The 466,451-nt window shown below is 41.9% G+C and overlaps 5 protein-coding genes across 6 annotated transcripts; 1 reads left to right on the forward strand and 4 right to left on the reverse strand.

Moving 5' to 3' along the window:
- Positions 1-22,597: 22,597 nt before the first annotated feature.
- Positions 22,598-266,153, reverse strand: CLYBL (citramalyl-CoA lyase). The gene is given in 9 exon segments (XM_069970730.1): positions 22,598-22,779; positions 22,781-22,870; positions 38,410-38,534; positions 43,712-43,879; positions 48,936-49,029; positions 60,373-60,474; positions 69,944-70,132; positions 112,378-112,582; positions 266,002-266,153. Coding segments are annotated over 9 exon segments (1,137 nt in total). The 5' UTR covers positions 266,046-266,153; the 3' UTR covers positions 22,598-22,659.
- A 5,504-nt stretch (positions 266,154-271,657) lies between these two features.
- Positions 271,658-300,976, reverse strand: TM9SF2 (transmembrane 9 superfamily member 2). Its single transcript, XM_069970728.1, has 17 exons — positions 300,753-300,976; positions 293,119-293,186; positions 291,549-291,642; positions 290,284-290,411; positions 287,205-287,334; positions 286,817-286,941; positions 286,499-286,610; positions 285,498-285,577; positions 284,364-284,472; positions 283,877-284,009; positions 282,633-282,752; positions 281,540-281,597; positions 281,036-281,195; positions 278,922-279,073; positions 276,874-276,985; positions 275,987-276,158; positions 271,658-272,278 (listed from the first exon to the last, which is right to left on the reverse strand). The coding sequence occupies exons 1-17, from the start codon at positions 300,876-300,878 to the stop codon at positions 272,211-272,213; spliced, it is 1,947 nt and encodes a 648-aa protein (XP_069826829.1). The 5' UTR covers positions 300,879-300,976; the 3' UTR covers positions 271,658-272,210.
- Positions 300,977-331,053: 30,077 nt separating this feature from the next.
- On the forward strand, positions 331,054-375,617 carry TPP2 (tripeptidyl peptidase 2). Of its 2 annotated transcripts, XM_069970731.1 has the most exons (30): positions 331,054-331,234; positions 335,088-335,216; positions 336,693-336,788; positions 337,003-337,107; positions 337,191-337,315; positions 339,678-339,841; positions 340,067-340,221; positions 341,831-341,907; positions 342,022-342,149; positions 342,684-342,783; positions 344,167-344,315; positions 344,521-344,636; positions 344,788-344,956; positions 345,034-345,191; positions 346,399-346,475; positions 347,533-347,636; positions 347,773-347,927; positions 348,854-348,970; positions 349,590-349,690; positions 350,533-350,629; positions 352,412-352,549; positions 354,762-355,006; positions 356,813-356,891; positions 362,631-362,669; positions 365,823-365,974; positions 367,031-367,127; positions 370,267-370,397; positions 372,144-372,351; positions 373,758-373,877; positions 374,627-375,617. In XM_069970731.1, exons 1-30 carry the CDS (start codon positions 331,067-331,069, stop codon positions 374,714-374,716), a joined length of 3,789 nt encoding a protein of 1,262 aa, XP_069826832.1. In that variant the 5' UTR covers positions 331,054-331,066; the 3' UTR covers positions 374,717-375,617. The 2 variants fall into 2 exon arrangements, with proteins under 2 accessions (XP_069826832.1, XP_069826833.1); XM_069970732.1 differs by lacking the exon at positions 362,631-362,669.
- Positions 375,618-378,379: 2,762 nt separating this feature from the next.
- On the reverse strand, positions 378,380-395,704 carry METTL21C (methyltransferase 21C, AARS1 lysine). The gene is made up of 4 exons (XM_069972359.1): positions 395,427-395,704; positions 391,755-391,909; positions 378,928-379,045; positions 378,380-378,782 (listed from the first exon to the last, which is right to left on the reverse strand). Exons 1-4 carry the CDS (start codon positions 395,602-395,604, stop codon positions 378,391-378,393), a joined length of 843 nt encoding a protein of 280 aa, XP_069828460.1. The 5' UTR covers positions 395,605-395,704; the 3' UTR covers positions 378,380-378,390.
- A 34,580-nt stretch (positions 395,705-430,284) lies between these two features.
- On the reverse strand, positions 430,285-460,880 carry LOC138793680 (protein-lysine methyltransferase METTL21E-like). The gene is made up of 5 exons (XM_069972360.1): positions 460,725-460,880; positions 455,152-455,207; positions 449,618-449,775; positions 440,458-440,575; positions 430,285-430,858 (listed from the first exon to the last, which is right to left on the reverse strand). The coding sequence occupies exons 2-5, from the start codon at positions 455,165-455,167 to the stop codon at positions 430,449-430,451; spliced, it is 702 nt and encodes a 233-aa protein (XP_069828461.1). The 5' UTR covers positions 455,168-455,207; positions 460,725-460,880; the 3' UTR covers positions 430,285-430,448.
- Positions 460,881-466,451: the final 5,571 nt, after the last annotated feature.

Raw genomic sequence — 466,451 nt, forward strand, 5'->3', positions numbered from 1 at the left:
GCTGACCTTCATGTCACCTCTTCCTGCTCCCTCATCTCCCCCAGCCCCTCCCCCCTTCATAGGCTTACAATGGAGAGAGCAGAACCCGTCTTCACTGGCTTCTCTGTAATGAAGACGTGTTTGCCTGATAATGCACAGATAAGAAGTCAGGGGGGGAGGCTGGGAGATTGCTTCTTGAGTACAGAAGGAGGCTTTTTGGCTGATAAAACCTATTACAGAGTTTCTTAAAATCGCTTATACTACTGATTTCTGCAATAAAAAAAAAATATGACAGTTACGCTTTAAATATAAAAATCGGATGCCTTTTCTCTATCTTTGAGTTTGTGTGAACATAGCCTAAGGCTGCCTAGAAAACATGCATACAGCCATAGGCTACTGGTAATCAAATGCCAAGAGTTCAGGTTTGGACGATCCTGAGCGTTCTCGAGGTTCACTCACCTTTAGTTATCCATGTTAGAGAAGGACAGAAACGGATGTGTATACAGATGCAAACTGATGTAACGGATCTGTTTATTTGATTAATAAATACAAATGGATTGTGTAAAATAAATGACAATATTTATCAGTTTGTACATCTGTTTTTAAGAATGCATTTATTTATTCGAAACAGATCACAGAAGCAGATGTGAACCCAGCTGTAACAAACCATCTTTACCTAGGCATAAATATTCTTGATTGCTACTGTATACCACTACATAAGAGGCCATGTAGTGGATGGAAGAGAGTGTACCAAAGCACAAGAGCTTTATCTTGTGGTACCCCATTAGGAATGGGTTTCATTACAATCTATGCCAGATAGTGCTACTAAGCCTCCTCACAAAAAGCTATGCCTACACATCTTCAAAGGGGTTGTCCAGCGAAAATTCTTACAAATCAACTGGTGTCAGAAAGTTATATAGATTTGTGCATATGAAAAACAGCAGACCAGCATTAATCCATGGCACCGGTGGTAATCTCCCCATACTTATCAGCTGCTGTATGTCATGCAAAAAATGTTTTATTTTCAGTCTGAGACAGTGCTTGCTGCTGACATCTCTGGCCAAGACAGGAACTGTCCAGTGGATTCTCAATGAAAACCTTTCCTTCTCTGGACAGTTCCTGTCTCGGCCAGAGATGTCAGCAGAGAGCACTGTGTCATACTGAAAATAAAACATTTTCTGCATGACATACAGCAGCTGATAAGTATGGGAAGACTTGAGATCTTTAAATAGAAGTAAATTACAAATCTATATAACTTTCTGACACCAGTTGATTTGAAAGAAAAATATTTTCGCTGGACAACCCCTTTAAAAGCCCTATAGCATTTGAAATTGAAGTTACGACATACGATTTCCAGGCAGACTGAATATAATCGAATCAATTATCTTCCAGGCACATTCATTAGAATTAAACCAACTGGTGTGCATTTGTCTAGATGTACACCAAATGGGTGCCTGTCTGCAGACAGTACAGTCTTTCCTCATACCTCCCCCTCCTTCAATATTTGAACAGAAGCCTATTATTAGAATTATTGATTTGACTTATTGATTGCCAAACTTGCCAACTGAAATGTAAGTATACACAAGCATGTAAAATGACCCTGGGTTATTGCAGAAGCTGAACAATTACAGCCGATTATTGTTTTCTTAGTAATTACTGACCACACTTAGCAGTGTCTGACAGTCATATAAAAATGTAGTGGACCAATCCAAAATGTCTGTTATATAAATATTATGTTTGTGCCATTTTGATTACTCGTGACTGAAGAAGTTGGATGCAGCCTGACAGAGTCCTGGAAAACATTGATACAGCCTGCATACAGACAGGCAGCCTTAGCAGTAGGCAGGATTGTACCTACAGCCCTCTTAGGCTCAGCCAGAGCCATAATGTGAGGTGGCATTGTTGATACAACACAGACTTCTGACATGCAGCAGAAAAAGTAGGTGGCAAAATTATTACAAAATAGCCATACTATTATTAATCTAGCTTTATTATTATTTTTTTTTTTTATTTGCTTACAGAATTCTGTACCTTTTTAATTTTCATTAAGACAGTATAACCACTTCACGCAGCTGGCTGTCTCACGCTTCTGTAATAAATTTAATAGTGTTGTCTCTCTCCCTTCCTTCTCTCACTGTTAGAGATGTAATAGGGTCGTATACACACCTGATTGTGGAGAAGAAGGAAAGTCTTCATGAAGCACAGATGAGACTGGCTGTATTGTATCATAGTGCAGATAGAGGGGTAAGCACATTCAATATGAATGAAGAAGGAGGAAGTGAATCCCATAGGCTGCATATGAGTGTAAAAAGAAAAGAGCACCTACATGGCAGATTCTGGGTGCTGGAAGAAATCACACACTTCTCAACATCAGGATTGTGGGTGGGTCTGGTTGTTCATATCCCATTGATCAATTGATAGAGCTGGGAGAACCGCTTAGCTAAGTGCTTAACCCCAGGCTCGACTAACAATATTAATCTCCATCTCACTGCTGGAGATAGTCTTCATAGATTTCATATGGAGACTTCTGCAGCAAGACAGAAAGGGAGAAAACTGTGCAGTGAAGTGCTTAGCCCAGTGCTTCCCCCAACTCTATCCTACAATTGATGGCGATAGGAACACCAAGGCGTATGTCTCTAGTCAAAAGTTTTTTTTAAAGTGACAGTGTCCACTTAACAGCATGTTACAAAGTATCTATGTAGAGGTAAGAAAAAGATTACACCTGTAAACTAGGAACCATATCCCTTCCATTTTGTTGCTAATGGCACATGAGTCTGTTGCTTGGGTTTCAGAGTGAATATAAAGTTTTGTTCCTATAGATCGTTTTTTGAATGTATTTTTGTACATCAATATGTTCAGTGAGATGACGATTGCATTCACATATCACAGAATTAGGGGTTTGAATCTTTTTCCCTAAAATAAGAAATACAGTATTCTGTTCAATATTTCACATCAGTATTTAAAAGCCAAAGATAGGAGGGGAACAAAAAGGAAAACTTCAATGTAAAGTTTTATACCTAATAATAATAATAACAACAATAACAACAACAACAACAGGATTGTGTTTTGCCAAAAGTATATCGTTTTAGGTAAATTACTAATTTCTCCTTTCTTCCTTGTTAATATTTATTATAACATTTTTGAAGTTCTGAAGTGAATGGAGCTAAACTGTAATACCACACACAGATTGGAGACAGGGTTGGTGCTGTTCTTGCAAGAGAGCTTGACATCTGCTTGTCAGCTGGCTGTCTTTGAAGTCCATGTTGCTCTTTCCCGCTCCACCCCGAGTGCCTAGAAAAGCTGGATCCAGTTCTGGGAGAAGTTTCCCAGGACTGGATCCAGCTTTTCCAGGCACCTGAGGTGGAGCAGCATGGACTTTAAAAGCAGCCGGCTGATAAGCAGATTGCGAGATAACAAAGTGATTTGCTAAACTTATACTGTAAATGTATTCATTCTGTAGTCTCTTTTCTACAAGTATACCCAGATCCTTCTCTTCCAGCGACTCTCCCAGAGTAACTTCCCCTAGGGCATATGATGCATATGGGTTATTAGTACCCAGGTGCATAACTTTACATTTATCCACATTGAACCTCATTCGTCAGTGAGGGCATGTTATGCTACGTTTACATGGAACGATTATCGGGCGAATTTTCGCGATAACGATCGAATTCGAACGATAATCGTACATGTAAACGCGGCGAACGATCGATAAATCGTTCATTTTGATCTTTTAACATTTTCTTAAATCGTCGTTCGCAAAAAATTCGCCGATCGTTCCGTGTAAACAGTTGTCGCGCGATAGTCCGGCCGCCCATCCCCCCGCTTGCAGCCTGTTCCCCCGCTCATCCACAGCCCCCTGCGCCGGCTCGATCTCCACCTCCGCCGCTCTGATCGCCACCCCCGCCGCCCCGATCGCCACCCCCGCCGCCGATCCGATTGCCAGCCCCGATCCCCCCCCGACACCGCCGCTCCGATCGCCCCCGCCGCCCCAGCCACGAGCATACATTACCTGCTCTGCGTAGCAGGTCTTCGAAATTCCCGGCTCCCCTCATTAGCCAATCAATGCACGGCAGCACTGATTGGCTGAAGAGGAGCTGTTTGAAATTCCCGGCTCCCCTCTTTAGCCAATCAATACACGGCAGCACTGATTGGCTGAAGAGGAGCTGTTTGAAATTCCCGGCTCCCCTCTTCAGCCAATCAATGCACTGAAGAGGGGAGCCAGGGATTTCGAAAACCTGCTACGCGGAGCAGGTAAGGTATGCTCGTGGCCGGGGCGGCGGGGGGTGCGATGGGAGCGGCGGCGGCGTGGGGGCGATGGGAGCGGCAGCGGGGGGATGTGTGGCGATCGGGGCGGCGATCGAGCCGGCGCAGGGGGCTGCGGATGAGCGGGGGGCCGGGCTGCAGGCGGGGGGCCAGGCTGCGGACGGCCGGACTTTCGCAACGACTGTTTACACGGAACGATCGGCGAATTTTTTGTGAATGACGAAAGACGATTTAAGAAAAAGATAAAAGATCAAAATGAACGATTTCCCGTTTGTCATTCGATCGTTCGCTGCGTTTACACATACAATTATCGTTCAAATTCGATCGTTATCGAGCAAATTCGCACGATAATCGTTCCGTGTAAACCCAGCAGAGCTATTAGCAAAGAAAACATCATGTGTAGGTGTTTTTCCCCCCCAGTTTGACACTTGGCTACTGGTCTTTAAATAAAAATACAACGTATTCAAGTTACCAGACAGAAGTGTGGCGCACATCCATCAGATCCTTGGAAAGTTCTCTGCATATGGATACCATGTGTTCTTGAAGTTTCGAGGGCTCTTCTTTTTTATCTTTTATTATACCACTTTACAAATAAATACTTATTGGTTCTGTACAAAGCAATGTCATAAGAAATAGCAAAATATACAGTTAGCACTCTTTTAGGTGGTAGATTTTTGTCAGGTTCAACTTAAAGCTTTACCTGTGACTTGTGAAATCTTTCCCAAATGTTTATAAAAAATAATCATTTTACTATTTACAAGAAAGCTCACACTGCAGAAATATGGACTTCACTGAATCTCAGAGATGCAGCTTTTGGTATACTCACATTATATATGTGCTCTTGATAACAACTTGATTTTTGTTAATCATTACTTATACTTTTACAAGTCCAGTGTAAACCACAATGATGTCTTCACACAATGAAAAGAGAGGTATAATAATCTGCTGACACTTATAAAACCACTCTTTCCATATGGCCATTGGTGTAATTTCTCTTCTGCATCCACAGTAATAAAAGTAACAATCGAATGGAAGTGGCATCATAAAGTATTCTTTGCACAGTATGGGAAATGTGTACACTACAGTACATAGGAACAATGAGGATTGCCACTTACTAACATTAACTGCACAAACCAGTATCTGTCATGCATACATGTGTAGTTATCTGTCATGCATACATCTATAGTTATCTGTCATACATACATGTGTAGTTATCTGTCATTCATACATCTATAGTTATCTGTCATACATACATGTGTAGTTATCTGTCATGCATACATGTGTAGTTATCTGTCATGCATACATGTGTAGTTATCTGTCATGCATACATCTATAGTTATCTGTCATACATACATGTGTAGTTATCTGTCATTCATACATCTATAGTTATCTGTCATACATACATGTGTAGTTATCTGTCATGCATACATGTGTAGTTATCTGTCATGCATACATGTGTAGTTATCTGTCATACATGTGTAGTTATCTGTCATTCATACATCTATAGTTATCTGTCATGCATAGATGTGTAGTTATCTCTCATAAATACATCTGTAGTTATCTGTCATGCATACATGTGTAGTTATCTGTCATGCATACATGTGTAGTTTTCTGTCATACATACATGTGTAGTTATCTGTCATACATACATGTGTAGTTCTGTTATATGGCATTACCTTTCCATGACACAGAAGTCTTCGACACATTATACACAATACTTCCAAATGACAATATACCACAATGGCCACACACTTGATACAGCTGGTATACTCCTAAAACACGGCCAGTATATTGTACAGAATACGGCTCACAATGTCTTGTTACATCTGTACTTTCAACTACAAAGCCAATTGTCCCAGAAACAAACTTACACCGAGGAGGATAAAAAGGAAGGGAGAGAATAGGAGTAGTGGAGACAGAGCACAGACATCATTGTGCACTGTAACCATCTGATTAACATGCCCCGGACACTTGGCCTTAGTGTACTGGCATCCTAGCAACTGCACACAATGGGGCTGGGGGGTCCCGGGGGGCCAGGGGCTTCCTTTCATCTGTGCCCCATTACAGGGACAGGAAGGCTGCCTGGATCCAGTACACCTGCCCCATATACAGTGACTAGAGGGGTGCAGTCTACATATATAAGTATCTATAAATTAGTATTATCACAAGGCGGGAGAGGGAAACATATCTAGTAGAAACAAAAAAGTAATGTCGCAGGTATAAACTCAGGAAACAAGGCAGAGACATGTCCGGAGCCTCCACATCCCGGGACACAAACACCCTTTAACCCCTTCCTCCCTATGGTGACAGGGATGGCAGGATGCGCTATATTCGTTGTGTTCTCAGGTTATTACTCCCAGTAACCTCACATAATAGTAGTAACCCGGCAGAACTGGAACAAGCAGCCAACACACACTAATAAAAGGGATTTCGTTTGATCTTTATTAGAGGATTAAAGCAGATTGGAACATTTCCAGATAGTAGAATAAACTCCGCGCTCCTTTCATAGGCAAACTGTGTGCCCAGTGTATTGTGTGTGCGACATTTATATCAGAGTAATGGAGGTGCTGCTGCTGGTAATCATCGCCTCCAAGTAGTGATAGCCGAGTGAGCTAAAGAGGGGAAGAGAGAGAGAGAGAGAGAGATAAATGTAATGTAGATAGATAGATGAAATCGATAATAGATAGGAGATAGATCGATAATAGATAGATAAATAGATAGAAAGATAGATAGATAATAGATGGACAAACAGCAGATAGATAAATAGATAGAAAGATAGACAGTAGATAGATAGATAGATAGATAGATAGATAGATAGTAGATAGATAGATAAATAGATAGAAAGATAGACAGACAGTAGATAGACAGACAGTAGATAGATAGATAGATAGATAGATAGGAGATAGATAGATAGATAGGAGATAGATAGATAGATAGATAGGAGATAGATAAAAAGATAGACAGATAGATAGATAACAGATAGATAGATAGACAGACAGTAGATAGATAACAGATAAATAGATAGATAGATAGACAGACAGTAGATAGATAATAGATAGATAAACAGTCGATAAATAGATAGATAGATAGATAGATAGATAGATAGATAATAGATGGATAGATAGGAGATAGATAAAAAGATAGACAAACAGATATATAGATGGATAACAGATAGATAGACAGACAGTAGATAGATAGATAATAGAGAAAATACTCTGCAGCACTCCGATTCAATAAAAAAAAAGGAAAGTGAATTTTTTACATCAAGTGTCGGTTCACAGCAAGCAAAAAAATACACAACGTTTCGGCGTACCATACACCTTTTTCAAGGGCACTTGAAAATGGTGTATGGTACGCCGAAATGTCGTGCATTTTTTTGCTTGCTGTGAACCAACACTTGATGTAATAAATTCACATAACTTTTTTTAAATTGAATCGGAGTGCTGCAGAGTATTTTTTCTATTGGCCATTTTTGGTTCTGATGTCCAGAACCCGTCTGCAGGCACCCTACCTCATCTAACGGAGTGCTGCCTATATTGTTGGATCTAGATAGATAGATAGATAGACAGACATATAGATAGATAGATAGACAGACTGACAGATAGATGGATAGATGATAGACAGTAGATAGATAGACAGACAGTATATAGATAGAAAGATAGACAGACAGAAGATAGATAGATAGATAGATGCACATTAGCTAGTCCTGGGAGCACACACTCTAGCCGTGTCCCGGTGGATCCGCTCCGGTAATTCCCCTCACACCATCTTCCTGCCTCCATGTGAGAACCTCACAATGTGTGGAGGTATATGTTTTTATATACTCACAGAAGGACTGAACAAACACCGATATACATATAAACCCACCCGATTATATGTATATATCTGTGTGTGCAGCTGTCCAAACATGCCCGCTGTGTATTAGTGTATTATTTCGAGTATTTCACAAATACAGCTATCTAAGCATATCTAGAAAGATAAGCATATGTCTATATCTGTGTGTGGTTTATGTCCATGCACTACATGCTACAAATCTGGTGATAATATATAATATAATTTTATATATATATATATATATATATATATATATATATTTAGAATTAAATAAATTAGAATTATATATGATATTTAGGATTATTTCAGCAGCCCTGAGTGCAGGGAGCTGGGCACACTCTGCCTTCCTATGATTTATAGAAACCATTTACAAGGTGCTCGCACTGGGTCCCCTCCATCATGTCTCAGCTCATTTCCTAAGGAATTGTTTCTCATTATTCGGCATCATGTTTTAATAGTGCAGCCCCTTATGTATTCAGCCGCACAGAGGATGTGCAGCAGTACATGTTATAGTGCACAGTATAGTACATGTTATAGTGCACAGTATAGCACATGTTATAGTGCACAGTATATCACATGTTATAGTGCACAGTATAGCATATGTTATAATGCACAGTATAGCACATGTTATAATGCACAGTATAGCACATGTTATAATGCACAGTATAGCACATGTTATAGTGTACAGTATAGCACATGTTATAGTGCACAGTATAGTACATGGTATAATGCACGGTATAGCACATGTTATAGTGCACAGTATAGCACGTTATAGCGCACAGTATATCACATGTTATAGTGCACAGTATATCACATGTTATAGTGCACAGTATAGCACATGTTATAATGCACAGTATAGCACATGTTATAGTGCACAGTATAGCACATGTTATAATGCACAGTATAGCACATGTTATAGTGTACAGTATAGCACATGTTATAGTGCACAGTATAGTACATGGTATAATGCACGGTATAGCACATGTTATAGTGCACAGTATAGAACGTTATAGTGCACAGTATATCACATGTTATAGTGCACAGTATATCACATGTTATAGTACACAGTATAGCACATGTTATAATGCACAGTATAGCACATGTTATAGTGCACAGTATAGCACATGTTATAATGCACAGTATAGCACATGTTATAGTGTACAGTATAGCACATGTTATAGTGCACAGTATAGTACATGGTATAATGCACGGTATAGCACATGTTATAGTGCACAGTATAGCACATGTTATAATGCACAGTATAGCACATGTTATAGTATACAGTATAGCACATGTTATAGTGCACAGTATAGCACATGTTATAGTGCACAGTATAGTACATGGTATAATGCACGGTATAGCACATGTTATAGTGCACAGTATAGCACGTTATAGTGCACAGTATATCACATGTTATAGTGCACGGTATAGCACATGTTATAGTGCACAGTATAGCACATGTTATAGTGCACAGTATACCACATGTTATAGTGCACAGTATACCACATGTTTATAGTGCACAGTATAGCACATGTTATAGTGTACAGTATAGCACATGTTATAGTGCACAGTATAGTACATGGTATAATGCACAGTATAGCACGTTATAGTGCACAGTATAGCACGTTATAGTGCACAGTATATCACATGTTATAGTGCACAGTATAGCACATGTTATAGTGCACAGTATACCACATGTTTATAGTGCACAGTATACCACATGGTATGATGCACAGTATAACACATTGTACAGTGCACAGTATATCACATGTTATAGTGCACAGTATAGCACATGTTATAATGCACAGTATAGCACATGTTATAGTGCACAGTATAGCACATGTTATAATGCACAGTATAGCACATGTTATAGTGTACAGTATAGCATATGTTATAATGCACAGTATAGCACATGTTATAGTGCACAGTATACCACATGGTATGATGCACAGTATATCACATGTTATAGTGCACAGTATATCACATGTTATAGTGCACAGTATAGCACATGTTATAATGCACAGTATAGCACATGTTATAGTGCACAGTATAGCACATGTTATAATGCACAGTATAGCACATGTTATAGTGTACAGTATAGCACATGTTATAGTGCACAGTATAGTACATGGTATAATGCACGGTATAGCACATGTTATAGTGCACAGTATAGCACGTTATAGTGCACAGTATATCACATGTTATAGTGCACAGTATAGCACATGTTATAATGCACAGTATAGCACATGTTATAGTGCACAGTATAGTACATGGTATAATGCACGGTATAGCACATGTTATAGTGCACAGTATAGCACGTTATAGTGCACAGTATATCACATGTTATAGTGCACAGTATAGCACATGTTATAGTGCACAGTATACCACATGTTTATAGTGCACAGTATACCACATGGTATGATGCACAGTATAACACATTGTACAGTGCACAGTATAGCACATGTTATAGTGCCCGATACACCAAATGTTATGGATTATGATGCACAGTAGAGCACATTTTATAGTGCATCCCACCAAGGGAAACATCTGCATCATCTGTTTGTATGTTCTCTCCATGCTTGTGTGGGTTTCCTCCCACACCCAAAACATACCGATAGGTGAAATTGGATTGTGAACCCTAATGGGGACAGGGGCCAGAATTGACAAACTATGTAAAGTGCTGCGGAATCAGCTGGTGCTATATATATATATATATATATATAAAAAAAGCATTATAGTGCACAGTATAGCACATTATGATGCACAATATAGCACATTGCACAGAGCACATACACCACACTGGTATAGCTAGGCTCCTGTCTGATCACCAGGAGATGAGAATCCGAACATTTCATCACTGACATGCTTCATACATTGTTAATTGTCCTCTCAGCTCCTCCATTCACTGGCTCGGAGGATGAAGCGACAATCGCTTTCTGAGGAGCTGGAGCTCTATTCACACTCTGACAAGAGAGGATTATATCAGAAAAGTCAATTTCAGATTATTCCAAGTAGATTTTCTATGTATTTATCAGAAGCGTTCAGTGCTCAGGACTGTAATCTACTCAATCCGGTGTAATCGACAAGTGACAAAGACTAGGGTCTATAGCACAATAGGGCGAGTACATGGGGGACTCATGTATATATGAAGCGGGGAGAGGTGGAGAAGTATATAATACTAGACTATATTGCAGGTAGAATAACATTCCCATTCAAAACCTTAAAATCATCATGTGAACTATAGTCTCAGCACCTAAAATTTTCTCATATTAAGAAAATTGTTATGTGTATACAGGTCCTAGAAGATTGGTCACTTCCCTTGTGAAATATTGTCAACCTAAGGGTGGTATTACACTGGCCGAGCAGGGCCCGATAATACCTGTAAACGAGCAGCGATCTGCTAGATCGTTGCTCGTTTACTGGGCCTATTACACGGCCCGATAATCGTTTGACAAGAGCTGCAAGGACATCGTTACCGATGTCCTTGCAGCCCTCGCTAAACTGGCATACATTACCCATCCACGTTCCAGGGCTGCTGACATGCCTCTGTGAAGCTAGAGCGCGCACGGGACCCCGGGAGAAGCGGACGGCAGGAGCAGCCCTGGAATGTGGATGGGTAATGTATATCGTTAGTCGCCGGCCACACACCGCTATTACACGCAGCGGTGCGCGGTTGGCGCCCGACGAAAATAGGGTCTAACCTATATCAACGATCAGCCGATGATCGTTGTCATCGGGCCAATTCGGCTGATTATCGTTCAGTGTAATAGTACCCTTAGAGTAGTGCAATTCCACAGTGGCAATTCTGCAAAAAAATACACTATTAAACAAAGGCAAGAGAGATGCACTGCTAATAAATAAACTGGATGCTAAAATGATAACATACCAGAAATAGTACAAACAACATTGAGGCTATGTTCACACAACCTAAGTTCCCTGATTAGTGCGACGTGCCACGGCCGTGATTAGTGCGAAACGGACGTTGTGCTGAAGGCTGAGGGAATCCATGCCGGAGGGTATACATATAGTATACACTTCAGCCGGGATCCCTAGTGGCACAGCGAGAAACTGACATGTCAGTTTTCTGCGGCCGCTATTCATTAAGTAGCGGCCGCAGAAAACCCTGTCAGTGCACACTATGGAGCATGCAGCGAGGAATTCGGATGCGGGCGCGCACGGATGCACCAGCATCCGAATTCAGTGGCGCTAAAGATCATCTGGCCGCTACTGGGATGATCTTTTCTGAAACCTGTCATTTGTTCTCTTACAGCGTCTGAACATAGCCTAAAGCCCCTATTCCACTGGGCGATGCAGAGGAGCAAACGGGCGCTCTCGGCGCTCGTTTGCTCCTCGTTCCCTGCTCGCTCCGTAAAATCGTTCCGTGGAATAGGGCCTTAACACAAGAAGATGGAAGTTAAAGTAGCATGAGCACACCAACAGATAAATAAGCAATATACTTTATCCAAAAAATAACACTCTACAAAGAGTTAACAACCCCAGAATAGATAAAACCACTCAAAAACTGCATAAGGCTATGTTCACACAACTTTAAAAATAGCGAAAAGGCATCCGCTTTTGCAATTTGAAAAAAAGTCTGTTGTTGCTGCAATTAACCCTTACAGGACTGGGCCAATAAAAATTTTAGCGTTTTCACTTTTTCCTCCTTGTGCTTAAAAGGCCATAGCACTTGCATTTTTCCACTGAGAAACCCACACAAGCCCTTATTTTTGCGCCACTAATTGTACTTTGCAATGACAGACTGAATTTTTGCATAAAGTACACTGCGAAACCAGAAAAAAATTAAATGTTTGGTGAAATTTTGTTTTTACACCGCTCGCCCTGGGGTAAAACTGTTGTGGTAAATATGTTCCTCAAGTCGGTATGATTACAATGATATGTAACTTGTAAAGTAAACACAAATGCCAAATGTGCAAAATATACAGACCAGTACATATGTGGTAAAGAGCACAATGAACCCAAATCCAAATGAACCCAAAGAGGCCGGAGAGGCAAATGTAGTAAAGTGTGGCCCATAATTCCCCACACATTCCGTCCTGCAACCAGGACTTCCTCAGGGATAATTCTGCATCAAATGAAATCTCAGCTCAGCTTTCATTTTACCAGAGCTGTGATTGGTTGCTATGTTCAGTTTACACTGGCCGTTTTTTCTTGATGAGCGGCATTTAATGGTAAATAAAGGGCGTTATTTTATAATAAGGGCTGCTATTTGTATAATAATGACCATTGTTTTAAAATAACTGCCATTTTATGCCGTTAAGTAACGGCCTTCCAATAAAAATGGCCGTCGTTTTGATTATGTGGCATAGCCACAATGCTGAAACCGCCTCTAATCAGGGGAATGAGCAAAGAGCAGCGGGGAGTAGCACACTTCACTTCCCTGCTGTCAATCATCTCGGTCCAGCAGCCCCTTAGAATAGAGTTGACTGGAGGGGGATCGCTCAGAGTCAGGAAGTCAAATGCGCTACCACGCCCTTCTCCTATAGCAGTTTCTATTTAACTTTGATATACAGTGTTTGGGCCAATCTGTTAAAATTCACAGTTCTGGACTTTGCTGCATCTACAGCCTCAGTTGGTTTGACCCAAGCAGCATGTTTTGCATTTAAAATCCATACAGCGGATCAATTTCTACTGCAGATTTTTGCAACAGGCAGATGGGATTTAAAGAAAAAGAAAACAACAACTCATCCCCTCATCTGGTACTGCTGTAGATATTCCATATGAAAACTGTGTGTGGAAAAGCTGCAGCAAGTATACAATATGTGACATTACCGTTAGAAAGGAGGGGCAGATTCAAAACAGATTCTCTGGAGCAAAAAGTCCACAACATAAATCCACAGCAACTTTTGTGAATGTTTTTTGTGAGTTTGTTGTGTTTTTTCCCCCCGCTTGCACATGAGTGCATGTAGAATCCTTATAACATCCATATTTTGCAGACAATATTATGGAGCTAATGTTAATCTGGGACTATTCACCCAGGTGTTTTTAAAAGGCAGCATGTGCTACAGTTATCCATGTTGTAGTATAAAAGGCCTTTTGAAGTCTATGAAGTGGGATTAAAAACAGAAGCATCCATATTTGATCCATATTGCATCCTTCTTGTACTAGTTTGTGTCTGATTTTCAGAGTGTAATTCAGTTTCCTGCCTAAAAGAATTCAGTACATCAGTATTTACTGTACACAATATGGGTGCAATACTGATGGTATATGTCCATATTTCAGATTTGTATTACATACGTACACCTATAGTATAGACTTGCGTGAGACAGGTCTTTAAAGCATATGGCCATGTTCACACAACGTATATTTTCGTAAAAGTACGGCCGCTGTTGCCGATTAAACAACAGCTGTGATTAATATGAAAATATACGTTACCTAGCCTCTATGGAATCCCGCCCGGAGCATATACACATATATACGCTCTGGCCGGGATCTCTTGTGGCGCCGTAGAAAACTGACATGTCAGTTTTCTGCGGCGGCTAATCACTGAATAGCAGCCGCAGAAAACCCTGTCAGTGCACACTATGCACACAGTGCACGCTCCATAGTGTGCAGTGGGGAGTTCTGATGCGGGTGCGACACTAAAGATCATCTGCAGTACTGGCCAGGATGATTTTTAATGAGACTGGACGTTCCATGACCCGGACGGGACACGGAACGACCGGTCTCATACTAAGTGTGTTCAGATATTAGGAAGAGCCCGGCACTCACCAAGTAGATTATGCTTCTTTATTGTAGTGTAGCAAACATATGGTACAAGGACGCGTTTCGGCCAAGCATGGCCTTCATCAGCTTAGGGGGGTACCCCCCTAAGCTGATGAAGGCCATGCTTGGCCGAAACGCGTCCTTGTACCATATGTTTGCTACACTACAATAAAGAAGCATAATCTACTTGGTGAGTGCCGGGCTCTTCCTAATATCTGAACATTTTTCTCACCTCGAGCACCACCGCCACGGAAGTGCCGTCTTCTACATATTCATACTAAGTGTGAACATAGCCTAAAAGTGTAAAGACAATGCAAAAAAAAATTGCAGAAACAAATGTTGCTTGTGAAAATGGCTTTATGTAAGACACTGTCACTAATACTAAGCACAACTGAAATCATAGCCATACCTGGCAAAAGGATGACAAAAATGTAATTTACACTGCATGAATTTATGTGTGGGTTGTTTAGCAATATTACATAACAATAGTCTGCATCTTATGAAAAAATCTTTGAGCCCCGTTCGCACTGAGCAAAACTAGCGGAATTGTCCACCACGGAATGCCGTTAGCCTCCCGCTCATAATGGGAGTCTATGGGAGGCGCGCGCTCCTGCTCTGTCCGCGCTGAAGAATGAACATGTTCATTTTTCAGCCCGGACAGGGCAGGAGCGCGCGCCTCCCATAGACTCCCATTATGAGCGGGAGGCTAACGGCATTCCGCGGCGGAATTCCGCTAGTTTTGCTCAGTGGGAAGGGGGCCTAAGGGTGCCTTTACACAGAGAGATTTATCTGACAGATTTGAAGCCGAAGCCTGGAATAGTTTTAAAAAGAGGAAAAATCTTAGTTTTCCTTTATGATCTGTTCTCTGTTTATAGTCTGTTCCTGGCTTTGGCTTCAAAAATCTGTCAGATAAATCTCTCTGTGTAAAAGGACCCTAAAACTTGGCATTTGGGCAAGCAGTTCACCCTCTTCATTGTGTGCATCTTTTCACATTTGCACATGTATGTAGCAGCTTTGCTAGGCACTGCAGTTACAATTACTTCCTGGTAAGGCTGGGTTCACACTACATATTTGCAATCTGTTCTTTTCATCCATATTTGCAAAAAAAAGGATGAAAAAATGGTTGGGAAAAAGGATGCATTTGTGTGCATCCGTTTTGATTCATTTTTCCATTGACTTTCATTATTAAAAAAACAGATCAAAACGCATCCTTTTTTTTTAACAAACACAAAAACATAGTCAACCACATTTTTATGTATGTTTAAAAAAACGGATGAAACTGATTTTTTTTTTTATAATGAAAGTCAATGGAAAAACGAATAAAAATGGATGCACACAAATGCATTCGTTTTTTGCAAAAACGGATGTAAAAAAACAGGTTACAAAAACGTAGTGTAAACCCAGCCTACCCTCAGGGGTTATTCACACATTTCTGTGACTAAATACCAAGTAAATGGAGTTATTGTGGTGGCATGCAGATATATTTCTGCAAGGCTCCTTCAGATGAATGGAACAGTCACAGAAATTTCTGCAACAAATCTGCTGCATGGTAATCCATCCTTAGGGGCCTTTTACACAATGTTCTTTTCTGTCTGCTAAAATGCTTGAAAAAGTGGCAGAATTTATTATTTTCCAATGTAACATTTTTTATGGTATTTTTGGTGGCATTTTTGACCCCACTTTTCCAGCTCGCAATCTTAGGAAAATTTCAACTCTGAACTTATGATGTAACATACATTTTGCACATTGTTTCAATACACTTTTTGCTGAGTGGATGTGTAAAATTTAGCAACTTTTTAAAAGTTGCATTAAACCAATGTGTCTATATTGTCACAATATTTAAAACCACAGCCCCTTTTTAGGCTAAAACAAATATTAAGACCAGGTCACAAAGAATGGCAGAATTGATTGATAAAGTCAAACCATAAAAAAAATCCCTCTACCTTTGTACATTTTAAATTGCACCATAGACTATATAGTGTATCTATAATTAAGAAATACTTTTAACATGTCAACACGTAAAGAATTTTGATTGGTCTGGGCCACACTGCTGATACTGCCCCTAACCAGGGGAATGAGCGAAGAGCAGTGGGCCGTAGTGTACTTCCCTTCCCTGCTGTTTATCTTCTCCATCCAGCAGCCCATGAGATGTACAATGGAGTTGCCCGAAGGAAGATCCCTTTAGAGCTGGGAAGTCAAATGCGCTACCCCGCTCTACTCCTGGCTTTATACCCTGATCAGTGGGAGCATTTGCAGAGACCCTGACTGATCAAAACTTTTGTAGCTTGTAGTGGTCGGCACTCTGATAACGAGGTGGTGCCCGGGCCAAGGTACGGAACTTGTTGAGAAAGGCTTTACGCCGAAACGCGTCCTTTATCTGTCTGTCTGTATATGCACTTATGTGAATAAAACACCTTGCAGAAGTTTGGCGAGTGCCGGGATTTTCCTTTTGATCAAAACTTTTGACACCTCCCTGTAACATGTCCAAAGTTCTTGTTAACCCCTTCATGTCAGCAATAGGTAGATATGCGTTCCTGCTGCACATACCAAGTGCAACAGGAATGTATATGCACATTCCTGACTTCAGGGGCTTTTGATGTGTGCGGGCCCCTGCTGTGAAATATTTTAAAGAATAAACATATTACATATCGTAGCGTGCGGAATTGTCCGATCTATTAATATATAACATTATCATTCCCACACAGTGAACGGCATAAACGGCCACGGCGGCTAAGACCTGCGGTCCCTGGCTGCACATAGCAACCGGGAACCACGGGCTGCAGAGAGGGCTCACGCCGGAAGCCCTCTCTAATTCCCCTTAATGGCTGCATGACAGGTATACCCATCATGCATCGTTAAGGGGTTAAACTGCATACATTACCTGTCCATGCTCCAGGGCTCCTCTTGCGGTCTGCATCTCCCCGAGTCCCGCATGCTGCACCTTCAGAGCGGCCTGTGTTAGCTGACAGGCTGCTCAGCCAATCACTGGGCGTGCCACTCTCGGCCATTGATTGGCTGAGCGGCCTGTCAGCTTAGACAAGCCACTCTGAAGCTGCAGTGAGCGGGACCCGGGAAGAAGCAGACCGCAAGAGGAGCCCTGGAGCATGGATGGGTAATGTATACACTTTGCTAATCGTTAGCCGCCGGCCACACATCGCTATTACATAGCGATGCACAGTCAGTGCCCGACAATTATAGGTCCAAATTGTTGTCATCGGCTGATCGTTGTGTTTAATACACAGAACGATAATTGGCCGGACAGGGCCGATTCGGCTGATTATCATTCCGTGTACTAGGGCCCTAAGTCAAGAATAGGATGGTAGGAGCAGATCATCAGGAGAAGGAGGTAAGTCTGCTAAACGAATATATTTATCTTGGCGAGTCCTATCAGCTTAGCTATGTAAGTTGAGAAAATAAACAGATATAACCTGTGTGGGATGGCAAGTAGATATAACCAAATCATGCATTGCCACAAAGTATATAGTCTATATCAATCCACATGCTGCACAGGCAAAGATCAGGAAGCCAAACTACCACAAAGAGAGGCAGAAAACAAAAACAAAACATGCAGGCCATTAACTTAGTAAAATAGCACTACCACAATATGGATGGACAGAACGCTAGGGAAAAAGGGGGAACCCCAGCCATGCCTGACGTACGTTTCGCACATGTTGGCTTCTTCTGGGGCAAACTTTTAATATAAGCTCACGTGACAAAGAGCCAGGTACTGAGTGCGTTCCTCTCCCGGGTCATTCTCGCGGACACTCAGACCTAGACCGATCAATACTTTTAACCTGTCTCTTTGACATCTCTTTATTTTGTTTGTTGAAAAAAATGTGTAAATATATAAGTCGCCATGTGGAAAAAGAAAAGGAGAGGCACTCATAGACCCCCACAGTACTTCTAGCAATGAAGATCATAAAGGTACCTAGATACTCACCTATACTGGTCATGCATATATAGTTACAGTGCTACTGCAGTACATTAAACAAATCCAAGTATATGGCATGCTGCTGACATCCAGAGCCTGGCTTTGTCTGTCACACTAGAGACACTACAAAATATAAAAATATGTCATGGTGAATAAGCAGTAAGTCGACCATGCCAAAACATATGACAACTATCTGACTAGATTTATACACAGAGAGGCAGTGTTCACACATGCAGTAATACAATGAAAATTAAAGGTGAAGGCATCATGTACAGTAATTGACCATTTCATTACTGCATCATTTCATTGCAGTAATTAATCATTTCATTGTGGTCCAATCGTCCTTCATTACGTTAACACACTCCAACGTGTCTGAACATACCCTAAGGAACAATAGTCTGAAATGCATTAGCAGGATTACCAGCAATAGATATTTAGCATTTTTTGTGTGATTCTGGCCTTTTTGTGGTATTTTCTGGTATATTTATGCATTTTGTGTTTAGTAAAAATGTTGGGAAATTTTTTTCCTGGTCATTTCAAGAAAAATCATACTTTTATGGCACTTTAGTGAGAAAGTCCGACATGTTAAGGCTATGTTCACACTACGTATATTTCCGGTCGTAGTTTTTACGCGGCCGGAAATGTGCGGCTGAAACTACAGCCGTGGGAAAAAGTAGACATGCGGCTGAAAACATACAGTCATTTACTTGGAAATCTGGTTCAAATAAAAATAACAAATAAAATGTTTAGAAAGTGATGCAAACACCTCTGGATGCATCTGGGAAAGCAGGGAAACAGTTTACAGGAATCGCTATAACCGGGGTTAGCGATCCTCTGCACTATAGCCGATGCCTCTCATGGTTAATATATTTAATTAATAAAACACATTTTCGTTGCAATAAAGTCCCTTTCGTTGTTCAATAATTAAATTTAAACGAATCCATCATTGTACAATTAAATATACTGTTAAAATAAATATATATATATATATATATATAAAAATAAATGTATATTTATATATATATTTATTTTTTTTACAGTATATTTAATTGCACAATGATGGATTCGTTTAAATTAAATTATTGAACAACAAAACTGATTTTATTACAACGAAAAATAAAAAAAAAACGCATAGGGTCCCCCCTATTTTCATAACCAGCCGGGTTAAAAACCAAGCAACAGCAGCCTGGTAACACCAGGGTGGGAAGAGCCATTGGTTTAGGCCCTCCCCAGCCTAAATCTTACCAGCCTGCTGCCGCCCCAGTCCAGGAGCGCCAATTTTGAGGCTCCGGGACCACTGGCACCCGGCTCTTCCCAGTACCCCTGGTGGCATTGGGTACTGGGGTAATAATGGGGGGGGGCTTGTGTTAGCCATTTTATACCGGCTAACACTAGACCCCGACTTAGTAATGGATTCCGTCTATTAGACGGCTTCCACTACTAAGTCTATAAAGTAAAGAAATAAAGACAATACACAAGTGAAATTTTTTTTTATTCAAATAAAAACACCCCCACACTCCTCATTGACCATTTTATAAAAAAAAAGGGAGAAACACACAAAAAACACACAAACAGGAGCACAACACCCATCATTGTGAGCGGTGTTGTGCACCTTACAGTATGCAGCATCTTTACAGATCGCTGCTTACAGTCTGGCCCCCAAGGGGTTAAGGGAGGATGCATTGCATCCCCCTTAACCCCTTGGGAGCCATACTGATGTCAGACTTCACCCATACCAGCAAGGAAGGGGTTAAGTGACCCCCCTTCCTTACTGGGATGGGTGCAGTGCTGGGGAGGGGGTGGGGAGAGCTTTATACTCACCATCCGATATCCCGATGTGTCCTCTTTGCTGGTCCGCAGCACAATGAAGTCACTGTGCTGCGGACCGGCTCTTTGTATGTGCGCTCAGCCGATCAGCCAATCAGCTGAGCGCACATATAATTCTAAATGTTTCTTCTAATAATGCTATTGTGATAACATAATTAGAAGAAACATTTGATGTTTTAATTAAAGTAAAGTATTGATTATTACAGTTTGCTCTTTTACCAGGAATATAAATTAAGGGCTTAAAGAGCTTCATGTAATAATTAATATTTAATTAATAAAACACATTTTCGTTGTAATAAAATCAGTTCCGTTGTTCAATAATTTAATTTAAACAAATCCATCATTGTGCAATTAAATATACTGTAAAAAAAAAAAAAAAAAAAAAAAAAATATATATATATATATATATATATAAATATACATTTATTTATATATATATTTATTTTAACAGTATATTTAATTGCACAATGATGGATTCATTAGAATTAAATTATTGAACAACGAAAGGGACTTTATTACAACGAAAATGTGTTTTATTAATTTAATATATTAACTATTAGAGGCATCGGCATTCGGCATTATTGCCGGCTATTTTTTAAGTACTCCGTACGGGACCGCCTGTAAATCCACGGCTGTGAATTTGCACAGTTCCGGCCGCAAACAATGGTCTTGTTAATTTTTTACGGGTCCGTTTACGATCGGACCGTAGGCTCATACATAGTGTGCACTGTGCAGCCGTATATCGTATACTTTCTAGCATACGCATCAACCTCAAAACTACAGGCGAATATTCGCGGCTCGCACTACGGCCGTACATATACGTAGTGTGAACATAGCCTAAGGGTATGTTCACACAATCTTTTTTTTTTTTTAGCTGTATTTTTGAGGGCGTATTTTTAAGGTGAAAACATGGGCATATTTTGATCATTATAGCAGCAAATAATGATCATGCTCTTTATTTATGGCAGTAATAAAATACAGACATGTTTTCATGTCAAAATGACGGCTGTCCTGAAAAAACAACCGAAAAGAAAAACATTGTATAAACATACCCTAAATAACCAACAGTTTGGCTGAACAGTAGATACATTCTTATTATTGCCTTTCTTTTTGCTGAGGTTTTGAAAGCTTTAGATCCATCACCTCTGGCGTGAATTAATCCCCTATCCTTGTTGATGGGGTCACAAAGCTGACGGTTTAATCAGACCTGGAGAGCATTTATCTGAGCTCACCTTGTGAAATCGTGAGTACACACACCTTGCAGTGTCCTTCTCATGCCCCCCTCCTCCAGATCCTATGACGGTCATACAGACACTTTATATATGGAGCAAGGTTTTGTCGTGTCTCCTCATTTATTGCTATACTGAACATTTATTTATGAGGCACTGATGTTAAACAAGAATAAAGTGCACCATTCCTGCACAATGGACCCTTCCCAACACCACTTAGTAAGTGGGCTCAGAGCGGCGTATCAGCACCTATCTAGTGTGAAGAATGGTGTTTTCTATTTACCCATTTAAATAAACAGAGCAGAATTCCTGGGGTGAATGTGTAAGGGCGGCTCATAGAGAGGTTGGTGCGTGGAGTAGAACTTTCTATTCTACTCCTTTCTTTAAGAACAGTCCTGGGTGCCGGGGCCACAAAGCCCCATGATTTAATGAGGAACAGAAACAAAATGTCTGATTGTTGCCGTTTGAAGCTTCATTCGAGGCCTCTGGCAGCACAAGCTGATCCTGTGCAGCTTCAATACCCCTGTCCCTGAATATAAGAGTACACACTGAATAGGGGACAATGGCTGCTTGTTATGTTTATTTACCCTCACTACAAGCTGGGTTAACCTCTCCAAAACAGCTTGGCTAAGCCAGTTAACAAGACGCAGCATATGACCTGTGGTGGTATCTCCAGTGTCATGTAAATGTGGCTGCACAGGGCCATCCTGCACAAGTTTATGGCAGTTCAGCCCTTGTCACCCTTTCTTACATGTTTATAGCTAGAAGCAGGATAAATGGCGGTGCCCAGAAGAAAGTCAGGACAGAGAGCTACTGGAGGTGACATTTATTGTAATTAATAGCATATATGTACAGAAAAGAAATGCATCATGATCATTCTAGTATCAATGGCTTCCACTGTTCCTCAGAACATTTCTCAAGTCTCCCTCCGTCCTCCAAGACAAGTGCTGTATGGAGTGGACTCCTGGCGAGAGCTTCATTTAACAGATGATTCGTTCTTGATGGCTGTGGCAAGCGTAACAATGTTCTGTGCCTGCTTAAGCAAGGGCATGTCTATCATGCTCCCATGGAAAGTGAATGCCCCCTGCAACACATCAAAGGAACAAGACCACAAATCAGGCCTTAATATGTCTCTTTCTGTACAAACAACAGCAGCAGCCATCAGGTGATGAACACATCCAGCTACCGCTACATACATCTCACAGTTATAGCAAACACATAACATCAGGTACATGAAAGATAGGTCAGAGATACTGTACCCACAGATCAGCAGGAACAGACATGTCGTACAATAATAAGACCTAGAGCTGTTGTGTCACAACCAGTCCCAGCATACCCTGCTAACAACAAAGGGAAGAAACACAGAAAGATACCCATATAGAAAGTCCTCGCATGGTCACTATTTACACTTATATTATAAATAATATAAAAAACATTTTAATTTACAGATTCACTTCTGCTACCTTTGTTTATAAACATGGTGGATTTATGCTCAATGAGACTGTCCTGCAGAAAAAGAGATCTCTTCTCATCCAAAGGTTTTCACCAGTTCATCAACAAACAAACAAACAAACAAACAAACATATGTATAATCTATCTATCTATCTATCTATCTATCTATGTTCACATCCAAATTGCTAACAATTGTAAAAGAGGAAATTGTGAATATGTCTACCTTTTACTTCTGTGCTGTCTCAATACTTCCTGGATCCTTTGCCTTTAACTATTGTAATGTCAGACAACCAGTGCAAGCAGAACAGTCCCTGCTGTAGCCAGCTGCTTTCTCCCCTGGTCACGCAAAAAAAATTCTTCCTCTACAGTGGAACTTACTTGCAATATGTAACTTATCCTACATATACAAATCAAAGGTTTTCCCCACCATTGACATTTCTGTAATTTCTCATAGAACTCATAACACCATTTAGAATTACAGCATTAAGGGGTTATCCAGTATTTAAAAAAAAAAAGTCTACTTTTTAGAAAAACAGCAGGACCCCTGTCCTGAGATTGTGTGTATTACAACTCTGCTGCACTTACTTAAATGGAAGAGATCTGTCAATCCACACACACATTAGGGACTATTTGGCCTTATTGCTGTGAGATAGCAGCCATAATATTCTAATCCTGGATTAACCCTTTAAATCAGCGTATTTTAAATCTGCAGTTGTGGCTTTTAGTTTTGATTTTTCATGCAGTATTTATTTAACCTTCTCACATGATGTCCAGGAATGTCACAGGTTATAAGCAAATGAACCACACAACAGCGCTCCACTCCCTGTCCATCCACCTGATGCAATTTATTTGCTCCATAGTCTATGGAGCAAATGAGTTCGTTTTTGCTGCCAGGCAGGGAGTGGAGCACGCTTCAGCTGCTTATAACTAGGGATCGTAGTGGGACTGTGGGACTGACAGCTGATATGGCCTAAACTGAGAGCTGATATGGCCTAAACTTCTACCAAATCCCCCCCCCACCATATCTGCATGATTTGGTAGAGACTTGTCATTCCACATTTCAATGTGGAAAATCTGCAGGATTTCCATGCCTTGGGAACATACTCTTAATCTGTACTCTATAGACAGTTCATTGTGATTTCTGTATATATATTAGACAATGAAATCCAAGAGTTTATGTAAACGCTTATCAAACTGGATAGAAGACAACAGCATATAGATGTATGTATGCCATCACACCCTATTCGCCTCTTCAGTAAACTGGGTTACACTTGCTACATATGTATATATCATATAAATGATTTGCAATTACAATAACGATTAAAAAAGGCAATGACAGAAGTAGTTACAAATTCCCAATCATATTTTTGCTAATCACTTAATGCATGTGTATGACTTATTCACAGACAATCTATGGCAACTAATATTCATAGACTGGAAGTTGTCTGTAACAGGCTTACGCTAAGCCTAGTGACCAGGTTTTGGGATGAAGTTGCAGGGGAGCATATGTTTTCTTGTGATAACTGTCTTTGATCTGCCTTTCTGTATCTTTTGCTGTGCTATTACATAAAGCCAGTTAGCGAACAGGCTTAATGCATTCTAAAAGCTCCTTAATTGTCATTATAGAAGGTATATCCATGCCCTCAATACAATGGAGGCTGCGTCTTATTCATTTTCCTTGCGCCTTCTCACTCAAATATATCTGAAAGCAATTGGTGTCGGTTGGGGGCTAAATAAAAATTAAACAATGCATGGCCATGTGATCTATGATAATTCAATAACTATGAATAAGAAGCCACCATCAATTTTCAGGTCAGGAGTATATTACAGAGAAAAAAAATCTACATCTAGCAACTAGTTGTCAAGGACGACCACTAAAAGCGAGCTGGCAGAAGTCCAGAGCTGTCACTATACCGAATCTATGAGAAAAGGGGAACAAAAAATCATTCTGAACATTTTAACACCTTCACTGCCAGAGGCAGGAAACTCCCTGCAAGAAGCCAAAAATACACAATATGAACACCCACCCACTAAGAGAAGCGGCTCAATATCGGAGACAGATTATTGTCAAATCCATGTCTTACAGCTAGCGTCTTTCCAAATAAACAGCATACAATTTATATGATTTGGGTATGGATCCTAACAAATACATTTTAGGAGAAAAGGGATTAAAAAAATCCTCACACATTTAGTTACACCTAAAATCCAGAAGAGTATGTACACATTGATGTTTCATATCACTCAGTAAGCAAGTAATTGCTACCTAGGTTAACCACTCAGATTCCAGCATTTAGGTGGTTAACCTAGTGCAAATTATGTGCTGGATTTAGGTTGAAGCATGGTGAAACATAATGGTAATAGAAATGATTGCCATAGAGCAGCTGCCATTTATTTCTCAATAAAAATATAAGCATGTTAGAAACATCTCAAATGTACAAGGGCCCTGGGATTTTTTTTTATATCAATTCAAGCCACTGTGCATCACTCTGGCACAATGATGAATAAGTATATGAAATTAGATAAAAAGGATTGGTTTTAAACCCCAAACATCACATGGGCACTATAATGACAATTTTATGCTGTCTTCTATATTTAAACTGGTTCTCTGGTATCTGAAGCAAACCTGTGTTCAGTCCAAAAAAATATATATTTTTTTAATTTCTCTTTGTTCTGATTCCAGCAATTTTTACTTTCTAGAAATTCTAAGTACTTTGCTTTATGTGTATTGCAAAATAGGGTGTAATTGTTAGAGTAATAGGGTATGATCTGGAGCTTTATAATCACGTCCGCTCTGAAAATGATTCATGCCCCTGCTTTACACCCCATCAGCCTAGCATTAAAATGCCTTTTTGCAATAAAGTTCAGTGAAGTTCAAAACAATTTAGCGAAAAGTACAGATAGTCAACTGAATAGTAAATCCCCTATATGTTGGGAACTACAGAGCATAGCAAGATAATAAAAAGACCATTAAAAGCAAGGTACCCAAGGCTATAAGAAGACATAGTTGACAATAACTAAATTTTCAGACCACAGGTCCTCTATAAAGTCGTTGTCCTGACCACAGGTCCTCTATAAAGTCGTTGTCCAGGAAAAATTCATACTTAGCCATGCTGCCAGGGCTGTATACTTACCTGTCCTGTTACCCCATTGCTGTCAGTTTCTGGGCTCTGCACCACTGTCAGTGTTTTGAAAACTTAAATGACATTCCATTTCTATAGGAAATGGACGGTCATCATAGACTCTATGCTAAGCGTCCATTTCTGGTAGAAGTGGTACATTATCGGATGTTTTCAAAGTGCTCACAGTGGCGCAGAGTGGGCGGCGAGGGAACTGGCAGCAGCGGGGAAGCAGGAAAGGTAAGTATACATTACTGACACATCCCATGAAGCCCCAGTAGCATAACAAGTGTGAATATTTAACAAACAGCTCCTTTAAAGGGGTATGCCGGCAATTTTTTTTTTAATTAACTGGCATCAAAAAATTATAGAGTATTGTAAATTATGTCTATTTAAAAATCTCAAGTCTGTACTTATCCGCTGCTGTATGTCCTGCAGAAAATGGTGTATTCTTTTCAGTCTGGCATGGTGCTCTCTGTTGCCACCTCTGTCCGTGTCAGGAACTGTCAAGAGCAGTAGCAAATCTTCATAGAAAACTTTTACTACTTTGGACCATTGCTGTCATGGACAGAGGTAGCAGCAGAAAGCAGAGTGTCAGACTGGAAATAATGTACCACTTTCTGCAGGATATACAGCAGCTGATAAGTATTGGAAGACTTGAGATTTTGCAATTTATAAATCTGTATAGCTTTCTGACATAAGTTGATATAAAGAATTTTTTGTCACCAGAGTACCCCTTTTAATGTCTCATTGGTGGAAGAGAGTCCCAACAAACAGTCTGTTGTCCTCCTTACTGCTTTCAATACATACCCAGGTAAAGTGGTTTGTCTGTAAGTGGCTGCACCTGGTACTAAATTCATTTACTCAAATGGGATAAGCTGCACTATTGGGCACAAATGCCGTGTGGATGAACCATCATACAAACAATTAACAGGATTTGGTGCTCCTGGAGTTACCGACATTGTACCAACGCCTAGCTTCTATGCCTAAAGGGGTTTTCTAAAACGCATATAAATCTACAGCATATAATGTAAAATTCACAGCCAAATGTAGACATAATACTCAGACAAAATTCTGTCAAAATGTAAATTAAGCTAATTTGCATTAACCATTTGCAAAAATATATAGTTTTACAGCTGATAGATACAGGTTTTAATAAGGGAGCAATGTGAATGTTATAACTCAGGCTTTAAGTGTAATGCCAAAGGACAGGACATATAATAATAAACACAAAGGAAAAAAAGTATAGTATATCTAATATAGATGGTACTTATAGGAACATCAAAACTAAAGCTACCTAAATGCCTTGAAAGTTCTGTGTATATGTAAACCAGAAGGGGTTCTTGAATCTCTGTGTTACCAGTATGGGTCCCTGGATAATAATTAAATGTCCCTTGCGTACATTGATAATCCCATAAAGAGATCTTATTCTAACAAAGTATATAATAGTTTTTATTGAATATTCAAACCTTGTGCCATTTATAATACTGGTGATTTCTTATACAGCAGAGGTGCCTTACCCCCCCCCCAGAAGGCACATGGTGCACTTACTAGGCTCTGACTACCATCTCAACCACTGGGCACACTATGACAGGGAGGCTAACTGTTACTGACCACAGCCTCTACAAAACAGACTCAAAAAAATTGCACAAAAAGATTTTATTGTTAACATGCCTTTTTTTTTGCCTTGCATGTACATTTACAATGATGATGTATACAATAACCGTAAACAAAAATGATCTGCCCTTTACTTTTCTGGCTGTATTTAAAAATCATTCTTATCTTTTCTGTTTCCTACAATGATCCGAGCTGATGTTTCTCTTTTCAGTACTGCAGCCCATGAGCCACCAAGATGGGATCATCCGGCAGACATGATGATATCCTAACATCACGTTGGCTTATGTAGAGATCACATCCTTGTGGCTCAGATGTGTGACTGAATGGCGAAGCAGCTGACAACATTGTATTTACTTGCATCTGGAGAATGCAGATGCAATTGAAGGTGTTGGCCACCTCAAGATCTGGGGCACCAAGCTAAAAACCTGGCTTGGGGCTGTCAACACCTCAGAGAGTTAAGGCTTTATTAATTCGCTTGGTGTAATAGCTACTGTTAAAAGGCAACATGCAGCCGACATGCAAATGTTGAATTTTTTTTTTTATGATAACAGTCTCCTGGTCGTCGCTCTGTCGTCCGTTGCTGTCTCCAATGGGCTCCCTGCGGCCCCCCAGTTCCTACCTGCTCACTGTTGGCGCACGTCATAGTGCTGACAGTGAGCGGGGAACGAGAAGCAAGCGAACGTTGATTCTGACTGGTAGAAGGAGTGCGATGTACAAGTAGCATTATTACTGGGCATAGGGAAAAAGGTAGTAAAAGATACGCTATACTTTATTGCAATATTTATGCAGACATCCTCCCTCCATAGTAACAGGCTGTACTGAAGCCTGCAGAAATGAGCTTGATCAAAGATCAGAGATGAACAGCTGAATTTTGGTTTATTTGTCCATCCAGGGGAATGTCAAAATTGTCCATTTGTCCTTTCACTAACCTCTAAAATTGATGAGTTCACATCAGGGTTGAAGAGTTCAGATGTGTAACCGCAAATAACTAGATGAATGTATTAATCACTAATATAGTAGTTTATGCAACCTCAGTTTGTATGTGCAAAGAAACAGCTATTTTCCTCAAAAGATATTTAAGGAATACTAAAAATTAAACTTGAATCAAATGCAATTATCCAGGAAGAGAATGTGCACAGCATTCTATATTATAAAGCCCCATCTCCCAAATTCTCTTCCAGCGAGCCTCAAGCATCCTACTGGGAGAACGCAGGTGTGCATAGTAGCTAATACATATTTTGGCTAGAAAAACTATTCACTCTAAAATTTAACCAGAAAAGAATCAAACGGTGACCTAGATACATTCTGAGCAGTCTAGATTAGATGACTTGCTACTATAGGAAAGGAAAAAGTCGTATGCTAATACATTAAAAACCACTGTTGCAGACAAATTATGTATTTATGATGGTTCATTCTACATAGGCTACAATACAAAAAGAAGACAAAGGCAATATAATATAGCCACATCCTCGAGTGCTGGTGGTCCAGTAGTGTTAGGATATTGGAATTAATGTATGAAAAGCAAAGAATGTAAAGGTGTATTTATACTGGGAAATTCATGGTTATAATAATCAACAATAATAGCTTATCTTTAAATATAACTGAATGTGTCTGTATAAAGCCCAGATAACCCCTATAATCAGGAACATCTCTCAAAATGTTAAAATGCAAAGTAAAAAACGTTTAGGACAGAAACCACTCTTATAACAAAATATAGATTTAGATAATTTAGCAATTATGTGCCACAGTTAAAAAGCATTTATGATCATCATGGTTCAAGCAAATAAAAACACAGGGGGAGTTAGAACTGCACAGAGTACATACCGTACCTCACATTTTAAGGGGCAGGGGAGAAAATAACAATCATGTATTGGTTACCTCTCCCCGTGCCTGTGATCGGCTCAGGAACCCCCACCGGAAGGCATGTTCCCCGAGTTGTGATGACATCACGACTTGGGGGAAAATGCCCGTCCTGGCTGATGGACAGCCCGCTCAGCCAATCACTGACTAGCTGAGCGGCCAGCTGGGATGTGACATTGCCTGTGTTGGCTATACCAAACCCGGCGGGGTCTCGGAGAAGCGATCTAGAGCTGGAGATGCACAGGGAGAGGTGAGTTAGTATTGTTTGTTATGTTCCCGTCCTTTCCTAAGATTTGAAACAATATGCCCGTGATCGGACATGTCTTTTAAGACTATGATCGCACTGCATACAAACAACGGCCGTTCTGCTATGAACAGTCGCTGTTTAACACTACCTATGGCCAGCCAGAGAGCAGTGACTGGTCACAGTAAGCTCCCCGCCCAGATGTCTAGTTGCCGCCCCTATCCTGGCCTCGCCTGGCAGAATAAAACTTTTTTCTGATTACCAAAGCTATTTCTACAGCTGCACAGTAGAACTATACACTGCCACAGGGAACCATATCAGCACAATTGTGCTGATTGGTTCCCTTTAAATAAAGGAAACCTATGTAAAAACAAAAAGAAAAAAACGCACTTTGGGAGCGGTAACGTTCCTATGGTTGGAACAGGACTTTAGGAAATAAAACACTCACAATTGGTGAGTGGTGAAGCTTCACCACTCACTGTAGACCAACGCAGAAGAGATTAATAACACAATTCTGTCGGGATCTCTACACCCTCAGGAGGATCTAAGTAATCGGTCCAACATGGAAAGGCATAAAAAAAAGAAAAATTGGGGAGCGATCTATTCTCTAGCAACCAACATTTAACCTTGATATCCTTGAAGTAAGTGGGTTACTCACGTCTCGGAGGGGAGATTGGTCAAACTCCCCTCTGCCGCCAGGAAATCTTGTAGCCGCAATACATCGGCAGTGCAACATCGACTGGCTGTATTGCTGCTACGAGATTTCCTGGCGGCGGAGGGGAGTTTGACCAATCTCCCCTCCGAGACGTGAGTAACCCACTTACTTCAAGGATATCAAGGTTAAATGTTGGTTGCTAGAGAATAGATCGCTCCCCAATTTTTCTTTTTTTTTTTATGCCTTTAAATAAAGGAGGAAATTACCAGTATCTTTAACAGGTTAAAATCCAAACTGCAGGTCAATTTCCATACATATTCTAGGTGGAGTATTTCTGCACACTCTGGATTAGCTTTCTTAGATTCTCATACACATTGCTGGTACTATAACATACTGCAGATCAACATAGTGCTCAACGCTAACTGCAGATTCTCCATGTAAACCTAACCCTAACCCCTTAAAAACCCAGCCAATGTTGGACTTCCGAACACTGACCTATTTTTTAAATCTGACCTGTCTTACTTTATGTGGTAGTGCCTTTGCGATGCTTTAACATATCCAATTGTTTCAAAGAAGATTTTTTTTGTTACATATTTTACTTAAGTACTTGGTTGGCATCATTTAGTAAATATCACTTACCTTTTTCAGACTTTAGAAGGCTCAGAAGTTTAACAGGAAAATGTAAGATTTTCATGAAAAGTACATTGATTTTTTTTTAAATTGGACCAGATCATTTCTGAAGTGGATTTGTGCCCTCACATAACTCACAACAGACACAATGCACTTTCACATTTGTCTTTATAGCACCAAAATACCAAAATAATGTTCTGAATTTCTGAAAAATTATTTTAAAGGAAAACGGCATACAAACCTGCTGATAGTTCCCAGTAGCCCCTTCCCAGTGCTGCTTTTTTCATCCTTTCCCGCCATTTCCTGCCATTTTGTGAAATTTGATCCTATAAAAATATGCAAATTAGCTAATTTAGAGCACTGGAAGCATTCCTTGGCCCCCAAGATCACTGTTCGGCCCACCACCTCCAATGCTCATGCCTACTTATGCATATGCAAGCAGGCTGGAATTTGCATCCGTGGGTGTGAGCATCTGAGCCAGTGGCGGGCTGAATGGTGCTCTCAGGTGGTAAGGAATGCCTCCAGTGCTCCAAAGGAGTTCATTTGCATATTTTTATAGGACTGAATTTCACAAAAATGAAGAGGACTTGCAAGGATCAAAAGAGCTGCACCACTAAGAGGAGGTGAGGGGCTCCTAGAAACTATATGTTGATAGATTTTTTGTATATACTTATATATACTTGAGACAGCTTTCATCATTGCACATTTCATCTTTAAGAAATTAAAGCTGAGAAGCATACTACTGCTAAAAGAAAACCTGATTCAATAAAATAAATGCTGATATTCTGCCAGCACATGGGCCTACGAGGTCAGAAGGCACTTAACATACAATGAGGAAGAGCTAAGGATTCTTCAAAGTACAGATGGAGAAGCCTGAAGACCAAGCAGACACCAAGACATTCTAAAGAAAAAAATATTCATATGGCTGCCAAATCAACTTGGCACTTAGTACTAATAATAAAGACAATAATGATAAGAGGATGGCATACAATGCCAAAATGTGTGACATATGGATAGCTGTTAGCAGAGACCACCAATCATATACTGCTTTGACAAGGTCACATCCAATTAGATCCATCTTAGCACTGAAAGACTGCATTTCCAGGTTTTCAATATCATCGTTTTAAACCTGTCTAAATCGACTAGAAATGCTCTGTTGTTAAAATTAAAATCAAATACCTCTGTTTTCTAGGGAGGTAACAGAAAAAATATATTAACAATGCTATATTTCAGGTACTTTGATATTTAATGAAATACCATAACTCTCTAACAAGTAACATGATTGTTGAGAGACTTTACACAGTGCAAACCTAAAAAAAAAAAAATTTAAGCACCTTCGATACACCAAACAATCTGCAAGGATGTTCCTGAATGTCCTTGCAGAGTGTCCAGCAACATACAGATAGGTGAATTTAGATTGTGAGCCCTAATGGGGACAGGAAGCAATGATTGGCAAAACTATGTAAAGTGCTGCGGAATCTGTGTGCACTATACAAATAAAAGCATTATAATAAAAGTATTATTATTATTATTATTATTATTATGGCCAGTCTCTCCACAAAGGAGGCAGAGGTGGTTTCAAAGGCCCTGTATACACAAGACACCCATGTGCTAAAATAAAAAATAAATAAAGTTTTCCCTGTCGATCTGCACCCAGTACCCCATGAAAAAGTTAAAATAGAATGTTAGAAATCTTTTTAAGTTTACTGAAAAGGAAAAACAAAAATATTGCACTGACATAAGTATCCAGCCTTTACTCGTTACTTTTTACAGCCGCCAGTTTTCTTGGGTATGATGCAATAAGGTTTGGATTGGGACCATCCATGGTCTTTTTAGAGATGTTTGGTTGGGTTAAAGGATCCCTCAAAGAGTCTTTGCTGAGCCACTCCTGTTTTGTTTTGACTGTGTATGTAGGGTCATTGGAGGAATTTAGCTTTGTTTTATGTATGTCTTCTGGCATAAAAAAGTCACACGTTTTTGAGCAGTCGCTCCATTGCGCATTTTTCTAAAGTTTACACCCCTCACGTTGTTTCTTAGAATAGTATGTTTGGCACACGTTTGCAGTTCCATGTCTAATTTAACAAATGCGACTTTTTTTTTTAAAAGCATAAAATCCCTCTAGTCTGGACCACACTTATATACTCCTGTCAGATCATGCTGCCTACAAAAGCCAGAGCTGCACTCACAATTCTGATGATGAATTCAGAGCTGAATTCACCATTTTGAGAAGGACTTGGAATTGCTTTTCTTCCCCTTATTCTCACAATGTTTCCCCATCTTGACGTATTGTAGTGCGTAAAGTGGATCATAAAATGGCTCATCTACTCATCCGTGCCACTTCCCATTTGGAACAACTTTGATAAATTCCCCCCATTGTCCTGTTGGAAGGTAAGCCTTTAGCCAAGATCACTCCCAGTTTTTCCTTAGGAATATCTCTCTACTTGATCAATTTAGCTTTCACCCAACAATGACTTGGCCTAGTTGCTGAAAAACACTATCCCAACATAATACTCCCACCACCATTCTTCCCCGTAGTGACTGTATTAGGCATGTGCAAAGCAATACCTGGTATTCTCCAGACATGATGTGTACACTGTGTTTGTTACTGTTATTTTTTATGTTTAAAATTTAATAAAAATGTATTTGATAAAAAAAGTAAAAAAAGATGACTGAAACTTATTGTTTGTAGATTAATAAGGGAAAACATGAAAACTTTTTTTTTTTTTTAGCCCAAAGCTGCAAGATAAAAATTTTAAGGGGTATGAAGACTTTCTGAATGCATTGCATATAACACTTTGTGCTATTTAAAGTAAGCAAAACTAACTTTTCTCCCATGATAACTCAAAAAAGTAACTAGTGTAAGGCTACATTCATACAAGATTTTTTTTAAGTAAAAAAAAAAAACTGACTTTTTTTCATAACTGTTATTTGATGAGGACTGCCCAATAATGTCACAATGCAACATATCATCTAGGGTACTACCCTAGGCACCCAATTTCTTTCTGTTTTTTTTTTTTTTTTTTGTGTACCCTAAGACTGCCACTTTTTTTTTTAACTGCCTAGATATCACAGTCACTATTGACAAGATTGGAGATATCCTGGATCCTGGCCACCGCCAGCAGGGGTCAGCTGTAATACGTACAACAGAAAGGACAAATATATCAAATATGATATCCAATACCTATCATATTTTAGCTAATAAAGACAATACATTTTTTTGATCATATGATACTGCAGTATTTGCTGGATGAACATCATTTGACATTAAGTGGAATGTGGGCACATATGGGTGTGCCCACACTCCAATTTACCATTTACCACAGTGTAAAGGACAGCTGGAAGCAGAACTGTGAACACAACCTATTCTCTACAGCCGCAGTTCATCGAACTGAGACCGTAGAAAAAAGACCTGTCAATTATTTTCTGCAGCTGCAGTGAACAGTGCCCATAGTGCATACAGGGTGTATACACTATAGCCGTTGTCCTATTCATTTCAATAAAATTGAGCACTGTTAATAAACAACATCCGTGTCTGTACAACCAAATACAGTGTGTGAACTTGTCCTAAAAGAGTATTCTCACCTCCCTTGGATTCAGCTGAGCTAATCACTTACCGCTCACACTTCTAACTTGGTGGTCGTGTGGTGGTGGTCGTGTGTGTGTGTGGGGGTTCACAGGGTTTGTAAGGATGGGACGAGCTAAATCATCTTACTGTCTCCAATTGAGATTACACACCTCCAGGGACATTCTGAAAGCTCTGGAGATTTGTGATCTCAGAAGGAGACTCAGAAGCCTGAAAATCATACTTACCACATCCCAAGGTCTTAACCACCAGAGGATGCCAGCAGCCCGGCCATTGCTCACAGAGCAGAGAACAACTGTCAGAAACATAGACAATAAGCTGCCAACTACACAAAACGAAAAAAAGGGCCAAAATTTGCAATTTTATAAAAAAGCATTTTCATTGGATAAAACTATTTTCTTTTTTTTTGCATTTTCTAAGTCCCTTTATAATTGCTTGATTATGCAATAATTTCATACATAGCATTGATCTGTAAAATTGGCACTCTACTAGTCCTGAGTCTTCAGTAGGTGTCCAGCTGCCATGCTAACCAATTGGCACACTGAGATTGCTTTAAGGTCTGACAGGGTGGACACTAACATTTAGGTGGTTAAAAGGTCAGCATCAATGGGATAATTGATGTTGGTCATTATTGCGGGAGTCTGCTTCAGATGGCAGCAGACACCAGCTGTGTATGGAGTGGGATCAGCTCCTGAGTCTGCCTCATACTCCTTCTCCACTGCCTGTAATATTCATTTATGTTGGCCATTTGGGAAGTGGGTTAAACAACATGTGTAGTCTGCAGTCTGCACTCATGTGTTACTCTTCCTTCTGCCTATCTTCTTGCTAACCTATTATCTGCAGAAAGAAGTTGTAAAAGGAATCTAGTAATACATGACTATATATATTAAACAGTAAACATTTTCTGCTGCAAGCACACTTTGAAACAATATTTATATTTTTTGATGCACTGGAACAATAAAAAAGTTTGAGATGTCGGCCATAGCCTTGGAATAGATTAATATTTTAGGCCTGTGTGTGCACAGACATGGGTTCTGGAATCATATGTTCTTCTCTTCTAGATTTCAGATTTAGGCTATGTTCACACAACATTTTTTCAGCTCTGTTTAAAATGACGTCCATTATTTGGAGTCTAAAATAATGTTTTCTAGCAGCCTGGCCTCCCCTTAGTGCAATGACTGTTGTTTGCACATTATTTTAGTTTGGGATTAATGATTGCCCTTTGGGTGTGTCTTAATTTAAAAGTCCATTGAATTTAATAGTAAAAACGGAGAAAGTACGGTGACAAAAGAAGAACTGTGTGTGAAGAACTAATAAAAAAGGTCTGCTGTTTGCAAAAGACGTCTGAAAATAATGTTCATGTTCATCATTTTGACGTCCGCGGCAAAAAACGTCTGTTTTTCAATGCATTGTGTGCATTGGACATCCGTCTCCCCATTGACTACAATGCATTGCCATTGCAGACAGTTAAATTGCGGCAAAAACTGCTGTTTTTTTAAATAGTGAAATCGGATGTTTTTTCTCTATTTCTGACGTTGTGTGAACATAGCCTTACTCTGTAGACACACAGGGAAAACACAAAACAGTATTTTTTATATATATATTTTTTTTCACTTAGGAGAAATTGCATAATTGCCCAATTTTTCGTTTTTCAGATGCAAAAAACGTTGCACAATTAGACACAGTCATTAAATTACTCAATATTCTGGGTGAGCCTCCATGTGCCTGAACACAAATATTGCCTCTGTTTGCATTTTTTCCTTTTCTTGTCGTATTACTTACTAAAAAAAATCTATATTTGTCAATTTTGCACATTTCTTTTACTCTGGAGAACTGGTGGTAAATTGGAAAAAATGTAAAACAAGATTGTAATGTCTTACCTTGATCTAAAACACAACACAGTGATTGATATGAAAGGAAATTATTTTCAAGTCTACCTCATCCTTGTCATCACCAGGTTACTTATGCCATACACCACGGAGACATGATTTACCTGGATCACAGACATCTCAGGAGCAACAAAAACTCTCCAGGTTTGTATGTTCAAATCAATATGATATTTTCCAATGGGATTTTTGTAATATTACACTATTTTTCACCATATAAATAATAAGTATCTCTTAACAGTAGTTCCCTTTGCCCCCAAGAGTGTTCCATACATGACAGTTCCTAGTCAACCGATACGGCTAAATACATTGCCTTGATTGACGTATTTTGCCAGTCTCATGTAAGAGCTCGAGCAGCCTAGCTGGAGTGCATATAGCAATGTATTCCTATTTTTCAGGAAAGCCACTTTTGTGGATGCATATTGTTGTTGTATTGTGCAAAAGGAAATGACTGATGTGGTTTAAATTGTGATTCTCCTGAAATGATAGAAAATTGTAAAATAAAAGAGTACATTTAATCTTTTTGAAAACCTAAATTGTTATCTGGTACAAGTGGATAGTTTTTTGAGTACATTCTCCTTTGAAATCAGACCCCATATGCAACTAATTACTATACCCAGCATGATGATCCACATTTACTAGCAATTTCTGTTTAACGATTTAAGGTATGAAGTAAGATACACTATGATGTAGATAGTGCATTAAAACATGGCAAGCTCCGAGTTTTTCATAAAGGGAAGTAAACTGGATTATTTCAAATAAACTAAGAGATAATTAGCAGACGATGCTAAAACTGGCATAAAACCTTCCTTCAGGCGACTCCCCATTTAAGTATTACTGGCACAAAGTGGCGACAGATTGTGCTTCAACATTGCAATATTTACATAGCAGAAACCCACAGTGCAGAAAACGTGAGGCTCAATGATGCACTAAATTAGCAACAACCATTTTCCGGTGTTAATTTACTTTGTTGCATATATCTAAATCTCTGACTTGAAATCGCTATTCTGCTTAGAGTTACTTCTTAATCATTACAATTAAAAAGAATTACACGGCCATGAAATCCTGACCTGGCATAACACAGGATTTATGCATCTACCAGTCCCAAACGTTCTTTTCTTCAGTCGGAGTTGATTTCAATTTTACAAGTTGAGTGCACTAATAATTTTATTTCAGCAGAGTGCTTGCTTCCCCTTCTTGAGAAGAAAGTCCCTAACACAAATCTACATTTTGCATTTACTAAAGATGTGTGGAAAGTCTCCAAGATAGATAAAGGAATAGAGAAAATGAAGGACAAAAAAGTGGCAGATCATAAAAATATATATAAAAAAAAATAACATAAAAACAAACAAAATAAGTGCAGTCATACTGAAAGGAAAAAATTGTTATAAAGCACTGAGATATGATATATTTCATCAAAATTCTAATAACTAACATATTGAAATAAAGGTTAATGGTATTGCATCTGATTTGCTTATGATACTATTCTGTATATATGTGTGTGTGTGTGTATATATATATATATATATATATATATATATATATATATATATATATTTATATATATATTTTTTTTTTACCTTTCCTAATCTTTGGTGTTCTTGAAAAGCAGAAATCAATTCGTGGGCCCATTTTATTTTGTCAGCACTTGGAGTAAACTGTTCCTGGACAATAGGAATCTGGCTTGGGTGAATCACCTGCTTACCTACAAGAAGATTAATAACACCAGAAACATGAATCAACAACAGATGTTCACGCAAAATGTGTCAAACATTCAAAGATGGAGAATGCCTCCCGGACTAGACATTAAATAATAACAAATAATTACTGTAATAGCGTTCTTTTTTTATCCCTGGCACTCCAGAGCAGCATGAATCCTTTCCTTGTGCTCAGGCGGCATGGAAGGATAAATGCAGCCTTGACTCAATTCAGAGCGGTTTAAAAGAATACAAATAATCAGTTCTGTTTTAAAGCAAACAATAAAGGAGCCCCATTTTTTTTACTTTATTGTCTAGCTAGCAAAAAGGGGCTGATAGCTGGAATAATCCCGACAGAAGCAGGAGGACCCGGAGCTATTAAACAGGTTAAATGTGAAGTCTGTTAGTGAAAAAATACATCATTTGGTTTTATTTAGAAAAGAACACAAACTAATGAAAACCCATCATGCAGGCAAATGATCTAGGGCTCTCTATTGTGTGCTGGCCAGAAATGATCACTGTGCTACTCCTGCAATGATCATGATAATACTAAAGTAAATGTTACACTGCAGCCTAAAAAGCAGAAGCCCTATGGCTGCACCATGTTTTCTAGCATGTTTCATTTCAAGAACTACCTTAAAGGGATAAAGCTAGGTTCACATGGTGCTTGGGTTAACTTAAAATGTACAAAATAATAGATGCTATCCCTTTTACTTACATGTTAAAAAACAAACTGTTAATGCTTTGTATTTAGCAAAAATAAATGTACACAAAGCGCAGCGTGAACCCAGCGTAACAGACAGGCCCTTTCTGTCACCATTACATCTGAAAATACTGGGGTAAGAGACACAATATCTTAGAGTGGTTGTGCTGTTTTTTTTTTTTTTTTTTTATAAAAAAAATAAAAACCACACAACAATGTTTGGTAAGTGTTCTTATAGTTTATTAGCTGCTCTGTTACATAAAAAGGAGTCAATAAAAATTGTTTATGTATAATTATGTTTTTCCTGATACTGTGGGTAATACTAAACTCCATTAATCATGCATGACTTGCTATTAACATTGTTATTAGGAATTGTGTGAACTTTTCGCTATGCATTACTTATTTTTTTCCTTTCTTAAAATTTTTATAACGCCTAACATAACGTTTTTATTCTGGATAAAAAATATTTTTTCTTGCTGGATCCACTTAAAAACCTATTTTCATTGCTTTGCAAGTTTACGAAGTCCATTGTGTCTGTTAATTGTAAGGGATTTGACAATTTGTTTCATTATCCCAGATACTGTAAAAGGTCAATTACGTTGAGGAAACTAGTGCGATGAGTCACTAAATTTACCAGAATTTAGTAAGCAACCTTCACCCAAGTTTTCTCTACAGGAACCATTGCATGTAAAGGAGCTAAAAGAAATGTGACACTTGACAGAGGCAGCGTAATCTGTTTAAACTGAAACACTACTTTGTCTGCTCAGGTATCGAACACCACTTGACATATCATTCTAGGTCAATTTGTCAGCTATGAAGGGATTATGGAACATAAAGCAAACTCTTCATGTGAGGGTCTTTAACTATAACAAAGCAAGGTGTGCCTGTGTGAGGCTCAGCGTCTCCCTCCACATAATGGCCGGAAGCAGCTGGGGTATTTAGTGGCATTCTGTAAATAAAACTTTAATGATTTTTTAAGTCTTAAAAAACAGTAAGGTAGGGATTGTAACATGGATAATCATAACAAACTATTAATAAAGTTTTCCTGAAAGAGCATTGTCCTTTTGCTTAAGAGGATTAACCATCTTCACTTTTAAGTCCAACTTTGAACATTTTAATGTACCTTGACAAACTCCTATCACAGTTCTACTAACAGATACCAATGAACTAAGCTTCCTATTGTTGGATTAGGATATGCATCAACTGACCCATTAACTTTAACAGTAGTAGCAAACCAGCTGGGTTATAACTATGCAGCAAGGCACACTAGGAAGAATCTCTGCCCTCTACAGCATCTACTGCACTCTTGCATATTAGATATGGCTCAATATACCATTTACTATTAGGGCTAGTTCACATGGTAAAAACCACATGTTTTTGATGTGGAAACTTCCACATGTAAAACTACATCACATTTTTTCAATGTAGTAAAAGAAGTGACATGTAACATCTTTTGCATGGTTCCACTTTACACTCCTGTTAAAATTAATATAAAGGTTTAACAAAAGCCATGTTGGAAAACTACATCAAAATCAGCACCACAATCTGCATGGTAGATTCCGTGTTGATTTTGATATTTAGTAGGAGCTTAAAGTGGAAGCATACATAAGATGTCAAATGTCCCTTCTTTTACTACACTGAAAAAAATGTGATGTGGTTTTTCATGTGAAAATGTCAGTTTCCACATCAAAAACATGTGGGTTTTATATTTATTGTAAATGTTTCATGATTCATCCTCACCTGGTATATTGAGGTCTATCTAATATGTTAGAAAGCAGAGGATGGCATAAACGCCAGTGATAAGAGGGCAGAGATTCCTCCAAGTGTGCCGTGCTGCAAAGCTATAACCCAGCTGGCTTGCTACTACTGATCAAGTTAGGGTGCTGCAGCCAATCCCTACTTTATTTACATATGCAACGTTTCAGTAAATACCTTTTTCAAGAGGGTTACAGAAACACTGCATGAGTGAATAAGATAGGGATTCAGGGTGTGTGGGGATAACTGACAAGTCAATTCTTTGGGTGGATGGTGGAATCTGCCTGTGAATAGAATGCAGTCTATGGCCTGAGTGGAGATGTGTGTGGGCGTGAGCGGCGAAATCCGCAGTAGGTTATCCGGGCAGATTCCGTAGTGTGCACGCACCCTAAGGATATGTTCACACTACGTAAAAGTACGGCCGTTGTTGCAATCGGCAACAACGGCCATACTTTACAAGTATATGCACATAGCCTCTCCTTCTATGGGATCCTGGCCGGACCGTATACACATTGTATATGCTCCGGCCGTGATCCCTCGCGGCGCCGCAAAGAACTAAAATGTCAGTTTTCTGAGGCCGCTATTCAGTGCCGCTATTCAGCCGCTCGCTTCATAGTGTGCAGTGGCAAGTTCTGATGCGAGCGCGCACTGATGTGCCCGCATCAGAACTCTACGGCACAAAAGATCATCTGGGTTGATCTTTGCAGAGACCAGCCGTTCCTTGACCCGGCCGGATTGCGGGACGGCCGGTCCAATACGCTGCGTGAACATGGCCTTACTGTGGAAGTGCTATCTTGAATTTTTTTTCATGCCATGTCCATCAATAATGTTGGGCAGGGCTCAATGTTCTCCCATTACAAGGAATAACCCACTGCCTATCTGTGATAAATGAATATTCAGGAACTTTCTAACCTTCCAACTCTTGAAGGTTGGAAACATGTTGGCAGATATCTGTTATTAATACGTTGTATATTATGGATTTTTAAAAGCACAGTTAAAGACGGAATTTTAATGTTGCCTAGTGCTGGATTACAATACAGATAGAAAGTTAAAAAGATTATTGTATATTGAAAATATTGTATCCCGGGGCCTTTTGTAACTTAATAGTTTTTATTAAACATTTTTTAAGGCTACAACTACAATTGTGGTGTGTTAGACATTTTGACAATTACAAGTTTTAACCCTTGATACCTATGCATGACTGTTTGGGTTAGTAAGCAACATATAAATATATCAGTATGACTGACAAAATGTAAGTACTTTGGTAAAATGCATTTTCCATTGATTTGACTGACAATAGTGTAGAATAGGGTGCCTAGTATTTCTGTCCGTCCCAGTGTACACTCTTATCTATAAAAGAAATACAAGGTAGGGAAATCTGTAGTTATCTCAGCAAAAAAATCTGCCTAGATGCCTATACTTTCCCTCTGAATGATTCTATAATTTACTCTAAACAGTCATTATGTCTTACTGTTCCTAGCAAAGCCTTGCGGTGACCTGCCAGCAGTCCTTCTACTTACTATCTGTCTATAAAACTTGCCATGCAATTTAAGCTTATAATAATAAGACATACTAGAAGTTGCATTACAGATATAGTTTTAGGCTATTTTTACATGCAGGTATTTTGGTCAATATTCTGCAAGCCAAAACCAAGAGTAGACCATAGACAGGTAAAAAGTATAATGGACTTGTATGGCTACACAACGTTTTTTCAGCTCCGTTTAAAATTACGTCCATCATTTTAAGACTAAAATAACAGACGTTATTTAGCAGCCTGGCCTTCCCATAGTGCAATGACTGGTGTTTGTACATTATTCTAGTTTTCGATTACTAATTGGCCTTTGGGTGTGGCTTAATTGAAAAGTACATTGAATTTAATAGTAAAAACAGAGCAAGAATGGTGACAGGAGAAAAACTGTGTGTGAACAACTAATAAAAAAACGTCCGCTAAAACGTTAGCAAAAGATGTCCAAAAGTAATGATCATGTTCGTTATTTTGACGTCCTTGGTAAAAACATCCGTTATTCAATATATTGTGTGCATTGGACGTCCATCTTCCCATTGACTTCAATGCATTGCCAAAACAGACGTTTTTTTTTAATAGCGAAATCGGCTATTTTCTCTATTTTTGACATTGTGTGAACATAGCCTACCTCTGGATTTCCTCTGTATGTTGGTCAAACTCATGGTTTAGAATACTGACTAAAATGCTACTGTGTATAAGCGGCCCTTTTCTGTTTAGAAATATAATGGAAACCATTGGTATTGGCTATTAAAAGTTCCATATTCAACTGATTTTCTGCTCATCTTTGTAAACTAATGCATAGTAATTTGGTAAATAGTAACACTAACATAATAAACTGTCTGCTTTTCTCATTAGCAGTTTATTTGAACAATGGTAAAGATAGCAACCCACAGTCATACCCCAATTTGTTAGCAAACCATCCAAAAGACAGCAATAGAAAATCACAGTTCATTTAATTACTTCAATTACATAAATGTGAAAAATGTTAAAACATTGAAATAAGAACATTAAACAAGTATGATGTTTCAGAGTATGGCAACTTGGGTTATTTTCGTTGTACTTAATGTAATAACCCGGAACATGTTTGCAGGATTCACAGTGGGCTATGTTGTGTTGTGTTTTGCCATTTCCCTTCATTACTGTAAAACTGTCACTCATTAAACAGTAGAAATGGCTCTTTATATATAATTAGGAGTACATACCAGAGAATCCCATCAGGGCTCCTTCTTTTGCTTGTCTCTGCAGCCCATCTGTATCTTTGTAGTCTATGTAAACAAGATCAATTGCTTGCAGTCCAAATGCTTTGGCTACAACGATGATCTTCTGTCTGGCATATAGGACATCATGAGTTTCTTTGCTGCTTGTAGCACCTTTATTGTTTAGACATATGAAATAGCTATTAGTCATTGAATGTATTTATGCAAGAATATATATTCATATACTACTACAACCAGCCTGTAATAATTGGTATAGTGCCAGTAACTTACTGCCGTGCGATAAAGCCAATATATAAACAGTAGACACTGTATGAAGAGTAGCTAATGGCCATTTTATCTTCAGTTAAGGCAGTAGCAGAGAAAGGTCATACTTCAAATTCAAGTTTAACAAATTTAAGTTTTGGGTGGATGTGATTAAGAATAGCAAGAATTATTATTTACAAGATATATGTGGGTCATAGATGATGGAGCCCACTATTGAACATATATTGCAAGGCTATGCTCACACATAGTATTTCTGCCAGTCTTTTGGTCAGACTTTTTTTTAACAAAAACCAGGAGTGGGTCAAAAACACAGAAGCTGTGCAAATCATTATAATTTTGCCCTGTCAGTTACACTCCGAAATTTGGTTGAAAAAATAGTGACCAAAAGACTGACAGAAATACCATATAAGAACATAGCCAAAAAGTAATCATCATGCCCTAAAAATTAGAGATGAGCAAATTTACAGTAATAAAGAAGCAAAGCATTTCATTACCTCTGCTGCCTTTTAACTGACTGCCGCTTCGTGACACTCTTCCCCGGGTGCTGGGAAAAGCTGGATCCGGTCCTGGGAAACTGGGAGAAGTTTCCCAGGACTGGATCAAGCTTTTCCCAGCACCTGGGGAGGATCAGCAGAGAGCAGCAGTCAGTTAAATGGAAGCAGGCTAATAAGTGGATTTCAGAGATAATGAAGCACTTTGCTTCTTTATGGCCCCTTTCACACTGAGCACACACGCCGGAAGTCCGCGGAACTCTCCGCTGCGAAATCCAGCTGTGCTCAGTGTCCTGCTTTGAGTGCATGAGAGGGCGCATGCTCCTCCGCAGCCGCTGCTCTCTGTTCAAAGAAATGACATGTCACTGCTTTGAGCGGAGAGAGGAGGAAGCGGACGCACGCGCGCCCTCTCATGCACTTGAAGCAGGACACTGAGCATGGCGGGATTCTGTGATGGAGAGCTTTGCAGCAGACTTCTGCCATCTTTGCTCAGTGTAAACAGGGCCTATTACTGTAAATTCACTCATGTCTACTAAAAATAAGAAAATAATAAAATTTAATTAATGGGAAAAAAAGCTTTTTTTTATATTAATTTGACTTAATCTATCTCAATTTATAATTTTATCATAAAAACTGACAAAGCAAAAAGGGCAGGATTTTCAGCTTCTGCCTTTAAAGTTGCTGCAAAGGAAAAACATTTGACATACCAACAAGCAAGAATTCTGGCTCTCACAGACCTGTAAGGCTAGGACCACATTGCTTTTTTGCTGTCTGTTTAATGTATAAAAAAAAAACTGATGCAAAACTGGATGGTATAAACGGATGCAATTTTATGCCATCTTGCAGCATCAGTTTTCTATTGACTTACATTATGAAAGATAACTGATAGAAACAAATCAGTTTGTTTTAATATACACAAAGACATGGTTGCCCAATTTTTGTACATTAAAATTAAATGTTCTAAAAGGTATACAGTAAAAACAGATGCAAAAATGCAGTGTGAGTCTTAGTTTGTCTTTAAGAAGCCCTACTATTCTGCACTCATTACCTGTTTTAATTGCACCTGTTTAAATTCATTACATGTATATAAAAACACCTGTCCATACACTCAATCAATCACACTCCAACCTGTCCACCATTGGCAAGAACAAAGAGCCGTCCAAAGACACCAGGGACAAAATTGCAGACCTGCACAAGGCTGGAATAGGCTACAGGACAATAGGCAAGCAACTTGGTGAGAAGGCAACAACTGTTGGAATCATAAGAGGTCGGTCTGCAAGACCTCACCTCATGGGGTAAAGATGATTTTAAAAAAAGCATGGGATCAGCCCAGAACTACATGGGAGGACTTGGTCAATGACCTAAAGAGACTAGGACCACAGTCTTAAAGATTATTATTAGACCAAGTGGTCTATTTCTGCCAACAATCTTCTATGTTTCTATGTTACACACTATGCCCTCATGGATTAAAATCCTACAGGGCACACAAGGTCTCCCTGCTGACACCAGCAAATCTCCAGGCCTGTTTGAAGTTCACCAATGACCATCTGGATGATAAAGAGGAGGCATGGGAGAAGGCCATGTGGTCAGATGAGACCAAAATAGATTTTTTTTTGTATCAACCCCACTTGCTGTGTCTGAGAAAGAAGAAGAATGAGTGGAAACATACATACTTTGGGGATACTTTCTGCAAAGGGGACAGGACAACTGCACCATATTGAAGGAAGGATGGATGAGGCTATGTATTGCGTGATTTTGGCAAACAACCTCCTTTCCCTCAAAAATAGCTTTGAAGATGGGTTGTGGTTTGGTCTTCTAGCATGACAATGACACAAAACACACAGCCAGGGCTGCAGTGTGTGCACACTTGTGCAAGAACTACCGGAAACGTCTGACCTCTGAAATTGCAAACAAAGATTTCTGTACCCAATATTAAGTCCTGTTTTAATATTGTATCAAATACTTATTAGATGCAATAAAATGCAAAATAATTATTCAAAAATTAAATAATATGTTTTTCTGTATTTTTTTTTTTTTTAGAGATTTGGTCTCAGTCAGTTAAAGTGTACCTACAATAACAATTACTGACCATTCCATTCTTTGTAAGTGGGAAAACTTGCAAAACCAGTAGTGTATAATAGTTATTTTACCCAGTGTAGGGACCTTGAACTTTAAAGGAAGATAATGAACATTTAGTCTGGATTTTCACACTGTAAAAATGAAAACAAAAACAGACACAATCCCAACACTGGCATTAAAGCCCTTTTTATACAACATATGCAGTGACAACCTCTTTTTCATACATTTTAATTGAACACATTATTAGATTGAAAAAAACGGATGCTTTTTATACCTGTTTTATACCTGTTTTTTTACAGCCATAGGCTATGTTCACACAATGTCTTTATATCTCCGTTTAAAATGACGTCCATCATTTTGAGTCTAAAATAACGAACATTATTTAGCAGCCTGACCTCTGCTTAGTGCACTGACGGGTGTTTGTACATTATACTAGTTTGGGATTACTAATTGGACTTTGGGTGCGGCTTAATTGAAAAGTCCATTAAATTTAATAGTACAAACGGAGACAGAACGGTGACAAAAGGAAAACTGTGTGTGAACTACAAATAAACGTCCGCTGTTTGCAAAAGACGCCCGAAAATAATGATCATGTTCATTATTTTGACGCCCGCCGCAAAAACGTCTGTAATTCAATGCGCTGTGTGCATTGGACATCCGTCTTCCCATTGACTTCAATGCATTGCATTGCAGTGAGTTAAATTTTGGCAAAAATGGACGTTATTTTAAATATGAAAATCGGACGCCTTTTTAATATTTTTGACGTTGTGTGAACATAGCCATAGGCTATGTTCACACATCGTCCTTAAAAGGAAAAAGGCGTACGCTTTTTGCATTTAAAAAGACGTTCGTTAGTGCATCATTTTAATATGCTTGACTAAAATGCATTGAAGTCTATGGAATAACGGACGTCTTTTTCACACATTGTATTGAATAACAGATGTCTTTTGTGGCGGACACATTCAATACAATGTGAAAAAGACGTCCGTTATTCCAAGCATTCCAAGCATATTAAAATGATGCAATAACACACGTCTTTTTAAACGCAAAAAGCGGACGCCTTTTTCCTTTTTAGGACGTTGTGTGAACATAGCCTTAGTGGTAAAACAAACAGAAAAGACATGCATGACAAGTGAGGCATAACTTTTCAATTTTCAGGGGCCTGAGTTTACAAACCCACAATGATAGCATGTTCTCATGTGCCATAACATCATTTTATATTTGCCTTTTTCTTTTTCAAAGTGAGCACAGCTGTGGAGTGGTGCAACCTGTAAGTGTGACTAGGTTATGGAAAAGGGGAAATTAAGGAGGCCCATACACTGGAACTGCTGGAAGGAGCTCAGGTGAGTCACAATCTAGTTCTTATTTTATAAATACTGCAGCTTTCACAGTTTACAAGGTTGGAATACATAAGATTAGCACTAGGGATGGTCCGAACCCTCCGAGGTTCGGGTTCGTATGAACCCGAACGCTCGGTATCAGATTCCCGCTGTCTGCCCGCTCCGTGGAGCGGGTGGATACAGCGGGAGGACCACCTGGAAAACTGGGATACAGCCTATGGCTATGGCTGTATCCCAGTTTTCCAGATGTTCCTCCCACTGGATCTGCCTGCTGCATGGAGCGGGCAGACAGCGGGAATCATTACCGAGAGTTCGGATTCATACGAACCCAAACCGAACTTCGGACCATCCCTAATTAGCACCATGAAAATGTATGTGATTACAGATTTAACTTAAAGGGGTAGTGTGGCGCTAAAAAATTATTCACAGAATAACACACATTACAAAGTTATACAACTTTGTAATGTATGTTATGTCTGTGAATCGCCCCCTTCCCGTGTCCCACCACCCCCACCCGTGTACCCGGAAGTGTGTGGTGCATTATACATTACCTGATCTGTGTCGAGGGCCGTCCGCCATTTTGTGCCAAACGTCATCTTCGGACGGCAGGGATTCGGCCGTGTGTCCAAAGATGACGTTTGGCACAAAATGGCGGACGGCCCTCGACACGGATCAGGTAATGTATAATGCACCACACACTTCCGGGTACACGGGCGGGGGTGGTGGGACACAGGGAAGGGGGCGATTCACAGACATAACATACATTACAAAGTTGTATAACTTTGTAATGTGTGTTATTCTGTGAATAATTTTTTAGCGCCGCACTACCCCTTTAAGGAATTGCAGTACTTTTTTCAAGACTTTGAACAGAATCTACAGAATTCCCTTTATTGAGGTTTATCATAATTCTATTCTTCCTATAATGGAAATCAGCCTTGTATGTGCTGACTTCCTGATTAGTACACAATGGGCTTATATATCATTTTAAGAAAACAATGTATTCATATTTTTACAGTATTGCAAAACAATTCAAACCTATGCTTGCTCTAAAATCTTCCACTCCAAACACAACTCCATCCAAGTGAAGACCGACTGAGGGCCCTCTTTTTAAAGCTTCTTTGCAAACATCCTGTGGGCGAAACAATAAATAATTTCTGTATAATTTGTAATATATCACATATGTTTCACATAAGTACAAGGAGATATTTATTAAATCTCAAGGAAGGTGGTTATGCTTTTTGTAAGACCTTAATGTAACCTGTAACCTTAATGGATCGGCACCAACGCAGGGTTCCTGCACACAGAGTCTGTCTTTTTGGGAGCACTGGCCTGTGGTGCCGCATCACAGAGGAGATTGTCACTAGAGATGAGCGAACCGGCTGAGGTTCGGGTTCGTATGAACCTGAACTCTCGGCTTCTGATTCCCGCTGTCTGCCCGCTCTCTCTAAAGGTTAGAGATGAGCGAATTTATAGTAATAATGAAGCAAAGTGCTTCTTTATCTCTTCAATCCGCTCATCAGCCTACCGCTTTTTACCTCACTGCCACTATGTGCCACTCCTCCCCTGTTGCTGGGAAAAGCTGGATCCAGTCTTGAGAAATTTTTCCCAGTTTCCTAGGACTGTATCCAGTTTTTCCCATCTGCCATGTTGAATTCTTATAGAGACTGTTACATGGCTACCCTGAATCTCAGGGATGCATACTATAATGTCCCTCTCTGCCCCGATCATCAGAAGTTCCTTTGGGTCGCAGTTATGTTTAGGTGGTCCATTGTACATCTTCAGTACAGAGCTAAGCCTTTTGGAATATGAAAGGCACCTAGAATTTTACCAGGGTTATGGCTGAGGTTATGGCCCATGTAAGGGGATAGGACATAGTCATTATCCCTTACTTGAATGATTTCCTTCTTGTAGTTAACTCTACTTAGGCCCTTCAGGATTAGGTCAGAGACATAGGAGGAAATTTATGAAAGGGTGTAAGTATACACCTGGTGTAAACTGCCTAGAGCAACCAACTCCTTTCACAGCTCATTTTATATTTTACCAGAGCTGAAAGCTGATCTGTGATTGGTTGCTGTGGGCATTTTACACCAGGTGTATATTTACACCCATAGGGGGACATTTATTAAGTCCAGACGTTTTCTGCGCCGGACTTAAAAATGCCCCCGCATCTTCGGCGCTATGGAGATTTATGTAGAGGCATACTGCCTCTACATAAATTCCGTGCGAGCCGGTGCGCACGGCCGAAAACCTACGCCAGCTGAGGACTGGAGTAGGTGTTCGGCGTATCTTTCGGCGAAACGAATGGTGAATCCCTCCGTTTCGCCCCCTCCACACCCCCTTCCCGCCCCCCCGGCGTACCCGGCGGAAAGTGCTGAGTTGCGAATATTTTATTCGCAAAACGGCCATTTGCGAATAAAGTATTAGCAAATCGGCAATTTCCGCAAAAAAATACGCATTTTTTCCTTGATACACGTCCCCCATAGTGTGTATCTTTCAGAAGCTTGGTTGGGAGGTTAACGATGAGAAGTCGGTTAAGACCCCCTCCCAGACTTGCAACTTTTTGGGTATCCTCCTCAATTCACAGAAACAGAGGTGTTTCCTTGCAGGTACTCTCTAGGTTCTGGATGTCTGGGCTTTACAAGTTACTATACTCAGGGAAATTATGTCAGTCCTAGGTCTTATGACTTGGTGTATCCCAACAGCCCCCTGTGTCCAATGCCACGTAAAAAAAAAATTTAAGCTCAGATTGTTGCTCAGTGGGTTAGATCTCCTGAGTTTTTGATTCCCTGTTTTCTCTCTCTCTTTCTCCACAGACATTGGGTGACCCCTTCCTACAGGTTTTCTTTTTGAGTCTACCAGGATAGGGATATCCTGGTAGACTCAAAAAGAAAACCTGGAAGCAGGGGTCACCCCTGGGTTCGCACAGGCCCAGTAGAGAGTCTCAAAACATTAGGGAGTTAAAGGTAATATTTCTGTCCTTACCCTGCTGATGCACACAAAAGACAAAAATGTAAAGATTTGGCCAGACAATTCATCTGCAGTAGCCTACATAATCAGGGGGGCACCATATTAAGGGACCCGTCGATAGTGACACATTACATTTTCAGAATAGCTGAACCCCACCTGTCCTCCCTATCACCTCTATACCTAAAGGGGTAAGAGAATTCAAGAGCAGAGACTTTTTGGGCCTGTCCCAGTCAGTTTTCCTTCAGATCTGTGCTATGTGGGGTCATCCAGTAATAGATCTGTTTGCTTCGGGGAAAAAAAAAGTGACAAGAGTTTTCTCCCTCTGCCTGTCGGACAATCTGGCAGGAGTGTATGCAGTAGCCCACTCCTGGGATTAGGGTCTTCTGTATACATCCTCCCCACCAGGACAGAGCCCTAGTCATCTTTATCCCCCTTTCTGGCCACGAAGGGTATAAATCACCTGGTTGAGCAAAATGTCTATTGTAAGTCCTTTGATACTACCAGAGATCCAGTATCTTCTGAGCCACGGTCCAATTTTACACTCAGAGGTTAAAAAGCGCCCCCTGACAGCTTGGCTATTAAGAGGCTGTTATTCATAGAGAGGAGGCTTGCAGAAAAGGTAATCTCTACCCTGCTAGCAAATAGGAAAATGGTCACCTCTTATATATACTTTAGGACCTACAGGGCCTTCTTTAGATTTTTTATTTTTTTTAGTTTTTATTTTTGTGCTTTTGTTTTTTCCTCCTCGTGTTTAACCCTTAGAGAATCAGGCCAATTTCAATTTTTGCGTTTTCGTTTTTTTCTCCTTTTTTTTACCTAGAAACCCACATGAGCCATTATTTTTTGCGCCACTAATTGTACTTTGCAATGACAGGCTGAATTTTTTCATAAAGTACACTGCGAAACCAGAAAAAAATTCCATGTGTGGTGAAATTGAAAAAAAACCTTGCATTTCTTTTATTTGAAGGGTATTTTTTTTTACGCTGTTCGCCCTGGGGTAAAACTGACTTGTTATATATGTTCCCCAAGTTGTTATGATTACAATGATATGTAACATGTATAACTTTTATATTATGTGATGGCTTGTAAAAAATTCAAACCATTGTTAACAAATATATGTTCCTTACAATCGCTCTATTCCCAGGCTTATAGCGCTTTTATTCTTTGGTTTATGGGGCTGTGTAAGGTGTCACTTTTTGCGCCATGATGTGTTCTTTCTATCGGTACCTTGATTGCGCATATGCAACTTTTTTAACGCTTTTTATTACAATTTTCTGGATTTGATGCAACCAAAAATGCGCAATTTTGCACCTTGGGATTTTTTTTGCGCTTGCGCCGTTTACCGTGCGAGATCAGGAATGTGATTAATAAATATTTCAGGCGAAAGCAACCGAATGCCGAGTCGGGGTCTGCGCCATTACAGCGCAGACCCCGGCCGGGTGAAGACACGGGGATCGCTCCTCCGGGACAACGTCCCGGGGCGATCTCCGCCACTAGACACCAGGGAATGGCTGCATCAGGCAATCGGATGCAGCTGTCATCTTTGACAGCTGCATCCGATTATCTAATTAGCGGGCACGGTGATCAGACCATGCCCGCTAATAGCCGCAGCTCCGGGCTAAATGCAGCACCCGGAACCGCGGCGGTTCAGATCGCAGCCGCCGCGCAGCCCCGCTCTGAACACCTGTGGGTGGCCCTGGACGTACAGGTACATTCAGGGTCGCCTAGGGGTTAGAAGGCCACTGCGCTAGCATATTTTCCCCTACAGACCCACATGAGCACTTATTTTCTGCGACACCAATTATACTTTGCAAATACAGACTTCATTTTTCTATAAAATATGCTGCAAAACCAGAAAAAAATTATAGGTGCAGTAAAATTTAAAAAAAGGTGCAATTCCTTTTATTTTGAGGGGTTTGGTGTTTACGCTGTTCGCCGTATGGTAAAACTGACATGTTATTCATGTTCCTCAAGTCAGTCCGATTACAATGATATGTAACTTGCATGACTTTTATATTAGTTGATGGCTTTTAAAAAATTTAAACCTTTAAAAAAACAAAATGTGTTCAAAATTGCTCTATTCCCATGCTTATAACACTTTTATTGTTTGGTCTATGGGGCTGTGTGATGTGTAATTGTTTTGCGCCACGATCTGTTCTTTCTTTCAGTACCTTGTTTGCATATATGCGACTTTTTGATCACTTTTTATAACAAAATTTCTGGATTTGCTGTAAATAAAAACGCGCAATTTTGCACTTTGGTGGGTTTTTGCACTTACACCATTTACAATGCAAGATCAGGAATGGGATAATTTAATAGATCGGGCGATTACGCACGCAGCTATACCAAATATATATATTTTAATTATAATTATTATGTTTATTTATAATTTATAAAATGGGGAAAGGGGGGTGATTTAAAATTTTATTAGGGGAGGAGATTTTTTTTGTTAATAAAAACACTTAATTTTTTTTCACATACATTAATTAGAAGTCCCCTGGGGGACTTCTATATACACAGCACTGATCTCCCATTGAGATCAATACTGTGTATATAATAGAGCACTGATCCATCAGTTCAGTGCTCTATTACTCTGGTCTGCAGCAGACCAGATACACTGATTGCCAAGCCGGGATCAGTGTCATTCCGAGATCTGCAGGGAGGGGCTGCAGAGAGCTGACTCTCCAGTACCAGACTTCAAGGTCAGAAAACCCTTTCAGATTTGGGCCACATTCTACAAGATCAGTTGCCACATCTTAAGCAGAAAGGGGCTCAGTTTCTATAGAGCAGATTTGTAAGGCTGCTACCTGGAGCTCCCCACACACATTCTTCAGGCATAATAACTTCAGTTATCTTCTCAGGAAGACTTGAACATTATCAGGAGAGTTTTACAGGCAGTGGTCCCTCCCTAGGGGGGTGTATCTCTTATATTCTCCATGGGTGCATTCATACGGTGAGGGGGAAAACATAAATTACTAACCGGTAATGGCTTTTCTCCTTTGGCCATGACGGCACCCTGCCTAATACTCACCCATGTATTTATGTATATACTGTATATGTATATATCCCTAAGTCTAGTCACATAAGAGGTATTATTTTATTTCCTTACTAGTATATATGTGACCAATAACATGTATTAAATTGTTTTTTTAACAAAATTTTAAACACAAAAAAAAGGTTTTTGAGAAACTGTATATTAAAGTTCCCTCCCCTGTATGACGCGGCTCCAGGGGAGGGAATTCCCTCCCACTGGGAGCAGCCTGGCCCGCCTCCAGTGCTTCAGCACCGGCCGGTACCGCTGGATCGAATGGCGCCGTGCACGGGAACCGGGCGGTGGTCCGAAAAACAGACCACGGCACCGGCTTCCCGGTGCCGGCACCAATCGATCTGTGGGTTCAGGTTAAAGAGGATGTACCGGGTGGTCCTGACAAACTGGCGATAAACGGGAGGTCTCTTCTTTTATGAATCCAAGTGCTGTGTCCTGCCCAATAGAACGGGCGGTGGCTCTCTCCTCCATAGGTGCCGTAATGGCCTTCAAGGAAAGCAATTACCAGTGACCAGTATGAGAGAGTAATAACACCTCTCACACCTGACATTTTGTAACACTAATGAGTCACATGGTTTTAGAGACGGAAAATGGCTAATTGGACACAATTAGGCCACTTTCACTTGACTCACTTTTGTTGTCAGTGGGTTAGGGCCCAATTACACTGAGGGATAATCGTCTGAATCGGCCCAGTTTGACCGATTATAGCTCAGTGTAATAGAGACAATGATCAGCCGATGAGTCCCTGACGAAGTCGCACTGTGCGACGCAACGCGTTGGGCATTCCTCTCTCTTGTCCACTCGGCATCGGCTGCGGTACAGGTTGTATTCTTTAGTCCCCTCTTTGTAGGGCTTGGCATTTGTCTGTATTTCAGCCTGTCTGTTCATAGGGGAAGGTGGCAGCTCATTATGCATTTGTGAACCTTTATTTGCACTGTCTGCACTTTGCCTCTATATACAGCAATCGATTATTCCTTTCCTCTCCTTTATTGTGGGAGTTGGGCAGCTTATGGGCTGCTGTTTAGTGGACACAGAATTTTAGTGTAACTTATCATGGCATGCACTAAATGTATTTGTTTTTAAATGTTTTTATGTTGGTTCTGTACTCTAATAAAATTTGATTCTTTTGATATACCGTCCTGGGTGTGCTGATTCAGTACTTTCTCTTTTTCTTTTTGATATTCACAGCCGATGAAACGATCATTGGCTGATTGTTTCTTTAGGCCCAGACCTAAAATCACCGGCCGCCGACCACACATCGCTACGAGTTATAGCGATGTGTGGCCAACAGCTGACAGTTCAGTAAGCAGTTTACATCATTTCTCCACGCTCCTGGTCGTCTCCTGCGCGCTGCAGCTTCAGAGCAGCCAGTCTAAGCTGACAGGCAGCTGAGCCAATCACTGGCAGCAGTACCTTTCTCCTTATTATAGGTATTATTAGAAGGTACCCCATACAGCGCTGCCTTGTGGAACAATCTTGACAGAGTTCTCTCATCGCGGATCCTATGATGTTTATAGGATGGCACATTATAGCATGCTGCCGCATTACGGTGTGCTGGTCACACTTTTCTATCCTCATCCTCTGCCCCTAAGCTGTGTGCGGGAGATCTTCATTGGCCACTAGTGCCCTCCTGAGAATCTTTCTTTACTGTGAAAAGACACCTGTGGATTTTTTTCTATACTATTGTTTGAAAGTGGTCTGTGTATGGAATTCGAATTCACATCCAGCCCTTATGTCCTTACTCCCCTGCTTCTGATGAAATCTCCCATGCTATATCCACCAGATTAAGACCAGTTTACATGGAACAATTTTCATCCTAACGATCCTCACAGTCGGTGGGGAGAATTTTCGTCTTGGCAGGGTAAGGAGCATCATTGTTGCCTAGTGACAGCCCTCGCCTGAGTGATGCGCTAGATGCCGATGCCTATTGTAAGCACACATAGCATTTACCTCTACAGATTATCTCACTGGTAACAATGATTTTTAAAGTGATTCGATCAGTCAAGATCAGAAATAAACCATAGTTTTATCATTTGCCATTGACCTTTTTCTTACATTGACACCAGTCAGTTATCATTATAATATGTTAGAAATCCCTTAATGTTGATTTTTCTGCAATATCACCCTGTAATAGAACACATTTTGGAAAACAAATGCTAAGAACTTCACAAAGGTAGTGTAGTGGAGGGCACGTCAATGTATTCTGTGTAATAGTTATCAGGAATGAACAAATGCAATTGCACTTGGTCCCTTGTATTTGAGGTAACCCAAATTCTCATTTACCAAAAAAGAAGACTGTAGCTCTATAAGTGGTACTTGGTTGTATATAGAGATGAGCGAATCACTCATAAATTTGTTTTGCGAATCTCATTAAAACAGGAAACTATAGTAGCTACAATAGTGGAACTATTATAGAATAGAGAATTCTTAACAACTGTTTCAATAAATATGCTGTGTAACTGGGGAAAAAAATTATTTGTGTGGTGAAATTGAAAAAAAATATATATTTTTTTTAATTTGGTGAGGTTTTGTGTTTACGCCGTTTGCCCTACGGTAAAAAAGTTATTTATGTTCCTTAAGTCAGTACGATTACAATGATATGTAACTTGTATAACTTTTATTTTATTTGATAGCTTTTAAAAAATCAAAACCTTTTAAAAACGAAATGTTCTTTAAAAATTGCTTTAAGACCATGCTTATAATGCTTTTTTTTGGTCTATGGGCTATATGAGGTGTCATTTTTTGAGTTATTTATTGGTACCTTGCTTGTACATATGTGACTTTTTGATCACTTTTTATTACAATTTTTCTGGATTTGACGTGACCAAAAATGCGCAATTTTGCGCATTGGAATTTTTTAGCCCTCACACAGTTTACCATGCATGATCAGGAATGTTTTCATTTAATACTTTAGGCAAATATACACACAGTGATACCAAATATGTTTACTTTTTTATTTAGGGGGGTGATTCATATTTTTATTAGGGAGGGGATTTTTTTTATTCATAAAAACATTTTTTTTTACACGTACGTTAGTTAGAAGTCCCCCTGGGGGACCATTTTAGGCTCTGTCCTTCATGCGTTAAGATGGACGCTGTGTTCACTGTGACCTTCTATAATGCACAACCAGCGACTTGGTATAATGAACAACTGTCACCCAGTTACTTGGTATACAGTGGCTTCACTGCTCCCATAGAAAAGCACCAACAATCCACCCTCCTCTCCTCTCCGTCCCTATCTTTCTGTATTTCTCTTCCTGCTCTAACTGCCTGCTGCTACCTACTCTGCACTATACACAGCTGACTGCCTGCCTCGAGAAAGTGAATCACCTTAGGCTGGGTTTACACTAAGATTTTGCAAACCGTTTTTGTGCATCTGTTTTTCCATTAACTTCTATTATAAAAAAAAAAATAAAAAAACAGATCAAAACGCATCCTTTTTTTTTTTCAATGGACACAAAAACAAGGTCTACAACGTTTTTGTGTACGTTAAAAAAACTGATCCGTTTTGATCCGTTTTCTTATAATGGAAGTCAATAGAAAATGGATCAAAACGGATGCACACAAATGTATCTGTTTTTTTTGCAAAAAAAAAACGATGAAAAAGATGGATTGCAAAAACGTAGTGTGAGCCCAGCCTTATATAGAGGGTGAGGAGGGTTACAGACATCACAGAGGGGTTTACAGATGATTGGACGGGTGCAAGGGATTATGGATAATCCCTTGCTCCCGCCAAAAGACATTTCTGTTAGCTAACATGTGTGTCTGCCATTGCAGCCATTTCCTGATTGAAGCGAATTGACAGCGCGATTCGCAGCTAATCTTGCTTCACCAGATTTGCTTTGCTCATCTCTAGTTGTATAGTTGATATAAATCAGAAGAATACCGCAGCACTCATGGGATAGAATTCAACACAACGTGTTTATTTCCCCAAACCGCGACGTTTCGCTCTCCACACTGAGAGCTTTTTCAAGCAGTGGTCTCAGTGTGGAGAGCGAAACGTCGCGGTTTGGGGAACAAACACGTTGTGTTGAATTCTATCCCATGAGTGCTGCGGTATTCTTCTGATTTATATTACCTATACCGGGTGGTCGCTGGTATATACCGCCTGGCACCACATCTATCGTTACATGAGTGCTGCATTCATTCTGAATTTCTTAGTTGTATAGTTGTCTAGATTTTCACAGAGGACCCGAGGCGTAATGCTTCTCCCTTGACAGTATTTATAGTAAGTAAACAAATAGACACCTCATGGCTGGGGGGGGGGCATTATATAAAATCTACTGCGTGTAAAGGTCTGCAGGGTCCATGTACAGTGGTAATTTCATATTCTTCCAAGAAAATAAATCTAATAGTCCAATTTGCAATAACACAATGTTCCCCAATGAAAATAGTATGACATTTTTTTCTGTTGCTTCTGAACTCATTACAATGTACTTTTTCCCCCGATGCTTGTGTTGTTGCTTGGTAACCTATCAGCCTATGTCGCTAATCAGATCTTTTTACATTTACATTGTCCTGAGACAAGTAAGTTCACCAAGAGCAGCCAAGAATAGAAGATCATAAAACTACATTACTGTAACTAACTATATGAGTCACTATTTAAACTGTACAGTTCATATCACTATAGATAATAAAATTACGTTTTGTAACTTATATAGTCATTAACCCCTTCAAGACAGAGCCCTTTGATGCCCGGATGTCCGGGTCAAATAAATGCAATGTTCCTTCTCGCCTTCTAAGAGCCATAACACTTTTATTTTTCCACCTACAGGGCTGGTTGGGGTGTCATGATCTATTCTAATCTGTCTAATAATATCATATTGGTGTAGCAGAAAAATTTGAATCGCTTTTTATTAATTTTTTTTCTGATATATAGTTTAATAAAATCATTATTCCTGGTGTGTGTGTGTTTTTTTGTTTGTTTTCAACGTTCACCATGTGGGAACAATAATGTTATATTTTAATAGATCGGACGACCGCAATCTACGATATGTAATATGTTTATTTATTTATTTATTTATTTTTTATATTTTTATAATGGGCAAGGGAGTATTTTAAACTTTATTGGGTGGAGGGTTTATAAGGGGTTTTTAATACTTTTAAAAACTTTTTTTATTGCACTTTTTTTTTTAAACTTGGTTTCACTGTAAAAGATACAATCAATAGATTGCATATACTGATCTATGCTATGCCATAGCATAGCATAGATCAGTGTTATCAGCGATCTATGTATAGAGCCTGCCTGAAAGCAGACTTTATCTACAGATCACCGATCTGACAGGACGGAGATAAGAGGCTTACACCCGCATGGCTGTGGAGGTACCGATCACTCTGTGACAGATGCTTGATCTGTCACTAAATACCTTAAACGCAGTGATCGCAGCATTTAAGGGGTTAATAAGATGGAGCTGTGGGATAGCAGCTGCCTCACCTTACCTCTGGCCCTGGACACACTGATGTGTGCAGGACCACTCACACTGCAGCAGTCCTGCACACATCAGAAGCCCCTGTAGTCAGTAACATATATATACATTCCTATTGCACGGGGTATGTGCAGTAGGAACGTATATATATATACAGATTGCTGACGGGAAGGGGTTATTAAGGCACAGTTGATAATATTTTGTGAAGTTACAATTTCCATATTTTATTTTAATATTTAATTATAGTTATATTGTTCCCTTAGGAAGTGTATCTAAGCATCTCTACCCCCAAAATACTAATATTATGTTCTTGATGTTTTGGGGAAAGGAGGCTAGCTCATAATATAGATGGCCACTATTAATGATTATGGTCATTATTAGCGCCCATGTATATAATCGAAACAGCAACCTTCCTCCTATATGTTTCCGAAAGTGACAAAATAGCCTTACAGAGCATTTTTTCTAATCACCATCTTTTTGTAACCACCAAGTCAAACATGAGGAGTGAGGGCCCTACTTTGTAGAAATTATAATCAATAAAGGTTTTTCACACGCAAAATAGGGACCTAAATACTACAGTATGAAGTTGGCCTTACTCATACTTTTTAACTATTGAAATAATGGCAGTGTAAATATTAAAGGGGTAAAGAAATTAATATAATGCTGGGTGCTGGGGAAAAGGAAAAAAAGGTATACTTACCTACCAGCAATCCCCCACTGTAGCTCCTGTTCTTCTGCTTCTGGTCCCCCACCACTCTTTAGCCTGCTTCCAGGACAAGTGTTTAGAGCAGGACCTGCTTACATCAGTGTCCCATCTTGGCTAGTGTCATCCCTGAAAGAGGCTATAGATATCAAAAGAAAGAGAATGGGTGCTGCAGTGGGATCGCTGGTAGGTAAGAATACCCCTTTAGACCCTGTATGAAACTCTATACTATACCACTTTATATCCAATATACTGAAAAATCAGCAACTGTACCTGCACCAGGTGTCTTTGTGAAGTGTGAAGCCACACAAATGCAGATATATTTACTTACCTTGAAGTTAAGCAGGCCTAAAGCAGTTTCCACAAATGTTACCAGGTATATTGGCTGGGAGAGTTCCCTGTCTTTTAGGTAGTGTAGAAATTTTTCTGCAAACTAAAAAAAAAAGGAATCTATTAAAAAAAGATTTGGGAAACATGTAAAAGAAATATCTGCAAATGTAAAAATTCAATGAGTCTACTTATACAGCATCTATCTTTTGCATGTCATTGTAAGAACTTATATACTTCTGTCAGACGCATATTTTCTGAAGATATGCACAGGCTTCAATGCAAATTAGCAGGCTAATAGAAAACATGAATGAGGATGCAGAATGCATATTCCCTTGGTTCACTGTGTACTTCGCTTGTTCATCCGTGACACTGAGGCAAAGTGACCCAGTCTATCACATTTAATAAAGTAGTTGTACTTTAATCTTTTTACATACCTATAAAGGGCTTATGAAAAAAAAGTTGCAGACTTTGAAGAGGACAGATGTCAGAGGAAGCCTTAAGCTGCAGTTCAGATTCTAAGTTCTATCATCTAAGAACACAAAACAGCTAAGTGCCAATTTAGCCTTATGAATAACAAAGAAAAATAAGGAAAAAGTAAATAGGATGCAGCCACGCGCATTTCAACAACTTGCTGGAAGATAATAAAACGTCTTCCAGGTAAGATAATGCTATTAAATACAGTGAGGGAAAAAACACAAACCCAAATGACAGGTTTGTCCAATTCATTTTTTTAAGAAATATTCTGTCATTGATGGATATCAAAGGAACTGGGAATTTTAATCATCTCTCTATTCAATCTCAGTTGGGTAAATCATATCTAAGAGATTTGCATAAATATAAACCATCAAAGACTTTTCATCTTCAAAGGGGGTTTCAAGACCCTATAAGCTTTGTACTGTAATCATCACAGGTCACAACCCTGCAGGAACAGGGCTGCTATGGCAACATAAAAACTAATGCTTAAGGCTTAGCATAATATTCTGACTAATAGAAAGGAAACTCATTCTAAAAGCTGGCAGCCTATTTACTAGAAGCTGGATTAGAGGTGTTAGTTCTTCCCCTTTTAGCTTCTACCCACACATCCCCCCCCCCCCTCATCACTTGAACCCACCCCTCCTTCACCAAATCAAAATGTCACATCTTTAAGGTATGTCAGATATGTCCACCTTCTTACATAAAAAGCTAATTCAAGCACACACAATGTAAACTTAAACGTCATATACAAAACACTTCCTGATTTAAACAAGTACCAAAAAAATCACATAAAATTAGGACATATCACATACAACTAATATTAGTGCAAACAGTGAAAAAAAATGTTTGCTTCTAATCTGTGGATTTCCTTATCTTGTACATGAACATAAAAACACATAAATGCAGCACATGTTGTTTTGGCGCTTTACACTTTTATTTTGTGGTAGAAGGCCTTAGAAAGAACAAAATGGTCTCCTCCCTGCTGTTTTTTAAGCCTGTACAACATACATTATCATACCACCTGGAAATACAAGAGCAGCTTACAGGAGGGAACATCTAAAATGTTACATTAGCCTTTCCACCAAAAATTTTCTACCTTACCAGTAATTTAACTCCTGCTTCTCTGTCACATAATATTTACTTAGTGAGAAAACTTAAAAGGTGAGCCTACATGCAACTTTCAATTAATATTTTTTTCTCTGTAAAAGGGGACAATTAAATGTTTCCGGCCAAGCAAAGTGAGGAGGTGTTGGGGAGGGGGGTGAGGGGAGGGTAAAAAAAAACAAGAAAAAAAACAAAGAGATTGGGGAGGGGATAAAGTAGCAGCCTTCAGCACTTCTTTCAATTCCAGTGCACACCCAATAGTGTGTGAGGAAGAATGCCCACTGTTCGGGATTTGTGGGAGAATTGTCCCATGACAAAAGAGGCAGAGTTACGCTTGTTATTCTCCAATAAGCCATGCCAGTCAAACAAGTACCCATACTTAGGACAAAAGCAAAGCAAGGGATTGTAGCACAAAAGAAAACAAGTAAGCCCATCTTTCAGTTGTGCATCAGCTTCCAGGTTTTATGCTTCGCATAAATAAAAATGAGAAGAAATAAAAAAAAAAAAATAGGATGTCTGGTGTAGTACAAAAAAATCTCTTCACTTCAATAAAAAAAGAATTAGTTTGAAAAAAGGTGTTAAAATGTGTAACACATTCTTTAGATGAAAGGCTTTTCACTGAAATGAGTGGCGGAAAGAGAAAGGCGAGAGCGTGGAGAGGAGGAGGCAGGCGCCCAAAACCTGATTTTTTTTTCTCTTCACTAAAATTATCTTGGAAATAAAAGGCATCGCCGAGAAAGGAGGAGAACATGTTTGTCTGTCTAGAAAGGGTAGGTATAAAACTAAAAAGGGGTGGATGATTTTTAGATATGTTAAATTAAATTCTTAACCCCCTAACTACAAGAAAAGGAGAAGAAACATTGCAAGATCGAGAGAGGAGGTGGGAGAATACAGCTCTGGAACATGAGTAACCATGATAAAATTGTGTTTAGGTGAAAAATCTAAGTGAAGTAGTCTGGGAGTTCTGCAGAGTTAGTAAGTATCACCATAGGTTGACTTGTAACATTGACATAACAGTCCTTTCAAAAGTAGAAAACTTATAGCTTGAAGTCTCCATCAAGCAGGGGTCTGTTGTCCTATGTGATTTTTTTTTTCCATTGCATTATAACATACTTCTGTTATCACAAGAATTAGTACTAACTGTGGAATATGCTAAAATACAAACGTATGTTTTATTACAAAAGGCTTGCAAGTGACTTTTCTTCATGTATTAATTTAGAAAAATAACAAAAGGGTAACAGAGATACAGAGATAACAGATGGTCACGTGATGTACCAACATTTATATGATAATAAATTATTATAATACTGTACGTGGTTATATAATATCTAATATCTTTCTATGACCTAATGCTCCTCCTTCGCTCACTAATAGCTGTTAGATGTCCCTGATTTTCATAACTGAAAGGCCTTGAAATAAAACGGATATTTCCCTGGTGCTATAAGTGAAATGATACAACACCACATCCAATGTATTGTGTATTGGTGTATGAATGTAGTATTCAGAGTAGTACTGCTTGGGGGAGAATTAGCTTTTAATGTCTGCAAAGGGTGCACACACAAAACTTGTACAATAGATACACCTGACCAAGGGGGAAATAATCGTATAAGCTTCAGAAAACCAGCAAAGGACTGATTTCCACTATGGAACACCAGATTATTTTATGATTGGCAAATAGCTAACACCAGAACGGTGACAATGTAGTATATACTGGGGGATCAAGCAAATCTTGAATATGTCATCCAGGATATGAATAAAATATGATTAAGCAGTTTTCAATGGAAAATAATGCATTGTACTCATATTAATGTTCTGTAAAAAAACTTTTTCCAATAAACACAAAAACACAGCATTTTGCCCTCTGCTTCATAAAATGTCTAACATGCATTAGATATATTAACTGCTTACTAAATTATTATATCTAGGTTTATGGTTTTCCATTGTACTATATTGAGTATGTTTCATCAAGAAATCATGATCAGTAGAGCAGGAGTGTGGTAACCAATGAATCAACAGAAACTTAAGAAAGAATTTTTCATTAAGTCTATATTCCCACAATGTAATAAGGACAAATAACATCAAATGATTATGATAATTAATTATGGACATTGTTTTGCAACAACGTACCTTCTTTTTACATTGTGGGAACATAGCCTAAGGATTTTTTTTTTAAATTAGCATTTTCAGTTTTTTTTATAACTTTATTCATCTTGTACAAGAAGATGAAAACAACATAAACACTTGCTAAAATAGATTTAATGCAGATCGTACCTTGTATGTTGATATACAAAGACGTAGATAGTATCAGTTAAAATATTGCTGAAATGCATATCTCTTTATTATCGCCTGAGTTTTCGATGTAATAGTCATACAATGTGATAGATGGCATTCTATCATCTCGCCTAACAAATCAATCTATAGCTAACAAACAGTCTGCATATAAGGTAAGAGAGTTGTGTCCGCACTACTATTTTCTAATGTAGTCTGCACAGTAATGGTTCCAGATTAATATAAGACAAATGAACTCTTAATTTAAAGTGTTGAACTATACATTCTATAAAGTGTAAATCATGTGTATACAATAATATTTCATTTACAACATCTTCCTATTTCATAGTTTGCAAAACGTTTGAAAAACAGTTTCTAGGGAACAAAAAGAAAGGAGTGATTAAAGTAATGCTGAGAATAGAGCTCCATTTGGCATAATACTCCTTGTAGAAAATAACAAGAAAATGAAAATACTTAGCTAGCAATTTTTTCTCCATTGCAAGGATGGCCACCATTTTCCCCATTTCCACAGGGCCCGGAAGTGCAGGTAGTAAGTATTACCAGGCCTTGAGTAGTATAGCAAGGACTATCCGAAACTCCACAGGACTGTAAATGTGCCATCCACTCCCTGTGGAGCCTTCTAAAAAGCAGGGGGGTCATCATATTTGACAGCACTACTGCAAATAACACATACTACCCAAATATTATTTAGGAAGTCTGAAAGATGTCTTATCATTCTTATTTTTGAGTTGGAGTTTCACTGTAAAGCCATTGGAAATGTCTTGAGCATCGCTAATAGCTAAAGATGTGATGTAGATGTTAAACAGTGAAGCTCCTAATTTATAGTTACCATCATTGACATGTAATAAACCTAAATGCTGATGCTGGTTAAGATATGACTTGATAACTGAACTCATCTATGTCAGCCATCCTTAGCATGGCAATATCACAATACATAAATCCAGATGGTCCATTGTACACCCCATGCACCTTTTACATTTTCACAGCCCATATTAACCAAATCTTCATCCTCATCTTGACTTTATCAGTATTTTGTAACATGATGTGCTTCTTATTTCTGTAAACAGCCCTTTAGCTTAATTTTACTTTACAATGGTAAAACTGGATGGTGCCCTTGGCTATAGAGACCACTACTGTAATACCACTGTATAACCAGGTTATGCAAGAGAGCGTTACATTCCGTACATAGCATCATAAATGGTCACGCTGCTATTAATTTACTATTCTATCATGCATTTTATACAATTAGCTTATTTACAGGCTTGGTAAAGACATCTGACATGCCACTTAACATTTCCAGGATTTTATTGGCTGAAAACACAGTCATGAAACACAAACACACCTGTCAGCAATTAAAAAAAGAAGAAATAGAGAGCAGCTCAGGAAATAATATCTGCGCTAATTAAAACCACTAGTTAAACGCTTCCTGTTTGTTCTCTTAGGTGCCCTGAGAATTGACCTTATTACTTTATTTCTTTTTCTTTATAGTCATTGATGGTAATCTCGCTGCACTACATCGCACAGGTATCAATATTAGATGGTCATAAGTACTACAATTAAATAAATGTAACATTATCATTATTATAGTAGTTCTGCAACATTAATGTCTAATCCAAACTTGTGGCATTGTCTTGGCCGTAGTATTAGAGCTAGTCTAGCCTCATAACACATATGAAGTGGTAGTCCAAGTTCTGACTGAATTAAAGTGACAAACAAAGCTGCACCAGAACTACAATGGAAAATGCAGGGTAAGGTCATGTTCACACTATGTTCACACCGCTCTGTGACGCAAAAATTTATGCAGTGTGAACGTGGCCTAAAGCTGCACGGTTTTGCAGTGATCAGCATATGAAGTTTTTGTTATTTAAAGGTAGGCTTGCTTAATACTTAATTCAGCAGCTAGGGGAGCACACAAACCGGAGAGCCCTTAAGTCTCTGGCTGAGAAACACTCCTCTTCAACTTTATCTGTCATCAGAGTCTGACAAATAGACACACAAAACCATAAAGTGTAAGCTGCAATGAAAGATGCAATGGAGTCCATGGCTTTATAATTCTTAGAGAAAGTATTAGGTCAGTGTCCTCAAGAGTAACTACCACCATTACCAGTAAAATATTAAAACATTAGCCTCTGTCTTGTAGACTTCTACATTTCCTGAGCAGCAGCTAACGTGCACTACTGAATGTACATGGATTGTTGTTACATATGCTTTTTGTAAATGGCTCATCAGCTTAAGGCTATTTTCACACATTGTTGTAAATAAGGAACATGATTATTATTTGCGTCCATAATTGCGCCTAAAATACGGCTGCATTTTCACCTCAAAAAGGGTAAATCCACAGGGGTCATAATTGCTACCTAAGGCCTTATGCATATGGTCAGTATTTTTTTCTTGTCCGTAGATTCCTCCCGCTAGAATCCGCTAAAAATTATGGATTGGACATCTGTAGTGCATTTGAATTTCCGTAAATCCATTTTTTAGAAATACAACCTTTCAACATGTGACTAACGACTCATCCTTATTTCTTTTTATGGCAATAAAGATGCCAAAAGGTTAAAATCTGTATAAAATAGCAGATCCCATTTATTTCTATGAGAGAATCCGCTAAAAAATCTGGGTCAGCTCTAGGACATGTCCTTTTTTTCAGGATTGTCTTGCATCCTTGTAATGTACTGATCTCGTGAATGGCCGAATAAATGTGCACATAAATGTGCACTAACTTAAGTACGGATATCAAAAAATAGTACAGGGGCGAGGACAGTGTAGAAAAATCTTGCTTTATTTGTGCCAAATGCATATATAAAAAATGACGTTTCAGCTCTATAACAACCTGAGCCTTTCTAAAGTATACTTGAGAGACGCTCAGGTTGTTATAGAGCCGAAATTTTGTTGTTTTATATATGCATTTGGCACAAATAAATTAAGATTTTTTTTACACTGAAAGCGATGCAGTCCTCGCCCTATACTATTATTTGATATCCAATTGCCAGCAGACCTGGAGGAGAGCTGTGCATCCTGTCGGGATACCGCTGACTCCGCTGTGTGGATTGTATCTAACTTGAGTACGGAATTTGATGGCGCAGATTTGATGCTGTGTTCAGTTATTTAGTTACATTGATATCAAATCTGCTGCGGAACAGCTGTGTGAAATAAATGGCTACTCACATTACCAATATCTAGGTGCTCTCATGCCAAAGCTTCCCTGGTCCCCCATTGGTCTCTGTTCTTCTGGCTCAAGCCATTACATGTCAACACGACATGCCATTGCTGGAGGCCAGTAAATGGAGGCCTAGTAATGCACTATGGGATTAGTAAACTAAAGTGTTTTTTTTTATTATTAATTTTTTAACATCCATGCTTTTGCTTTTTTCTGCAAATGTGAAGTTAAATCTATGGCATAAGGCTCTATTTGAGATTTTGATCTTCCTATTAAAGTTAAAGTCTGCAACAAATAAGTGTCCTAGCTATAGCAAAATCTGACATGCGACAAATGTAAAAATCTGCACTGCAGGTCAATATTGATAGCTTCAGCAGTGTATGCATGTTCAAATCTTATCCACTTGGCTGATGCTCTATTCTTCTGCTGATTTTCCATGCACAAAACTGCTCAGAAAGTCCAGAGCAAATTTGCTCCTTGTGTATTTAATTTTGGAGATAGGATCAGAGAAAACAGTAGAGGATAACATATGAAAATTGTATATCTTAAACTTCAAAACTGCGACAATCCAGGCCCCAACATCCACTCTATAAATGGCCTGGATGGTGCTATACTGTGGAATTAAATAAGATTTTACTGTAGTGGACTAGGCCCATCAAACAAGAGTCTCTTAACCGCTTAGGGACTAGCTATTTTAGCCCCCTCAGGTGACATATCAACACATACCATAGGCCTTATGTTTTTACAATGACAAATGTAGGATCCTCTTTTGGCACAAATGGGGTCCAGAGGTCTAATTGACTTTTATTCATATTTATTTGCACTACAGAATTATGGAAATATAAAAAAAAAAATATATATATATATTATTATTATTTTTATTTTATTTTTTTTTACAGTAAACTATAGATTTTTTAATAGGCCCACTTACACTTCTCCTGTATTGCAGTGTATGCCTGATATGCTCACAAAAATGGCACGGTGCTTTGGGTGCTATTAACTGCAGGATCTAACCCCTTCAGGACCAGACAAATTCGTTTTTGCACTTTCGTTTTTGTCTTCTCTTGTTTAAAAGGCCATAGCACCTTCTTTTTTCACCTATGAAAACACATGAGCCCTTATTTTGGTGACACTAATTGTCCTTTGCAATGACAAACTTAATTTTTCCATAAAATATGCTGCAAAAACGTAAAAAAAATTATTTGGGCTGTACAATTGAAAATAAAAGGATTTTTTTTTGTATTGGTGGTGGTGTAGGGGGAGGGGTGTTCAAACTGACATGTTGTTTATGTTCCTCAAGCTAGTACAATTACGACGATACGAAACTTGTATAACTTATTTTATTTGATGGCTTTTAAAAAATTAAAACCTTTTTAAAAATCTAAATGCTCCTTAAAAGTGCACCATTCTTATAACGCTTTTTCCTTTGGTCTATGGGGCTGTGTGAGGTGTTATTTTTTACAACACCGCGTATATGCGACTTTTTGATCACTTTTTATTACAATTTTTCTATTGGTACCTTGTTTGCATATATGCGACTTTTTGATCACTTTTTATTACAATTTTCTTGGATTTGATGTGACAAAAAATCCACAATTTTGCACTTCGGTGAGTTTTTGCACTTACAATGTTTACCATGAAAGATCAGGAATGTGATAATTTAATAGTTACGCATGCGGCGATTATTGTTTATTTAATTTTATTTATAAAATGGAAAAAGGGGTGTGATTTAAATTTTTATTGGGGCGAGAATTTTTTATTAATGAAAAAAAAAGTTTTGTTTTTTTTTACATAGTCAATAGAAGTCCCCCTGGGGGACTTCTATTTACACAGCACTGATCTCTCATTGAGATCAATGCTGTGTATATAATAAAGCACTGATCCATTAGATCAGTGCTGTATTACTCTGGTCTGCTGCAGACCAGATCTGTCAATTACTGTGCCGGGATCAGCATCATTCCGATCGCATCACAGGGGGGAGGGGGAAATCCCCACACTAGACCACCACGGATGGCTGAAAACAGTTATTTAAATGCCGCATGCCCCCCCCTCTGAACCCCCTTAACCGACCCAGTATATACAGTTATGTTCTGGGTCGTGAAGGGGCTAAGGAGTTTTTTCTGTATTGCAGAAGGACTTTGGTTGGTACGGTCAACATCCACAGCTAATGACACAGGTACTGCTCCCTTTCCCACTCCAGACAGTAGATCTATGGAGGATGGGTGGATGTACCCTCCACCTGTGCTTACATGTGTACAGTAAATAGTTAAAGCTACTCTTTAATTTTTTTAGTACACCTAACTATATTATTTCACATTCATTACAAATTAATTGTAAAGGCCAAACAGGGGTAATAATAAGAATAAGCAATGTGGTTCACTCTCCACTACAATTTTTCTGCTACACAGCCACATAAACTGGCATGTCATTGAAGTTTTACCTATTGTTGGATCAGAGTTTGAAATTAAGCCTGGCTTCACATAGAAAAGGGAAACAAATTAAATTCCTGGCCTATTGTGTGCTTTGTACAAATGTTTAAAAGACTCACCCATTTCACTTCTTCAGAAGATTCAACCTTTGGCAGCATGATACAGGAAGGCAAGACTTTAGACTGCAGGATGACTACCAGATCTTCTTCTGCAAGGCCACTGGACACAGAATTAATCCGAACACACTTTTCAGTTTTGCCAAAGTCATACTTTTCAAGTGCTGTAACAATTGTCTCCCTGGCTTGAGCCTAACAATCACAAAACAGAGAGATTTATGTTTCCTAATGTATAATGCATAGCAAGTAGTGAATATAGATATACAATAAAGAAATCATCATGGAAACCATGCGGTTGTTAGACGTTTTAAGAAGTTAAACAAAACTTCAGTTTTTCATATAACTTATAATGTAAATGTCTTGGCTTTCATATGGTACTTTAATATGGTAACAAAATAGAACCAGTATATTTGAGTATTTTTTACATCTTGAGTGTAAAGTAACATTTTTATTTGTTAGAAAAACTAATTCATGAAATTAGACACAAGTACACTATTTGGACAAAAGTGTGTGTACACCTGATCACCACATTTTAGTAACATGGTAGTGCTCAACACAACAATGGGCCTTCCATAAACTATTGCTGCAAAGCTGAAATCATAAAATTGTTTAAAATGTATTTGTATACTGTAGTACTTAACAGTCATGGTCAAAAGTTTTTGAAATTATACAAATATTAATTTTTACAAAGTCTACTGCTTCAGTTTTTAAAATGGCAATTTGAATATACTCCAGAATTTTATAAAGAGTGATCAGCTTAACAGAAATTACTTGCAAAGTCAATATTTGCCTAGAAAATGAACTTTATCCCCCAAAACACATTTCAACATCCTTGCAGCCCTGCCTTAAAAGGTCCAGCTAACATCGTTTCAGTGATTGCTCCATTAACACAGGTGTGGGTGTTGATGAGGACAGGGCTGGAGATCAATCTGTCAGGATTAAGTAACAATAATACCACTGGACACTTTAAAAAGGAGGCTGGTGCTTGGCATCATTGTTTTTCTTCTGTTAAACATGGTTATCTCTAAAGAAACACATGCAGTCATCATTGCACTGCACAAAAATGGCCTAACAGGGAAGAGTATCGCAGCTAGAAAGATTGCACCTCAGTCAACAATCTATTGCATCATCAAGAACTTCAAGGAGAGAGGTTTCATTGTTGCCAAAAAGGCTCCAGGGCGCCCAAGAAAGACCAGCAAGCGCCAGGACCGTCTCTTAAAAGTGTTTCAGCTGCATGATCGGGCTACCAGCAGTGCAGAGCTTGCTCAGGAATGGCAGCAGGCAGGTGTGAGTGCATCTGCATGCACTGTGAGGCGGCGACTCTTGGAGAAAGGCCTGGTTTTAAGGAGAGCAGCAAAGAAGCCACTTTTCTCCAGTAAAAACATCAGGGACAGACTGATATTCTGCAAAAGGTACAGGGAGTGGACTGCTGAGGACTGGGGTAAAGTCATTTTCTCTGATGAATCCCCTTTCCGATTGTTTGGGACATCTGGAAAACAGCTTATTCGGAGAAGACGAGGTGAGCGCTACCACCAGTCTTGTCTCATGCCAACTGTAAAGCATCCTGAAACCCTTCATGTGTGGGGTTGCTTCTCAGCCAAGGGAATCGGCTCTCTCACAGTCTTGCCTAAAAACACAGCCATGAATAAAGAATGGTACCAGAATGTCCTCCAAGAGCAACTTCTCCCAACCATCCAAGAGCAGTTTGGCGATCAACAATGCCTTTTCCAGCATGATGGAGCGCCATGCCATAAAGCAGAGGTGATAACTAAATGGCTCAGGGAACAAAACATAGAGATTTTGGGTCCATGGCCTGGAAACTCCCCAGATCTTAATCCCATTGAGAACTTGTGGTCAATCATCAAGAGATGGGTGGACAAACAAAAACCAACAAATTCTAAATAAATGCAAGCATTGATTGTGCAAGAATGGACTGCTATCAGTCAGGATTTGGTCCAGAAGTTGATTAAGAGCATGCCAGGGAGAATTGCAGAGGTCCTGAAGAAGAAGGGTCAACACTGCAAATATTGACTTGCTGCATTAACTCATTCTGTCAATGTAAGCTTTTGTTACTCATAATATGATTGCAATTATATTTCTGTATGTGATAAAAACATCTGACAAACACACATAAAAACCAGAGGGCAGCAGATCATGTGAAAATATAATATTTGTGTCATGACTGTACACTTCACTGAAAGAAAGGTTCCTATCCCCAACCCTATAAGTCAGCCCCATAATATTATCCCTTCTCCACCAAATTTTGCAGTGGACACAAGACATTTACTATGATTGCGCCCCTGGCATAAGCCAGGAAAAAGGTGCAGATTTGTCCCTTCTCCCTGGCGTATCCCCCGCTTGCACTTGGGGTAGTGGCAAGGGGGGAGGAGGTGTGCGAGCAGGCATCAATCATGCTTAACCCCTAGACGACTAAGGACATACCGATACGCCCCAGAAGTCTGTGCTCAGACAACCCTGGGTGTACCGGTACGTCCTGACCTATGGAGTGCGTTTCGGAGCACAGCGCGCTTCATAGCAGGTGGGGGCCGGCTGCAGTTAGCAGCCGGCACCTCACTGTTAATGACAGGCTGCAGCGATCGCACTGCAGCGTGTCATTAACCTCCTAAATGCTGCGGCCCTTGCGTTTAAATGTAAGTGACAGGGGGAGTCCCCTGTCACTTAACAATCGGGACCCCCGAAGTGTGACTGCGGGGGTCCTGATCGTTGTATCTGATCGCCGGAGGTCTCTCACCTGCCTCCGTGTGGTCCGAATGCGATCTGCTCACTGAGCCTGTACAGGCAGGCTCAATGAGCAGATCGCCTAGCACACTGATCAATGCTATGCCTATGGCATAGCAGTGATCACTGTGTATAATGTAATAAATGAATTTAAAAGTCCCTCAAAGGGTCTTAAAAGGTGTAAATAAGAAAAATTAAAAATAATTATTACACTACCCCAAAGCCCCTCCCCCAATAAAAGTTTAAATCACCCCCCCCTTTCCCTTTATTTAAATAAAACATAGAAAAATGAACATATAATATACTGTAGCGTGTGTAATTGTCTGATCTATAAAAATATAACGAGCGTCATCTTTAATGGCGAACAGCCTAGACAAAAAGAGGGAAAAAAGGGCGCAGATTACAGATTTTTTGTTACACTATATATATAAAAAAAATAAAATAATAAAAAGTGATCAAAACGTCCAATCTTTACAAATATGGTATTAATAAAAACTAGAGATAATGGCGGAAAAAATGACACCAAATACAGCCCCGTAGGTGAAAAAATAAAACTGTTATAAGCGTCACAATAGGCCCATTTTATTAATAATTTTTTGTAAAAAAAAAGGATTTTATTAAAAAAAAAATATATAACATTAGAAAATATGTGTAAACCTGCATATTGTTGTGTTCGACTGACCAATACAATAATGGTATCATGTCACTTTTACCATATATTGCATTACGTAGACACAGGAACCCCAAAAAGTTACCATATTGCATTCTTTTTTACGATTTCACCAATTTATATCTTCATAAATAATAATTTTGGGGTTCCATCATACATGTTATGGTAGAATGAAAGATGCCATTACAAAGTACAACTATTCCTGTAAAAAACAAGCCCTTACATGGCCCTGTAGATAGAAAACTGAAAGTGCTAGACCTCTTAGAAGGAGAGGAGAAAAAAACTAAAACACAGAAATGAAAATTTGCGCGGTCCACTGGGTCATTTTGGGCCTGGTCCTCAAAGGGTTAAAAAACATTTAGTGGAGCAGAATCTGCACCAGTTGTCACTGCCCATTGGACTCCAAAAACTAAATAAAGCAATGATTTAAATAAAAATAATAGTTATACTAAATATTTTACCAAAAAACTATATATTAGTCAGGTCAGTTTATCTTGCTTTTTAGAGGTTCTATTAGGGCCCTTTTACACAGAAAGATTATCTGACAGATTATCTGCCAAAGATTTGAAGCCAAAACCAGGAACAGACTATAAACAGAGATCAGGTCATACATGAAAGCCTGAGATTCCTCCTCTTTTCAAATCCAGTCCTGGCTTTGGCTTCAAATCTTTGGCAGATAATCTGTAAAATAATCTTTCTGTGTAAAAGGGCCCTTACACGGCCTTATCATAAAGTGTAAACGAGCACTGATCTGCTAGATAAGCACGCGTTCACTGAGCAATTACACGGGTCGACTGTTGGGCAGCAAGGGCTGCATGGACATAGTAATGTCTATGCAGCCCTTGCCTTTAGTGTAAAATAATAAAGTATTTACTTACCTTACCATGTTCCCCTATGTAATCTAGCCTTCCCAAGTCTCTGTGGCTGCAGATCTGCCCTCTGTTCCTGTCTCTGCACTGACAGACTGCTCAGCCAATTACTTGCCGCAGTCCTGTCTTGGCTGGAGATTGGCTGTTGATTTTAGGTCCTGACCTAAAGAAACAATCAGCCGATGATCATTTAATTAACTAATCATTCTCTATATTACACAGAGCAATAATCGGCCTGATTCAGCCAATTATTGCTCTGTGTGATGGTGAGTTTACACAAACAGATTTATCTGACAGATTTTTTAAGCCAAAGCCGGAAATGGATCTGAAAAGAGGAGAAATCTCAGTCTTTACTTTATGACCTGTTCCCTATTTATAGTCTGTTCCTGGCTTTGGCTTCAAAAATCTGCCAGATAAATGTGTCTGTGTAAACACACCATAATAGGGCCCTAACACACTGAACAGCTCAACAACATGAGAATTTTCCTTTAACCCCTTAAGGACCGGGCCTAAAATGACCTTAACCCCTTAATGACCGTGGGCGTACATTTACGCCCCTACTGCCTGGGCCTTAACGCAAAAGGGCGTAAATGTATGCCCTGGCGTGGTCCTTGGCTATGGAGCGGACTCATGAGCTGAGCTCGCCCCATAGCGGGTGAGGACTGGCTGCTATCGGTGCAGCCGCCCGCCATTTTCCCCTTAAATTCTGCGATCATGCCACAACCACGGCGTTTAAGTGTAAGTTACCGGAGCATCTCCGGTCACTTACCGATCAGGACCCCCGCAGTGTGTCTGCGCGGGTTCCGATCGCCTGGCCTGACTGCCGGAGATATGCTCCTTACCTCCGTGCAGTCTGATCTTCCATCTTCTGATTCAGTCTGCCACAGGCAGGCTGTATCAGAAGATCACAGATAACACTGATCCCTGCTATGGTAAGTGGCAGGAGATGCTCCTGTCACTTACATTTAAATGCCGCATTTGCGGTGTTTAAAGAGGTTAATGGCGGGCGGCCGCATGATCCCGGTTGCCCGTCATTAACGGTCGGGGCCCGACTGCTGATTGCAGGCGGTCTCCACCTGCTAGAAAGCGAGCTCACCTCCTGAGCTCACTTCATAGCACAAACCCCTCCCCCCCCCCGTCTGGCGTACTTTTGCTTTAAGGCACTATCATCTTATGGCTTAATCAGTGTGAAGACACAGCTGACACTGGAAGATTGGGTTGCTGTGGATACACGCCATGCCAGCTGAGTTCCATGCACAAACCTTATTTTAATTAAAATCATAACACCAACCCATTTGTTCTGGTGGCAGATGCATCTACATGCTAATTGGGGCAAGTATTACTGTGAAAGGTTCCCTTTTAATGAGAACTTCTCCTCCCTTTCATGCTGCCTGAACCACAAGTCACTTGGGTAATTCACAGTGGCTTTTTCCTGCCCCACCAGCCTTGACTGATAGATATCTCTCTCTCTGAGTACTGAGAGTTCTATCTAGACCAGTTGGGCAGGGAGAAGCTGTCGGGGAAAGCTTTGATGACTTATTGTTCACATAGCATTTAAAGAACTTTTTAGGCTACTTGAGTAAAGAAAAACCAATGTCTGAGAATAGCTAGGAAATTACTGAAATTGCATAAAGACCAAAGAAATTAAATTCTGTCCTGCGCCCCTTCTGGGAGGGGGTCCACAATGTCATTTGCAATAAATTGCAATACCAAATCCCGAACACCCCTGCCTTCTTTTTATTAGACCTTTCAAAAATTCCCACTAAGTGATGTAAAAAATCCTTACTGAAACTTTTAGTCAATGCAACTAGAGCCTGTATCTCAGCACATTGGAAGTCACATTAGAAATCCCATGCATTGGATTTGCATGGTGGAGGACATATAGGGTATGGAGGATCTGGCGGCATCATTACAGGAAAGGACTGGGAAATTTGCCTCATGGACATGGACGTCCATGTAGTCTTTGAAGAGTCTTCAGAATACAAACAGCTAATTGCAAGTTAGGGGCTGATTTGGAGAGTTGTGTGTGTGGTCCAGGACGTCCTGCCCTAAACCCCTCCCTTGTTTTTCCCATTTTACTACTCTTTCTTCTTCTTTCCTCTGTCTTCTAACCCATTTTCCTGCCCTCTTCCTCTCTTCTTTTATTATGGTTTACAAGCAGCTTGAAGCGGTTTCTAATGTTCCCTGATGAAGGCATAAGTCACGCTGAAACGTTGGATGGTCCCTTTGAGACTCTGTAGTGAACTACTGTGACGTCACACTTCACATACACGGAATGCTGAAGCCGGTTGAGGTTGCGCTGCCGGCCGGAGCGCACTCCCGGCATACAATCTACAGACTGATTCGTTGGATCTCCAAAATCACCAGAACTGCTACGAGTGCTTAAACGGAACGGAAATCCACCAAACAAGAGGATATCTGCTACCCATACACATCTGGATTAAGTAAGTGCTATTATACTACAATATTACACGATCACCAGAGTTAGAGTAGCGGCACTGGATGTATACATATTAATCGGTTTCTAATGTTGATGTTATCCACACATTCCATTTTTGGCTACTCTACATGTAATGTACCTTGCTTTTGGTGACTACATACTAGATACTATATACTGCAATAATGTCAAGAACATTTATAAGCATTTAACAAGTGCAAAAGAGGGGTTACTGACATAAGAAGGATAAACAGGTAGAAATCCTGCCTAATTAAATGCAATCATATTCCTTAGGGGGGAAGGTTACACTGGTATTCATGACATGTAGGGCATATGAATACAGCAAGCCTTTCTGTATCTTCCATAGACTACAAAAAAACAAAAAGCTGAACACAATAGGCCAACTTTTACCTTCTCCTCATCTTTCAACTGTTGTTTATTGGCTTCTATAGCTAAATAGGACATAAAGTATGTGGCTTCAGCTCTCATAGGACACATATAGCATACACTATTGTGCAGATTCTTACAATTGGGAAAGCAAAGCTTTGCGTCTGCACTGCCCACAGGCTTAATCCTTCCAAGTAACAAATTCCCAGGATTATTTGCAGCTCCTCCAAAGAAGTTGCAATATATTTCTTGATGCTGTCTAGATAATATTGTTTTATGGCTATGTAAAATAATAGGAATGAAATGGAACTAAAAGTGATTTTTTGATAGATGCCAGTCTACCTTATTGAGGTAAGACTGCACATCAGACCAGCACTGTATAAACCACTATACTTGCCTTTAATTCTGATGGAATTACTAACAGAGGCTTCCAACAGCAGTGTGAAAACTTCCTAAAACAGAAAACTTTTAAATGTTAAGTTAAAAGAAATGTATAAATTAAATCAGAAACCCGTGGTTGGTGGTGCACTGGGAATATCCGAACTCTTGACTTCACAGTCATGTAGACTACCTGGTAGTTCTAAGGGCCAAAGAAGGGCAAGAGAAATAAAATTCAACTACCATACTAATCATCAAGACAACACATGACAGCAGATGTTAAACAGATGATCATAAAACTGGCCAGGAATAGTTTTCAAATGTGGCCCAAGTTATGAAGAGTGAGGAAACAGTAGCTTAGAGTTGTCAGGCTGAATCACAAAAACTATCCAAGATCAGGATCACAGAACATAACAGCCTGCGGAGCAGCGATTAACAAGGCTTGACCTGCAAGCACTTACAATTCATTCAGAAACATGCTTGAGATGATCCTTAAAGAGAACCAATCACGGAAGAAATTTAAAAATTTTTTAATTTCTAATTCAATGTAATTATTTATTTAATTAACATTTGTAAATACTTTTATTTATTTTTTCGGCCGCGTTTTTGTTTTATTCACTTTTTAATTCACTGTCTCGCGCCGGCTCTTTTCAAAAGAGCCGGCTCGAGACAGGAAGCTCCCGTCATCCACAGCGGCAGCAATGCCGGCCACCGCCATCTTGATTATGTCATTTGCGTTCCAGTGGTGGAACGCAAGTAGCGTAATCAAGATGGCGGCGGCCGGGCCGAACAAGAGGAACAGGTATAGTATAAGATACAGACTGCAACAGCAGTCTGTATCTTCATTTTGTCTATTTATGAAGATACAGACTGCCTTTGCAGTCTGTATCTTATACTTTACCTGATCCTCTTGTCCGTTGCAGTCTGATGGCGGGCGGCGCCATCTTGAATACGTCACTTGCGTTCCAGCGGTGGAACGCAAGCGACGTAATCAAGATGGCGGCGCCGGCCTTGCTGCAGCAAACAAGAGGAACAGGTAAAGTATAAGATACAGACTGCAAAGGCAGTCTGTATCTTCATAAATAGACTGCCTTTACAGTCTGTAGCTTATACTTTACCTGATCCTCTTGTTCGGTGCTGGAAGGCCGGGCGGCGCCATCTTGAATACGTCACTTGCGTTCCAGCGGTGGAACGCAAGCGACGTAATCAAGATGGCGGCGCCGGCCTTGCTGCAGCAAACAAGAGGAACAGGTAAAGTATAAGATACAGACTGCAAAGGCAGTCTGTATCTTCATAAATAGACTGCCTTTACAGTCTGTAGCTTATACTTTACCTGATCCTCTTGTTCGGTGCTGGAAGGCCGGGCGACGCTATCTTGAATACGTCACTTGCGTTCCAGCGGTGAAACGCAAAGTGACGTCATCAAGATGGCGGCGCCCGGCCTTCGTTCAGCAAGCAAGAGAATTGGATAAAGGGATAAGATCTTCTTAGATAGACTTAGGGAGAGATTTCCTTTGATAATAGGGATAGTGATTTTTAGGTGATTGGTCCTCTTTAAGTCAAATTGTTAGGTGCATAAAATAGAAATATAAAGGACTAATTCTAGATATTCAGATCACTAAAGTACTGAATCTTAATCTTATTTAAGTAATATTTCAAATTAGTTTTTACAGTAACAAAGTTAAGCTTTCCAAACATTTATAGATAGCGCATCACATATCCAGGTATTATGTGTTGTTGTCAGAAATCGACTCAAGGCTCCATATAGCACTCCTGGACAGTAATGTTTCAGAACAAAGATCAGATATCAAAACCTGGGACTATTAGTGCCTTTACACAGAAAGATTTATTGGACAGATTTTTGAAGTCAAAGGGTATGTGCACACTGAGGAGTTCAGACGGAACCTCCGTCGCGGAATTCTTAGCTCGCGCCCGCTTGCGGAGTGCAGCGGGCACGCGTCTTCGCCCGTGTAATAGCCTCCATTCTATGAACGGGCGGATTCCGCCCTCTGTCCAAAAAATTAACTTGACCATCCTTTGGACGGATGAAAGAATCCGCCCGTGCATAGAATGGAGTCTATAAAACGGGCGGAGACGCGCGCGCGCTGAGCTGAGAATTCCGCTACAGAGGTTCCATCTAAATTCCTCAGTGTGCACATACCCAAAGCCAGGAAAAGGCGATAAACAGAGAACAGCTCATAAAGAAAAGACTGAGATTTATCCTCTTTTCAAATCCATTCCTGGCTTTGGGTTCAAAAATCTGTCAGATAAACCTTTCTGTGTAAAGCACCAGAGCTACAAAGTATTCTATGCTGCACCATTCTTATTTTGAATATACAGGGTTAAACTTTCTTAGGCTATGGTCACACAAAGTATGAGACCAGCCGTTCCGTGACCCGGCCGAGTCACGGAATGGCCGGTCTCAGAAAAGATCATCCCGGCCGGTACGGCCGGATGATCTTCAGCGCCACTGAGTTCTGATGCGGGCGCATCAGTGCGTGCCCGCATTAGAACTTCCCACAGCACACAATGGAGCGTGCGGCCGGAGCTGCTCACTCCACTGTGTGAACATTGAATAGCAGCCGCAGAAAACTGACATGTCAGTTTTCTACGGCACCCCTAGGTATCCCTGCTGGAGTGTACACTATGGGGGACATTAATGAGTGTACACTATGGGGGACAAGAGGATATCTGCTACCCATACACATCTGGATTAAGTAAGTGCTATTATACTACAATATTACACGTTCACCAGAGTTAGAGTAGCGGCGCTGGATGTATACATATTAATCGGTTTCTAATGTTGATGTTATCACACATTCCATTTTTGGCTACTCTAGATGTAATGTACCTTGCTTTTGGTGACTACATACTAAATACTATATACTGCAATAATGTCAAGAACATTTATAAGCATTTAACAAGTACAAAAGAGGGGTTACTGACATAAGAAGGATAAACAGGTAGAAATCCTGTAATATTCTGCGTGCAGCCACAAAAATAACATTTGCAAATATTTTTACGCCGATCTGCCCCATCTGCGCCTAAAAAAGGCATTTACGCTTTTTCATACATTTCCCCTATGTGTATACACTCTGGCCGGGATTCCTTTAGTCTGCAGCACTACGTTCTAACAACGGCCCTGATTTCTGTGGAACTTATGCAGTGTGAACATAGCCTTATTATGGAAGGATTCTCCAGGACATAAATTTGTTGGGAAAAAAAGTCAGCAGAGGAAGAGGCATAAATTTTGCCAACAACAGCAACAATTTAATAAGCTAAGTAATAATTAAATTACAAAAAAACAAAACAAATGAATAACCCAATAACTGTTCAAGGGCACCTGGAAACCTATTTAGGCTATGTTCACACATAGTATTTCCGTCAGTCTTTTTTTCACTCAAAATCAGGAGTGGAACTGACAGGGAAAAATTATGATGGAAAGATGTGCACAGTTGCTGTTTTTTTTTAACCCACTCCTGGTTTTGGTTAAAAAAAAGACTGACCTAAAGACTGGTAGAAATACTATGTGTGAACATAGCCTTAAGGTTGTGGCTTCATAAAAGACTTTCTTATAAAATAAAACTGTAAAAATCTAACCTGCTGTTATGAGCTTATGGGGTAGGGAAAGCAAACTACTTTCCACCGTCAATATGTTTTTTGGCTGCACCTTACCTCTTTGGCTGTAATCTTACTTTTATTCATATGCTCATGAGTAGAGATGATCGAACCTCGGGCATGCTCGAGTTGATCCGAACCCGAACTTTCGGCATTTGATTAGCAGTGGCTGCTGAAGTTGGATAAAGCCCTAAGGCTATGTGGAAATCATGGATATATTCATTGGCTGTATCCATGTTTTCCAGACAACCTTAGAGCTTTATCCAAGGTCAGCAGCCACTGCTAATCAAATCGACTCGAACCCGAGCCCGGTTCGCTCATCTCTACTCATGAGGTTGTTCTGTGCACTGTGGGCGGTTTTTTACCCCTTGTGCACAGATCTGGCAACCTGTTCCCTCCTCATGGAGAAGGTAGTGAGTGGGCGGGAAAATCTGCACACCGAGGGGTAAAGTACTACAGCATGCTCTCATTAACATATAAATAAAAAAGTAAGATTACAGACAGGTGGCACAGTGAAGAGGCGTAATGAATGTACATTGGCACTCAGTGGCACAGTTTGACACCCCTGTTTCCTTTTGAAAGAAAGTGTGGAACTGCAGAATCATACTTAAAACTCTATGATTATATTTGCTTGTATGGAAATACTAACAAGTTGTATTGATTGATGGATTAATAACACTTTCTGAAACAAACTTGTGGTTGGTGGATCTAGAAACTGAGACTCGACTAAAAATCAAGGTGTCCTCATATTAGTTATAGATAGGTTGATGTATTATACTAATCATGCTTTATTAAGGAACATATTGGAAAGACACATATTTTGAAACTCAGGTTCGTCCTTTAGCGGCACAGCTCCCTATAGAAATATATGCAGAAATATATTCAGCAGATGATACGGAGATTGCTGAAAAAAATAAAAGCACAGTAAAATTGCTTTGTTGCCTTTTGTTTTGTCTTTTCACTACTAGTATTGTAGAAGCATGAGTATTAAGAGATAAAAATGCTTTAATTTGGTTTTAATAAAGAAATCATCTAAATCTGTCAGGATGTGGGTGTCATTATCTGAGGCATTAAATGTGGATCTAACTGCAATAACAAGAAACAGATAACAACTCACTCGGAACAAGTGTTTATGAGAACACCAAATTCTCTGCATGTAGTATATGTCACAGCTTTCACATAAAGTGCATTTGGTAATAACAATAGAGCCAAAGCATGCAGCAAAGTCAATATGTGGTAACATAAAAAGTTACCAAGGCTGAATTGTTCATTAAGATCAGAGGGGGAGCATATAAAGATACAAATTCACTACAGTTCACACCAGGCTAACCTTATGTCACTGTAACTACTGACGGATGCTCTTGTACAATGTCTACAGGGTAAGCATGCTCAATTAGGGGGTTGTGAAAATGTTGCACAACAGACAAACATTTGACTCTTTTGTATCATATTGTGTAGTTTAATGTTGCCATTGGTGAACTGCTGTAGCAACAAACACAAAATCAGTTTCTATTTTCTACATCTGCATTGAGCAGTCCAACTCATATGAATGGAACAAGGTTATACTTATAATATGTGATACAGCATGCCATGCTCACACTTTAAACTTTGTGAGTGAAAAAATGCAGTGCTCCAATGTTAGACTCTGGTCACATTAGCATCATGAGCTTTGTTCATAAAAGAGCTGCGACCGCTAAGGTTCAAATATTCTGGACAGCAAGAATAGTACTACAGGCTGCTCTATTCATGAATTTAAAAAAAACTGGAAAAAGTCAGAGGAGACCTTGATACGTATTATGTTTGTTCCCTGTAAATACATAATGCCATTCATCTTCTAGATTCTACCCAGAGCTCACAAGTGTGATGAAAGATTTATAAATCCATAAGTGCAGAGCTGTAAAAAATTACCCAGAGGTGCAGGGGACCTTAACCCCTTTAGGACCAGGTTGATTTTGGCCTGAAGGACCCAAGTCCATTTTCAAAGTCTGTCTCACTTTATGCGGTTGTAGTTCTGTGTTGCTACAACTTACCCAATGAGATCCTGAGACCAATATCCGTACATTTTATTTGTCAAAAATGCAAATGTTTTATGGAAAAAAAAACTTCTCCAAGATCTGTCCTGGGTAGGGATGGTCCCAGTTTTCCAGGTGTTCCTCCCGCTGTATCCGCCCGCTCCACGGAGCGGGCAGACAGCGGGAATCTGATGCCGAGAGTTCGGGTTCGTACGAACCCAAACCTCGGCAGGTTCGGACCATCCCTAGTCCTGGGGTCTGTTTGGCAGGTGATGCCATTATTGTCCTAAAAAACAACTTTTAAACTTGCAGCCCTGTGTCAAATTGGCGTGGCCTAGATTGTCTGTGCCCTAGGCTTGCACCGTCTTTCTGTCCCTTCATCATTAGAAACGCCCATGGGTAGGATTTCTCCTAATTATCACTTGTCTGAACACTGCACATGTATTGGATCTTTAAGACACATGTACAGTGTTCAGACAAGTGATAATTAGGAGAAATACTGGTCAGGGGCGTTCCTAATGATGAACTTTTGCAAGTTTAAAAGTTGTTTTTTTAGGACAATAACTGCATTACCTACCAAACAGACCCCAGGACAGATCTTGGATTAAAAGCAGCTATCCAAAGGTACAAGCGGTTTGGGGGGAGCGGGCAGATTGTGGGTACCGAGTCGCTTTAAGACAGGTTGTTCATGAAAATAAAGTCCAATAAGATAAGACCCTGTAATAGAACCTCACTGTTAATACCGAAAAAGTGAACCATACCAAACCAAAGTGATAAAAAATGAATTAGTTTTCCTTTGATTCTGTAAAATATAATTAACAAATAATAGTTTTCATGAAATGTCAAGTGCTGCGAATATTCTCTGCAATGAAATCCAAATATACACAGGAGAGAGACCAGGCATACAAGGTAGTAATCATTCTCTGTATTCAACCCAGATCATGCCTCAAGATGTAATTGCATTTGGTATAACGGATAAGCCTTAAAATGATGAGAAACAAAAGCATATTATTGTGACTGGCTACCATGAGCAACCACCACCTGGGGAACACAATAGCTACTGTGACGTTGAAGTTCACAAAGAGCATCCTTCCCCATATATAAACCAGGGAACTGTCCTGGCACTGAAATGAGAAAGAAAAATATGTGTGCATTTTGTTTAGTTGGCGCTCATTATAACTAATAGCTAATCATCCTCGAAGATCCGAGTTCTGAATGATCAGATCTGCTAGGAAAACAACATCCGTCCACTTTCACACTCCACTGGAAGAGGTGGTCCCTCACGGCAGGGCTGCATGGTCTCACCATCTGGAGATTAAATCGAGTGTGAAGTACAGTATAGTGTAGGACCAGGCTCCGTGGCGGCAGCTCAGCAGTTACTTCATTAGTTCTAAACTTCCAGGGATTACAGTGGCATTAGGTTGCCTGTTGGTTGGGAGAAAACAGAAGAGAAAACTCTGGAAGAGACGTGATAAATAAGGGACAGGGCTACAAGCTTAATTAAAGGCTGAATCATCTATACATCCCAAACCATACAGTGCTTACAAACACAGAAAATAGGCCTCCCATTGTGTTAGGCAAATAAACCATACTGTTTATTGAAAAGAGGTGTCTTTCTTACAAGATCCTGTTGAAAAATTAATTTAACTCCTCTCGTATGTATCACGTAGCATTATTGCTTCAGAGCTGAATTAGTACATTTGAAAATCCCATAATGTATTCCTTTTACACTGATTAGCCATAACATTAAAATCACATGCCTAATATTGTGTAGAATACATTAAGCATCGCAGCTGCAACATATGAGGCTGCAAAGATGTAGACTGCTCAGAAACCCCATGTTGACCCTCATCCTGTACTGAAGCACCTACAGTGTGCACAACTGGATCATGGAGCAGTGGAAGAAAGCGGCCTGGTCTACTGGATCACAAATTTTTTTTACATCATGTAGATGGCCAAGTGTATTTTCGTTACCCGGGAAAGAGATAATACCAGGAGGCACTATGGGATGAAGACAAACCAATGGCCAATGCTTGAGTCTTAACATTCAAGTTAATGCTACTTTGCCATGTATCATCTGCCTTAACATTTTTTAAATAAGAAGTACAACCCTTCATGGCTAAAGTATTCTCAAATGTCATTGACCCCTTTTAGCTAATTTTTATTTTATGGAGGCCACACCCATTAAGTTTTCTGCATTTTTGTAGCCATGGATACTAGAACTTCTGGCCACAGAGAGGAATTCACGGCCGACTGGGTCAGTGGATGCGCTGAAAGATACACTTTAACCTCCAACCTCAACTGATCTCAGTCAATTGGAAAAGCAATTGTAATATATAGGTATATGCCTGGATGGATAAAAGCTGTTCCTGTTATTTATTTATACGGCTGTTACAGTCTTAGGCTACATTCACACAATGTAAGTTTAGTATTAATCACGGCCGTTGTTGCCAATTTGCAACAACGGCCGTGATTAATACTAAACTTACATTGTGCTGCAGTTAGAGGGAATCCTAGCCGGAGTGTATACACATAGTATACGCTCTGGCCAGGATCCCTAGCGGCCGTGTCAGTTTTGCGCGGCCACTATTCATTGAATGTGCGGCCGCACAAGCCTGACAGGTCACACAATGGAGAGTGCGACTCCGGACGCACACTCCATTTTGTTCAATGGTGAATTGTGATGCAGGCGCACATGGAGGCACCCGCATTCCAATTCGATAGAAATTAAGATCATTCGGCCGATACGGCAGATGATCTTCACTGACACCGGCCGGGTCACAGAATGGCGAGGGTCATACAATGTGTGAACCTGGCCTTACAGAGGCTTGGCACTCTAGTTGTCAGATTGCTGGGGTAACCTGCAGACCTTCTCACGCACACACTCACAAAGTTGGCTTTTTTTCATTGTAAAAGGTCAAGCTGCTTCCACAACAGCTCAATAGGTAGGTAGGTACAGTAGGTAGATAGGAAGGTAGATGTCAAAGATTATGAAGAGAAATTGGAAGCTCTTAGGGCTAAATTTTACATGTCAAACCAAAGTATCTTAATACTTCTGTACATGTGAACTTCAATTTTTTTCTGCTGTATTGATAACAGTTTAATTTGGAAAAATGTATTTGGCCTCAATATAACAAAATGTGAAAAAGTGAAAGGGTCTGAAGATTTTACAAATGCATTGTACATATGCAAAGAGGGCAGAGATTCTGTCTTCTTCTGTTGTTTTCAGATACTTCTGTTACAGGGAATCCTCCTGATGTAGTATTTCTGGGCAATTAAACACCATGACCAGGGTTTATACAGGGAAGGGATTTTTAGTTTAAATAACCTGCTACATGACTGACTTGGGGCTGTGAATAGGACAGACAACTCCAGTTATTGTCACTGTGCGCAATTGTGCACACTGACAAGAACATATTGAGCTAGTATCATGAGGGCCATCTTATTAAACATGTATTCACACAGGGAAATAATAGATTAAGTTTGAGATTCAGTTTAGAGATGCTTTTTGATTAAGCTTTAAACCGCACTGTCCCCCCCCCCCCAAAAAAAAGTATTGTGCCACTTCTCCCCTCCTCAAATGTACTGTGCCACTGAGCCACTGTTCCCTCTAATGTACTGTGCCACTGTTCCCTCTAATGTACTGTGCCACTGTACTAAAGGGCTATAGGGAACTCAAATTACCCATGGTTAGTCTGAAGACTAGGCTGTTGGCTATGATTTTCTTTATTGATACACATTAGGGACAATTTTTGTTTGTACATTTAAAAACCTATTATGTATATTCATGACATAAAGCAATGCAAACAATGTTGTCTTTGTCAGACAGAAGGTCTGTGTTTTGAACAGTAGTTTTCTTTTGAAGGAATGAAAATTCCACATGATATTTACATAAAATCTAGGTTATGCCTATCAGTACAAGAAATACAATTATTTACTGTTTGGAGGTTTTGTGAAGGCTGTTAAAGGATAACAATAAAAGAAGGAAAGAATATACTTTCTTCAGAGTTCATCTTAGTAACACTGAAACCCCCATATTGTATGACTCCAGCTACTGCTGTTCTAGAGTCTGGTACAATAGTGTTGATTAGATCCACCTGTGGATAAAGGAAATTTGTGTTGTTGAAAATGAAGCATCACTTTTTTATTGTCATGGCAGAGTGCAAACATCAAACTTGCTATCCATGAATCACACTTGCTATCCATATAGCATGGTAGCAGAAAGAAAAACAGATGGATGAACGAAAGAATTACCTGTTTGACGTTAGGCAATATAGCAAATTAACGGACTTGATACATAGACGGCCACCACGTAATACATTAAAAACGTGAAGTGCTTGTACAGCAACTAATGTATGTTGCTGCCAATGCTGCAGGGGACAGAGCAGTGCTATATGCTTACCAGTCTCACTCTGCCACAACTATCAGTTCTTGGACTGCCCGCTGTCAGCCACTCTCTTCACCTTCTCAACTTCCAGGGCTATAGAGTCTATGCTGAGCAGTCGTTTCATGTCAGAAGCTGTTAATATTACGACAACGGCAGAGAGCAGCGACTAGTGCACGGCCCAGGAACCTGCATTTGCGGTGGAGCAGGACAGGTAAGTATATAGCACTGCTTTGTCCCCCACAGCCCCGGCACCAGCGTACATTTGTCATTTCTGCTGGAAAACCCCTTCAACCCATTTAAGACCAAGCCAACCAGGCCAAATTAGTGCAATGTTTCTCCTCGCCTTCGAAGAGCCATAGCGCTTTTATTTTTCCACATACAGGGCTGGTTGGGGTGTCATTTTTTGGGCCATGATCTCTAGTTTTTAATAATATCATAATGGTGTAACAAAGAAATTTTGATCCCTTTTTATTAGCTTTTTTTCTGGTATATCATTTAAAAAAATCAGCAATCCTGGTGTTTTTTTGTTTTGTTTACGCCTTTCACTGTGCGGGAACAATAATGTTATATTTTAATAGATCGGACAATTCTGCACGCTACGATATACAATATGTATATTTATTTATTTGTTTATTATGTATATTGTTTATTTTGTTTTTATATTTTTATTTTTATAATGGGCAAGGAGGTATATTAAACTTTAATTGGGGGTTATAAGGGTTTTTTAAAAAAAATACTTTTAAAAGCTTTTTTTATTACACTTTTTTTTTTTAAAACACTTATTTCACAGTAAAACATGCAATCATTAGGTTGCATGTACTGATCTATGCTATGCCATAACATAACACAGGTCAGTGATATCAGCTATCTATGCATAGAGCCTGCCTGAGAGCAGATTCTATACATAGATGGCCAATCAGATGGGACGGAGGTAAGTGGATTACCCCCGCCTGTCGGTACAAGCAATCAGGACCCAGCACTCAGTGGCAGGAGCTTATCAGGATCGCAGCTGCCTGTCATTACCCTCAGCTCCCCGGACACTGATGTGTGCTGGTCCGGTCTCACTGCAATGGTCCCGCACACCCCTTCAGTATCATCAAACCCCTTCAGTGTCAGGAACGTATATACACACATCCTACTGCACGGGGTATGTGCAGTAGGGACATATATGTACGTATTACTGACGTGAAGGAGTTAATGATCATGGCACTATAAGCTTTAAAAGGAATGTGTCATCAGAAAATGACCTTTTGTTCAGGTAAAATTTTTATGGAAACATATTTCCGGTTACAATTTTTCTAATTGTCTGCTTTATTTTCAAAATTTTTAAATAATCCTAACATCTTGCAGTCTCCATTATGGTCACTGGGCCTTTAACTAAGCTGAAACATCATGTTCTGTACAGATAATTTCCCAGCAATAGCCCCCTCTAAGCACAGGCTGGAGTACAGTGAAAGGGGACACCATTACATACATAACACACAAAAGCTGTTGCTTACAACTCAGAACGGTCCTCCCTATTGAATGACCTCTACAAAAGGTCACTAAGCATGCCCAGAAGACTTTCTCATTCATCTGAATGGTCCATGAGCCTTGCTGTAAAGCACAATTCTAAATGCTGTTAAAATAGCTAAGACAAGATGGCAAAGCTCTGACTTACCTTATTCAGACTTACTTGCCTTTAAAGTGACTCTGTACCCACAATCTGACCCCCCTCCCAAACCGCTTGTACCTTCGGATAGCTCCCTTTAATCCAAGATCTGTCCTGGGGTCCGTTCGGCAGGTGATGCAGTTATTGTCCTAAAAAACAACTTTTAAACTGGCAGCCTATGCCCAACGTCCGGGGCTTAGATTGTGTATGCATTAGGCTGGCACAACCTCTCTGTACCTCCTCCCCACCCTCCTCATCATTAGGAATGCTCCAGGCAGATTGTCTCCTATTCCTCAGCTGTGTAAATACTGAACATTGGCTGGATTGTTAAGGCACCTGTGCAATATTCAGACAGGAGAAAATGTTCTAGGGGCATTCGTAATGAAGAAGAGGGTGGGGAGAAGGGATGGAGGGGGGGTGCAAAGTTGGGGCACAGATACTCCCGTTGGGCACAGGACTGCAATTTTAAAAGTTGTTTTTTAGGACAATAACTGCATCACCTGCCGAACGGACCCCAGGACAGATCTTGGATTAAAAGCAGCTATCCGAAGGTACAAGTGGTTTGGGGGGGGGGGGGGGGGGCAGATTGTGGGTGCAGAGTTGCTTTAAAATAGCTTCTCCATAAGGGGTTTTCTAAATGCAGACCTCCTGGTGATAAACTAGCTACCATGGCTTTTGTAGGTAAAGGGCTTTTGTGGTACAGGGATTTTGGCGACAAATTAAATGGAGAAATTTTTAAATAATTTCTCTCTCTTTAGGATTGGGCAACCTCTTAAAGGGGTTGTACAGAGAGCAGAAGATGGCTGAAGCCTTCTGCTCCCTTACAATCAGAATGTACCTCTTAACCCTTTCTGGACTGGGCTAATTTTCATTTTTGCGTTTTGTTTTTTTTCCTCCTTGTGCTTAAAAGGCCATAGCACTTGCATTTTTACACTTAGAGACCCACATGAGCCCAAAAGCAATAGAATGCCGAGCCGGGATCAGCCCCATTATGGCGGAGAGCCCGGCTGGCACCAGACACCAGAGATCACTCCTCCGTGACGTCACGGGGGGGGGGGGGGTCTCCCCACTAGACACCAGGGATGAGGCTGCAGTAAGTCTTCAGATGCAGCTGTCAACTTTGACAGCTGCATCTGAAGACTTAATTAGCGAGCATGGCGATCGGACCGTGCCCGCTAATTGCCGCAGTCCCGGACTACATCCCGCACCCGGGACCGCGGCGTCTCAGAGCGGGCTCGCCGTGCGGCCCCCGCTCTGAACTCCCCCACCCGCGCGAGGACGTACAGTTACGTCCTTGTGCGGGAAGGGGTAAAACCCTTTTAAGATCTCTCCAAGAGGACAAAGTGTACGCCTCTTTGTAAATCCGGTCGGTGAAAAGAGGGCTGGGCTTTATTTAAGACTGGCGTACAAGTATGCCAGTCTTGATAAATTCCTCCCCTTGTGTGCACAATGCTGTAATCCTCGGCTCTACTTTACGAAGATTTCCAATTCTGGATTTACCTTTGCAATGTCTCACCAATTCTTTTTATTTCTGTCTGAAAATTTTTCCAAACCTTATCTGTCCTTATATGACCTTTCTAGTAGATATTTGCAGTTACATGGCTCCATACAATATGCAGCTATTACTGTGATTAAAACTCTTCCACTTTAAGGCTATGTTCACACTACTTATATATTTGAGTCAGTATTGTGGTCCTCATATTGCAACCAAAACCAGGAGTGGATTAATAACACAGAAAGGATCTGTTCACACAATGTTGAAATTGAGTGGATGGCCGCCATATAACAGTAAATAACTGCCATTATTTCAATATAACAGCCGTTGTTTTAAAATAACAGCAAATATTTGCCATTAAATGGCGGCCATCCACTCAATTTCAGCATTTCATAATTTAGTCCTAGCACTTCCTGCCCTACTGCCCCACTTGTCTCCATGTTTGGGTACAGAAATCTATCAATCAAGGCTGGTGGGGCTGGCAGAAGCCACTGGGGACCACACTGGTGGTTTGTGGTTTAGGTAGCATGAAATTAATGATAGGTTCCCTTTAGCAACTATCCGAGGTATTTTATATAAAGATGGATAACTGGCAAGGGAACCTATAAAAAACAAGATGCAAGTATTACAGAAGTCCAGATGGTGGGTAAAGAAATGCCCTTAGTTGGCTGTTTTAAGAAAAACTGACTCTTTCTGGACACTACTGCAATTTTATTTTTAGCTTCACAAAACATCTGTGATCCAAGGGCCACAACAGACAAAATCTACATATAATCTATGTATAATATTTAATAACAAATACTTTTTGGCAGATCTCTTAAACTCATTTTGTTCTCAATATTTTTCTTTTATCAAAACAATCTGATTACAGTAACTTATTACACTTTACAGAAAAGTGTTCAAGAATGATGGTAAACAATCAAAATAAACCCTTAGTGACCCCCAATATGCCTTTTTATGACGGGGACTAATGGACCTTATGCTGGTAGAAACCTATTACATACTGCAGTAAAAATGTGATGGGCTGGTTCTCTTACCCCATTAGCAGTCTTGCGACCCATTTACCGTTTGCCAAAGGGTTTTCCTAAAGGCCCCTAGGCCTGCCATGCATATGCTTCTAAACAGCTGTGCTGGAGGCATGAGGCTGACAGGCACAATGCACTCCACTACAGTAGGAGTGCAGTGTATTGTATCAGCGATCAGGAGATCACTGGTAAAGTGCACTAACTGAACTAGTGCAAAGTAAATAAATAAGTAAATAAAATACATTGTAAACCACCGCGGTCTCGGGTGCAGCATGTAGCCCGGGTCTGCGGCTATTAGCGGGCACGGTCTGATCGTCGTGCCCGCTAATTAAGTCTTCAGATGCAGCTGTCAAAGTTGACAGCTGCATCTGAAGACTTCAGAACAGCTCTTCCCTGGTGTCTAGTGGGAAGATCGCTCCCCCATGACGTTGTCACGGAGGAGCGATCTCCGTGACTGGTGCCGGCCGGGGTCTGCACCGTAATGGCGCTGATCCCGACTCGGCATTCAGAAACGAGTGCCGATCTCATCAATCTATGCTGCATATCTATGCAGCATAGATCTGAATGAGAGATCAGTGCACTTATACTAGAAGTCCCCCAAGGGGGCTTCTAGTATAAGTGTAAAAGTTAAAAATAAAGTGTCATTATTAATAAAAAGCCCCCTCCCCTAATAAAAGTCAGAATCACCTCCCTTTTCCCATTTTATAAATAAAAATAAATAAATAAATAAATAAACATGTTTGGTATCGCCGCATGCGTAATCGCCCAAAATATTAATTAATCACATTCTTGATCTCGTACGGTAAATGGCCTAAGCATGAAAAAATCCCAAAGTGCAAAATTGTGCATTTTTGGTTGCATCAAATCCAGAAAAAATTTAATAAAAAGCAATAAAAAAGTCGCATATGCGCAATCAAGGTACCGATAGAAAGAACACATCATGGAGCAAAAAATGACACCTCACACACCATAGACCAAAGGATAAAAGTGCTATAAGCCTGGGAATGGAGCGATTATTTGTTAATAATGGTTTGAATTTTTTACAGGCCATCAGATACAATAAAAGTTATACATGTTACATATCGTTGTAATCGTAACGACTTGAACATACATAACATGTACGTTTTTCCATAGGACACACGGCGTGAAAACAAAGCCCCCCCCCCCCCCCCCCCCAAAGAAAAAGAATTGTGTTCTTTTTTTTCAATTTCACCGCGCATGTAATTTTTTTCTGCTTTCGCAGCATATTTTATGCAAAAATTCAGCCGGTCATTGCAAAGTACAATTAGTGACGCAAAAAATAAGGGTCTGTAGGTGTAAAAATTTAACTGCTATGGCCTTTTAAGCACAAGGAGGAAAAAACGAAAACACAAAAAAAGAAAAAAAAATTTGCCTGGGCCTGAAGGGGTTAAATATAATTAAAACAATGACATACATTCCCAATACAAAATAAATTGTTACATAAAACAAAACAAAAAAATACCATATTTTCTGGCGTATAAAATAACTGTGCATATAAGACGACCCCCAACTTTCGGGGAAATCCCTGCTGTGTAAGACTACCCCTCTTTCAATGCACACCACAGCTGTGCAGGCTGTGGTTGCTGGAGAGGATGATGGCAGAGGGATGCTCAGTGTCCCTCCAGTGCCCTGTGTCCCTCAGTGTCCCCCTGCCATCATCCTCTCCAGCAGCCACAGCCCGCACAGCTCTGGGATTCGGGGCGTGACATCACCATGTTATCCAGGAAGTGAAGCCTTGATGCAGTAGTAAGAGCAGGGAAAAAAACACTTTATGTGCATTTCCCATAATAAGTGTATACTGGTGATTTGTATAACTTTTGGGGGCAATGCAATACTTTAATAAAAATTTTCGCTGGACTTCTTCTTTAACCCCTAGACGACCTAGGACGTACCGGTACGTCCTGGAAGTCTGTGCCCAGACGACCCTGGATGTACCGTTACGTCCTGAGCTATGAAGCGTGCTCCGGAGTGGAACGGTCTTCATAGCGCGCTTCATAGCAGGTAAAGCGCGCTTCACGTGCTAATGACACGCTGCAGCGAATGCGCTTCAGCTTGACATTAACTCCTTAAACGCCGTGTGGCCGCGGTGTTTAAGTGTAAGTGACAGAGGGAGTCCCCTGTCACTTACCGATCCTGACACCCGCAGTGTGACTGCGGGTGTCCCGATCGTTAAAACGGACTGCCGGAGGTCCCTCACCTGCCTCCATGCGGTCCGATCGGCGCTCTGGTTACTGAGCCTGCACAGGCAGGCTCAATGAGCAGATCGCCGATAACACTGATCAATGCTATGCCTATGGCATAGCAATGATCAGTGTAGAAAATGAAAGGGACTTAAAATGTATAAAGAAAAAAAGTTAAAATCACTAACACACTACCCCAAAGCCCCTCCCCCAATAAAAGTTTAAATCCCCCCCTTTCCCATTATATAAAATAAAACATATAAAAATAAATAAACAAATTATATACCGTAGCGTGTGTAATTGTCCGATCTATTAAAATATAACAAGCGTCATTGCGAACGGCGTAGACGAAAAGAGGGAAAAAAGTGCGCGGATTACCGATTTTATGTTACATTATATATATAAAAAAAAAATAATAAAAAGTGATCAAAACGTCCGATCTTCACAAATATGGTATTAATAAAAACTACAGGAGAGAGGGAGGGCGGGTGGACAGAGGAGGTGACACCAGGGGGGCCACGCAGAGCACATGGCAGGCACTCAGCTCACTGCCTGCCATGTCTTCTGCTGTATATTCTATGATAGGTCGCACTGCTGCGCGGCTTATCATAAAGTATCGAATACCAGGAAATCCTGGTATCGAACCGAAAATATGCCCCAAAAATCGATAGTAGAATCGATTTTTCGGTGCATCGTGCATCCCTAGTATATATGTATGTTTCTGATTCATAGGCAACAGTCTATACTTACCAGCCACGCTGCTTGTGATGCAGTATCTGGCTCTCTGGCCCTAGTGCTGACTGTATCTTCAGGTCCCGCCTCCTCCGATTGTCAGTCACTCAGAACCAGATGCCAGATAACAAGCAGCATGGCTGGTATGTATAGACTGCTTTTATTGTTCCTTTTATCTTTCTCAGCCACACAAACCCCTGTTTACACAGGAAGATGTACAGCTAATAAATATACATTTTTGTGAGCAGACATAAAAGACGCAATAATCAGCATTTGCCTGGTCTTCGCCTGACTGCTGCCCCATGTAAAAAGGAGCAGTCAACATTGTCAACAATTGTCCATGTGAAAAGCATGTGAGTGTAGATTTAAGCTAGTCAGCTGCAGTTATTGACTTTGAGCCTAAGGGCCCTTTTACGCAGAAAGATTATCTGACAGATTATCTGCCAAAGATTTGAAGCCAAAGCCAGGACTGGATTTGAAAAGAGGAGAAATCTCAGGCTTTCATGTATGACCTGATCTCTGTTTATAGTCTGTTCCTGGTTTTGGCTTCAAATCTTTGGCAGATAATCTTTTAGATAATCTTTCTGTGTAAAAGGGCCCTAAAGGTCCATTTACACAGAAAGATTATCTGACAGATTATCTGCCAAAGATTTGAAGCCAAAGCCAGAAATGGATTTGAAAAGAGGAGAAAACTCAGGCTTTCCTTTATTACCTGATCTCTGTTTATTGTCTGTTTCTGGCTTTGGTTTCAAATCTTTGGCAGATAATCTGTCAGATAATCTTTCTGTGTAAATGGACCCTTATTTATTATCATTGCAGGTGATTCTGACAAAACAAAAGCAGGAGAGGTTTTCTATAGAGATCTACTGCTCAGGACAGCTCTTGTCATGGACAGAGGTGGCAGCAGAGAGCACTGTGTCAGAATGGAAAGAATGCACCATTTCCTGTGGGACATACATAAGCTGATAAGTACAGGAAGGGTGGAGATTTTTAAATGTAAATTGCAGATTTCTGGCACTTTCTGACAGAAGTTGATTTGAAAGAAAGAAAAAAACTTTTTGGTGTACCTCTTTAAATAAACTAATATACATTTTTTAAATAAAATTTTCTTTTCTTTTATAATTACATTGAGTGGCCGCTCTGCTGCCACCAGTGGCTGTTTCAGAAATTGCAGGGCTACACAAGCTCTGGTCCCACCACAGTTACAACTCACTGGCACTGCTGCATGTAGGGTATAGTCCAACATTTTATCATGCCTTTCAAGCTTAAAGTATTCAGTGATAATGGCTGATAACTGAGTACAACAGTATATATACTTGGCTGCTTGGGCAGTCAGTGACAGGAGAAGAAGGCAGGAGATCGGGCAGGTAAAGCAAAATTCGCTGCAAGAATGCAGACCCATAGGCCTTAACAGTACAGAGTATTGCAGCGGATTTTGCTGTAAAACTTGCGGTGTGAAATCCGTTTCCTTATGGTCGGTAAGAACGCACCCTTACAACCTTCCTGGGCACCTAACATACCTATGTGCCAAAGTTAGGGTTAAACAGTCGAGGCCTTTGGATGTCAATTTTTTTTTTAACTTTAGAAAATATCCTATATTATCCTTTACTGACAACCATTTTATTTTAGTCACAAAGAGTCAAGGCAAATAGAAAATGTCCAACACTTCCTCAGGTTCCGCTCTAGCCATAATGAAGTATGCTGGTTTTAAACAAAGAGTCTAAAGTATATTGAGGCTTGTAGCTTCATTTTTTTTAGAAAGAGACAAGTGGCATCATTTTGTTCAGTCCTTTAATTGCAGCGATGAATCAAGAATTGAAAACATCCTGCTGACATGGGAATAAGTTACATTTTATTACTGCAATAATTCCCAGAAAGGAAGTCCCCAAATGTATTTGTTACATGTGCAGTACTCAATGTAATCATACACTAGAGAATATTTGCCTTTATCAAATAGTTAGCTTGGTACTTGATCAAGGATGAATCCTCTGCTGCACATTTTTTCTATACCTTTTCATTGTGTTTTTTTTATATTTAAAGATATAATGCCATTACAGGCATAACCGTCTGTTGTGTAATCTTTCAGGGTGGAACCCTCGTAAATTTGCGTCGCGCAACAAACGGAAAGAACGCCAACTCCGATGAACGCACACCATTTCAGCCCAATTAGTCATTCTGAAGTTCAGAGAGCAAGATTAATAAAAGGAGCATGATGACAACATAACCGCAAGTCTACCTCAGTTTTTTTGCAAAGGTATATGGAGCAATATTGAGTGCTCCAGATAAATGTCTCAATGCATGTAAGTGGCAAATGGAAGCCATTAAGTTGTAGACTACAATTTTCAGATTGATTCCCTAAGAGTATAAATTGTATGTTTAACTCCTATTGACTTTAACCCCTTAATCCCTAGACGACCTATGCGGTAAGGGCATGGCATGGGTGCTTGTGACCAAACGACCCATGCTGTAAACTTACACCAGTATTTGCTACAGCACTATGAAGCAATTTCAGGAGCTGAGATTCCTTCATAGTGGGTGAGGACTAGCTGCTATCCATTGCACTGCAGCCAGTCATTAACCCCTTAAATGCCGCAATCTTGGCATTTAAGTGTAAGAGACAGACTCCCGCAGTGTGATTGTGGGGGTCCCAATGGTTTTCCCTTAATCATTTATAACAGATAACACTGATCAATGCTATGCTATGGCATAGCATTGAAGAATATATGCAATCCAGTGATTGCATTTAATAGTCCTCTATGGGAACTTAAAGTGACTGTACCACCAGGCCCAGGCTGAAGCACTGGAGGCGGGCCGACCCACCCTTAGTGGGAAGAAACCCCAGCCCCTCCATGATGTGACTCCATTACAATCAATGGAACCCTATCATAGAGGGGCTAGGGTTACCTCCCATTTCGGGTGGGTCGGCCCGCCTCCAGTGCTTTAGCCTGGGCCTGGTGGTACAGTCACTTTAAAACAAGTGTAAAAAATAAAAATGTTTTATTTTAAAATTTGTTAAAGCTTCTCCCCTAATAAAAGTTAAAATGACACCCCCTTTCCTATTATACAAATAAAACATGTAAAAATAATTAAACAAACATATTATACATCAAAGTGTGTGAAATTGTTGGATCTATTAAAATATAACAATAGAGTGAACATCGCACAGTGAATCTCGTAAATGAAAACAAGGAAAAAATCCCTAGGATTGTTGATTTTTGTTGCATTATATATAAAAGAAAATAATAAAAAGTGATCAAAACAATCATGGAACATTAAATGACATCCCATTAAGCCCTGTAGGTGAAACAATAAAAACATTATAAAAGTCACAATAGGGCAACATTAATCATAATTATATGCAAAAAAAAGTTTTTCTGAAGAAAAAAAAAGTAAAAAGCTACGAAAACATGACCGTTGTATTCAGACTGAGGTATAGAATAAAGCTATTGTGTCAGTATGACTATTAAGTGCATTATGTAGACAGGGGAACACCCAAAGAGTTACAGAATTGCATTTTATTTTCCAGTTTCCAGGAAATGTAAGTCGTTTATGGGGTTAATAACGGGCTGCAGTGTGATCACTACGGCCCATCATTAACAGTGAGGTTCGCATCCTCTATGAAGTGAGCTCAGCTCTTTGCTTGCTTCATAGAGCCCCTGGACCCTCTGGTGTCACAAGCTCACATCACATACAAGTACGACATGGGTCCTTAAGAGTTAAAGACGGTGAGCTACACAATTTGTGTAGTCAAACAGAATTATGCAAATTTACTAACTAAACCAAGGGGGAGATTTATCAAACTGGTGTAATGTAGAATTGGTCAGATTCCACCTTTAAATTTCCAAAGAGTCTATGAGAAATGAAAGGGGCAATCTGATTGGTTGCTAGGGGCAACTAAGACAATTCTACTTTACACCAGTTTGATAAATCTCCCCCTAAGTGTGTTGTGCTTGGAAAAGCAGCTTGCAAATGAACATGTTTTTTTTTTTAAGTACATGCATTTTTGGATGCTGTTTTACAGGCTTTTTTCCCCACCTTTTTTCAAGCTCAAACTGCTTTCAATACGAGCTCTATTACACTGAGCAATTATCTGCCAAATCAGGCCGTTTTGGGCAGATATTGTTCTGAGTAAGGCTGGGTTCACACTGCGTTTTTAGCATACGTTTAACAGATCCTTTTTTTTAACGGACAAAAAAAAAAATAGTGTCAGCAACGTTTATGTGTCCGTCAAAAAAAAGGATCCATTTTGATCCGATCCATTTTTTTTAATAATGGAAGTCAATGGAAAAACGGATCAAAATGGATGCACACAAATGCATCCGTTTTTGCAATCCGTTTTTCAAAAAACGGATCAAAAAAACTGATTGCAAAAACGCAGTGTGAATCCAGCCTAATAAACAACCATCAGCCAAGGAGACTATTATTGGCTAATCATTGTTTTTCAACTTTTTAAAAACCATCATCCGCCGACAATGCATCATATTGTGTAATAGTGAAAATAATAAAATAAACATTATATTCCCCAGTGCCCTACTGCCTTTTCTCCACTTACCACAGCCCCCTTTGAAACTTATGAAACTTAAGTTTCCAGTCCACTCAGCCAATCACTGACAGACATGGGACACCGCGGGAGGCTGGACAAATATAACTTAATTATTTTCTATATAAAACAAGGGCTGCACAGACATTGCTAACGATGCCTGTGTATGCCTTGCCATGATGTAATATTATCAAGAGATTCTTGAAACATTAGGGACTTTTGGTATCACTTTTAATAATTTTTCTTTTATAACCCTTGCTTTTACCATGAGCAAATAAAATTTCTAGTTTGTAATCCATACTAGAGCTGGAGATTCAATTTTTTCTACATGTGCAACTAATACAGATTACCTACTGGGACCGGCCACTTTAGTAGCTTAGACCCCAGGATACAAGATGTGGTGATCTGATATATATTCACGTTCTATGTCAATTATATATCAGTGGCAGACCATATACGGCACAAGAACTAAAACAGGTATACACCTCTCAGGACTTGTTTTCCTGGGTATGTGCGGGGGGTTACACCCCTTTCCAGAGCCAGTTTTTACCAGGGGCCTTCAATTGTTTACAAAAGCAGAGCAGCAGGGGTACCCCCTCCCCCCCTTTCTTTTTCTTTTCCTATTCTTTCCTCATTACTGGCTTGTCGTGCCTGCTGTTTTAACAACATGATGGTTCATCCACCATTTTCTTATTGTTGGAAAGTAGTTTGTGTATTTTATTTACTGACAGTCACTGCCATAGGCTGCATTCTTAGTTTATATATTATTTGTAACTGTTCTCTATTATTTTGTTTGAATAGTTTTTTGCATTTAATAATTTTTACTATGAATGTTCTGGCATCAAAGTGTGAAAGATACAAATTTGCTCAAGTTTAAAGTGTTGGCCTGCCTTTTTTGCAGGGAGACACAGCTCACAGTGCACTTGCAGAGGCAGTGAGTTCCAGGCAGGAATCTTGTTCATCAGGAAAGGGCTTGTGCACTGAACTAGCTGGGCGTCGGACAGTTACCTCAGCAACTGTGCGGCCCGGCATGAGCTGCATCTCCCCGCACTGATCATGTACCCTGATACTACTACATTGCAAGGTGTGAGACAAAACAAAATCACATTAAGTTTTAGTTTTCCCCGATTAAAATAAAAAGCAACAAAAAAGTAAATAAAATTCAAACGTGTTTATGACGTGTTTCAGATTAAAAACTTGTTACCCTCTTCCCCATGCTCTCTCATTTCCTCTTTTTTTGCCCTATAGTGTGTTTGGCAATCTAATATTTTATTATTTGCTTGAAAAACATGCATTAAAAGCCGTCAAGAATTTACAAAGTAGAGTGTAGATGACTGGTATTTTCTTCTGAGATCAGATTTTATTGAAATTATGTTTTTTTTATCCTCATGGCTCAATTTATGTCAGCTTACCATGGAAGTAAATAAAGAGGGAGGAATTTCACTCTTTGCACATGAGATAAGTGAACATCAGTAGAAAACTCAACAACCATAAAGGAACAATAAAAATAAAACACATAGGAAACCATGACAAAAGCAAATCAAAGTGGGAATAATATGGTCTCTTTGGACTGAAAGAAGAACACAAGCAAAATGAACTACTCATAAGTGAATATGGCTTCAGTTGAAATAATTCTTTAAAGTCTGGTCACATGCCCTAGAGATAAGTACAAAAAGGCCACTACAGATAGTCTTCTTTGCCTTACTAGTTAAATAAATATAACATAGTCAGACAAATCAATATAAACATAAGAATACTGACAAAGGAATTAGGGGAAAAGAAGAAAAAAAGACGGTATTACCCTAAGAAAAAGTGACTTGTCTGTATTGACTATGTCTTACAGCAGTCACAGTGCTGGAGAGCGAGGCCTCCTGAAAGACCTATTTACAAAAGGTTGATCTCATCACATTTCTTTTTTAAAAGAGGCTCCTCAATAGGTAGTGTTCACATAGAAACATCTATTGTACTATTTCTAGCTTGTAACAATTCTAGTTAGACATGAGTTTGACTGTGTCCCACAGCTGTATCACAAAATGACAAACCAAACACATAATCCTTCTTAACACTTTTGTGTTGGGTAATCATTTGTTCTGACCATCAACATTGTCAATGGCTTTCCTGATTCAAACAGGATAATCCAAAGAGCTCACATGGAACATGAAAAGCGAAGAGCAGGCGTATTCGTTTGTATGTTTGACTTCTTTCATATGGATTAAGCGTTTCTCTAGACAGCCTTTTTTGTTTGTTCACCAAAAATATCTTTATTTACTGCACAATATATACACTTAATTTAAAGGATCAGTAATACTTCTTTACCAGCTAACCTAAAAATCCATCTAGCAGTCATGTGCACTTACACACTTCACCTTCAGGTATAGTCAAAAATTGTTTTGATATCCTTAACAAATAAGTAGTACCGTGCAGGATAAAGATGCTTTGTATAGATAATGGAACATCAGGATTTTTATGTAGTGCTGTGTAACTTACAGTATACAATGCATTTAGAATTCTAAAAATGTTTGCAAGTTTAACAGAAAAAATAATAAGCATAAGTATTCAGACCTTATGCTTTTTCACAAATGGCTCTATAGTTCTTAAATGGAAGAAAATTGGAACAACCAGGGCTGGCCACCCAACCAAAGTAAATGGGGGGGAAAGGGTCCTGGTAATAGAGGTTACCAAGAACCCCATGGTCACTCTGGCTGAGCTCCAAAGATCCTGTGTGCAGATTGGAGAAACTTTCAGAAGTCAACCATCACTGAAGAACTCTACCAATTTGGGGTTTATGGAACAGTGTCCAGAAAAAAAAGCATCTACTAGGTAAAAGAACTGTAAATGCCCACCTGGAGTTGGCAAAAAGCACCTAAAGGAGGTGAGAAACAAGACCTGGTCTGATTAAACCAAGATTTGACTTTTTGGCCTCAACTTTTAGCGTCATGTATGGAGCAAAGCACTGCTTATCACCTGCCCAGTACAGTGAAGCAGGGTGGTTGCCTCTTCTTCCATACTTTACAGTAATTGGTAATTCCCTTCAACTTGTCTATCTGGCCCCATAGCAGCTGCTACACATATTTCCATGATACCTTGAGTATTACTTGTTGAAGGTGGGCACCATAAACAGGAACTGAAACTTGTACACCTTTGTACTTTAATATACTGATTATTAACTCTTATATCAATAGAACATAACTGTCCACTGCCACCCAATGGCTCATGTAAAATAATAAGGACATTCCATAAGGCTGTAAATTTATATTCTACATGCCCTCTACATCACACCTACAGCACAGAGACTGAATATTGACTTCATGCTAAGTATTTGAGAATGTTATTACTTTGCTCAGAAAGTGTTACTTATTTCAATCTACAGAACACATTTAAATTGAATAAACCATCCTATTATACATGCAGATAGTTTTGATGAAATGTAATCTCAAAGAAGCAGATTATGAATGATTATATAAAAAAAAAAGCTAAATAAATAAGACTACTTTACTGAAAACCTTGTCTTACGTGTCTTCCCAAGGCGCCATGGCTTAAAACATGAAACAAAAAATAATAAACAACTTCAAAGTGCCACAAACAACTATCACCCTATGACCATTTCCTATTGGTTTTAATGTCATGAAGCACAAAGACTGCAAATAGCCTCTCAGTGGAGAAGCAGATTGGAAGTGATATCGGACAAATACAATCTGGAATTGGATTTTATGCAGTCCTGGAGGCTAAAATTAAGTTCTTCTCTTTAGAGGTTTAGAAGTGACCGGACAGCAGCATTAAGAGAAAAGCTCAAAACACAAGACACCAATACTTATTGCTTAACTATATATTTTTTTTCAGTGGATCCAAGTAGCTATAAATGATTTCATACTAACTCAGCAGTATATGTCAAGCAAGTATAAGAGCAAAAGTAGTCAAGCAGTAGTAATTCATAGGACTGTATTCTCTGATTTCTGCATTTAGATCACGTTTGTATCGAACTGGGTAAATCTTCTCATTTAGTTTTGCTATTTTTATGTAAACAGGCAAATCAGTTTGCGTAGTTTTTAATCCCTATTGTTCTGGGCCTTTTTTTAAATTTATTTTAAGTGCCCTTAATTCCTAAAGCGCTAGAGCGCTGTAAAAATAATAAGGGGTTAAAATACAGAATTTACGCATGCAGAACATAACATAAAATCAAGAAAAAACTACATGAATAAAATAAATGACAGACTGATACATACGGAGAGAGGACCCTGCCTGTGAGGGCTTGTGAACTACAAGAAACAAAACTAATTTCAATGAAAAAAATAAAAGCTGATAATGACAAACTGAGGCTATGTTCCGACATCTTTTTCAGGCAAAATAACTCTCGTTGTTTGATAATGATCATTATTGACGGCCATCATTTTAAAGGAGCGGCTTTTATTTTAAAAACAATGGCCATTATTTGGCATAAAAAGACATTGTGAGAACATAGCCTTATAATGAGATATATGTGAGAAAGAAGTACCCTACAATAAAAAAATAGCTATCAATCCATAAGGTGTATATTATTTATAAGGGACACATAATTTAACCCTCCCCACATGCATCTTCTTGCCTGGATAAGAGGCTGCAGTGAAGGGAGGTAAGTGCAGTCTCTTTCTTTCATCACACAGTTTGGGCATATTTGTTTTAACAAATATTTACTAGACAACCCTTTCAATCGCATATATGGCTACAATCTCTCTTATAATATATAATTTTTTTTTTTAATTGTAGTCTTTCATATAGTCATGCAGTACATTAGAAACATTAATAAAACACTAACCAACGCTTCACTATTTGCATTGACACATATTAAATTCAGGCATGAACTATTAGCTACTACACAGGCAATAAGAGTAATAAAGCTGGTCTATTGTTTATCAATACCTTTGCCTTTTAGAAAAATCCTCTACGCTTAATCTTGACGTTGCTTTTTGGCACAAGTGTATCATGACAGCATGACATCTAATAGAAAACTGTATTGTGTGCATGTTTGTTTGTCATTAAAACATTTTACTGCTCTTTGTTTTCTGTATATATCTGCCTTTAATATGATCTATTCGGCCTCTGCAATTTCACCCAGTTGTTTTCAGAAGAGGATTTTTACACTGAAAAGAAATAAACTTTTTTTTTTGCTATTACTAATGAACTGTTGATTCTTTTTAAAACTACATTTCCTTGGGCAGAATTTGTAAAAGACCAAATATATTTAGCAGCTAAAAGAAAAGCAGGAAAAAAAGTCCTGGTTACCTCAACAAGCAGTCACTGAATATCGGTCATTCAAGGGGTTGTCCAGTGAAAATCTTTTTCTTTCAAATCAACTGGTGTCAGAAAGTTATAAAGATTTGTAATTTACTTTTATTTAAAAATCTCAAGTCTTCACATACTTATCAGCTGCTGTATGTCCTGCGGGAAGTGGTGTTTTCTTTTCAGTCTGACACAGTGCTCTCTGCTGACATCTCTGTCTGAGACAGGAACTGTCAAGAGCAGGAAAGGTTTTCTATTTGAATTTGCTCCTGCTCTGGACAGTTCCCGTCTCGGACAAAAATGTCAGCAGAAAGCACTGTGTCAGACTGAAAAGAAAACACCACCTACTGCAGGACATAGAGAAGTAGATAAGTAAAAAGAATTAAATTACAAAATCTATTTAACTTTTAGAAACCAGTTGATTTGGATAACCCCTTTTACAATTAGAACAATTACGACTACAATTAATATATTTTTGAGCAATTGTATCTATAATTGGTGTAAATGAAAAGAAAAAGAATCATGATCTAGAACCAAAGAAAAAATATAATTTATCATTGGTCATCAAGGTTTTTATACATGAAAATTGTTATCAGGCTGGGTTTACTTGTAGTAAATATCTGGCTAAAGTAACCACTACCAAGGAGGATAATATAATATTACAGAGTAATTTGTAGAAGCTGGAAGTCTTGGGAAGAGAAATTACAAATTAAGTTTAATGTAAAGTTATGCACTTAGGATATATAAATAATAAGTACAATTATGTGCTTAATAAAACACTCTGTAAAATTGATTCTGAAAAGGCAGCGACTACCAAGGCATCAAAAGATAACGTAGTTTTGCCTCCTTATAAATCACTGGTCAGACCACACATGGAATACTGTATACAATTTTGGGCACCGGTATATAAGAAGGACACAGCTGAACTGGTGCGGGTGCAGAGGAAGTCGACCAAGGTCATTAAGGGAATGGGTAGTCTACAGTACAAGACAGATTATCAAACTTGGGGCTATTTAGTTTAGAAAAAATACACCTAAGGGCGATCTGATCACGGTGTACAAATATATGAAGTGACAGTACAAAGATATTTCTAGTGATCTTTTTACACCTGTAACTATGACAAGAGGGCATTCTCTACATCTAGAGCAAAGAAAGTTTCACCACCAGCACAGGTGCAGATTCTTTACTCTAAGAGCCACATGATTTTGTCATGGCTGATTCATGAAATAAGGCCTGGATGCTTTTCTTGAAAAATATAACATTAGAAGCTTTGTGGCACTTGATTGCATGAGATAAGATGCTGATGCAATATGGGGGAGACTTTCAGGGGAACAGTAACAGCAGTGAGATTACTAAAGCCATATTAATCTAAAAAAAATTAAGATGGTTTTTTAAAAATCATTTAAAATTACAGATACGTTTTCTATCATTTAATCCTAGGAAAAGAAGATGCCCAGAATTTGTGCAATTCGTCAATACTTGGACCTTTTACTATATAAAGCTCATTTACGCTACAAAAGCATGAACAAAAACGTTTTGAGGCCCTCACACCACCACACTTTGATCCTCAGTTTGGCAAATATGTTGGAAAACGTTCCAAAATATATATATAACAGAAGGCTGTGACATATTTCTTTGTAAACAATGCATCACATATAGGCTACAAATTGTATATATAACATAGTATCTTTCCACTGTATATTGTGTAGAATAGTGTATAATACTATGCAACTTTCTATGTTATACTTCAAAAAAATAACATCTCATAACCTACTTATGGTTTGGTGTGACAATCACCCTCTGTGATGTGGCTCCATTATTTCTAATGGAACTGCGTCACAGAGGGGAGGGGGGTTTGTCACACTGGCAGCTGGCGGACCAGCCCCCAATGCTTCATACCTAGCCGATTCTCAGGAATAGACCAGCACCGTGCGTGATAACCGGGTCGGTGTTCAAAAAAAGGACCGTGGCACCAGCATCCCCGCACCGGCGCTGGTCTATTCATGTTAAAAAAAAACCCATAAAGCGATGTACTAGTGGTACATTGACTTTAACATTCTTTATTGGCCCTTACAAAAACAGATGTTCATATATTATTCAAGATAGCCGCTCTTTAACACCCTTTTAAGTGTGACTATTTTAAACCCCTTAAGGTCAAAGCCAATTTTCGTTTTTGCACTTTTGCTTTTTCCACTTTATGTTTAAAAGTCCATAGGGCTTGCATTTTTTCACCTAAAGACGTATATGAGCGATTATTTTTTGTGAAACCAATTGTACTTTGCAATGACAGGCATTATTTTTCCATAACATATGCTGCGAAACCGGAAAAAAATCATTTGCGCTGTCAGATTGAAAAAAAAAAGGAATTTGTTTTGATTTCGGGGAGTTTTGCATTTACGCCGTTCGCCCTATGGTAAAACTGACTGGTCATGCATGTTCCTCAAGTCGTTACGATTACAACGATATGTAACATGTATAACTTTTATATTATCTGATGGCTTGTAAAAAATTCAAACTATTGTTAACAAATATATGTTCCTTAAAATCGCTTTATTCCTATGCTTACAGCGCTTTTATCCTTTGGTATATGGGTCTGTGTGAGGTGTAATTTTTTGCGCCATGATGCGTTCTTTCTATCGGTACCTTGATTGCGCATATACGACTTTTTGATCACTTTTTATTACATTTTTTCTGGATTTGATGCGACCAAAAATGCGCAATTTTGCACTTTGGGATATTTTTGGGCTTACGCCGTTTACCGTGCGAGATCAGGAATGTGATTAATTAATAGTTCGGGCGATTTCGCACACGGCGATAGCAAACATGTTTATTTATTTATTTATTTATTTACTTTTATTTATAACCTGGGAAAAGGGGGGTGATTCAGACTTTTATTAGGGGAGGGGGCTTTTTATTGACAACAACACTTTATTTATTTATTTTTTTACAGGGGACTTCTAGTTTATACACTTTGATCTCTCATTGAGATCTTTGCTTTATAGTTATACAGCAAAGATCAATGAGATCGGCACTCGTTTGCTTTCGGCTGCTGCAGCCGAAAACAAACGAGTGCCGAGCCGGGGACGGCGCCATCTTGGAGCGGTCCCCGGCCGGCTCCAGTAACGGAGATCGCTCCTCCGGGACAACGTCGGAGCGATCGGACCGTGCCCGCTAATAGCCGCAATCCCCGACTACATGAGGCACCCAGGATCGCGGCGGTTCAGAGCGGGGTCGCCGCGCGGCCCCGCTCTGAATGCCCGCACCCGCACGAGGACGTACAGTTACGTCTTCGTGCGGGAAAGGGTTAACATGTAAAAATTATCTAATGTAACTACAATCCAGGTTTTTTACGAAATAAAAATACTAATAAAATAATTGTATTTATGCTGTTTTATAAAGACCACTGCAGTAAAGATTTAAGATATATTGCAGGTCGGTCAATGTCATCAGCACATCTGTGGCATAGTAGATGGCTCTACGATTTCTAAGTTTATCATTCTGGTGAACCCATGACATCCTCTTAAAATATACTATGTTCTTGGCACTACATTTGTAAAACTATACTAATACAGCTAAAAAAAGGGATCTACAAATATTTCTAGGATAACAATGGAAACAGAATACTGTCACAAATGTTGAGTGCATCTAGTTTTTTTTTATTTTGTCTTATGTACCCTCCATTTCCATAATGATAAACCAACATGATGTCCCGTGAGTTTAGGACTGTCAGGGGAAAAAAAGTAAAATTTCTGCCTACTGTAGACTTCAGAGTATGGCTAGGTTCACACATCGTTTTTTTTTTTTTGTAAAGAACGGACGCTGATTGCAATGGCCTCAGCATCCGTTCTTTACTGCAGGGGCGGCATTGCATAGAATTCAATGCAGTACCGCCCGCTGTATTCACACGACGTTATTCTAACGCCGTTCTTTAGAGTGGGCATTAGTATAATGTTGCATTAAAGTGAATAATTGATTTGCGGGCACACCCAACAGTGCCCGCAAATCAGTTGAGAAACAGGAACGTTCCTGCAGCCGATACAGAGGTATCGGCTGCAGGAACAGGCTCAGTGAAGCCCGGCGGCTGGCTAACAGCGTCCGTTGTTGTGCAATGGACGCTGTTAAACGATGAGTGAACATAGCCTATCTATGTAGTTTAGAGTATGTCAATTACTGTCAGTTCTGAGGGGCTAATAGAAAACAGTCATTATTAATACATTTGCAGTTAATCCACAAAAGTATGTGCAATGTAATGTCATTTCCTCTATCAACATGGTAATAGGATTAAGTTTTCAATGATCTAAAAATCTTATTTGGCAGTAAAGGAAAACACACACATTTTTCACCAAAAGCTATAAACTCTAATGTAATCCCTGTTGGTTTTAACTAAATAGCCAAGAAACAAATTCTGTCTAGCTCTACTTAACACCCTCAATAAATACATAAATTTCCCTTTGAAGTTGTAAAATGAAAATGTTGAACAGGATAAGAAGTGTCTCAGGAGTCCAATCATTCTCCATCTCTAAGGCATCACAAATGTTTACATTTGAGGAAGATTAAGTAGAAAGTTTTAACAGATTAGGCCTTGTTTGCATGTATTAATCCCAATTTAAAGAGCTCATCATTACTGGTAAATGAAGGAGACCACTTGCTTTAACTTCAGCATGCTCCCTTCTTCCTCTCCCACTGTTATAATCCTGTTTTTTCCCCATTTGTAAATGTTGTTGACAGGAATGCAGAATTTAAATGAAGACGCACACCCAACACACATAAATAATAAAGACAAAACAGAATGTTTAAATGTTGACAGGAGATCAAGACTATCCAACATAAGCACTGAAATTAACATCTTTGGACAGATTAATATTTTCTGGATTAATCTCTAGACTGCATATATAGTGTTAATAGCTCCCGCTATTCAACTGGTCATTTCCAACCAAAGTTTTCAGGAACCAGTTTAAATGAGACCACCAGCTGACAACATAATTCTAGTCTACTTAAAAAGGTTGCCCAGGGATGTGCTTAGACAGGTGACAAACATAAAAAAAACAGCTATACTTACCTTTCTTGCTCTCAGTCTCTGCTCTCAGGCACTTCTGGTTTTTATTTCTAGGGTGTTTTTTTTTCATATACATACTTACCCTAGTGATTTAGTCAGGGCCGTATTACCAGCTGCTGCTGCCCTAGGCACTAAACCTGAAGACGCCATATCTTCACTCACCAATTAGCATCAGGATTTTCTAGTTTCTGAACATTATATTGATATGTGATCAGGCTTAGGCCGCGCTCCCACATTTACTGTTTGTCACCACATGCAGCTGAAACCATTTTCATGGTTTTTAACTTCTTAAAACATAAACAAATTCCGACATTGACTCAATGATTTGCATATTGTCTGAAGGAATTCTTCCCACAGGTTTGGTAGATTGTTAGGTAATAGCTCCAGGCGTCATATTTAACACCTCCACACCAGACCTGAACAATACTGCTATACTTTGACTGGATAACACCGCCAGCCACACCAGACCTGACCAATACTACCATACTGTGACTGGATAACACCGCCATACCACACCTGACCAATACCACCATACTGTGACTGAATAACACCGCCATACCAAACCTGACCAATACTGCCATACTGTGACTGGATAACACTGCCATACCACACCTGACCAATACCACCATACTGTGACTGGATAACACTGCCATACCAGACCTGACCAATACCACCATACTGTGACTGGATAAAACCGCCTTACCAAACCTGACCAATATCACCATACTGTGACTGGATAACTCCGCCATACCAGACCTGACCAATACCGCCATACTGTGACTGGATAACACCGCCATACCTCACCTGACCAATACCACCTTACCCCCAAGCCCTAAAAAAGACAACAGATTTACTGGCAAGTCTGAAAGAGAGGTGGGAGACTGAAAAAATTAAAAACAAAAATATTGTTTCCTGCCCCCTGCTTCCAGGTGCGGCACCCCTGAAAGGTACCCTAGGCACTGAAACACGGGTGCCTATTGGTAAATATGGCTCTGCATTTAGTGTGCTGGCCTTTTGTGTTTGACATGCCCCTTTTTTGCTCAAAATAACAATAACACTTCTTGGATCAGTACAAGAAATTCATAGAAAACTCCTTTAAGGGCGATCAATTTGACACCTATACGTTATTTGTTTAGGCACATGAAGCATAGCATTAATCAATATATATGGAATACTTTTCCTAACCACAAAATTACAGTCAGAACAAGTAAGTACTGTATCAGCAATAAGAAGACCAATGTGTACATAATTTAAGCATTACATGACTATTCACTGGGTGCATGATATGTTTTATGTGTTGATCATGTCTGTGTGGCTGATGTGAATATAATTTATAATGATGACTCTTTGTGTCATTGTGTCTCTTTTCTGTGTGTCATTTCAGCAGTAGGCTTATTGTTCCAAACTAGTCTGTGCATAGATTTCTCACCACCTATTAATTGTAAATACTCTGGGAAAACTCTGTTTTGATCAGTTTTCATGTTTTAGTATGTTGTACAACCTGGCTAAAAAGTCAAATTTAGAATGGCAATAGCACCTTGTGCACTGGGCATTTAACGAATAACTGATTTTCACTGATTTTGTCTCACATCTCCCTAATATGTATTCCATACTAGCTGATGATGTACCAGAGCTGACGCACACATGGTGTAGCTATGTGCTGCATAACGGCATCTGTTTACTGGGTGGTGTAGTGTAGGTTTAGATTTTAACTTGATGACTGTGAATGAAAACATTGTAATTTCATTCAGATTCTAAAAACATCTATTACACTCACAATATACAGAGCTGTGACACAAAGACAGATAGATATGCCTGCATTCACTGACAGCAATCAGAGATAGAACTATAACTTTTCATATTACAGAAACCTAGGCTCAGGGACACATGTAAGTTTATAGAAGCAGCACAGGTGCATGAAGATGTCTGCTGGGGATGGGTTAAAAAGTCAATAGACAGCTTACCCATCCCCCAGAGAGTAGATCACATTTCCTGAGACTACAAAGGGAGGGGGGAAGAGGGAGCTGAGCGTGGTCAGAGTGGACCCAGAGTAAAGGATTTTAGACATCCAGAGCGGTTATGAATGAGAAAAAAAAAACAGGGAAAGGGTGTAAGATAGGTCATACATGTATATTAGACATAGGGTGGTATTGGGAAGGGGGATTGTTTAGAATATCGTTTTTGTTACCCGGATAACCCTTTTAAGACTTGAATAAACTGGTAGCTTGGGCTTAGAAATAGCATATGGGGTTTAACACAGATAAATGTAGGTTTATGTATGTGTGAAAATCTGTGCTGGGATTACTTAGTAAATGGGAAAACAGTGGCTGAAACTTGTACAGAAAAGAACAGAACAATGCTATGGGTATAATCTTTTCTTTATAATTTTTCTGTCAGCTCCACTTCTGATTTTGGCTACACATAATAACCAAAATTTTGACAGAAACAAACACTGCCTAAAATACTATGTGTGAACATAGCCTGAAGCTATATTAAATCTTAAGGCTATGTTCACACAGTGTATTTTTAAAGACAAGAACGTCCATTCTTTTAATCAGCAACAATGGCCGTTCTTGCCTTTAAAAATATGAACTTCATTGAATTCAATTTAAACAACAGCCGTTGTTCAATGCCATGGAAATAATTGACCTGTCCATTATTTTCAGCCGTTGTTTTCAAGCAGCGCTCCAAAAATTATTGACAGTTTACACAGCATGTGGCTGTCTTGCGGTCATAGTGTGCCAGGAAACCAATGGTTAATTGATTTATATATGATTTTAAAATAATGTTCATCCAGCCAATAATGCAGTATTGGCCGGAAGAACATGTAAAACAACAGCCGTTGTTTGACAGTGCAAACGGACGTCAACGGCAGTTGTTTTTACACAGTGTGAACATAGCCTAAAATTGTACAACTACACAATTCACACTAAAATGCTTCTAAAGAGTCTGAAATAAAATAATATCAATAATTAATGGTTTACCTTTTTATTGATGGCTACTCCATCTTCACAGTCTAGCACAGCACAGTCCACATTGAGAGTGGAAATTTTCTGTATTTTTCTTTCATCGTTTCCAGGTATGTATAACACACCTCTGCGAGGGATGTACTTATGAGCATCTCGGATCTGACAATATAAACAGCTGTTTCTTGGTACCTTTGGAAAACCACCTGCACGTAGAGAAGATCTGAAAAACAAATTAAATTCAAAGTTAGGCTATGTTGACACAACGTCAAAAATATAGAAAAGGCGTCCGATTTTGATATTTTAAAAAAAACGTCAGTTTTTGCAGCAATTGAACTGACTGAAATGGCAATGCATTGACAGATGTCCAATGCACACAATGCATTGAATAACAGATGTTTTTATCGCGGACGTCAAAATAACAAACATGATCATTATTTTCAGACATCTTTTGCAAACAGCGGACGTTTTTTATTAGTTGTTCACACACAGTTTCTCTTTTGTCACCATTCTTTCTCTGTTTTTGCTATTAAATTCAATGGACTTTTCAATTAAGCCACACCCAAAGGCCAATTAGTAACTCAAACTAGAATAATGTACAAACACCAGTCATTGCACTAAGGGGAGGCCAGGCTGCTAAATGATGTCCGTTATTTTAGACTCAAAATGACGGACGTAATTTTAAACGGAGCTGATAAACTTCAATTATGAAATAAAAACGGATCAAAATGGATCCGTTTTTTTTTAACGGACACAAAAATTAAGTCGACTACATTTTTGTGTCCGTTAAAAAAACGGATCTGTTTTGATCCGTTTTTTTCTATAATGGAAGTCAATGGAAAAACGGATCAAAACGGATGCACAGAAATGCATCCTTTTTTTCCATCAGTTTTTCATCCGTTTTTTTGCAAAAAAACTGATAAAAATACGGATTGCCAAAACGTCGTGTGAACCCAGCCTAATAAAGTAAAATACAGATAATTGGAAAAATTTGAAAAGCTGGATGTCAGGGAAACATGATAACTAAAAAAAAAAAAGTAAATTTGAAACCTGCTTTATTTCACATCTACTGTTGATTTGGGTTTTGAGAGTTATAACAACAGTGAGACTTGAATTTTTTTCTTTATTAAATTGTTTGATAAAAATAAGGTTCATCGACGTTCATACATTTTCTGTTTTATCTAAAGAATCATCATATGACATAGCCAAGTTATGTTCTTTTCTCTTTATCCTCTGTGACAGCCCCCGCTCTATTAACAACAAGCTAAGTGCTAGTGCGAGAAGAATAAACCTGTTGTACAGTTCCAGAGCCATCGGCTGAAAAGGTTATGTGCAAATGGGCTTACTTGGTGCACTGGAGGTGGTCCCAGTGCATTGCTTTCTACAAGGCCTGTGCTAAGGACACAAAGTCCAGATACAGTAAGAGCTCAGCAATATTTAGAAATGAAATATACTTACTATGAATGGTCCATAACAATATAGCATTTTAGTTCAGTTGGGTATAGCTCTCTATTCATTATCCATCAGTGCACCCCTCTACTATACATCACCTTAAAGTTGAAATCCATTTTTAGCACTTGTTTGATCACTGTTAAAACTGGCATCTCATAATTATTATTATCACCAAATTTGCCCTCTATGAAGCTACTGCCCAGCAATGCCACTCACCCAATGCTGTATTTCGCAGGGTCCCTCATTGGTGAAACGCAGCGTTAGGTGAGTGGCATTGCTGGGCAGTAGCTTCATAGAGGGCATTTGTGGTGAGGAGATCCCACATTGGATTATGTCTTACAACTTAATTATTACCTGCAGTCTTGATCTTACTTTTCCTTACTTGGTTCTGGTGTGCCTCCCCCTCATTTTGTGGTATATGTGTATATATATATATATATATATATATATATATATATATATATATATTACATATGTGCGTATGCATGTTTGTACATTTATTCTATTTTTTCTCTGCCTTGCAATCCCTCCGTATGTACTTGCTTCCTGCATTTTTTTTTAAAAAAGAGCTTGTTTTTATTTGTTATGTAATAAATAAAGAGATATTTTTTTCAACATTTAAAGTTTATTGTCCAGCATTGTTATTCTTTATTGGGTATATATTCTGGTTTGTTATGCTTATGGACATATACTGTAGGTATTAAAAGGTCCTTTTGTAAGTATTATTATTATTATTATTATTATTATTATTATTAGGATATGTGCACACTGAGTAATTCTGATGGAAACTCCGCGGGCGCATGCTGAGAATTCCGCGACTGAATTTCCGTCAGAATTACTCAGTGTGCACATACCCTTATTGTGTTCGAAAGTGGCATATAAAGCTTCTTAACCACTGGTCGGAATTATTTTAATGGCAAAAATAAATACCTCTCTATTCTTTGGTTATCATGTTAAGACATTTTATTGAATTCTGTAATCCCAGGAAAGCCTAAATGCACCAGGACTCCACATAACAGTAAGAAATGGTTGTAGCAGAAGTTTCAAAATCATTGCAGATAAGCAGTAATTAGTCTGCCAATTTTCTGTCTACATTCAAACACAGACATCTATAAACTGGGGCCTAATTCATTACCAGGGTAGGCTTATCTTTCCCAGATGTTATAGCCTTTTCCCTGCAGGATATGAGCCTGACCTCTTTTCTAGCATTTCACTTTCTCTTACACATGCTAACTTTGTTAAACTACCTTAATGGATTGGAAAGTTTCTATCACACCCACCTTTTCAACATCAAGCTATACATATAAAGGTCTTTAAACTTTTTGTGATAAGTAATATCCTCAGGCACTTTAAAAGGTTAATCTGAACAAGTCTTCACACCATAACTAAAGGGATCAATACACTAAAGCAGGAAGGATGATGTTATTGTCCGCCATTGCCTCAGGTTGAAAGCAGGTGCCTCCTATGGTCACTCACAACACACACTGAATCTTAATGAAGACTCAGATTTGCTTTCATATAAGTTTATAATCACAAGTAACCATAGGTTCTCTATACACTAAAATAAAAAAATGAATGAGTAAACACAACCAAAGTAGTGTTGTCAACAATGAAGACAGAAATGAAAGCGAGAAGAGGGAAAGAAAGACATTCTATGGTCTATTTCATTATATTGTCATATTGCGCCCACCCCAAGGCAATTTTATCCAGAACTATGGTTCCTTTATACAGAGTGATAGAACTCAGCAGGATACCTAATGCCCCAAACTCCTTCTGCCATAGGGATTTCTGCAGTAAACATATATCAGCCATATGTGTCCAGGTAAAAAGAAAATATCTATACCTATTGTGAGCAATAACTAATCCAGTAATCTCCTCTAAATGGCATTTCTCCTAAATCTTGTCATGTTCTGTATTCTAATCAATTAATTTTATCCATGTATCTTCCATGGTGACAAAGATGCCCAAATCAGCAAACAAATGTGTTCACGGTTCAGTAAAGTCTATACCACTTATAAAATAACCCTTATGTGAAGTGATATCGCATAATATATCAGGATACTGGTAACAGGTCATTTTATTATTTGGCTACATCAGATTTTACTAGCAATATTCTTGAAAGTGTATGGGATCATGCATGGCCAGAAATGTGGGTCACAGAACTATATGGTTATAGTATGGAGCAATGTTCTTTTTTTTTCATCAATCCTCATTTTAACCTACATATAAATTTAAATAGCAGCACCTTTTTCTCTATTCATATAAACAATAGGGCTGATTAAAAGCCTAATACTTGGAAAATGTAAACATTAACTAGCCAATCTAAAAAGGCACCAAATTTATGACAGTGGTTCATGTGGTTTGATAAATTTGGTACATTTTCAGACTCTAACTTTACACCACCTATTGGGTGGCTTTCATGATGCCGATAGGTTGCATTGTTGAACCACATTCCCTTACAACTAGGTCACACCTCTTGTCAAATGAGGTACAAGAGGTGTCTAGAACCCATAATACATGTAGCGCAAAGCATATAGGCCAGGCTTTTTATGCCCAGACAAATAGTAAAACAATAGGGTCTTCAAAATGCCCCTAGTTTATTTTGGGCACAGACAGCATCTAGATTATCAGGCAGTGACTTGCCAACTAAGCTCCAACAGTTACAGAAGCATTTACCAGCTATCCACTGGATGAGTAATAAAAAGTAGGTCACTAGGGGTCCTAACAATCCTAACTAGGAGGCATTTAAATAGGGCAGTGGTCAATGGCCACCATTCCATTTAAACGTCTAGCTACAGTCTTTCATTTATGGCAAATAATGCTATCCCCAGCAGTTTAGTAACTATCACCTATTCAGTTATTAGGTAATAAATGCCTGAAGGATAGGATGCCTGATAACAATTGATGCTTTGAGTTGCATAATGAGTTGTCATCAGTTTCTGTTAAAAGAAGGATGCCGGACCACCTGAAGTATGTGAACCCAGCCTAACAGCCTTTCATATCGCACTGTGATTCCTCCTGTATTGTTGTGTGGTTTATTTTACGTAGCATTGTATGAATTTTTGTGTGTCAATAATCCACTACATTTTTTCAATGTTCTTTTATCTGTTTTAGCTGGCTTTGCATTTTCTTTGGAATAAAGGTACAATTTGCCATAACACTGTGGTCTTATATGTTTTTTCCCAGCTAGTGGGTTATGTATTATTATTCGACCCCTGTGGGCATACTATTGTGAGGTCTTGGCTCTGTTTGTAGGTTAATAATGTGATCTTGAAAATAAAACCCACAATACAAGTTAAAATTCCATGACAAATAAGTCATTTCTTGTGTTTTTCTTGTTTCTTTTCTAAACATGGAGACCTGGAGCTACTCTTTTTAAGTATTATTGATCAATTCTATTTCCTGTTAAGATGCAGTTCCCTGGTGCTGTGAAATGCAAAAGCTACCATCTGTCAGGTCTATAGACCTAGCAGAATTCCCTGAATCAAACTGGTTATAAAAATCTAACAAAAAGATTCTTCCTTATCTCTCAACAATTAGTCTTAAGAGCCTTCAACATGTCCTTTTTTATACATGTTTTATTCTCCATTAAAATGTTATTACCGGTATGCAGGAGGCCAAAACAATACTAAATAACTTTATTTTTTGTAAGAATAAAACCAAAAAGCAAACATAATACATTACTACGTGATGCATAATAAACTGCTAATCCTTAACTTTTTATTACAATTATTGGAGAGCTCAGCTAGTTAGTTCCTAGGAGCGCATAATTGGCTCCTAAATTCGACACCATTTTTTTGCCTACAAATTTAAGCTATAAAAACAGGTAATCATGTCAGTGGATAAATTCACTAAGAATTTATCTTGTAGCCTTATCCAAACATCCCAGTTGCTTCTCTTAGATATGAAATTCATACAACACAAATAAGGGAGTCAACAGGAGGCTGAATATTCAAGACTTTGCAAATTTGATAAATATAGCCTGAAATAAAGTTGACTAATAGCCAACTTCCCAACCTTGCAAAAACACGCTTCCCTGTAAACCCATTAAAATACCCAATAGTATGCTTATAGTAAGCCACTGAAACATGATAAATTTGGAGTCAAGCAGAGTACACGGTAAGGGACATATTACTTGTCAGCATTTGCACATGATATCTTGCTAAGCTGAGGTTGAGTCCAAATGCTACAGAATAAATCAATGTCCTGATGTACTGAAAGATGCTGTTCGATGGCACTCAGAAGCACAGCTAAGATATATATTGCAAAAACTACACTGCTCTTCAATTAGACATAGAAATTACAAAATATAAATCAGCAACTGAATATTTAATTAGTAATTCAGTAAAATTGTATTTTCTAACATCTAACACGGAGGACATCCAGATTTATGGCCGATTAATTATAAAGCTTTAGACCCACAACTGTGCTGCTTCTTCTCACAATGTTAGTGTGATGTGACAAATAAAAGCAAATGATATTCATCCAAATTAATGGGGATTTTCTTAAACCTATCCATTTTTTAAAATTTCCCCCTTTAATATAAAGTGCTTCAATATGGCCTTCCCTTACAGCCTAGACTGAAACATAAGGCTTGGGGAAGACATTGACAATCTGCATAGATTAACATTGATTTATCCTGAATTTCTTTGTCAATACCCAAATGCAGATTATAATTTTGCAATACTAAAATTATTTTCTATTCGTGTTACAGTCTTGTTAACAGATTCAGTGGTGATCATAGTACTTGTCACCAAACTTTGTTTTCATCATGCAAATTTAAAGGAAACCTGTCATCCTCTTCAAGCGGTCTCAATCAAGTCATCTGGGCATTTTTTGGCAGCTTCTCCCCATCTTACCAAACTTGATTGATACATCTATCCCTATCTGGGTATAGGTTGGGATATATCAATCAAGACAGGTGGACCAGAGCCCTTGTCAATGACTCGTAGTTTAGGCAGCATGAAAGTGATGATAGGTTTTTAAACAGATACTATTTGAATAAATAGAGCTGTAGCTTTTCATTTAAAGGAATATCCATGTCCATGTTTTAACTCCATTTTCCTTTTCCTGTGTACCCTATTAGTTATTAAGACCATATTTACACTAAATGTATTTGTTGGAATTTCATTGTGGATTCTGCAAAGCAAACTAAAGTGCAATAAAAATATGGGACTACATAAGTGCTCAAAATCAGTCTATCCTATTGAAGAGATTATTTTTCTGAAAGAAGTTACATCTCACATCTTAAGAACATATGGGCTACCTATGTACCATGCAGATCAAAACAGGTATTATCATACATACTAAACATTAAGGCTATATTCCCACTTTGGGAACATATTGGGGGAAGGCGGCCATCTCATTATATAGACGGGCGCTAATAATCATCACGATCATTATCAGCGTCTGTCTATATAACAAGACGGCTGCCTACCCCCAATATGTTCCTGAAGTGGGAACATATCCTAAAAGTGCAATTCAGATAAAGAAATGTAGTAATAGTAAAATGAGACACAGAACACAGACGCTTCAGTAACTTATTAAAAGATTTTATAGTCACAGTCATTTACCACCTACAAGCAGCAATGTCTTCACTAGAATAAAAACAAAAATAAAAACTATACCAGCACAAAACAGTACTTTTACTTTGATTTATATTAATCCCAAAGCACATCCCTATTAGATTTTGGAATGGACATTTGTAAGGCTGCCCCTTAACACATCATATACCAGTCACACCACCTATGGAAATAGAGGAAATGACATACATTTAAAACGGAGGGGAAAAAAGTACATACTTAACTACAAAACTAAATGTGCACAAAAAATTCTATACATATGTGGTGAGCAAATGTCTCAATTAAATTAAAGTGGTCATTAATAATTAGTATAATGTATAAATAGCACAAAGTTACCCATTTCCGGTTTACAGATAACCAATACATAAAGTCTTTGTCAAATTACTTTTGTGTTGAAATAAAAAAACAAACAAAAAAAAACGTAGGAAAAGAGAAAGGAGCATAGGGAGGAAAAGAAAGAAAAATACTCACGCGCACACACACTATTTAGTTACCCAAACAATTGGACAGGTACATTTGTATACATTTATAATTATCAACTAATACTTATGTTTAACACCAATAAAATTGTGCTAGGCTGCATTAACACTATCTATCTACCTCTGAGGCAATATGACTAGCATATGGTTTGAATTACATAAAAAATATATAAGGACATACAATTTCTACAATGCATATAAGACAATGCAGTGTCCCCCCAAAAAACAAGGAAAGCACAGCAAGGAAACAGCAACTGAAATTACAAAACTCCAGGATTTGCACAATAATGGCATTTAATTAAGAAAAAGATACAAGTTGTTTATAACAAACACCAGCAGGACTTGTGCAAACAGTGAGCGCTCACAACAGAGGATGTGTGTCTACTAAAAACCCACCGTCTGATGAGCTGCTCCAGCTGCAGAGCATGCATTTTATCACACTGGCTAATAACCACAGTTATGGTTTTAATTTTAATCGTTTCTTCTGTAGGCTTGTTTCTCAAACAATTAGCGCTAATGAATGGCCAAAATAGCTTGGATCATATATGTCTAATTGCAGTCAAGAGCAGTTCTCGTCTGAATGTACATTTCAATTTCCCTCTGCGGGTAATGTTTGTTAATTGTATTTCTTTATATAGCACGTGAAAAAAGGCAGCTTGTTCAAAAAGAGACCAAGTGTTCTCTTCTTTCCCTTTGTTCAGACAAGAAGCTAAAGTCACTTCAAGAGCACTTAATCCCATCATCCGCGGTTACAATTGCCTTACAGCATCAATCAAAAAGAATCTGAAGTAAGATGATGCAGCTATATTGTGTAATTAAAAGCAATTCAGGTAGTTATTGCTTGGGGCACTTTGCAGGTCCAAGTACTTAAAATGGCACGGCAGGGTTCCTAAATACTGTAGTGTTTTAAAGTTGGTCAGCAACAATATCTCACAGAGAAAAGGGGAGGAATATGCAAAAAACATCCTCTCCCAGTGTGTATTGTGTAGTGAAAGAAAAGAGGAGGATCAGCTGACAGATTCATGACAAAAATTACAACACCCTTATTGATGACCAAAAGAGAGAAAGAAAACAGAAGCAAAGTGTGGGGTGCATTACCCAAGAGACAAATGTTTAGAAGGCATGTGTATTTTCTTTTCTTTTGTTGCACAGTAATTGAGAATCACAAACATGCATTGTTATTACAGCAAAACAACTACTTTATTTACCTCTTCACCGAACTACATTGTTTCCTATAGCACAATGTAAAATATTTCCAACTTGTAATTGTAGAAATGTAAAGCTATGGCTCGGTTTGTGTAATAGAACATGGTACATATTTGTTTCACTGTTATTGGAAAAGAATAATTAGAAATATATAGTTTAATTGTTTTATATTCAATTTTACAGAGCTAGGATGTGTTAGGGTGCCTAACTGTATTATTATATATATTGACACCCATATGATAATAATGCAGCTTCAAGTCTTGCACTTAATTCCAAGTGAACACTTGCCAAGAGAAAGCTTGGGCCAGTTTAACTCCCTCACTGTATACTTTTTAGATAAGAATTCCATTTTTTTTTTAATTGCATTCCATCAGATCAAGGCCTGTAAAATGATGGATAATTACCAGAGCATTACAAGAGGGCATACTTCATCCTTATGCTATGTTCACACTATGTTTAACAGCAATGGACGCTGTTAAACTGCCGGACGCCGGGATGCATTTAGAACGTTCCTGCAGCCCGTTACCTCTGTATTGGCTGCAGAAATGTTCTTTTTTTTAACATTAACTCAATTAACCATTCACTTCAATGGCTTCAATGTAATGTTCCACCGCCGCACATTGCATTATGTGAACAGCGATTGTTTCCAGGCGCTGTTCCATTAACAGGGTCCTGAAATAATAGGCAGGTACATTATTTTAATGCCGTTCTAAAGAAAGGGCATTAATATAACGCTGTGTGACCAAGGGGACACAGAGACACAGGACACTGAGCATCCCTCTGCCATCATCCTCTTCTGCAGCCACAGCCCGCACAGCTCTGGGAGTTGGGTCGTGACATCACTATTTTATCCAGGAAGTGAAGCCTTGATGAAGTAGTAAGTGCAGGAAAAAAAGCACTTTATGTGCATTTCCCTTAATAAGTGTATATTGGTGATTTGTATTGGGGGGCAACACAACAATATAATAAAAAATTTAGCCGGACTTCTTACGTAGGCGTCTGTGTCAACGTCATCGTTCCCCAGAGGGTGAGAGCCTCGAAGGACAGAGACTTGCTAGCACCTAACCAGGGTGTGAAGATCATCTTGCGTCTGTCCAACACACTGTGGTGACGTTTTTCTTTTTTATGTCTATTTGTATGTTGGAGATTTTTCATCTTTATTGTGGAAATTGCAAAATTTTAATATAAAGAGGAACAAGTTTTTCGCAAACATGAAGTTGTAATGTCCCATTACTTATTGCATTTGATTTTATTTCCAGCATTGTAACACATTGAGCAGTACCAAATACGTGTATTTTCTTCTATTCCCAAATTGATTATTTGCATTGGGGGAATGGGAACTTTGGGGGACAAATATGAAACTTACATCAGGGGTGTATGCCAGGGAGAAGGAGCAGATTCACCCCTATGGCGTACACCTGCCATATCCCCCCGCTCGGCGATGGGGGGACTCGGCAAGGTGGGGAGGAGGCATGGCCTTCTACTGCTCCTCATTTATTATGATTTACGCATAATATCATCTCGCATAAATCATGATCCAAATCTACATCTGCTGGAAGCTGGCCGGAATTACTAAGAGGAATAAGGAAAAGGGAGGGGGCCTTATTTAAGACCCATGAATGAGTATGCCAGTCTAAATAAATCCCCCCCCCTTGTGGTTAATTTATTTATTTTTTTAACTGTCTGATTGATTACAGGTATAATACAATTCAGTACAGTATACCTGTCAGTGTTAGGCTATGTTCACACAATGTCAAAAAAGAGAAAAGGCATTTTTTTGTTATTGACACGATTTAATTTAGTTCAATGCAATGCATTGAAGTCAATGGGATGACGGACGTCTAATACACATGGTATATAAAATGAAGATGTTGTGTGCGTGAACGTCAAATAATGATCATGTCAATTATTTTTTAACGTCTATTGCAAACAGTGGAGATTATTTTTCAGTTGCTCACGCAGGGTTTTTCTTTTTTGCTATTAAATTCAAAGGCTTTTCAATTAAAGACACACAAAGGCCAATTGGTCCACCGAATAATGTACCAACAGCCGTCATTGCACCGACGGGGGGCCAAACAGTGAAATGAAAGACGTCATTGTAAACTAAAAATGGTGGGTGTAATTTTAAATGGAGAGGAAAAAACATGTGAATATAGCCCAACAATGACATGCATAGCAGATCAGAATTTGGGCATAACCTGATTGGCTTTTGTAGCAAGGACATGGCCAACCTCAGGTCTCTGCAGTTGCTTTGCAGAGTCCCAATAGTAAACATTGAGAGATTTCTCCCTCTGTAGCACTGATAGAAGCTGCTGTCAAACGGTCTGCAACATCTCTAGGGTTTATTGTCGGAATTTTAACACAATTATGATCCTGACAATTTCGGTGGGTGCCCAGCTTTAATTGACAGCTGGAACCTGCCTCGGTTGGCACCATCCATAGGCAAGTTAATAGTTTAACAGCTAATACTTGTTTTCCTCATTAAATAACAATTCTTTTACACTGTGCACTGTGCCTAACCCCTTGGCTATACCCATTGTACAATAATGCTGAATATGTGCTCCATACACCATGGGTACAGACTGCTAACAGCAACTAACCCTCATCAGTGAGCTGCATTTGAGATCTCTCTAATGCTGGTCATTTAAGATGCCCCAGTCAATATCTACTGTAGCACCTATATTACTTATTAGGGTTTTCAACAGGTGCTGGTCTTATTAGAGATCTGATCAGCTGCTCACAATGCAGATGAAGGGTGTTGATCCTTATCTATGGTAGCCAGGGACCTTCTAAAGATCTACTATACAAGCCTAAAACTACACTGTACGGATCTGATAATACTACCATACTAACCTGGGGCCCATTCCCGGCCTTCGTGCATCTCCTGGCCCGTCCCCAGCGCAGGCAGTGTGACGTACACTGGCTGCGCTGGGAACCCCCTGAAGCTTTCACGAGCAGCTGAACGTCTCATCGGAGACGCTCGGCTGTCGGGAGAGTTTCAGGAAAATGATAGAGGCTTCAGGTACTTCTGGAGCCTCCGTCATTCTCCCGAAGCTCGGCTGCTCGGGGGAGCTTCAGGGGGTCCCCGCCGCAGGCAGTGTACGTGACACTGCTTGCGCCGGGAACGGTCTGGGAGACGCACGGAGGCCGGGAACGGGCCCCAGGTGAGTTAAAGGTTTTTTTTTTTTATAATAGTCGCCCCATACGGTTTGCTGCCATTTTTGAGCCCCCCCCCCCACCGTATGGGGTGACCATACCCGGCATATTAGACGACCGCCACCTTCTAAGATTTTTCAGGGTTAAAAAGTTGTCATATACACTGTAAAATACAGAATATGGCCAATTAAGAGACTGCTTGCACAAATTCCCTAGGTGATGGAGGGGATTTATTTTTTTATGTATAAAAATGCCTAAATTACCCCCCAAAAATTGACGTTATTGGTATCAGCACATGTAGATTAAGGTCCAAATTATTTAAATATGATTGCAATCGTGAAGGGGTTAAGTAATGTAATAGAAATATCACAAACATGGTTCCCAGTAAATTTTTAAAGGAGATGTCTAATTTAAGAATAAATCCAATGTCTATGGGCCCTATTCCACGGGCCAATCAATAATGTAAACGAGCGCCGATCTGCTAGATCGGCGCTTGTTTACTGGGCCTATTCCACGGCCCGATGATCGTTAAGCGAGGGCTGCAGGGAAATCATTACCGATGTCCTTGCAGCCCTTGCAGCATACATTACCTAGTAGGGCTTCTCCTCCGCTCCGTCTTCATCCCGGTCCCGCTCACAGTATCAACTCCGGAGCAGCCTAACTGAGCTGTCAGACCACTCAGCCAATCTCTGGCCGCGGCGGACCCAGCCTGCGATTGGCTGAGCGGTCTGACAGCTCAGTCAGGCGGCACCGAAGCTGCTGCTGCGCATGGGACCGGGACGAAGACGGAGGAGGAAAAGCCCTGCTAGGTAATGTATGCTGCTTGAATCATCGGTCGCCCGCCGCGAATCGCTATTCCACGCAGCGATGCGCGGTGGGTGACCGATAATTTTAGGTTTGGGCATAAATAAACAATCAGCCGATGACACGATTATCGCTCCGTGGAATAGGCCCCTATATGTATGTTGCCATTTTTTTCTGCCGTTTGTTTCCCCCTAATTTTCTAGCCCAAACAGAACCAAACAAAATCTGGCTCTGTCTGAAGCCTAATATAACATTTCCTGATAAGATAGCAGACATTTAAAAGGGTTATCCAGTGCTACATGGCCACTTTTCCCCCCCTCTCTTGTCCAGTTTGGGTGGGGTTTCAAACCCAGTTCCACTGAAGTAAATGGAGCTTAATTGCAAACCACACCTGAACTGGATACAAGAGAGGGGGAAAAGTGGCCATGCTTTTGTAGTGCTGGATAACCCCATTAATTTCCCTTGATGTAGGAACAAAAAGAGAAGATGTATTCAGACTGATACTTATAAAATATATAATTTTTTTGTACAGCAAAGAATAAACAATCAAAAACAATTATAAACCAGTTCTCATACCAATAAGACAGAACCCTCCTATTGTCTCCCACAGAACATATGGGGGGATTATCTTATCCGGACCAATAAAATGCATACGGAATGTGTTGTAAAACATTGTTAAAACTGAAAACTCCTCTTCCACTTGTCATTCCTAGTCATTAATGAGGAACTCTGATCTACTTCTAAAACCAGTTTTATAATTATAACATATCACGTATGGCTGAAATTAGAAACCCAGACATTTGCTAGTAGACATCTAAGAGCAAAGCAAGAACTGAACATTTGCATTGCAAATTTCACATTTCCGCTCTTTTTCTACTGATTTGTAAAAAGTAAAATAATTTTCCCCCCTCCACTAAAAGGAAATTCGGCAACTACAAGAAAATATATCACTGACAGATGGATGACTACATGTACAGATAACATTACACTAGAAATTATGGAAGAGCTTCAACAAAAATCAAAGCAATATGATTTCTGTAAAAATAATAGCAGCATATGGATCAACAATAAAAAACATTTGCTGTCAGATAATATGGTGATCCTTCCAACAGAAACTAAGAGAGAGCTGGCCATTTGCCACGTCTTGGTGCCAGATATGAAAAGCTGACTGGTAATTCATTTTTACTTTATAATTCACAGTAGACAATAAAAACCTTTTTTTAAATTTATTTTTATACTTATTCGTGCTTTTGGTTTAAAAAAAGAAAAATCCTGCAGTTTTCATTTAGTTTATATAGAAAAATTATATTCTTAGAATTTCGTTATATGTAAAGCTTAACCTATTATATTTAACTTAATTTAACTATAAATATAGATACAATATTTTCTTTTAATTACACTGGTTTAGAAATACATTATCTGTCTTCCACTCTTAAAATCTACAAAGGGCCCTGTTACATGAATCAGGCCGATTCGGCCAATTATCTCTCTGTGTAATAGAGAGAACGATCAGCCAAAGAAACGATCATCTGCTGATCTTTTCTTTAGGTCCAGACCTAAAATTATCGGGCATCAGGCGCTCATCACTACGTGTAATAGTGATGCGAGGCCAACGGCTGATGTTTTTAGTATAAAATAATAAAGTATTAACTTACCTTACTACATTCCCTGGTCTCACCCCATTTTAGCAATAGACCACCAGGCATACTGGTATTAAAGGAGAAGTCCGGCAAAATTTTTATTAATGTATTGTATTGCCCCCCCAAAAGTTATACAAATCACCAATATACACTTATTATGGGAAATGCTTATAAAGTGCTTTTTTCCCTGCACTTACTACTGTATCAAGGCTTCACTTCCTGGATAAAATGGTGATGTCACGACCCGACTCCCAGAGCTGTGCGGGCTGTGGCTGCTGGAGTGGATGATGGCAGAGGGACACTGAGGGACACAGGGTACTGGAGGGACAACGATCATCCCTCTGCCATCATCCTCTCCAGCAGCCACAGCCTGCACAGCTCTAGGTGTCGGGTCATAACATCATTTTATCCAGGAAGTGAAGCCTTGATGCAGTAGTAAGTGCAGGGAAAAAAATCATTTCAAAAAGCATTTCAATAATTTCAAAAAGCATTTCCCGTAATAAGTGTATATTGGTGATTTGTATAACTTTTAGGGGGCAATACAATACTTTAATAAAAATTTTCACCAGACTTCTCCTTTAACCTCTTTTCTGCCCTGACGAAAGAGCTGGATATTAGCCCATTATCCCTTTCCCTGTCATACTATTTCATACTATTCCTTTTTCTGTTTACTATAATCAACCCTTCCAATTTTTAATTGTGGTTTTGAACTACCCAGTTTAGAGACAAGAGAGCAAAAGAGAATGATAAGGTTTTACCCAGAACTTGGAAACAAACTGTCCACCTCTGTATGAGACAATATTGTTTGGTATACCATGGAGACGAAGGATATGATGAGAGATGTTAACCATTAGGCATTCGACCATATAGTAGTCTTCCCTGAAAAACTGACAGTTTAGTGAGGAGGTCTATGGATACTGTATGTGGGACCATGGTTTCTGTGGAAAAGGTTAGGGGGATTTTTGGCCATCTGAATGCCTTCTACTACCATAGGCTGCAATAGCTCTTGACAAATAAAGCCATTAGAAAGAGGTTTAGAAGAAACATCATCCTCTGAAAACACTGGAGCTAAACCCTTACATCTAGAGGCAATGTTTAACCATATTGTGATTTTAAAAGCCTTTTTCAAAAAAAAATTAATAACAATATTAATAAAAAAGATTTTTAGGGTAGGACTTCAGGAGATGAACCAATGTGCCAATAATAAAAGCATAATCCTCTTCTATGGTAGTTTCCCTGGTTCAGAGAAGCAGGAGGAAGCTCAGAAGAAAAGTGAGATAGAAGGGTAAAGAGTGTTCACATATATGTTCTATGTAAAAAGTGTTCACATCTAAGTCTCCAGTGTAAACATACCCCAAATGTCATTGCTTGGTCAGGGGATTCAAAGGCAGGATAAGTAGTAAATGCTTCAGGATATGAAAGACCCCTCCTAAATCGACGTCTCAAGGCTGGATTGTTCCATTGAGATGTCAAACTGCACCTTCTAAAGTCAGGACAGTGGTCTTCAACAGGTCTTCGAACATCCATCTTGCTCATGGTAGAGAAGAACTTATACGAGAATGGTGGGCTGCAGCAATCACCCGGCCAGGTGTGTTGCCAACAGAGCTTTCCTCAGTTCCCACAGAGTCATGGGAGTGGGATGAGGAATATCCCCTGCACCAATGTGAAGCCCTGGTTGACACACCTGAGGACCAAAGGCTGACACTGAGCAAGGGAAGCCTCCTCACAGAGGCAGAAAACATCTCTTCAGCTGCTATTTGCACCTCACCAGCTCTTCCTACAAGCCATGGAGGCCCTCAAGTGTTCTAGACCATCTCACCTTCTCCCATAGTGGCAGTTCTTACCCCGGAAACCACTGCTACATCCACAAGTGCTGCAGTGTGTGTGTCATCAAGGGTGACATCAGATCTCTCAGTGGCCAGAGATCAAGCCTATATCTTGTCCCAACATCAGCTGCTTGTGAAGTAAGGACAGTTGAAAGCCCTTTATTAACCCTTTGGGCAGTTAATGTTTCTGTTATGTATGCCTACTTGGGTCACGTTGTGCCATGTTGGCAGCATGTTATGTTTAATAGAAGTGCCTGGTCATTACACCATGTATGTGGCAGGAAAACTGCATATTCTTATGGGGGTTTAGTTTTGTTGTGGTTTAGTGTGTTAAAATATGCCACTACTGTGATTACTACAGGAGTGTTTTATAAAGGATGGTGACTATTTTATGCAGAGACTCAAAAACTACTTGCTATGTGCTAGCAGACCACACCAGGGAGCAGAGTCTAAAGGTGAGAGATTTATCTTACAGATTTTTTTGAAGCCAAAGCCAGGAACAGACTATAGACTGGGAACAGGTCATAAAGGGAAGACTTGGAATTTTTTGGCTTTGGCTTCAAAAATCTGTCAGGTAAATCTTTTTGTGTAAACGCACCATAAGTGCCCTTTAAGTCTTCACACTTTATCTTACTCTAGAATGCACAAGCTGTATCTCTGCGGCTTAAGGGCACCATGTTGCTCCATAAGTGTAGTCACAGTGTAAGCAGCAGCTGGTGCTAGGCACCAGGGAACTGGCCAAGTATGCATGGTCAACAAGCCAGGTTATCAGCAAGAGGAGAGTCAACACAGTACCAGGGATAAGACAGGTAGCGTAGTCAGACAGGAACAGGGCGGTTTCAGAGGCAGAAAAGACAGATCTGCCAATAGGAGCGGTAGACGGTACAAATATGGGTCAGGCAATAACCATTAACCAAAGAACAGTCAGTAGAATAGCAAAAAACACCTTTGCTTGGAATCCAAGAGTTAAATAAGGCTCAGGCAGTTGGTTTAAATATGTGCAGGTGGCTCTGGACAAGCTCCCTCTATAAATACAGAACAGTTGGGGAATCGCCAGAAGTGGTACTGCAGCAGAAGGTGGCCGAGTATACCAGAAGAGACAAGTAGACCCAGGACGAGCATGGAGCAGAGCAGAGAAGCAAAAAGGATGGTGGTATCGTTGGTAAGTCTTTTCTGGTCACATTACAAAGGGACTTCTAATTCATTCTTCTTCTAATATTAAAGGAAACATCCAGGGTTAGAGTTTTTCTTCCCAAAAGAGCCGGGGAGGAGGTGGCAGAACATAACAACATGCACTTACCTCCCCGACTTAAGCGCTGGGGTCCGCTGTCCTCTGCTCAGGTTTCCGGTCTGAGAGGGGACCCGGGTCATGACATGTCAGGCCTTCTGAGCCAGCCAGGTGTTTATAGGAAAACTTTAATATAGATGATGTGTCAAGAGACTCTTGAAAGTTAAAGAGGTACCCTATACCTTAATGGACGCTGATTCCAAGTGCTTTTTACAAGTGCCTTGTAAATTATTTTAAGAGTGTTTTCCATCGGGCAGAAGACCATTTCACGTTATAATTTATGTTTCTATTTTTTGTGATATTTATGCCTATTGCTCTTTATTTGTGAATATTCACCTATACTGCAGTTATATTGCATAGAGCTATGCGCATTGTATTTGAGAGAGAAATCTGCACTTATTGACCCATCACTGTCTGGTGGACATTTTAAAGGTACTCCACAGATAAAAGACATTTACCTGTTGTACCTGATAATCGAGTAAAGTCACTGTAGAAAGTTAACATCTAGGGCGATACTTACCATAGGGTCTAAAATATACACTAGTGTAAACTGCCCAAAGCAACCAATAACAGCTCAGCTATCATTTTACCAGAGCTGAAGGCTGAGCTGTGATTGGTTCCTGTTGGCAGTTTACACCAGTGTATATTTTGATTTCCCCCCTAGTCTCCCTGTTGACAGATTTCTACTGTACCTCAACACCGAGGGCATCATTCTACACCAGGGATCCACCACTGTCCACAGCTCTCCTAGGTGAATTTAACCCAGAAGAGTCCCCTGTTTGATGGCCTGTTCTAAAATAGTGTCTGGCAGTAGCATACATGTAGTTGCCAATGACATTTATGCGGATGCTAGGCATGGTTTAAGAACAGGCGTAACCTGACTGACTCTGTTAACTTCACTCAGGAGAGCTGTGGGCAGTGTGTACAGGAGAAATTTAATAGCTAGACACCTAAAAACTTCTATCTTCACACTATCCCCTATCTGACCCTGATACCTAATGAAACTTATAATCCTCTCTAACCCTGCCTTTCTGTATCTCTCTAACTAAAGTAAATATATGTGTTCAGTTCATCGTAAAGAGGCTGACTTGAGGAGATATATATATATATATATATATATATATATATATATATATATATTTATACACACACACACACACACACACAAAATTTCCTTGCTATTTATTTCTTAAAATTTCCATGATATTCAGTATTAAGTTAATGGACCGATATTAATGTATAAAATTCAACATATTAGTGAGAATATTACTGGCAGAAATTGGTGTCCAATAAAGTCTAGTAATACATGCTTTATACCTGCATTTATCACACTGTTTATCAGTGTCTGTGCTTAAGAATATCTAAAGAATGACTGCCTTTTAGAATTACTCTTTGCTTCAAATCTGTGTATCTGTAGATACACAAAGTTCTAAAGTAAATGCAGACCATGTTCTTTTATAATCAATCTTTCAGCTGGCAACCATGGAAACTGGCACACACTGGTAACTACGCCACTCTGAACATGGCAGGGGCTGGATGGCAGAAAGCACAACCGCATTCTTTGCAGTGCTTTACTTGTGAATGAAGCTCATGACTGCAGAAATCTTTAAAACCTGTCTGGGAAAAGCTCCAAATTTCATTTGCATTATTAAAGGAACATGGTGTGGTAAAAGATGAAAAGCTAGTCTTACATTGTCTGTAATGTACGCTAGATACAAAGCCAAATTACTTGTAAACATAGCCTTCAAGTTTATTAGCCAGAAGAATTTTATTGGAAATTGTAGACTATAGAAAGAAAAACTTCCGTTCAAGTCTAAAAATTAAAATAAAAAAACAGCATGCCTTAAATAGTGCAACTAAGACTTATTGACCATCTAATATGTCTTTACCACCCATTTTTATTAATATTAAATACTGCCAAAATTCCCTTAAATTTTCCACAGGAAAAGTGTAGTTCCACCATGAATATTCATAGAAGTTGTTTTTTTTCACAGTTTAAAATAGGGAGTAAAAATGTATATGTATGTAGTAATAGCTAACATGTTTCTAAACATACATGTAGGTCCTTACTCAGAACCTCTTAAAAACCCTGTACACTTTTAACAGAGTTGGATAAACCTAATGGCTTTCACGTGACCAGTGTGTTGAACTTCAACTGCCCAACACATCTGTTCTGTTCGCAGAGAGATAGGCAGCTACACGAGCCGCCTGGCAGCAGCTTACTCTTCTCTTTTCATTGAGGAAACATTACTGCTCGGCTGTGCATAGGGATTAAAAGAGATAGCAATGGCAACGAATCCAAACATTTATCCATGTCTGTCCCCCCTCCTCAAATATTATAGTGAAACTTTTTTTTTTTTTTTTTTTTTTTTTACTTTATTTAACAAAAGAACTCCACATTGTGCAGTTCCTCTATTAATTATTAACTTAGGAATAAATGGACTACTTGGTGTTACCAGGGGCAGATTAACTTTACCATAGGCCCCGGGCTGTTCACCTGGGCCCCCAACCCACTTTAACTATGGTAGCACTAGCTTGGTGTTTATAATACAGGATAGATAACGTTATGGTGCATTGATTTATGCAAAATTGAGGTAAAAAAAACTGATTGATAAAATTATGGCAGTACTGTAGCCAGGGACAAAACACCACTGAAAGTATATATCTGTTTGGGCAGCCTTGGGCCCCCAGGAGCTCAAGGTCCTGCGCTACCGCACAGCATTAATCAGTATATGCAATGTAATGATTGCATATGTAACTGAAAAAAAGTTTAAAAACATGTAAAACAGTTTAATAAAAAAAAAACCTATAAAAGATACCCCCAATGAAAGTATAAATTACTTTCATTTCCAAAAAAGGACATTACATATTATAGCGTGCAGAATTGTCCGATCTTTTGAAAAATAACAAAATTATTACTGCATTGTGAACGGTGTAAATGAAAAGCTGAAAAAATCATATAAAAAAAAAAAGAAAAGTTAACAAAAAGGAGGATATGGAGGCTGATGAGGGAGACGAGGGGGGAGGAGGACATGGAGGCTTGAGGGGGAGGATAAGGGCATGGAGGCCAAGAACAGGATGAAGTGATAGGCACATTTTCCCCTAGTTAAGCTGTTATGCTCTAGTTTTTTTGCGCCAAACTCATTAATGTAGCGAACGCCCAATGTAAATCTGGACGATTTTTCACAAGACAAAAATTAAACCTGACCATCCAGCCACACTAAAAGTGGCTGTTTTTTAGCATAAAAAAATCTGTCAAAAAATGGTTTGCTTAGTAAATCGTGATGGGTTTTAAAGGACATACCCATGACACACCAGCAACACGCCCACTTGGCAGGTTTTTGGACAAAAATGATGGATTTGTTGGGTTTTTGGTCAAAGTGGGTTGCACACCTTTAGTAAATGTGTTCATCCACTAAAAATTGACAAACCTCCAACAATTTGCAGCCTGGAACACCTTAGTATATCAGGCCACAGCTTAGAGATCGTATGACTGACAGTCTGGTCAGCCAACCAGGAATCTGCTAACTTTGCAGATTGTCAGTCTGGGTTTGATTGCAGTTGAACTGAAGAAAATTATAATGATTTCCAACAATTTTATAACTCCCATATTAATTATATTTTTGTGAAAATAAAGCTATGTTTTATATTACAGCATAACTTTATTTTATAGTCAGACAAGATTACAAAGAATGGCCACATTGTTAGAGATACAAGTCCTTTTGTGATTGGAGCTTTCTCATATGGAAAGGAGACATGTGACTCCAAAAAACAACATAAAATTAAGTAATCAAGTTTTCTGAAGATCAGTTTCAGGCTATGTTCCCACATAGTAAAATAATACCAGAATACAATCATAATTATGAGTGAAAATAAAACATTGTGTGAAAAGGTGAAAAAATGTCAGCCGTATTTTGCAAAAGCAGGTCCTACATAATGTTTTGTGCATGTTTATTATTTGGGCATTTGTAATCAGTTACGGATGTTATTCTATGTGGTGTGCACTTCCGGGCAATTTCCTATTGACTTCAAAGGAACACATTATTAGATTTAGGATACGGCCGTATTTTAACCTCAAAACTACAGCCGTATTTTTCTTTTATTTTACTGTGTGTGAACTTAGCCTCAAGGCGAATCCACATTAGAATGAGAAAATCAAGTGACCTGTGCAACTCTAAATGAGGCATAGTCATTGGCGTCAGACTATAAAACATACAAAGTCCATGTAGCCGTAACCCAGGTTAGAATTGAATCCAGAGCCACAAAGCTGCAAGGTATCGGGGCAAAACAATGAGTCACAGTTTAAACCAAATTCTAACTCCCTGTTTACAATATTGAGGAAAAACACCACCAAACTCCAACAACGGGGATCCAGGCGCAGGTCCGACTAATGGTGACCAGATGAATAATGTAAAACTATAAAAGTTTATTAAAAAGACCCAATGCGTTTCAGAACCGTACCGGTTCCTTTTTCAAGAGTCATATAAAATTACAAAAAAAGGAACCGGTACGGTTCCGAAATGCATTGGGTCTTTTTAATAAATTTTTATAGTTTTACATTATTCATCTGGTCACCATTAGTCGGACCTGCTGGACCTGTTGTTGGAGTTTGGTGGTGTTTTTCCTCATTATTCCCTTAGTGAAGTGGCTGCCGTACGCAGGTTTATACTTTTTATGTTATTCCGAGAGTTGTGCCTCCTGTTCAGCACAACTTTATCAGGTGAGGGTTACCATATTCTATCCCTTCACCCCTTTTATTCCAGCTGATCCGTGCCATGGAGCGCCGTCCCTTGTTTTTCTTGTTTACAATATTAGCTAGGTAATATGTCACAAGTAATCTTTTAAAACAAAACTCCATCACTTTTTAACACGCTAAACTCTTCTGGACAATTACAGATAAAGTGGCTGAACGTAATAAAAATGTTAAAGATATTGTATAATGCTTCACTGCATTAACACAATGAAACACTGTGTGAACATACCCTCAGCAGCAAGCACATTTAGGCTGGGTTCACACTACGTATATTTCAGTCAGTATTGTGGTCCTCATATTGCAACCAAAACCAGGAGTGGATTAAAAACACAGAAAGGCTCTGTCCACACAATGTTGAAATTGAGTGGATGGCCGCCATATAACAGTAAATAACTGCCATTATTTCAATATAACAGCCGTTGTTTTGAACAGCAAATATTTGCCATTAAATGGCGGCCATCCACTCAATTTCAACATAGTGTGAACAGAGCCTTTCTGTGTTTTTAATCCACTCCTGGTTTTGGTTGCAATATGAGGACCACAATACTGACTGAAATATACGTAGTGTGAACCCAGCCTTAAAGCGAATGTACCATGAGGTACACTCGCATTAAATATTGCCCATGTATAGAATGGCATTAGCACAGGGAAGCTGGTGTTGCCGTCTTTTTTTGAACCGCGGCCCAGTTACCGTGTACAGCGCCGTTCTATTCACTGGCACCGGGACGGGGGTGATTAGAATTAATGGAGCCACGTCATAGAGGGGCGGGGGTTTCCTCCCACTATGGGGAGGCTGGCCCATCTTCAGTGCCCAGTGCCCATGAATAGAACGGCGCCATACACAGGAAATGTGCCGCTGTTCCAAAAAAGTACCGCAGCACCAGCTTCCCCGTGCCGGCGCTATTCTATACATGGGCAATACCTAAAGTAAATGTATCTCATGGTGCATTGGCTTTAACAATGCAATTTAAATGTGGTTTGTCTGTATACAGTCATGGCCAAAAGTTTTGAGGATGATACAAATATTTATTTTTACAAAGTCTACTGCTTCCGTTTTTTAAAATAGCAATTTGCATATACTCCAGAATGTCATAAAGAGTGATCAGCTTAACAGCAATTACTTGCAAAGTCAATATTTGCCTAGAAAAATAACTTTATCCCCCCAAACACATTTCAACATCATTGCAGCCCTGTCTTAAAAGGACCAGCTAACATCGTTTCAGTGATTGCTCCATTAACACAGGTGTGGGTGTTGATGAGGACAGGGCTGGAGATCAATCTGTCAGGATTAAGTAAGAATGACACCACTGGACACTTTAAAAGGAGGCTGGAGCTTGGCATCATTGTTTCTCTTCTGTTAACCATGGTTATCTCTAAAGAAACACGTGCAGTCATCATTGCACTGCACAAAAATGGCCTAACAGGGAAGAGTATTACAGCTAGAAAGATTGCACCTAAGTCAACAATCTATTGCATCATCAAGAACTTCAAGGAGAGAGGTTGCATTGTTGCCAAAAAGGCTCCAGGGCGCCCAAGAAAGACCAGCAAGCGCCAGGACCAGTGGCGCATTAAATGTACCCTGGGCTGTCCGCTTTACCTGGGCCCCCCCCCTTCCGCTTTGTACACAACCAACCCCAACTAGATAAAAAATACACTAATTTCTTTATAGTAAACTATTAACTATTCTCATTCAAGCAAGTAATAACATCCATGTATATGCCCTAGTGCATACAATGCGGCTTTAGAGAACATCTATTCCTCCAAGTTCGGTCTTTGACATCTCAATGGCATTTTTCACAGAGGGGAGATGAAAGGTTCCATGATACATGTGCAACGTTTCAAGCCTTGACAAAGACAGCGTTTTCCCTTTTACACATACTGTACATTCATACACATATACATCATATACATACATACTGTATATACATCATATACACAAACTGCACATGCATACACATACATACATACAGTACATGCATCATATAAACATACTGTACATGCATACACATACATCATATAAACACACTGTACATACATATACATCATATATACACATACTGTACATGCATACACATATACATACATCATATATACACATACTGTACATGCATACACATACATCATATACACACATACTGTACATGCATACATACACCATATACACACATAGTAAATTTAATGAGCACATTACAGACAGAAACACACTTTATACACATACACTTCCACACTGCATGTTTACATCCACAGTTCTCATACACAGAGATAGGCAGGCAGACACACATACACACACACACACACTTACTTATTATGAAGAAACCCCTGGTTGTCAGCAGCTCCATGTCTCCCTCCTCCATCTTCCTCCTGGTCCCGGCACCGAGTTCTTCCACCCTTCCCCCTCCTCCCATGCACCGACAGCAGAGGAGAACAGGAAGGGGAGAAAACAGGACCCCAGCAGGACCCCAACTGCCATTTCACTGCAGTTCTGCTTCCATCTTCCTCCAGATCTGGGCACGGGGTTCTTCCTCCCCTCCTCCCCCGACAGCAGAGGAGAGCAGATAGCCGGTCAGCTCAGCCTCAAGCGCTCACTTCCTGCAGCATCACCAGATTCCTCTGAACACTGCGCTGCGTCCCGACCACCTGGAGCAGTGTACAGCCGCAGCTCACGTAGGACAGGAGAGCTAAGTGCCGCGGCGGAGGGGGAGTTCCCATACTATCAGGGAGGGGGGGCGCGGACTCCATGGGCAGCGTGCCACAGCAGCACGTTACTCATGGGCCCACTGGGCCCTGAAAGTGATGTGCTGCTGTGTACATTATGCATAGTAATAATGTGGGCCGCAGGCAACAAGGGCCCCCCCAGAGCCTCGGGCCCCGGACGGCCGCCCAAACCGCCCGTATTATAATCCGCTACTAGCCAGGACCGTCTCTTAAAAGTGTTTCAGCTGCGGGATCAGGCTACCAGCAGTGCAGAGCTTGCTCAGGAATGGCAGCAGGCAAGTGTGAGTGCATCTGCAAGCACTGTGAGGCGGCGACTCTTGCAGCAAGGCCTGGTCTCAAGGAGGGCAGCAAAGAAGCCACTTCTCTCCAGAAAAAACATCACGGACAGACTGATATTCTGCAAAAGATACAGGAAGTGGACTGCTGAGGATTGGGTAATCTCATTTTTTCTGATAATTCCCCTTTCCGATTGTTTGGGACACCTGGAAAACAGCTTATTCGGAGAAAACGAGGTGAGCGCTACCACCAGTCTTGTCTCATGCCAACTGTAAAGCATCCTGAAACCATTCATGTGTGGGGTTGCTTCTTAGCCAAGGGAATCGGCTCTCTCACAGTCTTGCCTAAAAACACAGCCATGAATAAAGAATGGTACCAGAATGTCCTCCAAGAGCAACTTCTCCCAACTGTCCAAGAGCAGTTTGGCGGTCAACAATGCCTTTTCCAGCATGATGGAGCACCTTGCCATAAAGCAAAGGTGATAACTAAATGGCTCAGGGAACAAAACATAGAGATTTTGGGTCCATAGCCTGGAAACTCCCCAGATTTTAATCCCATTGAGAACTTGTGGTTAGTCATCAAGAGACGGGTAGACAAACAAAAACCAACAAATTCTGACAAAATGCAAGCATTGATTGTGCAAGAATGGACTGCTATCAGTCAGGATTTGGTCCAGAAGTTGATTGAGAGCATGCCAGGGAAAATTTGCAGAGGTCCTGAAGAAGAAGGGTCAACACTGCAAATATTGACTTGCTGCATTAACTCATTCTAACTGTCAATATAAGTTTTTGTTACTCATAATATGATTGCAATTATATTTCTGTATGTGATAAAAACATCTGACAAACACACATAAAAACCAGAGGGCAGCAGATCATGTGAAAATATAATATTTGTGTCATTCTCAAAACTTTTGACCATGACTGTATATTAGAAGGGAAGGATTCAAAACCAAAGTGTAGACCATTGGGATAAATTTCTCAAGCTGTTTTATTCCAAGGGGGTTGCTATGGACAACAATGATAATCGATGTTCAGCTTTCATTTTACCAGAGCTCGTTAACTAATGAAAGCTGAACTCTGATTGGTTGATACAAAGACATTCTTACTATAAGACAGCTTCATTAAATCAGTCTTAATATTTTTTAACTTTGTACAAGTATCTGAAGTCATCCCAGACAAAGGTGCCACATAACACAGGTCGGGGTTGGCACATGCCCAACTAGCAGTAGATTATGGGTGTGCATCAGTTATTTTCTCTGTATAAACACTTGATTATGTAGGTGCCATGTCTGAAGTCCAATACCATTGCATTGTTGTTGCCTTTTTAAGTACATTTTTTACTGTATGGTATTGGTTGTAGTTTATCTGTACTTATTTTAACACAAGGGTTTACAACCAGGTCCCTATAAATATTATAATAAGGTCCACAATTACAGGCTATTACATCTAACTATGTGTGACTCTCTTTAGCACTGAAGAGGTATTCCCAAACTAAAACATTATTTACAGGATAGGGGATAACAAGATGATCGATGGGGGTTTAACTTCTGGGTTTCCCACCTATCCCAAAAAAGGAGGAAAATTGTTCCCAAATCATCAGAGTGCAGATTACTACTACTGACGGTTAAAACAGTTCTTACTGTCATGCCATGCTGCACATGCTCATTAATCCCTTAAGGACCGAGACATTTTCCATTTTTGCGCTTTTGTTCTTCCCTCCTTGTGCTTAAAAGGCCTGAGCACTTACATTTTTTCACTTAGAGACCCAAATGAGCCCTTATTTTTTTGTGCCACTAACTGTACTTTGTAATGACAGTCTTAATTTTTGAACAAAGTATGCTGCGAAATCAGAAAGAAATTATATGTATGGTGAAACTGAAAATAAAAGCATTTTATTTATTTGGGGGTGTCGTGTTTATGCCGATCACGCTAGGGTAAAACTGACTTGTTATACATGTTCCTCAAGTTAGTACCATTACAATGATATGTAACTTGTGTAATTTTTATTTTTTTTTGAATTTTTTTAAAACAAATGCTCCTTAAAATCGCTCTATTACCATGCTTATAACGCTTTTATCCTTTGGTCTATGGAGCTGCATGAGGTTAATTTTTTGCGCCATGATGTTTACTTTCTATCGGTACCTTGATTGCGTATATGCAACTTTTTAATTACTTTTTATTACAATTTTTCTGGATTTGATGCGACCAAAAATGTCAAATTTTGCATCTTGGAATTTTTTGGCGCTTACGCCATTTACTGTGCGGGATCAGTAATGTGATAATTTAAAAGTTTGGGCAATTGTGCACACAGTAATACCAAATATTTTTATTTATTTATTTTTAAAATGGGAAAGGTGGGTGATTGAAACTTTTTTTTTTAGAGCAGTGGATTTTTTATTAATAAAAAGAATTATTTTTTCCCCCCACACATTCTAGAACTCCCTCTGGGGGACTTCTAGTATAACTACATTGATCTTTCATTGAGATCTATGCAGTATAGATATACTGCATAGATCCATGAGATCGGTGTTCTATTGCTCTCAGCTGCTGTAGCCGAGAACAATAGATTGCCGAGTCGGGATCAGTGCAATCACGGTGCAGACCCTTGGCCGCCTCACATGCAGGGACCACTCCTCCGCAATAATGTCGTGGGGGGCCCCCCCACAAGACCATCACGGGTGGGAGAAAGAAGGCATTTAAATGCAGCAGTCAACTTTGGCACAGTACCAGGCTGCAGATAGCACCCGGGATGACGGCGGTTCAGAGAGGGGTCGCTGCGATTGCCCCCCCTCCGAACTTCTATAGCAACGCCAGGGCGTACATTTACGCCCTTGGTCGTTAAGGGGTTAATAGCATATTCATGATTATGAGACACTTTATTTGAAACAACTGGTTCCACTCATTATTTATACATTTTATGGAGAGCTTGGTGACAGAAATTTATAGAAAACAATAAACATTTTAAAGGGTTTTTTTAATATGTATAATGTAGTTTTATGTTTAACAACAAGCAGGACTGCGGATTTTATTTTATTATAACAATGTTAATGTGAAAAAACTGTTGTTAGACAAACACCAGTAAAGTTTTGTGAGAATCGTGCACCACAGTGGCATAGCACACAGCAGTAGGATCTCCCAATAAACAATGTGACTGCTGAGATAAGGGGAAGCCAGCTTATTGTACATGAGCCAATAAAGTAAGACCTATAGCAAATAATGGTTATTTCATAAATGCATTTCAAATTGTTTATATAGCCAAGACTTAACTGAATTTGTCATCTCATATCTCAACCTTACAAACTTTGTTACTATTATCCTGCAATGATGATCCAGAGGAAGGTTAAAACACCCCATGAGATAGAAGCCACTTTTCTTCATCACAGCAAATAATAAAAATAAAAAAAAGTTTCTTCCTGACTCTAAATCTGGCAATCAGAATAAATACCTGTATTGATGATTCTCATCCACCTTGTCCAGAATCTACTAACTGTAACTTGTAATAATGGTAATATTTGACAATTGGCAAATTGTTATATAATCACTGCTCTAATGGTACAGACCCCCACCCCATGTTGCTTACTGTAGACGAAGAGGGTGTCCCCTTGTAATACATACATTTCTGGGTATAGACCATGGGAGAGATAATTATTCTGCCTCCCCCCCTGATATATCACACATAGTACATATACATGACTATTAGGTAACCCCTTAGCTATCTTTCTTCTAAACTAAACTGTAGCCCACCCATTACAATCTTTCCTTTAGTTACCCACCTTTGAACCACCTCAAGCTGTGTCCCCTTTCATGAACATCCAGAATGGGAGTACTTTTTCAGTTTTACATAAGTCTTAAAGAGGTATTTTCTGTTCGCAAGATATGAGATAACAAGCTCATTGGTGAGGGTTCAACTGCTGGGACCCCCCAATGAAGAAATTGGGTCATAATTTTCACTAGAATGAACAAATCAGACTTCCTAAGTGTGACCAGAGTTCTTAATATTTTCCAAGGGACTGCCAAACACATGGATATTAAAGCAACATATATATTTATACCCAATATCCTTCTGTCACTGATTTGAGTAAGATATATAGACACTAAAATAATTTATTTTACCCTCTTTTTATGTATCTGGTTGTACTGGACAATTATCTCCTAATAAATAGCAACATTGCTTTGTGGTGGGAGGGGGCTTTTTCTAAATGAGAAATATGCACAATATATTTTCTTAAGAAAGCTGAATGTGTAAAAGATGCAAATAAAATGGGGTAAAAAAAAAAAACTTAAAAAAAAAATAATGCACCAGCAGAAATACCTGGAAATCTCCTTACGCATCTGCCCTAAAGGATTTCTATCTCCTAGTATGACAAGCAGGTGAGTTTGGGGAAAGTTATTAAAGGTTTTATTGTCTGTAGAAAGATTTGTTTAGTTAAGTGTGTCTTGATTGCCTCTGCACCAATTCAACCCAGATTCACAGCTGGAATGTAATGAATTGACTTTTCATGAATCGTCAACAAAGTGAAAAATGCTTTCACAGGAGGGAACAAGCTAATGAGGATTGTTGTGGCTACCCCTTGCACCCAAACAGCTATCTCTGCACTTCTCATCAAGAAAGAAGTTTGCTTTCAAGTAACTCAGAGAGGCCGTGAATGTAAAGGAGATCTTTATATGCTACAAAAATATGAACCAAAAAGATGAACAACCAGCATATCTTCCAGGAAAGGCATAATGTACAGTAATCACTGGCTAATATTGTCTGTTCTTACATGGAGAAATATAATTAGCTGATGAAGGAACTCCATAGTTCAAGGTCTGAAGCTTCTTTGCATGTCATTAGCCGTTTGACCATTTAAATTAGTAACAGTGTCACATTGTGTAAGTACTTCATTAAGCTTTATTCCTAGCACTCATCATATTCATCAAAAAGCCTTCCGTTTATATTACAAAAGCAGAAAGAAGTAGACGATAAAGGGGAGAACTATAAATTAACTTACACCGTTTAAAATCAATGTAAACTGTTTGAAACAACATTCACACAAAGAGGGTCACATTTATGCTTAATATATTATGATTTTTTTCAGAACTGTTAGATTTTTATAAGTGGTATTGGATTTGAAAAGAGGGAAGAAGGGGTGGGGGTGGGGGGATGCCCCTTTTCCCATTCTTGTGATCAAAAAGGTGGAAAATAGAGGTGACTATAAAAATAAGCCCTAATGTTAATAATAATAAAAAAAATATAAATCTAATACAGATCTAATCCAAACTATTTACCAGTTACAAAAATATCAGAGCATAAAATAATGGCTTGATATATTACATGATATATTACTGTGATATGTACTTCTACATGCATTATTCTAGGAGGGAATATATGATAGAAAATATAAACCCCTGGGAACTGTGTATTTGTGCATGAAAATCCATACTGGAATTCTCATTGGTTTTTTTTTCATTTTTGCGTAAATTATTATAGGCTTTTTTTTCATCTGACGTGTTATCCTTCCTTCTTTTTTTTTTTGCTACAAGTTATGTGATTCTGTATCATGTGATTCCATGTTTTCTATTGAAGAATTGGGAAGAAAAAAAAAACATAAAAACATCCGGTTTCAATATTTTAGGCAAACAAAGAAGACACCATGTGCCAAACAAACAAACATCTAGTCTGAGTCCAGCCTTAGACGTCATTCACACATTCAATAGTTTTTAGGGACCATACAGTACATTATGTCCTCAATCATCAACTGTAAGCTGCAAAAAAATTGTCCGCACTGCATCCGTAATCTGTATTTTTCACAAAAAATGGGAAGGTGATAGTTAAATTAAGGTGTTCCTAACTCCATGCTGCAATTTTAGCCTGTCCTATTTTTTGTGGCACAGATTGCGGATTTTAAAACTCTGTATATTGTGAATAGCTTAATAGAAATCAATGTATCCTAAATTTGTCTGTAATTTCAGATCCGCAAATTTACACATACATTTACAGAACATGTGAATAAGGTCTTATGTTCATCTATCTTCAGCAGTTTTATAAACTGTGAATAGTGTGGCAGTTAGCACACAAAACTGTCACATCATTCTGACAAGAGACTTGGGATCCCTGTTTTGAGAATATTGGGGACCCTAGTGGTCGGATTTCCTTATTTTTCTACTCTACCCCAACAGTGTCCTATCACCCCAGGATTTTAAAATATCCTTTTATCACTCCTTGTCCGTACACCTTCAATAGCTAATCGCCATTAGTTATTTCACCCACCTATCCTCCCCATACACAAGAACGTTTGGCATGGCTGAGTGTCGTTCCTGTATTCTCTATGGGAAGGGGGTAAGACGCAGCCAAAAAGTTCATACTGCAACTTATCTCTTCCAGAACAAAGGGGTTGGGCGGATCATCTGACGATGGTTGTTCGGGAGAGTGCTATACACCTTATACTGTACGTGTATGGAGAACTTTAGTAATCAAGCTACTAGGTTCTTGTAAGTGCAAATGAGTTCTTCTGTCCAATCTAATCTATTCCTGTCGTGGCATGTTTTCTGACCTTATTTATATGCTGCCTATCTTAACCATCCGGCATAGTGAGAGAACTCAATCTGATTTCTTCAGCTTTGCTGAGTTAACTCTCTTTGACGCTAAAGGCAAAGCTGTTTGTTGCAACCCATAAGACTCACATCTACTAAACAGTCCTTGTGTCAAGTGTCCCTGCCAATACTTATAAAACTTTGCCCAACTTTGAGTCATCTAGTGACCATATAGTGCCAGTGTACCACTTGAACAAATCATGGTCTTTTCTGGCATTATGTGGTCACTGCAAGGTGGGCAAGGTTTTACATTCCCCAAAATATTATACTGTGCCCATACAGAAGAGAATAGTGCCAAACACTGCCCACTTAGTGCCTATGGTGTCTAGTGACATAGTCCCCTTTATCATTGTGAAGTACTGTACATAAAAGTACTACCCTGTTGTGACAAAAATATAAAGATTGTGTGAAGACTGTGAGAAGAAGACATTCACAGCAGGGAAGTGGACACTGGCACTTAGAGCAGTGAAAACCTGTTGCTCATTAACAGAAATCCTAAAGGAACACCATACAAATAGAGATGAGCGAACCTTGAGCATGCTCGAGTCCATCCGAACCCAAAACTTTCGGCATTTGATTAGCGGTGGCTGCTGATGGATATAGTCATTGGCTGTATCCATGTTTTCCAGACAACCTTAGAGCTTTATCCAAGTTCAGCAGCGCCCGCTAATCAAATGCCGATCGTTCGGGTTCGGATGGACTCGAACCCGAACCCGGTTCGCTCATCTCTACATACAAACAAATGAGCAGGCAGATGTGGTTCAGTGACGTCAAAAGCTGTACATGCCCACTCCTTTCATTTCAGCTATGCTGGTTTCTTAACACAGGTGTCAGCAAAGTCTTAGGGTTTTTTGTCAAGATACAAATTTCCATAAATTTCAAAAAAGCCAAACCGTCTAGACAAGTTAACTGCACAATGTTGCATTACCCCTGACCTTCTCTATTCATGAAAAGTGCCCTCTCAGAAAAAGCTTCTGCTGTGTGTACCCATGCAACCTCTTCTCATATCTGTTATTGTGTTGCTATGAATGTAAATGAGGAGCAGGATCCCATAGCTACACGCACAAAGCAGCTCAAACCATTCTCTCATAGATGATCGAAAGAGTAAGAGCTAAAGGTGTAAGTGAAAAGAACAGGGAAAACATGCTCTGCGACACGGAGGGAAAAGAAAAAAGGTATTATGAGGCTGACAGTACAGGGTGACGTGTTGTCATTCCACATTTGCTAGCATGTTCAAAGCTTACATATTATACAATGGTATATAGTTGGGTTATCATTTGGTGACTATGCATTGGAGAAAAATACAAACCTTGCAATAGACATTTAACAAATCCTAGAGACAGCAAAAGTTTTTGAAAAAGTTATGAAAACTAATGGTTATACCAAGAGAGGCTAATAAGCTTACATGTTGTAATAAAACTATCAATAGTAACTTTCTGATATCTGAATAACATAAAATACAATTGTACAGATAAAACAAAAACTAGATAAAACTGGTCAAGACCACACACTGCATCAATTTTATATGTATATTAAACTAGAACTTAAACATTTAATAGAGAATGCATAGTATAAGACTAAAATGACTATTCTCTCTGGGAAATAAGAGCATAAGACTACAGAAGATGAAGTATACGATTGTGACATGTGTAGCAAAAAATCATAAACAGGCTAATCAAATTAATAACTTAATGATTACAATTAATCACTATATGTAATTTTACTAAAATGATAGAAAATCAGATTGCATGCTATTTCACAGATAAGCACAGAATTAGTTAAACTTCTACTTAATGCATTTGACTAATGTCTTATTTAAAGATAGATGAAACAAGAGCGTAAAGCTCTATACAAGGGGCATACAAGTACCACTTGTTCCATTTTTCTTTTATTACCTTATTAAGAAAGGCGTTGGAGAAAGTTCTTACACATGACAAAAAAAGTAGATATTCTTGGTCTCCATCTTGTCTTTGGCTATTTTCTAACAATCATGAGCTTGGCACCTAAAAACACTTGAATGAAAAGTGTAAACTAAATACAGTCAGTGTCCCTGGGACAGTGCTAAAAAAAAAGTTTTGCCAAAACAAATTCAAGATCATAGATATTCCCCCCTCCTTCCTTCTACACACACACACTCCACATTAATTAGATCTGGCTGAGACTTCACACTCTTATCATGACTGGTAAAGAGTGCCAAGTCTTTTGGTGTGAAAATAGTCAACTGCCAGCTCAACTGTGCTAACTACAAGTTAACAGTGAGCCTGAATTTAATGCTTAGGATTATACCTCACAAACTGAAACAAACAGATTTATGGCTACACATAAAAAAGCAAGCCAAGTAGACCAAATGTAGAGATTTTATTGACTTCTTCAAGACAAAATAACCTGGCATATTAGTTTGTGCATTCTGCAACAGACATTCAGCCCCATTGTACTACTCAGAAGAGCGTAAAAAGAAACCCTACTGTTTGAAATCCAGCGGAACATCCCCACAACAGAGCACAACTGTTCCCTCATGCATGAATGGGAAGGAGATGAAAGGAAAGATGGACTTCTGAGGTATAGCAAAAACAAAGACAACAAAAGTGCTGATCATGAGGGAATGACACAACTCATTGCTGAAAAAGGAACGAGAGAAAGGCTGGCGGACAATGGGGTAGACAGCTAAATGACACATAGAAGAATTGAAAAATCTACAGAAGTGTCCTTTCTCCTCGCACTTCATGAGAAACAATTAGATGTTGGTACAGCTGTCATAAAAAGATCATTGAAACCTGTTACCATCATCCATGTACATGCAGTGGTCCACACACCACCTTTATATCAATCTTCATTTAATGATGCCTTCTGAAATATCCACTACTTCCCAAAAAAAATAAAAAACTTAGACCCCTATTATGCTCTGTGAGATATATTTACATCCAAATGGCTAAAATATTACTTGACCATGTTGTGGGCATTTTACAGTCACTTTGAGTAGATATGTTATCAGTCAAATGCCACAGAATAGAGAGTGATGCATAGATTAGAACCTGTGGTGCAGACTAAAAAAAAAAAGTTCAATCAACACCTTATAGTATGTTAGAGGAAAATATCATGTATTTACACTTTTAACGTTTTTTAATAGTGCATAACAATAGGCTAGATGGCATCCTACATACCCCTATACTTTCCTGATATGCTTGGAATAACTTACAAGCCACTTATTTTAGTGTGTTTGATGTTATATTCTGCAGTTCACAGTGTGAACTAAAGCAAGAATTTCCTCTAAAAGAACAATGACTATGTTCACACAACGTTTTTTCAGCTCCGTTTAAAATAACAGACGTCATTTAGCTGTCTGGCCTTCCCTTAGTGCAATGACTGGTGTTTGTACATTACTCTAGTTTGGGTACTAATTGCCCTTTGGGTGCAGCTTTATTGAAAAGTCCATTGAGTTTAATAATAAAAAAGGAGAAAGAACAGTGGAAAAAGAAAACAGTGTGTGAACAACTAATAAAAAACGTCCGCTGTTTGCAAAAGACGTCCGAAAATAATGATCATGTTCATTATTTTGACAGCCGCGGCAAAAACATCCATTATTGATGCACGTGCATTGGACGTCCTTCTTTCCATTGACCATTGCAGTCAGTTAAATCGTGGCAAAAACGGACGTTATTTTAAATAGCAAAAGCGGTCGCCTTTTCTCTATTTTTGATGTTGTGTAAACATAGCCAATGGGTGTACATTGCATGCCAAAACGATTTGGCCCTAAAAGACTATTTTTGATTTTTTTAGTTTTTGTTTCATCCAAGTCCCATAACTCTTTATGCAGGTCAGTACAATAACTGCAAATTTATAGTATTCTTTTCCCTAGCCTTGTACAGTAAAACACTTTTACTTAAAAAAAATGTTTTTGTGTTCCTACATTTCATGACCCTTTAAAGAGTACCAGTCATTAAAAATAATTTTTGATATATAATATCTCTGCTGATATAATATAGCTGGGAAGAGAGAGCATGTGTGATCCATTCCCCGATATGTTGCAGTTGTTGCAGTTGTACTGCAATCAATAACCTTTGACATGCCTGATGACATGTCAAAAGTTATTTTAATGGAAGTGACTCTTTAAGCAACATGATCATTTCATTAGGTCTCTGGCTGCCATTAGAATCTATTGACAACCTGCAATCACATCTGTCATTGTGAAGTGGGTCTGCAATGGCACTACTGCATATTTTTTTAATAGACTTTTTAATTGCTAAAATAAAAATATGGAATAAAAAATTATGAAGTTGTTTGCAATGCCCTGAAAAGCATGTTTCAAATCTGGCTTTAAAGGTAATTTTTCACATATACATCTTAATTATAAGAGCTGCATTAAGCTGGGGCTACATGGTGATTACTGGTCAATAGTGTCATGTTGCAAGTCACATGCAGCCATGGGCTATATTCACACGTTTTTTCCTCTCCGTTTAAAACGGCTTCCGTCATTTCGCTGTTCGGTCGTCTGTCAGTGCAATGACGGTTGTTGGTACATTATTCTAGTGTAGGTTTACTAATGGGCCTTTGGGTGTGTCTTTAATTGAAAATCCATTGAATTTAATGTTAAAAACGGTGAAAGAACGGTGAAAAAAGAAAAACTGGGAGAACAACTAAAAAATAACGTCTGCTGTTTTCAATAGACTTCCAAAAATAATTGACATGATTATTTTGATGTCCCCGCAGACAGCGGCCGTCATTTTATACACCGTGTGCATTGGATGTCCGTCCTTCTATTGACTTCAATGAATTGCTTTGAAGTCAATGACATTGTGGCAATAACGGACGTCTTTTTAAATATGCATTTTCTTTGACTGCGGGGTCATAGCCACCTGTGAGTAGCGCAACCCCATCCACTTGTATAGGTGAAAGGGTCGCGCAACTAGCAATTGAGATGTACCCTCAGTAAAGAAGGTCCATAAGTGTTTACAAATGGGAAAATACAAAAACTTAAATCTGCTTGGTTCCAACTGCTCCACTCCCCACTCATTCATACTGAACTACAACCTCACCACAGTTGGCAACCTATGAATATTAATGCAGTCCACAATTTATCACAGTGATCAGGTCATGTATGGCAAATATGGAAATAAGCAGAAAAACAATCCATAACAATCCATATGAATATTTTTCCATTTTGGGAGCTTACAAGTATCATTAAAACTTGGCAGAGCCCCCAATACGCAAAGCACACTCCTCTCCCACACAGATGCATACAAATAAAGCACTTGCACCACACAGGTGCATACAAATAAAGCACCTGCAATAAGGCCCCTCATTCCTTTTGTAATTTTATTTATTTCAAATTTTTAATTGTGTACTGTGTAAATCTGTTGGCACTATACAAATAAATATTATTATAAAACTGTGCACATCTATATGTGCTCAAAAAATTCCACCTTTGGGCTATGTTTCCACTTTAGGAACATAGCGGGCAAAGGCGGCTGTATATATTGTCTGTATATATTGACAGACGCAAATAATGATCATTATTAGCGGCTGTTTTTAATTCGAGAGAGACACTTTTGCCTGCTTTGTTCCCAAGGATTATGAATATATAATGTCACATAATTTTTTTCATGTAGATACTACAGGGTGCTTAAGAGTAGTACAAGTACTGTGACCAACTACAATGTATAGTACATAACTATTATTTGTTACCCATATAGCAGGAGAGAGAAGTTAGATGGATAAATAGATATACGAGATAGATATTTGGAGGAGACAGATAGAAGAGAGATAATCTTACTTAAGAACCAGTAGGGGCACAGGTAGGCTTAGAGGGATGCAGAGGATCCTGGATGCTGCATGCAGAGGATGAGGAGGAGGGAGGATGTGCACAGACCATGCAGAGGTCCCAGGTAACCACACTGATGGGGAAGCACGGCCTGGGTTACAGATAATGATGCAGCTGCCCCCACACACAGTTGACTGATTGATGTTATGATCTGTCCTGCATACTGTTCAGCAGGTTAGATGTCAGGGCAGCTGCAGCATTATCTTCGGCACCCCCCCTTCCGTGTTTTTTCTGTACTCAGGCTGTTAGTATTACACAACCACTCTGCACCCACTGTACTGTTGGTTCCTTTGTGGGAGGCGGAGTCTATTTTGGGGGATGGGACTAAAATTTGATTTGATGTTCATCCTGCTCACCCTGCACTACAGGGAGGTGGCTGAATATTACAGCAGTGGGCCCCTGTGTAACCGAATTGGCTCTCCTTAACAAACTTATATCATCCTAAGAGCAACACTAGTAAACACTGGGTAGTACCATCACCAAAACAACCATCCCCTTATAGTTTCAAATGCATGTCTATCAATTACAGTAGGACCCATGCAGCAAAATGGACACTGAATGGTTGCCTCACCAATCATTATACATGCTCAATGTAGTTATTTGCGGGTGGGCTAATTTTAGGCCAAGGGCCTCATGTACATGACTATATCAGTATCTACTGTCTGCAAATGCAGATATTGTGGTTATCAGATTCATATCCATAGCCAGCACCCACAGACTTTTTTGACTTGTATATGCTACAATTGTAGACAGGAAGCAGACATATCCTATATTTTAAAGATCACAGCTACAGCAGGGACACACATCTCTATTTATATAGGGAAAGGTGTCCTTGGTCATGTGCATGGGGACTTAAATATGATTGTGAATATGATTTTTACTGCTCACAGACATAACAATAACTTTTATTAATCAACTTTTACTGTGACCAGCTTTAAGCCCCTATTACACATAGCGATATTCAGGAGGAAGCAAGCGCCAACCTGTCAGATCAGCACCTGATTCCATGTTTCTTGCTGGCAAGCAAGAGGAGCAGGGGTAATTTTGAGTCAACATATTCAAAAGACAACGATCAGCCAACATTGTGTTTGTTGGCGGATCATTGTCTTTTACCATGACCTATTACACCAAACGGTTATTGTCCGGAATGGCCGGCAATCGGCCAAGTACGGCTGATAATCATTTGGTGTATAAGGGCCTTTATTCTTCTAGAACTCTGGACCAAAACATATAGGTCAGATAGAAGACCAGTGGTAGGCCAATTTAGGCCATATTAAAGGGATTGGCCACTTTATAGTAATATTTCTCAGTGTACAGTATTATTAACTGTGCTCACTGTATATACTGACAGCAGTGCCCTGTGTACCTCCTAGGGCTAAAATCAGACTCTCCTCCTCCAGGCTGTGCTGCCCTGCTCTGTGGCGTTTCTGTCCATAAGATGACTGAGATGGAGGAGCATATACAAGCATATACAGGCTCAGTGATGGACACTTGGGGAGGGGCATAGTCACATGCTTCTCCATGTCGGCCATCTTATGGACAGACCCATCACAGAGCAGTACAGCACAGCCTGGAGGAGGGGAGTCTTATTTTAGCTCTATGAGGTACACAGGGAGCTGCTGTCAGTATATACAGTGAGTACACTTACTAATACTGTATACTGAAATATTCTACTATAAAGTGGCCAACCCCTTTTTAGTTAAAATAGGGCTTGGTGTGGAACTTGCTGGGGCATGGGACATTTCTATGGCAACCTGAACTTCCAGCATCAACCTAAGCACTGCTACAGGTATACTTTAAACAGTCTGTTAGATACATATGCCAGCATATACCTATGACTAAAGTGCCATCTGTCATCCATATGGTAACTGGTAACATGACAAAAAAAAAATGTATATCACATGGTATATATTTCTTTTAACTGTCTCTGGCTCATGGAACAATGCAGACATCCAGCACACCCGTCAGGTAATGGTGGTCCTATCCTAACGCTTATGTTAAACAGATACTGCTTAACACAGTGTGAAAACAGTCTTACACACATATAGAAACAGGCTGTTATTAGTCTATATATTCCAAAGCCTGGGAAAAAGCTGCTCTTCCCATCAAGCCTATTGACTGTTATTATTTACTGGGTAACATGGAAGAAGATCACAAAAGTGAAAAGCAGTTATTGACCCTGTCAAAATACCTGATTAATGGATAAACGCTGTAATTGATTAGCAGAGAAGTGTGAATTAAAACAGGACTCAGCATCAATAATGAGACTCGTACAAAGGTAGCTGACATAAAATGTAAAACGATAGCCTGCAGCTATATCTCATCAAAGACATGCTTCCTAAAAGGCAAATGGGGAAAACTGTCTCAGTGCCTTGTCCTTAGCAATTCTTTTGGTCTTTTCTTTTGGTAATGATGCTATGTATTAAACCACCAGCAAAATGTTATGGGGATTACTCATCAATCCACCTTCATACATCAAGTGAGGATGCTAAATGGGTCTATTATCTTCCCACATCTTTATCAGTTGAAGAAAACCAAGTCTTTTTTTTCCTTTTTCATTTGACTTTAAATTAACTGACTGCAGTTCCCAAAAAACTCAGCAAGCTCTTCCTTAGACAATTACATTTCAACAGACTAAATAGGCAATGCAGAATGTCTGTGCGCATTTTTTTTTGTGTACATGTCTTCTAGAATAGAAAAAATGCATCAAAAGTAATGAAATCTAGGTTCTTTAACATTAATATTTTACCCTAATTTATTAGAAAAACAAATGACAACTTAGTACTTCCCTACATTTGTGAACATTAAAGTTACTGCTTTTGTGTTACTTAATACAAACTATGTTTTATTTTTTATTGTAAATAACTGTGTTCATAGAGTATAATGCTTTGCCTGCAAAATCAATGTTGTAAAAGGTTAAGAAACCAATCCACCCATATTACCTGAATTACAAGTACATGTCTCTAAAGACACCTCTCTTGCCATATTTACTCATGTTTTGGCCAAACTAAGCGTACATTTGGTGTCCCTGCTCAAGAGGCAGCTGTTGACGGACATAAGAGGCTGTGTTCTGTGGGAAGGATACACAGTATTCATTGTGGTGCCTCCACAGCATGCCTACCTGTCTAATTAGCCGCAGTGTTCATGTTGGACCTGCTGCACATGTTCAGCCTCTGGTGGGGATGTTGGCTCATTTTCTTATTAAAGCTGATGACACTGCTAAACTGATTAACACAAGAACGTCGGGGGGGGGGGGGGGCACACAAAGCAGGGACAAATAATGGAAAGACTGGCATTTGGGTACATTTTGGGTACATAATAATTTTACTAAAATAGTTAAGTGAGATAGAAACAAAAGATTTGGTCTTAACGGAACAGAAATATTTATTTATATGCTAGGTTAGGAGACCATAAAAATTAGATCTGCCCAATTTTAAAAAAATCTTGATTAGAAAACATTACCGAGGTGACTGATAACATCTTTTAATAGGAGCTATCCATAAACCAATCCATCAATGGCATTGCAGTACAGAACAAAATCAAGCCAAGCATTAAGCTGCTATAATAAACAGTGTGAACTATAAACCAATAGACTAATCCGTTTTTTCAATTATAAACTTTTCTTGTTTAAAATCTACTGTTGGTAATCATTCATATTCCTAAATACAGACATTGCGGTAGTGGAGTGGCAAGAAGTACTGGTTAAAACCATGGGGAGTTACAATTAAGGCTAATGATCTAAAACATGTAAGATTAGGTTGTCACTGTTTTATGCTGGATATACTTTTCATTTTGGATACCATAAAGAATTATGCTTCAGCAGCTAATTACAGTAGTGCTGTATCAAACTTTTTTGCATTAATAGGAGGGGTTGTTGTATTTTGATTGTTAAATAAATCATTGTGAGCATAGTTCCTAGAACTTTTTCTCAAATTGCAGAACAGAGGTCACAAACTCCCGTTCGGCAGACATATTTTGAGGAGCTAAGGGGTAAGTAAACTACCTCTCATGCACCTATAGGTTTATAATATCATTTGGATATACAATTAAGATCTAAATTGGAAAAATACTTTAAAATATCTGTGCAGCCAGTTTCCCATTGCCGATCACATAAGCACTGCATACTTACCTTTTGCGTGGCTCTGTGATCCTCTGTGCTCCTAAAAAACAATTTTTATCCAGGGCTACACAGAGGTGTGCCTGTTATCCCGCCCTGCACAGCCTTTGCCCATCCTGCTCTCCAGCTGATGCAGCATCTTTAGGCTGCCGCCTGCCTCCTCTGGCTGTTAATCATTGCGGAGGACTGCCTGAAGATGCAGTATTGGCTGTACACAGTGTCACGGGCACAGTGTAACACTGTCAGTCTGGGGATAATGATAGTCTTTAGGATCATAGAGCAGCGCAGAAGGTAAGTATGCACTGCTCGTGTGAACACATTGGGAAACTAGCAGCATGGATATAAGACTGTGCGCTCAGTTAAAAATAAACCAAACATCGAATGTTGGTCACAAACTTCAAGATGACCCACTGAAATTAACTGCCTAAACAATAATCCATTCCCAAAACCCCTTGCAGGTTGTGTTTAACCCCTTAAGGTCCGGGCCAATTTCTATTTTTGCGTTTTTGTTTTTTCCTCCTGGTCTTTAAAAGGTCATAGCACTTGCAATTTTTCACCTAGAAACCCACATGAGCCCTTATTTTTTGCGCCACTAATTGTACTTTGCAATGACAGGCTGAATTTTTTCATAAAGTAAGTGTGGTGAAATTGAAAAAAAAAACACATATCTTTTATTTGGGGTTTTCTCGTTTTTACGCCATTCGCCCTGGGGTAAAACTGACTTGTTATATATGTTCCTCAAGTTGTTACGATTACGACGATATGTAACATGTATAACTTTCATTGTATCTGATGACCGGTAAAAAATTCAAACCATTGTTAACATAAATATGTTCCTTAAAATCGCTCCATTCCCAGGCTTATAGCGCTTTTATCCTTTGGTCTATGGGGCTGTGTCAGGTGTAATTTTTTGCGCCATGATGTGTTCTTTCTATCGGTGCCTTGATTGCGCATATGCGACTTTTTGATCGCTTTTTATTACAATTTTTCTGGATTTGATGCAACCAAAAATGAGCAATTTTGCACTTTGGGATTTTTTTGCGCTTACGCCATTTACCGTGCGAGATCGGGAATGGTATAAATTAATAGTTCGGGCGATTACGCACACGGCGATACCAAACATGTTTGTTTATTTATTTATTTTATTTTTATTTATAACATGGGAAAAGGGGGGTGATACTGACTTTTATTAGGGGAGGAGGCTTTTTACTAATAACAATACTTTTATTTTAACTTTTACACTTATACTTAAAGCTCTCCTGGGGGACTTCTAGTATAAGTGCACTGATCTCTCATTGAGATCTGTGCTGCATAGATATGCAGCACAGATCCATGAGATAGGCACATCGATTGCTTTCGGCTGCTGCAGCCGGAAGCAATCAAGTGCCGAGTCGGGATCAGCGCCATTACGGCGCTGACCCCGGAAGGGATAAGATGTGTGGATTGCTCCTCCGGGACAACGTACTGGAGGAGCGATCCTCCCCACTAGACACCAGGGAACGGCTGCATTCGGCAATCGGATGCAGCTGTCAACTTTGACAGCTGCATCCGATTACTGCGGACCATGCCCGCTAATAGCCGCGGTCCCGGGCTACGAGCGGCACCTGGGACCACGGCGGTTCAGAGCGCGGACGCCGTGCGGCCCCGAGCTGAACGCGGGAAGGCGGCCCTGGACATACGGGTACGTCCAGGGTCGCCTAAGGGTTAAGGACCGATGATGTACCCGTATGTCATCGACCCATTAGGGGAGTTCAGAGAGGGGTCACAACATGACTCCACTCTGAACCATGTGGCTCTGAGCTGCTATCAGCAGCAGGGAACCGCGACTATTAGCGGGCGTGGGTCAATCACCGTGCCCAGCTAATTAGCAGTTTAAATGCAGCTAAAAAACTGACAGCTGCATTTAAATTGCTTATAGTACCCATCTGTGGTGGTCTAGTGGAGGGATCGCCCCACCCCCTCCCCGGCAATGCAATCTCTACTTCTGGCCGGGTGTCAGCACCGCAATGATGCTGATCCTGGCTCAGCACTCAATTGCTAAAAGGTAGTTGATGCATCTATGTCCAGGTCATACTGAAGCAGTGTTGTACATCTAAGTCCTCTAACAGCACTGAAACAATCAATAACTATGGGGCATAGAAAAGTACAACTTTCAGTACTGTAGTGATCGAACAGGTGGGTAGTTAACCCCTTAAAGCGATTCTGCATCCACCAATGCACCCTACCAAACTGCTAGTACCATTTGTTTGATTAGATTAACTCCTTACCAGTTGTGTCTTTTAAAATACGCCTGGTGCCTTGGTTAGAGCAAAAAATGAACTTTTATTCTGTAGCAGGCAAGTCAAACTGGTGTGGCCTATAGTGTCTTAGGCCCAGGTCTGCATCACCTCTCCTTTCTTCCTCCCCACCCTCCTCATCCTTAGGAATGCCGCCTGGCAGTGCTGTAGCGACACAGGTGCAGTTTAGACGAGAGATGAATAGAAATCCTTTCCTTTTTGCTGTTCACCATGCAGGAGCAATATTTTTAAATTTAAACCTTACAATGTCAATTGTGTTTACTTATTAATTTTTTTTTTACATATTTTACTTTTGGGAAAAGGAGAATAATAGCATTGATCAGTGAGATTGGCACTTTATTAGAGACTCTAGTAACAGGTTGGTGATTGAACAGCATGGAGATAAGCAAGAGATGTCCGGCTGTCTGGAAAACCGATTGGAACCCAGTTCCAATCAGTCAGTGATAGGAGCTACTCCTGTCACTGACAAATTAAATGCGGCGATTGCTATAGATTGCACCATTTAAGGGGTCAACAGCGGACATCAGTGTGATTGCTGATGTCTGTCACAGACTATGAGTACCCGCTTTTACCACTTGTGTAGAGAACCAGCAGATGGGAAATTGTGGAGCTGCTTGCATTGAAGCAGAACAGCACAAATTAACATCCCCTAGAGCGGGTGAAATAAATATTGCACACATCACTCAAGTAAATATTTTAAGTTGCTATTGACAGGACATTTTAACATTGGTAACAACCCATCCAATCCACACAGGAAAGAAATGAAACCATAGATGTCCATGAATTAAAGTTATGTCTAACAATGAGAAATGAAACAGGAAAAATTATTAAACATGCTTACTGAAATGTATTTAGTTCTTCATACTAAAACCTTTGTCGGTGATGACAGCTTCAGGAGACTAGAGGAACTAGCGGTGTGCATTGCTCAGGTATGGTTTTGAACCATTTTTCCACACAAACACTCTTTCAATCCTGAAGGTTCGGAGAGTTCCTTTTATGAACCCTAAGATTCATAGATTTACTATTGGATTCAGGTCAGGTAATTGGCTAGGCCATTCTAATAGCTTTATTTTCTCTCTATTAAACCAATTGATGGTTTCTTGGCTGTGCGTTTGGGATCATTGCCTTGCTGAAATGTCCACCCTTGTTTCATTTTCATCATCCTGGTAGATGGCAGCAGCAGATTTTTTTTTTTTTTTTTTTTAAATCAAGAATGTCTTAGTGGATTTGTCCATTAATTTATCCTTCCTTCAACTATATGATGTTTGCCAGTGCTGACAAATAGCCCAGACACAATGATGTTTCCACCTCCAAACCTAAATTCTGGTATGGTGTTTCTGGGGTGATCTGCAGTGCCTTTTGGCCTCCAAACATGATGAGCATTACTTATGGTTTTCTTTTAGGATACGTTCACACTTACCGGATCCGCAGCGTATTTTCCGCTGCGGATCCGCAGCAGATTTAATTTAAATAACTGAACACAGCAACAAATCAGCACGAACAAATCTGCTGCGGATCTGCTGCGGATCCTGTAGGTGTGAACGCACCCTTAAACAATTTTACCTGCTGAGGCCAGGTCTTTCTGTAGCTCCCCATCGGTGGTCCTTGGCTCTTTGACAACTCTTTTGTCTGAAATCTCGCAAAAGGAACCTGGGAGTGGCTGGCTGATGGTAAATTGACATGTTACTTCTTTCAGCGGAATGCGGAATCCACGTGTGCAGAGAATAGTGTCTATGGCATGGGCGGAGATGCGCGCCACTGCGTGTGGGTACGAGCGACGGAATATGCCGCGGGTCATACGGGGGAATTCCGTAATGTGCACGCACCCTCATTCAGTAACTAATGCCATTTGTCTGTTTTGCAAAAATAAGGTTGCGAAGGTCTTGAGACAGCTCACTGGTTTTATCCATCATGAGATATTTCTTGTATGGTACCCTGGTAATGAGACAGAAATGGCAGGAATGCATTCTAATTACTGATAGATTTCAGCTGTTGTCATGACTTTTTATGGCTTTTTGCACCTTTCTTTGAGTCCAATATTTTTTCTCTGTGTCATTTCTCATTATTACCCATAAAATTTATGGACATCTATGATTTCTTTGTCTGTGAATTGGATCAATTGTTAACCACATCTGGTGAGAATTTTATGTCAATAGCATCTTTAGGGGGCCTTCACACGTACCATATCGCTGCTTATTTCTCGCACAAAACTCGCATGAAAGTAGCATGTAAAACTGTCGCATCAAAACTGGCATGTAAAAATCGCACCAAACACGCAGTGAGAATACACATACATTGGCTTGATAGCCATCAGCATCACTGCGGATTTATGTGCGAGAAACTCGCACCGATAAATACACAGCGATACGGTACGTGTGAAGGCACCCTAAGAAACATATTTATTTGTGTTCATTACTTATTTCACCCACTGTATATATACATTCCAGCTGCACGGGGCGTCAGCAGTTACAACGTATAAAGCTGTGTGGCTTATGTAAAAATGTTGACGAGGACTTGTGGCCCCCCATGGCATGCCTGTTTTAGCAAATACTTTATTCCCTATATTCCCTATAACAATTCTAAAACTTTGTTTCTTATGTAATGTATAAAGCTAGCTATGTGTTACTAATTGGGGACAGGAAAGATAACGGCCAATTGTTCGGCTGACAGTTACTGAAGGTGTATGGCCACCATTTGTTGTAACATAATAACGTTTTGTTACAATGGGGGCCTTGATGTTCAGCAACCACATCTCAATCTGATTTTGCAAATGGCTTGCTTATTGGATTTTATTACCTTTTCCAGATACTGACAAATGACCCTACTGTGAATTATACATGTGTGTACAATAATGCCAAGGTATATGATGAAATAAAAGGTAGACATGACCCTCTTTTATACATACTGTAGATTTGGGTGGCAGAATTTTCAAATTCCCACACTTATTGTAATATACAGTAACACATGCACTGATAATTGTTTAGTATAAGGACACAGAAAAGGATAAATCCAAACACAGCAAATGTTCATTAAAACACGATTATCACAAGTCAAGAGTGCTACACCTGTATTCTGTAATTAGCAGCTTTGGGGATAGTGAATTAAGGCTTTTCCTATCAATCAATGCAGTCATATAAGCTTATAGTAAGGAGGTATCGGGGTTAGTTTCTGTGTGGCATACTTTATAAACATTTAACCAGGGATGTAAGTATATGCTAACACCTTCTGGTGTTGTGCTATAATACCGAGACTTGTCAACAGAAACATTTTTTTTTCCACTGGAAGATTTTAATTAGATATGGTAACATAAAAAACTAACCTTAACTTTTATATAAAAATGCACCTATATGTTTTGGCAGTTTTTCTTATACTAATATACTATTTATTCTTAAATATATAAAAAAAAGAAACAATGTACTATTATATGTTGGTGAGCTGACACAGCAATAGTGCATTCCACCTAGACAAAAAGTGAGGCTCATTGTTTTAGAAACATAGGGGAGATATTTTCAAAGGGTCTGGCAGGGCGCCAAGGAGAAGTCCATAGTCTTGTACTGTAGGTACTTTTAAACATTATTTATAGGTAAAATATTTTTACATAAAAAATGGTAAAACAAAAATGTTTTTTTTTTTTTAATTGTTATTTAAACCATTCTGAATAAAGTCCTAAAACTTTCTCTCAGACTACAGAATAGGGGGTCAGGAACTCCAATTTGACAGATATGTTTTGAAGGTCTAAGAGGTAGGAATTCTGGACCTTTCATAGTAACAGCAATCTGAGCAACATTCACATGTAACAGCACTACTAATCTGGAAAATATATGGAAAGCTACTAGAAGATGAGTGGGAACTGAGGACACAGTGTTTACTGCAACTGTAATAACAACAACAAAAAGAAATCTGTTCAGCAGTGGCTCTCCACATCAAGACAATGGTACACATTTTCTGAAAACGTCACAGGTTCTCTTTAAAAAGGATTCATTTTATCATGCCTATCCCATTGTAAAACAAAGCAGGAGACACTTTTCTTTCTGGTTTGGCTTGGGGGGGGGGGGGGGGCATGTGACATCTATATGTTCTACAGGCATGTATCTTATTCATGTGATGTGTTTTTGATCTTGTATTGTTCCTGTTTAGCCCCTACCGTTTGTATAGCGTTCTGGAATAATGGGTGCTTTATAAATAAATAACAATAATAATAATGATAAATCTGATTACCAATTTAGGGAACCAATCAGCCCAATTGGGCTGATATGGTTCCCTGAAGCACTGTATACAGTTCCTGAGCAGCTTGCGGCACACCGGACGCAGATGCAGCAAAAGCTTTATACTGAAGAAAATGACGTTTTATTACCTGGGCACGCTCCCCACCCGTGTCTAGTCACCACTCTCTGCCTGTCAGCGCACTCGGAGGGGATGACTGACAGGAAAAGAGGCCCATTACTGCCCTCTCTGCCTGTCACTCATCCCCTCTGAGCATGCTCCTGTCACTGTCCAATCGGGACCTCAACAGTGTAATGCAGTGGTTCTGATTATTCTGACTGCCGGAGGTCCCTGACCTCCCAGCTGTCAGCTCGGTGATCCATGCATAGAGTCTGCCACGTGGCATAACAATGATCACTGTCACTGATCTAATGTAAAAATTTAAAGTGTAAAATAAAATATTAAAAATAAACGTATTATATATCATAGCATTTGTAATTGTTTGATATATTAAAAAAAAAAACAATATTGTTCCAGCACAGTGAATGGTATAAACAAAAAGCAGTAAAAAACGCCAGGATTGATGATTTTTTATAACATTTTATAGTGGTACCTTGGTTTAAGAGTAACTTGGCTTAAGAGCGTTTTGCAAGAAGAGCTCACAGTTTTTCAAAATTGTAACTTGGTTAAAGAGCATTGCTTTGGTTTAAGAGCTCCCTGTACTGGGTCTGCACAGTGTGGTCTACAGCCCTGTACTCTGACCCAGGACATCTCTCTCACCTTCCAAATCATAGCAGATCCACCTCAGTCTGGGGCTTGCATCGGGGGACAGGACTGCGGAGGTAATCTCTCCATAGCTGTAACCCCTCTCTCCCTAGGACAGAGACTGCTGCTATACTGTGCCCACATATGCCCTGCTCATTCTTCCCTGCAGTCTGTCAGCCCTCGTGTTTCCCATCCTCTCCATTCCTGCTATAATCTGCCTGCACCTTACAATCAGCTATACACACTGCTGCTATATTGTGCCTGCACTCACACTCAGCTTTACACACTGCTATAATGTGCCTGCACCTACACTCACCTATACACACTGCTGTATAGAAAAGTTTCTGTCTCTGTCCTGTCCTCTGTGATTTTCACTTCCTGATTGGTCCATGCTGAACACCCCCCCCCCATACCCATTGCTGTCATGTGACTACACAGACTTCTGACAGCAGCCCTGCTTCTTCATTCTAACCTGTTGTACTACGCTATTGCATTATGGGGATCTGCATTTCCATCTTGTATCTACAAACTGCTGCTGTTTTTTCATTCTTATTCTCTTACTATACATTATACATTATACTCCACATGCTAATTGCTATACTGTACAGTAACTTATATGTTTCATTTGTTTTACCTATTTTTCAGAATTAAAAAAAATCATTTTTGAGGTGTGGAACCAATTGTTTGCATTTCAATGATTTATTTTGGGAAAATCTGATTTGGTTTAATAGTGGATTTGGATTACAAGCACAGTACCAGAACGAATTATGCTCGTAATCTACGGCACCACAGTATATAAAAAACCACAAATATGATACTAATAAAAACTATGGATTATGGTGCAAAAAATTATGCCCCATACAGCCCCATAGGTGAAAAAAATGGTTATCGAATCACAATAAAGCCATCATACATATTTGCAAAAAAAAAGTTTTACTGTTAAAAAAACAGTAAAACATTAGAAAAGCTACCGTGTTTCCCTCAAAATAAGACATCCTCTGAAAATAAGGCATGATGGAGGATTTGCAGCAGTTTGAAATAAGGTACCCCCCCAAAAAATAAGACAACCCCCTCTAAACCCCCAGAGATCCGTGGGGGCGAGCATCGGAGTATGCAGCGGGTTATCCCACTCTTAGAAGGCGAGGAGGAAACACTGAAAATGTAAAACTGAAAATTGGCACGGCCCTTAAAGGACATTTTCGGCTCTGTCCTTAACGGGTTAAAAAGGGGCTTTAAATAGATAACACATAAAAAAGCATACAAAAAACATGAACTAAGGATGGGTTCACTCGTAACTGATCTGCAGCAGATTTCACGCTGCAAGTTCGCAGTGAAATCCGCTGCAAATTCCTTAGCTGTCATTCTGAATAGGATTACATACTTGCAGCAAAATTTTGTGAATTTGCTGCAAACTTACAGCGTGAAATCGGCTGCCGATCAGAGTGAACCCACCCAAAATGAAGACCATATTGGAAAAGAGGGAGAGGACCCTGTCAGCAAGGACCTACAACCCACAAGGGAGGGTGGCAGTAGGTGTGGAAGGAAGCTGTTTAATTACTATACATGTGGAAGAGAGGTATAATTCAATGATTGTAAAAGAGGGAAATGGGTGAAACGTGAGTTGGGCTGAACTAACTTGATGTACTCCATTGTTGTGTTTATGTTTCTCATGTAAGTAAATAAGGGTTTAAAAGGTTTTTGTTTACCGGAAAAAAAAAAATCATTGTTTTGTAATTTATGGAGTATTTTATGTCTGCAGATTTACTAAATGGCGAAATGAAGTGAAAACTCAGGAAGAAACTACTGTACATCTACATGGATTGCAACATTAGCCGTTGTCCACAGCAATGAGGGAGAAGAATTATATCCTGTGGTGAATCTTATGTGAAAACCATATGAGCCGCTCAATGCTCCAGTAAAAGCAAGTTGAGTAAGTGGCTCCAAGTGAAAGTAGCTTAACCCCTTCATGACCGAAGGTCACTGATGCACAGATGTCCAGGTGACAATGAAGCAGTGTTCTCCCCCCCTCCCTTCTAAGAGCCATAACGCTTTTATTTTTTTACGTACAGGGCTGGTTGGGGTGTCATTTTTTGTGCCACAATCTCTAGTTTTTATTGGTATCAAATTTTACCTATTTTTATACATTGTTTTTCATCAATCCTGATTTATTTTTCCCTTTCTTTACTTATGCCACTCACTGTGTGGGAACAATATTATGTTTATGTACTTTACATATTTTTATTTTTTTATAATGGGAAAGGAGAGAATTTAAACTTTTATTGGGGTTTATTTTATAAGGATTTAATTTTTTAAAACTTTTTTAAACATTTTTTAAAAAGTTGTCAATGCTTTGCCATAGCATCACACTGATCAGTGATATCTGTAATCATCTCATAGAGTATGCCTGAGGGCAGACTATTAGAAGATGGCTAATCTGACAGGATGGAGGGTAAGGAGATCTCCTCCTCCTGTCAGTGTAAGTGATCAGGACCCACGCAGACATGCACACATTAAAAGACTCTTCGTAGGTTGTTTTTTAACATTAAAGCAGCAAGTTATCTTAGGCATAGGCTTCAATAGAAATAAGTATTGCAGCCGATTTCACTGCAATTTGCAGAGCGAAATCCACTGCGATACTGTACGTGTGAACGTACCCTAAGAACTTACTTAGCTACAGTTTGTCCTATGTATGCACTTCACCTCAATTGTTTTTAATACAATATGTAAATACAGTATTTTCCTGTGCATAAGACTACTTTTTAACCCAGGAAAATCTTCTGAAAAGTCAGGAGTTGTCTTATACACCGGGTGTCGTCTTATAGGGTGGCGCTGAAATACTTTGGACTGGAGAATCTGCGTTCGCCGCATTATGGTGGGGGGGGGGGGGGGGACCAGAAACGGCCACATCCCTGCTGTATGCAGCGACTGTATGAATGGCATAGCAAGCTGTAGGCTTCCAGGATATGGAAAAAGGATACAGTAAAGTGGCGCTCTATATAGTCTTATATGGCGAGTATATCCCAAACTCTATATTTTAACTGGAAAAGTTGGGGGTCGTCTTATACACCCAGTCGTCTTATACACCGGAAAATACTTTATTTTTTGCTTTTTAAATAAATCTTAATTTAAAATTTTGGAACTCTACATTCATGGTAAATAAAACACTACATGTGATGTTCTTCTCTAAAAGAAAAATATATAATTTGCTACAGGCTTCAAACTCCATTATCAGTAGGGTAGCTGAAGAGGAGAAAGAGGAAATCACAGCATTTGCACTGATTTTGTTTCATTGTTAATTTATTCAAGCAACTTTCTGAATAGTCTTTCTTTTTTTAATCCTACCACATGGGGGGGGGTGAGTACACACCAGCTCTATATGTGGACAGAGGGAGAGAAACTTTTGAGGACAGCTTGCACAGGCCTGATTAAGAGAGGACAGCAGACAAAGGGTTGATTTGCGGGGAGGAATCATATATAGTGAAAATAGAGCTTACTCAAGCTGCTGAAGGTGTAAAACAGGTGTATTAACAGAAACAGCAGCAGCAATTTTTAACCCAGGTCATTGCTGTAGTAGCATGAAAATTACTTTTCAGTTCTTAAGAATTAAAGTGTAACTGTCATGTCAAACCCTTTGCAATAATCGAGCGAATATAAGAAAGTCTTAATAGATTTTATTGTGCATATGAGCTTCTTCTGATAAGAGTCTATGAAGGTAGAGGGACAGCAGAGCCTGAATGAGCAGAAAAAGCTGAGAAACACCCTGTGTAGTTTGCAATTTTCTGCATGGAGTACATGCTAAAATTACTGCTCAGACTGCTCAGTGCTGGGAACTTGTGAAGGTTTGGTACAGTGAGTTAGGTTTGCAGGATTTCATTTTTAGATTATATAATGTATAGGTTGCAGCACTGATGTTAGTCTGCATACACACTGCAGGCTGAGCATAGGGAAAGCAGACACAGATGGAGTTTGCAGGATGATAATGGGGGGGGGGCAAACATTGCAGACAAATTTTTTTAGAGAATACTAGAAAACGTAAAGTGTCAGTATTTTAATTATACCTTCCAAACTTCTATTATTGTGTGTGTGTGTGTGTGTGTGTGTGTGTGTGTGTGTACGTATGGATGGAAGGGGGGAAGGGGTGTGTATTCAGACACTGACATTATTTTTGTGAGGTAAAATCTCATCTCCAGAACATTCTACCATTTATTTCTATGGGTCTGTTTTTTCCCAACCTTCTGCTTGTGAGCTCCCACCAGGCCTGGCTGTCATATTTGTGATTCTTTGGATCTGCACATCATGTCTCTATAGCCCTGGCTGAGGATAATTCCCTCACCTGTGCATTGCTGGGGAGACATACAGCTCTAATTATATCACCTGTGTGTGCAGTGTGGATGTTCTCCTATTCATTTCTATGAGGGGGTCTTCCCCATCCCCCTTCTCTCCTGTACATCTGGCAAGGATGGGACCTTCTAACCAACCTTCCCAGGCACTCAATGTATCTGCATGCCAAATTTCAGGTGTTTGGAAGGCTATAGAGGACAGACGGAAGGACAGACGAATGGACAAACAGACATTCATTTTTATTCTATAGATGATTTACTTTCCACATATTTATCAATTGCCCACCATCAAAAAAGTGAACACTGTGCATGGCAGTGGAATTGTGTGTATATATATTGAACAACATAGGAACATAGGAATTAAAACCAAACAACTACCAGATAAAATAATTTGTGTAAATGTACTTCCTGAGTAGAATACTGCCAGTTAATACTAGACCATATTGGTTGCATATCAACATATTTGCAGAGTGTCATAGTAAGTTAAGGAGCAATAGAGCAGGTCACAAACCAAACAAAAGGCTTTTTGTGCCAAATACATCCTATGTGCCACCAGCTGGACCATCCTGACCTGTGCCACAGTACCATGATAAGAAAGTTGGCAGCATGTTGTAGACCAAGTGGTGCAGAACAGCAGCTGTTAAGGCTTTGTGGCAGATTCAAAATTATTAGCAAGGTTTAATTAGTGAAAGAAATATAATGTTGGGATCGAGTTCTAGCAGTTAATTTCTTATTTTTTTGATTTTGGCATTTCTAGGGGAAAAAAATCATATCATGGGAATTACAAATTTTAAAATGACATTCATGCTCACCAATTGACTTACCTGAACAATATGGAATATTTTGCTATACTATTGCTTTACCAGCCCTCAACTTCAGTAGAAATGTTCCCTACTACCTTACTACCTATTTATATATTCAGTGTTCTTTTTTACTTTAAAAAAATAAAAATAAAAATAAATATATATATATATATATATATATATATATATATATATACATATGTACACAAATAGATATATAGATAAATAGATAGATATTACATTATTTGTTGTTTTTTTTTTTTGTATCAATGCATTCCCTGTATACATACCATGTTATTGTTGTACTGTGATTTTCAGAACGTGCCTCCCTCTTCAACAAAAATTCTATTCCTAATGAGGCAGCGGTCTGCTCTCACCGAAAAAGAAAACCTGAATAGTATATACTGCTGAGTTCTATTTACTACAGTACACATCAAAAAAGGTCATTTATTTTTGAGAATTAAAAGGAAAACTCAAGCTAAAATTACTTACTAAAGTTTATTAAAATAACAAACTTTACAAGTAGCCTGAACATGTAACACATGAAACCACAAATTTTAAATTACAATGCCTAACGATTAAATTATTTGTACATTTTAGTTACCAGCCCAAGCTCAAAAACATTTCTTTACAGCAGCTCAAAATGGAAACGGATATAATTAAGAAACATTGCCTCCAACAGATTGACTGTCTTTAACAAGTTTCTCTCTTTCTTGCTACTCAAATATGCTATATTTCCTAATTATCACCTTTTAAGGGCCATCTGGTCCCCATTCCTTACCATCAGGGGGCAATTCCATTTGCATTGTTCATGAGCTTAGTCATGATCAAATAGTCTGGAAGTAAAGTTCATTAGAATGGAGAAGTGAAACATTAAAATAAAGCGAAAACTACAACTTTAAATATATAGTCATTATCAATTTAAAACAAATGTTAGCAAAACAAAACAAAAAAACCTGCCAAGTAAAAGTAGAGAATTGATTGATTCTCAGCAATGGACTAAATGTTTCTTAATTAAATAACCATTACAATTATCCATGATGTCTAAGGTAAAACCCATCTATTAAAACACTATAATGATTCTATTAGTAAAGTGCTACAAGGGAAATTGCACTGCACAGGAAAAAAAAAAATTCTATACTAGTGGTAGAGCACCCTTTGAAACTCTAGATTTGCACTCCTCAACAAAAACCAAGAAGAAGGCGAGGTACACAATCATTTTCAATAGGTTAAAGACAATTTAACATTTACATTAGTTGTTCACTATAAACTATATGGTTTCAAGGACTGAAAGGGTACCTATTTTTTAAACCCTTTATGCACGAGAATGTAACTGTACATCCTGGAAAAAGGTACCTTTCTGCTTCAGGACGTACAGTTACTGACAGGTTCCCGATGCTTTCTGTCATAGCTGACAGTCCAGGAACCAAGAGATCAGTTGTCCCGGAAAGCTGACACTCCATTGTCACCAGCAATGGACCCTCAGCAGTGGTCCAGTGCCTGTGATCACTGTAATCGGTGGATCCTTATTAAACCACCGATTACAGTGATCACCAACACTTGGCCATTGCAGGTCACACTCAAGTGTCACCATCCGTTCCCGATACTTACATCCTTTTGGGAACTACAAGACAAAAAGAGAGATCGGGGCGCTTTCTAGTGTAGTATCCAAACACAAGTAAATATGGGCTACAGATGGTGAACAGCGATATGCTCCCCTGGGAGAGTTGTGCTAAGCATAGGCACAACACTATTGTAGGCTTAGTAAGGCTCACCGCTGCCAGCTCTGGGTGTCTCGAGGAAAAACCAGGAGATGCAGGATAAATGTAGAGGTTTCCCAGCAGTAGCCGTCTGGGACAGGAAGACCCTTTGATGAGTCCGGCACAGGTGGCATGCACAATGGTAGTGGATACCGCTTAGTATATAGCCATAAGCAGTATATTGTATAGAAAATTTATAACAAGCAACGCTTTTCGGCTCTATAATAAGGCAGAGCCTTCCTCAGGCATGTAGATATACACAACAAACACTCATATACAGATAGTAACTCTAATAGATCTCAACCACTTCCGGGTGAATGAGGTCAAATGTCCATAAGAAAGGGTCAATAACTGTTCTCCAATCAGTCTCATTGTCCCCTAAGCCAGAATAGTATAGAATAGAACATCGGTACCTTACAGAGGATGTTCATAAAGTTCATAAGTCTCTGTTTGGAGTCCATATCCTTGTGTGTTGCGGCATCTGTCCTCCAGTGCTGGTCACATGATCACATCACATGCTACATGGCGACCACATGACCGGATCGCGCGAGATCCACTACGTAAGAAACGTAACTGAAAAGCTACGTCTATTCACAGAGTCAGTTAGTTCAACCTTGCTAGAAAGACGTACATACCAATCTCTGGAGGCGGATCACTCCGCGGAGTGACTAGCTCTCAACAGACGTATGTCCATGCATAAAATATATGCCCAAAATATTACATTTGGGAATGTGAGCCTATCTCGGCTATTACTCTTATCAGATGGGGACACATGTACAAAAAGCATATATACATATATATATATATATATATATATATGTTTAGATAAACAATAAGAAATATATTAAAAACATTAAAAAATGTATATATATATATATATATATATATATATATATATATATAAAGTCAAGTAAAACGTATATATAGTTTAAGGCTGGGTTCACACTACGTATATTTCAGTCAGTATTGTGGTCCTCATATTGCAACGTATAACTTATAGTAAATTACCTGTTTCATCCAGCTTATAAACATGCTAGGAAGCAAAATTTAACAACGGCCGTAGTTTCACGACTAGCCCGTTCGCTCGTAATTCTACAGCCGTAGTTTTGGTCGCAAAAATCCGGCCGGTGAAAACAACGGCCGTTATTTTACGTAGTGTGAACATAGCCTTAAAGTGGATTTATATACATGAGAGTTATTTATGGTATAGCAAATTATGTATTTTTTTGGATGGTAAGGGTTAACCCTTGTCTAATCCTCAGCATGATGATGTAAGCATCATCACCCTTATATATTTTTTTCTCTATATATATGTGCCTTTGTATTATTATGGTATTAGACACTTGATAAAGAGACCGGACCGGTCTTGAAACGCGTTGTGTTGCTGGCATAATTCTTTTAATAAATTTTGATATTTTATATCACTATTACCCCTTGGACCTGTGCCTGTTTTACCCGCCTTGGAGTGGAGGAGGATACTGACTGTCTTTAATCCCTGTGGGGATTAGTCGGGAGTGGCTGCGGTTCATTCACATGCTATCAGTAACAGTTGTGCCTTACTTCTGCACAACCTACTCAGGTGAGAGTTCTATGTTCTTACTTTCACCACTTCAGCCCTGTCTGAATTACGCTATGGAGCGCTGTCTTATATTTTGTTTCTAGTGTCAGTCAATGTCAGTTTGTCGCGTCAGTTGTCAGTCAGTCAGTGTCAAATAGTCGCATCAGTTTTAGTCACTGTGAATCCGTGGCACCAGTTGTCTGTCAGCATCAAGCCAAAGGGTCATTCGCCAATCAGTGTCAACCAGTTGCATTAGGTTTCTATCTGTTAAGAAGTCGCAGTCAATCATTTCATCCCCTGTCAGCATCCCTTTATCTTGTTAAGAAGTCACAGTCAATCATTTCATCAGCAGTCAGTATCCTTTAGCTTGTCAGTCCATTAGCATTAATCGGTTCCATCAATTCTTAGTCCATCAGAGATAACCCATCATGGTCAATTGGTCCCATCAGTTCTAAGTCTCTGCTTGTAAGTTAGTGTAGCAAGTTTTTAGCGGTTTTTGTCTTTTTGTGAAAAAACAAACCAAAAAAACCCTTCCGTTCTTTAGCTTGTCAGTCCTCGGCATTAATCCATTGCATCAGTTGTCAAGTCTATCAGCGTCAGTCCATCACTATCAATTAGTGGCATCAACAGTCAGTCATTTAGTCATGTCAGTAAATATAGTGTTAGGCAGTCCAGGACATACAGGTACGCCCAGGGTCGTCTAGGGGTTAAACTTGCAGCCCCGTGCCCAACGGCCAGGGCTTAGATTGTGTATGCATTAGGCTGCCCCCCCTTTCTGTCCCTGCTCATCATTAAGAATGCTCCAGGCAGATTGTCTCCTATTCATCAGCTGTGTGAATACTGAACATGAGCTGGATCGTTAAGGCACCTGTGCAATGTTCAGACAGGAGAAAATGTTCCAGTGGCATTCCTAATGATGAAGAGGGTGGGGAGGAGGGACGGCCCTAATGAAGAGCCTGCCACAGGAAAAAAAATGCTGGGAACTAAAGAGGTGCAATGTCTGCACAAAAAGGGGTATCCGCAAGGATACAATTTTTCAATGCAACACCTGTATGTCCACACTTTTCTGTGCATGAATGAGTCCTTCCGCATCTATCACCCCTCCCTGGATTAGAAAAAAAAAACTTTTAAATACCCACCTACCTTGCACCTATGCTATGTAGTCAAGCACCAAGTTACATGTACAAGTGGGGTATTTCTGAGCTCGGTAGAAATTGTGTAAAAAATGATGGGGTGATTTTTTTTCCTTGAAAAATGTGCTTTATTAGAAAAAATGTAATTGTACATATTGACGGCCTAATGTTTACAAATCTTATGGCACACCTGTGGGGTCTAAATGCTTTCTATAAACCTTGATAAAGGTTAAGTGGTGTCATATCCAAAATGGGGTCAATTATTGGGGGTTTCCCCAGTACTGATACCTTAGGGGCTCTGCACAGACATCATGGCACCTATAAAAAATTCTACAAAGGTGGTCCTGCCCTTCTTAACCCTGCGATATACTCAAACAGCAGTTTCTGACCACATAGGGGGTACTGTTATACTCAGAAGAAAATACACAACAAATACAAGGTGCTTATTTTTCTGTGTTTCTTGTAAAAAAGAGAATTTTAAAACTACATATTATTGGAAAAATGTTAGTTTTTCATTTTTACATCTTAATTTTAATAAATTCTATAAAACATGTGTGGGGGTAAAAAGCTCAATAGCCCCCTAAATAAATTCCTTGAGGAGTATTGTTTTATACAATAAATGGGGTCTTTTGTGGGTGTTTCATATTTATATGGCACGTAAATTCCTTTACAAACCCAAAATTGTACCTAAAAAACCTTAAATATTTTTTAAATCAGCAGATTTGAAGTAATAATTATTGACTTTAAAGTGTCACTGTCGTTATAAGTTTTAATCAATAGAGATGAGCGAACCTCGAGCATGCTCGAGTCCATCCGAACCTGATCATTCGGCATTTGAATAGCGGTGGGTGCTGAAGTTGGATAAAGCCCTAAGGCTATGTGGAAAACATGGATATAGTCATTGGCTGTATCCATGTTTTCCAGACAACCTTGAAGCTTTATCCAATTTCAACAGCCACCGCTTATCAAATGCCGAACGATGCTGTGTTACAAATAATACAGATTACAATTGCAAGAAAAATTATACTTTTTAGGCTATGTTCACAGTATGTAAAAACAGCATCCGTTGTTTGGCATGGCCATTGTTTTCAGTGACCAACAATGGCCGCTATTTTACTGCATTATCGGCAGGATGAATACAAAATCATTGCAATGTGGACACCATATGGGTGGACTGAGAATCAATTAACAGTCGTTCCAATTGATTTCAATGCTGTTCATTTTATTTGAGCAACCAAAAAGGGTTGAAAAAGTTTTGAATTATGGCAATTGTGTGACTAACAATTCATTCTATACTTGGTATTATCTATTCAGTCTCCTTCTCCTAGTTTAGAGTTGCTGCTTTCTGCTAAAGACCAAAAAAACTGTGTGTGAGCTTTTCTCTCCATCTTCCCTTCCTCCCCCTCCCTTCCCGAGATGGCTGATGTAAACAAGTCCCTGGCAGGCTTTATCTGCAACATTGTAAAGCTTGGAGGGTTAATCTGAGATCAAATTGATATGAACTCCCTGTGATTACTCTTCTCGGCATTATAGAGTTAAAACCATGGCTTTTATCCGTATTCATTATGTCTCTGTGACTAAAATAATCACTTTTGACCTATTTATGTTACATCAATTTTAACTTTTGACTAGATATTTATGAAGGGGGCATTTATGCCCCACCCATGCCAACGCAAGCTTCTCAGTAAATAGTGTAGTATTTTTACTCTGACTTAGATGAGTAGGATGTATATCAACAAAAAGACATGTGACTTGTGCAAAAATCTGCGCCTTTAGAAGGCAGCTTTTTAGTCTTGCGCTGGTTTAAAAAAAAAAAAAAAGGGGGGGGGGGACCAAACGCAGAAAGTCCTGGCCAGTACAGAGTGTTACTGCTCAACGAGTCCATCAATCACATGACTGCCTTCTCTGTGAGCGTGCCGATGACGGGACTTCTTGTGTTTAGTCTGTTTTTTTTTTCAACCAGCACAAGACTAAAAAGCTGCCTTTAGGAAACTGGACCTGGATTTCTGGTAAGTATAGCTTTGTTTACAGCATGATAACTAAAAAAATGCAGACTTGCTTTATTTCACATCCCCCGCAGATTTACATTTGGAAAGTTATAATAACAAGTACTTTATTAGCATTATAATTAGTGTTGAGCTAACTTACTGAACCGTTTTGGTTCAGCAACGTTCTCCAAACACGAATGTTCAGTATTTGACTCCTGGCGGCTGGAGAAGTTGGATGCCACCCTAGGCCTGCAAGGAAAACATAGACAAATGCACATGCTTCTGTTATATTTGATCCTTACTTTGAATTTACCAAAATTTCTAAAAATGTTAATAAAAATCAGTAAAAAAAATGCTGGTATAGTTAAATAGGAAGGTATGTAGTAAAACTACAATAATAAATACAAAGTGATTTAGTTGGCAAGAAATGAAATAGCATAATAATCCATTTTTCTAAATAAGACAGTCAAGCTGCATAGATGTTAAGATAACTAATAAAAAGGTAAGCAAGATAAAATGGTGCTATTTGGTTTAATGTAAGCAAAGACAGAAATCAATCTATAATTAACTGCTTTTTCGGAACACTTTTTCCAGCTTTTAATAAGCCTTAATTAAATCGGAACAACAAATCTTTTATGTCGTCTTTCTTAATCCAAAGTAATTCCCCCAGCAGGATATCAAAGATTCCAGTTAATTAAACTTCCTAAATGAGTGGTTAAAATTGTGCTCAATATTTAAAATGTATAATCTAATATAGGTGCTTGGGCAATATAAAGTACAGCTTGTGTGATAAGTGTTTATTTATCGATTTTTCAAAAATAAAAAAAGAGGTTTGGCAAGAAGGACAAAGGAGGTGCATTGTCATGATCCAAAAACAATTTGTAAACTTAATGTGACACACTCTTACTTAAAGGGGTATTCCAGGTTACTTTGATATTAACTCTGCTGATTTGTTTTGTAATCTAATTAATATATCTCATTGGTTTCTATTACAAATTTTGTCTCATTCTCTCAATTTTTACATTAGTCACATGCTTCTGTGACGTCACCAGACCGGAAGTGTGGTGACTTCCCCGACTCAGCCGGCCTCTAGCTATTTATGTACACAGAAATGGCCTCTCTGAGCACGGGGCGTCACATGATGCCCCGTTTCAGAGCAGGCCTGTCAGTGGGAAGGAGGTCGCATCCTGTGTAATATCTAAAATCCTCCACCCCCTTCCAGTGTAATTATCCCAATCCCCCGGCTCCTGTGCCTGTATAATAACCCTGATCCCCCGGCCCCCCTTGCCTGTATAATCATCCCGACCCCCCTGCCCCCCCCCCCTTCAAGCAGAATCACTGCGACTCCCCCGGCCCCCCCTTCCAGCTGAATCACCGCGACCCCCCCGGCCCCCTTCCAGCAGAATCACCGCAACCCCCCCGGCCCCCCGTTCCAGCAGAATCACCGCAACTCCCCCGGCCCCCCCTTCCAGCAGAATCACCGCAACCCCCCGGCCCCCCCTTCCTATGTAATGAGTCCTATTCAATCACTCACCCCCACCCCTCGGTGTTCTCGCTCTGTGGCGCTGGCCCTGCTTTCCGCACTATTATCAAGCAACCGTACCCCAGCTGACAGGCGCTCTGAGTGGATCAGGATTATTATACAGGCACAGGAGCCGGGGGAATCGGAATAATTATACAGGCAAGGGGGCCGGGGGATCAGGGTTATTATACAGGGGAGGGGGAGGGATCGGGATAATTACACTGGCAGGGGGTGGAGGATTTTAGAGATTACACAGGATGCGACCTCCTTCCCACTGACAGGCCTGCTCTGGAATGGGGCATCATGTGACGCCCTGTGTTCAGGGAGGCCGTTTCTGTCTACATAAATAGCTAGAGGCCGGCTGAGTCGGGGAAGTCACCACACTTCCGGTCCGGTGACGTCACAGAAGCATGTGACTAATGTAAAAATTGAGAGAATGACACAAAATTTGTAATAGAAACCAATGAGATATATTAATTATATTACAAAACAAATCAGCAGAGTTAATATCAAAATAACCTGGAATACCCCTTTAAGTCATCTAGCCACCGATCTGAAAATACTATGTGCCTTTAAGGAACTGTTTTTACCAAGTCTTCTGTTGATCTATATGTAAACACAAAGTATGTAGATGGATGCGAAGGGAGATTGTTGCATATATTACACAAAAATCTTACACAAACTACCAGCTGCATAATAGCCCATAGGGGATACAGTAAACTTTTTCACCATGTGGACCTAATAATATTCTACATATCAGTCTACATATTCAACCACTGCTTTGCAATTAAAAGTATGCTGCTGCCTATGTGTAGACTACATATATGCGCAGAATCTCTTCTGTACATGTCCTGCATGTAGTCACTCATTGCTTAGTGCCTGTACACAGGTGGATACAGCAAGAGAAATCTGAGGAAGCATTCGCATGGATAAATCATCCAAACAATGTCATGGTTACGCGTCGTACAAGCAAAGACAGGGGAGGAATTTATCAAGGGCAGTGTTTTATATGACGTTCTTAAATAAAATTCCTGTCTGCTCTGTTGCATATATAGCAATAACTCCTGTACCTCTGAAGCTGCCATTTCTGCCAGCCCAAGCAGACATTTTAATTACAACTTATATCTGAATTGTAATAAATTTAGCACACTTGATGAGCAGGGTGTAGACCATCAAAAAGTTGTGCCCTGGGTGCACATAAGGAATGAGCGGACCGCTTGACTTTTGGTCCGACGGCATCGGAGCTCTATTATCATGCCTTTGATCCCGGCCGCATAGTTGTGATCCCGCGAATATGCGGCCAGGATATTCCAGGGAATTCAACAGCGATTCCCTGGAATATCCTGGCCGCATATTCCCATAAGCGCAAGTATGCGGCCGGGATCAAAGACATGATGAGAGAGCAAACTGCTTTCGGACCAAAAGTCCGAGCAGTTTGCTCATCTCTAGTGCACATCTTGCTAAATTTCCCACAAGCCTTCATTGTTTACATAACAAATACACAGGAAGCAGAAAACCTTCAATTGCGGCACTAAGGTAAGATATAGATAGATATACAAGTGGTCCTCGAATTACGACGTTGATCCGTTCTTGCGCGGCGGCGTAAACCGAATTTTGACGTAAGTCGGATCATACATTCATACAGTACTGTACCATAATAACAGTACTGTGCTGTAAACACTTAGCCTATCCTAACACCTACTGTATGCTAACACAGTACCCTACATAAGTATCAATAAACACATAGGTACACTAAAATGTTGTGCAGTATGTTTAATAATGATAAACAGTAATAAACAGTGTAGAGTACTGTAATGAAAAAAACAGTACATACGTACTGTACTGTAACAAAGAGAACAGTACTGTAAGTACTTTAACAGTAATAAACAGTGTACTGTACTGTAAGAAAAAAAATTCTAAAGAGAGAAGAGGCTTATTGGGAGAAAGCTGCAGAAGGTGCTGGAGATACTGGGGCAGGTAAGTAAAGAGAGGCAGCTGAGGTAGAGGGTACAGGTACAGGATCTGTTGCAGGCCTCTCAGTCGTCTTGAAGTACTGCTGCAGGTTAGTCTGGAAGGAGACCATCTTCTTCTCCTCTAAGATCTCCTTGTAACATCTAAGGGAATCCATGACTCCTCTGGCAACACTACTGTACCTCTCCATGTTGGGATCCTCAGCCTCAAACTTAGACAACCCTTCTTCAACCAGGGCAAACCCTCTTGCCAAGCCCTGCCTTGTGAATCTCTTGGGTTCTGGGTTTGGTATGTCTTCCTCTTCCTCTATGATTTGCTTCTCCAGCTGAATAAGGTCCTCAGCAGATAACTCCTCTCCATGAGATGCCAGTAGCTCTGTGACATCCTCCTTCTCCACCTCCAGATTCATTGTCTTACTCATAGCAACAATGTTCTGTATGACACTAGTCACTGACTCTTGAACCTCTGTGACATCAGTCACAAACTGGGGACACAGTTTTTTCCACACACCATTCATACTGGTCTGCTTCACCTCATCCCAGGAATCAGCAATGTTCTGCACAGCATCAAGGATGTTGTATTTTTTCCAAAAGTCCTTTAGAGTCAAGTCCTTATTCTTTTCAGTTGCTTGTAAAGCATTGCCAATGACCCTTCGGAGGTAGTAGGCCTTGAATGTAGCAATGACTCCTTGGTCCATAGGCTGTATTAGAGCAGTGGTATTAGGTGGAAGGTAAACCACCTTGACATTAGGGTGAAAGTCATCCACATCAGCAGGGTGTCCAGGGGCATTGTCCAGAATGAGCAACACCTTAAAAGGGATATCCTTGGAGGTACAGTACCGCTCCACGCTTGGCACAAAATAGTTGTTGAACCAGTCCTCAAACACTGCAAGTGTCACCCATGCCTTCCTGTTAGACTTCCAGATGACTGGTAGTTGAGCCTTAGAAATGCCCTTGAGTGCCCTGGGATTCTCAGCCTGATACACCAGCATGGGCTTCAGTTTGTAGTCACCAGCAGCATTGCCTCCAAGAAGCAAAGTCAGTCTCTCCTTGCTGACTTTATGACCTGGTGCTGACTTCTCCTCCTTGGAGATGTACGTGGGGTTAGGCAAGCGTTTCCAGAACAAGCCTGTCTCATCCACATTAAACACTTGTTGGGCACAGTAATCCCCCCTCCGCAATTATCTGAGCCAGTGCTTTAGGAAACTCTCTTGCTGCTTTCTCATCACCACTAGCAGCTTCACCTTGCACTTTAATGTTATGGAAATTGGCACGCTCCTTAAACCTCATAAACCAACCTCTACTCGCTACAAACTCCTCACTTTCACTTTCTTCTCCCTTTTCAGCGCCTCAAACAATCGCCGAGCCTTCTCCTGAATGACCATAAGGCTCACAGGGATACGGCGTTGGTTTTGGTCTTCCAACCACAGCACTAGCAATCTTTCCATCTCAATGATAAGCCCACTGCGCTGCTTTGTTATCACTGTGGCTTTCATAGGAGCAGATCCTTTCACATGTTCAAGGATACGGGGTTTATCCTTGATAATCGTAGCGACAGTCGAACGACTAAGTCCTAATGACCGACCAATGTCTGTCGCTGTTTCCCCCTTATCATATCTCTTAATGATATCTAATTTCACCTCCATGGTGATGGCCTTCCTTTTCTTTGATGCACTGGCATCAGCAGAGTCTGGCTTAGGTTTGGGAGCCATAATGCAGGGCGTTATAGCAGCCAGGAGACTCGTTTTTCTCAGTCTGGAACCTGTCACTGTATAGTATAGTACAGTACTGTACTGTATTCTTCCGCCACTGCACGTATTCGACTTACGACGGAACCGCGTAGGTCGGAACAAGGCGTCAGAACAGAGCGTCGGAACCACGAAACGTCGTAACTCGAGACCGTCGGAACCCAAGGACCACCTGTACAGTAGCTTTATAACTTATTAGTTTATGACTGTTTACAAACATAGGCTTTATCCATGTTTTCCAGGCAGCCCTAGGGCTAAATTAAAGGGGTACTCCGGGCAAAATGTATTTTTAAATATGTTATTACATAAAGAAAGTTATACAAATCCCTAATATACACTAATTATGGGATATGCACATATAGTGCTATTTCCCTCAATTCAGTAGATCAGGCAGGCTTTACTTCCTCAAAAAAAATGTGACGTCACGTCTCAAGCTTATCCACCAGCAGGGGGCGCATGTAGAGGTATAGAAATAGATTAGACGTTTATTCTCCCTCCCTGTGCCGGTCCGCCCTCTCTATGTCCCACCCCTCCTGCCTGGTCCTATTACAGCTGCTGCAGCGGGGTTAGCGCGCCTTATCTGACGCTCACCCCAAGTAGCCGCCCATCTCCCCCTACCCGTTCTCATGCAGGAGCGCTCAGCCCAGTCCAAGCGGGGTGAGTGCTCCTGCACCGCTCCCCAAATTGCCGTCCCTGATGTAAGACAACCGGCCGCTGAATATATTGATGAAAAATGTATCCTGATAGATGGCATACAACTGCACCTGTTTTACCATCTGTTTTATGTTAAAAAGCTGGAAACATACACAGCAGTTTTTTGGAAAACCACCACTGCAGTTTTCGTGCCAAAACCAGAAGTGGATTCAAATGGCATGGAATATATAAATGGAGGACTTCTCTTCTGTTGGATCCTCTACTGGTATTGGCACAAAAACTGCAAAGGCGGTTTTCCCCCAAAAAGCTGAGTGTAAACCTATTGTGAACCTAGCCTTAGTAGCAAAAAAAATACAAGTAAAATGCCTTTCCTGTATCAAATCTGAGTGTATGAAACCAAAAGCTGAAATTTTCTGATATTGCTCCTATTGACCTAACAGCCCTTCCTGATAATTGGAGAGTTATGACTGAACTGTGATCTATAAGCAGGAGCAACTACAAAGCAAAGATGTTGCAGTCTATTCCTGCGATAAATAACCGTAGGAATCCTTGCCAAACCTATCATGATTAAATGCAATTAGGCTACATAATATGCTTTAATCAAAGACATACAGTAAACATACAGATGTAGACGACCCAAAACACTTTAGGCAGAATACCAAAAAAGAAAAAGAAAAAAAGAACACTTAGTCTCGCCAAAAAACCCTCAAACACATGAGTTTTAATATCCACAGCCAAATTGCCATTTAAGCACTCATTAGAATCGCATACATGATTATGTTCTAATGGGGCTTTGAACTGTAGCAAATCACAAAAATTATGCTATTTAGTAACTTTCCTTTATTGAAGCAGATAAGAGCCCAAGATACCACAGGGAAAATAAAGTTAAGGATTAATTTGCACTGTATTTGGCGTATGGTGTTTGAAATTCTCTAGGCTGAACATATAAACTCTATAGTAGCACAGCAGCAGACGCCTATATGTTTGCCACGGACTACCATAAAAGGTATATTTTGTTGTATACCATCTTAAAAGGTAAATATATTTATTTTATATATTTGTAGCTGTAATTTCAATGCAGTTATTACACATCCCCACCTCTTCATAGGATATAGGATATGGTTGACCAAATAGTCAGATGGGTAGGTGTGAAAGCTAGGCTCAGGGGGTATGAATATAAGGCTGAGCAGGAAAAAGACAGAAATGCGCTGCTCGTTAAAAGTTTTTAATATTGCATCCGGTACCGTGGAGTGTTTTGCACAAGTCTTGCGCCATGGCTTTACCAGTTATCTACAGTCTTTTTTCTGCGTTTCTACGGGCGGTGGCATAAGGAAAGAAGCCATCAGCCACAAACTGAATGCCTGGCTGCGGACGTTATCATACATCTACAAGCTATCACTAGTGTCGTGCCTACAGTTTGCACGACACTATAAGGTTAGTTCTTTGCACTAGCACTCAAAGTGTTTAATTTTCTGACTACTACACTATATTAGCGCCCCTCTGTGTCTGTTTGTGTGTGTCTGTCTGTTCTCAATATAGAGCTGAGAAAGCATGAAACTGCCTACAAAATAAAAAATAAAAAATAAAAAATGGAGCCCCACCCCTGTGCAAAAACTGTGTGCTTTTTTTTATGTTTGCGCCTTGTGCGCCATATAGGCGGAGAGGAGATGGGGAGGAGGCATGGCATCATCAATATCTGCACCCAGATTAGTTAAAAAAAAAACGTGATCTTTTCTTCCCTGCAGGAAACAAAAAAAAAAAAAAAAGAAGAGGCTAAGCTCCTAACAGCAGCAGCAGCTATGTTGAATTTATTGAGAGACGTACGCACAAAACCGTGCAAATTAGTACTGTGCAAAAGAAGCGCACATTGACAAATGTGCCCCTTAATGTCCCAGAAAGGTAGTCCAAAACTCTATGCACTCTATGCATAAAGAGCTTGTTCAGATTCGATTTTCTACAGGAGACTCAATTTCTTAAAGGGGTAATCCGGAGAGCAGAAAAGGTCATACCTGTTTTTCTTTCAGGCACTTTGCTTTCTGCCCTCTGACCATCTCTGGTGTTAACTTCTGAGACAAGAGAGGGGAAGGAGCATGTAGCAAAACCATGTCTGCACGCAATGTTTATTAGCTGTCAGATGTCATAGTGCCATTGGTAACATCCGGCAGCTATTGATCATTGCCCACAACATGCTCCCGCCCCCTCTTGTCTCCCATGCCATGTATATTTATGCAGACACTCTGCAGGCCTAGGGTTCTGGGGAGAGCAGGATTTCCAGACTTCCGCAAGAACAGGGGGTGATTTGTTTTAGTATTGTTATTTGGTGCCTAGCGTTCAAACCAGATTCCTTCCTCAGATGGTCTTGTACAGATCTCCCCAAGCCTGGTTCAGATTCTTATCAGATCTGGCACCTTACCACTTCTTTAGTCTCTTCAGACTGCTTGCCCGTATAGCTAACGCTGATCCCTTATCTATTATATGCTATGTTTTTTTCCAGTGGACAACAATGACCTTCTTGGTTACTTGTCGGCCTGGGAGTCACGGGTCTTAATTACTTCAGAATATTGGAACAAGGCTTGTCTAGGTCTAGTGCCAAGAATTATATAATTTTGACCTAATGTTGTTAGTGTCCCACCATTTTCCATAGAGTCTTCCACACTGTCCCTGATAACTGGCAATGTGGTTCTGTCAGAGACAGAATGCACCATATGCGGTGGGACTGCTCTGTGATCAAGAAGTTTTAGGACAGTGTCTCAGCAACAAAGTCAAATTAAAAAGGGAATTCTGTTCTACTTCCTCAAGGCTGCTAGGACAGTCATCCCCAGATAATGAAAGTCTTCTGCCCCCCCCCCCCATTTAATAGCGAATTGGGTAACATAACAATCTGTGCTACACAGAAGGAGTTTGTGGCTGATAACACAGATAAACCTGAAGCCTTCTATGCCACTGTAACGCCTGGAGTAGTGGATCCACTGGACCGACACCAGCGATGGCACTAACCTTACCAGGGGGCGGAGTCTAAGGGGCCGCTGGTTTTCACCAGAGCCCGCCGCAAGGCGGGATGGACTTGCTGCGGCAGGCGACCCCCAGGTCGCTACCCCTGGCTTGGTTGCTGGTGTCGGCAGGCGAGGCGTGGCAGGAGATGGCACAGGCAATGGTCTGCAGGTGAGAGCGCACGTGACAGGCTGAACACGGGAACAGATGGAGTGACAGGGGAACAGGAACCAGGAACAGGGACTAGGGACCAGGTAACGGATAGGACTCAGGAACAGGGACTTGGGACCAGGTAGCGGAATAGGACACAGGAACAACAGGGGCTGGGCCAACGCTATGGGAAGCATGTAGAGGCTCCAACACAGGGGACAGGGCATGCTGGGATTTATAGGGGAGTGATTGGGTGCAACTACCAATTAGGAGCGCACTGCCCCTTTAAATCTGAGACAGCCGGCGCGCGCGCGCCCTAGGAGGCGGGGACGCGCGCGCCGGCCGGCACAGCGAGAGGCAGGAGCGTGGAGAGGTGAGGCGCCCCCCGGGGCCGAAGTAATAGCAGCGCCGGGTCCCTGACTATGGACACCGGCTGCTGCACGGGGCAGGAGGCGGTCGCGGCGGCGGCCCGGAACGCGGGACGCCGCCGCGGCCGTGACAGTACCCCCCCCCTTTGGCCTCCCCCTCTTTCTTGCCTGCAGATGGCACAGGAAGCCACAAAGTCTTTGACATCTTGGAACAGACTGGACCACCAGTAGTGGCGGGAGATCCGTTGGCCGGTCTTACGGACTCCAGAGTGCCCGGCCTCCAATGAGGAATGTCCCCACTTCAAAATACCTCTTCGAAGCGCAGGGTGAACATGGGTCTTTCCGGGGGGTACTTTCCGAAGAGTAGAGGTGACGACTAGTACTAGACGATCAGGAGATATAACGTGGCAAGGGGATGTGGGCTTGTGGAAGAGATCCTTCTGAAAGTTCTCCCGGTGGTAATAGGACATAGAGTGCTTGGTGCGGTGCTGAGGTGACTTGAGACACTGGCTGGAACAGTCCTGACCCCAACTGAGAATCTCCCCGGTTCTCCAGTCCAGCTTAGGGGCATGTAATTGCAGCCAAGGGAGTCCCAGGAGAACGGTGGGGGTAGAATGGGGCAGGACGTAGAAGGATATCTTTTCTTGATGTAAAGGACCCACCTGGAGGACTAAAGGTGCGGTCTGGTAGTACACACGGTCGGTAAGAATTTCGCCCGTGACCGAGGAGATAGTCAGGGGCCTGGCTAGGCGGGTCACGGGTAGCTGCCATCTTTGGACCAATGTAGCCGCAATGAAACTGCCTGCAGACCCAGAATCGAGAAAGGCAGTAGTCTGGTGATTTTGTCCTGAGGGAGTCCGGATGGAAACTGGCATAGACAGACTTGGAAGGGTGGCATTCACACCTAGGGACACCTGTCCCACCGGACCTAGGTGCGAGCATTTTCCGGACGTTTGAGGACGTAGGGGACATCTCAGCCGAAAGTGACCAGAACCACCGCAATAGAGACAGATTCAACTCCAGACGACGGATTCTTTCATCAGGCGTCAGGTGAGCCCGTTCCACCTCCATAGGAATATCAGGAGAGGGCTGGGACATCGGAAAGTCAGGATTCTGGAAAACCGGCGCCAGCTGGGGATGGCGACGGGAACGGCTTAGTAGATGTTCATGCCGAACCTCCTCCTCCCTCTCCGAAAAACGAGTATCAACTCTGGCGGCCAGTAGGATGAGTTCGTTCAGGGAGGTAGGTAGGTCTCGGGCGGAAAGCACGTCTTTCACTTGACTGGATAGGCCCTTCTTGAAGGTGGCTATTAGAGCGGCTTCATTCCAGTCCAATTCAGCCGCCAGGGTACGGAACTGGATGGCGTAGTCACCAACAGAGGAGCTCCCTTGAGAGAGGTTGAGGAGAGCAGTCTCGGCTGAAGAAGCACGGGCAGGTTCCTCAAAGACAGAGCGAAACTCGAATAGGAAGGCCCGGAGATTGGCAGCAACAGGATCATCACGGTCCCACAGTGGCGTGGCCCAGGCCAGGGCTCTACCCTCCAATAGGCTGATGATGAAAGCCACTTTAGAGCGCTCGGTGGAAAACTGACTACTTAAAAGTTCAATATGCATGGTGCACTGAGTCAGGAATCCTCTGCACAACTTAGAGTCACCAGAGTATTTGCTTGGGAGAGCAAGTCGGAGTGTAGAAACAGCGTCAGGAGGTGGTGTGCGCTGTAAGGCGGCAGTGAGTTGCTGGATCTGCTGCGACTGTTTCTGGATTTGTTGCGCCTGTTGAGCGACCACTCTGGCGACGTCACGGAGATCAGGCACCTCGCCGGGATCCATGGTTGGAGCCTACTGTAACGCCTGGAGTAGTGGATCCACTGGACCGACACCAGCGATGGCACTAACCTCACCAGGGGGCGGAGTCTAAGGGGCCGCTGGTTTTCACCAGAGCCCGCCGCAAGGCGGGATGGACTTGCTGCGGCAGGCGACCCCCAGGTCGCTACCCCTGGCTTGGTTGCTGGTGTCGGCAGGCGAGGCGTGGCAGGAGATGGCACAGGCAATGGTCTGCAGGTGAGAGCGCACGTGACAGGCTGAACACGGGAACAGATGGAGTGACAGGGGAACAGGAACCAGGAACAGGGACTAGGGACCAGGTAACGGATAGGACTCAGGAACAGGGACTTGGGACCAGGTAGCGGAATAGGACACAGGAACAACAGGGGCTGGGCCAACGCTATGGGAAGCATGTAGAGGCTCCAACACAGGGGACAGGGCATGCTGGGATTTATAGGGGAGTGATTGGGTGCAACTACCAATTAGGAGCGCACTGCCCCTTTAAATCTGAGACAGCCGGCGCGCGCGCGCGCCCTAGGAGGCGGGGACGCGCGGGCCGGCCGGCACAGCGAGAGGCAGGAGCGTGGAGAGGTGAGGCGCCCCCCGGGGCCGAAGTAATAGCAGCGCCGGGTCCCTGACTATGGACACCGGCTGCTGCCCGGGGCAGGAGGCGGTCGCGGCGGCAGATTGATTTCTATTGATCTATTTACACTGTCTGTAGTTTTATGTATCCATAATCTATGCCCTTAAATAAAATGGGACACTTCCTAGTACAGGCTGTAATTGCATCACAGATTCACCCATAGAAGTCGATGGGAGCGTACGTAATTTTCACATAAGAAACATCCTTAACATCCCCAAAAGATACGGATCACCATAATTTAACCTTGCCATTTTTTGCGGATCTGAAGAAATACGGATTACGGATGCACTACTTATTGTGGATTGCTGATGACGAATGTGGACATAACATACAGTCCTGAAAAACTACTGGACGTTTGAATTGCCTTCCACTGCAGGTTAAAAAATGTTTCATTGCAGACATGGCAATACTAGGTGTACTAGTATATATAATACTAGTATATATAGTATACAGTGGAAGGCAGTTTGAGAACAGAGCAGTGTCTTCCCATAGGAAATAATGTAAATTTGTTTAATTGGTTCCAGCACCCACCAATAATTACCTACAGTAACCATACTGTATATTAGTGATAAGTGCCCAGTATAATCCCTACAGTACGGAACAGAGCAGCACTATACTGTACAGTACATTATACACAAGAAACATTCAACAAAACCAACAATTATAGGACAGTAGTCACTAACTCCTCACTCATTCTTTACTGAATAGTCCCCCCATCTCAGCACTGTAAGGGATGGGAGATGGTGGTGCCCTGACTGTACTACTACTGAACTGTATATGCACTCCAGCAGTACTGTACTGTATGTGAAGCTTTACCAGTGCTAAACTCACCAGGTACCGAGTACTTCAAGACTGGGTGTCCGAAAAGGTTTGAGAACCGAGCAAGAGTTTGAGAACCAAAGCAAACTTTCCTTGAAAATACAGTTTGAGTTCCAAACAGTTTGAGAACCGAGCAGTTCGAGAACCAAGGTACCCCTGTATTTCTAAATGTCATATATAATGAAGGAAAGGGTAATTGTTTATTTTTCATTTGTATTTATTTTTTTACTTTTTTTTTTACTGGCCCACTAGAGGACTAAACAGTGTAATCCGCTGATCACACACACAAAACACAGTGCTTCACTGACGGCACTGCAGATCAGAATCTACCTTAGCTCTGACCGCCATTAAACAAAGGGCCATTCTCTTTCCTCCAGTTGCCACGGCTACCATCAGCTATCCATAATGGCTTACTGGGGCACTGATGGAGGACAGAGGAGGTCCCCTTCCTCAGTCACCTACTTAGATGGAAAAAAAAGGTGGAGAAAGAGGGCAGGGGAAAAAAAAAAGAAAAAATGCAGTGCCGTGCTGCCGTGCTGACGTAGTGACGTACGGCTGCTCACGTGACACCACCGGAACGTGATACTTGGGAGCCTGGGACCTGCATTACATGATTCTAACTGTAAGTTTAATCTATTTATATGAATGTAAATCTTAATTTTGTATTTGTGGATTTACCGGTCTATGGATCTATTTAACCCCTTAGCGACCCATGACGTATCTGATACGTCATGGTGCCGCTCGGGGTGTTCAGAGAGGGGTCTCGCCGGGACCCCGCTCTGAACGGCGCTGATCCCGGCTGACACGTGCAGGTGGGCAGTGCCTCTATTAGCCGGCGCGGGTCCCGTTGCCGCGCCGGCTAATTAAGCCTCTAAGTGCAGCTGTCAAACCTGACAGCTGCACTTAGATGCTGTGCTCTCCGTGTCCCTGGTGTCTAGTGGGACGGATCTCCCCCCCGCGATGCGATCGCGGGGGGGAGATCCGTTCTTCTGCCCGTGCCGGGCCTCAACGACGGAATGACGCTGATCCCGGCTCGGCAATAGATTGCTGTGGCCTGCAGCAGGCCATAGCAATCTATGACCGATCTGATCGATCTTTGCTGTGTATATACACAGCATTGATCTCTATGAGAGATCAATGCTGTTTATATACAAGTCCCCCAGGGGGGCTTCTAGTTAAAGTAAAAAAAAAAAGTTAAAAAGTGTTTTTATTAATAAAAAATCCCCTCCCCTAATAAAAGTCCAAATCACCCCCCTTTTCCCATTTTATAAATATAAATTAATAAATAAATAAACATATTTAGTATCGCCGCACGCGTAATCGGCCGAACTATTAATTAATCACATTCCTGATCTCGCACGGTAAACGGCGTCAGAGCAAAAAAATTCCAAAGTGCAAAATTGCGCATTTTTGGTCGCATCAAATCCAGAAAAAATGTAATAAAAAACGATCAAAAAGTCGTATATGCGCAATCAAGGTACCGATAGAAAGAACGCATCATGGCGCAAAAAATGACACCTCACACAGCCCCATAGACCAAAGGATAAAAGCGCTATAAGCCTGGGAATGGAGCGATTTTAAGGAACGTATATTTGTTAACAACAGTTTGAATTTTTTACAGGCCATCAGATACAATAAAAGTTATACATGTTATATATCATAGTAATCGTAACGACTTGAGGAACATGCATAACAAGTCAGTTTTACCATAGGACGAACGGCGTAAATGCAAAACTCCCCGAAATCAAAACAAATTAGTTTTTTTTTCAATTTGACAGCGCAAATGATTTTTTTCCGGTTTCGCAGCATATGTTATGGAAAAATAATGCCTGTCATTGCAAAGTACAATTGGTTTCGCAAAAAATAAGCACTCATATACGTCTCTAGGTGAAAAAATGCAAGCGCTGTTGACTTTTATACTTAAAATGGAATAAGCAAAAGCGCAAAAACGAAAATTGGCTTTGACCTTAAGGGGTTAATCTTTCACATGCCTCCCTCACCTGGAAGTAACCCACTTTCGGGTTATATAATGTCTCTATTTAAGACATACCTGCGATGTAGTATTGTAAACTTGAGAAAGGCCTCCTCTTATACGGCTGGCCGAAACACGTTGTTTTTACAATAAAATCATTATATATGAAGTAACTGCGGACTTCGTATGGTTCACCCTGCAAGCGAGCATCTGCGCTCATATCTTAGCCGGGACCTCTATGGTCCAGTGGCCCCCAGAGGCTCACACACAAGACCTACTCACATGCTGAGGTGACACTACTTGTAGCATCTAAAGGGTTAAGTGCCAGGATTGGAGCTCAGCTCCACTCCTGACAGTTGTGGTGGGAGGCCGGCAACAAGTGATAGCAGTCTTAAAGGAGAAGTCTGGAGAAAATTTTAATTAATGTATTGTACAGATGTGCGGGCTGTGGCTGCAAGAGAGGATGATGGCAGAGGGATGCTCAGTATCCCTTCAGTGCCCTGTGTCCCTCAGTGTCCCCCTGCTATCATGCTCTCCAGCAGCCACAGCCTGTACAGCTCAGGGAGTCGGGTCGTGACATTAACTTTTTATCGAGAAAGTGAAGCCTTGATGCAGTAATAAGGGAAAAAGGGAAAAAAACACTTTACAAGCATTTCCCGTAAAAAGTGTGTATTGGTGATTTGTATAACTTTTGGGGGGCAATGCAATACTTTAATTAAAAAAATTGCCGAACTTCTTTAATCCTTAGACGACCCAGGGCGTATAGTTACGCCATGGAAGTCTGTCCCCAGACGACCTAGGGCGTAACTGTACGCCCTGGGTGTTTCTCACGCTATGAAGCGCGCTCCGGAGCGGAGCGCGCTTCATAGCAGGTGGGGGCCGGCTGCAATCAGCAGCCGGGACCTCACCGGTAATGACACGCTGCAGCGATCGCGCTGCCGCGTGTCATTAACTCCTTAAACGCCCCGATCGCGGCGCGACCGCGGCGTTTAAGTGTAAGTGACAGGGGGAGTCCCCTGTCACTTACCGATCGGGACCCCCGCAGTGTGACTGCGGGGGTCCCGATCGGTAAAACGGGCCGCCGGAGCTCTCTCACCTGCCTCCGTGCGGTCCGATCGGCGCTCTGGTCACTGAGCCTGCACAGGCAGGCTCAATGAGCAGAGCGCCGATAACACTGATCAATGCTATGCCTATGGCATAGCATTCATCAGTGTAAAAATCCAAGTAGTGAATGTAAAAGTCCCCCAAAGGGACTTCAAATGTGTAAAAAAAAAAAAGTTAAAAACACTAACACACTACCCCAAAACCCCTCCCCCAATAAAAGTTGAAATCACCCACCTTTCCCATTATATAAATAAAACATATAAAAATAAATAAATAGATAAACATATAATATACCGTAGCGTGCGTAATTGTCCGATCTATTAAAATATAACAAGCGTCATTGCGAACGGTAAACGGCGTACACGAAAAGAGGGAAAAAAGTGCGCGGATTACCGATTTTATGTTACATTATATATATAAAAAAATTAATAAAAAGTGATCAAAACGTCCGATCTTCACAAATATGGTATTAATAAAAACTAGAGATCATGGCGGAAAAAATGACACCCCATACAGCCCCAGAGGTGAAAAAATAAAACCGTTATAAGCGTCACAATAGTCCCATTTTATTTATAATTAATTGCCAAAAAAAAGGATTTCATTTAAAAAAAATATATAACATTAGAGAATCTGCGTAAACCTGCATATGGTTGTGTTCGTACTGACCTATAGAGTAATGCTATCATGTCGCTTTTACCATATAGTGCATTACGTACACACAGGAACCCCCCAAACGTTACCATATTGCATTTTTTTTTGCGATTTCACCAATTTATATCTTCATAAATAATATATTTGGAATTCCATCATACATGTTATGGTAAAATGAATGACGCCATTACAAAGTACAACTATTCCTGTAACAAACAAGCCATTACATGGCCTTGTAGATAGAAAACTGAAAGTGCTAGAGCTCTTAGAAGGGGAGGAGGGAAAAACGAAAACACTAAGATCAAAATTTGCGCGGTCCACTGGGTCATTTTGGGCCTGGTCCTCAAAGGGTTAATAGACACACCCGACTTCACCTGCTGAGTTCTGTCTGGCCATGTCATGGTTAGGGTATAAACCCACACACCGTATACACAGCGTATTTACTGCTGCGATACGCAGCGAATACGCAGCAAAAACGCAACAAATACGCAACAAAAACGCAGCAGATTAGATCTAAATAACTGAACTCAGCATTAAATCTTCACCATCAAACTGCTGCGTATTTGCTGCGAATTTGTTGCGTATTTGCTGCGTATACGGTGTGTGGGTTTGTTGTTTTGGTTCTGCTGTGACTGACAGGTTTTCCTGCCAGTGAATGTGTTTTGTTCTCAGCTGTCTGTGCTTGGAGATCAGGGGGATGGTCCAATTATGTCCTGGATCAGAACCTTGACCTCCTATATAACTAACCTCAGTCTGTGCACTCATTGCTGGTTATTGACTTTGTATCTGCCTGCTTGTGTCTTCTGTTACTTGCATCCCCTGATCTTTGCCTGTTATCTTTGACCTCCCTTGCTTGCCACCTGCCCTGACCATATTGCCTGTACTTTGACTACGCCTATTGGATTCTGATTTTGTACTTTTGCTGCCCGATTGTTGTGACCCAGACAGTTTACTATTCTTTATTGTGTTTGTTTGTCTGTCTTGTTCTTTGTGCACCTATACTAGTGCAGGGAACGTCATCGTGGTTGTCCGCGGCTACATAGGGCCGTTTGAGGCAAGTAGGTAGGGACAGTTGGTGGGTTCAGCGTCAGGGCTCACTGTCTTGTCTTGTCCCTGCCATCCGGTTCCTGACAAGGAACTACAAATAAATTATTAGGATTTCTTTTGTTAATGATTCTATATTTTTTTAGTGCTTGATTTTGAAAGACCTATGCTATTAATACCTTCAAAAAGGTAAAAGCATCCTCTACTTAACCCTTAGAGGATCGGGCCAATAAAATTTTTTGCGCTTTTTGGTTTTTCCTCCTTGTGCTTAAAAGGCCATAGCACTTGCATTTTTTCACCTAGAAACCCACAGGAGCCCTTATTTTTTGCGCCACTAATTGTACTTTGCAATGAAAGGCTGAATTTTTCATAAAGTACATGGCAAAAAAAGAAAAAAATTCAAAGGGTGGTGAAATTGAATTTTTTTTTCTTTTATTAGTTTTTTTTTCGTTTTTACGCCGTTCGCCCTGGGGTAAAACTGACTTCTTATATATGTTCCTCAAGTCGTTACGATTACAACAATATGTAACATGTATAACTTTTATTGTATCTGATGGCCTGTAAAAAATTCAAACCATTGTTAACAAATATATGTTCCTTAAAATCGCTCTATTCCCAAGCTTATAGCGCTTTTATCTTTTGGTGTCATTTTTTTTGCCATGATGTGTTCTTTCTATTGCTACCTTGACTGCGCAAATATGTGACTTTTTGATCGCTTTTTATTAAAAATTTTCTAGATTTGATGCGACCAAAAATGCGCAATTTTGCACTTTGGGATTTTTTTGTGCTTACGCCATTTACCGTGCAAGATTAGGAATGTGATTAATAGTTTGGGCGATTACACACGCGGCGATACCAAACATGTTTATTTATTTATTTATATTTATAACATGGGAAAAGGGGGGTGATTCAAACTTTTATTAGGGGAGGGGGCTTTTTATTAAAAACAACACTTTTATTTTTACTTTTACACTTATACTAGAAGTCCCCCTGGGGGACTTCTAGTATAAGTACTCTGATCTCTCATTGAGATCTATGCTGCATAGATATGCAGCATAGATCGATGAGATAGGCACATCGATTGCTTCCGGCTGCAGCAGATGAAAGCAATCAACTGCTGAGCCGGGATGAGCGCCATTACGCTGCTGACCCCGGACGGGGTAAGATGTGTGGATCGCTCCTCCGGGACAACGTCCTGGAGGAGCGATCCTCCCCACTAGAAACCAGGGAACGGCTGCATCAAGTAATCGGATGCAGCTGTCAACTTTGTCAAGTGTATTAGCGGGCACAGCGATCGGACAGTGCCCGCTAATAGCCGCGGTCCCGGGCTACGAGCGGCACCCAAGACCGAGGCGGTTCAGAGTGCGGCCCCGCTCTGAACACATGGAGGCGGCACTGGACGTACGGGTACGTCCGGGGTCGCCTAAGGGTTAAAAGAGCCCAGTATGACCAATATGACCAATGACCAATGCTAGAAAAGGGTGGCAATAGGTACACTGAATACCTGAGGAAAGTTTCTCACTACTTTGTTTGCAGCTAGCAATGGAACGGGTCATCTGACATCCTTTATTTCCTCTTCAATCAGACTTCTTACATGAGATAATCAACCTTGACTATGATAATTATCCAGACCATGTTTTTTTCTACCACAACCAGGACACTTATGTGTATATTACTTTATTCTTTAAAAGAGTTTTGTGTATTGTATTACTTTGACTATATGGAATTCTTTCGTCTGAAAGGTACAGCTGTGATGGGAAAACTGCGGGAAGGAATTATATGAATTAAATCTGGCATGTGATACGCTTTCCCTTGGCTCCACAGATGGACCAATCATAATTTTTGCAGAAAGTCTTTAAAAGTCAGCAGAAAATCTTGCACTAGGCCTGGTTTGAACTTGGCAATCACTAGTGCTGTTTTTTCTCACCTGGGCATTTTTCTGTGATTGTATTAAATAGCTTTATTCCTCATGCTCCCCTGAAAGACTAACTTTAAAAATCCCTAAAGGGTTAAGAGAAAATGAGTAATACTAGAATTAATACAGTGCCGCAAAGCAGGCAAAAGCCAAGGCTCCTGCCGTTTCCTGGCCCACAGTGGACTCTGCAGGTGCAGCCAGTTTTATGCAATTACTGCAGCACAATTGAAGCACTCTTCTCTCATCCCAGCTTTATGAAACCAGTCCCAACAGCACAACTCACACTTGAAAGAAAAATCTGGGGATATTAGAGAAAAGGGGTGGTAGATGAATCATCATTTAACTCCTCCATACTGAGCAATTTTTCCATGTTTTGAAGCATGTCAGCAAAAGGACAATAAAGTATAATAGACTAGCCGATCTGTCTCAAAACCAGTATGATGCTTCATTATTTTCTAAAGACATATTCCGGCTACTTCATTATTATTGAGGCTCCACATAATTCTTTTAACAAACTGCATCCACTTCATTTCTTCAGACAACATTTGGATCACCAGAATGTACACTGACCATGAAAATCCACTTAGTTTAGTTTAAGAGGCCATTACCCAAAAAAAAAAACAAAGTAAGGAAAAGAAATATGTAAACACTGACAATCCTGGGGCTAGGATATCAAGGTATACCCTCTGCTGTTGTGCCCCCTGGCCAATCCCAATATCTGTAACACTTAGTGTTGAGCAATATTGCTTGCTGAAATGTATGTCTCAAGTTTTCAAATAAATCGCCACTTCAAGAATCTTGGTGAGTGCCCTCTATCATCGTTTTACTAGTCCTAAGAAGGACTTTGGTTTTTTTATTGGGCTACTGGCCTGCCCAGCTATTAAAAATATTAGCAACACTAGTGTTCTCCCTCCTCCAATATCTGTCTTTGTCATCTAAATGTCTGAGCGGGGCATAAGATGACTTAGGCCTTTATAGACCCGGGTCACCTGCTGGTGCTAGCCATTCACTGCAATGCTAGTAGCCATCATAGCTATGGCACAATAGGATGTGCAGGCCTTCCCTGCCAAAAAAGTAGGGAGAAGACTTGCACTTTCACCCAAGTACCAAACAGTGCCGAGCATCCCAATGACCCAGCAAGCAATACTAATTGTTACAGATATTGGCATTGGCCAAGGGGCAAAACAGCTGAAGGGTATACATTGATATCCTAGCCCCAGGAGTGCGAATGTTTACATATTTTTTTCCCTTACTTAGTTTTTTTTAGGTAATGGCCTCTTGAATTAAGTTCTATAGACTTTAATGAAAATAATGAAAGCATCATACTGGTTTTGAGACCTTTAAATATGTTAAATAAGGACTGAATAAGGAGGTAAGTGCTTTTCGGGGAAAAAAAAAACTGAATTCAAGAACAAGAGGACACAATGTGAGGTTAGTTGGGGGAAAGATCAGAAGCAATATGAGAAAAAAATTACTTTCCCGAAACAGTAGTAGATGCTTGGAACAACCTTCCAGTAGATGTGGTTGGTAAATCTACAATAACAGAATTAAATCATGCCTGGGATAAACATTTTTCTATCCTAAGATAATAAGAAAATAATTACTAAAAGGGCAGACTAGATGGACCATGTGGTCTTTTTCTGCAGACAATCTTCTATGCATACACATCCTGAAGTTTGTGTTATTGTAGTACGCAGTAACAAATAGCCAGTTAATGTGCCAGTAAGCTGGTAATAACATACAGCATTGGCAAGACTTGTGGTATGGGAAGAGGACGTGGGTGTATTGATGATGGTTTGGACAGAGGCCTTGGACCTTCTTTTTAACTGGACCACTGAAAGAAAATTAGCGATTCCGAACCGAACTCTAAGAACTGTTCTCGGGTCAGTTTCCTGATTCGCAAGTAATGCGATGGTCTTGCCTGTACAGAGTCTGGCATACATTGCTAAGTTCATGTTAGGCTGCCTTTCCCGTAACCCTTGTGTTACACATTTATGCATTTTGGCCAACGCAGGAGAACTTCTCATTTCTCATTCCCTAATAGGAGAGGAGTACTCGAATGATGCAACACGGCAAGGCCCTGCTGGAAAAATTTTGCTACAATACTTTCCATCTGACAATGCTAGCAGCAGAGGACTTAGATAGGTAGGCCAATGAGTTAAGGAGATGAGGGGAACGGGCAGCATGTCCAACACGGGCATGAGAACACTCCCCAAGGTCTTGAACATTTTCATAACACTCCCCCAACCTAACTATAAGTTCTAAAGTTTTAAACAGCCAGTTTATATGTTAATTTTTAGTTTCAAATTAAATTTTAATTTCAATATTTTTCAATTTCAATTTACAGGTACATCCACTATTATGAGGTAAGTCAATACCAGGCTCTCGCCCACAATTGAGACAAGGGTCAACGCCAGGCTATCACAATTATAAGGATGGCCACACCAGGTGTGGCCTCTACGTGCACTCCATGTGACATTTTTTAGGCAAAAAAAGTCAGTGAAATTGCACCTCTACATAAATTCTGTCTGTGCAATGACTGATGCAAGAAATGCTGGTCTTAATAACCCCCCCCCCCCCTTTAAGTGTTCATTTACTTACTTCTCCCTGCGCTGTGTATATTTAATCAATGTGCTCAATAAAAAGACATGGACAGGTACAGCTGTCTGTATGTTATTTAGTTAGACTTTGTTTATCTAGAATTGCAATTTCAATAACTATCAGGCATTTCCTCTGTAATCAATGCAGACATCAAGGCAGCTCCAAAGGGTGCATTCTGGCTTCCCTCTGACAAAAATTTTGCACGCTGTTCTTTTGGGCTAAAACACTGTAAAACTGGCACCAGTTTTTCTGGCGTTTTCTCATTTTATTGTAAATTAGTATAATGTTTTATTTCTACAGTTTTTTTTTTCAGTACAAGTTATGTAATTCCTTATCAGTAAACAAACAAACAAAAAAAACAATATGCACATAGACATGCAGTTTTATTCTGGCACCCCCCCCCCCCTTTAAAAGTCTATGGGGGGGGAAACCAACTTTCTGAGGAAAAAAAAAAACACTGAATCCAGACCCTGCTGCAATTTCACAAGATTGCATACACACTAAAAAGCACCATAATAAAATATGTCCTGTGGGTATTACATTTGATTTTTAACCATGGACTCCATTTTATGCCATGCACATGTTTCACCAGAAGGCCACGTCAAGGAGGTGTGGACTAAGTAACTAAATCTGCATAGCCTGGGGAAAAAAGGGAAAGGGTAACATAATGAAAAAAGTTAAATATGATAAAGGACTACAAAAGGTTTAAGATGGAAACTGAACACAAAAACAAGGAGGTACAATGTAAGGTTAGTCGGTGGAAAGATCAGAAGCAACATGAGAAAATGGTAGTTGGATGCTTGGAAAAAACGTGCAGCAGATGTGGTTGAAAAATCCACAGCACAATTTATTTAAACATGTAGCTAGCCGAAAATGAAAAATTGTCAGTTTGCTATTTTCAGTTTAGAAACGGGAGTTCAGCTCCGCTTCCTCCTTGCTGTACATAGTGCCACCAAGAGAAGGTTAAACACTGTCTATTGTGTAGTGGCTGCATGGTTTACAGAAGCTCAGCTCCTATTCAATTTAATAGGAGTGCCCAGAAAAGTGGAAGCTTCTATAGCTCTAAAGGATAGACCAACTGCTTCTTCATGTCTATGACTAGGAATGGGATTTTCTAAAAATTCCTGTCGGTAATATACTGTCAAGGTGTCCCAATATGTGTGTTCATATACTGTACTTAAAGTACCAAGAAAAAATAAAATGTGTTTCTTTTGTTCTCTTGAAGGGAGGCCCCAAAATTGTTCCAGAACAACTCTTCTGGCTAAAATGTGCAATATGCCAGTGTAAGACATGTAGATGTGCTTTCATATCTACTACTGTTTTCTGGATTATTACATTTATAAATTAGCTTCCCATTTAAAATTCAGCCCATTCTTATTATACACCTAGGATTTTAATAATTATATATCATCTGCTTATGCAAATGTGAAGCTGTTTTTTCAAGTTTGCATTAGGCACAGAGCTTGATAAATGTGCCCGTAAGGGTATAATCACACTGAGTAAATCAGGCAGAATTTTGGGTCGGAACTCGCTGTCACGGAATCCTGCTCTCTGTCTCAGTGTGCCATAGCCTTTCTATGGGAGAGAGCACGCTCCTCTGCTGTCTCCGCTCTCGGCTCAGAGAAGTGACATGTCACTTCTTCGAGCGGAGAGCGCGCGCTCTTCCATAGAGAAGCAGTGTCACACTGAGGCAGGTGGAATTCCGCGGCGGACCTGCCTCATTTACTCAGTGTGAAAATACAGTAAATATTAAATTTTCACTCCTGTTTTGCACTAATTAAACAAAAGTGTGGGTCCAAGATGCAAACTTTTTCTGTGGCTATTCCATTGTTTTGGCAGCACTTCCCAAGTTCCTTCAAAGTGGTATAGGTACATAAAAAGTTATTACTAGATATTTACATCATCTCACAATTTTTTCAAAGCATTGCAATATGGCCAACATGTGGAAAAGGTTTATTATTAAAGCAACTCTGTCCCCCCATCTGGCCCCCCAAACCGCTTGTATGCCACTGAAACCTGCACAGGTGCCCTAATGATCCAGCCCATGTTCAGTATTCACACAGCTGATGAAGAGGAGACAATCTGCCTGGAGCATTCTTAATGGTGAGAAGGGTGGGGAGGAGGGAAAGAGAGGTTGTCGCAGCCTAATGCATAGACAGTCTAAGCCCTGGCCGTTGGGCACAGGGCTGCCAGTTTAAAAGTTGTTTTCTTATGATAATAACTGCATCACCTGCTGAACGGACCCCAGGAAAGATCTTGCATTTAAAGCAGCTATCCAAAGGTACAAGCGGTTTGGGGGGGGGGGGGGGGGGTCAGGTCTCAGGACATCCCTTCAGTTAGTCCTAACCCTAAAAATTAGAAGGAGAGGTCCTTTAACAACCTAGATATGAGACAATCCGTCTTACAATATTTTGAATCTACCCACTCACGGAGAGTAGACAAAATCTTTTTGTACAGTTTGCAGGAGTTAACCGAGGCAAAAAAGCCTCCAAGAGTTCCATCTCCAGATGGATTAGGTTAGCTGTAACTGAAGCCTACTCTGGCATAGGTCAGACACCTCCAGCTGTGCTCAAAGCTCCCTTGATCCATTTTGTGTCTACTTCCTGGGCAAGGAGAGCTTGTGCTTCTGTAGAAAAGGTTTGCAAGGCAGCTACTTGGACAAATTAGATGTAAAATCCTTAGTGCTGTAGTCCTACCCTAGGTGTTTTCTCTGCTGTTGTGGAGACGGCAGGTGAAACGGTGAATTCTACTCATCGATCCTTCTTTTTTAACCCCTTCGGGACCAGGCTAATTTTCGTTTTTGAGTTTTTGTTTTTTCCTCCTTGTGCTTAAAAGGCCATAGCACTTGCATTTTTCCACCTACAGACCCACATGAGCCCTTATTTTTTGCGTCACTAATTGTACTTTGCAATGACAGGCTGAATTTTTGCATAAAGTATACTACGAAACCAGAAAAAAATTCAAAGTATGGTGAAATTGAAAAAAAAAAACGCATTTCTTTTATGTGGGGGGAATGTGTTTTTAGGCCATTCGCCCTGGGGTAAAACTGACTTGTTATGCATGTTCCTCAAGTCGTTACGATTAAAACGATATATAACATGTATAACTTTTATTTTATCTGATGGCCTGTAAAAAATTCAAACCATTGTTAACAAATATACGTTCCTTAAAATCGCTCTATTCCCAGGCTTATAGCGCTTTTATCCTTTGATCTATGGGGCTGTGTGAGGTGTCATTTTTTGCTCCATGATGTTTACTTTCTATCGATACCTTGATTGCGCATATACGACTTTTTGATCACTTTTTATTACATTTTTTCTGGATTTGATGCAACCAAAAATGCGCAATTTTGCACTTTGGGATTTTTTTGCGCTGACGCCGTTTACCTAGCGAGATCAGAAATGTGATTAATTAATAGTTCGGGCGATTACGTACGCGGCGATAGCAAACATGTTTATTTATTTATTTGTTTTCTTTTATTTATAACCTGGGAAAAGGGGGGTGATTCAGACTTTTATTGGGGGAGGGGGCTTTTTACTAATGACAACACTTTTTTTTTTTTTTTACACATATACTAGAAGCCCCCCTGGAGGACTTATAGTATATATACTTTGATCTCTCATTGAGATCTTTGCTGTATAGATATACAGCAAAGATCAATGAGATCGGCACTCGTTTGCTTTCGGCTGCTGCAGCTGAATACAAACGAGTGCCGAACCGGGGACGGCGCCATCTTGGACGAGTCCCCGGCCGACAATGTCCCGAGGAGCGATCTCCGCCAGTAGACACCAGGGAAATGCTGTATCCGGTAATCGGATGCAGCTGACAAACTGATTACTGTATTAGCCGTGCCCGCTAATACCGGCGGTCCCGGGCTACAAGCGGCACCCAGGACCGCCGCGCGGCCCCGCTCTGAACGCCCGCACCCGCGCGAGGACGTACAGTTACGTCCTCGTGCGGGAAACGGTTAAGGAAGTCTCCACAACAGCAACCTAACACCCCACCCTTAATTCTTGGTTTAGTTTATTCCTATATAATTTTAAATCTACTTTTTCTTTCCTTTTCGGCGTTTCATTATCATACACTGGAGACTGGAGGAAAGGGTGGGATTTTAACCTCTCTGATGTTTTGCCTGTCCCTGATCAGGAGGAGAGAAAAGGAAGGAGGGGCGTTTCCTTGTGTAGTATGAGGAGGCAGGGAGTGTAATAGCAAGGTGCTGCAGGGATCCACTCACCTGGGCGAGTTGTGCAATATGTAGGCGTATGAGGGTGTACTACAAAGCTATTCCAGCGGACATCACCACCAAGGTAGGAGGAGAACATACAGAAAGGCAATCTAGGCAGATCACTGAACCAAGAAGAGTCCCCACAAAGCAGGATCAGCGCTGAAATACTTAGGTCTGCACATCCATGTACAGCCAAAAGTCATCCAACCATAAAATATATTGTATATACAGTATACAGCGGTGCCTTGGATTATGAGCATAATTCATTCCGGGACTGTGCAAATTTTTCTATAAGAAATCATTGAAATGCAAACTATTGGTTCCACACCCCAAAAATAATTATTCTGAATAACATGTAAGACAAATGAAACAAACATTTATAAACAGCTGAACATGTCATATTATAAGTTACTGTACAGTATAGCAATCAGCATGTAGAGTATAGTGTATAGTAAGTGCATAAACCTGAAAAATAGATGCAGTGTGTAGATACAGGATGGAACTGCAGGTCCCCATAATGCAGTAGCGTAGTACAACAGGCTAGACTAGAGAAGCAGGGCTGCTGTGTCAGAGTTCTGTGTGGTCTTATGACAGCAATGGGGAAGGGGGGGGGGTGTTCAGCATGGACCAATTAGGACTGACAGAGACTGCAGGGAGCCTAAAGGAATGAGCAGGGCAGATGTAGGCACAAAAATGCAGTGTTCTCTGTCCGGGGAGAGTGGGGTTACAGCTATGGAGAGATTACCTCCACAGTCCTGTCTCCTGATGTAAGCCCCAGCCTGAAGTGGATCTGCTATGATTTGGAAGGTGAAGGAGACTTCCTGGGTCAGACTATGTGGTGTAGACCCCGCTATTCAGACCATGCCCCTCCCCAACTCCCCCTTCCACCCAGTATAGTGAGCTCTTAAACCAAAACAATGCTCTTAAAGCGAGTCACAATTTTGAAAAACTGTGAGTGCTTAAACCAAAACGCTCTTAAACCAAGTTACTCTTAAACCAAGGTACCACTGTACTCTTTTTTTGTATATGGTTTACAATATATTTTATGGTTGGATGACCTTTGGCTGCACATGAATGTGCAAACCTTAGTACTTCAGCGCTGATCCTGCTTCATAGGGACTTCCTAGAAAGAGAATTACCGGTGAGTATCCTCCTTTAGGTTATTAACCCCATGGTGCAGAATGACGTGCTGGCACGTCATGTACTCCCTATACGGTACCTGACGGCGATTGGGCAGCGGGAGGTGGCTGCAGTACTCCTTGAAGAGGAGTTGCACTTCTCGGCACAACTGCAGCCTCCTATGGGGAGTATGGAGGGAGATGGGCTCCTTCCATAACTACTCAGAGCACCTTGGGCGACAAAGGTAGCCATGCTGGCTTAGTAAGCGATCAAGCCCCTGAACTGAGGCAGGAGCCTGATAGCATGAGCTGTCATAGAGGAATTGACAGCTCATATATATTATAGCACAGACCGTGTGCTGTAATGTATTATAGATATATGTAATTAGCTGACCACTGATGGAACACAATTGGGACACTGATGGGACATAATTGTGTATTAATTTAATGTGTAAGTATTGTAAACATTTACATTCCCTTATAAATTATTATAAATGATCCTCGCTATGAACTGGTTACATTGATTAACACCAAAAAATAACTAACCAAAACGATCATTTTTTTTAATCCCATCCCCTAAAAATGAAAAAAAAATATATATATATATAAAAAATTAAAATGTCACATAAACTCTCACATAACACCATTGGTGAAAAAAATTTTAATATTACAGTTCTTACAATGTGGTGAGACACAAACATGATTTTTTTTAACGATAGTTTTTAGGGTGCATTCACATGTACAGGATCCACTGCAGATTTGATGGCGCAGACTTGAAGTTGCAGCTTCAAATCTGAGCCATTAAATCTGCTGCGGATCCTATATGTGTGAACGCACCCAATAGTATAAATGTCATAAACTATAATAAAAGCTATATAAAATAGATATCACTGTAATCGTACTGACCTGATAAGATAAGATGTCATATGTAATGTATAGTAAATTATGTAAAATTATTTGTACCACCTCATTAAAACTCAAATAAAAATATGATCAAATGTCACATGTCCCCCAGAATGGTATCAATGAAGTCAACTTATCTTGAAAAAAGCCCCAAAATTCACCAGGCCTCTGTCATGTGTGAAGCCTGTGGTCGAGTCAGGAGATGCACTGCTGCCACATATAGGGTATGTATAGGGTTTCTGAGAATGTTGGAAAAGGGTAATAATTACTGAGTTGCATTTCTCAGTTAGTAGTTCCTGTGGTAGGCTATGTTCACACACAGTATTTTTGCTCAGTATTTTGGTCAGAGTTTTGCAACCAAAACCAGAAGTGGATTGAAAACACAGAAAGGCTATGTTCACACACTGTTGAAATTTTGTGGTTGGCTGCCATTTAACCCCTAGATGACCCTGGACGTACCTGTACTAATCAGAATTAAAAAGTTTTGGCGATTACGCACACAGCTATACTAAATATGTTTATTTACTTTTATTTATAAAATCAGAAAAGGGGGTGACAAACTTTTAATACGTGAAGTTTTTTTTTAATCATTTAAAAGAACTTTTTTTTAAAACCATATTAACTTATAGCCCCACTACATATACAGCATTGATCGATGAGATCAGTGCTTAATTGCTGTGGGCTGCTGGGTAAGAAGCAGGGATTGCCACTCCGTGATTGCATTTGGGGGGGGGGGGGGCGAAATGATCCCGCCACTAGACATCAGGGAAAACTTGTTTATAGCCATTTAAATGCAGCTGTCAGCAGTGCCAGCTAATGCCTGCAGTCCCCAGCCAGGAGCCGCACACTGCAGAGTGGGGTCAAACCTCGACCCCTCTCTGAACTCCCTCACCCACCACAGGACGTGTCGGCACATCCTTATGAGGGAAGGGTTTAGATGAACACCAGCATGAAAAAGGAATGGTGGGCAAAGCACAGGTGTTTCAGATTTATAAAAGGAGCACGGTTTGGTTTAACCCCTTAAGGACGGGGCCCATTTTCGTTTTTGCGTTTTCGGTTTTTCCTCCTTGTGTTTAAAAGGCCATAGCACTTGCATTTTTTCCACCTAGAAACCCATATGAGCCCTTATTTTTTGCGTCACTAATTGTACTTTGCAATGACAGGCTGAATTTTTGCATTTGGTACACTACGAAACCAGAAAAAAATTCAAAGTGTGGTGAAATTGAAAAAAAAACCCATTTCTTTTATTTGGGGGAACTGTGTTTTTACGCCATTTGCCCTGGGGTAAAACTGACTTGTTATGCATGTTCCTTAAGTCGTTACGATTAAAACGATATACAACATGTATAACTTATATTGTATCTGATGGCCTATAAAAAATTCAAACCATTGTTAACAAATAGAGTATACGTTCCTTAAAATTGCTCCATTCCCAGGCTTATAGCGCTTTTATCCTTTGGTCTATGGGGCTGTGTGTGGTGTCATTTTTTGCGCCATGATGTGTTCTTTCTATCAGTACCTTGATTGCGCATATACGACTTTTTGATCGCTTTTTATAAAAAATTTTCTGGATTTGATGCGACCAAAAATGCGCAATTTTGCACTTTGGGATTTTATTGTGCTGACGCCGTTTACCGTGCGAGATTAGGAATGTGATTTATTAATAGTTCGGGCGATTACGCATGCGGCAATATCAAACATGTTTATTTATTTATTTGTTTACTTTTATTTAAACCTGGGAAAAGGGGGGTGATTCAGACTTTTATTGGGGGAGGGGGCTTTTTACTATAAACAACACTATAAACAACCCGGGACCGCGGCGCTTCAAAGCGGGGTCACCGTGCGGCCCCGCTTTGAAGTGCTAATGAGGACATATGACGTACGGGTACGTCATATGTCCTTAAGAGGTTAAAGGAGTTATCTAGCAAAAAATTTTTACTTTCAAATCAAACTGGTTTTAGAAAGTTATATAGATTTGTAACTTCTTTCATTTAAAAAATCTCAAGTCTTCCAGTACTTATCAGCAGCTGTATGCCGTACAGGAAATGTTGTTTTCTTTTTAGTCTGACACTGCTCTCTGCTGATATCTCTGTCCGAGACAGGAACTGTCCAGAGCAGCAGCAAATCCCCATAGAAAACCTCTCCTGCTCTGGACAGTTCCTGTCTCGGACAGAGGTGGCAACAGAGAGCACTGTGTCAGACTGAAAAGAAAACACCCCTTCCTGCAGGACTAACGGCTGCTGATAAGTATGGGAAGACTTGAGATTTTTAAATACAAGTAAATTACAAATCAATATAACAACCCTAAATAACCCCTAGGCGACTCTGTACCTGTACGTCCAGGGCCGCCTACGTATGTTCAGAGTGGGGCCGCCACAGACCGTGCCCGCTAATAAAATAATCGGATGCAGCTGTCAAAGTTGACAAAAATAAGGGCTCATGTGGGTCTCTAGGTGAAAAAATGCAACTGCTATGGCCCGCAAGCACAAGGAGGAAAAAACGAAAATGCAAAAATTGAAATTGGCCCGGTCCTCTAAGGGTTAATTGGAACCTCAAAAAAAAGTTCAAAGACAAGTAAAAAAGGCATAACATGAGTTTTCATGTTCAAGGACAAAAACATAATTTATATGTGACATGCTGAAGTCAAAAGTACACCACCAATACTGATCTATCAGGTCATTTACTAACAATGTTTGGCATTTTAGGAACATTGGGTGAAGTTTAGATCACATTGCATATCATCATTAAAATGTATCAGAATATTTTCTAAACAGCAAATAGCTCAATCTAAGAATACATATTCCGGCTATATAATCTAGCCTTGGCTTTCTTACAATTGCTGGAGTCACTACATTGAGTAAGAGCACTCTGTTATTTTTGGAAGCTACACACGTGCCTGACTTAATGATCATGCTGAGATTCTGGAAGTTCAATAACAAAAAAAAGTGCAGCCAAAACACATGTAACGTTGATTCTGCAGGAATCCCCTTTTAAATCTTTCCTTAGTTGAAGGATTTTCAGATAAATCTTGCAATAATGTCATAAAGCTAGAACACAGTGCACAGCTCATTTTGCAAAGATGTTCTGCCAATATAACATGCAGCCATAGCACCTACAGTTTCTAACACTTATGTATATACATTGTGGGTCTCTTAAGGAGAGACCCACTCTTATCAGAAACAGACTTCAGAATTCCAAATTTAGAATGTTTAGAATGTGGAAGCTGCAGTGAGTATTTAAAGGGGTAGTATGGCACAGACAAAAAAAAAAAAAAAATCTAGCACCACATGACAAAGTTAGATATGTGATAAAATCGTTCATGGCATGGTGTTCCATTAGTCTAAATCTTTTTTAATCGCATCAACAAATTGGCTTGGCTTTTATTGGAGCAAGCAGTAACCGAGAGGGGAAGAGCTCAGGGCTGGCTTAACAGGGGAGAAACGCTTGGCCAGCCCTCATATCACCACAGCATGACGTGTTGACAAAAGATGGCTGCCAGGCCAATGTGTCAACACGATTAAAAAATATTTAGACTAATGGACTTCCGGCAAGGGGGTTGGAATGACCTGGACACTGTGGATGCCGGCAAGAAAGGTAACAGCACCATGTGACAAAGTTGTCATGTGGTGATAGATTAAAAAAAAAAAGTCAGTGTCGCATTACCCATTTAATCTCTGTGGGTCCACCTCTCAGCACCACCTGCTAAAAGTTGATTTTGCTGCAGAAAGTCATGTCAGACAATCTGGCTAGACAATACACTGCTGACACATAGTATTACATAGCGGACCCTTAGATGCACTCAGTGGCGTGGCGACCGCAGTCGCAGCGGTCGCCGCCGCGACCGGGCCGCTACCAAGGGGGAGCCCACGAGGCCCCCCCTTGCCACTGCACTGCTCCCCTCCCACTCCCTCTTGTGACCGCAAGCAATGTTTTGCCTGCGATCACAAGAGGGAGGCTGGGACGGGCCCCGGACTGTCTTGTGGATCCCCAGGGAGCTCTGTGTGTGCCGGGGGGGGGGGGGGAGGAGTACTTCCGGCGCAGGGAGCATCATGTACAAAAAAAATAGGTCCCACGAAGCTCAGCCCCCTCCGCGGGAAGCCCCGCCCCCCACCGCGGGAAGCCCCGCCAGCGCGTGTGACCTGGGGGCTACAGAAATCATTCAGGTGAGTATAGATTTTTTTTTTAAAGGCGATGATGAGGGATGTAGTGGTATGATGATGGAACAAGAGGATGATGAGGGGTGTAGTGGTATGATGATGGAACAAGAGGATGATGGGGGGTGTAGTGGTATAATGATGGAACAAGAGGATGATGGGGGTGTAGTGGTATGATGATGATGGAACAAGAGGATAATGGGGGGTATAGTGGTATGATGATGATGGAACAAGAGGATGATGGGGATGTAGTGGTATGATGATGAGGGAGCAAGAGGATGATGGAGGTTGTAGTGGTATGATGATGAAGGAACAAGAGGATGATGGGGGTGTAGTGGTATGATGATGGAACAAGAGCATGATGAGGGGTGTAGTGGTATGATGATGAAGAAACAAGAGGATGATGAGGGGTGTAGTGGTATGATGATGAGGGAACAAGAGGATGATGGGGGGTGTAGTGGTATGATGATGGAACAAGAGGATGATGGGGATGTAGTGGTATGATGATGAGGGAGCAAGAGGATGATGGGGGTGTAGTGGTATGAGGATGAAGGAACAAGAGGATGATGAGGGGTGTAGTGTTATGATGATGGAGGAACAAGAGGATGATGAGGGGTGTAGTGGTATGATGATGAAGGAACAAGAGGATGATGAGGGGTGTAGTGGTATGATAATGAAAGGGCAGGAGGATGAAGGGGTAGTAGTATTATGATGGAGGTGGTTGTAGTATGATGATGGAGGGGCAGGAGGATGAAAGGGTTAGTAGTATGATGATGGAAAGGCAGGAGGAGGGGACAACATGGGGGGCATCTGTAAGGGAGATAATATGGGGGGGCCATCTATAATAGGGACAACACAGGGGGTCTTCTATAAGGGGGAAACATTGGGGGGCCATCTATAAGGTGAACTACACGGGGGTGTATACAATAGGGGGATATGTACTTTAAGGGTGATCACATAGTGTCAGGGCTACCTACTAAATGAGGGTGTAAAGGGGCCAATACAGATGTGCAGTGTGTAGAGAGATGAGGATGGTGAGGAGCCTAATATGTCTGTCTGCCAGATTCTGTGGATTCGTGGCTCGGAGAAGTTCTCATAATGGCCCAGGGCAGATGGAGAAGATGAAAAGGGAAGAACTCCGATCAGAGAAGATGTCCCCTGTGAGTCACTTGATATAACTGCACTGTGATGTATATGGTGAGTAGAGCCTGTGTACAGTGCGTCCTCCTCTATATGACTGTATGAAGTGATATTGGTCTATGTACAGAGGATTTTATTCAGTAGCAGCAGTGGTGTTAGTCAGTATGTGGTAGTGTTAATCAGTAGCAGCGGTGGTGTTAGTCAGTATGTGGTGGTATTAGTCAGTAGCAGCGGTGGTGTTAGTCAGTATGTGGTAAGGGGGGGCCCAAGTTGACCTCTTGCACCAGGGCCCAAGAGATATTAGCTACGCCGCTGGATGCACTATTGTCCATATAGGAAAACAGAAGGTGCAACAGCTACCGACAGGTGCAGGGGCTCACCGTATATACTCCTCCCAGCGTACACATGGTAAACACCTGCTCTGTAGATATTAAAAAGTGAGGATCTTTATCTTGTTAAGAAGTCACAGTCAATCATTTCATCAGCAGTCAGTATCATTTAGCAAGGGTGCTATAAAAAAAAAATCATTTGGCTCCTATCTGCCTAGTTGTGGGCTTATTCAGCCCAGGAGAGGCCATTGCTAGTGTGAAAATGCTAGAGTAGGGACCATGTCTCAAGAACGTCTTAACGTGGCGACATGGTACACTCTGTTTGATCATATAGTTTGCTAAGATCCTCACTTTTTAATATCTACAGAACAGATGTTTACCGTGTGTACGCTGGGAGGAGTATATACAGTGAGCCCCTGCACCTGTCAGTTGTGATTGCACCTTCTATTTTTTTTTTGTCTGTACTTAAGCCACAAGCAGCATGCAACCTGCAGTGTAAACAGTGATAGATGTGCTGCCAATTTTTTCTTTTTTTTTATTGTCCACATAATGTCAATGTAAAGTCCATAAGAGCGGGAGCGGCATTGTGCATTGTGGCTCAATGTTATGACTCACATAGGGGTTTCATGTGGAGAACCCCTCAGGGTCCTATTACGCAAAGCAATTAACAATAAATTATCTAAAACGACCGATATGGTGAACGACCTGAAATCGTTCACCCAGTGACACGGAACAATGACCTTTACTGTTCTGTGGTCATCCTGTCGTCACTACTGCGTTCTTAGCTACTGCAAACCACCGAACATTGTCTTATTACACCAAACGATTTGCAAACGATCAACGATAAATATAGGTCCAAATTCTATCAAACGACCAACAATTTCTCGTTGGTCGTTTAATCACTGTCTGCTATTAGACTAAATGATTATAATTCAATTACAAACGATCTAACGATTTTTCAAACGATAATCGGCCCTTGGAGTAGGGCCCTTTCCTATAAAGTCCATCTGTCCTGAGAAGGAATATAGAAATGGACTGTCCTCAAGGGACACGGTATTTAAGGTTCTAATCGTTTAAAATAGGGGTATGTTTTTTTTTAATGTTTTTAAACATTTGGATTTTGATTGAAAGATTGTTTTAATAATTAGAAGATGAGGTCTTTCTTAAACAGTGCCCACATAAAGATTCTGGAGTCTCCTGACCTCAATATCATTGAGCCACTCTAGGGAAATCTCAAGTGCGCAGATCATGCAAGACAGCTCAGGAATTTATAGGAACTGGAGGCTTTTTGCCAAAAAGAATGGGCAGCTTTACCACCTGAAAAAAAAGAACTTCATCCACAGAAGACTACAAGCTGTCATTTATATTAGAGGGGGCAATACACGGTATTAAGAACTGGGGTATATAAAGTGGATGTTTTTGGTTGTCATTAGGATTTAAAAAGAGAAAACACATTCGTTTGACAATAAATGGCTTCATCCAACCACTAACTATGAATTGAAAAAAAAGTTTTTGAGTGATCATTCATCTTCTCTGAAAATAGAACAAGAAAACAAAAATCCTGCCAGGGTATGTAAAGTTTTGAGCACAACTGTAAGTATAGTTATATCTCCCAACCATGCCGGACCCGGCCTGGACAGTCCCGATTATGGGGTAATGTCCCGCCATCCCGGGACAGCCCCCCTGTGTCCCGCTTCCCACCGCACTTCCCCCCGCCCCACTGGCATACTGTCCTAAGATTTGATAGCACAGTACGCCTGTGGTGCTGGGAGCAGTGTCGGCTTGGCCCCCGATTGATGCGTGCTCTCTTGGGATGTCCCGAGGATTCCCCAGCAGAGCACGCACCAGTGACCTCAGTGTGAGCCGCCGACCTGTACTTCCGTTAAAGGGAGCTCTTGTTAAAGACGCTCCCTGTACAGGAAGTACCAGCGCCGGCGCACACTGAGGTCACTGGTGCATGCTTTGCTGCAGACTCCCCAGGACATCCCTAGAGAACACGTATCAGCGGGGGACCAGGCCAATCTATAAGGGGGACATGTATAAGGGGGCAATCTATAAGGGGATCATGAATAAGGGGGCAATCTATAAGGGGATCATGAATAAGGGGGCCATCTATAAGGACGATGGACAACACAGGGAGGCCATCTATAAATGGAACAACACAGGGGTGGCATATACTATAAGGATGATCACACAGAGTCAGCCTACCCACTAAATGAGGGAGTAAAGGGGCCAATACAGATGTGCAAAGTACCACTTCTGGCTCTGGGGTGCCAAAACCCCTCAAAAGGGACACCATTTAGGAAACTACACCCCTCGAGGAATGTAACAAGGGGTATAGTGAGCACATGGACCCCACTGGTGACAGACACAATGTGCCGTGAAATTGAAAAATTTTATTTTTTTACACTAAAACTTGGTCTAGCCTTAAATATTTCAGATTGACAAGGGGTTAAAAGTAAAAAAAAAAAAACAACATAAAACTTGTAGAGCAATATCCCCCGATTACAGGAATTACCCACATGTGGACACAAAGTGCAAAGCCGGCGGCACAGAAAGCCTCTAGGGAAGGAGCGCAATTTGGATTTTGGAAGCTGGATTTGGCCAGAATGGAGGATGAAGGCCATGTCGGGTTTGCAGAGCCCCTGTGCTGCCAAAACATTGTAAACCCCCAAAAGTGACGCCATTATGGAAACTAAACCCCTCAAAGAATGTAACAAGAAGTATCAGGAGCATATGGACCCCACTGGTGACAGACACAAATGTGGAACAATGTGCAGTGAAAATTAAAAATTACATTTTTTACACTAAAACGTTGGTGTAACTTGAAATTTTTCATGTTCACAAGGGGTTAAAAGAAAAAATAAACCACCAATCATGTACAGCAATTTCCCCTGATTACAGCAATACACCACATGTGGACACAAAGTGCAAAGCCGACGCATGGCAAGCCTCCAAAGGGAAGGAGCGCAATTTGGATTTTGAAAGCTGGATTTGGCCAGAATGGAGGATGAAGGCCATGTCGGGTTCGCAGAGCCCCCGTGCTGCCAAAACATTGTAAACACCACACAAGTGACCTCATTATGGAAACTACACCCCTCAAAGAATGTAACAAGAAGTATCGTGAGCATATGGACCCCACTGGTGACAGACACAATGTGCCATGAAATTGAAAAATTTTACTTTTTAAGACTAAATCTTGGTCTAGCCTTAAAGTGTCACTGTCGTGAATTTTTTTTTTGCAGAAATCAATAGTCCAGGCGATTTTAAGAAACTTTGTAATTGGGTTTATTATCCGAAAAATGCATTTTTATCATGAAAAAGCAGTTTGAAGCTCTCCCCCCGTCTTCATTGTTCTCCTATGGAGAGAGCTAAAGAAAAGACTAAAACAGGACAACAAAGAGTTAATCTACAAATCCCTCACCTGATATCTCTTGGGACAGTCACCACTGACCTCCCTGACCTCGGATTACAGCTGTCACCCAGCTCCGTGCCTGTAATCCTCTGTTATCTGCTTTCTGCTGCCGGCTAACTCCCTCCTTCCTCCTCCCCCCTCCCCTCTCTATAGGAATAGACAGAGTGTGACTCATGCAACAAGTCACAATTTTCAGATTTTTTGGAGTGGATGAAAAAGAGGAAGGAGGGGGGGACCTGGGAAAAGGCTTTTTACATGCAGATAATGGCAGATTTGGCTAATAAACCCAATTACAAAGTTTCTTAAAATCGCCTGGACTATTGATTTCTGCAACAAAAAAAAATACGACAGTGACTCTTTAACCTCTTAAGGACATAGGACGTACTGGTACGTCCTATGTCCTCACTTGCACTTCAAAGCGGGGCCGCGCGGCGGCCCCGCTTTGAAGTGCCGCGATCCCGGGTGCCGCGTGTAGCCCGGGACCGCCGCTATTAGCGGGCACGGTCTGATCGCCGTGCCCGCTAATTAGCTAATCGGAGGCAGCTGTCAAAGTTGACAGCTGCCTCCGATTACCGGAGGCAACGTTTCCCTGGTGTCTAGTGGGGGAGATCGCTCCTCCGGGACCTTGTCCCGGAGGAGCGATCTCCGTTACTGATGCCGGCTGGGGACGCGTCCAAGATGGCGCCGTCCTCGGCTCGGCACTCGTTTGTTTTCGGCTGCAGCAGCCGAAAGCAAACGAGTGCCGATCTCATGGATCTCTGCAGCATATCTATGCTGCAGAGATCTCAATGAGAGATCCAAGTGTATATACTAGAAGTCCCCCATGGGGGCTTCTAGTATATGTGTAAAAAAAAAAAAAAAGTGTTGTTAATAGTAAAAAGCCCCCTCCCCTAATAAAAGTCTGAATCACCCCCCTTTTCTCAGGTTTTAAATAAAAGTAAACAAATAAATAAATAAATAAACATGTTTGCTATCGCCGCGTGCGTAATCGCCCGAACTATTAATTAATCACATTCCTGATCTCGTACGGTAAACGGCGTCAGCGCAAAAAAATCCCAAAGTGCAAAATTGCGCATTTTTGGTCGCATCAAATCCAGAAAAAATGTAATAAAAAGCGATCAAAAAGACGTATATGGGCAATCAAGGTACCGATAGAAAGATCAAATCATGGCGCAAAAAATGACACCTCGCACAGCCCCATAGACCAAAGGATAAAAGCGCTATAAGCCTGGGAATGGAGCGATTTTAAGGAACGTATATTGGTTAACAACGGTTTGAATTTTTTACAGGCCATCAGATACAATATAAGTTATACATGTTATATATCGTTTTAATCGTAACGACTTGAGGAACATGCATAACAAGTCAGTTTTACCCCAGGTTGAATGGCGTAAAAACACATTTCCCCCAAATAAAAGAAATGCGTTTTTTTTTCAATTTCACCACACTTCAAATTTTTTTCTGGTTTCGCAGTGTACTTTATGCAAAAATTCAGCCTGTAATTGCAAAGTACAATTAGTGACGCAAAAAATAAGGGCTCATGTGGGTTTCTAGGTGGAAAAATGCAAGTGCTATGACCTTTTAAACACAAGGAGGAAAAACCGAAAACGTAAAAACGAAAATGGGCCATGTCCTTAAAGGGTTAAATATTTCGGGTTGACAAGGGGTTAAAAGGAAAAAAAAAAACATAAAACTTGTAGAGAAATTTCCCCCGAGTACAAAAATACCCCACATGGGGACACGAAGTGCAAAGCCGGCACACTGAAAGCCTCCAAAGGAAAGGAGCGCAATTTGGATTTTGGAAGCTGGGATCCAGTGTCAGTGCATCCCTATGAATACATACACGCAGCTGGCTGTATGTAAGTTAATCACCACCCACTCCCCCCCCTGCTGTGTTTATGTATTCTCAAAGGTATGCACTCTGCAAAGGTATGCACGCTGTGGATCGTATGTGTGTGTGTGTGTGAAGGCACCCTTAGAGGGGTGTGTAAGTGTTATGCTTTTACACGTGAAAGTGTTAGTGTGTCTGTTTAATGTACTGTTTTTACATTTTATTTGTGTGAGTTATTAACTTTTTTTTTTGGGGGGGGGGGGGTACACCGGGGGAAAAGGAAAAGAAAATTTACTCTAAAAAAAAAAAAAAAGAAAAAAAGAAAAGAAACAGAAGAGGGCAGAGGCAGGGGACACTATTCACCACCGATCCAGGGGTGAGGGTGGCAGGAAAAAGGAAAGAGTGGCAGGAGAGAGTAAGAGGAGAGGAGAGAGGGCAAGAGGAGAGGGTGGCAGGACGGAGGGGAGAGGGTAAGAGAAGAGAGGGTGGCAGCGGAGAGGGTGGCAAGAGGAGAGGGTGGCAGGGCGGAGGGTGGCAGCAGGGAGGGGGTGGCAGGAGAGAGGGTGGGTGACAGCAGAGAGGTTGGGTGGCAGGAGAGAGGCGGCAGGACGGAGAGGAGAGTGTAAGAGAAGAGAGGGTGGCAGTGGAGAGGGTGGCAGGACAGGCGGTGGCAGCAGGGAGGGTGGGTGTCCGTCAGGAGAGGGTGGGTGACAGTCAGGAGAGGGTGGCAATCAGGAGAGGGTGGGTGGCAGTAGGGACAGTGGGTGGCAGTCAGGAGAGGGTGGGTGGCAGCATAGATGGTGGGTGGCATCAGGGAGGGTGGCAATCAGGAAAGGGTGGGTGGCAGCAGGGACGGTGGGTGGGTGGCAGCAGGGAGGGAGGGTGGCAGCAGGGAGGGAGGGAGGGTGGCAGCAGGGAGGGAGGGAAGGTGGCAATCAGGAGAGGGTGGGTGGCAGCAGGGACGGTTGGTGGCAGCAGGGAGCGAGGGTGGGTGGCAATCAGGAGAGGGTGGGTGGCAGCAGAGACAGTGGGTGGGTGGCAGCAGAGACAGTGGGTGGGTGGCAGTCAGGAGAGGGTGGGTGGCAATCAGGAGAGGGTAGGTGGCAGCAGGGATGGTGCGTGGCAATCAGGAGAGGGTAGGTGGCAGCAGGGACGGAGGGTGGGTGGGTGGCAGTCAGGAGAAAGTGGGTGGCAGCAAGGAGAGGGTGGCAGCAGGGAGGGAGGGTGACAGCAGGAAGGGAAGGTGGCAGCAGGGAGGGAGGGTGATTGGGAGGGTGTCAGCAGGGAGAGAGGGTGCGGCTGGGAGGGTGGGTGGCTGGGAGGGGGTCAGCAGGGAGGGTGGCTGGGAGGGGGTCAGCAGGGAGGGTGGGTGGCTGCGAGGGTGGCAGCAGGGAGGGAGGGGGGCAATGGGGGCCTGGGGGAGGAGGAGACACAACACAGGGAGGTCAGCTAGCAGCAGGGAACTGCTAGCTGATCTCCCTGCATTGGAGACAGAACGGAGGCGGAGGACAGAGGAGGAGGCAGCACGGGAGAGGAGGCACCCGGCGCACACCAGGTACGCACTGGGCGCCGGGCTCACTGCACGCTACTCCCATCATATCCTTCTCAGCTCGCCGATTCCGGCAAGCAGAGAAGGAGATGATGGGAGTAGTAGTAAAGATCGCCCGTGATTGGCCGGCTGGGGGTTACCGGCCAATCACAGGCGATCTGGGGGCCAGATCCACGGGCAGGTGATGCCCGGGCACTGCTGTGATTGGTGCTGTCTCGGACAGCACCAATTACAGCTCAGTGATGGGGTCCGGTCCCGGAAACCAGGGATATTGCTGCGATTGGCCGATGAGAAATCATCAGCCAATCACAGCGATCGTCGTCACGGTGGGCAGGGAAACTGCCCCCTACGTGACAAAGGAAGATGGCTGCTGTAAGAATCAGCAGCCATCTTTACCGGAGCGCCGTGCGAAATTACGCACGCGGCGATACCAAACATGTTTATTTATTTATTTTTTATAACATGGGAAAAGGGGGGGGGTGATTCAAACTTTTACTAGGGGAGGTTTTTTTTTTTACTAATACAAAACTATTTTTTTTTTTTTACACATACTAGAAGTCCCCCTGGGACTGATCTAAACACCGATAGGCGGCCCAGGACGTACCTGTACACCCAGGGTCATCTAGGGGTTAAAATCAATTGGTGCCATAATGCCAGAGTTTGCTTCTATTAAAGAAATCTAAAGTCTTGCAGTACTTACCAGCTGCTCTATATCCTGCACGAAGTGGTATATTCTTTCAAGTCTGACACTGTGCTCTCTGCCAACACCTCTGTCTGTGTCAGGAACTGTTGAGATCAGTAGCAAATCCCCATAGAAAACCTCTCTTGCTCTCCAGACTCGAAAGAATACACCACTTCCTGCAGGAGATTTTCTTAATATAAGTAAGTAACAAATCTCTGGCACTTTGTGGCACCAGTTAATTTGAAAGAAAAAAACGTTTTGGTGAACCATCCCTTTAATGTGTATATAACCATGTTGGTGGTTTTATAGTGTTTTCGAAAGTGACAGATAAACCACCCATAAAGTTGTGAAACCCTACAATACAGATACACATTACAGAACCTTTACTGCCATATATATTTAGGTTACATATATTTAAACTCAGAGACAAAGTGGCAGAGTCCATGCTTGTTTTTTCTAGAGCTGTTAAAAAAAACCAAAATATTATAAACAAAAACGAATAAAGCCCTGTTATATCTGACATAACTTTACTACATAACACTCGGGGAGCCTCCTGTACAGTTCTAGATTTGTCATTTACTGGTATGTGGGATTTGTGGTTGACAGGAACTTTCAAAAAGAATGTGCCTTCAGAAAGTGACTAAAGATGGGCGATTCTGGAGTACGCTCGATGCAGCTCCAAGGCTGCCTAGAAAACACTGTTAAATCCATAGGCTATGTTCCCAAACATTTAATGGCAAACAACACCTATTGTTTTAATATAACAGCAATTATTTGCCATTAAAATGACGGCCATCCACTCAATTTCCACAAAGTGTGAACAGAGCCTTTCTGTGTTTTTAATACATTCCTGGTTTTGGTTGCAAAATACCCACGAAAATACTGAGCAAAAATACTGTGTGGGAACATAGCCATAGGCTGTTGTCCATATTTTCTCGGACTCCCTAGGGCTGCATCCATTTTCTTCAGCCACTGGTAATCAAATGCTGAGAGTTTGGTTTCAGACGCACCGGAGCATACTCGAGGTTCGCCCATCTCTAAGAATGACCCAGTTTTAATGTAAAACAGAAATCTTGCAGTTTTCATTCTGGTCCCTCAGCTTAATAGTAAGCTGACACTTCCTGTTCTGCAGAGATTACTTTACAGCAATCTCCTTCATATCGTCACAGAAGGTGATGCCAGTATATATATAATAGGACCAGGTTATTAACAATAAGGTTATGGTCGTAGCTCAGTCTCTCCCCTCCCTGTACAATGACCTCTGGACAGGTGACAGAGCATGCCTAGAAATCTCTCCTATAGAAGTCCTTTTCAGTCTATTGTGCCTATGTCTATGAGGTTTGCTATAAAGCATTTCTGCAAATGCTATAATATTAGAAGCAGCTCTGGAAGATAGATGGTGTAATAATAATGAATTTAAATTAAATAAAATTAAAAAAATGTACAATATTAAAACATAAAGAAATAAAAACTAAGCTGAAAGAGAGCATATTTTAATAGCTGTCTCTAATCAAGTACATTGACTTTAATGACGCATTAGTAATGTTTCTGTGTATTTTCAATGTATAAAACATCCAGCTGTAATGGCAAGGAATTGGGTTGTAGACGACTTATATTGGGTCTGTTTTTCAACATAAAAACATTGCCACTTTTGTCCATGGGCTATAGCTAATAGTTTACCCTTATTCACCTGTATACATATACAAGTACTTGCTGGAAGTGGAGGAGAGCTCCTCAAAGGATTGTTTGTAGCTTAGTTTATGTTGCCTAATAGAAATCTGAATACAACTTGAAGCTTATTGACCAACAAGCTCATTGTATATAGTCCTAAAAGGGTAGGAGCTTTAGTTGCCGACTGAAACTATGATTTGAATAGGAAAACTAAAACTGTGCAAGTCCATGATTATTTAAGAAGTACTGAAATGTTCTACAATTATCTACTATTTAAATTTCCCAAGGTGTTGAAGACGTCTTCTGGCACTCGCTGACTTTCAACCTTGCTTTTCTTTCAAAGGATTAAAATCTGTCCTTGCCATGTGACAATCACACACACAGCTGTGACAACAATACTGTGCTTCTGTGTGTCCATCATACGACCAGGACGGATTCTCATCCTCTATAAGTTAACAATAAAGGTTTTCATGTATTGACTAAAAGCAGAGATCTACTAGATTGTGAGGAATTGATAAACAAAACATATCAGAAAAGTGTACGTTCTTTCATTATACAATAATCAGCTTGTATCTGCTTTAATGGAAAGAACTCTTTAATGTGCTGACTGGCTTGTTGTAAAGATTGTTACAGTCAGAGGGAGACCAACTACCTTACTGTTGTCTGCTCTGTGACAATCACTTATTTCACTCAATCCCAACACCTTTATGATACAACATAAATATCCATTATAGCTACAAAAAAAATCTAATAAACACTACAAGAAAATCTTATCCACCTAATATAATGTAAACTGATTTTGAAAGGTTTGACCATTTTCTAAGATTATTATTGTATAAGCATGCTCCATTCTGTATATTTTGTTAGAATTGTTTCATAAACAGCTATTGAACAATCTGAAGCATGAGATGGCTAATACATGTCAAATTAAAACCATTAGGTTTTGCAGCCAACTTTCCTTCCCAAAGTAAACATTTAAAAATGATGGACTTCAAAGCTGTGAGAAAAGGTTTGTAAAAGGGGGAGCTTCATTTTAAGGTGCAATGACACAATGTTAACACCAGTGATCCCTCAAAGAGTGTTTCCAAAATGACTTTTTAAAAAATACATCAATAAAGATAAATAAAAGGCGAGAAAAATCGATAAAAAATTGTGATTAACAATTATACTGTAGATAACTTAATTTAAATATACTAACATACTTTTAGTGGTAAAACATAATTTATACAATTTTATATTCTATAAAAATATCAAGCGTGATGAACATTTTCCAAATAAAATTTTTATATAAGAATAACATATAACATGGCATATAGGCTATAAAATAAATAAATTCTATGTGAAAAAGATTTTAATTGTTTTACTGCTCTACTCTAATATATTAGTTGTAGGTAGACAGTATATGAATGAAATGTTAACCCCAAATTCTAGCCCTTAACAGCAACAATAATGTTATATTATATATAGGAGATACATTACACTGCTTGGTACTGCAGCACAGGTATATCGATAGTATATTAATAGCTTTACATTGTGGATGCCATTATCAGAATAGAATTATACTTTGTGATCTGCCAGTAAAATAAGTGAAAGGCCAACATTCATACAGGATTGTATGGGATGCAGACTGTGGACCCCTGTAGAGTTTCGGGCACTCAGCTGAGAAGAGGTGAAAATGTGTAGGTAGTAAGCACAAACAAATGTACTCACTGCTCTGGAGAGTACTGAGAGAGTTTAATAGAAAAAAAATACATGGGGTTAAGCCACATAGTATTTATCTGAAAAGATGAAATACAAACATCTACGAGGATTATGAATTTCATATATAACTACAATAAAATTGTATTTGCGACAGTCATTATCTCTGTCTTAAGATATTCATTTTAAAATAGCTTCTTTAAAGTTATTTAGTTTTTTATGGTTGAAATTTGTTTCCTATATGATACATTAAAAACTTTATAAATAAAGAAAATGCTTTAAGGTTAAAAACTGGTCTTAATTAAATTCGTTATGATTTTTTTTAAATTAAACATCTGGTCTGGCATACTGTTCATGTGTCCCCAAATGAACAGTTTCAGTTCATAAAAGTAGGTAACTCTAGCATTTTATTTTAACATTTTAATATTTATTTAAAATTAGTAATTTTTTGGTTTCAAGATTTATGTCTATATAAAATAAAATATTTGTATTAACAAAAATTAATTTTTAATAAAATAGCTAAAAAAAAGTTTACAAGGAAAATAGCCATTTAGTTTAAAAAATACTTACATTGTGCGAGGATTTTTTTTTTTTTAACCCTAGCTGACAAACATATAATTGAATAAAATTGTGAAAATGTATACATTTTAAAATGGTAAACACTACACAATGAAAATCATTAGGAATCTTCCATTTTATTTACCTGAATTGTTAGCATATAATTTACTTTATCATACAAATACATGAGTTAAACTTTGTTTTAAGAAATTGTATACTGCATTATTCAGTGGAGCTTCATTTCAAATTTTGAATATCTGCCTTGAAATGCTTTAATTTTGAGGAGAAAAAGGCGACATTTGTGTCTTATAATAATCAGAGAAAATCTGAAAATACTTTGTACACTTCAGCCATCAACTGCATAAATGCACATTACATAGACAATTTTACACAAGCAATATATAATAAAAGTCATAATATCGACAACTTTTGTTTATAAGTAGGATCTGTCTGATGAATAAAACTGTTAATGTAAAATATGGAAGAAGTTTTCCATCTGATTTACATACATGATACTTAGCCCAAATTCACAGTGCCTTTTACTTGCTGGTACCAGGTTTAGTCGCTACAATCTTTCCATACTGAAATGTTAGAGTGACCCCCTCTGTCTAGTCAGTAAACTGCATGATAAACACAACAAAATGAGCTCTGCTTCACAACCAATTTTATTAACAGTCCACATACCATTATCATAAAAATTCTATTATGAGTAGAATTTTTTTTTACTGATAATATAAACTAACTTTCATATACATACGTCGGATGTTGCATAGAAAATGGTGCCCCAATTATATAGAAAAATGCAAAAAATTTTAAATGGGTATAATATGAAAAGAATTTGGGGCTTAGTCCTATACCTCATTTAAAGAGGTATCCCCATCTCATAAATTGATGGTATATCACTAGGATATGCCATTATTTTAGGATTTAAGGGGGGGGGGGTCAATTTCTGGACCCCCACCTATTGTGAGAATAAAGGTGACACAGTGTTGGTGTACCATTGTATTCCCTTGTTCCCAGCACAACAGTACTCCTGGAACCCCAGCTGTGCAGGGGACTGCAGCAATGATTCAAATGAAGAGGACTGTCTGCAGTCAGGTGGCTAGGGAACTGCCATGCAGGAGTAACGCATTATAGGGGACTAAGCGCTACACCAGCACTGCATCTGCTTCATTTTCACAATCAGTGGAGGTTCCAAAGGTTGAATGCCCACAGATAATAAAGTAATGGCATATTCTAGCGCCACACCATCACTTTCTGAGATTGGATTGCCTCTTTGACACACATCATTGTGTATTTTTGCACTGATAAATGGGTTACTTATTACTTAAATCCTGTTACTATATTCTGTTACTATGCAAAACATCCAGGACAAAGATAAAGAGAATTATTATATATTTTGTTTTACAGTTAAATTTCTCATTTTGTTTTATACTTCACATAGGCTGTTAACTACATACTAAATAAAGAAAAAAAAAGGCATGATACATTTAGTTTCTTTATTTAAATGCTGTTTTTATGGCCCACCGCTCTGGAAACTACATTTACAAGATTATAAAACATTTTTATTTGGAATGTTACCATAAAATGTAAATCAGATGACAATCTTGGCAAAGAAAGTCTTAGTGGAGCTCTAGCAAGGCAAAGTGGTTCTGTCTTTTGTTCCACTTAAATTGACTAATCTAGAAAATAGTTCCATGTTTGCCAAATAATAGGAGTTTTAGGGCTCTGCCCACACAATTTTCTTTTCATGCATTTTACAGAGAACCCAAAGAGAAAAATTAAAGAAAATGCCATCGCCATCAAAAATGCAACAACAATACCAAAACACTGCATTTTTAAACTTGACACGTTTTCAAATTTAAAAGAAATGCAATAGAAAATGGCAATGGAAATGCTATAGATAATATGTTAAGTAATGTAAAGCCATCCCTTCTGTACAGAACATATGCCTAAAAATGTATTTCCTCATTTTTTTTATTTCTTGTACTACAGCACAATGGGGGAAATTTACCAAACCCTGTGGATAGGAACATTGGAGCAGATGCTCATATCAACCAATCAGGCCTTTGAAAAAAAAAAAGCTGGAATCTTATTGATTGCTGTCGGAATGTGCCCCACTGTTTTGCCCAAGATTTGGTAATTCTCCTATATCAAGGTTTTGCCCAATGCTACTATTAAAGGACAATGCAGACAGCCTATTCTACAGTTAAATTGCTTCTTCATAGCAAAATAGTTTTCACATATATTATAAGGTGTAAAATGTTGAATGGCGCATACCATGTTTCCCTGAAAATAAGACAGTGACATATTAATTTTTGCTCTTAAAGATGCGCTATGTCTTATTCTCAGGGTATGTCTTATTTTTCCCCAAGGAAGAAATCGCACTTATTGATGAACAAAAAAAAAGAATATTTATTATATACTGTATAGTAGTTGTCATCACAAACCAGCATAACCTTGGTGGCAGAGGGTGGCGGCAGGGGTCTTACGTTTGGGGGATGCCTTATTTTAAGCTATCCTGAAAATCCTCCACTATGCCTTATTTTGGGAGGATGTCTTATTTTCGGGGAAACAGGGTACATTAAATGTGTCCTACGTTCTCCAGTCTTATTTGACCTCTGTTGGGTTGGTATGCGTCAGCAATGCTTTTCTTGTGTGACTATATAAAAGCATAGCCTTTGGCACTTTCCTATATAGTAGACCATTTTACAGGAGGGGATGATTTGGGTGCAGTATACTTTCTTTTAACATTTTTCATATGTCAGAGCCTTCCATTGGGCATATCCAAATTGATACATTAATAATAAAAATGTTTTTATTTGTATAGCACCAACGGTGGGATTGGAACCCATGACCCCAGCGCTGCAAGGCTACACAAGGAAAACCACTAAGCCACCGTGCTGCCCACATACATTCTAAGAAGATGAGAAAAGGTATGAGGAAAAATAGACAGCATAAGTCACCCCTCCACGTAAAAAACCCCCACTGTAGATTAATTTAAAAAATCACAATACAACAAATAAAAAATTGTTTCTGAGCAGGAACGTCTCCTTCATCAGGTAGGTGAATTTATTAAAATAAATCATGAACCCTATTTATAGGAAAGGAGGTGTGGGGGGTGGGTGCGATCCCCGCTAGCAATTAGCACAACAGAAACATAATAAATGAATGCAATAAAACAACTTATTGTACAAAAATAAAAGAACTTTCAGCAACTAATAGTGTCTAAGACCTCATTCAGGCAATGCCTTTGCTGTGAAGTTATCTGCCATCCTCTCTTCACATTCATTTGAATGGTCCAATCATTTGAATGGTCATAGATGTAATACTAAAAAAGGTTTTGTGAATCAGGTGCTGTCATGTCATTTTAATTTATCTCACAATACAGATATGAGTTCCCCTTAGTATTATGGCCATTGATTTTGTCCCAGAACATAAATCAATTTTGAGGTTTTTAAAAGAAAAGAGGTTTATTTCATGTATTATTTGCAGTCCTTTTCTCCAAAGGGTCTAAATCAGGTCTCAGACACTATTAGTTGCTGAAATTTTTTTTTTTTTTTTTTTGTACAATAAGTGGTTTATTTGTGTTCATTTATTATGTTTCTGTTGAGCTGATTGCTAGCTGAGATCATACCAACCCCCTATGTCCACACGTCATTTCCTATAAATAGGGTTCATGTTTCAGTTGAATATATGCACTTACCTGAAGGAGTCGTTCCAACTCTGAAACAAATCTTTTTATTTGTTGTAGTGTGCTTTTTATAATAAGTCTACAAAGTTTTTTCTTAACGTGGAGCAGCGCCTTATGCGGTCTATTTTTCTTTGTAACTTTGACCAGGTGTGTCCATTATTCACACTTGAATTGTCTGCACATAGCACTTTCCTATTGTTTTCTTCTCACATCCATTCTACGAAAGGCTCAAGCATAATGTGATAAAAACGTATGGTTTGTGCTTATACTCGTCTCCTCATTGCCACATATATAAGAATTTACTACTGTCTACCATGGACGTGCGTTTCATTTACTTCCAATGTATTCCTCCTGCTGGCAGTTTTTTCAGTACATCCTGCTGCATGTAGTAGTTTAAACATGGTGTGATCTGGAATGCAATAAGGCAGTCAATTGTAACAACTGACATATATAAAGTGTGCTTGTCACTAACAAAAAACCTTTTGCTATATCAGAGTCCTAACTGTCAGACCCTGACCAATCACAAGAATGTGCTCTGGAAGTACACACTGCGCTCCCTCCCTTGCCTGACCTGGACAGACTCAATGTAAGTTTTCCAGGCTTTCCAGGTCTTGTAGAAAAAGAAGGGCAGGGAGGCGCGTGCAGCAGTCAGCTTGTTCTACTGTGATTGGTCATGGTTTGAAACTTTAGATCCCAGCTGATGATAACTTTTCACATGTCCCTTGGACATGGTATACTTCAAGGGCTTGTCCAGAGAATTATTTCTATACTTAACGGGGTATTCTGGCATTGGAAAAAAGTATTTAAACTAAAGTATCACACTAACATATATAACTTACTATTGTATGTTAAGAACAAAACAATGTAAAACTGGTAATCGGTTCTGAAGCCAAACCCAAAATGAGAAAAAAATGAAGATATAAAGAAAAAGAAGCATATAAATATGCATAAATCAACTTTTTACTAACAGCCAGGAGGAACTACTGGAAGCTGTAAATTACTTTCTATGTAAATGACTAGAGCATGTTTAGGGTCCTATACAGTTCACACAATCCTACAAAAATAAAATGAAGCTACCCTCACCTGGTACCCAAAGGAGCAGCTCATCCTGGCACAGATAGAGAGCAATACAGGACATGTACAGTATCACACTGTACTGCAGAGAGGAGATACTAGACAGCCAACCAGTACATGCACTCACCAATACTGGGGTTTTACCAGTAAAATTGCTACTTTTGTTGGTCGTCGATCATCTAGCTATTCACACATGTGGCAGATCCTCACTGTCTATGGCATTGTATGTTAAATCTGATCTTAAGTTATGATGGTCCAGAAAGGAACATTGTATGTTGAAAATATTGTAACCTGAGGCCATTGTAAGTGGATAGACAACTGTATATCTTTATTGAGACATTTAGGGAGAATGAGAAGTATTTAGAACCCACTGCCTTGTGCTGAATGGTGTCCTAGAAGGGGGAATAAGCAAGGGGAGAGAGTTGTGATGAAGAGCTGACAGAAAGCAATGCATTCTGCTAATTGTGATATTGAGAATATGCTCAACCAGCAAGTACAGATTCTGGATTTTTGGCAGCTTTAGAACTAGGGCAGACAAATAAGCTATTTTTTTTTCCTGATGTTTGACTACCCATTTAATTAGGCTCACTGTAGGATAAGAAAAGGCTGCTCGGTGCTTACTGCTTTTCTCCAAAATGCAGGAAATGCCCATTTTGTAAATGGATCATTTGTAGAGATGAGCGAACCTCGAGCATGCTCGAGTCCATCCGAACCCGAACTTTTGGCATTTGATTAGCAGTGGCTGCTGAAGTTGGATAAAGCCCTAAGGCTATGTGGAAAACATGGATATAGTCATTGGCTGTATCCATGTTTTCCAGACAACCTTAGAGCTTTATCCAAGTTCAGCAGCCACCGTTAATCAAATGCCGAACGATCGGGTTTGGATCGACTCAAATCCGAACCCGGTTCGCTCATCTCTAATCATTTGTTATTTTATGCCAAGGGAAGGAGATATGCATAACTAACATTTTTCCCAGAAAACCTTTAATTCTTAATATATGTTATTCAACACAATACATCCAAGGGAAAGACAGATATTTTACAATGTAATACCCATCTCTAAGCTCTGTTTACCACATTTTGCTTCGAGTAAACTTTTGCAACTAAAACTTCCCAGCGACAATTCTGTGAAGGGTGACAACTAAACACATGCTACGTCTGATAATCCTCTGATCATAAGAATCATGATTGGGCATATAACAGTCTAGGAGTAATCTTCATTTGGCCCTGATAGTTTTGGTCAAGAAACTGTAATATAATATCCATCTATGTGTCAGGCCTGTTAGCCATTTATAGCACCAGAAACCAATTATGGCTTAACGATAAAATCTCTTCCAGTCAATATTCTAAATAGAACAAGAAAATCTTGATAAGAAGAATTAGAAAAAGTACACGTTAGCAGGGTGATACTCAAGTCTTAGAATGCCACATATGGATTTCATTCTCCCTGTGTTCAGCTCAAAAAATAAGGGGAAACTTCAGTAAACAAAAGTATAAACTAAGTCTGAAAATCTATCAAAAGACAATATTTTGTGAAGACTGGTCGCAACACTGACACAGCAAACCCATTGTACTTTTGTTTTTCTATATACAGCTGTGTTTTCACAGATGCAAAGCCATGTGTCTTCTCCAAAAGATGCAGCCTTCCTTCAGATGTGACTGCAGATCAAAGCATCAGATTCAGAAATACAACATACTCTTTGCCTGTGGAAGTCACATTTTTGCAGTCACTAAAAAACCAGCCCTCCATCTGCTGCCCGTATGTACTAGTAGTACCTAGGTTTATCAACATGAGAGACACAGTCAGAACTAGGACTTTACTGCACACCCCCCCCCAAACACACATTAAACAGTCTTACAAAATGTACATTATTATAAAAAGTAACAAACCTGTAAATATTCTACAGGTTTCCTTGGCATAGACTATTTGTCAGGTCAATGAAGGTCTAGATGATCAGCTAACTGAAGGGGCTGCAATACTCATCACTGTTTACCAGGCACAGGACCATACTTCTGGTACCAGTTAACATTGGTATTGCAGTTCAGTCCCAGAGCATAAATAGACATTTTTGAATGTACAGCACTGTGCCAGGTAAACAATGAAGAGGATGTGGTGCTGCCGCTTCATTCAATTCACTGATAGGGGTTTCCAGAAGACTTTCACCAACCCATTGTAGGATAGGCCATTGATACCAAAGTCCTGAAATAGCCCCGGCCAATCACTGTGAGAAGAAACTGCAGTATAGATCTATTTAAATGGGGTTGTCTATAGCTCCCTGGATATCCTAGCTCCATACCAGGAGCTAGGATAATGGTTGAAAATGGTTCTGTGAGAGAACTGAAACGTTGCATCCTGTGTTTTTGCACATTTTTGTAATAAACCACCACCTTTTTTCACCTTTTTTATGCTGGAGTGCTTTGGATTTTCATGTGATACTAGCTCCATACCATCACTTTATTTTAATGTAACACCCTTTAACCCCTTAAGGTCAAAGCCAATTTTCGTTTTTGCACTTTTGCTTTTTCCACTTTATGTTTAAAAGTCCATAGCGCTTGCATTTTTTCACCTAGAGACGCATATGAGCGCTTATTTTTTGCAAAATCAATTGTACTTTGCAATGACAGGCATTATTTTTCCATAAAATATGCTGCGAAACCGGAAAAAAATCATTTGCGCTGTCAAATTGGAAAAAAAAAGGAATTTGTTTTGATTTCGGGAAGTTTTGCATTTACGCCGTTCGCCCTATGGTAAAACTGACTGCTTATGCATGTTCCTCAAGTCGTTATGATTACAACGATATATAACATGTATAACTTTTATATTACCTGATGGCTTGGTAAAAATTCAAACCATTGTTAACAGATATATGTTCCTTAAAATCGCTCCATTCCCAGGCTTACAGCGCTTTTATCCTTTGGTCTATGGGGCTGTGTGAGGTGTCATTTTTTGTGCCATGATGCGTTCTTTCTATCGGTACCTTGATTGTGCATATACGACTTTTTGATCACTTTTTATTACATTTTTTTCTGGATTTGATGCGACCAAAAATGCGCAATTTTGTACTTTGGAATTTTTTTGCACTTACGCCGTTTACCGTGCGAGATCAGGAATGTGATTAATTAATAGTTCGGGCGATTACGCGCGGCGATACCAAATATGTTTATTTATTTATTTATATTTATAAAATGGGAAAAGTGAGGTGATTTGGACTTTTAATAGGGGAGGGGATTTTTTATTAATAAAAAAAACATTTTTACTTTTATTTTTACTTTAACTAGAAGTCCCCCTGGGGTACTTGTATATAAACAGCACTGATCTCTCATAGAGATCAATGCTGTGTATATACACAGCAAAGATCGATTAGATCGGTCATAGATTGCTATGGCCTGCTGCAGGCCATAGCAATCTATTGCCGAGCCGGGTTCAGCGTCACTCCGACGCTGAGGCCGTGCACGGGCAGAAGAACGGATCTCCCCCCCACGATCACATCGCGGGAGGGAGGAGATCTGTCCCACTAGACACCAGGGATGCACGGAGGAAAGCCTCTAAGTGCAGCTGTCAGGTTTGACAGCTGCACTTAGAGGCTTAATTAGCCGGCACGGGACCTGCGCCGGCTAATAGAGGCACTGCCCGGCTGCACATGCCAGCCGGGATCAGCACCGTTCAGAGCGGGGTTCCAGCGGGACCCCGCTCTGAACACCCCGCGCGGCACCATAACGTATCAGATACGTCATGGGTCGCTGAGGGGTTAAAGTCTCGGAAACCCCCTTTAGGCTTGTGTCACACACATCATTAGTTGGAAGGCTGCTACAGTTTTAGTGAACCAAAGTCAGGAGAGGATTCAAAATGGGAAAAAATATATATATTTCTAAAAGAGGAACTATCAGTAGGTTAGACAAATCTAACCTGCTGATAGCCCCCTATAGCGCCAGGGATGCTGAGGAGGAAGGTATTCATCTTATGTTCCACCTCAGCGCCGGTCCTACAGTGTTAGTCAGGGTAAACTCTGCTCTGGAGCACTACCGCGTCATCTGGCTGCTCCGGAGCGGAGTTTACCCTAAGTAACAGAGCGGGACCGTCGCCGAGGAGCAAGGCAAGATGCATACCGTACTTCACAGTGTCCTTCATCAGCACATTAGATTAGCCTAACCTGCTGGCTCTGGACCAGTAAACTGCATCGACTTCTCACATTAATGTTGTTTGTGACATTTTCTAATAATCTTTTGGTTTGTTCTTCCATTGCATCAAGCTCTTTTTAGAGGTGTTCGATTATTTGTGGTGGCCTGTTTTCTTTCATGTGCCTGTCTGCACCTCATTGTGCCAACTTGCACACAAAAGGAAAAACTTGCCGGCCTAGTTTATATCACACATAAGCTGCTTTAGTGCGTGACGGATTTCTGCACCAGAAAATGGCATAAATGGCCAAAAACACACCCATTTTTCACAAAGAAAGAACAAATATGGTGAACACAGTGTACACATATATTCTTTTTAAAACAGAAATATGGTTAAAAATTAAATTAATAATAATAATAATAATAATAATAATAATAATAATAATAATAATAAAGATCAAAACGCAGCACAAAAAAATAATAAATATGCCAGATTATCTTGGCTACACACCACTGGTTTCAGTGCACAGATGCCACTAAAGTTTACATTTTACATGTGTAAGAAAAGGAAAAAAAAAAAAAAAAAAAAAAGTTTATATTTTACCCCAGTATTTTTATAGGACTAACCTTATGTTTCTGAAGTATTTGCTAGAGATGCGTCTTTCTTTAAGTCTTGCTTTATTCTAAAATATGTATATTCTGTATATTATTGAAACTAACAGTGTTAAATAAGTTTAATGCCAGGGCCCCAGCTAACACATATGCTCACTGCATGAATGTTAAAAAAAAAAAAAAAAAAAAAAACCTGCTAACATTACTGAAGGTATTACTCCCCGGGAGCCTGCTCACATGTAACCATAGGAACTGGCACCAGACTTTTCCTACTCTGACATCTTGTATCCAAATTATTTCCCACTGCCCAACCACGGCCTTATAAATATACATTACAGTAAGCGGACAGGTGATATAAGCTCCACTTACAGCAAACTACAAATGACTAGTATGATACATTTCTCACACTTTGATTTGCACTGGTTATTGAAAGAAAACCTACAAAGAACTATTTTACTACAATGCATTTCCTTCTTGTAATTAAAAGGTATGTACCAGACAGGTATACAGTATATCTACAACAAGGAACATTCAGTGGTCATGGAGCTTATCTAATCATCCAAAATACACATTTGATTTTTTATTGATGGATGAATATCTATGGGGAAAGCCAGATGGCTGCCCTCAGTAAACAAGAGCAACCAATAGGTTATGCAGTACTTGCTGTCCGATCCTTGAGTCTCCTAAATTAAAAAAAAGAACCAAAAAGTGTCTCTTAGGCTAGGTTCACACTGCGTTTTTGCAATCAGTTTTTTTTAATCTGTTTTTTGCAAAAACCAGATGAAAAATGGATAAAAAAATTGATGCATTTGTGTGCATCCATTTTGATCTGTTTTTCCATTGACTTCCATTGTAAAAAAAAAAAACGGATCAAAACGGATCCGTTTTTTTTTACGGACACAAAAGTAGTGTCAGCTACCTTTTTGTGTCCATAAAAAGAAGGGATACGGTTTGATCAGTTTTTTTTTTTTTTTTTAAATGGAAATCAATGAAAGATGTATTCTATAATGTATTGCTGGAACCTAACCCAGGAGCCCAATGTCAAGTGCCAATGACAATGGAATCAGCAAACATTTTTATTAAAGTATTGTATTGCCCCCCCCAAAAGATATACAAATCACCAATATACACTTATTACGGGAAATGCTTATAAAATGCTTTTTTCCCTGCACTTACTACTACATCAAGGCTTCACTTCCTGGATAAAATGGTGATGTTACAACCCGACTCCCAGAGCTGTGCGGGCTGTGGCTGCTGGAGAGGATGATGGCAGAGGGATGCTTAGGGCCCTATTCCACCGGACGATTATCGTTCGCATAATCGTTAACGATTAACAATCTCAAACTACCGCTATTGCAAAAGATCTGAAAACGTTCACTCATTTCCATGGAACGATAATCGTTACTTATGATCGTATTTGCGATAATTTTTTCTTCGCTATTTCTTCGCTATTGCGTTCGTATCTACTGCGAACGACAGAACAACGTCTTATTCAATGCGAACGATTTGCGAACGTTTTGCGAACGAGCAAGGATAAAAATAAGTCCAGGTCTTATAAAGCGATCAATGATTTCTCGTTTGGTTGTTAATCGTTAACTGCTATTCAAACGAACGATTATCGTTTAGATTCGAACGATTTAACTATAATCGTCCTGTGGAATAGGGCTTTTAGCGTTCCTCCAGTGCCCTGTGTCCCTCAGTGTCCCCCTGCCATCATCCTCTCCAGCAGCCACAGCCCGCAGAGCTCTGGGAGTCGGGTCGTGACATCACCATTTTATTCAGGAAGTGACACCTTGATGCAGTAGTAAGTGCAGGGAAAAAAGCACTTTATATGCATTTCCTGTAATAAGTGTATATCAGGGATTTGTATAACTTTTGGGGGGGCTTCTGCTTTAAATCTGATTAGTGCACAATGGTATGGGGAGACACAAAAATGACTGTGTGTTACACTAACCTATTACCACACAAGAAATTCTGGTAGAACACCTGCACTTAGGAGGCTTCCATTACATTTTGCATATAGGATTTCGGTATTGTTCAGGTAGACCAGTAAATTTTGCATTAGCACACTTTCCATATACAAGTCGTATGCACCAGAGCATAAGCAGCCATGACACAAGTACCCGAGGTAATTAATACACTGTTTACACCCATGGCGTATAGACACAGCATATTTTCTGCAATGTTCTGTTTGCTAAAGCAATAAGAAATGTGTCTGCTGTGTGATATCTGATGTTAGTTTTTCATGCAAGTCTGCCAACTATTTGATAAATGCAGAATTTGCTAAAATAAACATTTTCTCTGTTTACCCTGGCCACGGGTAAAATATGTGAAAACCCATGGGGAATGAGAGATACAGTTTCATTCTTTCATTATTTTGCGAGTAAGTCTGCCCTGGAGCTATTAAAAATAAAATCAGTGCACTATTATCATTAGAGATAAAAAGGCATCAAAGCTTGCTAGAAAGGGCCAAGAACATTTTCAAGGACTTTGGTTTTCTTTTTTTATCAGGACCGACAATGTGTTAAGGTATGAGTGCCATCTAGTGGTAATTTGCAAGACTGCGTCTAGTTAGCAAAATTTGGGCAAAATAAAGGAAAATATGTAAGTCACCTTTAATTTAGCCTTATTGGAAAATAAGATCAGAAAATTGGCATTAGGCATTCAACGCCCCAAGTCAATGGCAAGCATCAAACAAGAGCAGGTGTAGTTTTGCAAATTGGGTCATTTACAATTGGCCACAGATTACTGTCATCTAGTGCTACAGTTTTTTTTTCTATAAAGCAGTATAGTGGCCTCCCAACTAAAACTGAACAGATGGTAATTTATTCAACTACTTCCTGTTTAATTAAAGCAGCTGTCCCATTGCCTGCGCTCTCACTTCATGTCCATATTTGAATCTAAAGAGTTGGTAGTGCCAAAGCTAATCTACATTACTGGCAGATTGTAAGGTACACTTCAAACTACAGATAAATATTACCATGCCACAAAATGGCCAACTACTGTTACTGCACCCTGCTGGTAAATGTTGGCTGTGACTGTGAAAGAAGATGGAGGGGTTTTAGACAATCTACACAAATAAAAAGAATGCAAACAGCAACGTCATAGGAAATGTCTGTGTTCTGACACTTTTCCAGACGTGCACACACTGAAGAGAATAATCAACATAATTCATCAATTATTCTCAACACAATGGCGAGCCGCCGCCTTAGAAACAGTTTGCCTGCTTCATCACAGTTCTACTTCAAAGTGCTGAACAAGCTAGGAAGACAAATGCAGGATGCAAAAAAGAAGTGTGCGCTGTAATTGGCTCATTAGTCAATCTCATCTATAGCATGAGACGTGTGAATCACCAATGCATTCTACTTTCAGTACTGCAGTCCTAGTACTATAAAAAAGGCACTGCTAACTATTACTACTGTTTTCCAGCAGCACTACCAGAGGCAGGACAGACTATGTACAGTACAGAAGCAGGCTGGACAAAGGAAGTGGCATCTCTAGAGCATTCACATGTATCCCCAACCTCAGGAAATGGATACAGATGAAAACTACAGTGAAGCAGGTAGCCTTGCTACTTACTGTTATAACCCGCCTGGAACCTATGATCTACTCAAGGCCAGACGCTGTGTGGTGCAATGCATTACTAAAAGTGCCTACAATAGGTTACTGACAGCACAGGAGTAATTTGTTTTGCTACTTGAGCCCCTCTAGATCCCCAAAGAAACAGGTTTGGTAGGTATTATTTTAGGGGGAAACTAAATGTAGTCCTATTGGACTATGTATTAGTATATTGGTGACTAAGGGGGCAATACAATAGTGCTTGTGTGTTGGAATTTAAGGACAGCCATTACAGATTGTAGGAGACTAGAGAGGCACCATTACTTTGTGTGACACTAATAATCATCATAATCCTTAGTACTATAGGGGCACTATTGGCTGTATGCTGCTTAAGGGTATATGCACACTGAGCAATTCTCGCAGAATTTCCGTCCAGATTCCGCATTCCGCCCAAAGAATTGACATGTCAATTCTTTGGGTGGATTTCGCTAGAAGAATCCTATAGAAGTCAATGAGGCTTAAATTCTGCTCGCATTCCGCTCCTATTCTGCCAGAGCAGAATAGGAGAGGAATTTCAAGCAAAAATCTTTCTTCAGGGTACGTTCACACGTAACGGATCAGCAGCGTATTTTCTGCTGTGGATCCGCAGCAGATTTCATCTAAATAACTGAACACAGCCTCAAATCTGCACCATCAAATCTGCTGCAGATCCTGTACGTGTGAACGCACCCTCAACAATTGTGCAAGAATAGATCAGTGTGCATATACCCTTATGCAGTGTAAAAACAACCTTCTCCTGCTGCGATTCACAGCACTCCTAGTCTCGCCAAAGCTCTATAATGATTTTTTTTTTAATCCCTCTACCTTAAGAAAATCCTCTCTCCACCCCTGCTTGAGCTTATGTTATATGTAACAAATATAAAATGTTGTTTACTTCTGTACAATGTTACATTCTTTTTATTCCAGAGTTTTCTAACATAGTGCGTACAGATATATAGTACGCCTCAAAATGAACAATCCCCCCTGCAATAAAAGATATACCAGAAAAAAATGTGAGAAGTGCCTAAAACTTTTATTCTGGTCTTTTAAGAAACACCCATAAATAGTCTCCCCATACCAAAACTATTTACATATAATGAAAAAGAATCATACACATCCGGAATGTATTGATCCTTGGCAAAATCAGGAAAAATAGAGTAGTGATTACACCTCAATGTCCTAGAATAAGTATCTGTGTAGATATGTAAGGGTAATCTTCCAACGCGTTTCTGCCACTGTCCTTAGTGGCGTCATCAGATGAGTAGGAAAATGGACCTCTATAGAATGTATTAGAGGTCCCTGGATACAATAATGTTATACACAGTATTATGGCAACAGCAGAGTATTAGTGCACCTTTTCATATATATTATTTCTATGACTAAAGTTTATACCAGATGCCACTGTGTTAGATACATATATATAAGATGCAATAGTATAAGGCAAAAAGGAATCCGGGACAAATTCCTGGCGCTGCCCAAAAAATATTTCACACCGATTTTAATGAAAAACAGCTGATTTATTGGTAAAAACCAGTATAAAATCATGCATAAAAACTGACAAACGTTTGACGTTTTTATGCATGATTTTATACTGTTTTTTACCAATAAATCAGCTATTTTTCATTTTTACAATTGCTTTGAAAGATTTTTTGGCAGCGTCAGGAATTTGTCCAGAAATCCTTTTTGTCATCATACTATTGCATGTTCCTATGGGCCCCGACAATGGGAGAACCCCGTTTCCTGCATCCTTTGGCCGGCAGCCATCATCGGACACTTCGAACTACTCCACAGCAGGGTGATTTGCACAAAGCCCAAGGGGCTAAAAGGTGAGAATCCATCTGCATTTTCATTTATTCATACACCTCATATATAACAGGATTACATGAGGCGCCATCCTCCTGGATTTTTTTTGTCTTTTTCATATTTCTAACATATATATAAGGGCAAGCTGAGATACAAATGTGGTCATGCCGTCAGAAAGTTTCTCACTGGCCCTGAAATCAGTGTGCCTTGTGGGGTAGTATGCAGGAGAATTGTGTTCCCCTGTACATGTCAGCGGGTTACTGCAGTGGCAGCTTATATAGCAAAGTATTGCATCCCCCGGCCAAGCTCCGGAGTATAGATGCTTAGAGCGTCTGCAGTGGCAGAACCAGAGTTTTCTATCCACAACCCATACCTATGCATAATACAAAAAAAGAAACAATAGGGTCTTCAAAGTGCAAAACAAGAACAAGTCCATGTGATGTAAAACTATGTCATTGAAACAAGTTAGCCAAAATCACTTGTATTCCAAAATCAGTTTGCCCCTACCCTTCACCATTCAGTGTCACGTGTATCACTATTTTTAGTAGAAGTAACACTTTTAAGGACACTTCTTTCTTTAAAAGAGGCACCACATTATCCATTGTAGCCACCTGCTAACTATGGTACTAGTAACAAGAAAAAACACAAAACTCCACAAATCTCAGAGAAGCATACAAGCAGCCACGCTTTTATATATAAGAATTCTCTATATGTATAAGAATCAGCTCGCCTGGTTTCTCCACTGAATGGGGCATTGAAGCCTGCACTGTATAATTAAGAGGTTATGGGATGAAATGGATTGTTTCTGAGCAAGTGTCTTTTTCTCTCATTTCCTGAATAACAGAAAAACACCTGGGATCTGAAAACAGTTTTCATCCAGACGCGTTAAATAAATAACTGCTTACACATTACAGAGTACTCAAATGCTAAAACTGCTGCAGCCACTGCTAATCAAATGCTGCACACTCGAATTCGGACGGACCTGCGCATGCTCGAGTTGTGCTCATCTCTTGAGGAGACTAAACAGTCAGGAAGCACAAAGTTTTTTAACTATGTTTGCTCCATACAAGTCTATGGGTATTCCTTAAAAAGGTAAAAGGCTATGTTCCTACAATGTAAAAATATAAACATTAATATTATCTGTTGTTTTGCACTTATTTTACAGCTTTTTTTTAAAGTCTTTGCGTCACATTTTCTCACATGAAATATGAGAAACAGCAGAGGTATTAACCCCTTGCCTCAAAATGGCGTTCCTGGTTGGTTAGCATAGCAACCCAGATGCTGCTTAATGCGTCTGGGCTGCTATGGATTAGAATGATCAGGCCCCTGCACTGAGGCAGGGGTCTGATCATTTGAATGAGCTGTCAGTGTTCTGACAGCTCATTCACTCTATAATGCATTACAGCACAGATCATGTGCTGTAATGTATTATAGATGTACCTGAAAAGTTACAGTTAAACACACAATTACAAACAATGACATACATAAGTTAAATAAATTAAATAATTAATTAATTTTAAATAAATAAATATAAACATTTCCTACCCCCCCCCCTTTATAAATGATCCCCTATGAATGAAATACACATATTTGGTATTGCTGCATCCGTAATGCCCCCCGTCTATGAAATTGTTACATTAATTATCCCGCCCGATTAACGCCCTAAAAAAATATATAAAACTAACCAAAATAACATTTATTGTTAATCCCGCCCCCTAAAAAATATAGGAAAAAAGCTATCAAAATGTCACATGTACCCAAAAGGTGTACCACTAAAAATGTCAGCTTATGCCGCAAAAAAAAAGCCCTAACATAATTCCATTGGCGAAAAAAATAAAAATATTACTGCCCTTACAATATGCAAGACACAGTTTTTATTGTATAAATGCCATAAAATATAACAAAAGCTATAGAAAATGGATACCACTGTAATCGCACTGACCGATGAATAACGATAACATGTCGTATGTACCGTATAGTAAACGGCATACAAAAAATTTGTGGAAAAACAGCTGCTAAATTGTGTTTTTGTTTTTTTTTTGTATCACCTCATAAAAAAAATGTAATAAAAAATGATCAGGGTGTGACATGTCCCCCCGAATGGTACAGAAGGAAACGTCCATTTGTCTTACACAATTATTTTTGCATGGCAAGGTCTAATTGACATGGTATAATGGCTAAAAAACTGAAATAAAAAAGGCCCCAAAATTCACCAGTTCTCATGTCATGTCTGAGGCCTGTGGCTGAGTCAGGTGACCCACTGCGGCCACACATGGGGGATTTCTAGAAACATTGGAATAAGCGGAATAAATATTGAATTCCATTTCTCAGTTAGTATTTGCTGTGTTAGAGGAAAAAAATGGATTAAAATGGAATATCTGCCAAAAAAAAAAAATGAAAATTTTAAATTTCTCCTCCAACCTGCTTAAATTTCTACAAAACACCTTAAGGGTTAATAAACTTATGAAATGTTACTTTGAATACTTTGAGGGGTGCAGTTTTTACAGTGGAGAGATTTACGGGAGTAACTAACTACAGGCCCCACAAATCCACTTCAGAACTGGTCCCTAATAAAATCAGAATTTGAAATTTTGGTAAAAATTAAAAAAAAAAAAAAAAAAAAAAATCGCTGCAAAATATCAAAGCTCTCTAAAATCCTAAAAAGTAAAAGGACGTTCACCAAATGACATCACCATAAAGTAAACCATGTTGTAGATGCTGCAGTAATAATTAGTTTATGTGGCATGACTATCTTTCTTAGAACAAGAGAATTTTGAATATAAAGAAATGTAAATTTTTTAAGTTTTCGCGCAAATGTTGTGTTTTTACAAAAAATTACTGAATGTTTCAACCAAAGTATACCACAAACAAAGAGGAATATGTCACAAAAAAACTCAGAATCTCAGAATAACCACGATAATTAAAAGCATCGCAGAGTTATCACCACATAAAGAGAGACAGGTCAGATTTGAAAAATAGACCCTGGTCATTAAAGCCACTTTGTACCCACAATCTGCCCCCCCCCCCAAACCACTTTTATCTTCGGATAGCTGCTTTTAATCCAAAATCTGTCCTGCGGTCCGTTTGGCAGGTGATGCAGTTATTGTCATAAAAAATTACTTTTAAAATTGGGCAGAGACTATGAGCAATCACTGTATTACTATTAATAATAATAGGATTTTTTTACACATTATAATAAGCATTATTATGGGAGAGAATACAGTGCCATTTGGGGGTACCAGACAGTGGCACATAAAGTCCCTTATAAGCAGAACTATTGAAGACTATGTTTGGTCTATTCACTGAATGTTTAATTTTTGCAAACTAGGAGTAGACATTCTGAAAAATTATCAATTGTAGTCACTAGCATGTGCCTGTCACAGATACCCCATAGTATACATAACCATAATTTTTGCTGATCTCCTGATTAGAGATGAGCAAATATACAGTAATAATGAAGCAAATCACTTTGTTAGCTCGGTAGTCGGCTCATCAGCCTGCTGCCTTTTAACTCAGTGCTGCTGTGTGCCGCACCACTCTTGGTGCCAGGAAAAGCTGGATCCAGTCCTGGGAAACTGGGAGCAGCTTCCCAGGACTGGATCCAGCTTTTACAGGCACCTGGGGAAGAGCGCCACTAAGAGACACTGAGTTATTACTGTATATTCATACATATTTTATCACCCACAAAACATCTATTTGTCTTTTTTTTGCAAGCAAAAAATGTTGGAATAATTCTGATATTTTTCTGATCTTATTTTTAGGATGTTTTCAGGGCAATAAAATACAGCCTTTATGTTTTAAGACAAATTTCAAGGCTTTTTTTTGGAAAAAGATATAGTCCCAAATACAGCTTTTCAGTTATTTGGGCCTTGGCACATGAATAGTTGTAAAATGGTTGCGGACATAAAATATGTGCATTTTTAGGGTGGGTTCACACTACGCCCGCGCATATCTCCGCCCATGCCATATACTCCATTTTATGGTCAGGTAAATTCCGCCGTCCTCTGTAACAATTGACATGTCAATTCTTTTGGCAGAACTGGGAATCCACCCGACCATAGAATGGAGTCTATGGCATGGGCGGAAATGCGCGCAGGCACAAATGACGGAATTCGCGGCAAAATATCTGTCTCTATTTCATAGTGTGAGCCCACTCATAAAGAGTAGAGATGAGCGAATCTCAAGCACGCTCAGGTCTGTTGAGCTCTGCATTTGATTACTGCACACTCGGGTTCGGATGACCCTAGCGTGCTTGTGAGTTATTTTACCATTGTGTACAATAGAGCTAAATATATTAAAGAATTTTTGAGCCGCAAGTTTTTGTAGCCCCAAAAACTTAATATGTTCAGTAATAGCATCCACACCATGGCAACATACAACTTGATTTGTTCCTTCGGATGGGTAGCTTGCAGCCAATACAGGCAAGTCCTTTTTAAGCAATCAGGTCTGCTCCATTTAGGAACGTTGACTGCTAGTCTGCTAAATAGACATAGCCTTCTATAAAACACCCGCTTCTGTCTGATCTGTTTTATATTACAAGTAACATACTGAGTTTGGCTCAAAACACAGTATAAAATGTGTCAACATTATTTCCCCACCCAAGCGTCAAGTTCATATAAAAAGATTTGTTACATGGGAGGGTGCAAACACTCACGCGCAGTGCTGTAATGCCAACATCAGGATAACATCAATAATGGAAAGACTTTAACAAAGTAGGATAAAAACAATAAAATATTTATTTTTGTACATTAGTACATTTAATAAGTTACGCAGAATTCATAGTATGTCTGTACACTGGCTCAATGTCTGTTTATTGCATAGAATTGGAAAACAACAATAGGTGTACATAAGACTGCTCTATACATTATAAGTAGGAATATCTAGCTAAAATACATTTTTAGTTTTTTTTCTGCAAACTGTGGCCCCTCTCCGATAGAGTTCAATGGGACTCTTTCTGCTAGTCTAAAAATCCATAGCTTATGTGTATGGAATTTTTCGTTGCATTTTTTGTGCCCCCAAAAAACTGTCAGTCTGGCCCCCAGGCGGTTCATCTAACCCCCTGGGGGCCAGATTGTCAGTTTTTGCTCCCAATTCCCTTCCTTAGCCGGGTCTGGTGCCCACCCCAGCAAGGAAGGGGTCACTTGACCCCTTCATTTTTGGCACGGGTGCGTTTGAGTCTGAACAGCAACCCGAAAAATGTCAATCACACACAATACACACATAGAAATATAAAAATTGCAAAGGCAGGAGGAAAAACACCATGCACAGCATTGCCATTTTTTTCGGCCGTTTTTGTGGAAGCCAGAAAAATGCCACAAAAAATTCTGTGTGTGAAGCCAGCCTCAACCATTCATTTTTGCTAAAATAGTGGTAGTGCTTTTAAATATAAAAAAAAATAGCGATAGTGCTAAGAATGCTAGCGAATGTATGCAATACCACCACACTTTCAAAGAAGTAACAAGCTCCAAGCTCTCTTTGGTGGCTCCATAGGGAATGAACAGAATTGGGGCACACATGCATGACCCACAGTCTACTGTGTTGGGAATTTGGGGTCCACTGAATCTGTATTTTTAAGATTTATTAGTTAAAAAAGCTTTTTAAATTTATAGTCTCTAGGGAACTGTCCAGAGGCCATTTGTTTGCGCCATGACCTGTTTTTTGGGTACTGTTTTGATGCAAATTGGAGCAACAGTTTGATTGCTCATAGAGATTAATGTACTACTATAGTATTACATTTATCCATCAGATCAGCACTCTATAGCATGACTATGGCAGGCCCTGAGACATCATGAAAGTGGACCTCCTCAATCTGGTGGCCTAAAGGGAATCTGGAAACTGCAAATCTATTTCCAAACTGCTGACACTGTTCGATATCTGTTAAGTCAAGGAGATACCTGGTACCTGTCATATATCTGTCTGTGCATCCAGAATGAGGAGAAATGCTTTTATTCTCTAGTGCAAAGAGTCAAAGAGGAATTCCCAAGCCCCTGAGGTGCTGAGAACTGTAACGCCTCCTCACTACCGCTATCACTGCTTGATTGACAGCCAGCTGGAAGCAGAGCCCTGTTTCCAAGACTGATTCCTACATTGTGTTTACACAATGTGGTATGAGATCTGGAAGCTGGACTGGCTGTCAATCAAGCAGGGATATGGATGCAAAGGGGAATGAGGAGGCGTTACAGCTCCCAGCACCTCAGGGGCTTGGAAATGCCTCTTTAACTCTTTGCACCAAAGAATAAAAGTATTTTTCCATGTTATAGAATCAGACATCAACTCATCATCATATCTTCCCATCAATAAGTTCCGGTTTACAGGTACACATTTATAATATAGTAGGTGTTTTAATCTAAAAAGTAGTGAAAATCAAAAATTGCCAATTTATAGGAATAAACCAATGCCATAGAGCTGATAGCAAAATGTATTTTCTTAACTTTTCATTGATGGTCAAAGAAAAAAAACAAAAAAAAACCATTGCAAATAGAAAAAGTTTTGCTGCTCATACTAATATCCCACACTGGAAAAATGAAAGTCAAGAGCAAATAGTTTTTTTTTGTTTGTTTTTTGTCTGCACTGGTTACTATATATAGGAGCAGCATTGAAGTCTTAGCTACAATTCTGTAAAGTGTATATATACAGCAGACCCCATATAGGTTTTAAAAGTAATAAAATAACTGCATATGGTTAGCTGCATTATTGTAGATTTAATAAACATGTCACTTAATTACATGCACTTTAATGAGCAGCGGTTTATAAAGTGAATTAATCATTGTCTCATGGCAGGAACTGTCTGGCTGGTTTTGTAAAGAATAGTAATAATATCACCACAGAGCAGCAGGGTATATTGGATTGACTTTTATAGGTCATGTTTAACTTTACTAAGCCATGTGCTACATGTCACTCCATACTAGACAGGTCTTCCCTCCTAATTTCTCTAGCTGCAAAAGTGGAACACTAGTACATGCCCATCATTCTAAACATCCAGTGTCTGGAATGTTCAGGCTGGCAAAGTAACGTCTACTTAGAAATGAGAATGGGTTAGGTGGAGAAAAGGTTGGCAATAACCCAATAAAATAGTATTTACCATTGATAGGAAAATTATTATATTTTAGAGTTTTATTCCCTTGTTGGAAGGTAGTGACCTTCACCATCATATAATGCTGCATTAGGGCCTGTTCACACTGAGCAAAAGTGGCAGAATTTCAAGCAGAGCCGTGCTGCAAACGGTACTTGAAATTTTGCATATCCCATTGATTCAATGGGATTTCTCATGCTCCTCCACTCTCCCAAAGGACTGACATGTGAATTCTTTTGTCGGAGAACGGAGGTGCACAAGAAATCCCATTAAAACAATGTGACAGGCAGAATTTTAAGTGCCGTTCGCAGCACGGCTCTGCTTGAAATTCTGCCACTTTTGCTCAGTGTGAACAGGCCCTTATGCAGCATTATATGATGGTGAAGGTCACTACCTTCCAACAAGGGAATAAAACTCTAAAATATAATAATTTTCCTATCAATGGCTTGAAATCCCGCCACTTTTGGTCAGTGTGAACCGGCCCTTATTAAGAAAGCCATGTAGAATCTGCTTACCATTGCTTTCAATTAGAATGTTTCCATGTTAAAACCAGAAAACAGAGCTGTCACTTCTATGGACAGAATCTGTGCACACCATGCATTTAGTATCCTTTACATGGACTGGTCCTATTGAATTAGGCTAACCTGCATCTTGCAAACATTGGCTGAATTTGCAGCATACAAGCAGTATCTATGCAGTGCACAGTCATGGCTATGTCTCAGATTAGTTCTGTGAATTTTTTTGCGGGGACCATAGCCAACTAGTTTTTAACTATGAAAGGACACTTGCTGGAACAAAGAAAGTATAATCCACTTTACCCCTACGGAGGAGAGGTACCCCATAAAAACTAATATTTCAGTTTCTTTCAGTATTTTTTTTTTTTACAATTTAACTTGCGACTTTTTACTTTACAATTGATGTGAATATAAAATTTGCACTGGCGTTACACACTGTATTCATCTCTGTTTAGAGTATGCTGTAAATTCAACATTTCCTAAACCTTATTTTAATGCTAAAATAATGAGACGTGTTACATTGAAATAAAAGTACTGACAAGAGGGAACTGTACTAAACAAGTCCCTTGTGGACAGTTTGCTTCATGACAAAGCCCAAAGAAGTTCAGCAGGACCTGACTTGGCATATTCAATACAATGAACATTGATAACTTTAAAGGGGTTATCCAGTGCTACAAAAACATGGCACCTTTCTTTCAGAGACAACACGACTCTGGTCTCCAGTTCAAGTGCGATTTGCAATTAAGCTCCATTCACTTCAATGGAACTGAGCAGCAAAACCCCACCCAAACTGGAGACAAGAGTGGGTCTGTCTCTGGAAGAAAGTGGCCATGTTTTTGTAGCGCTGGATAACCCTTTTAACTCTTAGAGGACCGGGCCAATTTAAATTTTTGGGTTTTCGTTTTTTCCTCCTTGTGCATTTTTCCACCTAGAGACCCACATGAGCCCTTATTTTTTGCGCCACTAATTGTACTTTGCAACGACAGGCTGATTTTTTTCATAAAGTACACAGCAAAACCAGAAAAAAATTCAAAGTGTAGTGAAATTGAAAAAAAATTCTTTTATTTGTTTTTTTTTTTTTTCGTTTTTACGCTGTTCGCCCTGGGGTAAAACTGACTAGTTATATATGTTCCTCAAGTTGTTATGATAAAAACGATATGTAACATGTATAACTTTCATTGTATCTGATGGCCTGTAAAAAATTCAAACCTGTGTCAGGTGTCAATTTTTGCGCCATGATGTGATCTTTCTATCGGTACCTTGATTGCGCATATGCGACTTTTTGATCGCTTTTTATTACAATTTTTCTGGATTTGATGCGACCAAAAATGCGCAATTTTGCACTTTGGGATTTTCTGGCGCTTACGCTATTTACCGTGCGAGATTGGGAATGGGATAAATTAATAGTTCGGGCGATTACACACACGGCGATACCAAACATGTTTGTTTATTTATTTGTTAATTTTTATTTATAACATGGGAAAAGGGGGGTGATTCTGACTTTTATTAGGGGAGGGGGCTTTTTACTAATAACACTTTTATTTTAACTTTTACTGGGGGACTTCTAGTATAAGTGCACTGATCTCTCATTGAGAACTGTGCTGAATAAATATGCAGCACAGATCGATGCGATAGGCACATTGATTGCTTCCGGCTGCTGCAGCCGGAAGCAATCGAGTGCCGAGCCGGGATCAGCGCCATTACGGTGCTGACCCCAGACGGGATAAGATGTGTGGATTGCTCCCCGGAGGAGCGATCCTCCCCACTAGACACCAGGGAACGGCTGCATTCGGTAATCGGATGCAGCTGTTAACTTTGACAGCTGTATTAGTGGGCATAGCGATCGGACCTTGCCCGCTAATACCCGCGGTCCCGGGCTACGAGCAGCACCCGGGACCGCGCCGGATCAGTGCGCGGCCGCGCTCTGGACGCGGGGAGGCGGCCCTGGACGTACGGTACATCCAGGGTCGCCTAAGGGTTAAAGAACAAATTTAATTTCTGTGACTGGTCAAAGGCAATGTACAATGAATATGAGATGTATGATATACACACACGCATACATATATGTATACATATACATACTAACAAACAAGCAAAAGGGTACAGCTATTAATGTGAGACTACTATAATTTTATAGACGATTATCTCATCTATAGATTTTATTTTCTACTATTAAGCAAATCCTTAGTTATAAAGATTGTTGGCATGTAACTGCATTGTAACAGTTTTCTCCTAAAAATTTAAATTTACATTTTTATTATTTCGTGAACCCACCTTTGGCATTCAACACTGCCTTAATCCTTCTGGGTATGCTATTCATTAGAATCAAGCATCTCAACCAAAAAATTTGATCCCAGGTTACGGTTGGTGCATACTGGTTGACTCCCTTAAATACAAATACAACTTTTGCTTAAACTCTACCCACAAGTGTTCAATTGGGTTGAGTCTGACTGTAGGGGTCCTGGCCAGACAAGCCCTTTAAAGGGCATCTGTCAAAAGATTACTTAGGATACAACAAAGGGAAATTCCGATAGGTGCCCTTGTAAGGCCGGGTTTACATATGACCAGCTGGTCGACTACGCTTTTGAGTCCTGCACAAAAGCAGTGTACGTCCCGCAAATGAGCAGAACACAGTCACATAATGACTCCGTCCTGCTCATTAGAGTAATTGTGTCCGTTGGCCGCACGTCCGCATCCTTTTTTCTATGATTCCTGACGTGTGGAGAAAAACGAGACGTGAACATAACCTTATATATGTAAACCCAGCCTTACAAATATCTATGTATAACTGTGAAATACTGCAGCATTTCAGAGGTAACATTGTTTAAAAACTAGGCAGGGCACAAGACGATCTGCCATCAGGGCAACTTTTCTTTCTTTTACTTGCCTGGCACTATTTGATTGGCACATAATTAAAAGCTGTGGAGATTACCATGGTGGCACATCATCAGATGGTCCAAATTTAAAACTATATTTTCTCTGAAACATTACCATGTTTAAAAGTTAAACATTGCCGTTTGTAAGCCAGGGCACTTGTTGCTAGTTGTTTGGGCATAATAAATCTTCTAAGACCCCCTTCAAATGAACAATTCATATGTCTGTACTTAGGACCCATTGTTACTCTTCCAAAAATGGCTTCGACAACAAAACAAAAACGAACGAAAACAAAGAGACATACTTAGTAATTTTTGCATTCCATGTAGACATGCCCTTTAAAAATGTATGTAATAAGAAGTTAGGTCCCATTTAATCCTCCCATTTTTATCATTACCGCTGCTTGGTTTTAGGAAAATTAAAATTCTTGTTCACATCCAAACCGTGAAAACTTGGGAAAAAAAAGATACAAAGTAGTTCTTGGTACATCTTTAAAAGTGAATGTGCTGTCACAATGACATGTTCTCATAAGAGAGCACAAAGCGTTTATATGAATAATACATCAAATCAATGCAGAGGATAACATGAATTCTTGTTAATGTTAAAAATATATAAGCTCTTTGTAATTGTGCCCCTGGAATGTCATCTGTCTTGAGTTATACCCACCTGGGATCATGTTGTGATCAGCAATGTGGGCAGATTACTGGAACTGTAAAAACCTTACTTTCTTTGTAATTGACATGTAAACTGTTTGAAGTTTCTCATTAAGTCCTTTAAACAAATGAGGTGCAGATGTGTCAAGCTCAAAGTACAGTATAAGGTAAATTAGGTCGCAAAAAAGCCTTAATCTAAATGTTATCTAATATAAGATGCAGGAACTGTTAAAATGCTATGTCTAGAAAACTAACTCTATATTCTGCTACCTTTTTATGCTTCATTTCCCTCCGGAGCCTCCCTAAGAGATCACTTTCAGGAAAAAAAGGAAACTTTATCTAATAAAACCAAAGAGCTGAGACCATTTATTCTCTTAAGAAACTGAGTAAACAAGGCAGCTCTCTGTATATTTCTACCAGATAAAAAAATACTTGGACATCAACCTAAGGCTGGGTTCACACTGCATTTTTGTAATCCGTTAAACATATCGTTTTTTAATTGGTTACTTTTAACGGACAGAAAAACGTAGTCAACGCTACTTTTGTGTCAGTTAAAAAACGCATCTGTTTCAATCTTTTTTTTTATAATGGTAGTAAATGGAAAAATGGATGACACACGATTGCATCTGTTTTTTTCATGAAAGGTATAGGTTAAACGGATTGCAAAAACGTAGTGTGAACCCAGCCTAATTTTGGAAAATAAAATGAATACACAAACCACACAACCTGACAGGATATTAATGTAAATACGAGTTTAGCATAATTGTATAATGTTGCAGATCAAATATTAGTTGATATTTTTCAGCAAATATTAAAGGGGTACTCCAGCGGGGGGGGCACTCTTTTGCTGGGAGGTGGCTGAGGGAAAAGACGTCCACTCACCTCCCCGATTCCAGCGGCGGGTCCCGCATCGCGGCGCTCCGTGCCCGGTTCCCGGCCACTTCTTGGTGTCTGACGCCGGCCCGAAACAATACGTCTCAGGTCCGCTCAGCCAGTCAGTGACAGAGGCGGGATCCGTTTCAAGTCCACTCAGATCCCGCCTCTGTCACTGACTGGCTGAGCGGACCTGAGGCGTCAAGTCTCGGGCCCGCGTCAGACACCAGGAAGCGGCCGGGAACCGGAGCGCCGCGATACGGGACCAGTGGACGTCTTTTCCCTCAGCCACCTCCTCCCTGGTCCCAGCAAAAAAGTGCCCCCCCGCTGGAGTACCCCTTTAATATTTACTGAAAAATATCAACTAAATATTTGATCTGCAACATTATACAATTATGCTAAATTTGTATTTACATTAATATCCTGTCAGGTTGTGTAGTTTGTGTATTAATTTTATTTTCCAAAATTAGGCTGGGTTCACACTGCGTTTTTGCAATTTAAACTCTATTTTATTAAAGAGGTACTTTAGCAGGGGGGGCACTTTTTAGCTGGGACCGGGGAGGAGGTGGCTGAGGGAAAAGACGTCTCACCTCCCCGGTTCCAGCGGCTGGTCCCGTATCGCGGCGCTCCGGTTCCCAGCCGCTTCCTGGTGTCTGATGCGGGCCCGAGACGTAACGAGGCGGGATCTGAGTGGACTTGAAACGGATCCCGCCTCTGTCACTGACTGGCTGAGCGGACCTGAGACGTATTGTCTCGGGCCCGCGTCAGACACCAGGAAGTGGCCAGAAACCGGGCACGGAGCGCCGCAATGCAGGACCCGCTGCTGGAACCGGGGAGGTGACTGGACGTCTTTTCCCTCAGCCACCTCCTCCCCGGACCTAGCAAAAAAGTGCCCCCCCCTGCTGGAGTACCCCTTTAATAAAATAGAGTTTAAAAAAAGAGCCCACAGTCTACTCAATAGTCCATCCGTGAGAAATGGTGGCCCACAAACACAACCTTCAAGAATAAACTGGACAGAATAATGCATTTTACAGACTGATTGCCGTAGAAACTGAAAAATCAGTCAGCTCACCCAATAACTGTATGAAACTTCACAATCCAGATTGCATTATTTCCATTTAACCCCTTAAGGTCAAAGCAAATTTTCGTTTTTGCACTTTTGCTTTTTTTCACTTTATGTTTAACCCCTTAACGACATCGGGCGTAATTTTACGCTCAGATGCCGGTAAGGGAGTTCAGAGCGGGGCCGCGCGGCGGCCCCGCTCTGAACCGCGCCGGTCCCGGGTGCCGCGTGTAGCCCGGGACCGTAGGTATTAGCGGGCACGGTCCGATCGCCGTGCCCGCTAATACAGTAATCAGATGCAGCTGTCAAACATGACAGCTGCATCCGATTACCGGACGCAGCGTCATCCCTGGTGTCTAGTGGGGAGATCGCTCCTCCGGGATGTTGTCCCGGAGGAGCGATCTCCGTAAATGAAGCCGGCCGGGGACCGCTCCAAGATGGCGCCGTCCCCGGCTCGGCACTCGTTTACTTCCGGCTGCAGCAGCCGAAAGCAAACATATCTATGCTGCAGAGATCTCAATGAGAGATCAAAGCACTTATACTAGAAGTCCCCCAGGGGGGCTTCTAGTATAAGTGTAAAAGTAAAAAAAAAAGTGTCATTATTAGTAAAAAGCCCCCTCCCCTAATAAAAGTCTGAATCACCCCCCTTTTCCCAGGTTATAAATAAAAGTAAATAAATAAATAAACATGTTTGCTATCGCCGCGTGCGTAATCGCCCGAACTATTAATTAATCACATTCCTGATCTCGCACGGTAAATGGCGTCAGTGCAAAAAAATCCCAAAGTGCAAAATTGCGCATTTTTGGTCGCATCAAATCCAGAAAAATTGTAATAAAAAGCGATCAAAAAGTCGTATATGCGCAATCAAGGTACCGATAGAAAGAACACATCATGGCGCAAAAAATGACACCTGACACAGCCCCATAGACCAAAGGATAAAAGCGCTATAAGCCTGGGAATGAAGCGGTTTTAAGTGTCGTATATTTGTTGACAATGGTTTAAATTTTTTACAGGCCATCAGATACAATATAAGTTATACATGTTACATATCGTTTTAATCGTGACGACTTGAGGAACATATATAACAAGTCAGTTTTACCCCAGGGCGAATGGCGTAAAAACACATTTCCCCCAAATAAACAAAATGCGTTTTTTTTTTCAATTTCACCACACTTTGAATTTTTTTCTGGTTTCGCAGTGTACTTTATGCAAAAATTCAGCCTGTCATTGCAAAGTACAATTAGTGACGCAAAAAATAAGGGCTCATGTGGGTCTCTAGGTGGAAAAATGCAAGTGCTATGGCCTTTTATGCACAAGGAGGAAAAACCGAAAATGCAAAAATCAAAATTTGCTCTGTCCTTAAAGGGTTAAAAGTCCATAGCGCTTGCATTTTTTCACCGAGAGACCCATATGAGCCCCTTTTTTTGCTAAACCAATTGTACTTTGCAATGACAGGCATTATTTTTCCATAAAATATGCTGCAAAACTGAAAAAAAAAATCATTTGCGCTGTCAAATTTAAAAAAAAACAACGGAATTTGTTTGAATTTCGGGGAGTTTTGCATTTAAAGGACAACTCTGGCGGGACCCCCCCCCAAAAAAAAAAAACAGACACACACAGACACCATACTCACCATCCCCCCGGTGACCATCGCCACTCCATTCGCCCGCCGTCCGCCTCACCGTCACCTGCGTCCGCCGTCCAGCGATGTCTCTTGCTTCCGGGTCCATGAGAGCTTGCGCACCGGCAGCCTTTTCATTGGCTGGAGCGCATCACATGGCTTCCAGCAAGCTCAGCCAATCAGGGCTGAGCAAGCTGGAAGCCATGTGATGCGCTCCAGCCAATGAAAAGGCTGCTGGTGCGCATGTGCACAAGCAGCCTTTTCTCTCCCATTCACTCTCAATGAAGACGCCGAAGAGGAAGAAGACCCGGACCGCCCCCCGGCTCTGACGTCACCCGTCACCAGATGCCGCCCGGGGGAAGAGGACCGTGACTACCGTAATAGGTAATGTATACATTCTTTAACTTCCGGGGTGGGGGGTCGGAAAGTGGGGGAAGGGAGCCAGACCGGGTATTTAACCACATTGCAAAGTTATATAACTTTGTAATGTGTGTTAAATAAGCCAAAGGCCGTTCGCCCTGGGGTAAAACTGACTTGTTATGCATGTTTCTCAAGTTGTTACGATTACAATGATATGTAACATTTTGAACTTTTATTGTATTTGATGGCTTTTAAAAAATTCAAACCATTGTTAACAAATATATGTTCTTTAAAATCTCTCTATTCCCAGGCTTATAGCGCTTTTATGCTTTGGTCTATGGGGTTGTGTGAGGTGTCATTTTTTGCGCAATGATCTTTACTTGTAATCGTTACCTTGTTTGCGCATATGCAACTTTTTGATCACTTTTTATAAAAAAATTTCTGGATTTGATGCAACCAAAAATGCGCAATTGGAATTTTTTTGCACTTGTGCCGTTTACCGTGCGAGATCAGGAATGTGATTAATTAATAGTTCTGGTGATTACGCACGCGGCGATACTAAATATGTTTATTTATATTTATAAAATGTGAAAAAGGGGGTGATTTAGACTTTTACTAAGGGAAGGGATGTTTTATTAATAAAAACACTTTTTTACATTAACTAGAAGTCCCCCTGGGGGACTTGTATATACACAGCACTGATCTCTTATAGAGATCAATGCTGTGTATATACACAGCAAAGATCCATTAGATCGGTGATACATTGCACTGGCCTGCTGCAGGCCAGTGCAATGTGTTGCCGAGCCGGGATCAACCTAATTGCGACGCTGAGGCCCGACACCAGCAGAAAAACGGATCTCCCCCCGCTATCGCATCGCGGGGGGGGGGAGATCCGTTTCACTAGGAATCAGGGACGTAAGGTCTGAAGCACTTCTGTGCAGCTGTCAGGTTTGACAGCTGCATTGAAGTGCTTAATTAGCTGGCGCGGCAAAGGGACTCGCGCCGGCTAATAGAGGCGCTCCCCGGCTGCACATATCAGCCGGGAGCAGCGCCGTTCAGAGCAGGTACGTCATGGGTCGCTAAGGGGTTAAACTAATCCATGGTGCTGGTCCACTGTATCATGTTGGCAGTGACATCTTGAGAAGGAGAAAACTGTGTAGGTTGGCACTCACTTGACAAAATCATTCATTTATTGATGTACAAGATAAAAATCCAAAGCACTACGAACCTATCTCACACATTGGTTAAATCGGCGAACGACTGTTCACACGGAACGATTTGCGATTTTTTTGCGAACGACAAATGACGATTTGATAACATGTTGAAAGATCAAAATGCGCGATGTATCGTTCGTCGTATGATCGTTCGCTGCGTTTACACGTACGATTATCGTTCCAATTCGATTGTTATCGCGCAAATTCGTACGATAATTGTTACGTGTAAATGCAGCATTACCTAAAAGGGTTATCCAGCGCTACAAAAAAGTGGCCACTTTCTTCTAGAGACAGCCCCACTCTTGTCTCCAGCTTTGGCGGGGTTTTGCTGCTCAGTTCCATTGAAGTGAATGGAGCTTAATTGCAAACCGCACCTGAACTGGAAACAAGCGTCATGTTGTCTCTGAAAGACAGTGGCCATGTTTTTGTAGCACTGGATAACCCCTTTAATACTCATCATGTTTTGGATTTTTATCTTTTGCATATTAATAAAGGAATGATTTTATCCAGTGAGCTCAGAATTACACAGTTTTCTCCTTCTCAAGATACCATTACAGGTTGATGACATTCTCAAACCGGTCACAATGTAGGGCTATGTTCACAGTTTTCAATTAAAACAACGGCCGTTCTTTTCATAGTGAAATGGGTTGAATTGAATTGGCCATAATGAGCATGTCAATTATTTCCGGATGTTGTCCATTGATTACAATGCAATTTTCTTTGCAAACAACATCTATTTGGCACACAATACAAGGGACAGTGCAACTTGCCAGCATTTGTAGCCAAAACACAGAAAAAGGTGCAATTTTTTTCCATGATAGTTTTTCTCTTTTCTCGAACCTACATGTTTTGGCTAAAAATATTGATTAATTAACTATGTGGGAAGCCAGCTTTAGGCCTCATGCACAAACGGATACATTTTCTGACCCATTCATTTCTATTGGCCATTGAGACCTCTCAGTATATTTACTGGAGGTTGCCCATACCAGAAAATTTAGGTGATAGATAATTTCAGTGTAGAAGAGCAGTACAAATGAGCCCAAAGTTGTCTATGGATGCTGTGGACATGTATTTGCTGATAGTAAGGGACGGTTCACACTGAGCAAACACGGCGCAATTCCGTGGCGGAGCTCTCTGCCGTGGAATCCCGCCGTGCTTAGTGTCCTGCTGTTAAGTAAATGGAGAGGGAGCGTGCTCGTCCGCTGCTGCCACTCTCCGCTCAAAGAATGAACATGTTCATTCTTTGAGCGGAGAGGAGACGGAGTGGACAGGCGCGCGCTCTCCCATTCGCTAAAAGCAGCACACTGAGCACGGCGGGATTCCGTGGCGGAGAGCTCCGCCGCGGAATTACGCCGTGTTTGCTCAGTGTGAACCGGCCCTAAGAAAGGATATGGTCATGTGCACAAGTTCCTTTCTTTCGAGACTGGCTGTCTGTTTTTTAAACAGTAACAAATTGTACTGTAATTACACCTCCTTTTGTAGATACCAAGTTCCCTCTACGCATGGAAACAGCTTTCAACCACTTAACGACCATGGGCATACATTTACGCCCTTGTAGCCTGGTCCTTGGCGCAAGAGGGTGTAAATGTATGCCCCCTCCGGGGTACTGGGCTCAGGAGCTGAGCTCGCTTCATAGCGGGTGAAGACCAGCTGCTATTAGGAGCCAGGCCCTCACGATCCTGTGACAGACTCTATCAGAAGATCAAAGATAATACTGATCGCTGCTATGCTATGGCATAGCAGTGATTAGTCTATGGAATCCAATGTACCTAGGTAATAGTCCCATAGGGAGACTAAAACGTTTTCCTTTTAAAAATGTGCCATAGCCCCCCCCCCCCCAAAAAAAAAAAGTAAAAAAAAACAAAACACCCCCCCTTCCCATTTTATAAATAAAACACACATAAATAATAAAATTAATCAACCTATTATATGTCGTAGCATGCGTAATTGTCATATCTGTTAAAATAAAACAATATTATTCCCGCACGGTAATAAAATGCAAGGATTGGTAATTTTTTTATAAGATTTTATATATAAAAAAAATTAATAAAAAGTGATCAATACGTCGAACTACACAAATGTGATTACTAATAAAAACTAGAGATCATGACGCAAAAAATGGCGCCACATACAGCCCCTAGGTAAAAAAATGAAAGCGCTATAAGAGTTACAATAAAGCCATTGTAATCATACCTATTTGCAAAAAAAAATGTTTTACTGTTAATAACAATAGTAAAACATTAGAAAAGCTATATAAACTGCATATCACTGTATTCATACTGACCTATAGAATAAAGATAAAATGTCAGTTTTACTGTAAAGTGCATTAAGTAAACATGGGTTTAGTCATTAATTTTAACAGTGCAAGTTATTGCATCTGCTGTAAATGTCTCTTTGCAGGTAGAGTGTAAGTGTCCACAATGCATCAAGTTTCTTTCTATTGTACCCCATTAAAATAAATTGAACATATGGTATACAAGTGGGTGATTAGAAATGAGTACGGACACCTTGACAGTCTCTATTCAACTTTTTTAGACTGGTCCAAGGAAAGCAGAGTAGAAACAAAGGGACAGGTGCTCAGCAAAGAACTTCTGTCCCTTTGTTCTAGCAATCACAATCTCTGACATGTCCCTAGGCCTGTTATTTCTTGCCATACTGGGTTAAAAAAAGATGTAGTTAACCAGCTGCAATCCTGCACTACTGCCATCCAGACAGCACCTGTTGAGGACCATCTGGTCTCCACACAGGTATCTGCCCAGCCTGCCAATCGCTGACTGAGGTGGGCAATGCAGGCACTTTCTTATGCTAAAGTGTCACCAGGAAGTGGTGCGCAACAGGAACTGGGCACCATTGTAATGGGAGTAGTGGGAGGTTGCAACAGGTGAGTACAACTTTTTTTTTAAGCTCAGTCTGGCAACACTAATCAAGTTTCCAAATAACACTTTTATGGTGCGTTCACACCTACAGGATCTGCAGCTGATTTTCTGCAGCAGATTTCATTTAAATAACTGAACACAGCATCAAATCTGCTGCAGATCCTGTAGGTGTGAACGCACCCTAATAGGATAAATTCAGTCAGAAACAAGAGGCACTGAAGTAAAAACATTTTTATTTTAGATAAGCGGATATCGAACAATTTTTCCAATCTCAGGTCGCAATATCACACGTTATGCAAGGCTTTCTTAGCAAAATAGATGCCAGATGTGACAGGGGCAAACTGTCCAATATTTACTCCTAAAGTGGATCTGACACTACTCCTGACACACCTATAAAAAAAAAAAATATATACTTTCCTCATGAATAACTGGAGGATCTTTTCTAAAAGCCATGTGTTATACCATTCCTCTGCTATTTCCACATAGTATATTTATAAGTAAATAGACAACTGGGTGTTACTATTCTTCTTGCCAGAGACAGAATGTAGGGACACACCTCAACTGGTAACACCCAGCTGACAATTTGTTCATATATTTCTTAGGTAGCATGACAGAGGAATGCAGAGTTCTGAGAATAGGTACCCACGCAGCCATGTTTCATAGAGATTACTAGAACAGATGTCAGAAGTACCGATAAAATGAGAGCACCTGCGCACAGCAACCACATTACAGATGTAAATGTTGTCCCTTTGCTGTATTTTTATCCATCAAAATATCTTGTATAAAGTATTTTTTCATTATTTAAAAAAAGGCATAGAAAATGCTGTAAAATAAATGTTTGTGGCAGAAATGATATTAACAATTTTCTGGGGTAAGAAGGGTCTAAAAAGTATGAACACATATAGATGAATCAATAGCAAAGGCTGATAAAAGTAAAAAGCTATTGAACGGACTACTACCTCACAGCTTGATATGTTTATCCATGGCCTAATATTTTCTCTTTACAGTGAATTTTCCTCACCTCTAGTGTCACACAATTATGACAAGAAATTGAAGGCAGTAGAGAACAATTCTGAGGCTCCATTATAAGCTATAATCTTACACTATTACCTTATTCCCAACAGTGGATCTTCTATTTCCCAACACTCTCGTGAGTTACCAATGGATACCTTACTGGCATGTAGATGCATTTAGACGGCTTAGTGCTGATCCGCATCATGCTGGGAGGCACCAGACACAGTTTAGCTATACATCTATAGATTGATGGAGTTGCCAAATTAAATACTTGATCTCCTGGTTGTTTTCTAGGTTTTCCAACTTTATTATCTATTGCACACTCTTTTGCAGTATAATAGGAAAGGTCTGCCTTAAATTTTAAGTATCTGTATCTGTAGCATCAATTGTTGGCCTGGAATTGAATGGAAGAATAAAACTAAGATTCAGAGCATGAAATTCAGGCCGTATTTTTTTTCTTTCATGAAAACAGTTTGTGAAATGTTGTTCATTGTGGCAAGTTCATTTATACCAATATACAAATTTTTTTTGATATATATATCAGAAGATATCTACTCTGAACAGCAACAGCTTCAGCCAGATAGTTATGATAAAAACAAATACATTTTACTGAAATATTAAGCACAACCTATATCGATTAACATTTTGCTATTACATAAGAATTGCTGAAATCTTCCATTGCTAATTTTTTTTTCCATTTTTGGAGGGGGGGGGGGTGATTAGTTGGACTTTGGTAATGGTGCTGCCAGATAATTCCTAGTTGGACTTTGACATATCATCAGTTATTTTGCTGTATTTACCAGCTAAACCTGTTGTTGGAGAACTATTTTATGACTGTCTTATTGCATATTCCTCTAGGTACCTTCTCTTTTCCCTGGTTTGTAGTTATTTCCTTGTCATATATTGCCTGTCATTAGCGTGTTTTATCTGCCTTACATATAAAAATTGTAATAAAAATTTGAATGCGAAAGAACTGCTGAAAACAGCACAATAACTACCCCCAAACTAACCTTTGAACAGGTCCTATAAACACCAATACATATTGAGGGCTCTGAGGCTGACATTTTATGTACAAGAGGCAATCATATTTATTATCTGCTACTCAATGACTGGTTTATGATATTCCATCCTTTTACAGTAAACTTCACTTAAAGGATAACTATCAGCAGGTTACACAAATCTAAGAAACTAACCTTCATCCTTAGCACCCCATGCACAAAAAGGACATATCAGGAGGTTAGATTCGTAATTACTAGGGCTGGATCCAGTGCTGCATTAACCTCCGTTGCCAGCACACAGAAGATACTCCAGCAGGAGACCCAGAACGCCATCACCGGAGAGTGGATGAGAACCTGACACAGCGCCCTGTCCACACCATGCCTACCTGTAACTAATGCTACCACTTCTGCTACTATTACTCCCACTACTACTCTCCTCATCAACTACTGATCCCACTACTGCTACTGCCCTCATCTACACACACACACACACACACACACCTTTTAGTTTTAGGGTAGCTTCACAAGTACAGACTTGCAGCGTTAATAACGCTGCAAGTCAGCTAGGTCCTGGCAGATCTCTTTCACTACATACACACAGCGGTCTGAACGACCGCTGCGTGTATTTAATTCTGCCGCCTTGCTCCCGCTCTGTATACATTACCTGTCCTCGCTGCACGGGGTCCCGGCGTCCTGCTCTCCCTCCCGGCCAATCAGTGTGTTTCCCTGCCGCAGCCACTGATTGGCCAGGCGGGAGAGCAGTACGCCGGGACCCGTGCAGCGAGGACAGGTAATGTATACAGAGGGGGAGCGGGAGCCGGGCGGCAACAGAAGGGGTTAAGCGGCAGGCAGAGTAACATACACGCAGTGGTCATTCAGACCGCTGTGTATATGTAGTGAAAGTGATCTGCCAGGACCTAGCCGACTCGCAGCGTTATTAACGCTGCGAATCAGTACGTGTGAAGCTACCCTTAAAGTAATAAAATTTACAATATCAGTCCAAGACCTTGTAAGAGGATACATAATAACCTGGTAAACATATACAATTTTGTTATTAAAGCTCTAATAGAGCCACGTCACAGAGGGGCAGGGGTTTCCTCCCACTAGGGCGGGCTAATACAATACCACGGGTAAACAGCTCACCCTTCTCCCAGAGGAACTCAGACCGGTGCACGGTACACTGTTTGGCGACAGCCGTTCAGGAACCAGGAAAAGAGGGATGTCCAGCTCCAGATCCAGTTGCTCATATAACGAAGTTTATTGAAGACACAATTAAAAACACTCCATAGTCCTTGTAACAGCTACATGTTTCGGGCTATACGCCCTTATATGTGGCATCACTAGGGCGGGCTGGCCCACCTCCAGTGCTTCACCCCCGACCGGGAATACTCAGGAACCAGGACACGGTTAAAAAAAAGGACCGCTGCACCTGCTTCCCCGCACCAGTGACGTTCTAGCCATGTGAAGGACTTAAAGTGAATGTAATTGTGATACATTTACTTTAACCATCCCCCTTTTTTTATACCTTATAATACCATATGAAATGTGAAGTGAAAACCAACTGCCAGCACTAATGAGACAGATCATGTGACTGCAATTGAACTGAGCATAAGTGACCCAACCTAGTGGATGCCAGGCAAACTAAAAGGTTATCAAACAAAGCAGCATAAGGGGTATTAGCAAGTCTATATCTCCCAAACAGTAAATTTTAAGAACTATGTAAATTTCAACAGTGTGTGAACATAGCCTTGGTGTGTTTTCTATCCACTGTTAGTCAGTATTGGTTGAAAAATACTGACCAAAATACTGAGCAAAAATACTGTGTGTGAACATAGCCTTCACATGTCATCAGACACGTCAAAAGTTAGGGCCCTATTATACGGAAAGATTATCGTGCAAAAAATCGTTACAATTAAACTAATTAAAGTTTGTGCGTATGTCATTGATCACATCCTTTGAGGTGACCAGAAAATCATCATTAATCATTCGCTAATTGCTTGCAAATCTTTCATGTATGTACATATTGTTTGTATACTAGAGTATATGAACGATCGTAATTGCAATGGTAATTAACCACTATCTCTTCATGTATTATGAACATGGAGCTGTTGTGAGTGGGGCCAGTACTGAGGTGGGTGGGGCCAGTGCTGCTAACACATGTAATGTACTGAACTGGCTTACTATAGATATGGTCCAGGATAAATTAAATAAACTCAATGTAACCAAAGCTCCAGGGCCTGATGGATTACACCCCAGAGTTCTTAGGGAACTCAGTTCTGTAATTTCTCTACCCTTGTATGAAATATTCAGTGATTCTTTGCTTACTGGTATTGTGCCGTGGGACTGGCTTAAGGCAAATGTAGTGCCGATCTTCAAAAAGGGCTCTCGAACTTCCCCAGGTAGCTATAGACCTGTAAGCTTAACGTCCATTGTGGGGAAACTATTTGAGGGGCTTATAAGGGACTACATCCAGGAATATGTAGTGGCTAATAGTATTATAAGTGATAACCAGCATGGTTTTACTAAGGACAGAAGCTGTCAAACCAACCTGATATGTTTCTATGAAGAGGTAAGTAGAAGCCTGGATGGCGGCGCGACTGTGGATATTGTGTACCTGGATTTTGCAAAAGCGTTTGACACAGTTCCTCATGGACGTCTGATGGGTAAGTTAAAGTCTATCGGTTAGGAAAATTTAATGTGTAACTGGATTGAAAACTGGCTTAAAAATCGTACCCAGACAGTGGTGGTCAATGATTCCTACTCCGAATGGTCCCCGGTAATAAGTGGTGTATCCCAAGGGTCAGTACTGGGCCCTCTTCTGTTTAACTTGTTTATTAATGATATTGAGAATGGAATTAACAGCAATGTTTCTATCTTTGCAGATGACACCAAGCTTTGTAGTACAGTACAGTCTATGGAGGATGTGCAGATGTTACAGGATGACTTAAACACACTGTGTGTTTGGGTGTCCACTTGGCAAATGAGGTTCAATGTGGATAAATGTAAAGTTATGCACCTGGGTACTAATAACCCGCATGCATCATATGTTCTGGGGGGAGTTACTCTGGGAGAGTCGCTGATGGAGAAGGATCTGGGTGTACTTGTAGATAATAGACTACAGAACAGTACACAATGTCAGTCAGCTGTTTCTAAAGCCAGCAGGATATTGTCATGCATTAAAACAGGCATGGACTCTCGGGACAGGGATATAATATTACCGCTTTATAAAGCTTTGGTGCGGCCTCATCTGGAGTATGCTATCTAGTTTTGGAACCCGATTCATAAAAAGGATGTTCTAGAGCTGGAGAGGTAACAAAGACGGGCAACTAAACTAATAAGGGGAATTGAACATCTTAGTTATGAGGAGAGATTAAAAGAATTAAATTTGTTTAGTCTGGAGAAGAGACGTTTAAGGGGGAGATATGATTAACTTATTTAAATATATAAATGGCCCCTACAAGAAATATGGGGAAAAGATCTTCCAGGTAAAACCCCCTCAAAGGACAAGAGGGCCCGGCCCCGCCTGGATAAAAAAAAGGTTCAATCTCCGGAGGCGACAAGCCTTCTTTACCATGAGAACTGTGGAACAGTCTACCACAGGATCTGGTCACAGCAACAACAGTAGAGGGCTTCAAAACCGGCCTAGACAAGTTCTTAGAGCAAAATAATATAAATGCATATGTATAGAACCTATCACCCCTCTCCTTCCCTGTATCCATCCCCTCCTTGGTTGAACTTGATGGACATGTGTCTTTTTTCAACCGTATTAACTATGTAACTATGGTGAACAATTTTAGGTCGTTTCCAAAAGTGCAATCGTTTATTGTAGAAAACAAAGAATCGCTTATCGGGGGTCTCATAAGAAGATATAGCCGTGGAGAGATCACAGCAGTGTGATCCACTTCCTAGCTGGGCGCACATTCCGTCAATATTTTCTCATTGACTTATATAGATGGAATGAGTGGCTGGTCAGGAGGTGGTTTGCAGCTATTTTATCAGAGTGGATCTCAGCAGTGAGACCTGCTGTGAGCAATAACTTTTGACATGTTTGATGTCATGTCAAAAGTTATCTGTAATGACATGTACGCTTTAGTCTTGAGTAATGCAGTAAACACTCCACCCTACACGTTTCGGTCACAAGTATATGCAGTCATAAAGCAGAGCAGATCAAACAAGAGAAGAATGGAGGGCACTCACCAAAGTAGTCTTCATAAACTTTTATTCCTTCATATCAAAAAACTGGACTTAGTGCAGACACGGACATGGCAGACGCTAGGAAACAAACACATACAGAGGTCCGTAGAAGCGCGGTCACGTGCGAAACAGTCTGTTACCGCTTTGTTTGTTTCCTAGCGTCTGCCATGTCCGTGTCTGCACTAAGTCCAGTTTTTTTATATGAAGGAATAAAAGTTTACGAAGACTTTGGTGAGTGCACTCCATTCTTCTCTTCTTTGAACTGTATTCATATTGGACTATTTGCCGCTTTTTGGGGAGTTTGCACCACTTGTTTAGTCCATATCTACAGCAGACTGTGAATCTTGATCGTACTTCATATGCACCGCATATATGTATCTGTAGTGCCGCCCGTTTCTATTTTTTGATTAATAAAGCAGAGCAGAGTTATTTTATCCTTTAGACAGCCGGCGTGCGGGTATTATTTTGGTGCTAGATACTTGCATAAAACTCAACAATCTGGGAATGACAATATGAGAGTGGTGTAATATTTACACCACTCTGTGGCTACATATACATAGGCTGTATCCATGTTTTCCAGGACTCCCTAGGGAGAAAACGGCAGAATTGCTATTTTTTTTTACTTTATACATATTAAAAATTAATAAAAAGTGATTAAAACGTCCGATCTACACAAATATGGTATTAATAGTAGGCCCATTTTATTAATAATTGCAAAAAAAAAAAAAGGATTTCATAAAAAAAAAAAAAAAAAAACATTAGAAAATCTGTGTAAAGCGGCATATGGTTGTGTTCGGACTGACCTATAGAATAATGGTATCATGTCACTTTTACCGTATAGTGCATTACGTAGACACAGGAACCCCCCCCAAACGTTACCATATTGCATTCTTTTTTACAATTTCACCAATGTATATTTTCATAAATAATAATTTTGGTGTTTCATCATACATATTATGGTAGAATGAAAGACGCCATTACAAAGTACACCTATTGCTGAAAAAAGGGAGCCCTTACATGGCCGAGTAGATAGAAAACTGAAAGTGCTAGAGCTCTTAGAAGGGGAGAAGGAAAAAACGAAAACACAGAAATTAAAATTGGCTCGGTCCACTGGGTCATTTAGTGCCTGATCCTTAAAGGGTTAATGATACCGATTATTGCAGTGGATTTGCTGTAAAGCTTGCAGCGTCCAATCTGCTGCAAACTCTCTATGTGGGAACGCACCCAAATACTGACATGGACAGAGGAGGTAGCAGAGAGCACCTTGTCCGTCTGGAAAGCACACAGGATTCCTCCAGGCATTCAGCCGCTGTATGTAGTGCAAGGCTTGCATTTTATAAATAGAAGTCATTTACAACTGATACATTTCCATGTGCAGTAACAAAAGAAATGGCAGAATGCTAAAATTATTATGTTAATTTGTTTTCCCTAAGACCCATTGGCATCACAACATATGGGTAAATTCGCCCCTGCGACGAAGGAATATTTAATGAAAAAAATAACAATTAAATTTTAATCCCCTCCTCCATGAGGTATAAATAGGCTCCACCTCCCCCTAGACCTCAGTCTAATTATAAAGAAACATAAAACACAGGGAGGGAGTCTTGTGATGCCAATGGGTCTTAGGGAAAACAAATTAACATAATTTTAGCTTCCCTTACGTCCCATTGGCATCACAACATATGGGGAATTAGCAAGCATTATCCCCAATGGGCGGGTAAATTATTACGTCCGCATTAAGAACAGATCTTGCAAAGGTTGTTCTTGACAAGAAAGAAGTATCCAGCCTGAAATATCTCACAAAGGTAGTCAAAGACGACCAGGTAGCTGCCTGGCATATGTCCTCAAGTGGCACAGCGGCACTCTCTGCCCAAGTGGAGGCCACAGCTCTAGTAGAGTGAGCCCTGGTAAATTCTGGTGGATCCAGATCAGCAGAGGAGTAACATAAGGCAATGGAGTCACAGATCCATCTGAATATTGAAGGTTTTGAAGCCTTTCTCCCCTTGTTCTTTCCTGCGAAAGGGATAAAGAATTCTCGTCTTTACGAAAATCCCCTACTCTATGTAGATAGATCTTGATAGCTCTGGATACGTCCAATAAAGAAAGATCCAAGTCTTCTTTAGATGATCCAGTAGGAGAAAATACAGGCAATACTATTGGCTGGTTGATGTTGGCAAATGAAGCCACCTTAGGCAGGAATCCTGGAAGGAACCTAAGGATAACTTTGTCTTGGGAAAAAATCACGTATGGAGGTGCAGAGCCAAGGGCTTGAAGTTTTCCAACTCTCTTAGCAGAGGTAATGGCTACTAAAAGAGAAATTTTCAATGTTAACTTGAAGTCTACTTCCTCCCAAGGCTTAAAGGGAGGAAGACACAGGCGTCTCAACACAAAGGATAAGTCCCATGGGTCTACCTGCTTTACCAGGTTAGGCATAGTCTAGCCTTAACAAAATTCTTTACCTCCAAGATCTGAAAGAAACGTGAGTTTAGGTGTGCAGAGAGGGCTGCTATCTGCACCTTGATGGAACTAGGTTTTAATCCTTTATAGAAGCCTTCCTGTAAAAACTCCAATGACTGTGGTGTAGAAGGTTTAAGTCCATCAATACTCCTGCTTGCACACCAATCTTGAAAAATCTTCCAAATACGTGCATATGATTTATTTGTAGTGCTACTACGAGCGTGAGAAAGGGTATACTATACCTTCTCAGAAAAACTAGAGTTCAATATGGTCCTCTCAAGCTGAGGCTGGAAAGATTCCTGCACAGATGTTGACCCTGGAATATTAGATCCGGATGCAGAGGTAACCTCCAAAATTCCCCTCTGCTCATATTCATGGGGAGGGTGAACCATGACCCCTTCGGCCAGAAGGGAGTGATTATTATTACTGACGACTGATCTAGACTGATCTTTGTCAAACTCTGGGAATCATGGCTATGGGAGGAAAGATATACGCCAGCTGGTATGTCCATGGTATTGTCATTGAGTCCACTACCGTGGGATTGTCTGCCCTGTAAAGGGAACAGAAATTCCTCAGTTTGGCATTGCTTGCTGATGCCATGAGGTCTCTCTGAGGAAGCCCCCACCTCTGAGTTAACTGAATGAACACTCTCCTTGAGAGAGACCATTCCCCCGGTAATGTCAGGCCTCGACTCAGTCAATCCGCCAATATATTGTCGACACCCCTGATATGAATCGCAGAGAGTCTGGTTATTCTCGTTTCTGCCCAACAGAAAAATCTTCTCTACTTCCCTGAGGAGAGAAGGGGATCTGGTACCTCCCTGTTTAGGTACGCCACACAGGTCATGTCGTTCATCCGGATTCTGACTGCTCTCTGTAAAATAGGAGGAGAAAAATGAAGAAGAGCTAGGTAAATCGCTCTGAGCTCCCTCACGTTGGAGGGCAGAGCGGATTCCTGTTGACTCCAAGATCCTGCAGTCGTGATGACTGTCAGATGAGCTCCCCAACCTGTTCCTGAAGCATCTGTCGTGATGGTTATCCAGTGTGGTTCTGAAAATAAAACTCCATGTTTGACTTGTCTCCACCACATTAGAGAAGGTCTTGTTTGAGTTGATAGAACATGCATCGCATCCAAGTCCTTCAGTCCTCGGTTCCATACTGTTAGTGCTTCTCTCTGAAGAAATCTCATGTGCCATAACGCCCACGGCACCGCGTCCGCAGCTGAGGCAAGGAGCCCTAGAAAGCGCATTTATGTTCTTATGGATACCTGATGAGGAGGAATTAGGAATTAAGTCTGATTTCGCTATGTTGATAAGCCAACCTAATTGTTGAAGTATGTCCTGGACATAGATCAACTGAACTCCCAGAAGATCCTGAGTCTGAGTCATAATCAACCAATCGTCCAGGTAAGGGATAACTTTATCCCCTGTAAACGGAAGCAAACCATCATGGTGACACAACCTTTGTGAAAACAAAGGGTGCGGAGGTATTCCGGATGGAAGGACTTTGAATTGTAAGTGTCTTCCCTTCCCCTGGATTTGGATGGCGAAGGCTCTCCTGTGAGCCTTCAGAATCGGTACATGAAGATATGCATCCGGTAGATCTACGGTGACCATAAAATCTCCCTCCTGGAGGATAGATTTTACCGATCTTATGTTCTCCATGTGGAACGTCTTCTTTACGATGCACCTGTTGAGATATCGCAAATCTATAATAAGCCTCCAATTTCCGGATGGCTTCAGCACTAGTAACACTGGGGAGTAAACTCCCTGACCGATCTCAGATAGAGGAACATCCTCTAGAGCCTCAATGGAAAGGAGGTAAAGAATTTCTGTCTCTAGGACTAAGTGTCTTTCTGGCTTAAGATTTCTTGACAGAAGAAATCTTGGAGGAGGAAGAGATGATAAATGAAGGACATAACCATTTTGAATAATATTTAACACCCAGTGATCTTTTCTTAATTCTTCCCAGGCAGGGAGAAACAAACTCAGACGTGTTCCCACTGGACAGCTTCTGCGTCAGAAGTCTGGTTTCTTGTTGGTGTCCTTATTCTGCTGCTTCCCGGAACCTCTTCTGGAATAGTTTCTTCCTCGACCTCTGTACTGGTATCTCCCTTTGCCTCGCTGAGGAGATTTTGCTCTGCGAAAGGAATCACCGCTCTTATAGGACAGTGGTAGGGACTTCCCCTCCTTGTCAGACAATTCCTCCATTAATTTATCCAGCTCAGAGCCAAACAGCCTACCTGGCTGGAACTCCATATTACAGAGCTGAATTTTTAAGTTAGCATCTCCAACCCAGGGTTTTAACCATAGCGCCCTTCGGCAGCGGTTGAGAGCGTACTAGTTTTTTTACGCTAACCTGGTTCCCTGAGATGCATCATCGCAGAGGAAGTCAATGGCCATAATGACCTTTTTTAAGGAGCGAAGGACCTTGTCCCTGCTAGCTCTACCTTCCAAATTTTCCTGGACCTTGTTCAGCCATCTTCTTAGGCTTCTAGAAACCTCAAAGAAGAAATGGAGACTGCCCCTTGGGCTGCCGCTGCCGTATATGATCTCTTGAGGGCTACCTCCACCCTTCTATCCATCAGATCCTTAAGATTGGATCCGTCCTCCGCAGGCAGCACAGTACATTTTGACAGTTTGGCTATGGCCGGGTCAACCTTTGGAGGCTCATTCCAGTCCTTACATTGTTCTTCCTTGAGAACATATAAGGTCTTAAACCTCTTGCTCAAACCCGGAGCCTTTTCCGGTTCCTTCCATTTCGCCTGTAACATAGACAATGAAGTCTTACCCACAGAAAAAGCCCTAGGCTTTTTTGAGGAGGAACAATCCTATCCTCTTCTATTTCCTCAGGGTGTATTTCAGCTTGCACAGCTAGCAGAGCTTGTGAATTCTATCAGCTGTGAAATACCCCCTGAATAATTCTTTCTCATCTTCAGAAGTAGAAGAGGTTTCAGAAGATGATGACTTAACTTCATCAATCACAGTAAAACTGAAAATGACCATAATCCTACAGCCATAAAGTAATATACTCAAAGGCTGGGAGTAGAGAGAGAAATACTCCATTTGGTCTTTAACTTAGGACACGGGCGGCGATTCTCATTAGCCGCTAAAGTCTTTTGCACATAGTCCTTGACCCATACAAAATACATCCTGAACATCAGGCTCCTCATAGGTTTAGGTCTGCATGAAGGACAGCGTACTTAGGCATTATAAATATTTTTAGGCATTCATAAATATTTTTATGAAAGAAAGGATGAATCTTATCTGGAAAAAATTATCCTCCTACGGTATCCATAGCCGTCAGGTAGAGGAGTCTCACACTCGGCACATGAAGTGCTTCCTTAGAAGGTCTTTTGCCAGCAGCAGGACTGGTCTCCATTTCAGACATCTGCAAATAATCAATGTATTACAATACATATAAACCACTAGCCTGGCTAGAGTAATATCGGAAAGAGACACTAGGTGGCAGCAACACTTACTTTTAAGTATATAGAAGAGAGATCACAGCACTTTGCACTCAGATGTTTTCTATTAGACCCAGATGAGCCACAGAAAATCCTTCCAGAGGAAGACAGCCAGACCTAGAGGTAGCAACAGCTTACCTTCTGCCTTGAACACACAGCTAATCCGGCATGCAGAGAGCGCACGCCGCTGCCAGCCCCCGGAAGTGACATGATGCTGATGCCGCAGTGCTGAGATGCACGCAGCGCCGATGCGTTCCACAGTCGAACGCGACTGGAAGAAAAGCTAGCGGCTCGGGTGACACGCAGAGTGCGTTCCAAGACGCACTAGGTAAGAAAAACTTAAAAGCTAAGACCTGCAGAAGCAAATATCAGGATACTACCTGGACACCGGCTCCAGCGGCATCCCAGCAATCATTACCTGGAGAGAAAACCTGAATGCAACAGGTTAACAAAGCATAAAAACGGAGGAGGGACAAAGTCCCCTAGGGCTAACAGCAACGAAGTAAAAAAAAGACTGAGGTCTAGGGGGAGGTGGAGCCTATTTATACCTCATGGAGGAGGGGATTAAAATTTAATTGTTATTTTTTTCATTAAATATTCCTTCGTCCCAGGGGCTCGCAGGGGCGAATTTACCCCATATGTTGTGATGCCAATGAGACGTAAGGGAAGCATACTTCCAACATTGTTATTTCATTGAGAATACAAATATTTGCTAAGACTTGTCAAGAGATCCTCCAAAAACCTAAATATTTTCCTGAAGCTAGACACTATACTATACACAAAACTAGTTGTGGGATATTTTATCACTACCTAAACAATGTTGCTGCAATTGCTTTGCTGCAAATTCCAACAATCATGATTTTTACCTTAAAGGGGTTATCCAGCGCTGCAAAAACATGGCCACTTTTCCCCCTACTGTTGTCTCCAGTTCAGGTGCGGTTTGCAATTAAGCTCCATTTACTTCAATGGAACAGAGTTTGAAAACCTCACCCAAGCGGGAAACAGTAGGGGGAAAGTGGCCATGTTTTTGTAGCGCTGTATAACGCCTTTAAGTAAAGACCACAAAGTTCACCAAACTTAGACCAGAGGTACACGCACGCTCCCGTAGAGATACTGCAGGACACCCTGCAGGACACCGAGCATGGCAGGATTCAGCGGCGCAGAATTCCACAGTTTTTGCTCAGTGTGAACTGGGCCTTTGAGTGGAGAGTGATGGAAGCAGAGGAGCGCCAGCCCTGCTAAAGAGACACTGTGTGATACTGAGGCTGTTATGCTCAGTGTGAACGGGCCCTTACAGTATGAGTCTGGTATCCGCTCTTTAGAACAAGCCAATATACACAGCGATCCGTATAGGCAGTCTGCACTATTAGGAGATGGATTTCATTCACCTGTGACAATGGGAAAGACCTTCACTGTATAAGAGGTGGAGCCCACAGCCCTGACATATACTGTAGCCTACAGCACTTATAAGCAGTGATCAGAGGGGGGGGGGGACAGAGCAATAAGAGCGGCCATAGAGAAGAGGACATGGAGACACAGCAGCACATACAAGACATGCGGAGCAGACAGCGCGCCGGACCACAGGCGCTCACTACGTCTCTTCCGCCCACGTCTACGACATTGCACAGACCAATAGACGAGGCGGAGAGCCGCCATGCAGTCACGGAGCGCTGTCAGTGTGTCACTTCCGCCGCCCGCCCGCCATGGAACTCACAGTGTCACGTAGCTGCGGAGCGCCAGTCTGTGCAGTAACGCCATCTTCCGCCCGGCTGTGTGAGGGGCTGGCGGGCGGTGCGGAGGCCGGGCACAGGGGCGGCCGCCTCCTCCGCTTATTACTGGGTCAGAGGCCCCGGCACAGCCTGCCTGTCACCGGCTCCAATACAAACCCGGCGGCCGCCTGGAGCAGAGAATCCTGGGAGTTGTAGTGCTACAGCCGCTGACCGCTCCTTATGCAGTGTAACCAGCTGTAGGGGGCGCCACATGTGGTGAAATGTTATCAGGTTGCTATGGGAAACTGTACAATTACTGACACCAAAGGCTCAGCCGCTACTTTATACTGATTGTTACAATGTAGGGGAGTCCTCCTTTAAGGAGTCATAGAGAGGTGGTCCCCAAACATAATAGCAATAGGAATGAGCCCCATTAAAAAGACGGTAATTATAAAACGTTACTGGTAATGCTGCACTGTTAAAATATTATAATAATATAATGCAAACGGGATGACAGAATTGTTGAATGAGCGAAGTTAAGAGTACGTTCGGCTTCATACGGACCTGAACGCTCTGCGTTTGATTCCTGGAAAGGGTGGATACAACCCTATGCTTGTATCCACGTTTTCCAGGTAGCCCTAGGGCTGCATCCAACTTCTTTAGCCACCGGTAATCGAATGCAGAGAGTTTGGATGACGTTGAATGTACTTAGTCATCACTAGTCACATCATATCCCAGAAAATAGGGATTAAACAAAATCCCATCTAGCCCAAAGTGGTATTAACAAAGCTAAAGACGGGGTAGGACCGTGCCTGGGCCCACAAGGAAAAGGGCACCTGTGTAGAGATGGTATTTGACTGTATTGGTTGGTATTTGAGTGTATTGGGGGGGGGGGGGGGGGGGATACAGGTTGTTGTATAATGGATTTTATTCCCTATCACTGTGGAGGTATAATTCAGTAACTATGTGGTGTTAGTATGTGGTCATAGTGCGGCAGCATCATTTGTCCCTGGTATAGCGGTAGATGTTCATCTTAGCATAGTGGGTTTTCTTTAGTAATAAGGATGGGGTAGAGCGTCATTAAAGGAGAAGTCCAGTGAAAATTTTTATTTAAGTATTGTATTGCCCCCCAAAAGTTATACAAATTACCAATATACACTTATTACAGGAAATGCTTATAAAGTGCTTTTTCCCCCTGCACTTACTACTGCATCAAGTCTTCACTTCCTGGATAAAATGGTGATGTCACGACCCGACTGCCAGAGCTGTGCGGGCTGTGGCTGCTGGAGAGGATGATGGCAGAGGGATGCTCAGTGTCCCTCCAGTGCCCTGTGTTCCTTAGTGTCCTCCTGCCATCATCCTCTCCAGCAGCCACAGCCCGCACAGCTCTGGGAGTCGGGTCGCGACATCACCATTTTATCCAGGAAGTGAAACATTGATGCAGTAGTAAGTGCAGGGAAAAAAAGCACTTTATAAGCATTTCCCGTAATAAGTGTATATTGGTGATTTGTATAACTTTTGGGGGGGCAATACAATACTTTAATAAAAAATTTTGCCGGACTTCTCCTTTAACCCCTTAATGACATCGGGCGTAAATTTACGCCCTGATGCCGGTAAGGGAGTTCAGAGCGGGGCCGCGCCGGTCCCGGGTGCCGCGTGTAGCCCGGGACCGTAGGTATTAGCGGGCACAGTCCGATCGCCGTGCCCGCTAATACAGTAATCAGATGCAGCTGTCAAACATGACAGCTGCATCCGATTACCGGACGCAGCGTCATCCCTGGTGTCTAGTGGGGAGATCGCTCCTCCGGGATGTTATCCCGGAGGAGCGATCTCCGTAAATGAAGCCGGCCGGGGACCGCTCCAAGATGGCGCCGTCCCCGGCTCGGCACTCGTTTACTTCCGGCTGCAGCAGCCGGAAGTAAACGAGTGCCTATCTCATGGATCTCTGCAGCATATCTATGCTGCAGAGATCTCAATGAGAGATCAAAGCACTTATACTAGAAGTCCCCCAGGGGGGCTTCTAGTATAAGTGTAAAAGTTAAAAAAAAAATGTCATTATTAGTAAAAAAAAAACCCTCCCCTAATAAAAGTCTGAATCACCCCCCTTTTCCCAGGTTATAAATAAAAGTAAATAAATAAATAAACATGTTTGCTATCACCGCGTGCGTAATCGCCTGAACTATTAATCACATTCCTGATCTCGCACGGTAAATGGCGTCAGCGCAAAAAAATCCCAAAGTGCAAAATTGCGCATTTTTGGTCGCATCAAATCCAGAAAAATTGTAATAAAAAGCGATCAAAAAGTCGTATATGCGCAATCAAGGTACCGATAGAAAGAACACATCATGGCGCAAAAAATGACACCTGACACAGCCCCATAGACCAAAGGATAAAAGCGCTATAAGCCTGGGAATGGAGCGGTTTTAAGTGTCGTATATTTGTTGACAATGGTTTAAATTTTTTACAGGCCATCAGATACAATGTAAGTTATACATGTTACATATCGTTTTAATCGTAACGACTTGAGGAACATATATAACAAGTCAGTTTTACCCCAGGGCGAATGGCGTAAAAACACATTTCCCCCAAATAAACAAAATGCGTTTTTTTTTTCAATTTCACCACACTTTGAATTTTTTTTTCTGGTTTCGCAGTGTACTTTATGCAAAAATTCAGCCTGTCATTGCAAAGTACAATTAGTGACGCAAAAAATAAGGGCTCATGTGGGTCTCTAGGTGGAAAAATGCAAGTGCTATGGCCTTTTATGCACAAGGAGGAAAAACCGAAAACGCAAAAATCGAAATTTGCTCTGTCCTTAAAGGGTTAAAACTTAGAACCAGGCACAACTAAAAGGCATTGAATTCACTTTATCATTTTTCACCCTACAGATCCACATGAGCCCTTATTTTTTGCGCCACTAAATGTACTTTGCAATGGCAGACTTAATTTTTGCATAAAATATGCTGCGAAACCAGAAAAAAATGTGTGTGGTGAAATTTGGAAAAAAAAAACAAAAAAAAAACCAAAACTTTTATTTTAACCCTTTGAGGACCAGGCCCAAAATGACCCAGTGGACCGCGCAAATTTTGATCTTAGTGTTTCCGTTTTTCCCTCCTCCCCCTCTAAGAGCTCTAGCACTTTCAGTTTTTTATCTACAAGGCCATGTAATGGCTTATTTGTTACAGGAATAGTTGTACTTTGTAATGGCGTCATTCATTTTACCATAACATGTATGATGGAATTCCAAATATATTATTTATGAAGATATAAATTGGTGAAATCGCAAAAAAGAATGCAATATGGTAACGTTTGGGGGGTTCCTGTGTCTACGTAATGCACTATATGGTAAAAGCGACATTATACTATTACTCTATAGGTCAGCCCGAACACAACCATATGCAGGTTACACAGATTCTCTAATGTTATATATTTTTTTTTAAATGAAATCCTTTTTTTTGGCAATTAATTATGAATAAAATGGGACTATTGTGACGCTTATAACGGTTTTATTTTTTCACCTATGGGGCTGTATGGGATGTCATTTTTTCCGCCATGATCTCTAGTTTTTATTAATACCATATTTGTGAAGATCGGACGTTTTGATCACTTTTTATAAAAAATTTTTTATATATAATGTAACATAAAATCGGTAATCCGCGCACTTTTTCCCCTCTTTTCGTGCACGCCGTTTACCGTTCGCAATGACGCTTGTTATTTTAATAGATCGGACAATTACGCACGCTACGGTATATTATATGTTTATTTATTTTTATATGTTTTATTTATATAATGGGAAAGGGGGGTGATTTCAACTTTTATTGGGGGAGGGGTTTTGGGGTTGTGTGTTAGTGTTTTTAACTTTTTTTTTTGTTTACACATTTGAAGTCCCTTTGGGGGACTTTTACATCCAGTACTTGGATTTTTACACTGATGAATGCTATGCCATAGGCATAGCATTGATCAGTGTTATCGGCGATCTGCTCATTGAGCCTGCCTGTGCAGGCTTAGTGTAGCAGATCGCCGATCGGACCGCACAGAGGCAGGTGAGAGACCTCCGGCGGCCCGTTTTACCGATCGGGACCCTCGCAGTCACACTGCGGGGGTCCCGATCAGTAAGTGACAGGGGACTCCCCCTGTCACTTACACTTAACGCCGCGATCGCGGCGTTTAAGGAGTTAGTGACACGCGGCAGCGCGATCGCTGCAGCGTGTCATTACCGGTGGGGTCCCGGCTGCTGATTGCAGCCGGCCCCCACCTGCTATAAAGCGCGCTCCGCTCCGGAGCACGCTTCATAGCGGGAGAAACACCCAGGGCGTACAGTTACGCCCTAGGTCGTCTGGGGACAGACTTCCATGGCGTAACTATACGCCCTGGGTCGTCTAGGGGTTAAGAGGTTTCATGTTTATGCCCTATGGTAAAACTGGCAAGTTATCGGTTCCTCAGGTTAGTACAAATGCAACTATATGTAACTTGTATAACTTTTATTTGATGTCTTATAAAAGATTTAAATAAAAAAAACAAAACTAAAATTTCAAACTGAAACTTAGTGATATATCCCCCCCTCCTTACTCTATGTTCTGTTCTCTGCACCATCCACAAGCTTAGATGCTGGACAATCCATTAATACCTGTAGAACATTCATGTCTTCTTGCTGCTCTAAAATGCCGCATTTTCATTGATGTACACTGTCATTTAATTGGTGGACAGTGTCACCTAGTCAGGGCCTTCATGGTAGTTGGGCCCCATCTCACTTGGAAGAGGACAGTATCACTTTAAGGGTGGGTTCACACAATAGATCGCAGCAGATTTCACCCTGCGAGCTGGCAGCAAAAGCCCCTGCGGATCTCAAACTGTCATTTTCAATGAGATTACATTCTCGCAGCAGGATTGTCACTGGGGCCCCCTTAACCCATCGTCTGTATATAAGGACCGTGTACAGAATGTGAGAATGAGGCCTAAGTGTTTAAAAGTTCAGTCTGTGATATACAGACCATATTTCATGGACTGAACAAGTGTGTGTGGCCTTAAAGTGTATCTGTCAGGAAGCCAGCTGCCTTGACCAGTGGTAATATCCACTAGTTCAGGTACCCATAGAGAGGCAATATGCCAAGATGATACTGTGCACGACTCCAATTGGATCAGAATGAGGACTGCCCGCATTACCATCTCGGCATGTTTCATCTCCATAGATACCTGAACTTCTGGCCACAGCGGATTTTACCACTAATCACAGGGCCTTTCTGACAGGTAACACAGCAACACGCTGAAATGTTATACACATTAAACACCTCAAGACCTTGTTTATATGCAATTTCCTCAAGACTCCTAGGAAAAGTTCCATGCACATGGCAGAGTCACAACCACACATGTAAGGCAATGAAATTTCCCCCAAAGTGTCTACATCTTTGTATTAGAGAACCAAAAGATCTATGTTCTGCCATATGGTGCTCCCTGAGTAACTGGATTCTTCTCTGTAAGATTTCTAGGGGTGATTAACCCCCACTGTAATTTGCTATCGGCAGCAGTAAAAGTATAGTCACTCCAGTGGTTCAAATATACATTGGAAAGAATGACTGACTGTCGTTAAGCAAGACAAGACTAGACATTTGACCCTAAAGGGATGCATGGTCATCACAATAGATTTGCCACAAAGGGAAAATATTTCCATTTTTGAAGAGTTTATTAAGATTATAAATTTAAAAATCCAGAGACTTGGAGGCACATAGTTTTTAAGTCTTCAAATCACTAAAGGGAACATAAACATCAAAAGAAACCGACGTAAAGACATTTCACCCAGTATAAAAAATAATATTCAGCCAGAATTAAAAGGAATACGTTATAGAAAACAAATCTCACATCTTCTTGTCTTTTTTCTGTGTTCAAGAAAACCTCATCCCACCTGGAGTCTAAAAGCAAAATGGTATTTACAGACATATTTTATTAATAGTTTGTGTATTATTACATACAGCTCCTAGAAGTGTCATTCTCAGTCACAGCATAGTTCTATTTACACAAGCATAAACACTTAAGTTGCTTCTTCAGATGGAACATTGCAAAGCAAAGTTTCAGGAAAATAAAAACAAGATTCAGGTGGAAAACAAATGCTTCACTGGACTGTATTTCTGATTCTGCTTTCCCACAAATAGGCGACAATACTGTCTTCATGTCATTCTAAAAAATCACTTTTTCAGTACATTCTTCACTAAGGCGTTTTTCAGTCCACTTTAACAACGCTGTATATCTTTGTCACAAACCAGAAGCAGGCAAAGAAACCAATTGTTCCTAAAAGAAATATTAATTTGTGTTAAAACTCAGAAAAGCAACGTCCATCTTTTTCACTCATAAATAGGTACTGCAAAAAGTAAAGTCGTTATCCCTGGTATTTAACCCCTAAAGTTAGCTTAAAGGGGTTGTCCAGGAATTCATACGTAACCATGCTGCCAGGGCTATGGGGACATGTCAGTAATGTATACTGTCCCGTTCTCCCACTGCTGCTGGCTCCCGGGCTGCCCGCTCTGTACACCCGCCAGTGTTTTGAAAACATGCCATAGAGTCTATGCTGACCGGCCATGTTCTATGTGAACGGGACATCATATGATGTAATGAAAACAAAGTGCGTAAAGTAAGTGGTCCAGGATATGGCAGTGGTGAGGGAGCGGGACAGGAAAGTACTGATATGTCCCCAGCAGTATGGTTTAATATTAGATTTTTTCCTGGACAACCAATTTTCGTTTTTGCGTTTTCGTTTTTTTCCTCCTTGTGTTTAAAAGGCTATAGCAGTTGCATTTTTCCACCTAGAAACCCACATGAGCCCTTATTTTTTGCGTCACTAATATTACTTTGCAATGACAGGCTGAATTTTTGCATAAAGTACCCTGCGAAACCAGGAAAAATTCAGTGTGTGGTGAAATTGAACAAAAAAATGCATTTCTTTTATTTTTACGCCATTCGCCCTGGCGTAAAACTAACTTGTTATATATATGTTCCTTAAGTTGTTACGATTACAACGATGTATAACTTTTTATTGTATCTGATGGCCTTTTAAAAATTAAAATCATTGTTAACAAATATATGTTCCTTAAAAATCGCTCCATTCCCAGGCTTATAGCGCTTTTATCCTTTGGTCTATGGGGCTGTATGAGGTGTCATTTTATGCGCCATGATGTTTACTTTCTATCGTTACCTTGATTGCGCATATGCGACTTTTTGATCGCTTTTTATTACATTTTTTCTGGATTTGATGTGACCAAAAATGCGCAATTTTGCACTTTTGCACAATTACGCACGCAGCGATAGCAAACATGTTTATTTACTTACTTTTATTTATAACCTGGGAAAAGGGGGTGACAAACTTTTATTAGGGGAGGGGGCTTTTTATTGATATTTTTTTTTTTTTTTTTTTTACATTTATACTAGAAGCCCCCCTGCGGGACTTCTAGTATAAGTGCACTGAACTCTCATTGAGATCTTTGCTGTATACTTATACAGCAATTATCAATGAGATCGGCACTCGTTTGCTTTCAGCTGCTGCAGCCGAAAGCATCTGAGTGTCGAGCCAGGATCAGCGCCGTTTTGGCGACGACCCCGCCCGGAGCAGGATGTGTGGATTGCTCCTCCGGGACAACATCCCGGAGAAGCGATCCAACCCGCTAGACACCAGGGAAGTGCTGCATCCTATTACTGAATCAGCTGGCACGGCGATCAGACAGTGCCCGCTAATAGCCGCCGTCACGGGCTACACGCGGCACCCTGAATCGCTCTGAACAGCTCTTGCGGACGCATGACGTACCGGTACGTCATGCGTCCTTAAGAGGTTAAATTATTAGGAAGAGCAGATGTGCTGTTATGGTAGTTGGGGACTTTTAAGAATTTTAAGAAATAAAACTAAAAAACCCTTTAAAGTCTTGCATTATGGCAAAACATGCTGTATTAGTAATGTCCTGTACAATAAAATTAACAAGTTGTTTATCCCACATGGTCAATGCCGGAAAAAAATATAAGTGTTTTATTAAAGAGGTACTCCGGGCCAGGGGGTATTTTGGAGGATCGCCGGGGAGGGGATGGAAATTGAAGCCAAAATACCCCCCAGCCCGGAGTACCCCTTTAATGCAAAAGAAGATATTCAGATATTTAGTCATAATTTTTAATGACCCGCAAGTTACTTTATCGCTATATAAAGTAAACAAAACACACAGATGACTTAGAGTCCTAAACTATGTTCGAATTCTACATTACGTTGTATGTACCACAAATTGCTATCAAATAGGGTTATCTGGTACTCGCACCTTTAACATATTGCTGCCATTTAAGAAAACAAATATGCTTGCATCTGTGCGCTCCCCCAGTGTCTCCATGTGACCGCCAGTGTCCCCTGCTGTCACTTCAGAGACAAGCATGTCTCAGGAGTGACAGCCCACTCAGCCAATCACTGACTGAGACAGGACTGCACCGCCAGCGATAGCCCGATGCTGAACAGGAAGGTAAGCATAACGTGTATTATGTTTTCTTATATGCTACCACTATGTTTAAAATAAGTAAGTGCTGAATAACCCCTTTAAAGAGATTTTCCCACAAAAGGCACTAAATACATATCTGCAGGATAGGTAACAGACTGACTAGTGAGGGTCACACCACTGGGACTTCCACTTATCATTAGAACGGGGCTCCCAACGCACTCCTATTCAACACTACTGGCCTGATGAAGATAGCCGATTGCACACTTCCCAAAACACAAATGTAGCCAGTGTCCCTGCCCAATATAACCCGCAAACTTACTTTGAAAAATCTGTATGCTGTATGTAAATACAGGCCAACTAGTCATCTGGGCGTTGTCTGTGGGCCAAGTAGTCACTTTAGTAGGGCTGCCCAGTGCTGTAATCCCAACTGCTGGAATGCTGGCAAAATGGAAGGCCCGCCTCTGTAATGACATTGCTGATACAGCGCTGTCACAGCGCTGTCAATCACGCCAACAGGGGTGTGATTACAGCGCTGGTACACCAAGTGACTGACTACTTGGCCCATTTGGCCTGCATTTACACACAGCAAATGAAATTTTTGGTGACTTTTTTCTAGTGTCTTCTATCATTTTTCTATCTATATTATAAAATAATCCTAAAATCTTGCACTTTTCATTCTCACCAATAGGAATAAAACTAAGCTGAGACATCCTGTTGTGCCTGTGGTGATAGGAGGAGGCTGCTGTAAAGTGATCTGAACAGCATCGCAGCAACATGTGGCACCAGTGGCTGCTCCCTGTGAAATTACCCCTTTGAAGGTCAGAGTATGTTCAGTAATGTTTCACAGTCATCTAACGGGACAGAGTCTGTTTATTGTTGTCTATGTCCATAAGGGTTGCTGTAAAGCATGTCACTAAATGCTGTTAGAAATAGCTCAGGCAAAATGGCAGCCCCCATAATGTAGAAAAAGTGAAATTTAAAAAATAAAATAAAATATGACAGCCATAAAATAGAAACAGATTGGAATAAAAGAACAAGTTTTAGTATATGGCTGTAAATGTAACAGCAGCGTACATGACAACCACTGCTCCTTTTAACCAGAGAAACAAAAGACCCTCTATTCTCGTGGGGATTGGAATCCCAGTGGTTGAGCCTCCACTAACCAGCCAACTAAAAAATATATTTAAAACTTTTAGAAATATTGAAAAAAAAAAAAATCTATTGATACAGCTCAGACCTTGTCTGTGGCTTCTGTGTCTTTTAGAAAGACAAAGCTCTGCTTTACAGTAGATATAGTGGTCACAGTACCTTATAGGAACTGTATGGGGGGTGGAACTAACAAGACTCAGAAGGCCCTTTTACATCAAACGATATCGGTGTGTAAAAACACAGACAGCGAGAAGGGAACAAGGAGGAAGCGAGCGCTGACCTGACAGGTCGGCGCTCGCTTCCCATTCACAACGTGCCGTGTAATGCAGTCCAATGACTAATGCCAGAAATCAGTAGGCTCTGTATACACAAAATAAGAACTTACCAGTGAAAAGGAAGAAGATCAAAACCATAATCATAGTGTAGCCAAAATACAAGATGGTACTAGCTGTCCCCGTAATTTGCAATTTCGAGTAAAAGTAATGAATCGCGTATATGAGAAAATAAACTGCAGTAAAACCACTTGTGAGGAATGAACGCCACTGCCAATGGTAGTCCTAGAAAAAAAAAAATTGTGATTTCATCAGCATTTACAGCAAACCACCATCAATAAATCCACTAGCATCAGTTACCATCTGGGGAAAGCTTTCAAGCAACCATCTCAATTGCTATACTGTTATCCTATAGTTACTGTGTTTTTATTGCATCCATTGTGAAGCAGGCAAACTGCAAGTGTATGCTAGCATATCCAGCCTACACAAGAAAGTCACACATATATGAATAATAGCACAGTCGGAGAGTGGGGATAAAGGACGAAGAGAGTGGTGACCTCACAGGTTGGAACTCACTTCCTCCTCAATGTCGCACCATGTAATAGGGCCCTTAGTGATAAAAAAAAACCCCTTTTATTAGTTTTATTCAAGCATTTCTCAGAGTAGGAAGCCACCTACAATGAGTAGCTCTTGCTGTGGCAAACTTGGAGCCGCTGGTAGGTTCTACAGCTGGACCCATGCTGATCAGGGGACTGTACTAGCCTACGAAATGACCACCTTTACATGTAACTCGTGACAAACCCCAAAGCAGCACCTCACCTGTCCTCTGTTAGCTGGATCTGAGCTGCAATACCACTTACTAAGTGAATGGAGCACAGTTGTAATACCACACACAACCTGAGTGGTGCTATTTCTAAAGGAATGCAGCCATTTTTTCTAATCCTAGATATCCCCCACAACTATAATTTATCCAATGCTGATCTCAAATGTAAAAACCTACCTCGGCACACAGATGAAAATAGCACAGTAATATAGTTGCTTCGGAGCATGTAATAACTAAAATAATGAATACGAGAAACAGGAACCCAAACATGTAATACATCTGATGGGACCTAGAAGAAAACAAAATTGAGATAAATATAGCAAAATCATGAAAGCAAAACAAAAATCAACTACGTAAAAGAGTGTGTAAGATACAAGTCACTGGAATAGGTCTGCTGGAATAGGTAATATTACCATCTCTGATCATGCATAACATAATCATATCAGAGTTGCCACGCTGCCTATGCAGTGCTCCCTAAATGAGACATTACTAGGTTACGCTGCTTGTGTAGGTAAGGTCAGACGCACATTGGAACTAATTGTTAAATATTGCATCTGACCATACTACGCAGTCAGCTAAAAGACCTACTTTATTATCCAAACAGCTAAAACCTTCTTGAAGTTTCAAGCAATCTGTACCTGCCTCAATTTTTCCTAATAAAAAAAGATTTGGCAAAAAAGAAATTTCAATCTAACATGTTTTTATATTTATTTAATTTTTGGCTCTAGAGACTTCCAATACTCTATATCACTTTGAAGGGTATTTCTTACAAATCTGGTGTCAGAAAGTTATACAGATTTGTAATTTATTTGTATTTAAAAATCTCCAGTCTTCCAGTATTTATCAGCTTCTGTATGTCCTGCAGGAAGTGGTGTTTTCTTTCCAGTGTGACACAGTGCTCTCTGCAGCCACCTCTGTCTGTGACAGGAACTGTCCAGAACAGTAGCAAATACCCATAGAACCTCTCCTGCTCTGGACAGTTCCTGACAGGTGTGGCAGCAGAGAGCATTGTGTCAGACTGAAAAGAATACACCACTTCCTGCAGGACATACAGCAGATAATAAGTACTTAAAGACTGGAGATTTTTAAGTTGAAATAAATTACAGGTCTATACAACCTTCTGACACCAGTTGAAAAAAACAAAACTCGTTTTGCAGCTGTCTTTTTGGATGGCCTACATTTTGATGGCAAAAGGCAACAGCCTTTTGATAATTAGGGCTGCAAATAACATTTGTTATTTGTGACTGTAATTATGAAAAGACGGACATCTTTTGCTGCCAAAAGATTGTGAGCATTGCCAAAAAGAGTAAGGTTTTTTAAAAGGAAACATGTTATCTAATGAACTGCATTACAATGAAAGGTGGCCCCAGTAGATAAAGTATGACGCTCACTGCTCAGCCTCCCTCTCCCAATGAAAAAGCACACCCAGACACTTCCTCAATCCATGTTAAAGAGGACCTGTCACCTGACCCTCCAGTGGAGCCCTGGGATTAGTAGCATATTTTACAAAAATATATAGTCTGTAGTTACAAAGTAAAATTGTACTTTGTAATAAAGACCTCAAATAAGACCTCAAGTGTAAAAACAAAAACTGGCTGAGGAGGGAAGGGGTTAATAGCAATGCGATTCAAACTTTTAATACAAAAGTATCAGGCATGTTAAAATGTATCTACCCGATTCAACAACCCCCCAACCCCCACCACCACACACAGTTGGTTTGCCCTGTCAAAATTGCCAGGTTTGAACAGGATATGTCTAATGTGTATGAGCATTATAAGAAGTACAATTACTTTATACATCCTACTCATTATTCTAATAGGGATAATACTACATTTATAGCTGTGCCATGTCTGGACCTTAAAGTGTATGGGCAGTGTAGGAGAAGCTCCAGGCTTTTTAGAAGGATTATAAAAATTGGAACTCCGGTATCTGCCATCAACCTAAAGAGAAAATTACAGCATAAACCAATTTCACTGCAGGGGACTGGGAGTTAAATGACCTTGCAATGCTTAATTCATTGTTCGGATCTGATAGCTCTCACTTGCTCTCTATGTGGAATACATGTCTCCCATCCCAACTAGTTCACAGCCCTGTACAATCACCCAAGTGCACTCTTTGCAGTGATATCAGGATGAAATGGAAGTGTGCACATTGTAAGAGCAGAGAGGCCCTGCAATCATTGTGAGGATGGCTAAAGCAGTGTAAAATAAAGAAAATCAGCTCACCAAATACTATTAAGAATGAAGAAGAGTTGTATGAAGATGCATCCAAAGGGCAAAATTCCTCCCATAATGATACCAGGTAATGGCTTTGTGTAAAATGACTGCTCAGGAATCTGACGAGGGATCTGATTGGTGCGGACTGGGTGTTCAATGGCCTAAAATAAAGAGGAGAAAGCAAATGCATTATTACAAGGCCATTTAAATCTCCATTTTTCACTGCCATCCTATTTGCAAGCTTTTTTCTCTAGCGTTCATGCTGACTCTAATGGTGGCAAATAACTACTGTAGACATCAAATAGCAATCCCAAAATGAAAAGGGCCAGAAAAGCTGAATCCATCAAAGGCTGTAGTTAAAAAAAATCTCTGTGCTAAGGTGGCAGACCTTACTCACATGCTGGTTACAATCGATTGCATTAAAATTAACCATTGCTACAATTTGCTGAATAAGGGTTAAATCTGAATATGTAGCTGACACTGAATAGTCATAAGAGGAAGAGATGTTTAGTAAAGCACATTAACAACCAGAAATACATTAGATTGTTGCTATCTATTGCTTCCTTTGGACACTATAAAGATAATTCCAACACTTATCTATAGAAATAACTGTAAAGGAACACAAGCTTCAGTTTCTGATTACATGTGATACAATCTTTTGGTTCTGCGAGTGGAACAGGGACAATTTTGCAGTAATTTGTTCCTCAATCATGTAGACGGCACAATCAGAGGTATCCTGCTGTCAGCAAGGGCACAATATCTAATCCTTCCTGATTATGGAAAATAGATTCCCTGCTTTTGGATGCTGAGCATGTGCGGTGACTGGAGATCGCTAAAGCCTTGCCCTGCACAAAGCTTATCTGGCTTTATATTCAGAAACATCTGCAGCTGAGATTATGTTATATTTAGTGCATACACAATGCACCAAATTCTCACATATGATTAGTAAAATAACGGGCACTTTCAGACAGGTACATTTAAAGCAATATTAAACAATGCTAGCCCCTCCACCCCCCCCCCAAACCACAGGTATCATCGTTCTCCCGAGTAGAAGTCCTTCCCAATTGTCTTTTCCAAATTCTGGCTGGAATGAGGCCTGGCCCAGGGCGTCAATGACCTAGGCCTGTTGCGCTTCTTCTCCCCCTCCTCCTTCGTGTCACGCCTACTGGGCATATATAGTTGGCGTCATCATAGTACGCATCATCCTCATTACGCATGCACTTTAGCACTCAGATGACGTGTGCTATGATGACACCAACTACATGGAGGCGGGGGTGGGGGGGAGAGGGGGCGTTTGGCGTGACACTGATGAGGAAGGAGGAGAAGAAAGAAGTAACACCTCATTGAAATAAAATACATTTTTTTAACTAAACCAAGTCACCGGCTTGGAGAAGACCTGCAATTGGGGGGTGATAAGCAGCATAATTATCTCTTTAATGCTTACAGACGACCATATAAAAGTTACAGTTTATTTTGTGTTAGTCACCTGCCTGGAGCCACTGTGCTCCACTCTTTAAGCTGCTGGCTTGTTATCGCTGCTCCCAGGATGCCGGGAAAAGATGGATCCAAATTGTGGGAAACTTCTTCCAGTTTCCCAGGATTGGATCCAGTTTTTCCCTGACACCCAGGGTGGAGTGGCAGGGAGTGGAGCAGCGCTGACAAGCCAGGAGCTTGAAGAGTGGAGCGCAGATCAAACTAAGTGCTTTGTTTAGTTTAAATGAGTGGTTCTCCCATCTCTACTACTGAGTCTAAAACGTGTGATTTTTCTACATAGTGTTTGTCTGTTTTTCACCCAGCCAAATAGGGCTAATTTAACAAATTACTCATAAATTTGTGAATAGAATTTTCAGAATATTTGCAAAAAATTGCACAAGCATATTCAGGCCTGCACCTGTCTGTGCAACCTTTTAAAAAGTTGCAAAAGATAAACTTTGCGCAAAACCCGAATTAGGCCAAATTTTGGGTTAATACTCAAAACAGGCAGATTTAAAAAAGTTGCATTTAAAAAAAATATTCAAGTTGAATACTGGTTCTTAAATAGAACTTATTCACCTAAAAATAGGCACAAAGCCCTTGATAAATGTCCCACTTTGTGTGTGCCATTGAGGATGAATGATACTTACATTCTTTTTAAATCCAAAATAAGCCCCAATGAAAGTAAGAGGGACAGAAATGCAAAACCACAATGCCAGGATGGCTACAAGGGTGCCAAATGGGATAGCAGCAGATGATCCTTCTCCCCAGAGAATTAGGTTCATCAAAAAGAAATCGGCAAATACAATCCTAAAAGGTTAATAGAAACAGATTCCGTCAGATCATGCATAGTTTTTAGTAGTAATTTTCTTATCTCGCCATTTTGCTTTAACAGCTTGTTAGCAACAGAATTACACAAGTTACAGCAGCAGGGAATCACTGAAAGGACTACAAACATATGTTCAGTACCCATTAGAAAGTCTATAGCAGAAATGGTGCCAAGTGCTCCTCATCATTTATATGTGGAATTTACTCACTAGGCTAGGGCTAGGCATGTTCTTTAAATACAAAGAAAAGAATACAGACACTGTGCTGAAGACATCTGAAATAACTATACATCATCTCGATTACAATAGCGTTACAAAATACTTTACCCGGGGCAGAGAAATGAGGTCAGCAAGACATTTGTTTTCCATTTTTCGCCTCCAAATGCTAAATTGAGGAGACAGAGACATACGTGTTAGGAAAGCACTATGCATAATTTGTCTACTTACTATAAATACTGATTGTAGTATCAGGGGTTACTTTAAAAAGGCTTACTTCTGGAAATTAGGGATACAAATGCAAAGCCAAGTAAACTGTGTAGATTACCTTGTGAACTCTCTAAACACCATAAACAGAAATACTGCATAGGGTAGCTGTACACTTTTTTTTTTTTATCCCTATGGGTGACATATCCCACTATAATCCTATACAGGGGAACAGTTAATAGTCTTCCATCAGAGGTTTATTTTGAGTCTTCTGACGTATATACATCTAATGTAGATTCTGAAAAGGGCCTAAGAAGCCGCCAACTTTCCTGTCTGGACTCCTGCCCAGCATGCCTTGTGTTTGGTCATGGAATGCAAAAAAATTATGGCCTGTGCTGGCTGTGTTTTTACAGATGACACCCACCAACAGCAGCTGATATCAGAGCTGACTCCAATCTCCAGATGTCATGGTTAATAGTGATAGTTAATGGTGGCGTAGTTTCCAGGCAGTAAGACACTGGTTGTGGACATCTGTCGACAGACTGATTCCACCACCCTAATGGGGTTAAGGTAGCAGCTGGGAGCCTAGTGAAGACCACCAAGGCCTGCAATCTAACTATTTCTTGTAGGATGTCCTAATGGAGCAATCAAAATCACAAGACATTAGTTTTTATTTTCTGGGTGTTTATTTTACCTTCAATAAATATGGGGCAGCCATTTTGCTCACACCCTTGCTCTGGCCTCCAGAAGCCTGCCTCAATGTAAAGCCAGCTATTTCATAACTTCATAACAAAGTTCAGCAATGCAAACCCTTATTGCATACAGGGATACCTTTATTTATGGATGAAGTAAATATTAATATCTTAGCTGCACAGTACACATTCAAGGTTGAATGGTGCCAGTTCACATTAAAATCTATCCAATAGTAAAATGGCTGTTAATTTGCTTTCTTGCTGGATTTGGCAAGTACTTATAGTTGTTTAATTTGTCCACTCACATTTGTAGAATCGGGAAGCTACATAACCAGCTGGAGTACCCAGCAACACCCATAAGACAACGGCACATGTCATCAAAGCACCTCTGTTAGCAGGAGACAAAAATCCCAGGCATGCAAAAACTGAAAGACAGAAAAATATATTTTAAGTATTATGTCTCAGCAGGTTTAAAAAGATTGCAAGAAACAAATTTACCAAATTCAAGGACAACTCCGGCACTGATAAAAAAAAAAATAAAAACTGAACTGAAGCTCCAGTTGGTGTCTTCATTTTTTCTTGACTTCCTTGTTTGGGCTTTATCATGATGCACTTTGTCTTCTGTGATATCCAACTGACTCTGTAGAACTGTCAGATAGCTTACAGTTTGCTCAGCCAATCAGAGCAGAGCAACCCGAGTCATCTGAAAAAGGGAGGCTAGCCTAACAGGGCTTAAACCAGTTTCCCTCTTGATGATGTCATTGTCACAAAATGGCTTCCACAGAGCAGCCTGGGGTCAACAGTCATTAGGTAAGAATGAGTTTACCTCACTTCCTAGTGGGGGGCAGGGGGTGAGGGGGGAAAAGATAGGGAAGGGAGGCAGATAGGTGATTGAAGCATATTACAAAGTTATATAACTATGTAATGTGTTTTTAAATTAATGGGAAAAGCTGTTCACCAGAGTTTTCCTTTAAGCCGACAATTGTGCTAAGAGCCTCCATGAGGGTTGGATTTGCCATTATGGCATTTTGAATGAAAAAAAAATAGGAAAGTTGTTATCCAAAAGTACCAGAATGCAGAGGGACTCTATTACATTAAAATTCCATGCAAGCCCCTCAGGAAGAGCAGTGTTGAGCGCTAACTGGGCATTGCATGATTTCCATGTTCAGAGACACAAACTTCTTCTCCTGTTTTGGCCTTCTATTACACATAGGGTTATACTAGTGTGTACAATTACACCCACACCCAAACAGATTTCACCTAGACAAGATAAGTAACCAAAGAGATTACCCGAAACCGAAAACCAGGATATACACACCAATACTCAGGTGAAAGTAGAAAGTAACGCAAAACTTTACAGAGAGAACATATAAAAACCTAAAGTCCTACTGCTCTTCACACTGTAAGAGTCCAATGATGATCTACTTATAAGCATTTATCTTTTATGAGGAAATTTACCACAATGAAAAACATTTATGGAAGAACTGTATCAATTTTGTTCTTAAAATCTATGCTCTTATGTGCTTTTAATGTAATAATGCATACTTACATAAAGTGATAAATGTCATTATTAAGATCTGAGCGCCAGAGCCGAGGAAAACAGAAAGCAGCATGCCCTTTCTGGGTGGCCTGAAAATATCACCATGCACCAACTTCCAACCAAACTCTTCCTGAGCATCTTCCTGTACAAGAAATAGACAGAATTTGTAAAACACATTAAAACTACCACATACTATATAGTGTCTTCTGTAGGGTAGTGCATTTCATTGTATATGTATGGCAAGCAGGACAAACTATGGCACACAAAAAAAGCTGCTCTCCAGGTTAATCCCTGCCATCTCTCGTTCTCCTCTGTATATGTGCCATTTCCTGATAATTATATTTTTCTCACTGGTAGTTTAGTCATCTGTATGATATCATTGTGTAAACATTTTATTAAAGCCAACTTTTCTGGACTTTTAAAAGGTTTAGAAAAAGGAGCACCATATTTAGTACAGTCATTTCCTACCTAAGGGCTCAGATTTGCAGATACTTACTGTAGAATCTATCTGGTTGTATCTTGCAATATCTTTGTGCAGTGTTCGCAGCATAATCATAGCAACCATACCGGACAAGAAGAGAACGATTACTAAAGAATTCATAATGCTAAAAAAAGAAAAATGAAACATGTTACCAAGAAATTGATCAATACATCATAATATGCAACCTTTGCACCAGAAAGGAAAAAAAAAAGTGTGCTACATTTTCTCCGACTGAGCTCTTATGAGCAAGGCCCCTTAGTCCTTGCATTACTCCAATTTTCTTAGACTGTAAACTCTTGTGAGCAAGATCCTGACTTCTCTTTCATCACACCTATTTCCTCCTATATTGTAGGCAAGACCCTTTGTCTCTACATGCAGAATATGTTGGCGCTATATATCAGCAAAGGCTAACACTTAGATCAGGCTGCGTATCCTGGGGAAGATATTCCACCAGTTGATTATTTTAATCCCCTACACAACCAATGCTGTATGCCAATACTTGCTACAGAGCTATGAGGCAGAGTTTCATAGCGGGTGAGGACAGCCGGTCTTCCCCATTAATTACAGGCAGCAGCGACCGCGCTGCAGCCTGTTGTTAACCCCTTAAACAGCGTTTAAGTCTAAGGGCCATATTACACAGCCCGTTCACTAATATAAACAAGCGCCAACTTGCCAGATGGGCACTCATTTAGAGTCCATTACATGGTTAGATAAATGTGCAGCAAGGCCTGCACTGACATTGTTAGCGATGTCCGTGCATCCCTTCCTGTGTGTGTGTGTGTACTTTTCTCGCTGGTCTCTGCTTTCAGAGCCGGTCTCTAAAAGTGACAGGCCACTCAGCTAATTGCTGGCTGAGACGGGCCAGCGCCATGGCCAGTGATTGGCTGAGCAGCCTGCCACTTCAAAACACCTCGGCTGCGAGTGGGCAGAAGCAAAAAGAATAGGGAGCATGGACAGTCATCAGCACATACACAGTCAACAGCAGCGCATCGTTATAACACATAGCGATGCAGGGTTGATGATTTTTAGGAATGACCAAAAGACACGTTCAACCAATGATCATTGTTATCAGCTGTTTTGACAGAGATGTCTCGATAATCAAATCTTAAATTTTTCACGTGCATGCAACACATACACAAAAGTACTTACCTAAACCACTGAATGTGTGTATGTGGCATGGATTCTAAGATGTAGTCCCACCTGGACGCCCACCTGATGTCCTTTTGCTCCTGAACAGTAGCAAAGTAAAAAAAAAAAAAAGTTCACACACAGCATAGTCAAATTTAAAAGACACAATCGTAAACAATTCTACTTAGAATAGAAAATCCAAGCCATTACTTCTATGAATTGTATCTGGGACGGCCTAAAGTAAAATATTCTAAAAGTACAGGCGGGGGCTATAAAAGACAAATCATATTTTCTTGCCCCCATTCCCCGCCACTGTCAGAATGCACAAAATCCCTACAAATATTACCTGCTTTCTTTCACATGTCAACCCTACGTTTTCACATGAGACCCTACGTCTCAGTGGGCATTTCTAGCAGGGGTCACAGAAGAAGCAGGGAGCAGCAGGGATTGGTTATCATCATCCCAATTTAAATCCATGTTTGCAACAAGTTTTTATTGATCAAATAAAAAATGACCCCTTCACCCCCTTTCATTTTACTGACCGCCCCTTTGTGGTTTTCCTAATGCACGCATTGTGATTTTAGTCCTAGGAAAAAAAATGCTGGACAGCAGAAGGGCTGACAAACAAATAAAGTAAGGCAGCACTTACATTATTTGTCCCCAACCAATGGGCATTGGTGTTTAGTAGTACATTCAAATACTTATAGGATTCCATACTGTGGTGCCTATATTTGGCAAGTTCTGTTTAAATAAGGGATGGGGAGCCTTCGGCCCTCCAACTGTTGCAAAGCTACAATTGCTATCTTGCCTGGACAGCCAAAGCGTCCAGGCATGATGGGAAATGTAGTTTTGCAACAGCTGGAGGGCTGAAGGTTCCCCATCCCTGGTTTAAACTAATAAAAGGGTTTGGGAAACTGGACTGGAGCACAGAAATAAAGTAAAAATGTGTCTGTCATGTGCTATCCATGGAAGTTCTACAGCAATCATGTTCATAAGACCATCCATGTGCCCAATATACTGACCTGAAATGAAACAGAATACGTATATCGGATTTTAATTTCTCCAGGAAATGTATTCTTTATTTCCATTGGAGGCCCAGAACAATCAGGCTTGTCAGCATGTGTATGCTTAAAGCTGTAGAACGTGGAAAAGAGGAGGTAATGAATACATAGACAGAAATAATAGTAATAAAAAGAAACAGAAAACAGACAATTAGTGAGCAGCAAAATGGTAGACAATTGTGTAGCTCTTTTTTCCTAGTGCTTTAACCAAAGGGAGCTGTGCTATGGCAACAGGCAGCTCCCCCATCTACTTTATATAAGAACCAGCACTTAGCTTACCTTCTGGGTTCCATTTTTGCAGCTACTAATCTTGATCCTTGACCTTCATTCTCTACAACATGGTAGTAGATAGTTATGTCCACATGATTGAAGATATAGAATGTATCCCTCTCGTGAAATTCTGACTGTGAATAAAATTGTATTTTTATTGCAAACAACGTATAAGAATAAAAAAAGGAAAAGTATTACCATGCACATGATTTACTATTTAACCAATAGTTTAGTACAATGATGCAAACTTGCAAAATGTTTAGCCTACACAGGTCTCAGTTGGACATCGCCGCCCCATCAGAGACTGCCAGGCAGCTATGAGGTACTGGGGTTAGCTTACTCTCCATCAGGGAGGTGATTGGTACCCTTTAAGGACAACTGTATTGGTAATACTTACATTTATCACACATGCATCCTTGGGATGCCCATCCTCTGTTATGTAGCAGCCAATAGGGAATCCAGGATTGCAAAATTTCTTTTTCTCTTCTACCTCATAACACCATGTTACTGGCATGTTGTCAACAATCCTGAAATAAAATGCATAATCAATGAACAGACCAACATCTGTCACAAAACAAAAAACACACAAACAACTTTATGGGGGGGGAGGATTTGCTTTTTTTTTTTTTTTTTTTTTTTTTTTTTAAATCTATATCTGCATGCCCTGACCCACTTACAGCTTACCAATTCCTGGTCTTTATCACATGAAGTGCCTGCTCAGCCACAGTGGTGATCTTCTCAGCCAGTGGTAGGCTTAGCAGACACTAGCTTGTGCTGAGCAGCAGGGACTAGGCACTGTTGGAACAGCAGTCATGGAGGATCAGAATAGGCAGGTATCAATTCGTTTTAGGCCATCCTACTTACTTTTTAATATTTATTATCTGAAAAACTCTTCAAAAATCTCCATAACACAGGCTTTTACTCTAAATCCCAATGTAATCACAGAAGTTGGACAACCATGACCATGGCGGTACATTGCTGGCCACAACTAAACGCTACGGGGCTGCTTGTATTGCTTAAAATAGTTCTCACACACTGGCCAGACTGCTTAAAAAAAAAAGAAAAAAGATATTTTGCAGAAAAATTTTCTATTTTTATACACTGCCTTAATAAAGTTAAATTATTTTATAACAACTTCATTAAAATAAATATACATACTATTATACGTTAAGTGGCAGCATGAGCCTCTGGTCTGCCACCAACGTTCATACTCTAAAGTGGGGTCTAGGGCAACCCTACCGTTCGATCAAGTACTATCGTCAACACATAGCTACTGACACAGAGGGTCCCCACTGTGTACTGGATATTCTTACAGAGGCTGCCATGCACATAACGCTACTGACAACCAGCCTCCCTTAATGTTCTGTATATTCATACGCATAAGAATAAACAGTACATGGGGGCAGTGGGCATTGTATGTAACGTGCCTTGTTGGCGGCAGCCAGGGCTTGGGCTGTCCTGCAGTTCCCAACATAAGCGTTAATGGCAGCAGAGAGGCCCGCATTGCCCCTTACTGCTGCCATTCAATGTATAATAATATAAGAATACAAAGTATAAGTATATGAATACACACTATACAAATATAAATATTGTTACATATTTGAAAAAAAAGTTATATTTGAAAGTACATTTATTTGAAATACATTTATTAAAGCAATGTAAAAATAAAATAAAAAATTCTTACTCTACGGAATCATCGTTAATATACTGGAGGAAGCAGCTGTTGGCTATACTGTTACATTCAACCATTCAAATGAAATTTGTGACATCTTAAAAGGAGAAGTTCCACTAAATTTAAAAATAGGAGAAAGGTGGGGGGCAGGAAAATAATAAACAACCTGAACTCACCCATCTCCTCCCGGGTCCTGCTGACTGCTGCCGAAGTCATTTTCAGCTGGAAACCAGGTACGTCACGTACCTGGCTCTTCCAGCTGCAATGTCACAGCCCGGCTGATCGATTGCCTGCTCAGCCAGTAAGTGACTGGGGCGGTATCACCAGCAACTGTCAATGGGACCTTGGAGCGGCGCTACAGGGCACGAAGATAGACAAATTTAGTTTATTTATAATTTATTTTCCTGCACCCCTCTGGCTTCCTGACTTTGTTTTTTTTTTAATTCAGTGGATCTTCTGCTTTAAAGGAAATCAGTTCGCAACAAAACCATGCGGCCTCATCAGGTCATTACTACCTTAACCTCAACTTAGGATATATTACGTGACGATGTCCAAATGGCATTTTTTCATACCTTGACTTAATGACGCTCTCCTATAGATAGGACCACATTGATATGCGATTTTTATTTTTGCATTCTTTGTATACAAAACTTAGATATTCGTTACCAATACAATCCCCTGCGTGGGGCCTTCATTTCTGATCCACTGCTTTTGATCCAGTTGTGTATATAATAAAATGTATGAAACTAAAACAAAAACACTGTTCTAGACAGAGGACACCTCCAGCTGAGGTGATTTTTGGCAGAATGCAGGGAGGGGGGAGTGGAGTGGGGGGGAAGTGAGAGAATGTTACTTTTTTCATCCTCCCCCTCCCTGGCACTTTGTCAAAAATCACCCCAGCCCGGAGTTCTCCCTTAAAACAGTACTCTCATGTGCAGTAACTCTTAAAACTAGTTACAGGTTGCATCAGGTCTGTCACCTGAGACCCATTGCGCTGTAAAGATAGCTGAGGTGATTGCAAAGTAGTGCACTTAACTCCTTGGCCAGCAGGACTTCCAACTTGTTCACTACATAGATTATAATAAGGCAAAACAAGTCGGAAATTGATTGAGAGACAGTGAGGGGTACTAGCTGCCACACACTCCCATGGCTGTATCTCGGGATTACTGTGGGTCTCAATGATGAGTGCCACTCTAAAACAGGTTATACTTTTTTTTTTTTTTTAATTCATCTTTATTATTTTTATAAATAAAATTCAAAAAATTTTAAATCATAGGGGAAATGTGTCAGTAACTTTTATACCTTAAAAGGAATCCATCGTTAGTAAATCACATTCCGAAATGCTGACTCTGAACGATATATGTGAGGACAAGGAAACACACAGAACCTTTCATATATCCACCAGTACTTCCTGAATGTACAAAAATGCTTTTATTCTATAGTACAAAGAGTCAAATAGGCTGAAAAGCCACAAGCTGGAATGCTTCATCTCTCCCCTCCCCACTTGATTGACACCTGGAAGCAGAGTCCAAAGCAGGCTCAGGTATGGGAGGGGAGAGTATGGAGGTGTTACAGCTTTCTGCACTTCAGGAGCTTGGGAAAACCTCTGACTCTTCATACTGTAGAACAAAAGCATCTTTCTACATTCTGGTCGCACAGACGGATATATAAAAAGTACCATGTATGTGTCTCCTTAACCTAACCGCTACCTAACAGTCTCAGCAGTTTGGAACATGAGTTATAGCTAACAAGTTCCCTTTAAACTCAGTAGAAGAAATCAGAAACCTTGACAGAACATACTAACCAGTGGTGCTGATAGTTTAGAAGCATGCTCTTCTTTAAGAATTCCAATTTCTGCTTGCTCGTAGCATCTGTAGTAGTGTAAGTTTTTGTACACACTTCCTCACATTTTTTGTCTTCCTTAAATTTAAACTGCAAAGAAACAAAATAGTTTGAGTTTATATTACACCCTTAAAAGGGTTATACCAGTCTCAATAAGTTATATTAAAGTGATCAGTAACTCAGGACAGAGGTGAAATGTCCCCTGGGACAAAGAAAGCGAAACACATGTACATTGCCAGCTCTTTGTTCATTCTCTGTGGGGCTTCCAAACATTGCCAAGCACTGTGCTCAGCAATCAAAATATGTTTTGCTGTTCTATGTGATCGCTCCTATAATGCTTTGAAATACACTAAGGGGACAATGCAGATCCTTGTGGCACTGTAAAACAACAAGTTCCAGTAAACACAGAATATCAGACACTATCTGGTTAGTGAATTAAGAAGTTGAGATCTGTAGCACAAATGGCTGAAGGTCCCATACACCTTATACTTTTGTCATCCATACCCACCGTAAGCCATCAGTATATGGTGTATGGGGTTCCCCCGACCGACCACTGACAAATGTCGGTGGACATAAGAATCAGACATAATAAGAAAAATTACTGCCCTACTCCTTTGTTCTGGGAGAGATAATCCACAGTCAGAGCTCTCTGGCTGCGGCTTAACCATCCCCATAGAAAAAAACAGTCTGTGGAAGGGAGAGATAACTGATAGCTGTCCATTATATAAGGTGCATAGGGAGACCTTTAAAGGAAACCTGTCACCAAGATAATGCTATTTAATCTATTTCAATACATCATGTTATAGAGCAGAAAGAATTGAGCAGATTGATATATCTTTGTGGTAAAAGATTCAGTTTAACAGGTTGATTGAAAGACCTGCTCATTCGATGTTAGGGAGTCCAGTGGAAAGTGTCACTCAATAGACTCTTTTGCATAGAAACAAATTACAATTTATACTGAATCTTTTCTCAAAGATATATGTCGATTAGCCCAGCTTTTTCTGCTCTATAGCCTAATGCCAATAGCTAGGCAGCATACCATGGTATGGTAAAAGTATTAAAGGAAACCTAAGAACTAGTGTTTTGATATAATAAAATTTTATATTTAAAAGGAACTGTATATAAAAAAAAAAAAAATAATAAAACTAATATTAATATATATATTACACATACATACATACATACATATACACACACACACACACAAACATACATACATACACCAACCTTGTACGGAGATGGTTCAATTCTTTCACCAAACAACACTTGGCCCAGATTTTCAGATGGCCTTTTTTCTTTTTCTACTTGACAAAAATCGAACCTTAAAAGAAGGAAAAAAGGAAAAAAAAACTTTAGGTGCAATGAGAAGATTTACTGATTTGGCACAAGCACTGCTCCAAAAAACCATGGTATGCCACAACAAACAGGTTGCCTGCCTTAAAAAATGTCCCCATTTAAGACAGGAATCCCTGACAACAAGCACATCACAGGGTGTCCTTCTGCTTATATGGTGCCCCCCAGTCTTTATCTCTGGTGAAGTACCACCACAAATTATATAAAGCTTTATTAGGGTAAGTTCACATGTAACGAGTTTTCAGCAGATCTAATGCTGTGAGTTTTGCTGCGATACTTGCCATCATTATAGTCTATGATCCTCCATTCTGCAGTGTAGTGAAAGTCATATTTAACTAATTAGCTGGCATAAAAAAAATAATAAACAGCAACTGCTTACCTGCGCACACGCTCCCTTGTAATATTCCTGCTTCAGTCTCTGATTCCCTGCTCACTGACAGCCTGCCCGGCCGATCAGTGGCTGCAGTGGGACAGCTCAGCGATTTGCAGGGCCACAGACTACAACCGAACCTCGCAACGTAAAAATCCACTGTGAACTCACCCTAAGGGTCTGTTCACACGTACAGACTCGCTGCGTATTTATCGCTGTGAGTTTCTTGCACATAAATCCACAGCGATACCGATTGTTATCAAGTCAATGCATGTGTATTCTCGCTGCGTGTTTGGTGCGATTTTTACATGAGAGTTTTGATTTTCACAGGCAAGTTCAACACCACAAAAAACGCAGCTACTTTCACGCGAGTTTTACGCAGCGAGTCAGGGTCTGTTCACACGTACAGACTCACTGCGTAAAACTTGCACAGAACTCGCATCAAACTCGCATGAAAGTAGCTGTGTTTTTTGTGGTGTTGAACTTGCCTATGAAAATCAAAACTCGCATGTAAAAATCGCACCAAACACACAGCGAGAATACACATACATTGACTTGATAGCAATCAGTATCGCTGTGGATTTAATGTGCAAGAAACTCACAGCGATAAATACGCAGCGAGTCTGTACGTGTGAACAGACCCTAAGGCTGTGTTCATGCAATGGTTGTTTGCTTATATTTTTAACTGCATTTTGATCATAGGTACAAAAACTAAAGTGTTTATGACAAAGCTCCACAGTTTTTAAATGCAATTAGCGATAGCGAAGGATTTCCAGGTGCAAAAATAGGCTTCACCTGTAAATTAAGGACAGTCAATAACCGCATTAAGCATTGCGATTCTCCTTGAAAAACATACATACATACACACACACACACACACACACACGACCTTCAGAACACAAAACCTTACCCCAAAGAAAAGATTTACAAAAAAAAAAAAAAATAAATAATGAACATGCACAGAACAAAAAAAATCAACATATCAATCAACTTAACGTGTAAACATGAGGAGCCCTATGACTTCTTTTTAAACAATAACCACAAAGTCTACAATAATAATACTGATAAACTTACGCAGCATATTCATAAGGTAGCACAGATTCTACAGAGTCAAGTCGGTTCACAAACAGCTCGATATCAGACTGCAAGAAATAAGACGCTGATATTAGAACAAAATAATACAAGAACATTGGATTGAAAAAACAGACAATGATTTGGACTAAACTTTACAGCAAGTCTATTTAGAAATGAGCTCAAAGCGGACACTAATAAAACTAACAGCTGAAAAGCAATGTCTTCATTGGTTTCTTACAATTATTGTTCAAATTTTCGTGATTATGATCGCATTTGAGCCATAATCGGCTCGTGCAAACACAGTGAACGATTAAACGATGAGCGAGAAATCGTTCCTTTTGATCTTTTAACATGTTCTCAAATCGTCGTTTGCTAAAAATTAACAGATCTTTCACAGATTCACCCTGTGTGAGAGATAAGCTTAAGCAAACTTAAAACGATTGCAATAATGATTTTTTAAACGATTTTTCACTTAGTCTAAACGCTGATCGTTAAAAAAAACAAATCTTTGCTTCAAATTTGTTAAATGATCGATTGGGCGAATTATCGCCCTGTGTAAACCTAGCATTAGAAAAGCTACATATTAAAGTGGAACAGTCAGCAGCCTTTTACCCTATATCAGGAGATATAGCTCTTATTTTACTCCATCGCTGAGATATAAGCCTCAGATGTTTTATGCCGCTATGCCAGCATGTAAATGCTCACTATTTAGACTGACATTTGGGACAATGCTTGGCTTCTGCAGCCCAAGGAAACACCCCGTGGGCTTCATCTCAGCATGACTGCCTGCCTGCCTCTGCCTATTGCACGCCCGAGGATTATAACTTAATTTTCTTCTGTATAAAGCCGCCACTGCAGCCGATACATGCCGCGAGCTGCACAGCAGGGTCATACAGTGATGCAGGGAACCAAATGAGCCCAGTTGGGCTGACTGGTTCCCTTTAAAGGGGAACTCCAGGTAGAGGTTAAAAAAAATGAAATTTCTGCAGAAGCATAAAGCATTACTTACCTGTCTATTCCAGTTTGGAAACTACCAAAAATCCATTTGTTTGGGTTTTTATGTTCTGTTTTGTGTTACTGTCCTTCCTGGTTGATCAGTTCCCAGAATGCAATGCTTTCTCAGCTGACCAACACAGCCCCCGCCCATCACAATCAGTAAAACTAGTGCTGCACCTGCTTCTGGCCATTCAGAGATGGTTGATCACTCAGGGGATTGGGGGATCCAGCCAAGCTTCCTGTGACATCACACCCTGCTCCCTGTCTGCATCATCAGCCTGATCTCAGAAAATACACACAATGTGAGACTGAGGCATGGAAGATTTGTCTCCTAAGGGGGATAGCAGTAGGAGCAGGAGACAATGTAAATTGGCACAGAGGCCATTTTTTTTTCACTTCTTGGATTTCTATCAGCTACCAGTGTGGCAGAACTGTACAGATACAGTAATACATTATATAGACACATCTATATAACTTTTAATAGAAAACAAGTTTTTCTTATACGGAGTTCCCATTTAAGCATATCTGTCATGGTTCAGGGTTCAAAACTTCCGTCTGCAGATGAAGCTGGAAGTTTGGATTGCCATGGAAGTGTCCTAATGGGTGTGTTTACACACACAGATTTATCTGACAGATTTTTTAAGCCAAAGCCAGGAAGAGATTTGAAAAAGGGAGAAATCCTAAATTTTCCTTTATGACCTGATCTCTGTTTATAGGATGTTTCTGGCTTTGGCTTCAAGAATCTGTCAAATAAATCTGTGTAAAGGCAACCTAAGCATCCGTTAGTTCCTTGCATGAGGAGCCCTATAAGGAAAAGGGCTCGATGTGCATAAAACGCAGACGCTTAGCATATTTCCAGCGCAACCCCAACTGCTGTCAGCAGCTACACCCACAGTTCAAAGTCAACTGGGTAAGCCAAAGGGTAGCTTCACACACAACGTATCGCAGCAGATTTGATCTAAATAACTGAACACAACATCAAATCTGCACCATCAAATCTGCTGCAGATCTGCCACGGATCCTGTACATGTGAATGCACCCTAAGGGTGCCTTCACACGTAACGGATCCTCAGCGGAGTATGAACACATATGTGAGTATGTGTGAGTATGTGAGTTAACCCTGCCACCGAGAGCATACATTACCTGCTCGGCGCCACGGCCCCATGTGAGGCTCCGGGCTCCGGTCCCGCTCAGGCAATCAGTGCACGGCATTTCCCCCTGGTAGCCAGAATCCTGTTCCACACAGACGAGGGGTAAATACCAAGAAACAGCTGTCTGTGGATGGATGCCTAGCCTTGGTACCTTTTCATGTCTCAGTACTCGCCACAGAGTTAGACTTTGACGCAAAAGGAACCACCCTGGTATTTCCCTATTTATGTTCCAATTCTCGCAGCCGAGTGGGACTAAAGGGGCTGTGTATCAGGGTGGTTTGGTGATCTCCCCACTCGGAGTCACCCCCTTGGCAACAGGCTTTCCTTCTCTGGAGGAATATTCGGCAATTCTGTGTTTTGAGACTCGCAACTGAGGCTCCACAGACCCTTTTTTGCATATTTAAATTTATAGTGGGCAATGTATCAGTGGAGACTCTTGAGTTAGTACACTCCACTGTTTGTTTTTTGTCGCTGATCTCCTTGAGCTCAGTGATTGCTGTGCATTGTTAGTGTCACTCAGATCTCGCTTATTCTCCTGCTTCCAATAAATCTATTTAGAGAACTGACATTATTTGTGGCATAGTATACCCCACCCTACTGTAATGAGAATCAGTGTTCGTCAATTCACCTTTTAATATTATGGCTCCGAGATTGTGCAGCATCTATTCCTGCCATAGAACAGGATTTGCAGGCCGCTTAACCACAAAGGTTATGACCGGAACGCACGTCACTCCTGTCATACACCTGATGAGTAGGCCATTTCCATAGACTTTATCTTTCATGTTGCATCATAACTTATCTTTGCTAGGCCTTCTAAGTATACTACCATCTTATCATGATAGCACCTTGTATAGCACCAACTGATTCCACAGCACTTTACACAGTGTGTCACTTTTTGTCCCTGTCCCCCTTAGGGCTCACAATCTAAGCTGACCTAACTGCATGTTTTTGGGTGTGGGAGGAAACCAGAGTACCCGGAGGAAACGCATGCAAAACACACAGAGAACATACAAACTCTTGCCAGATGTTACCCTTGGTGGGATTTGAACCCAGGATCCCAGTCTCTGTGCTGTAGTATAAGTGTACTCACAGGGCTTACTGACAGCACCTGCCTGTGTACCTCAGAGCTAAAATCTGACAACTCTCCCCCAGGCTGTGGTGCCCTGCTCTGTGGTGAGGCTGTCCATGAGATGGCCAACATAGAGAAGCATGTGACCATGCCCCACCCCCAGTGTGCACCATAGGCATATACTGGCTCAGTGGTGGACACTGGAGAAGGGTCATGGTCACATGCACCTCCATGCCAGCCATCTTATGGACAGACTCGCCACAGAGCATGGTACCACAGCCTTGAGGAGGGGAGTCTGTTATTAGCTCTATGGAGGTACACAGGGAGCTGCTGTCAGTAAGGGCTGTGAGTACACTTACCAATACCATACACTGAACTATTTTACTATAAAGTGGTCAACCCCTTTAATTTTGGCATGAGTTTTCCAGATAAAGTTGAGGAAGAGTAGTAGAAATTAAAAAGCCAAAAAAAAAATAAAATCACAATATTAGTTGCTCCTCTTCAGCTTTTATGAGTTGTGGGCGTCACGTATGGAAAAGAAAATTAACATTCTGCATAAAGCTGGTTCCACCTTTCTTGAACAGTCGATAGGTCAGCTTTTAGGAGGAAGCTTAAGACTTTTCCCCCTAATTTACAAGCCAAATTTCAAACTATCAAATTGAGTTGGAGTATGTTATTGAACAACTATACCTTCTCTAAAGAAATTGTTATGGTTGTTCTCACGCAAGCATAATATGGGCACATTCTGTAGTACACATTCAGCCCTGAGCACAGGTCAAATTACCTGAACTGAAGGCATCACAGACCACAGACCACCATGCTGCTGTGTGTGAGGGTGTGGTGACCTGTGGCTGGGCATGGCCTTACAGCGTGCGCACTTCATAGGGCCCTATTACACGGAAAGATTATCGTGCAGAAAAATTGTTATAGCGTTCAAATTGTTATGGCGTTTAAATTTAGGGGATAATCTTTCCCTGTGTATGCAGGCAATGAACAAACAACCAACAAAAATTCCTTTGTGTTGTTGATCACATCTTTTGAGCTGACCATAAAATCACTGCTAATCATTTGCTAATCTTCCAGTGTACTTACACACGTTCATAATTATGACTGTACACTAGAGTATACAGATGATCATACTTACAATCGTAACTACTATCGTTCCATGTATTATGCTAGCCACCATTTTAAGTACAACTCTCCTATTGGGGCCAAACTACCTTTCTACTAACCAGCTCTGCCAGTTCAGTAATTCCTGTCATTTTCCCTTGCAGACTAGCTTACTATATTAGATGTGTGTTGGTATTTGTGTAAAAAATGAAAATTACAGGGTGGGACCATTTTCCTTCCTCTACTTCATGTGGAATAACATATGCCACAAATTAAAATCATTTACTTCCATTTATTTGTGGTATTACATATCATGTTAATTGAAAAGAGCTGACTAATAGTTCTGGGTCACCTGTATGTAGGAGGAAAGCTCCCTCCACCCCTCTCAGTGGCTGACGGGCTGGCGGCATGCACATAAATGGCAGCCAACACTTATAACTATAGCACATACATAGCTATGAGGTGCCCACTTTGATAGTTACTAGTGTTACAATATTTATGAGACACTCAGGACAACAGGAGAAGGGACCAACCCTACACTTTGCATTCCTCATACAGGGCAGCATAGTATGCAGTAATAAAAGAAACCACACTTGTCAAACCAGTAGAGAGTGACATTATCCAACAGGTTTATCAGGTCATAGTAACCAGAACAGGCCGCTCCACACAATGCTGCCTTACAGTAAGGAAGCAGACAATGGGTGTGAATAGTACTTTGATCCCTCCATGGAGTGATCTCTATTGAGGAAAATATCAAGAAGATTGGTTTTAAAGGAGAAGTCTGGCAACATTTTTTATTAAAGTATTGTATTGCCCCCCAAAAGTTATACAAATAACCAATATACACTTATTACGGGAAATGATTATAAAGTGCTTTTTTCTCTGCACTTACTACTGCATCAAGGCTTCACTTCCTGGATAACATGGTGATGTCACGACCCAACTCCGAGAGCTGTGCGGGCTGTGGCTGCTGGAGAGGATTATGGCAGGGGACACAGGGCACTGGAGGGACACTAAGCATCCCTCTGCCATCATCCTCTCCAGCAGCTACAGCTCTGGGAGTCGGGGCGTGACATCACCATTTTATCCAGGAAGTGAACCCCTGATACAGTAGTAAGTGCAGGGGAAAAAGCACTTTATCAGCATTTCCTGTAATAAGTGTATACTGGGGATTTGCATAAAATTTGGGGGGGCTATACAATAGGTTAATATAAATTTTTGCCCAACTTTTCCTTTAATGAAAGCGATGAGTGCAACTCAAGCATGGACAGGGCAGCCGTATCCATGTTTTCCCAGACTCCCTAGGGGCTGCATCCAACTTCTACAGCCACCAGCAATCAAATGCAGAACAATCTAACCCGAACACGATCTCATTTCTGCTTATTGTTCATAACACCATTCTATAGGTTGCTGAAGGAATACATAGAGGATAAGGAACTCTTTGACATCAGTTGCTAGAAGCTTTTTTTTCCAGTATACACAGCAACAAGAAAAAACTGAACATGGTTTTTGTGTTACCCAAAAGCATAGTAAACCATAATCATGAAGTGGATTAAACCTGGTCACTAGTGGATCCTGACTGGTCCTTTCACATCCCAGATACATGGCCAGTATGGCAGCTTCCCCACACATCCAAGATAGACGGCAGCTTCCCCACACATCCCAGATAGACGGCAGCTTCCCCACACATCCCAGATAGACGGCAGCTTCCCCACACATCCCAGATAGACGGCAGCTTCCCCACACATCCCAGATAGACGGCAGCTTCCCCACACATCAAAAATACACGGCAGCTTCCCCACACATCCCAAATAGACGGCAGCTTCCCCACACATCGCAAATACACAGCAGCTTCCCCACACATCAAAAATACACGGCAGCTTCCCCACACATCAAAAATACATGTCCGGTATGGCAGCTTCCCCACACATGCCAAATACAGTGGTACCTTGGTTTAAGAGCATTGTTTTGGTTTAAGAGCTCCTTGTACTGGGTGGGAGCACAAGTGGGGGAGGGGCATGATCTGCATAGTGGGGTCTACAGCACTGTACTCTGACCCAGGAAGTCTCCCTCACCTTCCAAATCATAGCAGATCCACTTCAGGCTGGGGCTTACATCAAAGGACAGGACTGTGTGGGTAATCTCTTCATATCTGTAACCCCTCTCTCCCTGGACAGAGAGCTGCATGTATGTGCCCACATCTGCCCTGCTCATTCCTTCCTGCTCCCTGCAGTCTCTGTCAGCCCTTGTGTTTCCCATCCTCTCCATTACTGTACAGTAGCTTATAATATTACATATTCTGCTGTTTCTTAAGGTTTGTTTCATTTGTTTTACATGTTTTTCAGAATAATAAATAATTATGTTTGGGGTGTGGAACCAATAGTCTGCATTTCTATAATTTCTTATGGGAAGTTTTGCTTAGGTTTTAGAGTGGATTTGGATTACAAGCACGGTCCCGGAATGAATTATGCTTGTAATCCAAGGTACCACTGTACACATCCAGTATGGCAGCTTCCCCACACATCCCAGATACATGGCAGCTTCCCCACACATCCCAAATACATGTCCGGTACGGCAGCTTCCCCACACATGCCAGAAATGTGGGGTCTGCACTCGTCTCCAGAATGCAGGTCCATGGCCTTTGTGCTGCCGGCTGTTACATCTAGGCCTGAGGGGAGAGGCGGCTGGATGATGGGTATAGCCAGGCTGGCGGTGCTCATTTCCCTTCTTTAACTCCCCTAGAGATGAATGGAGGGAGAGGCGGCTGGATGATGGGGAGAGGCGGCTGGATGATGGGTATAGCCAGACTGGCAGTGTTCATCTCCCTTCTGTAACTCCCATAGAGATGAATGGAGGGAGAGGCGGCTGGATGATGGGTATAGCCAGGCCGGCAGAGCTCATCTTCCTTCTGTAACTCCCATAGAGATGAATGGAGGGAGAGGCAGCTGGATGATGGGTATAGCCAGGCTGGCGGTGCTCATTTCCCTTCTGTAACTCCCATAGAGATGAATGGAGATGACAGGAGCATGTCAGACCTCCTCCCATAAGATGCCGGCTAGCTGGCTGTACACACAGGGGTCACCCACACCCACCCACATATCAGGCTACACTGTATGTTACCGAGGGGCTGCAGCATTGGTGCTGCTGATATGGGTCGACCCTGGGGCCACTCTGACCTGTACAGCCGCAGTAATGGCCGCCCCTGCTAGCATACCAGCACTGGGGAGGCAGATAGACTGCAGACGGCGGAGAGCCGGCCACTACCACCCCAGCCCGTTCACCCAGCAGGCCCCACGGTCAGCGCTCACCTTACACTCCACCGTCTCCTTCCCCGGCTCACAGAAGCTGACAGGTGCTAGGCCGGGCAGGTAGAAGGCGGCCCCCGGCCTCAGGACGGCCGCCACAAGGAGGACAAGCACCGCACAGCTCGCCATCACAGTTCCGGGTTGCTGAGCACAGACGGCGGTAGAAGCTCTGACAAGAGTCGCTTCCTGCTTCTCAGACACGTCACCCGCTCTGACGTCGCCTAGAGCACGCCGGGAAGCTCGCGCAGCTGCCGACTGACAAGCGTTCTCCGCCTCCACTTCCGGGTCCGGGCTGTCACATGACAGCGCCGCCTAACAGGCTGTACAATAGGTTGGTTCCTATGGAAACGGTATATCTGCCGGTATACTCCAGGGGGACGGGGACAAGTAACCGCAGCCCCCCATTATAGTGTCAGAGCATCAGATTCATCACATCTGTGTATACTGAGTTTAGTATTTATTGGGCTTTACTGATAACCTTAGTAATAGACAGCTACATTATATGGTCATTACTGAGAACCATAGTAATAGACAGCTACATTATATGGTCAGTACTGAGAACCATAGTAATAGATGGGCACATTATATGGTCAGTACTGAGAACCATAGTAATAGATGGGTACATTATATGGTCAGTACTGAGAACCATAGTAATAGACGGGCACATTATATGGTCAGTACTGAGAACCATAGTAATAGATGGGTACATTATATGGTCATTACTGAGAACCATAGTAATAGACGGGCACATTATATGGTCAGTACTGAGAACCATAGTAATAGACGGGCACATTATATGGTCAGTACTGAGAACCATAGTAATAGACAGCTACATTATATGGTCAGTACTGAGAACCATAGTAATAGATGGGCACATTATATGGTCAGTACTGAGAACCATAGTAATAGATGGGTACATTATATGGTCAGTACTGAGAACCATAGTAATAGACGGGCACATTATATGGTCAGTACTGAGAACCATAGTAATAGATGGGCACATTATATGGTCAGTACTGAGAACCATAGTAATAGATGGGTACATTATATGGTCATTACTGAGAACCATAGTAATAGACAGGCACATTTTATGGTCAGTACTGAGAACCATAGTAATAGACGGGCACATTATATGGTCAGTACTGAGAACCATAGTAATAGACGGGCACATTATATGGTTAGTACTGAGAACCATAGTAATAGGTACATTATATGGTCAGTACTGAGAACCATAGGAATAGACGGGCACATTATATGGTCAGTACTGAGAACCATAGTAATAGACAGGCACATTATATGGTCAGTACTGAGAACCATAGTAATAGATGGGCACATTATATGGTCAGTACTGAGAACCATAGTAATAGATGGGTACATTATATGGTCATTACTGAGAACCATAGTAATAGACGGGCACATTATATGGTCAGTACTGAGAACCATAGTAATAGACGGGCACATTATATGGTCATTACTGAGAACCATAGTAATAGATGGGCACATTATATGGTCAGTACTGAGAACCATAGTAATAGACTGGCACATTATATGGTCAGTACTGAGAACCATAGTAATAGACGGGCACATTATATGGTTAGTACTGAGAACCATAGTAATAGGTACATTATATGGTCAGTACTGAGAACCATAGGAATAGACGGGTACATTATATGGTCAGTACTTAGAACCATAGTAATAGGTACATTATATGGTCAGTACTGAGAACCATAGTAATAGACAGGCACATTATATGGTCAGTACTGAGAACCATAGTAATAGACGGGCACATTATATGGTCAGTACTGAGAACCATAGTAATAGACGGGCACATTATATGGTTAGTACTGAGAACCATAGTAATAGGTACATTATATGGTCAGTACTGAGAACCATAGGAATAGACGGGCACATTATATGGTCAGTACTGAGAACCATAGTAATAGACAGGCACATTATATGGTCAGTACTGAGAACCATAGTAATAGATGGGCACATTATATGGTCAGTACTGAGAACCATAGTAATAGATGGGTACATTATATGGTCATTACTGAGAACCATAGTAATAGACAGGCACATTATATGGTCAGTACTGAGAACCATAGTAATAGACGGGCACATTATATGGTCAGTACTGAGAACCATAGTAATAGACGGGCACATTATATGGTTAGTACTGAGAACCATAGTAATAGGTACATTATATGGTCAGTACTGAGAACCATAGGAATAGACGGGCACATTATATGGTCAGTACTGAGAACCATAGTAATAGACAGGCACATTATATGGTCAGTACTGAGAACCATAGTAATAGATGGGCACATTATATGGTCAGTACTGAGAACCATAGTAATAGATGGGTACATTATATGGTCATTACTGAGAACCATAGTAATAGACGGGCACATTATATGGTCAGTACTGAGAACCATAGTAATAGACGGGCACATTATATGGTCATTACTGAGAACCATAGTAATAGATGGGCACATTATATGGTCAGTACTGAGAACCATAGTAATAGACGGGCACATTATATGGTCAGTACTGAGAACCATAGTAATAGGTACATTATATGGTCAGTACTGAGAACCATAGGAATAGACGGGTACATTATATGGTCAGTACTTAGAACCATAGTAATAGGTACATTATATGGTCAGTACTGAGAACCATAGTAATAGGTACATTATATGGTCAGTACTGAGAACCATAATAATAGACGGGTACATTATATGGTCAGTACTGAGAACCATAGTAATAGGTACATTATATGGTCAGTACTGAGAACCATTGTCATAGACGGGCACATTATATAGTCAGTACTGAGAATCATAGTCATAGACGGGCACATTATATGGTCAGTACTGAGAACCATAGTAATAGACAGCTACATTATATGGTCAGTACTGAGAACCATAGTAATAGATGGGTACATTATATGGTCATTACTGAGAACCATAGTAATAGACGGGCACATTATATGGTTAGTACTGAGAACCATAGTAATAGGTACATTATATGGTCAGTACTGAGAACCATAGTAATAGACGGGCACATTATATGGTCAGTACTGAGAACCATAGTAATAGGTACATTATATGGTCAGTACTGAGAACCATAGTAATAGGTACATTATATGGTCAGTACTGAGAACCATAGTAATAGACGGGCACATTATATGGTCAGTACTGAGAACCATAGTAATAGACGGGTACATTATATGGTCAGTACTGAGAACCATAGTAATAGGTACATTATATGGTCAGTACTGAGAACCATAGGAATAGACGGGCACATTATATAGTCAGTACTGAGAATCATAGTCATAGACGGGCACATTATATGGTCAGTACTGAGAACCATAGAAATAGACGGGCACATTATATGGTCAGTACTGAGAACCATAGGAATAGACGGGCACATTATATGGTCAGTACTGAGAACCATAGTAATAGATGGGCACATTATATGGTCAGTACTGAGAATCATAGTAATAGACGGGCACATTATATGGTCAGTACTGAGAACCATAGTAATAGGTACATTATATGGTCAGTACTGAGAACCATAGTAATAGACGGGCACATTATATGGTCAGTACTGAGAACCATAGTAATAGACAGGCACATTATATGGTCAGTACTGAGAACCATAGTAATAGGCACATTATATGGTCAGTACTGAGAACCATAGTAATAGACGGGCACATTATATGGTCAGTACTGAGAACCATAGTAATAGACAGGCACATTATATGGTCAGTACTGAGAACCATAGTTATAGACGGGCACATTATATGGTCAGTACTGAGAACCATAGTAATAGACGGGCACGTTATATGGTCAGTACTGAGAACCATAGTAATAGATGGGTACATTATATGTTCAGTACTGAGAACCATAGTAATAGATGGGCACATTATATGGTCAGTACTGAGAACCATAGTAATAGACGGGTACATTATATGGTCAGTACTGAGAACCATAGTAATAGACGGGCACATTATCAATCTGTGAGGACCATGACATGGTGGAAGACTTTAGAGAAAGGGCCGCCATTTCTTAAAAGGCCATTTACTAGCCAACAGTTTACAGTTTGCAACAAGAAATAGACATGGTACTGAAGATTAGTCAAAGTAGAAGCTTGCAAAGGTACAGCCCCTGCCCCAAACACATCTACTTAAAAAATGAATGTTTTAAAATTATCTGCACTGGAGCCGTAATGAAAGTCTGTTTCAATTTTTCAAAGGCCTAAGGCTACCAATTTTTGACCCCCCCCCCCCCCTACCTTTCTTGGTCAGATGAATCAATAGCTATACTTAGACTGATAATAAGTCAATAATGGTTTGGACCTTTGCCTGATCCATATAAACTGATCTCAGAGACAGGATGTACCTTAGAAATGGTATCTCCTGTACCCCAAAAACAAATTTTTTCAGTTTGATGAACAGCTCATTTTATTTTAAAGGGAATCTGTCAGCACCTGGCCCTACCTAAGGTGCTGTCAATGTGCCGTTGCAGGCAATCCCCTAATGAGCATGGTACCTCTTCGTAATTTGTCCATGCAGTGGATTCTGTACAATTCTACTGTAATAAATTGTGTCAAAGAGGAGTGTCACGGCCGCGGCGGCGTCCCGTGCTCCGGGCCGCCGCCGCGACTCCCCACTGCCCCATGCAGCAGCCGGTGTCCGTAGGCAGGGACCCGGCGCTGCTGTCACTTCGGCCCCGGGGGGCGCCCTACCTCTCCACGCTCCTGTCCGTCGCTGTGCCGGCCGGCGCGCGCGTCCCCGCCTCCTAGGGCGCGCGCGCGCCGGCTGTCTCAGATTTAAAGGGGCAGTGCTCTCCTAATTGGTCCATGTGCACAATCACTCCCTATAAATTCCAGCCCTGCCCCACTACAGGTGTTGGAGCCTCTACATGCTTCCCATAGCGTTTGGCCCAGCTCCCTGTTGTTCCTGATTCCTGTCCACTACCTGGTCCCTAGTCCTTGTTCCTGGTTCCTGCTTCCCCGTTACTCTATTGCTCCTGTCTTCAGCCTGTCTCCTCCGGTCACGACTACAGACCTCTGCCACTACCATCTCCTGCCTACTGCTCCTGCCACGCCTCGCCTGCCATCACCAGCAGCCAAGCTAGGGGTAGCGACCTGGGGGTCGCCTGCCGCAGCAAGTCCATCCCGCCTTGCGGCGGGCTCTGGTGAAAACCAGCGGCCCCTTAGACTCCGCTCCCTGGTGAGGTTAGTGCCATCGCTGGTGACGGTCCAGTGGATCCACTACTCCAGGCGTAACAGTAGGCTCCGACCATGGATCCCGGCGAGGTGCCTGATCTCCGTGACGTCGCCAGAGTGGTCGCGCAACAGGCTCAACAAATCCAGCAACAGTCGCAGCAAATCCAGCAATTGACTGCCGCCCTACAGCAGCATGCTACAGCCCAGCGCTCACCACCACCAGCAGCCACCTCGAGACTTCGACTGGCCCTCCCGACTAAATATGGAGGCGATCCCAAGTTGTGCAGGGGATTCCTGGCTCAGTGCGCCATGCATATTGAACTTTTAAGTAGTCAGTTTCCCACCGAGCGCTCTAAAGTGGCTTTCATCATCAGCCTATTGGAGGGTAGAGCTCTGGCCTGGGCCACGCCGCTGTGGGACCGAGATGACCCTGTTGCTGCCAATCTCCGAACCTTCCTGGCCGAGTTTCGCTCCGTCTTTGAGGAACCTGCCCGTGCTACTTCAGCTGAGACAGCTCTCCTCAACCTCTCTCAAGGGAGCTCCTCTGTTGGTGACTATGCCATCCAGTTTCGCACCCTGGCAGCTGAATTGGACTGGAACGAGGCCGCCCTATTAGCCACCTTCAAGAAGGGCCTTTCCACTCGAGTGAAAGATGTGCTCGCTGCCCGAGACCTTCCTACCTCCTTGAACGAACTCATTCTACTGGCTCCCAGAGTCGACACCAGGTTTTCCGAGAGAGAGGAGGAGGTCCGACAAGAACGGCGTCTGAGTCTGCCCCGTCGCCATCCTCGGTTGGCACCGGTATTCCAAAATCCCGTTGCTCCTATGCCCCAGTCGTCTCCAGAAGTTCCTATGCAGGTGGATCGAGCTCGCTTGACGACTGAAGAAAGGGCCCGTCGACTAGAGCTGAATCTCTGCCTATACTGCGGTGGCGCTGATCACTTTCGGCAGAGATGTCCCCAACGTCCTCAGCGTCCGGGAAACGCTCGCACCTAGGTCCAGTGGGAGAGGTCTTCCTAGGTGTGAATGCCACCTCTCCAAGATTGACCATGCCAGTCTCCATCCAGACACCCTCAGGGCAAGTTCTCCAGACTACTGCCCTCATCAACTCTGGCGCTGCTGGCAGTTTCATTTCTGCTTCGTTGGTCCAAAGATGGCGGCTACCCGTGATACAGCTAGCTCAACCCCGGTCTATCTCTTCGATCACGGGCGAGATTCTTACCGAAGCTGTGCACTGCCAGACTGAACCCCTAGTCCTCCAGGTGGGCGCCTTACATCAGGAGAGGATCTCCTTCTACGTCTTGCGCCATTCCTCTTCCGCCATCTTGCTGGGTCTTCCTTGGCTGCAATTACATACCCCTAAGCTGGACTGGAGAACTGGGGAGGTTCTCAGCTGGGGCCAGGACTGTCCAAATAGGTGTCTGAGACCTCCTCAACCCAGGTGCTCTACGAGGTCACCTGCTAATGCCAAGCCTTTGTCTGGTCTACCGCACGAATACCAAGACTTTATTGATATCTTCTCGGCCAAGGAGGCAGACTCTCTACCACCTCATCGGTCCTATGATTGCCCTATAGACCTTCTTCCTGGAACTTCTCCCCCACGTGGTCGAGTATACCCTCTCTCTGTGCCCGAGACGGAAGCCATGTCCTCCTACATCCGGGAGAACTTACAGAAGGGCTTCATCCGTAAATCCGCGTCTCCCGCTGGCGCTGGATTTTTCTTTGTGCAGAAGAAGGACGGTTCCCTCCGCCCATGCATAGACTACCGGGGCTTAAATAAGGTGACTGTCAAGAACCGCTATCCTCTTCCGCTAATCCCAGAACTATTCGACCGTCTCCGTGGAGCTAGGATCTTCTCCAAGTTGGATCTCGGGAGCGTATAACCTGATCCGTATTCGTGAAGGAGACGAATGGAAGACCGCTTTCAACACCAGAGATGGGCACTACGAATATCTGGTCATGCCATTCGGCCTATGCAACGCCCCAGCGGTCTTCCAGGAATTCGTGAACGATTTATTCCGCGATCTCCTCTATGTCTGCGTCATTGTCTATCTTGACGACATCCTGGTCTTCTCCCACGACCAGCAGACCCACGTGTCCCATGTACGACAGGTTCTACGGAGACTACGGGCCAACCGTTTGTATGCCAAGCTGGAGAAGTGCGTTTTCCATCAGCGCAGCCTGCCGTTTCTTGGATACATTGTCTCCGACCAGGGCCTACAGATGGATCCTGCCAAGCTCTCAGCTGTTCTCCAGTGGCCTCGTCCTGAGGGACTTAGAGCTATCCAACGATTCCTTGGATTTGCCAACTACTATCGGCAATTCATCCCTCACTTCTCTACCCTGGTTGCACCCATAGTGGCTCTCACAAAGAAGAAGGCGGATCCTAGACGCTGGCCTCCCGAGGCCGAACATGCCTTCAATAGCCTAAAGTCTGCCTTTGCCTCCGCTCCTGCTCTAGTTCGCCCGGATATCTCCAAGCCGTTTTCTCTTGAAGTTGATGCTTCCTCTGTGGGCGCCAGAGCAGTCCTCTCGCAAAGGGACACATCAGGCAAGACCAGAACCTGCGGGTTCTTTTCTAAGACTTTTTCCCCTGCCGAGAGGAACTATACTATAGGAGATCGGGAACTCCTGGCTATTAAGCTGGCACTGGAGGAGTGGCGTCATCTCCTAGAGGGGGCTAAACATCCCGTTAACATCTACACGGACCACAAGAACCTTCTCTACCTCCAATCGGCTCAACGCCTCAATCCCCGGCAGGCCAGGTGGTCCCTCTTCTTCTCTCGGTTCAACTTCACCATTCATCTCCGTCCAGCCGAGAAGAATATCAAGGCCGATGCGTTATCCCGAGCATCCGATGTTATGGGGCAAGAGGAATCTCCTCGACACATAATACCTCCCGATCGCCTAGTACCAGTTGCCACTTCTACTCTGCAGCAGTTGCCTCCCGGTAAGACTTATGTGCGCCCCGCACTCCGTAAACGCATCTTGAAATGGGGTCATTCCTCTATGGTGGCCGGGCATCCGGGAGTTCTAAAGACCGGGCAACTGATCTCCCGCCACTACTGGTGGCCTAGCCTACTCCAGGATGTCAAAGACTTTGTGGCGTCCTGTACCATCTGTGCCAGAAACAAGTCCTCTCATCAAAGACCTGACGGCCTACTTCAGCCCTTGCCAGTTCCAGACCGCCCCTGGTGTCATATAGGCATGGACTTTGTCACAGACTTACCTCCATCTGCGGGTAACACAGTCATCTGGGTTGTCACGGACCGCTTCTCCAAGATGTCCCACTTCTTGGCTCTTCCTGGATTACCATCAGCCCCTCGCCTGGCCCAGCTGTTCTTTCAGCATATCTTCCGCCTCCATGGTCTTCCTCTTCATATAGTCTCTGACAGAGGCTCACAATTTGTCTCCAGATTCTGGCGTGCTCTCTGCTCTCAACTCCAAGTGAAGCTGGACTTCTCTTCGGCCTATCATCCCCAGACCAATGGGCAAGTGGAGAGGGTCAATCAGGTCCTTGGCAATTATCTTCGACATTTCGTCTCCGCTCGCCAGGACAACTGGTCCAGTCTGCTTCCTTGGGCAGAGTTTTCCTACAATCATCTGGACTCGAGCTCCACAGGCAAGTCACCCTTCTATGTGGTCTATGGACGTCACCCTCGTCCTCCTCTGCCTCTCTCTCCATCCTCTGAGGTCCCAGCCGTGGAGGAGTTGTTATCTGACCTGCAGTCAATCTGGGAACAGACTCGACAATCTCTGCTCAAGGCATCTGTCCGCATGAAGGACCAGGCGGATAAGAGAAGAAGACCCGCCATGAATTTTCTCCCTGGTGACAAAGTCTGGCTCTCGGCCAAATATGTCCGACTCAAGATTCCCAGCTACAAGTTGGGTCCTCGTTTCCTCGGTCCTTTCTCGGTGCTAAAACGCCTCAACCCTGTCACCTACAAACTCCGCCTACCCCCTACAATGCGGATTCCAAACGCCTTCCATGTCTCCCTCTTAAAGCCAGTGGTCCTCAACCGGTTCTCCGATAAGGCTTCGCTCTCTGCTCCACAAGCCGTCTCTGATGACGTTTACATTGTCAAAGACATTCTGGCTATGAAAACTGTCAGAGGGAGACGATCCTTCCTAGTGGACTGGAAAGGATTTGGTCCTGAGGAGAGGTCCTGGGAACCCGAGGCTAACATCCTGGACCAAGACCTCATCAAGAGGTTCCTACAGGCCAGAAAGAGGGGGAGGCCAAAGGGGGGGGGTACTGTCACGGCCGCGGCGGCGTCCCGTGCTCCGGGCCGCCGCCGCGACTCCCCACTGCCCCATGCAGCAGCCGTGTCCGTAGGCAGGGACCCGGCGCTGCTGTCACTTCGGCCCCGGGGGGCGCCTTACCTCTCCACGCTCCTGTCCGTCGCTGTGCCGGCCGGCGCGCGCATCCCCGCCTCCTAGGGCGCGCGCGCGCCGGCTGTCTCAGATTTAAAGGGGCAGTGCTCTCCTAATTGGTCCATGTGCACAATCACTCCCTATAAATTCCAGCCCTGCCCCACTACAGGTGTTGGAGCCTCTACATGCTTCCCATAACGTTTGGCCCAGCTCCCTGTTGTTCCTGATTCCTGTCCACTACCTGGTCCCTAGTCCTGGTTCCTGCTTCCCCGTTACTCTATTGCTCCTGTCTTCAGCCTGTCTCCTCCGGTCACGACTACAGACCTCTGCCACTACAATCTCCTGCCTACTGCTCCTGCCACGCCTCGCCTCGCCTGCCATCACCAGCAACCAAGCTAGGGGTAGCGACCTGGGGGTCGCCTGCCGCAGCAAGTCCATCCCGCCTTGCGGCGGGCTCTGGTGAAAACCAGCGGCCCCTTAGACTCCGCTCCCTGGTGAGGTTAGTGCCATCGCTGGTGACGGTCCAGTGGATCCACTACTCCAGGCGTAACAAGGAGTTGTTGACTCTGGCACGAGTCACTACTCCTCCCTCCTCTTCATGAATAATCAATGCTGCCCGGCCTCCTGCTCACTAAGTCCTCAGTCCTCTGTAGGCAGTTTGGGTCAGTTCACATAGGAATTGGTGTCAGGCTCTGTGCTCCGACATCTGATCAACGCTGCTCGTGCTTGTATTCCTGCCCTGTGGCGCCAGCTCGACCCTCCGGGCATCTCCCTGTGGCTCCGCAAAGTGGAGGATCTTAACCATTTGGAGGACCTGACGGCGCAATTGCATGGTCGCAACTACCATTTCTTCCGCACCTGGTACCACTGGGATCAGTTTACTGAATTGACTGAATTTTGGTCCCTTCTGTTTCAGTGAGGACTGGCCTCCCCTTCCCCGCCCCTTTTTCCCCATACTACCTCCTTATACTCTCTTCGCTTTCCCCTCCTTTCTTCATTCTCTGATTTATTCCTTTCTTTCTTTGGTTGCTGTTTGAGCGTGAGCTCACTCCCTAGTTGATTTTCTCTTTGCATATCTAGCCGCCTCACCGGGAGCTGCTGATTGGAATCTGTTATAGTCTGCCTTTGTCTTACACCTGTTTATGTTTTGTGGACATGATGACATGTCATTGCACCCTGCGGGTGCGTGGGTTACTGTTTGTCTTGTTATAAAATTGAAAAACAAATAAAATTGAGAATTAAAAAAAAAAAAAGGAATTGGTGTCAAAATTCAGAGCAGAGTCCCCAACCCAGACTCCGATAGGAATTCAGCCTGCCTCAGCGCCTCAATGTAAGGTATAGGGCGCCTCCGATCTCTGCTTAAAGAATTGACATGTAAGTTATATGGACAGTACTGATATCCTTAGTAATAGACACCATCAATCACACTTGGTCAGCCTGCTCCTTCCTCCCATTAGGTGCATGGAAAATCCGGAGCAAAGTTGAATGGATGAACAACATATAACCCAGCACCTTAGTAACAGATAGTTACATTATCTAGGCAGTATCAGTAACCTTAGAAATGTAATGTTTGTGCTGCCCAGTATAATGGGAAAAACCCTGTATTCCTCCAAAAAGAGAAACACATATAAAATATATATCTAAAACCTATTGTAACGGCGGCTGGGCGTTCAAGCCGCCATGTGTTCATTCACCCCCTTTAGTCCTTCAGGCCTTCGGGTCAAGCTGCATGTTCCTCTGCATGTAGTATAGTTCTAGCCACTAGAGGGGGCACGTGCACACTGCTCTGTGCATTAATTACCCTGCACCTGTGGCTTAGCCATTTAAGGAAGCTTCCTGCACATGTGCTCTGCCTGAGCGTTAAGGTTCCTTGGTTCCTGCAAAGGTGTTCCTGTAATTCCTGTCCTGGTTCCTGTAATTCCTGCCCTGTTCCTGTGTTACCACTGAAGTGTCCTCGTTCCCTGGAGTTCCTGTTGTTTGATCCTGCGCTTCCAGCATTCCTGCGTATTGTTTGTGTACCTGACCCAAGCTGTATTTGCTCCTGCTACCATTTCTGTATCTGGTTATCCACCTTGTGTGAACTGCACCTGTGTCTTCGTCCTCAGTATCCGTCACCTGCATCCATCACTTTCATCCGGTGTGTCCTGTGTGCCTTATTGTTTGTACTGTCAGTTGGCAACACGGGTTGTCCCACCCATCTGGTCTGCCCGGACCAGCTATTGCGTGCTTTGTCTATCTCAAGAGGTAGCGACCTGGTGTATCCTCTGGAAAAGGCTAGCTCCACCTTCAGGAGTATCTTGTGAAGAACGGGATACGCTTAGACATCGCCCTTAGGGATAGACGGGCACGTGACACAGTGGGCTCACGTCCGCTGATCCTGATATATATACACTCGGCGCAATAAATAGTCAAAGAGCAGTGTCACAGAACCATCCACACAAATACGTCTTCACTTCATTAGTGTGCATATCATTAACCTTGGTTGCCAATACTACTATCAATTGCTGGGCCACACTCACCCCCTGTACAAGCCAACAACAAGTGTATATAACAACACAAGATTAGTATTCACACTACGAATCCACATGGCCACTTCACCCTTTCAGAGATCCAAAAATCCTTAAACCAACCTGACTCCTGTGTGGGTCAGTATGTTTCCTTGCTTGTTTGAGAGAAGCAAATCATACAAGCGGGTGTAGGTAGACTGATTATCACAATTTGTTTACCTGTCCTGCCACCTTAATATAATTCTTTCCAGAGGTCCCGTTGTAGTCGTTGAGGGTCTATGCTGGTAATCCAAGTACGCAAAAAGATAGTTTTGATGAAAAGGTATCGACTAGTTTGGCAAGATTTATTAAGACTGGCATACTTGTATGTGGTTTTAAAGAAAGTCCCACCCCCAATTACCCACCTGCATTTCCTAACAGGCGCACGCAGTTTAAGTAAAGCTGGCCGGACCAGCGCCTGTCACAGGGATTGCACAAAAAGTCTACACTTATGCTGCGTTAACATGGAACGATTATCGTGCGAATTCGCATGATAACGGTCGAATTCGAACGTTAATCGTACGTGTAAACGACGAACGAGAAATCGTTCATTTTGATCTTTCAACATGTTCTCAAATCGTCATTAATCGTTCGCAAAAAATTCGCAGATCATTCCGTGTAAACGGTCGTTGCGAAAGTCCCGCAGCCCGGCCCCCCGCTCATCTGCAGCCCGGCCACGCATCCTACAGCCCCCTGCGCCGGCTCGATCGCCACCCCCGCCGGCCAATCAGCACCCCCGCCGCCCCGATCGCCACCCCCGCCGCCCCGATCGCCAGGAATTTCAAACAGCTCCTCTTCAGCCAACCAGTGCTAAAGAGGAGCACTGATTGGCTGAAGAGGAGCTGTTTCAAATTCCCGACTCCCCTCCTGACTGCCAATCAATGCACTGAAGAGGGGAGCCAGGAATTTCAAACACCCGCTACGCCAAGCAGGTAAGGTATGCTCGTGGCTGGGGCGGCGGGGGCTATCGAAGCGGCGGGGGTGCCGATCGAGCCGGCAGGACGGGCTGTAGGATGCGTGGCCGGGCTGCGGATGAGCAGTGGCCAGGCTGCAGGCGGGCGATCTTAAAACGATCGCAAAACGATATTTCCGTACGATATATTGTACCGTCTAAACGCTGATCACTATGTAGAAAAAAAGGTTACTCTGACATCGTTAATTGTACGATTGGGCGAATTATCGTTCCGTGTAAACCCAGCATTACTCTAGAAAACATATAGATTTTTGCATGGTTTACTCTTGTTTCCAGGTATAAACTATGATAAACACAATGGCACGCAGTCTTGTTCATTGTCCTGTACCTATTTATAACCACCACTTACACACCTCTGTGCTGTTATTTGTGTGTTTCAGTCAGCAAACCATGTCTGTGCAACCCTCTTGCCGATCTTGTTCCATTCCTGGACCTTGCTCAGCTCCAGTTTGAAATACATCTTCTCATTGTAGTCTTAAGTTCAGGGGCGTTGCTAGGGTCCTAAAAGATCCGGGGCCCGGGCCCTCTGAGTGCCGTCATAAGCAGTTAGCGAAGGAGCCCAGTGCAGAAGCTAGTAACCCCAATGACCGCTCTATTAATCTTGCTCTATTGCCTCCACTCCTAATAACTGTGGCTAAGCAGACACAGACAGCTCCTTCACAGCTCCCCCTGTACACACAGCCTCTGGGAGGTCTGCCCTTACTCCTAGGCCAGTGTTTCCCAACCTTTTCTACCTCAGGAAACTCCTCCCAGATAACGTTCTACAAAATGCAAAAACCTCATTCAGTGACTCACAGGTGACGTCTTTTTTGATCTGAGTTGTTCTCTTTTTCTTTTCCTCTCCATCTGGCCCAGACCTCCATGATGATTTCTTTCAGTTGCAATTCACCTCTTCAGAACCTGCCAGACAAACATATTAGGCTCCGCACTTGTCCTTCAATTTCCTTCCCTTTTCCCCTTCTATAGGATCCCATATAGTAGTAATTCCACTACCTGATGGAGTTGGTAGGTAAGTGTGTTTCCCCCCTGTATGTAGGATATTCTGCTGTGCCCCAATATAGTAATAATGTCCAGTGTTGTGCCCCATAGTAATAATGCCTCCTGCTGTATTACCCCACATTGTAAAATGTCCCCCTGCTGTGTACCCTTAGACCCCATTCACATGTCCGTGTCAGTTTTTACTGTCAGGAAATCCTGATCAGGAGACCTCAAAAGTCATCAGGAAAGTATCAGGATTTCCTGACAGTAATCCGTTTTTACCATCAGAAAAACCTTCAGGATTTCCCGATGAGAAAAAAAAAATAAAAAATAGTTCTTAATATGGTACCCACACAGCCCCTAGTGTACCTGGATGGCCACAGGCTGCAGAACTACAACTCCCATCATGACCTGTCAGCAAGGCATGATGGGAGTTGTACTTCTGCAACCTGGATGGCCACAGGCTGCAGAACTACAACTCCCGTCATGGCCTGCCAGCAGAGGCATGATGAGAGTTGTACTTCTGCAACCTGGATGGCCACAGGCTGCAGAACTACAACTCCCGTCATGGCCTACCAGCAGAGCCATGATGGGAGTTGTACTTCTGCAACCTGGATGGCCACAGGCAGCAGAAGTACAACTCCCATCATGACCTGTCAGCAAAGCATGATGGGAGTTGTACTTCTGCAACCTGGATGGCCACAGGCTGCAGAACTACAACTCCCGTCATGGCCTGCCAGCAGAGCCATGATGGGAGTTGTACTTCTGCAACCTGGATGGCCACAGGCAGCAGAAGTACAACTCCCATCATGACCTGTCAGCAAAGCATGATGAGAGTTGTACTTCTGCAACCTGGATGGCCACAGGCTGCAGAACTACAACTCCCATCATGGCCTGTGTGATGGTAGTTTTAGCTCTGGCGGGGGTGGGGAGTGCGGGATGTTTTATCTCACCTGTCGTCGTCCCGGGGGGGGGGGGGGTGCTGATCGGGCGGCTGCTTTGTGGTCCGCGGGGGGTAGCTGATCGGGCGGCTGCTTTAGGGGGGGGGGGGGGTGCTGATCGGGCTGCTGCTTTGTGGTCGGGGGGGGGGGGGAGGGTGCCGGGTTTCAGCTGTCTGGGGGGGGGGGAGGGTGCCGGGAGGGTGGCGCCTGTGCTGATGTCCTGGGGGGTAGGTAAAATCCGGAAGGGTGTCCGTGACTAATTAAAGTGTATGGGTCCGGAAATCTGTCCGGATTTTCTGATAGGAAATCCGGATGGTTTTTCCGAACGTGTGAAGAGGGTAATAATGCCCGAACGTGTGAAGAGGGTAATAATGCCCCTGCTGTGCCCTATATAGTAATAATGCCCCCTGCTGTACCCTCCATATAGTAATAATGCACCCTCTGCTGTGCCTCCTATATAGTAAAAATGCCTCCTGCTGTACCCTCCATATAGTAAACTCCCCTCTGCTGTGCCTCCTATATAGTACTAATGCGCCTGCTGTCCATACCATAGTAATAAAGTTCCCATCCTGCCTGCAATTAACCCGACCGGCATCCCCAAACACACTACCCCACCTGACCCCTTCCACCCACACACACTACCCCACCTGACCATGCTTCTCCCCCCTGCTTCTCTTCCCTGTGCTTCTCTCCCCTATACTTCTCCCCTGCTTCTCCCCCCCATACTTTCCCCCCATGCTTCTCTCCCCCATACTTCTCCTCCCATGCTTCTCTCCTCTCATGCTTCTCCTCCCATGCATTTTCTCCCCCTGTGCTTCTCCTCCCCCATGCTTCTCCTCCCATGCTTCTCTCCCCCATACTTCTCTCCCCCATGCTTCTCCTCCCATGCTCTCCTCCCATGCTTCTCTCCCCCCTATGCTTCTCTGCCCCTGCTTCTCCTCCCCTGCTTCTCTCCCCCATGCTTCTCCTCCTCTCATGCTTCTCTCCCCCATGCTTCTCCTCCCCATACTTCTCCTCCCACGCTTCTCTCCCCCCTATGCTTCTCTGCCCCCTGCTTCTCCTCCCATGCTTCTCTCCCCCATACTTCTCCTATGCTTCTCTCCTCCCGTGCTTCTCTCCTCCCGTGCTTCTCCTCCCCATACTTCTCCCATGCTTCTCTCCTCCCATGCTTCTCTCTCCCCTATGCTTCTCCTCCCATGCTTCTCTCCCCCATACTTCTCCTCCCCTGCTTCTCCTCCCCATACTTCTCTCCCCCATGCTTCTCCTCCCCATACTTCTCTCCCCCATGCTTCTCCTCCCCATACTTCTCTCCCCCATGCTTCTCCTCCCCATACTTCTCCTCCCATGCTTCTCTCCCCGGTGCTACTCCTCCCATGCTTCTCTCCTCCCATGCTTCTCCCCTCCCATGCTTCTCTCCCCCCTATGCTTCTCTGCCCCCTGCTTCTCCTCCCATACTTCTCTCCCCCATGCTTCTCCTCCCCATACTTCTCCCATGCTTCTCTCCCTCGTGCTTCTCTCCCCCATGCTTCTCCTCCCATGCTTCTCTCTTCCTGTGCTTCTCTCCCCTTGTGCTTCTCTCCCCCCATTTGCTTCTCTTCCCATGCCTCCTCACCTCCACTGTCCACCGAGCTTCACCTACTGCCCGCCCGTAGCGTAGAACTTATACACTAGGCCTGTAAAACAGCTAGGGCAATTCATTTTGAACCCCGTTCTCCCGTCCCGCTGCTGCTTCCAGGTCTGAGCTGCAGCTTGAGACGCCATGTCTCAAGGCAGCTCGAGACGCCACGTCTCAAGGCAGCTCAACTATTAAGCGGCCGTAGCCGGGTCCCACCTTGGCCGCTGAATGGCTGAGCTGCCTTGAGACGTCACGTCTCAAGCCGCAGCTCAGACCAGGAAGCGGCAGCGAGACAAAAGAATGGGGCAGCGCAATCCAGAACCGGGCGCTGGAACCAGGGAGGTAAGTGGACACTCCAGGCTTTCATGTCCCCCACTGCTGTCCCCCGCGTGCGGCTCTCATCTCCCCCACTGCTGTCACCTGCTCCCAGCTCTTATGTTCCCTGCTGCTGTCACCTGCTCCCTGCTCTCATGTTCCCTGCTGCTGTCACCTGCTCCCGGCTCTCATGTACCCCCCTGCTGTCACCTGCTCCCGGCTCTCATATCTCCCGCTGCTGTCCCCCGCTCCCGGCTCTCATCTTTCCGGCCCCTGTCACCGGCTCCGGGCTGCCATGTTTCCCGCTCCTGTCACCGGCTCCCATCTCCCCCACTCCCAACCCAGTGCACGGATGAAGTGAACAGATGTTTAGTGTTTTTTCACGAAGCGGACAAAGTCACGCTCCGTAAAAAACACTGGACATGTGAACGAGGCCTTAGTCGTGAACCATTTTGTTTTAAAGTATCTGCTTTTGGTGATTTCTATATCTGTATTGGGTTTATGTCAGACCATTAGCAGTGAGCTGATGCTTTTGTGTGTGTGTGTGTTTTTGTGTGTCTACAATTTCAGCCTTAGCAACGTGATCCTGCCTAGTGTTAATGGTGTTGTAGGAGAGCTGACCAAATTTCTTTTTGTCTTTGTTCTAACATTTCTTAGACAGATGGGGACCAGATTTTCTAATAAAATATATTAGAAAACATGTTAAAATCCCTTACATTTTTAAAATAAAGAATAAAAAAGTTTCCCTTTATTTGGAATCTGTCAGCTGGAATTCACATTGCAAACTGCTGATACCTTTTGATAGCAGTGAATAGAGAGAAGAGAAAGAAAACACTATAATGCAGCACATCTTATAATCAAAAATGGTTCCTTTTATTATGGCATATAAAAAATACAATAAAAGCAATTAAAAACAAACATATAGCATCACAACAATAAAGTGTGCTAATATCTCTGTCCAAGTAGCTGCTCTCAGCCACCTATATCCCTGGTAATGGAAAGAGGTATATGTGGGATCAAAGGTAATTACAGGTCATGATAATCTATATACAGATCATGATAAGACACTGACAACAATAAACTATATATTATGGCCCAACCTGTATACAAAACGGTCCACAGTAAGGTACAACATTCAAATCCAACCTGCACCAAGGAAGTACAGAATGGACAGATGTGGAAAACTGGCCCAACGAGTTGCGTTGCTCAATGCTCCTGACAAAGTTTTTTGAGGGTTCTGTGTTTACGTAATGCACTTTACGGTAAAACTGACATGATATCTTTATTCTATAGGTCAGTCTGAATTCAGCGATATGCAGTTTAAATAGCTTTTCTAATGTTTTACTAATTTTAACGGTAAAACTTTTTTTTTGCAAATAGGTATGCCCAAGGGAAAGTTGGGTGATTTAATTTTCTATTGGGGGAGGGGCATCATGTTTTTAAAAACTTTTCTATTTTTTTTCTATTTTACACTTTTTATGTCCCCCCAGGTGATTTTAACTTTTTTACATTACATTATATACACTGATCATTGCTATGCTATAACATAAAATTGATCAGTGTAATCTGTGATCTCTGCATAGAGCCTGTGGCAGACTCTATACAATAATTGCCCATCTTACTGCCAGGAGGAATGTAAGGGACCTCCTGCGGTCAGATACAATAATCGAAACCCCCCCAGTCACACTTAGGGGGTTTCGATCAGACAGTGACAGGAGCATAGTCCCTGTCACTGTTGTAAGTGCCGTGGCACTGCAGGGGTTAATGGTGGGTCGCCACGGGATTGCGGCGTTAACAGTGACAACCTGGCTGCATATAGGGTTAAACCATTAGGAATTTGAAGCAGAGAAAGGCCACATAATCTGAATATAAGTGGCTACTTATATGCCTTTTTGAAAAAAAGATTTATATGGCCACTATATAGAGAAATTGCACCTATTAATTGCCAGGACATCTTTAGCCCACCTAAACAAGAGCTGCTAGAACATGTTCTGAAGAGTTATTCCTAACATACCTTTTAATAGGGCATATGGATAGGGGGAGTCTTTATAAGACAACCCTTTTTAAAAAGAAATATAAGTATTTAGAATAGCAAAATTATGTTTTCATTTTTATGGTTATTTAAAAAAACAAAACAAAAAAAACAAAAACACTTCCCTGAGTGCAGTGGCATACATAGAAGAAGCAAAAATCTAAACGGGACTCCTATTATAGTTGCTATGGTCCCAAGGACAGAAATTTCTGTTATTTTCCCTTTCTTTCCAAGACCCTAAAGTTACCCATACATCTTACATTAAAGTTAGTAAAATCCACAGCAGTCTAAGATGTAAAGTAGCTTACTGACTTTCCACTGATGTATGATATCGATGGAGAGAAGGGTTGGGTATCTGGCCATCGCTTTTGTTCTGGGATAATTAAGCCAGATCCTGAGCCCGCCTACCAACTTAGGGTGGTATTACACTGGACAATTTTTCAGCAATTAATGATAAACGATCTTAAACGACCACTATGATGAACAATTTTAAATCGTTCATCCTATTACACAGGATGACGATCGTTACTTACAGTTGTTCTTGCGCTCTTCCTTTCCTGGCTGATAGATCAGGGAATAACCAAATGACATGGTATTACACCGAACAATGTTTGAACGATTTGAGAACGATCAGCAGTGAAAATCGATCCAGATTCTATTAAACGATCAATGATTTCTCGTTGGTCATTTAATTGTTGCCCGCTACTACACAAAAGGATTACAGTTTAAATCAGAACAATCTAAAAAATTTTCGAACGATAATCGTTCCGTGTAATATAACCCTTAGAGTAAGATGCAGAAACATGTGCAGCACAATGGAGTACTAGATACATTGCTGTAGCTGCGTTAATACAATAAAAAAACGACAGCATACATAAGGCAAGAATCAAAGGGAAACTGACAACACAGATAAGCATTCATCCGTGCTGCCAGTGTTCCATTGCTGCTTTTTGATCTGGTGTGTTCCTAAAAAACATTCTCTTTCCTTGGGCTGACACTGCCTGCCCTTCCCGTTCTCCAACCGATGCTGTATCTCCACGCTGCCGCCCGCCTCCTCCGGCATGATTGACAGCCACAGAAGGTGGGTGATGGCCTAAAAATACAGAATATCAGTACTGTCGGTATCCTTTTTAACTAGATATTTGCTGGGGTTTTTATATGTCATGACAGGTAAGCTTTTAAAGTAATTGGGAGGTTGTGTGTGCACCCTGCCCCACCCAGAATCTTATTGGTGCTCTGGACAACTGCACTCCACACTACCTGCCAGGTGTGTACCAGATAGGATCTCTTCTCTTAAGGCCATATTAAAGCCAAAGCCAGGAAATCTCCATCTTTTCTTTATGATCTGTTCTCTGTTTCCGGTCTGTTCCTGGCTTTGGCTTTAAAGATCTGTCAGATAAATCTGCCTGTGTAATAAGGCCTTTAGGAGCAGATTATGATAATCCTTGGTGGTGTTTTATGGCTCTTTGAGGAGACAAGCTTTGACTCCTGCTTCTGGAGAAGCACTACATTGTTTTAGATACAACATGGGATACACTAAGCACAGCGAAAAGTGTGCCCTCTCTATTCTGAATAGCAGGTTGAACAATTTACTAAAATGTAGTATTCAGCCATTTAAGTCATGGCCGAATCACATGGATTAAGGAAAAATTAGATACATTTAAGCGTTTAGTAAAATAGAGATACAAGGTTTAGGTAACAACCACAATCACAGTGTTTCTTAGCCCCCAGAATAAGGTATGGACTTACCTGGCTGGATTGCCAGGTCTCAGTACTGCTGGGGCAATAAAACAAGACTTCTGGAGATGTAATTTTTTTTTTTTTTAAATATTGCTCAAGACGTGATAAATATTCCCCCAGACGCCTCCAGATTGCATGCAGTATAATGTCTCTGACACCTCAAAGCCTCCTATTTGCTGCACTAGTTTTGTGGGAAGATGTAGTAATGCTAAAGTGTATGATAGGGGATCAAAAGCTGATCAGTGAGAGCCTTATGGGGCGTTTACACAGACAGATTTATCTGAAAGATCTTTGAAGCCAAAGCCAGGAACATACTCTAAACAGGGATCAGGTCATAAAGAAAAGACTGTGATGTATCCTCTTTTTAAATCCATTCCTGGCTTTGGCTTCCAAAATCTGTCAGATAAATCTTTCTGTGTAAACGCACCCTAATGCTGGGTTTACACGGAGCGATAATTCGCCCAATCGTACGATTAACGATTTCTAAGTAACAATTTTTCTTTTATAACGATCAGCATTTAGATGGAACGATATATCGTACAGAAAATTTGTTTTCCGATCGTTTTGCGATCGCTTAAGCCTATCTCGCACATAGGTAAAATCAGTGAACGACTGTTTACACGGAACGATCTGCAAATTTTTTGCGAACGACGATTTAAGAACAAGTTAAAAGATAAAAATGAACGATTTCTCGCTCGTCGTGCGATCGTTCGCTGCGTTTACACGTACGATTATCGTTCGAATTCGTTATCGTGCAAATTCGCACGATAATCGTTCCGTGTAAACCCAGCATTAGCCTCTGAGCCCCCGCTGATCCCAATAATGCGAATGCTATTGCTCCACAATGAATTAAGCATTAAGCACGACTGCTTGCCACCGCTCCTTTCTATTTCTATGGGGTTCCTAAATGCTTCTTAGTGCTCCATTCATTGTTGGGTGATTGAAATCACCCAGCGATCAGCTTGTTATCTTTTATCCATAGTATAGGATAACAAGCTCTTATAGGAATAACCCTTTAAGTTTTACAAATTACCCTTTCCCTTTTAATATCTGTACATATGTACAAAGCTTTACAGTAAAACATTTACAATGCTATTGTAATGGCTCTGCATTACTGGATGAAGGGCTAAAGTCTAATTGCGCTATCCAATGTATACACTAGATGTCCCCAGAGTTCCTATCACTGGACGTCTCTCTGCTATAAAGTTCTGCTCTAGATAGCTTCATGCCTAAATTTGAGAACCCTTGTTGCAGAGTCTGTGAAATTAAAGTGGTACTCCAGCGGGGGGCTGTTTTTGGATCTGGCCGGGGAGGAGGTGGCTGAGAGAAAAGACGTCCACTCACCTCCTCGGATCCAGCGGCAGGTCCCGTATCGCGGCGCTCTGGTCCCCGGCTGCTTACTGGTGTCTGACGCGGGCTCGAGACGTGACGTCTCAAGTCCGCTCAGCCTGTCAGTAACAGAGGCGGGATCCGTTTCAAGTCCACTCAGATCCCGCCTCTGTCACTGACTGGCTGAGCGGACTTGAGACGTCACGTCTCGAGCCCGCGTCAGACACCAGGAAGCGGCCGGGAACCGGAGTGCCGCGATACGGGACCCGCCGCTGGATCCGAGGAGGTGAGTGGACGTCTTTTCTCTCAGCCACCTCCTCCCCGGCCAGATCCAAAAATAGCCCCCCCGCTGGAGTACCCCTTTAAGTTGAAATAATATCGCAGACTGCACTATTTTTGGATTAATTGATCCCAATATAATCAAAGGGACTCACTAGGACTGGCCCACTAGGGAGCTAGAGGATCTTCTGGTGGGCCCCAGACACCTAAGGGGCTACAGGTACATCATAGCAAAATCACAGTACAAATGTTTACATTAATCATAATTATAATCATAAAGTCTTTTAATGATAATCATAAAGTCTTAAAGGGGTTGTACACCCAAAATTTTTTTCTTTCAAATCAACTGCTGCCATAAAGTGCCAGAGATTTGTAATTTACTTCTATTAAAAAATCTCAAGCCTTTTATAGTACTTATCAGCTGCAGGAAGTTGTATTATTTCCAGTCTGGAGAGCAGGAGAGGTTTTCTATGGGGATTTTCTGCTGCTCTGGACAGTTCCTGACATGGACAGAGCAGGCAACAGAGAGCACTGTGTCAGACAGGAAAGAAAACACAACTTCCTGCAGGACACACAGCAGCTGATAAGTACTGGAAGGCTTGGGATTTTTTAATAGAAGTAAATTACAAATCTCTGGCACTTTATGGCAGCAGTTGATTTGAAAAAAAGTTTTTTGGGGTGTACAACACCTTTAACTTGCTCTTAGATTCCCTTTAAAGAAATCCGGGGGTCTGACTTTTTTTTTCAAAAGAGGAGGGGGCTGAACATAACCACATGCACCTACCTCCTCAGCTCTAGCGGAGGGGTCCGCTGTCCTCCACTCTGGTTCCCGGTCCATCTCCTTGTCTGAGCAAGGCCCAGGGTCGTGATGTGTCAGCCAGTCAGCGGCCATAGCGGGATCCGGCATCTAGGTTGTGTTCTTCAAGCAGTGGTTGCAGGGGGCTTGTTCTCTGATGTGTTTCAACTGACTTGCCAACATCCCTCTGTTCGATATGGCAGAAAACGTGACTTATTGCTAAAGGTGACCCTTGTCAATGAGCAAAGGTCCAATTCTGATACTGTTTTAGACAGACATCTGATAGCCTCCTGGTTCACTTTGATGATGTGCTGCTCCACTGTATTGTATCCAGCCACCTTTGTAGCCAACTATCACCTCTCACATCAGTGGCACATGGTGCTCTGCAGTTTCCACATTGCTTATTCACAATAGAACGGCGCAGCACACATAATCGACCGTGGCTCCACCTTCCCTGCGCCGCTGCCAATCTATCCGTGGGTCATATTAAAGCGAATGTACTTGATGGTACATTCGCTTTAAGAAGAGAATTTTTGTAAATAGTTTTTGCGCTTGGACAGCATTTACAGGTGACCCTTGCATTTTCAATCACAATTAGTGTAAATAATTATTGTGTAATTATATTTTGTACTAGAAAATGTACCCGGCGCTGCCCGGGTATAAAGTGTCAGTGTGTTAATTAGATTTGTTCTAAGGTGCCCAGGAGGCCAAGCTAAAAGTATTGTTTCATCTGAGTTAATCAGTGGAATTAGTGTATACCTGTAGTGCATAGTTGGAGGGGTTCTGTATACCCACAATGTATAGTTTTTAGGGGTCTCGCATATCTGTAGTGCATAGTTGGGGGGGCTGTATACCTATAGTGTATAGTTGAGGGAGGTCCTGTATACCTGCAGTGTACAGTTGGTGAAGGTCCTGTATACCTGTACTGTATAGTTCGGGGGTCCTGTATACCTGTAGTATATAGTTGGTGCTGTATACCTGTAATGTATAGTTGGTGGAGGTCTTGTATACCTGTAGTTTATAGTTTGAGGGTCCTGTATACCTGTAGTGTATAATTGGTGGAGGTCTTGTATACCTGTAGTATATAGTTCGGGGGTCCTGTATACCTGTAGTAAATAGTTTGAGGGTCCTGTATAACTATAGTATAGAGTTGGTGGAGGTCCTGTATACCTGTAGTGTATAGTTTGGGGTCCTATATACCTGTAGTATATAGCTGGTGGAGTTCCTGTATACCTGTAGTATATTTGGGGTCCTGTATACTTGTAGTATAGAGTTGGTGAAGGTGCTGTATACCTGTATTATAGAGTTGGTGTAGGTCCTGTATACCTGTAGTGTATGGTTTTGAGGTCCTGTATACCTGTAGTGTATAGTTTGGGGTCCTATATACCTGTAGTATATAGTTGGTGGAGTTCCTGTATACCTGTAGTTTAATAGTTTTGGGGTCCTGTATACCTGTAGTGTATAGTTTGGGGTCCTGTATACCTGTAGTATATAGTTGGAGGAGGTCCTGTATACCTGAAGTATATAGTTGGTGGAGGTCCTGTATACCTGTAGTATATAGTTTTGGGGTCCTGTATACCTGAAGTGTAAAGTTTGGGGTCATGTATACCTGTAGTATAGTTTTGTGGAGGTCCCGTGCACTTGTAGTGTATAGTTTTGGGGTCCTGTATACCTGTAGTGTCCTGTATACCTGCAGGGTTGTATTTACCCGTGTGTCGTATTTCACAGTGTGTCGGTATTGGTCATGTCTGGTATGGGGGTGTTATTCAGTCACAGTATGGTGGTATTGGTCAGGTCTGGTGTGGCGGTGTTATCCAGTCACGGTATGGTGGTATTGGTCAGGTCTGGTATAGCGGTGTTATCCAGTCACAGTATGGCAGTATTGGTCAGGTCTGATATGATGGTGTTATCCAGTCACAGTATGGTGGTATTGGTCAGGACTGGTGTGGCGGTGTTACCCAGTCACAGTTTGTCGGTATTGGTCAGGTCTGGTATGGCAGTGTTATCCAGTCACAGTATGGCGGTATTGGTCAGGTCTGGTATGACAGTGTTATCCAGCACAGTATGGCGGTATTGGTCAGGTCTGGTATGGCAGTGTTATCCAGTCACAGTATGGCGGTATTGGTCAGGTCTGGTATGACAGTGTTATCCAGCACAGTATAGCGGTATTGGTCAGGTCTGGTGTGGTGGTGTTATCCATTCACAGTATGGCGGTATTGGTCAGGTCTTATATGACAGTATTATCCAGTCACAGTATGGCGGTATTGGTCAGGTCTGGTGTGGCAGTGTTATCCAGTCACAGTATGGCGGTATCAGGTCTGGTATAGCAGTGTTATCCAGTCACAGTGTGGCGGTATTGGTCAGGTCTGGTGTGGCAGTGTTATCCAGTCACAGTATGGCGGTATTGGTCAGGTCTGGTGTGGCGGTGTTACCCAGTCACAGTATGGCGGTATTGGTCAGGTCTGGTATGGAGGTGTTATCCAGTCACAGTATGGCGGTATTGGTCAGGTCTGGTATGGAGGTGTTATCCATTCACAGTATGGTGGTATTGGTCAGGTCTGGCAGTGTTATCCAGTCACAGTATGGCGGTATTGGTCAGGTCTGGTATGACAGTGTTATCCAGCACAGTATGGTAATATTGGTCAGGTCTGGTATGGAGGTGTTATCCAGTTACAGTATGGTGGTATTGGTCAGGTCTGGCAGTGTTATCCAGTCACAGTATGGCGGTATTGGTCAGGTCTGGTATGACAGTGTTATCCAGCACAGTATGGCAATATTGGTCAGGTCTGGTATAGCGGTGTTATCCAGCACAGTATGGTGGTATTGGTCAGGTCTGGTATGACAGTGTTATCCAGAACAGTATGACGGTATTGGTCAGGTCTGGTGTGGCGGTGTTACCCAGTCACAGTATGGCGGTATTGGTCAGGTCTGGTATGGAGGTGTTATCCAGTCACAGTATGGCGGTATTGGTCAGGTCTGGTATGGAGGTGTTATCCAGTCACAGTATGGTGGTATTGGTCAGGTCTGGCAGTGTTATCCAGTCACAGTATGGCGGTATTGGTCAGGTCTGGTATGACAGTGTTATCCAGCACAGTATGGTAATATTGGTCAGGTCTGGTATGGAGGTGTTATCCAGTTACAGTATGGTGGTATTGGTCAGGTCTGGCAGTGTTATCCAGTCACAGTATGGCGGTATTGGTCAGGTCTGGTATGACAGTGTTATCCAGCACAGTATGGCAATATTGGTCAGGTCTGGTATAGCGGTGTTATCCAGCACAGTATGGTGGTATTGGTCAGGTCTGGTATGACAGTGTTATCCAGAACAGTATGACGGTATTGGTCAGGTCTGGTGTAGCAGTGTTACCCAGTCACAGTTTGGTATACCTGTAGTGCCCTGTATATACATGTACAGTATAGATGGAGTAGGAGGTCCTGTATATACATGTACTGTATAGATGGAGTAGGGGGTCCTGTATATACATGTACTGTATAGATGGAGTAGGGGGCCCTGTATATACATGTACTGTATAGATGGAGTAGGGGGCCCTGTATATACATGTACTGTATAGATGGAGTAGGGGGTCCTGTATATACATGTACTGTATAGATGGAGTAGGGGGTCCTGTATACATGTACTGTATGGATGGAGTAGGGGGTCCTGTATATACATGTACTGTATAGATGGAGTAGGGGGCCCTGTATATACATGTACTGTATAGATGGAGTAGGGGGTCCTGTATATACATGTACTGTATAGATGGAGTAGGGGGCCCTGTATATACATGTACTGTATAGATGGAGTAGGGGGCCCTGTATATACATGTACTGTATAGATGGAGTAGGGGGTCCTGTATATACATGTACTGTATAGATGGAGTAGGGAGTCTACCAGTTATTACTGTGGATGTTGTGAGGCAGCTTCCCTAGCAACCATAGCTCCCTGTGAAAATGAAAGCAGTAATCCTATTGGTTGCTAAGGCTCCAACTGCCGTGTCTGCTGCAGCTAATTATATCACCTGTGTTTGCAGTGAGGAGATTTTCCCATTCATCTCTATGGGGCGCCTCTCTTTCCCCTCCCCCTCCCCTCCTGTACATCTGGCGGGGACGGGACCTTCGCAATAACCTTTCCGGGCACCCAATGTATCTGTGTGCCAAATTTGGGGTCAAACGGTTCAGGCGTTTGGAAGTCTATAGAGGACAGACAGACAGACAGAAGGACAGACAGACAGACAGACTTTGATTTTTATGATATAGATAGCATTATTAGCACAAAGGTTCAGAAATTCATCAATAAAGTACAATATTGTAGTATGACAATTATCAGTCATTGACAGTCAAAATTTTTCTGTCTATGTTAACTGACAACCTATAGTAAAAAAAATGGGGCTGTTGTTCTCCTTTTACCATAATGTTATGAAAGTCTGGTTTGAAAGCGACGCCACGTTCAGCCCAAGGAAACGTCAACGTTGACAGCCTTGTTAAAATCCCATTTGTCTGTCCAAGTACATGAGTCTTTTGACAAAAATTTTTCTGGAAGTGAAAGAGATGAAATTTTTTCTTAGAATTTCTTGTGCAAAACTGCTCCAACCCTTGAGTTGCCAGAAATGCTGATTCCTGTACCCTTGGATACTCGGGTGCAGCTTCAGTCATGGCTGAAAGCATCAAATAAGGCTAATGCTATCAACTCTTCAGTGAGATACCACAAATGAAGTCCAGGTTTCCTACTTGTTATATCAGATCTAGCTTTATGTGGCTATTGGAGAAGGGAAGTCGGAGGTGCATCCATTGTCCGTGGTGCAGTAATCCATGCTTTAGGATAGAGTGAGGCAGCTAAAGTGGCTTTATCTGTTGTTCCTTTCATTTCAGCGGTTATTAATCGGTCAATGGAAAATCCACATTTTGATGGAATAAATGACTTTGGACATCCATCTTGCTTAATGCATGGAGCTTAGAAATGGAAGCCACGCATAGGGGTTTCTCCAACAAAGATAAGTGACAGGTCCAGGGAACTCTCTGTAGTCGTCACAGGGATGCTGAAGTTGTAGCTACCCATGTATGAAGTCGATTGATGCTTTGCACTAAGCGGCATCATGAAGTTGAAACATCAGAACTAGATGGTTATAACTTGTCATGTTGAATAAAATTCCAATGCCTGTAGTGGTCAGTATGACAGGACCTCCTTGTTAAATTAAAGTGTCACTGTTGTTATAACTTTCAAGATCTAAATCAACAGTAGATGTGATAGGAAGCAAGTTTGTGATATACATTCATTATTTTTTTTATCATGGAAAACACTTATTTTCTGACTTTTTTTCTCAAAAAACAGGAAGTCCTGTATTTCCCAGGCCATCTGAGCGCTCACAGAGAGAAGGCAGTCATGTGACTGATGGACACATTGAGCCGTGACTCTGAATTCCTGTGTTTAGTCAGTTTTTTTCAACCAGCACAAGTCAGAAAATCTGCCTTCTGGAGACTGGACCTGGATTTCTGGTAAGTATAGCTTTGTTTTACAGCAGGATAACAACAAAGAAAAAATTATGAATATAAATTGCAAACTTGCTTTATACCACATCTACTGTTGATTTAGATCTTGAAAGTTATAACAGTGACATTTTTACCTAGACCCCTGAGGTAACCTCCTTTTACTAGAAAAATTTGAAGCCCTAATACAGTATGTATATGCCATGTTCTGGATCTTCTTAAAGAGGTCAAATCCAAGTCTAATAGCTGCTTCTAGCTAAGATTCTAGCAACAAGGTAGATAAGTCACCATGTACTGCGCCCATAGATCTGCAGAATCATCTACGAGCGGAAATAAGGGCTTATAAAGGATGTCAATACAGGGAGCTGCCAGTCTTTCACTTCCCTATTATTATGCTCTTTCATTGTAACAATCCTGATCAGCAGTATATCAGTGGGAGACATCTGACCACAGAACAAGGAAGAGGCAGGTAGAGAGCAGAAATATTGCTATAAAACCCTCCACATGGCTGTGGTTGTTGGTTTTTTTTTTTTATTCATATTTCAGTAACATAACGTTGCTAAAAACAGCAAAGAATTAGTTAATTTCTTAAAGAGGTATTCCCATCTCGACTAATGTGTCCCGGCCACTTCCTGATGTGAGTAAGGGCCTGGGTTGTGACATGTTAGGTCCGCTAAGTCAGTCAGGAAACTTACTTCTTATCTTTCCCAGAACAAAGGGGTTGGGCAGCAATTTTCTATCACGTCTGACCCCTATCTTTACCTATATCATGTCAGTGGTCCTCCAGGAGAGCCTCATGTGAACATTTTATTTGCTCAGCCCTGGCCAAAGTGTGAACCCAGTCTTAGGGTATAAACACACACACCGTATACGCATATTTACTGCTGCGATACGCAGCAAATACGCAACGAATACGTAGCAGATTAGATCTAAATAACTGAACACAGCACCAAATCTGCTGCGTATACGGTGTGTGTGTTTGTACCCTTAAAGGGGTCATTTAGGATTAGAGAAAGCGCAGATACTTTCTTGCAGAAACAGCACCACCCCTGTCCTCAGGTTATGTGTGGTATTACAACTTCGCTCTAATTCCTTCAATAGAACTGAGCTGCAAAACCCCCACACCCAGACTGAGGACGGGGTGGTGCTGGTCTTTGTAAGGCTCGATACCCCTTTAATTAGAATACCCCTTTAGAGAGCGTGCTGAGCAGCTGTCCGCCGCAGGTAAGCTAGGTGTACAGCTCCGTGTTTCCTTCCCATAGAGCGCAGCAGTGCTGGACACCATGCCGGAGACCTGAGGCCGCAGAAGCCCCGGCTCACACATGCAGACGGATGGAATAATACGCAGGCACATGTCACCATAGCCTATAGTCTATAGCACGGGACTGGGCGACATCTGGCCTTCAGCGTCGCCATTTGCAGGCAGACCTCCCCGTACACTGGCCCGGCACTGAGCCGGCTCTGGGCGCACACCGGGGGGCACGGGAGTCACTCCCACACCAGCGTCACCATAATGAATAAGGATTCCCGGAACTATGCAGACACCGCAGCATAGGGGGCGCTCACGAGGTCCGCAGCCCAATCAGCGATAAGTAGGCGTGGCCCGGCCCCATTTCCGCCCTGCCTTGTGGGTCCCGTTGTGGCTTCTTGGCCCCACCTGTCCGCAGGCTCCTCCCCCTCTTCCTTGTCATGATCATGGCTGCCGGCTGTGAAGAACCTTTCCCTTTCCATGGGCTGCTTCCCAAGAAGGAGACCGGAGCGGCGGCGTTCGTGTCCCGCTACCCGCACTATGACGGGCGCGGGGTGCTGATCGCGGTGCTGGACACCGGGGTGGACCCGGGGGCACCTGGGATGCAGGTACATGAGGGCAGCCATGTCTGTAAGGAGGCGGTGAGATGCCAGCCATGGTCACCTGCAGCTATGTGTACACGGTGGGGAGGTGACGGCTGGTGCCCGGGCTGTCACATATACCTGACATGGAGGGGGAAGTGGCTGGGGGTCTCCCTGTCTTCTATCTGCTGCATTGTGGAGGTCTGACTACTGGGCACCCCCTGATCACTAGATGGTAGCACCCTGGTCCCTGCTTCCCCCTGCAGGACTGTGTGTAGGAGGAGGAGGCTGGAGGCAGCAACCCAGTGCCAGGCACTTCCTCCTGATATTCCTCATTGTCAGTGACCTGAGGGGAATGGAGATCAGGCAGCAGCAGTCAGTGACCTGAGGGGAATGGAGATCAGGCAGCAGCAGTCAGTGACCTGAGGGGAATGGAGATCTGAGAGCAGCAGTTGGTGACCTGAGGGGAATGGAGATCTGAGAGCAGCAGTCAGTGACCTGAGGGGAATGGAGATCTGAGAGCAGCAGTCAGTGACCTGAGGGGAATGGAGATCTGAGAGCAGCAGTCGGTGACCTGAGGGGAATGGAGATCTGAGAGCAGCAGTCAGTGACCTGAGGGGAATGGAGATCTGAGAGCAGCAGTCAGTGACCTGAGGGGAATGGAGATCTGAGAGCAGCAGTCAGTGACCTGAGGGGAATGGAGATCTGAGAGCAGCAGTCAGTGACCTGAGGGGAATGGAGATCTGAGAGCAGCAGTCAGTGACCTGAGGGGAATGGAGATCTGAGAGCAGCAGTCAGTGACGTGAGGGGAATGGAGATCTGAGAGCAGCAGTCAGTGACGTGAGGGGAATGGAGCTCTGAGAGCAGCAGTCAGTGACCTGAGGGGAATGGAGCTCTGAGAGCAGCAGTCAGTGACCTGAGGGGAATGGAGATCAGGGAGCAGCAGTCAGTGAGACTTCTTCTCCTGTATATTGAGGAGCTTCTGGGCGGGATTCCCCTGTACCGACCAGGCCGGCTGCTGTGTCTGTTACATGAGGAGGCTTCCAGACACTACCATAGCTCTCTACGGGAGCCGCTGGATGTGCACTAGAATTTACCCCTGTAAGGGTATATGGGGGGATGTGTACACTAATTTGTACACTAAGGCTATATGGGAAGGTGTGTACAATAATCTACCCCTGTAAAGGTATATGGGGAAGGGATGTGTACAATAATCTACCCCTGTAAAGGTATATGGGGAAGGGATGTGTACAATAATCTACCCCTGTAAAGGTATATAGGAAAATGTGTACACATCCCTCCCCCATATACCCTTACAGGGGTAGATTATTGTATACATCCCTCCCCCATATACCCTTACAGGGGTAGATTATTGTACACATTCCTCCCCCATATACCCTTACAGGGGTAGATTATTGTACACATCCCTATCGTTTCGTGTAAACGCAGCATTACACTGCAGTTACCCTGACGTTCCTGTGTGTGATCGGACGACACTTAAAACACCTGCAGTGCAATAGAAACAATAACAATGTGGCCAGGATTCACATTTAGAAACGTGACCACCCACAGAGTCAGCAGCAGCAGGGATGCTGTAAGCTGCTCGGGCACTGGAGGTTGCCTGGCGTCTGCTTCACATGGATGTAAGGGGGGTATTAAAGGACTTGTCCTGGGAGCACAAAAGGTATCTCCTAGTAAAGTGGTGCCCCACTTTCACCCTCCGCTTGTCTCTGAAGTATTCACTTGACCTGGAGGGGAGGGTACTAAGTTGTGATTATTATGTGTGAGTGCGAGCAGTAGCTGCCCAGTATGCCAGTACCCTCATGCAGCGGTTGTGGTTTAGCATGTGTGTGTGATGACTTGGTACCCACCCTTCTTGTCTCAGAAGATATACACTTCCTAGATGAGCCAAGGGCAGGGAGCAGAACGGTAGTAACTTTTCTATCCCCAGGCACCACTTACCTTTATTTTGTGGAAGACTTTTTTTTTCTTCTTAAACCAGGGCCTTTAAGGGTATATTCACACGGGCGGGCTCGCAGCGAGATTCTCTCTGCGAGCCCGGCAGGTCCTGGCAGTTCCCATACACTACATACTTGCTGCGGTCTAAACGACCGCAGCGAGTATGTAATTATACCGCCCTTAACCCCTTCTGCTCCCCCGCTGTGTATATACTTTACCTGTCCTCGCTGCACGGGTCCGGCGTCCTGCTCCCCCGCCCGGCCAATCAGTGGCTGCGGCTGGGCAACACACTGATTGGCCGGACAGGAGAGCAGGACGCCGGACCCGTGCAGCGAGGACAGGTAAAGTATATACACAGCGGGGGAGCAGAAGGGGTTAAGGGCGGTATAATTACATACTCGCTGCGGTCGTTTAGACCGCAGCAAGTATGTAGTGTATGGGAACTGCCAGGACCTGCCGGGCTCGCAGCGAGAATCTCGCTGCGAGCCCGCCCGTGTGAATATACCCTAAAAGAGGGAAATATAGAAGGCTTTAAAGGGTCCTTCTACAGAGAACACTTGTGCTGATACCTAATGTTCTAAATATAATTGTATTGCTTGTAAAAAAAAATACTAAGGAAAAGCTCAAACCGTGACCTGTTGGGGGGTACTTGAGGACTGGAATTGAGAAGCACTGGTGTAGGTCATTAAGGTTAAGTAATCTTTCAAAAATAAGAAAGCATACTCACCTGGCTTCTGGTCCCTACTGCTCCTCTGACATGTCCTTGTCCTTGCAGGGAATGGCCCGCTTAGGTGAATCGTCTTGGCTGATGAGTGGCCATTCTCTGCAGGAAGAACACATCACGGGAAGTGGTAGAGCGCAGGGACCTATTCCCAAAATACTCAGTTTAAAAAACAGTCCTTGAATAATCCTGAAATGCCCATCCTCCTAGGGGGTATATAGGAGAAACATTGTATACGTTGTTTTATTCCGGCACATGCTGCAGGGCTAATTGACAGTCAAAGAAGCTTCTAACAGGCCTCCTTGCCTGTCAATCATCCCTGCAGAGCGTGCTGACAGGCAGAGAGCCACGACTAGTTAGGGCCTAAATGACTAGTCTTGGCCTTTCTCCCTGCAGTGCACGCCAGAATAAATCTGCTAACAGCGTTGTTATAGACGTGATTGGTTCCTTTTAAAGCAGTACTCCAGCTATTTATATTTTTGATATTGAGTAGAAAATAATAAACAGCCTATACTCACCTGTCACATTATTGGTTCCTTCGCTGAATGCTCTGACTGATATTTCCAAGACTGACTCTTTTTGGCAGTAACAGACTACTCAGCCAATCACTAGCCGCAGCGCTGGCCTGCTTTAGTCAGTGGTTGGCCGAGGCTGATGACTCAGTCTTGAAAGAAGTGTCCGGAGTGTTTATTATCATCTATGGGGCCCCAACACAATATAGTACCCCACTGAAGCACCCCTTAAAGGGAACCGGTCACCTGGCATTACAGCGCAGAGCCCGTCCGACCCTCCCCCGGTGCAGCCCCAGATACTTACCCTTTCCTGCAAGTCCCGCTCCTGGCCCTGGTCCCGGGACGGAGATCTCGACTTTGGAAGCCGTGCACGCACTGCAGAGATGAGTCTGACGCCCATAGAGAATGACGGCTCCAGGCATTCTCTATGGGCATCGGACTCATCTCTGGTAATTTGCATACAGCGCACGCTCACCTTCCAGCGCCGATATCTCCGTCCAGGTCCAGGAGCGGGACTTGCAGGAAAGGGTAAGTATCCGGGGCTCCAGCTGGGGGTCGGGCAGGTTCTGCGCCCATTAAAGCTGAACACACACCCTAGTGGCCAAATGTTGGTAGAATTCAGTCACTTGTATGGATTATAAAATCTGTTATGTTTTACATAGTTTAATCTATTTTTCTTTTACCTCAGCTAACATCAGATGGGAAGCCTAAGATAATAGACATTATCGATACAACCGGAAGCGGAGACGTAAACACTTGTACCATAGTGGAGCCAAAAGATGGTGTAATATTGGGCCTGTCTGGTAGGACTTTAAGGGTATGTTTGTTATTTTTTGATGTCCTGAGTGTGTATTGTATATTTCTGTATAGAAGCAAGTTACAGTGAATACACAGGATGTGCTGTCCTGTGTATGTATATGAGGGGCAGAACTATATCTGCCTATTCTACCACTAGTATATGCCATTATTTCCCCTATTTACCACCCTGCAAACTCCATCTCTGTGTCTGCTTTCCCTATGCTCAGCTGCAGTGTGGATGAAGATAAGCCTCTGTGCTGTCTCCTATATACTAAGCACAATATCCTGCAATCCTAGCTCACTGTAGCAAATCTTTAGAAGTTCCAAAACCAGCACTGAGCTGTCTAATTCACAAATCCTGTGTTTTCAATGGCCAGAAAGTCTGCACATTGCACAGGCTGTTTCTCAGCTCTCCCTGTTCACTCATCCCCCTCGGCCCCTAATATGCAGTGTATACCCATCTTCACTCGGCTCTAGACTGCTTTCCCTTAGGGCCCTATTCCACAGTAACGATAATCGGCCGGATCGGCCCGATCCGGCCGATTATCGTTCGGTGAAATAGAACGATCAGCCCATGATAGTGTCATCGGCTGATCGTTCATTTAGGGCCAGACCTAAAATCATCGTTCCCCCACCGCGCATCGCTTCGGTTGCGGCGGGCGACCGACGATTTGAGAAGAAACAGCAGCATCATCATACATTACCTGGCTGCAGGGCTTCTTCTCTGCTCTGTCTTCATCCCCGGGCTATCTTCTGAATGGCCGGTCAGCTGACGGAGCGCTCAGCCAATCACAGGCCGGGACCGCCACGGCCTGTGATTGGCTGAGTGTGGCCTGTCAGCTGACCGGCCATTCAGAAGATAGAGCGCGGGGGACCCGGGGAGGAGACTGAGCGGAGGACAAGCCCTGCAGCCAGGTAATGTATGATGCTGCAAGGACAGCGGTAACGATGTCCTTGCAGCCCTGGCTCAACGATCATCGGGCCGTGGAATAGGCCCAGTAAACGAGCGGCGATCTAGCAGATCGCCGCTCGTTTACATCGTTGATCGGGCCCCCCTCGGCCCGTGGAATAGGACCCTTAGTAATGAACACATAAGAAGTGGGGGTAGGAGGGAAAACCGGCACCAGGGGTTGGCAGGATTATCAGCAACATTCAGTGGCTTTTTGTTAAAAGGGGTTATCCAGTGCTACAAAAACATGGCCACTTTCCCCCTACTGTTGTCTCCAGTTCAGGTGCGGTTTGCAATTAAGCTCCATTTACTTCAATGGAACTGAGTTTCAAAACCCCACCCAAACTGGAGACAACAGTAGGGGGAAAGTGGCCATGTTTTTGTAGCGCTGGATAACCCCTTTAAGAAATGTGCAATGGTTTGACCACGTTTGGAACGCATCCCAGATGTGGATGCAGAAACACAGCCTTACTTTACTTGGTATAAAATCCTGTTTCAGTAATCTGTGTGTTACCAGTTACAATATGATGTTGTCTTCTACCACAGATTCCCACTAACTGGCAAAATCCATCTGGCAGATATCACATAGGTGTTAAGAATGGCTTCGATTTTTACCCAAAGGCACTCAAAGAGCGACTACAGGTAATTGATGGGAAACGTCTGCACACTGCTCATGGGTTGGGCTCCCTTCTTTGGGATTCGTGCACTTACCAGGTTGGTCTGATATAGGTGGAGGGTGGCCACACTGATGGGAACCTTGCACTGATGCATTGATTGATTGTCCTGTAAATGCCCTATTTGGTGGACTGTGAAATGGTTGCTAATTTTAACTTTAGTATTGTTTTTGCATGTTTAGAAAGAGCGGAAGGAGAAGTTGTGGGATCCTGTTCACAGAGCTGTACAAGCAGAAGCTTGCAGGAAGCAAGATGAGATCGACACAAGTTCTAATTCTCAAACTTTGGTATTGGATAGTTTTCTATTTGTATGTTAATTATCTTTTTCTTTTTCTTTTCTTGCCTTTAAAAAAATTTTTTTTTTCTATAGATGGGTAAATTGATAAAAGAAGATGTTCAGAATCAAGTTGAAATGCTGAACTTATTTGAAAAAAAATATAGTGATCCTGGCCCTGTATATGACTGCCTGGTGTGGCATGATGGGGAGACATGGAGGTACGTGACCTTTTATCTGTATTACCCCTATATGTAAACTTTTTTTTAGAACAAATGGTGACATTACTGTAAATTTAATGAAGTTCTTATTTATTTGTACCGATACACTTAGTGATAAGAAGCTGCACATGTAACAAATAAGGCTAGGACTACAGAGAGACATGGGTCACATCCAAATAATGCAAAATATTAGTGTGAGTCATCTGCAACTTGCTGATGCTAAACATTATCTGTGAACTTGCACCAAGCTGTGTGCGATCACTGACAGAGGTGGCAGCAGAGAGCACTGTGTCAGACTGGAAAGAATACAACACTTCCTACAGGACATACAGCAGCTGATAAGTACTGGAAGGCTTGAGATTTTTAAAGGGGTTATTCAGTGCTACAAAAACATGGCCACTTTTCCCCCTCTCTTGTCTCCAGATTGGTTGAGGTTTCAAACTCTGTTCCATTGAAATAAATGGAGCTTAATTGCAAACCACACCTGACCTTGAGACGAGAGGGGGAAAAGTGGCCATGTTTTTGTAGTGATGGATAACTCCTTTAAATAGGAATATTTTACAAATCTCTAAGTTTCTGACACCTGTTGATTTAACAGTTGTACCCCTTTAACAATCAGTGCCCAGACTCCACTGATACATACTTCTGACATGTTAGTCACTAGTCAGTCCAAATGAAGTTAATTTTTTTTTTTTTTAAACATATTTTATTAATTTTTCCGTTTTACAAAAAGGTATGAATATCACCATAGTATTCATGTGGCCATCTCATAAGCATCAAAGTAAGGTTGGCCTTCATAAAATGACATAACATTGTATCATAAAGCATTTTACAGTGTATTGTGAAGTCTGCATCATCTATGACTGTAGTCTGTGATGGGTCACATCTCTAGGGCTAAAATGACCCTTATAGCCTAGTGATGGCAATTTAACCTATACATGATATGCTAGATCACTTAGTCAGAACAAAATAAACTAAAATAACCAGTAATAACCTTTAACAACCAATCCGTCCAGCCACAAAACCAAAATTCCACAGCAGGAGCAGCATGACCGCACAAGCCCCCCACCAGAGCACAAATTAGTCTCCCCTAGGGGATAGTCATGAACAAAGGATATTGGGTAAATTGGGTCTCCGAGGCGTGTAGATGTGGAGGAAAGCCTTGAAAAGTTAATTTTAAGTAAATCCTAGCTGGTTGTGATGAGGGATCCTGTTCATGTTTCATGCTGCCGCTGATTTGGCGGCCTTTAATTCTTGGCAGGAATGCCTTTTAGTCGGCTAATGGTTGAGGTAATGAAAAAAGCATTACCTGCGAGGGGAGCCCGGAGCCTCACACACCCGTGGTGCCGAGCAGGTAATGTATGCTGGGGGGGGGGGGGGTTAAAGGGGCCAGGTCATATACTGGCAGCACATCCACAGCAGCACTGCATCCGCAGCAGATTTCGCTGCAAACTCGCAGCGTGAAATCTGCTGCGAATCCAGTACCTGTGAAGCTACCCTTAAAGCGACTCTGTACCCACATTCTGACCCCCCCAAACCACCGTTCGACAAGTGATGCAGTGTTTGCCCTAAAAACAACTTTTAAACTTGCAGCCCTGTGCCCAAAGGCCTGGGATTAGAATACCTGTGCCCTAACTTTGCACCACCCCTCCGTCCCTCCTCCCCACCCTGTTCATCATTAGGAATGCCACTGAAACATTTTCTCCTGTCTGAACATTGCACAGGTGCCTTAACGATCCAGCCCATGTGCCGCACAGATGAGGAATAGGAGACAATCTGCCTGGAGCATTGCTAATGATGAGGAGGGTGGGGAGGAGGGACAGAGGGTGTGCCAGCTTAATGCATACACAATCTAGGCCACGCCCATTGGGTATGGGGCTGACAGTTTAAAAGTTTATTTTTTAGGACAATAACTGCATCAGCTGACGGACCCCAGGACAGATCTTGGATTAAAAGCAGCTATCCGAAGGTACAAGTGGTTTGGGTGGGGTCAGATTGTGGGTACATAGTCACTTTAAGGGATGCTAAGGCATGGGTTTATTAATACACATTACAATTTAGCCCCCACCAGGAAGAAAGACAACGAGAGTGCCACCTGTTTGAGGTAGCCAACCTGCAACTATAGATAATCCCTAGTGTCATTAATACACATTGAAATCTATACTCTCCCTCTGTCATTGCTTGTGTTCAGGTTGCAGGATGCACAATAACTGTGAATCTAACATCTAGATGGACCAGGTGGTCTTTTTTTCTGTCGACAGTCTTCTATGTTTCAGCATCCCACTCCCCTGGGTTGCCGTTGTATACTACACATGTGTGGTATTTAGTCTGAGCTTGCAGTCTTATATTTGCTGTCTTGCAGGGCATGTATGGACACCAGTGAGTGTGGAGAGCTGGACAGTTGCACCGTGTTAGGAAATTACAGAGAAGCCCAGGAGTATGCGTCATTTGGTACAACAGAAATGCTGAATTACTCCGTCAACATTCATGATGATGGGAACCTGCTTTCCATTGTAACAAGTGGAGGTAATGTGTCATTGTTTTTCTTTATAGTCTTAAAGGTCTCAGTGAGGACATTTTGATAAAACAAATGCAGAGGCCAGTATTCTCCTGCTGTCTGAACTCTAACATATGACAAGGAGATATTATGTAGCCATGTTCTGTAGTTCAGTCATTGATTCTGTGTATATGCTAAAAGAAGCAGAAATAAAATTGCCGGCCTCAAGATTGATGTGTTGTTGTGTATTGCAGGCGCTCATGGAACCCACGTGGCCAGCATTGCAGCAGGATTTTTTCCTGATGAACCGGAAAGGAACGGTGTTGCCCCTGGAGCACAGATTCTAGCAATAAAAATCGGTGACACAAGACTAAGCACAATGGAGACAGGCACGGGGCTTATTAGAGCGGTATGAGTTCCGGTTTTTATTCCTAATTCCTATACACTATAATCCTATGGTTATAAAATTAGGTACCAGGGACGAATTTTGGGGCATTTACTCCATTTGAACCCAGCCTTGCACTATCCAGTTGTTGCTGACAGGGCCAGACTTTGTAGGAACAAAGGCAGTTTTAACAACCAGTTATCTATGTATAAGGAGGTATAAGGTTCTGCCCACAAGGTTTTTGCTTCCTTTTGAAACAGCTTGTTTTTTTCCTGTAACCCTCGTGACGCCAGATGATGATAATGTATGCCATCCATGTCCATCACTTAAGGACAGATGGCATACATTTACGTCATTAGCTGTAAAGGCTCTATGAAGCATGTTCAGGAGCGGAGCTTGCTTCATAGAGGGTAAGGACCAGCTGCTATTAGTAGCCAGGCCCTCACCATCAATGATGAGCCACCAAGATCACGCGGCCGCACACCATTAAGATTAAGTGTAAGTGACAGGAGCCGCTCGGCATGACTGCAGGGTTCCTGATCGAATTGCCCCAGTGACGGAGGCATATGGGTTATCTCAGTGCAGTCTGATCTTCAGTCTTCTGGTAGAGTCTGCCTTACCAGAGTTCTACCTGAAGATGGCAGATAACACTGATCAATGCTAAGATATGGCATTGACCAGTGTATACGATCTAGTGATTGCAGGTAATAGTACCCTAGGGAAGTGTAAAAAAAGTTAATTAAAAAATGTTTTTAGAAATGACATAGCGAGTTGCTTTGTTAGGATTGGCCAGCAGCTTGTCAGGCTGTGGGCTTTGAAGTCTGTGCCACTCCTTGCCACTGTAGGCAGCAAGATCTGTTGCTATTGACTTCTATTTGGCAAAAAAAACGGATCTGTTCTTTAGGATCGTTATTAAATAGGGCAGAAAAAAAAGGAACCTGTGATTCATTAAAAACATTTTGCTCTCTGAATGCATACTTGCGTACTTCAATGCTTTGCTTTTTCATGGGTGCAGTTGACTTATAACCAAATCATGGTGTGAATGTTTTGCTCCAAGCCCCTGTGTAAGGTAGGGAGAGCATGTAGGTCACTAACACCTCATTCAGACAGCCACAATGTAGCTGTATTTTGGAATTTGCGTAAGGCTATGTTCACACTATGCGCAAACAACGGCTGTTATTTTTGAAACCACGGTTGTGGTTATGAAATTTGGCCATTGTTTTTACACGGTGTGAACATTCCAACCCGAGTAATCCGAACAGCATTATAGATGCCTAGTCTGATCAGGCCATGATTTGTTGGTAAAGTGTGTCTGCCGCATGGTCATCAGAATAAGGTTGAAGAGACAGAGAAATGTTAGGTGGTTTAATTTGTAGGTACCTTGTAGCCAAGATGGAAAAGGGCAGTGATAGGGGCACAGGTGGCGTCATATTAAGCAACTTGTTTCTGACTTATAACTTGGGAAATACTGGTACCAAATCTCTTGCTCTTTATGTCTATAGTAAATGTATATAAGTTGGATATGACCATAAACCTGGAAGCAGCCATTGTCTAGTTCTATCATTCGTTTATAATTTCTTTGACTTCTACAGTTTTAATATATCAAATATGAACTCTAGTCTTTATTTCACAGATGATTGAAGCAATAAAGTATAAGTGTGACCTTGTCAATTACAGCTATGGGGAAGCCACTCACTGGCCAAACTCTGGGTACGTCTGTAATTCTGTATTGACCAGTGTACAGGCATATTTTTAATATATCAAATGTATTTACTATGAATGCATGACGGAAACTCTGCAGTCTCTTGTTTTCTTTGTTATTAGGAGAATTTGTGAAGCAATTAATGAAGCGGTATGGAAAAATAACATCATTTATGTCTCAAGTGCTGGCAATAATGGCCCATGTCTTTCAACCGTGGGCTGTCCAGGAGGAACTACCTCTAGTGTCATAGGTGAGATTGTTGTGCCTTTGGTAGTATGCACTGACAGGGTTGTCTTTTTTTTTTTTTTTTTTTTTTTTTTTATCTTTGGACATATTACATAAAAGTAACTGAAATGTGCCACAGGGTATATTTTTTTTAAAAAAAAAGAAGCAGTAACAGCTATAAAGCATCATGGGACACAAGTCAAATCAAAAGTTAAAGGGGTTGGCCACTATAGTAAAATTGTTCAGTGTACAGTACTGACAGCAGCTCCCTGTGTGCTTTGCAGTGCTGATATCGGTCTGTGCTGTCCTGCTCTGTATGCTGAATGGTGATTCAGTCCATAAGATGGCTGAGCATGAAGGAGCATGTGACCATGCCTCTCCCACAGGGAGGGTCCTTTTTTCTGCCATTCTTTAATACTATATTCTATTATATCTATACTATTTTCCCATTGATTTACAGGGAGTATGATGATCCAAAAACTTGTTCATTCTTGCATATTTGAGTGAATTTAATTTACAACAATATGTTCTCATGTACATAAGGCCGTTCTTTTCTCAGGTGTGGGGGCATATGTTTCTCCAGACATGATGATTGCAGAATATTCCCTCCGAGAAAAACTACCTGCTAACCAATATACTTGGTCTTCAAGAGGTCCTAGGTAACATTCTCAATATCTTGAGAGAATTTAAATACAAATAGACACATGAGTTAATGAAACCCACACTCCTTTGGTTTTCTACACATCTTGTTGTGGGGATTGTTGTTTGTTGTTGTTTTTCCTATCCATGTCATAGCCTTATGAGGGTTTGTTTTGCCTTTGAGGGTTTTTTTAACTTTCCCTTGTAAAGGGACCTTTTTAAAGGGATTTTCCAAGCAAAATGGACTGATAAGCTATTCACGGGATCAGTGACTGATCGTTGCCTGCACTACAAAATTAGTTCAAGTGAGTTTGAGCTGAGCTGTAATTACACTGCTTCCAGCCCTGTTCACTGTGTAATGCAGATGTCAGCCGATAAATTACTGGTTCCTTATTCATTTGTTTTGGTAGGAAACTACCTTTAGGCTGGCTTCACACTGCCTTAACATCCTGGAAAAAAACTTGTGGCCAAGATGTTAATAAAAAGTTTATGATCTGCCTTACATACATGGAATTTAGTTAACTTACCCTTCAGTCTTCTGGTCTTCTGTCACTTGGAGGCTGAGCTGGGACCCTGCTAAAGCTGCTGATTGGCTGAGCTGGGACCCTGCTGCAGCTGCTGATTGGCTGAGCTGACACTTGTGCAGTGTCAGCTTAGGCAATCAGCAGCAATGGCCCAGCTGATGTCAGATTTGCTTTTTTTTAAGCAGGACCAGCCTGTGGCATTCTAAAAAAAAAAAAAGTGTGTGTGTGGGGGGAGGGGGGGGGGCACCCTAAGGCTGGAAACCGTTTTTTTTTTTTTTTTTTTTAACTGCCACTTTAGTTTTTGTCCCAAAACGAGAAGAGCATCCAACAGGAAAGAAAAGTACAAGTCCTCCCTTTTTATTTTCTGTCCCATTTGAATCCATTTCTGGTTTTGGCACAAAAACTGCCATGTGTGCCTTATAGTGGGTGAGCACCGGCTACCATCTGTCTGTTGTCTGATTGGGACCCCCAGGTCTCTTACCTGCAGACTCCTTGAGTTAGCAGATAACACTGATAAATGCTATGCAATGGTAGAGCACTGACTAGTGCATGCAATTTGTGATGCGATATTACAATAGTTCTGATATGGTGAATGCAGTAGTAAGACAATTTCCTGTATAGCTGTGCTGAAATTTTCCATGGGCTGTATAGTGTCTTCAGAAAAGGGAACACTAAAAGAATGTTGCCACCCTTATACATAATTCTAAGTGGATTTTGGTTATGTTGAGAAAAAAAGCTAAAATGTGAGTTTTCCTAGAAACTGAAGGCTGTGAACTCCAGGGTGTGTGCATGTTATTCACCTACAGCTATATGACATATATATATATTTTTTTTTCTTCTGAAATAATAAAATGCACTGTGCTTTTTCCCTGTCATCAGCACTGATGGATGTCTTGGAGTCAGTATAAGTGCGCCTGGAGGAGCCATAGCATCTGTACCAAACTGGACCTTGCGTGGCACTCAGTTAATGAATGGAACGTCCATGTCTTCTCCCAATGCTTGTGGAGGCATTGCACTAGTATTATCCGGTAAGTGTGCAGAGCTGCGCTTTGTAACATTTCTCCCAGTCTGTACCTGGAATATGTCTTCAAAACTGTATGCTTCACTACATGTGTAATGTGTGTGAGCTAACCTGGCTGGGGTGACTTACTAAGCAGTGTGTACTAATGTGTATTGCATATGCTTTTTATTTAATTTTTTTTTTTAAACTTTGTTTATGTCTCCTCTACCTAGGCCTCAAAGCAAATGGAGTCATGTACAATGTTCACTCAGTTAGAAGAGCTCTTGAAAACACTGCTATGAAAGCGGAAGACATTGAAGTCTTTGCCCAAGGGCATGGTATAATTCAGGTTTGTGAGCTTCTAGAACAGTGTGCTTATTATTCTTTTACTATTTATTAGTCATATTCATATCTAGTTGGGTAATGCAGTGAGAAATGTCTGAAGGGGAAAGTATGCTTTACTTTCTACATGCAAACAAAATCTGATTTCCTCTTACTAGGTTGACAAAGCTTATGACTACCTCATGCAGAATGACTCGCTAACCAGTAAGATAGGGTTCACCATTACAGTGGGAAATGGCCGTGGAATCTACCTCAGGGATCCAGTACAGGTAGCTGCTCCATCAGATCATGGTGTAGGCATTGAGCCAATGTTCCCAGAAAACACAGGTGAGAATCTTATAGCGGGCTTACATATCTAGAGTGGGATTTTAAATGTCTCTTATTAAATGTTTCTCTTTTGACAGATAATTCTGAAAGAATTTCTCTACAACTTCACTTGGCACTTGTCTCAAATGCTTCCTGGCTTCAGTATCCAAGTCACTTGGAGCTGATGAACCAGTGTAGACATATAAATGTCCGTGTGGATCCTCGTGGTTTACGTGAAGGGGTGCATTATACAGAGGTAAAAGCGCATCCTTTAATTAAAGGATTAATTAAAAAAATGAATACAGATTTTATCTGACTTAATCTTTTGACTGTCTAGTCGGATTTTAGAATTCTCCAATTGTAGCACACTGTATTGCATCTTTAGGCTGGGTTCACACTACGTATATTTCAGTCAGTATTGTGGTCCTCATATTGCAACCAAAACCAGGAGTGGATTGAAAACACAGAAAGGCTATGTTCACACAATGTTGAAATTGAGTGGATGGCCACCATTTCCTTTCTGTGTTTTCAATCCACTCCTGGTTTTGGTTGCAATATGAGGACCACAATACTGACTGAAATATACGTAGTGTGAACCCAGCCTTAAGGCGCTGTCACTATAAAAGAAAAAAAAAGTTTTGATGTGTCAGAGACACGCCAAAAGCTTTGATCGGGCTGCGTCTTGAGTGTTCAGACCCTCACTGATTCTGAAAGTGAACAGGGAGCTTAGCATATTCTTCCCCATCACTATGTCACTTGACAAGACAACCTCAGGCCATATTCACACAATGTAAGTTCCGCAGTAATCATGGCTGTTGTTGCAACGGCCGTGATTAGTACGAAACTTACATTGTGCTGCAGGCTGAGGGAATCCCGGGCAAAGCGTATACACATGGTATACACTCCGGCTGGGATCCCTAGCAGCAGCACGAGAAACTGACTTAAACTGTTGGTGCACACTATGGAGTGTGCGGCTCCGGCCGCACGCTCCATTGTGTGCCATGGGGAGTTGTGATGCGTGCGCATGGATGCCCCCGCATCAGAACTCTGTGGCTCTAAAGATCATCCGGCCTAAACTGCAGTATGGTCTTTTACAGCGTCTGAACATGGCCTCATAATGTAAGCCTCTGGGGCATGTGTTTTTTTTTGTTTTTTTTTTAAAGACAGAGCAGTAGTGTGGTCCTCCCCCCGCTTGTCAGAAAACACTCACTCTGACTAATTAAAAACTTTTGACATGTCTCATTTTTTTTTTTTTTTTTAACAAGTACACTTTCAAGCCTCAAAACTATTAATTAAAGCCATGGCACTCTTGTCAGGCATAACTGGAAGTGTGTCTAAAACACACAATAAATGTGGTTAACAGCAAATAAGTGAGTGGTGGGGTTTTTTTGGGTTAAAATTGTGCCAGTTGAGTTCTGGAAAGTCTTCATTATTTTTCATGGGATGTATTATTATTTTTTCAGATTTGTGGTTATGATGTATCCTCCCCTAATTCCGGCCCATTATTCAGAGTTCCAGTAACTGTTGTCATTCCAGCAAAGTAAGTGCTGTTACCGTATGTTGATAGATCACAAATGGACATTCAGACACAATCAAAATTTAGAAACTAATAATTTTAATTTAAAGTGATAGTCACCTACCTTCCTCTCGCTTCATTTTATTGGTGGCCAATGTCACCTAAAGAGCTTCACGGCAGTTAAAGTGACACTGTCACCCCCTTCGTGCATTCTGACATCTCTTCGCAGGTGTAAAGGGTAAATTTAGCGTTTTTCATACCTTATTTCATATCATACGTTATGGTGTTTGTTTAAGTAAAAAGTGTTCTTTTATCAACTGCAGATTGTATTAAGTGGGTGTGGCCTCGTGGTATTAGAGCTGCTTAGCCACGCCCACAACGGCACCATTGGCCCCGCCCCCTTGACGCCCATTGGTTGGCCGACGTAAAGGGGGTGGGGTCTAGACCTTCCGGACAGCCTGTTCCAATGGCCGGCGAGGGGCCGGGGCCAACTGTGGCGTTGTGGGCGGGGATAAGTGTCGCTAATGTTGTAGCCCCCGCCCACTTAACACAATCTGCAGTTGATAAAAGATGACTTTTTACTTGAACAAGCACCATGACGTATGATATAAAATAAGGTATGAAAACCGCAAAATTTACCCTTTACACTTGTGTAGAGATGTCAGAATGCAAAAAGGAGGTGACAGTGTCACTTAAAGCCTCATCTACCTTCTGGGGAGGGGGCCCAGCTGCTGTAAAGGCCTCACCTAGATGACACCGGCCACCAATGAAATGAAGTCATTTTAGAGCAGAAAAGACACAGACAAGTGTTATACTGATATATATTGAATGTGCAGCTTCTAAGCTTATGGATGGTGGGGAGGACCACACATAGAGTAAGGAGGGTGATAATATCACTTTAAGACAGCAGCATGTCTGGACGTCAAGAGTGTTACTGTGCTGTTTTATAGAACTTGATGTAGGTAACTAGGTAGCCCAGGTGCAAATATGAACATCCACTTAAATATTAAATATAAGTAGGGGGGGGGGTCTATATTTTTATTTATTAATTTTTGTTTTGTTTTTTTAATATTTCTTTTAGACTTAGTGATTCTACATATGACATGGAGTACAAAGATGTTCACTTTAAACCTGGACAGATTCAACGCCATTTTATTGAAATTCCTCTAGGAGCTACATGGGCTGGTAAGAGAAAATACCCAGAGAATGTTTGTACCTCCTATGTCTTGCAGATTTAAGAGCATATCTAAAGGTGGCGGTGGCTGAAAGGTTTTTCAAAAAATCGTTGACCAATGTTTCTTTCACTTTTCTCCTTAATCAGAGGTTACTGTGACCTCTCGCTCCGTGGATGTCGCTTCCAAGTTTGTTCTTCATGCGGTTCAGCTAATGAAGCAGAAAGCCTACAGAAGTCATGAGTTTTACAAATTTACATCTTTGCCTGAGAGTGGTTCTGTGACGGAAGCGTTTCCTGTGCTGGTGAGTCGTGCACAGAGCTGTGGTTGTGGTAGGCTGCTACTAGAATGGGTTACATAAAGGTGCCAATAGTGTAAATGTTTAGCCTAAACTCAATCCACTACTGGAGTTGGGGTCTATGCCTATTGTTTAATGAACTGCACCTTCCTGAACATTCTTTAGGTACACGGTTATTTCTCAATTTTTTTTTTATTGTACCTATGTTGCTCTTTCCTATAATTTGCTGGGAGGACTGTATAAAGATACATACATGCAGTTAGTAGTATTAGTTGGTTGGTGTGCTTGCATGCAATAATTGTGGCACTTCCTTGTATAAGGAGTAGGGAGGAAAGGAGGGAGCTTTTAGATTTGTTTTCTGCATCAAAAATAGTTTAAAGTGTATTTTACTGTGGTGTATTTAATGCAACCATAACAATTGATAGTCAGTTGAGATGAGTGAACCGGGTTCGGGTTCGAGTCCATCCGAACCCGAAAGATCGGCATTTGATTAGTGGTGGCTCCTGAACTTGGATAAAGCTCTAAGGTTGTCTGGAAAACATGGATACAGCCAATGACTATATCCATGTTTTCCACATAGCCTTAGGGCTTTATCCAACTTCAGCAGCCACCGCTAATCAAATGCCGAAAGTTCGGGTTCGGATGGACTCTAGCATGCTCAAGGTTCGCTCATCTCTAATAGTCAGTAATAGAGAAGCTGGACACAGGTGTTAGAAAACTAGCCCCCTCTGCTGGTCTTCTGGTCTATAAAACAGAGCTGACAAATGAGAATGGTCAGCTCTAGTTGCCGGTGGGAAGACGTTAATTGCTTAGTTGTATTAGAAGGAAACACCAACATGTTAACGTTTTAGAATTATATTCAGATTTAAGTGTTACTTTCTCATTCTAATTTTCTTAATTGCTAAGTTTATTGCTTTCTCTTTGGCCGACAGGGGGGCAAGACAATTGAATTTTGCATTGCACGTTGGTGGGCAAGCCTTAGTGATGTCCGTATTGACTATTCCATTTCTTTTCATGGAGTTGCCTGTGGACTAACCCAGCTCAATATTGTAAGTTGTGTGTTTTTTTGGGGGGGTTGTGGTGGTGGAGGTGGTGTTTTGCTTTGTCAATATGTTGCCTTACGCGTCCCGCTCCTGGACCCTGACGACAGTCTGTGTATCTCCCTTGCTTTTACGTCAGGACCCATCTGACAAAGGCCCGCTCAGCCAGTCAGTGACTAACTGGGAACACTGCTGCAGTCACTTACTGGCTGAGCCGCCTAAATCCCACCCTATAGTGACATTTCAGCCAGGTTATCCTGTACCCCTCAGCTAAAGAGAAAAGGACATGCGTGGGGTGGGGGTGGGGGGCTGGCTGGAGCCCGGTGATGTTGCGCAGCGTGGGCGTGAGGTCCGGTAAGCATAATTTCTATGTTCGCCCCACTCCCTGCCCAAAATGATTTTTCACTCCCCACCAGACATCATCTGTAATGTACATAAAGGTCAGTCAGGAACTAATGATAAGGGGTTATTCCCAGCACAGACATTTGTGGCTTATCCACAAGATCTGCCATTAATGTCTGATAGTCGAAACCTACCACTCAATGTCTCGGGCAAAACTCCTTTAGTGGTTCAGGCAGTAATGACTATTTTATAGCTGTTGTACATTGACCTTTTATTTTTTCCCCAGCATGCTTCTGAGGGGATATCTCGTTTTGACGTGCTTTCTACATTAAAGTATGAAGACCTGTCCCCCAGCATAAGCTTAAAGAATTGGGTGCAAACCTTAAGGTAGTTACATATCTAGAAATATCAACACATACACTTGTACACTCAGTACATTGACGTGTACATTTCACACTTCCACCATTGATCCATATTCTGTTGCATGTAGGGTTTTCTGTGTCTAAAGGTTTAAGGTAAAGAGTTGTTTATTGAACAGGAGGACTTACCCAATATTGCTCACTCCAGTCCTGTTGGCTTAGCTCAATAATTCCTTTTACAGGACTGATCCATAGACTACATTTGGCTGATGGGGTCACAGCTCCCACCTAATTATTTTTGGACATCTTGTTCTATCCATTGTCTTTTTTCTTGGTTTTGTTTCTCAGTCATTTGGCTTCTCCTGTTGCATATGGACAAATGGAGTTCAGCAGTTCAGATTTAGCAGTTTGAGACAATGGGGCACATTTATCAATCTGCACCCTGGCGTACACCCCAGAAGATCCCCGCTCACCTGATGGGCAGGCAGGAGTGGTGTGGCAAGACGGTGTGATTTATCATGGAAACAAGCTTGCAAACAGGCATAATCTATGGTAGAAATCTACACCTGCTCAAGAACAGGTGTAGATTTCTGCAGTAAGTGCAGGTCCTGCTGGGTTTGCTATAAAGTGAATTGGGCTTGGGGCTTTATTTAAGACCAGCATACTCTTGATAAATGTCCCTTAATGTGTCTGGTTGTTGTCAAATAGCAGCCGATCACAGCTACTGTTAGTAGCTAGGGACAGAAAGTAATTATACTACCATTATATGGAATTAAATATAGCTTAATATTTTAATAGCTTCAGTACATGTATACACATGGTGAGACTTACTCTATTATTGCATATTAAATTTATGTGTTGCACCTATAGGCCTGTCAGTGCCAAAACCAGACCTCTGGGCCACCGTGATGTTTTGCCGAATAACCGTCAATTATATGAAATTATTTTAACTTATAACTTTCATCAGGTGAGTTTTACTACTTTAGTTACACATGTGTTTTTTTTTTTTTTCCCCTCTCCTTAAACTTACAGCTCTCTGCAATGTATAGTAATCAATTGTACTTACGGCCAGTTGTACGAAAGAACTGCCATTGTGTAAAGTGTGACTCTTACTACTTCAGCAGTTTTACTAATAGAGAATACACAACATGTGGAAACCAGTTTCCTGGGGCTGCTCCACCTTGTGCTGTCAACATTACTGCTGTCTTACACATGCAAGTTTTTGCGGGTTACAGCTGCTTTCTTTGATGTGTGGATAGATATATAGATAGATATAAGAAAATAAAACTTAAAAATATAGTGTGTTTTTTTGTATTTACATTTTCATGCAAGAGTAAAGTGAATCTGTCAGCTTAATATGCTGCACTTTGAAAGGGTATAACAGCTACGGGTCTGTACTCCTAATAACCAAAACTACACCAAAAAATTACTAACAGAAGCACAGAAAGATCAGCAGAAGCCAGTGATCAGCAGGCAAATGTGTGTTCATCAGCTTGATGGCTTTTCTTTTTTTTTTTTTTTTTCTCTTAAGTCAATGGTATTTCTCGTGTGCCTCCACTCTGCCCAAAGAATTAATATGTCTTTAGGTCCGGACTGCACATCACTACGTGTAATAGCGATACACGGCCGACTGCTAACAATTAAATAAACTGACATACATTACCTCTCCACACTGCCAATCTTCTCCTGTCCTCTACTTGCTTCCCGGCAGCGGCAGCCTCAGAGTGGCCTCTGACCTGACAGGCCACTCAGCGGCAGTCCTGGCCAGTGATTGACTTTCAGCTCAGAGACCACTCTGATGCGGCGCCGGGAGTAAAGGGCAGGAAAAGATCTGCTGCATGGAGAGGTAACATATAACCGTTTAGGGCAAGGGCTGCACGGACATTGCTATGTCTGTGCAGTCCTTGCTAAATCGGCAGTCTTGCAGATCAGCACTTGTTTATACTATTGATTGGGCAGCCAGGACCTGTAGATGTATAGGGCTTTCCTGAACAACCACTGACAGATGATTTCAGTGAGAAAAGCCGCAGTGCTCTCGCTGTGGCTTTCCCCTCATGTTCCTGTGTATGGGGAGAAGGGACGAGAGAGAGAACCAATAGCTAAATGATTGTTCAGCAGTCAGTTATTAAAGGAGAAGTCCGGTGAAAATTTTTATTTAAGTATTGCATTGCCCCCCAAAAGTTATACAAATCTCCAATATACACTTATTACAAGAAATACACATAAAGTGCTTTTTTTCCCTGCACTTACTTTTGCATCAAGGCTTCACTTCCTGGATAAAATGGTGATGTCACGACCCGACTCCCAGAACTGTGTGGGCTGTGGCTTCTGGAGAAGATGATGGCAGAGGGATGCTCAGTGTCCCTCCAGTGCCCTGTGTCCCTTAGTGTCCTCCTGCCATCATCCTCCCCAGCAGCCACAGCCCGCACAGCTCTGGGAGTCGGGTCGTGACATCACCATTTCATCCAGGAAGTGAAGCCTTGATGCAGTAGTAAGTGCAGAGAAAAAAAGCACGTTTTAAGCATTTCCTGTAATAAGTATATATTGGTGATTTGTATAACTTTTGGGGGGCAATACAATACTTTAATAAAATTTTTCACTGGACTTCTCCTTTAAAGATGTATGACTGCTTTGAGAGGGGATGGGATAGCTAATTGAGCCCAGGGAAGATCTGTGCAATATAGAAAGAACAATGCACCATTGATGTACCGAAAATTTAGATTGTGTTTTTTATTTTTTTATTTTAAAGCCTAAATGTGGAGAAGTTACACCTAGCTGTCCATTACTCTGTGAGCTGTTGTATGAATCTGAATATGACAGCCAGCTTTGGATTATATATGACCAGAACAAAAGACACATGGGCTCAGGAGATGCATATCCACATCAGGTAATGTCTTATAATTATTATTATGAAAAAACAGTGTTAATTATGTAAGCTGTGTGGGCTGTCTGTGGAGCTTAGGGTGCTAGTTATTTAAAGGCTACAGACCTTCCTATGACTATGGAATAGCCATCATTTTATAGAATTCACAATGCAAAACTTGAACTTTTGACGGTTTAAGTACTGGATCTGCACTGAAGTCTGGGCTTAGCACATGCCAGTAAGGGCCCTTTTACATGGAAAGATTATCAGGCAAAAATACTTATATCTTTCGGATTTAAGCGATAATCTTTCCGTGTGTATGCAGGCAATGATCAAACTACCAATGAAAATGTCATTGATCGCATCTTTTGATTGACTACCCCATTGCGTAATATTCTGCGTCAGTATGCAGACCTGTAATTTTTATCCAGTCTGGACATTGCTCTCTGAACTAAACTAAACTAGTCTCATACATTGTTACATGCCACCAGAGAGATTTATATAGCTGCTGCTAGTATGTTTGGTGCGCACAGCATTGTCTTAATTGTAGAACTTAGTAGGTTCAGGAGGGCAGTTTGAGAAATGAGCAGTGTTATCCCATAGGAAGTAATGTAAATGTGTTTAATTGCTTCCATCACCTACCAATAATTACCTACAGTACCAATTTATTACATTGAAAAGTGCCCAGTTTAATCACTACAGTACAGTACATAATAGCACTATACTGCATCTACATTATATACAAGAAACACACAACAAAACCAGCAATTATAGAACAGTAGTCATTAACTCCTCACTCATCCTTTACTGTATAGAGTCCCCCCATCTCAGCACTGTAAAGTATGGGAGATGGTGGTGCACTGACTGTACTACTACTGCACTGTATATGCACTCCAGCAGTCTTATATAGTACTGTATGTGAGGCCTCACCAGTGCTAAACTCACCAGGTACAATCCACCATCTACACTTGCAAAAACATTCAGATACCGAGCAAAGTTTGAATTCTGAACGTTACTTCCAGGTAAATTTTCGTTAGAATACCGCTGTATTACTGTACTTCAAGACTGGGTGCCCGAAAAGCATTTGAGAACTGAGCAAGTGTTTTAGAACAAAAGCAAACTTTCCTTGAAAATACAGTTTGAGAACTAAAATACCACTGTATATTATTGTGGGGGAAGCCATCTTCCCTAAGCTGTTTTTAACAACATTTATTTTAGAGCGAAATTGTACAGCACACTGCATGGCCCTAGGCTCAGTATTCTGACCCAGACCTTTTTCTCTAGATTTGGAACATTTACTGGGCATGGTCTGCGACCTGTGGGGTGATCATTCTACATGGAGAGGGAGGCTGATCTCTGAGCTTCATCTGTTGTGAATGGTGGTAGAGCTTCTGTTCTCTATACACTGCTTTCACCTTTCACTGTTCTCCAGTCTGATCCCTTTATTTTATAATAAAGAAAATAATATGGAACATTGGCAAAAAAATTACTAAAAAGTGTTCGACATGAAATCTCAATAGGTCATTTTTTTGCTGTAATATTCCACATTAATGGGGAATTAAAAGGGTTGAATTCATCTAACCCGCTGATATGTCCCTATTGCACAGGAGATGCTGAGGAGGAAGATATGTGTCTTACCTTCCTCCTCTGCACCTTCTGGTGCAGTTAGTCTTTAGCTCCACCGTCTAGTGAGGCGCACTGTCCGTCCCAGCCCACCTGCTCCATTCATTATCTGTAAGGGGCGGGCTGGCAGCAGATCAGCGCTATGGGGTGTTCCAGTGCTCCTAACAATCTCACTGGACAAGGGAGCAAAAGACTTTGGGGGAGATTTATAGAAGGGTGTAAATATACACCTGGTGTAAACTGCCCACAGCAGCCAATCACAGCTCAGCTTTCAGCCCTGGTAGAATAAAAGAGGAGTTGTGATTGGTTGCTGTATGAATTTTACACCAGGTGTATATTTACACCCTTTCATAAACCTCCCCCTTTAACTTGCACGGGAACGGCACCATGGAGACATAGCTTCTTCCTCAGCACCTTCTGTGCCGACATATCAGCAGGTTAGATTCGTCTAACCTGCTGATAGTTCCCCTTTAAAACCAATTGTAATCCTTTTTGTGTAGATCTTGTGTGAATCCATTGTGGGTGGTTTTTTTTCCCCTGCATGTGGTCACGATGCATTGCCCTGCAGTACGTGTTCATCAAGATTAATGTTCTTTATTGTGTTTCTTTTCAGTACTCTGTGAAACTTGAAAAGGGGGATTATACAATACGGATGCAGGTTCGTCACGAGCAGTTAAATGAGCTGGAACGCTTGAAAGATCTTCCCTTTGTGATTTCCCACAGAATGTCCAATACTCTGAGTCTGGATATATATGAAAGTCACAGCATGGCCCTCTTGGGGAAGAAGAAGGCAAACACTATAACATTGCCGCCAAAGCACAGCCAGCCTTTCTTTGTTACAATGCTACCTGATGATAAGTAAGTAACTAGTGAAAATCTTGACCTACTTTCTGATCAGTAATTCATGTTTGGGTGTGGGGAGATTGAGTAATGTGTTGACTTGGTTTCATTGGAAAATGTGAATCTGAGTTCCAATCAATTTTTGCCGCAACAAATCTGCCACATCTAAATGTGGCCTTGGGGTCCTTCCTTATTTGCTTATACCACCCACTTCCTATAAGATATAAACCTTCCGCTGGGTCTTTCTTTATCAGCTACTTCAGACTTTATCCTGGCTCTTGAGAGACCGCTCTGTCAGGAGCCACGAGGGGGGTGCACTGATTAGAGCTTGGGCCCATTCACCCACTGGACTGTCGTCATCTAATTTGTACAGATTTCTTAGGTTTATTACATGTATTAAGGGCAGCAAACCATGGGCAGACATTTTTTTTATTGATAGTGTTCTGTTAAAGTCTATGGTAAAGTTTTTGTTAGTGCAAGATTCTGTATTAAATAAAGACTGTAATTCCCGACATGATGTAATAATACATCACGGTGCATTAATGGGGTTATCCAGGATGAGAAAAAGCACTGCTACTTTTTTGCAAAAACAGCGCCACCCCTGCCCACAGGTTGTTTGTGGTAACAGAGATGCAAAACCGCACCCAGACTGAGGACTAGAGCGGTGCTGTTTGTTAAGGGTCTAAACTTTACTTCATGTTTTAAGGGGTTGTCCAACAAAAATCTTTTTCTTTCAAATAAACTAGTGTCAGAAAGTTATAAATAGATTTGTAATTTACTTCTGTTAAAAAAAAAAAAAAATCAAGTATTACCATACTTATCAACTGCTGTATGTCCTACAGGAAATGCAGTGGTACCTTGGTTTAAGAGCTCACAGTTTTTCAAAATTGTCACCTTGGTTTAAGAGAATTGTTTTGGTTAAGACCTCCCTGCACTGGGTGGGAGCGTGAGTGGGGGAGGGGGATGGTCTGCATAGCGGGGTCTACAGCACTGTACTCTGACCCAGGAAGTCTCCCTCACCTTCCAAATCATAGTAGATCCACTTCAGGCTGGGGCTTACATCAGGGGACAGGACTGTGGAGGTAATCTCTCCATAGCTGTAACCCCTCTCTCCCTGGACAGAGATTACTGCTATACTGTCCCCACATCTGCCATGCTCATTCCTTCATGCTCCCTGCAGTCTCTGTCAGCCCTTGTGTGCCCCATCCTCTCAATTACTATAAAGTAACTTATAATATCACAGATTCTGCTGTTTCTGAATGTTTGTTTCATTTGTTTTACATGTTCAGAATAATAAATCATTATGTTTGGGGTGTGGAACAAATTGTCTGCATTTCTATAATTTCTTATGGGAACATTTGCTTTGGTTTAAGAGTGGATTTGGATTAAAAGCACGGTCCCGGAACGAATTATGCTCGTAATCCAAGGGACCACTGTATTTTATTTTTAGTCTGACACAGTGCTCTCTGCTGACATCTCTGTTCCATACAGGAACTTTGTCTCGGTTTTCTATGAAACCCCATAGAAAACCTCTCCTGCTCAGGACAGTTCCTGTCTCGGCCAGAGATGTCAGCAGAGAGCACTGTGTCAGACTGAAAATAAAACATTTCCTGCAGGACAAGTATGTGAAGACTTGACTTGAGTAAATTACAAATCTCTATAACTTTCTGAAAGCAGTTGATTTGAAAGAAAGATTTTTGCTGGACAACCCCTTTAACAGCTTTTGGCCATTTTTGGTTTTGTATTACTTTATACCATTTATATATTTAAATCATTAGCATTTTAAGTTTGTTCACTTTGTCATTCTATAATTCTGTTTAACAGAATCCCTAAAGGTGCTGGTCCAGGCTGCTATCTAAGTGGCACACTGACATTGTCTAAGACGGAGCTAGGCAAGAAAGCTGTAAGTATCCAGTATTTTTAAGTCTTTCTTTTTGCCCTCCATGACTTGAAGGGGATGTCCGGCGGTTGGCCTTTTTTTCTTTTTTAATATACTGCTGCTGGTGCATATAAAATAAAAATGTTATCCTTACCTGTCCACGCTCCCTTGTGTCCTCCTCTAGTGTCACCGGTATCCACACAAACCCATAATCAGTCAGTGATTGGCTCAGGCTGTCACTCTAAAGACAAATTAGTCTGTCAGTGGGGGACACCGGCGACACCAGAGGAGGTAAAGGTAAAGGCCCTATTCCACGGGCCGACACAGAGGAACAAACTAGCGATATCGTCTCTTGTTTGCTCCTGGTTCCCCGCTCGCTGATGCCGCTATTCCTAGCGTTCAGTGGAATAGGGCCTTAAGGATAACATGTTTGTTATATAGGAACCAGCAGCTACATTTTAGAAATGGCCAACCGCCAGAAACCCCCTTATCTGCTTGGCAGCCACCTTTAAGGCAAAACTGCCTCTGCAGATCAGCTACTCTCATTTAGACAAAACATTTGTGCTACTCTACCCATCTTTTAGTATTGTCTTCCTGAGAAGTAGTGCTTTCTTTATTGCAGTCCAGCTTGACCACACCAGCTTTGCCATGTCCAAATTTTGATAAACAAGTAGGTGTAGGTGGGCACCACCCAAAATATCATAGAAATGCCAAAAACAGGGTGATCGTAATGCCTCAGAACAAACTCCATGCATAGAGTAGAGAAAGGCAGCACTAATAAATAGAAGCACATCCAGCAAACTGTTAAATAGATATTGTAAAAATAAAGTGTGCAACCAACTACCTGGGGGGGAGCTGTATACAGCCTAAAAGCATGCAAATAGGAATAAAGCGCTGTGCACACGCAGTAACCCTGGTGCAAATACACTGTATAAATCCAAACCAGGTACTGGAATATAAGAGGGGAAAAAATAAAACAAAATATATGGCCCACTTGGACCTAGTGTGAACAAAGAACACAGTTGCCCATACAGCCTGTAAGCATACGTCTAAAGACCCCCTGGGGAAGCAGGGACCCCACACATTACATCGCTCACTAGAAGCTTCATCAGGAGTAAGTTATGATTAGTCTTGGTGATTGTGTACTAATACTGGAATGGCGTTAGTGTGGACATGAGGTTGGGTGGAAGTGCTCACCTCAGGAATAAAGTACTGTGTGCACGCTGCTCAAAGATTTGTCGTCACGTGATATCGCAGCATTTTAGAATTGCTCTAAATAATCGCAATGTATGTCAAGCGGTGGTTTAGCCCAATCTCCCGGACACATGACTTATCACCTGATCAGTCGCGATCACAACGACACTAAAATTTCAATCTACCAGCCTGCACAGTGCATGCTTATGTCTCCAGCAATTAGCCATACATGTGTGTACAGAAGTTTTAGGAGTACTGAAATATTAGATTAAGTGCAGTTGACTCTGTAGTCTAATGGCTCTAATGTTCCAGAACCAGCTGAGAAACTGTGTATGCAGAAAACTCCCTGAAATCACTTTGTTGTGGCTAAGGGATAAGTTATATTGTGGCAAATACTCCTTCGTATTGAAAAATATAACCCTGAATGCATCCAAAAGTTTATTACTAGAGATGAGCGAACCTCGAGTCGATCCGAACCCGAACTTTCGGCATTTGATTAGCGGTGGCTGCTGAACTTTGATAAAGCCCAAAGGCTATGTGGAAAACATGGATATAGTCATTGGCTGTATCCATGTTTTCCAGACAACCTTAGAGCTTTATCCAAGTTCAGCAGCCCCCGCTAATCAAATGCCGATCGTTCGGGTTCGGATGGACTCGAACCCGAACCCGGTTCGCTCATCTCTATTTATTACCCAATTCATCTTGCACAAAATTTCAAAGTTCATATTTACAATTTTGAGGAACACATAAACAATGAGGTCACCACTTGGTATAATAGAGCAACCAATATCTCTCTGTACTTAATGAAGCATTTTTTTTTTTTTTTTTTTTATTTCTCCCCAGGCAGCAGGCATGTATACTTACCATTGCTGGTGTTGGCTTTATTCCAGTGTTATGGCCCTGCTCTGATCCTGCTTGCAGTGGAGCGATCTTTAAAGACTAATGATAAACCATCACAAACGAGATTGTTTATCGTTAACCTGAAACCGTTCACCATATTACACAGTACGATGGTCGTTAGATACGATTGTTACTATGATCGTTTTTGCGATCATTAATATGATCGTTTATTTCTTCTTATCCCAGCAAAACAATGGGCAATGTGCAATTACACTGAACGATTAGTGAAAAAACGCGGAACTTAAGCGAACGAACGAGTAACGATAATTTTAGGTTCAGATCTAAATCAACGATCAACAACAGCCGAACGATCTTTCTACCGTTGCCTGCAATTACACAGAACGATTGTTTAAATTCGAATGATATAATGATTTTTCGCACGATAATCGTCCCGTGTGAGGGTGCGTTCACACCTACAGGATCTGCAGCAGATCTACAGCAGATTTGATGCTGTGTTCAGTTATTTAAATGAAATCTGCTGCAGAAAATCAGCTGCAGATCCTGTAGGTGTGAACGCACCATAAAGGCCCTATTCTACGGAATGATTATCGGCCGCATTCGGCCGTTACGGTCCATAATCGTCTCCTGCAATTGACAGCAACTATCAGCCGACATTGTTCATGTTTTTCAACATGTTCAAACAAGCGACTGATACAGCAACGATCAGCTGCCGTCAAATAGGAGAGTCGGCAGCAGACCTATGGGCTGCCTGGACGATCAGCGATCCTCGGGCGGCTCCCCGTGACACCCCCCCCCCCCCCCCCCAGACTGACTCGCTCACTGCCGCTGCGTGGAATAGCGGCAGCAGCGAGCGGGGAACGAGGAGCAAACAAACGCTAATACCGCTCTTTTGTTTCTGCCAGTCGGCCCATGGAATAGGGCCCTTAGATCCTGCTGTGCTTTTGAAGTCCGGAAGTAAGGGTGCCTTTACACAGAGATTTATGACAGATTTTTGAAGCCAAGACCAGGAATGGATTTGAAAAGGATGAGAAATCTCAGTCTTTCCTTTATGACTTGTTCTGTTTGTAGTCTGTTCCTGGTTTTGGCTTCAAAAATCTGTCCGATAAATCTCTCTATGTAAAGGCAGCCTAAGGGTCTCCAATGCATTTCTGTGAGAGTGCTCTCATACAGATCCTTTGGAGAGTCTGACTTCCAGCCTCCTGAGCTGCAGGCCAGACCGCGAACAGGTCACATGGAAGGCAGCGGGATCCAATCGGAGTCCTACCACTGGAGTGAAGCCACACCGTGGGACATCGATCAGCAATGATAGGTTTAGACGTACGCCTGCTGCCGGGGGAGTAATAGAAAAATAAAAAACGCATGGTAATATGTCATAACTATAGCCCACATTCTGGATTTTCTGTAAGATGTCATATAGTACCATGGTGTATACAGAAGCAGATTAGGCTTTGATCATGCTTCCATTATTTGATCTTTTATCAGGTTTTTGTTAAATGTTGTAGCATGCTGCTCTATTCTAGCCAAAGAAATGGAAAGGTGTGGGAACCATTACATGACTGAAACAGTTCGAATCTGCTACAGAATAACCCTAACTAATCCATCATATCTTCTGTGGTTCCTGTAATAATAATAGATATGACCCTAGGGTTAACTAAGCTTTGTTAGTATGGTAGCAAGAAAATCTAGGCTAGGGGACAATGGTGGTGCTAGGGTATGTGCCTGGGGGAAACTCATTTAACTTTGTTGATTTAGAGGAGGGAGAAATCCTGCCATAGGGGAAGGACTAATATGCCTCCTTTCCATACTAGATCCCCATCCAGTGAACTATTATCTACCATCACTTCATGACGTTATACGTAGTCATATTCCTTTTAAATGCCTAATTTCAAGACCAAATCCTTGTAACTATGTAATTCCCCCAAGAAAGGTTCTCCATGCCACTTGACATTTGTCTGTCCTTCTTTGCACCTTATTTGAAATTTTTGATTTTGAGAGCTGTTGTCCCATAATGAGTGTGTAAGATGAGGCCCCGCTAATGCCTCGTATATTATGAGATTAGCACCTTATTTGTAGGGTATGCCTCTTTTTAATACACAGCAATACTGACATTAAATATTTTTTAGTCGTTCTACAAGTACACCTACATTCTTCCTATCTGGTAATACTCATATTGCTAATAATAATACTACTCATAATAACACTCTTCTACTAAGAGAAGTCGGGGGGCAACAATGTCAGGTCCCACATCCATATGACATTATATCTTACACCTCCCATTTATCAGCTTTGAGCTGTGGATAATGGTGGGACTGGAAGGAAAATAAAACTAACATCAGGTTTTATTTCCAACCTCAATACCCAGCTGCAGCATTGTATACCCCCTTCCCTGCTTTTGACTGACCTATAGGGTTCAGTGCTGGAAAACCATTGTGCTAAGACCAGCTTCTTCTTTATAGACCTGGTCTATAGGCTGTTTTTATTACATAAAGGTCTGACCAGTTATGGGCTTGGTACTGCACCTTGAGGGGTATATCATATATGCAGGGGGACAAAGTACATAAAAAATTGGCCATGAAGATTGTCCTGTTTGGCAGTTTTTACTCTAAATGCATATGATACTTTCTTGACTAATAGACTAAAAGGCTATATCCATATATTTGTGCCCCCTTTCCCTCATGTTTTTCTTACTATGGATGTTGGGCAAAATGCTGGGGGAAAAACTTTTCCATATAGTATATCATATTTTCTCTATGCCAATCAACTGGCATTGTGCCTGTATGGCCATTTTGCCAAATTACATGATCGGGGTGGGGGGGAAATTGCCTGCAGTATCACAAATTTAAAGTATAATGGGTCGACCATTATTTAAAATGCATTGCTACTGAGGGTACATAAGCATCACCTTCATCTCCTGGACCCCAGTGCATAATCTGTAACATGGCTTCCTACCTACCATGGGACATTTATAGTCTGGTGTCTCCTAATGTGGCAAATGGGCATTTGGGTCCCCTTGGCCACCAGGGCTCAGGTTCACCTGCTACCTTTGCACCTCCTATAGCAACAGGTACTCTATTACCAGTTTAGAAGGGAGTGTGCACACAAGAACAGAGAATTGCTTTTGAATGGAATAGACCTTCTCACTTTGACACATTTGTTAATACTTTATATTTATATTGTGGTAAAAACTCAATAGGTGCAACCCAGCATTCTCCCTGTAATAATGTTTGACAGCTCAGGCAGACTGGTCTTAAAGGTGATGTCTGGCAGCTTCAGTCAGTGTTTCCCAACCTAGCCCCAAGTGACTGGTGAAACCACCATGTTTATGAGATTAGTGGGGATCTAGCCGCTTAATACCCACTTTTTTTTTTTTTTTTTTAAACTTTTTTGTTACTCAGAATTAAAAGGGGTTATCCAGTGCTACCCAAACGTGGCCAATTTCTTTCAGAGACAGCACGACTCTAGTCTCCAGTTCAGGTGCGGTTTGCAATCAAGCTCCATTCACTTCAATGGAACTGAGCGGCAAAACCCCGCCCAAGCTGGAGACTACAACAGGGCTGTCTCTGAAGGAAAGTGCCCATGTTTTTGTAGTGCTGGATAACCCCTTTAAGACTAGCAGATCTGACACCACAGAAAGCTTAGTAAGGAGTGAGGTTTTTCCTTTCCTTGAAGAGTGCATGTATTCTTACAGTATGTTGTTCTAACTCCCAGGGGCAGTCTGCAGCAAAACGACAAGGAAAATATAAAAAGGTACTGATGTTAGTTATTATAACTTCATAATGTGCATATACTGTTAATCTGGATCTGTCACTGAAACACAGACAGCAGGCATGTGGATCAGCTAGGTCTCTGTATATTCCAATATTCTGTTGTCTGATTTCTAAAGATGACTTGATGAAGTCAAACCTAAAGTGATATTCCAGTTCCATGCAACCAAAATAACTATTTTTTTGTTTCATGCCAATCACAATACGTTTAGCTGGCATCCCATTATGTTTTATGACCTAGCTTGTAACACTGTTTTAGTGAAAGATTCACTTTATGACTTTGTATGTTTTTGTGTATAGGTAATTTCTTTAGGTGCAGTTCATCTGCACTGCAAAATGTGTCCCTTTTCCTTTTTAAAAGTTTTATTACCGTGGAGGCATCTAAGCACCTGCACAGGTGTCCCCTTTTCACTGTAACACATGGTGTGACATCTTACACTCCTATGAGAGATGTGCCGGGTTCCCAGAGCCAGTACCTATTAAAATACCTGTCTTGGTGTCCATTTATCTACTGTGAATGGTGGATCCTCAGGCTACGTTCACACAAAGTAAAAAAAAAAAAAAAAAAAAAAAAAAAAAAAAACTGATGCCTTTTTTTTTTTTCTTTGACGTCCGTTCACGGCTGTGTTTTGCCACCAATGGACATTACTTTTTAGTTGTTAACACTAAACTGTTCACTGTTTTTACCGTCTTTACTATTACATTCAATGGACTTTTCAATTAAAGACACACACAAAGGCCAATCGGTCCACCTGAACTAGAATAATGCACCAACAGCCATCATTGTAATGACTGGTGTCCAAACAGGGAGAGGACTACCGTCTTTTTGACCCCAAAATGACAGAGGTCATTAAAAAATATGAATAAATGGAAAGGAAAAAGTATTGTGAACACAGCCTCAGTCTCCTGTGCTATGGTATCACAGTGGCTCTGTTATAACAAGATAGCTGGAATCCCACTTTAACCCCCAGAAGTGGAGAAACCTCTGCCACTAGTATAAAATAATGACTGCAGAATTTAAGTTATTTCTGGTTATCCGTTACTCCATAAGCACCGTAGTGACGCTTTCTGGGTTCTGGGGGCCCTATGAAAGCTCTGACGTCTACCATGTAGCCCCCCCCCCCCCCCCCCCCACACACACCCCCACACACAGCTGTGTACATAGAAAAATGGGATATGGGTCATGAAATGTGATCACACATTATAAATAAATATACAATTTGTTTCTATACTGCCAAAGTAGTAAAAGTTAGAAAAGTATAATAAAAAAAAATAAAAAAAATGGATTGACTGTATTTGCACTACGCTGTGAGTTTGCAGCGATATCCACTGCGAATCCATGTAGTGTGAATTTCAATAGGGTTACATACCCACAGCAGAATTTTCATTCCGCTGCGAGGATGTAACCTGGCCCCTTTTAACCGCCCGCAGCATACATTACCTGCTAGTCGCCGTGACTGCATGTGAGGCTCCCGTCTTTCCCGCTCAGCCAATCAGTGACTGCAGCAGGGCTACCCTAGATTTGTATTGCAAAAACAGACAAAGTCATATTGTTTCCTTCATCCACTCCCCACCCCCTAAAAAAAAACAGTTACTAAAGAAGAAAAAATTAATTGCTCATTTAGGGTAGCTTCACACGTACTGTATCGCAGCTGATTTTCTGCTGCGGATGCAGTCTGCTACAGCCATAGCAAACACACACACACGCAGCCATATAACACTGAAGAAATACACACAATCTTCTCCCAGAGAGAGAACACCACACTGAGGACAGAGGTTACTGCTACACTACTTATGTCTTCTCCTCCTCTATATTACACAGGATATCTTCATATTACACTGCTGCTCATATACAGTCATCCAGCATCCAGGAAGAGAACAGCACAGATCTCCCCCCACACACAATGGACTCTTCCAGCTCAGAAACAAACTGCCAAATAGTGACCGACAACTTTTCCCTGACCACTCTTATCTAATAGGGCCGGTGTCCTATTAGAATGTTGCTCATAATATATATTGATGAGCAAAACGTATCATTTTTTTAAATTTTTTTTATTATTTTTTTTAAAGCTGGAGTCAGTACATTTTTTTTCCGACTCCGCAGCCCTGATTACTGCAATAAAATGATGCAGTGACGCAATGTGAATGCATGTGAGGACACAGCCTAAAATAAGCCTTAGATCAATATATTACTAGTTCTACAGACACTCTTCCGATCCAAACTATGTATCAGTCTTTCAGCTCCTTTTGCTCTATCACCCAAAAGGCGTTTAAAAAAATATTTAACCTAGCTCTGCTTACTGCGTACAGTAGGTCATTTTCTTTAAAACGTTACTATGATTTCTAGTAAATTCTGAGGACTCATCAGAAATACTTATCGCATCTGGTCTCACTCGGAGACCTGTAATGATATTGAGATACAGGAGAGGGGAAGGGGTGCAGCAGTGTGTTTCACACTGTCTGTCAATCAAATACGATTATTATGCTCCATTACAGTCTATAGAGCGGAAGAGTCAGATGTATCTGAGCAATAGATATAAAAATGTCATTATTCCTCATAGTACTTATAACTTCAGCCAGTTACGCCATTTCTGTTTATATAGTCAAGTGTAGGTTTTTTATCCCCAATTTGTATCAAGCAACTTTTTTTTTTGCACTTGTTGATGTCTTGACAGAGTAAACTGTACTTCCAATGTGGAAACTAAAGAGTGATAGTTTTATAACCACCAGCCGCTTACTGACTAGTTGCATTCATCACTTTGTGGTTCTGGGTTTGTAGTTTTAAGTACACAGTTTTGTATCTTAATATGTCTTGACATCAGTGGGCTTATCTTGGCATTCATGTCTAACACAAGTGTTTGATACATTTATGCCTTGGTTCTCCTAGAAGGATATAAGACATGTTGTATCAGAAGCAAACATGCTGACCACAATACTCCAGAGCTTAAAAAGAAACGTGCTATCTATATATCAATGTATAGTGTAAGAACTGTTTGGGCCCCTGTTCTATACTTGTATTTCTAAGCATGACCATCAAACTGTAAGTCAACAGTATTGATTCCCAAATATGCCTAATACACACTGTAATAGTTTTCTATGCATCTTAATATAAGTAGCTTGTTTTGTCCTCTTTCAGGATGTGGTTTCCGTTCATTATCACTTGATACCATCTTCAAATAAACCAAAGAATGGCAATAAGGATAAGGAGAAAGATGCAGAGAAAGAAAAGGATGTGAAAGAGGAATTTGCTGAAGCTCTGCGGGATTTGAAGATACAGTGGATGACAAAGTGAGTTACCCAGTGATATAGGTCCTTATTCACAGGTTAATTCATAAAATACCCTTTCATAGTTACATACCTCTTGCCTCAGTGTTGGGGTGCCATACTTGGGGTGCAAGACAGAGTATCTTGGTTATGAGATGGTCACAGACGTGTAGCAGTACAGTTATCGGAGCTGTGCCTTGTAACTTGCTGTAAACCACGGTTGTCCTGGCGTTCATTTTCCTTTTTGCAGACAGAGCTTTTTATCATATGGGCCAGTCTGAGAAATAGCTGGGTCAACAAACAAATCAATTAAACAACATAATTTCAGTGTACCTGGAATGAAGACTTGATTGGTCTGACCAGCAATCATTATGCCACCCAGCACCATAATCATGGGAGAGGGAATGGTGTAATGTTTTCTCATACAGACCTCTTCATTGCATTACCCACTCCAATCTCCAGCTATCATTGCATCCGAGACCAGAGCGGGACTCCACTTCTGTAGACGTACATTCCAGCCTCCATTGCTGTCTTGTACTGCACCATAACCATAAAGCTTGTCCTTCTTGGTGTTGCAGTTTGGGTTGAGGAGGGAACATGCACACAGCCTAATATCAGCTGAGGTTACAGATGACTTTTTTGAATGGAGCCTGGTATTGATCTTGGTCATAAGGTTCACGCTACCTACATAAGCTTGGTTCTATGCCTCTGCCAGCAAGTCTGTCTGGGTTGCCATAAAGAGTATGGTGTAGAAAGCTGCACTGTTTTTCCTCTGAACATAATTTCCAGCATGCAGATACCCAAGCAGATTCTGTTATAACTCAGGTGCCATTGACCTGTTCACCAAAGCCATTGTGGTTGTTTCTGTTATGACAAATGTGTGAACAGAGCCAGGGGCGGAATGGTGCACTGTGGGTGGTTGCCCGCCCCCAGTGCACCAAACACCTAATTTTATTATAGCTATTAAACTCCTAATATCAGGATGACAATAAGAAACATGTGCTCTATAGTTAGGTTCTTCTAACCTGCTGATTAGTTTCGCTTTAAGGTTTAATAAAAAAAATCATCTGATTATTGCAGACTTGAAAGCAATGAAATCTTCAGTGAACTAAAAGAATCCTTTCCCAACCATCTTCCTCTGTATGTGGCAAGACTTCACCAGTTGGATTCTGAAAAGGTAAGGTACTTCTAAAAGGCTGTAAGTTATGTTTTACGTTATGGTGACCCACTCGAGGGTGGGAGGGGCAACATGAAAGTGTTTATTTTTGAAATTTTTGTAACTCTTTCCTTATGATAAAGGAATGTGATAATTATTTTTTTTTTGAGCAATTGGGGAAAAAAAAAAGAAAACGACAAGTCAGATATATACAGTACTGTGCAAACGTTTTTGAGAGGTGTAGGGGGGAAAAAAGCAAAGTAAGAATTTCAAAAATAGAAATTTTAATAGTCTATTTTTAGCGATTTAACAAAATTCAAAGGAAATAAAAAGAACAGACTGTTATCTATTCTAAACGGTATTCAGTGCAGTATGCCGACAGACGGGCATCAGTTCTTTGCACACCGTGTATAAAGGAACTCAGCAGGGAGGTTGTCCCAAAAATCCTAAAGAAGTAACCACAGATCTTCTGCGGATGTATTCTTGCTCACATACGTCTGTCTCTTCATGTTATCCCAGACAGACTTCATGTTGTGTGGGGTCATTGTGCTGCAGAATAAACATTTCAAGCCAATCATAGGATATGTCTTGTGTTTCAGTATTTTTTTTTCCCCCCACACCTGGGGTTAACGTGTGCATGCGTGAGCATCCTGGGTTGTCAAAGGGTTAAAAGGGGCAGCCTAGGGCAGATCAGTCCACTGGGGGTGTTAGTCCCGCCCCCAGTGTGACAAATTGCCTAATTAGTATAAGGGTTAAACTCTCATTAGCACGGAAACTGTGCAGAGAATGTATGTAAGAAACTTATCATCCTCAGCACCCCATGCATAGTAGGGAGAGATCAGTAAGGGTCCTATTCCACGGCCGAGGAGGGCCCGATCAACGATGTAAACGAGCGTCGATCTGCTAGATCGCCGCTCATTTACTGGGCCTATTCCACGGCCCGATGATCGTTGAGCGAGGGCTGCAAGGACATCGTTACCGATGTCCTTGCAGCATCATACATTACCTGTTGGGTCTTCTCGGCGCTGTCTTCATTCCCGAGTCCCGCGCGCTCTATCTTCAGAATGGCCGGTCAGCTGACCGGCCAAACTCAGCCAATCACAGGCCGCGGCGGTCCCAGCCTGTGATTGGCTGAGCGCTCCGTCAGCTGACTGGCCATTCTGAAGATAGAGCGCGCAGGACCCGGGGATGAAGACAGCGCGGAGAAGACCTGACAGGTAATGTATGATGCTGTAGCCTGTCAAAGCGTCGGTCGCCCGTCGCACACCGCTATTCAACCGTAGCGATACGCGGTGGGGGAACGATGATTTTAGGTCTGGCCCTAAATTCTCTCTATTTCACCAAACGATAATCGGCTGAATCGGGCCAAATGGGGCGATCTGGCCGGTTATCGTTACTGTGGAATAGGGCCCTAAGTTAAGATAGTCTCATGTAATAAAGTTATACTTGTATTAACAAATATATAACTTGATGAGCGCTACATTTCTGCCTCCTCCTAATATTCCGCTCTTTTCTTACCATAGCTGACAGCTGGTTATTGGGTACTGACTACCATTCCGCTCTAAAAGCAGTGGTCAGGCTAAGATATATATATATATATATATATATATATATATATATATATATATATATATATATATATATATATATATATATATATATATATATATTATAATATAATTTGTAGATATATATATATATATATATATATATATATATATATATATATATATATATATATATATATATTATAATATAATTTGTAGATATATACACAGCAATTGCCACCAATAGAAGGTAAAATGCAGGCAAAGCAGGAGGAAAGTTTGCAAAAAGAATGTATATGCAAAATGATTTGACGAGTTTATTGGGAATACCCCTTTAATCTTAAAGGGGAAAATTGGTGTTCAAAAACCACTTTCTGAATATTGTTTTCCTTATTAACATAACTTAATTTACATTATTACCCTCTTCTATAGCAGCAGCAGTAGTAATGTTAAATACCCATTGTATGTTTTTTTGCACATCTATAGAAGAGAGGTAATGGAAAAACAAAGGTAAGTTCTTTATACTGACCGTACTAGCAGAAAAAGAAAGCATTGCCACTCTAACCCATTTCCCACATGACAAAACACTAATACTTTTGAAATTCTATCTGACGTTGTATATTCACATGAGAACTTTCTGAAAAGTGCAGAGCTGTTACATAATGGAGTCACTGAAACAAAGCCAAGCGCTTGCAGCTTTTGTCCAGTTTGTAACATCCCTGTTTAATTTTTTTTTTTTTTGTGATTTGCGATGTTTGTGTTTTTTCTTCTCATCAATTTGTATGTGGTTACTACTTTGTTGTTAGAGTTCTGAATATTCTCTCTATATTTTTTATTCCTAGTTTATGACCTTAGGTGGAAGTGTATGGTGCATCTTTTGGTGGTCTTTAAATTCCAGTCATGCACACCTCAGGATCTGTCCAAGGCACCATATAGACTTTAAAAAAAAAATCATTGAAGGGGCTGTATACCTAACTGGCTTTAAATTAATAAAGCTGTGTACATATTGGTCTACTCCCCCAAATGCAATAACAAGGACATCTATACTCTTTCCCAACCCATTTGCCACTTGTTATTACAAGTTTTACACAGGATAACAGGTTGCGACAAGACTCTGTTATAGTTATTTGCTGGAATAAAACTTTTTTTTAAGTGTTTAGCGGGAACATACCCAGTTTCAAGCCTGAAATGAGAACAGAAAATTCTGCATGTACTTGCTTCATATAACATTTACCATGCATGTGTTTGTAATTATATAATTTATTTCCCAATCCTAAATGTATACATTCAGTCATCATTGACCACTACGTGTGTATGTGGTTCTGGGATACTAGCACTAGTGGTGCCACTCCCTATAAGTTCATAAATCCTGTTGATAGAAATATCCCTTCAGCTCTGGTTTTGCATGTTTGCATTGTTCATTGTATGCTCCTAAAACCCTATGATGCAGTAGTTGGATGCTTATAGGTTCACAGCTTATCAAAGTTTATTATCCAGCTTAAATTCCATCTAAAAAATTTTTGTCACTTCCAGCAAAAATTCTGGTTAACGTTTCACTCTGGGATTTTCATCTTTTTTTTTTTTTTCTAATGTGCCTTTTCTTTTCATTTCAGGAACGCATCAAACTTGTCAATGACATCATTTCAGCTGCTGATGAGGTCATCTCTAGAATCGACCAGACTGCTCTCGCCTTTTACTTTGCCATGAAGACTGATCCAAGACCAGATGCAGCCACTATTAAAAAGTACCTAACCAGTAAATATTTTGTTTTATTGACCTTTTTGTGCTATCTGAATGCAAAAGAACATTCTGTATACGGAACAAGCTTTGTATTCCCACGACTTTGTGCCCTGGGTATTCAGCTTGCGTGCAGTTTGTACTCTGAACTTTTTATCATACTATAAAAGAAAACACTGATTTTTTTTTTTTTTTTTTTTTTGACTTCACCATGGTAGCCAGATGTGTACATGGCATTTGCTGATTTTTAATTCGCTGACAGATTTAGTTTGCTACTTTATACATTTAGTGAAATCTGTGTGTATGTAAAATAATAGAGCACAATATACAGCATTATACTAAGATCATGCAATTTTCACTTATTTTTTCTAGACCCAGGTATTAGAAAATAGTGGGGAGGGGTTGTTTTTTTTTCCTGACTTTATTTGGTCATTGTTAATTTTTAGATTATAAATTCAGAAGTTGCATAAGCCTTTAGTTGATACCAAAGCAACAACCTTTACCTTAAAGTGTCACTGTCGTTATAACTTTCAAAATCTAATTCAACAGTAGATGTGATATAAAGCAAGTTTGCGATATAAAAAGAAAACCGTAAGTGCCATATTTTCCATGATAACTAACAAAAGAATGTAAATTGCAAACTTGCTTTATATCACATCTACTGTTGATTTACATTTTGAAAGTTATAACGACAGTGACCCTTTAAATAGAAAACGCAATAAAAGAAAGTAGATGAAATTATAAGACTTAATAAATAAAATCTAGTGAGTTCCCGAAGTATTACAGGGGGCAGGTTTTACTTTCATTTTAGCATACAGGTTAAATTCTGGCATTTTTCTTCTCCGGGCTATGCCAGTTGTGAGGAGGAGCTGATTTTATACAGCATCTGAATGGCAGAGTGGAGTCTTGTGCTCAGATCAGGCCAGGATGCAGGGTGAATCAATTTGTCTGTAGCTGTGTTTTAATAAATAAAATACAATGAGATTATCGATTTGTCTATTTCTCCCCATACATTTGCCAGAAGCAAATCACAAACCTCTAGCCAAGTGTTAAAGTAATGTTGGTCATGTTGTAGTAAGTTCCTGTGTATAATGCAGTCAACCTAATGGAGTACAGCAGCCTGTAAAGTGTTTAAATGAAAACCTGCACCGCAGCGTAGTAGCAATAGCAAATGAGTCCTGGCACTCACTATTCTTTGCTCTTGTTAATTTTTATTCAGTGAATATAATGCTGTTGAAAAAGCCTGATATAGTTCGGAACGCGTGCAGCGTTATGTTGACTGAATGTATAAATATTAGAGAGAGCAAAGATTAGCAAGTGCCGTGATTTGGTATTGTGTGTGTGTGTGTGTGTGTGTGTGTGTATATATATATATATATATATATATATATATATATATATATATATATATATATATATATATATAATGTTATTATGTAATATATAAAACAATAAACATGTTATCTTTACCTCTCCATGCTCCCCCGGTGTCCTCTTCTGATGTAGCTGGTGTCCCCCAGAGACTGCAGAGCCTCCATGAGATAGGACAGCCCCGTGGCCAGTGATTGGCTGTGTGGGCTGTCACTCCCAAGACTAGTTCGCCTCAGAAGTTGGAGGACACCAGCAACACTAGAGAAGGACACCAGGGGAGCATGGCATAGATCTATGCAGAACTTGCTTTCAATGTAATCCAGAGCCAAATTAGCTTTTTTTTTCGACTGAGAATACATTTTCTTTCCCCCCCATTTTCCAGTGATATGGACAAGCAGAAAAATACTCTAATTGATGCCATGTGTAGAAAAGGGGTTGCCTATGCAGATAAAGTTCTCCACTTGCAGTCTAAGGAGGGGGCTGCTGCTTGTGATGCTGATGGAAGAGAAGATGATCTTGAGGCCGCTTTAGAAGCCTTGAATGAAACTTACTGGGAAGTGACTAAGTGGGCTGATGTATATGACTCAAAGGTAAGTAAAAGTGTGGTGGCTTTGTCTGTAAAATATGTTAAGACTAAATATTGTACAAATAAAAAGACTAGTAAGGCTGAATTCTTAAGTTCTGTGTTCCGCACGGAACACTGACGTTGAATGCCTGTAACAAACTCTCCCCCGCCCGGGGAGCATCTGCAATTAATTGCTGGGAGCGGGGGAACTGTACAGATGCTGCCCAGGCGGGGGAGAGTCCGTTACAGGCATTCCACGTCCATGTTTCGTGCGGAACACGAAACGTGAGAATGCAGCCTTATTTTGTAAATCCATTGCATTAGCTTTACCAAACCTATAAATGACAGTGTTGGTCTCTGCTTCAAAGTTACCTGGGCGTATGACCTTGGGAGTGTGGAAGAGCGTGCTTTGTGCAAGCTAAAAAGTGAAATTCTACTTTAAGAACACACTGCCATACAGACCTGCTTCACTATTACCAGAGACAAACTCACCATAGGGATAACATTACTTGGAATAGAACTATGTTTGCACACTTATGATTTTGCTGCAGTTCTGATCAGGGCTTCGGAGTCGTGGAGTCGGAGCTACTTTTGGCTGGAGTCGGAAAAAATGTACCGACTCTGACTCCAGCTTTAAAAAAAGGGTGGTCGGGAAAAAGTTGTCGGTCACTATTTGGCAGCTTGTTTCTGAGCTGGAAGAGTCCATTGTGTGGGGGGCGGGCCTATGCTGTTCTCTTCCTGGATGCTGGATGACTGTACATGAACAGCAGTGTAATATGAAGATATCCTGTGTAATATAAAGGAGGAGGAGAAGGCATAAGTAGTGAGCAGTAACCTCTGTCCTCAATGTGTTTTTTTTCTTCAGTGTTCTATGGCTGCAGGTGTGTGTGTGTGTGCATGCATGCTATGGCTGCAGCAGGCTGTATGTGTGTGTGCGCGCTATGGCTGCACAAGGCTGTGTTTGTGTGTGCTATGGCTGCAGCAGGCTGTGTGTGTGTTATGGCTGCAGCAGGCTGTGCGTGTGCGCGACATGGCTGCAGCAGGCTGTGCGTGTGCGCGACATGGCTGCAGCAGGCTGTGCGTGTGCGCGACATGGCTGCAGCAGGCTGTGCGTGTGCGCGACATGGCTGCAGCAGGCTGTGCGTGTGCGCGACATGGCTGCAGCAGGCTGTGCGTGTGCGCGACATGGCTGCAGCAGGCTGTGCGTGTGCGCGACATGGCTGCAGCAGGCTGTGCGTGTGTGTATGCGCGCAGTCTTGTTCTTATTTTATTTTTCTTGCATAAATAACTACTAGTGATTCTGTAGCATAGCCGTGACACTGGTCTATTGACTTTACCACTCCTGTTAACTTTTCTTGTCTTTGTTCTCTGTGATTTAATGGAACCAAACTGTTCTCAAAATAAAATGTTCTGGTTTTATCTCTGGGAAAGGTGTTGCCGTTTGTCTATAAACATGCTTTGGCGAATAAATTATACGGGCGAGGTGTAAAATCGGCTACAAAGCTTGTAGAGGAAAAGCCAACTAAGGAGAACTGGAAAAACTGTGTCCAGGTGGGTTAAGTCTACATTTCCCATCACAATTTTGTATGTTTTTTTCTCTGTAAAATGTTTGGCCCTTTTATGATACATGATACATTACGGTCGCATCTGAGGCTCCCGGAGCTTCCGCGCAACCGATCTGTGATGGCTGTGCAGGACCTACAGGGACTGGGAGCCTCAGATGCGGCCGGATCGTGAAACAGGTCATGTATCATCCCAGTGGCGGGGATTAATGTGGCCGGGAGTTACATACTCGCAGCGGGATGACAATCCCACTGGGAGTATGTAATCACATTGGAAGTGGCAAGAGAGGTATCCACAGCGGATTTTGCTGCAAACTCGCAGTGTAAAATCTGCTGCGTATACGTCCAGTGTGAATCTAGCCTTATAATGGTAGATCCATCCAGAAGGTATGGATGCTTTGCATTCTGAGTGCATACCTTGTAACACCCTTTATACTTCAGGTTATCTTTCTCATGCAGTTGATGTTTATGACTAGAGATGAGCGAACCTGGAGCATGCTCGAGTCCATCCGAACCCAAACTTCCGGCATTTGATAAGCGGTGGCTGCTGAACTTGGATAAAGCCCTAAGGCTATGTGGAAAACATGGATATAGTCATTGGCTGTATCCATGTTTTCCAGACAACCTTAGAGCTTTATCCAAGTTCAGCAGCCCCCGCTAATCAAATACCCAACGATCGGGTTCGGATGGACTCATCTCTATTTATGACGTATCTTTTCTTTTTGTCTTCTTACACAGCTGATGAAGTTGCTTGGATGGAATCATTGTGCGTCTTTTACAGAAAACTGGATCCCAGTCATGTTTCCACCAGATTACAGTATTTTCTAAAATCAAGCCCATAACTAAAAAGGTTTTTTTATACAGAAGTCTTATAAGTGGGGATATTTAGAACTGTGTATGATTTTTATGTTTGTTTTTTTTCTCCTAGCGCATGTTATTTGTTAATGTAAGGCATCTGTTAATCTGTGTATTTATCTGCCAATTCACCCGTGTGCTTCAGTGTGAGGTATTTGGATGGGTATGATTTTTGCATGCCTAGTTGGGTATTTTAAACAGAAGAGCAGGATTTTACAGCTGGCACATTTTAACATTTTTATGTTTAGGTTATCAATGCCTTAATCCATGCAAATAAGTCAGTTTATTTATTGGTTACAAATAATTACATCCCGCCAGCTGTGTACTCAGTGGAGGCCGCCATTTTGCCGCCAAATCAGGATTCGCAAGAATTCAGCCTTTTAAATTTCATATAACCTCATAATGGCGCAGCATATGGAGCGGTTTCCACTGTAAGCGACTGTCACAGCGCAGAGCAGTTTATATCTATGACAAATAAACGGCTTTATTTTAAGAGCAATCAGTTTTATAATAAAGGGACAGTCACATCACGTTTTCCACCTTAATGGTAATAGTCCCTCCATGTTTGAATACTTCTGCTTTTACTTTTTTTTTTTTGCATTTACTCTATGTATAAAAAAAGAGATTACATAACTCATGTAGACATTATAGAAGTTTATTCAGGCAGTAGCAAAACCTGTATATCAACAATGGTGTGCCAGGCATTTAATGCTCTTTATTCAGGTATACTGTAAAGCTATACATATGTTTATCACGATAACTATGTAAAATAAAGACGAAACCACCATGCAAACAGTATGTAACAAATTCTGGTATCTAGATTTTTTTTTTTTTTACATTACATCAATTATAAAATGATCATGGCATCTCTGTCTGTGGTGGTGTGTTTTTTTTTTTTTTTATGCACTTGGTAAGGTTAGGGGTAAGAAGCTGAACATGTGAGGCTATACATCAATTGGAGGGGATTTATTAAAACCAATGCAAGGGAAATGATCCATTACCAATCTGTCATCAATCACTAATTCTACCTTGATATCTTTCTTCCAACTACATTATTCCTCCCTTCTGAAGGGAAAGGGGGGGACATGATCGACACCTTTTAAATATGTTAAAGGACTAAATAAGGTTCAGAGGGGTAGTGTGTTTTTTTTTTTTTTAAATAGAAAAAGTCAGTTGGTGGAAAGATCAGAAACATGAGAAAAAATAACTTTACTGAAAGAAAGGATGCTGGGGGGAGCATAAGGCGGAGCTTAGGCCCGCCTTCATTATGGAACCTCGGCATGCGGTGTCCAAGCGGTCAGATAGCCTATGAGAGAGGCTCTGTGGAGTGGCTCAGTCTTCAGTGGACACTGCTTCTGAAGACACCGGGGAGTGGTCTACATCAAAGTGAAGGTGATTTCAGGGGGCACCTGTGCAGGGAGGGACACTGTTCCTGGAGATCGCCTTCACTTGGCCTCCATTAGCTAGCTACGGAGTCCATCCACGAGTCGGGAGAAAAGAGGGCTGGCTGGCGGGAGCAGCACCTGCATTCTGGCAGGAGGTGGACAACTCTATAATCTTAGACACAGGGCTGTCCTCAGGTTGGCTTAAGTGCGAGATGGCATGAAGGATCTGCAGCTAATAAAGGTGGAAAGCATGCGGTTTAGGTAATCCAGACCGGCTGTGACTTGGTGGGGCTGACAGAAAAACAAAGAGCATAACTGGTTGACCTGTTGGGTGCCTCTGGACATCTAATGTACTTGTACTGGCAGAACTGGTTGCTGGGCAGTAGATTGGAGCTAGTAGTGGACACTTATTGAAGTGTAAAAACTACAAATATAATATATATATTTGTCTGTCATTTAGTTCATGGGAATGAACACTTGCTTTAAAGAGGATGTACCACCAGGAACATCCTCTTTAACCTGAAGCCACGGATCGAACCGGGGAAGCCGGTGCTGTGGTCTGTTTTTTAGACCAAGGCCTGATTCCCGTGCACAGCGCCATTCTATGCACCGGAACCGGACGGTGCTTCAGCACTGGAGGTAGGCCAGGCCGCCCCCAGTGGGAGGGAATTCTCTCCTCTCTATGACGCGGCTTCATTCATTCTAAGGGAGCCGTGTCATAAAGGGGAGGGAATTCCCTCCCACTGGGGGCGGGCTGGCCTACCTCCAGTGCTGTAGCACTGGCTGGTTCTGGTGCATAGAATGGCGCCGTGCACGGGAACCGGGCCTTGGTCCAAAAAAAATGGACCGTGGCACTGGCTTCCCCATGCCGGCGCCGTTCGATCCGTGGCTTCAGGTTAAAGAGAATGTACCTGGTGCTACATCCTCTTTAAGGATAAAAACAAAATATGCACAATACCAAGATAAACACTTATTGGAATTGAATAAAACTTCACGAGTGTGAATGTAATGATATGTGATTGCAATATTAGAGAGAGGTCAGTTTATTGGTGAAAATATATCATTGAGGCTCTAATAGACTGTGGCACCTAGCATGGATGCCAGATGCTTCTTGCAAGAGAAGATAAATGCTAAATGGATGATAATTCTGGTAAACAACAGGCCGAGGAAGTATTGCAGTCGGACAGAATATTCCTTGGAATTCCTTGCTGTGTGGGTAAGTATTCTGCTGAGAAATTAGGTGTAGCACATGTAGCCACAGGATGTCCTGTACATATCACCACTAGGGGTGACTGACTGTCCTATGCAATGGTTCCCCAGATTATCACACCAGCAGTAACATGCCCACGGTCAGATCCCAAAAAGGACCAGGATTTATTGCTAAAGATGATACAGTTGCAGTCCAGGGAGACATGACTGGGGGGGGGGGGGGAAGTAGAATACAGGGGGCATGACTTTGTGGTTAACTACAATAGCAGGGGCACAAGGGGAACAATACTTTGCCTTGCCCTGGGTGCTGCAAACCCACGCTACTAACTGCTGCGCACAGTATGCGGCCCTCAAATGATTTTATTAATGCCCGACTGGCCCTTGCTGGCTGATTATATATATATTGTACATTTGTATAACTTTTTCTTGAACACTAGTAAAGTGCATACTAGACTTTTGGTAACTTTTACTACTTGTGACAAGAAAAACTTTGAAGCATATCCATTGGTGCCTTGAAGTAGCATGCTGGGAGTTGTACATTCACAACAGCTAGAGAGCAATATGCAATAACTGTTACAGAGAATCAGTGTGAGGGCTTAAGCGTCATTATTCGAGTAATATATATTCTGTTACACAAAGGTTTTGATATTTTGTGCGAGACCCTATTTCTGTAAATACAGACCTATTTTAGCCTTTCAATTCTAATGTCGCTGAAGCAACTACACAGCTATTAGTGTTTTCACATCAGTATTTCTAAGCCAAAACCAGGAGTAAAACCTACACAGACAAAAGCTACAATTGAAAAGTATGCACTTCCAAATACTGATACAAAAAACTGTCACGTGAAAGTTGCCTTAAAAACATGCACAGTTTGTGAAATGCCAATGCAAGGTGAACACACACTGGTTTAGTTGACCCAAAAAGTCAAGAATGAAAAAAAATATATATATATATATTTAGTTTGCAGTCTTTGCAGGTTTTCTTGCGCGCTCTCTCTCTCTCTCTCTCTATATATATATATATATATATATATATAATTAGTCAAAGCGGCATTTAATCTACTTTATGTGTTGCTTTAAAGATTTTTACCTCTAACTCTGGGTACTCTGCCAGCACTTCTGTATGAAAAGAGCTGGTGAAATCTGATAAAAAATCAAAATCGGTATTAAATCTGAATTTGTTTGCCCATATTAACTGAGTACCAGGCTGGCACAGATATTTCATTGTTTTCAGAAGTTCATCAAGACAGGTATGATGGTACACAACATCAGCGGCAAGAACATAATCAAACACACAAATATTTTCAAAGTTTTTTTGAAGATCGTGTCCCCATGTCAGCTCTCGCACTTCAGGAATATGCAAGCTGCGCCCTTTTGTGTTTCGTGACAAATTAAATCTCAAATTTCCCAGTATGTCGGGCAGGTCAGTTGCAAGGACGTGAGCCCCTGAAAGAGGAAATCGGTGTCATACTGAACTGTAGGCGCATAGGGTGGGTGCGCATTAAAGCAACAACTCTCCATTGACAAGCAATTAGTTGGGATCTAGTTTGCGGTTAGTGTATGAACACTGTATACTAAATCACTCACAGACCTAAGATACATGCCACAATGGATACCAAGCCAGTTCCAGAGCCAATTTCCAGAATATTCTTGTTTTTCAAATCAAATTCATCTTTGTTTTCTTCCAGGAAGTAACACAATGCTTTTGCCTGAAACGAGTGAAGCAATTTTAAATGTTACCTTTATCTTATTTTTAATAAAAAACAGTTCAACCATTACATCACCATAAATATTTAACTATTCTGAAAAATCTGCAAAATTTACAAATATTTAGCTTTTTGAATAGAATAAGAATCAAATACTCAAGGTGAGTTGCAATTGAGAACTGCAAAGAAAACGCATTGAAGAAAAGCATGTTAACGAGGGGGGGGGGGCTGCACTGCAACCCTGCTCTGAATTCTCAACTGCTATCTGACGCAGCTATTAGCGAGTGTGGCCACTCCCACTAGTTAAGATCGTTAAAAGCAAACATGACAGCTGCATTTAAAAGTCCTCCATTTGCCTTTCCCTGGTCTGATAGATGGATTCCGTTTGTGTGTAGCCCACAGATGTACCACCTGCTATCACCGACCGTGAAGTTATGAAGGGGATTAATGGAGGTTGGCCAATGCATAGATCATGGTATTTACACTTGTGGGCAGGGGCGTAGCTAATGTCTCCTGGGCCCTGGTGTGAGAGGTCAACTTGCCCCCCCCCCCCCCCTCCTTTCACCTCCGAGACAGATATTACCAATAACACCAGCCTATAGAAAGAGAACATTTTATCACCATACATATTACCGCCATACTGTTATTGACCAAATTCTGTACACTGAGACCAATATTACCAGTATATAGGAAGTGTAAATGAAAAAGGAAAAAGTACCTAGCTGAGTAATTGTATGTGTGGCTCCCACAAGTCTGTGCTACAAACAAAAAGGAGTACGAAAGAAAGGACTATTGTGATGAGCCAAAGCAACTTTATTAGATAAAAAAGTGCAAGAAGAAATAGTGCAAATAGTCCAAAATCTGTACAGTGAAGGTATGGACAGGTGCTGATGAACTAGGGTGCTATAGAGAAAGGTAGCCCTATTGTACCCACGTGTGTGTCTCGGGTGAGTATATGGCACTGGTATCTCATGGGGTGATGTATACTGTTTTAGCTATCTGGGATGTTGGAAATGCTTCATCGATATCAATTTGCTCCACTTCCGACGCGTTTCCCCTAAGTGGTGTGCAAAGGTTCATCAGGGAAATAGTGTGGAGATGTCTATAGTCTGGTCATCAGGGGGACAACCTCCATGTAGAAGTCCTGTTAGTAACAAGGAATAGAAGATGATTCTGTCAACAGATTTTGATGCCAGCTGGTAAAGGATGCTGTGTATATGCAGCACAGTCAGGTCCAGAACCACCTTGTGTCAATGGATCGGTAAGGTTGTATGCAGTTATTACAGAATTAGTCTTATACCGAGGTGGATGCCATGTGGTAGATAATCATGACATACAGGTGAGTTGCCGCGAGGTCACAGATATAGCGTTACAGGTGAGTTGTCGTAGGGCACAGGATATAATGTTAGCAAGTCAGTGATGCATGACGTGCAGGCTAGGTTGTGTACTAGTGTGTCAGGAGTATCTCCTGTCAGCCCAAATGATGAATATAACAAATTTGGATGTTCGGCGGCAGGGCTCAATCCTGGGACGCTAGATGTTATAGGAAGGAAATATTACCACTACACCACACCCACTACCATCACCACCATATTGTTACTGACCAAATCCATACTGAGACCAATAAAACACAGTACCAGATAAAAGTAACAAATATTACCACCACATACTGACTAACACCATCGCTGCTACTGACTAATACCACCACATACTGACTAACCCCACAACTGCTACTGAATAATCCACTGTACACAGATCACTATCACCATATCCAGTCATATAGAGGTTGACCCAGCCCTACACAGCCCTGTACACCATATACATTATAGTGCAGTTATATCAGGTGACTCAGGGGACATCTGCTCTGATCAGAGTCGTTTTGATTTTCTTCTCCATTTGTCCTGGGCCATTATGAGAACTTCTCCAAGCCACGAATCCACAGAATCTGCCAGACAGACATATTAGGCTCCTCACTCCATTAGGCACCATCCTTATCTCTCTACTAACTGCACATCTGTATTGGCCCCTTTATGCCCTCATTTAGTGGGTAGGCTTACACTATGTGATCCTCCTTATAGTATATGCCCCCCTCTATGTAGCCTCCTTATAGGCCCTCTCCCCACTTACTTATACCCCCTTATAGATGGCCCACTCTCCCTCCTTCCTTATACATGGCCCCCCTTACTTATACCCCTTTATAGATGGCCCCTCTCCCCCCTCCCTTATAAATGCCTGCCCTTACTTATACCCCCTTATAGATGGCCCCCTCTCCCCCTCCCTTATAGATGCCTGCCCTTACTTATACCCCCTTATAGATGACCCCCCTTACTTATACCCCTTTATAGATGGCCCCATCTCCGCCCTCCCTTATAAATGCCTGCCCTTACTTATACCCCCTTATAGATGACCCCCCTTACTTATACCCCTTTATAGATGGCCCCATCTCTGCCCTCCCTTATAAATGCCTGCCCTTACTTATACCCCCTTATAGATGGCCCCCTCTCCCCCCCCTTATAGATTGCTTCCCTCTCCCCCCTCCCTTATAGATGGCCCCCTTCTCCCCCCTCCCTTATAGATAGCCCCCTTCCCCCCCCCCCCATTTTAGATGGTCCCCTCTTCCCCCCTCCCTTATAGATGGCCCCCTCTCCCCCTTCCCTTATAGATGTCTCCCTCTCCCCCTGCTTATAGATGGTCCCCTCTCCCCCCTTCCTTATAGATGGCTCCCTTTCCCCCCTGCTTACAGATGCCCCTCCTATCCCCCCTGCTTATAGATGGCCCCCTCTCCCCCCTCCCTTATAGATGGCTTCCGTCTCCCCCCTCCCTTATAGATGGCTTCCCTCTCCCCCCATTATAGATGGCTCCCCTCTTCCCCCCTTCTTATAGATTGGCCCCCTCTCCCCCCCCTTATAGATGGCCCCCCTTTCCCCACTTTCTTTAGATTGCCCCCTCTTCCTCTCTCCTCCCCCCAGTGCATAGCAAATAACAAAACAAAACAACTCGCCTGCCAGCCGCTCCCCCATCAAACTTCCCGCCTTCTGGTTTGTCCCCGGCTGATGCGCGGCTGCCGGGGGGTGTCCCGTTGTATCCCCGGCGGTGCGCGCATCAGAGACCTCCCCGTGCGCCAGGGCTGGGACTTCCAGCACAGGAGCGTCTCTGACATGTGCTTCCTGTGCCGGAAGTCAGGGCCCCAGGCAGCACAGGGAGTTCACTGATGCGCGCGCTGCCGGGAATAGGGCAAGACACCCCCGGAAGCCGCGCATCAGCCGGGGACAGAAGCAGAACTCTTGTGACCGCAAGCAAAACTATGCTTGCGGTCACAAGAGAGTGCAGTGGCGAGGGGGGGCCTCGCGGGCCCCCCTCATGGCGGGCTGGGTCGCAGCGGCGACCGCCGCGACCCTGGTAGCTACGCCACTGCTTGTGGGCATTGGCCCATAGACTGTAAGGTGGTCCTGTACAATCAGGCTTTACACAACACAACAAGTTGTTTCTCCAAATTCAAGTCTAATGCATTAAGAACATCATTTGTTACACCAAGTGCGCTCATGATAAAATGCATCAGATACCTACGCTGGCTAGGGCTTTGTTGATTTTGACATTTAGCATGTTAGACATATGGCTAAGTTAGGAGTGGTCAAGTTAAGAGATTATTGCTTTGCACAAACAAGGAAAAAAAATATATATATATATTTTTTTTATTATTTTTTTTTCTTTAAGCTACACTATCACCAACTACTTTCAGTTGACAGGATGTCAAACATTTTCAAGTGCCTAAAAAAAAGCTGCAGCAAAATTTGGGGGCCACAGGCACTGAGGTTTCTGTTCTGTACAGTAAAGTATGTATACATCTCACCCCAAAGCACAAGAAAAGTCAGCTGCAATAAGCTCAAAACCATGGAAATAAGCAACAGCAGTTTTGGGATTCTGTTCTGTGAAGCGGTTATACAACAAAGGCTTTGTTTCAGAAGAATCTGGGGCATACTTTACTAACTATCAGATGCAATTCACCTTCCAAACTGCTGACACTATAAGTTAGCTGTCAGGTCAAGGAAACACATGGTTCATATATGCTTCCAGAAAGTAAAAACATGCTTTTATTCTCTAGAGAAAAGTGTCAGAGACTTTCCCAAGCTCCTGAATGTCTGCAAGCTGAAATACCTCCTAACTACCCCTCCCATACCTGACCCTGCTTGATCCAAGCAGGGTAAGGGATGGTCCGGAAGGAGATGTTACACTTCAGATCTTCTAAAGACTGTAAGAAAGCCTTTTTCTATGTTATGAAAACACAAATGGACAGATGGACAGGTAACATGTCTCCTTGACCTAACACCTAACAGTTTCATGAAGGGGATGCAGTAGTCATTACAAGTGGCATTTTATGTTACATTCGAAGAAACCACTTATTGTTTATCAGTTGTGTTGCTATATTTCAATTGTTCTTGTTTAACATTTTTTGCAAAAAAAAAATTGCAATAGAAGTTGATTTTTTTTTTAAATTTCAAGAATAGGGTGAAGAGGAATCAAATTAACCAAAAAGCACTTTATTTCTTGCATATAAATATAAATACTTTAAGACGTCTAATTCACCCACATAATGGAAAAATATATTTCGGAATACTAAATTTAAATCATGTCAATCCACATTATAAATATCAATGTTAAGAATGAAAAACAATTTAAATGGAAAGGAAAAAAAGTGCAAGGGTAGGGTGTTTAGCTGTTTTCTGTATGGGTGCTAGTAACCTTCATGTTTATAAAGCACTGGACACTTTATGATTCCCAAGTGTGCTGGATCAGGATAGTTATGGATTCACAGTACTGTCCTGACAACTGGGACACAGTAGTTTGCCAGGATGTCTTTCTCTTCTGCAGTAAAACGGACAGTGATAGTGTCTGCCGTGGAGAGGGAAAGGGAAGAACTAGTTGCAGTATAAGGGTACATGTAGTGGCACACTACAGAATGGCAACGGAAAAGCCGTCACGGATTCCGCAGCTCGCACCTGCTCGCTGACTCTGGTGGCCGTGCGCATCTCTGCCCATGCCATAGACTCCATTCTATGCATGGGCGGATTCCGCCAAAAAAACCTGACATGCAGGTGCAAGCTGTGGAATCCACAATGGGTTTTCCCTTGCCATTCCGTAGTGTGCATGTACCCTTAGGCCATTACAGAGCTTCACTGCTCATGTATAGAGTATCATGAACTGCTGGGAGCTCTATGTACATATTTGTATATTATTGGCTTTACTTGGCTGATCACCAACCGTTAAGGCCGATAATCATGCAGTGTACTGAATAATTCACTAACATGCACAATGTCGACTGATCGTGGTCTTGAAAAATAGTGCGTGTAATAGCACAAGAAGTGAGTACTGAGTTAACAGGTCATCGCTCGCTTCCCCCGAACATCGGGCCATGTAATACACTTGACATAACTAGTCTGCACTCAAAAAACAGTTTTACACATGATATTTAAAATAGTTAATCAGATGTTCAACCACAAAGAAAATGAACAATGAATCTCCCAAACCTATTTTCAGGATTTTTTCCCCTGTCTGTTCTGCAATTAAAAGAGGAGGCAATTATGCTGGAATAAGAATCCGTTATTAGGACGAGAGTTAATTAGCCTTGCTATAAAGGAAGCAGAAACTTAGTAATTAGGTGAAGTTTCAAAAAGGTCAAAGTATGTAATGCGCCATATAATGCGCCTATACTAGATGCATGTACTGAATGCAAATACAAATATTGTAAATTACTGTTTAGTTCTCAAATCAAAAACAGTGCATACAGCTTCTTTTATAGTAGTTTGCCCTTTAGCAATGTTAATGATTTGATTCCATAATCTTTTGCCTAGCATAGTGTGAAATTATATGACTTTCAGCACTAAATCTCTACTTCTTGTGAGAAAGTTTTCTCCACTTTAGTTCTGCATGAACAGTGCTGCATCTTTCCCATAGATCTATGACCCAGAAATCTACTTACAGTAAGCTTACTGTACTTACTAGCTAATTTAGTAGTTGCCCTAAATTGGCTTTTCAAAATTCATAAGCCAAATTTTATGTCTTGCGATGCAATAATGTGTGGGTTTCTGCTGACCCCACCCCCCCACCCCCAATCAACTATTGATAGCCTATCCTGTGACTAGGCTATCAAATACTTTATATTAGAAAATGTATTTAACTGTAGTATCTGCCAAAGTTAGGAGTATGCTGTGCCTGCAGAGAAAAGATGGCCATCCATACGTTGCAGCCAGACGTTCATCCCCTGCGCTGTCAAGCTGTGAAATCCTGCAGACTATCCTTGGACAGGGAATGGGCACACTACCGAAACCACTCGGATAACTTCCGCTTGAATCTCAGTCCGCCCCATAGACTTCATTCTATAATCGGACATATTTATGTCATATATATATCATATATATTCTGATATGACAAATCTTTGGGCGGACGGCGGAACCTGCCTGAGCATAGAATTGAGTCTACGGAATGGGCGGAACTTCAACCGGCAGCGCGGGGGGGGGGGGGGGGGGCTGATAGTGCCTCGGTGCACTATTATTCATTACTAGGTTGTGATGGGTCCTGTAGTTCATTCTTACTTTTTATAAATACTAAACTTCTTTAAAGGGACTGTACCTCCAGGCCAAGGCTGAAGCACTGGAGGCGGGCTGACCCACCCCTAGTGGGAAGAAACTCCAGCCCCTCCATGACGTGACTCCATTAGAATCAATGGAACCCTACCATAGAGGGGCTAGGGTTTCCTCCTACTAAGGGTGGGTCGGCCCGCCTCCAGTGCTTCAGCCTGGGCCTGGTGGTACAGTCACTTTAACATGCAAAACCATTATATTACAAGTATAGAGAGACTTGTAGAGCAGTTGCTTGACCCATGTGGACCCTTTGCTCTCCTCTGGCAGTTACATGAGGCCAGGCTGGATACTAGTCCACCCCTGGCCAAGTCTATGGCAGTTTGGCAAGCCCGCTCAACACTAGCTTCTCTACAGTATACTCGTTCAGTATGGGACAGAGCAGAAAGGGACTTGAATTACCTTATCCTTTACTACCTGTCTGCTAAGCGAAAAAATACAGCTCTGATAATATGAATATCTTATGAAAATAGGTAATTACAAGTTGTTTGTGATCTGACCTGTTTATAATACAGCTATGTGTTCACTGCAGCACTGGCATTGTTTGTGCAGGCAATATCACTAGTTCTACAGAAGAGAGAGGGTAATGGGGAAGAATAGGAGGTGTCAGCTAGGAGGCTTGGAGAAAACGGAGACAGAACTAAAAATCCACTGTATCTGTAAAGCAGTAGATGGCAACATCCAGTTCAGGAAAAATAGTGATCTTTAGCAAAAGTGGCTGTGCATTAAAGGGAAAGGTATCTGCAAAGTTACTGGACCAGACCTCAACATCTCCTAAAGAAAACAAATGCTACTCAAACTGCCTATAAAATTGCTTAGTAATACATTTTATTTTATCCACTTGGTGTTGGTGTTAATATCAGTTACCAAGGAATAAGCTTGGTGCAATGACATGTGAGACTACTTCATCCAGGGAACTAATCCTAAACAACATTAAATAGATTGCAAATTAAGTAGAAAATTATCAATACTTGCTGTTTTCCGACTTAGTAGCTGTATATTTGGCTTATTGAAACTCAGTGATTTATCAGTAGAACATTCTTGTTCTAAAAACCATTTACAGTAATTGCTTGAAGTGTTCTTAGCCCATGTACCCCTCTAAGGGTACCATGTTTGGAGACAGAGAATTAAAAATCTGATATTTACAGACAACAGTCTCCTAACCCTGACCTCACCCTATAATACCCTTCTATCTCTGCACACAAGCTGTGCTTGTACAATAGCCCAGTATCAAAGGGCTATTCTAGAAAAAAAAATACAGAGGTATTGGTGAACATGGATTTGTCCAGATGTGCTTCTACAGTTTATATAAAAGAATGCGGCCTAATTCAGGTGCAGGCAGTAGTGACGGGAAAGCTAGTTCATTTGGGGGATTATTTCACTATGATCTTGTTCATTACAAAGAGTAGTTTAGAAGATCAGCTCATATAGTTCATATGGTTTATTATATCTTCGGCTCTGGGATCCTGATAAGAATTCACTAGAAGCAGATCTTCTCTATTACAATAGAGTAGTACAAGATGTCATACCCCTAAAATCCACTATAACTACATTCATACCCACATACTCACATTCATACCTCTAATACCCTCATTCATACCCACTGTACTCACATTCATACCCCTCATACCCACATGGTAGTTTTAGTTTTGCCATGTCAGTGATAGTTTTCCAGAATAATTCCCTGCTCTGGCTATGACATTTTTTTTCACGATCCTGTATAGGGTGCAAAATGCCAGAAAAAAACATTGTTAAAAGATTGTAATAAGATCAGGATACCTGGTGGAATAAACAGGAGTATACAGACTCCAACGTGGCTGCAGATTACAGCTCTGTGTCCTGAGGACCTGTGAACTAGTACTGAACTACAGAACAAATCAGGAGAATCTAGTTCACTCAGTGAGCTATGGACTATATGAGATAGGAGAATGGTAGTTACAGGTACTGACATGGTAAATGTATGAGGAGCTAGTTAGTCAGTGCTGATTAGATTTGCTATTGAGCCAAAGCCAGGAGAATCTAGTTCATTCAGTGTGCTATGGACTATATGAGCCAGAAGAAGTGAAAGAAACAGGAGGATGTAGTTCAAACACATGAGTATGACTGTGCTCAGCAGTGACGCCTGTGGTGGTTAGCGGTACTGACACATGGTGAATGTGTGAGGGAGCAGTAAAGCTGCAAGCTACTTAGAGACACACACAAACACACACACACACACACACACACACACACTTTCTCTCTCTCTCTCTCTCTCTCTCTCTCTCTCTCTCTCACACACACACACACACACACACACACAGGCAGTGTAGTTTCATAGCTTTTATTTTCTTAATTTGTATTTTCTGGGTGGTGCTGTGTTTTAGTACTTTCATTTTTTAGCATGGGGGACCGAAAAGCAAATGGCAGTGTGATAGTGATAAAGCAGGAGCTGCTGTGCTGGACTCTCTGTGGCCCCTAGCTGCTGTGCTGGACTCTCTGTGGCCCCTAGCTGCTGTGCTGGACTCTCTGTGGCCCCTAGCTGCTGTGCTGGACTCTCTGTGGCCCCTAGCTGCTGTGCTGGACTCTCTGTGGCCCCTTGCTGCTACCAGGAAAGTGATCATAAGGCTGCTTTTACACGTCCGCAATTTTGGGGACCTTAGGGACGAGGAAGGCAAGTGTGTCAATATCATGACGGCAGCGGGGAATCTCTTTGAATCGCTGTGGCTCTGTCACTACAGAGCAGCCTTAATAATTTAGGTCACTTTGAAGATTAGTTCATTTTGAACTGATCATTCATGAACTACCCATCACTAGTGGACAGGACTTTATAACTGCATACTGACATTCAGAAGCGGACATTCCTAAGTCATTTGTAGCTACAGACCCTTAGGTGCGCTGCAGGTGTAGTGCAAGGTGCAACAGCTAAACTAATGTGTACAAGAGCAACCTTTCAATGTACTGTAATTTCATTCTGTAACCTCAAGTCTTATATAAGGGATTATGGACTAAGGAATGAGTAGCAAATCCACTGTGGAATCTGCAGGGCGTATAGTATTTTTCATTGCCCCTGGTAGCCAGAATCCTGCTCCACTCTGACGAGGGGCAAATACCCCGAAACAGCTGTCTGTGGATGGATGCCAAGCCTTGATACCCTTGTCATGTCACAATACTCGCCACATAGTTAGACTTTTATGCAAAAGGGGCCACCCTGGTATTTTCCTATTTATGTTCCAATACTTGCAACTGAGGGGGACTTAAGGGGCTATGTATCAGGGTGGTTTGTTGATCTCCCCACACAGTATGTGTGAATGTACATTTATTTCATATGTGTTTCATATATGTCAGTGATGGACATACAGCAATGAACAGCATATGGGCAACAATATATATAGTTAGAATTTGCAGCTGCTTTTAAGCTAACAGCGGGCCCCCTTGCCTACTGAGCCCCTTTACAGCTGTGCAGGTTACACGTATGGTATGCCCACAGATTTCCTACTTGTTGACTGCATTTTCTTTGAACATATCAACATGACTTCATTGCTGAAATGTCAGATTTGGCTCTAATTCTATATAATCTTGACTACCACCGCTGGATCAGCAGTGTTGATGGAATCTGACATTTAAAGCCCCCAAATAAAATGAATCATAAGCTTTGTATTATATCTGCCTGTTACTATGCAGTTGTGCAGGAACAAAACCGCTCATAAGCATTTTACACAGCTGGAAACATCACGAAAATGTTCCATTATGTTTTCTGAAATAAATCACTTAAACCTTTCTAATGAATATATGTTCCTGATCTTTCTTACCAGCAGTAAGATACAACTCCCACACTCCAAGCATTAAGTTACTATTTGTGGGTGTCATTACAGAGCTGGCAAGTCCTGGCTTTTGAAACAAGCAAAAGAATGTGGCTGACGGCCCCACAGGAGTGCTGGTATGTTTTTTTTTATAGCAATCCATTATGAAAGAAATGTACAGGTAAATAAGGGAAAAGAGCCTTACTGCTCATGGAAATGACAAGTCCCTCAAATGGATGAAGAAGCCCCTTCCTCCCCTTCCAGTGATGACAAGTTCCACAGCTCACCCCCAGGTTCTACATGGTTCATGTACTGTGCTCTTCCAAGTAAAAGTGTCACTGTCGTTTAAATTTTTTATTACAGAAATCAATAGTACAGGCGATTTTAAGAAACTTTGTAATTGGTTTTATTAGCCGAAAAATGCATTTTTATCATGAAAAAGCAGTTTGAATCCCTACCCCTGTCTTCATGATTTTCTATGGAGACGGGAGGCGTGGAGGGAGATGAGGCACCAAAACAGGACAGCAAAGAGTTAATTTACAGCTACATCACCAGGCTATCTCCTTTGACGTCAGCACTGACCTCGCTGACTTCTGAATACTGGCTTTCACACAGCTCCCTGCTGTGTTATCCTTTGTTCTCTGCTCTCTGCTGCCAACTAATCTCCCTCCTCCCCCTCCCCTCTACATAGAACAGACAGGACTCGAAGGATGTAAAAGAGTCGAGATTTCCTGATAATGAGCAGTGAATGAGAGAGAGGAGGGAGGGGGGACCTGGGGAAAGTCTTTTTGAATGCAGATAATGGCATATTTGCCTAATAAACCCAATTACAGAGTTTCTTAAAATCGCCTGTACTATTGATTTCTGCAAAAAAATAAATAAATAAATAAAACGACAGTGACACTTTAAGTCTGAACTTCACAATATAAATTTTGTTATAACATCGTGCAACTAATTGACTGCATTGGATTATATTGTAAAGTTTTTAAAATGTCAGACTCTTAAACTTGCTGTGAAAACTGATATTGAAATGTGCTCTCTAGTAACTGTAGATTTATTGAGGTGTCCACATCACTTTAAAAAAATTTTTTTTTACATTTTGATTATTCTGGCTTTGGGGGATTACATCCCCACTAATCATTAAAGGAGCAGGAAGAAGTGTTAGGTTAAGTGCTTCTCTTCCCTGCTAGTTGCAATCTCTGTCTCATTGCAAGAGATTGCCTCTGTAGACTTATAATGAAGACTGTGTCCTGGAGCAAACCACAGAGTGAAGAGTCTATCTCAAGTGACAGTGCTCCTTTATCAGTATCTATTTACTTCTTGCTGATACCAGAAACAAAACAATACTATGAATGCATTACATTTTGCAGTGCACATCCCTGGCAACAGAGAAAAAAAACAGAATGTTGACAGGCAGAGGGAGCATAATAAATTGTGTTACTAGTGTTACTTACCTCTGCCTGTGCCTATGATACGTCACATCACAGGCTACAGGATCCCAACCAGAACTAATTTTTCCCTGAGTTCCGATGTCATCTTGGGGGAAAATGTCCCACCTGACTGATGGATTGCCTCTTTAGTCAATCAGTGACTGCAGCGGTGTTCCACCCTTGATTGGCTGAGCGGGCAATCCATTAGTCGAGTCCTGGCATCGCTAGAGTCACGGTCCCAGAACGTAAGGCATCCCTTTGGGGGCATGGGGAGAGGTAAGTTAAACTGGTTTATTATGTTCCTCCCGGCCACTGCTGGAAATTTTTAAATATCACCGGACTTCTCCTTTACAATGTACTATTTTTACAAAGAATGGCCACTGTTTTCAATTAAAACAGAGGCCGTTCTTTTCAGCCCAGGTTGCATTGCATTCTCACACCGTACGAACAATGGCCGTTGTTCAAATACAGCCGTGGAAATACTGTAAATGACATGTCAATTATTTCTGGCCGCTGGAGTGTGAACGCTCTGTTCACACAACGTATGGCCGTTCTGACGGCCATACATTGCATTAAACTGTATGTTTTATTGGATTAGAGGCACACCCAAATGTGCCCACAATCCAAATAAAATAAAAATGATGTTCATGCAGCCAATATGGCAGTATCAGAGGCAGTATCATGTCAAGCAGTGGCCGTTGTTTAACCGGGCAAACAACGACTGTGTCAAACAACAGCTTCTGTTTATACACTGTGTGAACATAGCCTGCATTCTTTGGTAAGTCTGCATCATTACTTTAATAAGAATAATGTATGAATCCACATATACACATACTACACATAAATGATTCACAGAAGTGTTACTCACTGCTGGCCAGATTACTCCTCCGTAGTTTTCAATGGATTCCTGTATAATAATTTCATACCCTGCAAACCAGAGGTGTTCTTTCCCAAAACAAGAGTAGACAGTGGGTATCCATTCCTTGTGGGGTTGGACAGATTGTTCGAAGTTACATATGACATCTATAAGAAAATACAACTTACAATTACACTATGTTATTAACTGCAAGAATTATACTAACAACAAAACATTGTTTTTATACTAAACTAAACTTATCATGGAACCTCAATACTTAACATTTAGTAGATACGCACTGAAATTTACATTATGACCAAAGGTCCTGGGCAAGCTGACTGTCCCTTATTATCAGGAATATGGATTATGGGAGTGAATGGTTTGATTCTGGATCTCAGTATTTACCTTTTCACATGGCACATATTTTATCCTATCATCAAGCCATGTCATCTAGTTATATGTGTGCTCCTTAAAGAGACTCTGTCAGCAGGTTTATGCTGGCCTATCTCAGGGTAGTATAAAGTAGGGGCAGAGAAGCTTAACAGAATGATGGATCACTGACATTGTTCTGTGCAACTAATCCAGAGAGACCCTCCTAAATAACATGGACAGTAAGTAGTCCTCTCCATTATGTGCATAAGTCCAGTAGTCCTGGATATTCATGAGAAGCAGAAAACTCCACCCATCCACTGCTGATTGGTAGTTATCTATCCATGCTGTGTATAGGCACTCAAGCAACTGTCCATCATCAGCTGGAGGGCGGGGGTAGGGGTGTGGCAAGAATCCTATTCTCCTGCATATTAGGAGAACAGCTGAACAAAATTATGTAAGTAAGTTCAGCATTTCTGTCACTAGTTTATGCTGCCCTCATTTAGTAGACATATTGCTAGTATGTGTCATTTATTTTTCAGTGCGGGGACCTGAACTCTGAGCATTTGCTCTAGAAATTTACTGAAAATTTACTTTGGCAAGACCATTTTCAAAGAAGAAACCACCACTCCTTGCATGTCCCATAGCAGAGGCTTAGATGGGCCATGCTAGAATCTGTGGCACAAGGGAGGTGCAGAGACCTAACATACTGTACATATGTAACACTTGTATATAATAATTAAAGGTTACCTTCCCTTTAAAAAAACTTCTAACATATTATTGTGACACGGCAGAAGATTGTACTGTGGGGTCTGGTTGCTGAGAATAAATGACAGAAGAAAGGAGGGCTCAGCTGAGCGGTGTACTCCTTTTGTTTCTCAGCATCCAGACCCCACAATTAAATCTCCCGTCAGGTCACTATGACTTTAGAAGTTTGTTTTGTAAAAAAGTATAGATGTTCTTTAACACAGACAGATCTACATCTTTTGATTAGGTTATCTTTAGCAAATAATAACTTCACACCAGACAAAATTGTGAGTTTTATTATAAATACAGTGATTATAACAGTACATTCTGTAATGTTCCAGGGGCTTGCCTCAGGTCTGCATCCCTTCCTTCTCTCTTATGGTTTTAAGGAAAACATTAGGTAAATGTTGGCCAAAACACAAACTTTTTGTTGGGATTGGCCAATAATCTGATGTGGATCTCTCCACTGTCACAGATATCAGTTAAAGGTGTCTGGCAGTCTGGCAGTCGCCTTCTCTCTCCATTGAGAATGTATGTGTTTGAATGGATTAGAAGGAATAGCTGTTGAGCCAACAACTATTGAAAGGTTATGTCTGCTTTTACTCCCCTTGATGCTTTAAATCTATCTAATAAAGGCCAATGAGGCAGCCAGAAACCACCATTGGGTCACCCTGATAATTTGTTTGAAAATTCGGCATCCACACCACTCAGTGTAAAACATTCACAGAAATGGTTGGAAAATTAAACATTGATCTCTTTATGGACTTTCAGTGAAACTGCTCTCTGAGCAACGATGAACACTGCAGAGCAGTAACAAATGGGCACTCTTCTCACTGAGTGTTGCTGTTCATGCATTTTATAAAACTGGCTGGGGTCTAAGCATCTCCATCTTCCATTAAAATTTCTGATATATTACAAAGTTTTTTTTTTTTTTTTAAGTACAAGTAAATCTGTCTGATGCAATTTATGTTCCAACAGGTAACATTCTTCTTTACTTTGCACATTTTTCTATGGTCTGGAAGAACAGAGAGGTGTATGAAAGGTTACATATATCTCCTTGCCTTAAAGGGGTTATCCAGTGCTACAAAAACATGGCCACTTTCTTTGCATTGCAGCTGACAGATTTATATATGTCAGGTATAAACATACACTACATCTATTCTATAATAAAACTACAAAAAGGAATAGACCAGATGGACCATGTTGTTATTTTCTACTGTAAATATTTTATGTTTCAATTCACTAACAACTCACAGAGATCATACAGTACTGAAAACAGTCTATTGGGAAGTTGCATACTGTTTCATTATACAAATGACTGGACAATCCCACTTAGGGTGCATAAAATTACAGGTGATTCCAATGTTTAACTAATAAAATTCTAAAATGCGTACATGGACATCCTGTAGTAATAATAATAATAATAATAATAATAATAATAATAACATCTTGTTGGCCTATTAGAATGTATAGCTAGTCACTATATCACTGGCTATCACACACTTGTAGATAAGATCACAACATAAACATTGATTGTATCATTAAAAATGTAACAATAATGTACAATATTTCTACTGCTTTGTATCCCTTGGTCAGACGCCATGGGAAATCTCCCTGATGTATACTTCTGCCAGATACTATGAGATGCATCGTAGAAAGCACCTAAATATGTCTAGATTCTGGCTTGTACCTTTTTTTTTTAATGGAAGGAAGGTAAAAAGTTTTGCTCACGTTTTGCTTGTTTTTATTAAACTTTAAAGGACACCATCACACAAAAAATAATAATGCAAAGTCTCTGGTTTGCTTTCTTATATAAACTATATCAATGGTCCACATATTCTGCCCACATTACAGATGCTCATTGACAACCACTAAATACAAGACTCTCTGCATTATCACTCAGTGTTTCATAGATCCTGAATGAATCTACATTGTTCTTTATGCAGGATCTGTGGAAAGCTGGATGATAACTGATTTATTTTGGGATGACAGTGGACTAAGGGACCAAGAAAAAACACAAACTGCTGATCTATGTATTACAAGATTCAAGGATGTATTTCCAGATGATTTTATATGTAAGCTGATTATTCATGGACATATCTATCAAATTCTGGGAAAACTAAGGATTTAATTGGTATCCTTATTGGCAGCCCCTTCATCATTTATTGGGGAAAATACATAAGGACCATTGCTCTGGCACAATATGCCACATCTGCATGGCATCTAACCAATATCCTGCCTTCTTCCCATACTGGCATAGCCTTCATGTTATGGTTAAACTCTGCATCACATCACTGTGCTGAATCTGGCAGACTAAGTTCTGCTGGCATCTACAGGTAGTCTGCATCCCCATCTGCATCATCCTAGGATTTGTTGCTCATATTAATCAGTACTAGAATTCTACAAGCTTTATAAACGCAATGTGTAACATGAGGTTTATAGATGGATTATGATTTAGAGCTGGAAGCAAATACTGATGCATGGCTATCCTGTGACTGCTTACAGGTTGCACTTAGGAGACTAACAGCAGTGACATTAGTTGCATGGGGTCAGGCACTATGCACTTACCTTTCTGATCGCCCCCCAATACAGGGGTCTCTGTAGACTCGGGCTCTGGCACATCCTGCTGTTCTCTTCCTTCTTCATCACCCACAATTTCATCAGCTCCCTCCCTGCTGTCCTCCTCCTCTGCAGAGGGGAGCTCAGGCTGCACACAGGGCACACACTCCAGATACTCAGCATCCATAGCAAGACCCTGAAGCCAGGGTGGAAGACAGGCAGGCTGCAGGGATGAGACAGAGCACCTCACTGTTATCCTGTGTGAAGGGAGGGCTGGGGGCAGGCTGCAGGGATGAGACAGAGCCCCTCACTCTTATCCTGTGTGCAGGGAGGGCTGGGGGCAGGCTGCAGGGATGAGACAGAGCCCCTCACTCTTATCCTGTGTGCAGGGAGGGCTGGGGGCAGGCTGCAGGGATGAGACAGAGCCCCTCACTCTTATCCTGTGTGCAGGGAGGGCTGGGGGCAGGCTGCAGGGATGAGACAGAGCCCCTCACTCTTATCCTGTGTGCAGGGAGGGCTGGGGGCAGGCTGCAGGGATTATACAGAGCCCCTCACTCTTATCCTGTGTGCAGGGAGGGCTGGGGGCAGGCTGCAGGGATGAGACAGAGCCCCTCACTCTTATCCTGTGTGCAGGGAGGGCTGGGGGCAGGCTGCAGGGATTATACAGAGCCCTTCACTCTTATCCTGTGTGCAGGGAGGGCTGGGGGCAGGCTGCAGGGATTATACAGAGCCCTTCACTCTTATCCTGTGTGCAGGGAGGGCTGGGGGCAGGCTGCAGGGATTATACAGAGCACCTCACTCTTATCCTGTGTGCAGGGAGGGCTGGGGGCAGGCTGCAGGGATTATACAGAGCCCCTCACTCTTATCCTGTGTGCAGGGAGGGCTGGGGGCAGGCTGCAGGGATGAGACAGAGCCCCTCACTCTTATCCTGTGTGCAGGGAGGGCTGGGGGCAGGCTGCAGGGATAAGACAGAGCACCTCACTGTTATCCTGTGTGCAGGGAGGGCTGGGGGCAGGCTGCAGGGATGAGACAGAGCCCTTCACTCTTATCCTGTGTGCAGAGGGCTGGGGGCAGGCTGCAGGGATTATACAGAGCCCCTCACTCTTATCCTGTGTGCAGGGAGGGCTGGGGGCAGGCTGCAGGGATGAGACTGACCACCTCACTCTTATCCTGTGTGCAGGGAGGGCTGGGGGCAGGCTGCAGGGATTATACAGAGCCCCTCACTCTTATCCTGTGTGCAGGGAGGGCTGGGGGCAGGCTGCAGGGATGAGACTGACCACCTCACTCTTATCCTGTGTGCAGGGAGGGCTGGGGGCAGGCTGCAGGGATGAGACAGCCCCTCACTGTTATCCTGTGTGCAGGGAGGGCTGGGGGCAGGCTGCAGGGATGAGACAGAGCCCCTCACTCTTATCCTGTGTGCAGGGAGGGCTGGGGGCAGGCTGCAGGGATTATACAGAGCACCTCACTCTTATCCTGTGTGCAGGGAGGGCTGGGGGCAGGCTGCAGGGATGAGACAGCCCCTCACTGTTATCCTGTGTGCAGGGAGGGCTGGGGGCAGGCTGCAGGGATGAGACAGAGCCCCTCACTCTTATCCTGTGTGCAGGGAGGGCTGGGGGCAGGCTGCAGGGATGAGACAGAGCCCCTCACTGTTATCCTGTGTGCAGGGAGGGCTGGGGGCAGGCTGCAGGGATGAGACAGAGCACCTCACTCTTATCCTGTGTGCAGGGAGGGCTGGGGGCAGGCTGCAGGGATGAGACAGAGCCCCTCACTGTTATCCTGTGTGCAGGGAGGGCTGGGGGCAGGCTGCAGGGATGAGACAGAGCACCTCACTCTTATCCTGTGTGCAGGGAGGGCTGGGGGCAGGTTGTCAGCTGCTGATGCAGGGGAGGCTGCAGATGGAGGAGACAGCAGGCGACTCTGCTCCTGTCCTCAAGGAGGGGGGACCCACTGATTACTAATCTCCTCCACGTCCTGCAGGGACACAAAAGCATACATAAGGCAGCAGTATACACACACCTGCTTACTGGCAGCTCTGTACTCACACTGAGGAACAGGGTACATCTAACACCTAAATAGGATATATATATATATATATATATATATATATATATATATATATATATATATATATATATATAAAAAACACATATATGTATTTCATAGGCAAGTATCCCTGCTATAGGTCATATTCTTCCTGGAGGGAAAGGCATTGTTTCATTCAGCTGCTTTGTGTGTATGTTATGTGCAGCAACTGGGTGTAGCTCTGGGTCTTCCATAAGAACTAAACTATGGGTGATTACACCACAAATTGTTAAACAACAGCACTATTTTCCTGTGCCATAGTCCTTACCAACTATGTACTATATACCTGACAATTGTACAGTAAATATAGGATATGCCACCTGACATGTTCTTAATCATTTCAGGATCTCTTATGGTTAAACACATCCTTTTAGAAACAGATGGTTTTACAGTTGCATTGTCAATTCTCAGTGCAATAAAATACTGTACAATAAAAAGTCAAGTGTTCTGAGCTATCTAGACATAGAACTATGACTCCTATAATATCATATTTAAAGGGGAACTCAAGGTAGAGGTTAAAAAAACTGCTGTAGAAGCATATAGCATTGCTTACCTGTCTGACCCAGTTTTGAAACCACCAAAAATCCATTTGTTTTGGGGGTCTTAGTTCTGTATTGTGTGGCTGTACTTCCTGGTTGAGCAGTTGTACATAGTACTACAGGTTCCAGAATGCAATGCATTCCCTCAGCTGTTCATCACAGTCCTCCACCCTGCCCATTCTCCACCCAAAGCTTTTGCAGAACATCTAGGCTGTGTTCACACATTGCATAGTTTCATTGTGTTACTGAATTATTTGCAGTACTTTATCTGATATTATCTTACATGGCATATACTGTTTATGCCTTGTTTATTTGTCCAGGTGGGATTGGCAGTGCCGGCTCAGATCCTTTGTGCCGTTTAGCATAATTTATTGTGTTACTGCATAATTTTTGTGAAGAAGCTGCAGTACCGCAATGAAACTTTAACATGTGTGAACATAGCCCTTATTTCACTGCAGACTTTTGCACAATCAGTGAAGTTGCAGCAGCTTCTTCTGTCACCCTTTGCCTGCTCAGGTGTAGGGCTGGTCAGAGATGGTCAGAGATGGTGAATCACTCAGGAAAGTCTCAGGCAAGATCCAGCCCAGCCTCCTGTGACATCACGCCCTGCCCCCTGTCTGCATCATCAGCCTGATCTCAGCAAACACACACAATGTGAGACAGAGGCATGGAAGATTTGTCTCCTAAGGGGGAAGAGCAGAGGGAGCAGGAGACCATGTGGATTGGCACAGAGGACAGTTTTCTTCTGATCCCACTGCAGTGTTGTGACACTCAAATTTAAAAGTGTAAAAGGTCCATCAAAAATCAATCAATAAATAGGCCCAAAGTACAGGTAAAGAGACATAATTCTGCTTTTAACAAAAGAAAGCAGCTGAGATCCTGCCCATGACTCTTAAATGTGCTACTGAAACTTCCTACACAGTTTCTTAACCTGCTGCAACCATTAAAGCCTTCAGTTCAGCTAGGTTCACACTGCCTTCCATCCTAGGTAAATGCTGGCTAAATACACTGTATATGTGTTGATTGACTAGTTAGTAGCTAGCAACATTTTGGCCATTAAAGTGAATGATCTCCCTGTGTGCTGAGGCATATTTTGGCATTCCATTTTTAATGGGATTTAGACATATACCTAGGATGGACCCACCCTTCCAAAAACTGCTACTTTAAAACCTTTGGACAACTGCTAATGTTATAAATATGTAGAAACAATGGCAGAAATATATGTCCTCCAACACAATCCTCAGATCCAGGACTCCAGGCTTAAGTAAAATTACAAGAAAAAGCAGAGTTCCTTAAAATGGCTTTGGAGTTTGCAGTTATTTCTGACATGTCTGACTGACAAAATATAGATGGGGAATGTACAGCAGTAACGTCTCTTTCACTTAATAGACTGAAATTAAGGGAAAAAGTCACAATTGTCAATCGGGCTGATACAGTAATTGCAGTTATGCTTTAACTTTCATTGTTTGACCCCTTCACGTCCACAATACATATATATACGTGACTGCTGCACATGCCCTGTGCAGCAGGTGTGTATATATACGTTCATGACAGTAAGAGGCTGTAGATGTTCGCAGGACAGCTGCCCTGAGAGCGGTCCCACACACATCAGTCCAAGCCGGAGATAATGACAGGCAGCTGCGATCCTACAGCTGCCTGTCATTAACCCTTTAAATGTCGTGATTGTGGCATTTAAGGAAGTCAGTGACAGGTTAAACACCTGTCACTGACTGATCGGGACCCCCGCAGCATGGCTACTCCAAACTGGTCCCTCAGACCAGTAAATCAGCTCTGCTAGAGATGAGCGAATTTACAGTAGGAATGAAGCAAATTGCTTTGTTCCTATCTGCATTCTCCTCATCAGGCTGTGGGCTCTGAAGTCTGCTCCGCTCCCTGCCGCTCTTCCCCAGGTGCTGGAAAAAGATGGATCCAGTCCCAGGACCAGAGCTGCGGAATACCGGCACCAGCGCTGGAGTGGGGGAGGTGAGTGCATGTTGATTCTTTCATCCTCTGCCTCCCCAACACTCTGCCAAAAATCACTCCAGTCCGGAGTTCTCTTGCTCCAGTGATTTTCTATGGCCATCGGACTCATCTCAGTTCATCTGCATACTGAGTGCGCTGATGAGCTGACGGACATATCTCGGACGCGGGACCGAGACCATGAGCGGGAAGCGCAGGAGCCGGTATGTATGCCGGGCCCTGTCCAGGGGTGGGGTGGGTTCAGGGGGCTGACCCGGCTGACAGATTTCCTTTAAGTAAAATACATGCTTATTCATCCCCCTCCTGAAGACTAACAATTTATTCCATACATGTCATTAACTTTTCAGTCTTCTTCTTCTAGTTCTGAGCTGCTGCTTTCTGCTGAAAACATTAAAAAGGACTGTGTAAGAGCTGCTCTCTCCATCTCTCCCTCCTCCTTCCTCCCTTCCAAGAGAGCTGATGTAAAAAAGTCCCTGCAATGTGCTTTATTTGTCATCAGAAAATAAACCATTGTTTGAATCAGGTTTTTATGATTCAAATGTTCTGTTTTGTAGAGAGAAATTCTCAGCAGTCCCTGCTTATCATAATAGGCAGGCTTACAGTGAAAAGTGCCCCAATATAGAAGTATAACCCCTCTGTGCAACCAGATAGTAGTTAGGTCCCCCATGAGCTACTACTGTATATAGAAGTGAGGTCCTCTCTGTGCTCTCAAAAAATAGTAGTTACGTCCCCTCTGTGCCCCCATATAGTAGTTAGGCCTCCTCTGTGCATCCATATCCATGTAGTTGTTAGGTTCTCTCTGTTCACCCATATAGTAGTTAGACCCCCTCTTTGCAACCGTATAGTAATTAGTCCCCCAGTAGGTATTACCCCGTATGTATCTATCCCTCCTGTAGCATCCACCCTGCTGGTAGTATTTAGTCCCCTTGCACATAGTTACCCATGTAACCAGTCCCCAGGGCCCTTATGTAGTAAAGACTAGTGTACTCAGCTCCTGCTTTATGTAACAAATTAGGTAATGTTATTGTTTGTATTTTGCAGAAAGAAAAAGAAAGGTGTAAAATAAACAAAATGTTCTGATCTTAATAGAAACAAACACTATTAATCATCCCACAGACAAATTTTCGGCTTCTTAGCAGAGGTCTTCATTTTTTGAGTGTGTATGAATAGTGCACAGTGTTTATTTTCAGAGGTCTACGCAAGTAAAACTGTGCTAGTTGCAAATGTAGTGACAACAATATGCTCCTAAACCACTCTCCTGAACAAACAGAAGACAATGCCGTATGGTAACATATGTTGTATAAAAAATAAAAAAAAATTGTAGTGTTGTTACGAAAGTTACTTTAAGGTTACAAACCCACTTGCCGGATCTGCAGCGAGTCTCCTTGCTGCGTTTTTGCAGGGAGACTCGCTGCAGATCCCGGCCCTATACTTTCAATAGCAGAGAAACTCGCAGCAGGGATGTACATCCCTGCTGCGATTTTGTCTGCAGCCCGCCCCATTAACCCCCCGGCCGCCGGACATTATACATTACCCGGTCCCCGTTCCTGCTTGCTTCGGGGCTCCCGGTGTCTTCACGGCCCGCCCGGCCAATCAGTGCGCTGCGGCGGGGCAGCGCACTGATTGGCCGGGCGGAATGTGACGGGAGCCGCTGAAGCAAGCAGGAGCCGGGATCAGGTAATGTATATCGCCCCCAGCCCCCGGCCGCACGATCGCCCCCAGCCCTGCAGCCCCCGACCGCATGATCGCCCCCAGCCCCGCAGCCCCTGGCCGCATGATCGCCCCCAGCCCCCGGCCGCACGATCGCCCGCAGCCCCCGGCCGCATGATCGCCCCCAGCCCCCGGCCGCACGATCGCCCCCAGCCCCGCAGCCCCCGGCTGCACGATCGCCCGCAGCCCCCGGCCGCACGATCGCCCCCAGCCCCCGGCCGCACGATCGCCCCCAGCCCCGCAGCCCCCAGCCGCACGATCGCCCGCAGCCCCCGGCCGCACGATCGCCCCCAGCCCCGCAGCCCCCAGCCGCACGATCGCCCCCAGCCCCCGGCCGCACGATCGCCCCCAGCCCCGCAGCCCCCGCCGCACGATCGCCTGCAGCCCTGCAGCCCTGCAGCCCCCGACCGCACGATCGCCCCCAGCGGGCGATCGTGCAGCCGGGGGCTGCGGGGCTGGGGGCTGCGGGCAATCATGCGGGCAGGATATACATTACCTGATCCCGGCTCCTGCTTGCTTCAGCGGCTCCCAGCACGTTCCGCCCGGCCAATCAGTGCGCTGCCCCGCCGCAGCGCACTGATTGGCCGGGCGGGCCGTGAAGACACCGGGAGCCCCGAAGCAAGCAGGAACGGGGACCGGGTAATGTATAATGTCCGGCGGCCGGGGGGGTTAATGGGGCGGGCTGCAGACAAAATCGCAGCAGGGATGTACATCCCTGCTGCGAGTTTCTCTGCTATTGAAAGTATAGGGCCGGGATCTGCAGCGAGTCTCCCTGCAAAAACGCAGCAAGGAGACTCGCTGCAGATCCGGCAAGTGGGTTTGTAACCTAAAGCTGCTGTTTCTAAGCAGGGAATGTCCATAGGGAACAATGCTGATCTACCCTAATGATACTGACATGGATTTTTCTGAGTGACTGGAAAATACAAGGTCATTTGATATAACTATATTAATGTCTATATTATTTTTATCAGATTTTTCCTGAAGTAGAGGGTTTACATTAAGACGCTGTGTGAATTCAACTCTTCCCCATCACTGGTGACATTTATAAATAATTGTCACTAACTAGAATGTACATATTACTATAGATGGTGATTTAAAGGGGTTATCCAGCGCTACAAAAACATGACCACTTTCTTCCAGAGACAGCCCCGCTCTTGTCTCCAACTTGGGCGGGGTTTTTCTGCTCAGTTCCATTGAAGTGAATGGAGCTTAATTGCAAACCGCACCTGAACTGGAGACAAGAGTCGTGTTGTCTCTGAAAAAAGTGGCCATGTTTTTGTAGCACTGGATAACCCCTTTAAAGCCACACAAGTTTTGCAAGGCAGGAATACACCTGATAGAAATCAGAACTTGACATGCTATCAGAATATCCTAGCAATGGCAATGCAGTTGTAAGCCTTGGGCCTGTAGCTACATGCAATGCATAATATGTTAGCATAGAAAAGTTATTAATATTGGTTTTCAGTGGTTTGTGGCCAGATCTGGGAAGAAACAATATGTACATTGCCTGATCTATTACCCAGTGCATAATCTGCTGCCATTTATGCTTCTTTTTTTCATCCAAAAGGCTCTCTAACTTCACTGACAACCGCTTCATTCACATTGATTGATCTTGCGATGGACAGCTATCTTTTAGACACCATATTGGATGTCTTCTGGATAAAGAGTTGCAATCTACCACATACCTGACCCTCAGCTTTTCCTTGACCACCATATGCCTATCCAATGGTCTTTCATGACATGGAGCATTCTTAAAGACCACTGACCTGGTTGGAGAAATTGGAATGTGGTTGTCTCCAATAATGTGGGTAATGCCCCAAACAGGATAAACGTCCAATGGCCAGTTGAAGTAAATAGGAATTCCTCACTGTCCAATCCTACAAGCTGACCACCATCAAGGGACTTTGAGTACATCTTTCTTTTTTCCTGCTATTTCTTATAATCTAAGTTATACTCTGTTTAGGGGATATTAAAAAATGAAGAAAAACTATTAAAAATATTCTTCAGCCAACAATTTGAGGAACATGTAGAAGACTTTATGTGCACTTTGTGTGGCACTAGCGAAGAAGTGCTTGCCATAGCTTCTAGCCTAAACATTTCACCAGCTGACATGCCTTTTGGTCTTAATAGGTTTGTTGTAATATTCAAATGTTAACTTATGGAAAACGTTCCAGGGCAGGTTGACTATAGTGTTGAGCAAGCACTAAAATGCTAGAGGGCTTGTTACTCAAGTCGAACATTTTTCAATGCTCGAGTGCTCAACTCAAGTAACAAACCTAACTTAAATCAATGGGAGACTCAAGCGTTTAGCCAGTGGCGTATCTACCATAGAGGCAGGGCAGGCAGCTGCTATGGGGCCTGTGGGGGAGGGGGGCCTGGGGATGCGCAGGGAAGATAAGTGCCCTCCTCTGTCCTTCTGCTTAACCCCTAATCTACTGCATCGGTAAGTGACCCAGTGTTCCCATGCTGCAACACAAAAAATGGTTAAAAAGCACAAGACAAAGAGATCTCTGCTTCACTGCTCTGATAACCCCTGACCTCTGTTTTCCAGCTACTGCAATCAAGTAGGAAAATGTGCGCGCTCCATGCAGAGGTCAGGGGGTTATCAGTGCACGAGTGAAGTAGATATCTCCTTGTCTTGTCCTTTCTTGTGTTGCAGCATGGAAGTGAACATTGGGTCACTTACACGCTGCAGTACATACGGGGTTAAGCGGAAGGTAGTCTGCTCCTGCACCTATGTATTTAACCATAAGGGCTCCTAATGGGCCTGTATAGTTAAATACAGTCAACTGACAGAGCAAGCCGCATTGGCTCTCTGCTCTGCCAGTTATTTCTGCCTTTGTCCACAAGAGATTTTATTTTTTGGCCACATCACCGAGCCTATATATACACATATACATATATGCAGTCAAAAATATGTGTGTACACTTAAAGCGCTACAGTGCGTGCTTAAATGATGGAAAATAAGTTTCCTGAGAGATACTGTCCTATAAAAATGTAAACCTAATATATTTTCTGTAAAGTACGTGAATAAATAGTGGCAATGGTTCGTTCAAGCAGTTTAAGTATCCTTAGTGATATATAGCTATACTGCTGAATACCTGGTAGTTTTGGGATGTGGTATAGTATCCTCGATTCTTCTGTATCTTTTCAGTAGTTGTAGGTCTTGAGGTGTCGGGTTGGGAGCGGGCCCCGGCCGGTGGCTCCACTACTACCACTTCTCGGTATGCGGTGAGTAGTCCAAAGGTTTTCCACGGAGTAGCAGTGACGTCACTGTAGTAATTGCCGTAGTTCATGCAGGTCAAACATCTAACATGTTTCGGCGATCAGCGGTCGCCCTCATCAGAGATAATTTTGGCCTTCATGTAGATCCTTTGGACTACTCACCGCATGCCGAGTGTAAGAAAACTTGGATTAAGTTGAAAATCTGGGTCCTCCGGCAAGACAATGACCCAGAAAGCACACCTCTAAAAGTACACAGGAATGGTTGAAAAAAGGAAAAGTCCTGATCTCAGTCCCATTAAAACTCTTTGGGTTAGATGAAATCTGCTGTTGGGAAAAAGAACATTGCAAACATTCAAGAGCTTGAACAAACTGCAAAGGAAGAGTGGAAGGAAATGCCAGATGAGAAGTGCAAGAAGCTTATAGATGGCTACAAAAAAGGTTTGGAGGCTGTCATCAATGCCAAAGGGTGTGCAACCAGGTATTACCCAGGGGAACCTTTATTGCTGCAAATACTGTTCATCACATGTAATTCGAAAAACTTATTTTATGGTTTTATTACTTTGGATCACTAATTATAACATCCTAAGGATATAACTTTGGTACATCAGCATTTATTTGTGGGTGCCAGTAATAGTGAGCAGCACTGTATGTCCTGCAGGAAGTGGTATATTCTTTCCTGTCAGACATGGTGCTCTGTAATGCCACCTCTCTCTGTGTTAGGGACTCTCCAAAGCAGTGACAAATCTTCTTAGTAGCTCTCTTCAGCTGTGAACATTTCCTGACATGAAGAGATGTGGCAGCAGGAATCACTGTGTTGGAATGGACTTCATACAGAGCATACAGCAGCTGAGAAGTACCGAAAATCTTTTTTTGAATAGAAGTCATTTACAAATCTGTATACATTTATGGCACCAGTTGATTTAAAAACATTTTTTTATGGGGTTACCCTTTAATTACATTAACCCACTCACGTTGACTTCTGTAAGGCATAATGGTTGGAAATGCTGTCTAGCTGCATTGCAATAATATCTTCATTGAGTTTGTATGTTTTTCCTGTTTTGTGAGGGTTTCCTCATACATGTGATAAGTAAATATACCAAAAAAGCTGTAACTAATTTTATATTCTGATGAATATGTGTCCAGATATTGCTGCTAGTCTTCAGTCTAGCATTGTCATTGATACAGGAAACACCTGCACTTTATAGTGTTTCTGTCATTTAATAAAAACTATGTAGCCTGTGTCCTGAAATTAGATGGGTTGCTGCTTACCTTATAATACTTCTTTATTGAGACTCATAAGCTGCTGCTCTGCTTTCTCCAGGATTGAAGGTCTGTTTTGCATGCAGCAGAGAGAACACAGAAAATGAAAGCTTTCTTGATGATGTTGCATTATGGAAAAATCCAATGGCTCCGGGATTGTTGCTCAGACATACTTTGTCTACCAAGGATAAATTATGTCATCTACCTGAAGTGTGTATTACACCGCACAATAATGAGGGGGAAGCAAGCACAAACCTGTCAGGTCAGCGCTCACTTCCCTGCTCACTGCCCATGATAGTACACTCACAGACAGAGTGTGGAAAGCAGCAGGAGGGTGCGGCCAGAACAGCCCTTACAACGTTCGGGCTGCCCATAGAAATCAGTGGTGGTCTGCTGCCACTGCTACTATTACACGGAGAAATGCGCGGCAGAACTTCGCTGACATGATCGTGCTGTTTCTGTAAAAGTCTAAGTTCTGTTTCAACATATTGAAAGGCCACGATCAACCGGCATTGTTCATGTTGGCTGATCTTTTACACCAAACGATCATTTGCTGGAACGGACAGTACTTGGCCAAGTACGGCCAATAATCGTTTAGTGTAATAGGGCCTTAATACAGAATGCAAAAAGGACAGTGTAACCACACAACTGCAAATTCCCATTATGTACCAGATGCTGGCACTACCATGTTTTGGCTCCCAGAAAATGAGTTTTTGAAGCCTCGACCAGGAGTTCATTTTATTTTCCTTTTAGTACGTAAAATGTAATACATTTCCCCCCAGCCAGCGTTTTCCCATTGAATAGGGCACTCGCCTAGTTTGACTGCTTTCCCCTTTTTATTTTATGTATAGAACTCTTGGCCATGTTTTTACATCAAATTGGGAAGATCAAGTTGCAGGCGCCCCCCAAGGGCTATGTCTCCTGGAAGATCACTCTCTTTACTGTCAGTCTAGCTCTTATTTCTTTTTTAAATCTACATCTTCTCCTCTCTGACGTTGCCTCCAGATCCAGCATTGCAGTTAATTATAATAAGTCTATTCTATAGTATTAGCAATCTTTCAACAGTAACTGTTCATTCTCATCACATCTTTCCATCTTAATGCGCTCAACACTGGTTAAGTTACAACATAGGAGTACAAATCCCTAGTATGAGACTCTCTGTGCCATCAACTCTCCGCATTAATTTCATTAAAAAGATACTTCTTCCTATTTATGGATTTGAAAAAAATTAGGAAACCTTAGTTTACTAAGCTTACTACAGTAGTGAGCATTATCCCCATTATATATATATATATATATATATATATATATATATATATATATATATATATACTGGTATATCTCTCACCCATGAGAGTGTATTTTTATAACAACTGTATATACCCTAATCATGGGTTTGGCTTTTAAGTTATGCCGGTGCGTCTATGTTTATACATTATGATTCTCTTAGCACATACCTTTACTCACATTACAAAATAGCATCTACATACAACTTCATTCTATACAATGCAAATTCCACAATTTCTACACCTGGGGTAATCATTCATTTTTATGGTGAGATTGAAATAGTTCTATTTGTAGAACATTACAGTCATCAGATATCAAAATACATTTCAACGTGCTCTAGATGATTCGGGTTCTTGCCAAAGAAAACCATTATTCAACAACAGAAGACGGGATTGAAACCTGTCAAGACTAAATGGATGTTTGTTTTCCCTTTGATTACTCCCTACCATAAACAATGCAATCTGCAAGTATATGATAACATGACTGAACAATTCCACTAAGAGCGAATGGCAGGTTTGACATCTGGAGTGGTCACTTCACCTTTCTCCCTCTAATCTGTAGGAAAAGGAATGCATTTACAACATTTCAAGTACTTATTGTGCAAGCTGTAGGTCTCAATCTGCACAGATATCAGCGGTGATACCTTCATGTTGAAGTTGTAAATGAGCAGTCTAAATTAAAAAAAAATATGTCCCCTTTTATAGCTTTATTCATAGACACTCTTCCCCACACCTTAGCATATTAGTTCAGAATTTCCTTTTGGCCATTGGTCTTATGGCAGTCATTGCCTCGTGATAACAACAGGACCCTTGCCAAGCAATAGAGAAACAGAAGTAAATGTGATCTTTAAAGGATGTTGATGCCTAGACTAATCATGTCAGTAGTCATGTGTTGTTATTAGTTTATATCTAGCCAATTACTCAATCCAGTGGCATTGAGCACAGTAGCCACAACGCTGGTAGAAGAATATATGTCATTGTATGAATCTATTTATTTAAAAAAAAACTTAAAGGGGTTGGCCACTATATAGTAAAATTGTTCAGTCTACAGTATTAGTACGTGTACTCACTGTATATATTGACAGCAACTTCCTGTGTCCCTCATAGAGCTAAAATCAGACTCCCCTCCCCCAGGCTGTGCAGCCCTGCATTGTGGTGAGTCTGTCCATAAGATGGCCGACAGAGAGGAGCATGTGACCATGCCCCACCCTCAGTGTCCTCTATAGATATATACAGGCTCAGTGGTGGACACTGGGGGGCGGGGCATAGTCACTATACTATAAAGTGGCCAACCCCTTTAAACCACAAAACTGTATATACCATGATTCCACAATTGTTATATGTTTTCATGAATAGATTAAAGGGAACCAATCAGCTTGATTGTGCTAATAAAGCTGCACACTGTGACTAATAGCCTTGCTAATCTGCTCCCCTATCATAACGTCTGTGTCTTCATCTGTAACTTATATCCTGAAAAACAAGTTTTTATTCTAGCAGAACCAGTGTCGGACTGGGCCATCGGAGGACCCCCCCCCCCCCCCCCACACACACACAGTTAACACACTGTCACTGTCGGGCAGCAGGGCCCTCTGAGAGTGACAGCGCTGCCCCTCTAGCAATGCTGTCACCTGACTGGGCCCTCACTTACCCAGTCAGGTAACAGCAAATCTCCCTTGGACGATGCCCCCCCCCCGTGCCGTAACGGGACCCCCGCCACACTGCTCCCGTCTTCTTGTGACCGCAAGCAGGGGGGGTTGGGGGAGTTGACGAGGTCCGCCAGCTTCACACCGGGTGCAGCTACTGGCACAGACAGCCGAAAACTCACAGCTTCAGCCCCGCGATGCCCATACTTCTCTCCTGCTTGCCGCTGCCGGGATGACACCACATGTGCAGGAGAGAAGTACGGACATTGCAGGGCTGAAGCTGTGAGCTTCCGGCTGTCTGTGCCGGAAGCTGCACCCCGGACCGAACCTGCACCCCACAGCTGCTCCTCCCGCACCCCACAGCCTCTCCCCCTGCAGCCCCCTACTGCTCCCCTGAATCCCCCAGCTTCTCCCTCTGAACCCCCCAGCTTCTTCCCTGCCCCCCAGCCTTTCCCCCACACCCCCAGCCTCTTCCCCTGAACCCCCCAGCTTCTCCCTCTGAATCCCCCAGCTTCTTCCCTGCCCCCCTGCTGCTGCCTTTTTTTTTTAACTCCTTCAAGACAGAGCTCTTTGATGCACAAAAGTCGGGGTCAGATTAATGCAATGTTCCTCCCCACCTTCTAACAGCCATAGGGCTGGTTGGGGTGTCATTTTTTGCACCATGATCTCTAGTTTTTATTAATATCATATTGATAGCATAGATCAGTGTTATCGGTGAACTATGTATAGAGCCTGTCTGAGAGCAGACTCTACAGATAGATTGCTGAACCGACAGGACGAAGCACATGGCTGCGGGGGTCCCGATCACTCAGTGACAGATGCTTGATCTGTCACTGAGCAACTTAAACGCTGCGATCGCTGTAGATCACAGTGTTTAAGGGGGTTAATGAGAGTCAGCTGCAGGATCGCAGCTGACTCATCACCTCCAGACACTGATGTATGCGGGACCGCCAGGGGCGTAGCTAGGGGTTCAGCCTAGGGGGGGCGAGCAAGTCTGAGGGGGCCCCCAACCGATTATGTTACCCAAAGGGAACCTCACTTGACAACAATGCTTTCTAAATAATAAAGGGTATATTCTGCTGCTGAATTAAGATTAAGAGCAGTGTTAGAGGCTTCTACATTTACATATATAGACACATAAAATGAAACAGTGACTTACAAGGGGTGTCTTCTCATCGGGGTCGCTCACTATCCCAATGTCATGGATGTATGGGCAGTAGAGGTTCACCTTAGATCTGTAGTTAAAACTGTAATATTTTCCCTATACACTGACCCATAAACCGTACAGGTATATACCAATGGTACAAAGGCACTGCACACCATATAAGTGACTACAGTGTAGATAAATACAGTGACTTACAAGGGGTGTCTTTTCATCGGAGTCGCTCACTATCCCAATGTCATGGATGTATGGGCAGTATAACAGGTTGACCTGAGATCTGTAGTTAAAACCGTAAAAAAAGTTAAATCCATTATGCAAAGACTATTATTTTCCCTATACACTGACCCATATACCATAGAGGTAGATAATTTGCATTCTGCCTTAGACAGGTGCATCACTCACAGGGAGGTACCGCATGCTCAATCACTAGCTAACTTAGGCAGCCACTACAATAGAGCTCAGGCTGCTGCACCCTGCTCTCTGTGATCCGAATCACAGCTTTCTGATTTAAACATACTTGTCCCTTATCCTGTAAGAGACTGGGGGGGTCGGACCTCTGCCCCCATTCCCCCCAGGATCTCTAGATCAGCCCCCAGCTCCTCTATGAAGCTGCCAGAGAGAACTGGGCCAAGTAGGGTTAAATCAGAAAACCCCTGGGATGAGAAAACTCAGTGAACAGTGCACTATATATGACTGGAGGCCGCTTCAGCTTGGTTGTGAGTCCAGCTCCCCCTGTTTCCACATGTCCCACACTGTTTTCCACATGTCCAGCTCCCCCTGTTTACCAGCTCCCCCTGTTTCTACATGTCCAGCTCCCTCTGTTTACCAGCTTCCCCTGTTTACCAGCTCCCTCTGTTTACCAGCTCCCTCTGTTTACCAGCTTCCCCTGTTTACCAGCTCCCTCTGTTTACCAGCTCCCTCTGTTTACCAGCTCCCTCTGTTTACCAGCTCCCCCTGTTTACCAGCTCCCTCTGTTTACCAGCTCCCTCTGTTTACCAGCTCCCCCTGTTTACCAGCTCCCTCTGTTTACCAGCTCCCTCTGTTTACCAGCTCCCTTTGTTTACCAGCTCCCCCTGTTTACCAGCTCCCTCTGTTTACCAGCTCCCTCTGTTTACCAGCTCCCCCTGTTTACCAGCTCCCTCTGTTTACCAGCTCCCTCTGTTTACCAGCTCCCTCTGTTTACCAGCTCCCCCTGTTTACCAGCTCCCCCTGTTTCTACATGTCCAGCTCCCTCTGTTTACCAGCTCCCTCTGTTTACCAGCTCCCCCTGTTTACCAGCTCCCTCTGTTTACCAGCTCCCTCTGTTTACCAGCTCCCCCTGTTTACCAGCTCCCTCTGTTTACCAGCTTCCCCTGTTTACCAGCTCCCTCTGTTTACCAGCTCCCTCTGTTTACCAGCTCCCTCTGTTTACCAGCTCCCCCTGTTTCTACATGTCCAGCTCCCTCTGTTTACCAGCTCCCCCTGTTTACCAGCTCCCCCTGTTTCTACATGTCCAGCTCCCCCTGTTTACCAGCTCCCTCTGTTTACCAGCTCCCCCTGTTTCTACATGTCCAGCTCCCCCTGTTTCTACATATCAAGCTCCCTCTGTTTACCAGCTCCCCCTGTTTCTACATGTCCAGCTCCCCCTGTTTCTACATGTCCAGCTCCCCCTGTTTCTACATGTCCAGCTCCCCCAGTTTTCCACATGTCCAGCTCCCCCTGTTTCCCACATGTCCAGCTCCCCCTGTTTCTACATGTCCAGCTCCCCCTGTGTCCACATGTCCAGCTCCCCCTGTGTCCACATGTCCAGCTCCCCCTGCGTCCACATGTCCAGCTCCCCCTGCGTCCACATGTCCAGCTCCCCCTGCGTCCACATGTCCAGCTCCCCCTACGTCCACATGTCCAGCTCCCCCTGCGTCCACATATCCAGCTCCCCCTGCATCCACATGTCCAGCTCCCCCTGTGTCCACATGTCCAGCTCCCCCTGTGTCCACATGTCCAGGTCGTCCTGTTTACCAGCTGGGTTGTCTGTGTGCTGCAGCAGTCATTAGGCGGCCGTCCGGCACTGACCTGGTGCGAGCGCGGGAGACGGAACAGCGCGGCGCCAGAGGTGATTGGCAGGTGGGCGGGCCAGGGCGGCGCACGCACCAGCAGCGGTGCGCTGAGGCCGTACGCATCAGATTAAGATGGCGGCGGCCGGGGGAGCTGTGGCAGCACTTAAGATGGCGGGCGGCGTAAAAAATCACTAGCGATCTGAGTGGGCCCCTGCCAGAGTGGGCCCGGGGGCGGCCGCCCCCCCTGCCCCCCATCAAATTTCGCTACTGGGGACCGCTATCACTGCAGCGCTCCCGCTCACATTAGGAAGCCCCCGTCAGTGCAGGAACGTATATATACATTCATTCTGCAAGGGGTATGTGCAGTAGGAACGTATATACAGGGCCGCTTTAACCAGAGGGCACATGGTGCACGTGCACCGGGCCCCCTGGTTAAAGGGGCCCCCCCGAGCAGGCCGGCCGTTGCTATGTGCGACCAGTGCGGTCGCACAGGGCTCCGGCCACCAGCCTGTCAGGGGGGAGCGCCATGGATGGGTAATCTACTTACCCCTCCATGGCGCCCCCTGCAGGGCCCCCCCGTCCGCCGCTGCCCCCGTCCGCTGCTGCTGCGGCGCTTCAGCGCTGCAGCAGCAGCGACACTGACAGAGAGAGAGCCATTGGCTCCCTCCCTGTCAGTCACTCACTCTTGTGGCCGCACTTCCTGCGGTCACAAGAGGCCGCGCTCTCCCTCTAGCGCCCGACGTCACTGGAGCGTCGGCGCGAGGGTAAGGGGAGTGCAGCTTCTTGTGACCGGAGGAAGTGCGGCCACAGGAGGGAAGAGAAGAGGAACGCGTGGACCCAGGTGAGTAACAGTGTTTGTTTTTTTCAATGTTATATGGGAGGGGGAGCTATATACTACGGGGGGGGGGGGGGGGGGGGGGGGGCACAGGGGGCTATATACTATTGGGGAGCACAGGGGGCTATATACTATGGGGGAGAACAGGGGGCTATATACTATGGGGGAGCACAGGGGGCTATATACTATGGGGGAGAACAGGGGGCTATATACTATGGGGGAGAACGGGGGCTATATACTATTGGGGAGCACAGGGGAGCTATATACTATGGGGGAGCACAGGGGGCTATATACTATTGGGGAGCACAGGGGAGCTATATACTATGGGGGAGAACAGGGGGCTATATACTATGGGGGAGAACGGGGGCTATATACTATGGGGGAGAACGGGGGCTATATACTATTGGGGAGCACAGGGGGGCTATATACTATGGGGGAGAACGGGGGCTATATACTATTGGGGAGCACAGGGGGCTATATACTATGGGGGAGCACAGGGGAGCTATATACTATGGGGGAGCACAGGGGAGCTATATACTATGGGGAGCACAGGGGGCTATATACTATGGGGGAGAACAGGGGGCTATATACTATGGGGGAGAACGGGGGCTATATACTATTGGGGAGCACAGGGGGGCTATATACTATGGGGGAGAACGGGGGCTATATACTATTGGGGAGCACAGGGGGGCTATATACTATGGGGGAGAACGGGGGCTATATACTATTGGGGAGCACAGGGGGCTATATACTATGGGGGAGAACGGGGGCTATATACTATTGTGGAGCACAGGGGGCTATATACTATGGTGGAGCACAGGGGGCTATATACTATGGGGGAGCACAGGGGGCTATATACTATGGGGGAGCACAGGGGAGCTATATACTATGGGGGAGCACAGGGGGCTATACACTATGGGGGAGCACAGGGGAGCTATATACTATTGGGGAGCACAGGGGAGCTATATACTATTGGGAAGCACAGGGGGCTATATACTATGGGGAGCACAGGGGGCTATATACTACTGGGGAGCACAGGGGGCTATATACTATGGGGGAGCACAGGGGGCTATATACTATGGGGGAGCACAGGGGGTTATATACTATTGGGGAGCACAGGTTAGCTATATACTATTGGGGAGCACAGGGGCTGTATACTATTGGGGAGCACAGGGGAGCTATATACTATTGGGGAGCACAGGGGTCTATATACTATGGGGGAGAGCACAGGGGGCTATATATTATGGAGAGCACAGGGGGGCTATATACTATTGAGGGGGAGCACAGGGGGGCTATATACTATTGGGGGAGAGCACAGGGGGGCTATATACTATTGTGGGAGAGCACAGGGGGGCTATATACTATTGGGGGAGAGCACAGGGGGCTATATACTATTGTGGGAGAGCACAGGGGGGCTATATACTATTGTGGGAGAGCACAGGGGGGCTATATACTATTGTGGGAGAGCATAGGGGGGCTATATACTATTGGGGGAGAGCACAGGGGGGCTATATACTATTGTGGGTGAGCACAGGGGGCTATATACTACTGGGGAGAGTGCACAGGGGGGCTATATACTAATGGGGGAGCGCACAGGAGGGCTGTATATAACTGGAGGAGCACATGAGGGTCTATATACTACAGGGACACCTTAAAACTATGGAGGCACAGAGGGGTGTAACTATGTAGGAGTACAGAGGGGTGTAACTACTGTATAGGGGTACAAGGGACCTAACTACTGTATGTGTTGGAGCCTAAAATATTTGTCTGGCAGATTCTGGAGAGAAGATTCACAGCCAGGAGAAGACTTCAAGATGGCCCACGCTGGATGGAGAGAAAAAGAAAAGGTGACAGACTCTGATCGGAGAAGACGCCTCCGGTGAGTCACTGGATGTAACTTCACTCTGTTATAGGCTTGTACTGATAGGGGTCATGGTGTGGCGGTATTATGTAATGGTATCAATGGTGATATCTTTCTGTTTTGTTTAGTGCAGTTTTTATGTAATATGTAATCACTGAATGGTGGAAATAGTGTTATAAGGTAACTACTGTATGTATTGGGGCTCTTGATACAGTGTGGGGGCAAATTCAGTACATTATACAATGTGCAGAAAGGTAAGGGGGGGCCCACTCTTGAGGGCTGTGCACTGGGCCCACCAATGTATTAAAACGGCCCTGCGTATATATACATGTTACTGATGGGAAGGGGTTAATGAGTCAGAAAACAGGAAGTTCAGTCTTTCCAAGGTCATCTGAGCGCTCACAGAAAAGGCAGTCATGTGATTTATAGACACATTGAGCCATGACATTTTGTACAGGTCAGACTTCACGTGTGTATTCTCTTTTTTTCTAACGTCAGGTACACTTTGAGGCTATGTTCACACTACGTATCTTTCCGGCCGTAGTGCAAACCGCGAATATACGCATGTAGTTTTGAGGTTGATGCAGTCCTTATTTCAGCCAAATTGAACTTGATTTTTAGATCCAAAAGGTTCTGTGTGTTTTATTGGGCTGGGCGAAGATTTCCAAGCAAATTACCTGTTTCAGATCACTTCGAAACAAGCTAGGGAAGCTAGGGACCCCCTTTTGAATGGCGCTGCTCCCGGCTGTTATCTGCAACCAGGGAGCGTCTCTATTAGCCGACGTGGGTCCCATTGCCGCGCTGGCTAATTAAGCATCTAAATTCAGCTGTCAAACCTGACAGCTGCATTTAGATGCTGTGCTCCACACTTCCCTGGTGTCTAGTGGGACGGATCTCCCTCCACCATGCGATCTCAGGGGGGAGATCCGTTCTTCTGGCCGGGCCTCAGCGTCGCACTGATGCTGATTCTGGCTCGGCAATATATTGCTCTGGTCTGCAGCAGGCCAGAGCAATATATCACTGATCTCATGGATAATTACTGTGTATATACACAGCATGGATCTCTATGAGAGATCAGTGCTGTGTATATAGAAGTCCCCCAGGGGGACTTCTAGTTAAAGTAAGAAAAAAAGTATTAATAAAAAAAAATCCCCTCCCCTAATAAAAGTGCAAATCACCCCACTTTTCCCATTTTATAATTATAAACAAATAAACATATTCAGTATCACCGCGTGCGTAATCGCCCAAACTATTAAATTATCACATTCCTGATCTTGCATGGTAAACGGCGTAAGGGCCAAAAATTTCCAAAGTACAAAATTGCGCATCAAAATTGCGCCTCAAATCCAGAACAAATGTAATAAAAAGTGATTAAAAAGTCGCATATACGCAATCAAGGTACCGATAGAAAGTACAGATCATGGCGCAAATAATGACACCCCACACAGCCCCACAGACCAAAAAATAAAAGTGTTATAACAATGGGAATGAAGCAATTTTAATTTTTTAAAAGCCATCAAATAAAATATAAGTTATACAAGCTACATATCGTTGTAACTGTACTGATGTTAGGAATATAGATAACATGTCAGTTTTACCATAGGGCAAACGGCGCAAAAATGAAACTCCCTGAAATGAAAACAAAATCCTTTTTTTAAAAAATTTGACAGCGTAAATGATTCTTTTCCGGTTTCACAGCATATTTTATGAGAAAATAAAGCCTGTCATTGCAAAGTACAATTGGTGTCACAAAAAATTAGTGCTCATATGGGTTTCTAGGTGAAAAAATGCAAGCGCTATGGACTTTTAGGGTGCTAACACACACACCGTATCGCAGTAAATTTTCTGCTGCGATATGCAGCAGATTTGATGTAAATAACTGAACACAGCATCAAATCTGCACCATCAAATCTGCCCCCTGCTTAAAGGGGTACTCCAGCGGGGGAGCATTTATTTTGCTGGGACCTCAGCTGTGGCTGAGGGAAACAACATCTACTCACCTCCCTGGTTCCAGCGGTGGGTCCCGCTTCGCCGGCGCTTCCTGGTGTCTGACGCGGGCCCGAGACGTGACGTCTCAGGTTCGCTCAGCCATTCAGTGACGGAGGCGGGATCCGTTTCAAGTCCGCTCAGATCCCGCCTCTGTCACTGAGCGGACCTTATACGTTTCATCTCGGGCCCGCGTCAGACACCAGGAAGCGGCCGGGGACCCGCCGCTGGTACCGGGGAGGTGAGTAGACGTCGTTTCCCTCAGCCACCTCCTCCCCGGTCCCAGCAGAAAAATGCCCCCCCCGCTGGAGTACCCCTTTAAACATAAAGTGGAAAAAGCAAAAGCGCAAAAACAAAAATTGGCTTTGACCTTAAGGGGTTAAACAGACTTACTCCATTTTAACCCAATAACAATACAAGGTTAATCTTTGTCTTGTCTTCTTCAGGATTAAGATTCAATACAGTTCCAAATGTGCCAGTGTTGCATTCTACTGTTTTCCACTTTTACTTTAGTGGCCTCTTATTAAAGTGTTATTTCACCATAGTGCTCACAGGATGGGAAAAAAAGCAACAAACAGCTACCCAGGTTCAAACAACGCTGCCTGGAAGTCTACACCTAGGTCCTCATCTGAGGATATTAAGGATACATATACAGTATTGCGTTTTGAAAGCAACTTCTACCTGGAGCTAGAATGCATTTATTTCCTTCTTATTATTCTATTAAATAGACTGTCTCCAATTTAATCCATGAACTATGCAGCGGCCAGGTTGATCTCTATGTCTAACACAAAATGGAAAAACTAGATCAACATAAGCTAGCAAATCTATATTAAATTCTAGCAAATCTAAAGTAGATTTATGCATTTTGGGTTTACTTTCTGCAGATGTTCTGGGATATAATTGTCAATTGCTAATGTGTCCATCATAACACATGATACCAGAACTGCATGTGTAAGGATAACACAGCGCTATGATATACTACATACCATACTTAAACTCTAGGTGACAATCAAATCTGCAGCTGGTGGAGTGATCCCTCTCATATAGACGCATTGGTATAATAGCTGAAGGAACACAGTATCTTGTATGTCCTTGCTTCTTAAAATTACTACTTGACATGTACATATGGATGAGAAATGTAAACATATAGCTTTCAAGGGTTAGAATTCTGTTCTTATATAAACAGACATTCAATACTGAACAGACTTAGGAGCTTACTATTTCTTTGAGTTATGGAGCAGCACTATATAGGACATAGGCAAGCTTTAAGATTCTGTGGGTTAAAAAATTATGGAGTGTACAGTATGTTATGTACATGTAAGCAGAATATTACCTAACAATTAACAAATACTATTTATAAAGCTTTTCAATGAATTCTAATTAATCAATCTGATCCATAAAATACAAGCCATACGGCTAGGGGTGCACAGTAAGCACGTGATCAGTGAAGCCTACCGACTTCCTACTTTTTCTGATGCACTGTAGTAATATGGTTAGAAAAATGACTAGTGATGTTACTGAACACAACATCATTTCTTTTTTTATGCATTTTGCAAAAGAAACCAGCATTTTTCAGACATCTAGTTTTGGTGAGCTTGGCCTATTGCTGCTGCCTCCATTGCAAGGCTGAACATTATGGGGGAGATTTATCAAACAAGGTGTAATGTGAAACTGGCTCAGTAGCCCCTAGCAACCAATCAGATTCCACTTTTTATTCCTCACATACTCTTTGGAAAATCAAAGGTGGAATCTGATTGGTTGCTAGGGGCAACTGTGCCAGTTTCACTTTACACCATGTCTGATAAATCTCCCCCTATTTGTTCTTATATGGATCCACCTATCTCCATTGTACTGTACCATGTTGGGACAGTATTTCCAAATATTGTTGACTACAGTGATAATATGTATGCATGTCCTTCTGTTTTATATGCAGAAGTGTGTTGAGACAAATGTCTCAACAAAGAATAAAACTTTAGAGAAATAGTACAAATAGTTTGGCTGTGCAAGCTCAAGCCTAAGTAATCACTTAATGGGCCCCTCAAAACAGCTGATTGGTAGGGGTGCCCGAAATGAGAGCTCCTGCCAAGCCATTATTGATGGCGTATCTGAAGGATACAGGATACAAGCTGGATAACCCCTTTAAATAAAGAGGTAATGGTTAACGATGGGTTAATCCAACAATGTTTGTGCTACTTAGCTTTAACACCTCAGAAGTAGAAATTCTGCCCCACCAAACCAAGGTTGCAAGAGCACCACACCTTTAATGGAGAAGTCCAGTGAAAATAAAAACACAGGGGCGGGGGGAACATAATAAAGAAAATATACTTACTGGTCTCCATGCCCCAGCAGAGCCAAATCACCACCAGCAGAACTCAATAGGAGCTAGACCTGGTCAGCCCTATTTAAGTACAGTTACTTCCTGGTGGCAGGTCTTTTGTTAGTTGGTTGGAGGGAGAAACACAGACAGAGCCAAGAGAGATTTTCCTATGAGAGACACTGTACTTATGATGTCCAGAATTGTATATATTTAAAGAGATGAATAACTGGGTAAAGTATTCTTAAACCAACATAAGTTATGTTTTATATTGGCCTGAAGTGGAATGGTAAAAACAGGACAGGACCTAACAAAATACAACATAAGCAAATTCTATCTGTATGGCATGAAGTCAATATTACTACATATTACTATCAGCCAGCATTATAAAGTGGTAATGCATTCTCAATTATAACTTACTATGGATGATTTTCATGTAGAACTTCAAGATCACATGGAAATAAATCATAAAAAGTTGAAATTTATAGCAATTTGTAGTATTCAATAACTTTAAGTGGTAAAATAGTTATTTGCAAGTGATGAATAATAAGGAGCACCTAGAAGTCCAGAATAGGTGCAGTCCACACCAGACAATGGTCCATTTCAGTCGCTGTAAAATCCTAGGCTGATCTGGTATTACAAAGATTTTAGACGCAATATGAATGTGCTGTAAAGGTTATTGACCTTTGGGTTTGTAGACATGAAATCATCTTGTTTATGTGTGTGATGAGCCTGTCAAGCTGCTGTAATAGGAGCTGCTGTATATAAACTGTTAAGGCAGCCTTCCTCCAGAGAGTTATTGCCTATAAAGTTCATGATAGAATTTCACAATCTTATATTCCTCACATTACAGTTTGCATAGTACTTTATAATGACGCTTCACAAAACTATTCTTTTTTTCATGCATTTTCTGTTTATTTTGATGTTGAATAGTCACACATACCTAAAGCATTTTAGCAGTCTTACGTCCTAATAGATGCTAGGTATTACATACAGCTCCAACATCATTCCTTCTACAATAAACCAATGGCATTTGGAGATGAGACAACTATGCAGAGTGGGTGGACAAGAACACTGCTATGCAGGTGCAGTTTTACAGCTAGTAACTACAGGCCAGTAAGCTCTTCCTTCCACCTAAAAACCACCTAAAACTTGTTGTACCCAAACCAGCATGGCTTTATTGAGGGCAGATCTTTGCAAACCAATCTCATAGATCTTTTTGACTATGTCACAAACATGCTGGATAAAGGTGGTGCTGTGGATATCACCTATCTGGACTTCAGCAAAGAACTGGAGAAGTTATTGAAAATTGGACTTAATCCCTGGGTAGTTTAGTGGATTTGTGGTTGGCTGAAGGATAGATATCAGAGGGTTGTTGTTAATGGTGTATATTCCGAGCAGAGACTGGTTATAAGTGGTGGCCACAGGTGTCTGTTCTTGGTCCGGTTCTTTTTAATGTCTGTGTAAGTGTTACAGGTACATACAATGACCTGTCTCAGAAGTGAAGGCAGGATCGTTCAGCCAGGGACTTTTTTTTAACTTATACATTAATTAGAAGTCCCCCTGGGGGACTTCTAATATAACTACACTGATCGGTGCTCTATTGGTCTTGCCTGCTTCAGACCAGATCAATAGAATACCAAGCCGGGATCAGCGCCATTCTGACGATGAGTCCCAGACCGGTAACCAGAAGGGATCACCCCTCCGCTAATAGCCGCGGTCCTGGGCTGCAGATAGCAGGTGGGGTCACGGCGCAGCCCCCCTCTTAATACAATCTTAGCTAAGCATAGAAAGCTTTGGTCATCTAGACAGGGCCATATTTACAGCCTGTGCATCTTATGGCACTTGAACTAAATGCACCCCATAAGGGAGCGAAATACGCAGCAAAAAATGCATACGGATTTGCGACTGCAAGTCTACAGGAAAATTTCTCTTTAGTTCTGATCAATGTGGATTCAACTTATTGGAGGAGTTTATTTTTTTCCCTTTAGGCCACAGCATAATGGCAGTGGCTACATCAAAAGTATTTTTTTTATTTTCTTTGCTCCCCCCTCTCAACACTTCTGCCATAGGCAAAGGACCATGAGTGTCTAATAGCAAATACAGCTCTGGATCTAGGTTGTGTGAAATCAGGGGATCCAGGTCTTGCCACCATAATATGGATGCTAAAATACTACTCACAAAAAGTTTGGGGTATTAGACTTGAGAGTGAAATTTATGGAATACTTAAAAAGTTCACGCTACAGTGATATATCATGAATGTAGGGAGTTTAGATCTAAGCAGCAATGGTCATTTCCTCATCTCAATTTATTGAAACAAAAGCCAACAACAATGGTGGCTATACCCCAACAAAGGATGTCAATGTCTCAATAACTTGTCACAAACCCTAGATATACTGCATAGATCCATGAGATCTGTGCTCTATTGCTTTCGGCTGCTGTAGCCAAAAGCAATAGAGTGCTGAGTCGGGATCAGTGCCATTACAGCGCAGACTCCGGCCGGGTGAGGATACGGGGATCGCCCCTTGGCGATCGTGTCACGGGGAGGGGAGGGGGTCCCCCCACTAGACCACTGGGGAAGGTGGACAGCAAGTATTTAGATGCAGCTGTCAACTTTGACAGCTGCATCTAAATACTTAATTAGCGGGCATGGCGATCGGACCGTGCCGACTAATAGCCATGGTCCCGGGCTGCATAAAGCGAGGTCACCGTGCGACCCCCCTCTGAACTTCCCCAGTGGCACCAGGATGTTCAGTAACATCCTGATGCAGCTAAGGGTTAAAAAATAAACAACTGTTTACAAAACAAATTGCCATATTCTGCAACTTTCTTTTATAGTCTATAACTATCATTTTTATGTCTACAGGGCCCTTTTGAGGCTCACTTTTTGCTTGATGTGTAGTTTTTATCTTTACAATTTTGGTTTAGATGGAACATTTGTGTAACTTTAGTTTTTATGTAGTTTTTTTTCTTTGTACACAACATTCACCATGCGAGATACAAAATATTATATTTTAATAGTTTAGATAATTCAGCAAAAAAGGATTCATATAAAATTTATAGTTTGTTTTCTAGTATTTCATTAATTTGTAGAATCTATCTCTGGGAAGTCTATCCTTGGTACTGATACTTAGTATCAGAGTTTTACAGATCGTATACTGTGTCATATTCCTAAAAATATGAACGGCAAAGCAATACATGGTATCATACAGTATAAAGCAGCCAAGTAATGACTTCATTTTGGCAAGCACTTCTGCCAATATGAAATGTTAACCAGAGAAATTCATTCCAGAGCATACCCTGTTTAAGTGGAAGATTTTAGCCTTTAAATATAAAACATGAAGTTGTTTAAACTAAAAAAAACTTAGTATTCACAGTAGTAGATGCAGGTTCTTTTACTAACAACTAAATACTGCAAATTATTCTCTATAATTCTCAATCACCAAGTATGTAGCTACTGCCACATTCCCTCAGGAACTCGAGCTGATCCCAGGAGGATCCAGCAGAGGGGGAGAGCAGCTCACTGTCAATAGGTCCTTGTATTAAAAGGAATTGTCCAAAGAAAGCAAAAAAAAAAAAAAATAATAATAATATGTATAAGGCTATGTTCACACTACGTATGAATTCGTCTGTAGTCCGAACCGCGAATATACGCACGTAGTTTTGAGGTTAATGCGTTCGCTTGAAAGTATGCGATATACGCCCGCACAGTGCACACTACGTATGAGCTTACGGCCGGATCGTATACGGCGCAGTGAAAAATGAACAAGACCATTGTTTGAGGACGGAAATGTTCCAACTCACGGCCGTGGATTCCCATGCGGTCCCATACGAAGTACTTATTTCAGCCAAATTTAACTTGATTTTTCGATCCAAAAGGTTCTGTGTGGTTTACGGGGCTGGGCGAAGATTTCCAAGTAAATGACCTGTTTCAGATCGCTTCGAAACAAGCTAGGGAAGCATAACTGTACTACGGGCGTATGTTCGCGGTGTGTACGCATCCGGCCACATGTCGATTTTTCGCACGCCAGTAGTTTCAGACGCACATGTACGGCAGCGTAAGACCTGTGTACGGATTCGTACGCAGTGTGAACATAGCCTTATACATGCCATTGATAAACTATGTGTCAGGCATATCCCAACAAACAATGCTCCTTCTACAATTCATCTCCCTCTACCTAGCTGATTGGTGTGTTTCCATCATTTTATTCCCATTGTTAGCATTGTATGTAACTGTAACCACTATTTCTGTATTTCAACAGATTTATTTTAGTATACTTTTTTTTTAAAGGTGTTGTAAACAATGATATATTGCAGTATGAGGTTTCATAGTCAGGCTACTAGGATGAAAACATTTCCTTTTAAAGAGTGGAAAATTTGCTTGCCAATTAAAACGTCATTTTCCTTTATAAGCAAGAGTTTGCTGCAGAGGCTAATAACTAGTCTGAATACATGTTACATATATAGGAATAAAATGTCTTGTTTTCATATAGATGATGAACATTCTATTGCAGATTTTATTATATTTGACTGGGAAAAAAGAGTGCAGCATTTTAGTGGAACCCAACACACCCCAATCTAATTTAGTGGGGCTCATCTACTGTTGGTGCTATCTACTGTATGATAGCCCTGGCTATGCGTAATCTTTTCAGGTTGGAAATGGAAACCGTGACACAAGTGTGAACAACGTCTTAATCAGCTGCTGCAATGCTGGTACTTCTTGCTGAGGCAGAGAGAGCTGCATCATCCATTTACCAAAGACAGAGGTGTGTACACGTTTGCTACAGAGAGTGTGTGTTCTGTATTAGCTCTGTTGAGAGTCGAGGGAAGAAGGGTGGAGAACAGGACTTACTGCACACACTGCATTTCCCTAATAAAAGTTCAAATCACCCCATTTTACCATTCTCAAAATAACAAAATGTAAACAAAAATAAATGTAAACATAATTGATATTGCTGTGCAAAATTGTCTAGTAATAACATTTTTAATCCCGCACAATCAACAGTATAAAATTAGCTGATTTTTTGTAAATGGAATACATAATGATTGTAAAGTCACATCTTTGCTCATGAGCAATCTTCATAAAACTACAAATCATGCAGCAAAAACATGAGCCCTATACACCCCACAAAAACAATGATAAGGGTCAGAATAGAATAATTTTAATCAAATAAAATTTTTTAAGAAAAATGAAAATACAATGAAAAGCAAAAAGTTATATAAAGTTATATAACCCTCACAATACAGATAGCATGTCATTTTAACCATAAAGTGTGATGCATAAAGCAAAAATTGTTGTTTTTTTAATTTTACCTGAAAGAGTCACTACGAAGTACAATTGGTTCCACAAAAAAGCCCTCTTATGCATCTGTCAACAGAAAATAAGAAGAGTTATGGCTACTAGAAGGTAAGGAGGAAAAAAATTAAAATGCAAAAATGAAAACCAACTTTTTCCTTCAGGGGTTAATAAGGTAATATAAGTAGTATAAATTTATTAAGGCAATGTATAAAATATATATTTTTTAATTGTTACTCTTTAGTATCCTTTTAATGACGGTGAAATCTAATTAGGAGTTCACAATGATGTATACATGTAAAGGGAATCTTTCAGCACCTATTCTGGTTCTGAGGTGCTGACAGTGTGATAAAGGTGTGTGTCTCCTAGTTCCGTTGGTCCTGTACTTTGTGTGGGGGAGTGGTGATGTGATGTGCTTGTGCCGCACTTTGGCCCGCCTCACCACTACCTCCTCCCAGCTTGTCTTGAATATTCATGGCGCCCGTCCCCCGGCCTCCTGGCGACGTCATCTTTAGCTTTTTGGTTATGTGTACTGCACGCGCTCCCACGGCCTGATTCGCGCATGCGCTGTAGTGTGTCGGAGCTGCGTAGGTGCACTGAGGGCCAAAGCCTATGCCCCCCAATGGCTTCGCTCAGTGCCGCTCCAACACACTACGGCGCATGCGCAAATCAGGCCGCGGGAGCGCACGCAGTACACAGAACCAGGAAGCTAAAGATGACGTCGCCAGGAGGCCGGGGGACGGGCGCCACGAATATTCAATACAAGCTGGGAGGAGAAAGTGGTGAGGCGGGGCGAAGTGCGGCACGAAGACATCATCACTCCCCCTCTTTGACAGTTGTGAAGACAGTTACGGCACAGATGGGGACAAAGTACAAGACCAATCTGAAAAAGAAAGATCCGACACGGCACTAGGAGACACAGACCTTCCTCCACTGTCAGCACCTCAGAACCAGAACAGGTGCTGACAGAATCCCTCTAAAAACAAAAGGAAAAGTAGAAGACAGTACACACCATTTAAAACCCCTTACTAGGGATGGTCCGAACCTGCCGAGGTTCGGGTTCGTACGAACCTGAACTCTCTGCAATGATTCCCACTGTCTTCCACCACCGTGGAGAGGGTGGATACAGCTGGAGGACCGCCTGGAAAACTGGGATACAGCGGGAATCATTGCTGAGAGTTCAGGTTCGTACGAACCCGAACCTCGGCAGGTTCGGACCATCCCTACCCGTAACACATAGCATTGCAGCTCGTCTCCAACCAAGTAAATGAAGCTACAGTCTGTCATATTTTTTCTACACTTGTGCATAGTAGAGTAAAATTGTATGGTTTTATCACATTAAATTATCTGATACAGTTACCATGGAAGGAATGTATATGAAAGGGTTAACTGTGTTCACACTATGCTCAGTTTTTAGACATACTACAAGGCTCCATTGTTTTCTTTCCCCTTATTTTGGTCTAATGTCAAGTCTAAATATCTTATACAAATACAAAAAAGAAATTGCATAGACAGCTCACCTCATGTATGTTTGTTGAAGGACTTGAGTCTTTAAGCGGAGGATGCACGGATTTCCAAACGACGTCTCAGGGTTATGGCGTCAACAAAGCAGGGGAAAGCAAGGAATTTCATCCAGCACTCCAAAAGTTGAGAATTAATAAAAGCAATCCTTTCATAAATATTAAAAAAGTTTTACTCCACAGGGGAGAATCGGACCAACGTGTTTCACACTTCTAGTGCTTAATCATGGTGTATTCAGTAACATATGCAGCAAGTTATTTAAAAACACTTTACTCACCATCTTATACCGCCCTAGTTCCGGTGACGTATGATCACCTGATCATGTTGTGTCTTCCACTTCAAAAAAAGGCGTAACATTCACCAAAAAGTATACAACAAGTCATAATAAAGAAAAAAAGATTGACAGTGCTGAAAACCAATATTCATAGCAATAATCATAATTAATTAAGCACATACGCCATGATATAATATAATATCACAATATGACATTATATTATATCATGGCTTATGTGCTCAATTAATTATGATTAGTACTATGAATATTGGTTGTCAGCACCGTAAACCTTTTTTTCTTTAATATGACTTGTTGTTAGTGATGAGCGAGTACTAAAATGCTCGGGTGCTCATTACTCGAGACGAATATCTCCCAATACTCGAGTGCTCATTTCGAGTAACGAACCCCATTGAAGTCAACGGAAGACTCGAGCTTTTTTGCAGGGGACCCAAGTTCGGTAGGGAGAAGGTCATGTGAAAACCCTGTCAACCTCAGAAAATGATGGAAACACAACGGAAATGGACAGGAAACAGCAGGGGCAGCATGTATGCATGCCTCTGAGGCTGCCTAATGGCACCATTATGCCTAATTCTGTGCAACAGCCTGGTTAAAACAGAGGGACAGCAATGCATTCTGGAACCTGTAGTACTGAGTACATCTGCTCAACCAGGAAATACAGAAACACAAAACAGAACAAAAAAAACACAAAACAAATGGATTTTTGGTAGTTTCAGAACTGGGATAGATAGGTAATAAATAATGCTATATGCTTCTGCAGAAGCTTCATTTTTTCTTGCCTCGATCCGGAGTTCCCCTTTAAGAAAAAATAAGAAAAAATTTAATTAAGAAAAAAGTACAATATATCTGTACATGGTGTCTTAGTAAGGGGTGGTGTGGTACATCATAGTGCAAATGTTTGGGGGGGAAAGCACACATCCTTCTAAACTATCAAAGTGGTAAAAGTGAACTCAAACTGTGCAATCAAACAACAACAACCATTAAAAAGTGAGATAAGTGCAGAACTTTATACTTTTACAATGTAAACTATGAACTGAAAACAGTCACCCAACAATAGTGACATCCCATTCCCTAGTTGACTAATGTGACAATTCTAAGTGCTAACTGGTTTAAGTGCTAACAAACAAGCATGAGCCCAGCTAGATAGATTTCTCTCTCATACTGTGCAAACTTACAATATGTATATATCCCAACAAATTAAACTGAAGGGTAACCATCATTTCCAAATTTTCTGACATGTCACCAAACTTATTCGGGTCCAAGTACTGACCCTAACCCTACTTGCTTAAAGGAAGGGGCAGAGGGCCCTCAGCAGAGTGTGGCATCTGTTCCTTCCTGATCATCACCTCCCGGACAGACAAACAGAAACAAAAAGGTGACAACCTGACCACCTCTGCCCTATTTTGGCAACTGTTGGGGGTAAGGAGGCTGACATGTCAATATGACAGTTATAGTAACGTCAATCATTCTATGAAGTGATAGTTACCCTCCCCTTTAAGGCACAAACAGCATTAACAAACTATTAACTGTGGCGGTGTTTATCCTAAACGTCATTTTTGTCAACTCCATTTCCTCACTCTCCTCCTCACTGAGTTACATCCATGACAACAACTTCACTGTCTGACAACCGGGTCTCATTGTCATCATCAGACACCTCTTCTAACCCCGCTTGCAAGTTCCCACTCTCATCACCCACTGACTGCGTGAGCTGCATAGTTTGGGCATCAGGACAGATCGACTGCTCCGGTTGCTCTGACTCAGGGAAGGGTCCAGAAAAGAGTTCCTGGGAACATGGTGGTGGATCTGAATCCCTTCCTTCCCTGGAGGGGCAAGGCTGTGGGGAAGGAGGCTGAGCTAATGGAGCAAGGGTTCCACTCTCTTGGGTAGCGTGGGTGGACTGCGTGGAAGACTGTGTGGTGGATAAGTTACTGGACACATTATCGGCTATCCACGTGATCATTTGTTCACACTGCTGCGGTTTCAATATTGGTCTACCTTGAGACCCCGTAAGTTGGGCAAAGAAGCTAGGGAGTGGACGTCTGCGGTGTGCCACTGCTACATCCTCAACAGGTGCTGCTGTGTCACCCTGCTCTGAACCACGGCCTCCTGGGGTTCACCATTTTATGGACACTGCACAGTATGGAACTTAGCTAGGCCTGGCATATGAAATACAGAAATCAGGAAAAATACTTGTGCTCCCACAAGTTTTGGGGGCTGTACGGTATAATCTGGTAGTGGCTGGACCTAGATACGCGCTGTGATACCCCCTTACAATGAGCAGTGAAGTTTTATAAAGGTGTACTACAAATCCCAGCAATGCAGTGTAGTACCCACTAGTTTAGGGGGGGCTGTACGGTACTATCTGGTAGTGGCTGGACCTAGATACACGCTGTGATACCCCCGTCCAATGAGCAGTGAAGTTTTAGTAAGGTGTACTACAAATCCCAGCAATACAGTGTACTACCCACTAGTTTAGGGGGGGGCGGTACGGTACTATCTGGTAGTGTCTTGACCTAGATACACGCTATGATACCCCCTTACAATGTGCAGTGAAGTTTTATAAAGGTGTACTACAAATCCAAGCAATCCAATGTAGTACAGCAGAACCACCAGCGGCAAAATAAAAAAAGAGTACACTGAGCACTTCTTAGGGGTGTGTATGCAACACCTAATGTCCCCTTTCTGCCAGCAGCCGATCACCACAGTGTGCTGGTTAAATCGTGGTAGCAGCAGTCCCAGCCAGCAGTCTGTAGTAACGCCCCCTTTTTTGAATCGGGAGACACAGCATGATCAGGTGATCATACGTCACCGGAACTAGGGTGGTACAAGGTGGTGAGTAAAGTGTTTTTAAATAATGTTACCGAATACACCATGATTAAGCACTAGAAGTGTTAAATGCGTTGGTATGGTTCTCCCCTGTGGAGTAAAACTTTTTAATATCTAAATATCTTACTTGTCTGTTGGATATTTTATTACTAGGGAACTAACTGTGTAGTGTCTACTGGATGGTTTATAACTTTAAACTTTACTTCTTAGTGGTTGAGAATTCACATTCTCTACATATGGCCACAATCAAGGAGAAGTCTGGCGAAAATTGTTATTAAAGTATTTTATTGTCCCCCAAAAGTTATACAAATCACCAATATACACTTATTATGGGAAATGCTTATAAAGTGCTTTTTAACTGCACTTACTACTACATCAAGGCCTCACTTCCTGAATAAAATGGTGATGTCACTTCCTGGATAACATGGTGATGTCACGTCCCGACTCCCAGAGCTGTGCGGGCTGTGGCTGCTGGAGAGGATGATGGCAGAGGGATGCTCAGTGTTCCTCCAGTGCCCTGTGTCCCTCAGTGTCCTCCTGCCATCATCCTCTCCAGCAGCCACAGCCCGCACAGCTCTGGGAGTCGGGTCGTGACATCACCATTTTATCCAGGAAGTGAAGCCTTGATGCAGTAGTAAGTGCAGGGAAAAAAGCACTTTATGTGCATTTCCCGTAATAAATGTATATTGGTGATTTGTATAACTTTTGGGGGGCAATACAATACTTTAATAAAAAATTCTTCTTTAAGCTGGTCTGCACCTGCTTGAAACTAACGAGTTCAAGAAGAGTTGGAGAGAAAGTGTTTATAAACACGAAGTACAAAGGGAACCCTTGAGAATCAGATGGTTCATGTGTAACATGGCTGCTCAAGTGTAGCCACGTTTGGAAGAAACTGCACTTCAACTGGGTGTGCCTTAGCTATCCATCCAATGGAGGGCTTCCCCCCAAAGGTGTTATCTATATTCATAGCTAAGTATACCGTTTATTTCTTTGTATAACATCTTGCTTTGTCTTAGTATTTGTCTTTTATTAGTGTCTGGAACTCTTTATTAACGCATCTTAGAAATCCCATAAAACAACTTGTACAACACTTTATTTAGTATAGATATATCTGAATGTTATTGCTTTATGATGATTAGTCTGAAGTTGTAATAATTTATTTGGAATTTGTATTGTAATATTATTTCTTGTAGTTGTATCTTCTAGCTTTGTAGAGTTTTATGCTCAGACTTGGCAGATCATAGATAACCTCCATTTCAAATAGTTTTTGGAATTTGTGAATAAATGCATTTTCCAGAAGTGTATTTTCTTTTCTAAATCTCATGACCCAAAGGATGGTGGTGTTTTCATTGCACAAATAATCAAATGTCTCCAAAAGTTCCTGCAGATATGGATGGTTGTAGACAACATCTGCTGCAAGAATATAGTCAAAGTGGAAAGAGGATGTTGGAAACGTCTTCTCCACATCAGATCCCCAGATAAGTTCTTTGACTTGTGGAATATGTTTACTTTGCATTTTGGTATTTCGAAGTACGTTATACTGTAGATTTCCAATCAGCTCCCCCAGATCTGTTGCTACAACTTGCGCTCCTGAAACAGAAAAGTAGAAAAAAACGAGTCAGAAAATAGATCTAAAACACATGAATACATTCTTACAATACAGAATTAAATTAGAACTCCCTCAGGATTTACTAATATAATTATATATTATAAACCTTCTTTATTTATACTTTATTGTATGGATAATTCAGTATTAGAACCAATTCTATGTGAACCATTGTAACAGATCATACTGTAAAGTGGCGTTTTTCCTCCATCAACCTGTACTTCCTCCTTCTTTGCTTGTGGACTTTTTTTTTTTTAAAGAACTATTAATACCCCAAAACTGTCTACAGTAAGGCCATGTTCACACAATGTAAGTATTAATCATGGCCGTTGTTGCCGATTTTCAACACGGCTGTGATTAATATTTACATTACATTGTGCTGCAGCTAGAGGGAATACACATAGTATACACTCCGGCAGGGATCAATAGCGGCCACGCAAAAAACTGACATGTCAGTTTTCTGCGGCCACTATTCATTATATAGTGGCCGCAGAGAACCTGTTAGTTCACACTGACAGGCCGCACACTCTATTGTGTGCAGCGGGGAATTCGGATGCGGGCACACACGGGTGTTACTGAAGATTATCCGAACTCAGCAGAAGTGAATGTCATTCAGCCGGAACTGCAGTATCGGCCGGGATAATCTTCAGTAACACCAGTCGTTCTGTGATCCAGCCGGGTCACAGAATGGCCGGTGTAATATATAGTGTGCACATGGCCTAATACTGTAAATAGTAGACAGGCAAGAGGGAGATGAAAGGTTGCAGCTGCAGCTCGTATTTTTCTAGGTTTTTCTGCAGCTACATGCTCTGCATGGGAGAGTAAGTGAGAGGACCTGTCTCTATCCTCTGTTATAGAATATGGATGCAAAAATAAACAGAAGGTGCAACAGCAACCTACATTTGTAAGGGCCTACGATATATATTCCACCCAGCGTACACACGATAAACACCTGCTCTGTAGATATTAAAAAGTGAGGATCTTAGCAAACTATTTGATCAAACAGAATGTACCATGTCACCAATGTTTAGGTCTCCTCAGAGACATGGTCCCTACTCTAGCATTTTCACACTAGCAATGGCCTCTCCTGGGCTTTAATAAGCCTATAACTGGGCAGATAGGAGTCAAATGATCTATTTTATAGCACCCTTGGGACATAGGTGGAGGCAAGCCAAAATGAGGTAGCCACACCCCCCACATTTAACAGGAGAAAAAAAAAAAGGAAAAATTGGCAGCACATCTATGACTCTGTTCACACTGCAGGTTGCACGCTGCTTGTGGCTTAAGTAAAAACAAAAAAAGCCAGAAGGTGCTCCCAGTGTACACACGATCAATCCCTGCTCTGTGGATATTAAAAAGTGCTGCTCTGTGGATAGTGCTGCTCTGTGGATATTAAAAAGTGTACACACGATCAATCCCTGCTCTGTGGATATTAAAAAGTGAGGATCTTAGCAAACTATTTAATCAAACAGAGTGTACCATGTCGCCACGTTAAGACGTCCTCGAGACATGGTCCCTACTCTAGCATTTTCACACTAGCAATGGCCTCTCCTGGGCTTTATTAAGCCTACAACTGGGCAGATAGGAGCCAAATGATCTCTTTTTATAGCACCCTTGGGACATGGGTGGAGAGCAAGCCAAAATGAGATAGCCACACCCCGCACATTTTACCCCTAATCGACCCTGGACATACCCGTACGTCCAGGGCTGCCTCCACGCGTTCAGAGTGGGGCCGAGCGGCGATTAGCGGGCACGGTCCGATCGCCGTGCCTGCTAATACAGTAATCGGATGCAGCTATCAAAGTGGACAGCTGCATCCGATTACTTACTGCAGCACTTCCCTGGTGTCTAGTGGGGAGGATCGCTCCTCCGGGACAATGTTCCGGAGGAGCCATCCACACATCTTACCCCGTCCGGGGTCAGCGCCGTAATGGCGCTGATCCCAGCTCGGTACTCGATTGCTTTCTGGCTGCAGCAGCCTATCTCATGTGCCTATCTCATCGATCTATGCTGCATATCTATGGGGTCTATGGGTCCCTGGGGGACTTCTAGTATAAGTGTAAAAGTAAAAATAAAAGTGTTATTATTAATACAAAGCGCAAGCGCCAAAAAATCCCAAAGTGCAAAATTCTGCATTTTTGGTCGCATCAAATACAGAAAAATTGTAATAAAAAGCGATCAAACAGTCGCATATGCGCAATCAAGGTACCGATAGAAAGAACACTTCATGGCGCAAAAAATTACACCTGAAACAGCCCCATAGACCAAAGGATAAAAGCGCTATAAGCCTGGGAATGGGGTGATTTTAAGGAACATATATTTGTTAACAATGGTTTGAATTTTTTACAGGTCATCAGTTAATATAAAAGTTATACATGTTACATATCGTTGTAATCGTAACAACTTGAGGAACATGCATAACAAGTCAGTTTTACCCCAGGGCGAATGGCGTAAATGCAAATACCCCCCAAATAAACAAAATGCGTTTGTTTTTTTTCAATTTCACCACACTTTGAATTTTTTTCTGGTTTCGCAGTGTACTTTATGAAAAAATTCAGTCTTTCATTGCAAAGTACAATTAGTGGCGCAAAAAATAAGGGCTCATGTGGGTTTCTAGGTAAAAATATGCAAGTTCTATGGCCTTTTAAGCACAAGGAGGAAAAAACGAAAACGCAAAAATTTAAATTGGCCCGGTCCTCTAAGGCTTAACAGAAAAAAAGGACAAATTGGCAGCACATCTATGGCTCTGTTCACACTGCAGGTTGCACGCTGCTTGTGGCTTAAGTATAGACACATTTTTTTTCTTTTTTTCTGTTGAATGTGGGGTGTGTGGCTACCTCCTTTTGGCTTGCACTCCACCCATGTACCAAGGGTGTTATAAAAAGAGATAATTTGGCTCCTATCTGCCCAGTTGTAGGCTTATTCAGCCCAGGAGAGGCTATTGCTAGTGTGAAAAGGCTAGAGTAGGGACCATGTCTCTGAGGACACCTTAGAGCATGGGTCTCAAACTCAATTTACCTGGGGGCCGCTGGGGGTAGAGTCTGGGTGAGGCTGGGCCGCATCAGGTTTTCCACAAGAAGTGGACTGGGGGGTGACACAGGGGACTGGGGGGAGCTGGGGGTGACACAGGGGACTGGGGGGAGCTGGGGGGGTGACACAGGGGACTGGGGGGAGGAGAAGGTGACACAGGGGACTGGGGGGAGCAGGGGGGTGACACAGGGGACTGGGGGAGCAGGGGGGTGACACAGGGGACTGGGGGTGACAGAGGGGACTGGGGGTCTCTGAGAGGGGAGCTGGGGTGACACAGGGGACTGGGGGGAGCAGGGGGTGACACAGGGGACTGGGGGGGAGCAGGGGGGTGACACAGGGGACTGGGGGGAGCGGGGGGAGCAGGGGGTGACACGGGACTGTGGGGAGCAGGGGGTGACACAGGGGAGCTGGGGGGGTGACACAGGGGACTGGGGGAGCAGGGGGGTGACACAGGGGACTGGGGGTGACAAAGGGGACTGGGGGTCTCTGACAGGGGACTGGGGGTGACACAGGGGACTGGGGGTGACAAAGGGGACTGGGGGTCTCTGAGAGGGGACTGGGGGGAGCAGGGGGTGACACAGGGGACTGGGGGGAGCAGGGGGTGACACAGGGAACTAGGGGTCTCTGAGAGGGGACTGGGGGGTGACACAGGGGACTGGGGGGAGCTGGGAGTCACTGAGAGGAGACTGGGGGGAGCTGGGCACACACCCCTCCTCCTTCTCCTCTCACCCCCGGCACCGACACTCTCCTCTCAGCCGCACATGCAGCTCCTCGATCTCCGGAGGAGGAGGCTGCGGGCACTGCAGGGTGAGGTAATCGTCTTCACTGCATCCCCCGATCCTGCTGAACAGCCCCAGGACTTGCAGCGATGCGATCACCTTGCAGTCCCCGCGGCCTCCTCTTCCAGAGACCGGGGAGCTGCATGTGCGGCAGGGACGCTAGGGGGCGCCCACTTCTCCGTCGTCTTCGGGAGGCCGGACGAACAGCTGCAGCCGTCCCTGATGCCGGCCCCCCTCTGCCGCGTCATCAGCTGCTCAGCCGCGATTGGCTGAGCATAAGGTTAAGCTCAGCCAATTGCGGCGGAGCAGCTGATGAGGGCCGCACTTACAGGAAAGCTACCATTGAGGTGGGGGCCGCAAACTAGTGTCTCGAGGGCCGCAGTTGGCCCGCGGGCCACGAGTTTGAGACCCCTGCCTTAGAGTGAATGTACCATTAGGCTCGCGTTGAAGCACTGCAGGCAGGCCGACCCACCCCCAGTGGGAGGACCCCGCCACCCCTCTATGACGTTGCTCCATTAGAATCAATGGAGGCACATCATAGAGGGGTGGTGGTTTCCACCAACTGGGGGTCGGCCTGCTTCCAGTGCTTTAGCCCGAGCCTGATGGTACATTCACTTTAACGTTGGTGACATGGTACACTCTGTTTGATCAAATAGTTTGCTAAGATCCTCACTTTTTAATGTCTACACAGCAGGTGTTTATCATGTGTACATTAAGAGAAACAGATTGCTGAACTCAGGGAGACCAGCCAAACAACAACACTGCCGGATGCTAGTGAAAGCGCTCATTGCAGTGAAGTCCTAGGTGCATTGCCCCCTGGGAAACATGAATATGCAAAAGAGGAGCCCGTGGAGCCTCATTGAAGAGTCTCAAAACACAGGACTAGCCAGATATCCCTCCGGGAAGGACCCAGCCAAGGGGCAGCTCCTGTTAGGAAACCACCAAAACCACCATATTAAGTGGCCCTATAAGTCAATGTAATGACAAGGGATAAACCAAGGCTAGGTAACCATCCACATACAGCTGTTTAAGGGTGTTGCCCCTCATCAGTGTGGAGCAGGATTCTGGCTAGGTGGGAGCAATGCCTTGTAGAGCCATAAGAGAAACAGATTGCTGAACTCAGAGAGACCAGCCAAACGGTAACATTGCCGGCTGCTAATGAAAGCGCTCAATGCAGTGAAGTCCTTGGTGCATTGCCTAGGTGCATCGTGTGTACATTGGGAGGAGTATATACAGTAAGCCGCGCTAAAAAGTTACCATATTATAATGAAATGGTTAACTAATTCACATACTATCATTCATGTACTTGTAAAAACTAAAGTCACTCACCACATAGGTGTACTGGTTGTGCTCTGACTTGTGATCCTCCGTATCAGCCAATACTGCATCTGATAGGTTTTAGTTTTCTTTCAAATTCTTTTAAGGTCCACGGAATAGGTTAGAGTTCTCTACGTCCTTTGTAGTTGTTTGTAACTTCTTTGCAAAGCGTGCGCCCCGGCCGGTGGCGCGTAAAACCGCTTGCTAGGATAATCCTGAACGGAGTTCTCTGTGACATCACAGTACGGATCGCTGTAGGAGGCAAAAGTGTCCTGGTTCCAGGGACCAGGTTCGCTCCAAGTTATTCCAATCTATATGTGGGGAGGTGGGAGGAGTCCACCATATACCCACAGGGGATGCTTGGGGCGGGCCTGGTCCTATGGAAAAGATTTATAAATGATGTGATTTTTATTTGGGAAGGTGATCAACCCTCACTTAATGAATTTTTAATTAACTTAAATAAAAATGAGTTTTATCTTAATTTTACACCCACATCTAGCACCACAAGCATCAACTTTTTAGATCTGAACATTTATATCCAAGATGGTCAAATATGAACCTACCATAAGCCTACTGATAGCAATAGTTTTATCTCCTTAGACAGCTGTCACCTCCCTATGTGGCTTTTAAATATTCCACGCAGCCAATTTTTACGATTAAGAAGAAATTGCAAAAAAAAAAAAAAAGAAGAAGAAATTGCGCATACAAAGAAACATATGAGGAAGAAGCCCGCACACTACAAACTAAATTTGCACAAAAAGGATACCAAATGGATCAATTGGAACAAATTAGTAGAGAAGTGGGAAAGATAGAGAGAGAGAAACTAGTGGAGAACAGAAAAGTGATGAAGATGGACAAGCAAAATCAACTAAATGATCAATTTGATATACCCCTTATCACTACATATTCCAACCAAGCAAAGAATGTGAAACAGATTATACAGAATCACTGGAACATTCTGAAGCAGGATAAAATCATAGGCGATTTGATCCCCGACAAGCCAAAAATGATATATCATAAAGCGCAAAATTTAGGGAATAAAATTGCTCCTACAATTCACAAAAATCAGAATAAAAATAAAAGTGAACATGGAAATGGTGTAGTAACATATGTAGAAGTTTTTTTCCCCTGCAAAAAATGCAGGGGGTGCATCAGTATGTCAAATACCAAACGAATGAAGGAAATTAACCATCAGGGGTTACGGATAAGATAAGAAGTCACATTACATGTAAAACAAAGGGGATCATTTATTTTATTAAGTGTCCTTGTAACAAATTATATATAGGAAGAACCAAAAGAGCACTAAGTAAAAGAATTTCAGAACATATATATAATATCAACAGACAATTTGACGGCCACCTGTTATCCCGGCATTTTAAGGAACACCATAATGGTCAAATAGGTGTTTCCACATTTGGGGGATTGGAAAGAGTAAATATAGACCGACGAGGTGGTAACTTCATTTATAAGATGTCTAGAAAAGAAAGTGAGTATATCTTCCTATTTAATAGTTTGCAGCCAGTAGGATTGAATGCCGACTTCGAACTGTTCGCTTTTTTATAAAAAAGGAATTTGGTTGGCACTAAAGGGTTAATCCTGTGCAGAGGACATGAACCTATAAAAGGAAACCCAGTAAGTGAGGCAAATCCCTCTTGAGAAAGAAGGTCGGAACCTTTGAAACGCGATGAGGACACTTTTGCCTCCTACAGCGATCCGTACTGTGACGTCACAGAGGACTCCGTTCAGGATTATCCTAGCAAGCGGTTTTACGCGCCACCGGCCGGGGCGCACGCTTTGCAAAGAAGTTACAAACAACTACAAAGGACGTAGAGAACTCTAACCTATTCCGTGGACCTTAAAGGAATTTGAAAGAAAACTAAAACCTATCAGATGCAGTATTGGCTGATACGGAGGATCACAAGTCAGAGCACAACCAGTACACCTATGTGATGAGTGACTTTAGTTTTTACAAGTACATGAATGATAGTATGTGAATTAGTTAACCATTTCATTATAATATGGTAACTTTTTAGCGCGGCACAACATTATTATTATTACCTTTTATTATAGTTTTATTGAGTGGGAGCAGTAACCACTTGTTGGTAGCCTGCAGCTATACGGACACTGGTAATTTACTAATAGCTGTGTCTGTCAGGAGCGCGGTTGTTTTTTATACATTTTTTATATATACAGTAAGCCCTTGCACCTGTGGGTTGCTGTTGCACCTTCTGTTTTTTTGTCTGTACTTAAGCCAAAAGCAGCATGCAACCTGCAGTGTGAACAGAGTCATAGATGTGCTGCTAATTTTTCCTTTTTTTCTATAGAATATGGATGCAGCACAAGCTTGCTTAGGCTGTGTTTACATTGGGTTTTTGCAATCCGTTTTTTTTTTCCATCTATTTTATGCAAAAAGCGGATGAAAAACGAATGCATTTGTGTGCATTTGTTTTGATCCATTTTTTCATTGACTTCTGTTATAAAAACAGATCAGATTTTTTTGCGTACACAAAAATGTGTACACCAGGGGTCTCAAACTCGCGGCCCGCGGGCCAACTGCGGCCCTCGGGACACTAGTTTGCGGCCCCCACCTCAATGGTAGCTTCCCTGTAAGTGCGGCCCTCATCAGCAGCTCAGCCGCAATTGGCTGAGCTTAACTTTATGCTCAGCCAATCGCGGCTGAGCAGCTGATGACGCGGCAGAGGGGGGCCGGCATCAGGGACGGCTACAGCTGTTCGGCCGGCCTCCCGAAGACGACGGAGAGGTGGGCAGCGGCGGTGGTGGTGGGAGGGGAGTTGTGCAGTGCAGGGGCCAACAGCCTCCTGGCAGACCAGCCGCCCCCTAGCGTCCCTGCCGCACATGCAGCTCCCCGGTCTCTGGAGGAGGAGGCCGCAGGGACTCCAAGGTGATCGCATCGCTGCAAGTCCTGGGGCTGTTCAGCAGGATCGGGGGATGCAGTGCAGATCCCCGATCCTGCTTTACAGCCCCAGGACTTGCAGCGATGCGATCACCTCACCCTGCAGTCCCTGCGGCCTCCTCCTCCAGAGATTGAGGAGCTGCATGTGCGGCTGAGAGGAGCGCGCCAGTGCCGGGGGTGAGAGGAGGGGGAGGGGTGTGTCCAGCTTCCCCCCGTCCCCTCTCAGCTCCCCCCAGGTCCCCCCAGTCCCCTGTGTAACCCCCCAGTCCCCTCTCAGAGACTCCCAGTCCCCTTTGTCACCCCCAGTCCCCTGTGTCACCCCCCTGCTCCCCCCAGTCTCCTGTGTCACCCCCAGCTCCCCTCTGTCAACCCTGCTCCCCCCAGTCCCCTGTGTCACCCCCAGTTTCCTCTTAGAGACCCCCAGTCCCCTCTCAGGGACCCCCAGTCCCCTTTGTCACCCCCAGTCCCCAGTGTCACCCCCCTGCTCCCCCCAGTCCCCTGTGTCACCCCCCAGTCCCCTCTCAGGGACCCCCAGTCCCCTTTGTCACCCCCAGTCCTCAGTGTCACCCCCCTGCTCCCCCCAGTCCCCTGTGTCACCCCCCAGCTCCCCTCTGTCACCCCTGCTCCCCCCAGTCCCCTGTGTCACCCCCAGTCCCCTCTCAGAGACCCCCAGTCCCCTCTCAGGGACCCCCAGTCCCCTTTGTCACCCCCAGTCCCCTGTGTCACCCCCCTGCTTGCCCCAGTCCCCTGTGTCACCCCCTGCTCCCCCCAGTCCCCTATGTCACCCCCCAGCTCCCCCCAGTCCCCTGTGTCACCCCCCTGCTCCCCCCAGTCCCCTGTGTCACCCCCCTGCTCCCCCCAGTCCCCTATGTCACCCCCCTGCTCCCCCCAGTCCCCTGTGTCACCCCCCTGCTCCCCCAGTCCCCTGTGTCACCCCCCTGCTCCCCCCAGTCCCCTATGTCACCCCCCTGCTCCCCCCAGTCCCCTGTGTCACCCCCCAGCTCCCCCCAGTCCCCTGTGTCACCCCCCAGCTCCCCCCAGTCCCCTTCTTGTGGAAAACCTGATGCGGCCCAGCCTCACCCAGACTCTACCTCCAGCGGCCCCCGGGTAAATTGAGTTTGAGACCCATGGTGTATACAATGCATTACGCTGTAAACACAGTTCATTGTTCCCAAAATGTTTTAATATACATATATATGTATATGACAGGGAGATTGGGATGTAGGCTGTAGGGGCTTTTCAATGGTGATGATGTAGACTGTAGAGGTTGGTCAGAGGTGGCAACACCACTTAGGGTATGGGGCTCAGTAAGCTGAGCCTTTTAAGACAGCAGAAAATTATGTGTTGTCTCAGGAAAGCGGGAGAAGCTGGGGAACTGTTGAGAAGACATCATACTAAAAATTAAAGCACTACACAACTATCTGTCAAGAATAAACCAAGCAAAACATGCTGAAGCCAGTGCTATTAGTGATAACATGGGCAGTCATTGATCATTTATAGAAAGATGATGACTATTAATTTACTTTTGTTTAGAAATACTTACCAAGTAGACAAGCCACAATTGCAACTAGCCCTGTCCCAGATCCTATCTCAATTATGTTCTTATCTTCTACACCCAACTGTTTTCCATGTTTCTCCAAAAAATAACACAACACGAGGGCCTGTAAAACAAGATGATAATAATCAATGAGGGGTATACACCAGACAAAAATGTCTTTGTCTGGTGTATACAAAAGTAAAAGTTGTTCCACATACAAGAACTCCTGGTTAATGTACAGTAGCTGCAGGAAATGTAGGTAGGCTTCCTGACCACAAAGACCTGTAAAAATCAAAATACTAGGATTTCTGCTGCTAGACAGATGAAAGCAACGGAATAATCCAACACATGAGAATTTACTCCATTAAATTCCTGGAATATTTCTGCTTTGCCTACATTTAGTATTTCTGTTCTTAAAGCGAATGTACCATCAGTACATTCACTTCAAGTGTTGCCCATGGATAGAACGGCGCCAGCGCAGGGAACCGCGGCCCAGTTCCCGTGTACGGCGCCATAGTATTCCTGGGTAACGGCTGGGGCGGCCCGCCTCCAGTACTTTGGCCCAGGCCAGTGCCCAGGAATACAACAGCGCCGTACATGGGAACAAGGCTGCGGTTCAAAAAAAGGACAGTAGTGCGGGCTTCCCCTGCGCCGCTGCCTTTCTATGTGGGGAAAAAACTTTATGCAAATGTACTGATGGTACTTTAAACCATGGCTTTGATTCCCATGGAACTTACATAGTGCTGCCTTCTGAGGGAATCCCACATAGTATACACTCCGGCCGGACTCTATAGTGGCGCTGTAGAAAACTGACATGTCAGTTTTCTGCGGCCGCACAAAACCCTGTCAGTGCACTCGCTCCATAGTGTGTAGTGGGCGCCCACATCAGAACTCTGCAGCCCTAAAGATCATCTGGCTGGTACTGCAGTACCAGCCGTAATGATCTTTCCAGAAACCGGCCATTCCGTGACCCGGCCGGTCTCTTACGTAGTGTGAACAAAGCCTGAGGCTGCTTGTAATACAGTCTGCAAACTGCTCATTAATACATTCTATACTTGACAAAGAATGTATTTGCACGGTGTACAATCACACAACCTCAAATGGATGACTGAAAGGATCAAACATCTCTGCAAAGATCTCTACATTATAACCTCCAAGTAAAAACAGAGATAGGAAGAGAGGGGGGATACCAATGCGGTCCTCAGGAAAGATGGAATGAAAAGAGGCAGTATTAGAAATTGGAGATGAGAAGGGTATTACCTGGGAAGAGCCATCAGACCTCAATACTACGATATTTGGGATCACGGAGTGTGCTGTGGATAATAGGAAGCGTACTAGAAATTTTTCCTGAGACTTTACTGTCCCCAGAAGAATTGATAGCAATAGTACAGCAGACTCATTGCTCACTTGCACAGTTGTAATATGTTTAATAGGATCAATACCCTTTACCCAAGACATCTGTAAACCTGAGCATTTGCACCAAATGTGCATCATTGAGCCTCGGCTTGTCTCACACTGCCAGCAGATATCTGACACATTGGGAAATAGAGAGTGTAGCAGAGACCCTATGCCATATAGATAGTATCTTGTAGTTTGTCTCTTGGTTCTAAGCCAATGGCAATTTCTCATAAGCAGGAATTGGAGGTTTGGATAAGGAAAGGAGTAGAATGTAGATTAGTGATATGGTATGTTGTGGAAATGTACCGACAACGCACAGTTCCTCAAAGTCCGTGATCGATCTATGTAATCGTAAAGGAGTCCTATTCATGTGGCAGTAGTGTGAGAGCTGATTATACTGTTTGGGCGGGTTCAGACTACGGAATTTGCGCGGATATAATCCAACAAATTCCGTTGCTTGTACGCGCTTACGGCCGCTCGCCTTTCTGCCAGCTCCATAGACACCGTTCTATGGGCCAGCCGATTCCGTTATCCGCCGAAAGAATTGACATGTCAATTCTTTCGGCGGAATGCGCAATCTGCCCGTGCATAGAATGGTGTCTATGGCACGGGCGGAGACTACAGGCAACGGAATCCGCTGGATTTTATCTGCGCGAATTCCGTAGTCTGCACCCGCCCTAAAGCTGTAGCCGAGGACTGGTCAGTGGGCGGAAATATGGTCTCATAGAGCTTTAGGGTTGAATCAGTCATGACCTTTCTAAAAAATAGGTTGCCTATAAAGAGTATCAATGTACCATCTGATTGAACAATGGAGCGCACTTTAATTGGGAGAGACAGATTGATCTTGTGATCTGTGTGACATTTCCGCTATCCCAGAATGAGGCAGTCTATGTGGGCTAACCCATAGTATTGAGGAAAGTGGCAAGCATGGAAGCACCAACTTCACCGCCACCCACAATTTATTGGATCCATTATGAAACCAATCTAGGGTTCTGGTTGCTGATGCGGCTAGATAATAGAGGTATAGGTAAAGTAAGGCAGGCCCACCAGCATGTTTGGACCTTGTGAGAGTATGTTTAGCTATTCTGGGGCACGTTTTTCAGGTAAATTTGAAAAACATTTGTGTGATGTCTTTAAAGAGAATGGAAGCATGAGAGGGATAAAAGTAGGTATAGAAGCATGGCCTAAAAAAATGGTGGACCATTTTGCAAAAGTTAAAGAAAATGGCATAATTTTTGCAACTATATGCACCCACAGACGTGCACAAATAAAGGAGCTCAGACTTTCTCTAGATTCTGATATATTACCATGTTTACTATATAAGCAGTGATCTGTGTACACATTCGGCTTAAAATTGGCATTGCATTTAGAATGCAGATCATACTGAATATTAATCTAACATTTCTAGCAGACCAATAATACAATATAGCATTTGTTAGCTAAATGCACTATGCCCAGTGCAGAAAATCAGGGGGCACCGATGGATGGTGTTCTAGAACTGTCATTATTGAGACCTAAAGGGGTACTCTGGTAAAATGTTTTTCTTTCAAATCAACTGGTATTAGAAAGTTTAGAAGATTTGTAATTTATTTCTAATTAAAAAATATTAAAGGCCAACTCCCGCGCTAAGGAAAAAAACCAAAAACCAATCAGAAACCTAGCTTTTATACTTATCATTCCTCCTGAGCTGTCACTGTTTAAATTTCCCACCGTCTTTGTACCTTCTGATTTCTAGTCTTGTTCTTCATTTCTTCCTTGCTTCCTGGTTTCAGCTTCCCATGATGCACTTTGGCTGCTGTGACAAGCTAGCCCCCTGCTGTGACACAGCAAGTGCCGGCCCCTCCATTCACTACAACTCCCATCATACACTACACATGACCCCCTCTCTGGCTCTCTTCAGTCAGGCTGCTATATACACACACTGAAGCTGCACACACATCACCTCACTGTAGTGTACATTCTGCAGGATTAGGTCAGGGCAGCAGGGGAGAGATAAGAGTCTGTGTAGCTGACATGCCGGGAGTGAGGAGAAAGATAAGCAAGTGACATCACTCACTCACTCACTGAGTCCACTCGGCAGCAGGAGGGAGTATGGGGGAAGGGGTCCTGTAGCTGGTTATGTGCCGGGAGGCAGTCACCAGTCATTATTGAGTTGCAGAATGAAAGATGGCTTACAGTTGCTCAGCCAATGGGAGCTGAGCAAGCCTAGTCACCTGATCAGGCAGGGGAGGGGGAGGCTGGTGTGACAGGAGCTAGAGCAGCCCTCCTGCTGATGACTCATCGTCACTAGAAGGAGCTGAGAGAGCAGCCTGGTGACGACAGTAATTAGGTATGAAGGAGTTTCTTACACTTCCTGGTGGGGGGTGGAGGGGGGAAAAGACAGGGAAGGAGGACAGACAGGTGATTGAAGTATATTACAGAGTTATATAACTTTGTAATGTGCTTCAATTACTGGGAAAAAGTTTTTCATGGGAGTTGTCCTTTAAGTACTTATCAACTGCTGTATGTCCTGCAGGAAATAGTGTATTATTATTTTCAGTCTGAAACAGTGCTCTCTGCTGCCACCTCTGTCTGTGACAGGAACTATCCAGAGCAAGAAAAATATTTTATGGGGATTTGCTACTGCTGTAGACAGTTCCTGACAGGGACAGAGGTGGCAGGAGGAGTCAGATTGGAATGAATACACCCCTTCCTACATGACATACAGCAACTGAAGTACTGAAAGACTTGAGACATTTAAATAGAAGTAAATTACAAATTTATATAACTTTCTGACAGCTGTTGATTGGAAAGAAAAGAAATGTTGTAATACCCCTTTAACCCCTTAAGTACACATGAAGTATCGTTACATCATGGGAGCCTGTCACTTAAGGACCTATGGCGTATAGATACGCCAGAGGGTCCGGGGGCTCTATAAAGTGAACTAAGGAGATGAGCTTGCTTCATAGAGGGTGAGGATAGGCTGCGATCAGTAGATGGTTCTCACCGTTTATGAGGTTGATCACGTTATTGAGGTTGATCACATTAATTAATCACATTGTTGCCCACCATTAACCCCTTAAATGCATTGATTGCAAAGTATAAGTGTCAGTGACAGGTGCAGCTCCTGTCATCAAATGATCAGAACCACTATAGTGTAACTGCGGGGGTCCTGATAATTTTTCCTGATTGACTGAGGTCTCATATTTACCTCCATGCAGTCAGCTCGGCGATCTTCTCCTAGAGTCTGCCTCAGGCAAGAAGGAAAAAACAAAAATGCAAAAATGAAAATTGGTGTGGTCCTTTAAAGGGTGTTTCTGCTCAAACATAACCTTTGATATTTTGCTGCCCATGGTGAGACTAACAATTCATTCCATACTTATTATCTATTTAGTCTCCTTCTCCCAGTTCTGAGATGCTGCTTTCTGCTGGAGACACAAAAATCTGTGTCTGAGCTTTTCTCTCTGTCTCCCCTCCTTCCCCCTCCCTTCTTAGACAGCTAATGTAAACAAATACCTGACTGGCTTTATCTGCAACATTGTAGCTTCTTTGTAATGCTGGAAGGGTTATTCTGAGGTCAAGTTGCAAATGAACTCACTGGAATTAACCTCCCCAGCAGCAGCATATCAAAAGTTATGTTTAAGTGGAATACCCCTTTAAGACCAAAATCTACTTTGTCCTTAAGGGGTTAACATCTTTGTTAATGAGACTGCAGGCAGCTGGAGGTGGCTCAAATGACTATTAATTATTGCTGGCCGCAGTCCAATAATCATGTCAGTCTTCTAAAAATACAGTGGATGAAGTACAAATACCATACTGCAGCAGGAAAACATTCTTCACTTGATGTACAACTTGGTGGCAACATAGTAAAAAACAGAAGTTTGCCTGAAAATGTATCTGATGATCTCAGTAACTAGGTGTACATGCCTCTTCCACATTGCTGTATTTTGCATCAGTTATAGGAAGCCAACAATAGGACTTGAACTACACAACAATAGTACTGGAACTTAACAAAAAGTATAATGGAAAGATTTTCTTTTTTGTATACCCAATGTAATGCTGCCAGGCAGCACCTGGCGGTGCCCTAAAACTTACCACCACCGCTGCTATTTGGGTCCTGTTCCTTCTCACCACCGCTGCCTTGTCCACTCCTCTGCTGTACTTTATGCTGGTCTCAGAGGTGCTTGCCTCCACTTGCGCCCTCGTGACTCCTGGTGTCTGCTTCCTCCTTCTGATCTCTGCTGCAATGATACCTCTGGCTATTAAGGTATGTGTGCAGCCATTGGCTCTGGATTTATAGGACCAGCTTGTCTTCACCTGCTACTACTGTCTGCCATTTCATAGCCATCTGCACCTATTTAAATTAGCTCCATCTTGCCTGAGTCTTGTTGCATTCCTGCACATGCAACAAAAGTGTCTGTCTGCTATTTCTGCTGAACCCCCGTGTATCCTGACCTGTGCCTGTACTTCGGATTATGCTTCCTGTGTGACCCCTGTCTGTTCTTTTTACCTCTCCTGTTGCCAACTTGGATTGTTTGACCTGCCTCTGAAGCCACCTGCCCTGACTTTTTGTCTGCATGACTTCAAAATCCATCTCATTGCTGGTACTGCGCCGATTCTCCTGCTGATGACCCAGCCTGCTTATTATGATTACTCAACCTCTTCGGCGACTCTGTCTGATCTTTGGGGACCAGCTTCTGCTCACACTGGGTCCAAACTTGTGGAGCGACCTTGTATCTATCCTCTGGCTGCAGAAGTCCAGGTTCCGCATCCTGGAGTGGGATAAAGGGTGAAGGCCTAGAGGACACTAATGCACACATCATCAGAATTCCGTCCGTGCTCGGACAGTGTTCTGCAGACTGGTCCTCGGAGCGTCTAGCATCATGATTAATAATGATGTCGGGAGTTCTGATATTGTTTGAAAGTTCGTGCTAGTGTACTGACACAGCCGTGTGGCTGCATAAAGGGATTATTCAGTATTACAAAAACATGGGCGCCTTCTTCCAGAAGGAACACCACTCTTGTCCTCAGTTTGCTTGTGGTTTTTCATCTTAATTCCATTGCAATGCATTGAGCTAAATTGTAATACCACCCACAACCTCAGGACTGGCGTGGTGCTGTTTTTGCAAGAAAGTAGTTCTGATTTGATTGATCCTGGATAACCTCTTAATGCAGTAGATTGTACTGTACTGATAACCATGTTGGGCTTCATAAGGCAAATCTGAAGTCCCACCACTTGGACTTCTGGTAAAATACCAACAAGCCTATAACCAACATGGATGCATCACCCGGCATGGCACTTTGCATTTTACATTGCCTGGGCTTTAACCCTTTGGGGACCAAGCCCAAAATGACCCAGTGGACCGCGCCAATTTATATTTTTTCCCCTTCTAAGAGCTCTAGCACTTTCAGTTTTCTATCTACAGGGCCATGTAAGGGCTTGTTTTTTTCAGAAGTAGTTGTACTTTGTAATGGCGCCTTTCATTCTACCATAAAGTGTATGATGGAACCCCAAAATTATTATTTATGAAAATATAAATTGGTGAAATTGGATAAAAGAATGCAATATGGTAACTTTTGGGGGGTTCCTGTGTCTACGTAATGCACTATACGGTAAAAGTGACATGATACCATTATTCTACAGGTCAGTCCGAACACAACCATATTGTAACGCCTGGAGTAGTGGATCCACTGGACCGTCACCAGCGATGGCACTAACCTCACCAGGGAGCGGAGTCTAAGGGGCCGCTGGTTTTCACCAGAGCCCGCCGCAAGGCGGGATGGACTTGCTGCGGCAGGCGACCCCCAGGTCGCTACCCCTGGCTTGGTTGCTGGTGATGGCAGGCGAGGCGTGGCAGGAGCAGTAGGCAGGAGATGGTAGTGGCAGAGGTCTGTAGTCGTGACCGCAGGAGACAGGCTGAAGACAGGAGCAATAGAGTAACGGGGAAGCAGGAACCAGGAACAAGGACTAGGGACCGGGTAGTGGACAGGAATCAGGAACAAGGACTAGGGACCAGGTAGCGGACAGGAATCAGGAACAACAGGGAGATGGGCCAAACGCTATGGGAAGCATGTAGAGGCTCCAACACCTGTAGTGGGGCAGGGCTGGAATTTATAGGGAGTGATTGTGCACATGGACCAATTAGGGGAGCCCTCCCCCTTTAAATCTGAGACAGCCGGCGCGCGCGCGCCCTAGGAGGCGGGGACGCGCGCGCCGGCCGGCACAGCGACGGACAGGAGCGTGGAGAGGTAAGGCGCCCCCCGGGGCCGAAGTGACAGCAGCGCCGGGTCCCTGCCTACGGACACCGGCTGCTGCATGGGGCAGTGGGGAGTCGCGGCGGCGGCCCGGAGCACGGGACGCCGCCGCGGCCGTGACACATATGCAGGTTTACACAGATTTTTTGATGTTTTATTTTTTTAATGAAATCCTTTTTTGCAATCGATTATTAATAAAATGGTCATATTGTGACTCTTATAACGGTTTTAGTTTTTCACCTACAGGGCTGTAGGGGGGTGTAATTTTTTTGCGCTATGATCTCTAGTTTTATTAATACCATATTTGTGTAGCTGGGACGACGATTGTTATATTTTAATAGATCGGACAATTAAGCACGCTACGGTATATTATATGTTTATTTATTTATTTTTTTATATGTTTTATTTATATAATGGGATAGGGGGGTGATTTTTATCTTTCTTGGAGGGAGGGGCTTTGGGATATTCTTAAAAACATTTTAACTTTTTTCTTGTACACATTTTAAGTCCCCCTGGGGGACTTTTACATGCAATTATTACATTGCATACACTGATCACTGCTATGCCAAAGGCATAAAATTGATCAGTGTAATAGGCGTTCTGCCTGTGGCAGACTCAATCAGCAGAGCGCCGATCGAATCACACGGAAGAAGGTAAGAGAACTCCGGCGGTCCATGAAATCGATTGGGACCCCGGCAGTCACACTGCGGGGGTCCAATTCGGTAAGTGACAGGAGCTGCTCTTATCACGCCGCAATCGGGCGTTTAAGGGGTTAATGACAGGTTGCTGCGTGATCGCTGCAGCATGTTATTAACGGTGCGGGCCTGGCTGATGATTACAGTTGGCCCCCACCTGCTATGAAGCGCGCTCCGCTCCAGAGTGCACTTCATAGCTCCATAAACACCCAGGACATTCTTGTTCGTCTTTGGTCGTCTGGTGACAGACTTCCAGGACATACATGTACGTCCCGTGTCGTCTCGGGGTTAAATTCAAGCACAACAATACAGCAGACGAATATTTTGCTTTCCATGTTCACTATAGTACGGTTACTCTTGCCCAGTAAGGTCTCTCCACACACTTTGCATTCAGAGTTGCCATTTAATTTGAGGGCCCTTGACTCAAAAGCCAACAATTGGTATTACTGGTCAAAAAATGTACTGGCATAGAGCTCCTAATGTGAGTTTTAACTGGTCCAATGGCATACTGTCCAGGTGGCAACCCTAATCCTCCATTAATTCCATATATCTTTTACATAATGACTGATTGTTATGTCACAGTGTCTCATCTGTGGTTTCCTATAAATCTTCTGGCAAATTTCATGCATTTTTACGCAAAGAACTGGTATGTTTGTAACATGTGAAGGTTATTTTAATGGATGGAGACTGATTATTTTATAAAATTTTTAGATTATTATAGACAGCTAATTGTACATGTATTTTGCAGATTGCTCATTGCTATGTTTTGGGTACAATGTACAATATTGTAGAACCAGCGTCTTTTGCTGTACCGTACTAAAGAGTGAGGATTGACTTACTGAAGGCCAAACAGTAGCACCATACAGATCTGTTGATTCCACTATTGTTATCTCATGTCCAGCAAAGTTGAAACCTTCCCAGGCGACACTTTTAAGGCATGCTGGTATATATCGACGTTCAAGAATTTCTGGAACTATAATTTCATCATTCTCATGACCTTAAAAAAATAAATAAATATGATAATGTTGTATTCTTTTTTTTTTTTAAATCTTAAACATTACACAATAAATGTGGCCATGGTTTCGACCACAGTCAGAATGCAGAAAAACAGCCTAAAAGACCTCATACTTATCTCCCTCGCTGCTCTTATAGTGAGGTCTTCCAGTCCTAGTTATGATCACTATGATGTTGTCTGTGTGCCTAGAAAACTCCTTTAATCGGTTTATACCATTTGGTTATAGTATGATATAGCATACTGTTTGATAAATACTCTACATATGCTTTTTGGGGACCCCACTTTAGCTTTGCCGTGTCTAAAATCGTCCCTGCCCAGGTTGTCTGTGATATTGCTATTCAGCTTAAATCAGTTTAATGGAACAATAAGAAAAACCACTCCAAAAGTGAAGTCAAGAGTGGTGATTTTTCAGTAAAAAGTAGCCTTGTTTTTGTAAAGGCCCTATTACACAAAATAATTATAGGCCGTTGCGGCCTATAATAGTTCCGTGTAATAGAAGGCAACGATCAGCCGCCATGAACAATGTCGGCTGATCGTTGCAGTTGTTTTTCTTTCAACATGTTGAGAGACAAACAACTCATATAGCAGCGATCTGCTGCCGTCGCTCCTTGGAGTAGGAACGGCGACAGCAAACCGCTGCTATCGGCTATGGGCTGCCCGGACCATCTAGAGATCACCCAGGCAGCCTCCCCGCAGCTCCCAGTGGCCCCCCCTGCACTTACCTGCGCCGGGGAACAAGGAGCAAATGAGCGCTGACAGCACTTGTTTGCTCCTCTAGTCTCCCCGTGTAATAGGGGCTAAAGTCCAAATAACACATTTAAAAGGAGTTTCCAATCTAAACTACAATACTGTATTTTCCCGCATAAGATGACTTTTTAACCCCGAAAAATCTTCTTAGAAGTCGGTGGTCATCTTATATGCCGGGTATGGTTGCTCAAAAGTGGCCCAATGCCCACCGTATGGGGCAACCACTATAAAAAAAAAAAATGTAACTCACCTGGGGCCCATTCCCGGCATCAGCGCGCCTCCCATACCATTCCCGACGCAGGCAGTATGACGTACACTACCTGCGCCGGAGATCGCCGAACCTCTCACGGACAGCAGAGTGTCTCATCGGAGAGGCTCAGAGATGCTCGGCTGCCGGGAGAGCTTCAGGAGAATGAGAGAGGCGCCGGAAGTTCCTGAAGATTTTTAATTTAATTTTAATTTTTTAAAATTTAGCTGCAATTAACCCCTGCTTGACCGCAGCAGGGCTTAACATTTTCCGGCGTATAAGGCGAACCCCTGACAATCTTCTTAAATGTCAGGAGACGTCTTATACGCCGGAAAATACAGTAGTTAAACTGGTAGGTCTCAAGTTACATTTTTTTGCATATACAAACATTTAGCAAACTTCCCCTCTTCTTCTCACATGCCACACCTTTTCTCCCATTGTTGAAAGCTCAACTCGACTAGGTTATTAACCCTCTCTGCTCTAAACACAGTAGTCTGGATGTTCTATATAGCTATAGCATACAAATTCATATATATTATACAGTATATATACACTATATCTCATTACATGTACATTATAACATTATAGCTATATATACACTACTGAGACCACTGCCTTAAGAGCAGAGTGGTGGTCGGTAACCTAGACAACGAGCTTTCATGAGCCTCTGTGGCACATAAAGAGACTCCTCTCCCTTCCCAGCAGAAGGTTCCCAGCTGTGTATTACTGGATGCTGTACCACGCTACTGTAACCTGGGTGTTTCTGTAAGTTTAAAGGGAACCAAACAGTCCAATTGGGCTGATATGGTTCTCAGGAGCGCTGTATAAAGCTCCTGCAGCTGGTATGTGCCGCAGCTGCAGCATAAGCTTTATACTAGTATACAGGGGAAAAATGACTTTTATTCCCCCTGCTCGTGACAGACACAGGTGGGGAAGTAGTCATCTGGGCGGCTCCCCGACCGTGTCTAGTCACAGCCCTCTGCATGTCAGCTTGGTCTGCGGGAATGATTCCCAGGCAGAGAGGTCCGTTACTGGCCTCTCTGCCTGTCAATCATCACGCCGAGCACACTGACAGGCAGATCGCTGTGACTAGACACAGGCAGGGAGGCGCTCAGATGACAACTTCCGCGCTCGTGTTTGTCACGAGCCGGGGTAATAAAAGTCATTTTTCCCAGTATAGAGCTCCTGCTGCAGCCACGGCCGGTATGTGCCGCGGCTGCTGCAGGAGCTTTAAACATTGCTCGAGAGAACCATATCAGCCTAATTGGGCTTATTGGTTCTTTTAAGTGTCAATATTGTTTAAGGCTGGCTTCACACTACGTATATTTCAGTCAGTATTGTGGTCCTCATATTGCAACCAAAACCAGGAGTGGATTAAAAACACAAAAAGGATCTGTCCACACAATGTTGAAATTGAGTGGATGGCCGCCATATAACAGTAAATAACTGCCATTATTTAAAATAACAGCAAATATTTGCCATTATATGGCGGCCATCCACTCAATTTCAACATTGTGTGGACAGATCCTTTTTGTGTTTTTAATCCACTCCTGGTTTTGGTTGCAATATGAGGACCACAATACTGACTGAAATATACGTAGTGTGAACTCAGCCTTAAAAAAACTTTTGACATATCAAAGAGACATAGAAAAAAATGAGCAGCACAACCAATACCACTATTCAAACTTTGCAGATGCATGCTGCCATGGCTAAAATACAGACAAAAACCAGGGCCGTATTAACAGCAGCTGCTGCCCTAGGCACTAAACCTGAAGACGCCCCATCTTGGGGAGCGTGGGGGACAGTGGTTTCGGCCTTGTGCATTTCTCTACATGTAGAAACATTTCCTGGCATTTCATGGCCTTTAAAGAGAACCAATCACGGAAGAAATTTAAAAAATTTTTAATTTCTAATTCAATGTAATTATTTATTTAATTAACATTTGTAAATACTTTTATTTATTTTTTCGGCCGCGTTTTTGTTTTATTCACTTTTTAATTCACTGTCTCGCGCCGGCTCTTTTCAAAAGAGCCGGCTCGAGACAGGAAGCTCCCGTCATCCACAGCGGCAGCAATGCCGGCCGCCGCCATCTTGATTACGTCATTTGCGTTCCAGTGGTGGAACGCAAGTAGCGTAATCAAGATGGCGGCGGCCGGGCCGAACAAGAGGAACAGGTATAGTATAAGATACAGACTGCAACAGCAGTCTGTATCTTCATTTTGTCTATTTATGAAGATACAGACTGCCTTTGCAGTCTGTATCTTATACTTTACCTGATCCTCTTGTCCGTTGCAGTCTGATGCCGGGCGGCGCCATCTTGAATACGTCACTTGCGTTCCAGCGGTGGAACGCAAGCGACGTAATCAAGATGGCGGCGCCGGCCTTGCTGCAGCAAACAAGAGGAACAGGTAAAGTATAAGATACAGACTGCAAAGGCAGTCTGTATCTTCATAAATAGACTGCCTTTACAGTCTGTAGCTTATACTTTACCTGATCCTCTTGTTCGGTGCTGGAAGGCCGGGCGGCGCCATCTTGAATACGTCACTTGCGTTCCAGCGGTGGAACGCAAGTGACGTAATCAAGATGGCGGCGCCGGCCTTGCTGCAGCAAACAAGAGGAACAGGTAAAGTATAAGATACAGACTGCAAAGGCAGTCTGTATCTTCATAAATAGACTGCCTTTACAGTCTGTAGCTTATACTTTACCTGATCCTCTTGTTCGGTGCTGGAAGGCCGGGCGACGCCATCTTGAATACGTCACTTGCTTTCCAGCGGTGAAACGCAAAGTGACGTCATCAAGATGGCGGCGCCCGGCCTTCGTTCAGCAAGCAAGAGAATTGGATAAAGGGATAAGATACAGACTGCACAGGCAGTCTGTATCTTCTTAGATAGACTTAAGGAAAGATTTCCTTTGATAATAGGGATAGTGATTTTTAGGTGATTGGTCCTCTTTAACTGCTTAAAACATAAAATTCCACATTGTATCAATGTTTATCAATCAATTGGTAAATGGGTAGGTAATAGTTCCAGACCTAAACAATTACACCATCCCCCCCCGCGCCTCAAAAAGACAGCAGATTTACTAGCAAGTCTGAATGGGAGGTGGAAGACTATAAAAATAAAAATAAAAAAAAAGTTGTTTCTTCTGCCTGCTCTATGGTGCTGCCCCCCTGCAAAGTGCTGCCCTAGGCACCGGACCACGGGTGCCTAGTGGTAAATACGGCATTGACAAAAACAGAAGAGTGCAACAGCAACCTGGAAAGACATAATATAGATATTTAGAATGGTAAAACTGCTATAGGAAATTTTAGCAAACAATTTGATCAAATAGTATGTACCATCTCACCACATTAAGGAGACCTCAGAGAGATGTCCTGCACTGACACTGGCCTCTCTAGGGCTAATACTAAGCCTACACACTGGGCATGCAGGATCCATCTAGTCTCTGCTTAAAACACCCACAGGTGATGGGTGTAGTGTATGACCAATTGAAGGCAGCCGCTCCACCCACATTGATTGGCTGAACAATTCATCACAGAAACAAGGAAGAAGCAGTGATAGGCAATGATGAACTATATTGGAATAGAAGCTATTGGGGTCAAGGTAAGGGTCCATTTACACAGAAAGATTATCTGACAGATTATCTGTCAAAGATGTGAAGCCAAAGCCAGGAACAGACTATAAACAGAGATTAGGTCATAAAGGAAAGCCTGAGATTTCTCCTCTTTTCAAATCCATTCCTGGCTTTCACTTCAAATCTTTGGCAGATAATCTGTCAGATAATCTTTCTGTGTAAATGGACCCTAAATAAGCACAATTTATCATTTTTAAACCACCCCAAGCCATTTAAAAGTTTTTAGCCCCAGACAACCACTTTAATATAATGATTTTGACAATTGTTAAAGAAGTCCAGGCAAGGACATTTTTTGTCAAATTTGCCATGGAGGGGGTGTGAAAAAATAACATGCACTTACCCCCCATCCCCGGGTTAGTGCCCGCAGTCCACTGCTCCGAGTCCTGATCCCTTACCGCTTCCTGGCATAGAGATGGGACTTGAAGTGTGAAGTTCCAGGCCCGCTCAACCAGTCAGTGTCTGTAGCGGTGTCCCACCTCTGCCACTGGCTGGTTGAACGGACCTGACACATCATGTCCCAGGTCCCGTCTCTATGCCAGGGACCACATTGGCAGCACTGGTGCTAGGGAAGTGCACATTATTTTTTTAACCCACCCCTTTGCTGGCATGTTTGAAAAAAATGTTACCTGCCCGTACTTCTATTTTAATAACACCCACAGGTCACTTTTTAATCATTTTGGAATATTAATGAACCCATAATGCAAATGGACTTGTTCAGAAATTTTAATTACCATTTTCATCTGCCATGTTTTGTGGTGAGCTGACTTTCTCTAATCTTCACAGTACACTGTAATAAAAATGAATGATAAACATTAACTAAATAGATAAAAATGGCTAAACTGTAGAATTTAAACATATTTTATTAGTAAAGAACTTTATTATTTAAATGGAATATAGACATTCATGAGGGTCAAGTGCATGGTAATCCCTATTTCTCAACTCATCTGGAAAGCATTGGTGGATTGAGCTTTAGCAAACTGCTGTGATGACACAAAAGTGTCTGTCTCCATTGCTAGGAGATGCCATATTTAATGTCACAGTAGTTGTTGTCTTTATGTTGAGGCTTTGCTTCATTGTGATGATAGTGTCTGTGTTCCTTCTGTGATTATGCCATGATAGTGAGTTTTTATTTCTATGCTGTTGTCCATGTTAATGCTATCAAAATATACCTTGATTTAATCAGTATCAAACAGACATACAGTGGCATACAGATACTTACAGGCCTTGGCATGCTATAAGTGAGGTTATTAATGGTTGTCTGAAGAATGATTTGCCACACTGAAGGCACTATACTCCCTTTGCAATTGCCGGCCACATACTGTATGCTGGATGCATGGAGATGCTGGAAATGCTGTTGGCCATGGTAGCACATTTAGGCCACCCAGGCAACAAGCATGGCGTTACCATGTTCAAAAACAGCTCTTGGGATGATTTGGGGTAATGGCCAAACCCCTGGTTCCATAACCAAAACAATGTACCACTCAGATGTCAGCAGGGTTAGGGTAGATAACACCCTGTATGGAATTTGCTTTCGGCATGGAAAATAGGCCATGGTGCAACTCCAATATAGTATTAGCCCCCTCTGTGCATCCCTTATATAGTAATATGCCCCTCTGTGCATCCCCCCCATATAGTAAGTGGCCCCTCTCTGTGCAGTTTCCATATACACAAACACAAAAATGCAACAGCTCACAGCAATGGCAAGATCAAGACCTACTACAGACATGAAAACAGTTAAAAGCAGCCACCCCCAACTGCTAAAGAAAATTAAAATAATGGGGCTCTTGGTTACCATTTGCAAACAGTGTAAAGCACCCCACCACCAATAAGGTGGCCCCATGCCGGGGTGGACCTACACTGTACTCTGGCCTCTCCATGGCATATAATACGCCTATGCTCTGGGCGAGCACTCCACCCGTCCCACCCAGGTGGTGTAATTACTTTTGCCCGTATAAGGTGGATCTTGCATGCCCAGAGCATAGGCGTATTATATGCCATGGAGAGGCCAGAGTACAGTGTAGGAATTTTTTTTTTAGCAGTTTGGGGGGGGGGGGGGGGGGCTGCTTTTAACTGTTTTCATGTCTGTAGTGGGTCTGTAGCTTACCATTGCGGTGAGCTGTTGCATTTTTGTGTGCTTGCATTTCAGCCATAGTAACATGCTCCTGCCTAGTGTGAATGGTGTTCTAGGAGAGCTGACCAAATTTGTCTTTTTTATGTGTTCCAGTCTTCATATAGTAGATGGCCACCTCTGTGCAGGCTCCAATAGTAGGTGGCCCCATATATGCAGTTTCCATATAGTAGACAGCCTCCTCTGTGCATCCTCTATAGTATAGGGCACCCCTCTCATCAAACCGCTATAGTAGGTGGCTCACCTCTGTATAGCCCCTTTATAGAAATGCCCCCCTCTGTACAATTCCATACAGCAAAGCCTCCTCCCCCATGCAGTCCCATATAATAATGTCCCTCCTCTGTGCAGTCCTCTATAGCAGAGCCCCTCTCTCTTTGAACCCTATAGCAGGTGGCCCACCTCTTTATAGTCCCCTTATAGTAATGGCTCAATGCGATCTCGTACAGTAGGGCATCTGATTGTCAGTATACCTGGAATAAACACTAGAGGGGCCCAGCTACTTTACTTTGTACTATGTCACCCCACACCATAAACCCAAGACTAGGAACAGTTTGATGCTCCCTTCATGATGTTGGCCACATGGTCTCCTGGCCAATCTCTGACTGTCAATGCTTCTAAGACAAAATTAGGGCTCATTTAAGAAAATTTTAATTCACACTTTTTATGTCCCCTTAGGGACATTTTTACATTGGATTTTTAACACTGACCATTACTATGCCATAGCATAGCACTGATCAGTGTTATCTGTAATCAATGCATAGAGCCTGCCTGTGGCAGACTCTATACACTGATCACTGATCTGACTGCCGGGAGGAAGGTAAGGGACCTCCGGCAGACAGACAAAACTATCAGAACCCCCACATCACACTGCAGCGGTCCCGATCGGACAGTGACAGGAGGTGCAAAAGGATGCTGGTTGACCTCAGGGAGATCAACCAAAACACCGCAGAGACACCATCACATGCCTCAACGTCAGTGTATTCTAGAATATTGCCCCCTGGGAAATCAAATATGCAAAAGAACACTGCAGATACACCATTACATGTCTCAACGTCAGTGAACTAGCCAGGCTTTCCTCCGGGATGGAACAACCAAGCTAAGGAATGTCTTCACTCAAGGAAACCACCCAAGCAAGGTATCCATCCACAGCTGTTTCAGGGTATTTGCCCCTCATCGGTGTGGAGTAGGATTCTGGCTAGTGGGAGCAATTGCCTAGTAAGTGAATGCAAAAGGACGCTGGTTGACCTCAGGGAGATCAACCAGAACACCGCAGAGACACCATCATATGTTTCGATGTCAGTGTATTCTAGAACATTGCCCCCTGAGAAATCAAATATGCAAAAGGACACTGCAGAGACACCATCATGTGTCTTGATTTCAGTGAACTAGACAGACCTTCCCAGGGGGCAATGTTCTATAATACACTGACGTCAAGACACGTGATGCTGTCTCTGCAGTGTTCTAGTTGATCCCCCTGAGGTCAACAAGCATCCTTTTGAATGCACTTACTAGGCAATTGCTCCCACTAGCCAAAACCCTACCCCACACTGATGAGAGGCAAACACCCTGAAACAGCTGTCTGTGGATGGATACCTTGCTTGGGTGGTTTCCTTGATTGAAGACATTCCTTGGCTTGGTTGTTCCTTCCCGGAGGAAGGTCTGGCTAGTTCACTGACATTAAGACAAGTGACAGGAGCTGCAGCTCCTGTCACTGTGTTAAGTGCCGCAATCACAGCACTGCAGGGGTTAATGGCGGGAGGCCACACGATCGCAGCGGTCATTAACAGTTAGGAACTGGCTGCATATAGCAGCCAGTCCCCACGTGCTATAAAGGGAGCTCAGCATACAGGTACGTCATGGGTCCTTAAGTGACAGGATTCCATGACGCACTGGTAAGTCATGGGTCCTTAAGGGGTTAATATGTGCTCTGTGCCTTGGTTAGAACAAAAAATTATCTTTTAATCTGCAGCGCTGTGTCAATACTGGCGTGGCCTAGAGTGTCTGTGCCCCAGGTCTGCGACGCCTCTTCTTACTCCTTTCCCACCCTCCTCATCATTAGAAACACCCCCAGACAGGATTTCTATTCATCACTCGTCTAAACAGTGCACCTGTGTTGCTATGGCACAAGTGCACTGTTTAGAAGAAAGGAGAGGAGTCGCAGACCTAGGGCACAGACACTCTAGGCCTCACCAGTATGACACAGCGCTGCAGATTTAAAGATAATTTTTTACTCTAACCTAGGCACTGGGCACATTTTAAGAGACACAACCAGTAAGGGTGCCATTTTTGAAGCCAAAGCCAGTAACAGCCTAAAAACAGAGAACAGGTCGTAAAGGAAAGATTGAGATTTCTCCTCTTTTTAAATCCATTCTTGGCTTTGGCTTCAAAAATCTGTTAGATAAATTTCTGTGTAAAGGCACCCTAAGGATTTACTCTCAGCAAACGGATGATACTAGCGGTTTGGTGGGGTGGGTTGGTGGATACTGATTCACTTTAAACCAATATCCCCCTCTAAAGTGACCATATATTGGTAGCTACCAATTCCACACAGACTTTCGGCCGGCGGCGCAGGGGTTAAAGGGGCCGGGTCCCATACACGCAGCGGATCTGCTGCCTGTATGGGACCCATTCAAATTCACAGTATTGGATCCGCAGCGGATTTCGCTGCTAGCTCGCAGCGTCAAATCCGCTGCGGATCCGGTAGGTGTGAACGTACACTTAAGGTTCCTTGATCCAGCACATATAGTACTTATGTGCCCCCCCATAAAGTAGTTGGGTTCTCTTTGTGCCCCCAATATAATAGTTATGTCTTCTCTGTGCCTCCATATAGTAGTTAGGTCACCCTGTGCCTCAAATAGAAGTTAGGCCCCACAGTGCCCCCATATAGTAGTTATTCCGCTGTGCATCCTTATAATAGTGAGGTTCCCTATGTGCCCCAAAAAAGTAGTTCATTTGCCATTGTTCCCCTTATGAACTTAAGCCACCTCTGTGTATCTATAGTGTACCAGTGTCTACTGAGTTTATGACATCATTTCAGCATATTGCCTAAGGTTACAAGCCTAATTGGCAGGTAGTTTTGTGTGAGAAATCTGCAGCAAGTAGGGTACGTGTGAACGTAACCTAATAAGTGTTGTATATGTAGTTGCTGCCTTGCTGCCTGGTTAAGGGGAAAAAAAAAAAGTAGGGCTTGTGCCCCATTCAGATGCTACTTGTCGTTTTTCAAAGCCAATTTGTAGAATAAAAGCAGTAATCTGACTGGTTGCTGGGGGCTACTTTTTCTTTATGAATCTTCCTCAGTACATGTATGGAATGAATATGTATATATGGCGGATGCATTTACTAAAACTGGTGCTCTGCACTGAACTTCATCAGCATGTAATATGAAGGCATCATGGGCTGTAGTCCCGGACATATAGTCATAATATGGAAGTATTGCAAAACAGTTTCCAGGACTCACAAAATGATTTTCTTTAAAGGGTGATAATTAGAGACAGTTAATAGATAAGGGTAAACTGGTGTATTTTATCCAGTGGTATAAAAAATATGTTATGTACTGTATATCTATTTATTTATTTGTGTGTGTTTGTGTGGGGGGGGGGGGCTGCTTGCACCCCTGTCTCACACTTTACAAAATATTTATAAAATTATATAAATGTGTGCAAAGAACAACTTTTTGTTAATACAAACAGAAAATAAAGTATCACAGCCAAAAACAAACAAACAAAAAAAACAGAACTCCATGGAGGTTCAGATAAATATAGGGAGAACACATAATCCTGATCTAGAGCCTGAGCAGTACTTGTAAACAGCATTAAGTTCCCACAAGCTCTCCCCAAAATCTTTTATTCAGGAATAACCAATGTTGTGTAGCATGAATAAGCATATAAAAAGCTGACCTTGCGGCATATTATAATAAACAATCTATGCACTTTTTCCTGAAACAGATGAAGTGGTGCCACAGTACATATCCATATTAGATTTGTCTGACAGGATAGATATTCTCTTGGATAAGTTGTGATTATGTCCTACTGTGTAGTTAAGCAGCCTATATCAATGTATTATGTTGTTTAATGAACAGATTATAATGATTTCTTTTATATGTAATCAAAGGAACTCCAACATGGACAAGAACAGAACTTTATTCTACTTGAGAATGATGTAAAACAATGACATTACCTTGGACTTGGGGAACAAAACCATCAGACAGGAATAATCTCAGCATTCCTTGGTGGTAGAAGCACTTGGATGTTGGCATTGGATATTGCCTCTAGAGACTGGGAAACGATGTATTCCTAGTGTGAGTTACACACAGTGAATGTCATGAGGATGCTATCCCTATAAGGAACAGGCTTAATGAATCCTGACAGCTGCTGCTAGAACACAAACTGGAATGTCCTATCACCACATTCCTCCAGATAGCGGAGCTGGGGACACACTGAACTGACTGATTTATTGTATTTCCTCTGTTACAGTTCACTGACAGTATGCAATAGAGGAAAATGCTTGATGTGTAGAACAGCAATGCACATATGGAAACTTCAAATGCAGAGAAGCAATAAAATCATTTTGTTTTTTCTAAAAAACCATAAAAGACAAATATAACAGCAATTGTTTTGTTAGGCAAGTGTTTGCATTCCCAACAGCTGCTGCCTGACATCTTTCCACCAATACCGAGATATCCTTTGGTGGCTGTGTCACCACAGCCATAGGCTATGTTCACACACCGTTAGAGACCGGTGGTTCCGTGACCCCGGCCGGGTCACGGAACGGCCAGTCTCTGCCCGGATTAGAGCCGCTTAAGAGCCACTCGCTTCACTGTGTGAACTGACAGGTCTTTCTGCGGCCGGAATTCATTGAATTCCGGCCGCAGAAAACTGACATGTCAGTTTTTTGCGGCCCCTCATGGGCTCCCGGCCGGAGCGTATACGATGTGTGTACGGTCCGGCCGGGATCCCATTCATCAATAGGCATTGTTCCGCCCCGCAAAACTACAGCCGTAGTTCTGCCGTGAGAACTACGGCCGTAGTTGTACGTTGTGTGAACATAGCCATAGATTGTGGTTACATGAGAGGAGGTTGTCTGTTATTTCTCCCTATCTTCTGAAACAATGTGCAGAAACTGTTTTTTTGTCTGTTTTGGTCTCCCTCTATACATATCTATGGTCAGTTTTAACCGGATACTTCAGTAAGCTTATGTGACCGTAGATCAGGGGTGTCAAACTCAAATACACAGTGGGCCAAATGTTAAAATTTGAAGAAAGTTGCGGGCCAACCTTAGGCTGCATTCACATGTTCCGTGTTTGATCTGTAAATGGTGAATCCCTGTACTGTTTCCCTGCTCCCAGCATGATATTGTAACATCATGCCGGGAGCGGGGAAACAGGTGGAATTTCCGCGGCACTGTAATGAAGGAGCCGCACAGCTGTGTCATTACAGAGCCGTGGAGATTCAAACTGTTTGCCTGCTCCCGGCATGATATTCTTACATCATGCTGTGCGGGGAAACAGCCCAGGACTGGCATTCACCAGCCGTGATGCAGCCTTGATGTTTATTGAAGCACATTCTAAGTGTGCGTGTGGCGTTCCTAGCACTGTCAGAGCGGCATGTGTCTCCAGGTGCTGAACAATATGATAACACTATGATAAGACAACTTGCTATGGCATGCTAAACATTAGATAGGAAGGTAGAGCCCCCTTATATCTGCAATTAAAGGGGTTATTCTAGCAGTTAAAAACGTTTTATATTGTGCTGCAGTTATGAGGAAAAGAATATAAAGCGTATACTAACCTCCCCACACCCGGTGTCCTGCAGCATCTCTGTGTCCCCTGTTGACCGCTTCATAAGCCGCCCTGCATCCCCCATGTCTGCAGTAACCATCCTCTGGTTCCCAACATCTGCAATCTTTACATCTACAATTAACCCTCTCCACCCTCCCCACATCTACCTAGACCAGTCTGTGTCGCAGGTAATCAATAGGCGTACAGCCAATAATCCTGGTAACAGCACATGACTACTGAGGAAGAAATGGGAGTGTGGATTCAGAAACATTGTCTGAATCACGTTTTTTATGGTTTTTAACGGCTTAGAACATAAACAAATTTCCACATTGAATCAATGATTAGAGCCGTCTCCATATTGTCTGAAGGAATTCTCATCACAGGATTGGTAGATTGTTAGGTAATAGCTCCAGGCGTCACATTTATCACACCAGACCTGACTAATACTGCTGAACTGTGACTGGATAACACCTCCATACCAAGCCTGACCAATACCACCATACTGTGACTGGATAACACCGCCATACCAGACCTGACCAATACTGCCATACTGTGCTGGATAACACTGCCATACCAGACCTAATACTTCTGAACTGTGACTGGATAACACCTCCATACCAGGCCTGACCAATACCACCATACTGTGACTGGATAACACCACCACACCAGACCTGACCAATACCACCATACTGTGACTCTGTAACACCGCCATACCAAGCCTGACCAATACCACCATACTGTGACTGGATAACACCGCCATACCAGACCTGACCAATACCACCATACTGTGACTGGGTAACACCGCCATATCAGACCTGACCAATACCACCAAATTGTGACTGGGTAACACCGCCATACTGTGACTGGATAACACCGCCATACCAGACCTGACCAATACCACCATACTGTGACTGGATAACACTGCCATACCAGACCTGACCAATACCACCATACTGTGACTGGATAACACCGCCATACCAGACCTGACCAATACCACCATACTGTGACTGGATAACACCACCACTCCAGACCTGACGAATACCGCCATACTGTGACTGTGTAACACCGCCATACCAGGCCTGACCAATACCACCATACTGTGACTGGATAACACCGCCATACCAGACCTGACCAATACCACCATACTGTGACTGGGTAACACCGCCATATCAGACCTGACCAATACCACCAAATTGTGACTGGGTAACACCGCCATACTGTGACTGGATAACACCGCCATACCAGACCTGACCAATACCACCATACTGTGACTGGATAACACTGCCATACCACACCTGACCAATACCACCATACTGTGACTGGATAACACCTCCATACTACGCCTGACCAATACCACCATACTGTGACTGGATAACACCGCCATACCAGACCTGACCAATACTGCCATACTGTGCTGGATAACACTGCCATACCAGACCTAATACTTCTGAACTGTGACTGGATAACACCTCCATACCAAGCCTGACCAATACCACCATACTGTGACTGGATAACACCACCACACCAGACCTGACCAATACCACCATACTGTGACTGTGTAACACCGCCATACCAGGCCTGACCAATACCACCATACTGTGACTGGGTAACACCACCATATCAGACCTGACCAATACCACCAAATTGTGACTGGGTAACACCGCCATACTGTGACTGGATAACACCGCCATACCAGACCTGACCAATACCACCATACTGTGACTGGATAACACCGCCATACCAGACCTGACCAACACCACCACTCCAGACCTGACGAATACCGCCATACTGTGACTGGATAACACCGCCATATCAGACCTGACCAATACCACCATACTGTGACTGGATAACACCACCACACCAGACCTGACCAATACCACCATACTGTGACTGTGTAACACTGCCATACCAGGGCTGACCAATACCACCATACTGTGACTGGATAACACCGCCATACCAGACCTGACCAATACCACCATACTGTGACTGGGTAACACCGCCATATCAGACCTGACCAATACCACCAAATTGTGACTGGGTAACACCGCCATACTGTGACTGGATAACACCGCCATACCTGACCTGACCAATACCACCATACTGTGACTGGATAACACTGCCATACCAGACCTGACCAATACCACCATACTGTGACTGGATAACACCGCCATACCAGACCTGACCAATACCACCATACTGTGACTGGATAACACCGCCATACCAGACCTGACCAATATCACCATACTGTGAATGGATAACACTGCCATACCAGACCTGACCAATACCACCATACTGTGACTGGTTAACACCGCCACACCAGACCTGACCAATACCACCATACTGTGACTGAATAACACTGACAAACCAGACCTTATGCATCAGCAACCCAGCTGCAGGAAATAACTAGATTTACTTGGTGGGCCAAAAATAATGGCACTGTGGGCCAGAGTTTGACATAGCTGCTGTAGATGGATTTTAGCTGGTTTTGCAGATTAAATGACAGGTTTACAAGTGAGGGGGAGTAGTGAAGGAGCCTGATTTCCACCATTAGATTAGTACTTTCTAATCTTGCTAGAGTGGAAATCAGCCTTCCATACATACACTGACATCTAATGCAAGTAAATGGGAAATCTACAACCCTTTACACATGCATCTGCAAATGTGTGTGCTACAAAAAAAAAAAAAGAAAATAGCAATTATCAGTATTAGTCAGCACAGACTGATAAAAGAAGACTAATTAAAACCAATCCATCAAAAGCAAATATCTCAATCCTAGACTATTAAAACATTAGTTGGCATGGTGTGTGTTTAGCCACTTCTTCATCTATACTCCACCTGGTTAAGGCAGCTGTCTCACTGGGTAGGAAGGAGTAGGCCAAAAGCCAAGCTTCAATATCAAAAAAATATTAGATCAGTGCAAATTAATCTTACAGCCTAGCAAGGTGGAAGAGGCTAGCAGACAGACAAGCGACGTTTGGAGTTTAAGCAGCGGTGGGAGAAAGTTAGAAGGCAGTGGTCCGAGGTCAAACAAAAGCGTGAACAGGTCAGCAGTAGGTTCATATTAAATTTCAGAACATCAGTGGGGAGTTTGCATATAGCTTACTGTAACCATAGGGGACCATCAAACAAATGTATAAACTTTCAGCAACTTTGAACTCCCAACTATCCAGCAACTTGGTGGCCCCTGGCATTAGTAACCTCTGTACATTTAGCTGTAGTTGTACATATCAATTTTTTATACATGGGCAAAAGCAAAGATCTGGTATTTCTAAGTGAGTGTAGAAAGGATTTGCTAACACAGCCTCTTTATACTTACTTATTAAATTATTAAAAAATGAGTCTTTCCTAGGCTGTGTTCTGTATGATGTCAAAAAAAACATACACAAAAAAGCAGCATACTGTAAATGCTAAAAGATAGGTGACAATGGAGTGTATGGAAAATATTAAATGGCATTACTGCTAGCTCTCTGGAGCCGCGGGAGACAGCTCTATAGCAATGAATAGAGCCGCGGGAGACAGCTCTATAGCAATGAATAGAGCCGCGGGAGACAGCTCTATAGCAATGAATAGAGCCGCGGGAGACAGCTCTATAGCAATGAATAGAGCCGCGGGAGACAGCTCTATAGCAATGAATAGAGCCGCGGGAGACAGCTCTATAGCAATGAATAGAGCCGCGGGAGACAGCTCTATAGCAATGAATAGAGCCAGGGGAGACCGCTCTATAGCAATGAATAGAGCCAGGGGAGACAGCTCTATAGGAATGAATAGAGCCGCGGGAGACAGCTCTATAGGAATGAATAGAGCCGCGGGAGACAGCTCTATAGCAATGAATAGAGCCACGGGAGACAGCTCTATAGCAATGAATAGAGCCACGGGAGACCGCTCTATAGCAATGAATAGAGCCACGGGAGACAGCTCTATAGGAATGAATAGAGCCGCGGGAGACAGCTCTATAGGAATGAATAGAGCCGCGGGAGACAGCTCTATAGGAATGAATAGAGCCGCGGGAGACAGCTCTATAGGAATGAATAGAGCCGCGGGAGACAGCTCTATAGGAATGCATAGAGCCGTGTCACAAGCGTTACCTGTGGCTCTATTCAAAACAAAGATGCCGCGGGCCGATGCGG

Source organism: Dendropsophus ebraccatus, chromosome 5 (genome assembly GCF_027789765.1).
Source record: "Dendropsophus ebraccatus isolate aDenEbr1 chromosome 5, aDenEbr1.pat, whole genome shotgun sequence".
In the NCBI taxonomy this organism is placed as follows: Eukaryota; Metazoa; Chordata; class Amphibia; order Anura; family Hylidae; genus Dendropsophus; species Dendropsophus ebraccatus.

Bases quoted from the DNA above. Each gene is read 5' to 3' on its own strand.
- TPP2 (XM_069970731.1), top strand. From the start codon at position 331,067: ATGATCATGGCTGCCGGCTGTGAAGAACCTTTCCCTTTCCATGGGCTG. The intron at 345,192-346,398 runs GTAAAAGCGCAT...TTATTTTTTCAG, and splicing joins AAGGGGTGCATTATACAGAG to ATTTGTGGTTATGATGTATC. The intron at 370,398-372,143 runs GTACCTAACCAG...CCCATTTTCCAG, and splicing joins GATGCAGCCACTATTAAAAA to TGATATGGACAAGCAGAAAA.
- TM9SF2 (XM_069970728.1), bottom strand. From the start codon at position 300,878: ATGGCGAGCTGTGCGGTGCTTGTCCTCCTTGTGGCGGCCGTCCTGAGG. The intron at 290,412-291,548 runs GTTGGTGTATGT...GTTTCTTTGCAG, and splicing joins TTGAACCATCTCCGTACAAG to TTTAAATTTAAGGAAGACAA. The intron at 286,942-287,204 runs GTAAGTATTACC...TTTTATTCACAG, and splicing joins AGGATGCATGTGTGATAAAT to TCAGAATTTCACGAGAGGGA.
- METTL21C (XM_069972359.1), bottom strand. From the start codon at position 395,604: ATGGATGCTGAGTATCTGGAGTGTGTGCCCTGTGTGCAGCCTGAGCTC. The intron at 379,046-391,754 runs GTGAGTAACACT...CACTCGTTTCAG, and splicing joins GAGGAGTAATCTGGCCAGCA to GCAAAAGCATTGTGTTACTT. The intron at 378,783-378,927 runs GTCTGTGAGTGA...TTCCTCTTTCAG, and splicing joins CATTGTGGCATGTATCTTAG to GGGCTCACGTCCTTGCAACT.
- LOC138793680 (XM_069972360.1), bottom strand. The intron at 440,576-449,617 runs GTAAGTCAATCC...CTTGTTTTACAG, and splicing joins GTGCTACTGTTTGGCCTTCA to GCCCTCGTGTTGTGTTATTT. The intron at 430,859-440,457 runs GTAAGTATTTCT...TTTCTGTTTCAG, and splicing joins AATTGTGGCTTGTCTACTTG to GAGCGCAAGTTGTAGCAACA.